This window comes from Pinus tabuliformis, chromosome 9 (assembly GCF_031772625.1).
Source record: "Pinus tabuliformis cultivar Carrire ecotype Pingquan chromosome 9, CPIR1, whole genome shotgun sequence".
NCBI lineage: Eukaryota > Viridiplantae > Streptophyta > Pinopsida > Pinales > Pinaceae > Pinus > Pinus tabuliformis.
The window spans coordinates 1044949460-1045526175 of record NC_142307.1 but is presented as its reverse complement, the minus strand read 5'-3'; the positions used below and the strand labels follow the sequence as shown (position 1 = coordinate 1045526175).

The following is a 576716-nucleotide window of genomic DNA, read 5'->3' as shown; positions in this document are numbered from 1 at the left end:
TGCATGATTCAGCTGCTTGTACTCTGAGCTAAATGAAGGGGAATTGGAAGTGAGGAGAAATAAATGAGGGGGATTCCATCCTATAAGTCCTCTCCTCTCTCTACTTTGAGTTATTGCTGCAGTTTGGCCACTAGATCCTTGACTTTGACCTCGAAATCCATCAATAATCCGCATTAAATACATGTTAGACCACATGGCATAATAACTAACTCAACTCACCCTATAAGCATAAATATAATCATAAAATCATACAATAAGCTAAGAGAATGGTTGATTTGAGTAGGTTAGGAGGTAAATTGAGCCCATATAATTACCCATTTATGAGGCTCATCAAGTTGCTCCTGTGTTCTATCATGATCGTATCATTTTTTTGTTGCTGCTGCGTAGAGGAACCCTTCGTAGGGGTCATGGATGTGGCTACAATCTTCCCCTTACTTTGAGTGTGAACCAGACAGGAAATGAATTTCCTAGTTTGGGAGATGATCTTGCTACCTTTCTTAGCAATGATCAAAGAGGAGGTGGTAGGTGGGGCTACCTCCCGTATCCTATATAATGAATTACCCAAAGTAATAATAATAGTGCGAGACCTTGACTCATACATAGCATGTCGTCTCCATAAGTATGGTTGGCCTAATAATACATCACAAACATGCAGAGGTGCAACATCACACAATACCTCCTCTGTGAAGGGTTTGATGTTGTAGGGAAGGTGGCACTTCTGGCGAACTTGGAGATCTCGTCCTTGGTGAAGCCACTCGATACTTTATGATTGCAGGTCTGGTGTAGTCAGTAGGTCTAACTGCTTCACGACCTCTACTGAAATGAGGTTCTTTTGGCTGCCACTTTCAACAATGAATTTCAGTGGCGAACCCTTCACCCACATCTGTGAGTGGAAAAGATGCTCCCCCTCTTCTGGATCTTCGGGCTCATTCTTCTGGATCTTAGCGGTGGCAACAGTGGCACTAGGCTTCGCATCAATGATCTGCATCCCTTTTCCATTCCCCTTGTCAGGTTCTGACTCAAGGTCAGAACATGCATCTGATTCTGAAGCCTTCAACTCAGCCACCAGTGACTTCTTAGTCCGACACTCACTTGTGTTGTGAGTAGGGCTCTTATGGAACTCACACCACTTTCTTGTGTCCTTCTTTGGCTTTGTGGTGTTGTTCTTTTCTTGTAGCTTCGATGGGTTGTCTTGAGTTGCCCCGTCTTGGCTTTTTCCTTGGTTCTGCGATTTGGGGAAGCCTTTCCCTTGCTTCGAATTCACAGATCCAAAGTATCGCTTCTTATGTTTAAACTTTTGCTCGATTTTGACAGTCTATCGGTACGTCGTGCCAAGTGAGGAGATGTTCAAGAACTCCATATCTTCCTGGATGTACCTATGTAGGCAGCCATGGTATTTGAGTACCAAATGTAGCTCAGAATCCTTGATACCCAACTATGTGCAAAGGGTATGAAAAAATTTTGTGAACTCTGGCACATCTTGGTCCCTTCCCTGCCGCAACGTGGTCCACTTTATGTATTTGTCCTCATAGCTTTTGAAAGGGTAGTATTAATCCTTAATGGCATCCTAGAATGAATTCCAAGTGGGTGCGGCTGAAAATAGTGAGCCCATACTTTCATCCTTTTGCTCACAATAGGTTTCCCACAATTCCTTGATGTGGGGAGCTGCTTTGAGAAGAGCGAAAATAATATTTTCCCGACTGGAAAAATCATGAATAGAAAAATACCCTTCTAGCAGATTTAACCATTTATCTATGACATCTGCGTCTATATGACCCTTGAATATGGGGATTTCAAAATTAACTGATTCCTTAAAGGGAGTGGTGTTTCCAGCGTAGCTGTTGGAAGCCGATGTGTCACCTCTGGGTAGTCGCTGAAGGATCTGGGGAAAGTTGTCCATCATCATGTTCCTTTGTTGCTTGAGGGCTTCTTCGAGCAATATTTTGATAGGATCTCCTGTCCCCTCATCTTTCTTTTCATCTGCCATGGAAGGCCATCGGGATTTGCGAGGTTGGTCTTGCAAAGGTTCGACCAGTTCAAGCCCTAACTCCTTATATCACGACCTCATTGGGGACATGCAAAGAAAAACAAAGAAAAAGAAGACCGCTTTGATACCACTGATTCGGATTTAGACACGAACGCAAAAAATTACAAAAATTACCATAAATACAAAGACGCAGTGGAAATAATACTTCATTTCATTACTGTAAAATACTGAAATATGCTTACAAACAGAGATGGAAATAAACTAACTAGGGCGATGGTAGCTTATCTCTGAGAAGAGATGTGGCAGCTACATGCCTCTGAACTATGTTACAATGAGGCTCGAAGGCCTATTTATTGGTGAGAAACAATGGAAAACCATAAACATCCAAAAACCTAACCCTAGAAGATGAAACGCCAAACTGTGGACCCTGTTTGGGTAAATTGGTACATCAACTTCCTGGGGTCGTAACTTTGGCATACGATCTTTGTTTGACGCGCACAATATCTCGTCAGAAAGATCTATCCGAGAACTACAACTTTGGGAAGAGCAACATTTGACCATGGAACCATGTTTCTCCCAAATTTCCCAAAAAACGTCGTTTATAGCCTCAAAACAGCTTCGGAAGTTCAAGACGAGAAAAACTACTAAAAATAGTAAATTGTGCTACAAATAGGGAAATTGAAAATCTGAAAGAGCCAGTTGTGGGGGTCCAAGTGGGATAGGTGGGTGGCCACCAACATCCACCTGGATCAAGTTGTCTCCCAACAAAATGTTATGGGGGTATTCCCTATGGAGATGTGAAGGTGAAATACAAGTTGGTAACCAACAAGTCCGGGAGACACAGTTGAGTGGACTAGCTACTTGGTTAAATTTAGGAAGATCTTAAGGATTAGATTATATTTAAATATTAGACAAGAACTTTATGGAGTCAAAATTCTTTCTTATTATAATTTAAGACAAATTAAACGGATGGAACACCATTTCTTAGATGCTTCACTAACCTATATGAGATGAAAGTTCTAATATTTAGATGAAATACAAGGATCTTGGTCACTTTTAAGTTATATGCCTAGTCTAAATGAAACATTCCTCTTAACTATTTTGAGGCCAGTCTTTAAAGTAGGTTGTGGAATGGAAGCCAACAGGAATCAAGCATAGGTTTGATTAACGATACCTCCCACTATGTTCCAACCATCCAATGCCTTTGACGCTGCAAAGACTAAGGCTTTGACGACTGCAAGGTGATTGTGTTAACAACTAGAAATGTGTATATCCCTCAATCTATGTGAGAAAGGGTTGCCCTAGAGGTCTATTAACCAAGCTTATACTTGGAGGTAAATTATGAAAAAATTATGAGTGAATTATTGGTTTAATATTGGCTTAATGTTTAAGTACTTAGAGTTATGATTAGCCTTCAATGACAATAGTACTTAATGATAAATTATGAAACAATCTTATGACCAAGAAAACACCAATTTGTTTAGTTACAATGTCAAATCCACAAGATGTCAATTGCTTAAGGTATTCCAATGATGAATATCAACAATCTTATGCCAACAATAATGCCAAGATTATGCCCTTTAAGTAATGCCAATATTAAAAGATACTCAAGAATAAAACTTAATATGCTAGTTGCTTAAGATAGGCAATAAAATTACCAAAGCTTCTTAAGATTGTGAAAGAGCACAAGAATATGAGCTTAACTTAGGGTAACTATCCAACAAATTTCTCAATAATGCTTCAACCAAAATGCCAATTAGATATTAATGCCCAAAGCCAAGAGATGCTCAATTGATTCTCAAGGTGACAATGCTTAAGATAGACGGCACAATCTGTTTAGAAATTATCAATGATTCCTTAGCAATGTTCAAATAGATGCTTAAGCCAACTAGATCAATGAAACTCCAATGCTCAAAGTAACTTAAACAATTCAACAAGATTAAAGTTATGATGTGCGAGTGATTTTAGTGCAAATTTTAGTAATTCGTATAGCTAATCATAAGACAAACAAATGTTAGATTCCAAATAACCAATGATTTCAATAGCACTTTAGAATTATGAGCACATATTAATCTTTAGGACAATAGTAAACAAATCACTCTAGATCTAAAAAATTATCAAGCATATAAAACCAATTATGATCAATGAAAACTTTATATGACTTTCCAATTGAGAACACAATCTAACTAACCCGCTTATGGTGAATTATTTAGTGTATATCAGATCTGGAAACTCTCATTACAGTAGTAAGAAAAGTATGCCAACAGTCAATTATTAGTGAAATAATTTGTGCCAAAATGTGCAAAAAATTATAAGTGTTAGAACAAGTTTTCCAAACTGAAAAAATAGATTTTTAAGTCCTTTAAGGTGTGATCTTCATATTATATCAGATTTGATATACTGGTTATGCAGATATATTTCAGTTATTAAACATGTAGATCTATGATCAATAGTGGATGCCCAACTTACCAAAAATTTTACAATGAACTTTTAATGTGTTTAGACCACTTAGATGTGATTTTTGGGCATCCAATTCACTGTTATGAAATGAATATCACAGTTGAAACAAACAATAAGAAGACAAGGGTTTAGAGATCAAACCCTGGGCCCAAGGCCTTGTAGATCACCTGCCCAAGTCACCAAAGAATTCTCCAAGGTACTTGGCACCTTAAAGCATGAACTTAGAGCTAATTTCTCTGCAAAACACGCCAAGTATTCAGTCCCAAAATCAAAATTACCCACAACAATAAGAAAATAGGGAAAAGCAGGGCTAGGAAGAGGCCAAAAAGAAGGGGGAAATGCCTAAATAGGCCTGTAACTATGGTCAAGAGGATTAATAGGCCTCACAGCAAGCCTAAGAAGGTTTTCGTTGGGACTAGGCAGGGCATGAAGGCCCTAAAGGGGCTACGTCCTAGGTTTTTGAGGCCCTAAGGCCTGCGACACCCTAGGGGAAGCCTCAAGGGAGGTTGTCACAAGCCTAAGGAGGTTGCAGACTTGGGAAAAGATGGAACTGAGGGCAGAGGAGGGGCCGAAGAGCGCCGCAAAGGAGGAAGGAAGAGGAGAAAAGGAACAAGCAGGCAAGGGAGGAGGGCCAAAAGGGAGCGAAGGAGGGACAAAGGCCAAGTAAGGGATAGAAGTTATCAGCAAGAGGAGGAACGACCTCAAGAGGCCTGCGGCAAAGGCAAGAGAGGAGGTTGAGTGGCCTAAAGGCCACAACCAGCCCTAGGAGAGCCGAAAAAGATAACGTTGGGCCTCAAGGAGCTGGTGCTGAGGGTTTGGAGGAGAAGTTTGGGCTTAGGAGCCCTCAAAAACTTGAAACCCCAGCTCTAAGAAAATTATTTGTTTCATATCTTCAATATTGCTCAAAATCTTCAATGGTTGTCCCTACAAAAAAAATTTAGAGGATAGAAGTTGCTCTCAAGGGCCTAGATCTAGCTCCAATCTAGCTCTTTCCACTTGATCTCACCTGTACAAATGAAAATAAAAATACCTAAAACCCCAATATATATATATACAAAAAAATTCAAATGAATTGAAACCCCGAAATCCCAAGCTACAAAACCAAGATTATAAAATAAAATAATTTACAAGTGAATTATACAAGTTATATTTACAAAATATACATGTAAAATGTTTAAAAGAATTTTTGAGATTTTATAACTCTTTAGTAGTAGTTAAATTTATTTTGAAAGATAAATAATAAATCACATCCTTAGCAAAGTTAGAACACCATAAAAATAATTAGAGTCCAAACATAGTTAGCCTATATCCAAAGTTCATGAACATGGAGCCCAAGGGTTGGGGAACCTGCAAACACTATATATTTATGAAGAATAAATCGTTAGAAGCATCCAGTGAATCGGATCACCTAAGATAAGCCCTCAACTTACCAATAGAATGTTCCTATCACTACAATCAAATAACGATCAAGTATATTTATAAATCACAATATAGGAATGTCCATACCCAACACGTACCACAAATCATGAGATAAGAGATACCATGAACTGCACCCCAAAGTCTTTATTATGATTATTCCAACATTCCCAGTGAGACGATAATTTACATCAGCTTTTCAAAGTTACATAAGACAAAACTAGATGGCTTGAGACACAAATGACTTTCAATTTATAGATATATCCTCCAAGTGGAAAAATAAATGCTAGTTGGCTTAATCCCCATCAAAATAATCTTAGCCGTCAAAAAATATTTGATCATATTTTAATCTCTGTTGTTGAAAATATTTATTTTTTAGGTATTTTCGAATTTCTCATTTAACCCATTTTTCATTAGCTCAAAATTAATTATTTTGACCTAATTTCCTCAAAATTTTGACTTTGACTTAACCACCAAGGTCTAAGGGTCCAATTTCTTTTGAAATTTCCAATATTCCCTTGGTGGGGGACCTCCAAAATTTAATTTTTTTGATACCGACGAATTTTTCCTCTGGGAGAAATTAATTTATCTAAGACTCTAAATTTGGCTCTAATTAATTAATTTTCTGGCTTATGATTAATTTAATTTTTGCCATAAAAAATAATTAATTGACACATGAGGGGATTAAATATTTTTTCCACTCTCTAATATTTTAGCCATGGTGTCTAAGTATGAGGGACCATGCACTAAAATATTTAAAAGATGATTACATTTTCAATCCTCAAAGGGGGGACACCCATTCAGTATACACCTAATTCTGCAACACAACATGATCTAGTAGACCAAATGATTTGTAATAAAGCAATTTATCCAGTTAGCTTAAATTATTCCCAAATTAATTTTACATAAGACTCAACGAAAACACTAAGAATCACCTAATACTTTGACAATAAATTCCACCCTAGCTTTCGGGTGAGGTTGGAGGGAAAATTTGTGCCAACCATATGTGTTTAGAAACACAGATGGGTGAGTGAGACGAAAAACCTCATAGGATGAAATTTTCACCAAAATAATAGGCTCATCTAGGTTGTTACAAACATACATGGTCTTACTAGCATAATTTACATTACAAATTTGCAGAATGGGTTTACAATGACTCAATAAATTGATTTCCTAGCGATCTTGATCCTTTGAAAAAAATTGGTACACCTGCTTCCTTGGAAATTTGACAAAAATGGGTGCAACATATGGCTCCAAATTGGGACACGTTGCTTTAATGAAGTAACATGAGAACCCCAGAATCCTACATTCAAGAAAACAAAATTCCATCAAATAGATATTCATTCAAAATCAAAATTATCATGCACATATAATAAATCATCTTGAATAGACAAATTCTACTCTAATCAAACTGGAAAAGAACCTTAAAACATAAGTGAACGAAATAAAAATAACTAATGACATGGAGTAAAAAGAGATACGGTTAGAGATGCTATACAAACGATTCCCTATGGCATCAAATGTCATCGATGTGGCACAATCTTGGGAATCTATATGTTGGCGAGTGGATCCATAGGTTACTTATCATATGTCCCTTGTCAAATATTTACCTTTTTTGGTTGATGAAGAATCTTATCATTGCACTGAATATCTCTATCATGTTGAACTCTATTTCTCTTTCTGCTCTAAAAGTAGGAGCTAAGATGTGATGAGAAAAATAAATATACTGGCTAGATAAATTCTAGTTCAAAATGTGGTGGATGATCCTATGGCACCACTTCTTCATCACTCCCCAATCTCTTTGGAACTTCCACATGTTATTTGTATAACCTGACCATTCCACCTATTGTTGTGGGAATATTGGTGTAAGATACATCCATCTGAATAGACCCACCTAAATCAGTTGCAAACTTTTTGGAAAGAATCATTCCCCATACATTTGGTGCATCAATCATTGTTATATCCATGGTGATGATCTTGTATGGGTAATCAGCCAAGGAGACCAGTAGATATTTAACCATACCAAGGGCTTCAACTTTTATAGAATCCATTGGGTGAATTTTATGGTAAGGTATAGAAACTCGTAAGTTCAATTACTCGATAACTTTCTTAGTCATAACATTTATTGATGCACCAAAATCAAGCATACAATTGTGAAGTAGATGGTCATTAATATCCAATGTCAGAAAGAAGGGATGATGGTCCTCATTAGTCATATATAAATTTAAATCTTTCAACTTAATTTCTTCATCCTTAGGTTGAGTATCAAATCTTTGTTCTTGAGCAATGCCTAAAGCTTTGAAGAATGAAGCTCTCTGCGATGGGATCCTCAAAATTTCTAAAATTGGGACTGACATTTTGATGCTACTAATCCATGCAACCCAATCCACCTTTAATCCGACTTATAAATTTCATAAGAAACTTTTTTATTATGATTTTGATCTTTACCTTTCCTCTGATAGGTATAACCTTCACTTTTATCAATTTCTAAAATTTGTTCCCAAGATGGCTTTTCACCATATGCTTGAGTGGTGGGTTCCTTTTCTTCACTGAAGTTATTGATGGAAAAGGATGAATAAATCATGTCATCAAATCGAATTTCCTTGGAGTCATCTTGAATTGTATTATTATTTCTTTGATTCCTCCTTTCCTCTAAGATTCTTTTAGCAAAGGCACATGTACTTTCTTCATGGAAACTTTCACAAGTTCTGCAAAAAGGGATAGGATCATCAACAATATTAGCAGACTCAAGTGGTGTAGGGGGCCTTTAATCACTAGGGGGATTCCTTCTTGGTAAAGGATTTTTGGTACTCCTGTTATTATTATTATTCCTCGGTGGAATATTTTTCATTCGGCTTCTCTCCATTTGTATTAACTGATTTTTCATATCACTTATTTTTCTAGCATGCTCAATTTCCATTTCTTTGATTACTTAGGTCAATTCTTTGATTGATTATAGCTCTTCCTCTTTAATTATTTTCCCTTAGATTTGACTAGACCTCTTTCAAAACTTGGGATTTATGATTTACCTGAAGCTTTCCTATCATTTTTCAACTCCTCAACTTTACTCTGGGCAGCGGACAAAGTAGCGCGCTTGGCACGTCTAATCTCATATTAAGTATCACCATTAAAAGCCTCAATATATTGTTCTAAAATGTCTTGACATGAGGCCTATAGTCTTGAGCCATGTCCATTAGAAGACCATTAAATCTCTGGTTGAACTCTTCTATTGTTTCATTCTCTCTTTTCCTTATGGTATTCAACTCTTTGACTAAGTATTTTCCTTCCCTCTTATCCCCATATTTATCTTTGAATGCATTAGTGAGGGCTCTTAAAGAGTTAAAAGTGTTATCTAATTTATCATGAAACCAATCAAGAGCACCATCTTCTAATGACAGAACAAATAACTTCATTTTGACATCTTCATGATTGTAAGCAATAGCATGAGCGAATCTTTGCACAAATGTGTTGAATTTATTTATATGAGCTTCAACATTGATGGAATTGTTCCCCTAGAAGGTCGGGAGATTGCTCATGGTAGATTCATCTAGAAGGTTGTGAGGATAACCTTGGAAATTTGTGAAGTTGCAAGGCCTATAATAAACATCCATGATGTCTTAATTGACGATATTAATGAAAATCAAATGGAGATCAAGGAGGTATTTTTCCCTGATGAAATGTAAATTCTCTTTAGAATGTAATTTGTTTAATCAGGATCTTAGAACCTTTTCAGGATCAGGAGCAGGGTTAAGCAAGCTATGAGTATTCCTTCTAGATTAACCTCTTCTGAATGGTTGAACAAGTGGAGTTGCCACCCAAACAGGAAACCAACCTAAATGTCAAGGTGATAAAAGTGTGAATGAACAAGATGAAAGGATTAGTGAGAGTAAGAAAGATAAGGTGATGAAAAGATGAAGAATGATGAAATATCATAATATTATGAAGATTAATGAGAGTGTCGTCAACACCAAGGTCCAATAAATTGGTTCCCAACAACGGAGCCATAAAATGTGTCACTTGACAGGCTAATGAAAATGATGATATGATGGGAAAATGTCATTAACCCCGGAAACAAGAAACTTCACCTCGGCAATGGCGCCAAAAAATGTTTTCACTTAGATTGTACAGGCACAGAGACAATGGCTTAGGGTGGGGGCTATCACTTTGATCCCCGCCCATTCCATTCCAGTTTTCTTCCCTATGGAGATGTGAAGGTGAAATACAGTTTGGTAACCAACAAGTCTGGGAGACACAGTTGAGTGGCCTATCTACTTGGTTAAGGTTAGCAAGATATTAAGGATTATATGATATTTAAATATGAGACCAGTGCCTTATGGACTCAAAACTCTTGCTTATTATAATTTAAGGCTAAGTAACCGGATGGACGACCACTGCTTATATGCTTCACTAACCTATATGAGATGCAAGTCCTAGAATCTAGATGAAATTAAACGAGCTTGGTCACTTTTAAGTTATTTTCCTAGTCTAAATGGAACATTCCTCTTAAATATTTTGAGACCAATGTTTAGAGTAGGTTGTGGGATGGAAGCAAATAGGAAGCAAGCATAGGCTTGATTAACAATACCCCCCCTGTGTTCCAACCATCCAGTGCCTCTACACTATAGAGATTGTGGCTTTGACAATTGCAAGGTTACTCTGTTAACTACTAGAAAGGTGTTGAATCCCTCAAGCTAGGGATGAAAGGGTGGCCCTAGATGTGTATTAACCAAGATTATTCTTGGAGGTAAATTATTAAAACAACCAGGCCTAAGATTCTTATGCAAAAATCATGAGTGAATTCTTGGTTTAAGATTGGCTTAATGTTTAAGCACTTAGAGTTGTGATTAGCCTTCAATGAAAATAATACTTAACAATAAATTATGAAACAATCTTATGACCAATAAAACACCAATTTTTTTAGTGCCAATGTCAAATCCACAAGATTCCAATTACTTAAGATACTCCGATGATGATTATCAACAATCTTATGCCAAAAATAATGCCAAGATTATGCTCTTTAGACAATGCAAATATTAAAATATGCTCAAGAATAAAACTTAAGATGCCAATTGCTTAAGACAAGAAATAAAATTACCAAAGCTTCTTAAGATTGTGAAGGAGCACAAGATTATGAGCTTAACTTAGAGAAATTATCCAACAAATTTCTCAATAATGCTTCAACCAAAATTCCATTTAGATCTTAATGCCCAAAGCCAAGAGATACTCAATTGATTCTCAAGATGCCAATGCTTAAGGTATATGACACAATGTGATTATAAATTATCAATAATTCCTTAGCAATGTTCAATTAGATGTTTAAGCCAACTAGATCAATGAAACTCCAATGTTCAAAGTAACATAAACAATTAAACAAGATTAGAGTTATGATGTGTGAGTGATTTTAGTGCAAAATTTAATAATATTATAGCTAATAAAAAAACTAGCAAATGTTGGATTCCAAATAACCTATGATTTCACTAACACTTTAGGATTATGAGCACTTATTAATCTTTAGGACAACAGTAAACAAATCACTCTAGATCTAAGAAATTATCGAGCATATAAAACCAGTTATGATCAGTGAAAACTTTAGATGACTTGTCAATTGAGAACTCAAGCTAACTAACCCACTTATGGTGAATTATTCAGCGTATATCAGATCTAGAAACTCTCATTACAATAGTAAGAAAAGTATGCCAACAGTGAGTTATTAGTGCAATAACTTGTGCTAAATTGTTTTGAAAATTTATCAAGTGCTAGAACAAATTTTCCAAACTAAAAAATTATATTTTTAAGTCCTTTAAGATGTGATCTTCATATTATATCAGATCTGATCTACTGGTTGTGCAGAGATATTTCAGTCATTAAACAAGCAGATCTATGCTCAATAGTGGTGCCCAACTTACCAAAAAAAATAGGAAAATTTTACCATGAAACTTTTAACGTGTTTAGACCACTTAGATGTGATTTTAGGGCATCCAATAAACTGTTATGAAATGAATATGTCAACTGAAACAAACAGTGAGAATGCAAGGTTTTAGAGATCAAACCTTAGGCCCAAGGCCTTGTAGATCACTTGCTCAAGTTGCCAAAGAGTTCTCCAAGGTACTTGGCACCTGAAAATACCAATGTAGAGAAAATTTCTATGTAGAACACACCCAAGTATTTAGTCCCAAAATAAAACCTACCCACATCGATGGGAAAAGAGGGAAAATCTAAGCTGGGAGGAGGCCAAAAGGAAGGGGAAAAGGCCTAAACAGGTCTGCAACTATGGTCAAGAGGATCAATAGGCCTCACAGCAAGCCTAAGAAGGATGTCGTTGGGGATAAGAATTGCTTGAAGGCCCTAAAGGTGTTGTGGCTTGGGGTTTTGAGGTCCTAAGGCCTGTGGTACCCTAGGGGAATCCACAAGGGAGGCTAACACAAGCCTAATGAGACTGCATCCTTGGGAGAAGATGGCACCGAAGGAAAAGGAGGGGTTGAGGAGGGCCGCGGAGGAGGAAGGAAGAGGAGTGGAGGGATAAGGAGGCAAGTGAGGAGGGATGAAAGTGAGAGGAGGAGGGAAGAAGACCAAGGAAGGGCTAGAAGCCCTCAACAAGATGAGGAAAGGCCTCAAGAGGCCTGCACATGGGCAAGAGAGGAGGATGAGTAGCATAGAGGCCATGACCAGCCCTAGGAGGGTTGAAAAAGATGATGTTGGACCTCAAGGATCTGATGCTAAGGGTTTGGAGGAGAAATATGGGCTTAGGAACCCTAAAAAACCTGAAACCCCAGCTTTGAAAAAATTATTTGCTTCATATCTTCAATTGTTGGCCATGCAAAAAAAATTAGAGAATAGATCTTACCCTCAAGGGCCTAGATCTAGCTCTAATCCAAATTTTTCCACTTGATCTCACCTGCACAAATGAAAATAAAAAATACCTAAAACCCCAATATATATACAAAAAATTCAAAATTAATTCAAACTCCAAAAATCCCAGCTCAAAAACCAAGATTAGAAAAATAAAATACTTTACAATTGTATTATACGAGTTATGTTTACAAAATATACATGTAAAATGCTTGAAAGATTTTTTGAGATTTTATTACTCTTTAGTATTAGCTAAATGTATTTCAAAAGATAAATAATAAATCACAGCCTTAGCGAAGTTAGAACTCCATAAAAATAATTAGAGTTCAAACATAGTTAGCCTCTATCCAAAGTTCATGAACTTGGAGTCCAAGGGTTGGGGAACCTACAAACACTATATATTTTTGAAGAATAAATTGTTAGAAACACTCACTGAATCAGAACACCTAAGATAAGCCCTTAGTTTATCAGTAGAATGTTCCTATCACCTACAATGAAATACGATAAAAAAATATTTATAAAACACAATATATGATCTGAAATGGGGACCTAAAGGCTTCTTGTCAACCTACAAGAACCTCTCCCACTCAAAAGCTTAACTAATTTCCAAGATCTATGCTTATGATTGATAATTTGTGGAATGAATAGAACTGGAAATAGGTGTATGCTTTGTTTGCCTTTAACTGTTCAAGTGCTTGAGTTCATTTTCTTAAATTGATATTTAAACATATGACAGTAAATACGATGCAGAAAATAATCAAACACATAAGGCAACAATATAACATGGAGTTCACCCTGATATCTTGGGCTACGTCTCCTTGAGCTCTAATCAACTTGACTAGGCTCTTTGGGATTATGGCTTGAATTCTTTTACAAGTCTTTGACTCAACTCCATAGGTTTACAACTGAACCAATGGGCTTAGAATGCCATCTTACTCCTGGATGTCCTTTAGCTGCAGACAGATCTAGGCTTCTCTGGACTAATTCTTTCAGTCAGTGCTCTGAGCTTCTTGAGCTCCTAGCTTCTTTGAATCCTTCATAATTTTGCACTGTCTCTGGAATTCCTTCTTCTGTCTTCTACACAAAAAACACCAGCAACAACTTGATCCTTCGATCTCTTTCCTGCTTGATACTCCACTGAAGCATTTAGGCGCTGACTCCAACCTCTGGTGGCTTCGCTCTATTAAGTGCTCTGGCTCTGCCCCCCAACCTCTGGTGGCTATCCTCCCTTTTCAGCATTTTTGGGTTCATCATGTTTTATAACACATTTTGTTACAACAATCACTTAAAGCGTGAACCAATTATTCATTAAAAGAATCAATTTACAAATGAAAGGAACGGCGGGCGCGGGTAACCCACCCGTTCGGCCTTCCTCCAGCATAAATCCCAAAACAGAACCTAATAATGGAATACACAAGGAAACTTCACAGAAACCCAACTGTGAGCCTAAAGCTAGAACTCAAATGAAATTCATCCGCATCTATAATCCTTTTGGGTACAAACATATCACAAGGCGCATGTCTTGTTGCCCTACTCCTCGAATCGTCGATCTCTGATCTATCGCTTATCACATATTGGCCCAATGCCTTAATCGGCATGTCGCATGTGCATTGGCCCTTTTGTATTGTCATGATGTGATTCACCGATTGGCGATCGACACTATCACACATCGCATAGTTGCATGTCGCAATGTTGCAAGGCCCCTTTGTATTGTCGCGACCCAATCTCCCGATCACCAATCACATATCGCTCATCGCAATTCCTTCATACCTGTGGTTTAAGTCCTTCCCTTTAGAAACATTACGATGTGATATATCACAACTTAATATTCTCCGTCGATTTGCCTTTTAATCCAACGGTTCGCACTAAACCCGAAACATCAAGAAGTCCGCTCAATCTCCACCATTGATCTACGATCTCCAATTCAACGGCTGACAATCTTTTCGGATGGACTACTTGTGTGGAGATCACCCACACGAAAAGAGCGGTTTTCTCTCTCCTTCTGCGTGCTACGTGTCGGCTGGTGTATGGATTCGGGTGCAACCCTTCCAATACCACTTACTGCCTGAAGCCTGCCCGAAATACCGTTTACCACAGAACTCTATTCCTTCACAGTTTTTTTCAATAATCCTTCGGGTCCGCTTCATCGCAATTATCCTAAGGCCACAGTCCAAACACACCGCTGGCTTTTCTTCGATGCGATAACAATGGATGACTGCTCTGTTTTTTTGCTCTCGTCCGTTGATCTTTCGGATCCAACAGCCCTTGAGCATTAACGCTGCATTTCTTTGACGAGTTTACATTTCAATGTAGTTTCCCTATCATTCTTCGATTTAAAACATTATCAAAGACTTGGAAGGTGTATTCAAGATCCATTTTGGATCACACCTTCCCATTGGGAATCTTTTGGACCCCAAAAGACTGACATACTGATCTGAGCCATAGATGAGAGTAAGAGCACCCTCTTCTTTCAACCTCCATACACTTGCCTTGCATAGTGTCTCTGAACCAAAGCCTTTGAACACTTCCTTCCTAGATGTGCTGGTCCTTCAGTTAAGAACTCTCTTCCTTCTTGACTTCATGTAGAACTCCTACTGAGAAGGTTACAGAAGGTAGTTTGAACTTCTCTTCCTTGATAATTGATCCAAGGTGGCTCAAACAAATGTGAAGTTACATCTTCTTCACAAAAATTTACATGTGTACCTACTACAAAAATTTTCTATTGACATCATGTCAAGAACAATAGAATTACAGACAAAACTGGATGGCCTAAACTCTTGCTTCAACAAAAGAAACATATTTCACATATTGTGAATTACCTCCATGTCTTTACATCTGCATACAAATGATTGACTATGTTAGCGCTTGAGATTTCACCCTAGGCTGAGGAAGGTAAACCTTCAAGGCAACATCAAACCATTTCACCTCGTAGCTAGCCCTACGGGGTATGAGAAGGCTCTCTCCGGTCTATCTCGGAAAATTTTCAATGGGGCGAGATGACCAATCAAAGGTAACACTGATATTAGGCTAGTAAACTGATTAAAAGGTTGTTTTGGGGGTTTTTGGTGTTTTTTGGTGGCAAATTGAGGATCTGCAATTTTAGGGTGCGGGGATTTGACACAGTTTCTGCAGGTAGGTCTTTGGGGCAAGGTAGGAGTTTGTGCTGATGCCTTTAGCTGAGATGGATGATCAAGGAAGAAAAAAGAGAAGCTAAAGAGGGCAAACGATGACTTTGAATCCTCTCTAGACAGTGGAAAACATAAACATTAAACAAATTTGAAAGCTGAGCATGGCAAGCATGAATTCAAACTTTATCACTTCATTTGTTTAATAAGCTGCAGTAAAGAAAGAGATGGAACACATAAACACACTTAAAATTACAATAAGATAACACACCATCAACACAAGAGTCCACAAGAATCCCAATGATGTCTGCAAAACCCTGGTCTTCCTTTTCCTCAAATTGCATAGATACAAGTAAAATATACAATAGGAGCTTCTCCCTCAAGAGTCCAACCTTCCAACCCCTGAAAATGACTAAGAAAAATCATAATATAGGAAAGACAACCTCTTCCCTTGCCTCTAGGGGTCGAGCTCATCCTTCTAGGAGCTGTTTCAACCACTTCTAAACTGAGCACTAGATAATAGGCAGTCAAAACAACTTGCCTCTAAAACTTAGGAAACCTATCCATGCATTAAATATTTACCATTTACATCAAAGAATCTTCTAGAAGTGTTCAAGGAGAGTAAAAGTATCTAAGTGCCATGAAAATTACACAAAAATCCATCATTTACATGCCTCAAAAGTCAACCAAGATGAAAACAGTGTTTTGCTGGCCGAACTGGTCAAAACAGGCAAATTTCCCTGACTGGTCGCGCACATCACTCTGACTGGTCGCGCACATTCACAGCTCTGTTTGAGGGCCTTCCCGGTGTCCAAATCAGGTGAAAGATAGCTCGTTGGAAAGGTATGCGAGTCTACTTTCCAACCCCACCGGAATTTTTGAATTTGAAGTTGATTTGACCCCTAAAAAGTCATTTCTCCCAAGACAGCTTTATGCAACTCAAAATAGGGGCAGAAAGTCAAAATTTGCATGTATTTTGAGCTTTTGGAAGCCCAAATCTCCATAAAATCTGAAACCCATCCATAGGCAAGTGTATTTTTGCATGAAAATTCTAAAAATGCAAAGTTTTCCCCGTTCTGAGTTGCCCCCATGTATGGTCGCGCGCGGGGTGAGACCAGTCAAATGGCCAAAACCTGTAAAATTCCCAAAAATGCCAAAAATGCTTCAAAACTCTCAAAATTTATTGGGTTTGCTGCTAGGAGGATGATAATGAGTATCATGGTGAGTGAGAGAGGCCTCAGCCAAGATACGGAGCGGGTTGGTCTTCTTTTTCCGTTTTTGTGCCTTGGCCAACCGCCTTGGATCCGGCGACTGTAATTTTGGCATTGCTCTAAAACCATGACACCTGTGCAAAAAGAGAAGGAGGTTGTTCTTCTTTGGCATGTTATGGACAAAAACCTCTCTCAGTTTCCCAAAATTCATCTTTTATTGCTCTGAAACATCATTTAAGTGCAACTTGTCCCAATGTGTGAAACAAGGGATTTTGTCGAAATGGAGCGAAATGAAGGGGATAGAGGGCTTCGAAATTCTTGGGGAAATTTTTGGGAGTGGGGAGGGATGTTAGGAAGCAGGGGAAAGTGGAATATCAGAGATTGAGTGAGGGGAAGGGGTCGAAAAGGGCAAAACACAGGCCAAACCTAGAAAATTGCCAGGTTGTAGCTAGAAACTAGGGTTTGTGCAAAAATGAGGATTTTGGGGGATCTGAGTGTTGGGAAGTGTTTGATAAGGTACTTTAAGGATAGGGGAAGGTGTATGAACATCAGGATACAAGTTTTACCGATGATTTGACTGTCCAAGAGAAATTGGCTTCAAAACCCTAGGAGAGGGAAATGAACTTGCCAAAGCACAACTGAAGCATGAATAAGGTGTAACATGACCCATTAGAAACTGACATGATAATGACAACCCTATGAATGATGATAGGCTCAGCTGAATGATGACATGGACTGACATTTGGGCAAACCCTAGACCTAATGCCTAGTGACCAAATTTTGCTTGAAGACTCACTGAAATGACAAAATTTGACCTTGACACTTCGAAATCACTTTGTAAGAGCATATTTGATCACTGTAGGAAGGCTGGAAAGACTGACACTAACACCTTAATCGGCATGTCGCATGTGCATTGGCCCTTTTGTATTGTCATGATGTGATTCACCGATTGGCGATCGACACTATCACACATCGCATAGTTGCATGTCGCAATGTTGCAAGGCCCCTTTGTATTGTCGCGACCCAATCTCCCGATCACCAATCACATATCGCTCATCGCAATTCCTTCATACCTATGGTTTAAGTCCTTCCCTTTGGAAACATTACGATGTGATATATCACAACTTAATATTATCCGTCGATTTGCCTTTTAATCCAACGGTTCGAACTAAACCCGAAACATCAAGAAGTCCGCTCAATCTCCACCATTGATCTACGATCTCTAATTCAACGGCTGACGATCTTTTCGGATGGACTACTTGTGTGGAGATCACCCACACGAAAAGAGTGGTTTTCTCTCTCCTTCTGCGTGCTACGTGTCGGCTGGTGTATGGATTCGGGTGCAACCCTTCCAATACCACTTACTGCCTGAAACCTGCCCGAAATACCGTTTACCACAGAACTCTATTCCTTCACAGTTTTTTTCAATAATCCTTCGGGTCCGCTTCATCGCAATTATCCTAAGGCCACAGTCCAAACACACCGCTGGCTTTTCTTCGATGCGATAACAATGGATGACTGCTCTGTTTTTTTGCTCCCGTCCGTTGATCTTTCGGATCCAACAGCCCTTGAGCATTAACGCTGCATTTCTTTGACGAGTTTACATTTCAATGTAGTTTCCCTATCATTCTTCAATTTAAAACATTATCAAAGACTTGGAAGGTGTATTCAAGATCCATTTTGGATCACACCTTCTCATTGGGAATCTTTTGGACCCCAAAAGACTGACATACTGATCTGAGCCATAGATGAGAGTAAGAGCACCCTCTTCTTTCAACCTCCATACACTTGCCTTGCATAGTGTCTCTGAACCAAAGCCTTTGAACACTTCCTAGATGTGCTGGTCCTTCAGTTAAGAACTCTCTTCCTTCTTGACTTCATGTAGAACTCCTACTGAGAAGGTTACAGAAGGTAGTTTGAACTTCTCTTCCTTGATCATTGATCCAAGGTGGCTCAAACAAATGTGAAGTTACATCTTCTTCACAAAAATTTACATGTGTACCTACTACAAAAAATTTCTATTGACATCATGTCAAGAACAATAGAATTACAGACAAAACTGGATGGCCTAAACTCTTGCTTCAACAAAAGAAACGTATTTCACATATTGTGAATTACCTCCATGTCTTTACATCTGCATACAAATGATTGACTAGATAACGAGCCCACAAGACCTTACATGCATGTTTACAACAAAGTAATCAACCCTTCAATTTAATCACACATACATGTTCAAATACAAGGAAAACAGCAACATCCCTGTGTTCATGCACATCATTCTTATGCATGCATTTCATCCTTCAACTTTCACTTAAGTACACTGTACTTTCAAAGCTGAAATGAAAATGATTTAGCTGCAATAAAGTGAGTCTGCATACTCAAATTTTCCATTCACCTTCTTGGTAAAACCCTGCAACCTGCATTCTATTAGCAAATAGATGCATTATATCAATAGACATGCAACCTTTAATTGGATAAGAACTCTAACCATTTCTTACCAATCCATTTCAAAGGTGTTTCCTTTGTCTGCACATCATCATCAACATGTGAATCATCCTGAAACACATCAATTATGGCAACTTCTTTTCCATTCTTGCCATTCTCTCTTTCCACCTTCTTCAAGTTTCGTGGAAGCATTGTTGGATTCAGAGTCCAACACTTTTCAGCAATGTGTCCTTGCTTATGGAAATAAGTGCAACGCATGTGCATCTTCTCAATAGCATGATTTGCCTTGTCAAATGGACCTTTGGCTTCTTGCTTCTTTTCCTTCAAAATTTTCCTGTATGCAGCCATTCTCTTTCAACATCTAGAAACACTACGGTTATCCCATGCTTATATGGAAATTTACCATGCTTTACACAATCAAAAGGAATATTATTAGAACTAGATTTATACCTTTCTCTTTCACCTTTATTACCTTCATGAGGAGGTGAGTCAAATGAAGAAGTGGCTCCCTTTGGAACACCATCAATCTCTTCAATGTTGTTAGAGATTTCACAACTCTCTAGTTCAAGTGTATGATTATGAACACCTTTGTCCTGCAAAGTATGTTTTAAACTATTGCATTCCCCAAGAATACAATTTTTACAATTCTGAGGTAGAAAACCTGACATGAAACTCCTTCTAGGAACTGTTTCAATTGCCTTCCTAGCTACTTTGGAACTTTCTCCATAATATTTTCCATAGCCAAGACCCCAATACTTAGGCCTTTCCTCAACCATTATTGGCTCAACAATACCTTGTGCATGTTTTCCCAATCCTTTTCCTTCATAGCCCATCTCGGACATTAACTTGGAACCTATGCCTCTTGTATGTTTTTCAAAATAACCAACATAAACATTCTTAGAGGAAATTGAAGACAAACTGGAATTATTTACCTCTTCTTCAAGCTGATACTTGACTAAGGCATCTTTGGCAACAAGGAGTTGTGTCTCCAACTCATGCACCCTTTCCAGATCCATATTTGCAATATGAAGTTGTCTCTCCATTTCCTGAAATTTGTCAAAAGGCAACTACTTCTCTTCCTTCATGGAATTCCACTGCTCTCAAAGTATGATGCTCTTCCTTCCATCCTCATACATTTCTCTCACCATATCCATCATGGTGAACAAGTCTTGCTTCATGTCTTCATCAAAGAATCTTGTGAAGAAAGAATATTTTGAGGACTCACTTGTAGAATTTTTCATTATCAAAATGAACAAAAGAACTTCAACAAAATGCAATAGAAACTTCAATACAATTCAGAATAGTACTTCAATACAATTCAATAAATGAACTTTAATAAAATCCAGAAACTATTGAAAAATTTCTGAATTAAATGACTTCAGAGTCAAGCTCTTATTCAAGCAGCCTTTTGCAACAAACCTCTTGTGCTTCAAGGATTTCCTTGAGGTCCTTTGGGATAAGAAGAATGCCTTCATCCCTTCTTCCTTCTTGTCCTCTCCCAGACTTAGCTATCAATAGCTTTCGCTTCACCTTTGCAAACTCAAACAATAGTCAGTTTACAAACAATCAATCGGTGACTATTTAAACACCTTTTAGACAAGCAAGTAGATAGATTGCTCTGTCAATCAAACATTCTGATCTGATACCACTTGCATCATGATACATCCTGCTTCATGATACAACCTACTCTGGTATAACTTACTCTGATATAACCAGCTCTGATACCACCTGATCTGAAATGGGGACCTAAAGGCTTCTTGTCAACCTACAAGAACCTCTCCCACTCCAAAGCTTAACTAATTTCCAAGATCTATGCTTATGATTGATAATTTGCGGAATTAAAAGAACTGGAAATAGGTGTATGCTTTGTTTGCCTTTAACTATTCAAGTGCTTGAGTTCATTTTCTTAAACTGATATTTAAACATATGACAGTAAATACGATGCAGCAAATAAGCAAACACATAAGACAACAATATAACATGGAGTTCACTTTGATATCTTGGGCTACGTCTCCTTGAGCTCTAATCTACTCGACTAGTCTCTTTGGGATTATGGCTTGAATTATTTTACAAGTCTTTGACTCAACTACGTAGGTTTAAAACTGAACCAATGGGCTTAGAATGCCATATTACCCCTAGCTGTCCTTTAGCTGCAGACAGATCTAGGCTTCTCTGAACTAATTCTTTCAGTCAATGCTCTGAGCTTCTTGAGATTCTGGCTTCTCTCACTCCCTCAGAATTCTGCACTATCTCTCGAATTCCTTCTTCTATCTTCAGCACAACAGACACTAGCAATAGCTTGATCCTTCGATATCTTTGCTATCTGATACTTAACTAAAGCATTTAGGCGCTGCCTCCAACTTCTGGTGGCTTCGCTCTATTAAGCGCTCTGGCTCTGCCTCCCAACCTCTGGTGGCTATCCTCCCTTTTCAGCATTTCTGGGTTCATCATGTTTTATAACACGTTTTGTTACAACAATCACTTAAAGCGTGAACCGACTGTTCATTAAAAGAATCAGCTTACAAATGAAAGGAACGGCGAGCACGAGTAACCCAACCGTTCAGACATCCTTCGGCATAAATTCCAAAACACAACCCAATAATGGAATACACGGGAAAACTTCACGGAATCCCAACTATGAGCCTAAAGTCGGAACTCAAATGAAATTCATCTGCATCTAACTTTCGGGTCTATACATATCGCAAGTCACATGTCCTACTGCGCTACTCCTTCGATCACCGATCTCCAATCTATCACTTATTGCATAACGGCCCATCGCTTTAATCGGTAAGTTGCATGTGCATTGTCCCTTTTGTATTGCCATGATGTGATTCACTGATTGTCGATCAGCGCTATCACACATCGCACAGTCGCATGTCGCAATGTTTCAAGGCCCCTTTGTATTGTCGTGACCAGATCTCCTGATCGCTGACCACATATCGCTCATTGTAATTCCTTCATACCTGCGATTTAATTCCTTCCCTTTGGAAACATTGCGATGCGATATATCGCAACTTAATCTTGTCCGTCGAATTGACTTTTAATCTGACGGTTCACACTAAACCCGAAACATCAAGCAGTATACTCAATCTCCACCGTTGATCTGTGATCTTCAATCCAACAGCTGACAGTCTTTTCGGATGGCCTACTTAGGCAGAGATCACCCGCTCGAAAAGAGTGGTTTTCTCTCTCCTGCTGCGTGCTATGTGTCGGTTGGTGTATGGATTCGGTTGCAACCCTTTCAATACCACTTACCACCTGAAGCCTGCCCGAAATACCGTTTACCACAGAACTCAATTCCTTTGATGTTTTGTTCAATAATCCTTCGGGTCCGCTTCATCACATTTCTCTTAAGGCCACAGTCCAAACACACTGCTGGCTTTTCTTCGATGTGATAACAATGGATGACTACTCCATTGTTTTTCTCCCATCCATTGATCTTTTGGATCTAATGGCCCTTGAGAATTAACGTTGCATTTCTTTGACGGGCTTACGTTTCAACGTAGTTTCCCTGTCATACTTCGATTTAAAACATTATCGAAGACTTGGAAGGTTTACTCAAGATCCATTTTGGATCAATATAGGAATGTTCATACCCAACATGTACCACAAATCATTAGATAATAGATACCATGAACTACACCCTAAAGTTGTCTTTATGATTATTCAAATGCTAGGACTCATCTAAGACTTTGACGTCAAATTCCACCCTCGCTTTGGGGTGAGGTTGGAGGGAAAAACTTTGTCAACCATCCGTGTTAAGAAACACAAATGAGTCAATGAGACGAAAAACCTCCTAGGATGAAATTTTCTCCAAAATAATAGGCTTACCTAGGTTGTTACATGCATACATGGTCTTACTAGCAATATTTACATTAAAAATTTGCAGAATGGGTTTATAATGACTCAATAAACTGTCGATGTCTTGACGATCTCTATCCTTTGAAAAAAATTGGTACATCTACTTCTTTGGAACTTTGACGAAAATGAGTGCAACATGCCTAAAGTGCCCAAATTTTTTGGACAACAAGGCAAGGAGTTTGCCAAGTGGTCAATAAGAGAGGTAGTGGTCAATAGGAGTTGGACATGTGCAAAATAAGTTTATGGCAAAAAAAGGATTTGGCCTACAAAAAGGATGGAAAAATACTATGGTCAGTGGGCTAAAGGAATCAACCCAGGTGAGTTGATATTTTGTTGACTATATTTTGTATTCATATTTGGGTAGTTTAGGGCCTAATGGAATAGGTCTCGTCCATAGGGTTTTAGTCAAAGGATAGACAATGTACTATAGTATTATGTCAGAGTTTGTAGAGGGCCATGATCCCTAGTATGGGAGCCCTAGTGTTTTCTTATTGATGTAAAAATAAGGAACATGATTTGGGCCATAAAATCTATGTACTATTGTTAATCTATTTTTTATTATATTCAGTTGTTCATTGTTGAGCATTGTTGGTGTGTTTATGATTTATTCTAACCGTAGACCAAACCTAGGTTGCAAGGGAATTTAAACATGGTATGAGAGATAATTTGAAGGGAAACTAGCTCAAAGTGTGCATAGGTGTCATCTCTAGGAGGGAGCTGTGAAATTGTTGCAGGAAGAAGTAATGTTGCCTAGACATGGAGCAAAAATTTTAGTAGAGAACATGGATATGCGGTCTTGACTGGTTTGATGACTATGCAATATGGAAGTTTTGGTGGATTGCCAGAGAACTGGGTGAAAAACAGCATGTTATATGGTAGGTTGGTGATGATTGAATTCCATTGACTTTTCAAAGTATGTTGAGATAGTTTAGGTGCCTTGGTAAGGAGTGCTTTGGCATGGATTAGGTAATTTTGTGTGGATGATAGGTTGATCATGATATGATATCTTCCTTGGGTTGTAGAGTTTCAAATACGGCGACATTTTCATGTGCACATGAGGTGTTTGATCTAGGATGATGAGGACATGTGCAAAGTTGAGTTGTGGTGGTTTAGAGTGGACTAGGCCCAATGTTCAACCACAACTCAGGACTGGACTTGAAAGGACACAAGTTCAATTGCAGGGACATTGTGTAGGCTCAAAGTGAGTCTATCTTCACAAGGATATTGTGAAGGAAAGTCAACCATACATTGGAAGTCTAACCTTCAAGTTTAAGTAAGAGAGTGGAGTCTTCCATCCTATGCAAAGGAAATTCCTAGACAATGTGAAGAAAGGCATGGATCACACAAGGAAAAGTCTTGATACATGTGATTATAGTCATGCAACATGCAAGATAAGTCTCAATCAATCACAAAAGAAGATGTGGCACATGAAAGGACATTCATGGCCATGCAAGGTAAAGTCGTGGCTCATGCTAGGAAGTCATGGACATGCAAGGAAATTCATTGAGCTAGAGATTTCTACGAAAAGGACATGTCAATACCTTCCTCACTAAAATGGAGAGTTGAAATTTGGGTAGTTTGAAAGGTATTTTCGAGAGAAGAAAACCCAGAAAAATGATTTTGTTGGGAAAAGTACCCAAGTGTTGGCGTTTTGGACCCAAAGCAGTGGGCTTGGAACCCAAGAAAACTAAATTTATATTCAAATTTTTGTAGTGGGGTCTCTTGAAGGATTAAGAGGGCTCTAAGTAACCTATTAGAGAGCTATAAATAGAAGGTTAATGGAGAGGCCTATTCAAAAATTTTGAGAAGGACTTAAAGCTTGTAGAGAAAGGAGGCTAAATGACCCAGCCTCATTCAAGTGCTTGAGTGATGTTGTAACTGGAAAGAAGGGTCAAGTTTTTATGGAAGAAAAAGGTCATCTTTGTGTTCTGGTCAACAAAGATAGGCCATAGTTAGGGCCACAAGTAAAAGGTATGAGGATGCAGGAAGAAGGTCGAGGGCCATAGGGCTGCGGGGCCATAGGCCTAGCCGTAGATCTGCAAGCCTATAGGGATAGATGCAGTGTAAATATGAAGGGTTGAGGATAGATAGATAGGGTTGATGTTGAATAGTGTTAGCCATAAAATATCTAGATAGAAAGGCTAAAATCCTCAAGCCTAAAGGAGCAGGATTGAGGGTCTGTCTAGAGATCGAAATAGGTCGAGGTTAAGGATTGTTGGAGGAAACTATTAGAAAAAACTGATGAGACACCTAATGGAGGCCAATTTTAGGTCAAGGGTTGGTTAGGGTTATCTAAGACTAACTGCATGCAATTAAAGGAGGTCAAGTTTGGTTAAAGAGTTGTTGTAGCAGCCCGCTAGTGTAATCCAGAAGGCCCTGAGTTATGACAATGAGTTCACAAGCCTACACCATGGGTTTAAGATAGGGCCAAGTTTTAAAATTCCTAGTTAGGGCATATCTCAAGCTTAATAGGGGATGACAATGACCTATTTGGAAGCCAACGATCTGAGTGTCACACGGAATCTGTCAAGGGTGCGGACACGACTGACCTTCTTAGAAGTCTAAGACATTCTAATGACAAACAAGACAAAATGGAGTGATCTTTCTCTAAATACACCTTTTACAACATGAAAACTACAAGTGTTTAGGCTTACCTTATTCCAAAACGCTGTTGTTGAAGTCCGTTCTTGACGATCCGGATGAGCTCCTCCTTCAAGTCAATTCCTGCAACCACAAACAATCAAACAATTACCAAGCACTTGTATTTCATATAATAAAACATATATTCAACATGCAGACCAAGGAACACATGAAATAACTCATTAACACAAGCTATTGAGAAAAATAAACCAGTTTGTATTAATAACGAAACAAAGAAACTCTTACAACCTGGCCTTGGTGTTGTGCAAGTTCCTCCCAGGGTCCATCAAGGGTTTTCCTCTACTTTGACAAAGCTCACCCTCTCCCAAGTAGAATCAAGTGAAGACAATCTCTCCTCACAAAGGCTCTAATGGAAGACCTAAATCCTGCAGCATTTACCCAAAGAAAATGTATAGCTCCAACCTCCTCTCCTTCTGGCTCAATGCCTTTATTTATAGTGCTGTAAAGAGGTTATTCAGGTCCACTATCAATGGGATCATCCCCCTCTATGGGTGGGATAGCTCCCTTATTGATGGGATAAGTTCCCCCTTAATAGAGATACATGAACCAACTGGAGGCGCATCCATTTCATCAAACCGACCTCTAGAATGTTCTAGAAGTAACCACAAGTAACTTTTTCAAGATAAAACTCGCGCATTTTGCCTTTTACAGAGGGACGCACCTGTCCCTTAACATACAGAGCGTCCATGGACGCAGATTTTGTGAACAGGTCCGCGTCCCCGCAGGTAAGGCTAGAGAGAACCTGCGACCCCAGAGATAAACATGATTTTTACAAGACTTTCTCTCTTCTTTGAGTTTGAGATGGATAACAGAGGCATGAGACTTGCCTAAGAGGGTAGCATGACTGTTGATTTGAGCCATACTAACTGTAAGTAGTCAAGGTGACATTTTTTAGTGTAACAGATTGCCCCCTAAAGTGCGAAGCCTGGAATAGAATAGGGTTTTGTAATTCTAGGAAGGGTGAAGCGCTTTATCATTTCAAGGATTGCCTTGTGGATGGCCTGGTTGGAACCTGCAATTTTCAACACAAAATACATGGATAAGATTATATCATCACTGAGGTAGGCATTCCCATACTCAGATTCAAAACTTTAACTAATGGACTAACTATTCTGATACAGGAATGATCTTGCAGTACATATTTTTATAGACTTTTGTAGACACAGTATGGACGCAGCCATCTGTTTATGATAGTCTACATAGACAATGAATACAAAACTCCTCGCAGCCTGGATGGTAGAAACTAGATCCAGGGTCTTCACTTCTACTTCCCGAATTGGTACGATTCTAGCCATGTGATTAAATGATTCGATGTCGAACATGGTAGAAACCACTTGATTACCAGTCAATGATGTAAACTGTTAACAAGCGTGAGAGAAACCACCAGTAATGTCAATGGTCCTCAAAGTACCAAGCACAACCCGTGAAATGTGAATAGATGTTTTGATGTCGAACACTTCACGGAATCCTCTGATCGAAAGTCAATGATGTAAACTGACGTCAAAGGCGAGAAACCTGCCATTGATGCATGCAGACTTCAAGGTACTGTCGATTCCTAAGTCATCTTTCTAGATAATGTGTCGATGTCGATAGAAAGCGACCCGTTGCAGGCAAGCCCGCAACACGAAATCATTGTTCAAGTTGAAGAAATGTTGCTGTAAGGACTGACTCAGGGATGGTCAAATGGATGACAAGTATTTTGCAGATGAAAGTTTTGCTTGCAGACCTCTTGAACACATAACGACACAACAGATGGTTTGGTGACGAATAACTCAAAGTTGATCCCTGAACCCGGTTAAAGATTTTCAAAGTGATTTGGTCAACTGTGAGGTAAAAGATTTCCCAACCCAGGTGAATGAAAAGTGTCGTGTTCAAGAGCGGTAATAAAGTTTCTTCTGAGGCAAAAGGTGACAAATAGGTTCATTCTTCTCTTTTTTCCCCCACCATTTCTGGCAAGTACCTCTTTATTTTTAACAAGCTTGAGGAGGATAACATATGCTTGATTATAAGCTCATCCTTCGGACGAGTCCAACCTAGTTTAAATTCGAACCCTAGGAAGGAGTGGTTCGTTCCTGTTTGTAATTGAACAGGTCCTTTACTGTAAAAGTTTAACGAGCCCAGTATAGGAGAAACTCGGCGTTTTTCTTTTTTAGAGAGTCTGAAAAACTTAAGGAAACTCCACGTTGAACTTTTTCGTATATTTGTGTCCCTCAAGCCCGAAAAAGTATAAAATAATACCTGGGGGAACCGCTTGATCTTGCGACCAAGGAGTACTTTCATAATAGTGTCGTTGACCTGAAAAGTAAAAAGCGATCAAAGACACGTCGTTTTATTTCCTTATCGAGTTTGAAACGACAAAAACCCGGCAATCTTTTCCTGATTTTGCGGTCAGAAAAGAGCTAAAAGGGGACCGTCTTTTAATTCCGTTTTAACGAGTGAAAAAGAAACACTCGGCGATCTTTTCATGTTTTAGGAGTCAGAAAAGGGCTTAAAAGATGACTCTGAAATTTTGTTTGTGAAAAATTACAATTTCCCTCGAAATCCCTTCGTCCTGCACAAAAGCGACACATTACTCATACCTGTTTAAAATAGGCAAAAATACATTTGAAAACATCTTTTCATGGTAAAAAATGAACTAATTCATCCAAAAAACCTATAAAAAGACCTTTTACCATGTCATTTTTACCGTTTCACTGTTGAGGTTGAAAAAGGAGCTTTTGACAAGAAACTTCCCGTGGTTGCTGCGGAAAATCTGACCGTCGGAATCGAACGCCGCTTCACCGAGGTATTTTACACATCCCACTCTTCATTTTTATCCGTTTAGTTTTTTGTTTTCGGTCTCTGTTTCATTTTTTGGGGGGGTTTTGGGTTCAAAATGCGCCCCTCGGCGGACGCAGGTGCCCTTCGGGTGACCCGCGTCCCCCGACTTTTTCTCACACGGGAAAAAGGTCGGGGGACGCAGTCCGCCTTCAGGCGAGCTGCGTCCGGACGCCCTGTGCTACAAAGCCGGGGTGCGTCTTCCGCAAAGGGCGCATTTCAAAACCCTAACTCTCTCAAAAAACCACCAAATTTCTCAAATTAATTTCTAATTGACTCTTTTGATGTGCAGGACCTAAAACATGTTAGACTGGAGAGAGAGAGAGCACGTAGAGGACGATGAAGCTGCGATTAACCACCAACCCTCTCTGGATGCCTTAAGAACATGTGGATTGTACAAATATTGGACCATACCGGGCATGAGGGGCCAGGTAAGATTTTTGGAATGGCTGGTTGAGCGATGGAACGTTCAAGATCAATGTTTTTACATTGGAGGGCACCAGCTCGAGATAGAGCCCTCGGATGTATACTTTCTCACTGGCTTGCCAAACAGAGGTGAGCAACTCAACCTTGCGGGGACCAGGCCGGGTGGCCAATCCCTTGATGATCTCCGCGAGGAGTGGTGCAGACCAGGGACTCGCCATAAAAAAGGCGTGGAGATAAAGCACATCGCTCTGGCGGAACTTAGAGTTATTGCATTTACGGTCACTAGGATTTGTGGCGCGGCCGCCTTGCACATTGCTCCGGATCCCAAATGCGGATGGCAGTTGACTGTTACCAAGGCACCATCTTCAACTGGTGCGAAGCTGTGTCGGCTCATATGAAGAGCCAACTAACCAAGGCAAAGAACGGACGACTAAAGACTTTTGGATATGGGCCTCTAGTCGTGAGCTTTGCCTTGGAGAGAGTTCCTATGCTGATCCCTCAGCAACTCACTGTTGATGACTTGGGTCCTCGGGAGCCAAAGCTTGTTCGATGGGTTGCGGTGATGGCCCGGCATCCTGACGAGGGTGCTGCAGTGGTTCGATTCTCAGACAGTTACTTCGACTGGCTAGAGGGCCAGCTTTTTGTGATACAAGACTTTCCATATGCCGGAATGGATTTCAGAGGTGATCCGGACATGGTTCTTCCACAGGGAGAACAATGGGATGACAGAGGTACTTTCATTTTCACAAGTTTTCTAATTATGTATTTTTTATTTTTCATATATATCGTCTCAAAGTAACAGTAAAATTTTAAAAATGCAGATGTTGGACCACAGCGTCCAGCCAATCTCCGGCCTTACGACAGACGACATCCAGCTGCACCGGCACCGGCCCTACAGGATGCGACAGCAGAAGTACTAGCCGATTTGGAGCATGATCTAGAGCGTCTCACGGCAGATATACCTGAGACTACTATGGATGATATTCCAATGAGGCTTCAGCGCTTCGTGGTCGCGGTCCCTGGACCGTTTAGGAGATTTCTGCGCAAGATAGCCCGCGCAGTGGTGTCGTACAGAGAGCACCACCAGTGATTGACTAGTCACTTTTGTAGTCACATGTGACATTTTTGACTTTTTGCACTATCATTTTGCCGATCATAAGGTGTGTTAAACCTATGATCGAAGACGATGTATATATTTTTGGACACACTTCTATCTATATCTATATATCACTATTACCGGCTTATCTTGTTTAACATGTATGATGAAATGTCTTTAAATTTACTTGCATGATTATTATAAATGTCTGTCCAACACTCGAGAAGCAATTGCATCTGCTAATGTATTCAAAGACCTTGGAATATGTTGATATTCAATGTAATCAAATTCACGTTCCAAGAGACGCACTCTCAAAAACAACCTTAATAACACAGGATTTCTAATGGCATAAACTCTATTAAGCTGTAATACAACAAGTTCAGAATCTAACCTCACTATCAAACGTCGAATTCCAAATGAAATAGATTCGGATAATAATTCAACCACTGCACTGTATTCTGCAATGTTATTCGTTGTTTGACCGAGGCTTACCCCATGCATAGAAACTAACTCGTCAGAGGGCGAATAGATAACCCAAGCTGCGGAAGAGATATTCCGTGTACTACGACAAGCACCATCAGCAAATCCAATGTATGTTTGGAGAGGCGTCGACATCTACAATATCAAGAGTAAAACCAAGATGAGCCAAAATAATGACGAAAAACCACACTTGCTAAGCTAAGCACACTGACTAAACTAACACACTTGCTAGCTAGAAAGGAAATCTAACCTATCTAAAAATTTCTCCATCCATCATTTTAAGCATAATACCTCTTTAGGTAAAGTCCATTTCTGGGTTTGCCCAAAGAGTCCCCATCAAAATCAACTAACTCATAAGCCCCTTTTGCTAGCTTTCGCTTTACAATGTAGGGCCCATGCCACATGGGAACGAATTTTCCGGCACCTAGCTTATCGTTAGCTTGATCATATAATAGTACTAGGTCTCCTTCCGAAAAACTTCGAGGGGTTACATTTTTATCGTACTGAGCTTTCATTCGTTTCGCGTGAGTCTCGATAGCTAAAGTAGCGTCACGTCGAGTCTCATCTAATTTAGCTAAGTATAACAACCGTTTCTCCTCTTCGGAAGTAGCTGGAAGTAATTCGACAGCCATTTGAAGTGATGGGATTTCGCACTCAATAGGTAACACAGCTTCTAAGCCATAAACTAGCTGAAAAGGGGTGAAACCTGTTGAATTTTTCACTGAAGTTCGATATGCCCATAGCGCCGAAAATAACATGTTATGCCAATTCGTTCGATGGATACCAATGATCCGTCGAATCATGACGACTAGAACTTTGTTGATTGACTCAACCAAACCGTTGGCTTGCGGATAATAAGGTGTAGAGCTATCGTGGCGCAAACCAAGCTGGCTTGTAAGTTCAGTCATCATGACATTTCGAAAATGGCTTCCATGGTCCGTAATGATTGCTTGTGGGACACCAAACCTAGTTATGATATGATTGAATACGAAAAGTGCAGCTGTCTTGCCGCTTGCGTCGAATGTAGGCATCGCCTCGGCCCACTTAGTAAAATAATCAACCGCAAGGATGATATACGCATGCCCCCCGGCCGAGTGAGGGTTACAAGTAATAAAGTCAATGCCCCATTTGGCGAATGGACCAGCGGCAATTATAGGGTGGAGAGGAGCAGGTGGAGCGCGCATCTTGCGATCAAACACTTGACAGTTGTGGCATTTTCTGACGGCAAGGATACAATCTTTAAACATAGACGGCCAGAAATAGCCAGCGCGCAACACCTTCTGAGCTGTGGCATACCCAGACATATGACCGCCACATGCTCCAGAGTGACAATCATTCAAAACTCTCTCAGCCTCATCGTGAGTTAAACAACGTCGAAAAACTAAGTCTGCCCCCAGGCGATAAAGTGTATCTCCAATAATTCTGTATTGCTGGGATTGAAACCGAATTTTTCGACGGTTTTCCTTGGAAGCTTCAGGCCGAAAGGTTTGGGTTTGGAGATAGATGATTATATCCCCATACCACGGATCTACAGTGCTAATAAGAAACAAAGATTCGTCCGCAATGGACTCCTCTGCCACAGTCTCTGTGTCAGCACTCGGGAAATCACACATCAATTCCGCGAAGACTAAAGATTTCTTAGACTTGGACTTCTCAAACTCCAAGTCGAACTCTTGCAGGATGACGATCCATTTAGAGTACTTGCCCCCTAGCAGTTGTTTTGTCAAGATATAAATCATAGGGTTGCAATCCGAAATAACAGTAGTTTTGCGGAGAAGAATGTAGTGACGAAAACGCTGGACAGCTTGAACGGCTGCCAGGGCCAATTTCTCCACATGTGAATATTTTAACTCAGTTGGATTTAAGGTTCTGCTAAGGTAATATATCACATGCTCTGCCTTGAATTCATCTTCTTGAACTAACACCATTCCAATGGTGGAATGCGAAGCTGCGAGGTATAAGAAGTAGTCCTGGTTGTAGTTGGGAGGATGCAATAACGGTGCATGGGTCAACGCGTGTTTCAGTGCATCAAAAGATTGTTGAGCAATCTCGTCCCAAAAGAATTGTACGTTCTGTTTCAACAACCGTGTAAAACCTTTAGTGACCTCGGCGTAGTTAGGGATGAATCGGCGTAAAAAGTTCGCTTTCCCTTGCAAACTTTGGAGTTGGCGCAAACTCGAAGGAGGAGGCAATTGGATGATAGCCTCGACTTTCGAGGGATCGACGCGAATGCCGGTTTTGGAAACAACAAATCCCAGCAATCGACCTGTTTCTATACAGAAAACACACTTGTGGGGATTCAACCGAATTCGATAATGCCTACACCTCATAAAGATTGCTCGTAAATGGACAAGGTGATCAGCTCGGTGTAAAGAATGAGCAGGCAAATCATCGAGATAGGGTTGCACAATGTGCTTGATGTCATGAAATGCATAAGACATGGCCCGTTGAAAAGTAGCACCGGCATTCTTAAGGCCAAAAGGTAATTTGCAATAAGCAAATGTCCCCCATGGACAAATGAATGCCGTTTTTGGTTGATCGGCAGGTAGAATATTGATTTGATTATAACCTGAGAAACCATCCATGAAGGAAAACATCTCACTTCCGGCACAATCATCAATAATTTGATCGATATAAGGCGTAGGATAGTTGTCTTTTGGACAAGCTCGATTGATATCCCTATAATCGATACAGATTCTTATTGTTCCTTGTTTTTTATTGACGGGAACAATATTCGATACCCAATCCGTTAACGGGATCGGATAAATGAAACCTGCTTTCAACAGCTTTTCGACTTCGGCTTTGATTGCAGCTGCTTTTCGAGGGTGAATCTGACGCAACCGTTGCCGAATGGGTTTAGCATCCGGGTAGGTTTTGATTTCATGAACAACAATGGCAGGATCGATTCCTGGCATTTCTTCGTAGGACCAGGCAAACACGTCGCGGAATTCTTGGAATAGGGCCTTGTAAGTTTCAATTTCTTCGTCAGTACATGCGGCACCTATATGAATGTTCTCCTTGATTCCGGGCTTCACTGAAATATCAATGGGAATAGTACGAGAAATATTCCCTAAATTCAGCTCTGAATCAGAATGTTTCGTTGGATCCTGAGCGTCTTTGACATATTCAGCGGTAAAGATAGATGAAAAATCATTTTCAAAGGCATCATCCTTAGGTAAAAACGAAGATCTGTGATGGAGATCTTCCCATGGTAGATCATCTACACTTAGGATTTCGCGAAGTTGTTCGTCAGATGACACTTCTTCGGGAAACGTTATCCGTTCTAAGGGTGAGGTGAAAAGTGACTCTTCACTGACCACATTCATTTGGTCGGTTGAATGAAAGTCGGTAAAAGACATAAGAGCTTCATAAGCAATCTCATACGGACTCAACGGCATAACATCACCGAGTGAGTCTAGCTCAGAGTCAGAGGGAACATACCAAGGATCATCATAAATAATGTTTTCTGACGTGATCATATGAATTGTTGCGAACGAAGGGTCTGCATTGAGTGGAGGGAGAGGAAAAGTTCCCAGTAAACCGGAATCCTTAACTAAACCTACACCAATGTCCCTATAAGGGATTGTCGTTTTACCAACATGCTGGATAGTTTCTAAAGAGGTTGGGTCGGATGAAAAGTATGTCAGCTGATCAATAGTCACGATCTTACCGTTATGTGGAAACTTAATGACTCTGAAGACCGATGAAACGACCGCTGTCATAGCATATGACCAACTTCGACCCAAAAGAAGGTTGTAGTCTAGAGGGGCATCAACCACTTCCACATCCAGACTAACGGTTTTACCTTCGACCCCTATAGGCAATTCTTGTAGAATACCAAACGGACGGAACCCACGGCCATCAAAGGCCTTAAGGATGGTGGGGGATTGGTTCAACGAAGGAGAACCAAGCGATCTCCAACATTGAATCGACATAATACACGTAGAAGCTCCCTCATCAATCACAGTCCGATGAATAGGCCTGTTTTTGACTATCACTGGAATTTGGAAAGCCATTTGATGGGGGAGACGCGGTGTACTACTTTCTAGATCAAAGATCATTAGGTTCGGGTCCTGAACATCGACAGCTCCAATAGCCGACAAAAGCAATTTTCGTTGCGCTGGACATGATTGCAGCACTTCGAGTGCCGACATTGCTGAAGGTGAAACAGCTAAGTCTTCAACAATGTTGTAATTCTGGGCTGCTCTCGCATGTGGATTGAAAGCAGACCTTCGAAGTACACCCTTGGCGGGCGGCTTAATCACTAAGTCTGGGTTAGGTTTTTCGATCTGTAGTGGATCGGAACCAGGAGCTGAGGTTGATGGGTTAGAGTTAGAAGATTCTGCTTCTTTACCATCAACAGGAGCCTTACTACCATAATCTTGCGATCGAGTCGCAATCCTGACATGAGACATCATCAAAATGGGTTCTTCACTGGCATTCGAAGAAGAACCTATCATCTTATTTTCCTGCTCGGAAATGGATTCTTTAACACAGCAGGAGTGGGAGAACCTTTAACTATTTTCACTACCTCGGCCCGATGAGGGCAGTCTCTCGTAAAATGATCTTCTTCACAAATGAGACAAGGATAACGAGGTTTGCGCTTTTCGTCATTGGTTTCCGACTTTTCCGTTTTCTCCTTTGGAGCCTTGTCTGCTTTAGCCTTCTTCTTTCCTTTCTTCTTTCCACCGTTTTTGGATTTGGCCGTAGATGACTCTACAGCGTGAATGTCGGCGGTAAGTTCAGGAGGAGAAGACTCTCCTGTCGGAGAATCAGGCAAAGTGATAATTGGAGTATTGGAGGTCTTGGAAGACTTCTTCTTACTCTTCGTAGTCACGATACCGATCATACCATCAGCGGCATGAGATCCCGAAGGAGCAGCAGCGATTTGGTTTGACTTTGGAAGATCCGGAATTTTCTCGTGTAACGTACCCGACTGAGTGTAAACTAAGTCAAGGTATTGTGCCTGAGCAATGACTTGCTCCTCAGTAACTACGCCGGCCTTAGCTACATCTTCAGTAATTCTTGGTAATAATGATTTTACAAACCATTCAGCTAAAATTTGGTCCGGGATAAAAACTTTCACTAATCTTCTTCGACGTCTCCACTCATGGATGTGATCAGAAATGTACGTGGATGTCGATTGTTTTAGCGAAGTTAATAATTCCGTACCATTATCGTATCTGACTGGTAACTGAAAATGAGTTAAGAATGAAGTAGCTAACTGGCTAAAGTTGTAAAAAGAAGCCCGTGGCAACTCAATGTACCACTTGGCTGCGAGACCAATGAGTGTACGCTGGAAAAGACGTAAGCGGATAGAATCATCTGAGATGGAATTTGATGCACACCAGAGGTGGTAAGTCATCACGTGATTAGACGGATCCTCTCCAGACTTACCTTCGAACTTGGGTATATCGCTGGGCAACTTATTTGGCATTGGCGGCCAGAACGGAAGATATTGAATTGGATCGTTCGTTAGGCGCGTCAAGTCGGGTAAATCTAAAGTCGCAATAAACGGTAACTGCCGGTTAGGATCTCTGAAACTCTGAGTCACAATACCAGCCCCAGGAGGAGGATATCCAGGATAACTAGGAACAGGATTCGCATTGGGGATATTATATCCTCCTGGAAAACCAGGATTAACCGGACCGTACTGGGGTTGCTGAGGTGGTTGATAAGTGTACCCAGGATACGGTTGATACTGGTAAACCGGTTGTTGGGCAGCTTGCCCAGGTTGATACTGTCCCTGGTACGGAGGTTGAACAAATTGAGGTTGAGTAGTAACAACCGTACTTGTACCAGGTTGACCTGCAGGCATCTGGACTGTGGTTTGAACCGTGGGTCCAGACAACGGTACAGATGTCTGAGGAGCGGTTACAGGGACAGTAGAAACCGGAGCTGCCGATACTCCAGATGTAAGCATGGTAGATGAAGCGGTAGTTGCTGCAGCCGTGTGAGGTGGAGTACTAGGTGCAATTGGCGGCTGAGTAACTACAGAAGTTACAGGGGTCTGAACACTTGACTGGACAGGTTGCGGTTGCTGGGGTGGACCAGGAACTGCAGGTTGTCCTGCTTGAGGTACCGACTGTATACTTGGTTGCGACATCTGTTGACCCTGTGACGGATCCCATGTTAACATTCCAGGGTATTGACTCGTAACAGGTTGAGGATACTGAGATCCATAGCCGTATTGAGGATAGGGTTGATAACTGTAAGGTGTAGTCCCATATGATTGCCCTTGAGGTGGTTGATAACCTTGACCAGGGTATTGACCCGTAGGTTGATAACCTTGAGGTAAATACGAATACTGGGGTTGACCTTGACCTTGAGGTTGGTATCCTTGAGGTTGATACCCTTGGGGTTGATACCCTTGGGGTTGCCATCCTTGAGGTTGCCATCCTTGAGGTTGATACTGATACTGAGGTTGACTTTGGGGTACGTATTGAGGCTGGGGTTGATACCCTTGGGGTTGATACCCTTGAGGTTGCCCCCCAGTCACAAATGAAGTACCTTGAGGTTGCCCCCCAGGCATTAACGAAGGTTGCCCCCCAGGCGGTAATTGGCCACCTTGAGGTTGGTTAATGGGAGTTGAACCTGACATCATATAAACTTCACCTATACTCAATGGTACATTACCACTGTTTCCAACTAATAACCCATGATCAACAGGTTGAGGAGATGCTCCCGCAAAGGTACCAGAAAGTGATTGATACCCAGTAGGAACAGAAGGACCGCCATGTAAAAATGATTCAGGACTTGGTGAAAACACAGATGACTGACCAGACATATTTACAGGAGAATGAATTCCTCTAGGTGGAACCGGAGTACGAGGTGTAGAAAAACCTACTGAGTTGTCTAAAAAATTGGTTAATGCAAGGTACCAAGATTCACTTCTAGGAGGACTGTAAAAGATGGATTCACGCTCCCTTAGATCAAGGGTAATTAGATCTTCAGAATCAGAAACGCCTATTTCTTCCTCTGGAACAAGTTCTTCTATAGCAATTAATCCAACAGGAAGATTTTCGGTGATAATTCTTTCTATTCTTGGTGAATCAGGAACACTAGGAGTTGGAGTAACAGGTTCTGAAATTTCAGGTTCTTCGCCTGTTTCACTGGCAGATGAAAAACTACCAGCAAGCTCGGAAACTGTAACAGCTTCGGGATTGTAACCTGTTTCTAATCTTTGGTAATCTGGATGGACTACCAAGGAAGATTCTCCTTCTTCAGGTGAACCTACTCTACTGCCACTAGGAGGAGTTACAAGGACCTTTAAACCCTCTAAATAACTGGGGTCGTCTCGAGGAGGTGAACCCCTAAGTTCACGGGATCTTCTCAACAATTCGGCCACAGAAACAACTTCAGGAGACTGGCCCGCAATGCGACGGGACCTTCTCGGTAATTCCGCCACAATTAAAGATTTTAACTACAACACACGAAATCAAAGTAAAAAATTTCAAATCAAACCACCTAAAGTCTTCTAAAGAACCAATCAAATTTGAAGCACACGCCTAAATAATCTAGAGCGTCAAACCACACACAAACAGTAGTCTTCCGGACCAAAAGCGCTAGTTGGTGATTAGGCCCAACCTCGCAGGATTCAGTACAGAAATAGTGGGTGGAACAGTTACCCCGGCAACCTGCTTAATGAATAGACTGGACCAAGTTCCTCCACTTTAACCGTCTCGAAGTGAAGCGAACCCCCCAGAAAATCCAAGTGAGTATAACCGACGTCTGCTCCAGGTACAGTGGGACCTTCCCTCCACCGTCACCTTGGGTAGAATCCTAGATATTATGGCCACTAAGGTTACCAATCACAACAATTACACCTGGGGGAACAGTCTAAACTCCGACAGCACGCAAGGGCAGAGTAGCAAGCTCCAATCCCCTTACCGGCTCCTTGACAACAATCCAAGGTTTACCGATAAGTGACCCCTGGCTCCTCGACAATGGTTAATCCGAGGTTTACCGTTTGTAATACGTACTGCCTGGCGTCGTTCCCAACGAGGGAGGAATGATCCCCTCACTGGTTCGGACACGAGCTCGTGTTTCTCCTTTAAGAGGAGCTTTCCCAGAATGTAACTGAAACAATTGGATTTGTTCTACTCAAGATAGACTATCTGTTTGGTTTTGTAGTCTTGGAGAGTTAAGTACTCACCTACTCCAAGACCCTAGCCTAAGCTATGTTGGTGCTTCAGAGCCCTAGAAAAATAAAGATTACTAGATTGATTTTAATTTAAGCGTTACTTTTAAGGTTGTTTCTTAAGTCAAAAGGTGATGGAAGTGAAACTAGTGGTGTGTTGACTCGACTCGAAACCACTACAAAATGCACCTAAAATGATTTATCCACTACTTTACTTTTTCGATGAATTGCTTAACTAAAAAGTTGAGAGAATGCAATCTTTATAAAAGCAACTTCTTAATTGAAGACAATCAAAGAAACAATTCGTTTTTCTTTTCCAAGCATAAAAACATAACTTCTCTTTACATGCACGAAAAAAACTCTTTTCTTCTTTTGAAAACAAAAAGCTACTTGAAACAAGACTTTTTAAGAAGATGTTTTTGTATTTTTCTTTTAATAAAGCAAGTAAATCTAATATAACCAAAAATCAATCTTAACAACTCTTAAAATCTATGAAAATGCACTCATAAGCAAACTAAAAGCAAATTTACTCTAAGCAATCTTAACGAGGCCAAAACTAACAATGATTATTTCTAAGGTGTTTTACTTGATCACAATCAAATCAAGGACTAGCTTATTGCAGAACCAAAAACTAGTCAAAACAAAATTCTAATCTTTTTGTCCTTTTTGAAAATGGAAATCAATACTTTAAAAACAAGCAAAGCGAAATTTGACCCAAAACAACTCAAATGACAAGTTGCTCAAACAAGGAGACTTTACGACAGGCTCAACTTCTAAGAAGGTTGACTAACCAGAGATATCTAAGGCTGGACAACTTTCTAAGCTCAAAGTTACTACAAAGCCTTTCCAAAAATCAAACCCTAGGTCTAAACTTCGTTGAAAACCACTAAAACACTCAAAGCTCACAAAACTAGTTCAGGTGAGAATTCTTGACAGGGTACTAAAGGATCTGGGCAGAAAACACTAAGAAAAAACAAAATCTAAAAGTAATTTAAGGCAAAAATGGAATTTTCTTAACTTTTACAGGAAGACGCAGGCCACCCGTTGTCACAGGTGCGGCCCCGCACTGTGCAGTCGACAACAGCGCGTCCAAGGACGCACTGTGCAGCACACAGAGACTGCGTCCTTCTGGAAAAAGGAAGAAAAACTAAAGCCAACTAAATCTAAAGCTAAGCCACCCAAATACTAATTCTCACAGTCAAAAACCAGAAAATAAAAATGATTTTCTCAAAGCAAAGTTCATATAAAGGAAAAGACTCTCTCATTAATGGATTCCCCAGCGGAGTCGCCAATTTGTCACACGGAATCTGTCAAGGGTGCGGACACGACTGACCTTCCTAGAAGTCTAAGACATTCTAATGACAAACAAGACAAAATGGAGTGATCTTTCTCTAAATACACCTTTTACAACATGAAAACTACAAGTGTTTAGGCTTACCTTATTCCAAAACGCTGTTGTTGAAGTCCGTTCTTGACGATCCGGATGAGCTCCTCCTTCAAGTCAATTCCTGCAACCACAAACAATCAAACAATTACCAAGCACTTGCATTTCATATAATAAAACATATATTCAACATGCAGACCAAGGAACACATGAAATAACTCATTAACACAAGCTATTGAGAAAAATAAACCAGTTTGTATTAATAACGAAACAAAGAAACTCTTACAACCTGGCCTTGGTGTTGTGCAAGTTCCTCCCAGGGTCCATCAAGGGTTTTCCTCTACTTTGACAAAGCTCACCCTCTCCCAAGTAGAATCAAGTGAAGACAATCTCTCCTCACAAAGGCTCTAATGGAAGACCTAAATCCTGCAGCATTTACCCAAAGAAAATGTATAGCTCCAACCTCCTCTCCTTCTGGCTCAATGCCTTTATTTATAGTGCTGTAAAGAGGTTATTCAGGTCCACTATCAATGGGATCATCCCCCTCTATGGGTGGGATAGCTCCCTTATTGATGGGATAAGTTCCCCCTTAATAGAGATACATGAACCAACTGGAGGCGCATCCATTTCATCAAACCGACCTCTAGAATGTTCTAGAAGTAACCACAAGTAACTTTTTCAAGATAAAACTCGCGCATTTTGCCTTTTACAGAGGGACGCACCTATCCCTTAACATACAGAGCGTCCATGGACGCAGATTTTGTGAACAAGGTCCGCGTCCCCGCAGGTAAGACTAGAGAGAACCTGCGACCCCAGAGATAAACATGATTTTTACAAGACTTTCTCTCTTCTTTGAGTTTGAGATGGATAACAGAGGCATGAGACTTGCCTAAGAGGGTAGCATGACTGTTGATTTGAGCCATACTAACTGTAAGTAGTCAAGGTGACATTTTTTAGTGTAACACTGAGCAAGATAAATGAGAGTTTGAAGAAGAGAAAAAGGCAAGCCTAGAGAAACTAGATTATTGGATAACAAGGCAAGGAATCTTCTAGGTGGAAAGAAAGGGAGATAGTGGTCAAAAGGAGTTGACCATGTGGAAAAGCTTGTAGTAGCAAAATAAGTTGGGATACAACAAGGAAAAAATAATATTGAGGTCATTGGGATAAATGAATTAACCTAGGTGAGTGGGTATTTCGTTGAATATATTTTATTTGTAATTTGGCAGTTGAGGACATGACGGACTAGGCCTCAGCCCTAAGGTTTTAGTCAAAGGACATACTATGTACTACAACATTGTATCAAGGTTTGTAAAGGTCCATGATCCCTGGTATGGGATCCCTATTGTTTTCTTATTGATGGACAAATAAGGATATTTATTTGGACCATAAAATCTATGTGTTATTATTGATCTGCTTTTTTTAAATATTTTGTTGTGAAAATTTATTCATTATTGAGAACTTCTAGTGTGTTTATATGCTAGTCTTGTCATAGACCAAACCTAATGTGCGATTTAATTTCAACAAATATATCTAAATGAACCATCCAGAAGGATTTGTAGTGAAGGGTGAGAAAGGGTTGGTATGTAGGTTGAAAATTTCCTTATATGGGTTGAAGTAACCACTAAGGGTGTGGTATCAAAAATTTGATGCATGTATAGAGGGACTTGGCTTCACAAGGAGAAAAGTGGAATTTGATGCATTGTGTGTAATTTAAATTAGTTGGTGATCATCTTATTTATTTGGTCTTGTATGTAGATGATATGTTATAAATTGGAAATACCAAGGAAAGCATCCAAGATGTGTAGACTCAATTGTGACATGAAGGATCTTGGTGCTGAAAATTTAATTTCGGGCATGGAAATTAAAAGAGATTAAGAAAAGAGGAAACTCTAGTTAATTCAGAGGAAGTATGTCAACACAATATTTTAGAGGTTTAATATGCAGGAAAGTAAACCAATGAAGGTCCCTATTCTTGTAGGTGTAAATTTATTTGTAGATCAGTGTCCCAAGACACAAGAAGAGGAATAGGACATGTCCCGCATTCCATATGCTAGTGTGGTTGGAATTTTATGTGTGCAATGGTATGTACCAAATCATACATTTCAGATTCAATGGGAGTATTGAGTAGGTATAAGTAAAAACTAGGGAGGGATCATTGAACAATAGTAAATAGAGTTTTCAAGTATTTGTGTGGCATTGGATATGGATTGTGCTACCAAGGAAGATTGGGATTGAACATAGTGTTGGACATACATGGATTTGTTGATACAGACTGGGCTAGAGATATAGATTGTAGAATATCTACAAGTGGGTATGTGTTTAGCCTATTTGGAGGAAAAATCTGTTGGATGAGAAAAAAACAATTTGTAGTGGCACTTTCAATTAAAAAATTTGAATACATGCAACCAATCATGCAAGAAAGGAAGCAATATGGTTACATAGATTATATTTATATATTGGGTAAGTGCATGAAGCTATAATGATATATTGTGATAACCAAAGTGCAATTTTCTTAGTGAAGAACCATGATTGTCATTCAAAGGCAAAGCATATTTATGTTCAGTATCACTTTGTGAGGGATATGATAGAAGGCAAGAAGGTGTTGTTGGTAAAAGTGTACACTCTCATGAATTTTTTAGATGAATTAAAAAAATTTATGAGCACAAATAAGTTCTCTTGGTGTGGACAAACAATGGTTGTCATTGCATTGGGTTGTTGAATATGTACTCATATAACCCTTTGTATGCAAAGAAAATAACAAGTGGTAAAATTTTGGGTATGTGTTACATTCTTTGCACAACTAACCCCATGTGTGATTTATATTCACCATGCACATAGGAGGGATCAGATGGAGCTATCAGCCCTTGTTTAGGGGATATGTAGAGGGGTTAGTGCTCTGAAGAAAAAAAATGTGTGTTTTTTTGCATCTGATTTTAGCCGTTTTTTGCTTTTAGCCATTTTTGGGCACATGGTGGCTTCTCCCATGGTTTTTGTAGATGTAGCAAAAGGAACTACAATTGTATTCTAATATAGGGTTTAATGGATTAGGGATTTATAAATGATATGACATATACATATTGTAGTATAACCCTATAAAGATAATATATTGAAAAATCTTGCTAGTTTTCCTCATTTGGGTTTCTGGGATAAATCTATGTGTTAATGTGTGTGTTTTCGATTTAATATTTTTTGTTTTATTGAGGAATATGTTTCCATGAATTATCTGTGTAGGCTTAAAACCTACACTCTATTTCTCGCACTTTAGCTATTTCATCCACTTAAGAAACTAACCATTAAAAAATATGAGATTTAACAAAAACTTAACCTACATTATAGAGATTTTAATTATTTAAATATATTTTATTGTGGTGAATTGTTCTAGTGGAATATCCATGAAAATTTATGGATGAGGGATCAAATCCATTACAGCAATATACTTATTTTGAGGTCAACATGTCACTAATTGAATGGAACCTAGGTGGCAAGGATAACACTCCAATCTACAACCACTCGGGCTAGACCTAATTGACTCCTTTTCTTCAAACTTTTTATAACCAAAGTTCTTCAATCGTTGTTATAATTTCATTTCAAATCAAACCTTATCAAGCACATTAAATATTTAGAAAAATCTAATGAATAGGTACGTCTTGATGCATAAGTCCCAAAAACATATCTATAATTTGAATTGAAAATAGAAAGTTTAACTTCTTCCCAAATTCAAAATTTCAGCACACTCAACGACATCTTGGTTCTCCTCCACCCAACATAACCCAAAAAATTCCGCACACACACACACACATATAATTTCTTTACAATAGAAACACAACTCATTTCAAGGGATTAAGAAAACTAACTGCCAAATTCTTAAAGTTTAAGAGATCTTAATTTTGCATCGCTCCATACTACATTACAATCAACATTAGATAATTCAAGTCCATTTAGATATATTCTCATTAATGCCTCTAGTATATCTAACCTTAGCCTCGATTTCATAATATATTTGATCATTTTTTATTTATAAAATCCCTTTTAAGAATTCATTGTACATATGGGAAGAGTGATTATAGTTTTCCATAATTCATCATATGAGAATGAGTTGTATGCCATAATTTTTTGTTATGGAAGCTCATCTATACATATTTAATTGAGAAACCCTCACGAACCAGATTTAATAAATCGACAAAAGGGTGCAGCTCTCTTTTACAATCTTTATCAAATAAATGTACAAATCCACATTATTTGATATAATATGCTATAAATGTTGAAAAATTTTAAAATCACAAATGCTTTGAAATTTTCTCCTGACTGTGACACTTTTGTGGATAATAGTAAGGGTTAAATGGTTTTTCTACATTAAAATGATGAAGATATGGAAATATTTCATTCAAAGAGTCTATAAGAGACTCAATATAACCTTATGTAAGATGTTGACAACTCTCTTGCATGCCTTCAATATTAGGTTACATAGTTTGTTTCTTTGCACCACTATAATCAATCTCCATGGTTGGGATAAGATGTATTGTAGTTCATGTCTATCTATGACTACTACGTCATCTTTAATTTCAATATACCCATATTTAGAATCACTTAAATTTTTTGAAAGATAGATTGTATCTTCTACAAATTTTTCTTCTCTCATAAACCATTTAGATAATGTACTTATAGTTACTTCACGAGCCAAGCCAACACTTGTAATGTCCATATTTTCTTCTTCAAAGTTATTGTTAAACTTATTCAATTCACCCAACATATGAACAAGCATATGTAGACAAAAATGAATGGAATTTATTTGTGTCTTATCATACCATGATGAATTTTTCCTTTTATTTTCCCACAAAGTTAAAATGGATATCAAAAGCTTCATAAACCTTAAAATAATTTCTCCCATGGATAATTATCTCACCGAGTGCATTTCTTTTTTCTAAGTAAAACTGATCTATTTATAAAGACATAATGTACAGAGAGGTACCGGCCTCAACGACACTGGGTTAGTTGTATGACCAATCTGAGCATCAAACCTTCAAATCGTGACTGCCCCAGATGGGGAAACTAGTCCAAGTACAAAAATTAGGACAGTTCAAGTTACCCTCGCAGGGGATATAGTTCCATAATTCAAAAATTCTAACCAAAAAACTGTAAATTCCAAAACTTAGCTCAGAATTTTCCACTGTAAATCGACAATTGGGAACAAAATTCAAAATTTTCGTTGCCCGAGTTGGGGACAAAACCAGAAAAAGACCTGACAGGAAACAAGGTTTAAAATGACAAGTAACAAAACTAATCAGAAACGGATTCAAGGCTCGCCACGTAACCTGGCCAGCAGTTGCAAGGTGTCTTTTATTGGCTCTTCCTTTACGACCGGACACCATCCATATTCCTCAAAACTAGCGTGATTGGCCGCAATGCTACCTGTGCCCACCGACATTGCAGACGTGTCGGCTTCCTGAGGCCCTTGTGTTGCCATGTTTGCTATCCACAGCTGGTTGACTACCAGCTACCGCTTTTCCATGCAGGGTTACTTTGCCATCATCATGTTGTTGATTACCAGGGATGCTAATACCATGGTTGCTTGGAGCCACTCTGTTCTGCTCGTCCTTGTGCTCAGGCGGAGGTTCCTACAGATCAATTTCTTCCAAGAAAGAAATGGTCATCGTGGCAGTAATTACAGGTCGGGTTAAAGTGTTGCAAAACTAGAATTGAGTGGCATGGGGAGCTGGATGCGGAGGAAGGGGGAAATTCACTGAGTGAACTGTAGCATCCCTCCTTCCTGTGCCTTGGAACCTAGCGTGTCCCCTTCCACTTCAGGTTTCTGGGTAATGGCCATAGAGAGAGCTGAGAGGATTGGGATTATCAACAAAGGAGTCAGGGGAGGCAGTGGCAGAGCTAGACGATGCTTGTGGGCGAATGATGCCTCCGTGAGTGCCTCCACGTCTGCTTCGCATTCGATGTCTGATGCGAGCCATGGCAGGGTTGAGAGCAAGGTTGGCAGCAGAGGGGTTGGTGGAATTTCGATGCAGAGAATGAACAGGGGAGGTCTGAGCCTGGTTTAAGTTGCAGAGACTGGAATGAGAGTAGTGAAATCCATTGCCCAGATCAAGACAACTCAGCAACCAGCATCGGCTTCCTGTCACAGTGCGAGAGCAAGGTATTGTGGCCTGCGGAGGGCAAACGCAATGGAGCAAGGGGGGAAGAATTGCATGATGCTCTGCAGGTTCCATGACAATGAAGGTTGTGGAGGTGCCTCGGCCTTCGGACACAATTAATGGCTCTTGCAAGGTGGTTTGAATGCGTCGGAGGTTGGCATGGGGGACAATGCAGGTGGCCATGTGGTCATCATGTCCTCCGGCCGCCCGTCTTATCATATTAATTTCCATAGCAATCACCCGCATCCAGGTACCGAGTGCATTTATAGAACATCAAGAACATCAATTTACATGATTTCAAGAAAACCATTAGTTCAATACTTCTCTTTGGTGAGCTTTGAACCCACAAATACACTTTGTTTCCAATTTTTCAACATATAATAACTTATATACTTTTTTAGAAGCATATGCTTTTGTTAAAGACTAATGATAAGCTACATAATGAATTGTAATAAGGTTTGGAGTGTCAGTTTTTTTTAAATGAGATAATTCCATTTTAACATATAATCATCATTGAAGTACCATATCTAGAATCAGCTATCAAATATTTATATTGAATACCTCTAAGGTTTCTTAATTGTTTGAAACTATTATATATATATATTTTTCATTTTCCATCCATTACAACCTTGAGCTTCATAATTTGTAAGATAGGTGCCTCAAGATTCTTTGAATCTAAATATGTTACATAATCTATAAAGTGTTTCTTTATGCTTTGTCTTCTTCTTCTTCTTTTTTAACTAGAATGAGAATTTTGAATTTATATGCAAGTTTGTGCCTATATCACAACAAATACATCAAGTAGTACATAGATATATCTTCAAAAAAAAATTCACAAGCCCTCTTATCCAACAAAACTACAAATTTTCCCAGAGGGAATCCAAACTGGATGACTAAAAACAAGGTTTTGTAGGTATATACATTACAAATTGATCCACCAAAATACAAAATTTACATGTTATACTATAACTAATTCATAATCTAATCCTTCATAACTATGCAATTACAATCCATTTAGCTGTAAGGAATAGGAGAAGGCCTTATTTGATGGTTGATTTTTAAATTTCCCCACTATCATTCCAAACCTTATGTTGTTTTTGAAGGATCTCTTAATTTGCCATTTTTGTCTCCTAGATGAGGAGAACTAAAGGTCATTCTTTCTTAATTAATCACTTCACCTCCTCGATTCTCTTTTTGACCTTAATCCCCTGCAATTCTAGGAGAGAAGCTTCATTGCTTATTGCTTTTATGAGTTTCCCCTTACTAAGGGGAAGAGTTTCCTCCATTTTTGGTGTTTCTATATCTTTTGAGTTTTGGATCTAGAATTGACTAAGTGCCCATTTCCTTATCTTTTTATATTTTTTCCAATCTCACTTCCTTGTTATTCTTTTGACCTACCTTTATTTGGAGCCTCTCTAGTTCTTTTTCCTTCTCAACCTTTGCTTTATCATCTACCGAACTTGAAAAGGACGACCCCGTCTTGGTGTTTTAGGTGAGAGGAATTCTTCCTCCTCTATAGTAGACTTCATGACGTGTTGTGTTGGAAATGGATCTTCTTCTAACGACCACATAATTTCATAAATTCTTTTTGGATCTAGATATGATATTGATTTTTTATCCTTATTTTGTGAGGAGGGGTTATTTTTTGGAATTTCCCATCCATATTTAATGCCCCATAGTTGTTACTATTCTCTTTCTTCCCTTTGTTGGTTCCTTCTTCTCTTCTAGGATTGGTTTTTTTTGGGGAGTATGATCTACTTACATTGGTTGATTATTTTATTGTTCTATTGGTTCTCTTCTCCACTTTTTTTTTGTCGTTTTTCTCCTTACTTCCCTTGTTTTTGTTTCTCCTCCTCTTTCTTTATGTAGCTTCTTGCAAAGTGCCCATATTCATGGCATACTTTGCATTTAAATGGAACTTAATCATATTCTACCTCTTGGATATGGGACCAACTATCTAGATTAAGATTTATGGCTATTGGGAGTCCCTTATCCAGATCCACTTCCATGTAGATCTTGGCACAGGAGAAAATCCTCTCTTGTGGCTTAACATGGTCAATATACTTTCCAAGGACATTGCTAATACTTCTTAAAGTGGTATCATTCCAACAATATAATGGATAAAATGGGAGTTTCACCCATACTGGGGTTGCAGAACTTTCTAGGCTAAACTTTGACTCCCTCGATCTAGATATAACCTTGAGCCCTCATGAAATAAGGCCCACTTTTGAAGATCAAGTCTCAATTTTCCTTGTTTCCAAAGAAGAGAGTAAAAATCCCTTTACCACAGAAGGACAAAGATGTAAAATACTTGATCAAGGATTTGCAATTTTTCCACCCATAACCTCATAGAACACGGGGAGGGCCAATTCCCCATAAACTAGATTTCCATGTCCCTAATTAAAAAACTTGTCAGGGAAATTCACAATTTTGCAATTTTGGTGATTAATATAATATTATATTAATCACCAAAAAATGACCGTCCTGCCTTCAACAGACAGAATGTTGAAAAATGGAAAGAATGGATGAAGGTAGAAAATCAATGGATATCATTCTATGAATGGTATTATCCTTCTGCAAATATCATAGAACAATCCTTGATGAAGCAATTCAGGAACCAGGCTAAACAGAAAAAAATCAAGGATCCAGAAAAATTTGTAGAAGAAAAACTGAAAGAAAATCCAGTGGTAATTCCTCCTCCTTTGAAAGCACATGTTTTTCAGCCAAAGATTCAGAGTATGCTAAATAAGTCAAACATTCCCAGATCTCTAATTGTTGTTCAAATAGAAGGAGAAAAACTACTAAGGAAAATATGTTCTCAGTTCCAAGTAAACATGATGCGGACTGGGACCCCAAATAAGCACAAGTGGGAACTCCTTGATGGGAGCCTTTTAGAAATAGACACAGAGTTTCCTCCTTGGAAAAATTTTGTGATAAGAAACCAAGATGGAAAATTGTACAAACTACTTCCATCTCATGTTGATGATTCTAACCTAGTAGCAAGAGATGCTGTGGCTGCTACTAATTGGACAAATTTAGCTTTATCCAGTCTTGAGAAATTTGTCAGCTCTAAATTTGAAAATATTGAAACTGCTAATTCTGAGATGAAGACCATGCTGGAAAGTGTTCTTAGAAAACAAGATTACAATACAGTATGTTTGAACAGCAGTGTTACAACTTTGGCAGAAAATGATAAGGCTCTAGCCAAGAGTCTTGACAGACTATCTTTACAAACAGGACAAATAGATAAGAAAACCCATGATGCTACCACTGCTCATGGAAAAGAAATTGTAAAGATTAGTAATTCTTTGGATATTGTAAAAAAACAAGTATGGGAAGTAACTCAAGGAATAGAATCCTTGAAAAAGAAGCCTAGGGTTGAGGCCTATAAATCTGCAACTATATTTTCAGAACCCAAGACTTCTGTTCCATATTCTATTACTCCTTCTGTGGAAAGCCTTATTAGAACACCCAACTCTATAACCTTTCCACCGCCGACTTCCTCTCATCCATATTCTCTGTTTGCAAATCCCAGTTTCTTTAGTCCACATCCTGCCATAAAACAATCCAAAGAAATTGAAGGATCCAGCAAACCAGAATCTTCTAATTTCATGTCTGAAGATTCTTACACTAGAGAAGAAGAAGAAAGTTTTGATACAAGTTTCCATAAGACAGAAACATCTTTCGGGGATATGACTCTTCACAAGATAGAAGCAGAACCTCAAATTGAAGAGCTTGAAACATGTATCAATAACTTATCTTTGACAGATCAAGACCAGGAGCAACCTGATAATGAGGATCAAGTCAATGCTACATCATCTAGGTCAAGATGGGAGACTACTTGGAACCCTGCTCCTGATAGAAGAGATCTTATGAAATCTGAATATCATAAGGATTGGTCTGCAAATTCTACCTACTCATGGAATATTGATAATTGCACAGAGGCTGAAATTATGTCTGTTTTACATTCCATGCTTGTATGTTATAGGACTTATCTTGCTGATGATATTGGACCTATTAATGCAACAAGGAGGATAATAGGAGGATTTGAAGGAACATTGGATTCTTGGCTAAAAGCTGAGACATTAAAAGATCCTAATCTCCTTGCAGGATGGGAACAAGCAGTCGTCCAAAATGAAGATGGATCTACTCACATAGATCCTGTCACTAGTTTTCCTGTCAGCAATATGATAGGAAAGCTTCTTTATTCTATTACAGTCAATTTCATTGGTTTTCCTCAGATAACCAATGATATTACAACCATTACTTTGCTGGCCATGAAGTTGCATAATATGCAACATTTTGATGAATATTTTAATGAATTCCTTCACAGACTGCATACATTGACTCTAGATCTCATTCTTGAGCCAAAATGGAAGGAAATTTTTGTTGCATCCCTTCCCCAATGGGTCTCTTCAGCTATTGTCAATAAATTACCAGGGAAGGTTGGGGACTATAAATTTGGCATAATCAGACAAGCTGTAAAAGCAATCATTGTAGAATTGTGCTCACAAATGAAAATTGCAAGAGCAGCAACCAATCCTAAAAAGCCACATGGATATCAACAGCTCTGCAAACAATGGCATCTTGGTAAAGCTGGAAATTCTGAGGGGAATAAGAGGAGAAAGAGACATTTCAAGAAGAATTCCCAGATCTCCCAAGATAAGCCAAAAAGAAAACATTACAAAGCAAAACCTTACAAGCATACAAAAATGTTTTCTAAGGATAGAGAAATAATTTGTTACAACTGTAACAAAAAAGGTCACACAGCTCCAAATTGTCCAAATAAAAAGAAAGACTCTTCTAAAAAGAAAGTCCAGTATAGAAATAGGAAAGGAAAGATAAATTCATTCTATCTTCCTAGTAGCTGTGATGAATTGGTATCTTCTGATTCAGAATCTGAAAATGAATTTAATTTTGTTGATTCAGATGAATCATCTGATGAAGAATTCTGTAATGATCCCCATCGTACAGAATGTAAATCCTGTGATTGTGATGATCCTGATATTTGTACATGCAATACAGTCAGGATGATGAAGACTGATTATGACGAAATCAGTAAGAATATTTTTGCACAAATGATGGCTGCTACAGATCCGCAAATGAAAGAAATGTACAGATCTTTGCTGACAGAACATTTGAAGAAAGTACCCTCTACTTCAAAGAATTCTTCAAATAAAGGGTATGTGCCTCCTGCTACTCTTTTTTCTGTTGAAGCCTTAACCAGACAGTTTAAGAATGAAGATTTTGGAGAAGACTTGCCACAGACTTTACCTGCAGTGCATCAGGCAATAAAAGAATTAAGAAAAACAATCAAAGAGAATAGAAAATTGTGTGTTGAAAGGCACAATGAGTTAAGCCTAAAGATGTTAAATGCACAAGCTCCTTTTGCTTCTTCATCACAAGATCCTATTTCAGGGAAGACAGAAAACTGGACCTATCATACAGGGCCAGTTCAACAGCAGTATAACAAAGGAGAAGAAGAAGAAGAAGAAGAAGTAGCAAGAACAGATTTTGGATGCAATAGCATGAATAGAGATGTCATGTATTGTGTAAAAATGAAAGTAAAGGTTGGACACCAATATGAGTTCTGGAAGGTACTTATGGACACTGGTTCCAGATTAAACATCGTAAGTGATACAGTAGTTGGCATGCATCACAGAAGGCCAACAACATATCCAAGGGTGATCACAGCAAGTGGAGACATTCCCACAAAGCATGAAGCAGAAATTGATGTTCTGCTCACAGACAAAATAGGAGTTCATTTGGTTTGTCCTGTTGTTCCAGGACTGGATTGTGCAATGTACCTCGGGACACCATTTTTTCAGAATTTCAGCATGCATGGAGCAAAATTTGATGCAAGAACCCAGAGGTATGGATATTTTATTAATTTTGATAATAAGGAAGTCTTTTTCCCATTTATCAATTCTAATTCTCCAATGAGGATTAAGAGAGTTGAAAGAATGGAAAATCTTTTGGCAAAAATGGAAGTGAAAAGAGAAGTATTGAAAACAGAAGAACATCTAGATAACGGAAAGTATGCTCCTGAGATAGCAAATCTCACCTCCCAGTTTAAAGAATGTTGTTCAGATGATCCAAATGCCTTTTGGCATATTAAGAAACAAGAGGTAGAACTTCCTCTCAAGAAAGATTTCAGTGGAAAATTAAGAAGGTCTAAAGCAGTGGCAATGAATGAAGAACAAATGAAACTCTGCAAAGAAGAAATTAAATATCTTTTGAAGAAAGGGCTTATCAGGAAAAGTAAAAGCCCCATAGCATGTTTTGCATTCTATGTAAATAAGCATGCTGAAGTTGCCAGAGGTAAACCAAGGTTAGTTGTGAATTATAAACCTCTGAATAAAATTCTGGATTATGATGCATATCCTTTGCCAAAGCCATCTTCCATACTTGCTCAGATATCAAAGTCCAAGATATTTTCCAAGTTTGATCTCAAATCTGGTTTCTGGCAAGTAGGAATTAAAGAAGATGATAAATGGAAGACAGCGTTCTCTGTACCAGAAGGGCATTATGAATGGAATATCATGCCATTTGGCCTAATTAATGCTCCTTTGGCCTTCTAGAGAATTATGGATGAAACTTTCGAAGGAATGGAAAGTTTCTTGAAGAAATATATTGATGATTTACTAATTCATTCTGATAATATTGCTGACCATATCAAACATTTGAAAATCTTTCTTCGCAGGGTTAAAGAAATGGGTATAGTATTATCAGAATCTAAGATGAAATTATTCCGGCCAATGATAGACTTTTTGGGTTACAATATACAGTACGGATCCTATACTGTAATCCAAAGAAGTTTAAATTTTGTTGATCATTTCCCTGATGAAATCAAGGACAAAACTCAACTGCAAAGGTTTTTGGGAAGCCTGAATTACATTTCAAAGTTTCTGAAGCATTGTGCACAAGAAAGGAAATTATTGAACAAAAGGCTTCAAAAGAATCCAATTCCATGGAATAATGATTGCACACAGGCAGTCAGGGCAATAAAAGAAAAGGTCAGAAATATTCAACCACTCTCCCCTATCAGAGAAGAATGGGAGAAAATCATTATGACAGATGCCAGTTATGAAGGATGGGGAGCAGTTTTATGTCAGAAAAATCCCAGCAGCAAAAGTGAGATTGAAATCTGCCAATATGCATCTGGATTATGGGCAAAAAATCAATTGAATTGGTCAAGTTTGAAGAAAGAACTCAGAGCAGTTTGTTTAGGAATAGAAAAATTCAGGGATTTTGTTATCTACACCAAATTCACTGTTAAGACAGACTGCCAGGCCTTGAAATTTGCAATTCATAAATGTGATTTTGAGGATGCTGCTATGGTCAGGTGGATCATGCAGTTAAGCCAGTACAATTTTGATGTTGAATTTGTTAAAGGTGATAAGAACAATTTCGCAGATATGCTGAGTAGAGAATTTCTGTCAGAACATTCAATTTTGAGTCTGCATTGCAATTATATCAGGAGAAGGGAAAGCACTGTTGAAATAGAAACACCAAATGGTTGGGTAAGTTATATGCTTGAAACTCCAGTACTTATCCATGATGTAGATTGGTACCCAATCAAAGAAATTAGACATAGAGAAGATATTCCTTACCTATGGACAGAAACAATGCAAGACGAAATGAACCAAGAAGCAGTAGATGCACTGGACTATCTGGAATACATTGACAACATACACTATACTCTTGAGAGAGATGATGAGGATGATGATCGGATGACAAGCTGCCACATCACACTGAGGAGGTTTGATAATCCTCTCCACAGAGAAAATTATGACCCTGACAGACAAAAGGAATGTTTCTATACAGCTATGAATCTCCAAAATTGCTCAGCCAATTTATTTTATTCTATACAGTCCTCATTTTTATTTGAAGGCATGTCAGCAGAAGCCTTGGAACAAGAAGATCCTACACCAGAATGGTTCATTGAGTGGTGGCAGATATATGGTCTTTCAGCTCTAATCATCAAACCATATACACTCCATATGCTTAAAATCCCTGGTTTCAGTGAACCATTTTCCCATATGAATGGAATTGTATACAAAAATGTTGAAAATGTTGCCGACATTAGTGATCTATCTTTTCTACAAGCAATCCGACGCTGTGGTCACATCAGATGGTTTGTTACAAACCAGTACAAGGCAAGGATGATATCTCATAGTACTAATTATGAAGATTTCCACCATCAGGTTGATATCACATCAAATCCTTTCCAACCTATCAACTTTTTGGAACCGCCCAACCAAAATATTTCACAAATGTGGGAATCAGAGAAAGAAATAAGAGTACAATACTTCAATAATTCTCTGATTGAAAGATTCAGATATTAGCATTATACACATCCGCAAATAGAATACTATACTATGGATTAAGTGACGTCTTTCTGGCCGACTATGGTGCCGGACGAGCTTTCGTGGATTCCCTCGCTCTGGAATCTCCACTTTGTACAAACCATGGGATTTGAAAATCTCATCTTTTATGACATGTTAAGTCTTTCGAGGGTTCACGAATGAATTTCCTCTGTGTAAATAGTTTGTTGGTACTAAGATTCGGTCCCCACATGCCTCGGGCTCTCTGATAAAGAGTAGGGACGAGATAACATAGGACGATAGTGTCCTATGCCCGAATCTTGCTTTCGGCGATCTACTCAGATCTGTCTGAGTACTTGTGTTTTTGAGTCATCAGTCTGTACATAGCGCACTCATGAATGTTTATTCCCTTCCAGCTTATAAATAAGAGCTAGCTGCGAAGTAAGATTCATTCGGGTCGAGAGAGTTTAGAGTCATAAACTTTTCTTGCTCTGCATCTGCGGACATTTGTGTCTGATCTGCTTGCATCACGAAGAGTTTTGTAAGTCTTAGAGTCTGGTTTGGAAGCTTTCGCATCAGTGTGCTCGGCACTGGTGAGAACCTAAAGTGGCTGAACCATTAGGAAAGTCTGAGAGTTTGTCTGTAATCTCTGAGGCAGAGCCTGTCTATTGCCAAGAGCTTCCGGTAATACTTGTTCCTTGAGAACGGTATAAAGTCCGGTGAATGCGTAGACAGTCAATCTTTGTAAGGAGATTTCTGCATCCATATAATAAAAATTCCAGTTCAAAATTCCGCAATCTTGCTGTGTTCATTTGCTTGTTAAAGGTCCTGTGAGAGATGGACTGAATGCATTACATAGAAAAGGACAAAAAGCTTATGTGTTCTCAGCCCTATTTGATAATCGATGGACCACATTCACCCAGGCTATGATAGGTGGCATTGAAACAAGCCTTGCTGAAGGCCCAGTACAGTATGATGTTTTTCCAGATTTCTCTGTTGCACTTGACGACCCAAATGTCCTGCAATGCCTAACCTTAGGTATCCAGACTGCTGGGTATCAAAATTTCAAAGCAAAATCAAAAAATTTGGCCATATTTTATATTAAATAAAACTTAAGAGAAATAAGTTATGGAGGTATTAAATAAATTTTGGAGAAAATGAAAAGGTCAGACTTAGGAAAACAAGAAAAATTAAAGTGAAGATAAGTTGTGGTGGTCACCAAAAATGGAAATCGAACTCCCTAGGAAAATATCAAACCACATGAAGAAGGGAAAACAGGGGGGTTGAATTAGTGGAGCTCATAATAAAGGTCGAGCAGTAATTATAAAAGGCTATAGTTTCATTTTGATCATTCTATTTTTGGCATTTCATTTCTGATCTTGTAGGGTTTGGTTGAGATGTTGAGCCAAGTCAACCAGTGTTGCTTAGCACAGGGATTTCTAGGCGAAAAATACAAACTCTCTTTCAGTGAACCAAGTGTGTCACCCTAAGGGATAAATTTGGAGTTGATTGGAGATTTCTTTTCCTGAATTTTGTGAGTCATTTCATCTCTACAACAGGTGTTAAGGATTTTTCCATGAGGACGCAGTAGAAGAAATAGAGTTGCTTGGAGGTGGAAAATTTTGGGGAAATCTTCCTCAAGAATTTGTACAAATTTCGCTTAGAGGAGGAAAAATTTCCTTGAGGAGTTTCGGAGCTAGAAGTGATTTCATTTGTGAGGGCCATAATTTTCTATCTAGGGCATGCGTAGGGGTTTTATTGGGTCATTTAGTTGAAGCAGTTGTTAGCAACCTTTATGCCTGGAAGTAGCTGGAATATCACTCTATTATTTCAACGTTATTTTTCTCAGGGGTTTCTCAGTTTATTGATGGAGCATTTTGGAGCGAGGAGTTGCATATTTTACGATGACACAGAGCTGGGAAGTGGTTGAATTCACACAATTTTGGGGTAATTCTGGGAGGTTGGAATCATCCCAAAAGATCTAGGTTTTTTTGGTCTGAGGTTGGGAATCATTGTCCTAATTTTCTAGAATTTTTGGAGCATATTTGAGGCAACAAATATCAACTCACCTCCAACAGTAGCATAAGAACTTATTCTAGATAGAACATACAACCATTGAGCCTATTTCATCGTGGTGTTTCCTTCATTCTCATGTGGGTTTTGCATTATTAGAAAGCCTAGGGGAACTCATCCCAATACATTTTTTATTCAGATTATCATTGGATATTCAATAAAATGGCTCAGCTCTATTGTTTCTGCTCAACAGTGTTCTTAATTTGTTGTTCTTGTGGAGATTTCAGATTGCACGCTTATTTATTTTGTTGCCACTAGTTCATGTTTTGATATTACACTGTATTTCTCTAGTTAGAATATTGCAGTGGTATCAAAGCATGTTCTTCGCTAGTTGTGGGATCGACAGCATGTCATGACAGGGTTGTTTGGTGGAGCTATTTATCATGCTAGAGGTAGAGGCATATGTAGAGGAAGGGGTCATGGTAGAGAGGATGAGCCTAAGAATTTTTCTGATATAGAGTTTGAGAATGTCAGAGACTACATGGGGGACAATGGTGAAGAGCAATCTAGGAAAGGTGGGAGTGACCCACTACTGGAGGAGTTAGTAAGATCGAACTAGCAAACGATGGAGATGATGAGGAAGATGATGGCTTTATAATTACAAAATATTTTTGGAGGACTGTAAGGTGGTGGAGGAGGAAACAATGAAGGAGAAGGAGGTTTCAAAATAGGATAAGGGAGCCATATACATCCATGCACAAATCACATGTATGTTTAGACTTCTAGGCCTGTTATGCCTCCTTTCACAGAGGAATTAGAGAGTAATAGAAGGGTTGATGCATTCAATGAGTTGATTATATCATTTATATATGGTGTTGATGAGTATGAAGCATTGGATCCAAGAGTCGGGATGATACTTACTTTTGCATAATATTGTCATATGATGGAGAAGTATCGACCTAGGGTAGGGACTTCTACTAGAGGATGATAGTAAAATTAGAACTGGGATAATTAGAAGTTGGTAGGGAAGGTGACATTGCCCAATTTTGATGGGTCATCTAGGATTTCTGCGAGGTCATGGGTTTAAAAACTAGACACTTACCTTATTATGAATCCAATGTGGGAGGCAGATGCCATCATATTTTCTACATTGCATTTGGAGAGTGATGCACAGAAGTGGTGGTATCACATATTATTTATTCTTGGGCATCCATCCATCACATTCTATAGTGATTTCACTCACAGGCTGATGGAGAGATTTGATAGGAAGGATCTGAAGTTGCACTTCAAAGAGTTGGCTCACCTGAAGTAGACAGGCAGCATAGAGGCTTACACAGTAAAGTTTCATAAACTAATGGTGATGGTCTCAGATATTTCAGAGGAAAGAGTGATCATGTTTTTTATTGAGGGTTTGGATAAGCCACTACAAAGTTGGGTGTGAGCTTATAAACCAACATCATTGCAGGACGTCATTAGCTGAGCAAGGTACATGATAGACGATGTTCCAAAGATGACGACTCCAACACCTACTAGACCTTCTTTCCCCCAAAAGAGAAAAGACATCATACCTCCTTATAAGGACGGGACCAAGAGAGGGCAGTTGGACGATGAGACCAAGAGGGACCTCCAAAGGAGGAAATTATGCTTTAATTGTTAGGAGCCATGGAACCAGGGCATCGATGTACCAAGGGAAAGTCCCACTACATAGAGGTATTTTCAGACAATGAGCTAGAGGAGGAGGACGCAAATTAAGAGGTAGAGACAAGTGAGGGTGGACCTCAAAGCTTGGGAGGAGGTGGTCCACCGCTTCCACCTAGTGGAGGAGCTTTATTACCTACTGGAGGAGTTATTGTTTCACTTCGAGGAGTTCTAAAGTATTTCACACTACAAATTTGGGTCACCATATAGGGAAAACAAGTGTCAATATTGGTGGAAAGTGAGGCAACCCACAATTTTATTGATGCACACCTAATGGAGAGGAGAGGCATACAAACATATAATTTTGAGGGATTTTTAGTTTTGGTGCCTAGTGATAGAACTATGTAGTGTACAAGGTATGTTTCAATCATGAAGTTGACCATGGGGAACTACTCGATGGAAAATAACCTCTTTGTGGTGGACGTTATGGACACTAATGTAGTGTTGGGAGTGTAATGGTTGTATTATTTGGGACGTGCTAATATAGATTGGAATAAGTTGGAGATGGCATTCATTGGCCCAGACAATAAGTTGATAGTGTTGAGAGGAATGCATTCATACACACCTTAGACAGTATCAGCGCACAAGATGGAGGTTGACTTGAGGCATGGTGACATAGAGTGGGTTGTAGAGTTGAGGATCTCAAAGAAATGGGGGCCGAAGCAGTAGACACATCCAGACATTTTGGCTCTCTTGGAGAGGCATCAAACATTATTTGGAGAGATTCCACCAAGCAGGACACTTGATAAAGGGTTCAAGCACACCATTGAGCTAGAGGAGGGGGTACATTTAGTCATCACCACTCCCTAGAGACATCCCGAGGAATATCAAGATGATATTGAGAGATTTATATAGGATTTGTTGATATTGGGGCATATTAGGCCTAACTCGAGTCCTTTCACTTCTTATATAGTGTTGGTGAAGAAGAAGGATGGGACCCTTCATAGACTACAGGGCCCTCAACAAGAAGATGTTGAAGAACATATATCATATTCCACACATCAATGAGTTGATGGAAGAGCTTAGAGGAGCTAAGTACTTCTCTAAGATAGACTTGTGCTTAGAGTACCACCATATATGGGTGAGGGAGTGGGACATCTCCAAGACTACCTTTTGCTACCAATATGGACACTTTCAGTTCTTGGTGATGCCCTTTGGACTAACCAATGCACCAGTAATGTTTCATTCTTGCATGACCATGTGTTCCGCAAGTTGTTGCGATGATGTGTCTTAGTATTATTTAATGACATATTGATATATAGCAAGACTTTGGATGAGAACCTCCAACACTTGGAGGAGGTCTTGCACATACTAGAGGAGCAACAATTGTATGTGAAAATGTCCAAGTGTGAGTTTGGATTAATGAAGATGTTATATCTTAGGCATGTGATTGGGGAGGATGGAGTATAGGTGCACCAAGAGAAGATTAGAGCCATCCTAGATTGGCATATGCCCAGGAATGTGACAAATTTGAGGGGATTTGTGGGCATATGTACTTATTACAAGTGATTCATAGAGGGGTTTTCCCAGCTAGTAGGACCGCTCATAGATTTAACAAAGAAAGGGTATTTTGAGTGGACTGGTGCGATGCAAGAGACTTTTGATCACCTCTAGAGGGTGATGAATAGCGCCCTTCCATATTTTCACACCCATTTGTCTTGGAGTGCAATGCATCAAGGGAATGAATTGGAGTAGTTTTATTGTAGGGAGGTCACCCCATAGCATTTGAGAACCAAAAATTTCATCCACATGAGAGGTTGTATCCCATATATGATAAAGAGATGCTAGCAGTCATGCAAGCATTGTCTAAGTTTCGATAATACTTAGCATGGAATAGGTTCAAGATTAAGAATGATCACAAAAAATTTTGATTCTTCTTGGAGCAGCAGAACTTGTAGGAGAGACAACAAAAATGGGTAAGTAAGATCCAATCATATAATTTTGAGAATGAGTATGTCAAGGGAAAGCAAAATTGTAACACCCTCCTCCCACATCTACCCAAGCAACCTGCCAACCGGGGCAAACATGTGACTAGAGGTCACTAATATATGATTCAACTTCCTAAGTCATGTTAAGGAACTGGAATCGACGAAAACGCACCATACAAAAATTCAACATCTGCATTAGGACCCTCAGGAACCAATCCAACCTTTTTGGCAACCAACCCCTGGGTCCCACTGAGCTTTTGGACAACTTGACCATTGTATTCTCTCGTGTTATGGGAATGCCAGGGTTCAGGGACCTTTGGATGCTCTCACAAGCATACAAGACAGTGTCGAGGGACTATTTTGCTCATTTATGTGCCAGCATCCCTGTAATTTAAGCCACATTTTCAGGGCCAAAGCCCAGGTCACTGCCCATAATTGAATGACACCTTCAGAACAGTAAGATAACATGGAAACAAAAATACTAATGCAATTACTTGAATAAGACCTTGACTAGACCCCTACTAACTATGACATACATTTCGTCAAACATATAACAAATATGTAATCTACAGGTGTAAATAAGAGATCTGAGTATAGGGGTCTCATACTTATATGAGATTCTCTATGAGGCATTATTTCCTTGTCACTTTAGTTGCAGTTTCATCCATTATTCCATAGATACATTGTTCATTCATGTACAAGTAAAAACATGATGATAGCCATATGTAGCTACTGTCATAAAACACATGTATAACCAGCATAATAGTAGCAGAAATACCAATGAAATCACATCCATATGATCCACATATAAACCATTAAAATACTCATATAAATACAAGGAGAAAGAACCTCATGTTAATGATGCAAAATCCAACCCGGTATGGACTACTATGTTCCACCCGACCATAGACATGGTTGAGCCAAATCTCTCTTCAGCCAATCACCCCCTTGCCATATTCCAAGCATGAATGTGGGATCTAATAAAACACATCAATCAAAACCATCCATGGCTTCCAAAGGCCAAACCACCTCAACCCATCAAATAAGGATTCCACCTTACAGTCAGACATCACAAAACCATCATCTGATCGGTCTATATCCCAGACATCCAAGGCTCCAGAGTGTTTGTTCCAACCAAGGCTCCAGGACTAGTAACTCAACCCACAGTTGCCACCGGGCTCCAGAACGTTTGTCCAACCAAGGCTCCAGGACTAGTAACTCAACCCACCAAGGGCTCCATAGTGTGTGTCCAACCAAAGCTACGCGACTAGTAAATCAACCCAAGATATTACGGGGATCTAGAGCATTTATCCAACCAAGACTCCAGTAACTAGTAACTCAACCCAACCTAAGGAAACATGAGAACAAATCAAAACAAAATAAGTAAATAAACCCATGATCTCCATGGCTATCTAGGGAATGGAAAGGCTAGGCAAATCCACTGTCAATCCTGGCCATCCTCCATGCCAATGACAAAACATGACCAATAAACCACATGCATGTGTCATGCATTCCAAAACTAGTGTGGAAAACATACATGCAACTCGATACCTGCAAGAAAAACCAATTGTAGCTGTTGATCCTGATTTCCTCTTGCACTTTCTTGCTCTTCCTTTTCCTTCTTGCTCCAAACTCCAAGTATGCCACACTCTCCAAGAGTGCTCCAAGAAAACTCTAAGTATCCAAGATTATGAGAGACAGAGAGAATAATAAGAAAGCTCCAAAACTGAATTAACCAAGCTTACGTTGACGAAGCCTACCCACTGATCCTCATAAGATTTTTTATAGATGTGGACTCTATTTTCTTCATTTTCCATTATTTTCCTTCATTTTCCTCCTCACATGCAACATATGACCTTCCACCCCCCTTTTCTCCTAATTTCCATTATTTTCATAAATAAATGTGCTAAAAATGCCATTTTGCCTTTTCCAATTTCCTTAGCCATAATAAACAGAATGAACACCCACTAAGATGTTTATCCCACCATTAATCTTGGAATAAGTGTCCCATCATCGTGGCCTTATATATTTTTATATGGATTTTTAACCAGGGTTGTTACAGAACCCTCCCCCTTGGGGGAACATCATCGTCAGTGTTCAATGACACCTATAACCAACAAGACTGCTGAAAACAAAACATACTACCCATGGAGCTTTATAAAACAGCTCGTTGCAATATTTACAATGACCATATGCTAAAACACAATAATCATATTGTTTACTGGATATTTATAACATAACTCATTACGGTATTTACAAAAGCAACCACATATACTTAAGCATATTTGCTTAAACCAGAAAATAACCATACTATCCATGGAGCTTTCTAAACCGGCTGGATACAGTATTTATAATAATATACACATATGCACATATATACAATTTCTCAACCAACAAATAAAAGGATATGATGCCTCCATCCACAACAAGGAAATCAAGAGGCTCACACCTCCACCCTCAAAGTAATACCAAGATTCACCTCCTTCCCAAGAAGTCCAGAATCCACTGCAAAAGTCAAATCTGCATCCAATGTCTAGTGCTATAATCTTGTGCCACTTGTCCTCTCAATGAATAGTTACCATCTCATTGTTCCACGGTGCACTCCCAATGTGCATATGATTCCATCAGGAAATGCTAATGACCAAAAAAAATCCATTCTTGATCTTCCCTTCTCTACTACACAGTCCCTCGAGAAATCCATTGACCCCCTTCCATGCAGTCACTCACCTTCCAAGTTTCACTGGCATGCCCATCCTGGGAAGTCCATCCCTTAGCAAGGCTTCCTCACATCAAAAGATACAAAAACCAAGGCACATCCTTGCCTCAAAACCATCATACTGGTCGTAGCATACTCATGGCAATCAATGGACACTATTGGGTACCAGTGTCCCATAATGACCCCTGAATACTTGCCAGCATACTGTTTCATGTTCTAATTTCTTTTGCTAATGTTGCTAATTATTGCGGTCAATTTCAACCACTCAACTAGGCATGTTCATGTATTCTTGTACCAAGCACATAATTTCCATTAGATTTAAAATAAATTGAAATAAATTCATATCATACCTCATTGGTAGCTCGTCCATAAGGTACACTTGCAATCACATCTACTTCCTGTCACAACAAGTCAAACTAGCATCTTTGATTAGATAATTATCTATAAACACATCTCATCAAGTGAGCTCAAAACACAAACATCATAGATCAAAATCATAAATCACATTTTAACCATCATAAACTAGAATCATAAATTACATATATTCATCGTAAACCAGAATCATAAATCACATGCATAATAAAACCGAAATAAAATACTAATACTTATCCTTTATTAAATCTTTAGCTTCTACCTTTGTTGTTACACACACCAGATCAGTTTCCACACCCTACAAACACCCATTAACTTCTCCTCAACCATGTGCACACACACATAGTGTGCATCACTGACATTCAACCACATATGACATACAACGCCATGCAATACATGCATCTACACCTGACGCACAACACATACAACTACACACAGTGTACAACACAACACAATACATGCACCTACACCTAGTGTACACCACCACACAATACATACATGTTCACCTTGTGTAAAAATGCGCCTATACCCGGTGTATACCACCACACATTACATACACCTACACCCGGTGTTAAACACAATACATACATCTATACCTGATGTATGACCCCACAAGAATACATATACATACACATAGTACAGCATAATGAATACACATGTCATGATACATGACTACACAATGCGCATACATAGTACCGCATGTCCGCAACACAACATGTACAACATGCACATAATACCACATGTACACCAGTACCATATATACAACACATACACAGTACCACTTGTACAAAGTACCACATGCACATCATGTGTACAACATCACATGTACACGGCACCACCTGCACAACATGTACACAACACCATATGTACATGTTACCACTTGTACAAAGTACCACATGCACATCGTGTGTACAACATCACATGTACACGGCACCACCTGCACAACATGTACACAACACCATATGTACATGTTACCACTTGTACATCATGTACACAATGCCAGACGTACACAGCACCACATGCACGACATGTACACCACACCACAACACAACACCACATGCACCACATGTACAACATGTATACGGCACCACATGCTCACAACACCACTTGTACAATCATGCACACAACACCATATGTACACAGCACTGCATATACAACATGTACATAGCACCATATGTACACAACACTGCATATCCAACATGCGCAAAACACCATATGCACACAACATTGCATATTCATCATGGACACAGTACAATATGTACACAACACCGCATATCAACATGTACATAGCACCATCTATACCCAACACTACATATATAACATTCGCACAACACTATATGTACCACCCTGTACATAACATTGCATAAAAAACATGTACACACACTATATATGCACAACACCGCATGCGCACAACATCACAGATGCAACATGTACACACACTATATATGCACAACACTGCATGTGCACAACATCACAGATGCGACATGTACACACACTATATATGCACACACCACATGTGCACAACATCACAAATGCAACATGTACAACATATACAACCTATGCACAACAGTAGTACCACACATCCAAAACCACACTATCTCTACCAAGCAACCTTGCTTCCAGTGTCCCTTTGCCATCCATTCTTGTCCCAACATGCCGCTTTCATTTCACTGATGTATCCTTAGGTATAGCCTATCCATAACATAGACATAATATCAACTCATAACCACATGACACTGACCTCATAGATTTGTCAGGGCTACTCCTTCCAATTGATTCCTCGTAAGACCAAGAACCTATTCATGTTGTTCACCTACATAACCAATCATTCTTCCATAAGAATAATCCTCGATGACCCTGTCAGACAGTGACATAGAAACATCGAAACATACATACATATACATAAACATTAGCATAAAACATTCATGATCATAACATAATTACCAGATAGCATAAGGTTAAGGTTAAGAGAACTCCCTTTATCTATGCACACCATGCATAACATTTAGAACAATCATTCCCAACACAGCGCAGGCATTTGACGCCTCAGATCAATTTACTTCACCTTTCCTGTTACCTTCCTCATCATTGTCCTATCACAATACATTTACCTTAATGGACCCAACCAATCCAACTAGTTGTCATACACTTGCCTTCAGTTGCCATTATACATGAACTAAGCTTCATCCAGGCCTTACATCACCTATTTGGTTTCATTCAACTCCTCTCGAGCTCCATTAACTTTCATATTTCCTGACCCATTCCCAAGACTCTCAAAACATAAAATGTAATACCAAGAAGCAAGCAATAGAAAACCATGGAAACCAATAAAAATACAACACATGACGCAAACAAAACCACAATCAAGCACATCAAATCACCAAAAGATTAAAAGCACAAGAATGACAATGACACCATGACTCAATCCACATGGTTCCCAAAGCTTCCAAGGGAAAGCTAAACCTGAGCCTTCTTCAGAATTTCATGGTAGTCTCTTTTTCATGCAATCCCTTGCATCATATTTCCATAAACAAATAACTGTCAGTGTATGAATAAACAAAAAAATACACCAATTACCTTATCTTGTTGTGACAAGTACGTTGCCTTGTAACTGAACACATTTGTGCCAAGTCTAGAGGGACTCCAATTCCCTTGACAAATCTAGCTATAGCTAGACACCAATTATTATACCTATCAAATACATGTCCATTAATATAACACATACCCACATAATGTCACCCGAAATCAAGGTTAAGAAGACTTCTTGTATGCAAAGCACTCATTCACTTGGAATTACAGTTTCCAAACATAGCCAAAATAATTCCTGCCCAATTCCTTTCTTTTACCTTTTTACCTTGTTGCAATCACGTCTTCTTATGAAGTGTAACATCACCCAACTGCTAGTCATATAAACACATCAACTATTACCTTTTCAAGTGAATACCAGGCATGTTTCCTGCACCTCTTACATACATCAACCACATGTTCCAAATATCAAGACAATCATATCTATCAATTTGAAATCAACCTTTACCAAGGCTAACAATCATGTCATAATCCATAGTCAACTCATAGTCATTAGACATAATGCTAAAACTATCACCTACTACACTCAAGTACGTATCAACTATCCCAACACACATGTATTAGTACAATCATCTTAAAACAAGATCGTTGAAACACATACTCATACTATGAAATTGATCAAACATTCAGCCAACTTGAAAACATACCATGTTAAATAAATCAACTAGATGACATAATACACACCAAACACTCAAAAACCAAATAGATGTCATAATCAAACAGTCAAGCACAAAGTAGACGAAATAAGCAAGTTCATACCTTAATGTGTCTCAGGGGAAACAATCTTGTCTGCGCAATCAAATTAGATTAGCAAGATATAACTTCACAACATATCAACTCAACCATAAATAAGGTCATGGTATCCATAACAGTAACTAGTTAACATGTTCACATCATAAGCTCATAAACATATGTCGTTCATGCATAACAATCATGTATGTATGACCATTCTAGATTAATATGACATAATATCACAACATATTAACTCATAGCTGAATGTCTTAACCCTAACCATATGCATAGGCCAATCCAATTTAGCACGATACATATAACATCAAGATATTAATGCTATAACCCTAATCATCAAGTTAACTAACATGTAACAACAAAAAGTTAACATATAATATGCTCATCAACAACATATAACCTAATAATCAAGCTAAATATCATAAAAAAACAAGAAGTTGACCCATAACATACTCATCAACAACATATAACATAATCATCAAGTTATCTAACATGAAACAACAAGAGAAATCATGACTACACTAATCAAACATGTGCATATGACTACACTAATCAACTAGAATCTATCATGTATGTAACCATGACATAATAGACATGTACATAAACCTAATGCATATAACGCTAATGCGTATGAAAATCTATTAACTAGCATACCTACATGCCAAACATACAATACCTATATGATGGCATGCTCTTGGCTTGAGGTCCAATGTTGCAACTTCACTTTGATGATTTGCATCTCCTGCTCTATCTCAGCCAACACATCAGCATCATAACAACCAACAGCATCATGATGAACTAATTGCATACAATAACCTCACAATGCATGTCTGACCTACCATACATGCATAACCATAACCATGATAATGCATGCATAACAACATATAGAAACTGACGTGCATTCATGACAAATGCTTCCCATCAACAACATCATCAATTGCTACATGGAGACATTACTACAACCATGATCAAAACCATGAAAATGCAACACGAACATGGACTACAAACATAAGGAACACATATGCAACCAACATGAATGCATGACCAACACATTGCCCATCAAGTCTGAGGGGTGAACCATGCTCTGATACCACTCTGTAACACCCTCCTTCCACATCTACCCAAGAAATCGTCCAGCCGGATAAACATGTGATGAGAGGCCACTATGATATGATTCGACCTCCTAAGTCATGTTAAGGAAGTGGAACTGACAGAAACACACCATACAGACATTCAACATCAGCACTAGGACCCTTAGGAACCAATCCAACCTTTATGCCAACTAGCCTCTGTGTCCCACTAAGCTTTTGGACAACTTGACCTCTGGATGCTCTCATGCTATGGGCATGTCAGCATCTAAGGACATATGGACACTCTCACAAGCCTGTAAGCCAATGTCTAGGTACTATTTTGCTCGGTTTTGTGCCAACGTCCCTGGGATTTAAGCCACATTTTCATGCCTAGAGCCCATGTCGCTACCCAAAACTGAATGACACCTTCAGAACAGTAAGATAACATGGAAACAACAATACTAATGAAATTACTTGAATAAGACCTTGATTGGACCCCTATTAGCCATGACAAACATTTCGTCAAACAGATCGTGAATATGTAATATACAGGTGTAAATAACATATTTGAGCATAGGGGTCTCATACTTATCTGAGATTTGCTATGAGGCATCTTTTCCATGTCACTTTAGCTACGGTTTCCATACGAGTTGTTGTCATAAAACACATATATAACCAGCATAATAGTAGAAGAAATACCAATTAAATCAAAGCCATATGATCCACATATAAAATAATATAATACTCATATAAATACAAGGAGAAATAACCTCATATTAATGATGCAAAAGCCAACCGAATATGTGTTGACAAGGTTAATCCTCTCTATGGATAGACACAATCCCTCTAGCCCAATGAGTGGGTCTATCAACTGAAGGGACAATCAACTAGACACCTTCCTATATTATAATTTAAAAATAGAAAGAAGGCCTACCTTGCTCTGATGCTAATCTAATTTCCTTTGTTGAGATCCTCGAACCGCTTATGTCACAGACTTGTTCCTGCTTCTTCCAGCTCTTATGTACCTGCACAAGTGACCAAGAGACAACAAATCATACCAAAACCAATAGAAAATCCAATAATAACTTATTTAGCAAATCAAGGAATGCCAAACCAATACATACATGAACATATATATTTTGGGAAGATGAACCAGCAGTTGTATTATTATTTAGAGAATAAAGGGGAAGATTAAAACCATAGCCTTGATTTTCAAAGTCTCTCCTTGAGTGGTAATCCAAGTCCAAGCCAAGAAACTCTCCAACACTCCTCCAAGTCTAATGAATAGCCTCTAAGCACAAGCTCGGTATAGGGGTGCAAATGGACATAGATCAACCATTTGAGAATGGTAGAGGGGGAATTTATAGGCTGGGAGAGGGAATTAGAGCTCCTCCAAAGATAGGATTAGGCCCACATCTTGAGGAGGTAGCTCATAGGGATGAGACCAAGAGGTCAAATTAGGATGATTCGACCTCATCTATGTGAAACCACCTCCATCTCATCGCTCTGGAAGCTTCTCATCCTCTCCAGGAAAACTTCCTTTTTGAGACCATCATGATTATGAGAAAGAACAAAGTGATTCCATCACTGGCTTAACAAGGTGCAATAGGTGATCATCATGGTTTTGATCTTCATAAGGGCGATGACTCGTATTTTGGGGTTTCAAGAGCCATTTCTTCAGGGAAAGCTCCAGGGATTTTCCAAGAAAATTTAAAGGAGGGATATGAGTTGTATACATTGATGAGTATATTGTATAATGATCATGTTTTAGGCACTTTAGGGTATGTCACAGGGAAGTGTAGGAGGTGTGACAAAATACTGTGTAACAGATGCCCCCTAAAGCATGAAGGCAGAACCAGGAGTGATGGCTGAGATGCTTTACGAGCTTTCGGCAAGGATGAGAACACACACTATCAGGAGACCTGAAAATCAAGGATTCATATACATATACATATCTGATACTAGGACATGAATCCACGGCATGGACGCAGCCATCCAAATGATGAAGACTAGATAAAAGATCCATGGTATGGGCGTAGCCATCCAGAAAAGGATCATCATGAATATAAAGTCTCACAGTATGGTCACAACCATCTGTATAGTAGAAACATGTGTACAATCATGAATAACATAAAACTCCATGCATCCGAAGCCATAACACGCAAGACTCGAGTTCTTGAACTCCATCCCGACCCGATCAATGTACAAATCCTAACATGCGAATAAACATGTTGAAGTTAAGCATGCTACAAAACCACTTGATTACCGGCCAATGATGTGGACCGTTAACAGGTACGAGAGAAACCACCAATAATGACAATGGCCCTCAAGGTACAATAGTACAATCCATGAATGTGGAAAATGAAGCTGATGTAGAACACTCGTGCAATCACCCAATCAAAGGCCAATAGTGAAAACTAGTCGTCGGATACAAAGAACCTGCCATTAAGGCATGCAAGCTCTAAGGTATTGAAAGGGAGTTCCTAAGTCATCTTCTTGGATAGTGAACTGAAGTCGATAGGAAGTAACTCATTGAAGGAGGGAAATGATGAATCCCTCATCATCAACATGAAACAAGGAATAAAGTGGAATGATATTCAGGACTATAGCAATGACTCGAACAATGTAAAGGTAAATAGTTACAAATTGGACTTCTCTTGAACATATTGGCAACACGACTCCAGAGTGTGGCAGCATCTGACTCAACATGGGACAAAAGGTCATGATGACACTGTCGAATAGTCAAATGAGAGGCAAGATGGATCACCCAAACCTGAGAGGACAAGTGACTGAGTGGGGATATCCCAAACCAGACACGAGAGAGGAAGAGTGTCATGTTCAAGAGGGACATGCTGCCTATACAAAGGATGTCTCATCTTCATTTTCCCCTGCTATTTCTAGCAAGTAACCCAATTATTTTTATCACAAGCTTGAAGGAGATAGCATATGCTTATTATGTAAGTCCATTCTTCGAATGAATCCATCCTAGTAATTTTTACGAGCCCTAGGAAGGAGATGCTCGGTCTCATCATGATGATGAGCCTTTCGTCGCAAAGTTTTAATGAGCCCGACGTAAGAAAAACATGGTATCTTTTTCATGTTTAGAGAGTTTGAAAAAGAAACTCCATCATGTCCCTTTTAGTAATTTTTCCCTCGCATTTGAAAAGGTAGAAAACAATATTTGAGGGAACCTCTTGACCATGTCGACCAAGGTGTACCTTTTTTGTAAATAGTCAGTCTCAACCCAGAAAAAGGGGTAAACGTATACTAAGGTGACGTTGATTCATTTACTTTAACGAGTTTGAAACGACAAGTACTCAGTAATCTTTTCAATTTTCGAGAGTCAGAAAAGCGCTGAAAGATGACTCCAAGGGGGTTCGTTTTTCGTTTACTTAATGAGTCCAAAAAAGAGATAAAATAAAACTCCTAGAATTGGTCAATAATGATCATTGTTCACATTGAAGGTACCTGTAACTGCACAAGAAACGCACCCATCACTGATAATGAGAAAATATTAAAATATTTGACAAAATGACTTTCAAAACATATAAATAGGTCAAAGTAATTTCATTTTTTACCATTTTACCAAAATGGGCTCTGAAAGTACTTTTGTGCCCTAATTTCCTTGATTTTTCCAGTGGCTGCTACGGGAGATCCAGGGTACCATTTCATGATCCGTCTGCAAAAGGTAAGAGCCTCATCCATGCTCTTGATTTTCATTACTTTTTTATGCAATTTTAAGAGTAAATTTTAGGTTAGAAAGGATTATTTTAAAATTTTAGGTCATCGGTGACCATCGTGGGTATGGTCATCAAACCCCCAATGGTCGTGCTCGAGCCCAAAGGCTCGCGCGATGCCATCACATTGTTTTGAAAAAAAGGTGCAATGGCGTCGAGAGCGATTTTTTTAAGTAAAATTTAATGATTTTTTTCCATGTAAAAAGCATTAATAAGTGTTCAAATGTTGTTTGCAGGAGAAATATGGTCTTGGAGTGGAAAGAAAGAGGCCATGAGGCCGAGGATTTCCAAGCATCTCAGTATCTGGCATGTATAAATGCTCTGAGGGATTGTGGCCTACTAAAATTCTTCTGGACCACAGGGTTGAGGGGTTAGATGGAGTTTCTACCCTATCTTATCAACCTTTGTGATGTCGATTGAGAGATATTCATCATCAAAAGGAAAGAACTAGAACTAGAGGAGATGGACATCTTTTTCATCACAAGATTATCCTGTCAAGGAGAAGCAGTTCAACTCTTTGGATCTCGCCAAGGTGCTGAGAGTACTAGGAGTCTAATCCGTAGATACTGTCCTAGTGCAGAGATAACCAATGGAGGTAAGGTGAAGATTACAACAATCACCAATAACCTCGTTTTGAGAACAATTTTGTTCACCATGGTGCGTGTATCTAGCACGCAAGCTTTGCATGAGGCTTCCAAGTCTCAATTTCAGTACGTTATCGCATGTTTGATCCCCACCATATTCAACTGGTGTGGAGGCCTTTTTTGTAAATATGAAGCGCCAATTGACCAAGGGTAAGCACGGACACTTGAAGCAATTCAAATTTGGTTCTATCTTGGTTACCTTCTTCTTGGAGCGAATACCCCTCTTCTAGTATCAATGGGTAGAAGTACCACATCCTGCCCCCCGAGATCTGAGGCTCGTGAAATGGAGCTAGCTCATGCCTCGAGGAGGCACAGGTCAACATATGCATTATCCACCACAATTCTTCACTTTTCTTGAACGCCAGTTGCTTATGGTAGATGACTATGCTTATGCCGGAAGAAATTTCAAAAAGGATCCAGATCTACCTCTACCACCAAGTGAATAGTGGATCGACGTAGGTAAAAACTTGTTTTATGAATTTTTTCAAGTTCTTATGATTTTTATAAAAGTGTGAACTAAGACTCAACTTATGATAAATGTGAAAATGTGGGACTAGAGAGACCACCAGGCATGTTTCCAATAGCACAACGAGTTTCCCATTTGATAGTGGATGTGGACTATGAGGAAGGGGTTGACCCCTTAGCTGAGATGGAATGCAATCTGGAGGCAATCACTCGAGGGGTTCTAGATTATTCCACTACCAACGATGTTCCACTGCGTTGGTAGAGACACACTGTGGGAGTCTCTGCAAGACTACGTCAGCTGCTAGGTCGAGTGATCAGGGGGGTCTCGTGCTATCATGAGCACCGTACAATTTGATAGTTCGTCTAGTATTTTACACATTTTGTAGGTTTTTAAAGCCGAGTGTCTCAAAACACTCTTATTTTTTGACATTTTGATATAAACACTCTAGCAGACGCGATATATATATATATATATATATATATATATATATATATATATATATATATATATATATATATATATATATATATATATATATATATATATATATATATATATATATATATATATATATATGCATGTTTTATTTCTACTTATGTGTTCATAACATGATTCAATGTTACAAATGACGCAAATGTCTATCAAGAACAAAATTTGCTAATGCATCAATCAATGTATTTTAATTATGTGGAATATGTTGATATGTAATGTAATCAAAATTTATTTCCAACAATCTAACACGTAGATACATATGAAATATTTGTGGATTTCGGACTGAATAATGATTGCTTAATTGTAACACAACGGGTTGCGAATGCAATTTGACAACTAAATCCCTAATGCCAAGAGCAACTGCTTCTGACAAGAGTTCAATAACTGTAATATATTCAACAACATTATTGGTTGTTCGACCAAGGAATATACCTTGTAAGTTAATCAGCTCGCCATTAGGGTCATAGAGTACCCATGCTACGGAAGAAAGGTTTTGTGTGCTACGACAAGAACCATCAGCAAAACCAACATAATGACCTGATGACATCTTCAAACTGAGTGGAACACAGGGTAAGCAAAAAGAACATATGTCTGCAAAGCAAACAAACAATGCCAAAAATCAAAATACACATTAATGAATTAACACAGTATTGTACAAAAGTTATTACATGAATCTCACGCATAATACTTTTTGAGATAAAACCCATTACAGGCTATGACAATGCATTTTCCTCATAATCACATAGCTCATAGGCACATTTTTGTAAGACACGCTTGACAATGTAGGGCCCATGTCACATGGGTTTGAACTTACCTGCCCCCAATTTATCGTTGGCTTGATCGTAAAGAAGGACCAAGTCACCTTCAGCGAAAGTGCGAGGAGAAACGGTTTGGTGAAAATGAGCTTTGACCCGTTTCTTTTGAGCTTCGATGACCATCACAACGATGTGATGAGTTTCGTCGAGTCTCTCAAGATACAGTAGTTGCTCCTCTTCAGGGGAGGTATTCGGAAGAATTTCAGTAGCTAGCTTAAGCAAAGGGATTTCGAATTTGATTGGAAGATTTTCCTCTAAACCGTACACCAGCTAGAACAAAGTGAATCTAGTGGTCGTCTTAGCAGAAGTTCGGTAAGCCCAAAGAGTTGAGAATAGCATTAAATGCCAATCTTTTTGGTGCTTCCCAACAGTCCGCTAAAGCATAGTGATTAAAACCTTATTGACTGCTTCAACTTGGCCATTGGTCTGTGGATAATATGGATTTGAGCGATCACGTCAAAGGCCCAACTGAGTAGTTGGCTCTGCCATCATGTGCTGACGAAAATGTGATCCATGGTCAATCATGATAGCTTGAGGAACACCAAAATGTGCTATAACATGGTTAAAAAGGAACTGCGCAGCAGTAATACCGTTAGCATTGTGTTGGGGACGGGATCCCCCAAGGACAGTTTTGGGGCTAAAAGCCCATATTTGAGTCAAATTTTGTAATAAAAATGTAAAGACTCCACATTTTGTGGTCGCGGAGCGCAAAGGTGTTATGTGTCATAAAGGGTAGTCAACCCTTATTTTTGTAAAGTAAAGTTGGTTGTAAGAGATCTACCCACAGTCCGTGGACCATGGGATTGTATAAAAAGAGCTAAGCTCTAAGTAGTTAGAAGAACATAGAATGACACACAATGTAACAGAGTCATAGCTTGGAAGCAAGAAGTCTAAGGCTTGGGTCATAGCGTAGGTAAAGGCTCTGCAGCTAAGTGCACAGAGCCCTAGGGTAGAAGTCCGCAACTGAGTGCGCGGGCCCCTGCAGCTCTGTGTGCAGGGTGGATAGAGTCTATAAATACTTGGAAGATATTAATAAAGAAAAGATATTCTGCAATTTCTGTGTCTTTGTTCTCATATTGCATCTTAATATGTTATGTATAAATTTCCTTTATTATGCTTATATGATGCGTGAATGAATACGAATACATTGAATAATTGAACACGTTTATAAATATTTGTTTACGTAGTGTTAACTATAATTGTTTGATAAGATAAGAAAGTCACTTAGACTAATTGGGGAATCTGCATGACACGCTGTCATAGCAGTGCAAAAGTACCTGAGCAACAGGCTAGGGCTGCATGAAGGTCGATTGCACCCTTTCGTAGAGGTATTAACGAACAGAATAAAGGGCTCGTCTAGTAAGCCCTAGAGCAAAGCGACCTATGCAACGGCAGGGATAGAGGGAATTAAACGACATCACGACCATCTCAGGGTGCGGAAATTTGGTTCCAGCACCCCCCATACTGCTTCGGGTAAGACTTCGATCCGCACTCTGGGGATGATGCCGAAATGGCTAGTAGTGTAGGGATTTGTTTGGCTATTTAACCTTGAACCTGGGTCAGGCCCCCTCAAGCCAACAAATGGTTCTGTTGTTGGGACCGGAATCTGCATAAGAGATGTGTGATGTCGTATCACTGGAATCCAACTAAGAAGGAGATTGGAGACTGGTTGGATAGAAAGATCCATGAATTTGCATCACATGAGAACAGAAACCCGCGACTAATAAAGGAACAGTGGTTGGACACATACCTATATACCGAGATCCATGAGATCTTTTTTTCTCCTTCCCTATTGACCTATACCAGTGGATCGTGAAGCTAGAAAATAGCCAAGGAAGGTGGAAACTTGACGATACTATTGTTTGGACCCCGGAGCTGATACAAAAATTGGAAGCATTTGAGGACAAGATCGTCCGTGCTATCAATCAGTGGCTCAATCGCGTCATAGGAGGATTTTTGATTGAATTCATGGTTGACACCTCAATCAGCTACAGTGAGGCGAAGCAGAGTTTTTTCAAAGGACCACGAGGTAAGTACGTAAAATCTTTGAATACTTGGATTAAAATGTTATTGTGAAAAAAAAAATTTATGCATCTACCTTGATGTTCGAAAGTACGCGAAGTGGAAAAACTTACAGGAATGAAGGAAAGAAGGGTCCGGAGTATAGTCCATTGATTTCACCTTCACGAGGTGACGAAGAAGAAATAGCGAAGGTTTCTCCACGAAGTGTTATTCAATTAATAAGACAAGGATTTCCATGAATACCACCTCCGCCCACACCACCTCCAACTTCACCACCATCACCTCCAACTTCACCCATGCCACCTCCACCTCCACCACATTTTAGTATGGAAAATACAGTGAAGTTTCCTTTGTTCAAAGGCTTGGGAAATGAGGACCCGGACCAATTTTGGTTCGTTATGAGGGTTGTATGGGAAGCTCAGGGTGTTACAGATGATCATATAAAGAAGGCGACATTAGTTAGTTCTCTGCAATATCACGTGCTAACCTGGTATATTAAGTACTCTAATGATAACCCAAATGCTGGAGTGGCAGACATCCAGAAAACACTGAATAAAGAATTCAGAAGGCCTAAATCTAAGGTGCAGTCGGTTGTGGGATTCAAATAAATCGCGATGCAACCAGGCGAGACGGCTTGGGAACTAGATCAAAGGTTGAAATGTATAATCTGCGAAGCCAACATGAACCTAACAAATGGAAAACATCACGAGTGGTTTGTTGCTTTGCTCCTGCCACACTTAAGGGTTACACTATCACAACAGAAGATAACAACTCAGGCATAGGCCTTGGATATTTCCATGAGACTACATGAAACTCTGATGCATGATCCAAATCTAGGAATTCAGTAGATCCATGTGCAGTTGAAGAATATTTGCCTTGAGATACAAATTCTGAAGCAGGACAGGACGATTCGACCAGAGGTGCACGAAGAGGTATGGTGCTTGAAATGCAAGAGTCAGGGTCATGAAAAATACCATTGCCTGATATTTGAAAACTATATTGCAAGAGGAGGACCAATGCCTTTAAGGCCAGAAGCTCAAGTAGGACCTAGTGTGGGGCCTGGATTATGGTGCGCTATCTGTCAGGTAGCAGGAAAACATGCCACAGATAACTGTCATTTGCTGCAGAAATTTGTACAAGCACTGCAACAGCTATTTTGCAACTTTTGTAGGTCGATAAGGCATGATGAGCGTACTTGCAAGAGCTATGAATTGATGATGGATAGAACTCCCACCTATAGGGTTCAGAACGAAACGCGGCCCCCTGACCAGAGTGCAAGGATGGCACGGACAGAATTCCAGGGGCATGGAAGAGGCCGAGGCAGAGGAGGACCTGGTAGAGGTCAAGGACAGTTGATTTGCTACAATTGCGGAGGACCAGGACACTATGCCCGTGGTTGCACTAATCCAACACGTCCATCATGCAAGTATTGCATGTTGTTTGATCATGAAACGGAATATTTTCCTACGCTGATAGCTAGGATACGTGATAAAGGGGCGCTGCCACCTCTTCCCACTTAGAACCTACAAATGATGAGGTTTGAGCCAGGTGAAGAGGATCCAAATGTAAATATAGTGCTCAGAAGTGGAATCGCAATAGGACATGACAAGGGGAAATAGCCAAAAGATAGTACGTGGGTTCACAAAGCTCTGGCGAAAGTGGCTGAGTTTGATTTGGAGCGCGCACGTGAAACCTTTATGGAAGCTAAGAAGAGCTTCGTTGAGGCCTCCAGCTCAGGAAGCAAGGATAAGCCCGAGCAGGAGATGGACCCCTCTATGCTCACAAATTTCCTGGAGACCTATATGAAGTTACTGCGCGATATTGAGGCTGTGAAAGGGTTACAAGAGCTCATCAATAGATGCACTGGAACCACGCCAGATGAGCCGCACGTAGTACGAAAGATTGGCAAGCATAAAACAAGGACGGCACGGGAGATGAAACTGGCCGTGCAGATAGGAGAGTATGAAATGGATCAGGTTATTTTGGACACGAGGTCATACACGGACGTCCTACCAAAGTAGACTTGGGAATGGATGGGGAGACCCGAGTTGCAATGGACTCTAATTCAGCTAAGGATGGCGAATCAGCAGAAGATCATCCCCATGGGGCGGCTGCATGGGGTGATTGTGGGTATTGAGGGAGCGAGCATGCTGGCTGATTTTGAAGTAATAGAGATAGTGGATGACAGCAATCCCTATCCTACGCTCCTAGAAATTGATTGGGCTACCGATATGAACGAGATAATCAATCTAAAGAAGCGGAAGATGATCTTCGAGAATAAATCGCTATGCGTAATAGTACCCCTCGATCCTACTGAAGGATTGCGCTATACTGAACCAGTCCGTGATTATGAGAGTGATGACAATTTGGACTGTATCTATAAGATAACAGCACAAGAACAAGATTGGGTGAACCCCACCGCGGATGGATGGATTACATGGGATCGTGAGAGTTCCTACACTTCGGACTCTGATGAAGAAATAGAATGCTAACAGAATCAGTTACATGAAGTAACTACACTGAATTGCAACATGATGATCTAATCGTTGCACTGTGTATCATCAGAGGTAAGAAATATGCCTACTTATGATGGTATGAATGAGGTAGATATATTTTTGGATGCATTTGAAAGGGAGGTACCAGAAAAGCAACGCTTCCAAGTGTTGGACTGGGCACTACGCGCTATGCTCGCAAGATGGTGGGGTACGCATAAAGGAATTTTTGATGATTGGCGCGAATGTAGGAGGATGATGAGAAGACAATTTGGGAAGCCTAAAATGTGAATGACAGACAAGTATGATGGGGATGATGATCTGCATGCACATTCGGCCAAATGGACCCAAGCTTATGGAGAAAAGCCCCAACCTAAGTGGGTGCACTTGTTCTGTCACACCCTGGATATCGTCCCGATGAACTAGTATGTAGAAACCAATCTCCACCATGAGACAAGCGAATGGGATATCCTGTGCGAGGGATTCATGATGACATTTAGTTTTGAGGATGGGTTTGATAGTATTGATGAAGCGCTACAAGAAGTGAAAGCAGCAATATTTAGGATGCCACAGAATCCTTTAGACCTAATTCAGCCTGAATGCGCTACTCAGCTGAGTCACGCGCTAGAATGTTATAATGTAACTGCTAAAGAAGAGGACGAGGATCCGTGGAAGATTAACATTCTAGAAACATAAGGTCACCGCGAGGTTCAAGGACCACAAATTGAGAACCTTGATATAACTGCGCCGTTGAAAACAAAACAAGTAAACATTGGTACGGAGGAAAAACCCAAATTTGTGAAGATTGGAGACTACTGGGATGACGCGACGGTGGATAAGGTCACTGAATTTCTCCGCGAATACCAAGATTTATTCCCTACCATGTTTACAGATCTGAAAGGGATAATCAGGGACCTATGTATGATGAAGATTACATTGAAGCCCGACGTGAAGCCAATTAAGCAAACACCCTACCGTCTCAATCCAAAATATAAGGAGAAGGTCCACTTAGAGCTAGACAAGATGCTCGCAGCAAGTATCATCGAGCCTGTGGAATAATTTGACTAGGTAAGCCCAATGGTGGTGCAAGAGAAGAAGCAAAAGGATGAGATAAGGATATGCGTGGATATCAAAAAATTGAATGATGCTTGTGTGCATGATCCTTTCTCGAATCCATTCATTGATCAAGTGTTAGATAATTGAGGTGGCCAGGAAGCATATTCCTTCACTAATGGGTTCTCTCAGTACCACTAGATCAAATCGCGCTGGAGGATAGGAGCAAGACAACCTTCGTGATTGAGTGGGGTTGTTTTCAGTACATTGTAATGTTGTTTGGATTGAAGAATGCGCCTGCGATCTTCTCATGCATAGTTGTTGCATTCAAGGAATTTATTCATAAGTTCCTGGAGGTATATTTCGATGACTGATTGTATTTGGGCTGGTTAAACGCCATGTAGCGAGATTACGCTTGATGTTGGATACCTATCAAAGATACCAGATCGCGTTCAATCTCAAGAAGTGTATGTTTTGTGTTCCTTTTGGGAACTTGTTGGGGCATGTGGTTTGCAGACAGGGGCTGATGGTAGACCCCGCAAAGATAGCGGTGATACTAAACTTGGAAGTGTCGCAGAGTGAGAAGCAGCTACATGATACTTTGGGACATACATGATATTATAGAAAGTTTATCAAAGGCTATGCCCAGATCACCACGCCTATGGAGAAATTGTTGAAAAAGGATGTCACATTCTACTGGAACGATGACTGCAAGAAGAGCTTAGATATATTGAAAGAAAAGATGATCACTGCACCGATTCTAGTCTTCCCGGATTGGAAGAAAGAGTTTCATGTACATGTCGATGCGTCATGTATAGCACTACGAGCAGTATTGACACAGGCTGGTAGAGAAGGCTTGGACCATCCTATCATGTTCGTAAGTCGAAGATTATCCAAAGCAGAGAAGAACTATTCCACCACTAAGCGTGAGGGGCTAGCTATGGTGTATGCGCTCCAGAAGTATAGGCACTACTTGCTGGGAGGCCATTTTAAGATGTATACAGATCACTCCGCATTAAGGTACCTAGTTAATAAGCCTGTGTTGGGGGGGAGAATCTACAGGTGGCTCTTATTGTTCAAGGAGTATGATTTTGAAGTTGTTGTGAAGCCTAGACGATTGAACGCAGGACTAGACCATCTGTCGCACATTGAAACAGGGGAAGAGCCCACTAATTTGCAGGAGGGATTGCCTGACGCGCAACCATTTGCAGTGCGCGTCACGGATGGTCATTTTGAAGATATCATACATTTCCTAACGACAAGTACTACACCAAAAGGATACACTGTCCAGCACAAAAAGGAATTAGTGGTGCGTGCGACAGATTTAACTTTCATTGTTGGGCATCTGTACAAGATGGGGACTGATGAGATATTGCGACAGTATGTACCTAAGTTGAAAGAAAAAGCACCCTCGCGGACATGCATGGGAGCATCGTGGGAGGCCATTATGCAGGGAGAGAAATTGCGCAGAAGATTCTACGCGCAGGGTTGTGGTGACCAACCATTCATCAGGACTCAAAAGCATATTGCAAGGCTTGTGCTGTGTGTCAAAGGACTGGCAGGCCATCGTGGAGGGATGAGATTCCTTTGAATCCATAGATGACGTTGCAACCCTTTGAGAAGTGGGCGATAGATTTTGTGGGACCTATTCAGCGACAAGGAAAGAAGGGAGCAAGGTATATTATCACCATGACAGTGTATTTGACTCGTTGGGTAGAAGCGCAGCCAGTGAAGGATTGCACAGGCGCGACTGCTGTGAAGTTTCTATTTGAGCATGTGCTGATGCGATTTGGTTTTCCTAATATCTAGATGAGTGATCATGGTACGCACTTCCTAAATGAGATGATGAGTGCATTAATGGAGGAATTTCAGGTATACCACCATAAGAGCACACCTTATCACCCGCAGGCTAACGGGACAGTGGAAGCGTTCAACAAAGTGTTAGAAAATGTGATGACCAAGGTTTGTAATGATCAGAGAAGTGATTGGGACCTATGCATACCTGTAGTACTATGGGCTTATCAAACGACATGCAAGAAGTTTACTAGACAAACCCCTTTTAGGCTTGTTTATGGCATTGAAGCGGTAGTGCCTATGGAATACATTGTTCCTAGTCTGCACATAGCAGCACTCACGGGTATGACAGATCATGGAGCCCTGGAGGAGAGGCTCGCACAGTTGGATGAGCTCGAAGAAGAGAGATTTTTGGGTATATTTCACTAGCAGGTCCAAAAATAGCAAGAAAATGCATGCCATGATCAACACATCAAGTTGTGCACATTTAAGGTAAATGACCTAGTTTTGCTATATGATAGTAAGTTTGATAAATTTCCAGGGAAGTTCAGAATGCACTGGTTAGGGCCTTATGTTATTGTGGAGATTAGCGACGAAGGAACGGTACAGCTAGTCAAATTTAATGGAGAGCCCTTCCCCGGAAAGGTGAATGGCAATCGCTTGAAGCCATACACCGACGGTCCGGCCATGTGACTAAATGAAGGTATCACAGTCTTAGCACTCTAGGAAGCTAAAAGGAGGCATGGGACTATAAACTACACTGCCCAGGTTGGGGAGTTGAGTGATTGGAAGATGGTATGAAGCAAGGATGTTTCACTGGGTCTACGGCAGTGCGGAGGGAGTTGCGCTACCCAGGGAGAAATCACGCAGGTTGGCTGGAAAGTGACCGTTATAGTCATTGTTCATGACAAGATGGAAAAAGTGAGGCCAAATGGAGTGGGTGGTTGGCATTTAAGACAAAATTTATGGCTTAGATCCTTGAAAATCTATTGCCAATCCGACATTGATGAACTGATTTTGGGGGGAACAGTTGGATTTGAATTCAAAATTCCCTATAAATTACAAGTGGTTGTCCAGCAAGAAACACTTGGCATTTTGAGAATTGAGTTATTACACTCTCAGGCGCACATGAACCGTGAATTATTTCAATATCTGATAGCGATTACGGCATTTGAACAATTGTCAAAGGAGACACAGGAACTAGTGAATAGTGTCATGTCAACACACGCAGAAGCTATGGACACCGAAGAAGTGGCAGCCGAGGAGAATGTGTAGGAAATTGATATGGAGGCCGAAGAAGCTACCCCAAAGGTTATCGAAGTATTAGCAGAGGTCCCTAACAACCAAGAACGTCATGACTGAAGCCAACCCCAACGAAGGAGACTGTGAAGGACAAGAAGGGCAAGAAGCCTGTCATACCGGTGCGCACCTCGCCATGGCGAAACCCACCAAAATCCACTGCACAGGAGAAGGGCAAGGCTATAAACCTAGAAGCCGAGGAGGAAGATATCGAAGACATCCCGCTGGACGATGAGGATGTGGAGGTTGAAGTAGAGGAGGTTGAAGCCCAGAGTGCGGACCCCAATACGCGGTTACCGATGTATGTCCCTCCATACAAGCCTAATTCCAAGGTCCCAAAGGACATTGATGAGAGTAAGACTCCCCTGCAAACCCCTCTGCTACCGGATGAAATTGCTTTCGACAGTTTGCGCTTGGCCCGAGTGCCCATACTAAAGCTTGAAGACTAGGACTTGGCGGACCATGAGAAGTTCCCACACTTGGCTATCGAGCAGTTGATGCGCCTCATCATAGATACAAATATGGGAATGATAGCATTAGAGTTGCAGAGGTGGCTCAAGGGGGTAGAGAAGGTAGGATTGTTGAACCTGCTCTAGGTTCCGCACTATAACCACACCCTAGTGATAGTTTTGGTCATCAAGCAGCTACTGTGCTTGGTGCATGATGGGTGCCTGTGGCTGGATGAGCCAATACCCATCACAGATATGTTAATTCACCAAATAACGTGCCTGCCATATTCTGCCAAAAATCCAGTGATGATCTTTGGTGGGAAGGGTGGCGAGCAGGAGCTCGTAGAATTAATGAAGGAGAAATTCAAGCTGGTGAAGAAATCGCGCGGCTATGCTATCTCCAACATCTGTGACCCCACTGTGAAGGTAGCAACGCAGATCCTTGCAAGAAAGGTGATGTGGAAGTGTCACGCCGACAAGGTACTGACACTTGTCGTCACGCTCGCACAGCAGTCCTCAGAAGGAGTCCAGTTTAACTGGTCAGACTACCTTCGCGGAGAGTTCCTGGAAAATTGTCGTGAAGCGCAAGAGTAAAGCAACACATTCCACTACGCGTGGCTCTTGTTGTCGATTGTGATGGTAGCGTGGGAGCTACTAGTGGAGAGCCATTTCCCTTCGGTCATGCTAGACCTCCCTGAAGTAGCAAAGTACACTTCGTTGTGGGCGACCAAGGACACGGAGCGAGTTTAGGACAGTAAGATCTTCTGGATCTTGATGGAGATGAATATCAGGATGGCCATCAATTGCAAGCCGCGATTGTCGCCCACGGTGTATCAATCAGGGCATGGAAGGACCATGCGCAGAAGTGGCATGAATTTCTGTATCTGGTCACAGATGATGCCATCGATGTGGTGCTTGATAAATGGTCGGTGGAGTGGCGCACTACCCCGGACTTGGCAGTGGGTGGAAGCAAGTCCACTGCACAGAAGAAGAAGGAGGAGTCCAAGCTGAAGATGGCGCAGCTAGTTAAAAAGATGTAAAAGGAGGTTGCTGAGAAAGCCCAGGAAGAACAGTCAAGAAAGGAGGTAGGAAAACAAACAGGTGGCACAGAGTGCGGCTTTGACAAAGGCGCGTGGTTTCCTTCACCTGAGACCGAAGAGGAGGACACAGAACAGCACGCGTGGACCCTCAGGAGACATCCGCCCATATTAAGTGTCCAAGAGAGCTGGAGAAGGGAGGGTCCATAAAGAAATCCAAGGCCAACAAGAAATCGTTGTAACTTATCACATTGACAAAGGCGACTTATATGATATCGGTGACACAGCTAGAGATGTCACCATGGAGGCCCTGCAGCAGTTTTAAAAGCAGCAACATATCATACTAGGGGCGATCCAGACTGGGTTGTAGGAGTTGCAGACCCGCGCGTCGCAAGCTAGTACGGTGTATACCAGCTTGGCTATGAGCATTTCAAAGGCTATCGATATGCTACGCACGAAGGCTTCTAGTGTGATAGTGCTTCCGGATGGAGCACTGACCATAGAAAATGAGGTTGACAGACCCACTATCATTACCTTGACGGGAGTTCGACTGAACCTAGAATTGCTTCCGTGTGAAGCACTCCACATCTTGTAGAAGGAGTAATTGCAGAACTGAGGGCCTTAGAGCACCGCGCCCTCCAGGTGATCAATGAATAGCTGATAAACAACAAACAAATGTCCCTACAGCGAAATTCTGCCATCGTCGTTGAGGCAGAGGTGACCAACAAGAGTAAGAAGATCATGCAGGTCATGGAGGAGGCATATATAATGGTCTCAGACTTGGCCATTCTGGAGGAGGAGGAGCCAGTTGAGGTCCACATCTGCAAATTGGCCACATGGGTGCGCGACACTCATATTGAGATGGTGCGAGTTCAGCTGGAGTTAAACCTGCAGATTACAGAGTTGTAGTTGAGGGCCCAGCCTTCAACACCGCTGGAAGAATGGAACAGCGGGAGACCGTTGTCACAAAGGTAGTCGTGGCAGTGGAAAGTGTAGTAGCAGACTGGACACGGTTGTTCGAGCAATCATTTGAGGTCCTGACAAGCTTGCAGGAGGACCCAAATGTATAGAGGCTAGAGATGGAAGCGCGCAAGTCAAGCTCGTGCCATTAAACTCAGATCTGCCAAATTCTACATTAATAAAAATCTTCTTTATTGGAAAGACCCATCAGGAATCCTCTTGAGGTGTCTAGATAAAGAACAATCTGTGGAATTCATGCACTAGTTCCATTCTAGCATCTGTGGAGGGCATCATTATTGGAAAAACACAGCTCACAAAATCTTGAGGGTTGGATATTATTGGCCTACTTTGTTCTCTGATGTGTTTTCTTTTGTAAAAGCTTGTGACAAGTGTCAGAGATTTGTAGGAAGACAACAGCTAAAATCTCTGCCCTTCAAGCCAATAAATGTCAATGGTCCCTTCCAGCAATGGGGATTGGACTTTATAGGTGAGATCAACCCACATTCCAGTGGCCAACACAAATGGATCTTAGTAGCCACTGATTATTTCACCAAGTGGATTGAGGTTATACCCACTAAGAATGCCAATCATCAAGTTGTCATAAAGTTCTTGAATGATAATATTTTCACTAGATTTGGTTGCCCAACCAAACTAGTCACTAATAATGCAGCATCTTTCAAGGCAAAAGAATTGATGGACGTGACTAAATCCATGGGCATTCATGTGGTGCATTCTACCTCATATTATCCTCAAGGCAATGGACTGGTAGAATCATCTAATAAGAGTCTGATAAGGGTAATCAAAAAACTGTTGGAGGACAACAAAAATAGCTAGGATTCCTAGTTGAAGTTTTCACTATGGGCTGACAGAGTTACCATCAAAAATTCCATATGGAATTCACCATTTAAACTAGTTTATGGTGCTGATGTTGTTTTCCCTAATCCAATTAATTCTCCCTATGGCTAAATTCTTGCAAGAAGAACAAGAGGAAGATTCTGGTCGAACTACATTAGATCAGAGAGCAGCTGGTTGAGAATTCAAAGGCTCATCAAAAGGCAATCAAAGAAACCTTTGACAAGAAGGCAAAAGTGGACAATTTCCAAGTTGGTGATTGGGTGCTTAAATGGGATGAATTTAAGGAAAAGAGATGTAATCATGGCAAGTTTGACTCCTTATGGACAGGTCCTTTTGTCATCGCTCAAGTTCAGCAGAGAAATACATTCATTCTGCATAGTCTGGAAGGAGGAGATACTTTTGGTAGCCTAGTAAATGGGTGGTTCTTGAAATTTCATTTCATTTAAGGACTTAAAGCCTTGTCATTGTAAATATGTTTTTCTAGTTTTTTATTTTCATTACAAAATAGACTCCATGCCCAATGGAACACTAGAAGGAAGATTTAATTTTTGTTTTACAGGAAAGGCATTAATCTGTGATTCTTGAAACCTCACAGGGAGGATTTCATCCACAGAAGGAGCCAGTGTTAGCCTAGCTAGCACTAGGCCCAAGTTTTGATTCATATATGCTCTTAAAGTTTCGAACTACATTAGATCAGAGAGCCGTTGATTGAGAAGTCAAAGGCTCATCAAAAGGCAATCAAAGAAACCTTTGACAGGAAGGCAAAAGTGGGTTTCAGAGTTCAAATATACACTATTTCAGGTCCGCTAAAGCCGATTTCACGTGTTTTTTAGTGTTTTTGGCGAATTTCAAAATACAAGGAAAACACACAGGATGCAAGATTTTTCGAATTGCGATGGTGACTAGGGTGGACTCGAGAGAAGAATAAACCATTTTTGAAGTCTGAAAGGACAAAGAAGGCAGGATTTAGTAGTGATGGTTGTGTTTTCTATTTAAAACAGAAATATACATTGTTTTCAACAGAGTTCCACCATAGGGGAAGCGTTGTTCTGCCATAACAGAAGCATGCATTGTTAAATCATTGGAAGGGCCACAACATGCTGCAGCCTGAAACAGAAAGATCAGGGAGCTCAGACAACGCAACAGCCACACCAACAAACATTATGGAGCATCTCTGGCACAGGAAAACTCCCAGATAGCGCAACAAGCCACCAAAAATATCTGAAAGCAGTTACCCTACTGTCAGAAGTAGAAAACTCCACTCCCATGCTTGCCTAGAGGGCATCAAATCAGTTAGCAATGCATATCAGACAGATTAAGAATTTGAGCCTCTTAGAGCTCAGGATCATTGTAAACAAGCTATAAATAGTTGTTCGTAAGATTTAATAAGGGTTCAACTTTTGGAGATTATTCCTCCTCTACTCATTCCAGCTTCTCATCTTCATTCAAGCAATATAAGCTTCTTTTGCCATTATATGTTCAATGTCCATTTTCTTTGTTCTTCTATGCTTGCACTTGAACAGTTTGTTCATGTTTTCTTTGTCTAAGGCCAGATAATTGTCATCTTATCTCTGCTTTGATATATTAGATTTTCAAGCCTCTTTGTTGCCTGTAGCTAGCCATCCTTGTGTGGTCATATATGCATCTGCCAGTACAGTCAGTATTCTCTTTTGTTTCCTGTAGCTAGCCATTCATTTATGTTTATGTATGAAATCTACTAGTACAGTCAGTGTTCTCCATCTATCTACTGGATCTATAAATTATTGAGCATTAGTGATCTAAAGCCTTATATTGGTGAAGAGTGTTCATGCATGTCTTGAGTGAAAATAGAGCTGAAATGGTTATCTAACTTGATCCAAACCATCATCCATTCCAATAGTTCTGAGAACAATATAGAAGATTATATGTTACCAGGCATCTCTGAGCTGCAACCTAGGAGAGTTTCTTGGAGTGATAATAGTACCCATCAAGGCAGAGTCTTTGAAGAGACCCACTCCCATTCTCTCGTAAGGAATCTCAGTATTTCCCACATAAGGAACGCTACCATTCGATGAACCAGAATAAAATAAAGACAGTTGATCAACCATGACTATTTTTCCTTCATGAGGAAAAGGAAGTACGTGGAACAAACAAGACACCACACAAAACATGGAGTGTGTCCAACTTCGCCTGAGAATAAGGTTGTAGTTTAGATTGGAATCTACAACTTCTACTTCTAATTCAATAGTCTTGCCTTCTAACGTAATCGGTAAGTTTGTGAGAATAACGTATGGTCGTGAACCTCTGCCATCAAAGGCTTCCAAGGTGTTCGGAGATTGGTTACGAGAAGGAGAGCCAATGGCTTTCCAACACGAAGCTAACATGATGCAGGTAGAGGCACCTTCATTAACAATTGTTCTATGAATTCTCTTTCCTTTGATAAGGACCTAGATCATAAATGTAATCTGATGAGGAAGACGAGGTACATGATTCTCTAGATCGGAAGTAATCAAACTCAAATCATAAGGTTCAATAGCACCTATAGCAGACAACAGTGATTTTCACTGCGTTGGACAGGATTGAAGAACCTCCAAGGCACACATTGCCGAAGGTGCCTGAGCTAAATCCTCAACAATATTGTAATGTTGCGTAGCTCTAACATTCAGGTTGAAAGATGACTTCCCAAGAACACCTTTGGGGGGTGACTAGACGACGGACTCACTATTAGGGTGCTCGATATGGAGCAGACCAGAAGACGGCAGAGTAGAAGTAGAAGGAGTATCAATGGATTCTTTCTTCGTTGTCTACTTAGATGTAGCATGATAATCCTTGGTTCGAGTAGCGATCAAGATAGGTGATGAACCGTGCATCATGAACACTTGGGAACCTGAGGAAGCAAAAGACTGAGGCTGGTCTACCAATTGGGTCTACTAGGACGGAAAGGGTTTTTTTAAGACAGTCAGAGTCCCTTTCAGTAAGCGACTAAATTTGGATCGTCGAGGACAATCCTTAGTCTAATGATCTTCCTCACAGATGAGGTAAGGATACTTCAGATTTCTTCGAGAAGCATCATCAACAGAAGATTTAGGAGGGTCCTATTTTGGGGCATCGGCTTTGGCCTTACCTTTGCCTTTCTTTTTACCCTTAGAGGTTTTGTCTGCTGCGGTATATTGGACAACATGAACCTCAAAGGTTTTACCAAGACTAGACGAATTCTTAGAGGGATTATTGGAACCAGTGTTTGAGACCGATTTCTGCTTCGAAGATGCTTTTGCGGGAGTTTGAGACACAGAACCAATCACACCATCAACAGGGGGTGTATCTGAGGACTTTGATGCTGTGAGATCTGATGATGGTCTCGAAGCATCGGGTAACATCTCATACAATGTGTTAGATTGCTAATAGACTAGGTCTAAATACTAGGCACAGGAAATAGCTTGTTCTTCAGTAACACACGCACCCATGGCTATGTCCTTAGCAATTTGCTGACGAATCATTTTGTGAACCATTCTGTCAACAACTCATTAGCAATATCAAACCTGATGGGGCGATGCCGACGTCTCCATTCATGGATATTATCGGAGATGTGGGTCGTAGTGTCTTGCTTAAGTGATGTAAGCAAATGGGTGCCAGTTTCATAGCGAACCGGCAACTAGAAATGAGTGATGAAAGCCATAGAGAAAGAGTTGAAGTCACCGTAGGTACCTCGAGGTAATTCGATGTACCACTTAGCAGCGACACCTATGAGAGTTCGTTGAAAGAGTCGAAGATGGATGGAATCATCGACATACGAATTGGAGGAGCACCAGAGGTGACATGTCATTACATGGGCTTGTGGACCCTCCTTCACTTTTCCCTCGAATTTGGGGCAATCGCTCAGAATCTTCGCTAGAACTAGAGGCCAATACAGTGAATGAAAAATGGCATCATTCATGAGCCTCGAAACATCGGGCAGCTCCAATGTAGCCAAGAAAGGAAATTGCGTGTTAAAAGGCATATAGGGTCTTTGAGGAGACCCAAACTACGGAGTCCATCCTTGTTGGTAAGGATTTTGCCCCCACAGTGGAGGATTTTGTCCATATGGAATCTGGTTTTGTCCCCACTAAGGGTTACCTTGCCCATAAGGAGGATTCGATCCTAGGTAGGTTTGATACTGCCCTGCCATAGGTCGCTGATGAGCATTGTATGCGGCATACGAGTTATAAGGCTGTTGAACCTATTGACCCTGGATGTAAGGATTTTGAACCTGCTGCTGCAGGGGTTGACCTTGACCTTGCAAAGGTTGACCTTGTTGATACACATATAAGGCTTGTTGCTACCAAGGCTGACCTTGTTGCTACAAAGGTTGGCTTTGCTGCTGTAAAGGTTGGCCCTGCGGATTCAATGTTTGGCCTTGCGAGGACAAAGGTTGGGAGGATTGTTGAACAAACTGTGTCTGCGGCTGCAAAGGTTGTTGCAATTTTTGCAAAGGTTGTCCTTGCGGTTGTATTAGTTGTCCTTTCTACTGCAATACCTACCCTTGTTGCTGCAAAGATTTCCCTTGCTGTTGCAAAGGTTTCCCTCGCTGCTGCAAAGGATGTCCTTGTTGCTACAAGGGTAGCTGGACAATTCTTGGGGTTATACCCTAAGGATATTGATAGTTGTCGAATTGGATCTGGCCATATTAACCAAGTACAGCAGATTGACCAAGTTGAACATAAGGTCTAGCTTGAGTAATGTAAGGTGGATTAACCAAGGCTTCCAAACCATATGGGATATAATCCAGTTGGAATGGGACTTGAGCCATATATGGTTGCTGGTATTGGACGTTACCTGACCCGGGTGGACTAGTAGGGTTAGGAATAACGTCGTAAAAGGCTTGATTCATCCCAACCATGTGAGTTTGTAATCCACTCACACTGGTTTTGCCTGACATAAGAGGAATATTTATATCTTTCCCCCCAGGCGATGGCACATTCTGTCCACTCGTTGGAGGGAGAGAAGAACTTAGCAATATCTGACCCAAGACAGTCAGTTGAACTAGAAGAGTCGGTCGAAACGATGAAAAAGGTTGAGATGGAATGGTAGGTTGAACTGGAACTGAAGTGATTGTAGTTTTCACAATTGGTCGAGAGGTCGTGTTCTGAATGAACAGACCTGATGTAGACATAGTGTCAGAAGACCAGATGGGGTTCTGATACAATAACGAGGCACTAGGAGTGCTCGAAACCAAATGAGATAAAGAGGTATAACCATGTGGAAATATGGGCTCACTAAGCCCAGGAAAAGAGAGAGACATGACTCTTCCCATATAAGGAAAGCCTTCTGGAGGGAACTCATATCCCTGCTCATCATCTATGTGAGGAGTATGGGTAGCAGAGACTTCCGAATGACCTGGAGAGGAGACTGGGATCTCGCCTTTTGACTCCATAGATGGAAACAATTGGCGACGAGGAACCAGAGATGTACGAGGAGATAACTCCAAAGGAATACTAGGCCAATCGTACGGACTGTACGGACACTACGGAGATATGACAACGGGATCGAGCAATGGGTTTGATGGATAAACAACCAGTCTTTACGGACTTTTAGGAGTCTGTGGACTCTCAAGTACCTAGATAGGATTATCATAGGAATCCAAATCAGATTCTTGAGGTGAATAGGAATCTGATGGGGGCGGATGAGAAGACAAAGGTTGGATACTTATAATGATTCCAAGTTCAACACCTTGATCCTCAAGCAACTGAGGAAGTTCCGGATGAACTCCTTAGGAGGACCCTTCATTATCAAACAACAAAGGGGAACTATGAGATGGACTCAATGGTTTAGCCATAATGGCTTCCCCTCAACAAAGAAGGAAAGGAAAAATTTGATTAAGGCTTTAACAATCTCGAAATTAAAATGAAATTACTCAATTTGGTCTAAGAAGCAATTGCTTGGGATTAGCATGTATACTGTGGGCAGATAAATTTTAGAAACAAAAACATTGCCTTTTCATATTTTAAAAGTTGAGAAAAGGATGAAAAGGTGACTCTAGTTGCTTTCAATAGTTTTGTGAGCTTGAAAGAAAAAGTTGCTCGATGATTTCTTCAAATTTGAAGAGTCAGAAAAGATTCAAAGACTGCTTAGGTGAATCTAGGTAAACGGAGTACCAAGTAACCATGAACTGCAATATACACCTTAGCTAATAAATTGACCAAGGACTTGATGTACATGTAGGCAATCTCCCTGAATACTGTGTTTGATGTATGACATTTACAGGGTGGAAAACTTGGCTTCCTACAGATAAAGGATTGCAACCTAGGGGGGTCTCCCTTTATATACGCGACGGTACGGGGAGCACAAATCTGTGCTAGCGTTGTCTAATGCTGAAGCGAACAACAAATGCTAATTTTAAAGATGTTGGAACACGTCTCTAACCTAGACCACTAGATATGATCGTTAATGTTTCAAATGCTCCTTAGGTTAATTGATATATTTTAAAGTTGATCTTGTAATTATGTCTCAATTTCAAGGCCTTAACGATGTTTCCTCTTCCTAAAATGCAAACTAGATGATGAAATGAAATCCTTCAATTCGATGAAAGCTATCTATGTAGGGAAGAAGATCACTTGAATCATGCATCAAACCAAATGCAAAAATGCATCCATGACAGTCTTCAAATGCTAAATGCAAAATATGAAATCTAATATTTCATATGATAAGCAAATGCAATGCCAAAACAAATCTTAAAGCAAAATTTCCTTAAGATGTAATGATGATTTTCCTCTTTTTCAAAAATGCAACTAATGTAATCTAGTGCAAAGGAAAAGAGAATGCAAGCAAACCAAGAAGTATGAAAATATCTTTCACATCAATGATTCGAAAGCAACACAAAATGTTTCGAAAACTAGGAAAAGAATACCACTTTTACTTTCAGTTAGAAACATAGAAGACTTCAAAGAAAGCACTTTCTTTTGATTCCAATGAGATAATTGATTTGTAATCTATTGTTCATCAAATGAAGCTTAAGTAACTTTCACTATATCCACTAATGAAAACAACTTAAGGCACAAGAACCAAAAAGTAATCTCCAAAACACGTCTGAACACACAAAGACTCTTTAACACAGGAAATCGATCTCTGATCTTTGATGGACAGACCAACGAGTGTACGAAGGTTGACCTAGAAGCCCTAGAACCTTAAAAGACTAATCAAACTTCAAGGACACTCAAGCCAAGTTAAAAGATAATTGCAATTAGACAATGAGATATTCAATGAAAAACACACTGGTAAATCACAGGGAGAAGGCAACTAGCATTGAAAATAAGAGAGAAAACTATAAATTTCTCAATTTTATGCAATCATCGCACCTATTAGGAGTAAAGTAGCGATCATCGCTATTGTAACTAAAAAACCCCCGAGATCATCACGACTGTCAGGATCAAATTCACGATGGTCGAGGAAAAGGAAAAAGAAATCCAAAATTTTCAAAAACAGCTCAAGTTAACAATCTTCAGACATCTACCAGACAATGACACTGACTACAAGCAAGCAATGAAGTCTAAAAATCAATAGTTGACTAAAATCATCAAAAGACAAGGTAAAGGAAGGGAAGTAAAGGGTTATAGGATCCCCAATGGAGTCACCATTTTGTTGACAAGGTTAACCCTCTCTGCGGACAGAGACGATCTCGCTAGCCCAATGAGTGGGTCTAGCAACTAAAGGGACAATCTGTTAGGTCCCTATAACACTAGTGATAACCCCATTACTATTGTAGTTATATCCCTTATTAATATTTTTGTGCCCCTATTGTCCCCATATTGTTATTATTGTGCCCCATAGAATCCCTCTATTGTTATTTTTGCACCTTTATATTATTATTGTTAGGTCGGCTGGGTTATATTGTGACTCTTTAGACTCCTATATATAGAAAGGAGGTTTTGTCATTTGAATTATCAAAGAATCATTTATTTGTGTAATGTAAAGGAGGTTTCCCCCTCGAAGAGGCTGAATTCTAAGGCATTGATCTAACTTTTCTATCTTTTTGTGAGCTGGTTTCATAACATTTGGTATTAGAGCTTTGGATTCTAGGGTTTCGCTGCTCCAAATAGGTCATCGTGGAATTTTCGCTATAACCTTTTTTTTGCGATGTTTCAAAAGCGAAAAAAAAAAAAAACCCATTTGAGACGAAATCGCACTGAAACTTGGATCCGAATTTCATATATTTTCACGCTATATTTGCGGAGATATGATCTGAGGAAGTTGGTCTTTTTGCAAACTCCTAAATTACATTCCAAACAGGCGACCTGGGGAAAATTGTCATAACATTCTCTCTGAGCATCAGACTGAAGTTTCATAAGAAGGTACAGAAAGAGAACGGATTTTAGGTTCTTTCATATATTTTTCAGAGCCAAAGGTCGAAATAGGGACACGTGGCATGCCATACAAGTTCGCTCTACTGAACTAGTCTATAATCAGGTCACTGTGGGAGATTTGGCATAACTCTTCCTTGGAGAATCCAATTTGGATCAAACTAGTGGCATTGGAAAGAGGACACAGAGGCTACTATAGGTCAAAATTTTAGAACTGGATGATCCTAAATTACAGAGATACATCATAGGCAATATCGAGCTCATACAAAGTGAAAAAAGGTGTGTATATTTTTTTAAATTTTTGCTTAAGCTTGGTTTGAAAAAATATTTTGAAGGAATTCAAAGGGCATAGTAGAGAATTATTATCAGTAACTAATGCCCCGAGGAAAGAAAATGCAAACACCTAGTAAGAAACCTGAAAGCTCTAGCATGACTCATGAAGAAGAGGAAGAAATGCTACATGATATATCAAAATTACAAGATCAAGTACAACAAATGTCACTCTCACAAAAGCTAACAGAAGCTAAGATAAATGGCGTGGAATCTAAGATAAAAGGCATGGAAGCTAAGATGGATGATTTAAAGATAGATTTGAAGACAGATTTTAAGAGAGATATGGCAAATTTGAAGACAGACATGGTAGATTTGAAGACAGATTTGACAAATTTTCTACAAGAAATACTTACAAATGGTGAAAGGGTAGTAAAGGAAACTCATGATGCGAACAAAAGAAATGTTAATCATGATTTCATAGACTCTAATGTTGGGTCGAAGACCCACCATATTCCAAAAATGAATATGAGGAAGTTTGATGGCAAGGATCTCGCAACATGGATATTACAGATGGAGCAATTTTCCGATCTCAATAATGTGAAAAACACACAAAAGGTACATATTGCAACTTTATATTTCGAACCAAATCAATTTGTATGGTATCAATGGCTTTGTTCTCGTAAACAAATTATCACTTGGGCAATTTTTACGGAAGAATTGACAGCACATTATGAGGATACAAAAAGCAACACTTTTTTTAGCCAATTGATAAGTCTCAAACAAAAGGGTTCAATAATGGAGCACATTGAAGAGTTCCAAAAATTGAACATAAGAGTAAAAAATATTCCAGAGGAGCATAGGATTGATGTGTTCATAGGGACTTTAAAGGATAATATCCAACATGATGTTCGCCTTTGGGAACCTTATTCATTAGAGAAGGCATTCAGGTTAGCAAGAAAAATGACAAGCAAAATTATGGCAACCAGGAAGCATACCACTCACAACTATAAAGATGGAAGTGTTGTTGCCCCTAGTCTTCCACAACCTATAAGGTTGACACCACAACAATTGGAAGAAAAAAGAGCAAAAGGGCTTTATTACAGTTGTGATAGCAAATACACTAAAGGTCATAAGTGTGCTGAGAAGAAATTATTCTACATAGATTGTGAAGAGGAAGAAGAAAAGGAGCAAGAAAGGTCAAAAGGAGAGGATATTCTCCAGGAACAAAGCCTAGATAAAGAAGAAATGAATCTGACCATATATTGTAATGCATTGGCGGGAATTACCACTCCTAAAACCATCAAGATAGAAGGACAAATCAAGAAGAAAAAGCTAATAGTGTTGATTGATTCAGGAAGTACCCACAATTTTATTCATTGTAAGGTAGCAAAAGAATTCAATTGCTTCCTATATACAACACCAGAGTGTCAAGTGATGGTTGCAAATGGAGGAATAATAAATTGCTCTGGAAAGTGCCATAATATCAAGCTATCCATGGGAAAATATGTATTGACTAGCCCAATGCTTTCCATTCCAATGGGAGGTGTTGATGTTGTACTAGGAGTCCAATGGCTACAATACTTGGGTACAATAGCTTTTAATTTTCAAGAACTTTTCATGAAATTTTATGCAGAAGGAAAGGAAGTTAAATTAAGGGGTATTGTAGGGAAGTCGGGAAAGATAATCAACTCTAACGGTATGACAAAGCTTCTAAAAAAGGAACAAAGAGGTGTATTTGCACAATTATGTTCACTAGATGTTTCCACATCTAAATCATCTATTTCTCCAGATCTCCAAAAATTCTTAGACAATCATTCCAAGGTATTTGAGACTCCCAAAGGTCTCCCACCTATTCGTGATCATGATCATGCTATTCATCTGATTCCAAGAAGTGTTCCTCCAAACATCAGGCCGTACAGATATCCCTATTCCCAAAAGAGTGAAATTGAACGTATGGTTGCAGAAATACTAGAGGCTGGTATAATTCAACCTAGTCAAAGTTCTTTCTCTGCTCCAGTAGTATTGGTGCACAAGAAGGATGGATCATGGCGCATGTTTCTGGATTATAGGGAGCTCAACAAGCTCACTATTAAAGATAAGTTTCCCATTCCTGTGATTGATGAATTACTAGATGAATTGCATGGATCAATTTACTTCACCAAGTTAGATCTTCGTTCAGGATATCATCAAATCAGAATGAAGACTGAAGACATTTTGAAAACAGCATTTAGAACTCATGAGGGTCATTATGAATTTTTGGTCATGCCTTTTGGCCTTACCAATGCACCTTCTACATTTCAAGGTTTGATGAATTCCATTTTCAAACCCTTCCTTAGAAAATTTGTGTTAGTATTTTTTGATGATATACTAATCTATAGCAAGTCTTGGAAGGATCATGTTGAACATGTTGACAGGGTGCTACAACTATTGGAGGAGAAACAATTATATGCAAAAAGATCCAAATGTTTCTTTGGAGTACAAGAGGTGGAATATCTGGGTCATATTATATCTCATGAAGGAGTTAAGGTAGACCCTAGCAATATTAAAGCCATTAAGTAATGGAAAATCCCCACATCCATAAAGCATCTGTGAGGATTTCTCGGGTTGACAGGGTATTATCGCAAGTTTGTTAAGAATTATGGGATAATAGCAGCACCTCTAACAACATTATTGAAGAAAGATGCATTTTCATGGACTCCAGAAGCAACAAAGGCCTTCAAACATCTTAAAGAGGCAATGTGCCAAGCACCGGTCTTAGCTACACCGGACTTCACAAAAACCTTTATTGTGGAATGTGATGCTTCGAGAAATGCAATTGGTGTTGTTTTAATGCAAGATGAAAGACCCATTGCTTTTGAAAGTTGTATAATCAACAGAAAGTTTTTACACAAAGCTATTTATGAGAAGGAAATGTTGGCAATACTACATGCACTTAAGAAATGGTGACCCTACCTAATGGGAAGACACTTCAAGGTAAAAACGGATCATGATAGCCTTAAATACTTTTTAGAACAAATATTATCCTCCAAAGAGAAATAAAAGTGGGTCACAATGATGTTGGGTTATGACTTTGAAATCATCTACAAAAAAGGGAAGCAAAATGTGGTGGCAAATGCACTCTCAACAAAGGATGAGGATGAGGAAGCATTGTTGTGTGCCATTTCTATTATCCAACCAGATTGGGTAAACGAAGCAAGGGAGGAATGGAAGAATGATGAAGAAGTGTGGGCACTTATTCAAAAGTTACAAGAAGATTCCAGTACATCTGATACATTTAGCTGGAAAAATGATTTGTTATGGTACAAAGATCGCTTATACCTCTGTAAGAATTCCCAACTCAAACAAAATATTATTATGGAATTGCACATTTCTCCCTTAGGAGGGCACTCAGGATTTTTAAAAACTTACCACAAGGTTAAGAAGCGATCTTTTTGGGATGGCCTTAAATCGAATATTCAAAAGTGTGGTAGAATGTTTGGTTTGCCAACAAAATAAAATTGAAACAATTAAGACCCCGGGTCTATTACAACCTTTATCCATTCCAAGCCAACGTTGGGAGGAGGTTTCAATGGATTTTATCATAGGTTTACCCAAGTCTGAGGGAAAGTGTGTCATCATGGTGGTAGTTGACAGACTTACCAAGTATGCACACTTTTTTGCATTATCACATCCATTTAAAGCTAGTACAGTTTCTACTACATTTATGGAAACAATTCAAAAGCTAAATGGAAACCCAAAGATTATTGTAAGTGACAGAGATCCCATTTTCACTGGAAATTTTTGGACAGAATTATTTTCTTGTCTCGGTACTCAGTTAGCTCATAGCTCATCTTATCATCCTCAATTTGATGGGCAAAATGAGATAGTAAAAAAATGTTTGGAAGGATATCTTCGTTGCTTTGTATCTAATAAACAGACACAATGGGTTAAATGATTGCCTCTGGCTGAATGGTGGTATAACACTTCCTTCCATACAGCAACAAAAATTACCCCATTTATGGCACTTTATGGATATCATCCACCATCCATCACATCATATTTAAGAGAAAATTCTAAGGTTCAAGTAGTGGAACATCACATCGAGCATCAACAACAAGTCCTCCAACTCTTAAAGGACAACCTCGTGTTGGCGCAGAATAGAATGAAACAACAAGCAGATCAACATCGCAGCGAAAGAAGTTTTGATGTAGGTGATTGGGTATTCCTATGGCTACAACCACATAAACAAACGTCCCTCAAGCAAGCTAAGAAGGATAATAAATTATCACCAAAGTATTATGGTCCGTACAAGGTGTTGCAAAAGATTGGTACTATGGCATACAAATTGGAGCTTCCTGCAGCTTCTCGAGTGCACCCAGTTTTCCATGTTTCATGTTTAAAGAAGGTTATAGGTGAAAAGCTCCTAGTTCAAATAATATTGCCAGAACTTGACGAGGAAGGAAAAATTATATTGGAACCGAAAGCAATCACAGAAACAAGAACTCGACACCTACAAAATCAATCAATTTCGAAGTATCTCATCAAGTGGAAGAACTTATCCGCTGAAGATTCCACATGGGAGGATGAGAATTTTATACAGAATCATCCAGAACTACTCAAGCGTTGAGGACAACACTTTTTTGAAGGAGAGGGGAATGTTAGGTTCCTATAATACTAGTGAATACCCCATTACTATTGTAGTTATATCCCTTATTAATGTTCTTGTGCCCCTATTGTCCCCATATTGTTATTATTGTGCCCCATAGAATCCCTCTATTGTTATTTTTGCACCTTTATATTATTATTGTTAGGTCAGATGGGTTATATTGTGACTCTTTAGACCCCTATATATAGAAAGGAGGTTTTGTCATTTGAATTATCAAAGAATCATTCATTTGTGTAATGTAAAGGAGGTTTCCCCCTCGAAGAGGCTGAATTCTAAGGCATTGATCTAACTTTTCTATATTTTTGTGAGCTAGTTTCATAACACAATCAACTAGACATCTTCCTAGATTATAATTGAAAAATAGAACAAGAGAGAAGGCCTACCTTGCTTTGATGCTAATCCAATTTCCTTTGTTGAGATCCTCAAACCGCTTATGTCATGGACTTGTCCTGCTTCTTCCAACTCTTATGTACCTGCACAAGTGACCAAGAGACAACAAAGCATACCAAAACCAATAGAAAATCCAATAATAACCTATTTAGTTGATTAAGGAATGCTAAACTAATACATACATGAACATATATTTTGGGAAGATGAACCAACAGTTGTATTATTTAGAGAATAAAGGGGAAGATTACAACCATATCATTGATGTTGAAAGGATCTCCTTGAGTGGTAATCCAAGTCCAAGCCAAGAAAATCTCCAACACTCCTTCTACAAGTCTAATGAATAGCCTCTAAGCACAAGCTCAGCATAGGGGTGCAAATGGACATAGATCTACCATTTGGGAATGGTAGAGGGGGAATTTATAGGCTAGGAGAGGGAGTTAGACCTCCTCAAAAGATAGGATTAGGCCCACATCTTAAGGAGGTAGCTCATAGGGATGGGACCAAGAGGTCAAATTAGGAGGATTCGACCTCATTTATGCAAACCACCTCTACCTCGTCACTCTTGAAGCTTCTAGATCACGAAGCTTCTCATCCTCTTTGGGAAAACTTCCTTTTTGAGACCATCATGAGTATGAGAGAGAATAGAGTGATGCCATCGCTGGCATAACAAGGTGAAACAAGAGATCATCATGGTTTTGAGCTTCATAAGGGCAATGACTTACATTTTTGGGTTTCAAGAGCCATTTCTTCAGGGAAAGCTCCAAGGATTTTCCAAGAAAAGTTAAAGGAGGGATCTGAGCTATATACATTGATGAGTATACTGTATAATGATCATGTTTTGGGCACTTCAAGGTATGTCCCAGGGAAGTGCAGGAGGCGTGACAAAATACTATGTAATAGTATGGGACTACCACATTCCACATGTTTTCTAGGTAAATCCTCTCTACGGATAGAGATGATCCCTCTAGCCCAATGAGTGAGTCTAGCAACCGAAGTGACAATCTACTAGACACTTTCCTAAGTTGCAATTGAAAGAGAGATGAAGAAGATGGCCTACCTCGCTCTGATGCTATCTCGATCTCCTTTGTTGAAGACCTTGAATCACTTGCGTCACAGGCTCATTCCTGCTGCTCTCCACGTTTATGCTCATGCACAAGAGATCAAGACACAACAAGGCATGCAAATACAAATAGAATATTCAAAATCAACCTACTTAACTGATCAAGGAATGTTAGATGATAAGGACTATATGAAAAGATCCATGGTATGGGTGCAACCATCCAAATGAGAAGGATCATCTGTGAATCTAAGATCCAAGGTATGGTCGCAGGCATCTGATATAGAAGGATCATCATAAATGTAAAGTCCCACGGTATGGTCATAGCTATACATATAGCAAAAACATTTGTACAATCATGAATAACATATAACTCCATGCAGCCTGAGTCATATCAAAAAGGACTCAAGGTCTTAAGCTCCATCCTGACTCGATCAAAGTATGAATTATAACATGCGAATGAATGTGTCGACGTCAAACATGCTAGAAAACTTCCTGATTACCAGCCAATGATGTGGACAGTTAATAAGCATGAGATAAACCACCAATAATGACAATGGATCTCAAGGTATGACAATACAATTTATGAACGTGATAATGAAGTTGAATTCAAACACTCGTGGAATCACACGATCAAAGGCCAATGATGTAAACATGTCATCAGATGTGAAGAACTTGTCATTAAGGCATGCAAGCTCTAAGGTACTGAAAGGAAGTTTCTAAGTCATCTTCTTGGATAATGAGCTGAAGTCAATAGGAAGTGACCCATCGAAGGAGAGTCATAATGAGTCCCCCATCATAGACACAAAATAAGGAATAAGTTGGAATAAACGAGTAGGATCCAAGACTGTAGCAAAGAGTCACACAATGTATAAGTAATAGACTACAGATAGGACTTCTCCTTAACATATGGGCGACACAACTCCGGAGTGTGGCAACATTTGACTCAACATAGTACCATGGGTGATAATGACGAAGTGGAATAATAAAATGAGAGGAAAAATGGATTACCCGAACACGGAAGGACAAGTGACTAAGTGAGGATGTCCCAAACCTAACATGAGAAACAGATGAGTGTCATGTTCAAGAGCGACATGCTACCTATACAAGAGATGTTTCACTTTCACTTTTTCCCCCACTATTTCTAGTGAGTACCTATTTATTTTTACACAAGATTGAAGAGGATACCATATGCTTTTCATATAATTTCACCCTTTGGATGAATCCATCCTAGTAATTTTAACGAGCCTTAGGAAGGAGGAACTCGGTCTCATCATGGTGACGAGTCTTTCGCCATTTAATTTTTTACAAGGCCAACGAAAGATAACTCGATACCTTTTTAATATTTAGAGAGTTTTAAAAAGAGACAAAAAAAACTCCATCATGTCCCTTTTCATAATTTGTCCCTCAAACCCAAAAATGTAGAAAACAATATTCAAGATAACCTCTTCACCGTGTCGACCAAGGTGTACCTTTTTCGTAAATAGCCAATCTCAACCTGAAAAATGGGTAAACGTATACTAAGACGATGTCAATTCATTTAATTTAACAAGTTCGAAAATACAAGTACTCAACGACCTTTTCATATTCCGAGAGTCAAAAAAGAGCTTCAAGATGACTCCCCCTAGAGGAACGAGTGGTATAAAAGGACAGGAACTGGTTCCAGTCATGATGGAACTACTCAAAACATGTAAGGGTCAAGAGGTTGGATAATAATACCAATTATCGTAGTTGTTCCTCAGGCACAGGTAAAACAACCAAGTGGAAGCATATAATCGACCAATGAGATGGTGACGATGGAATGGAAAAACCAAGGCTCATCTAGAAAAACAAGCTGATAAAAATGGAAATCAAAAGATGTAAAGTGGGAATGGTTTCATTTTTACATAAGCTTGAAACATGGGAAACTATGCTTGAGTATACTTGAGGATGGTTTCATTTTTTCATAAGCTTGAAACATGAGAAAAAACTATGCTTGGATTTGGTTTCATTTTTACACAAGCTTGAAACAAACATAAACTATGCTTGAGATAAGTTGGCATGTCCCCAGCATAATGACTCAATTCAAGGTACATGCCCCCAAGCTACATTCCATTCACCTAATTAGATTGTCGGTTACTAATAGGTGGATGTAATGAAGGTTTACTTACGAGATCAAGTGAAAGACTCGACTAGGATTTTACGATATCTAATCAAAGACTCGAATTTAAAGGGGATTTGTTTCATTTTTTAATGAGCTTGACACAGGAAAAGAACCATGATCATGACACCTTGTTTCATTTTTTACCGAGATTGACTCAAGTAAAAGAACTCTGCTCATGGATACCTATTTCATTTATTAACGGGGTTGACATAGTAAAAGAACTATCCTTGTGGTCATTGTTTCATTTTTTAACGAGTTTGACACAAGACAAGTAACTCTGCTCCTATCCCTTGTTTCATTTTTTAAGGAGCTTGACACAAGACAAGGAAATTTGCGCCATCCCTTGTTTCATTTTTTAATGAGCTTGACACAAGACAAGGAACTTTACCCCAAACCCTTTATCACAACCCAAAAGAGGCCATGCCTTCCAAGAGGTTCTCGTCAGATAGGAGAGCAACACTCTGGAAGGGATACATGTCTAGGGATCCAAATGAAAAATCGGGCTCCAATTCCACCAGTACATGGCGTACTACATCACCCACTAGATCATCAATCGATGTGGGCATGGAATAGGTGGCCACGTAATTAACTTTTGGAGGGGGTGATACCACTTGCAAATAAGAACCATTTAGGGATGATGGTTGATGGGTGGTTAATTCAGGACCAATGAATGCAAGCTGATCAATGATCACAATGTTTTATTCATGCAGGAAACACATCACTTGAAAGAGGGAAGAAACAAGATCTCCCATGACATAAACATAGTCACGACCAAGGAGTATACTAACATCTAAAGGGCCTTGTATAACCATCACATCTATATAGACAGTCTTTCCTCCCAAAGTAATAGGCAACTTAACAAGGATCCCTAACAGTTGATTGGTTCCTTTGTTAAAAGCTAATAGATTCTGAGTAACGGGGACAAGATGAGGAGAACCTAAAGCTTGCCAAGCAATTGAATTTAGGATGCCAACAGATCTGCCCTTGCCTATTACTGTGCTAGGTACGACCATATGGTAAGATTGTATTGTAATCTGGAAAGGCACATAAGACGAAAGGCGATATCCTGCCAGTCGACTCCAATCAAAAGAAGTGACTAAACTACTTGGAGGGGGTGTCATAAGAACGTGAGAACTGCCCTCTTTCTCTATGGGAACATGATAACTACTCTCATGCACCTTGGGAATGGGAGGATTTCCCTCTAGTTCATTCGAAACTGATGAAACTAGAAGAACATGAGTAGTATGAGGTTCACTCTCTACCAGAAAGGTCTAGTTAACTGAAGGTTGAGCCAAGTCTACCGTTTTCTCAACCAATGGTTTGTCGAGAACAAACCCATGAGACTCACTTTCAGAGAGAGTGGGGTTGGCCAAAGATGACTTTTGATCAATCACTGGATCAACTAGTGAAGGATTGGGGGAAAGCTTTCGATACCCAGCCGGAGGACGAGATTGAGAAGCTGTAAGTTTTTCCAACTCTTTGGAAGCTTCATCCATAAGAGGACAAAGGTGAATGCGGTGATTACCTTCACACAAATTACAGGAAAATTTTACTTTCCCCTTTTCCGATAGGCTTTACTGTTACTAGTTGAAGGTTTTTCGCCAGCATGATCACCAGAGGCTGATGACAAAGGTCGATGTGAACTTGTGGACCACACTTCTAAGACCTTGGGAATACTAGGACAATTCGGAAGAAGGTGGTCACCCTTACATAACATGCAAGGGACTATTACTTTCTAGGGTTGGTTGGAAGATTTTTTTCATTAGTTTCATGCGTAGCAATGGCTGCTTGGTTGTCCCCTTGCTTATTTTGCTTCTTCTTCTTCGTCCTCTTCTTCTTTTTCTTCACTTCCTGGTTACTATAGTCTAGAATTTCACTAGGCGAATAGGAAGAACGGGGTGAAGAAATAGGCGAAGAAGGAAAGGGGTCAACTTTAGGATCAACATGAGATTGATGTTGTTTAGGTGGAGGAGAACTTGGTTGAAAAGTAGTTTTGACACTCGGAACCACTGAGGTCGAAAACAACCAAACCGATAGACCAATGGTCAATCCAGGAAGGGACAATGTTTTCATATATGGAGCACCAGTATTTCCAAAAGAAGGAAAAGGATTAGGATTCCCATCAGAGTGGTTTCCTTGACTGGTAGACTTAGGAAATGTTTCCATTGGTATCAACCTAAGATATACTAAGGAGCATTTCCACAGGAAGGATGTTGTTCCACGGTCTATTAATTTTATATTTTGAAACAAAAACTTTGCCTTTTCATGTTTTAAGAGTCGAGAAAAGGACGAAAAGGTGACTCTAGTCTCTTTTGTTGGTTTAGCGAGCTTGAAAGGACAAGTACTCGATGATATTTTCAAGTTTAAGGAGTCATAAAGATTGACATGACTACTCAGGATACTCTAGGAAAAAGGGATACCAAGTAGGCGTGAACTGCAATATACACCTTAGCAAATAAATTTACCAAGGACTTGACGTACGTGCAGGAAATCTCCCTGAAAGTTGTGTTTGGTGTATCAAGTTCACAGGGCAGCAGACTCAGCTTCCTATGGATAAAGGTTTGTAACCTGTGAGGGTCTCCATTTATATACTCGACGATACGTGGAGCACAAGTCTGTGTTAGCATTGTCTAATGAAAGAGTATTGTGAACAACAACTGCTAAGTTTTATAGACGTCAGAACACGTCTCTAGCCTAGACCACTAAGTATGAATGTTGATGTTTCAAATGCTCCTTAGATTAATTGATAGATTCTAAAGTTAATCTTGAAATTATGTTTCAATTTGAAGGCCTTAACAAAGTCACATGTTCCTAAAATGCAGCTAAATGATGAAATTGAAATCCTTTCATTCGATGAAGGCTATTGATTTAGGGAATAGAAACACCCAAATCATGCATCAAACAAGCAATAATGCATCAATGATGATTTCCAAATGATAAATGCAAAACATGAAATCTAATCTTTCATTTCATAAGCAAATGCAATGCCAAAATAAAATCTTCAAGCGATCTACCTTAAGATACAATGATGATTTCATTTTTACTTTAATGCAATCAATGTAATCTACTGCAAAATAGAATGCAAAAAACTCAATAATCATGAAAATCTCTTTCACATTAATGATTTTGAATCCAAAAAATGCTTTGAAAACTACTTAGAAGATAAATACTTTCACTTTCGCTTTTCGAAACACAAAATTCAAAGCAAATACTTCTTTCAGTTCAATTGAAACAAAAAATTGTGTAATCTATTGCTTGCCAAATGCAACTAAAGTGACCTTCAAGAATCTACTCAATTCGACACTAATGAAAACAACTTAATACCTAATAACCAAAAATGATTTACAAAAGACGTCCAAGCACAGAAAGACTCTTTGAACAAGGGTAATTGATCTCTAAAGAGAAGACCAATGAGTGAATGAAGGGTGACTTAGAAGTCCTAGAAATCCTAGAAGGAAAATCAAGCTCCAAACACACTTAAACCAAAACAAGCGGCATGAAAATACAAATAGCATATTCAAAAGCAACCTACTTAACTGATCAAGAAATGTTAAGCTAAATGATACATGAGCATACACATTTATGGAAAATGAACCAACAGTTGTATGTTAATAGAAGATAAAGGGAAGCATACAACCAAACTTTATTGTTGATAGGCTCTCCTTGAATGAATATCCAATTCCAAGCTAAGCTCTCCAAGCACTCCTTGTCCAATCCAAATGAGTAGCATATAGGCACAATCTTAGCATAAGAGTGTAAATAGACATAGACCAACCATTTGGGAATGGAAGAGGATGAATATATAGGCTAGGAAAGGGAGTTAAGATCTCTCCAAAGATAGGATTAGGCCCTTATCTCAAGGAGGTAGCTCATAGGGATAAGATCAAGAGGCCAAGTTGGGATAATGCGGCCTCATCTATTCCAAACAACCTCCATTTTGCCACTCTGGAAGCTTCTAAATCACGAAGCTTCTCATCCTCTTCCGGAAAATTGCCTTTTTTGGATCGTTGTGGGTATACAAGTGAACAAACCGATGCCATCATGGGTCAAGTGTAGTGCAACAGGCGATCATCGTTGTTTTAGTCTCATAAGCATGATGATTCTCAAATTAGGGTTTTAGAACTACTTCTTTCAGGGAAAGCTCAAGGCATTTTCCAATCAATATTTTAGGAAGGATTTGAGCTACATATATGAATGAGTACATTGCATAATGGTCATGTTTCGGGCACTTTGGGGTATGTCATGGGGAAGTGCAGGAGGTGTGACAAAATGTTGTGTAACACCACCCGACCGTAGACATGGCTGAGCCAAATCTCTCTTTAGCCAGTAACCCATGTGCCATATTCCTAGCATGAATGTGGGATCTCATAAAACACATCAATCAAAACCATCTAGGGATTCCAGAGGACAAACAACCTCAACCCATCAAACAATGATTCCACCTCACAGTCGGACATCAAAAAACCATCATCATATCGGTCTCTATCCCAGCCATCCAGGGCTCGAGAGTATTTGTTCCAACCAAGGCTCTAGGACTAGTAACTCAACCCACAGTTGTTGTCAGGCTCCAGTGCATTTGTCCAACCAAGGCTCCAAGACTAGTAACTCAACCCGCCAAGGGATCCAAAGCATTTGTCCAACCAAGGCTCCAGGAACTAGTAAATTAGCCCAAGCCAAGGAAACATGAGAACCAACCAAAAAAAAACAAGGAAATAAACCCACAATATATATGGTTATCAAGGAAATGGCAAGGCTAGGCAAATCCACTACAATCTCGGCCATCCTCCATGCCAATGAAAAATCATGACAAATAAACCACATGCATGTGCCATGCATACCAAAAATAGTGAGGAAAACATACATGAAACTTGATACCTACAAGAAAAACCCATTGTAGTTGTTGATCTTGATGTCCTTTTGCGCTTTCCTACTCTTCCTTTTTCTTCTTGCTCCAAACTCCAAGTATGCCACACTCTCTAAGAGTGATCCAAGAAAGATCTAAGAATCCAAGAGTATGAGAGAGAGAGAGAGAGACAATAATGAGAGAGCTCCAAAACTGAACTAACCAAGGTTACACTGACCAAGCCTACCCACTGATCCTCAAAAGCCTTTTTATCAATGTGGCCTCTATTTTCTTAATTTTCCATTATTTTCCCTCATTTTCCTCCTCACATGAAACCTGTGACCTTTCACTCCCCTTTTCTTCTAATTTCCATTATTTTCATAAATAAATGTGTCAAAAATGCCATTGCCTTTGCCAATTTCCTTAGCCATAGTAAACCGAATGAACACCCACTAGGATGTTTATCCCCCCATTCAGCTTTTAATAAGTGTCCCATCACCATGGCCTTATATATTTTTACATGGAGTTTTTACCAGGGTTGTTACAGAACCCTCCCCCTTGGGGGAACACCATCCTCGGTATTCAATAACACTTATAACAAACATGACTACTGAAAACAAAACATAATGCCCATGGAGATTTATAACACAGCTTGTTGCAATATTTACAATGATAATTTACTAAAACATGACAATCATACAGTTTACTCAAGAATTATAACACGACTCATTACGGTATTTAAAATAACAACCACATATACTTAAGCACATTTGCTTCAACCAGCAAATAACTATTCTATTTGTGGAGATTTATAAACCAACTCGATATAGTATTTACAATAATATAATCATATGTACATATACACATTTTCTCAACCATCAAATAAAAGGATACGATTCCTGCATCCACAACAAGGGAATCCATAGGCTCTCACCTTCACCCTCAAATTAATACTAGGATTCACCTCCTTCCCAAGAAGTCTAGAATCCACTACAAAATTCAAATTTGCATCCAATTTCTAGCGTTAAAATCATGCGCCACTTGTTCTCTCAATGAAGAGTTATCGGCTCATTGTTCCAGGTCACACTCCCAATGTGCATCCAATTTCATCTACAAATGCTAATGACCAAACCAAATCCATTCTCAGTCTTCCCTTCTCTACTACAAAGTCCCTCGAGTTATCTGGTCACCCCCTTTCGTGCAGTCAATCACCTTCCAAGTTCCGTTGGCACCCCCATCACGGGCAATCCATCCCTTGGCAAGGCTTCCTCGCATCGGAAGATACAAAAACCAAGGCATATCCTTGCCTCAAAACCATCATACCATTCATAGCATGCTCATGGGAATCAATGAAAACTATTGGGTACCAGTGTCCCACAATGGCCCTGCTCCTCAATACTTTACCAGCATACTGTTGTCTGTTCTAATTTATTTTGTAGACGCTACTAATTCTTGCAGTCAATTTCAACCACCCTACCGAGCTTGTTCATGCATTGTTGTGCCAAGCACATAATTTCCATTAGATTTAAAATAAATTGAAATAAATTCACATCATACCTCATAGGTAGCTCGACAATAAAGTACACTTCCAATCTCATTTACTACTTGTCACAACAAGTCAAACTAGAAACTTTGATCAAATCATTATGTATAAACACATCTCATCAAGTTAGCCCAAAACACAACCATCATAGATCAAAATCATTAATCACATTTAACCATCATAAACAAGAATCATAGATTACATGTAATCATCGTAACCCATAATCATAAATCACATGCATAATAAAAATGAAATAAAATACTGATACTTATCCTTTAATAAATCTTTAGCTTCTACCTTTATCCTTACGCACATGAGATCGATTGCCACACCCGACAAATACCCATTTCCTTCTCCTCAACCATGTGCACATACACATAGTGTGTGTCACACACATACAACCACACACGACATACAACGCCATGCAATACATGAATCTACACCTGACACACAACACATACACCTACACCTAGTGTACAACACAATGCAATACATGCGCCTACACTCAGTGTATGCCACCACATAATACATATTCTTACACCCAATGTATAACACAACACAATACATGTGCCTATACCTGTGATCCGGATTTAAACAGGAACGCAACAAATTACAGAGATAACCATATACACAAAGATGCAGCGGAAATAATACTTCATTTCATTAATAGGAAATACTGAAATATGCTTACAATCAGAAATGCAAATAAACTAGCTAGGGCGATGGTAGCTTATCTCTAAGAAGAGATGTGATGGCTACATGCCTCTGAACTGTTCCGAACTGAGTTACAATGAGGCTCGAAGGCCTATTTATTGTTGAGAAACAATGGAAAACCCTTCACATCCCGAAACCTAACCCTAGAAGATGAAACGCCAAATTGTGGGCCCCGTTTGGGTAAATTGGTACATCAATTTCCCGGGGTCGTAACTTTGGCATACGATCTTCGTTTGACGCGCATGATAGCTCGTTAGAAAGATCTATCCGAGTACTACCACTTTGGGAGGCAACATGGGTCCATGGACCCATGTTGCCCCAGAATCCCAAAAAAACGTCGTTTAGGGCCTCAAAACGGCTCCGGAAGTTCAGGACCCGAAAAACTGCTAAAAATAGTAAACTGTGATACAATTTAGGAAACTGAAAAGACTGAAAGAGACAGTTGTGGGGGTCCAAATGGGTTGGTGGGTGGCCACCAACATCCACCTGGATCATTCCTCCCCCCTTAGGAAGCAATGGTCTCCATTGCGTTGAGTTCCTCCATCTGCTGAACTTGTCCTGCAATCTCTGATGTGTCCAGTGATGGTGGGAAGCATGGTCGACGATGGTCCACATTGAACACTCGGTGCAAGCGAAGGAATGGAGGAACGCTGTGCTTGAAAGCATTGTTTCCCGTAGCCTTGGTACCAGTGTAAGGACCATGTCGGAGTGGTCTGAGTTTCTGATGGGTTCTGGTAAGGCGTTCTCTCTGCATATGCAACCAGACTTTGTCGCCCACTTGAAGCTTGTGTGGTACCCCTGTGCGTGAGGAGAAGTTGTTCCTGTGTTCTGTCATGACCGTATCCCCTTGCTGCTGCTGCTGCGTGGAGGAACCCTTTGCAGGGGTCATGGATGTAGCAACGATCTTCCCTTTACTTTGGGAGTGAACCAGACAAATGAATTTCCTGGTCTGTGATATGAGCTTGCTGCCTTTCTTGGTAGTAATCAAAGATGTGGCGGTAGGTGGGGCTACCTCCGGTATCCTGTATAATGAATTATTCAAAGAAATAATGACAGCACGAGGCCTGGACTCATACACAGCATGTCGCCTCCACAAGTATGGCTGGCCTAATAATACATCACAAACATCCAGAGGTGTAACATCACATAATACCTCGTCGGTGAAGGGCTTGATGTTGTAAGGAAGGCAGCACTGCTGGCGAACTTTGAGATCTCGTCCTTCATGAAGCCACCCGATACTGTATGGCTGCGGGTGTGTTGTAGTCGGTAGGCCCAACCGCTTCACGACCTCTGCTGAAACCAGGTTCTTTTGGCTACCACTGTCGACAATGAATCGTAGCGGTGAACCCTTCACCCACATCTGTGAGTGGAAAAGACGCTCTCCCTCCTCTGGATCTTCGGGCTCATTTTTCTTGATCTTGGCGGTGGCAACAGTGGCACTGGGATCCGCATCAATGATCTGCTTCCCTTTGCCATTCCCCTTGTCGGGTTCTGGCTCAGGGTCAGAACATGCATCTGATTCGGAAGCCTTCAACTCGGCCACCAATGACTGCTTGGTCCGACACTCACTTGTGTTATGAGTGGGACTCTTGTGGAACTCACACCACTTTCCCGTGTCCTTCTTCGGCTTCGTGGTGTTGTTCTTTTCTTGCGGCTTCGACGGGTTGTCTTGGGTCACCCCGCCTTGGCTTTGTCCTTTGGGCTTCGGATTTGTAGATCCAAAGTCTCACTTCTTCTGTTTGAACTTTTGCTCAATTTTGACAGCGTATCGGTATGCTGTGCCGAGTGAGGGGATGTTCAAGAATCCCATCTCTTCCTGGATGTATCTGTGCAGGCAGCCGCGGTATTTGAGTACCAGATGAAACTCAGAATCTTTGATACCCAACTGTGTGCGAAGGGTATGAAAAATGTTTGTGAACTCCGGCACATCTTGGTCTCGTCCCTGCCGCAGTGTGGTCCATTTGATGTATTTGTCCTCATAGCTCCCGACAGGGTAGTACTGCTCCTTGATGGCATCACGGAAGTCATTCCAAGTGGGTGCGGCTGAAAATAGTGAGCCTGTACTTTCATCCTTTTGCTCGCAGTAGGTTTCCCACCAGTCCTTGACGTGGGGGGCTGCTTTGAGAAGAGCAAAAACATCTTTTCCCGACTTGAAAATTCGTGAACAGAAAAATACCCATCTAGCAGATTTAACCATTTATCTACTGCATCTGCGTCTATTTGACCATCGAAGATGGGGATTTCAAAATTAACTTGTACCTTGAAGGGCGTGGCGTTTCCAGAGTTGCTGCTGGAAGCCGATGCGTCGCTTTTGGGTAGTCGTTGAAGGATCTGCGCAAAGCTATCCATCATCGCGTTCCTTTGCCGCTCGAGCGCTTCTTCGAGCAAGATTTTGATAGGATCTCCTGCTCCCTCGTCTTTCTTCTCATCCGCCATGGGAGGCCGTCGGGATTTTCGAGGCTGGTCTTGCAAAGTTTCGACCAGTTCAAGCCCTAACTCCTTATATCCCGACCTCGTTGGGGACATGCAAAGAAAAACAGAGAAAAAGCAGACCGCTCTGATACCACTGATCCGGATTTAAACAGGAACGCAACAAATTACAGAGATAACCATATACACAAAGATGCAGCGGAAATAATACTTCATTTCATTAATAGGAAATACTGAAATATGCTTACAATCAGAAATGGAAATAAACTAGCTAGGGCGATGGTAGCTTATCTATAAGAAGAGATGTGATGGCTACATGCCTCTGAACTGTTCCGAACTGAGTTACAATGAGGCTCGAAGGCCTATTTATTGTTGAGAAACAATGGAAAACCCTTCACATCCCGAAACCTAACCCTAGAAGATGAAACGCCAAATTGTGGGCCCTGTTTGGGTAAATTGGTACATCAATTTCCCGGGGTCGTAACTTTGGCATACGATCTCCGTTTGACGTGCACGATAGCTCGTTAGAAAGATCTATCCGAGTACTACCACTTTGGGAGGAAACATGTTGCCCCAGAATCCCAAAAAAACGTCGTTTAGGGCCTCAAAACGGCTCCGGAAGTTCAGGACCCGAAAAAATGCTAAAAATAGTAAACTGTGATACAATTTAGGAAACTGAAAAGACTGAAAGAGACAGTTGTGGGGGTCCAAATGGGTTGGTGGGTGGCCACCAACATCCACTTGGATCAACCTGGTGTATACCACCACACATTACATATGCCTACACTCAACGTACAACACAATACATACATCTATACCCGATGTACAACCCCACACGATACATATACATACACATAGTACAACATAATGAATATACATGCCACGATACCATGACTACACAATGCACATACATAGTACCACATACTCGCAACACAACATGTACGACATGCACATAATACCACATGTACACCAGTACCATATGTACAACACGTACAGAGTACCACCTATACAAAGTACCACTTGCACAATGTGTGCCCAACATCACATGTACACAACACCACTTGGACAATGTGAACACAATGCCATATGTACATCGTACCACCTATACAACGTGTACACAACACCAGACGTACACAACACCACATGCATGACATGTACACGACAACACATGTACACAACACCACATGCACGACATGTATACAACACCACATGCACACAACACCACATGTACAACATGTACATGACACCACATGCTCACAAAACCACTTGTACAATCATGCACACAACACCATATGTACATATCATTGCATTAACAACATGTACATAGGACCGCATCTACACAAGACTGCATATCCAACATGCACACAACACTGCATATCCATCATGCGCACAATAAAATATGTACACAACATCGCATATCCAACATGTACATAGCACCATCTATACCCAACATTGCATATGTAACATTTGCACAACAATATTTGTACCACCCTATACATAACATTGCATAAAAAACATGTACACACACTATATATGCATAACACCGCATGCACACAACATCACATATGCAACATGTACAACATATACAACCTATGCACAACAATAGTACCACACATCCAAAACCCCACTGTCTCTACCAAGAAACCTTGCTTCCATTGTCTCTTTTCCATTGATGCTTGTCCCAACATGTCACAGACCACACTACTTTCATTTCACTGATGTATCCCTTGGTATAGCTTGCCTCAAACATAAACATAATATAATCACATAATATCATCTCATAACCACATGATACTTACCTCATAGATTTGTCAGGGCTACTGCTCCCAATTGATTCCTCGTAAGACCAAGAACTTATTCATGTTTTTCACCTACATAAGAAATAATTCTTCCACAAGAATTATCGTTGATGACCCTATCAGATAGTGACAGATACATGTATACATACATACATATACATAAACATTAGTATAAGGTAAAGGTTAAGAGAACTCCCTTTAACTATGCACACCATGCATAACATTGAGAAAAAAACATTCCCAAAATAGCCAAGGCATCTGGCGCCTCAGATCCATTTACTTCACATTTCATATTACCTTTCTCATGATTTTCCTATCATCGTCCATTTACCTCAATGGACCCAACCAATCCAACTAGCTATCACACGCTTGCCTTTAGTTTCCCTTATAGATGCACTAACCTTCATCCAGGCCTTACATCACCTGTTGGGTTTCATTCATCTCTTCTTGAGATCCATTAACTTTCCTCTTTCCCAACCAATTCCCAAGACTCTTAAAACATAAAAGGCAATACCAAGAAGAAAGCAAGAGAAAACCATGGAAACTAATAACAATACGACACCACAAATAAAGCAATATAGCTATGCACAAGACACAAACAAAATCTCAATCAAGCACATCAAATCACCAAAATATCAAAATCACAAGACTAACAACAGACGCCATGACCCAATCCCCATGGTTCCTAGTGCTTCCAAGGGAAATCTCAACCTGATCCATCTTCAGAATTTCATGGAAGTCTCTTTGCCATGCAATCCCTTGCATCATATTTCCATAAACACATAACTGTCAGTGTATGAATAAACATAACAATACACAAGTTACCTTATCTTGTTGTGTCAATCACACTGCCTTGTAACCGAACACATATGTGCCATGTCTCAAGGGACTCCAATTCCCTTGACAAATTTAGCTATAACTAGACACCAATTGTTATACTTGTCAAATACATGTCCATGAATATAGCACATACCCACATAATGTCAAACAAATCAAGGTTAAGAAGACTTCTTGTATGCAAAGCACTCATGCGTTTGGAATTAGGGTTTCCAAACATATTCGAAGAAATTCCTGCCCAATTCCTTTCTTTTACCTTGTTGCAATCATGTCTTACTATGCACTGTAACATCACCCAACTGTTAGTCATATAAACACATCAACTATTACCTTTTCAAGTGAATACTAGGCATGTTTCCTGCACTGTTTACATATGTCAACCACATGTTCCAAATATCAAGACAATCATATCTATCAATTTGAAATCAACTTTACCAAGAATAACAATCATGTCATAATCCATAGTCAACTCATAGTCATTATACATAATGCTAAAACTATCGCCTACTACACTTATGTACATATCGACTGTCTCAACACACTTGTATTAGTACAATCATCTTAAAAGAATATCGCTGAACACATACTCATATTATGAAATTCATCAAACATTCAACCAACTTACAAACATACCATGTTAAATAAATCAACTAGATGACATAATATACACCAAACACTCAAACACCAAATAGATGTCATAATCAAATAGTCAAGCACAAAGTAGACAGCATAAGAAATTTCATACCTTAATGTATCTCAGCGGAGGTAGTCTTGTTTGCACAATCAAGCTAGATTAGCACGATATAACTTCACAACATATCAACTCAACCATAAATAAGGTCATGATATCAATACATGTAACTAGCTAACATGTTCACATTATAAGCTCATAAACATTTGTCCTTCATTCATAACAATCACGTATGTATGATTAGTCTAGATTAGTATGACATAATATCACAACATATTAACTCATACATGAATGTCATAACCCTAACCATATGCATAGGCCAATCCAATTTAGCACGATACATATAACATCAAGATATTAATGTTATAACCATAATCATCAAGTTAACTAACATATAACAATAATAAGTTAACATATAACATGCTCATCAACAACATATAACCTAATCATCAAGCTAACTATCATATAACAACAAGAAGTTAACCCATAACATACTCGTCAACAACATATAACATATTTTTGAAGAATTCTTCGGCGAAAATCACATGGAGAAATTTTTGTCGACGCGTTTCGAACCAACCAGTGTGGTTCATCGTCAGGACAACAAGTTAACAACAATAAGTTAACATATAACATGCTCATCAACAACATATAACATAATCATCAAGTTATCTGACATGAAACAAAAAGAGCAATGTGTGCAACCATAGGTTACTATCATTCATGACTATCCGACACATGTGCATATAACTACACTAATCAACTAGCATCTATCATGTATGTAACCATGACATCAATAGACATGTACATAAACCTAATGCATATAACCCTAATGCATATGACAATCCATTAACTAACATACCTACATTCCAAACATACAATACCTATATGATGACATGCTCTTGCCTTGAGGTCCAATGTTGCAAGCTCACTTTGATGATCTGCATCTCCTGCTCTATCTCAGCCAACTCATCAACATCATAACAACCAATAGCATCATGATGACATAATTGCATACAATGACCTCACAATGCATGTCTAACCTACCATACATGCATAACAACATATAGACACTGACATGCATAACAAATGCATATACAACTGACATGAATTCATGACAAACGCATCCCATCAACAACATCATCAATTTCTACATGGATACATCACTACAACCATGATCAACACCACGAAAATGCAACAAGCACATGGAATACAAACATAAGGAACACATATGAAACCGACATGAATGCATGACTGACACACTGCCCATCAAGTCCGAGGGGTGAACCATGCTCTGATACCACTCTGTAACACCCTCCTCCCACATTTACCCAAGCAACCTGCCAGCTGGGGGTAAACATGCGACGAGAGGGATATTAGTCGAATTCCTAAGTCATGTTAAGGAAGTGGAACTGATGAAAACACACCATACAAAAATTCAACGTCAGCATTAGGACCCTCAGGAACTAATCCAACCCTTATACCAACCAACCCCTGGGTCCCACTAAGATTTTGGACAGCTTGACCTCTGGACGCTCTCATGCTATGGGCATTCCAGCATCTAGGAACCTCTGGACACTCTCACAGGCCTGCAAGCCAACATCCAGGGACTATTTTGCTCAATTTTGTGCCAGTGTCCTCGTGATTTAAGCCACATTTTTAGGCCCAGAGCCCAGGTCACTACCCATAATTAAATGACACCTTCAAAACAGTAAGATAACATAGAAACAACAATACTAATGCAATTAATTGAATAAGACCTTGATTGGACCCCTACTAGCCATGACAGATATTTCGTCAAACATATCACGAATATGTAATCTACAAGTGTAAATAAGAGATCTGAGCATAGGGGTCTCATAATTGTATGAGATTTTCTATGAGACATTGTTTCCTTGTCACTTTAGTTGCAGTTTCATCCATTAGGCCATAGATACATTTTTCATTCATGTATAATTAAAAACATAATGAGAGCCATACGTAGCTACTATCATAACAAATATATAACCAACATATTAGCAGAAGAAATACCAATGAAATCACAGCCATATGATCCACATATAAATGAGTATAATACTCATAGAAATACAAGAAAAAATAACCTTATATTAATTATGCAAAAGCCAACCCAGTATGGGACTACCACGTTCCACCTGACCGTAGACATGGCTGAGCCAAATCTCTCTTCAACCAGTCACCCTCGTGCCATATTCCAAGCATGAATATGGTATCTCATAAAACACATCAATCAAAACCATCTAGCGCTTCTAGAGGTTAAACCACCTCAACCCATCAAATAGTGTTTCCACCTCACAGTCGGACATCACAAAACCATCATCAGATCGGTCTCTATGGCAACCATCCAAGCCTCTAGAGCATTTGTTCCAACCAAGGCTCCAGGACTAGTAACTCAATCCACAGTTGTCGTCGGGCTCCATAGTGTTTTTCCAACCAAGGCTCCAGGACTAGTAACTCAACCCACCAAGGCTCCAGAGAGTTTTTCCAACCAAGGATACGGGACTAGTAACTCAACCCAAGTTGTTACAAGGCTCCAGAGCATTTGTCCAACCAAGGCTCCAAGAACTAGTAACTCAACCCAAGCTAAGGAAACATGAGAACCAACCAAAACAAAACAAGGAAATAAACCCACAATATCCATGGCTATCTAGGAAATGGAAAGGCTAGGCAAATCCACTGTCAATCCTGACCATCCTCCATGCCAATGACATACCATGACCAATAAACCACATGCACACCAAAACTAGTGAGGAAAACATACATGCAACTCGATACCTGCAAGAAAAACCCATTGTAGTTGATGATCACGATGTCCTCTACGCTTTCCTACTCTTCCTTTTCCTTCTTGCTCCAAACTCCAAGTATGCCACACACTCTAAGAGTGCTCCAAGAAAATATAAGTATCCAAGAGTATGAGAGAGAGAGAATAGTGAAAGAGCTCCAAAACTGAGCTCACCAAGTTTACACTGACCAAGTCTACCCATTGATCCTCATAAGCCTTTTTATCAATGTGGCCTCTATTTTCTTCATTTTCCATTATTTTCTTTCATTTTCCTCCTCACATGAAACCTGTGGCCTTTCACCTCCCTTTTCTCCTAATTTCCATTATTTTCATAAATAAATGTGCCAAAAATGTCATTTTGGCTTTGCCATTTCCTTTGCCTTTGCCAATTTCCTTAGCCATAATAAACTGAATGAAGACCAAATAGGATGTTTATCCCGCCATTTAGCTTGGAATAAGTGTCCCATCACCGTGGCCTTATATATTTTTAGATGGAGTTTTAACCAGGGTTGTTACAAAAACATATTAGTTGATGCATTATCACGGAGGCCCGCGACACTCTCTTTGATGGATATCACACAATATTTTAAGGCACAACTTTTGGTGGAGTACTCCAAGGATCGACAGGCATGTGAGATCTTAGATGACACTCATGGGGAAGACAAGTATCGGGTGATGGATGATGTCATCTATTAAAAAGACATGATTTATTTGGTTCCAGGTTCACAGTTGAAGGAGAAGATCCTGAGCGCAACTCATAACTCCTTTGGTAGGGCACCAGGGGTTCTAAAAGACATATGCAACCATTAGGGAGTGTTTCACTTGGTGATGCCTCAAGCAAGATTTTCTGAAGCATGTCAGGGAGTGATGCATGTCGTATGAACAAGGGAGTACATCCGAATGGATTACTACAACATCTTCCTATTCTTGAAAGGAAGTGAGAGAGCATATCAATGGAATTTATTACAGGGTTGCCGCCAATACATGGGAGAGATTGCATATATGTGGTTGTTGACAAGATAACAAACTTTTAACACTTTTTCGCCATTCTAACTCGATACTCAGCTTCACAGGTGGTTGAATTGTTTTTTCAGGAGGTATTTAGGCTTCACAGGCTTCCTATGATGATTTTCAATGATAAATATGCTAGATTTATGGGATGATTTTGGAAGGATGTTATGCACTTGACTCGCGAGAAAACTAGAATACCAGACATGCGAAATAATATGGCCTGAAACACATAATATCACATGAAATGAGACAAGATGCAAATATATTTTATTATTCAAGAGAGAAATACAATTTTTGCTTGCCTCTTTGAGGAGGCAACCTCCAACAAAGTAAATCTTAATTACAATAAGACTCGATGGTTCTTCCCTTCCTATCTATGACTATTTATAGCTTTATGACATCCAAAACCCTAACTACTAGTGGTCCCTTGCATAATACACGTTAACCACTTTATTTATTAACTATGGTCTATTTATAACTAATTGTGGTCCCTTTTCTATAATGTGAGTCAACCACTTACAATTATTATTAATGTGTATAATAGCTTATGTGCTTTATTAACTCAACTAAATAATTATGGCTCTGACTAGGCCTGTTGGGCTTATTACATAAATAAAGGGGTTAGGGTTGGACCCTAATAAAGGATTTGTTTCGCCTACTGGGCACAAAGCTTACACCCAATACTAGCTACCACCCTTAAACAGATGGGTAGACGAAGATAGGGAATAAGTGGTTGGAGGGATATTTTCACAACTATGTGACTAGGAAATAGAGAGCATGGGTGAAGTGCCTAAACCTTGGGGAGTATTGCTACAACACCACATATCATATGTCCAGGTATGACACCCTTTCATTCTTTATATGGTTATGATGCATTGTCCTTTGCTGCAATGTTTTTTGGAGATAGCAGGGCTCCGGTGGCCAAAGATTGGATACAAGAGAGCCAAGATATCGTTAGAGCACTCAAGGATAACTTGCAAATGGCACAGGACTAGCATAAGTTATATGTAGACAGGGGCATAATAAAATGATATTTTGAGGTACGATATTTGGTTTTCCTAAGATTGCAACCATACAAGCAATCCACATTGAAGCAATGGGGCTCCAACCTCGCTTCTATGGGCCATACAGGGTGGCCCGATGAGTTGGAGAGGTGGCTTATGAGTTGGAGCTTCCACTAGGAAGCAAGGTGCATAATGTGTTTCATGTCTCTTACTTGAAAAAAGCTTTGGGACAACGTGTGATGACTGCCACAAAGTTACCACCATTAGATGATGAGGGGCACTTGATCTTAACGCCATAGGCTCTTCTATAGGAGAGGGAGAAAAAACTGAGAAGAATGACTATTAGAGAATTCCTTATCAGGTGGAAGGATTTTCCTGAAGAGGATGCGATGTGGGAGGGAGAACAAATTATGTAGCATCCAACATTACAGTTGCTTGAGGACAAGCAACATTTGCGAGGTGAGCATAGTCATATCCCCAATTAAAAAAATTGTCAAGCAGATTCACAATTTTGCAATTTTGGAGATTAATATAATATTAGATAAATAAAACTTAGGAGAAATAAGTTGTGGAGGTATTAAATAAATTTTGGAGAAAAGGCAAATGTTGGACTTAGGAAAAGAAGAAAATTTAAAGTGAAGATAATTTGTGGTGGTCACCAAAAAGGGAAATCAAACTCCATAGGAGAAAATCAAACCACATGAAGAAGGGAAAACAAGGGGTTCGAGTTAGTGGAGCCTAGAAGAAAGTTTGAGCACCAATTATAAAAGGAATACTATAGCTTCAATTTTGATCATTCTATTTTGGCATTTCATTTCTGATCTTGGAGGGTTTGTTTGAGTTGCTGAGCCAAGTCAACCAGTGCTTCTTAGCATAGGGATTTCCATGCGGAAAATACAAACTCTTTGTCAATGAACCAAGAATGTCACCCTAGGAGAGAAATTTGGAGCTGATTGGAGATTTCTTTTCCTGAATTTTTGATCCATTTCATCTCTGCAACAGGTGGTGCAAAGTTTTCTTGGAGGACGTACTAGCAGAAATAGAGTTTCTTGGATGTGGAAACTGTTGGGGATATTTGCCTCAATAATTTGCAGGAATTTCGTTTGGAGGAGGATGGATTTCCTTGAGGAATTTTTGGAGTTGGAAGTGATTGCATTTATGAGGGTCGAAATATTCTCTAAGAAGGACCTGTGTTGGGGTTTTACTGGGTTGTTTTGTTGAAGCAATTGTTAGCAGCCTTTGTGCTGAGAAATATCTGAAATATCACTCTACAATTTCAACATTGTTTTTCTCAAGGGTTTTTCAGCTTTTTGGTGGAGGATTTTGGGTGGAGCATATGTAAATTTTCTGGTTGGACAGTGGGTATATTCACATAATTTTGGGGTAATTTCGGGTGGTTGGAATTAGCCCAAAATATTTCTGGGTTTTGTTGTTCCGAGGTTGGGAAGCATTGTCCTAATTTTTCAAAAAAATTGGAGCATATTTGAGGCACCAAATATCAGTTCACCTCCAGTAGCAACAACATAATATTTTATGGTCAGAGCGTACATAATATTTCAATGTGGGGTTTCCTTGATTCTCGCCTAGGTTTTGCATGCTTCCTTAGCAAGCCCAGGTGCACTCATTCCACTACATTTTGTATTAATATTATCGTTGGGTATTCAATAAAATGACTTAGCTCTATTGTTTCTTCTCAACTATGTTCTAAATTTGTTGTTCTTGTGGAGATCTCATATTGCATGCTTATTTGTTTCGTTGTAGCTAGTTCATGTTTTGATATTACATTGTATTTATCTAGTTAGAATATTTCATAGCTGACCAAGCCACACTCAACTAGTTCCAAAGCTCAAGTTCTTAACTTAGGCACAAATACCTCCATATTTGGGATTTCTTTCAATTTCTTAATGAAACGAGAAGAATTTTCCTTCTAAAACCTCGACCCATTCACAACCAATGAGTTAAAAGCATCTATATCAAGAGTAGGCGAAGTGGGCGGGGGCACAAACTCTCTCCCCCCAAACTAGGCATCAAGCTATTGAAAACAACGATGCATCAAAAACCCTAAAGAGTCGTAGAGCTTCATGTATTGGTCTATCTTTTGATTAGTGCTTTCATCAACCATTAATGATAAAAATTATCTTTTGACATATTTTTTATGTGAATATATATAAGATGTCTTGATATGCAAGATATAAATAATTTGCAAACTTAATATTTGTGTATGAACAATACACTTGAGACTTTGGAATCATGGTGGTGTTTTTGCATCCATGAGAAAGTTGTAAAGTCTTTTCATTTTGATAAAGATAAATCTTCATAGTAGATAAAAAAAATTGATTGTATCAATCACTCTTTCCTCCTTGGTATCTTCAATTTGTCTAATATGATATGGAATTCACTTCATCTCCCTGCAATGCACTAATCCATCTTGCCTTAGCATCTATGTGCACTATATATTTTTCATAAATAACATAAGCATCATGTTGTAATGTGGTACAACCATTCCGTAAACCCCATGGTCAACTAATCTTATACCACTCACATTAACTACCTTTCGTAGTTATTTGATCATTGTGTTGATTCAAACATGTATAACTATTCCACACAAATTTTTCTTTTTGTCTGCACTTTCATTTTTCATTTTATTAGTAGCATCTTCTTCAATTTTATTTGTTTGTTCATTTAAATCATCATAAAAAAACTTCTAAAAATTCCATGCAATTGTATTATAGGTTTCTTCGTGAATTTATAAATTTTTTCTAGTCTTAAAATCCTTGGTTTTGGCCATCCATATAGTTCTCCTATTATAACTTGTATATTTCTTTTTTGAGACATTTGTAACCACCTATGTAAAAAGAAATATGAGAAATCCAAGGAGTTAACTCAAGCATATGTCACATAAAACATTACATAGACGAAAATACTTATTTATCAAGAAATAATTTTATTTCTACAAAATCCCTAAAACATATGCCTCGGAAAAAATAAAAGAAAAACCATGAAGGAATATCTATTAAAATTTTTGCAACAATACACAATTTTTCTATATTGCTTGAAATCCTAGTTTTTAGAGCTTTGACCAAAATAGGTAAGAGTAGGATATTATAGTGCATAAAAAGCCTAGCTTCTACTAGAGCATTTGCAAAAATTGAAATTCCAATTCTATTAGTGGTGTACTAGTTGAAAGGTCCATGTTATGAGAAAACCATAAAAACATTATAAATGATGAGATTTAAACTCTAAGGTTCAAAATTAAGCACTAAAAAGCAAACCAAGTAAATGGTTCTTGAATTTCATAGTACTCAATGTTTGCAAACTAATATCACATTGCCTAATTTGATATTTCTTCTTATAGTTGTCATTAAGTATATTACTACTCTACTCTTTAGATGGTATTGAATGCAAAGTCTTTCGGTAGAAATCACATAAGAGAAATTTTTGGCCGACGTGTTTCAAACCAACAAGTGTGGTTCATCATCAGGACCAAATGAAGAGGCAGACCATGGCAAAGGCTTAAATAGAGAGCAATGTAGAGACATAATTTTAAGTAACGGTTATATTAAAGGACTAGTTTTTGAAAAATATATTTAAATAATGATATTAGTTTATTAATTTATTAAAAACAAATATTAATAAGTAACGGCTATATTAAACAACTAGTTTTTGAAAAATAATATTTAATATAATTTATTAAAATAAAATATTACTAGTTTTTGAAAAATAATATTTAAATTAATTTACTAAAATCATATATATATATATATATATATATATATATATATATATATCTAAGGGAAAAAAGGGGTCAAACTCTAAACAAGGAGGGAAGTCAAAAAATATAAAAAGGAGTCAAGACCCTAATCTAGACAAGATCATTTAATAAATAAAAATAATTAATGGAAATAAAATAAACTAAATTAAAAATAATTAATGGAAAAATAAATAAAACAAAACAAAAATATACACCAACCAAATATATATATATATATATTCAAAGAAAAGTAATCAATAAATAAAACAGGGTCAACAATAAAATATGAGTTTGAGGCCCATTAAACAAATAACAAAAAAACTAAGATTAAAAAATGAATATGATTATAAAATACTAAAGAAAACACGAAGGATCAAGAAAATAAACTCTAGTGAAGAATAAATAACAAATACTATAAAAAGGACGTCAATACCTACTTAGATAAACAATCATACAAAATAAATCCCAAAAAAAAAACATAAAAAACTAGGAGGACAGTTTTTTTTTGGGGATTTACTTTGTATGTTTGTTTATCTATGTAGGTATTGATGTCATTTTTATAGTATTTATTATGTATTTTTCGTTAGAGTTTGTTTTCTTGATCCTTCGTGTTTTCTTTTGTATTTTATCATCCTATTCTTTCTTTACTCCTTTTAGTATTTTTTTTATTTGTTTAATGGGCCTCAACCCCATATTTTATTGTTGACCCTGTTTTATTTATTGATTACTTTTTTTTGAATATATATATAATTTATTTATATATATATTTCTTTTGACGTGTGTATATTTTTGTTTTATTTTATTTATTTTACCATTAATTATTTTTAATTTAGTTTATTTTATTCCATTAATTATTTTTATTTATTAAATGATCTTGTCTCGATTAGAGTCTTCACTCTTTTTTATAATTTTTTACTTCCCTCCTTATTTAGAGTTTGACTTTGATTTTTTTTATTCTTGTTTTATTTGTTTTTATATTATTTTTCAAAAACTAGGCGTTTAATATAACCATTACTCATTAATATTTGTTTTTAATAAACTAATATCATAATTTAAATATTATTTTTCAAAAATTAGTAATATTTGATTTTAATAAATTAAATTAAATATTATTTTTTCAAAAACTAGCCGTTTAATGTAGTCGTTACTTATTAATATTTGTTTTTAATAAATTAATAAACTAATATCATTATTTAAATATTATTTTTCAAAAACTAGTTGTTTAATATAGTCGTTACTTAATATATTAACAAATTAATATCATAATTTAAATATTATTGTTCAAAATAGCCGTTACTTAAAATTATGTCTCTACATTGCTCTCTATTTAAGCATTTTCCATGGTCTGCCTCTTCATCTGGTCCTGATGATGAACCACACTTTTTGGTTTGAAACACATCAACCAAAAATTTCTCTTATGTGATTTCTACCGAAAGAATTTGCTTAATTCAATATGGATCACAAAAGCCTAAATACAGACTTACCATTTTCTCACCATCACATCTTGCTAATTTATGTTCGCCCCTTGCTAATAAAATGTGGCAACAAAGTAGAAACACTGTTGGGTGTGACTTTTTACTTGTTTTCTGCATTTTCTTTCCCCAGTTTTGATCCTCTTATCCTCGAGGCCCATGAAACTTTACATGAATCACCATTTTTCTCATTTGTATAACCTATTCCACTCTCATGTTATTTTGCCATGTTTTTCTGAATAATACGATACTATATTCTTTTTGTGGCTAACTGAGGTGAGCATTGGAGGAGTATTTTGGAAGCTCATTTCTTTTTCAAGTGTTGCTCGCATGAACAAGGTTATGGAGTAAACAGGTAGCGCTGATGTTAGGGTCCCACCCTAACCCCCTTATTTATGTAATAGGATCGATTCATAGTTATAGTTAAGTAAAGAGTCAATAAAGCCCATATTAATAATTGTAAGTGGTTAACCCACATTTAATGAAGGGACCACAGTTAGTTGCAAATGGGCCATGGTATTAGATAAATGGTATTAATAAGAACCATGGTATTGCCCCATGGTATTGCATGTATGAATCCTATATAAAGGATAGAGACTCCCCTCGAGGAGCATCATGTCTTATTTTGTAATCGAGCTCTGCTCTATTGGAGGTTGCTCCCTCGAAGAGGCAAGTGAACATTGCTTTCTGAATAATAAAATACTTGTTTTTATTTCTCATTGTTCTATGTTCTGGGTATATTTCTTCGCATATTTGGTATTTTGGTATCAACTTGCAGGTTAAGAGCATAACAAGTGGTATCAGAGCACTTTCCAAGGCCGATGGGATCTCCAATTTTAGCAAAAAAAAAATTGGCTAGAGACATGTTCTGGCATCTTTAAACCATGGGATCTGTCGTTGAGCGCATAAACTTGCGGATCTGGGGAGGCATGCACGCAGGAAATACAAGAGGTGGTCACGCTTGTTGGACTCCCTTGTAACCCCTGTGGGTACCCCTTCGAGTAGTAGCGCATTAGACAGAACCGCGCACAGACTGTCTTCCAAGTACCCTTTGGGTATATCAGAAGCCCCCTAGCTCCCTTGAAACCTCGCCATAGATAAACCGTCAACCGTCTTGTTGCTACAGTACACCGAGAACAACACTTGGAGAGATTACTCGTGCGTACGATAGGGTAGTCAGGTTGTACGGCTAAGGGTATGGTTGATCCTCCTTGGTTAGTGCCCTGGAAAATTGGGCCGAGTACTATTGTCAGACCCTTATGTATATTGCGATATATAGCACCTGACACTCCTGGAGACCATAGTTCCCTTCTCTATCTCTGGATCACGCATAATCTTTGCCAAATCAGATCTCGCAAGTGGGGATTTTTCACAGCAGCAGCAATTAGTTCCACCATTCAAATCTATCATAACAGTCATTCGGATCTATTAGGTCCATCAGATCCACAGCAGCAATCAGTTTCGCCGATCAGATCTATCAAATCAACGATTTAGATCTCTTAGAACCATGAGATCTTCCATCCAGATCTGAGTAGTTGTGTGGGTTCCTATACCTGGGCGTGATTTTCGCAGGACCCCCCCCCCCCCCGGGGCACTTATTGGTGACTTAGCCCATCAGAATCAAGACAGTGAGTTGAGCAAGGTGGTACCATTCAATTGTTAGAGCCAAAAAATTTGAGCAGTCCCAAAATTTCCAGTACATCGGATCGGTGCATGGTAGAAACTAGAGCTCAAGCTATGGCGAATGAGAGGATCGACAAACTTGAAACAACATTGAACGAGCTCATGTCGCTGATGCAGAACTTAAATACAACACTCTCTAAGGGCAAGGTGGAGGCACGCGAAGACACATATATTGGCAATGAAAACAGTGAGGGTGAGTCTAGCCAGTCGCTTCACCTCTTGGGCACCCACCAACAATCCCATCCGCAACCACCCAAGCTGGACATGTACAAATTTGATGGCTCTCACCCAGCCGCATGGATAGCACAAATGGAGCAATATTTCAATCTGAATTACATCTTGGATAATGCGACTCAGCTTAGTGTGGGTATCATGTACTTGGACAATGAAAGATGGCAATGGTGGCAATGGTGGCAATGGCATCAAATTTGCTATGGAAGGCCCTTGACGTGGGAGACATTCAAAAAAGCTCTTATGGATCGCTTTGACCAGGAATCTGACTTTTTGGGTCGTCTCACTAAGCTCCGACAGACAGGAACAGTGAATGAATATATTGCAACCTTTGAAGCCTTAGCTTTCCGCACTGGAGGTCTACACGATGAGTTTTACGTGGAATGTTTTATTAGTGGTCTCAAAGAAGCCATACAAGCCCATGTCCAACTGCACCACCCTAGCTCATGGCTGGATGCTTGCAGGATAGCTCGTGAAGTCGAACGTGCATTAGCGGCCCAGTCCAATCACCCAAATTTCATCACCAAGGGTTGCCCCCCACAGGCTCAAAGCACTACCCAAACACTCAAGGTTCAAAAGGTGTCACCAGCAGAAATGGCGGAAAGAAGAAAGCAAGGCTTATGTTACTACTGTGATGAGAAATACTCCCCTGGGCATAAATGCAAGGAGCCCAAATTCTTTCAAATTGATGCTACTGATCACAGTCCATCGGAGGAAGCCCCACCACTTGAGGAACCAGAGGAGGAAGAAGAGGACAACCAGCAGAACAATGTACCTGAAGAACCAGTTATCTCGTTGCATGCTTTAGTAGGGATTTCTTCGCCTCAAACTCTCAAAATCATAGGTTTTATTAAGCATCACCCAGTAGTAGTCTTGATTGATAGTGGAAGTACACATAATTTTATCCATCAAAGAGTCGCAGAAGCAGTGCATTGTTTTGTCCGAGAAGTTTCTAACTTCCAGGTCCAAATTGCTGATGGGTAACAATGAAATGTGAAGGCCGCTGTGAAAATGTCAAACTTCAAATGGGGGATTATCAGTTAAAGACCCACATGTTTTCCATACACATGGGAGGGTGCGATATTGTCCTCGGTGCTGAATGGCTTCGCACACTTGGCCCAATCACAATGGATTTCCAGGAGTTATATATGAGCTTTAAGCATAACAACCACACACATACCCTCCGCGGACTTCAGGCGGGAGGTCCCTCTATCATCAGTTCACATTGGATGGAAAAATTGTTAAAAAAGGGCCACCATGAATTTATATCTCAATTTAATGCCATCCGAGCCTTCTAACCCAATTCTCTTCATATTCATCCTGAGATGCAACATATCTTAAACAATCATCTGCCAGTATTTGACAAGCCTCATGAGCTTCCACCCTCGAGAGGGGAACATGATCATAGCATTACTTTGGTCCTAGGGGCTCAACCACCAAATGTGCACCCATATAGATATCCGTTTGCCCAAAAGAATGAAATAGAAAAAATAATCAAGGAACTCTTGGAAGCAGGCGTCATTCGTCCCAGCATTAGTCCTTATTCATCGCAGGTGGTCATGGTGCTCAAGAAAGATGGGGAATGGCATATCTTTCGAGACTTCAGGGCCCTTAATAAGTTGGCAGTCAAAGACAAATTTCCCATCTCGGTTGTCGATGGTTTGCTCGATGAACTAAATGGGGTTCAATTCTTTACTAAGCTCGACCTTCGCTCAAGCTACCACCAAATTCGCATGAAATAAGTAGACATTCCAAAGACCACTTTCCAAACTCATGAAGGCCATTATGAGTTTCTGGTCATGCCATTCGGTCTTTGTAATGCCCCATCCACTTTTCAGAGCCTTATGAACCACCTGCTCAAACCATATCTCAGAAAATTTGTCCTGGTTTTCTTTGATGTCATCCTCATCTACAGTCGCACCTGGGCTGCACATCTTCAGCATGTAGATCTGCTCTTGCAACTGCTCCGCAAGCATAAATTATTTGTCATGATGTCCAAGTGTTCTTTTGGCATATAAGAAGTTGAGTATTTGGGCCACATTGTGGGGCATGTAGGTGTCAGGGTGGACCCCAAAAAGATCCAGGCAATGCAGGAGTGGCCTCAACCTAAGACCTTGAAGAGCCTGAGAGGATTTTTGGGTCTCACAGGCTACTATCGCAAATTTGTCTGCAATTATGGTCACATTGCTAGGCCTCTCACTCAACTCCTCAAGAAAAATTCATTCCTCTAGAATGATGAAGCACAACAGGCCTTTACAACTCTCAAACATGGCATGTGTTCCACTCCAGTCTTAGCACTACCTGACTTCACCAAATCTTTTGTGATAGAATGTGATGCTTCGAGTACGGGTATTGGGGCGGTCTTAATGCAGGAAAGTCGACCCTTGGCCTTCATGAGCCAACAACTAAGTGGGAATAATCTGGGACAATCTACCTATGAGAAGGAGATGATGGCCATCTTACATGCAGTAGATACCTGGTGACCATACTTATTGGGGCGCCGTTTCCAAATCCACACAGACCATCAAAGCCTTAAATATTTTTTGGAGCAACACCTATCCTCACCACAACAAAATAAATGGCTCGCCAAAATGCTGGGATATGATTATGAGATAATTTGCAAGAAAGGGTGGGAAAATATTGTAGCAGATGCATTATCTCGCCAATTTGAGGAGGAAAGTACCCTGCTCGTAATTTCCCGTCCAATTCCAGAATGGATTGAAGAGGCTCGCAAGGAATGGTTTTCATATCCCTGGCTCTCCCAACTCATTAATCAATTGCAGGAAGATCCAAATTCCACATCAGGCTACTCGTGGCAGGATGAGATTCTTCACTACAAGGACAGAGTCATAGTATCACCAACATCCACCCTCAAAAGCCACATTTTGGTGGAGTTGCACTCATCACCCACTACAGGACATTCAAGCTTTCAGAAGATGTATGCTCACACTCGAAGATCTTTTTTTTGGATAAACATGAAAAAGGATAGTCTTACTTTTGTAGTTGAATGTGACGTCTATCAATGCCACAAAGGAGAAACAGTCAAATCCCTAGGCACATTACAGCCATTGCCCATCCCGGCCTCAATCTGGATGGAGGTTTCTATGGATTTCATTACGGGTCTTCCAAAGTCAAGAAACAAGTCAGTCATCATGGTGGTTGTGGACAAACTTTCAAAGTATGCTCATTTTTTCACCCTACCCCACCCTTTTACATCGACTTTGGTCGCTCAATCTTTCATGGATCAGATCTTCAAATTGCATGGCATGCTCACTCCCATTGTGTCTGATCGTGACCCGGTCTTCACCAGTCACTTTTGGAAGGAACTCTTCCAGCTACAAGGTACCCAACTACAACTCAAGACTTCCTTTCATCCATAAATTGATGGTCAAACTGAAGCAGTCAACAAATGTCTGGAAACCTACCTTAGGTGTTTCACTTCAGAAAAGCAACATCTCTGGGTACAGTGGTTAACTCTAGCTGAATGGTGGTATAACACCAACTATCATGCCACCACCAAAATGACTCCATATGAAGCAGTTTATGGTCAACTCCCTCCTTCTCCTACTTCTTATATCAAGGGATGCTCGAAGGTACAAGCAGTGGATCAACTCCTACAGAACCGCACAACCATGCTGGCCCACCTTAGAGAGAATCTTCATCAAGCTCAAAACCGCATGAAGCAACAGGTAGATCAACATCGCTCAAAACGCCAATTTCAAGAAGGAGATCAGGTATTTTTGAGGCTGCAACCATATAAGAAAACATCACTCAAAGACAAGGGTTGTCAGAAACTATCTCCAAAATTCTACGGACCGTATCAAGTACTTCAGTGCATTGGAGAAGTTGCCTACAAGCTAGCTTTGCCACCCACTGCAAAAATCCATCCAGTTTTCCATGTCTCATGCCTCAAGAAAGTGATTGGGAAAAATTGAAGAATTCAAACTAGCCTACCTGAACTGGATGAAGAAGGGTCAATCTGGCTCCAACTTGAACAGGTTCTTGATACACGAGAAAGGCACCTGCGTGGCCGCATGATCAAGGAAGTCCTTGTCAAGTGGAAAGACACCTCTCCGAAAGATGCAACCTGGGAACCAGCCACTATTCTTCAGCAGTTTCCACAGCTTCAGCCTCGAGGACAAGGCTATTCTTATAGGGGAGGGCATGTTAGGGTCCCACCCTAACCCCCTTATTTATGTAATAGGATCGAGTCATAGTTATAGTTAAGTAAAGAGTCAATAAAGCCCATATTAATAATTGTAAGTGGTTAACCTACATTTAATGAAGGGACCACAGTTAGTTGCAAATGGGCCATGGTATTAGATAGATGGTATTAATAAGAACCATGGTATTGCCCCATGGTATTGCATGTAGGAATCCTATATAAAGGATAGAGACTCCCCTCGAGGAGCATCGTGTCTTATTTTGTAATCAAGCTCTGCTCTATTGGAGGTTGCCCCCTTGAAGAGGAAAGTGAACATTGCTTTCTGAATAATAAAATACTTGCTGTTATTTCTCATTGTTCTATGTTCTAGGTATATTTCTTCGCATATTTGGTATTTTGGTATCATCTTGTAGGTTAAGAGCATAACAACTGATCAATTTCAGAGAAGGGTGCAACAGTTCGCTGTTACACTCTCTATGTTGTTATAGGTTGTTGTTACACATTGAATGTTGTTACAGACAATTGTTACACTACGCGTTGATACAAAGGACCATTGTTACACCAAGGGTGTTGTCACCAGTGATTGTCGTTACATCTCGAACCGCTATTCACTCGTAGGATGTTGTTGCACCAGTGCTGGCAAGTTGTGGGTACCATTCCACATAAAAGTTGTCGGGTGTTAGGAATTGTTTATTTTATAAGAAACAAACCCAACTGGTTGCAATCTTAACCAATGTATCTGAGAAGTATTTGTATTTAGAAATAGGTTGTAACTACTTTTGTTTTTTATCAGCATGAGAATCGTGAGATTTTCATGACTGATCTATTCCTAATTTTGGGCAAGTATTAATTATAAAAGAAACTTGATTTCCTATGTACAAGGACGACATATAGAAAAGCATTGTTACTCTACTCTTGTAACTCTGAATTATTTTTAATATTAAAATCACTACGGTGATGTTATTACTACTCTTCATCTGATGCGTTAACTAGTCTCGTGTTATTCATGCACCCCTGCTAAGAAGGAAGGGCCTTCCTCTTTAGCAGGGACTGCAACGGTAGAAGTAATGTACATTATTGTTTCTTTTATTGTCATATGGTATTACGTTGTTGTTGTACAATTTGTGTAATACATCCGCTTCTGTTCCAAACTTTATTATGTTATTACACTGGTGATTAAACAGAATGATAGTGACCAGCTGGTGTAGTCATTAGTTTACTGTGTGGCGCACCCTTACTCTGGTAATTGTGAAGTGTGATTTCAATTCTGTGGAGTGTTTTAATTGCTACATGAATGATTTTATTTTTACAATTGATTTAGCGGGATCTTTAACTGTTCTTTCTATTTTTCCTTCTTGGTTGTATTGTATCGTCACAAACAATCCAAACTCCATTGAAACAGCAAGGCCTACCCTGGGTTGATAATTAAATGTTGCGGCCTCGGTCAATTAGGATTGATTAAGCCAGCACTGCATTTTGGCATCGTTTCTGGGGATGGCAGTTGATGATACAGTCAACCAAGTTGTTTGTTTGATGATAGAGTGTTCCTAGTCCACAATCGTTGGGCGGTAAGACGAGAGGAACCTGTGCATCGCTCTAACATACCTAGGTGGGCTTGCCATTGTGATCACTAGGGCACTTAGGGTGTGGCATTTTGGTGTTTTGTTTAGCGTGTCTTCAGCTCTTCAGTTTTTGGGTGGTAAGACAAGAGGTAATAACCTGCGCATCGCTCTAACATACCTGAGCGGGCTCACCATTGTCGAAGACTGAGACACTTAGAGTGTGAATCAATACACATAGGGTCCATGTGTACAACTGTAGGAACTATAGAAATACAAAAACTACCCCCACTCTAATTAGTCACAGGAAAAACGAGTCGTAAAAAGGAAAGGAAGAGTGTAGATTTGGGAAGAAAAACATTTATCTAGGAACTAATCTCTAAGGCAGAAAAAGAACAATCAAGCTCTCAAAGGGATGCAGGGAAAACAGGGCTACAAAACAATGTCACTCCCATAACAAGGGCAGAAACCTATGATTCCTCTATCTTGGGGCCATATCATTCTAAAGCTAGCACCCACACTCCCAAGATTAAGCATCCAATGAAGGAACATCATGGGAAAGCTAGTAGAAAGAACTTTAGAACTGAGGGACAGGGGGAAACTGAGGGGGGACATCAAAGACCTGAGACGAGAGAGAACTGTTGGAAGTAATACTAAGAGGGGGGGTGAATCAGTATTATCAAGCCAAATATTCCCTTTTAAAAATCAGAGGATATACGCTACTTCAGTTAGTAAAACCCGCGTATATATGCAACTATGTAGAAGGAAACACGCGTATACAATGGAAATTTATGATTTACTTTATCTTTCAGATGTTGATTATTAATCTGTGTATCTGAGTGAAATAAACAGTAACCAGACTAGTAAAACAGAAAAGAAGACAGTCACACACAAGAACACAAGATATAAGGTGGAAACCCAATGTGGGTGAAAACCACCTACTGCAATTCGTCTCTATCTTTCTTTAATTAGAAACTTCCTTTTACAATGTACTGGTGCATTCCTTTACCAGTACGCAGGTTACAACCTGCAAAGAGCTACAACCCTCTCTCGTTCTCCAGCTTCTCCTGGAAGGGAGCTACAACCCCCTTAGCTCTTGTACTAGCCAAGATACTAGTACGTAGGTGTTGGCCTACTGAAGGCTACAACCTTCTCTTTCTTCCAGGGACCACGTTTCATAAATTTTCAGACTGGATCCATGAACATCAATCAATCATCAAGATTTCTGCTTCAACCAATCTCCTTTCCACCAAACAAAACTGATTCACAATAAACACTTCTCTGACAGTTGTACCCAGAACACAGCAACAATAACCATATACCAAATTCTGAACCCAGAACACTGCAGCAACAAACAGAGGCAGCTAGATCACAATAAAATATGTATACGCTACTTAAACAACCTGAAACCTGCGTGCATACGCTCCTATGTGTGGATCAACCAGCGTATATGCAGTTTTCCTTTACTGAACCTGTGTGTATACGCGCCTTTGCTTCACTGAACCTGCGTACAGATCTATAAAGGAGAATTTACTCTTTCAAACAGTCAAATGCTAAATAACCCATATTATCATATTTATAGATCAAGTGTGTGCCTCATAGAACAAATCAAAATCATACAAAGATACTATCATTCAAGCTTTAAAGATTATGACCCATCAATAGATCTTATCCTTCTTTATGCGCTTAGGTTCCTCCTTCATTCAGATCCAGATCTGCACCATAACCCCAATCACAAAAGTTTTAGATCTAGCACATGTTAGATATTCAATTGATTCCCAAATATGCTTTGCCAAATGATCTCCTTCCTCTTTTATAGTCTTAGGCCTTTCTCAATAACACGATCCAAAACCATAATAACACAATACCACGGGTCCAATACTTGGGATCAACACTTCTGACAAGATACCATGGTCCAAAACCATAGGTTCAAGTACCAAGGACTAACTACCACGGACCAAAGGTAAGTTTTACAACATATACGTGCTTTTATTTGTGTGAAAGTGCGTGTATATGCATATGCGCCTTTGTAACGACTAACCCGCGTGTATACGCATCTTCGTATAGATGAACCTGCGTATATGTCTTTTCCTTCATTCTGAAAGCCTGAACTGAGATCTGTTATCAAAGAGAGTTGCCATCAAGGACAACACCTATGACATAGCTCCAAACCTGTGCCATAATGCCAACAATCTCCCCCTTTGGACTTGATGGCAACCCCAAGATCCTCAAATTCATTCTCCCCCATTGTCATCAAGGGCAAAGGGTTGTGCTCCCCCTGAGTACATGCTGAAATCTCTGCCCTGCTATGCTGACCATGCTCCCCTTGACTGTAGGCAAGATCTGCAAAAAGATGTTCTTCAAGAAGAACCATGACTTATACATCATAAAAGACCTTCTTATCACCAAAACACTCAATACATACATCCATGACCCAACCAAGTGGGGATACATCAGAAATTTACATATGACAACCAAGTTCATTACATGTTCATCCCAGGCATAGTGGGGAAACCAAAATCGGTCGTTACATGACATTGACACCATAAAAGAGATACCACAAAAGAGATACATGACATAGAGATGAAATACTTATGAAAGTCCCAATAACCGATAGTAGCAACATCTGTCAATCACCATTCAGATCAGCAACCAATATTTCCTTCTGTTCTCCCTCTGCCTTCGTTCCACCTGCACTCAACAACAGCTTAGAACCAAAAGCTTCTAAGATAATTCCAACAATGCATCATTAGAAGTTTATCTGCTCCCCCTAAACCTGTGCCGAATGGTCTCTGTCAGACCCATATCAGAATATCTTCAACCAGACCCTGTCCCTACTGATATCCATCAAACCTCTATATACGCGACTGTCTCTGCACAAACCAGCGTATGTACGCGGATCCTCCTCAGGAAACTCGCGTACACCCATTTTTCTTTGAACCAAACAAGATTTAACAGCAAGATGATGCATCAACTACCCCCAACTTCTGTCTGAGGTATTCAAAAGTTTCCCTAGGCAGTGGTTTAGTGAGAATATCAGCAACTTGTTCCTTAGAAGGAACATACTCCAATTTGACCTTTTGTTCCAACACTTGTTCCCGGAGAAAGTGATACTTGATCGGTATGTGCTTGGTCTTTGAATGCATGATTGGGTTCTTTGAAATGCTGATTGCACTTGTATTATCACATAAGATGGAGATAGGTGGTGTACAAGTGATTTGAAAATCCTGCAAGGTCTGCATCATCCAAAGGAGTTGAGTGCAGCAAGATGCAGTAGCCACATATTCCGCTTCAGCTGTAGATAAAGAAATCGAACTCTGTTTCTTGCTGAACCAAGATACTAATCTGGAACCCATGAAGAATGCACCACCACTTGTGCTCTTCCTGTCATCCACGCTTCCGGCCCAATCTGCATATTATAAGCACGAAGTGTGAGATCTGTATCTCTAGGATACCATAAGCCATAGTTTTGAGTTCCTTGAAGGTACTTGAAGATTCTCTTAACTGCCTAAAGATGATTTTCCATAGGATTTACTTGAAATCTTCCAACTATTCCCACTGCATGCATGATGTCTAGTCGGGTACCTGTCAAATAAAGTAGACTTCCAATCATAGATCTATAGGTTGGTTGATGCATTGCTGCTGATTCATCATTTGCACTAAGGCTGCATCCTGTAACCATGGGGGTACATACTGGTTTTGCATCTTCCATGCCATATTTCTTCAAGATCTGCTTGAGATACTTGGTTTGAGACAAAAAGATACCGCCTTCATTTTGTTGGATTTGCAATCCAAGAAAATATGTCAGTTCTCCAAGCAAAGACATTTCAAATTCTTTCTGCATCACCAAGGCAAAGCTTTGACTCATAGCTTCTTCATTGCTGCCAAAGATAATATCATCTACATACACAACAAGTATTAGCAATTTGTCATTTTCAATTTTTATATAAATATTGTTATCTGTTGATCCTTTTGAAAAACCTTGTTGATGAAGATATTTGTCCAGACAGTAGTACCAAGCCCTTGGAGCCTGTTTAAGACCATAGAGAGCCGTTTTTAATCTGCATACAAGATTTGGATCATTCCCATGAATGAAGCCATCTGGTTGCTCAATGTACACTTCTTCTTCTAAGTCTCCATTCAGAAACGCTGATTTCACGTCCATTTGAAATACTTTGAACTTCTGAAAGCTTGAGAGAGCAAGGAACATTCGGATGGCCTCAAGTCTAGCAATGGGAGAAAAAGTTTCTTCAAAGTCTATACCTTCTTGTTGAGCATACCCTTTACAAACAAGTCTGGCCTTGTTTCTAATCACTTCCCCATTTTCATTCAACTTGTTTTTAAAGATCCATTTTGTCCCTATGACATTCTTATCTTTTGGTCTAGGAACCAACTCCCAAGTGTTATTCTTTTCGATCTACTCAAGTTCTTCATCCATTGCCTTGACCCAGCATTCATCTTTGCATGCCTCTTTTACATTTTTAGGTTCAATGGAGGAGATCAATGCCAAATAGCTTGAGGCTTCTGCAATTGTTCTTCTTGTTTGTACACCTGCCTCTTTCTGCCCCAAAATCTGAGATTCTGGATGATTCTTCTGAACGTACCTGGATGGAGTCTTCTCTTCTATCCTTATCTATTCCTCTGGTGCCTCTTGAGGTTCTTCTTCATCATCAGTCTGATTTGGAGAGTAGTCTTCATCCTCTTCGATATTTTCATAATTTACTTGCCTAGGAATGTATCCTTTTTCATCAACCACTACATCAATGTTGTCAACAATTATTCCAAGTCTTTTATTGTAACACTTATATGCTTTGTTGTGGGGAGAATAACCAAGGAGAATGCCTTCATCTTCTCTAGGTTCAAGTTTTCCAAGTTGTTCATCATTATTCTTAATATAGCATTTGCTTCCAAAAATTTTGAAATGCTTTACCAAAGGAGTCTCACCATACCAGAGCTCATGAGGAGTTTGAGTGTTGTTCACTTGGACATTTGTTTTGTTGAGAATAACAACCGCAGCAAATGCAGCTTCACCCCAGAAGGTTGCGGGAGTTCGAAACTCATCAAGCATAGCACGAGCCATTTGTTGGACCGTTCTGTTCATCCTTTCCACCACTCCATTTTGCTGAGGAGTCCTAGCTATAGAGAATTCCCTTCTTATTCCATGTTCTTCACAGAAATTGAAAAATTCATTTAAGGTAAAATCCCCACCTCTGTCGAACCTGAGGAACTTAATTTTGTGATCTGATTCGTTTTTAGCCAAGGCTTTGAAGGATTTGAATTTTTCGAATGCTTCGTCTTTATGCTTCATAAGTCCTAACCAAACCATCCTGGAGAAGTCATCAATGAATAATATAAAGTATTCTTCTCCTCGAGGTGACCTTGTCCTAAATGGACCACATACATCTGTATGGACCAGCTCAAGAGGCCTGCTAACTGATCCTTCCTTCTCAGGGAAGTTAGTTCTGGTTTGCTTACCAAACTGACATGATTTGCATATTGTGTTGTCTGGAATTTTGATATCTGGAAGACCATGAACTGCTTGGTATTTGCATGCTTTCCTTATTTGTGAAAATATTAGATGCCCCAACCTCCGGTGCCATAACCATTGTTCATCATCCTTGCTCAAATAGCATTGTTGTTGTCCTTCTTCAAATATGTATAAATTATTTGGAGTTCTTCTACCTCTGATCACTGTTTTTCATGTATCAAGATCACGAACACTACATCCATTTGATCGAAATATTACCTCGGTTCCTTGATCGCACATCTGACTGACACTCAGTAGATTATGCTTCAAGCCATCAACATACAAAACATTTTCAGCTTTGACCTTTTCTTTCAACTGAGCAGTGCCTCTTCCTTTATGACTGCAGGGGTATCATTTCCAAAAGAAACTTTCTTTCCCTTTTCTAAAACACTATATGATTCAAGTTTTTCTTTATCACCTGTCATATGCTTTGAACATCCACTGTCGATGTACCATAGATTCTCCTGTCCTTCTGCATAAAAAGCTATCCCGCATCTTTCTGGTTGTGGTTCCTTTATTCTCCATGTTCTGGTGCTTGAGGCGTGTTCCTTTGTCTGCCAAAACCTGCTCCTGAATTCAGAATCTTCATGACCAAAGTTATTACAAATAGAACATTCAATTTCATTTTCAAGGGCCAAAAAGTTGTTATAGGTCCTTTTCGTAATCCCAATCATACTTCGTTGTTTTTTAGCTTCTCTAGTCATGATTGTCTTATAGGCAACATATTGAGCTGCTTTGTGACCAAATTTATGGCAAGAGAAACATTGGCCATTGAAGAAACTTCTGCGATTATCAAATCTACCACCCAAATGATTGTAGTTTCTATTGTCATCCATTCTTGAAGCAAATTGAGAAGTTTTTACCTGTGGCTGGTTGTAGCTTTTGTTCACCCTTAAGATGGATTGCCCCTTATTTACCTGGTAGTCTTTTTTTATTCTTGATGTAATTCGTCCTTGTTTTACCTGGTGATCTCCATTGGGCTTTTGCTCATTCCTCCTTGTTGCATCAAGATAACTCTTTGAGGTGGATGCTTGAGATGCTTCTCCATTATACCCCAGACCTGTCTTGATTAGTGGAGAACGCTGTACATTGATAATCTCATCCAGAGTTTCAGATCCTTTAACAAATTTAAGATTAAGAGCCTTCATTTTCTCAATTTCTTTTCTAAGGCCAACAATTTCACATTCTAACTTCTGAAGAAATTTTTCTTTTTCATCAAGTTGGATTTGCAGAGTATCAATGATCATATCTTTTTCTTCTAAACATGTTTTGAGTCTAGAAATATCTTCATAAAAACCATGTACATCTATAGCATCCATGTAATCATCATTTTCAAAAGCCATTAAAAGTTTATAATCATTACCTCGTTCATCTTCGTCACTATTTGATAGGCCATCACTGTCTTCATGAGTGTAGTAACTTTTCTTAGTTGCATTCTGTTTCTTGTTCCATCTAACAAATTCCTTCCCTTTGTCAATCTTATCCTTATGAGGACACTTGGCAGCATAATGACCGACTCTTCCACAAGCAAAGCATTTGAAAGGTAACTTACCTCGGAATCTTCCAGCACCCTGCTGAAGATTCTTGAAAAAATTTGATTCTTCTTCTTCTTCTGACACGTGTCCTGACTCATAGTAGTCTTCTTTGCCTGAAGCCTTGAAAGCAGCTTCTCTCTTGTCCGATGGTCCTCCTTTCCTCATTTCATAAGCAGTTAGAATCCCGTGCAGCTGTGACATGGTAAGGTTTCGTAGATTCTCCTTTTCTTCTATTGCAGAAACTTTAGATTCAAACCTAGGGGACAAATATCTTAGAACTTTTTCAACCACAACAGCCTCTTTTATTTCTTCACCCAAGTTTTTCATACAATTAACAATCTCATCTACACGAAGGAAATAGTTATCCACACTTTCATCATTGTGCATTCTGAGATTTTCATACTGAATTCTGAGGGTTTGAAGTTTTGCTCGTTTTACCTGTTCATCTCCTTCATAGCTCAGAACAATCTTGTCCCATATTTCCTTTGCGGATTTATACTGCATAACCTTGACGAATTCTGATTGAGATAGACATCCTAATAGGGTATTGACTGCCTTTGCATTTGTTTCATATTTCTTCTTCTCAGCCGGATCTGTAGGAGTTGCTGATGGAAAAGTGTACCCTGTATCGATGATATCCCAGACTTCTGTACTAAGAGATTGAAGATAGGCAGTAACTCTTACCTTCCAATATATGAAGTTTGTCCCATCAAAAATCGGTGGCTTGATAGATGCTTCTCTCTCGTAGTTGCTCATGATGATGGATCTTCCTCCAAGCGATCAAGCTTCTTCAGAAGGACCTGATCTGATACCAATTGTTGGAAATAATACTGAGAGGGGGGGTGAATCAGTATTATCAAGCCAAATATTCCCTTTTAAAAATCAGAGGATATACGCTACTTCAGTTAGTAAAACCCGCGTATATACGCAACTATGTAGAAGGAAACACGCGTATACAATGCAAACTTATGATTTACTTTATCTTTCAGATGTTGATTATTAATCTGTGTATCTGAGTGAAATAAACAGTAACCAGACCAGTAAAACAGAATAGAAGACAGTCACACACAAGAACACAAGATATAAGGTGGAAACCCAATGTGGGTGAAAACCACCTGCTGTAATTCATCACTATCTTTCTTTAATTAGAAACTTCCTTTTACAATGTACTGGTGCAGTCCTTTACTAGTACGCAGGCTACAACCTGCAGAGAGCTACAACCCTCTCTCGTTTTCTAGCTTCTCCTGGAAGGGAGCTACAACCCCCTTAGCTCTTGTACTAGCCAAGATACTAGTACGTAGGTGCTGGCCTACTGAAGGCTACAACCTTCTCTTTCTTCCAGGGACCACGTTTCATAAATTTTTAGACTGGATCCATGAACATCAATCAATCATCAAGATTTCTGCTTCAACCAATCTCCTTTCCACCGAACAAAACTGATTCACAATAAACACTTCTCTGACAGTTGTACCCAGAACACAGCAACAGTAACCATATACCAAATTCTGAACCCAGAACACTGCAGCAACAAACAGAGGCAGCTAGATCACAATAAAATATGTATACGCTACTTAAACAACCTAAAACCTGCGTGCATATGCTCCTGTGTGTGGAGCAACCAGCGTATACACAGTTTTCCTTTACTGAACCTGCGTGTATACGCGCCTTCGCTTCACTGAACCTGCATACAGATCTATAAAGGAGAATTTACTCTTTCAAACAGTCAAATGCTAAATAGCCCAGATTATCAGAGTTATAGATCAAGTGTGCGCCTCACAGAACAGATCAAAATCATACAAAGATACTATCATTCAAGCTTTAAAGATTATGACCCATCAATAGATCTTATCCTTCTTTATGCGCTTAGGTTCCTCCTTCATTCAGATCCAGATCTGCACCATAACCCCAATCACAAAAGTTTCAGATCTAGCACATGTTAGATATTCAATTGATTCCCAAAGATGCTTTGCCAAATGATCTCCTTCCTCTTTTATAGTCTTAGGCCTTGCTCAATACCACAGTCCAAAACCATAATAACACAATACCACGGGCCCAATACTTGGGATCAACACTTCTGATGAGATACCATGGTCCAAAACCATAGGTTCAAGTACCAAGGACTAACTACCATGGACCAAAGGTAATTTTTCCAACATATACGCGCTTTTATTTGCGTGAAAGTGCGTGTATATGCATACGCGCCTTTGTAACGTCTAACCCGCGTGTATACGCATTTTCGTCTAGATGAACCTGCGTATATGTCTTTTCCTTCATTTTGAAAGCCTGAACTGAGATTCGTTATCAAAGAGAGTTGCTATCAAGGACAACACCTATGCCATAGCTCCAAACCTGTGCCATAATGCCAACAAGAACATATTGGTTTATCAATATCCAAATTCAGGTAGTGCGGTGAAACAACCAACCTTGGAATTACTTGAGCCATCAATTACACCTGTAAGACCATCACAAGAGAAGTTTGAAGAAAATCTGTTACAGCAAGGGTTAGAAGGATTAGCCATGGGGGACAACAATGAAAACAATGCTAAAAAAAATGCTATTATTACCACCTTTGAGTTCCCAATCGGGGATATGAGAGGAAAAGCTCCTATGAAAAATATTCCTCTATCATCCTTACCATCCCTCCAAGGGATGACTGTGGAAAACCCAAACACCTTCTTATTTGAATTTGATGTCTTATGCAGGAGTTATGACTATATCTCATATGCTCAGAAACTGAAATTATTTCCTGCTACTTTGAAAGGGGCAGGCTTGAGATGGTTCATGGGATTGGGCTCCGCTTCTATTCGAACATGGAGCGATATGAAGGAGATATTCTTATCAAAGAACCAAGGCTATTTCAAAACCAGGGACTTAAGGGAGGAAATATTCAGAATGACACAAAAGGAGGATGACAGTCTGGAAGACTATGTAGAGCGGTTCCACTATAATCTGCAGAGGTCTAAACACAACGATTTAGACCATGAGATCTTGAATACCATATTTATCATAGGAATGAGAGACGACTGCCTTGACACCCTGAACATACTAGGGAAAGGGATATATCACAAGAACCATTCACTAAAATCGTAAAGCTTTGTCTAATATGCTCTAGAGGACCATGTAAGGGGAGAAGCACAATTCAATACGCCTCTGCCCGAATACAAAAATCTACAGGAGGAGTAACCAAAGCGAAGATCGGGAATTTGTTAGAAAATTTCAAGACCGATATCCTCAATACTCTATCTGCCCAGATAACGACAGCGCAGATCAAGAAGGCAGAAGCAGAAGTTGATACACCTCTGGTTGTGTTCTGTCTAAATTGTCGAACGAAACATCCCTTTAGGGAATGCGAATTGAACGGCATCAGCTTGTGAAATATTTATGAGTTGGAACATTCAACAGGTCAATGTTCGGAGCACTAGACTAAAGGCAGTACTTAGAGAGTCAATTGAGGAGGTGTGGTCCTCTTATTTCATCGCACCAAGGAGGCCATGGCAGCCACAACCTCCAGGTATGTGTCAAGATTTTTCCTCTTTCAATTTGTGGAACAATGCATATAATACTCAACAATATCCATGGAAATATCCTGCTCCTTTTGTAGCATAGTTTCCTTCACCCTGGAACCAGTGGTCTTCATCTCCCTCTATCCAATATCCTCCATCTCAACCATACCCTTGGAACCAGAACTGGAGAGAAAATTCCCAAAATATAGCTTTACCTGGATTACCAATGCAGCAACAGCTACAATTACCTCCTTTCCAAACTCCTACTCCTACACCGCCTGTGTGACCCCAACTACCTGTGCAACCTAACCCAAACACGAACAATAAAGTAGCTCAGGGCATAGAGGCTCCGACTACCTTCCAGACCTACCTTATTACCCCCGTCGAGCTTAATGAAATTCAATTGCGATCGGGTAAGGTAATTAAACCAAATCACTCCCCTATCATTACTGAGGAGGAATGTGAACCTTCCAGTGGAGATATCGTGGGCTCTAAGGTGACTGTTGCACCTATAACAACCGATACCGAGAAAACTGTTACGTCTGTAACAACCAAACCGTGAAGGATTGTTACTCTAATAAAAACCAACTCAGGAAAGACTGATACACCTGTAACAGTTGACTCGACTGCTATTACTTAGAATCCTCTGTATCCTCAGAGATTGACTGAGCTTAGAATGACCTCACAGCCAGAATCTAATTTTCTTAGGGAGTTGCAAAATTTTCATGTACGAATTTCTCTGCTGCAAGCCCTTAAATAAGTACATATTTATGCTAAAACAGTACGAGACTTGTGCATCAAGAAACCTGGGAGGAAGCCTAAAGGTTGTGCTACCATACATGTGATGGGGAAATTATCCGAATTAATGTCTGCTCAACCTCTTCTAAATAAGTATAATGATCCAAGAAACCCTACAATTATTGTCTACATTAATGATCAGCCCATAACTAACACATTGATCGATCTTGGGGTTGCCATTAATGTGATGACAAAGGACCTCTTTACCACCCTAGGACTACATGGGCTTAGACATACTCCTACTATACTTGAATTAGCAGATAGATCCTATGTTAAATTCGAGGAGGTGTTAGACGACATAGTAATTACAATAGCTTCCTGGAGGTATCCGGCTGAATTTCTTATCTTACAACCCAAATCTAACATGGGGGGGCATCCTTTGATCTTAGGGAGACCTTGGCTAGCCACTGTAGATGCATTTATAGGCTGCAGATCTGGATCTATGGTGATCTCGGATGGAAAGGCTACAAAGAATCTTAATCTTTACCCCCCAAAACCAAATGTGGATTTATATAACCCTTGGTGGGATGAGTTTGAGCCTGAATCATATCTTTCCCTACCACTCCTCACTCTAGGGAAAGCCCAGTACTTCAAGGATGAGACAAAAGATGACATCATTAATGGTTTCATTAGTAACTCGCTCTTTATCGCTTCCATTAAAGATTTGAAATAGGAAGAGGACGTAGAAGATATAGATTTTGAACAAATGAGAACCACTCTGAATACTAACAGCAGTCCAATTGAAATAGAACCAAGAAAGTTTATGAACATTAACCCCAACCTGACTGCTGAGCAAAGCCAATTATTGTTATAGCTGTTACAAAAATACAAAAAGGCATTTGCATGGGACTATACGGATATGAAAGGGATCCACCCTAACCTGTGCACTCACCGTATTTATTTGAAGGATGGTTGCAAACCAGTCAGACAACCGCAGCATCGCATGAACCCTGCACTGAAGGAGGTGGTGAAGGAAGAATTACAAAAACTCTTAGGTGCTAATTTTATTTATCCGATATCTGATAGTCAGTGGGTGTCTCCGCTTGTCATTTTTCCTAAGAAGAATGGCAAGTGGAGAGTTTTTGTTGGTTACAGAGAACTCAATAAGGAAAATCAAAAGGACCATTTTCCTTTACCATTTATAGATCAGGTCCTTGACACCCTTTTTGGAAAAAAAAATATTTTCATTTCTAGACGGGTTTAGTGGCTACAACCAGATACAGATTTCCCTGGAGGATCAAGATAAAACGACCTTTACTTGCCCTTGGGGAACTTTTGCATACAGAGTACTCCCTTTTGGACTCTGCAATGCGCCAGCAACCTTTCAGAGGGAAATACTGGGAATTTTTTCTGATTTGTTGAATGACTGCCTTGAAATCTTCATGGACGATTTTACACCTTATGGAGATGCTTTTGAAACAGCATTAGCTAATCTGGAAAAAGTGTTGGAACGTTGTGTACAGACTAATGTTGCTTTGAGCACTGAAAAATGTCACATGATGATGACTGAAGGGATCGTGCTAGGACACTACATTTTTGCTGACGGGATCAAGGTAGACCCTGCAAAAATAGAGGTAATTCTGAAAATTCCAACCCCCAAGATGCAAAAAGAGGTACGTAGTTTCTTGGGGCATGTAGGGTATTACAGGAGATTTATAGAAAAAAATTCAATATTTGCATCACCATTATTTTCTTTGCTCATGAAGGATGTTGACTTTTTGTGGACTGGAAAGTGTGATCAAGACTTTTTGAAGCTAAAATGATGTGTATTAGCAACTCCGATTTTACGAGGACCTAATTGGGAACTGTCATTTCACATAGATACATATGCATCTGATATTGTTGTAGGTGTTGTTTTGGGCCAACTGGAGGACAGGAAACCTTATGCTATTTACTACATAAACAAGAATCTAACTCTAACTAAGCTCAACTACACAGTGAACGAGAAGGAATTCTTAGCAGTCATGCACGCCATCAATAAATTCTGACATTATATCTCTAGGTATCAAGTATTTGTACACACTGACCACTCCGTCATTTGTTTCTAAATGAATAAGCCAATTACCAATGGTAGAATTACACACTGGTTATTGTTGTTACAAGAATTTGATATCACAATAGTCGATAAACCTGGAAAAGATAATGTGGTAGCTGATTTCCTTTCTAGATTAACTATTGATGAAAATTGAATTCCTACTGAGGATTCTTTCCCTGATGAATATCTCTTTGTTATTTCTATTTACTCACCTTGGTATGCAGATATAGCCAATTATCTTGCTGCAGGGAAGTTTCCACAATATTTTTCCTCCAAGGAGAAAAGAGAGATCATACAACAAAGTGCTACCTATACTTGGACAGATGGGGATCTCTATCACACTGGACCAGATTTCTAGATCAGATGTTGTGTTAGAGAAGATGAAATCTTTGACATTCTTAAGGCCTGTCATGAGGAACCTTGTGGAGGGCACTTCACAAACAAGCGGACAGGGTACAAAGTCCTTTCAACAGGGTATCATTGGCCAACAATATTTTAGGATGCAAAGAAGTTTGTGAAAGGATGTGATAGTTTCCAAAGTATGGGCCAATCACTACAATCAGATGAGATGTCGTTACGGCCCCAAATCGTCTTAGAACCTTTTGAGAAATGGGCCCTAGATTTTGTGGGACCAATTAATCCTTCATCTAGATAGAAATCTTACATCTTGGTCTGCACTGACTATGTCAAAAAATGGGTTGAGGCGAAGGCACTAACCAGAGCCATGGAGCAGGGTGTTTCAGACTTTCTATGTGAAGACATCTTTGTCTAATTTGGTATACCCAGGGAGATAGTCACAGATGGAGGGCCCCAACTTACATCCCATATGATCCAAAAGTTGGCTAAAAAATATAAAATCCATCATAGAATCACAACACCTTATCATCCACAAGCAAATGGCCAAGTGGAAAGCACTAACAAATTCATTGAGAGGATCCTTACCAAGACCGTGGCCAGTCACCAAAGGAATTGGGCTAACAAACTTCTAGAAGTGTTGTGGGCATACAGGACTACATGGAGGAATACCACGAGATTCTCACCATATGAACTTGTGTATGGTAAAAAACCCTTATTCCCTATTGAGTTCGAAATCAAGACACTCAGAACAATATTGCAGATAAATTTGGATCTGGCTACAACACAAAAGCAGAGATTGAACCATCTCAATGAATTGGAGGAGAAATGACTAGCTACTATCTAGAAAACAAAGATTATCCATCAATAGAGAGCTAAGTGGCATGACAGATTCATCAAGAAGAAGAAGTTCCAGAAAGGAGATTGGGCTGTCTTATATGACTCAAGATTCAAAGACTTCAAGGGTAAGCTCTGCACCAGGTGGCTAGGTCCCTATGAGGTAGATGCAGCCTTTGACAATGGGATTGTAAATTTGGTTACCATTGATAGTGAGAGGACACCATTGCTTGTGCATGGGCACCGTCTTCAGTTATATCACAAACCTGCTTCAAGGGATTCATTTGTCAACATTGTCACAAATTCAGATCTTCAAATTACAGGAACAGGGGAAAACCCCCCCTATGCTGCCAAAATTCTAATTTTTCAATAAGTGTAACAACAATAAATCAACCGCTATTGGCGATTGTTACACCTTCAAACTTACAACAACAACAACAACAACAAAAATGGTTGTGAAAACCTTTTTCGGGTGCAGAAAAAAAAATTTTGTAGCAGTTGAAAACCACTTTGTGGCGGTTGTTACACACTCTGTAACAAAAAATTTTATTTCAAGCATATTTTACAATAATGTTGTTACATGACCTTTTTCTTTGTTTTTATCTTTTGTAAAAATTAATAATACATAATAGTCGTCTTGGTTGTTACATATGTAACAACCGGCGACTTCTAGAGATAATTCGAGTAAGTTATTTATTACAACAGACAACAAACATCATCGTGGTTTGGAAAACAGTTGTCGTGACCACCAGAGTTAAGTTCACGCACCTTGCCACCAACGAATTCTCCCCATGTCACCCAAGTACGCCATACAAAGGTAATATCATTATCCGCTTTTATTCAGTAATTATGGCAGTTTAAAATGATATCCCTTTTGACAGTCGAGGTCATCTGTCACAATTAAGCCCTGGGGGGAATTATATTGTGACATGACCTTTGCATGACCTGTGAATATTTAAAAAACTGCAATTAAAGCATGGTGATCTGGTAATCATTGTCACTTAATGACCGATCATACCAAAAAAGGGAATTGTACCTCCGACTAGACCTCCCATAACCTAGCATTAATAAGGTAACATTATTGCACAGTACGAACCATGATTGCAAATCTTAATTTGAAATTCTCACCTACGCCACCCTACCATTTACCCCTACTGGAGCATTGCATCCCCATTCAAAGTGCTTAGAGAAGTGGAAAAGAACAGTTGCACGCTGAAACAGCCTAGTAATGTGTTGACTTCTCCAGAACTTCTAAAGGAGGGAAAAAGGAAGGAGAACATCATTGAATTTGTGTAGCGATGGGTGGAGCAACAATTCAGCATAAACCGAGGTCAACAAAAGCTTTGGAGAATTTCCCCGAAGCATGTCAGATTTTGAAGGACGCAAGATGGTTTGAGTTCTTCCAGAGGTTGGAGGGATCAGACGAGGGAGTTGCCATGGTATTTGCGAAGAATTTAAAGAGAAATCAGACGGAGGTTAGGGGATTAACACTAGAGGTTACAGAAGAGGTGATTGCCCAAGTGACGACATTACTAGTGGAAGGAAAAAGGTGGTTTAACAAGAAAGTTAATGACCCCTCCTTGAAGGAGGATTTCCTCCAGGAGGAGGAAAAACTGATGAAGAAAGGGAGGGGGATTGACAGGTTGTCACTTCCCCAGCCATGGACTGATGTTTCCCTTTACCTCATCAAGTACATCACTTGTGAGGGAAGGAAAAAACCATGTTCAATTACCACTTTCCATTGCTAAACCACCTTCGGCATCAACAGCTGATAAATCTTCCCTACTTCTTGCTGAGAAACATTAAGCATATGGTCGCGACCGTAAAAATAGTTGCACATCCATAAACATGTGTCACCAACCATGGCCTCATCAAACTCATTATGTTGGACGCCCTAACTCACCAGGGAAGGAATTGGGAGGAATTCATGAGGAAGAAGGACATAACTACCCACAAAAAACAAACTGGGATGTCTGAGGAAACTCCAGTGGAGAGAAAGGAGCAGCCCCAACCTTCAAAAGTAAGGGTTGGTAAGAGGCAGTCAACAAACCAATTGCTGATAGGCGGCCAAAGAAGAGAATAAGGGTTAGTGGGCACCCAGAGTCCCCATCCATGTTCAAGAAGAACGAGGAGGCCAAAGAGTGGAAGGACGAGGAGCAAGCTCAGCCGGAGGAATCTTCCTCACCTGGTAAGAGCGAAACTCAATCCTTGCTATTAAAAATTGAAAATTTAGAAAATGAGAATAGAGAGCTAAGGGAAAAACTAGCAAAGGGGAAGGTAGAGGCAAGAGCCCTGGGTTAGACACTTTGGTCAAGGTCGTAGACAGGGCCAAGAAGGGAGATGTCTCGGGTGTTGTGTGCACGCCCTGTGCTGAGAAGCTAGTGACAATGAGGTTTAGAGTTTTTGCAACAGACACCATCTCGAGGGAAACACAGACCAAATCCTGGGAGGATGACACACAAAAACTCATTGAAGACGTTGTTGTTACACAAGAACCAGCAACTAAGATGGTGCAGTCCACCGAGAGTACTTTGGTAGCAGATACAGAGGAGCCCTTGGTTGACATTGTTGTTACACAAGAACCAGTAGTGGAGACAGAAGTCAGCCAAGGAAAGGAAGAAGAAGCTGATATCCATGAGCCCGTGATTGACACTACTGTTACACAAGAACCAACAATGGAGACAGAACCTAACAAGGGAAAAATGATACACAAAAACCTATGGATGACGCTGTTGTTACACAAGAACTAGCAGTGGGAATGGAATCTGATCAGGGAGAGAAGGAAACTGTTATACAAAAATACATTGACGACACTACTATTACACAAGAACCAGCAGCCGAAATGGATTAGTTTCACCCTCGGGAGGCTGTTACACCCTCAATTGTTAGTGCATGTGGGAGAACATCGAGTCCTGATGAAGGATGGTGTTCTGAAAAGATGTTGTTGTTACCAGAGCTACAGAAATGGAAGCAACAAGCGCTCTCTCTACAAGAGGGGGTGATCTCGTTCAAGGCACACAAAAGGATGATGGATTCCCTTAGGGAAAAGTGGTTAAAGGAAGAATGGGAAAGAGAATGGGAAACACATAGACATAAGGAAGCCATGAAGAAAAAGGACGAACAAATGTAGCTATTATAGCAGCAGGTCCTGGATCTGATGAATGACAAAACAAAGCTTTGTGATCTTGCCTTGAACCTGCTAGCATGAAGGCAGTGGTCCCCATTGTATCCAATGTTCCTTTGGGAATGATATTATTTATTTCAGTTAAAAGCATTTTTGAGAATAGGTCTTATTTGGGTTCTTCTACCCGAACTTTTCTTGAGATTTTTCGCACTTGCGATTTTGATGAACAGAGCTTGCTTTGCAAGCTATTTTTGCATAACATCATGTGTGAGTATGTCAGCACAAAAATGGTAGCAAGTGTCTTCTCCTATATGGGAGATTTGCAGTTGCGGGCTTTTCTTTCATTTATGAGAAACCAAATTGAATGGCATCTGGCCATGAAATCAGCCGAAACTAATGAAGAAAGGACAACGTTATGGGTCAGAGCAGAACCAGGGATGGTTTATGAACTCAGGCATGAGTTTAAGCTGTTCTTGAGCACCCCAGAGATCAGGGAACAATCAACCATCTATAGGAAGAGGATTGTGAGGATTTGCCTCAATTTTCATGCACAAATGAAAATTTGAGCGCTAGCAGGATGCCTTAAACGCACCGAAGCCTATAGCGCTGAGTTGCAAGAAGGGGATCCTTTTGAATACAAAAATTTTGTGGCTGTTATTACACGGGTGCCCGAGTATGCTCGGATCGTGCAGACATTGGGGGCATTTTGGATCGGGCTCAGATTTAAATTTCCTTTGATTTGGTTACCAGTAGAAGAGTACCAGCCAAACTACCACCTATGTGATTATGAAGAAGAATATTGGTCACGACAGTTGATGGCCACTCAGGGGTACAGAGCTACGGGTGAAGACATTGTCGGTGCTTACAGTTTTACAGACTTGCATCAGGGGTATAGTAGGAGAAGCTGAGGTTCTGCATGGGGACATGCAGTTGCTTTAATTGGGGGGAGATGTTGGGTGTGAATTTTTACCTATTTTCTGCACCTTCTTTCCCCAGTTTTGATCCTCTTATCCTCTAGGCCCATGAAACTTTACATGATTAATCACCATTTTTCTCATTTATACAACCTATTCCACTATCATGTTATTTTGCCATGTTTTGCTGAATAATATGATACTATATTCCTTTTTGTGGCTAACTGGGGTGAGCATTGGAGGAGTATTTTGGAAGCTCTTCTCTTTTTCAGGTGTTTCTCGTGGGAACAAGGTTATGGAGTAAACAGGTAACGTTGATCGATTTCAGAGAAGGGTGGAGCAGTTCACTATTACACACTATATGTTGTTACAGGTTGTTGTTACACTACGTGATGATACAGAGGACCACTGTTACACCAAGGGTGTTATCGCTAATGATTGTCATTACATCCCGAACCGCTATTCACTCGCAGGATGTTGTTGCACCGGAGCTGGCAAGTTGTGGGTACTATTCCACATAACAGCTGTCGGGTGTTAGGAATTGTTTATTTTAGAAGCAACAGACCCAAGTGGTTGCAATCTTAACCAATGTATTTGAGAAGTATTTGTATTTAGAAATAGGTCGTAACTACTTTTATTTTTTATCAGCATGAGAATCGTGAGATTCTCATTACTGATCTATTCCTAATTTCGGGTATGTAATAATTATAAAAGAAACTTGATTTCCTATGTACAAGGATGGCATATAGAAAAGCACTATTACTCTGCTCTTATTTTAATATTAAAATCACTACGGTGATGATGTTACTGCTCTTCATATGATACGTTAACTAATCTCATGTTATTCCTGCACCCCTGCTAGGGAGGAAGGGCCTTCCTCTTTAGCAGGGACTGCAGCAGTAGAAATAGTGTACATTATTGTTTCTTTTATTGTCATATGGTTTTATGCTATTGTTGTACAATTTTTGAAATACATCTACTTCTGTTCCAGATTATATTATGTTGTTACACTGGTGATTAAAAAAAATGATAGTGACCAGCTGGTGTAGTCATTAGTTTATTGTGTGGCACGCCCTTACTCTGGTAATTGTGAAGTGCATTTTCAATTCTGTGGAGTATTTTAATTTCTACATTAATTATTTGATTTTTGCAATTTGATTCAATGACATCTTTTACTGTTTTTCTATTTTTCATTCTTGGTTGTAGTGTATCGGCACAAACATTGCGAACTCCATTGAAACAATAAGACCTACCATGGGTTGACAATTAAATGTTGCAGTCTCAGTCAATTAGGATTGATTAAGACAACACTACAAAGACATGTTAAACTTTTTAAAATGTAATGTCCCAAACCAAGAAAATTTGGAACAAACTTTTCAATATAAAATTTCTGTTCATTTAATAGAAGATTGCCATGTACAACCCAAACACCAGATATTTCACTAAAACATAAACACACAAATTGCATAAAATCTCATTAAAAATCACAACATGAGGAACAATGAGAAATGCAACAACCAAAATCCAACTTTATTACATATGGAAAAAAAGCCAATACAATAGCTGGGAATGACTCTCCGGTCTCCAAATTGAAATAGAAAACAATCACTACACCTGTGGATTCCATATGAATCCACCAAGGGGAGATGGGTGCTTGTCCAATCTCTCTAAATCACCTGAGGGTTTTCGTCTTAGGGCTACCAATATAGTAGAGAACCACATTCCCAGCCTCTCATACAAGAAACAATACTCAATCCAAGATGTCATCTAATGGTCTTCTCCTCTTTTATAGATTTGATGGACTCTATAACTTTCTATATTATTATTATTTTAATCATGGAGCACTTGTCCCTATTTTATTTCAATTAAAATATTCTTTTAATGCGGGATAAGGGTAAATTTGCCACCATGTCTCCTCAGGCCACTGAAACTCATATCTAACCATCCCATCCTGTATATATTCCCTTTCTAGTTCCAACGAGCTATTACACTGAGGTGTTCTACCAATTAATCTCCTCGGGATGCCACCTTGAGCATAATTAATTAAGTTACGCCCAATAATAATGTTGATTTCTGAAAGTTGTTGGAATGAGACGGAACGAAAGGCAAACAGTGCGAATGATGGAATATGCCAAGCGAATGCCATCAAATCCCATAAAAACTCTGCAAAACTCCATCTGAACCCTTGATGACATAAACTTGCTCCATTGACCTAGCCATATCCTGCCCTGGAAATCCACCCTAGCTACACTATGAAGAAGGATAAAAATGGGGACATGATAGTCCTCCCACCCTAAGATTGCTTGCCCTCAAGCAATCCAAATATGTGGAACAATCTGGTGGTCCAACGCAACCGAGACCCAATGCCAGGATCCCATGCAAAACACTGGGTGACGCTTTGCTACTGTGTCAACCCACCATGGACGGACTTCTCGATACCCGTATCCCAGATCAATCTCCGATGAAACCTGTCATCAACAAATCCTCCTGGATCCCAATGTCGCCAAGAAGGAGCAACAAGGCTCCACGACTCTTGCTGTGTTATAAGTTTAGCTGTGAACGCTCCTCCACCCGTCGCACAATTCATCACCTCTCTCCAATCCAACCCTTGGCATAGACCAAGGTCAACCTCATCATGTTGAAGTAGTGCTGAAATACTAATGAGTGGCCAACCTACATCTTGCTGCCAACTGAAGCATGTGATATCCCTCACCTTGGAGGGTTCTTGCAATACAGTGCTCCTGACTAAAAATGACACTCCATCAAAAGGATACCAGCTCATGATCTCTCGCCAATCTAATGTATGGACACCTACGTAAGGGGTATGTATGCTATGTTGAAAACTGGTCCATGCTCAACTCCTGAGGCTCTACTCGGTCAATCAAAACAAGTCCGAGAAATTTTGCCTTCCTCCCTCTAATAGGAAGAAGTGAGCACATTGTGTTGCAAGCCCTATCTATATACTCTTAGAGAGGGATGCTCCCTGAAAGTCCTGCAGCTCTGCCAGCTGCCTGTTCATCTACCTTCACCTCATCAATGGGTCGACCCAAAGATGGATGCCCCATCATCTCCAACAGCTCCTATCTTCTACTAGCCTCGTGTAAGACTACCTATCAATCTCCAACATCTCAAGAGGACAAGTGTCTGCAAATACTGCTTCCCTGGAGGCTGCTTGCACATCTGTCTACCCCACTCCAATGGTCGGCCCCAAGGGTGTCTGCTCATCATCCATCATGGGCTCAACATGAGCCACTAGCTGATTCTCCAACACTGGCCCGTCCCGCACATTGGGTGTGTCATCTGTCTCCTACTCCCTATGCTGAATCACTAGTCGCTCATCTGCTCCTGGGTCTCCTTCCCTCTTGGGAACAATCAATTGCTCATCATACTCCTTTACCACACATGAATGCACATTTGGGCTACTTACATTAACTCCACATGACTGCTCGTGCTCCTCAGAGGTATCATCGTATGAACCCATGGACTCATCCAAAGAATAGTCCTCACCCTGAAAGTCAGAAGGAATCTCTTCCTGCTCTACCTCTATCATCTCCCCATCATCACTCAAGCATGAGTCGTTAGGTCCCTTGCAGACAAAGCAAAGTCCCTTCCTCCTCATTTCATTCTTGTTGCATGATCCTCCAATCTTGAGCTGCTCCTCCCTGGTCAACTGCCTCCTAAACAACCCAATGTTTAGCTCAACCAACCTCTCGAATAGCTCATAAGCAACAAGTGAGAACAACTGCTCTCTCCTCCAAATAGACAACAATCAAGACTGCAACTCCCGACAAATGGCATCATGACCTCTCATACATGAGGACAAGATGGACTGCATGTGTGTTATGACTTTGTCAGGATGATGTTTCCTAATGTTGAAGAAGCATTAGAACATCTGTAGGGTCAAATTGTCACACTCCAGATCAAACAGGATCTCATAATTCCTAGTCACAGCCATGCCTCCTAGAATATCAAGTTTCTTCCCAAAGGTAGAGCCTGCACTATTGTCCACACCTTGGAAAGTTTCTACTATCAATCTAAAAACTCTTCTCATCACATCATCGTTGTAAGGAGCTATAGGGGCAGTTAGTCTCATGATGTTACTAAGACAAGATACAGTTGGAACTCTGACCCCTTCACAAGGTTCCCCCAAGAACTTGTGTTGTATGAGAGCAAGCATCACTGGTTTTAGAGCCCAAATTAGTTTCTTCCCTTCTAACTGGCTCACTTTGGAAAGAAGGGCATCTAGTTCATCAAATTTGAAGAGAACTTTCCATGTGACCTTCATGTGCTCCAAATCTGTCCCAAGAGCATAGATTTTGTGTCCTATTTCCTACCCCTCTTGCGCATCTCTTGGCTGTTTTTTTTGAAGAATGACATAGAACCCCTTTGAGAAGGGTTTGCTGATTTCTGCTGCCAGTTTATGAAGAGAGTCTATAAAGGTTTGATCCATGTCTAATTGTTCAATGATGGTAAGTACATCAAGCTGACTCCTATTAGAATAGACTGACAACACAATAGAATATGACCAGCTGACTCAATACAGTCCCCTCACCTTTTACTAGTAGCATACCTGGCATGATGGCCTAACACTCAACCTTTTGTGATATGTAACTTAACAACAATTATGTTCATTAAAATATGTTCTCCTCTAAACTCGTACTCAGCCTATAACACTGTCTTAGATTACCCTTGCATTCAACCCTATACATAGATAGTACTGGTAATGACATCAAACAATAGAAACTATTACATGGCATACTCATTAATTTCCTCCTTCAAATCTGCCCAGCACATATGACAATATCTCATAAGAAAAATATGGACATTTGACTACTACAATGAATAGTTTTGGATTCAATGACTTAGCTCTCTGACTACATACCTAATTCCAACACGATCCCCACTCAGAACCTATTACATGACTCAGGTTTGTGTATGATGTAAGGCTCAAACGTATCGTTGGAAACTAAGAATTGAGAACAGAATTGATAAGAATTTCAAAGACAGAATAGAAGGGAGAATATGCAAGAACCTAGGTAATATATGTAGGAATTTACAGGGTAAGTTCCTCAGAAAGAATACCAAAAGGACACCGCTCACAACCAGATCTCAAATCAATACACCAGTATTTTTGACGTGGTTAAAACCCTCAAAGTGCAAGGAGGGAAACAATCCACGGCCTGTCCCAACGTGGGTACTACAGGCAATTTATTAATCAAAGAATGAAAATTTACATAAGCTTCTCTCATGCACAGATTACCCGAACAATGACCCTCCATGCGCTTTAAATAGAACTCATGAACCAATCGGGTGTCAAACCACGGATCAAGTGTCGGTAATACCGAGGTGAGAGTGAACCGTCGGATCACTACATATCGTGACCGTCGGATTGTAAGTTACAAAATGTACAACGGTAAAGAAACACACTTTACCTAACTCTAACCTAACTCTATACTAGACCAAGTTGAACTTAACTATATCCTATGTGTCGGAATATCCTAACATCCCCCCTTAAGAACAACTTGGGATAGGATTGAAGGATTTACAAATATGACACAATAGGAGAAGGAAGGTGGCACTAGAGCCTATCCCCCCTTAGTGACAACTTCCTGAACTCCAAGCATATATCGAAGTTTAGTGAACTTCGCCTCTGTGAGAGCCTTTGTGAAGATGTCTGCAACCTGATCATCTGTTGGACAATATTGCACTTCAAGAACATGGTCATGAATGAGCTTTCTGATGAAGTGCATGTGTAATTCAATGTGTTTGCTGCGCTGATGCTGGACTGGATCTTTGCATAGCTGAATGGCACTTTGATTATCACACCAAAGTGTGGTTGGATGCTGCTGCTCAAAGCCAAACTCTGATAGGATCTGACGAAGCCACAAGGCTTCCTTACTAGCTTCCACGGCACCACGATACTCTGCTTCTGCTGACGAAAGAGAAATGGCAGCCTGTTTCTTACAAGCCCATGTAATAGGTCCTGAACCAAGAGTGAAGACATAACCGGTAGTAGACTTCCGATCATCAGGGTCACCAGCCCAATCAGAATCAGTGAAACCAACTAACAGAGGAGCTGCTTTGGCACTGTAATGAATCCCAAACTGTACTGTACCTCGAACATAACAAAGTATTCTTTTAGCTGCTTTCCAATGACTTTCACGGGGGTTTTGCATAAAACGAGCAACAAGGCCAACAGCAAAGGAAAGATCAGGACGAGTATGGGTTAAATACAAGAGTTTTCCGACAAGTTGACGGTATAAGGTAGCATCAACTTCAGGGGAAGTACAAGAGACTGAAAGTTTGACTCCAGACTGAAAGGGAGAAGGGGCTGGCTTACAGTCTTCCATGTGAAAATGACGAAGAATATCACAAGCATACTTGGACTGGGAAAGGAAAATACCCTCTTGGGATTGCAAGACTTGAAGACCGAGAAAATAGTGTAAGTGTCCTAAGTCTGTCATTTCAAATTTCTTTTTAAGGCTGGACTTCACATGGTTTATAAGGTTGGGATCACTACCAGTAAGAATAAGATCATCAACATAAAGAACAAGGATGATAAGAGAGTTGCCCACTTTCTTGGTGTAGACAGTATTGTCAGAATGACACCAAGAAAAGCCAGATTCTAAAAGGAAGCTATCCATTTTGGCATACCAAGCCCGAGGAGCTTGCTTGAGGCCATAAAGGGATTTCTTAAGTCGACAAACAAGGCTGGAGTCTGTTTGTATGAAGCCAATGGGTTGTTCCATATAGATTTCTTCCTGCAAGTCCCCATGCAAGAAGGCAGATTTAACATCCATCTGATGGACTTCCCATTTTAAAGAGGCAGCAAGGGAAAGAACAAGGCGGATAGAGTTCATTTTGGCAACAGGGGAGAAGGTTTCAGTGTAGTCAATGCCTTCAACCTGTGAAAATCCCTTAGCAACGAGACGAGCTTTATGTTTATCAACTTTCCCATCTGGTCCATACTTGGTTCTGTAAACCCATTTACATCTAACAAGTTTGCGTCCCTTTGGTAGAGGAACAAGATCCCATGTATCATTTGTCATCAATGAATGATATTCTTCATTCATAGCTGCTTCCCAATGTGGATGGCCTGAAGCTTCTGCAAAAGTGTCAGGATCATGATTTACTGGAGCTTGAGCCAGTAAAGAAGAGGCTCTTTCAAACTGAGAACGTGTACGTCGCTGATCTGTAGGATCACCGGCAAGATCACCTGCTGCATCCCGAGTAGCACGGACCCATCTTGGAAGTTGAGGATCCTGAGAAGGTGGGGGAGGATTATCATCCTCGCTTTCATCATCTGAAGAAGAAATGTTTTCAAAAGTAGAAGAGATAGGAAGAGGTGGCACATCCGCCGGACTAGGTTCGCAGGCCGATTTATTTTCATCAAATTTTACATCTCTTCTAATGATAACATTTTTGGACTTAAATGGAATAAGTCTATAACCTTTTACATCTTCAGAATATCCAACAAAAGTACATTTCTCACTCTTAGGTTCTAAAGCTTTATGCTTTTCATCTGGAATATGGGCCCATGCTTCACTTCCAAACACGAAAGTGACTTACATCTAGTTTAATGGAACTCCAAGCTTCTTCTGGAGTGATATTCTCTAGAACCTTAGTAGGAGTGCGATTGATTATATAATTTGCACAATTAATTGCTTCGGCCCAAAAAATAAGACTGAGTCCTTTAGATTGCAGCATACAATTAGCCATTTCCTTTAAGGTGCGATTTTTCCTTTCAGCTACACCATTTTGTTGTGGAGTGTATGGAATAGTATGTTGCATTTGAATTCCATTTTCGGTACAAAAGTTGATGAATGTGTTTTTAACATATTCTCCACCATTATCAGTTCTTAGCTTAAGAATTTGATGTCCACATTGTTTTTCAACAAAGGCTTTGAAGGCCAAAAAGGTGTTAAATACTTTGCTCTTGAGTTTTAAGAAGTATACCCAAGTGCGTCTGGAGAAATCATCAATGAAAGTTAAGAAGTACTTGCAGCCAGAGAAAGTAGCAGCAGGAAGAGGACCACATAAATCACTGTGCACAAGCTGTAAAGGGGCTGAGGCGTGCCAAGAGGCACGTTTGTCAAAACTGTCCCGATGATGTTTTCCGAGTACACATCCGGAACAAACACCATCTCTGCAAGATACCATAGGAAGACCTGTCACCATATTTTCTTTACATAGATGCTGAAGGGAGCGATAGTTTAAGTGACCAAATCGCTCATGCCAAAGTTTGCTCACTTCATCATTATGAGCAACAAATACTGAGGGAAGATTTGATGACCCAAAGTTGTGAAACTTATACAACCTTTTGGAATCATCAGCAAGACCAGTAGCTAGAATCTGTTTAGGATCTTTTAGATCCTTGATTACAACATCATGAGGTGAAAATTCAACAATTTTACCTTCACCTGAATGAGTTATCTGATAGACAGATAGAAGGTTGCAGGATAAGGTTGGAACACATAATACATCATTAAACTGACCATTGTCTAGATGAACAGTTCCAGTCCCTACAACATTAAGAGATCTATCATCACCAATATATATATTTTTGGTGTTACAATCATTTAAAGAAGAAAACATGGCTTGGTTTTTGGCCATGTGACAAGAGGCTCCAGAATCAATGAGCCACTCATGAGAATGAGAAGAAGAAGAAGATACATTTAATGCATAACCAGACTGAGATGATTGACAATGACATGCAGAAAGTGCCATTCCGGAAGTTGAAGTTGAAGTAGGCTCCACATGGATGTTATGTTTCTTCATTGCGGCTTCCAAGGCTTCCATCTTCTTAAAGCATTTAGATTCTAAGTGGCCGTCTCGATTACAAAAGTTACAATGTCTATCAGTCTTCTTCCATTTGTTTTTATTGGTCTTATCATTTTGCTGAAATGATCTTTCATTTTGAGGCTGAGATGGTTTAGGACCATTCTTTTGAGGATATGACTTCTTAGGATTCTTTGAATTTGGTTGCTGCTGGGCGGCTAACGCTTTCGTGGAAGAGTTTCCAAGATTAAGAAGACCAAGGTGTAAGAGTTTTTCTTGTTCTCTTATTAAGGAATCACAAAAGGAGTCAAAGGAAGGGGCCTTGTAGTCTTGTCCTTGACAAATGAAAGCTTCCCTTGTAGAATGGAAAGTGGAAACAAATACAGAGTAGGCTGGTCCCAACTTAGTAAGGATGGAATAAATAAGGTTACCATCTTCTTTCTTAACTTTAACACCTTCCAAGAGATATCTAAGGGTCTTGAATTTGGACAAGAAATCTTCAATGCAAGAAAAATTATTAGGATCCAAAGTAAGCAGCTCATTTTCAAGTTGATGGGCTCTAATTTCATTTTTGATCCCAAAAACTTTAGCAAGTTTTTCTAATGCTTCATGAGGAGTCTCAAGTTCTGCAATGTGGAATCTAAGATCAGGAGAAATAGACATCCCTATCAAACCATGTGCTTGATCTTGTCTATTTTCCCATTTTGCCGCCTTGTCTTCATCTTTTGGTTTCTTCTCTTGGTTTGTGGCTATTCTGAAGAGACCTTTACTTCTAAGTAAATCTTCGATGTAGGCTACCCATTGGAAGTAGTTAGTGTTGTCAAGAATGACTTGGCATGGACTTTCCATTTAAAAAAAAAAAAACTGAAGCTGAAGATGCTGAAAGTAAGTGTTCCAATGGATAGATCTCGAAAAAATAGGCGGTTTTAAAAAAAACGGCTCTGAAAAAGGCTTCCGGATGAAAAAGTTATGGCTTTTTGAAAAAAATTTGTTGACGTTGCCGGCAAAGTGCGCGAATGTGCGGGAATGAAAAAAAAATCCGCCCCCACAAAATGGAGACTTGAACCCAAGACCTCTACTCTCTTAAAATAGCTTTGAACCAATTGATCTATACAAAAAATTTGAGAGAGAGAGAGAGAGAGAGAGGGGGGGGGGGCCTTGGTTTGCGTGCTTGCCTTGAGAAAGCTCTTTTTCCCTACAAAACACAAAACACAAAACCCAACACGAATATGCAAAGAAAAACGAATCTTGCGGCTCGAAGTTAGCTTTAGCCAAAAAACTAGAAATTTAAAAAAAAATCTCAAAGTTAGCTTTAGCCGAAATACTAAATATTTTTCTCAATGTTTCTGATTTTCCGAGATCACACTAAGGTGCAGGGAAAAGAGCATACGCATGAGAAAAATCATTCCTTTCTGTTTCTGATTTGCCCAGATCGCACAGAGTCGCAGGGCAAAGAGCATACGCAGAAATGAAAGGTATAGATCTGGTTAAAAAAAAGGCTAAATAAACTGAGACCGAAATAAGCAGAGAGAAAATAACAGTAAACTGCAAAAAACACTGTATACCTCCCGATCTGAAAAATGACGCAGCTAGGGCTACCGGAAACCTTTTCGCGTGAAACGAAAGGGGTTCCTCACTGGAACAGATGCTCCGAACGCAACAGAGCAGTCCTCTCGGCCCGAAAGCAGTCAGAAACAGCAGATCTAGGAAACGACAGCCGCATGCAGTTCTACCGGCTTCAGATTTGGATCACCAACGGACGCGGCCCTCAAATAGCTCTGATACCATGTAGGAATTTACAGGGTAAGTTCCTCAGAAAGAATACCAAAAGGACACCGCTCACAACCAAATCTCAAATCAATACACCAGTATTTTTGACGTGGTTAAAACCCTCAAAGTGCAAGGAGGGAAACAGTCCACGGCCTGTCCCAACGTGGGTACTACAGGCAATTTATTAATCAAAGAATGAAAATTTACATAAGCTTCTCTCATGCACAGATTACCCGAACAATGACCCTCCATGCGCTTTAAATAGAACTCATGGACCAATCGGGTGTCAAGCCACGGATCAAGTGTCGGTAATACCGAGGTGAGAGTGAACCGTCGGATCACTACATATCGTGACCGTCGGATTGTAAGTTACAAAATGTACAATGGTAAAGAAACACACTTTACCTAACTCTAACCTAACTCTATACTAGACCAAGTTGAACTTAACTATATCCTATGTGTCGGAATATCCTAACAATATAGGATGGCTGGAACTGCTGCAAGCAATCAGTTTGGCGTCTGAAATGATGTAGTCCTGGGCCCTTAACCACGGTCTGCTCTCAACAGTATGCTTTGTCAAAACCCAACCCAACAGCATGACGCATATATATATATATATTTCATAGCTTTCTCAGCATAAGCATCCCCAATCATGATCCCAGAATAGCAAAACTTTGCCTCTAAAAAATTCAGACACCAATGGTTCTGATCAGCAACACTCTCAGAATTAATGGACATACGATAATATATCTCTGGTGATTCCACCATGCCTGTAACTTCCAACAAACATATTTTGATCTCAGAACCAAAGGTATAAGATGTCCAACAAAACATTTCCTGTAACAAACATTGTTAGCACATTACTTTGCCTTTGCGATTAAACGTATAGTCAACACCTACGCTCTCCCTTTGCCTCAAATCGCAGATATGCTTTAGTCAACACATCTCTCATAGGCCCACGAGTTCAGTAAACCCGTTACTTCACATTCACTGGAGCCTCTGCGTCCTTCTCGGTTGCCCACATATTCGTGCACACAGGTATGCCTCTTTCTCTCAGCTTTGTCCAATGTGCCAGCAAACCACGAACTCTTATGCTTGGAAAACTGAGATATTAATCTTGATTCATCCTCCACGTAGGTGATGGCGCGGTTCCTCTGGGAATTAGCTTAAGAATCGATCACTTCTTCTGATAAAGTCTAGTGCGACTCGTTTTCTGGTTGGCTGGCATACGTCGATCCCACTGAGCTAGCACAGGTGGCTACATGTAATCTCTTTCCTTCTCATCGGCGTACATGATCCCGTTGACCCATTTGCGCATTGTCTGATCTGATGTCTGTTTCCTATGCCCACGATGCACAACGAAATCTGGTGGCTGGCAAAAAAAATCACTAGCACAATTCTTTGATTCGATTCCAGGGATGACGGGTCGTTGCTTCTTAATTGTGAGGTATTGCCTTGATGCGACAATCAGATTGCACCCATTGACTTCCGTTCAGATTCGTGGTTATGAATTTTACGTCTTTTACGTCGACCAATCTCGCAACATGCAGCGGTCTTCACAAGCAAATCGGGTTTAGCGATGAGTCGACTTCCGTTGATCCAATCGAGGTCCTATGCTATAGAGTTTAGTTGGTCGGTGCGATGACTCCTTTATCGCTCTATAAGCACAACTCTCACTATGCACATACTGTTAGAAACTGTTATTAGAAACAGCAAAAGGCTCATTGCTTTTTAACGTTAAAGCAGTTTCTAATCTTAATGTGACCCGATCTAATCTTAAAGCTTTTAGATCTTATCTTAAAGCAGTTTCTAATCTAAAGCATTAGATCTTAAGCGTTGAATTGGTATATGATGGACGTACCAGATTAGAGTTAAATAATATATAAAGGATTGGGTCCTCTCTCTCCCACACACAAGAGTTGTATTCTTCTCCATCAAGAAACGCATAAAGGAAGTGAGGGCAAGAGGAGAGAAACCGAATTCTGAGAAGAAGACAGAAGACAGAAGACAGAAGATGGCAGCCATTACTTCTTCCGCTGTTAATCAAGGTATGTCATCTTAAACAAAGATCATATTAAGTTTGTCAGTGAAATATTTGGTATTGATAATCTTTGGGCTGTAAGTTAAAATTTTTACATTTGGTATCAGAGCCACTAATCAATAACTGAATATTTCCTATGATTGCAATTGATCTATTTTGTGCTTTACTCATGATGTTGAGAGTGATTGCCCTTTGCTTATACTCTGTTTTCAAGATTAAATCCCTCTTGCTGGCTATATAATCATGCTTTGTTGGATTGTTTTCTACTGATCGAGATTAATCTTTTTTCAAAGAGCTCATATTTCTCATCTATGACATTCCCATTTGGCGTCACTAACAGAGTTCTGGGAATAATGGGTAGTTTTTTTTTTTTTAAGTGATCATTGCTTCCTGAGTTTTTGTGTACTTGGGGCAATTTGAGTCGGACTTCATTCCAATATCTGAAGCATGCATCGTGGATGAGTTTTGATCCGTGGAATCATTAGACTCGCACATAACGTTGCTAATGACTCGAGTCAAATCCTGCACATGCCTCACGTTGTTGTTACGAATCTTATCTAAGGAAAAATTTTGGTTGTCGGCATGTTAACGTTGTGCTAGGCGACAACAAGCTTGCTAGACTCTGTTGCGTTTTGATGTAACCTTGTTTCGAATGTCGTTACGAGGTTGTGCCATTAATCACTAAATCCCGCCTATTATTGCCCCATGTCCATGTTCCTTTGCCTCATGTCTTGTTCTCATGTCTCACCTGCAAGCCTACTGGCCATGTCGCATTGGAGGCAGCTTTTTTAAAGGACAGCTGGAAGGTATCTCCAAATTACCAGAGTCGGGGATGGGATGGAAAAATATCTCCGCTTACGAAAACGTACTAATCCCTTTAGCATGCATTGCAAAGATAATATTGTCATGATCCCCGCAATTTAAACCGACGATTTTGGAATCAAGGCCGAGAATGACGACCATTTCATTGTTACTCGGCTACTTTGGCTTGGTCGGCGTGCATATCCAATCTAATGCCGTGGGGCATTAAAATGTCACCACCTCATAGTATCAGGCAGATTAATGATATTTGAATTCGGCTCTAGCAGGCAGATTAATCATATTTGATTTGTGCAGCAGGTTTCTGTTTTAACTTAAACATCCAACCATCAATTGGGCAAACGTGCACGAGTCTGTAATGTTAGAAATATGCAGTTTCTAAATCTTAATGTGACCCGATTAAAGCATTAAAGCGTTAAAAGCGTTAAAAGCATTAAAGCATTAAAGCATTAGATCTTAAGCGTTGAATTGGTATATGATGGACGTACCAGATTAGAGTTAAATAATATATAAAGGATTGGGTCCTCTCTCTCCCACACACAAGAGTTGTATTCTTCTCCATCAAGAAACACATAAAGGAAGTGAGGGCAAGAGGAGAGAAACCGAATTATGAGAAGAAGAGTAGCAGCTGTCAGGAGACAGAAGACAGAAGATGGCAGCCATTACATCTTCCGCTGTTAGTCAAGGTATGTCATCTTACATAATAGATCATATTAAGTTTTGTTAGTGAAATATTTGGTATTGATGATCTTTGGGCTGTAAGTTAAGATTTTTACATTTGGTATCAGAGGGACCAATCAATAACTGAATATTTCCTATGATTGCAATTGGTCTTCGTATACTGAAAAATCAAGTGAATCACTCAGTAAGTTTTGTGAGTAATAAAGCTGGTAAAGAAAAGAAAGGAAAATCAAGTCATTTCAAGAAGAAAAAGGCACCTGCTAAGAATGGGCAGGATGAGGAAAAGAAGGAACTAAAGGATGTTCAATGTCATTTCTGTAAAAAGAAAGGACATTATCAAAGTGACTGTCCGAAAAGGAAAGCTTGGTTCGAAAAGAGAGGTGATTATCTATCTTTCGTATGTTTTGAATCAAATTTAGTTGAAGTTCCTATTAATACATGGTGACTTGATACTGGTGCTACAACTCATGTTTCCAACAATGTGCAGGAATTTCTTACGATCCGAACCATAAATCCAAATGAAGATCGTTTTCTCTTTATGGGAAACGGAATGAAATCTTCAATTGAAGGCATTGGGACTTATTGTCTAATTCTAGAAAGTGGATATGTATTAAAATTATACAGTACCCTTTATGTACCTTCATTATCTAGAAACCTTATTTCCGCAAGTAAATTGGATATTTCTGGTTTTAGATGTATGATTGGATCTGGTTGTTTTGATTTATATAAGAATACTGATAATGTTGGTTCTGGTATTCTAATTGATGGTTTATATAAATTGAAACTGAATGACACTTATGCGAATTGCTTGTTGAATGTAGTAAATAATGTTGGATGTAAATGTAGCATGTTGAATGAAAATTCTGCTTTCTTGTGGCATAAACGACTAGGTCATATATCCAAAGAAAGAATGATGAGATTAGTAAGTAATGAAATTTTGTCAAATTTGGACTTTAGTGATCTAGAATTATGTGTGGATTGTATTAAAGGTAAACAAACCAAACATAATAAGAAAGGAGCCACTAGAAGCAGCCAGCTTCTTGAACTAATACACACTGATATTTGCGGACCTATGGACACTCCAGCCTTTAATGGAGAAAAGTATTTCATCACTTTTATTGACGATTTTTCCCGTTATGGTTATGTCTATTTGCTTCATGAAAAAATCTCAATCTGTGAATGTCCTTGAGACGTTTGTAAAGGAAGTTGAGAGGCAATTAGAAACTGGTAATGCAAGATTCATTGAGAATGGTGAAGTCAGTGGGAGTACTAGAAGAGAAATAGTAGAAATAAAGGAAACAAGGGTAAATGTTACATTGCCTAGAATAGTTCCTCCATCTACTATTACTCCAAATGTTGTTCCAGCTGTTGTAGAACAGCATGATGATAATGAACAACATATAAATGAAGAAGTACTTCCTGAAGGAAATGACTTACATAATGCTGATATGCATGAACCACAACAAGTAGCATTAAGAAGACCTCAAAGAAATCGTAGGTCGGCTATTTCTAATGATTATGTGGTTTATATGCAAGAATCAGATTATGATATTGGAATTGTTGATTACAAGGAGTTTCTGAATGGAGATCTTGATGAGGATGTTTATATGGATCAACCTGAGGGTTTTTCTGTAGAAGGTAAAGAACAATTGGTGTGTAAACTTAAGAAGTCAATATATGGGCTTAAACAAGCATCCCGGCAATGGTATATTAAGTTCAATACCATTATTACATCTTTTGGTTTTAAGGAAAATACGGTTGATCACTGTATATACCAAAAGATCAGTGGGAGCAAGTTTATTTTTCTGGTCCTTTATGTTGATGACATCTTGCTTGCTGCAAATAATTTAAGTATATTGCATGAGACTAAGGAATTTCTCTCGACGAACTTTGAAATGAAAGATATGGGAGAGGCATCCTATGTGATTGGATATAGCGATTCAGATTTTGCTAGATGCATCGATACTAGAAAATCGACTTTTGGTTACCTGTTTATGTTTGCTCAAGGTGCCATATCATGGAAAAGTGCGAAACAGACTATCGTTGCTTCATCCACTATGGAGGCAGAATTTGTGGCATGTTATGAAGCCACAATTCATGCATTATGGTTGCGGAACTTTATTTCAGGACTTGCGGTTGTCGACACCATTAGCAAGCCGCTGAAAATTTATTGTGATAACTCTGCAGCAGTATTTTCTCAAAGAACGACAAGTACTCTAAAGGTGCAAAACATATAGAACTGAAGTATCTTGTTGTGAAAGATGAGGTTCAGAAACAAAGAGTGTCAATCATGCACATCAGGACAGAACTTATGATTACAGACCCTTTGACGAAAGGGTTACAACCAAGACAATTTAAGGAACATGTTCAAAGAATGGGTCTTGGTTGTATTAATAATAATTGATGTGTGACATTCTGAGCTCTTTTATGTGTTTCTGATATACAATCATGTGTTTCTTGTTTTAATGTAGTAGTACGTATTTTATGTAATTTTAAAACAAGAAAGAGTCTTATAAAGATATTATGTTTAATCATTATGATATAAGACATTATGTGGACCATTATGCTGTTTTATATAAATTATGAGTATGAATTGATGGATTGCTGGTATTGTAGTATATGTAAGGGAATGCATTGAATTAATAATGCACAACCGCCATAACTCTCAGCAATTTATCATAGTATGATGTTCAACACTTAATATTATGAATAATCGGGTCAAGTGGGAGAATGTTAGAAATCTGCAGTTTAGCATGCATTGCAAAGATAATATTGTCATGATCCCCGCAATTTAAACCGACGATTTTGGAATCAAGGCCGAGAATGACGACCATTTCATTGTTACTCTGCTACTTTGGCTTGGTCGGCGTGCATATCCAATCTAATGCCGTGGGGCATTAAAATGTCACCACCTCATAGTATCAGGCAGATTAATGATATTTGAATTCGGCTCTAGCAGGTAGATTAATCATATTTGATTTGTGCAGCAGGTTTCTGTTTTAACTTAAACATCCAACCATCAATTGGGCAAACGTGCACGAGTCTGTAATTGTAATTATAGAGAACAAATTCAACATGAAAATCATGGTTAAAATGACAGCCATTTTATTTCCAGTAAGAGCTTAGATTATACACGCAATCTGGAAATTCTGGTATGTGTTATAAATTATTTATGCACATGAGATTTATGATTTTGTTAATCACCAAAGTGGTCAAAATCAGAATGTTGTTTTGCATAAGGTATGTGCACATGAGATTTATGATTTTGTTAATCACCAAAGTGGTCAAAATCAGAATAATCATTTAGTGCACATAATGATTATTGATAGAAATTGCCAGTTATAATAATACCAATTAAAAACTGGCGTCACTAATGATAGAACCTGAGAACTTACCCAAAGGAAAGTCTTGTTCTATAACTAGTTGACATGATGAGGTTTGATAGATATTTTGATTAAATAAATATTGATCATCCAAAGATGTCAGTTCTATTTAATTGAATATATTTATTACCTACTTATGTTTTGGTATTTAATTATGTTAAGTATAAGATAGTATCTACCCAAAGGAGTGCTATATTATACTATTATGTCTACATCTGAATCGCGTTAGTTATGAGCTTATAGTTATTTCATTTTTAATTTGCAGGAGTTACCATGAATACACATGCTTCATCTGTTACATTGTTCACTGGTGTTAATTTTTCTGAATGGAAAGAACAAGTCAATTTCCATTTAGGTATTCAGGATCTTGACTTGGCACTCCTTGTGGATAAGCCTGCTGCTCTTACAAGAGATAGTACTGAGGCAGAAAAATCACACCATAAAGCATGGGAACGCAGTAACAGATTGAGCCTTATGTTTATTAAGATGACTGTTGCTAACAACATCAAGTCAACAATTCCACAAACAGAAAGTGCTAAGGAATATATGCAGTCTATGGAAGAGCGTTTTCGTTCAGCTGATAAGTCACTCGCTGGTACTCTTATGGCAGAACTCACGACCATGAAGTTTGATGGGTCGCGAACTATGCAAGAGCACATTATAGAGATGACTAATATTGCAGCAAGGTTAAACTCCCTGGGACTTACAGTAGAGGATTCTTTTCTTGTCCAGTTCATCCTGAACTCGCTACCTTCTGAATATGGACCTTTTCAGATTAACTATAACACTATAAAGGATAAGTGGAATGTTAATGAATTGGCCAGTAGACTTGTTCAGGAAGAACGACGTTTGAAAAATCAAGTGAATCACTCAGTAAGTTTTGTGAGTAATAAAGCTGGTAAAGAAAAGAAAGGAAAATCAAGTCATTTCAAGAAGAAAAAGGCACCTGCTAAGAATGGGCAGGATGAGGAAAAGAAGGAACTAAAGGATGTTCAATGTCATTTCTGTAAAAAGAAAGGACATTATCAAAGTGACTGTCCGAAAAGGAAAGCTTGGTTCGAAAAGAGAGGTGATTATCTATCTTTCGTATGTTTTGAATCAAATTTAGTTGAAGTTCCTATTAATACATGGTGGCTTGATACTGGTGCTACAACTCATGTTTCCAACAATGTGCAGGGATTTCTTACGATCCGAACCATAAATCCAAATGAAGATTGTTTTCTCTTTATGGGAAACGGAATGAAATCTTCAATTGAAGGCATTGGGACTTATTGTCTAATTCTAGAAAGTGGATATGTATTAAACTTATACAGTACCCTTTATGTACCTTCATTTAGAAACCTTATTTCCGCAAGTAAATTGGATATTTCTGGTTTTAGATGTATGATTGGATCTGGTTGTTTTGATTTATGTAAGAATACTGATAATGTTGGTTCTGGTATTCTAATTGATGGTTTATATAAATTGAAACTGAATGACACTTATGCGAATTCCTTGTTGAATGTAGTAAATAATGTTGGATGTAAACGTAGCTTGTTGAATGAAAATTCTGCTTTCTTGTGGCATAAACGACTAGGTCATATATCCAAAGAAAGAATGATGAGATTAGTAAGTAATGAAATTTTGTCAAATTTGGACTTTAGTGATCTAGAATTATGTGTGGATTGTATTAAAGGTAAACAAACCAAACATAATAAGAAAGGAGCCACTAGAAGCAGCCAGCTTCTTGAACTAATACAAACTGATATTTGCGGACCTATGGACACTCCAGCCTTTAATGGAGAAAAGTATTTCATCACTTTTATTGACGATTTTTCCCGTTATGGTTATGTCTATTTGCTTCATGAAAAAAAAAATCTCAATCTGTGAATATCCTTGAGACGTTTGTAAAGGAAGTTGAGAGGCAATTAGAAATTGGTAATGCAAGATTCATTGAGAATGGTGAAGTCAGTGGGAGTACTAGAAGAGAAATAGTAGAAATAAAAAAAACAAGGGTAAATGTTACATTGCCTAGAATAGTTCCTCCATCTACTATTACTCCAAATGTTGTTCCAGTTGTTGTAGAACAGCATGATGATAATGAACAACATATAAATGAAGAAGTACTTCCTGAAGGAAATGACTTACATAATGCTGATATGCATGAACCACAACAAGTAGCATTAAGAAGACCTCAAAGAAATCGTAGGTCAGCTATTTCTAATGATTATGTGGTTTATATGCAAGAATCAGATTATGATATTGGAATTGTTGATTACAAGGAGTTTCTGAATGGAGATCTTGATGAGGATGTTTATATGGATCAACCTGAGGGTTTTTCTGTAGAAGGTAAAGAACAATTGGTGTGTAAACTTAAGAAGTCAATATATGGGCTTAAACAAGCATCCCGGCAATGGTATATTAAGTTCAATACCATTATTACATCTTTTGGTTTTAAGGAAAATACGGTTGATCACTGTATATACCAAAAGATCAGTGGGAGCAAGTTTATTTTTCTGGTCCTTTATGTTGATGACATCTTGCTTGCTGCAAATAATTTAAGTATATTGCATGAGACTAAGGAATTTCTCTCGACGAACTTTGAAATGAAAGATATGGGAGAGGCATCCTATGTGATTGGATATAGCGATTCAGATTTTGCTGGATGCATCGATACTAGTAAATCGACTTTTGGTTACCTGTTTATGTTTGCTTAAGGTGCCATATCATGGAAAAGTGCAAAACAGACTATCGTTGCTTCATCCACTATGGAGGCAGAATTTGTGGCATGTTGTGAAGCCACAATTCATGTATTATGGTTGCGGAACTTTATTTCAGGACTTGCGGTTGTCGACACCATTAGCAAGCCGCTGAAAATTTATTGTGATAACTCTGCAGCAGTATTTTTCTCAAAGAACGACAAGTACTCTAAAGGTGCCAAACATATAGAACTGAAGTATCTTGTTGTGAAAGATGAGGTTCAGAAACAAAGAATGTCAATCATGCACATCAGGGCAGAACTTATGATTACAGACCCTTTGACGAAAGGGTTACAACCAAGACAATTTAAGGAACATGTTCAAAGAATGGGTCTTGGTTGTATTAATAATAATTGATGTGTGACATTCTGAGCTCTTTTATGTGTTTCTGATATACAATCATGTGTTTCTTGTTTTAATGTAGTAGTACATATTTTATGTAATTTTAAAACAAGAAAGAGTCTTATAAAGATATTATGTTTAATCATTATGATATAAGACATTATGTGGACCATTATGCTGTTTTATATAAATTATGAGTATGAATTGATGGATTGCTGGTATTGTAGTATATGGAAGGGAATGCATTGAATTAATAGTGCACAACCGCCATAACTCTCAGCAATTTATCATAGTATGATGTTCAACACTTAATATTATGAATAGTCGGGTCAAGTGGGAGAATGTTAGAAACTGCTATTAGAAACAGCAAAAGGCTCATTGCTTTTTAACGTTAAAGCAGTTTCTAATCTTAATGTGACCCGATCTAATCTTAAAGCTTTTAGATCTTATCTTAAAGCAGTTTCTAATCTAAAGCATTAGATCTTAAGCGTTGAATTGGTATATGATGGACGTACCAGATTAGAGTTAAATAATATATAAAGGATTGGGTCCTCTCTCTCCCACACACAAGAGTTGTATTCTTCTCCATCAAGAAACGCATAAAGGAAGTGAGGGCAAGAGGAGAGAAACCGAATTCTGAGAAGAAGACAGAAGACAGAAGACAGAAGATGGCAGCCATTACTTCTTCCGCTATTAATCAAGGTATGTCATCTTAAACAAAGATCATATTATGTTTGTCAGTGAAATATTTGGTATTGATAATCTTTGGGCTGTAAGTTAAAATTTTTACACATACCCTTCTGCAACTTGATTGAACTCGGCTCCTAAACCGCTGGTGGATAATATCCCCTGCATATTAATTAATCGAGCCTCAGAGAGATGATGATCCCGGTTCCTCCAAGTAGCAGATCTGGACACCTTTGAGGCAATAGCAAAACTGAGGCCGTTCCTGTGATGCCCTTGGTTCTTATCATATGGACAGAGGCTCGGCCTTTCAAAAGGAGAACTAACCACGGCCTGTACAACAGAATTTCCACAATTTTGGTGTAATCAATTTCCAATTTAATGAGGCGCGGCTTCTTGCTTGCGCTTGAATAGTCGACCAACAATATTCATCCCTCAAATAACACTCGCCTTCCGAAAATTTTGATCCCTAAGTAAATAGCTTTGGCCTCTTTGAGTTTAAGTTTAATACGACCTTCACAATTCTGGACGTGACCTCTTGACCTTGAGAAAATACGCCCTCTACAAATTCGGCTCTATTTGGCTCTCCCTCTTCTGAGTATAGGTGCGATTTTTGTTAGGGCTTGACTACAATAATTATTGGCCAAAGTGAAATGCTTGGCTTTAAATATTTGGTTCGGCAAAATTTGATTCGACCCTTTAAAATTCACTCTCATCCATAATGATAACCATTTTTTCGACAATTTTTGGATATTCCAACGAAGGGAATTTTGGCACCTTTGAAACTCTTGAAAAACCACAATCGAAGACTAAAACAATGCAGGCTGAGCCAAGCTCGATGCTCTAATACTACTGTAATGTCTCAAACCAAGAAAAATTGAAACAAACTTTTCAATATAAAATTTCTATTTATTTAACAGAAGATTGTCATGTAAAACCCAAACATCAGATATTTCATTGAAACTATAAACTCACAAATTGTATAAAATCTCATTAAAAATTACAACATGAGGAACAATGAGAAACGCAGCAACCAAAATCCAGCTTTATTATATATGGAAAGGAAGCCAATACAATCTCGGTCTCCAAACTGAAATAGAAAACAATGAATACATTTGTGACCAAGGGGAGATGGGTGCTCGTCCAATCTCTCTAAATTACCCGAGGGTTTTCGTCCAATCTCTCTAAATTACTCGAGGGTTTTCGTCCCAGGGCTACCAATGGAGTAGAGAACCACGTTCCCAACCTCTCATACAAGAAACAATATTCAATCCAAGATGTACTCCAATGCTTTCCTCCTCTTTTATGGATTTGATGGACTCCTCTAGAACTTTCTATTTTATTATTATTTTAAACATGAAGCACTTTTCCCTCTTTTATTTCAATTAAAATATTCTTCTAATGCTGGAAAAGGGTAAATTGGGCACCATGTCTCCTCAGGCCACTGAAACTCATATCTAACCACCCCATCCTGTAGATCTTCCTGTTTCGGTTCCAACGAGCTATTACACTGAGTGTTCCACCAATTAATCTCCTCTGAATGCCACCTTGAGCACAATTAATGAAGTTACACCCAATAATAATGTTGATTTCTGAAAGTTGTTGGAATGAGACGGATGGAATATGCCAAGCTAATGCCATCAAATCCCATAAAAACTCCGCAAAACTTCATCCGAACCCTTGATGACATAAACCTGCTCCACTGACCTAGCTATCTCTTGCCTTGGAAATCCACCTAACTGCACTATAAAGAAAAATAAAAATAAAGACATAACATAAAATTTGAGGACCAGTTTAGCTTCCAAAAGACCAGAAAAACTTTCATAATATATTTTAATATGATAATAAAGTCTTATTATTATTTTAATCCAAAGCTATAATGACACCCAAAACAAGGATTATTGGAAAGCCAAGGCTTATAAAAATATTTAATTATTGAAATATTATGCTTTGATAACTAAAATTAAACTTTACAATTTTGAATATGTAATTATGATGTTCGTTGAAGTTTATATATTTTTAATATTTATTTTAAGAAGTAGTGAGTTGCATTAAAGTTCAATGTCATTATCATAGATGTTAATATGTTTTATAATATTTTGGAAGTTGATTTCAACAAAAGTCTAAATTAGCATGGTTGTTGAAAGAAAATAACTTTGGGGAGTTGGAAAACATTTTATGTTTTTCAAAATAGGTGTAGAGAAGCAGAGTTATCAGACTGGAAAACCACTCAAACTCTTTTTGGGCTTCTAGTGATTTCGGTGATTCTTTATGGTTGTGAACTATGGGCTAGTAGTATATCCGACATGTAGTGGAGACAAATTGAGAAAATTCAGAAGCATTTGATTACAAACAAAGTCAAGATTAAAAGTGCAGTTCCTTATGATATCTTGTTAAGTGAAACAGGGGCTGCTCCTATTGAAGCAATTGCTATGGTGTAAGTCATAAGGTATTTAAAAACAATTGAGCAAACGGAAGAGGGTAGATGGGCTAAGGTTGTCTTTAATGACATGTTGTGCAGAAAAACAAAAAAAAACTTGGATGCAACAAAATAACAAATGGTTTAGTAAATTGGGTATTTGCTTGAATGCGTGTCCCATAAACAGCAAAGAGATAAAAACTTTTCTTATGGATAAGTTCCACAAGCGTACTTGGGATAAGGAGCTAGGAAGAAAGAAAAATCCATATATTGAAGTGTTTAATCCCACTCATAGTCATCAACCAAAAGCATACATAGAGACCAATATCTTTTGGAGAGCCAAAATTCTTATTACTCAGTTAAGGACTAATTCTCATCAACTTTGTTGTGAAACAGGGCGCTGGAAAAGGCCAAAAGAAGCATGGGAGGAAAGAGTATGCATTTTTTGTTCTTCTGGAAAAGTGGAAACAAAAAAACATTTTATTTTAAAATGTGAAGCCTTCAAAGACAACAAGGAAATTTATGCAGATATGCTGGCAGCTAGCTCTTGGGATAATCTATTTAGCGAGGGCTTTGTCGAGAAGCTCAAAGCATTTATTATGAAGCTTCACAGAAAAATGGCCTAATAATCAAGCAGATGAAGAAGCAATCTGTTGCATAGGCTATCTTTAGTCTCGTGGACATTAAAATAATTTCTTTCTTTCTTTCTTTCTCCTTTTTTTTTTTTCTTTTTTTCCTTTTTTCTTCTTCTTCTTCCTTTTTTTTTTGAGAAAAAAAATCGAACTTTAGGCATTCAGGTGACTGTATCATTTTTAGTCATAGAGTTGCTGAGATGTTGCTTGAGGGATGCCCCCTTTTGCCATCTCGATTGTCTGATTTTGATTCGCTGATCAATTTTGAACCCATGGTCTCCTCAGAGAGGAGATCAGCCCTGGTTGATCAATTTCCTGTGGATCATAACTGTTAGCTCTGCTATATAATGATGATTCTCTAAAGGGCAAAAGTGAGCTTGGTCCTTGGTCGTGCTCGAAAGAAGCTTATAACAGTTGCTTTCTCCTTTCCCTTGACCCACCCATTCTCCCTTAATCTCTGTTTCCCCTAATTTTCTTCTTAAAAACCAACAAAACCCCTTTTGTTACAAGCCCCAAGTGCTAAAACCCAAGACCCCATAAAATCGTGCCCATATGACTTTGCGCCTTCATAAACTCATCGCACGTAACCTCCACCGTTGATTTTCCCTACTGATCCAATGGCTCCCGTCGTGCCCAATAAAGCGACATGCATGATCGTTTCCCCATCATATGATCATCTCCGCCAAAGATCCAACAGCATTCGCTCTCCCTGCGTCCACAAAGTGATGGAATGTTAGCACGCAACTGTTGTTGGGAAAAGTATCCAATTCGGAATGCCCCTATCCCACTCTAAGGTGTGATAGTGCCTTAGCAACAAACAAGGAAAACTATCTGAGTATTCTTCTTTATGAGATGTAAATAGAGAAAGAAGGATGTAACTAACCGGTGTCTTCCGCTAGTTTGTCAATCCAATCACTCTCTCTTTTGTTCGCTTCCCGCTTCCTGCTCTTTCACTGGTCCAGCTTCACCCAGTTCCTGCAAGATCACAAGAGAGGAAAACTACACAAAAGACATGGATTTACATTCATAACTAGTTTAGGATCAGATATAAACTAAATATGCAAATATAAAAAAACATCATTGAAATACAAGCATATAGGAGAAACTCAAATAGCTTTATTGATATGATAATAAAGTTCAAGAGGAGATACGACCAAGTGAGTCCCGATCCAGCATCTACCTCCCAGCAAAGGAATCCCTTCCTCTCCTCCAACAAAGCATAAATCACCCAATATACTAATCTCAATCTCAAACCAACAGCAATTCTCTGCAAAGTACAAAATTCCAACCTCCTGAACCTCTGGGTGAGAGATCCATATATAGATGTAAACAGAGAGGATGAGTCAGCTTATGTTTTGACTTGTGGCTTCTCTCTGTCAGTTCTTGCTTCCACTTGGAGGTTGATAACCTCTTACTCATCACTTGGTCGAATTCATTGAGGCAAGTGTCATTGAGGAAGATTCTGGAAGCTTCCAAGGTCTTTCCACCTCATTGAATGAGCTTGCCATTTGTCATTTCCTGCTCAGCGCACCCTGGTAGTGCTTCCACCTGCGTTGCAGTGCACCTAGCTAGTGTAGCCTCTGCATTTCAACGCAGGCAGCTAGTGGAGCCTCTGAATTGATCCTGAATTGACTGTTTCTGAGTTGTTTTTGGTGGAGAACTTCTGGGAGAAGCTGTCTTTTGTTGACCTTGTTCCTTTAGGGGTAGGAACAACTCTTTTAGGGACTTTGGATCCCTTGGATTATGGACATTTCATGCTCAATGTTGTAAGGCACAAAAATGTCTATAACAGTTGCCCCCTAAAGTATGAGGCCGTTTATCGGGTGAAATGCTTTATTAGGAGGATCTGAAGTTCTTCCAATGCTGGGAGGAGACCTGTAATAAGATACAATACAATACACTATTTTTCATACTGCTTTCATGATCTAGCTGAGGCGGGCATTCCCATGCTCAGCTTTATAAATTCATTTTTTTGTACATAGAACAGACAATCGTCTGATGGTAGACTGATGATTTTGATGAAATCACCATCCTTTTGGTAGGATGATTATCTGCTGCAATGTTGTACATGTCAATGTCTTTATTTTTCCTGAATATATATCGGAGCCTGGATGGATGAAACTAGATCCGGGGTCTTCAATCTCGTCCGATCTTCACTCTAAGTACAAGTCGATCCATGTGAGAAATGTTCTGAAGTCGAACATGGAAAGACATCGCTTGATTACCAGTCAATGATGTAAACTGTTAACAAGCGCGAGAGGAATCACTGATAATGATAATGACCCTCAAGGTACTGCAGTACAATTCACGTGGTGTGAATAAAGGACTTGGCGTCAAACACCACGCAAAATCTTTCGGTCGAAGTTCATTGATGTATACCTGTCGCCGGAAGTGAGAAACTTGCCATTGAGGCATGCAAGCTTCAAAGTACTGAAGGGGGTGTTCCTAGATCAACTTCTTGGATAATGAGCTGATGTCGACAAGAAGCGATCCATCAAAGGAGGGCCATAACGTATCCCACATCAGTGACACGGAATGGAGCAAATGATTTTGATGGAGGTGAAAATGATATGATGATATATGGTTCAGGGTGGCGGTCATGAAAGGATGAAGGATAATGTATGGTAGTGGATGGGACACGGTTGACTTCTCTGGATGACTTCTCTTGAACATATCGGCGACACTTGTGTGATGGATTGGTAGCATTTACCCCAAAGATGGATGGTATGGCGAGACCATGGTGATGTGACCAGTGAATGAAACAACCCAACCCGACTCAGGCACGGAGTGGAAGTGTCATGTTCAAGAGCGACTTGCTACCAATAAAAGTTCTTTGAGTTTCTTCCCAATTTTCCCCAGTCATTTCTGACCAGTACCTCTTTATTTTTGTCAAGCTTGAGGATGATAACATATGCTTGTTCTATAATTTGCCCTTCGGGCAAACCTATCGCTATGTTTTACCGAGCCTAGCGATAGTGAAACTCGTTCTCGTCTAAAGACAAGTTTGTCGCTATTAATGTTTTTTAACGAGTCTAACGACAAAGATAACTCGGTCCTTTTCAATTTTAGAGAGTCTGAAAAGGTACGTAAAGATAACTCCAAAGTTCCTTTTTTGTCATCTAATCCCTTAAGTCCGAAAAAGTATAAAACAATACAGAAGGGATGGATTTTCGATAGTTTTAACGAGCCGAACAAAACAAGCGCTCGATCTTTTTGTGCAATAATCCCTCAGGTCCAAAAAGATTAAAATCTAGAGGAGGGATAGCACTTCCGGTCGCTTTAACAAGCTGGAAGGCCAAAACTCGGCAATCTTTTCATATTTTACGAGTCAAATGAAAAGAACTTAAAGAAGACTCGTCTTTTGAGGAACGAGTGATAAAACGGGTTAGCAGCTGATTCCAGGTAAGGGTTGGAATTTTCCAATCACGGCAGTGTCACAAGGATGGCTAGTGAAATCACTCTTCGCAGCTGTTCCTCAAAATGGGTAAACAATCAATATGGAGGTGAATGATCGGCCAATGGAAAAGAGGAGGTGACGATGCAAACACGACCAAGGCTTTAATGGCTGATAAATTTACATTCGCAGTGGTTATTTACCGGAGGGTTCATTTTTTTAACGAGCTTAAACGCGGGTTGAAACACTTGCTCGATCTTATGTTTATTTTTTAACGAGCATGAACTATGTGCTAAAACTGCTCGATAACATGGTCTAATTTTGATTTTTTACCATAACTAGCTTTTCCCTTTTCAAAGATAATACTGTACCCTCAATTGCTGCATCAAACTAGTTAGAAATGAATAACATTTGCTTGAAAATGAGATTAAAACCCTAATATTTCACTTTGAACTATGTAAAAAGCAATTGAAAAGTGTTTTTACCTCTCATTTTACCATTTCATTTGAACTTGGTTTGTTGGAGCTTTGGAGGTGCCTCTTCCCCCTTGATTTTCATCAGCTAATTTCAGGAGATTCTGTGGACGATTCTCGGCGCCGTCTGGACCAGGTAGGAGCTAAACCTAAGCTCTTTCATTTCATGGTTTCCTTTCTGCATTCTGTGCTTGATTTCCTGTTTTTCTGAGCCCCTGGGGTTTGATGGGGTTGCTCTGCCATCAGCGCACCTTGTGCACTCGAAACCTGCGCTGAATGTCAAGCAGCATGAAGGTAGTCTGACCTTCAACGCAGGTGGAACACTGGGCAGGTGCGCTGGGCGCAGAAAAGGGTTTTGTTGCACAGTTTTTGATGAAAATTTTTGCCAGTTTCTCATCAAATCCAGGATCTAACTCCTCTCATGTTTGTTTTTCAGAGATATTGGAGCAAAATGACCCTTACATGGCGAGAACGAGAACATGAAGAAGAGGACATGATTACCCTACATGATCCTGTCACGGTGAACGCGCTGCGGAACTGTGGCCTGCTGAAGTTCTTCCGCATCTCTAGCATGAGACAACAGATCAACCTACTGCAATATTTGCTTGATGCTTGGGATCCTATCAACCAAGTATTCCAGATTAGGGGCAAATCTATCCCCTTGACCGCAGTAGACATTTACTTCTTGACTGGCTTGTCGAGGCGGGGTGCCCCCATTTCTTTGTCAGGTTCGGCCCGAGGGAGTGACTCTGTGAGAGATTATGTCCACCAGTATTGCAGGGAAGGATCTCAGCCGAGTAAAGACGGCAAGATCATTATCCGTGAGGTTGCTGACAGGTCCCTTAGGTCTATCCTGTATACTATTGGTAGGATGGCCGGTAGTGCGTCTCTTCATGTGGCCAACAGATCCTATGTGCAGCATGCCTTGGAGTGCCTCCAACCGAAAATATTCAATTGGTGTGATGCAGTACTTCTTCAGATGAAAAGTCAGTTGACCAAGGTAAAGGACGGGAAGTTGAAGAACTTTGGTTTTGGTTCTATTTTGACCGCCTTCGCTTTGGAGAAGATACCACTGATGCAGCCACAGTACATTGCACTCGACTTGCCTTCTCCTACTGAACCACGCATGCAGAGATGGGTTGATCACATGTCTAGGCATGCTGGTCAATCTCAGATTTATTTCTCTGATACCTTCTTCAGGTGGTTTGAGCGTCAGGAGATGGTCTATTCCGAGTATCCATATGTTGGCATGGACTTCCGGGGTGATCCGGATTTGGTACTGCCGGATGGCGAGCAGTGGGGCGCTATTGGTAAAATCTTCGACCATATCACTGTTTACTGTTTTTATTCATAATGTCCTTGTGCTTTATTCTATCAAGACTTTAATCAAACTCATGTGTGCATGCAGATGTTGGTCCTGTTCGTCCAGTAGTTCGCCCGAGAGCGTCAGCCGCTGCCCCGGCAGGAGAGGCTGCCGGGAGGGTTATTATTCGTGACCTTGATGTGGCCGAGACCCTCACAGTTATGCAGGAGCAGGTTGAGAGCCTTACTCTCAGCATTCCAGATGTGAGGATCGACGAGTTACCTCTACAGTTGCAGCGACATACTACTGGTGTGCCTAGACGATGGACTCGTCTCTTACGCATGATCGCACAGGCCGTGACGTGCTATCATGAGCATCACTAGACTAGGGTGCCCCATAGCATTTTTGAGTTTTTGGGTTATGCGACCGATTTTGTCTTGGTTACAGAACATTATATGTAAACCATAAACAGCTTATATATATATATATATATATATATATATATATATATATATATATATATATATATATATATATATATTTTGGTTTTCGGGGTTTTATTCTGGTTGAGTTATATGATCCATATGTACAACATTGATGATGTGTTTCTTTTTATAAATGTCGCAAATGTCTATCTAACACATAGTTTGCTAATGAGTCGGTTAATGTGTTTAAGTTTCTGGAAATATGTTGGTATTGAATTAAATCAAATTGTCTTTCCAAAATCTTAACCCTTAGGAACATGCGATAAATAGCTGGGTTGCGGACGGAATATATACCATTGAGTTGTAGTATTGCGAGTTGTGAGTCTAGCCTAACGATTAGTCGGCGTATACCATGGGTGATGGCATCAGAGAGCAGCTCTATCAACGCGCTATACTCAGCGATGTTATTTGTTGATTGACCAATACATACACCTCTGAAACTTACTAACTCGCCGCTTGGATCAAAAATGGCCCAGGCTGCGGAGGATAGGTTCCGCGAACTATGACTCGCTCTGTCGGCATATCCAACACATGTCTCCAAAAGGTTCGACATCTGCAAATAAATGTAAAAAGGTGGATTACTCGACCAAAACGACCACTTTAGCGAAAACAAAATACAACAAAAGCATATTGGTTACTATTTAAGCATAGTAACGCTTGAGGTACAACCCATTACGAGGTTGCGCCAGTGGAATTCCGTCATAATCCATTAACTCGTAGGCTCCTTTTGCTAACACTCGTTTAACAATATAGGGGCCCATCCATAAAGAATTAAATTTACCTGCTCCCAATTTATCGGATTCTTGGTCGTAAAGAAAGACCAAGTCACCTTCTGAGAAGACACGGGGTTTGACATTTTTGTCGAACTCCGCCTTGACTCGTTTCTTATGGGCTTCGTTAGCCAAAGCGGCATCACGATGGGTTTCATCTAATTGGATTAATTCCAAGAAACGGGCCTCTTCTTCTGAAGTTCCGGGGAGGAGATCGATTGCGATTTTAAGAGACGAGATTTCGCACTGGACTGGTAAGACTGCTTCCAGGCCATATACCAGTTGGAAAGGTGTGAAGCCGGTCGCATTCCTTACCGATGTTCGGTACGCCCACAAGGCTGAGTACAGGATTAGGTGCCACTTTCTTTTGTGAACTCCGATCATCCTTTGCAACATACGCTTTAGGACCTTGTTGATCGCTTCAACTTGTCCGTTGGCTTGCGGATAATACGGGGTAGAGCTGTCGTGAGATAGCCCTAGCTTGGCAGCTAATTCAACCATCATGTGATTGCGAAAATGCGATCCATGATCTGTAACTATAGCCTGTGGTACGCCGAATCTGGCGACTACATGATTGAAAAAGAAAAGGGCAGTTGTTTCACCGGTGTTATCTAATGTAGGCATCGCCTCGGCCCATTTGGTAAAATAGTCAACGGCGACTATAATATACCCATGCCCCCCGGTCGAGGTGGGGTTACATGTCATGAAATCGATGCCCCATTTGGCGAAAGGCCCAACAGCTACTATTGGTTGTAAAGGTGCGGGTGGTTTTCTGGTTTTGCTATAAAAAATTTGACAAGTATGGCAACTTCTGACTGCGGTTATGCAATCTTTGAACATTGTTGGCCAGAAGTATCCTGCTCGTAAGATTTTTTGTGCTGTAGCATATCCAGATTGATGCCCCCCACACGCGCCTAAATGACACTCATTCAGGGATTTTTCGGCCTCCTCATGGGTGAGGCACCTCCTCAGAACTGTATCAATACCACGACGGTAAAGCGTATCACCGACGATCATGTAGTCTTTTGCTTGGTATCGTATACGTCTTTGTTCAGAGTGAGAGGTATTTGGCCTGAACTTTTGGGTTTGGAGATAAATTATTATATCTCCATACCACCCATTGCTTGTAGATATCAGAAACAAATTCTCGTCCACGATTGATTCTTCGGATGTTTCATCGTTGGACGACGATGGGAGATCGCACAATAATTCTGCGAAAACTAGAGCTTTCTTTGATTTGGATTTTACAAATTCCAGATCAAACTCTTGAAGGATTGCTATCCATTTTGAATATTTGCCCCCAGCAACTGTCGTGACAATATATAAGTCATGGGGTTGCAATGTGACAGAATGGTAGTTTTCCGAAAGAGGACATAATGTCGAAACCTTTGTATCGCTTGAACAGCTGCAAGCGCTAGTTTTTCAACATAAGAATATTTGCTTTCTGTATCATTTAAGTTTCTACTTAAATAATATATAGGGTGTTCAATTCCATCGAATTCTTGAACTAAAACCATTGCGATGGTTGTATCTGCTGCAGCCAGATACAGGTTAAAATCTCTTTGATAATCGGGGGCGTACATTAATGATGCTTTTATTAAGGATTCCTTTAAAGCATCAAAGGAAGCTTGCACAACCTGATCCCAGACGAAGGGTACCTCCTTTTTCAAGAGACGTGTATAACCTTTAGCAAGTTCGGCGTAATTTGGAATGAACCTCCTCAGAAAGTTTGCTTTCCCTTGGAGTTTTTGAATCTGAAGCAAATTCGAAGGTGGAGGCAAATTGATGATTGCCTGAACCTTGCAAGGGTCGAGACGAATCCCATCCTTGGAGACTACAAAGCCAAGTAAACGACCAGAACTGACGCAAAATACACATTTGTGCAGATTGAGCCGTATCTTGTAGTGTCGGCAACGTAGAAATATCGCTCTTAAATGCTTCGGATGATGAGTCTGCTTTCGTGAATGAGTCGGAAGGTCGTTGAGGTATGGTTGAACGATGTTCTTGATGTCATGGAAGGCATAATTCATTGCCCTCTGAAACGTCGCCCCTGCGTTCTTTAAACCAAAGGGTAATTTTCGATATGCGAATGTGCCCCACGGACAAATGAATGCAGTCTTTGACTGGTCCTGTGGGCGGATATTTATTTGATTATACCCGGAAAATCCATCCATGAATGAAAAGATTTCACATCCGGCGCATTCATCAATTATCTGGTCGATGAAGGGTGTAGGGTAGTTGTCTTTTGGACAAGCTTGGTTTACATCCCTATAATCGACACACACTCTAATTGTCCCTTGTTTCTTCATAACAGGGACAATATTCGATACCCAATCGGTTAGAGGAACCGGGTAGATGAAACCAGCATGGAGAAGTTTTTCAACTTCTGCCTTAATGGCAGCGGCTTTCTTGGGGTGCACCTGCCTGAGCCGTTGTCTTACCGGTTTGACATCTGGATACATCTTAATTTCGTGTTCAATGATACTCGAGTCAATGCCTGGCATTTCATCATATGACCAAGCAAAGACATCTTTGAACTCGCGAAAAAGAGCGTTATATATTTCCAGTCCTGAAGGAGAACAACCTTTGCCGACATAAATATTCTCTACAACATTTGTTTTAGTCGAGATATTTATGGCTATAGTCTCTTCAATATTGGATAGGTTTCGCTTGGAATCCATCGTATTTACAGTATTTGATAGGAATTCAAAGACTGAAGGGTGATAAAGGTCATCTTGAGTATCTTCTTCATATTCTGGAAGAAGGGAACGATGGTGGCAATCATTCCATGGTGCCCCTTCAATCAACATTGATTGTACAATTCCTTCGTCGGTTCTATGCACTCTCGACCAAGGATCTAAATGGGTACCATATTCTCTAGACCTATCTACCCAAACACTTGATGAGCGTTGATTTGGGTTCGCTCCCATGCCAGAAACATTGATTGCTACAATATTTATATTGGGCTTGGGGGCAAAACCATTGCATGATCCATGTTGATATCGTCTTCTGAGATCTTCGTGGAAGATATCTTATTGTAGGTACCTATCGATGCTACTTCCGCCAAATCAATTGGAGGTGGAAGAGCGAAAGTTCCCATCAATATAGGATCTTTCAGTAGGCCTACTCCGATATTCTGAAGCGAATGGGGGCTTCCATGGATCATGGGAATGCTTCCTGTAACTTGTGAACCATTGGGGAGGAAGTTTTGTTGGTCGACGATTGTAATCCCTCCTTGATAGGGAAATGCAATCTTTCTAAGATAGGTCGACACAACAGCTGCCATGGCATAGATCCATGGTCTTCCTAGTAGGATGTTGTAATCAAGATTCCCATCGATGACTTCAACATCTATTTCTACTGTTTTTCACCCTAGTTCAACCTTCAAGTTATTTAGGATACCATATGGGGTATATGTCCTTCCGTCGAATGCTTTTAATGTCATCGAAGATCGCGACAAGGTTGGAGATCCTAAAGTTTTCCAGCAACTCATCGACATAATACATGTAGATGCCCCCTCATCAATAATTGTTCGATGAACAGTTTTGTTGAGGGCTTTCACTTGAATAAGGAAAGCTAATTGAGCTAGTAACTGAGGATCGTACCCTTTGTGGTCAAAGGATACAAGATTGGAATCCTTAGGATCAACCCCACCAATGGCTGATAACAAAGCCTGCCTTTGGGATGGATAATTTTGCAGTACCTCAAGAGTCGACATAGTGGATGGCGATTGGGCCAAATCTTCTACTATGTTATAATGCTGCGCTGCTCTAGCGCGAGGATTAAATGTTGACTTGTGTACTACTCCCTTTGGCGGTTTTATCGTTAATTCAGGAATGATGGGTGGTACAATTTTTGTCGAAGTTGTTGTCGAACTACTTGGTTGATCTTTACCCTTGTCGTTCGACAGCTGCGGATTCCTGTAATCTTTGTTCCTTGTCGAAATCAAAGCATCATTTTGTTGCTTGGAAATCGACAACATTAGCACTTGCGACGGGGAAGCATTTCCACTATCAACCAGATTTGTGCCTGGATTTGGAAACGGATCAGTTAACACTGCTGAGGTTTTCGAACTTTTAAAGAATTTCTTAAGCTCAGCTCTGTATGGACAATCGGCTGTCCAATGATCCTCATCGCATATAAAACATGGACTCTTTGGTTTCCTATTTCCAGGAGGGTTTGAAGAAGTTTTTTCAGGAGATGACTCTCCTTGTTTCTTCTTCTTCCCTTTGCTTTGTTTCTTCTTGCTTCCTGTTTGTTTGGTTTCTTTGCCCTTATCTGCTGATACGGCATTTACTTTCGAAGCAAGAATTTCGTCTTTTGCATTTTGATCTGAAATCTTACGGGCTTTCTTGGACGAAGCCTTTGTCGATTTCGCGTTTGTCGTGCCAATCACGCCATCGCCGACATGAGAGTCATTATTTGATTTAGGAGGAGGAGGAATTGAGAATTTCGATCTAGGGGCGTCAGGTATTTTGTCATAGAGCGTGCCAGACTGAGTATAGACCAAGTCTAGATATTGCGCACGAGCGATAACTTGCTCTTCCGTTACGACTCCCCCCTTCGCCACATCTTCCGTTATGGCAGGAAGTAACGACTTGATAAACCATTCAGCTAATAACTGATCGGGAACGTACGTTTTTACCATCCTACGACGACGTCGCCACTCATGTATATGATCAGATATGTGAGTGGCCGTTGTCTGTTTGAAGTTGGTTAAGATTTCCATTCCTGTCTCATACCTTATCGGTAATTGAAAATGGGTTAAGAAAGTCGTGGCTAAGGTGCTGAAATTGTCGAACGAAGCTCTAGGAAATTCAATATACCATTTTGCCGCTGGACCCGTTAACGTCCTCTGAAAAAGGCGAAGCCTTATCGAATCATCGTTTAGGGTGTTTGATGAACACCATAGATGAAATGTCATCACGTGATTGATGGGTCCTCACCTGGATTTCCATTAAATTTAGGAATGTCTGATGGAAGTTTGTGAGGAATCGCTGGCCACCAAGGGGCGTAAGCAACTGGATCGTTTGTTAACCGGTGTAAATCGGGTAACTCTAAAGTTGCCACGAATGGTAACTGTTGATTCAGGTTAGGTGAAGCATACCCAGGGTACGATGGAATTGCCTGAGCAGTTGGCCTTTGCACACCAGCATAATGTAGTTGATGCTGGTATGACTGATACGGTTGGTGGACTTGACCACTGTAAAGTGGTTGATTTTGACCGTTTTGAATGTACGGTTGTCCACTGTTCGCAAAGATTTGCTGCTCAGAACCTTGGTACACTTGTTGGAATTGTGGTTGTTGGTATTGCACCAGCCACGGTTGTGAAGCCATGCTCTGTTGTGCTATACTAACCGTCGAACCAAGATGTGGGGTAATTGTACCCGTTTGGACCTGTGTCACCCCACCAGTTGGCGATTGTGGTTGAGTCACAGGGTCAAGGGGCTGTTGCATTACAACCTGAGAAATCTGAGGTTGACATACAGCAGACATTGTTTGAACTTGTGACACTGTTACAATAGCTGGTGTTGTCGGGATGTTCGACATAGGTACACATTGTTGCATAGAATACACAACTCTTAGTTGTTGGGGTAGTATAGGTACCCAACCACTTGTCGTAACTCCAGTATAACCTGAATATTGTTGAGAACTCCCGTATGGATATCCTCCCGGAGGGGGTAATGAAAGGGCATACTGCCCCCCATACGGTGGTAATCCGGAACTCAAAGGGATTGTTTGCCCTTGGGGACTAGATGGCCCAAATTGACCTCCAAATGGATCAATTTGTCGAGTCTCAACATAAGAGTTGCCGGATATTATTCCGGAGGAACAAACAGGAACGGACCACACTGTCGAAATAGTCCCTGGATGGACTCCTTCTAGCGGTTGTGAGCTAGTCGGGACAGATGGTACGCCGGCAAACATTGTCGGAGTGACGGCAGGGAGTTCTGCCGTCGCTGTGTCATTCGACACAATCCTAGATGTTGACGGTTGTTCAGACATTTTGAGTCTATCCAAAAGATTACCTAGCGATTCTACAGGAACTTCCACTGGTGGTAGACTAACTTCTGATGTCGAAGGAAATAGAGTGACCCCGACTCCAAAATGTGTTGGAGTACTTGCTTGCGGATCTTCTACAATTTCCTCTATCGCAATCAAACCAGGTGGAAGGGGAAGACCGTCAGGTCCGTAGAATATTTCTGGTGCCGAAGAAGGGGTTGAATCGACAGCGACAGATGTTTGAGGAGCAAGACTCTCTGAACCGGTTGCAGATGGAACTGGTTCAGTAACGCAAGTGTTTGCTCTCAGACTAGGATCAGTATCACTGTCCCTCTGCGGCTGTTGAACTTCTTCTATAGAGGCAGGGTTTCCAGAAATGTTTGGAGTAACTGGAATCTCGGATGTTGTTGGAACACTTGTTCTAACTTTGATAGGAGATTTCGAACCGGTTAAACGAGTCCGCTTTGTCCGTACTGTTTTCGATTCCGGAGACAAAGACGGTTGACTCGTAAGCCTCCGCGAACGACAGGGTTTCAATTGACTTTCTTCCAGGATTGCGGATTACTCGATCAACCAAAATACAAAAGGGGAAAGTGTGTTTCTGAATTAAATGAATTTTTAGACGCTTTAGACACAACTTGCTTTTTCAATTTTAAAGAGTCGAGAAAAAGCTAAAGATGACTCTAGTCTCCTTTGATGTTTTAACGAGCCCGAAGTGACAAATGCTCGGATGGAATTTTTCCGTTATAGAGTTTGAAAAAGGCCAAAAGGAACTGCTCTGGAGTTCTAGGTAGAGGGTGTGCCAAACTTTTCGCAAAACCGCAGAATACTTTTTAGGGTACAGGCGATCAATCTTCCCGAATGTTGTGTTCAGTGCATTGCGATCAATAGGACGACCGACACGGCCTCCTATGGATAAAGGTTTTATTCCTATAGGGGTCTCCCAATATATACGTGACGGTACGTGGGAGCACAATCCGTACTGGCACTTATCGTCTCTTAGGAGGAATCACCCAACCATCAGTGAGGTGACCAGTGACCAGGTTTTACGACGCCGGAACACATCTCTAGCCTAGACCTCTATGTTGTGCGTTATGTTACAAAGCATTGTTAAGTTCATTCAATTTATTTTAGGTTGATCTTTCTTAGAAGTTTGCCTTTTTGGATCACCACGAGATGTATGATACAATTCCTAAATGCAGTCTAAAGATGATAAGCAAGCTTTTATATCTTTTCAACAATGAAAATCCTAGCTACAAGGGGAAAAGAAAGACACCATCTTTTCTCAAAGAGCATAGAGCACACAGTAATGCACTTTTCCCTAAATCAACATACAAACTGTTAAAATACAAATGCACATATGCATGTATTTGTTTTCACTTTCTTAATATTGATGCCTAAAAAGAAAGCTGTTGTACAAATTTGAATTCGATTTCAAGTGAAAAACACAAACAAGTTCCTTTTTCGAAATCAAAAAGATGATTACGACACTTTATGATTTACTTGTTTCGACACTTGAAATGCATAAATTCAAACCAAAAGACAAAAGTAAAAGCTAAATCAACTGTGAACAGCAAACAAACTCACTCCTAAGATCACAACGACACTTACGACAGGTCTAGATCTAAGGGCGACAGTATGACTAGTTTACTTTTGTAATGGGAAACTGCAAATGATGTAACAAATACACAAAGAACAAATACAGTTTCTTTATACAACCGAGGTGGAATTGAGGCAAAGAAAAGGGGTTTCAGATAGGTACACTGACTGATAACAGGCTGCAAAAAACATAGAGAAAACTGAGCCAAAAGAAACAGAGAACCACAGCTGCACAAGGCAAAGACTGATCAACGCACCCTCAGCACAGAGAAACTGAACTTCAGCGCAGGTAGCCTTCACGGGACCTGCGTTGAAATGAAGAACCTCTTCACAGAGTCTGCGCTGAAGCAGAAACGAGATTTGTTTCTGGGTTCTGGGTCACGGTTTGCAGTTTAATCTACGGTTTTTGGCCGGATAAAAGCTATCAATTAGGTACAATTAGAAGGATGATTTAAAGGAGGACTAAGATCTATCACAAAGGGCTGTTAGAGAACTTGTGGATCAGCTGTTCAGATCATAAACAGGCCCAGCGAATGGACTAGAGTAGCAGATCTCTACTTTGCATTTGTAAATGGCAAATGCAGTTCGATTCGGCACTCTTGAGTTTATGAAATGAATAGCAATAGAAACACAAATAAACTAACAAGATACCGTCCCCAGCGGAGTCGCCAATTTGTTGTTGGGAAAAGTATCCAATTCGGAATGCCCCTATCCCACTCTAAGGTGTGATAGTGCCTTAGCAACAAACAAGGAAAACTATCTGAGTATTCTTCTTTATGAGATGTAAATATAGAAAGAAGGATGTAACTAACCGGTGTCTTCCGCTAGTTTTTCGATCCAATCACTCTCTCTTTTGTTCGCTTCCCACTTCCTGCTCTTTCACTGGTCCAGCTTCACCCAGTTCCTGCAAGATCACAAGAGAGGAAAACTACACAAAAGACATGGATTTACATTCATAACTAGTTTAGGATCATATATAAACTAAATATGCAAATATAACAAAACATCATTGAAATACAAGCATATAGGAGAAACTCAAATAGCTTTATTGATATGATAATAAAGTTCAAGAGGAGATACGACCAAGTGAGTCCCGATCCAGCATCTACCTCCCAGCAAATGAATCCCTTCCTCTCCTCCAACAAAGCATAAATCACCCAATATACTAATCTCAATCTCAAACCAACAACAATTCTCTGCAAAGTACAAAATTCCAGCCTCCTGAACCTCTGGGTGAGAGATCCATATATAGATGTAAGCAGAGAGGATGAGTCAGCTTATGTTTTGACTTGTGGCTTCTCTCTGTCAGTTCTTGCTTCCACTTGGAGGTTGAGAACCTCTTACTCATCACTTGGTCGAATTCATTGAGGCAAGTGTCATTGAGGAAGATTCTGGAAGCTTCCAGGGTCTTTCCACCTCGTTGAATGAGCTTGCCATTTGTCATTTCCCGCTCAGCGCACCCTGGTAGTGCTTCCACCTGCGTTGCAGTGCACCTAGCCAGTGTAGCCTCTGCATTTCAACGCAGGCAGCTAGTGGAGCCTCTGAATTGATCCTGAATTGACTATTTCTGAGTTGTTTTTGGTGGAGAACTTCTGGGAGAAGCTGTCTTTTGTTGACCTTGTTCCTTTAGGGGTAGGAACAACTCTTTTAGGGACTTTGGATCTCTTGGATTATGGACATTTCATGCTCAATGCTGTAAGGCACAAAAATGTCTTTAACAGCGACGGAGAGCGATTTTCTCTCTCCTCCGCTGCTACGTGTCGTGCGCTGAATGGAATCGCACGCCCTCACCATTTTACCGCCCGACGCCCAAAGGCGGTGCAATCGATATCGCTTACTGCTTAACCCTCTGTTCCCACCCGATTACAGCCACACACCTTCGACTCCCTATCACCGTTGTATCTATCCACCTGAGATCCAACATTCCACATTCACTCCGCTCCCACCTCTTCCGATACCCTCCGCCAAGCCATCTCCGTCGTCTATCCTCCCGATCCGATGGCCAATCTTTCTCCCTCACCCAGCTCGTCCAATCGCCACGCAGTCCACGTCCCTTAACCATTCCATGTGCCCGAAGGACGAAGGCGATCGACTCACCAGTACTAGTTGTAGCTGCTCCTCAAAAACCATATTTAACAAATAGTATGGCCAAAGAGGAAAAGGACAGAGCGTGAGCAAGTAATTGCATTTAACAGTTATGGAACTTCATTGATACGAGCACTCTAGTTTCCTGAGAGGACAGCAGAACACCTGAAAAGATCATACTCGTCCACTGAAACAAGAAAACTCACTTAGAGACTCTATCAGGCAGTTAAATGCAGTTGGTGGTCAATTATGACCCCTCCATACCTAAAATGGCCAAGTGCCTTTGTAATGAAACTCTATATATACCCAAAAACAAGATGTAATCAAGGTTGATGGTTGATGGTTGATGTTTTGATGTAAGGTTCAACTTCTGGAGGCTGTAACTATTTTGACACTTGCAGTGTCTCGTCTTCATTTTCAGCTAATACAAGCCTCTTTTGTTGTTAATTGCTCACTTTCCATTTATCTTCTCTTCCAAGCTGTGCCTGATATGCTGTATTCCTGAAATCTTGATGTTTAGCATGAGAGTAGCTATCATCCTATCTCTATGTTAAAGTCTTGTATGTATCGTTGAATGAGTTATTCAGGTCTCTCTTCTTCTGGTACCAGAGAGTTGTCATCCTGTCTGTGCATTAGTAGAATAGTTTGAAGACTTCTTTACTGGTTGCAATCGGCCATCACAAGGTCTTGTGCATCTGTTAGTGTGGTCAGTGTTCTCCATATTCACCCAATCTTACCCTGTGAGCAGTTGGTGGTCTAAAGCCTTGTAGTCTAGGGGTGTTCACGCATGTCTGGAGTGAAACAAAGTAGAAGTGGTTATCTGGCTTGGACAAGCATCATTCCTTCCATTCATCCATTTGTAACAATAAGTTGAATTTATATGTTACCAGGCATCTCCGAGCTACAACCTAGGAGAGTTTCTTGGAATCCTAACATAATTGGCGTCGTTGCCAGGGAGAGGAGATTGAAGCTCAGCTTCCCTGGGAGAACGACACAGTTCCAGCTTTGATGATAGACAAAGTCTGGACACATTTTTGGTTGTAATCATCTATCTGGCGACTCTATTGGAGGACCAACCTTTGGCGACTCCACATTACAGTTCTGGCTCAATTTGTGAGGCATACTCGGAGAAATCCTCAGAAATCACCAGTTGACCCAGTGCCTGACCCTGAGAAGATTGTCAAGCAAAGAAAAACATCACAGAAAGGAGCATCAGGATCAGGTAAGCCTAAACAATCTTGTGTATCTCTACAAAAAATATTATAGCTGAGAATGTACAGTTTGAAAATATAGCGCCTAGCATTGTTAGTGAAGAAATACCCTCAGAGATTCATAAAGCTCCTTGTTCATTAAATTCCCCTTTGGATCTCAGTGCAAAGAAAACCTCCCATATAGTCCATCATATTCCTTTGTCCCTGTCATCTATTTCATGGCCCCCTACCCTTCAAACTGCCAGTATCCTTCCACCGACCCTAGTCATGGCAGGCCCACAAGTTCCTACTAAGATGGAAAGGATTATAGCTGCTAGGTATGGACCCCTGGTCTTGCCTGTTCCTTTGAATGCCATGCCTGTAGGAGAGTATCATAAATACATGCCTAAGTTCACTGGTACAGAGGGAGTAACAACTGAAGAACACCTTGAGTCTTTTTATAGTTATGCTGATAACCTAGATATCAGTGAGGATGATGTGTGGATGAGAGTATTTGTCCAAAGCCTTGATGGAGAGGCTAGAAAATGGTTTAGAGAGTTGACCCCTAGGTCCATAGCGGACATCGAAGCATTAGATGATGTATTTTTGAAGCATTGGGGAGATAAAAAAGACCTGCTATATTACCATACCGAGTTTGGAAATCTCAAGAGGGAAAATGGGGAATCATTGTTTGATTTTAATAAAATATTTAATCGTATGTATAGTAAGATACCAGCTGAAGTAAAGCCTACCCCCACCTCTGCCAAACTCACCTATGCTAATGCCTTTGACTTTGATTTCTGTCTGCTATTGAGAGAAAGAAGATGTGCCACTCTAGCTAAAATGCAAGATGCAACCCTAGAGGTAGAATCTAATATCATGGCTGCAAAAAAGCTCAAAGGTCATGTTGATAGAAGGAGGAAGAGAGGTGAGGCTTCTTCTTCCTCTGCTTCATCTTTAGAAACTAAATTAGACAAAATGACTAAAATGATAGAGTCGCTGGCTGCTAAGATATCTAAGCTGAAGGTTGAGCAGAGTTCTGGGAAGGCAAAGCTTCCAAACACATTTGCTCCAAGAAATCCAAATCCATTCAGAAGAGCAAATGAACAATTGTAGATCATTCATAGGGGTAAAGAAGCCGGTGAAGAACAAAAGTTTAAGGCTCCTTTCCAAAACGTAGTCATGGAGGAGGAGCAGTTTGAAGAAGAGGATGAAATTCATTGCATGGAAGATAAGGGAAGTGCTACCTTCTTGACATTGGCTGCCTATGAAGAATCATTACTCTAGGACCAAACCAATCAAGAGAGGGACAGAGAAGCTATTCTGCAAACTGATGAACATCAAAGATATAAACTGAGGTCAAGACCAAGCAATGTCAAGGAGAATCCTGTCCAAAGACCCGCTGTCCCCACAAAACATCAGATCATCAAACAAAAAAGACCAACAGCTGACCCAGTTACCCTCAAAGCACCAGCTCAAGAGGTAAGAGGTCCTGACAAGTCCCCTTCCTCTTTCAGCTTTGAATCATTAGTCCAAAAGTTAAAAATATTTGTGCCTCTGATAGAACTTGTAAAGAGTGAAGTCTGTAGAAAGCCTATCCTTGATGCTCTTAAGCTGAAAGCCACGCAAGCCTCCACTGATTATGTCAAATTGAAAGATGACAAACCTGCAATTGTGCTTAGCCCAATGACTAAGTCTGTCGATGATAATTCCCCATCATTTTATGTCTCCTTGACCATTCATGACAAAATCCTCCACAACTTCCTGTTGGACACAGGGGCCAGCCACAATCTGATGCCCAAAGCTGTCATGGAAGAGTTAGGCCTTGATATTACCAGATCTTATCATGATCTATTCTCCTTTGATTCAAGAAAGATGAAATGTTTGGGATTGATCAAAGACCTGGCCATTACCCTAACTTAGCTGCCCATGAAGAGCATGATGATGGACATTGTGGTAGCAGATGTCCCTCCTAAGTTTGGCATGTTGTTGTCCAGAGGATGGGTTAAGAGGCTAGGTGGAACATTATAGAATGATTTATCTTATGCCACTATCCCAGTCTTTGGGGGAGAAAGCAGAAGACTGTACAAAGAAGCATAGCTGACCTACATCATCAATGATGAGAAGAATCCTTCTAATCATCCTATTTATGATGTGGATATTGATTTTGGAGCATGTATTCTCGAAATTGAAGAATCCCAGAAGGCCTCATTGCAGCTCAAGAAACCAATAGTCTAAGTCATGGGAGAGCAAGGAAGTCAGGTATGGGAGATGTTCTTTGATGGAGCATGTTCAAAGAAAACTGCAGGAGCAGGGGTGGTGCTGATATCTCCAAAACAAGAAAGCACACATCTGTCTTTTAATCTGATTTTCCAAGTTACAAATAATATGGTAGAGTATGAGGCTCTGATATTGGGCCTTAACACCGCTAAATTCAGAGGAATCCGAAACATAAAGGTGTTTGGAGATGCTGATATCATCATTCAGCAAGTGAACAAAACATTTCAAGCAAGGCACCCGAAGCTAAAGGCATATAGAGATGAGGTATGGAGACTCAAAGACTCTTTTGATAATTTTTGTATCTCATATATCCCTAGAGTCAAAAATCAGCTCGCTGGCTCCCTTGCTGTGTTTGCTAGCATGTTTATCCCCCCCATGCCTCCCAGACTAGTTTATGAAGTTCAGATGAAATATAGACCATCCTTCCCTGATAATGTCCAACATTGGAAAGTTTTTGAGGATGATGATGAGGTAAAAAGGTTTCTGCAAGTCCTTGGTGAATTCTCCGAAATGCAAATTGACCAAGAGAATGAAGCCTTGGAGGAAAGTCCCCAGCCCCTGCTTAGAGACAAAATTGGCAAAGACAGCATTGTCCAGCTGCCCAATAATCATATACCTAAAGGCCTAGTTCCCTTAGAAAAGTTGTTTGACCAGAATGACGTGCCTTATAAAGTTGCCCAAAAAGAAGATCAATTTGCAGTCCATAGGCATAATTTAGGGAGCCCAGAGCAACCAAGATATGTGAATCTGTCCACCCATCTATCTGTTGCCCAAAGTTCTGAGTACTGCAATTTAATGAAGCAATTTGCTGATGTTTTTGCCTGGGAATATAGTGACCTGAAAACTTATGACAAAAATATCATCCAGCATAAAATTCCTTTAGAGAAAGACACCATCCCTTTTAAGCAGAAGCTGAGGCCCATAAATCCTTTGCTCCTCCCTCTGATCGAAAAAGAAATCAAGAAGTTGTTGGCTGCCAAAATCATAGTCCCTCTCAGATATTCAAAATGGGTAGCCAATTTGGTGGTGGTGAGGAAGAAAAGTGGAGAAATCAGGCTCTGCATTGATTTCAAAAAATTAAGCAAATGCTCTAAGAAAGACAATTATCCTCTACCCAATATGGAGCATTTGTTGCATAAAGTCTCAGGAGCCAAAGTGATGTCTTTCCTGGATGGATTTTCAGGGTATAACCAGGTTGTTGTGCATCCAGATGACCAAGAGAAGACTGCATTCACCACTCCTTGGGGCACTTTTATGTATTCCAAGATGCCTTTTGGGCTAATGAATGCTGGAGCCACCTTTCATAGAGCTATGGATATAGCATTTGTAGGAGAGAAGGATAAGTTTATCCTTATCTACCTAGATGATATAACAGTATACTCCAGCAGCCATCAAGACCATTTGCAGCATTTGAAGAGAGTGTTTCTGAACTGCAGAAGGTTTGGGATTTCAGTGAATCCTAAAACATCACAGTTTGCTTTGGAAGAAGGCAAGTTGTTAGGACACATTGTTTCTACTGCAGGTGTCAGAATTGACCCAGAAAGAGTAAGAGCAATACAGACCTTGTCTGTCCCGAGATCAAAGAAGGATATCCAGTCCTTTTTGGGCAAGATAAATTTTGTAAGGAGGTTTATCCCAAATTTTGCAGAACTTGTGAAACACATCACCTCCATGTTGAAAAAGGGGTCAAAAATCAAATGGACTAATGCAGCAAGAAGATCTTTTGAATCCATCAAGAGAGCTATTATGGAAGCTCCTACTTTGATTAGCCCAGATTATAGCAAGGAGTTCCATATATTTTCGTTTGCCTCTGATGACACCCTTGCAGCAGTTTTATTGCAAGCAGATGAGGAAGGTTCATAGCATCCAGTGGCATTTTTCAGCAAAACCTTAAGGGATGTTGAGCTAAGGTATGATATCATTGAAATACAGGCATATGCTCTTATCAAATCTTTGAAGACTTTCAGAATTTACATTATGCATTCCAAGGTAATTGCATACGTGCCCTCTGCTTCAGTAAAAGATGTCCTAACGCAACCAGATGCTGATGGAAGAAGGGCTAAATGGATTGCAAAGCTTATTGAATTCAACATAGAATTGAAGCCCACCAAGCTTGTCAGAGGTCAGGGCCTTGCTAGATTAATGGCTGAAGAAAATTGCAGGATGCTGGACATTAATTTGATAAGCAAGAATTCAGTGGATGGTCAGGCAGAAGAAGAGACAGTTGAACCAGGGCAAAATTAGTCATTGGCAGAAAATCTAGCCTCTTGTGAATGGTATTCTACAATAGCTCAATTCTTGTTGAAGCTAGAAGTTCCTCCAGGCCTTAGTTCAAGCCAAGACAGAACTATCAAGCTCAGGGCAGCCAAATATTGCATTCATGAAAACCTGCTCTACTAGAGGGACCCCTCTGGGATTATTTTGAGGTGTCTAGACAAAGAACAATCCATGGAGGTTATGCAGCAGTTTCATTCCAGCATATGTGGAGTACATCACTATTGGAAAACTACAGTCCACAAGATCCTCAGAGCTGGGTACTATTGGCCCACCCTATTTTCTGATGTCTTTTCATTTGTTAAATCTTGTGACAGGTGCCAGAGATTTGAAGGAAACAGTAATTGGAGTCCCTGTCCTTAAAGCCAATACGTGCTAGTGGCCCTTTTCAGCAGTGGGGCTTGAATTTCATAGGAGAAATCAATCCACATTCTAGTGGCTAGCACAGGTGGATCTTAGTAGCCACTGATTACTTCACTAAATGGATTGAGGCCATCCCTACCAGAAAGGCTGATCACCATGTGGTCATGAGGTTCTTGACAGAGAATATCTTCACTAGGTTTGGTTGTCCACATAAATTAGTCAAAGACATGTAGCAGCCTTCAAGGCAAAATAGTTGGTGGACATGTGTGACTCAATGGGCATTAAGCTAGTTCATTCCACCTCATACTACCCTCAAGGCAATGGTTTAGTAGAATCTTCCAACAAGAGCCTGATAAGGATAATTAAAAATCTGTTCGAAGGCAACAAAAAGAATTGGGATTCTAAGCTCAAGTATGCACTGTGGGCTGACAGAGTGACCACCAAGAAATCCACAGGGAATTCTCCATTCAAGCTGGTATATGGCACTGAGGCTGTATTCCCAATTTAGTTAACCCTCCCTGTGGAAAAGTTCTTGCAAGAAGAGCAGAATGAGGAAGAGGACATGGCAAAAAGGATTTGTGATTTGGCAGAAGTGCATCAAATCCGGGATCAGCTGGTTGAGAAGTCTGCAGCAAATCAAAAGAGAATCAAGGAAGCCTTTGATAGAAAGGCAAAAGCAGACAATTTTCAGGTTGGAGACTTGGTTCTTAAGTGGGATGCACTGAAAGAGAAGAAAGGCAACCATGGGAAGTTTGATGCTCTATGGACGGGACCTTTTGTCATCACTCAGATCCAAGGGAACAATACTTTCATGCTAAAAAGTATGGAAGGAGAGACAGTTTTTGATGGCCCAGTTAATGGGCGATTTTTGAAAATTTATGTTGTTTAAGGTCTTCAAGCCTTAAAGTTGTAAATATGTTGTTTTATTAGTTTTAGTGTAAGCTTAATTAGACTCCATGCCCAATGGAACATTAGGAAATTTTTCTCATCTGGTTTTGATAGGAAAGGCATTGGTTTACAATTCTTGAGACCTCACAGGGAGGATCTCATCCCCAGAAAGAGCCAGTGTTAGCTCTGCTATATAATGATGATTCTCTAAAGGGCAGAAGTGAGCTCAGTCCTTGGTTGTGCTCGAAAGAAGGTTATAATAGTCGCTTTCTCCTTTCCCTTGACCCGCCCATTCTCCCTTAATCTCCGTTTCCCTACTTTTCTTCTAAAAAACCAACAAAACCCCTTTTGTTACAAGCCCAGAGTGCTAAAACCCAAAATCCCATAAAACCGCACCCATATGACTTTGCGCCTTCATAAACTCATCGCTCGTAACCTCCACCGTTGATTTTCCCCGCTGATCCAACGGCTCCCGTTGTGCCCGATAAAGCGACTTGCACGATCGTTTCCCCGCCATCTGATCATCTTCGCCGAAGATCCAACGACATTCGCTCTCCCCGCGTCCACGAAGTGATGGAATGTTAGCGCACGATGGAGAGCGGTTTTCTCTCTCCTCCGCCGCTACGTGTCGTGCGCTGAATGGAATCGCACGCCCTCACCCTTTTACCACCTGACGCCCAAAGGCGGTGTGATCGATACCGCTTACCGCTTAACCTTCCATTCCCGCCCGATAACGGCCGCACACCTTCAACTCCCTATCACCGTTGGATCTGTCCACCTGAGATCCAACGGCCCACGTTCACTCTGCTCCCACCTCTTTCGATACCCTCCGCCAAGCCATCTCCGCCATCTATCCTCTTGATCCGACGACCGATCTTTCTCCCTCACCCAACTCGTCCATTCGCCACGCAGTCCACATCCCTTGACCATTCCGTGTGCCCGAAGGACGAAGGCGACTGGCTCACCAATACCAGTTGTAGCTGCTCCTCAACAACCATATTTAATAAACATTATGGCCAAAGAGGAAAAGGACAAAGTGTGAGCAAGTAATTGCATTTAATAGTTATGGAACTTCATTGGTACGAGCACTCTAGTTGCCTGAGAGGACAACAGAGCACCTAAAAAGATCAGATTCATCCACTGAAACAAGCAAACGCACTCAGAGACTCCATCAGGCAGTTAAATGCAGTTGGTGGTCAATTATGACCCCTCCATACCTAAAATGGCCAAGTGCCTTTGTAATGAAACTCTATATATACCCAAAAACAAGATGTAATCAGGGTTGATGGTTGATGTTTTGATGTAAGGTTCAACTTCTGGAGACTGTAACTATTTTGACACTTGCAACATCTCGTCTTCATTTTCAGCTAATACAAGCCTCTTTTGTTGTTAATTGCTCACTTCCATTTATCTTCTCTTCCGAGTTGTGCTTGATATGTTGTATTCCTGAACTCTTGATGTTTAGCATGATAGTAGTTGTCATCCTATCTCTGTGTTAAAGTCTTGTATGTATCATTGAATGAGTTATTCAGGTCTCTCTTCTTCTGGTGCCAGAGAGCTGTCATCCTGTCTGTGCATTAGTAGAATATATTTGCTGACTTCTTTACTGGTTGCAGCCGGCCATCACATGGTCTTGTGCATCTGTTGGTGTGGTCAGTATTCTCCATATTCACCCAATCTTAAACTGTGAGCAATTGGTGGTCTAAAGCCTTGTAGTCTGGGGGTGTTCACGCATGTATGGAGTGAAACAAAGTAGAAGTGGTTATTTGGCTTGGACAAGCATCATTCCTTCCATTCATCCATTTGCAACAATAAGTTGAATTTATATGTTATCAGGCATCTCCGAGCTACAACCTAGGAGAGTTTCTTGGAATCCTAGCAATAACCACATCATTGGTCTCTGCTTTTAGTTGTAAAACTTAATTGATATGGTTGAATCATTCCCGGGTCTCCTCAGAAGGGAAAACAACCCAAACAAGAATGAGTCAGTTGAAGATTTTTTGAGTTCTTAATTGTTAAAGAGTGCAAGTAGTTGTTGTTCTGAACTGAAAGAAAAAGAAAAAACTATAAAGAAAGGAAAGTGCCAGAGCCTTCGTTGTGGCTTAGTGAGATTGATTTTGCGCATAGGGTGGACGATTTGACACATGGATCTCATCCATCTCTGTGTCCTCTATTCGCCAACTGCCCATATTTTGTTGCAAACCCGCTTTAGAAAGTTGGTTTGTAGAGTCATTGCATTCCCTATATATATGACATAGAGAGATGATGTTAAAATGCGATTTTAAATGCATGGTTTCTTTTAGTAATGGAGATAAAATGTAGTTTTGACATCTGCTTGTTCCATTGAACCATTTGACAATATTCAGAGAGTCCCTGAAGATCTGAATCGTGGATATGCCCAGTTGGGTGAGCCAACAAATGAGGAGTTTTAAGGTTGTCAGCTCGGCGAAGTTATTAGTTCCGGTCCCTAAACCCACTGAGGATTTAAGGCATCTATGGGGATTTAGGTGAATTATCAGCCCAACACCGCATTTGTTATCTTGGCTGGAGGCCCCATTGAAACATGCCCATGGAATCCCTTCCTTGATATTCTCTTCTTTGACCGGGTGAGGTAATTCCTTGTGGATGGTTTCAGGGATACTTGTGAAGATAGATGCACTTTCGATAGCTGTTCTCTCCACCGAGGGAATTTGATCTTGAAAGATACTTTTATTCCTTGCGAGCCATAACCCCCAGGAGATGATAAGGGGAAGGTTCCTCAGATTTCCTTCAGGATGATGGGTCCACCAAGATTTCCAGGCTTCTGCTATCGTCTGCCCATTCCATGAAACTCTTTTGTGGATCAGTTCCCCGACAGCTTGCCAGACTGCTTTGGAGAAGGAACAATCCATGAAGAGATGAAAAATTGACTCAGAGGCCATTTTGCAAAGGGCGCATCTCCCTGGTCCTGACTTGTATCTTTTCTGTAGGATGTCCCAGGTAGGAACCTTCTCCTTTAGGATGCACCAGAAGAACATTCAGGCTTTTGCCAGGCATTGCATTTTCCAGATTGAGGTTACCCACCAGTCCTGATTTCCCCAACCTTTCTTTGTCATTAGGTACTTGTAACCTTGTTTTGGGGAGTATTTTCCTGAGTCTGCATGGGCCCATACTAACTGATCTGGTCTATCTCTTAGTCTGAAATTTGATCTAGACAGCTCTGAGGTGAAAGTGATCCACTCCCCTCTCCATTGAGGGTTGAGATTTAGGTTTGATCCTGTAAGCCATGCTTGGCCCCATATGGAGGAGTGGCCATGGTTCTCAATCTGACTAAGGTTATTAATGCCGCTTGTATTGAGATGGTTGATGAGGCCCAAGGATAGTATAAAATCCTTGTTGCATCTTACCCAAGGATCCATCCCTATTCGGACATGTTCTCCATTCCCTACCTACCAGGATAGACCTTGTTCTATGATCTTAAAGCCTTCTAATGTTGCTTTCCACACCACCGAGGCATTTCCTTTCTTTTTGGTTGGGCTTTTGATCTAGTCTTCTAATGGCAATGGGTCAATATATTTTTGTTTAACCGCCGTAGTCCAGAGGTTCTCCATTTTGATAAACCTCCATCACAAATTTGCTGCCAGCGATGGTCCAAAGGTGGTTAAATATTTTATTCCCTGTCCTCCCCAATCCTTTGGCCTTGCCACCTTTTCCCAGGCAACCCATGGGAGTACCGAGTCTTCCTTTGATCCTGCCCATAAGAATTTGCTACAGACTCTTCTGATTTTCTCCAAAGTCCCTTTCGGAACCGAGGTTAATGCAGCCCAGTAGACCGGTATAGCCAGGAGGACTGATTTGATTAGTGTCAGTTTGTCAGCTCTAGATAGCCATTTGAAGCTCTAGTGGGTGACTCTTGATTCGATTTTTGCTATTAGCCAGTGCCAATCTTGCTTCCTGTATGAGCAAGGCTTTAGGTAGAACCAAAGATATTTGAAGCAGTCTTGGAGCCTCTTGTCCTCAAAGGGCAAGTCCTCTTTGATTTGGGTTACTTCATGCCTGTTGAATCCTTCCAGCAAAAGCTGTGATTTATCTTTGTTAACTTGAAGGCCTGTTGCCTTTAAGAATAGATTTAGTATCCTTTTTAATTCCTATGTTTCAGATATTCTTCCATTAGAGAGTAGCAGGATGTCGTCCACGAATAGGAGATGGGTTATTTTTAGATTGACTGCCACTTCCAGCCCTTGGATATTTCCTTTCCTTCGGGCATCAATGAGCAATTGACTGAGGCCTTCTGCTACCAGAAGGAAGAGGAGGGGAGAGAGGGGGCATCCTTGTCGTAATCCTCTTTGACTTTGAAAAAATGGGGTGGCTACTCCGTTGATAAGAACTACAAAGCTTACACTGGTTAAGCATCCCATTACCCAATTTATGAAGTCTATATGGAACCCCAGGTGCATGAGAAGCATCCGAATGTACATCCAACTGACCCTGTCAAATGCTTTAGATAAGTCAATTTTCACTACTGCTCCTTTGATTTTTTTTTGAATGATACTATGAATGGATTCCTGGGCTACTCCAATAGCTTCATGGATCTGCCTCCCGTTCAGAAAGCCGAACTGTTCTCTTGACATGTGCCTGGATAAAATTGGTTTAACCCGGAGGGCTATCACCTTTGCTATGATTTTATAGATACAGTTGCAGAGGGAGATCGGTCGAAAGTCCTCGAAAGAGGAAGGGTCTTCTTTTTTCGGAATGAGGGCTATGAAGGTTGAGTTGAAGGGCGGATAGATTACCCCTTTCCTTCTAAATTCTTCAACAACTTCGGTAAGATCTTGCCCTAATTGCTTGAAGAAATGTTGGAACAACTCCACTGTCCAACCGTCTGGGCCAGGGATTTTGTCTTTTGGCATTGCTTTTACTATTCCTTCCACCTCCCCCCTGGTGACTTCTCCCATTAACTCCAATGAATCCTCTTCTTCCACAAAACGATGAAAGGTCTAGGCTGTTTGGATTACTTCTGCCAAGGAAATTTTGCCTTGGTTTGAGAAAATGTTCTGAAATTATTTTGCCCATCTGGGATAGATACTCAAAGGATCGGGCCTCTCTGCCTCCTTCTTCTTTTAGGTGCCAGATGGTATTAGTGTTCTTCCTTCCTCTGGCATAATTTTGGAAGAATTTGGTATTTTCACGCCCTGCCTTTAGCCAAATGGCTCTGCTTTTCATTCACCGTTGTTCTTCTCAGGATTTTCTTCCTTTGGAATTCTTGCTGCATGATTTTTTCCTTTTTCTCTTGAGTTTCATAGCCATCGGCTTCAAGGCTTTCAAGCCATTGGAGATTTCTTCCTATTTGGATGAGGTCTTCATCTTCTTTCAGTTTCTTTTTCTCGGCCTAGTTCACTGTGGCTTTTTTGAGGCGTTTCAGCTTCTCCATAAAGAGGAAGGCTTTATTATCAATGTCTTTGGTCCTTGTAGGTCTCCAAGTGGACTCAAAGAGGGAGTTGAAGGAATCCTCTTGAAGCCAGGCGGGGTTGAATTTGAAGGGGGCTGCTGGTTTTTTGGGGAGCTTGGATAGTTCTAGCAAGACTGGCATATGATCCGAGTTCCCTCCTTCACCCACCCACTGACGAAAAGCTGGAATTTTTGCTGCTGCTTCCTCCCGAAGGAGGAAACGGTCCAGTCTTTTTGCTACATGACCTTCCCCTGCTCTTCTATTTCTCTAGGTAGGTCTTACCTTCAGCAAGTTAATGTCCAGTAATTTGTTGTCTCTGAAAAGGTTGGTGAAAAAGTCTGATAGTTGATCTTCTCTGGCCGAGGGGCCCCAGGTTTCAGAGGAGCCTATGGAGAAGTTTAAGTCTCCCCCGATTACCAAGTTGGGGTTGTTCATAGAGGATTTGGAGAGGAGGGTCTTCCAGAAGAGGGCTCTTCCCTAGTAGGGCCCATAAATGTTTACTATCAACAGAGTGGTGCAGAGTTCTTGAGAGTATACTTCCATCCCCATAACCTGGTCCATCCCCCAGGAGTTTAGGGCTTTAAATTTCTCTTGCTTATATGCCATGGCTAGGCCCCCAGAATGGCCTTTGGCGTCCAAGACCTGGATAATCCAGCTTGGCAGAATTTTTGATAATGATTTGGAGACCTCTTCGCCTGCTCCCAGGGTTTCTTGAAGGAGAAGTATATCTGGGTTGTAGTTCTAGATTGCTTCTTTTAAGGCCAGCGATTTTGGGTTGTTGGCTAAACCTCTGCAATTCTAGGATAGAATGGTCATTGGATAACGTTCGGAGGGGGATTTGCTGATCTAAGTGCCCCAGATATGGACATTTTCTTGCCATCTGCAATGTCTATCTTGGCTCTTAGCTGAGCCTTGGATAGGTTTGTTTTTCTCCTTCTTGTCTTCCTGTCTCCTGGCTGGGGGGATTGCATGTCAATTCCTCCTACTACCTCCAAGATTCCCCATGGGGGAGGTTTTCTCTCTAGGGGTCTAAGGTTATAAGGATTGGAGGCAGGGAGGGTTTCTTCTCTCAGAGCATCAACATTGGCTAGGGCATATTCACGATTTAGATCGACCAGGCACTGATTCAGCTATATTTAAAGAATTTACAGGAGAAATAGAAGGTGGGTTTAAGGCTACACCCATACCCTCTTTGTCGATAGTGTGGCTTCCTTCAATGTGTGCTTCAGTGTGAGCTTGAGAGTCCTGGATCGTTGCATTCCCTTCGAGCTGGATGGGAGGCTGCTGCTCCTAGGTGGCCTTCTGCTGCTCTTCTGTTTTCCCATCTGAATTCTTTCGGGTTCCGTCCGTGTCCATCATCTCTTCCCCCTGGTTTCGTTCCGGTGGGTTCGTTCTTTGCATTTCCATTGTTGATCCCCCTGCCTCGGCCTTTTTTTCTTTCCTCGGCATCTGAGAGCCATCGGGCATTCTTTTGCCAAGTGTCCATAGATATGACACATGTGGCATCGAAATGGCAGGTGTTCATAGTCGAGTTGTTGTAGGTATTTGAACTCTTTAAAATGCAGTTGGATTTCTTCGGCCAATCCTTCCCGAGGGGTGAGGCTTACCAAGATGCGAGCCATCCCTAGATCTCTGGTTTGTAAGAAGGACATGTCCGTTTCCATGTATTTCCCTAGATGGTTCCCGATGGACCTGAAGACTGATTCAACCCAAAGGAATGGAAGGAGCCTTGGCAAGCAGACCCAAACTGGTAACTCATCGACTCTTTCCCTTTGAGCGTCAAATAGAGGATTCCATCATTTGAATAGGATCAGGTTCCTTCCGAATGCCTAATTTCTGTGCAATACCTAGTTCGCCGCTTCTTTTTTTGCAAATTTAACCATAAACCAACCCTTTGCGAGTGTCGAGACTAGGAAGGCTGAGTCTGGGCCTTCCTTCCAGTGATGGAGAGCCCACTCCTGAATGAAATTTGCTGAGTGCTTTTTCCCTCTTGCCCTTCCAACCAACGTCCTTTGCAAGTGTCAAGACTTGGAAGGCTTAGTGTGGGCCTTCCTTCCAGTGATGGAGAGCCCACTCCTGAATGAAATTTGCTGAGTGCTTTTTCCCTCTTGACCTTCCAACCAACGTCAGATCTACGACTTCCATGGCTTCGTCTATTGACACATTCATTCCCAGGATCAGGTTTGCAACCGATTCTTTTCTCTTAATTATCTTGGGCTTTTTCCTCTTCTCCCCTGTCTGCCTCTGCCGTGACCCTTCCTCCCTACCTTGAGCGGTCGTTTCCACATCTGCCGCTTCTACTTGGAGTGTTCTAGCTCTCCTTTCTTCCTGGGTGAACCCTCTTCCGTCTTTTGCTCTGCCTTCTGCTTGTCCCTCTTCGCTTCTTCCCTCTGCGTCTCCGAGTGTTACTTCCTCCCCTTGCTTTAGACCCCCCTCTGCTGTCTTCCACTCTTCCTCAACCCCATCTGTTAGGTTTAGGATCCCTGCAAAGCCAGACCCCCGACTCAAAAATTATTGTTTTGTTTGTCTGCGGCTGGATGGATTTTGGGGTTTTGCGGCCTGATCTAGGCTCCAATGCGGCCGTGCATTTATTCCTTGGGCTGCTTCCGGCTTCAAGCCTGAGCTATTTCCTTCAAAGCTTCCCACTCCACAGCTTATCACGACGTCTTCTAACCCTCCGGAAAATAATAGGCTAAGGGGATGGGGGTTTTCTTGACTTACTTGCGGGTTTTTTGTTACCATTGTTATCGATTCTTCCTGAGACTGCGCCTCTTGGATGAAAGGGAATTCTTTTCGACAATTTAGAAATGATAGGCCTAGGTTGTCTTCTAGCCATCCTAGGGTTCCCTTCAGATCCCAGAACTCCTTCGAACATTGAGTTTCCTTCCCAAAACTTCCAGCTAGACGAATATACCGTTCTATGTTCTGATTTGTGACCTCAAGACCCCAGACCGACAAGATGTCGCTAGGTTCGGGGTCTAGATCAACAGTGTCGTTTGGGTTGACCATCCTCTTGCCGCTGCTCCTTGGTAACCGCTGATTGCACCTTGGTAACTGTTGGCCGTAAAAATCGTCTCTGTTCAAAGTTCCACCGTTTGCGTGCCGCGAGCTGAGAGCGGCAGTGCTGCTAGCTTGACTGGTTAACCCCATTTTGGTGCCCATGTCCTTTTCCTTATGCCGCGCATGGATTTTTTCCTCTGTTTCGGGCTGGGCTCATCTGTCGTCCTTTTCCAGCTGTCTCCTTCCTTATGCCATGCTCTGACGTCCCTTCTCATGCGACATCCAACCGTATGCCTCCCGTACTCGCCCTAGATTAACTTTTAATCATTATATTAAATTACTATAATTTTATATTTTCTATTGCTTTACTTTTATTTTTTAAAGGATTTTGTTGGATAGGTTTTATTACTTTTATTTCAATTTTTTTTAAAATTCATTTTATTTAAAATTTGATTCTTTATATTAAGTTATTATGAGTTAACATTATCGGCTTGACAAATATATTGAGCTGGATTCTCTTTGAATATTCTTATTTTAAGTTTTATTTCTTAAAAATATAACATTGATTTCAAAGTACATTTCAAAACTGGTTTTCAGTGTTTATTTATTGAGATCAACCTATTTCCGTCCTACAATGGACATTCCATTTCTATGCTAACATAGTTTGGTCAATGTTTCTTGTTAAATTATTAAATTTTAATAGATTATGATTTAGATTATGATCTAAATATTTTTGGTTAATTTAATTTTGAATTTATTTTATTAAAAAATCACAAATGTTAAACATAATTTTAATAATAGATATTACATTAAAATAAATTTAAAAATATTTTAATTTTGAATCTATTTATATATTTAAAAATATAGTTATTTAATCTATTTTGCATAATATATCTATTTAATCTATTTTGCATTAGAGATAGATAGTAAGCAACAATGTTGCATATTACACTTATTTATAATAAAAAATTAACTTAAAATTAAAAACTTTTTAAATACAAATTTTAAAATATGTTAGATTAAAACTATTCATACTTACGCTTTTCCTGAATTTTTATCCAATTTATATGCTTATAAAATTGATCCATTTACTACTAATAAACTTAAACTCGCACTTGTCAAAATCATTTATTTATGTATTTGACGGAGACAATATCCTACAAGCTATAACCCATGTTGCAATCTACCATATATTATGTATTATAGTTTGGAGACTAAAGTTACTCAAATTACCTACAGTACCTACACGACTATAAAAATTTATAATGAATTATTTAAACAATTAATTATCAAATTAACTATTTAATAATTTTTTATAGTTATAACATTATACATATCAAATAAATGACTAATTGTCAAATATATTTTTACTTAATTATTATTATTTTTAATAAAATATTAGATTTTAAAATCAATTTTCATCTGTGCAAAACTCTATTCAAATTTTTTCTAATAAAAAATTAAACAAATAACATTTTTTAAATAAAATTTTAAAATATTTTAGGTTAAAACTATTCGTACTTACACTTTTCCTAGATTCTTATAAATTAAATCCATTAATGCTAATAAAGTTCAACTTGCACTGGTCAAAATCATTTAGTTTGCATTTGAAGTAGACAATATCCCACTTTGTACCTCCGCACATTGTTTATATCATTAAACAAGATTGGCAGGATAAACCATTTATGGAACATCACATCATCTGCAATGCAATGATTGCATTGTGTGAGGAAATCATCCATCTCATTAATTCGATTCGAGATTGTTCTATTACTCATACTCAAATGTAACGCATGTATACTCATAAAAATGCTCGAGAACTCGGAAATTTGGATTAAAATTTTAGTCATATGCGTTATATTAATTGATCTCAGAAATTCCGATGGACATTTTAGTTCTATGCATTATTATTAATTACTAAAACAGAAATAGAGGATAGGTTAAGTTCGAAAAATAGGTTTAACATTATCTTCTTTATTGCTAGGTGTAGGTGGCAAAATTGCATTGGTCAATGATATAGATGTCTTTTTTGGCCAAGACGACTACTAAAGTTTTATCAGTGTAGCAGCAGCTAGCAAAAATCAAAAGGGAACGATTGCACGATTTCGCTGCAGTGGAGGTCTCATTAATAGTTCAACAATGTCCTCACTTGCTTTTTCTGGTGCTCCTGTTCAATGGAGGTACACTTCAATATCTTTTATCGCGTAAATATATGGTTCTAAGGGCACGGATGATAAACTATTTTAATTCTTCTGCTGTAGCAGTTTATTTCATCATCTCATTGCAATTTTTGATGATTTAAAAAGTTTGTAATTGGTTAAGTAGAATTTTTTTGGTGACATGATGAGTTATAATGGTTGGATGAATATTGATGTATTGCTTTGAAATTTTATGTATTTTGGTTGGCCTCTGAGTCACAATATAAAGTTATAATAAATATCGATGTATTGGCTTGGAGCCTTATAAATCTTAAATGAATACACCTATGACTAACCCAGTAACAACAAACTCTATCTAACTCTAATACTTAATTAATTAATTCGTACTTATAATCGTTTCATAAGCAAGATCCATTAGTTCCACTGCCAAATTTTATACTCTCACAGTTATGGCAAACCAAATTCACATTCAAAAAGTATTCTACACTTGTCCAATGCATTAAACATGAAAACCAAAATTCTTCTTCTGGCTTCCTGCCCCATAGTTTTAGACTGGCGATTGAGCAAAACATGACAGAAGACAGTGGAATTGCCTGGTGAAGAACTTTGCTGGGTAATCCAAAAGCATTGAAAATACAGAGCTTAGCAACAATCAGTCATACAAGACACACATGGCAAGCAGATTTCCTGGGACAAATACTTGTCCGCTTTATTCATTGTTTTGGGTTTTGCAAATCATACAATTATGAAATTTGGGCATTCGCTTTGTGCTCCTAAAAACAAGGAACAATCTTGGCACTTCCATGTACATTCCATTTTACAGGTGGAGATTTCCTCATGTTACAATGAGAAAAACTATTGCTGGGCTTTTTCCAACATTCTCTCGCGCGGCGGTCACTTTGAACAAGTGGGAATGCCAATCACATCTTTACACACGACAAACTTATCTCCATTGACTGCCTTTGTTAGTGCATCAGCTGCATTATTCTTTGATCTGCACTTTGTCAACTTGACCACACCTCGGTCCTCCATTTTCCCAACAAGTGTTAATTCACATCGGTATGCTTACTCTTTGTTGCATCATAAGTTGATTTCTTGGTCATTGCAACGACACTTTGGCTATCACATGCTATTTCCAAACTACCTTCTTGGATATCGGTGCTGTTGCATAATCTTAATAATCGGACGGGTTCTTTAATAGCTGTTGTTAGAGTAAGATATTCTTCTTTTGAGTTAGCTAATCCAACAAAGGGTTGCGTCTTACTCATCTAGTAACTGCTACTACAAACAAATTAAATACGTACGCACTTGTGGATGTCCTTTACTGTAGGACGAGGCAAAAGTGCAATTACTGTGGAATTCCCGATATAACTTCTGAAGTATTTTTATTATTGCACCAATGCATATGCATGTTTCTCCTTGATAGAATAACCCAATTCAGCTGTCCTCATGGTTTTGCTCATGGATGCTCCAAATTTTGACTATTCTTCTGCAACAAAACTCCTGTATGAGTGTCTTTTGATGCAAAAGAGAAAATCTGAAAAATCTTTTCATAATTTGGTCTTACCAAGATTGGTGCTGATCAGATTGCCCTCTTTGATTTCTTAAATGTTTCTTTACTTTCAGCAGTCCATTTGACATCTTAATCCTTCTTTAACATGTTAGAAATGGATTTAACAATCGTAGCAAAAATATAAATCTTCAAATAAAATTAATTTTGATAAAGAAAGATTGGATTGCCTTATTAGTGGGTAATGACTTGTATCCCTTTTACTTCGGTTGGATCAATTTTAACCCCCTCGTTATATACAATATGCCCCAGTAGCTTTCCGTCATCAAACCCATAAATTGACTTCTTAGGATTAAGAGAAATTCCACTTTTTTTACACGTCTTAAAAACTTGCTTTAGATGATAGACACATGCTCTTCTATCTTTAGAGAACCGTTAGAAAGATTGTAACAACCATGGTGAAAAGTTCATGTAATAAAATTTAATAAAGACAAAATAGGACCACAGTTAAGGGACACTTATTCCAAGTTGAGTGTTGGGCAAAGATATTCTAGTGGGCATCACTAGATGTGCTTTTGGCTAAGGAAATTGGCAAAGGCATTAAAAGGCAAAAAAACATTTTTGGCACATTTATTTATGAAAATAAAGGAATTTAGGAGAAAAGTAAGGTAAAAGGTCACAGGTTGCATGTGAGGAGGAAATTGAAAGAAAATAATGGAAAATGAAGAAAACAGAGGCCTCATTAATAAAAAGGGTTTTGAGGATCAGTTGGTAACCTTTTGTCAGTTCAAGTTTTGGAGCTATCTCATTATTCTCTTTCTCTCACTCTTGGTAACTTAGAGTTTTCTTGGAGCACTCTAGCTTTGGATCAAGGAAGGAAAAGCAAGCAAAGGGAAAGGAAGGAAAGCAAGGATCAAGGTAGGAAGAGCAGGATCAAGTAGCTTCAACATGAATACTTGCAGGTAACATATTGTATGTGTGATTTCTTCATTAGTTTTGACATGCATGGCTTTGCATGTTGGTGTATGGTTCTCTTGCTGTCGGTGGCATGGTTTTGCTGGGTTATGACAGTGGTTTTCAACCTAGCCTTGCCTTTTCCGGATGACATGGTATGTTGGGATGTTTATCTCGGTTTTGAGCTTTGGTTTACTGGATGGATTTCAGAATCCGAGGCAGAGGTGGTCTCAAGGTTCATTCCCAAAGGCCTAGGAATCCCTTGACCGGTTTCGGCGGGATACATAGTAAAGGTTGAGGGAGAAGACTCGGTTTAGGGCCTAGTGATCCGGGTTTGGCTTGCGGTAAAGCTTGAGAGACTGGTCTCGGTTTAGGGCCTAGTGATCCGGGATTGGGTTATGGTAAAGCCTGAGAGACAAGGAGATGGAAAATTCCTCAAGGATAGTGATGGATTCCGGATAGCATTCCAAGTTCAGTTCGGTTGTGATCGGAGCACTGGTTTTGGTGCGATCACGGTTTGGTGAGGGTGGAGGGGGTTTAACCTCTAGATTCCCTTGGTTGTTTTTGGATTAGTTTACCCATGAGATTCCACATTCATGCTTGGGATATGGCACGGGGGTGGCTGGCTGAAAGAAAGATTAAGTTCAACCATGCCTATGGTCATGTGGTATGTGGAAGTCCCGTACCTAGTTAAATTTGCCTATGATTAATGAAATCTAAATTCTCTTGCTTTTGCAATTGTTTATATGTGGATTTAATGGCTATTATATCTATGTTATTTACATGGTTTTATGCTGGTTATAAGCTTGGTTAATTCACTGGTTCATGTCATGGTTCTCATGTATTTACTTGTAATTGTTAAATTGATGGATGCAAGACCTAATTGATGTTATAACAGTTCAATGAAAAAGGTGGTGATCCTTCTTGTCATGTTTCATAAGATTTTTTAGTCATGCATGTTTTGTCTTGTATCCTGGACCTGTAGGTTGCATTGATGCCAAATGTTTGACAAAATGTCAATCCTGGTTGGGGATGGTCGACCTAGTCTTGAGGTTGATTTTTGGTTTAGTAGTTTTGTCATCATGTCTTTGATGGATTTTGAAAGTTATAACAAGTTCTGGGCAGTGGTCAGAATTATGGGCTAGAAAAGTGCCTTGAATTCAGCGGACGCTAGCACAGGTCCGCTGGGAAAAGTCCCTAGACGTTGGCTTGCAGGCCTATGATAGCGTCTAGAGGTCCCTGGGCGCTGACATGCCTATAGCATGAGAGCGTCCGGAGGTCTAAAATATTAGTGGGACCCACGGGTAGGATGTCTGAGTGGCTGAGATGTCTGATGTGTTCTGTTGATTCCATTTCCTTATGGTCATCAAGGAGGTTGAATCCCTACACAGGGGCTTCTCTCGTTGCATGTTTACCACGGTTGGCCGGTTACTTGGGTAGATGTGGGAAGAGGGTGGTTACAGATTGGTATCAGAGCGTGGTTGCGCTCTCCTTGGGTGAATGTGTTCGTCATGCATTCATGTCGGTTGCATGTGTGTTAATCATTCTTGTGGTCTATATGCTTGTTGCATATGCATAGTGTCAGTGATGGTTGTAGTGATGTCGCCATGTGAATGAGGATGTTGTTGTTATGAAGCAAGTTATCATGAGTGTATGATTGGTTACATGTTGTTTGTGCTTGCGTATTGTCAGTGTACGTTGGTATGGTTGTGCTGTCATGCATGAGGTCATGGAATGTGTAGTTGATATGGTCATACATTGATGACTGAACTCTAGCAAGACTGATGGTTACATGGTTATGTGCTTATGTATCATATGTCTATATGTTGTTATGATTATGTTATACATGTATCACGTTGATTTAATGATCTTGCAGATGAGATATCCTCCTCGAACTATGCTAAGGTATGTTGGTTTATTGTGATTTGGTTTAGCTGACATACTATGCCTTGCAGGAAAGAGATCAAATGGCTAGCAAGATGGTAGATTGCAAAGACTCTCCTTATGAATCAAATGAGCAGCTTGGTGTTGGGTTCTCTTCTGATTTGGCAGATACATTGAGAAGCTTGAAGGAAGAAATAAGGATTTGTAAGGCGGATAATGACAAAATCATGTAGGCAGAAGAGAAACAAGCAGAGGTTAATGAAATACTACTTCAGAGTTTGTCAGAATTGCAGTGAGAGGGACCACTTCGTATTAGCCATGAGCAGGAGGAAGGAACTAATGGGGCATATGGCAGTAGGTCTGATGGTGGTCACAGGTTGGATAGAGATGATAGATGAGAGATGGCAGGTTGTTGGACACTTTGGATAGGAGAGATGGTGGACACAGGTATTATTCTAGTTCTGGTTCAGACAGGCATCATGATTGTCATCGTTATCATCTTTACAAGAGGTGTGACAGGGGATACTTGCTGGATGAGTTTAAGAAAACAAAACCACATACCTTTGATGGGGAGATGAAGAAATCATGGGATGCAAAGGCATGGTTGCTTGGTATGAGGAAATTCTTCAGATTGCATGATTATTCAGAAAATATGAAAGCAAAGATAACCACTTTCAGTCTCAAAGGTAAAACAAATATTTGGTGGGAAGATGTGAAAAATGTTAAAAGTATACATGAAGATGATTTGACTTGGCTTGAGTTTGAGAGACTCTTCAAGAAGAAGTATTTGTTAGAAAGATACTTTGATGACAGAGCTAAAGAGTTTTATGAGTTGCGGTTGGGTTTCATGACAAATGATGAGTATAGTAGCAGGTTCTTGGAGCTGTTGAGATATGTGCCTTACCTCAAGGAGGAGGAGGCCAAGATTTAGAGATTCATCAGTGGACTACCAGTAGCATACAAAGAACAGATTGAGTTCGATGAGCCTAGATCATTGGATGAGGCCATTCGAAAGTTGAAACATTGTTATGAGCAGTCGAAGCGCAAAGTTGAGCCTAAGCATGACTTAAAAAGAAATGAGAAAGCTAAAGGAAAATGGCCACCAAAGCGAGGAAGACCTCAAGATGCAAGTGAGAAAGGAAATATAGTTCGTTACAAGAGGTTCAATACAATTGAGAAAGGACATGGAGAGCAATAGGCTAGAGGCGGTGGTAGGGAACCATTGTAGTGTTGGATATGTGGTAACTTGGTAAGGATCATCGTAAGAGGGATTGTCCGCAGTATCAGAGTGATAGTAGACCCCAGATCTATAGTGCTCAAGAGCGCATACAGTTGGTGTTGTTGGTCATAGCATTCCTCGTATTTATGCAGTTGTGGACAACAGGCAGGGGGATAATCAGGCATCTATCATTGAGATGGATGGTAAGCTTTGTGATCAAGTTGTTTCTATTTTGATTGATCTTGGATCTAACTATTTAATCCTGACTTGGTGGATAAGTTGGCTTGAGAAAAGAAGTGCATACAAAATCTTGGTTGGTGCAGTTGGCTATAGGTACAAAGAAGAGAGTTCACAATTAGGTGAGAGCTTGTGCATTTGAGTTAAATGGTATGCCTACAACAACACATTTGAATGTACTACCATTGGGTTCGTATAATATGCTTTTGGGTATGGATTGGTTGTACCTTCATTAGACTAAAGTGGATTGTTTCGACAAGGCCATTGAGTGTGTGGATGATAGTGGAGAAAAGAGAACCTTGCAGGGGAAGAAAAAGCCTACATCGGTGAGGATGGTTACCACTATGCAAGTTAAGCGTAGTTGAAGAAAAGGTTGTGTGATGTTTGCAATGCACATTTCTAGTGACAATGGCAAGGAAGTTGGGGATGCAAATGTGTCATGTCCCTTCCTAAATTAATTTGGAACAAGATTAATTATTGCATTTTGGGGCTAATTTTGGAGATAGTGGGGCCCATTCGATTTTATTAGGAGATTAGACTTAGGAGAAGTTATTTTGTTGTGGGTAAGTTACACTTCGGGGTCACTTACACTAGAGAAATACGCACTCCATAGTTCGAATTGCATGGAGGGGAAAAGTCGATGGTTATTGAAGGCCCTCGATGGAGGGAAAATTGGAGGGAAAAGTGCTCCACGAAATCTATATAAGGAAGGCATCTCTCCTCATTTCATCATCTTTTGGCATATCGATTTCTCTTTGGTTGCTCGAGCTGTTTAGCCGAGTCACTTACTGTTCAACAAGATTTATTCAAGCGAAGAGCTCACCTTTTCTTCGGGGGACTTTGAGTGCCAACCTAGGAAGGTTTTGTTGATCCTTCAGGAGGAGGATTTCACTGTGGTTTCCAGTGGTTGCATTCATCTCCAAGTGGTGTCTATTACTGGAGGACACAGTGAAGAGGAGGCCGAGTTGTGTCTTGTGGTGGAGTTTGGTTGGGAGATTTTCCGGAGAGGAGGCATAGGAGGTTTGCTGTCATTTTGGAGAGTTTGGGAGCTGGAGGAGAGTGCTTCTTGGCAGCGTGATTTTCACATTTCCTAGGCTAGTGAAGAGGCAACATTTGGTGCCCAAGTGGGAGGTAGAGCATCAACCTTTAAGGCTGAACTTTGCCGGGTGAGGTAAGGGAAGCATTTGTGGAGGATATTGCTACATTTCCGGAGCTTGGGAGGAGGGTTTTTCTTGTATTCCTTGTAGGCTGTATTCTTGAGCAGTTTGTAGGGCATATTGGAGGCCGGATTTGGGAGGTTGGATTAAGATCAAACCCTTTCTGGGTTTTTGTGGGTTTTGGTGAAGGAGCTTGGGGCTGATTTTGTAGCATTTTCCGCGTAGCGGAAGTGGAGTTTCTTGCAGTTCCTTTTCAGCCAACAGTGCAATTTTCTGGGCAGTGCAGAGCATTAGAGGAGTAGTCATTTTCCAGTACTTGATATCATTGTCTCATCACCTGGGTTCTGTCATGCTTGCCATTGAGGCAAGCCTAGGTGCATTCCTCCATACTATTGTACTTGCTCCATTGATTAATAAAATGGCTCAACTGGTTCTACTTTTGGAGTTTTTTTGAACGTTTACTGATTGTTGAAAATTTCTGTGTATAAATCGTTTTTGCTTTGCATATCACTGCTTATTTAAGTTTGGAACATTACAATGGTATCAGAGCTCAGATTCTGGCTCAGCCATGGGGGAACTTTCCTATGAGTGAAGAGGACCGACAAAATATTACTTACAGGAGGCAAAGGTACCGAATCAGGGAGAGGGAGTTGGAGATTACTCCAGACACAGAGTATCGTGGGAAGACAGTGGTAGCAGAGGATATGGGGGAGCCCAAGAGCAGGGAAGAAATGGCCTTCGACAATCTCTTGAATGCCTTGAGGATTTGGCAAAAGGTCAGAAAGAGATGTTGGATGAGATCAAGATGCAGAATCGGGAGCGAAGCACTCACTGGGAGTTTATATTTGGAGAGACTTCAAGGGCCTTTCAACAACTCTATCACCTTTCACCTATTGCACAACGTCCATCCTTAAGTGAGCCAACTCGAGCTACTTTACCTTCTTTTATACCTTTGGCGCAGGGTGAAACAAGTGGAGGAGAGGATCCATTGTTGATGGGAGAGAATTTCAGGGAGTGGCAGTCCATGGGAGTAAATTTCAGAGAAGCTCTATCTTTCAGAGATTATTGTCAACTCTAACAGAATGAGAAGGAGAAGGGCTATGGAAGCCATGGTACGCAGAATTATGAGTTGCACAACACCATTGCGAAGATGTATTTTCCCACCTATGATGGCACTACCAAGTGCACAACACGTGCTTGGGTAGAGAAGTTGGACACATACTTCCAGCTCAACAAGATGACGGAGGTAAAAGCCATCAAGATGGCCACATTGCATTTGGAGGGGGAGGCATATGATTGGTGGTTTCATGGCTTGTCCACTTTGGGGCATGCCGATGTGACCTCCTATGAGGATTTCACATGGAGAGTAGTGGAGCATTTTGATCGGAGGGATCCAAAGGCTTACTTCAGGGAGTTGACTTAGCTCAGGTAGACAGGACATTCGGAGCATTATATTTCGGAGTTCTTGAGGGTCTCAGTCATGGTGCCTGATTTGTTAGATGTTAGGAGAGTATACACATTTATGGAGGGGTTGACAAAGCCACTTTAGGGATTGGTGAAGTCACGCAGACCATCTACTCTTCTGAAGGCAGTGACCTATATGCGAGATTTGCAGGGGGCCATCCCCAAGACTTGGGCACCATTTCCTCCACACACTCCCTACACTCAGAAGGGATGTGACACTAGAGCACCTGTAGCGTAGAGAGCAACCCAAGGGCGGGGACAATTGGATGATGAGACCAGGAGGGACCTCAGGAGGAGGAAGTTGTATTTTGCTTTTCTTACCCTAGCTTGCCATCAAACATATGAATGGAGTGACCTTGCTGGTGGATGTGAACCAAGGACAACAAGTTTCTCTTCAGCTGTGGGAGATATAGAAAATGATGCAGAAGAAAGTCTGGAAGACCAGGCAGTTTAAGCCTGATTGTGCCAAGCCCTGATGGCTTGATTTTTGATTGGTTTGCAAAGTATGCTACTCCATCAACATTGTTAGTAAATTCTTCAAAAAAATCTTTTCTATGAGTCATGTGGCAGGTTGCTCCTGAATCAAGCAACCAATCATTTTTCCAAGAAGCAAGTGAAGCATTGAATAAATCTTCATTTACTCCAATGTTACATAGTGCCACAACATAGTGGGCAGATTCAGCTACTTTACCTTTTTCTGTATCATCGACTTTACCTTTTTGTTGGTTTCTTTGTTGCTCAATTTTGTCCCATGGTAGCTTGCATGTAGAGGCATCATGTGATCCATTCCTTTTGCAGCGAATGCAGTGCAAACTGCCTTTTCTCCTTGAGAATGTCCACCCTCCCTGCCTCTGAAATATCTTCCTCTTCCTCTTGAATGCATACTGTAACAAAAAAAATACTTCTACTGGCAAAAATTTGTGTACTGTAAAAATACTTCTGCTGATAGAAGAATACTTCTGCCAATATACAGTAAAATTGTACTTTTGGTAGTAATTTTTTTTTTTAAAATTACAATTCAAAAGGGCATTCTCTCCATATAGGGCTTTGTACTGTCTTTTTCTTTAATGAAAATATAAAACATAGATCAACTATGCATTCTCAAAAGATTTCAAATCTCTTCCTCATCATTTTTTTTTTCGCAACATTCTTGAATTGTTTTACATGAAGAGGCAACAAAGCTATCTGAATTCGGTCTTCACCAATCTAATCTCAACATATATACCATAAAACTTCAATACAATTCCATGTGTTAAACAACGTTAAGAGTACATTCAACAACGTTCAAAGTATATTCAACGCGTAGCTATTAACACATTTTACATGCCAAAAAGTCTTCAACGTATATACCAAAAACTTTCAAAGTATATGCCAATGTTATGTGAAGAAACTTCAACGTATATGCCAAAAAAACTTCAACGTATAGGAAGAGCAGGATCAAGTAGCTTTAACATGAATACTTGCAGGTAACATATTGTATGTGTGATTTCTTCATTAGTTTTGACATGCATGGCTTTGCATGTTGGTGTATGGTTCTCTTGCTGTCGGTGGCATGGTTTTGCTGGGTTATGACAGTGGTTTTCAACCTAGCCTTGCCTTTTCTGGATGCCATGGTATGTTGGGATGTTTATCTCGGTTTTGAGCTTTGGTTTGCTGGATGGATTTCAGAATCCGAGGCAGAGGTGGTCTCAAGGTTCATTCCCAAAGGCCTAGGAATCCCTTTACCGGTTTCGGCGGGATACACAGTAAAGGCTGAGGGAGAAGACTCGGTTTAGGGCCTAGTGATCCAGGTTTGGCTTGCGGTAAAGCTTGAGAGACTGGTCTCGGTTTAGGGCCTAGTGATCCGAGATTGGGTTATGGTAAAGCCTGAGAGACAAGGAGACGAAAAATTCCTCAAGGATAGTGATGGATTCCGGATAGCATTCCAAGTTCAGTTTGGTTGTGATCGGAGCACTGGTTTTGGTGCGATCACGGTTTGGTGAGGGTGGAGGGGGTTTAACCTCTAGATTCCCTTGGTTGTTTTTGGATTGGTTTATCCATGAGATTCCACATTCATGCTTGGAATATGGCACGGGGGTGGCTGGCTGAAAGAAAGATTTAGTTCAACCATGCCTATGGTCATGTGGTATGTGGAAGTCCCGAACCTGGTCAAATTTGCCTATGATTAATGAAATCTGAATTCTCTTGCTTTTGCAATTGTTTATATGTGGATTTAATGGCTATTATATCTATGTTATTTACATGGTTTTATGCTGGTTATAAGCTTGGTTAATTCACTGGTTCATGTCATGCTTATCTCATGTATTTACTTGTAATTGTTAAATTGATGGATGCAAGACCTAATTGATGTTATAACAGTTCAATGGAAAAGGTGGTGATCCTTCTTGTCATGTTTCATAAGATTTTTTAGTCATGCATGCTCTGTCTTGTATCCTAGACCTGTAGGTTGCATTGATACCAAATGTTTGACAAAATGTCAATCCTGGTTGGGGATGGTAAGACCTAGTCTTGAGGTTGATTTTTGGTTTAGTAGTTTTGTCATCATGTCTTTGATGGATTTTGAAAGTTATAACAAGTTCTGGGGAGTGGTCAGAATTATGGGCTAGAAAAGTGCCTTGAATTCAGCAGACGCTAGCACAGGTTCGCTGGAAAAAGTCCCTAGACGTTGGCTTGCAGGCCTATGACAGCGTCTAGAGGTCCCTGGGCGTTGGCATGCCTATAGCATGAGAGCGTCCAGAGGTCTAAAATATTAGTGGGACCCACGGGTAGGATGTCTGAGTGGCTGAGATGTCTGATGTGTTCTGTCGATTCCATTTCCTTATGGTCATCAAGGAGGTTGAATCCCTACACAGGGGCTTCTCTCGTTGCATGTTTACCACGGTTGGCCGGTTACTTGGGTAGATGTGGGAAGAGGGTGGTTACAGATTGGTATCAGAGCGTGGTTGCGCTCTCCTTGGGTGAATGTGTTCGTCATGCATTCATGTCGGTTGCATGTGTGTTAATCATTCTTGTGGTCTATATGCTTGTTGCATATGCATAGTGTCAGCGATGGTTGTAGTGATGTCGCCATGTGAATGAGGATGTTGTTGTTATGAAGCATGTTATCATGAGTGTATGATTGGTTACATGTTGTTTGTGCTTGCGTATTGTCAGTGTACGTTGGTATGTTGTGTTGTCATGCATGAGGTCATGGAATGTGTAGTTGATATGGTCATACATTGATGACCGAACTCTAGCTAGACTGATGGTTACATGGTTATGTGCTTATGTATCATATGTCTATATGTTGTTATGATTATGTTATACATGTATCACGTTGATTTAATGATCTTGCAGATGAGATATCCTCCCCGAACTATGCTAAGGTACGTTGGTTTATTGTGATTTGGTTTAGCTGACATAGTATGCCTTGCAGGAAAGAGATCAAATGGCTAGCAAGATGGTAGATTACAAAGACTCTCCTTATGAATCAAATGAGCAGCGTGGTGTTGGGTTCTCTTTTGATTTGGCAGATACATTGAGAAGCTTGAAGGAAGAAATAAGGAGTTGTAAGGCGGATAATGACAAAATCATGTAGGCAGAAGAGAAACAAGCAGAGGTTAATGCAATACTACTTCAGAGTTTGTCAGAATTGCAGTGAGAGGGACCACTTCGTATTAGCCATGAGCAGGAAGAAGGAACTAATGGGGCATATGGCAGCAGGTCTGATGGTGGTCACAGGTTGGATAGAGATGACACGATCCGAGATGGCAGGTTGTTGGACACTTTGGATAGGAGAGATGGTGGACACAGGTATTATTCTAGTTCTGGTTCAGACAGGCATCATGATTGTCATCGTTATCATCTTTACAAGAGGTGTGACAGGGGATACTTGCTGGATGAGTTTAAGAAAACAAAACCACATACCTTTGATGGGGAGATGAAGAAATCATGGGATGCAGAGGCATGGTTGCTTGGTATGAGGAAATTCTTCAGATTGCATGATTATTCAGAAAATATGAAAGCAAAGATAACCACTTTCAGTCTCAAAGGTAAAACAAATATTTGGTGGGAAGATGTGAAAAATGTTAAAAGTATACATGAAGATGATTTGACTTGGCATGAGTTTGAGAGACTCTTCAAGAAGAAGTATTTGTCAGAAAGATACTTTGATGACAGAGCTAAAGAGTTTTATGAGTTGCGGTTGGGTTTCATGACAAATGATGAGTATACTAGCAGGTTCTTGGAGCTGTTGAGATATGTGCCTTACCTCAAGGAGGAGAAGGCCAAGATTTAGAGATTCATCAGTGGACTACCAGTAGCATACAAAGAACAGATTGAGTTCGATGAGCCTAGATCATTGGAGGAGGCCATCCAAAAGTTGAAACATTGTTATGAGCAGTCAAAACGCAAAGTTGAGCCTAAGCATGACTTGAAAAGAAATGAGAAAGCTAAAGGAAAATGGCCACCAAAGCGAGGAAGACCTCAAGATGCAAGTGAGAAAGAAAATATAGTTCCTTACAAGAGGTTCAATACAATTGAGAAAGGACATGGAGAGCAATAGGCTAGAGGCGGTGGTAGGGAACCATTGTAGTGTTGGATATGTGGTAAGGATCATCATAAGAGGGATTGTTCGCAGTATCAGAATGATAGTAGACCCCAGATCTATAGTGCTCAAGAGGCGCATACAGTTGGTGTTGTTGGTCATAGCATTCCTCGTATTTATGCAGTTGTGGACAACAGGCAGGCGGATCATCAGGCATCTATCGTTGAGATGGATAGTAAGCTTTGTGATCAAGTTGTTTCTATTTTGATTGATCTTGGATCTAACTATTTAATCCTGACTTGGTGGATAAGTGTGGTTTGAGAAAAGAAGTGCATACAAAATCTTGGTTGGTGTAGTTGGCTATAGGTACAAAGAAGAGAGTTCACAATTAGGTGAGAGCTTGTGCATTTGAGTTAAATGGTATGCCTACAACAGCACATTTGAATGTACTACCATTGGGTTCGTATAATATGCTTTTGGGTATGGATTGGTTGTACCTTCATAGGACTAAAGTGGATTGTTTCGACAAGGCCATTGAGTGTGTGGATGATAGTGGAGAAAAGAGAACCTTGCAGGGGAAGAAGAAGCCTACATCAGTGAGGATGGTTACCACTATGCAAGCTAAGCATAGTTGAAGAAAAGGTTGTGTGATGTTTGCAATGCACATTTCTAGTGGCAATGGCAAGGAAGTTGGGGATGCAAATGTGTCATGTCTCTTCCTAAATTAATTTGGAACAAGATTAATTATTGCATTTTGAGGCCAATTTTGGAGATAGTGGGGCCCATTCGATTTTATTAGGAGATTAGACTTAGGAGAAGTTATTTTGTTGTGGGTAAGTTACACGTCGGGGCCACCTACACTAGGGAAATACGCACTCCATAGTTCGAATTGCATGGAGGGGAAAAGTCGATGGTTAAGTGAAGGCCCTCGATGGAGGGAAAATTGGAGGGAAAAGTGCTCTACGAAATCTATATAAGGAAGGCATCTCTCCTCATTTCATCATCTTTTGGCATATCGATTTCTCTTTGGTTGCTTGAGCTGCTTAACCAAGTTACTTACTGTTCAGCAAGAGTTATTCAAGCGAAGAGCTCACCCTTTCTTCGGGGGACTTCGAGTGCCAACCTAGGAAGGTTTTGTTCATCCTTCAGGAGGAGGATTTCACTGTGGTTTCCAGCGGTTGCATTCATCTCCAAGTGGTGTCTATTACTGGAGGACGCAGTGAAGAGGAGGCCAAGTTGTGTCTTGCGGTGGAGTTTGGTTGGGAGATTTTCCGGAGAGGAGGCATATGAGGTTTGCTATCATTTTGGAGAGTTTGGGAGCTGGAGGAGAGTGCTTCTTGGCAGTGTGATTTTCACATTTCCTGGGCTAGTGAAGAGGCAACATTTGGTGCACAAGTGGGAGGTAAAGCATCAGCCTTTAAGGCTGAACTTTGCCGGGTGAGGTAAGGGAAGCATTTGTGGAGGATATTGCTACATTTCCGGAGCTTGGGAGGAGGGTTTTTCTTGTATTCATTGTAGGCTGTATTCTTGAGCAGTTTGTAGGGCATATCGGAGGCCGGATTTGGGAGGTTGGATTAAGATCAAACCCTTTTTGGGTTTTTGTGGGTTTTGGTGAAGGAGCTTGGGGCTGATTTTGTAGCATTTTCCGCGTAGCGGAAGTGGAGTTTCTTGCAGTTCCTTTTCAGCCAACAGTGCAATTTTCTAGGTAGTGCAGAGCATTAGAGTAGTCATTTTCCAGTACTTGATATCATTGTCTCATCACCTGGGTTCTGTCACGCTTGCCATTGAGGCAAGCCTAGGTGCATTCCTCCATACTATTGTACTTGCTCCATTGATTCATAAAATGGCTCAACTAGTTCTACTTTTGGAGTTTTTTTGAACGTTTATTGATTGTTGAAAATTTCTGTGTATAAATCGTTTTTGCTTTGCATATCACTGCTTATTTAAGTTTGGAACATTACAATGGTATCAGAGCTCAGATTCTGGCTCAGCCATGGGGGAACTTTCCTATGAGTGAAGAGGACCGACAAAATATTACTTACAAGAGGCAAAGGTACCGAAGCAGGGAGAGGGAGTTGGAGATTACTCCAGACACAGAGTATCGTGGGAAGACACTGGTAGCAGAGGATATGGGGGAGCCCAAGAGCAGGGAAGAAATGGCCTTCGACAATCTCTTGAATGCCTTGAGCGATTTGGCAAAAGGTCAGAAAGAGATGTTGGATGAGATCAAGATGTAGAACCGGGAGTGGAGCACTCACTGGGAGTTTATATTTGGAGAGACTTCAAGGGCCTTTCAACAACTCTATCACGTTTCACCTATTGCACAACGTCCATCCTTGAGTGAGCCAACTCGAGCTACTTTACCTTCTTTTATACCTTTGGCGCAGGGTGAAACGAGTGGAGGAGAGGATTCATTGTTGATGGGAGAGAATTTCAGGGAGTGGCAGTCCATGGGAGTAAATTTTAGAGAAGCTATATCTTTTAGAGATTATTGCCAACTCTAACAGAATGAGAAGGAGAAGGGCTATGGAAGCCATGGTACGCAGAATTATGAGCTGCGCAACACCATTGCGAAGATGTATTTTCCCACCTATGATGGCACTACCAAGTGCACAACACGTGCTTGGGTAGAGAAGTTGGACACATACTTCCAGCTCAACAAGATGACGGAGGTAGAAGCCATCAAGATGGCCACATTGCATTTGGAGGGGGAGGCACATGATTGGTGGTTTCATGGCTTGTCCACTTTGGGGCATGTCGATGTGACCTCCTATGAGGATTTCACATGGAGAGTAGTGGAGCATTTTGATCGGAGGGATCCAAAGGCTTACTTCAAGGAGTTGACTCAACTCAGGTAGACAGGACATTCGAAGCATTATATTTCGGAGTTCTTGAGGGTCTCAGTCATGGTGCTTGATTTGTCAGATGTTAGGAGAGTATACACATTTATGGAGGGGTTAACAAAGCCACTGTGGGGATTGGTGAAGTCACGCAGACCATCTACTCTTCTGAAGGCAGTGACCTGTACGCGAGATTTGCAGGGGGTCATCCCCAAGACCTGGGCACCATTTCCTCCACACACTCCCTACACTTAGAAGGGATGTGACACTAGAGCACCTGTAGTGTAGAGAGCAACCCAAGGGAGGGGACAATTGGATGATGAGACCAGGAGGGACCTCCGGAGGAGGAAGTTGTATTTTACATGTCGAGAGCTAAGTTGCATTGAAATGGATACGATACAGATACGACAATTTTTCAAAAAATTGGATATAATACGACAGGAAACGACACACACACACACACATATATAAATTAAAAATATAAAAATTTCATATTACCATTCATATTTTAGAATCTAGATTAGATCTAAAGACTAAAAATACATAATCAATTATCATCTATGATCTATCATGATTCATCATCATCATTTCAGCATAAACATTGTCATCATCATTAATGATTATTATAACATTCATGATTCAACATATCATCAAGTTATCAACATGACAAGTTACTCCATCTTTACCAAAATTAATAATGCATACTACATAATACAAAGTAGAAAATGAACTATGATTGACAGTCTACTATCATTATTCATAATTCATATGGTTGTTCAAAAGTTTAAAAGTTAAAACACCATCATAAATTACATTTACATATAATCAAATATGTCTTCATTCATGCCACTAAAAAGTTCCACATCCTCTCTAGAAGTGGGACTGGGAACATTGCTGCCATGTCCACTTGACAATCCACCTATTGGTGACTCCGCATCAAACAAAGTCATATGAGACATGGCATTCAATGTCATCTCCATGTTAGGAAACTCTGGTTCCACGTCCCATAATTTGGTGGGCCCAAATTTTTATTCATCTCTCTTGTGTGACAAAAGGCGAAGGTTTGAATGAACATACATTAGTTCCTCAACCTTCTTAGAGCCCAATCTGTTTCACTTCATCGAATGGATGAAGCCGTTTGTACTCCAATGCCTTTCTGCTGAAGAGGAACTAGCAACCTGTGACAAGATCATGATGGCCAATTTTTGGATATGTGGAAGTGCCCCACCATAGAAGTTCCACCACTCAAATGGACTTAATTTGGTCTTGTCTTGCATACAATCAATATCACAACCCCAACCCTCTAATCCCACAAAATGTGAAAACTGTGCACGAATTCGAAGCCCAATTTCGGGATCTACAAAAATATTTCTAAAAGCATTTTTAAATCCTTCTGCGACTTCTGGGTCTTTGTTTGGTGTGGTTCTTTCTGGATCACTTAGCAACTTTGCAGCATAATATTTTGGATTCACTGCATAGGCCAAAAGGTGTAATGGGGTGGTCATCTTGTTCCACCTTTTGGTCAATATATCTTTTACTTCTCTGTAAAAGAATTCAACTAGGTCATTCTCCTTGGCATTTATAACCAACCGTATCTTATCTATCATGGAATCAATTCCCTCATACACGTCACCCAAATTAAGCATATTTGTGTCAAAAATACGGAGCAAATCCACAATTGGTTTAGTAAATGCCAAGATGTACTCCACCCTATCACACCATTCATCATCAACAACCAACTGTTTCAGTGCTTGTGCTCTATCAGATTGGGATTGCCTCCATTGATTCCAAAGAGAACTGCATACCATTGATTGTAATGCATCTTTCACCTGCATAAGCCTTTTTAGGACTATGATGTGAGAAGCAAATCGAGTCTCGACAATCTGTAGGTGCCAAATTGGCAATGTTTTAAATTTCAACAAATTAAAAATCATAATTTGCTTGAATAACTATTATGATTCACGAATCATGACATTTGAGAATCCAATTTAGATATTTGAATTTAGAGTCAGAAATTAGAATTTATGAAATAAACTTTAAAGTATAGGTACCTTAAGGGGCTCCAACTTTGCAAACTCCCTATAGATGCCTTGGGACATGTGGTGGTTTGTGATAAAGGCTTGAATTTCTTTTGCCTCTTCAAAAATAACTCGAATCCATTCAATTTGCTTCCCCATCTTGCTCAACACGAGGTTCAATGAATGTACAACACAAGGGGTCCAAAATATGTGATGATATTTGCTTTCAATAATTAGGCTTGTTGCTCTACACATCGTTGCATCGTTAGTTATTACCTAGAGAACATTTTCAGGCCCCACCAATTCAATTGCTTCAATCAAGATGTAGCAATGAATTGAGAATCTTTCATCAACCCCTCACAATCCACTGCCTTCAAAAACATTGCTCCCTGTGGGCTATGAGCAATCACATTGATCAAAGACCTATTTCTTTGATCTTTCCATCCATCGAAATGATGGACACCCTTGAAATGCGCCATGATTTACGAATGGGGCTTAATTTAGCCTCCAAATCTAGCTTTTTGGCATTCAGTATTGTGGTGCGCACCTTCTCAATCCAAGGCTCTTGAACCCTCTTGAGGTTTCATTCACTGCTTTTATCATCTTTGCCCAGTAAGGAGATCACACAAGGTTAAAGGGAAGACCATTTGCATAAATGCATTGGCTTATAGCTGCATTTGCTATTTCTTGAGCGTCATTATTAAAACTCTTTTCAAGCTGTCCCAAATTAGACCGCTTTGAACAAACAATTGTTAATTAAGGTTGTCATTGATGTCAATATGGCATTGACTGAGATGTCAATATTCTTGAGATGCCTAGTTCCAAATGATGATGTCATGAGTCTTGGTTGACAAGATACCATCAATGAAGATGTCAAGTCACAAAGAAGTCAAACCACTAATGAAAGAAGTCCTAAGAAGTCCTTGATCTAATGTTGCATGCACTTGATGATCTAGACCTTAACTCTTAATGACATATGGAGTCATACACTTAATGAAGTCAGACTCTTGAAGAATGACCACACTTGATGATACTTGATGATGTCATACACTTGATGGTGGTAACATGGTTCGAGATAATTTAAGGGTTGGAAAACTATTTTGGAGTTCTCCTAGTGATGTTGCACTTTAACATATCACTACACCATTATGTGATGACATGGATGATACACTCATTGTTGGACACTATCATGATGATGTCCTACATGATCCTATGATGATGAAGAAGCCAAACAATGGAGAAGCCATATTGTCCCAAACATTCCTCATGCTGTCCCAAACTTTTTATGCATAAAATTTAAGGACAGTCACAAAGAAAAAATATTTTTGCCACCTTAGAGGCATCTTTTCTCAATGGGACCTAGACCATCTTAAAGAGAATTTATCTTTCTAACAAGCCCTCACTTGCCCTCAAACTCCCGGTAGTTAAAGAGAAAATGAATTTTTAAGTTAGAAAAATATAATTTTTAAAGCTAGCCAACCTATGATCAACCATTCATGTTGGCCTACCTCCAGATAGACGTGTCCCTTCAGTTCAAGGTGAAATCCTATATAAATATGACATCTATCACCTCATTTTAACCATGATTTTGGTGATTAATTCAGAGATAAGGTACAAAAAGAGAAACAAGGCCGAGGAGATAAAAAGGAATGCAGTTTGGGTTATAAATTGACAAATGAAGCAGCTACAGGAACCTTTTAAAGACTACAAACCTTGTTTCTCATGTTGCAGCCTCAGACCAAGACTACAGGAAGCCGAGGAGTAGGAAAATGTTGTTTTTGGGCAGATTCTTTTTGTGGACAGTCTTGTGTTAAAGATCAGATTTCTTGCACAGAACTCGTACCTTCCATCATTACTATGTAACCTTGCTGTGGCACAAAATTGGAGCATTTTTGTGGATCTGAACTGTTGTAATATTTCTCCACAGGAGCTCGGAATAGGCTATAGATCTAGCATAGAACCTCGGTCCAGTGATATCTGGAGCAACAACAAGATATTTTGAACTTGTTATTAGGGACTTGTGATGACATTTATAGTAGGCCTATGATGGGTGAAAGTTTGAAGAAACATTGAAGAAGACTTGTCAAAGAACATACCTTGTGATGTCCTTATTGAGGACAGTATAAACCTTTTGTATAAACCTTTGAAATATTGATTGAAGGCCTAATTGCAGCATCTCTAAGCATAGCTGAAGATCCCTTAGAGTTTGCTGAGCAAATATATTAAAGAAGTTTTTCATGAAGAAGCCTTAGAGCAGCATTGTGTAAACATCTTGAAATAGTGGTTTGATTGACCTCAGTGGAGCTTGAGTATTGTAGTATGTTGATTTGGGGTAGCATCGGATGTGCTCTAGCCACGAAATTTGGTGGAGAGGTTGGGGCACATGATATCTCCAATACCCAGAAAGGGTTTGGGCAGATTCTAAACAAATAAGGAGATATTAAAATAATTAATATTTTTAATGGAGTCTTTAAGTCTAAACTTAGGGAAAATAAAATATTAATGTGTATTAATATGAATCTATGTTAGAATGGTCCAAAAGACATGGATCAAGCTAGATTTAATCTTAGCCGTTGACTAGGGAATTAATCCCGGCCGTTGAGATGTCAGCAGAAAAAGTATAAGAGGAGGCTTGAGGGGCACTTGGAGAACACACTGAGAGAGACCAGTCAGTTCAATTTTTGGAGCGGGGTTTGCTGAGAAATTGAACCAGTGGTCTGGAGAGTAGTCGGGAGGCAGCAAGTACGGAACATAGAGACGGGAGAGCAGCGCAGAAGAGGTAGACGTAGAGCCAGAGGAGGCCACACAGAGACAACAGAGATTGCGCATAGCCAGAAGGGTTTGCGTCATCCACGCAGAGGCTGCAGGAGTGACGCAGAAGCCTAGAGAGGCTGCGCAGAGCCTCAGTAGGCTGACGCAGATGGTTTCAGGCAAGAGTAGAGGTCATTAGGGCCTACGATGGGTTTGGGAAAGTGCTGGAAGTTTGTCTATCTGTGGGTAAGCCAGTTTGGTACCCTGTTGTACAAGAAAATTGCCGAATAATAAAATCCTCTCTTGCTGCACCTGTTTTCCCACATTGGGTTTTTCCGGGGACATTAGTCCAATATAACTGTGTCAATGTGTGCATATTTTTGTTTCTGTATAACAATGTGATATATGCAGCGGTATTTATTTTAATGTTTGTTGAAGTAATTTCATGAATAACTTATGATGAAATAAGTAGGAAAAGTAAATCAGTTGCTGCAGTGGTAGAATTTTCACATGGTATCAAAGCAAGTAATCAGAGATAGAAAGGGAAAATCAGTTATGGGTCGAGACCACGATGCAAAGGCATCCACCTTAGGGGACTCACGTAGATTTTCAGAAGATTGCACAAGAGAGAGAGATTTCGATTTCTCTATGTTGGCTTCCAGGTTGGAAGACTTGGCGTGCATGACTAGTGTTGCATCATCAGAAGTATGGTATATAGACAGTGGAGCCTCGTGGCATATGACGGGAATCAGGGAGTGTTTCTCAGAATATCGAGAAGAGAAGATGAACTTTCAGATCACCATGGGGAACAAGGAAAAGTGTACTCTAGTAGGAAAGGGTACCATAGTTTTTCAAACAGAATCGGGAGAGCGGTTCCGTGCCACAAATGTGCTGCATGTGCCAGGATTGGGGATGAACTTACTTTCCGTGTCACAACTACAAGGCAAGGGCTATGACATCTACTTCATCAAGGAAAAGGTATACGTCAAACACTCGAGCTAGAAAAAGAAAGTGCAGATTGGGATCAAAAGTAATCGGTTGTACATATTACAACTGGAATCTCCAATGGCACTAATAGGTAGTCATGGGGACAAAAGCTTTAACGAACTATGGCACAGAAGGATGAGTCACTTGCACCATGGAGCTATGAGAATTCTCAGGAGCACTGTAACAGGAGTTCCGGATCTGAGTACGGAACGAGATGATGTATGCAGGGGGTGCGCTCTAGGAAAGTATGCCAAGGCAACATTTTCTGGGAGCAATCACAGGGCCAAGAGTGTACTAGGATTGATACACTCATATATCTACGGACCTATGTCCGTCAAAGCTCTCAGCGGTGTCGAGTATTTCCTTACTTTCATTGATGACCACTCGAGGAAAACTTGGATCTATTTTTTGAAAACCAAGGATGAGGTTTTCTGTCGATTCAAGGAGTTCAAGGCTCTAGTGGAGAATTTGACAGGTAAGAAAATAAAAGTCTTGTGCTCAGATAATGGTGGAGAATATGTCGATAAGGACTTCACTGATTTTTGCACTAAGGAGGGCATCAGAAGAGAGTGGATAGCTCCCTACAATCCGGAGCAGAATGGGGTGGTAGAAAGGAAAAATAGGAAGCAGCTAGGGCCATGCTGTATGATCAGGATATGCCAAAATTCCTGTGGGCAGAAGCATGCAACACAACTGTCTATGTTCAGAACAAGACTCCTCATCGGGCATTGGGCAAGATTACTCCAGAGAAAGTCTTCACTGGGAAGACACCTGAAGTCAGTCATTTCAGGATATTTGGGAGTTTGGCATATTGTCGCATACCTGAAGAAAAGAGGAAGAAGCTGGATCAGACTGCAGAAAAGGGGTATCTGGCAGGATATAGCGAGAACTCTAAGGCATACAGGATCTATCTTCCAGGGAGCAGGAAGGTAGTAGTACGACGAGATGTAAAGTTCATGGAGTATAGAGCTTTCAGAAGATCTCGCGAAATTCCTTCCAAGGAGCAGTCGAAAGAGGATCCGTTGATCATGTCTCTTCAACCAACGAAAGTGAAGAATCCTTCCTCAGACTAGGAAGATTCTCAAGATGAGGAAGAGGAGAAAACAGAAGCACCTGTTGGCAGAGGAAGAACCAGCAGGGAACTTCATCAGAGAGCCAAGGAACAGTAAAAGGGAGTGAAAATAGCCAGACAGGTATCAGGCGTTAGTAGCTCAGGATGGAGAGCCTGCCAGCTTCAAGGAGGCAGCTCAACATCAGGGTTGGCTAGATGCAATGGTGGAGTATAACTCCATAATGGTAAAGGATACCTGGGAGGTGGTGTCAAGGCCTCTAGACAGATCTGTGGTAGGTTCAAGATGGATCTACAAGATCAAATATGTTGTGGACAGTAGTATTGAAAAATATAAGGCCAGGTTTGTGGCTAAGGGGTATGCTCAAAAGGAAGGGATTGACCATGAGGAAACCTTAGCCTCGGTAGCCAAGTATACATCTATTAGGACCATGATATCTCTTGCAGCCTAGATGGGATGGGAGATCCATCAGATGGATGTCAAGATGACATTTCTAAATGGTGTAATAGAAGAAGAAGTATACATTGAACAACCAGAGGGCTTTGAAACTCATGAGAAGAAGTCTCATGTATGCAGATTAAAGAAAGCCTTGTATGGGCTGAAGCAAGCACCAAGAGCGTGGTATGGTCGAATAGATGGCTACTTGCAGAAGATGGGGTTTGTCAAGAGTGATGCGGATCCGAATCTCTACTATCTGGTCGTAGAGAGCGAGCCACTTATCTTAGTATTATATGTGGATGATCTCTTCCTGACAGGATCATATAGATTCATTGAAGACTACAAGAAGAATCTAGCCATAGAGTTCAATATGAAGGATTTGGGACGAATGCACTATTTTCTAGGGTTGGAAGTTTGGCAGCAGAAAGGAGAAATCTTCCTTGGGCAAGGAAGGTATGCTACAAAAATTCTGAAAAGGTTCAGGATGGGACACTGTAGACCTATGGCTACGCCAATGATCACCAACTGGAAGAAGATTGATGCATCAGAAGGCAAGGATGTCGATCCCACCCTATACCGACAGCTCATAGGGTCCTTGACGTATCTAGTCAACACCAGGCCAGATATTTGCTATGCTGTCAACACCCTCAGTCAGTTCATGGTGGAACCAAAGAGGGCTCACTGGGCAACAACCAAGCACGTTCTCAGGTATTTACAGGGAACAGTTGATTATGGGCTCTTGTACAACAAGGGGAAGGATATCAGGTTGAATGGATTTACTGATGCAGATTGGGCAGGAAGTTCAATGGATCGGAAAAGTACCTCTATTACTATTTCAACATTGGATCAGGAATAACCTCATGGTGCAGTAGGAAACAGAAGTCGGTGGCTTTGAGCTCGTCTAAGGAAGAATATATGGCAGCAATCACAGCTTCGTGTGAGGCCATATGGCCTAGAAAACTGTTGGTAAACCTATTCAGAAGAAATATGGAGGCGACCAGGATCATGTGTGATAATCAAAGTTGCATCAAACCCTCTGAGAATCCAGTATTTCATGATAGGTCAAAGCATATTGATATTCGGTGTCACTTTGTCAGAGATTGTGTCCAATGTGGAGCTCTATAGTTGAGCTACACTCCTACAGGGGAACAAGTGGTAGATATCCTCACCAAGGCCCTTGGAAAGTCAAAAATTGACTACTTCAGAGAAAATATGGGGATGGTAAAGAACCCCTTTCAGAAGTAGTGTGTTAGCAACACGAATGAAGAGGGAGTTGCGGTGCAGATGCAGTGTTGGGAGAAAGGACCAACAACAACATATATGTAGAGGGAGTTGCAGTGTAGACGCAGTGTTGGGAGAAAGGACCAACAACAACATAGATGCAGAGGAAGGTGCAGTGTGGATGCAGTGCTGGGAGAAAAGACCAGCAGCAACACGGATGCAGAGGGAGTTGTCATACATAGGCAGCAGTGGTAGTGGCAGAACCATGGGCAATAGTACATGATGCAGCAGTGTAGAGGATGTTGGGTAGGGAGGCCTAGCATCAGCACAGGTATTGATGCCGGATGATCAGAGTAATACTCAGTGAGGAGTATTGTTAGAGCACAGTCTTCGCTAAGAGGGAGTGTTGATTGGGGTAGCATCGAATGTGCTCTTGCCACGAAATTTGGTGGAGAGGTTGGGGCACATGAGATCTCCAACACCCAGAAACGGTTTGGGCAGATTCTAAACAGATCAGGAGATATTAAAATAATTAATATTTTTAATGGAGTCCCTAAGTCTAAACTTAGGGAAAATAAAATATTAATGTGTATTAATATGAATTTGTGTTAGAATGGTCCAAAAGACATGGATCAAGCGAGATCTAATCTTAGCTGTTGATTAGGGACTTAATCTCGGCCTTTGAGATGTCAACATAAAAGTATAAGAGGAGGCTTGAGGGGCACTTGGAGAACACACCGAGGGAGACCAGTCAGTTCAATTTCTGGAGCGAGGTTTGCTGAGAAATTGAAACAGTGGTTTGGAGAGCAGTCAGGAGGTAGCAAGTACAGAACAGAGAGACGGGAGATCAGCGCAGAAGAGGCAGACACAGAGCCAGAGGAAGCCACGTAGAGGCAACAGAGACTCCGCAAAGCCAGAAGGGTCTGCGTCATCCACGCAGAGGCTGCAGGAGTGACGCAGAAGCCCAGAGAGGCTGCGCAGAGCCTTAGTAGGCTGATGCAGACGGTTTCAGGCTGACGCAGAGGGTTTTAGGCTATAGCAGAGGTCAGTAGGGCCTACGTTGGTTTAGGAAAGTGCTGGAAGTTTGTTTATCTGTGGTAAGCCAGTTTGGCACCCTGTTGTATGAGAAAATTGCTGAATAATAAAATCCTCCCTTGCTGCACTGGTTTTCCCACATTGGGTTTTTCTAGGGACATTAGTCCAAAATAACTGTGTCAATGTGTGCATATTTCTGTTTCTATATCACGATGTGATATCTGCAGCAATATTCATTTTAATGTTTGTTGAAGTAATTTCATGAATAACTTATGATGAAATAAGTAGGAAAAGTAAATCAGTTGCTATAGTGGTAGAATTTTCACACAGTGATCGGAGGAGCTTTGACATGTGGAGTGTGTACACATTTAGGCCGCTACCTGTTGCAGCCTTGGACCTGTGTGAGGAAGTGAAGTTTTTGGGCAAGAGAAGTATTGAACAGTGAAGACTTGGGTTGTTGATTGAAGACATCTTGAAGGTCTTGGAGATAATATTGAAGACCATGATGCATCATTGATGTCATCATGAGGTAACCTTGGAGATCTTTGTTTGGGTGACATGAAGAGTAGTGGCGACACCTTCTAAGAAGACAAGGTTGTCATTGATGATGTAACGTGGAGACCAAGGTGAAGACTAAGCGAAGATTGATACGACTCGTTGAAGAAGACATTGGGAGCCGTGAAGTATAACCAAATACATCTTGACGAAGTGAAGTTGAGGGTTGGAGCCTCGAAAAGACAAGGTTGGTTCCTTGGAGGATAGGGTTGGAGTCCTAGAGGATCGGAGTCCTCAGAAACCAGGTCAGAGCCTAAACCAGATATAGGGTTGGAGCCCTTTAGGTTGGTGCCTCTAAATTGACAAGGTTGGAGCCTTGGAAGTCCAAGTTGATGCTTGGCAAAATATAGGTTGGAGCCTGGGAGATTGAAGCTTTGTGTCTTCATCTAGGGTTGGAGCCCTACACATATATTGTACTTGATTATTGTAAAGAAGAAATTAATAAAAGATTTTATTCTATCATTGTCCATTTTGTGTTCTAAATATAAGTGATCTAACTGGTAAAAATAACAACTGAAAATAAATATTGATTCAACCCCACTCTCAGTATTTCCAACAATTGGTATCAAAGCTAGTACCTTCTCTCAAAGCCTAACATCTTGAAGGTAGATCCTTAGAACACAAATGACAAAGCCAAAGAAGAAAGCCTCCAATCCTCCTAAAGATGTCTCTTCCTCAATCATGAAAATTAAAGACAATCAAATTGGGAAGGCTCCATTGTTCAATGGAAATTTTGATGTATGGAAGATAAGAATGAGAAATATCTTAATGGCTCAAGGTGTTGAAGTATGGGAATCAGTGATTACTGATAGCATGATGAACGAAGAATCCAAGGAGTACAATGCAAGAGCGATGAAGGCAATTTTGAATGGGTTACCAGATTCTATAAAGGCCAATTATGAGAAATGTTTGTCAGCAAAAGATATATGGGACAAACTTCACGACCTTCACTTAAAAGGAGCATTGAACATGACCTCTAGTCAAGAAGATGATGGAAAGCAAGAAGGGAATTCAGAACCCATCAAGGAAGCTGAAAATAAGAGTGATGACATCAAGGCCACAGAAGACCTAGAAGAAAAAGAAAGTAAATAAGACTTTGAAGAAGATCTCTTGACTAAACTTATAGCTGCCATGGAAGAGATTAACAATTTGAAAAAGGAAAGTGAGGTACTTAAGAAGAAAGCGCAAGATGGTGACTAGGACAAGACAAGAAGAAAGTTGAACTTTTCAAGCTTCAAGTGCAAGAAAGAGATGAGGAGCTCACCAAACTTAAGGAGGAATTTCATCAAAACAAAAGAAAGCATCATGAAGGAGTCATATCCATGAAAAATCAATTGGATAAGGCAAAGAAAAGGGAAGAAACTTTGTCAAGCCACCTTGAACAAAGACTCAAGAGCTTGAACAAACTTGAAGTAGAGATTGGTTAATACAAGGAAAAGGTCTCCTCCCTTAGATCTCAACTAGAAGAATCAAGGAAACAAGCACAAGGAATTGAGAAGGTGATGGAAGCTTTGGCATTCATAGAAGGACAAGTTGATGAAGCAGAAAAGGAGAGAACGCCATGACATGCCAACTAGAAGAAAAGGATGATGACATCACCAAGTTAAGATCAGAAATCACTTCTCTTAAGGCCCAATCATGTGAAGCAATCAAGATGAAGGAAGAAATGGAGATCATACTATCTGTCAGATCAGGCAGTAACTCCTCAACCAAAAATTGATTCGTGCTTATTCCTTTAGGTAGGTCTTCATTAAATACATGAGGGAGAGACTGTTCAGTTCATCTCCTGATGACTGTTCATATTACTTATTTATCTATTTACATTATATTCACCCAATCATGAGGATTAGGTGTCAACATTCCCCCCCTTAATCTGAAGGGATGTTGGTGAGTCCAAGCATCATTCTGAATCGTTCAAGCTTTTCTCTTCCAAGCGCTTTGGTGAAGATGTCTGCAATTTGCTCATTTGTGGAACAATGACGGAGATGGATTGTTTTGGCCTCAACATGATGTCGAATCAGATGATATTTAGTATTGATGTGCTTCGTTTGATCATGGAACTTTGGGTTCTTGGCCAACTTTATTGCAGAGGTATTGTCAATCATGAGTGGAGTTGATTGTACTTGTTTTACCTGCAAATCTTCAAGAATTTTCCTAAGCCACACAATTTCTTTTGTTGCTTCAGTTGCTGCCACGTATTCTGCTTCTGTTGTGGAATCTGTTGGAACTGATTGTTTGCGTGATCTCCAGGAGACAACTCCTGATCCTAGACTCATAGCATATCCTGAAGTAGATACCCCAGTTTCTTTGTCTCCATTGAAGTTTGAATCAGAGTATCCAATCAAGCTGAAGTCATCCACCTGTGTATACTTGATTCCAAAGTCTTGAGTTCCCTTAAAGTACCTTAGAACTCTTTTTGCAGCAGACCAATGTCCCTCACAAGGCTTTTGCATAAACCTGGAGAGGATTCCAACAACAGACGAAATGTCTGGTCTGGTAGTAGTTAGGTAGTTGAGACTTCCTACAAGCTGTCTATACTTTGTTGCATCCTCAAATTCTTTTCCTTCAATAGATGTGAGTTTTAAGTTTTGTTCCATTGGAGTAGTAAGAGGATTGCATTCTATCATGCCAAACCTGTTCAACAGATCTCCAATGTATTTCTTTTGAGAAAGAAATATGGACTTCGAATGTTGGGTTACTTCAATGCCAAGATAGTAATGAACATAGCCCAAATCAATCATTTCAAAACTTTTCCCCAATTCCTTATTTATGGATGCAATGTAGCTTTCATTGCTCCCTGTCATCAAAAGATCATCTACATATACCACAAGATATACAACTGTTTTGCCAACTTTCTTGACAAATAAAATTGCATCATCAAGATCATAATGTTTGAAATTGAGTTTCAGAAGATGCTCAGTTAGTTTTTCATACTAGGCTCGCGGTGCTTGTTTGAGGCCATACAAGGACTTCACAAGTTTGCATACTTTATGTTCATGTCCTTTCATAGCAAATCCTTCAGGCTAAGACATAAAAACATTCTCTTTTAGATCTCCATTTAAGAAAGTAGTTTTTACATCCATTTGATGGAGTTTCCAACCGTTCTGAGCTGCTAGTGCAAAGAGTGTCCGGATGGTAGCCCATTTGGCTGTGGGGGCAAAAGTGTCCTCATAATCGACCCCTTCCTTCTTTGCAAAACCTTTTGCCAAAAGCCTAGCTTTGTGCTTGTCAAGTGAGCCATCAGCTTTATACTTGTTCTTGTAGACCCACTTGCAGCCAATTGGTTTGGTTCCTAATGGAGGATCAACCAGCTTCCAAGCGTCGTTTTTTATGAGGGCATCATACTCCTTTTGCATTGCTTCTTTCCATTCATCATGAGAAGCAGCTTCTTTGAAGGAAGTTGGTTCAAAATCTGTAGACAAGTTCAATTCACAATCATAAGAAACATCCATATCAACAGGTGAATTAGAGTCATCCACATCACCTCCATTTTGTCGGTTTGAATTTCTAGTTCCTGTCTTTCCAACCTCATCAAGATGAACACTTTCACGTGTCTTTGTCAGCCACTTTGGGGGACCTTTCTCAGATGGTCCAGGCTGCTCCGTTAATTGAGTTGGGACTGAATCAAGATTGAGTCTCCCAATTCTATCAATCACATCACTTAAAGCATCATCTATTGTTAGAGTTTCATGCGGGGGAGAGTGTTCTTCAGAAGAAGATTCCACATGTTGATCTAGTATAGGAATCCCCCCTTTAAGATGTGAAATCTGATTATCAAATTCTTGAAATGATTTTGCTTTTGCGAATCTATCCAAGCGATCAAGTTGCCGCTCAACAACATTGTCAGTTTTGGATGATTCAAGAAAAATTACATCTCTAGATACAACAAACTTTTTATTTACTTCATCATAGAGACAATATGCTTTGAAGGTGTTTGAATACTCCAGGAAGATACACTTACGACTTCTAGCACCAAGTTTGTTTCTATGTACCTTTGGTATCAAGGCATAACAGGTGGAACCAAAGACCCTGAGATGCTTTACCGAAGGAACATGTCCATACCACATTTCATAAGGAGTCTTGTTTCTAATAGCATTAGATGGACATCTATTCTTTATATATGCAGCACATAGAACAGCATTAGCCCAAAACATTATCTTTACATTTTTGAAGAAGAGCATGGATCGTACCATATTTAAGATTGTCCTATTCATTCTTTCAGCTACACCATTCTGTTGGGGATTATAAGGCACAGTTGTTTGATGTTTGATCCCATGTTGGCGAAGATAGTTTTCAAATTCATTTGATGTGTATTCTTTTCCATTATCAGTGCAAATAGACCCAATATGAGATTGTGCATCATTTTCAATCCATTTATGAAAGTTCTTGAATGTTTGAAAAGCATTAGATTTGTTCTTCAATAAATAAACCCAACACATTCTGGTGTAGTCATCAATAAATGTCATTATATATTTGTTTCCATTTGCAGAAGGAACAGGCATTGGACCACATAAATTTGAATGAATGAGTTCAAGTTTTCTATGTGCTCTTGAATGTGAATCATGAAAAGACTGTTTGCTATGCTTTCCTAGAATGCAAGCATCACATTCCTTAAGTTTCCTAGGAATTGTAGGCAAACCAGCAACACCATTTTTCTTCAACAAGCGGACGCTGTCATAGTTCAAATGTCCAAATCTAGCATGCCATAATAAACTTGATGGAAGTGTACCTTCTTCATGATGAGAATTGTATGAGAAATGTTGTGCATGAGCAGAGGTTCCTTGCAGCATGAGAAGCCTTTCTTCTTCTATTCCCCTCGTGACAAGTGAGTGGTCAGATGCTTTTCTTACCTCAAGCTTGCCATCAAACATATGAATGGAGTGACCTTGCTGGTGGATGTGAACCAAGGACAACAAGTTTCTCTTCAGCTGTGGGAGATATAGAAAATGATGCAGAAGAAAGTCTGCAAGACCAGGCAGTTTAAGCCTGATTGTGCCAAGCCCTGATGGCTTGATTTTTGATTGGTTTGCAAAGTATACTGCTCCATCAACATTGTCAGCAAATTCTTCAAAAAAATCTTTTCTATGAGTCATGTGGCAGGTTGCTCCTGAATCAAGCAACCAAACCAATCATTTTTCCAAGAAGCAAGTGAAGCATTAAATAAATCTTCATTTACTCCAATGTTACATTGTGCCACAACATAGTGGGCAGATTCAACTGCTTTACCTTTTTCTGTATCATCGATTTTACCTTTTTGTTGGTTTCTTTGCTGCTCAATTTTGTCCCATGGTAGCTTGCATGTAGAGGCATCATGTGATCCATTCCTTTTGCAGCGAGTGCAGTGCAAATCTGCCTTTTCTCCTTGAGAATGTCCACCCCCCCCCGCCTCTGAAAGATCTTCCTCTTCCTCTTGAATGCATACTGTAACAAAAAAAATATTTCTGCTGGCAAAAATCTGTGTACTGTAAAAATACTTCTGCTGATAGAAAAATACTTCTGCCAATATACATTAAAATTGTACTTCTGGTGGTAATTTTTTTTTTAAATTACAATTCAAAAGGGCATTCTCTCCATATAGGGCTTTGTACTGTCTTTGTCTTTAATGAAAATATAAAACATAGATCAACTATGCATTCTCAAAAAATTTCAAATCTCTTCCTCATCATTTTTTTTTCGCAACATTCTTGAATTGTTTTACATGAAGAGGCAACAAAGCTATCTGAATTCGGTCTTCACCAATCTAATCTCAACCTATATACCATAAAACTTCAATACAATTCCATGTGTTAAACAACATTAAGAGTACATTCAACAGCGTTCAAAGTATATTCAACGCGTGGCTATTAACACATTTTACATGCCAAAAAGTCTTCAACGTATATACCAAAAACTTTCAAAGTATATGCCAACATTATGTGAAGAAACTTCAACGTGTATGCCAAAAAAACTTCAACATATATACCATCATTCACGCAGCAGACTCAGGCGCCTTTTCCATGTTTTTCAGAACCTGTTCTTTGGTCCTCCACATTGTCTGAGATAAACTTTCCAGTCTCAGGAATAAGACCTAATACACCAGAAACAAATACAAGATTGTTAGCTTTAATTGCTTGAGAATAGGGACCCAATGTTGCTGGTGCCTTGTCCGTTTGTACACCCTCCTTCAAAGTAGCAGCGTGAACCATGCAGCGAGCTGCTCCGATCCATGCAAAAGGCTTGGGATGGCAGCTGCTGTGGCGTAATACTGCAGTCAGGCAACAGAAACCTGCTGCTTCCTATGTTAATATTGCGAGGGATCGTTTGTAAAACTTTGTGAGAGGGCCGCCATTTAGGCCAGCATTAAAAAAATACCAGGAGCAACGTATATATAATATATATGAAATAGCTACATTTTATTCGTCAGCCCTTTGCAAAAAACACATCGCACCTGTCACATTCATTTCCACAGCCTTCACATAAATTAATGCGTAGCCAAACAACTCTATAAATAAACAAAATTTCTTACGGCTCTCAAGAGTAAATAGCCACAAAACTCAAATTAGGAGAATTTGCATCAACCAAGGTCAATTTGACATGATGGATCAATCCCGTTCTTGAACTACATAATTATATTAGCTGGTCGCATATAGCATGGATAGCTAAAAACTCTCTTTGATTCTTGGTAGCTGATTGCAGCGTATGGAGGGAGCGCCCAACGTTCACGTCGGGTTCACTATTACAAAACAGTTCAACGGACCAACGTATGGTTCAAAAATTTTTTTGGCAGCAGCGTATAGCGTACAACAAAGAACTGTATGCCTTCAGCAGATAGAAGGCAGAGTAGGAATAACTCTGAGTGAGAGCAGGAGTTCAACGCATGTAAAGCCAGCGTACAACACACAGCGGCGACAGTGGAGGGGACAGAGAGCAGTAGGCAGTGGACAGAGAGCAGTAGGCAGAGGACAGAGAGCAATAGACAGATGGGAGTTACAACTATTTTGGGAGGTGGCTCTAATACCATGTCAGACTAGGCAGTAACTCCTCAACCAAAAATTGGTTCGTGCTTATTCCTTCAGGTAGGTCTTCATTAAATACATGAGGGAGAGACTGTTCAGTTCATCTCCCGATGACTGTTCATATTACTTATTTATCTATTTACATTATATTCACCCAATCATGAGGATTAGGTGTCAACACTATCAAAGAAGGATAAAGAATGGAAGAAAATGAAGGAACAATTTGTCTTTCTTAAAAAGGAAGTTGACTTGCTGAATAAGAACTTGAAAAGTTCTTAAACCCTAGATGACATCCTAAGTCATCAAAGGTCTCCCCTGGATAAATCAGGTCTTGGCTATGCAGGTGAATCCTCAAGCAAGAATGATGCAAACCCTAATGCTTCAAACAACAAGGATGTGAGGAAGCCTAGAAGAAATGTTGATGCTCCCAGTTCCAGCAAAGGCAAGGAGAAGAGTCAAGACAACTATGGAAGAAATCCTACTCCAAGGAGACTTGCAAATGGTGTCAAGAATACAAAAGGCAATGGATATCATCAAAGAATCCCAAGGCAAAATGACTTCAGAAGTACATCAAGGAAATCTTCATCTCCCAGGTACCAAATTATCTTTCTTGGTTATTGCTATTCTTGTAGAAACTTTGGGCACATGGCAAAAGATTGTAGGGCATATCACAAAGACAAATATAATGGTCCCCGTCAATCTCCTAGAAGCAATTTTGCAAGAAGAAGTCATGATTACTCATTCATAAACAAGATGGAGTGCTTCAATTGCCATAACATTGGACATATGGCACATGATTGTAACTTGACTTGGGTCCCTACACAAGCTAGAACCATGACAACCAAGCCAAAAAAATAAGTCATTCAAGTATGGAGAAGGAAGCAAATTGGATCTGAAGGTCTCTTGAACACTCAAGCCAACAACACATGTTGTTAATTTGATAAAGACATCTTTGGCAATTATGATATTCCAAAATTTGATGATGAAATTCTGCCAAAAAGGGTGTTGATTTGTGGTAGCATCGGATGTGCTCTAGCCATGAATTTGGTGGATAGGTTGGGGCACATGAGATCTCCAATACCCAGAAAGGGTTTGGGCAGATTCTAAACAGTTTGGGAGATATTAAAATAATTAATAGTTTTAATGGAGTCCCTAAGTCTAAACTTAGGGAAATTAAAATATTTATGTGGATTAATATAAAACTGTGTTAGAATGGTCCAAAGGACATGGATCAAGCCAGATCTAATCTTAGCCATTGATTAGGGACTTAATCTCGGACATTGATATGTCAACGAGAAAAGTATAAGAGGAGGCTTGAGGGTCACTTGGAGAGTACACCAGATGATCAGTCATTCTATTCTCTAGAGCGGGGTTTGCTAAGAGAGATAGAATCAATGATTCAAGTTGCAGCTGAGGGGCAGTGAGTACAGAGAGACATAGAGGCAGATATAGTGTTAGGAGATCAGCGCAGGAGCCAGAGTGAGTGATGTAGTACCAGTGAGGGCTCATGCAGGGACACATTGAGGCAACCAGGAGTTTCAAAGTGCTTCAGAGAGGCCAACGTTGCTGACCAGAGGGCCAGAAAGCTGATGCAGGGCCTCCTGAGGTTGACGCAGACCCATTCAGGGTGACGCAGGGCTAGCGCTGGGCAGAGAGAGGCTGATGTAGTCCAGAAAGGTAGACGCTGGGGTTTCTGGGGCAGATTGGAGCTGATGAACTGCCGAAGGGTTTATCCGGGGTTTCAACTGGGACATTTGTCTCAGACTGAGAGGTACTACTACCAAGGGCATTCTCTGCTGGGTAAGGCAGATTTGGCACCCAGATTGTACTCTGAAATTGCTTAATAAGAAAACCCTCAAATAGCTACACCGGTTTTTCCGTGGATATTGGTCCAAAAATAACGGAGTCATTTTGTGTGCTTGTTTCTGTTTCCTTCAGTTGATGATCTGTAATATGTTGAGCATGTACTAGTGTTTATTTTCAGTATTTACATTGTAAATAACTTGTTAAGTAACGGAACAAGTAGGTAGGAATAAATCAATAAAGTGCATGGAGGGTTTCTAACTGGTAGACTTAGGAACTTCAACAAAGGAGACCATGCATACTGTTAGGGGGAGCTTATGATTCATAACAATTCTTGCAGAAGCTATCCAAGAAGAGCCCTATAAAACCCTTGATGAGTCACACATGGACAATTTTGATAGATCATCTCTCGGAAGCAACTCCATTGAAGAACATGATCCCTTACTCATCTGATGGACTATTGTTGAGGATCTCTTCCATTTGATCACTAAGCAAGTAATCTTTCTTGAGGTAGAGGAGTTCATGCAGACAGGGGGAGTTGGTTCATCACATGAAGAAATGTAGACACATCTATCATGGACCACATTGCCAGAAGGAAGAGCACCATGATAGGGGGAGTAACATACCTATGAAGAACTACTATTCATGAAGAAAAGAAGCAGCTTGATAGGGGGAGTACTTGGGCACCCCGTTTGCCATTGATGTCAAAGGGGGAGAGAATGTTGGAAGGGAAAGAATATTGCCATCAATGACAAAGGGGGATATTGTTAATCAAGGTTGTCATTGATGTCAATATGGCATTGACCGAGATGTCAATATTCTTGAGATGCCTGGTTCCAGATGATGATGTCATGACTCTTGGTTGATAGGATACCATCAATGAAGATGTCAAGTCACAAAGAAGTCAAACCACTAATGAAAGAAGTCCTAAGAAGTCCTCGATCTAATGTTGCATGCACTTGATGATCTAAACCTTAACTCTTAATGACATATGGAGTCATACACTTAATGATGTCAGACACTTGAAGAATGACCACACTTGATGATACTTGATGATGTCATACACTTGATGGTGGTAACATGGTTGGAGATCATTTGAGGGTTGGAAAACTATTTTGGAGTTCTCCTAATGATGTTGCACTATAACATATCACTACACCATTATTTGATGACATGGATGATACACTCATTGTTGGACACTATCATGATGACGTGGATGTCCTACATGATCCTATGATGATGAAGAAGCCAAACAATGGAGAAGCCATACTGCACCAAACATTCCTCATGCTGTCTCAAACTTTTTATGCATAAAATTTAAGGACAGTCACAAAGAAAAAATATTTTTGCCACCTTAGAGGCATCTATTCTCAATGGGACCTAGACCATCTTAAAGAGGATTTTTTCCTCTTTCTAACAAGCCCTCACTTGCCCTCAAACTCTTGGTAGTTAAAGAGAAAATGAATTTTTAAGTTAGAAAAGTATAATTTTTAAAGCTAGCCGACCTATGATCAGCCATTCATGTTGGCCTACCTCCAGATAGACGTGTCCCTTCAATTCAAGGTGAATCCTATATAAATATGACATCTAGCACCTCATTTTAACCATGATTTCGGTGATCAATTCAGAGATAAGGTACAGAAAGAGGAACAAGGCCGGGGAGATAAAAAAGAATGCAGTTTGGGTTATAAATTGACAACTGAAGCATCTACAGGAACCTTTTGAAGACTACAAACCTTGTTTTTCATGTTGCAGCCTCAGACCAAGACTACAGGATGCCGAGGAGCAGGAAAATGTTTTTGGGCAGATTCTTTTTGAGGACAGTCTTGTGTTAAAGATCGGATTTCTTGCACAGAACTCGGACCTGCCATCATTACTATGTAACCTTGCTGTGGCACAAAATTGGAGAATTTTTGTGGATCAGACCTGTTGTAATATTTCTCCATAGGAGCTCGGAATATGCTACAGATCTAGCACTGAACCTCAGTCCAGTGATATCTGGAGCAACAACAAGATATTTTGAACCTGTTATTAGAGACTTGTGATGACATTTATAGTAGACCTATGGTGGGTGAAAGTCTGAAGAAACATTGAAGAAGACTTGTCAAAGAACAGACCTTGTGATGTCCTTATTGAAGACATTATAAACCTTTTGTATAAACCTTTGAAATATTGATTGAAGGCTTCATTGAAGCATCTCTAAAGCATAACTGAAGATCCCTTAGAGTTTGTTGAGCAAATATATTAAAGAAGTTGTTCATGAACAAACCTTAGAGCAACATTGTGTAGACATCTTGAAACAGTGGTTTGATTGACCTCAGTGGAGCTTGAGTATTGTAGTCATTGAAGGAGCTTTGACATGTGGAGTGTGTACACATTTAGGCCTCTACCTGTTGCAGCCTTGGATCTGTGTGAGGAAGTGAAGTTTTTGGGCAACAGAAGTATTGAATAGTGAAGACTTGGGTTGTTCATTGAAGACATCTTGAAGGTCTTGGAGATAATATTGAAGACCATGATGCATCGTTGATGTCATCATGAGGTAACCTTGGAGATCTTTGTTTGAGTGACATGAAGAGCAATGGCGACACCTTCTAAGAAAACAAGGTTGTCATTGATGATGTAACGTGGAGACCAAAGTGAAGACTAAGAGAAGATTGATAGGGCTCGTTGAAGAAGACATTGGGAGCCGTGAAGTATAACCAAATACATCTTGACGAAGTGAAGCTGAGGGTTGGAGCCTCGAAAAGACAAGATTGGTGCCTTGGAAGATAGGGTTGGAGCCCTAGAGGATCAGAGTCCTCAAGAAACCAGGCCGGAGCCTAAACTAGATATAGGGTTGGAGCCCTTTAGGTTGGTGCCTCTAAATTGACAAGGTTGGAGCCTGGGAGATTGAAGATTGGTGTCTTCATCTAGGGCTGGAGCCCTACACATATATTGTACTTGATTATTGTAAAGAAGAAATTAATAAAATATTTTATTCTATCATTGTTCATTTTGTGTTCTAAATATAAGTGATCTAACTAGTAAAAATAACAATTGAAAAGAAATACTGATTCACCCCCCTCTTAGTATTTCCAACAACAATTCCATGAGAATGAAGTGGAGGCTTTGATGAAGATGCTCCCAACCTTGTTGGATGTTTTAAATGGGAGGCAGGATTTGCCTCATTTGCTTTAGCATCTGCCTCGCCTTGTTCTTTTTAATATTTTGCAAGTTTTGCCTTGCTTAAACCATTTCCATCTATCCCATTCTTTTTAGGTGGGCCACTGCATATTCGAACCCCATTGCCTTTCGACCCAAGCAAATGTGCTTTCACCCATGTATATGATTCTTTATACTCCTTTTTACACTCACTGCAAATCCATGCCAGTGATCCCCCTTCTTGGATCTTCCCAACAATAGTTACATATTTCCAAAGTGGTGACTTTGGATCAACTTTAGGGGCAGATTCAATTTCATGTTCCACTATCTCTGCCTCACGAATGGCTGAACTTGAAGTTGCCATGAATGATGATGATGATGAAAATGAAACTGCAAAATAAATTCCCAAGATCAAGAAGACTTAGAACAAGATTCCCAAGATTCTGAAGATCAAGACCATGGTCAACAACATGATGAAAGTGATTTTGAAAATGGAAATAAATACACTCATGATCATGTTGAAGTGTTTAAAATTTTAAAAGTTAAAATAACAAGAGGAAGACCTTGAAATTTTATCCTCATGGAAAATTAATGGATAGTTGCCTTTCAGTGGGAAATTGACTAATAAGTAGAAGTTCTTATCAATCTATGATTAAAAATTGCTGTCTCTTATGCATGTTCTAGAAATGTTCAAACAATATTTGTTGGGAAGCATTTCATTATTTGGACAAACCACCATTGTTTAAACTTTAAAGTATTTCTTATCACAGAATGACTTGAAAGTTGAGTGAGTAACAAGCCAAAAGTGTGAGTCAATTACAAGTTTTTGACTTTGAAAAACATTACAAGAAGATGTAAACAATGTGGCTGCAGACTCCTTATCCCACCGGCCAGAACTAAAGCAATATCTACTGTAGATTCTTGAATCTTAATCCTTGTGGTCAGGTATCATGTACAATACTACAAAACTGTTTCCAGATTTCTATATGCCTAGAATCTAGATCTTATTTCTTGGAGAAATACTTATTATTAGTTGACACTATTTAATAATACATGATGCCTTCATTTTTGAAAAAAAACGACATGTATGTACTATGATGTGGTATGTTAGCCTGTTAGGATTGAAATTGAAACCAGATTTGCTCCCAGCATGTCACATTACAATGACTATTCAGTATTTTTGCCCGGTTATTAGCCTGCTGGATATCCTCTTTCTTGCATAACTAATTTGCAAAATTGAAACTTGTACGAGGCTTAGAACCATGGTGGAAAGAAAGGATATCCTCTTTCATTTGCTGACTGCATATGGAATTTGGAAGGTTGTAATGCCAAGGGTTTGCCATGATTTCTCTCTGATCCAGTGTACACTCTGATAATGGCTCTTTGAGGTAGGGTACTGACAATCCTTTTGATGCCAAAACAGATTTCTCATAAGAAGGAAAGATAATAAGATATTCGTACTTACTCTGCTGCCTAGAATTCTTGTTGAAACAGAAATGATGGATTCCTTTGACTACTGTTGAAGGTTAATAACTTAACATCATTCATTAACTGTTATGGTTTGGCCAGCGGATAACCAGATCTACATGACTGCATTAACACTGTGATTTTGCTGGGAAGTACATCTAAACAGCCCAAACTTAATGCCGAGAACAGATGATCTTGCTTTTCTAAGAATCTGCCCATAATTGCACATGCGACAACCAACGGGGTGAAAGTTTAAAGTCAGTGACTTACCTGCACTGGGCAGTCGGCGACAATCTGGAGTCTGGACTCGGGCGGCAGGCTGCAGCAAGTTGCAACTGTCGGTGTCCGGGTGTAGTGACTAGTCTCGACTCTCGGGCCTCAGCAGAACAGTCAGTGTAGTCAGCACTGGGCACTGGGCAGCAAAGCTCTCCGGTGGCAGCAATCAGTGCAGTCTCAGGCTCAGGCGGCAGCAATGACCAGAGGACAGGTAAAGTTTAACGGTGTAAAAACATAAAGGTTATATGTTATATAAATTAAAAAAAATCATTTAACCTAAACTTTAACCCATTCCCGGCAGATGGAGATCTGAACTGTTTCTGGCATCCATAGAAAAATCGTGAAATGTATCTGAAAGTTTTGGATCCGTTTCCAAAAATCGAATACGTACTGGCAAATTTCCGTGATCTGTTTCCAAATTTGAAAAACCTCTCTAAAACATGTAAATTTTTTCCTAGCCGTTTCGTACCCGTTCCAGCATCTGAAACACTGAACGACGGATTTGAGAGGTTTCCGGTAACTTAGGTTGAGAGCCTTGGGCACTAGTACATCGGTGCACAACAGGCAAGGCCCATTACATCAAGGTCTTCTCTGACAACGATTATGAGGATGAGGTGGAGTTGGAGCTTGGTGGAGGAGACAACGAGGATCTAGCAGTGAGGGGACCACCACCACCACCACAGGGAGGAGCATCTTTTGCACCAGCCGGGGGAGTCCTAGCTTCTTTGTGCGAGATTTCCAAATTTTTCACCATGAGGATCAGAGGTATGGTGAGAGGAGGGGCATCACCACTGCAAAGTTTGAGGGGTTTTCAGTCCTAATACTAGGAGATAGGACTATGCAATGCACTCAATATGTTCCCGCTCTGACAGTGACTATTGGGAAATATTCGATAACAGGCCACTTTTTCATGGTGGATGTACTAAACACCAATGTGCTGCTGGGTGTCCAATGGTTGTATTCCCTTGGCCGAGTTACCACCGATTCGAAACAACTTGTGATGGAGTTTGTTGGGCTGGATGGCAAGCCGGTGGTTCTTCGAGGCATGCATTTGTACCCCCCTCAGACAATTTCGGCCCACAGGATGGAGGGTGATTTGAGGCATGGAGACAGCATGGGCTGTAAAGTTGAGGATTTCAGAGGTTGGGGGGAAGGCCAAGCCACCACATCCAAACATACAGGGAGTACTAGATAGATATCCGGTAGTCTTTGGAGATATACCACCGGGACAACCACTTGACAGGGGATTTGAGCACACTATAGAGCTGGAGCCTGGTGTGCAGGCAGTCATTACTACACCCTATAGGCATCCCAAAGCCTATAAGGATGAGATTGAGAGGGCCATCAGGGAGCTATTGGTGTTGGGCCACATCAGACTGAGTTCTAGTCCATTCGCTTCTTCAGTTGTGCTGGTGAAGAAGAAGGATGGGACTCTCCGCATGTGTATTAACTACAGGGCCCTCAACAAGAAGACACTAAAGAACATGTGTCCTGTTGTTGCACAGAATGTCTAGGCATCACGATAATGGTTCAGATTGGGGGCTGTCACCCTGATCCCCAATCTCTCTGTTTAAGCTGTCTCCCTACAACAGGCCAAGGGGGTTAGACCCTTATGGAAAAATGGAATGAAGAAGAACTAGTTGTGATCTGGATTTAAACAGGAACGCAACAAATTACAGAGATAACCATAAATATAAAGATGCAATAGAAATAATACTTCATTTCATTAATGTAAAATACTGAAAGATGCTTACAAACAGAAATGGAAATAAACTAGCTCGGGCGATGGTAGGTTATCTCTGAGGAGAGATGTGGCGGCTACATGCCTTTGAACTGTTTTATAATGAGGCTCGAAGGCCTATTTATTGTTGAGAAACAATGGAAAACCCTAAACATCCAAAAACGTAACCCTAGGAGATGAAGCGCCAAACTATGGGCCCCGTTTTGGGTAAATTGGTACATCAACTTCCCGTGGTCATAACTTTGGCATACGATCTCCGTTTGATGCGCACAATACCTCGTTAGAAAGATCTATCCGAGGACTACAACTTTGGGATGATGAGGAACATTGGTCCATGGACCCATGTTGCTCCTAGTTTTCACAAAAAACGTCGTTTAGGGCCTCAAAATGGCTCCGGAAGTTCAAGACTCGAAAAACTGCTAAAAATAGTAAGCTATGCGACAATTAAGGAAATTGAAGAACTGAAAGAAACAATGGTGGGGGTCTAATTGGAATTGGTGGGTGGCCACCAATATCCACCTGGATCATTCCTCCCCCCTTGGGAAGTAATGGTCCCCATTGCGTTGAGTTCCTCCATGAGATGAGGAAACTTCTGTTGAACTTGGTCCCGAGTGAGTCACTTGCCCTAGTGAAGGAGTTGGCCTGCTTTGACAACTCGACACAGTTGGATCTACTACTGGCGAGTGTGCTTGATCTGTGTGTCCATGATCTTATCAGTTGTAGCTTGTTCCATGCAGTCTGGATTTAACTCTGTTGGCGTGAGCTGTTCTGCAATGTCGGATGTGTCTAATAATGGTGGAAAGTATGGCCGAAGGTGGTCCACATTGAACACTGGGTGCAGGCCAAGGAATGGGGGAATTCTGAGCTCAAATGCATTATCTCCCACAACCTTGGTAATGGTGTAAAGACCATGTCAGAGTGGTCTGAGTTTCTGATAGGCTCCGGTAAGGCATTCCTTTTGCAAATGCAACCAGACTTTGTTGCCCACCTGAAACTTGTGTGGCACCTGATGTTGATCATGTCGCTGCTTGTACTTGGCATTTGATTTCTCCAGAATGTCATGGATCTGCTGGCGGATATGTTGGATGTGCTCAATGAAGCTGTTTGCCTTATCTGTTTCGGACTGGACATGAGCCGAATTTGCTTGAGTAGCTGCAAATGGCATGGCCACATTAATGGGACATAGTGGCTGGAATCCCAAGCCCACCTGAAAAGGGTTGTGGCCAGTCGAGCTGTGGAGAGCCCGGTTATAGCTGTGCTGAACATAGGGGAGGCTCTCATCCCATGTGCGTGGATGCTTTGAGTTGTACATGCACAGAATGTGTACGATCATCCTGTTGACAACCTCTGTCTGACCATCAGTTTGGGGATGGAAGGTTGTGGACTTAGTGAGTTTGGTGTCCAGCATCGACCAGAGACTAGACCAAAATGTACTGAGGAACCTGCTGTCCCGATCTGAGATGATAGACTGTGGGATCCCAAAGTGTACCCATAGTCATTAAAGAAGAGTTTAGCAGTGGCTTCTGTTGTCATATTTGTTGAAGTTTCTAAATCTACTAGTTAGAAACCCTCCATGCACTTTACTGATTTATTCCTACCTACTTGTTCCGTTACTTAACAAGTTATTATCATGTAAATACTGAAAATAAACACTAGTGCATGCTCAACATATTACAGATCATCAACTGAAGGAAACAAAAACAAGCACACAAAATGACACCGTTATTTTTGGCCAATTTCCTAGGAAAAACCCAATGTGGGAAAACCGATGCAGCTATCTAAGGGTTTTTTTATTAAGCAGTTTCAAAATACAATCTGGGTGCCAAATCCGACTTACCCAACAAAGAATGCCCTTGGCAGTAGTACCTCTCAGTCTGAGACAGATGTCTCAGCTGAAACCCCAGATAAACCCTCCGGCAGCTCCTCAGCTCTAATCTACCCCAGAAACCCCAGAATCTACCTCTCTGGACTGTGTCAGCCTCTCTCTGCCCAGTGCTGGCCCCGCATCACCCTGAATAGGCCCGCGTCAGCCTCAGGAGGCCCTGCGTCAGCGTTCTGGCCCTCTGCGTCAGCTACACTGGCCTCTCTGAAGCACTGTGCAGCTCCTGGCTACACTGCGTGAGCCTTGGCTGCTACTGCGTCACTCTCTCTGGCTCATGCGCTGATCTCTCGACACTATCTCTGCCTCTCTGTCTCTCTGTACTCATTGCCCTTCAGCTGCAACTCCGATCACTGATTCTATCTCTCTTAGCAAACCCTGCTCTGGAGAATAGAATGACTGATCATCTGGTGTGGTCTCCAAATGACCCTCAAGCCCCCTCTTATACTTTTCTCGTTGAATTATCAACGGCCGAGATTAAGTCCCTAATCAACGACTAAGATTAGAGCTGGTTTGATCCATGACTTTTGGACCATTCTAACACAGTTTTATATTAATTCACATTAATATTTTAATTTCCCTAAGTTTAGACTTAGGGACTCCATTAAAAATATTAATTATTTTAATATCTCCCAAACTGTTTAGAATCTGCCCAAACCCTTTTTGGGCATTGGAGATCTCATGTGCCCCAACCTCTGCACCAAATTTCGTGGCTAGAGCACATCCGATGCTACCCCAAATCAACACTCCCTCTTAGTGAGGAATGTGCTCTAGTAATACTCCTCACTGAGTATCACCCTGATCATCTGACATCAGTCCCTGTGCTGATGCTAGGCCTGCTGCCCATCATCCTTTGCACTGCTGCATCCTGTACTGCTACCCATGGCTCTGCCACTGCCATTGTTGCATCCGTACTGCAACTCCCTTTGCATCTGTGCTGCTGCCCATGGCTCTGCCACTGCCACTGCTGCATCTGCATTGCTTCTCTTCTCATCATGTTGCATCATGCTACCCACTGATGCACTGCAACTCAGTTACTGAGAAGTAAGTAACTGATCTCCCAACTTTGACCTCTTTGTTGGGATAGAGACCCTCTTGATGCTAAAGCTCCCTCTGCTGCTAACAAGTGCTCCCTCTCAGACCTCTCCGCTGCTGCAACAACTCCCTGCATCTCGCACTGTTGCACACCTCTCTATGCCATCCTGCACTGGTGCAACACTCCCATGCCTCTCGCATTGTTGCAAATTGCAAGCCTCGCACTATCCTGGGAATCGTGCACTATAGCTCCCTCTGTTGCTCCATCTGCATCCGTCTTTACCCACATCCGCCATTTCTGCTCCTCCTCATCGGGGTTCCCGTAGCAAGGTCTAATCCAAGACGCTGGGTATTGTTAGAGTCCTATAGTGATAGGATTCATAATTTTGAATTGGCTGAGATTAAGTTTTGTAATATTGTACATACCTTTGCTTTCTGCGAATGTTTTCCATATTAAAATTAAAAAATGTAAAGAGGGTATGTCCTAAAAGAAATATCAAAGGACAAAAAGAATAAGAAAAGATCAAAAAAATGAAAAAATATGAACCCCAAACAAAAACAGATCATGAACGTGTGCAAGTCCAAGTGCCATTACTTTTTATTTTACTGTCTTAAATAATGGTTGTGTGCGGCTTGTCATACATGCCACTACCCATGATAGTCAAACTGTTTAAACTTGACTATTTCATGCTTTGAATTTCATGTTTATAGTTAGAGAATAAAAATCTAGACAAACAGTTTAATCTTGACAGATTAGTAGATAAGTAGAGAAATAAAAGGAGCTCATCAGTTTAATCTGAGCCCTTGGAAGATATAAGGTTAGAAGTAGATAGTTTGTTTCATGAAAGAAAAGGAAAGAAAAGGATTTGCTAGCTTAAATGCACCCAAAAAAGTGAAGAAAAAATGTTAGGGTAAGTAGAAGAAAGGTTGCAGAAATACAAGCTATTTGAGGCATAAGCACATCTATCATGTTTAATCATGTGTTTCAGTGTGCAGGAGCAGTTATGAAAGAAAAATGATGCTCATAAGTTCATTTGGTTAACTTCCCCCATTCCATTTCACCCCTCACTACATACTTAACTAATTTCCCCTTTTACCACTTCATTTCTTATGTAAACCCCTTTTCCCTTCATTTTTACCCTTCCCCCTTGGTTTCACACATTCCCTAGCGAATTACCATCTAAATTCATTCCCCTACCCAAAAACTCCCTTTTCCCTAGTGTGAAACCCTTTTTCCATGCAAAAATCATTTTCCCTTTGTTAAATTCCCTAAGAAAACCCACAAAACCCACTAAAACCCCTTATCCTAACTATTTTTCCCGTCCCGCATTACATTATTAACCCCGCAAATTCACTTTTCCCCATTTTACTCCATAAATCGGCATTACAGAATAACCGTGCAATTATACATTGATTAATTACATTTAAGGGTAATTAACCATGGGCCCTGCTAAATCTCCCCCATCTCCCGTCGTGCATCTCCACCATGCGATGGCCGTTGGATCGTGCATCCTCAGATCCTATGACCCTCACCCATATCGTGCCCGATCATCTCCCGACCTTTACCGGCCCGAGAGCACGTGATATTGGCGGTATTGTGCGGGCCCCCTTGGGTTACATGGCGACACTGCGTTAAGTCGTGTGCTCTAGGGAAAAGACCACCCATCGCTCAAAAGCGGTGCGATGGCTCCCTAAACTGCCTCCCCGCCCAGCGCGAAAATTGTCCACAGTTCATAAAACACTTTCCCCGCCAATTTTACAACATTGCCCGTTAAAAGCCCGCAGACCCCCATTTTCACCCTTTTTCACTTGTTTTCTCTGCGAAACCACTCTAAGATTTCCTGTGCCTGTGAGCCTCTACGACCAAAATTCACTGCCGTCTACCACCCGAAGAAGCTCCGGAAGCCCAGTTCAGCCCTCCAGTGCACGACTGAAGCCACAAAAACCCTCTGCAGCCATCATTCAGAACCATTTTGCAACCTGAATCATAAATTCTAGGTATTTCGACACAAAACTAGAACGACCTTGTCAAATTCAAAAGTATACAGTAAATTCAAGAAATAACTAATTGAATTTAATAAATTTCCATTGAATTGAGAGTATTTCCCCTCAAGTACCGAAAACCCCTATTCCGCAAACTGCTAATACCCTATCCTTGTAGCAGAGTTGCCAAGACTCCATTTTCACCAGTTGTATAAGCCCAATTCCCTTATTTTATCACAAAGATGGCTGCCCCAACCTCTTTGGATGTCAGACCGGTCTCAACCCCTCACCTGGACATTGACCATTTGGCCCTGGCAGACAAGGATTTTCAAATTAAAGACACAGCCACCCCAGGCCACCTTCTGAGAATCCACTGCTGGGCCAAGGATAGGTTCCTAGACCATGCTGATGATATTAACCTTTGGGAATCTAATTTTCCCAAGTATACATTCCTAGAAGTCCACCCATTCCTAGACATAGTACATTTTTGTCATGCCCGTTATGTTCCAGGCCATAGTGCTATTGAGGCACCAAACCATAAGATATTTTTCACCATTACAGTTGAATCCATCAACCAGATGTTGCAAATCCAGCCTAGTCCTAATCTGACTCCTTTGTCCATTGGAAATCTATTGGGCCTATACATCACACTAGACCCAATCAAAATCAAACAAATATTCCAGAATTTCATCATTGAAAAGAGACATACTCCTAATGACATTCCACCCTATGCTACCACTATTTTTTCAAAGACTGGCAGGAGAATAATCACCATGCTCTCATGCATCCTGGGATACACATCTGATGAGCATGTGGATGAGGTCATCTTCTTATCCATTTTCACTCTAGGCAAGTCTCCTGCCATCATGTATGATTATGCCCAGTTCATTGCAGACAGAATGCATGAACAATTCACTAGATTGCCCACTGAAAGAGTTTCCAAATACTCTTCAGTGTTGTTTCATATGTTCCTGTATTACCAAATAGATAAGTTCCCTTTGAGGATCCAGAAATTGGACACCAAGGGAAAGGAGAGATCAATCATCTACTGGACACCTTTCATCCACAAGTTTTCCACATCATTCACCTACAAAGACTTCATAGACTCTTTTGTATACCCAGTCATGAACATGCTTACTTCTAAGACTCAGCCTAGAATCAACCCAAAGATCAAGAGAGTACTGCAATTGGCCAAGAACAACAAGGTGGGAGATTGGTACTTGTACCAAAACCACATTGAGATCAGGATTTATGGTTGTGAGCTAGCCCCCTACAAGTTGCCCAAATACCTCCCTATGAGGATATTTGCTCTTGAGTACTTCAGGCAAATCATTAGCTCTGATGAGATCAACTTCCTAGCTTATAGGAAGAAAACCCAGTTCAAAGTCAAGAACCAGATGGGCCCATTTATTTGCAACAATAGAGAAGCTGGACTAGAGGCCGACAAGTTACTTCAACTAATGAAATTCAAAAATAGTTTCATCTGGCATTATGACCCTCATGGGGTCATAAGCAAGCTCAGACTCAAGGTCAAGTTGGGAGCATACATCCACCACCCAAGGCCTGACATTGAACGGTTTGCTAACAAGGATGATTGGGTGGAGAACACCTTGATTGACATGGACAACACTATTGTGGATATAGAGAACACACTTATTGATTTGGAAAGACAATTTGATCACAACTCTTTCCTGCAGGTTCTAGAACAAGGAGGACCAATGAACATTCCTCCTGTCATACAGAATCCAGTAAATGAGGAGAAGAATCCTAAGAGGAGTAGGGATGAAGCATCTAGCTCTGCTATGGAGACTACTAATGAGCTGGTGAGCCAAGCAAGAGGCCCAAATTGAATCCTATCTTTGAACAAGAGGATAACATTGCATCAGAATCAATAATTGACACTGAGGCAGTGAGATAGAAAGGTAAAGAAGCAACTGCATCAGAGGAGACACAACAACCCTCAACATCCAACACAAAGTTGATAGATAGACAACCGAGTATGGAGATTTCTTCCTATGTCAGGCCAACTGACAAGGAAAAGGACATCAAAGACAGATTTAAAGAAATCAAAATGAGGAATGAGAGACTGAAGGCAGAGACATATGCCCAATATCTCAAGCTCACACTGCCAAACCAGACTAGACTGATGTCAGCCTTTGACATCAAAGAAGGAAAAATGCAGGTCTCATTCCTACAGCCCACTGTATAGCAACCAAAGACCTCAGCAGACTACAAGAAGACAAATTTTGAGGTCTTGGCCAAGGATGTTCATCCCATTGATCAGATAGAATTTCACAAGCAGGCTAGAGAAATGATCTACTCCACCCTCACAACAAAGGCCATGGCTGCTTACAAGCTACAAGATTCATTAGACAATATAACAACTCAATTCAAGTTGGAGAGAGCCTCTTCACAGGCTAAAGACACCAGGATAAAGTCCTTGGAGGACTTAGTTATTGAATTGGGCCATGACCCAAGTGATGTTAAGACCACAGAAAAACTGATCAAAAAGAAGAATTAGGACATAGTAGCCCTTAAGAAACAGCTCAAGTTGCCTCATTTGCAGCACCCACAAACAAAGGAAGTCCTGAAAGCCATACCAATCATGAGGAAATGATGGAATTAGTGTTGCAACTGAATGACCAGTTAAAGGAGATGGAGAAAGAGTTGGATAGCTTGATCCAACTCAAACAAGCTAGCATTGATAATGCTCCTGCAACTGTCATTCCAACAGTGACCACAGTTGTACCTTCTACTTTGGCAACAACATTAGCTCCCACTGCTCCAATGGCCACTGCACTATCAACATCTGCATAGACTACATCAACAATAGGATCAACAGCAACAACCTCCACAAGTGAAGAAGCAAACAGGCTGGTCAAAGCAATGGAAGAAATGTCCATTCAGACCAATGAGATGAACAAACTGAAAGAGAAAGTCAACAGCCTTGAGACAGATTGCAAACTTGCCCAGATCATGCATAAGGAAGAACAACAAAAGGCTACAAGGATGAATGAAAGGATAAAAAGCGTGGAAAAAGAACTAACATTGACTGAACCTATAGGGAAGGCTAAAGAGCAACTGTGGGCCAATATCATTGACTCTGTCAATGATATATGGCCATCCATCCATGCATTTTTGAGTAGATTGATTTAATTAAGCAGGTTACAGAAGCCATTGAAAGGGTTAAAACAAAACTTGGAGATATGCCAGAGGAAGCAGCAAGAATCATCCACTTCCTCAACTCCAAGAATAAGTATGAACTACAAGAACTGGAGATACCTGACAGGACAGGTACAATTTTGGAAGTTAGAAAAGTCCTCACCAAGAGGAATTTGAGGTTGAATTTAGAAGATAAGTGTCAGAACATGCAACTAGTCGTTGACAGGTTCATGGCTAAGTTTGATCTTTTGAAGGAAGATGGATTACCTAATCCCTTAGTTATAAATGACAAGTTAATGACACAAGCAGATTACAACAAGAAGATCAGGGAAGTGGCCAAAGAAAAGGTAATCACTTCGTCCATGAAGGGTATGCCAGCAGGCAAAGTGTTGTACCAAACTTTTGAAAACTTGTTTTACCTCCAGCATGAGGTAAAACACTTGTTTATTAATAAGCCTACTTTTGCCAAATATACATAGGGAGATGATATATATAGAAAAATGCTCAATATCCAATTACCAGATGAGGAAATATGGGAAAAATTGAATGATTTACTGTAGTAAAATGACAGTAAATTATAAATCTACAGTAAAAAGTGAAACAACAAGGTAAAAGGATATTGACAGGTCAGCAGGGTTAAAGTGTATCAGATGAAAGAGTATCAGATGAAAGGTTAAAGTAAAACAGAACATCCAGCGTGAAGACCAAACAACCAAGCAGCATAAAGGGCACAAGATCAAAGAGAAAAGTCAACAAAACCTAAATAACAGGAACATCAAGCAGCATTTCAATAGCTGTCTCTATCTTCTTGCAAGAAGATATTTCTTTTTTCCTATATTAGTTCTGAAAGCATTTTCAGATATTTTGTAATTCCTTTTGTATAAATACTTCAAAATTCAAAGTATTATGGTGGATTATTTTACATTTGTGGAGTTATTTTGATCTGAAAACCTAAGGGTGATTGTACTATTTTCAAGTCGACAGACTGGAGCAAGTAATAAAAGCATTTCACTATAGGATTCATGAGATGAGCCATTTGTAGTGAAGTACTTTCTTTATGTGATTTTTTTAGCTTCTTATGTGTTTCATAATCTTAAATGTGTTCTAAATTTGAATGAATTAACTGGAAATATCACTCAGAATTTGTTTAATTACACTCTGTTTTGCACAGTTAGTCATTTACATGTTTTCCTCTGATACCCGGATTTGAGAACCCTTAATTGCTCTCCCATCCCGATTGACTTCTTTCATTCCTTCCAAAGTCCGGCCTAGGGAACCCTTAATTGCTCCCTGGATCTGATTTGAAGCCATTCACCATTTAGCCTTTGAGATCTGCAGTAACTTATCTATCTTGCCCTGTAGACACTGTTTTTAGAACTGAATCCAGTCTTGTTTGTCTGACATTCGACTCCATAGCCCAATGGTAGAAACCAAACCTCTGTTCATCTAAGTAAAGTGATCCCACCACCAAATTTCAAAACAAAACCCAAGTGCAAGTAATAACTAGCCTAAAATCATCTTAACTAAAACAAAGTTAAATTATAAAGAGAGAGCCCTCTCTGAGCATCAGGAAGGCTAGGTCCTGATCTCCAAAAGTGGTTTGTGGTTACCTTTGACTTTTCTTTCTTCATTAACTTCAAAAGAAATATCAAAGTGATAACATTTCTGGCAATCATAGTGGGGAACTTCGATCCTCAGTCTCATAAAACTTTAAGGAAACCTTAAATTTAATCTTGAGCCCCTTAAGGTCATTTTTTGAAGTCAATTTTGAAAAATTTCATAAAAACAGTTTAAAAAGTTAAAATTCTGGCTCCCAAGAAGATTCACTATACCAAGGCAAACCCAGATCCAAACCCTGCAACTATAGTTGATGACCCAGAGAGAATTTTAAGACAACCCAAAACAACAAAAACTCAAGCCAGTAGTAGTAGGTTAGTTAGAGCCAATTCACTCCCTGAGGAGTTGTCAACTTTAGAGGACATCCCTTTTGATTTGTCATTTGACCTCTCATTATTTAGAAGTAAATCCGAGAATGTAATCCATGAAACAATCTTAGACCCTGAGTTTGTTCAGCTCATTGAATCAAAAACGATTATTCATTCAGATTTAGATAAATTTGTCGTTGAGACTTTTGACAAGATAGAAGCTTGGGCCTCTAAATTGATAAGTAATATAGGTGATTCTTACATTCAACAATATGTTGAAGTAGCTGCCCTTACTACTGTTGCCCCTGAAGTTTCTGCACAAACTTCACTCACTGTAAATACCCCTTCTTTTACCACAACTTCACCAATTGTATCTACCACAATCCAATCACCTAAACCAGTTATTAATCAACCATCCTCATCATCATCTAGTTCACCTCCATTAGTTTCAAGTCCTTCCTCAAGCACCACAACTTTACCCCTAGTCAAGCCAGAATCACAGCAATGGCAAACCGATATGCACCTCTTGTTTTACCTGCACAACTCCATGCCATGCCTGCAGATTATCAGAGTAAGATTTTCCTGTTTGATGCTACTGGTCAGTACATTGCGTAGCAGCATGTAAACAAGATGTCTGACTTTTTGGAGTTGCATGAGATAAATGAAGCAGATGTCCAAATGAGGTTGTCTGCCCAAACTTTAACTGGGGATGTCAAGAAATGGTTCAACGCCTTTCCTGCCAACCATATTGCAGAGTTAGCTAATTTTCATAGGTTATTCATTGATAGATGGGAGAGAGAAAAACCCATTGCAAATACTTTCTGAATATGAAAACATTAGAAGAGCTCCTAATGAGTCAGTTCAGGACTATTGCACTAGGTTCAATAGTATCTACAATGCAATTCCAGCCAATATTAAGTCTCCACCTGACCTAGCATTAATTAAATTCCCTGATGGTTTTGACGCTGACATGTCATACCAGTTATGGGAAAGAAACCCTGAAACACTTGAATAAATGCAAAGCAATGTTGTTAGTGTAGATGCCAACCTATTAGCTAAGAAAGCCCGAATGAGAAATGAAAAGAAAGTTGTATTTAAGGAGGAAGCTTCCACTTCGGATGGAAAAGTAGATATTTTAGCTAAGAGTTTAGAAAGAATAGTGGATAGATTAGAAAACATGGAGAGGAAAAACCGATGGGAGAATCAACAACAACAACCCCCATAAGAAACCCCAATTTTAGGAAGAACCCTAATGCTGGAAAGAATGCTACAGATCAACAGATTAGGCCCCCCTTCCAAGAGAACTATGTTGAGGATTCACATAACCAAGAAGGAAAGGATGATACCTAGATTAACTTACTAGAAACCAAAGAAGAAGATACTATTTTTCGTACTCAAGAAGAACAAGAGTTATATATGTTGCAGCAGTTGCAGTTAGAATCTAGTCAATCCTTTGATTTTAAACAGGGATATGAGTCAGCTATATATGAGGTACACAAACAATATAGCTTGAGAAGTAAAAAGAATAACGAGACTCCCATTAAAAGATCCATCCAGACCCAGACTAAGATAATAAAAGAAGCTCCAGTTAACAAAGTGTTACAAATCCTCCCTAGGGGAACACCAGATACTTCTACCCCTAAGATTGTAGATATAACCTCCACTGAAACCCAAACAGAGACAATTACTGAAAACAATCAAAATAAGAGAAATTAAGGCAAAACAGTAGAAACACAGACTGAAATGCCTAGTACTGAGAAACATGATAAGAACACACAAACTGCACATATTAAGGAAGATCTAAATCAAACAAACAAACCTTAGCTCCCTTTCAACATCAAAACTGAAATAGCAAAATTAAAGATATCAGTTCCTTTGACCAAACTAGTAAAGAATGAATCTTATAGGTCACAGATAACTGAAACTTTAAACATAGGAGAGGGAGAGGATTCTGTTAATTTGAATGATGATCAACCTGAATTATTGTTTGGCCCTGAGGCCAATGGTATTCATTAGCAAGGGGGAGTTCCTCCTTTCTACATTAGCCTAAACATTCATGACAAAATATTGCATAACACTATGTTGGACTCAGGGGCATCCCACAATTTGATGCCAAAGGCAATAATGGAAACACTGAACCTAGACATTACCAGGCCATATAAGGATTTGTTTTCTTTTGACTCCAGCCAAGTTAAATGCCTTGGTCTAATCAAGGACTTATGTGTAACTCTTGTCCAGTGCCTTGCAAAGAGTATTCTAATGGACATTGTAGTTGCAGACATCCCATTGAAATATGGAATGCTGCTATCTCGCTCATGGGGAGCAAAACTGCAGGGATCCTTCTAGTTAGATATGTCTTATGCCACCATATCTACTTTCGGCCAACCAAGAAAACTACATAGAGAGACCTTGATGAAATACATGGTGAGTAGTGAGGAAAAACCACAAAACTTTCCCATATACTCCATGCATTCAGATATGGACTCTTTTATCTTGTACAATGCAGAAAATGATAATAAGGAAATCACAGCTAAAGACCTGAAATACAGAATAGTTGACAGTGAGAACATATTTCATGAGTCACTATGGCATCTAGACTTTGATGGGTCTGTCAATAGGTTAGGGGCTAGTGCAGGAGTGTGGATCCATAATATGGAGAGTAATCATGCTGAGGGACATGCTTTCAGATTGAACTTCAAGTGTACCAATAACATGGCCGAATATGAAGCCCTAATTCTAGGGTTACAATTGGTTAGGAAACTAGGAGCCAAAAGAGTTTCCATCATGGGAGACTCAGAGCTGATTATTAAACAGATTAATGGTGAATACTCTGTGAACAATCCTAGACTTGGTCAATATAGGGATATTGTTCTAGACTTGATCAAAGACCTCCTGGAAACAAACTTTGCTGCCATTCCTAGAAAACAAAACATGCAGGCCCACAGTCTGGCCACTTTTTCTAGTACCTGTAAATTTCCATTTCAACCCAACCATCAGTACACTGCAGAAGTTAGACATAGGCCTGTTATACCAGACAACCTGAAGTATTGGCAGATTTTCTCCCAGGATTCTCAGATTTACGATTTCATGAACAATGAAGGTGAGTTTCAGAATTGCAAGATAGATACTGACTGTACAATAGACAATAATATAGAAAGTAGCATAGATGTAAATATTTTAGATGTAGCTAAACCAACTAAATTTATTAGAGTAGAAATAGATAGTTTAGAGAATGTAGAGATTGAAGAAATAATGAATGATGATCCTGAGATTCTTAATCTGAAAAATAATTTTTTGCCTAAGGGATTAGTCCCTTTAGAAGATTTGTTTGACTCTAATGATGTAGCTAGGAAACCCAAAATGGAACCTTTGAGAGCTGACATAGAAGAGGTTAACATAGGAACTGAGGATAAACCAAAACTCATTAAAATATCAAAAGCCTTACCTCCAGAGGAAAAGGTTAAATACATCAATTTGTTTAAAGAGTTCCAGGATGTATTTGCCTGGAGTTATGAAGACTTAAAATCTTATGACACCAGCATAATCCAACACAAAATACCTCTAAAAGAAGATCATAAACCTTTCAAACAGAATAAACCCAGTTCTTATGCCCTCTATTGAGAAGGAAGTTAAAAGAATGTATGATGCCCAAATAATAGCCCCCATTAGATACTCAGACTAGATGTCAAACTTAGTCACTACTAGGAAAAACACTGGTGAAATTAGACTTTGTGTAGATTTCAAAAATTTAAAGAAGGTCTCACTAAAAAATAACTATCCTCTACCAAAAATGGACCATATACTGTAGAGGGTAGTAGGCTCATCCAGGATTTCACTGTTAGATGGATTCTCTGGGTATAACCAGATCTTAGTTCAACCTGGGGACCAAGCCAAAGCTGCGTTTACTACTCCTTGGGGTACCTTCATGTATTTGAAGATGCCTTTCGAATTAATGAATACAGGTGCCACATTTCAAAGAGCTATGGATATAGCTTTTTCCAAGGAGATCCATGATTTCCTAGTAGTATAACAAGAAGACATCATAGTCTTCTCTAAATCTGACAATGAACACCTAGACCACCTGAGAAGAGTATTTATCAAATGTAGAAAATTTGGGATTTCTTTAAATCCCAAAAAGACGCTTTTTGGTCTGGAAGAGGGAAAACTATTGGGACATATCATATCTAAAGATGGGATTAGAATAGATCCTGCTAGAATAGAGGCCATTTTGACCATTACCCATCCTAGAAACATTAGAGAGTTACAGTCAGTTTTAGGCAAGATAAACTTCCTTAGGAGATTCATTTCAAATCTAGCAAAACTGATTAGAGAATTAAATAACATGCTAAGAAAGGACTCAACACTTAAATGGATAGTGGAGGCCAAACAATCCTTTGAAGCCATCAAGGAAGCCTTAACCAAAACTCTAGTCCTAAAAAGTCCTGATTTTAACAAGGATTTCATAATTTTTTCTTTTGCTTCAGAACGCACCATTGTAGCAGTCTTGCTGCAAAAGAACAACCAAGGATATGAACAACCAATTGCATTTTTTAGTAAATCCTTAAGAGATGCCACACTCAAATACAATATTATGGAAAAACAAGCATTAGCTTTAGTAAAGGCTATCAAAGACTTCAGAGTATACATTCTGTATTCTCACATTATTGCTTATGTTCCAAATTCTGTAGTTAAGGACATTTTGACACAAAATGGGCCTGAAGGGAAAAGAGGCAAGTGGCTTGCCACAATATTGGAATATATCATAGAGATAAAGCCAACTAAGCTTATCAAAGGCCAAGGTTTAGCCAAACTCATGGCTGAATCGAACTGTCAGGCCCTTGATATAAACTTCATTAGTGCCCTTGATGATCAGGAAGAGATGGCGACTCCACCGATCAGTGAACCTTTTACTGATTCACCCTGGTATGCAGATATTATATTTGTATTACAAAATTTACAAGCTCCTCCTGGTTTAACAAGAACTAAAGCTAGATTTTTAAAGATGAAGTCATTAAAGTATTGTATCATAGATAATGCATTGTTTTGGAAAGACAATAGTGGTATTCTTTTGAATTGTTTACTGAAAAATGAAGCTGATAAAATCATGCAAGAGTTTCATGTAGGGGATTGTGGAGGACACTTGTACTGGAAGACTACTGCTGACAAAATCTTGAGGGCTGGTTTCTACTGGCCCACTTTGTTTGCAGATGTTAAGAAACATGTGACCTCCTGTCATCAATGTCAAATATTTGAGGGAAAGAGAAAACTTTTACCCTTGCCTCTTAAACCAATTTCCACTGAAATGCCATTTCAACAATGGGGGTTAGACTTCATTGGAGAAATACACCCAGCCTCCTTAGCTCAGCACAAGTGGATTCTTGCCAACCACTGACTATTTTACCAAATGGATAGAGGCCATACCTTCTAGGCAAGCCACAAACACTGTCATAATCTCCTTCCTAGAGAGTAATAGCCTGTCAAGATTTGAATGTCCCCAGAAGCTCCTTATTGATAATGCGGCTGCCTTTAAATCCAAGAGAATGATAGACTTCTGTAACAAATACAACATCAACCTTGGCAACTCCACAGCCTATTACCCTCACAGTAATGGACTAGTAGAGTCATCTAACAAAATCCTAGTCAATATCATTAAGAAATTGCTGGAAGATAATAAAAAGACATGGAACAAGAAGTTAGTCAATGCCTTATGGGTAGATAGACTGACTACTAAGAAGTCCATTGGAACATCACCCTATCAACTGGTTTATGGGATGGATGCAGTTTTCCCATCATCCTTGGGAGTGTCAGTGATGAAGATCATCTAGGTATTACAGGTGGAACCAAATGATATTCAGAGAAAGAATAAATCAAACCATACACCTGCAACAGACTAGATAGGAAGTATATGTAAAATCATAGGTAATCTGGGACAAAATCAAGAAGGTTTTTGATAAAAAGACTAAAGCAGATGATTTCTACATAGGAGATAAAGTCCTTAAGTGGGATTCAAGGAGAGAAGACAAAGACAAGCATGGAAAATTTGATTTTTTGTGGCAAGGGCCTTATGTCATTTATGGCTACAGAGGCAACAATGCCTTTTTTTGAGAGAGATAGATAGATCAGATCTACCAGGAGGACCTATTAATGGTAGAATGCTGAAGCATTATTTTTCCATTGACTCACAATAGTTCACTTTACTTTGCATCATTGTAAATAACATTGCAGAGTGTAGATTGAATTGGATGGTAATCCTTTGAAGTTGAAGCCCGAAGAGAAGGCCCTGAGCTTTGAAGGTTTCACTGTCATAATTATCAATAAAGCAGAATCACAGAAGGACAGTTTACAAGGTAACTTTAGTCACAATTCAAGGCCTACTGGTCTTTAGAGTTCTTGACATTTCACCAGGAAATGCCATCCCCATGTGGAGCCACTGTTAGAGTCCTACAGTGATAGGATTCATAAATTTGAATTGGCTGAGGTTAAGTCTTGTAATATTGTACATACTTTTGCTTTTTGCAAATGTTTTCCATATTAAAATTAAAAAATGCAAAGAGGGTATGTCCTAAAAGAAATATCAAAGGACAAAAAGAATAAGAAAAGATCAAAAAGAAAAAAAAAATGAAAAAATATGAACCCCAAACAAAAACAGATCATGAAAGTGTGCAAGTCCAAGTGCCACTACTTTTTACTTTACTGTCTTAAATAATGGTTGTGTGCAACTTGTCATACATGCCACAACCTATGATAGTCAAATTGTTTAAACTTGACTATTTCATGCTTTGAATTTCATGTTTATAATTAGAGAATAAAAATCTAGACAAACAATTTAATCTTGACAGATTAGTAGATAGGTAGGAAATAAAAGGAGCTCATCAGTTTAATCTGAGCCCTTGGAAGATATAAGGTTAGAAGTAGATAATTTGTTTCATAAAAGAAAACGGTTTGCTAGCTTAAGTGCACCCAAAAAAGTGAAGAAAAAATGTTAGGGTAAGTAAAAGGGTACGTAGAAGAAAGGTTGCAGAAGTACAAGCTATTTGAAGCATAAGCACATCTATCATGTTTAATCATGTGTTTCAGTGTGCAGGAGCAGTTATGAAAAAAAAAGGATGCTCATAAGTTCATTTGGTTAACTTCCCCCATTCCATTTCACCCCTCACTACATACTTAACTGATTTCCCCTTTTACCATTTCATTTCTTATGTAAACCCCTTTTCCCTTCATTTTTACCCTTCCCCCTTGGCTTCACACATTCTCTAGCGAATTACCATCTAAATTCATTTCCCTACCCATAAACTCCCTTTTCCCTAGTGTGAAACCCTTTTTCCATGCAAAAATCATTTTCCCTTTGTTAACTTCCCTAAGAAAACCCACAAAACCCACTAAAACCCCTTATCCTAACTATTTTTTCCCCTCCCGCATTACATTATTAACCCTGCATATTCAATTTTCCCCATTTTACTCCATAAACCCGCATTACAGACTAACCGTGCAATTATACATTGATTAATTACATTTAAGGGTAATTAACCATGGGCCCTGCTAAATCTCTCCCCCATCTCCCACCGTGCATCTCCGCCACGCGATGGTCGTTGGATCGTGCACCCTCAGATCCTACGGCCCTCACCCATATCGCGCTCGATCATCTCCCGACCTTTATCGGCCCGAGAGCACGCGATATGGGCGGTATTGCTCAGGCCCCCTTGGGCTACGTGGCGGCACTGCATTAAGTTGCGTGCTCTCGAGAAAATACCACCCATCACTCAAAAGCGGTGCAATGGCTCCCTAAATTGCCTCCCCACCCAGTACGAAAACCATCCACTGTTCATAAAACACTTTCCCCGCCAATTTTACAACATTGCCTGTTAAAAGCCCGCAGACCCCATTTTCACCCTTTCTCACTTGTTTTCTCTGCGAAACCACTCTAAGCTTTCTTGCACCCTCGAGCCTCTGCGACCAAAATTCACTGCCGTCTACCGCCCGAAGAAGCTCCGAAAGCCCAGTTCAACCCTCCAGTGCATGATTGAAGCCACATAAACCCTCTGCAGCCATCATTCTGAACCAGTTTGCAACCTAAATCATAAATTCCAGGTATTTCGACACAAAACTAGAACGCCCCTCTCAAATTCAAAAGTATACAGTAAAATCAAGAAATAACTAATTGAATTTAATAAATTTCCATTGAATTGAGAGTATTGCCCATCAAGTACCGAAAACCCCTATCCTGCAAATTGCTAATACCCTATCCCTGTACCAGAGTTACCAAGACTCCATTTTCACTAGTTGTATAAGCCCAATTCCCTTATTTTATCACAAATATGGCTGCCCCAACCTCTTTGGATGTCAGACTGGTCTCAACCCCTCACCTAGACATTGACCATTTGGCCTTGGCAGACAGGGATTTTCAAATTAAAGACAACCATCCCAGGCCACCTTCTGAGAATCCATTGCTGGGCCAAGGATAGGTTCCTAAACCATGCTGATGATATTAACCTTTGGGAATCCAATTTGCCCAACTATACATTCCCAAAAGTCCACCCATTCCTAGACATAGTATATTTTTGTCATGTCTGATGTGTTCCACGCCATAGGGCTATTGAGGCACCAAACCATGAGATATTATTCACCATCACTGTTGAATCCATCAACCAAATGCTGCAAATCCAGCCTAGTTCTAATCTGACTCCTTTGTCCATTGGAAACCTGTTGGACCTATACATCACACTGGACCCAGTCAAAATCAAACAAATATTCCAGAATTTCATCATTGAGGAGAGACATACTCCTAAAGACATTCCACCCTATGCTGCCACTATTTTTTCAGAGACTGGCAGGAGAATAATCACCATGCTCTCATGCATCCTAGGATACACATCTGATGAGCATGTGGATGAGGTCATCATGGCCTTCTTATCCATTTTCACTCCAGGCAAGTCTCCTACCATAATGTATGATTATGCCCAGTTCATTGCAGACATAATGCACGAACATTTCAGTAGACTGCACACTGAAAGAGTTTTCAAATACTCTTCAGTGTTGTTTCATATGTTCCTGTATTACCAGATAGATAAGTTCCCTTTGAGGATCCAGAAATTGGACACCAAGGGAAAGGAGAGATCAGTCATCTACTGGACACCCTTGGTCCACAAGTTTTCCACATCATTCACCTACAAAGACTTCATAGACTCTTTTGTATACCCAATCATGAACATGCTGACTTCTAAGACTCAGCCCAGAGATCAAGAGAGTACTTCAATTGGCTAAGAACAATAAGGTGGGAGATTGGTACTTGTACCAAAACCACACTGAGATAAGGATTTATGGTTGTGAGCTAGCACCCTACCAGTTGCCCAAATACCTCCCTATGAGGATATTTTCTCTTGAATACTTCAGGTAAATCATCAGCTCCGATGAGATCAACTTCCTAGCTACAGCTCGATGTCTCCCACTTCCGCTCAAGTGGTGCGTGTGCACTCATGGCACAACCATCGTCTGTCTCCTCTTCCTTCTCTGCCCTTGCTGGCGCTGCTTTAATCTTGGAAGACTCTCCCTTAATCTTCTTCCTTGGACACTGGGTCGCATAATGACCCAGCTCCCCACAGTGGAAGCACTTTATCCTGGAGAGATCCTTCTTCTTCCGTTTTTCTTGCTTTCCCTCAGATGCTAGGGCAACATCTTCCTCCTCGGCCTTTTTGACTTTGTTCCGCTTACTGCTGCTTCCTGCCTTGGTCTGCCGTCTGATCTCTTCTTGGCGAAGAGCCGCCCACATCTCTTCCCAAGGTGGAAGGGTGTTAAGTTATGGTATGTTCTATGCTTATAACAGTTTACTTCTTTTTCTTATTATATTCCACCGATTAGCAATCACCTATACATAAAGTAAAGTGCAGATAGAACATTAAACGATCGACAGAAAACAAGCCAAGACAAGAGACACAAGATGTGGCGGCTAGCCAGGGACAAACCCCACAATGTGTGGGGAAACCCTTTGATCAAATCTTCTTTTATCTTCAATAATTCAGCAGAGAGAAATAGTACAATAAATCTGATTCATATCAGCAGTAGCAAACCCTAGATCAGTAGCATCAGCACTAGCGGCTTCATTATCAAACTAGGGCAGACCATATCTCACAAACCGATAGTCGGATTGACTTCATTGCACCACCAAAAGTTTTGGCTTTCAAAGGAGGTTCAGATGAACCTACAGCGCAGTTCAGATGAGGAGATCTTCTAGGCCACGCAAGTCAATCTTTACTTCTAGAGTTGCAGCTTTAGTTTCAGCAGCTTCCGGCTTCAAACTAGGGCAGTCGATATCTTGCAAACCGTTCGTCGGATTGACTTCATTCCACCACCAAAAGTTGCGGCTTTGAAAGGAGGTTCATATGAACCTACACCGCAGTTCCAAAGAGGAGATCTTCTAGGCCACGCAAGTCAATCTTTACTTCTGCAGTTGCAGCTTCAGTTTCAGCAGTTTCCGGCTTCACATGTGTGAGAGAGAGAGACCCATTTCAGCGCAGTAGAGAAGAGACTCATATCTGCGCAGTAGAGAGAGAGAGATGTGATGAGATGAGTGAGTCTAAATGAGGAAAAGTCCTCTTATATTTATACACAACGTTGGTGGGTGAATAGATGCGACTGTTGGGCTTTTGAGCCTACATGAGTTGTAGGTCGGCTTGATAATAATTCCATAATCAAAATAAATTCATATCTCCATGAATACTTATCGGAATTGGATGATCTTTATATCAATCCTACACCTCTCGACGAGAGGAATCTAATAAAAATATTATTAGCCATGAATAAGATGACCCACATGAAGTTTTGCCCTGGTTGCCAATTTTAACACTCCCTCTCAACCATGGAGAACTTCATCTGCAATCTGTCTATCGGTCGTTACTATTCATCCATCAAATGCACTGCCTTGTACAGCCTGACCCTTGCCCTGCTCTGCTCTATTTTGCCTGTTCTGCTTTATCTTGTTCTGCCCTGCACTGATCTGTACTGTTTTGTTCTGTTTTGCTCTGCTCTTGCATTGTTCTGTTCTACTTTGCTTTTGTCCGAATTATGAAGAAGAAATGATCGAGGATGTATCATACTGACTCAAAGTCAGTCTCAGAGTATGTACCACTGGTCCCAGACTAGTCTCAACCAACCCAAAGTCAGCGTCATAGTGAGTACAACTCCAATGGTCCCAGACCAGTCTCAACCAACCCAAAGTCAGCGTCATAGTGAGTACAACTCCAATGGTCCCAGACCAATATCATCCTCCACTGACTCAAAGTCAGTCTCAGAGTATGTACCACTGACCCCAGACCAGTCTCAACCGACCCGAAGTCAGCGTCATAGTATGGTACAACTCCTAACACTGGTCCCAGACCAGTATCATTGATCCCAGATCAATGGAGGTCATCCTAGCGTAGGGAGTACGGTAGTTACAACGATGCATCCATCGGTACTACTATGGTCCCTAACTTCATTTCCCTGCTCATTGATCAGATGAGAGGTACTTCCCATGAGTCCCAGACTGCATGGGTAGGATGCCTCGACAGGAGAACTAATCAATCCTGTCCTCACAAGAGAACACATCAATCCTGCTACAATTGCCATGGAGAACACATCAATCCAGGCCTCACAGGAGAACACATCAATCCTGCTACAATCTCCATGGAGAACACATCAATCCAGGCCTCACAGGAGAACTAATCATCCTGCTACACAGGAGAGCGAATCATCCTGTTCCACAAGAGAGCGAATCATCTTGTCCCACAAGAGAGCGAATCATCTTGTTCCAGTGTGCACCACCAGGGGAGGGTGAGTCACCCTGTGGTCGTATGTTGCTCCAGTAATAACCGCAAGCCCTCAGAGCTCCCAGAGCTCAATGTATGCAACATGCAGGACCCTTGTACAAGGGTTTCTTACCGACTCCAGGTCGTTTGGGAAAATCACAGATTAGATCTTTCCTCGGGGCTTTGACAAGGTGTATCAACCTGTACATCATCTTAATGCGATGGAGCCTCCTTGCTCATCAACTTACCATATCCAAGATGATGTCTATCTGCTGGAGCAATCGACGAATACGGGATTCCTCAATAATCGAATCCCACCTCTGGTTGTTATAGAGAATCACAGTGGTATCCAATGTAAATCCAAACAGCTCACTGAAGAGCTTTCGCAACCAGACTACCTCACACGAGGTTATGCTAGCAACAATATATCCTGCTTCGGTGGTGCTCAAAGCCACCGACTTCTGCTTCCTGCTCATCCAGGATATCGAAGCAGATCCCAAGGTGAAACAGCACCCGGAAGTGCTCTTACGGTCCACCACACTGCCTGCCCAATCAACATCAGTATATCCAAGTAGTCTCACATTTCCGGCAGTGTATCTTAATCCATGAGAGATTGTGTCCTGAAGACATCTCAGAAGATTCCTGGCATCAATCCAGTGAGGCTCAACCAAATATGAGCTCACAATGCTAACTGCAAAAAATATGTTCGGACGGAGGTTCACCAAGAACATCAATGCGAATGAGTTTATGAAACTCAGAGGCATTTCCCAAATCTGGTCTGACATCACTACCATATAACTTCTAAAAGTTAAGATCCTCGAGGTAGTCACAGGCTTGCAGTCCATCATACCAAATCTTTCCAATATCTTTACCACATATTTCCCTTGAGATAGGAAAATCTCCCTTGGCTTCTGCCATACTTCAAGTCCTAGGAAGTAGTGCATCAGTCCTAGGTCTTTCATTTCAAATTCAGAGGCCAGCTCCCTCTTACATTTGTGAATGAGAGGGTCTGCACCTGTTAGAAAGAGGTCATCCACATATAATACCAGTATGAGAGGCTTGTCATCTTCAACCTTAAAGTAAAGGTTAGGATCAGCTTCACTCCTAGTGAATCCCAGCTTCATCAAGTAGCTATCAATCCTCTCATACCATGCTCAGGGTGCTTGCTTCAGCCCATAGAGAGCTTTCTTCAACCTGCATACATGAGATTTTCGATCATAAATCTCAAATCCTTCGGGTTGCTCCACGTAGACCTCTTCTTTGATCGAGCCATGCAAGAACGCAGTCTTGACATCCATCTGATGTAGGTTCCATCCTTGTGAAGCGGCAAGGGCTATGATCGAGCGGATGGTCGTATATTTGGCAACAGGTGCAAATATCTCATCATAGTCTGTACCTTCCTTTTGGGAGAAACCTCGAGCAACAAAACGAGCCTTATACTTTTCCGTGCTTCCATCTGCTGCATGCTTTATCTTGTAAAGCCATTTTGAAGTAACAATTGTCTTGTCCAGGGTCTGGGAACTACTTCCCAGACATCATTCTCCATAATAGACTCATATTCTACGGTCATAGCATCCTTCCATACTTGATGCTTGACGGCATCTGAGAATGACGAAGGCTCATTTTGTATGATCGTGCTCATTATGGTCAGGTATCCTTGATACCTATTAAGTTTCTTACTTTGACGGAAGGTTCCTCAGGGTGCAGCATGTCCTTTAGCATCATCAAGTATCCCCCTAAGCCATGAAGGCCTCTTCCTAGAAGAGGAAGGCTCATGTGGATGAGAATCTATCAGATCCATGGGTTCTTCTACATCAGGCATTGATTCATCATCCTTTTCTTTCGGTTCCCTGGTGTTGGCTTCTTGAGAGCTCCTCAAAGTCGAAAGATTGTTCACCTTGCGGTGAACTTTTCTTTAGGAGTCTTGGAACCCAATGCTTGATAAGGGCATCAATTTTGTACATATACGACGGTGATTGTAGTTTCAGCCCATAGAAACATCAGAAGTCTTTGATCATGTAGCATGGCCCAGACAGCTTCCATCTTCGTGTGGTTCTTCCTTCCCACCACACCATTCTGCTCAGGAGTATGTGTTGTAGTAGTCTCCCTCTTAATGCCAACCTCAGGTATGCCTGAGTGAACCAATTGTAATATATCAGAGGTCTTGCTTTGGCTTGAGGGGAATGGTCCCCTTTTGAGCTTTCCTTCAGCACATCCTGGACATACACCTTCATTCTCTATTCAGAATTCGGGCATCCCTATCACCGTTTGTCTTACACCGAGTATAGCTTTATAATGAAGGGGGGAAACCTCTAATGCCAAAGTTCGGACTGAAGAGATGTGTCATAAGACATGACACCTAGCAGACTTCCATCGACCTGATATAATGAATCAATACTAAACCCAAGAGTAAAGGCATCTTTAACATTATTTTTCCATATACATACCTTGCCATCGCTGAAGGTTACCTTGTAGCCTTTGTCTTCCGTTCTCGAGATGGACACTAGGATCTTTTTGAGGTCAGGTGCATTTAATACATCCTGGAATTTTTGGCCTTCTTGAATGCTTGTCCTCTTCCTTGATTCCCAGCTCTCCTCTTACCTTTGCTGTTGAATTTGTCATTCCTTTGATTGCCATCAGAGGGATTTTGATCATCGTCCTAGAGTGAGTCCTTTCTATCAGGGCACTCCCTTGCATAGTGACTTGCTTTATCGCAAATGTAACATCGTCATTTTCTTCTAGCCTTAGGTCCAGCCTTTCCTTTTAGTCCCGGAATTATTTCTTTTCTTTGCATGAAAAGAAAAGGCAGCAGGAGGACCTTTAGGCATGGGCAATTCTTACACTTCTTCCCTTGTTTCTTCTTGAATGCATCTAGCCATTAATTCCTCGAAACTAGGAATTACATTATTGTTCAGAAGAGTAGTCCTGAACACATACCATTCAGATGGTAATCCTCCGAGAGTTGTGAGTGCCATTTCTCTGTCAGTAATGGTTTCCCCAATAGATAGGAGATCGTTCTTGATCTCGATGATCTTTAAGAAGTATGCTTGCATACTTTCATCTTTACCCTTCTTGATTTCCCTCAACTTATTTCTAAGAAACAAAACTTGATTTGCATCATTAACTTTAAATAAACTCACCAGTCTGTCGTAGATTTCCTTGGAGGTGTCTAGATCAGAGATGTAGGCCACCAAGCACTTGTCGATAGAGTCCCGGATGATCTTCTTTGTTTTGACTTCTCCATTTTTCCATTTGTTCCAGGCAGCAGCAGATGCATTTGATGAAGGCTCAACAATATTGCCTCTTACATGGTCCAGCACTCCTTGATCTTCAAGGGTTAGATCGATAGACATCTTTCATCCGTGATAGTCAGCTTTCTCACGGAGCTTGTCTTCGGCAGGAAAGAGTGTTGAGGACCCCATAGTTCTTTTAGGATAGCCTTGCCAATCTTCTCTTCAATGATTGCTCTTGCTCTTGCTCTTGCTCGGGCTTTTTCTTCACCTCAGCTCTGATACCATTTAAGTTATGGTATGTTCTATGCTTATAACAGTTTACTTCTTTTTCTTATTATATTCCACCGATTAGCAATCACATGTACATAAAGTAAAGTGCAGATAGAACATTAAACGATCGACAGAAAACAAGCCAAGACAAGAGACACAAGATGTGGCGGCTAGCGAGGGACAAACCCCACAATGTGTGGGGAAACCCTTTGATCAAATCTTCTTTTATCTTCAATAATTCAGCAGAGAGAAATAGTACAATAAATCTGATTCATATCAGCAGTAGCAAACCCTAGATCAGTAGCATCAGCATTAGCGGCTTCATTATCAAACTAGGGCAGACCATATCTCACAAACCGACAGTCGGATTGACTTCATTCCACCACCAAAAGTTTCAGCTTTCAAAGGAGGTTCAGATGAACCTACAACGCAGTTCAGATGAGGAGATCTTCTAGGCCACGCAAGTCAATCTTTACTTTTGCAGTTGCAGCTTCAGTTTCAGCAGTTTCCGGCTTCAAACTAGGGCAGTTGATATCTTGCAAACCGTTCGTCGGATTGACTTCATTCCACCACCAAAAATTGCGGCTTTCAAAGGAGGTTCAGATGAACCTACAACACAGTTCCAAAGAGGAGATCTTCTAGGCCACGCAAGTCAATCTTTACTTCTGCAGTTGCAGCTTCAGTTTTAGCAGTTTCCGGCTTCACATGTGTGAGAGAGAGACCCATTTCAGCGCAGTAGAGAAGAGACTCATATCTGCGCAGTAGAGAGAGAGATGTGATGAGATGAGTGAGTCTAAATGAGGAAAAGTCCTTTTATATTTATACACAACGTTGGTGGGTGAATAGATGCGACTGTTGGGCTTCTGAGCCTACATGAGTTGTAGGTTGGCTTGATAATAATTCCATAATCAAAATAAATTCATATCTCCATGAATACTTATCGGAATTGGATGATCTTTATATCAATCCTAGACCTCTCGACGAGAGGAATCTAATAAAAATATTATTAGCCATGAATAAGATGACCCACATGAAGTTTTGCCCTGGTTGCCAATTTTAACAAAGGGTCCCTCTTCCCAGCATACTTTGGACAGATACCTCCCAGTCTTCTGAGACTGCATTCAGGGCTGTCCTCACCATCAATTCCTGATCTGGCGTGGCTCCTATGGAAGTCAACTGATCTTGGATCTTATTTAGTCCTCCAAGGAAGGTGTCGATCGGTTCTCCCTTCTTCATCTGATATGACCTCATTTTGTTTTCTAGTAACATCCTTCTTTGCAAAGAAGTATGCTGGTACAATTTCTTTCGGGCCTCCCACATCTCATATGCCGTTTCCCTCTTGGTAATGTGTGGTACTACATGGTCCTTGACCCCATCAAGGATGATGCTCTTGGCCCTTGCCATTGCCTTCTCATACTTGTCATTATCAACTGGTTCAACTGGGATTGTTATCGTCCTCAAGGCGAAGTGATTGACACGATTTTTGTCAAGTACAGGTAAGATTCTGGCCTTCCAGACTGCGAAGTTTGAGGCTCCGTCCAGTCTGTCCTGGTCTCTTACTCCGTGTAGTGCCATGCTGCTCTTCTATTTCCCTCCTGGAAGTTCTTGATGTGACTCCCTCTTAGTCTCGATTTCCCTGTTGGAAATCCTTCTGCCGATGTCAAGATGCCCCCTACTCTGGTTGTGGGTGCTACTGCACCACTAATCTGGACTTCTCGACTAGAAACCCTCGGTAACAACTCCCTCCTCCTTGGCCTTGCCCTGTTAGGTACTGTTCTAACTATTGTACCCCACCAGCTCCACTCTGGAACTTTCCCACAACCTCCTAAATCCAAACAACCTGAAGGTGAGAGCTCCTAGGCTCTGCGCAATCCTGGCACCAGCAACTCGGCCTCCTCAGCCAACTGCGTTAGCCCTCCTAGCTTTTGCGTGGCTCTGTGTGAACCTCCCTTAGCCTCTGCGCTGCCTCTTCCTGGCTCACCCTTGATGACGCAGGCACTGTGTCACACTTCCCTTGTTGCTGCTCTGCTAAGAACAGTTTCTGTCACTTGGGACAACTGTTTTCTACTGCTATTGCTCCGTTTGGCTAATGTCCTCAGTTTTCCTGTGATCTGCAACCACCCTCTGATACCATGTTGAAGTTTCTAAATCTACTAGTTAGAAACCCTCCATGCACTTTACTGATTTATTCCTACCTACTTGTTCTGTTACTTAACAAGTTATTTATCATGTAAATACTGAAAATAAACACTAGTGCATGCTCAACATATTACAGATCATCAACTGAAGGAAACAAAAACAACGCTAGTGCCCGACACTATCTCTGCCTCTCTGTCTCTCTGTATTCACTGCCCCTCAGCTGCAACTCCGATCACTGATTCTATCTCTCTTAGCAAACCCTGCTTTAGAGAATAGAATGACTTATCATCTAGTGTGGTCTCCAAGTGACCCTCAAGCCCCTTCTTATACTTTTCTCGTTGACATATCAACGGCCAATATTAAGTCCCTAATCAATAGCTAAGATTAGATCTGGTTTGATCCATGACTTTTGGACCATTCTAACACAGTTTTATATTAATTCACATTAATATTTTAATTTCCCTAAGTTTAGACTTAGGGACTCCATTAAAAATATTAATTATTTTAATATCTCCCAAACTGTTGAATTGAGGCTTCTGTGATCCATATCAAGTTATGAGAAGATTTTTCGGCGTAAATCACATTATGATATATTTGTCAAATATATCATAATGTGATTTACACCGAAAATCTTCTCATAAATCTCCCAAACTGTTTAGAATCCACCAAATTTCATGGTCAGAGCACATTCGATGCTACCCCAAATCAACAATATTCTTCTTGTAGGCCACCATAATGGCCATCTTCGAGAACCTATCGACGACCACAAAAACACAGTCATTTCCATGCATAGTAGAAGGAAGGCTCGACATGTAATCCATGGAGATGGATTCCCAAGGTCGACTAGGGGTAGGTAGCGGAGTATAGAGGCCTTGCTTCTTGATGGTCGGTTTGGCAATGGCACAAGCAGTGCAGGATCTGATGTACTTCCTGACATCCTGTCGAAGATTCGGCCAATAGAAATACTTCTGCAATACTACCACCGTTTTCTCGACCCCGAAATGCCCAGCAGCCCGACTGTAGTGTGCTTCCCAAATCATCTTGGCACGCTCGCTTGAAGGAACACAAAGGTGACCTGGGTGGCATAACAGGGCATCTTGGAGGTGAAAATCTGGAACATGCTGACCCTCCAAGAGTGTCTGGTATGTGTGGCTGAATTTTGGGTTGCTTTTGTAGAGAATTGACCAATCAGAAGTCTCGTGCCCACAAGAGTTGAGCACGATGGTTATTGCCATGATCAGTGGTCGATTGAGGCAATCTGCAACATTATTGGTGCTGCCCTTCTTATACTTGATATTCAAATAGAACTGTTGCAGGTATGTGGACCACTTCTGATGGTGATCGTTCTGCAACTTCCCTTGGGTCTGTATGAACTGCAAGGGCCGGTTGTCTATGTGGATGACCGTTTCCTTCCCCAAAATGTAATGCTTCCATTGTCGGCAGACCTGCACAATGGAATACATCTCTTTGTTATAAGTGGGATACTTCTGGACTGTGTCTGAAAGTGTCTCACTATGATATGCCACTGGATGCCCGTGTTGTGGAAGGACAGCCCCAATAGCATAGTTAGAGGCATCTGTCTCGATCTCAAATGGTTGTTGCAAGTCTGGTAATGCGAGCACTGGTGCCGAGCAAAGGCGATGTTTCAACTCTGCGAATGCCTTCTGTTGAGATTCAGACCAAAAGAATTTTTCTTTCGTTCCTCCCTTGGTGACTTGACTCAAGGGCCAAGTGATATGAGAAAATCCCAAGACGAACCTGTGGTAGAAGTTGGCAAGACCCAGAAAGCTGCGGAGCTCTATCAGAGTGGTTGGAGATGGCCAATCCTAAATGACTTGGATCTTGGTTGGATCCACATGCACCCCCCGTTCATCAATAATGTATCCCAGATACTAAACTTGGGTCATGCCAAAAGTGCATTTTTCCAAATTGGCACATAACTTGTGTTGTCGCAGTGTTTGGAGAACCTGTCGGATGTGGCGGAGGTGCTCTTCCCAACTCTGGCAGAGGATCGGGATGTCATCCAAGTATACCACTACAAATGAGTTGGTGAATGGTCGCAAGATGACATCTATTAACCTCGTGAAGGTTGCACGAGCATTCGTCAACTCGAAAGGCATAACCAACCATTCTAAATGGCCCTCCTTGAATTTGAAGGCAGTATTCCACACATCGGAGGGTTCGATTGGTACCGGGTGATATCCTGACTTCAAATCGATCTTGCTGAAATATTTTGCCCCCTTCAGCTGGTCCAGAAGGTCATCAATCCGTGGGATCGGTACCTATTCTGGACAGTGATCTTGTTCAACGCATGATAGTCAATACAAAGTCTCCAAGTCCCATCCTTCTTCTATACCAACATGATCGGGCTCCCACAGGGCGATGAACTCGGTCAGATGTGACCTTTCTGCAGCAGCTCCTGAATCTGCCTCTTGATTTCATTGTTCTCCAGAACGGAGTGTCGATAGATTGGTCCATTGGGCAGCGACGCACCTGGGGTCAGATCGATGGAGTGCTTGACCTGACAGTGCAGAGGCACTTCTACGGGGAAGGTGAAAATGTCCTCGTACTCGTCCACGACCTTGTCCATCTGTAGTTTTCGTGCGAAGGGGCCTTGTCTGGAGGTCGTGGGCACCGTCTTCTTCTTTCCTTGAGGGCGTATCATCAGGAAAACAAATTTCCCGGTTTTGGAAATGAGCTTACTGCATTGTTTTGCAGTAACCAAAGAGATGGCAGTAGGCGATGCTACCTCTGACATCCTGTACAACTTATTTCCCAAAGTAACAATAAGAACATGAGGCCTTGTCTCATACACAACATGTCGCTTCCACAAGTATGGTTGGCCTAATAATACATCACATACATCAAGGGGAGCAACGTCACACAATACCTCATCTGTGAAGGGCTTGATGTTGTATGGAAGGCGACACTGTTGGCTCACGCGAAGATCCCGTCCTTGGTGAAGCCACCCGATGGTGTACGGTTGTGGATGTGTTGTGGTCGGTAAGCCCAGCAGCTTCACGACCTCTGCCGAAATGAGATTCTTTTGGCTCCCACAGTCGACAATGAACTGTAGCGGGGAGCCCTTTACCCACATCTAGGAGTGGAAGAGGAGCTCCTCCTCCTCTGGATCTTCGGGTTCCTCCTTCTGGATTTTCGTGGTGGCAACAGTGGCGTTGGGCTCCGCATCGATAATCTGCTTCCCATTGTCATTCCCCTTATTGGGTTCTGACTCAGAGTCGGAACATGCATCTGATTTTGAAGACTTTAGCTCGACCACCAGTGACCGCTTGGCCTGACACTCACTTGTGTTGTGAGTGGAGCTCTTATGGAACTCACACCACTTTCCCGTGTCTTTCTTCGGCTTCACGGTGTTTCTCTTTGCTTGTGGCTTTGGCGGGTTGCCCTGGGCCACCTTGCCTTGGCTTTTTCCTTTGTTCAATGGTTTGGGGGCGCCTTTCCCTTGCTTCGGATTTGCAGATCCAAAGTCTCGCTTCTTCTGTTTAAACTTCTGCTCGATTTTGACAGTGTATCGGTACGCCGTGCCAAGTGAGGAGATGTCCAGGAACTCCATCTCGTCCTGGATGTACCTGTGGAGGCAGCTGCAGTATTTGAGTACCAAATGCAGCTCAGAATTCTTGATACCCAACTTTGTGCGAAGGGTATGAAGAATATTGGTAAACTTCGACCGTCTTGGGCCCTTTTGTGCCGCAGCGTGGTCCACTTAATGTATCTATCCTCATAGCTTCTGGCAAGGTAGTACTGCTCCTTTATGGCATTCCGGAATGAATTCCAAGTCGGTGCAGCTGAAAACAGTGAGATCGTACCCTTCTACGCGCAGTAGGTTTCCCACCAGTCCTTGACGTGTGGGGCGGCTTTGAGAAGAGTGAAAGTAATCTTTTCCCGGCTGGAAAAATCATGAACAGAAAAATACCCTTCTAACAGATTTAATCATTTATCTACAACGTTTGCATCTATCTGACTTTCAAATATGGGAATGTCAAAGTTAACTTGTACCTTAAAGGCTGTGGCACTTTCAGAGTAGTTGCTGTAAGTAGATGCGTCGCCCCTGGGCAGCTGTTGAAGGATCTGGGAAAAGTTGTCCATCATCGCGTTCCTTTGTTGCTCGAGGGCCTCTTCGAACAAGAATTTGATAGGATCTCTTGGCCCCTTGTCTTTCTTTTCATCTACCATGGGAGGCTGTCGGGATTTGTGACACTGCCTTGTAAAGGTTCGACCAGTTCAAACCCTAACTCCTTATATCCCAACCTCGTTGGGGACATGCAAAGAAAAACAGAGAAAGAGCAGACCGCTCTGATACCACTGATCCGGATTTAAACAGGAACACAACAAATTACATAGATAACCATAAATACAGAGATGCGACATAATAATACTTCATTTCATTGATGTAAAACACTGAAATATGCTTACAAATAGAAATGGAAATAAACTAGCTCGGGCGATGGTAGCTTATCTTTGAGGAGAGATGTGGCTGCTACATGCCTCTGAACTATTTTACAATAAGGCTTGAAGGCCTATTTATTGTTGAGAAACAATGGAAAACCCTAAACATCCATAAACCTAACCCTAGGAGATGAAGTGCCAAACTATGGGCTCCGTTTTGAGTAAATTGGTACATCAACTTCCGGGGTCGTAACTTTGGCATACGATCTCCATTTGACGCACACAATACCTCGTTAGAAAGATCTATCCGAGGACTACAACTTTGGGATGAGCAACATGGATCTATGGACCCATGTTGGACCCATGTTGCTCCTAGTTTTCCCAAAAAACGTCGTTTAGGGCCTCAAAACGGCTCCAGAAGTTTAGGACCCGAAAAACTGCTAAAAATAGTAAACTGTGCTACAATTAAGGAAACTGAAAACTAAAAGAAACAATGGTGGGGGTCCAAGTGGAATTGGTGGGTGGCCACCAATATCCACTTGGATCAAGTTGGGAACCAACCAGTTCGGGGAGACACAGTGAAATGACCAAGTACTTGATTAAGATGTAGCAAGATTTATAGGATTTGATTAGATTTTAAACAATTGATACCATTGCCTTATGGAGTCAACGATATTTCTAGGGAAATTAAGACCAAGTAATCGATTAGCAACGACTGCTTAGATGAATGACTATCTTATATGAAATGCAGATCCTAAAGCTAATGTGAGATGCAAGAATCTTGGTTAATTTTAGTTAAATGCCTACTTAAATGTGAATCCTTCGATCCCTTCTGTGTCAAGCTTGATTTCGTAGTAATTAGCAGAGAGAAGATAAGGCGAAGAGAGCTTTGGCTTTGACGCCTACAAGGTCACCGTTTTAAGTACTATTAAAAGCAGGCTTCTCAAGCAAAGATGGATGGATACCTATCTCTCTATCGACCAAGCTTATGCTTAGAAGTAAATTTTAATTTATGTAAAGCTAATTTATATGCAAATGCACCAGATGATGGGATGAAATTAGACTCAAGGATTATAAACACTCATGTCGCAAAAGCCCTCAATCACCAAAATTAAATGTTCGCTTTATTGGATGAAGGCTAAAAAATAAACCCCTGAAGATATTACAATTAAATCACAAGCCTATTTCAAATATTTCTGATACAATTATAGCTCAAAGAGAACAAAACCTTCTTTGCAATTTAATATCAATGTCAACAGATGTTCACAAATACTCAGCTTAGGAAACAAAGATATGCGATCTATTATAATTCCAAGACATCACTTTAACAATTACTTGAAAATATTAATAATATATCTAACATGTAACACATCAAATAATTCAAGCAATGACAGTCAATTTCAATAGATGCAAGATATTCTAGCAGTGAAATTTCTAGAGATCCAAATACTTTAAAAGAACATGAAATTTAAATGCTAATCAATCCCAATCCTAGAATTAAAATGATTTATGCTTAGTGACCCAAATCTAGGAAAATTTACCACTTTGCTATAGTTAATCTTTAGATGCAGAAATTTTAAGTGCGTTTAACTATAGAGAAATGAAAAATGTTAATACCACAACAATTTTCTTTAGATTTTACCCTTAGCACAAAAAGACACCAAGAAGGAATTTTAAATTGACAATTTAGTTAGTCCTTAGGAATTTTTTTTTGATGTGCTAAGTTTTATGAAGCAAGACTAATGTTGTAAATGATCAATGTGACCAAAAATAAATTCAAAGGATTTAATAATTTTAAATTTTTTTTAATGGGCCAGAGGCCACAAAAAAAAATAAAAATCTTTTAATGTGAAAAATCGCCTTTGATTTAAGTTTTTAGAAGGTCCGAGGTCACAATAAAAATGGAAACGAAAACCCCTTTTTTAGTTTTAGGATTTTTGATGTTTTATGATTTAATTTTTTAATTTATAAGCAAAGTCGAAATAAAAAAAACAAATTAAATTGAAACATCAAGAGAAAAATAAAAAAAGAAAAAGAAAAGAAAAGAAGAAATCGAAATGAAAACAAAAATAAAATCATAAAGTGAAAAATACGTTAAACTTAATCTAATCCTATCTAACCCACAAACAAAAGATCAAAAAATAAAACAAAAATCGAAATCGAAAAAGGGTCGTTTGCAGGTATGTCGACTTGATTTTACTGTTCCAAGATCGCTTATTATCTCCTACTATCTTCTTGATAATGGTTATAAGATTTTTATTACTTGATTCAGCAAGTCCATTACCTTGAGGATAGTAATTAGATGAGTGAGATAAGACAATGCCATACTTGAAACAAAAAGATGAAAATTTTGAAGAAGTAAAAGCCTTGGCATTATCAGTCGTGATCTTAGCAGGGACACCAAATCTAGTAATGATATTATTTTCAATGAAATCCATAATGACCTTTTCAGTGGCATTTTTAGCAGGGATGGCTTCGACCCATTTAGTGAAATAATCAGTAGCAGTCAAAATCCATGAGTAGCCATTGCTAGAATTTTCATGAAACTTCCCAATGAAGTCCAGACTCCAATGCTGAAAAGGTGCCTCCACAACCATAGGTTGTAAGGGCAGGGCAGCAAGCTTTTGTTTCCTAGTGAACAGTTGGTAGGCTTGACAACTTCTAACAAACTTATGCACATCAGAAAAAATCAAAGGCCAATAATAACCAACTCTCAGAATCTTGTGGGTAGTAGTTCTAGCAACATAATGACCACCAAAAAATCTCAAATGAAACTCAGAAATTAACTTCTTGGACTCAATTTCATCAACATACCTAAGTACTATGCGTTCAGGATTTCTCCATCCAAGGCCATCCTTCATGAGGCAATGCTTAGTGGCTTTTAATCTAAGAGCCCTTCTCTTATGAGTGACTAAATGGTTAGGACATGTAAGATTTAACAAGTAATAAATAATGTCCTTGTACCACTCATGCTCTCCTAATCTTTGCAGCTCAGGTGAAGATGAATCGTTAAGACAAATCAAACCAAGATCTTTCTCATTACCTTTGGTCATCATTTGAGCCAAGCCTTGACCTTTGACTAACTTGGTGGGTCTAATCTCTAAATCATATTCTTGTATTTTAGTAACCCACCTAGCACAATTCCCTAAGTAATCAGTTTGAGTTAATATACTTTTAACCGCAGAATGTGGGACAAAAGCGATGATTTTGGAATAGCCCACATAAGTTCTGAAATGCTTAAGAGATTTGACTAGGGCATAAGCTTGCTTTTCCATGGTATTGTAATTTGATTCAGAATTTTGAAGCGCTCTACTCATGAAAGCAACAGGTTGCTTGTGTGTTAGGTCCCTATAATACTAGTGATTCCCCCATTACTATTGTCATTGTATCCCTTATCGTTATTATTGTGCCCCTATTGTCCCCATATTGTTATTAGTATGCCCATAGAAACCCACTATTGTTATTTTTGTGCCCTTATGTTATTACTGTTATGTCGACTTGATTATATTGTGACCCCTTAGACTCCTGTATATAGAAGGGAGGTTTAGTCATTTGTATCATCCAAGAATTGTTCATTTGTGTAATGTAAAGGAGGTTGCCCCCTCGAAGAGGCTGAATTCTAAGGCGTTGATCTATCTTTTCTATCTTTTTGTGAGCTGGTTTCCTAACATTTGGTATCAGAGCTTTGGATTCTAGGGTTTCGTTGCTCCAAACAGGTCATTGTGGCATTTTCGCTATAAATTTTTTTTCTGCGATGTTTTAGAAACTAAAAGAAACCATTTTGAGTTGCAATCGTTTTGAACTTCGGGTCCAAATTTCAGAGTTTGTCTCGCTATATTTGCGGAGATATGATCTAAGGAAGTTAGGGTTTTTGCAGACTCCTGAATTACATTCCAAACAAGTGACATGGGGAAATCATCATAACTTTTGTTTTGAGCATCATATTGAAATTTCGTAAAAAGTTTCAGAAAGAGGATGCCCTGTAGTTGTCTGTGTATTAGTTTCAGGTACTAAGGTCGAAACAATGACACGTGGCACGTCGTACAAGTTCGCTCTACTGAACTAGTTTATAATCAGGTCACCGTGGGAGATTTGGCATAACTCTTCCTTAGAGAATCCAATCTTGATCAGACTTGTGGGGTTAGAAAGAGGACTCAAAGGGCTATTGCAGGACACGATTTCAGATATTCGAGATCTGCAGTTACAGAGATACAACAGATTCAATATCTAGCTCTTACAAAGTGAAAAAAAAGTTGTGTAGTTTTTTTTTAAATTTTGCATAAGATTGGTTTGAAAAATTAGTTTGAAGGAATTCAAAGGGAATAATGAAGAATTATTAGCATTAATTAATGCCCCGAAGAAAGAAAATGGAAACACCTATTAAGAACCCTGAAAGTTGTAGTATGACTTGTGAAGAAGAGGAAGAAATGCAACATGGTATATCAAAATTAGAAGACCAAGTACAACAAATTTCACTCTCACTAAAGGTAAATGAAGCCAAGATGAATGGCGTGGAAGCTAAAATGAATGGCATGCAAGTTAAGATGGAAGCTAAGATGGATGGCGTGGAAGCTAAGATGGATGGCATGGACGCTAAGATGAATGGCATGGACGTTAAGATGAATGGCATGGACGATAAGATGGAAGAATTGAAGATAAATTTGAATAATTTGGTACAAGAAATGGTCACTAATGGTGAAAGGGTAGTAAAGAAACTCATGATGAGAACAAAAGAAATGTTAATCATGATTTCATAAACTCTAATGTTGGATTAAAGACCCACCATGTTCCAAAAATCGATGAGGAAGTTTGATGGCAAGGATCTCGGAACATGGATACTACAGATGGAGCAATTTTTTGATCTCCATAATGTGCAAAACACACAAAAGGTATGTATTGCAACTTTATATTTGGAACCAAATCAGTTTGTATGGTATCAATGGCTTTGCTCTCGTAAACAAATTCTCACTTGGGCAATTTTTACGGAAGAAATGATAGCACATTATGAGGATACAAAAAGCAACACTTTTTTTAGCCAATTGATAAATCTCAAACAAAAGGGTTCAATGATGGAGCACATTGAGGACTTCCAAAAATTGAACATAAGGATAAAATATATTCCAGAGGAGCATAGAATTGATGTGTTCATAGGGACTTTAAAGGATAATATCCAACATGAGGTTCGCCTTTGAGAACTTGATTCATTGGAGAAGGCATTTCGGTTAGCAAGAAAAATGGAAAGCAAAATTATGGCAACCAGGAAGCCTACCACTCACAACTATAAAGATGGAAGTGTTGTTGCCCCTAGCCTTCCACAACCTACAAGGTTGACACCACAACAATTGGAAGAAAAAAGAGCAAAAGGGCTTTGTTACAGTTGTGATAGCAAATACACTAAAGGTCATAAGTGTGCTGAGAAGAAATTATTCTACATAGATTGTGAAGAGGAGAAAGAAAAGGAACAAGAAATGTCAAAAGAAGAGGATATACTCCAGGAACAAACCCTAGATAAAGAAGAAATGAATTTGACCATATCTTGTAATGCATTGGCTGGAATTACCACTCCTCAAACTATCAAGATAGAAGGACATATCAAGAAGAAAAAGGTAATAATGTTGATTGATTCGGGAAGTACCCATAATTTTATTCATTGTAAGATAGCAAAGGAATTGAATTGCTTCCTATATCCAGCACCAGAGTGTTAAGTGATGGTTGCAAGTGGAGGAACCATAAATTGCTCTGGAAAGTGCCATAATATCAGGCTATCCATGGGAGAATATATATTGAATAGCGCAATGCTTTCCATTCCAATGGGCGGTGTTGATGTTGTACTAGGAGTCCAATGGCTACAATCCTTGGGTACAATAGCTTTTAATTTTCAAGAAATTTTCATGAAATTTTGTGCGGAAGGAAAGGAAGTTGAATAAGGGGTATCGCAGGGAAATCGGGAAAGATAATCAGCTCTAACGGTATGACAAAGCTTCTAAAAAAGGAACAACGAGGTGTAATTGCACAATTATGTTCGCTAGAGGTTCCCACATTGAAATCATCTATTTCTCCAGATCTCCAAAAAGTCTTGGACAATCATTCCAAGGTATTTGAGACTCCCAAAGGTCTCCCACCTATTCGTGATCATGATCATGCTATTCATTTGATTCCAGGAAGTGTTCCTCCAAACATTAGGCCGGACAGATATCCCTATGCCCAAAAGAGTGAAATTGAACATATGGTTGCAGAAATGCTAGAGTTTGGTATAATTCAACCTAGTCAAAGTTCTTTCTATGCTCCAGTAGTATTGGTGCACAAGAAGGATGGATCATGGCGCATGTGTCTGAATTATAGGGAACTCAACAAGCTCACTATTAAAGATAAATTTCCCATTCCTGTCATTGATGAATTACATGGATCAATTTACTTCACCAAGTTGGATCTTCATTTAGGATATCATCAAATCAGAATGAAGACTGAAGACATTCTGAAAACAACATTTAGAACTCATGAGGGTCATTATGAATTTTTGGTCATGCCTTTTGGCTTTACTAATGCACCTTCTACATTTCAAGGTTTGATGAATTCCATTTTCAAACTCTTCCTTAGAAAATTTGTGTTAGTACTTTTTGATGATATACTAATCTACTACAAGTCGTGGAAGGATCATGTTGAACATGTTGACAAGGTGCTCAAACTATTGGAGGAGAAACAATTATATGCAAAAAGCTCCAAATGTTTCTTTGGAGTACAAGAGGTGGAATATCTGGGTCATATTGTATCTCATGAAGGTGTTAAGGTAGACCCTAGCAAAATTAAAACCATTAAGGAATGGAAAATCCCCACATCCATAAAGCATCTACGAGGGTATCTCGGGTTGACAGGGTATTATTGCAAGTTTGTTAAGAATTATGGGAGAATAACAACACCTCTAACAACATTATTGAAGAAAGATGCATTTTCATGGACTCCGGAAGCAACAAAGGCCTTCGAACATCTTAAAGAGGCAATGTGCCAAGCACCAGTCTTAGCGACGCCGGACTTCACAAAACCTTTATTGTGGAATGTGATGCTTCAGGAAATGGAATTGGTGTTGTTTTAATGCAAGATGAAAGACCCATTGCTTTTGAAAGTCATCCAATCAAGGGAAAGTATTTACACAAAGCTATTTATGAGAAGGAAATGTTGGCAATATTACATGCACTTAAGAAATGGCGACCCTACCTAATGGGAAAACACTTCAAGGTAAAAATGGATCATGATAGTCTTAAATACTTTTTAGAACAAAGATTATTCTCTGAAGAGCAACAAACATGGGTCACAAAGATGTTGGGTTATGACTTTGAAATCATCTACAAAAAAGGGAAGCAAAATGTTGTGGCAGATGCAATCTCAAGAAAGGATGAGGATGTGAAAGCATTGTTGTGCACCATTTCTATTATCCAACCAGATTGGATAAATGAAGCAAGGGAGGAATGGAAGAATGACGAAGAAGTGTGGGCACTCATTTGAAAGTTACAACAAGATCCAAGTACATCTGATACATTTAGCTGGAAAAATGATTCGTTATGGTACAAAGATGGCTTATACCTATGTAAGAATTCCCAACTCAAACAAAGATTCTTATGGAATTACACACTTGTCCCTTAGGAGGGCACTTAGGATTTTTAAAAACTTAGCCGGATTTAAAGAAATCCCATACTCTCTACATTTATCAAAAACTTGCCTAAGATGACTTATATGACTAATACAATCTTTAGAAAAAATAGTAATATCATCCTGATAAATTTCGATAATCTTCCCAATTAAACCGTTGAAGGCATAATCCATAGCCCTTTGAAACGTAGCCCCAACATTGGTTAATCCAGATGGCATTCTAATATATTCGAAAGTACCCCATGGTGTGGTGAATGTAGTTTTGTGATGATCCTCTTTCTTAACCCATACCTGATTATATCCAGAAAAGCCATCTAGCAATGACATCATTTCAAAACTAGTTACTCTTTGCAACATAGTTTCCATGTTTGGCAAAGGGTAATTATCTTTCTTACATGCTAGATTGAGGTTTCGAAAATTGACACAAAGTCTTATTGTACCATCATTTTTCCTAACAATCACCAGGTTGGAACACCATGTCGAATGTCTCGTTTGAGCAATAATTCCTACTGAAAGCATTTTTGAAAGCTCCTTTTGAACCAAAGGGGCTAACTTAGGATTTATTTCCCTAAGCTTTTGAGGAAAGGGTTTAGCATTTTCATCTTTCAAGGGGATAATGTGCTCCATGACATCTTCCCTATAACCTTTTAATTCATCATAAGAAAATGCTAAAACATCCCGATATTCACGAAGTAAATTGGTTAACTTTTTCCTTTCTTCATCATTAGTACCCTTACCAATTTTGATAATATTTGGATCACTAGAGGTACCAATGTTTACCTCGATGAATTCACCTGGATCCATTTTATTTTCTTCTTTCATCTTTGTGGCATCATGCTGATCAAAGTGTTGTTCTAAAGAAACCACATTCCTAGGAGTAGAATTTATAATATCTTCATGATCATTAGATCCATCCACCTAAGAATCTATCCGAAAATTTTGAAACTCATCCAAACTATCAAGAAAATGAATCACTTGTTTCAATCATCAAAAACTTGCAAATGCTCTGAGTTATCTGGAACAAAAGGCCTAACTATTACTTCCATTTTTATCTTATCCTTAATCAACCCATCAAATAACTGCAAAGTAGAAGCAGCTACGACAAGCTCATCTGCCGAACTATTCTGTTCTCTTGGGATAGCTTCAAGGTCAAGGGCATTACAGTATTCCATAGTATCCCATACAACATTTCGATAATTCCTTAACCTTTGATTTTTACATGTAATTTTATTTTTATTTTGCATGATAATTAAGTCAGAATCCTCCTTGATGCTAAGCAACTTAACTCTTAAATCCTTTGCCAACTCAAGACCCAACAACAAAGCTTCATTTTCAGCAACGTTGTTGGTTGCTTCAAATTCCAATCGATAGGCAAACTTGAAAATATGACCAAGGGGAGATTTGAATAATATTCCTGCACCTCTACCATGCCTAGACGATGCACCATCAAAATACATGTACCAAACTTTATCCTTGAGATCCCCAGTCTTTTTATCAACCTTATCATCAGGAAGAACTATGGAATTAGAGAGAATAACATAATTCCCAATGTCAGATTGTTCTTTAATTATCTCATTATGAGGTCTCTTAGGATCTTCAACATGGAATCTTCTTTCGGGCTCTCTATTAAGTCTTACAAACCCATCACCTCTAGGAGAAGGAATCGTAGCATATGATCAATTCATTTGAATAATCCCTCCTAGATCAAAGGCCCATTTTCTAGATAAAAGCATACCCCAAGCATCAGGAAAATCAACAACAACAATGTCCATAACAATCATAATGTCAGGGTAAACCGATAAATGAACTTGTAAATCCTTGATTAACCCATGAACTTCAATCTTCTTAGAATCCATAACACATATATTGTAGTAAGGCCTAAAAACTCTTAAATTAAGCTGTTCCACCCCTCTTGGTCATGACACAAGATGATGCACCAGAATCCAGCATACAATTATTCAATTTATATCCATTAACCATCAAAGTAATACAGAATGGCTAATGATCCTTGTTATCTGAATCCAAACTTTGCAAATATATAGGAGCATCTTGATAATCAGCTTCAAGTGCCTTCTATTGAGAAACATTTACTTGAGGAGCTTCAATAGCTTTTAGTAACCTAGCTCTTTGGGAAGGAATCTTCGCAATCTCGGCGACAGAAACCCATATTTTTGCATTATTAAACCAACTTCCCAAATCGATATCTAATTCAGAGTTCGAACTGGGTTAAAAATTCGAGGGGGAATTTGATTCCCACTTTGATCTTTATCCCTTCTTTGATAAGTTAAACCCTTATCTTTAGCAATTTCCATGACTTGCTCTGGAGAAGGCTTTTCACCAAATAATTTAACCATCATATCATTTTCATGCTCAAAATTATTTATACTAAAAGCTGATGTGGAAGGCCTAACATCTTGACTGTTTTCCTTAACTTCCATCCAGTCTTCCATAGACAAAGAAAACTCTTTACCCACTACATTTATTTGATTACTTGCCCCAAACATTCCATTATCCAAAATCCTTTTAACCGTGGGGCAAGTAGCCTCCTCATGAAGAGCATCACAAGCCTGACAATAAGGCGGAGCTTCATCGACCAAATTAGTAGATTCAAGTGGATTAGGTGGTCTCTGCTCACTAGATTGACCTTTCTTCTGCTAGTTATTATTTCTAGGCTGGAAATTCTGCGTTTGAGCTTTTTCCATTTGAACTAACCTATTCTGCAAAGTATTTATCCCCTTAGCATGGTTAGAGATTAATTTCGCTTAGTTAAGCTCCATGCTTTCAATCTTTTTGCAGTAATTTTTGAATAGGGTTGTCATCAGATTCTTTAACCTCTTTTCCTTTAGGTTCTTTCAATTTTGTTGTAGCCCTATCAAAACCTGGGATTTCAAACTTCCCAAATGCCTTCTTATATTTTTCAAGCTCTACCGCTAAAGCTTGACAATTCCTATAATCAGGAAGTTTAGCACGTCTTAATTCATAAGAGGGATTAGGGCTAAAAACATCAATATAGAAGTTTTGAAGAGATTTATCAGGAGGTTTATAATCTTGAGGTAATTCCTTAATAATATCATTGAACCTCTTATTAAATTCTTTTGCGGTCTCATTTTCTCTTTTTTTTTTATGACACTGATAGCTTTTACGAGATGCCTTTCTTCTCTCTTATCTCCATACTTTTCCTTAAAGGCATTAATAATTGATTGCAAAGAATCAAATGAATCATGAGGCTTTTCTGTAAACCAACCTAAAGCATCATCCTCTAAGGTAAGAACAAAAAGGCTCATTTTTACATCTTCATGATTATAATTAGCAACTCTCACATACTTACCCAACCAAGAACCAAAAGCTTTTAGATGAGCATTAACACTAATTGCACTATTGCCCTGAAAGGCAGGTAATTTATCCATCCCATGTTTTGGAAGATCATTGGGATAATCTTGAATGTTAGCAAAGTTACAAGGGGCGAACAAGTTCATCATGTCGTGCTCAACCGGGTTAGGAAAAAGCAAATGGATATCAGAGAGAGCTTCTTATCCGAGATTAACGAGAAGGGTACAAGAAGAGAGTTTGTGTAATCGTACTCTGAGAGCCCTTAAAGGATCAGGAGCAGGATTAACCAAACTGCTTGGATGTCTTCTAGTATACACTTTTGAAGAAGATAGAGGAAGTGGAGTCGCCACTCTGGCAAAAGTCTAACTCGAAATAAACCGAAAGCAAGGAACCAAGGGCAAAGAACTTATCCTGGCGAGAGACAAAAGGATGAGAAGAAATAAATGAGTGTCGAAGAAACCAAGGACAGAAAAATTCTATCCCTAGCAACAATGCCAAAAAATGTTGTCGTTGTTGGCTCAAATGAAAAGATGAGAAATTAGAAGAATGATGAGGAAATGTCGTTGAAACGCCGAGAATAAAATGTCCCTGGCAACGGTGCCAAAAAATGTTGTTGCACAGAATGTCTAGGCAACACGACAACGGTTCAGATCGGGGACTGTCACCCTGATCCCCAATCGCTCTGTTTAAGCTGTCTCCCTACATCAGGCTAAGGGGGGTAGACGCTATGGAAAAATGGGATGAAGAAGAGCTAGTTGGGAACCAACCAGTTCGGGGAGACATAGTGAAGCGACCAAGTACTTGATCAAGATTTAACAATATTTATAGGATATGATTAGATTTTAAACGATTGATACCAGTGCCTTATGGAGTCAATGATCTTGCTAGGGAAATTAAGACCAAGTAATCAATTAGCAACTGCTGCTTAGATGAATGACTATCTTATATGAAATGCAGATCCTAAAGCTAATGTGAGATGCAAGAATCTTGGTTAATTTTAGTTAAATGCCTACTTAAATGTGTGTCCTTCGATCCTTTCTGTGTTGAGCCTGGTTTCATAGTATTTGGCAGAGAGAAGATAAGGCGAAGCACACTAAGGTGTGATTAACGATATCTCTCCTGAAAATCTAACATACCCAGTGCCTTCAGCGCTGCAGAGAGTTGTGGCTCTGACGACTGCAAGGTCACCGTTTTAAGTACTATTAAAAGCAGGCTTCTCAAGCAAAGATGGATGGATACCTATCTCTCTATCGACCAAGCTTATGCTTGGAAGTAAATTTTATTTATGCAAAGCTAACTTATATGCAAATGCACCAGATGATGGGATGAAGTTAGACTCGAGGATCAGAAACACTTGTGTCGCAAAAGCCCTCAATCACCAAAATTAAATGTTTGCTTTATTGGATGAAGACTTAAAAATAAACCCCTGAAGATATTACAATTAAACCACAAGCTTATTTCAAATCTTTTTGATACAATTATAGCTCAAAGAGAACAAAAACTTCTTTGCAATTTAATATCAATGTCAACAGATGTTCACAAATACTCAGCTTAGGAAACAAAGATATGCAATCTATTATAATTCCATGATAGAGCACTTTAACAATTACTTGAAAATATTCGCAATATATCTAACATGTAAAACACATCAAATAATTCAAGCAATGATGTTCAATTTCAATAGATGCAAGATATTCTAGCAGTTAAATTTCTAGAGATCCAAAAACACCATGAAATTTAAATGCTAATCAATCCCAACCCTAGAATTAAAATTATTTATGCTTAGTGATCCAAGTCTAGGAAAATTTACCACTTTTCTATAATTAACCTTAGATGCAAAAATTTTAAGCGCGTTTAACTATAGAGATGAAAAATGTTAATACCACAACAATTTTCTTTAGATTTTACCCTTAGCAGAGAAAGACACCAAGAAGGAATTTTAAATTGACAATTTAATTAGTCCTTAGGAATTTTTTTTGATGTGCTAAGTTTTATGAAGCAAGACTAATGTGGTAAATAATCAATGTGACCAAAAATAAATTTAAAGGATTTAATAATTTTTTAATTTTTTTAAGGGGCCAGAGGCCACAAAAAAAAAATTAAAATTCTTCTAATGTGAAAAATAGCCTTTGATTTAAGTTTTTAGAAGGTATGAGGTCACAATAAAAATGGAAATGAAAACCCCTTTTTTATTTTTAGGATCTTTGATGTTTTATGATTTAGTTTTTTAATTTTTACGCAAAGTCGAAAAAAAAAAAAAATGAATTAAAATGAAACATCAAGAGAAAATAAAAAAGAAAAAAAAGAAGAAATCTAAATCAAAACAAAAATAAAATCATAAAGTGAAAAATACGTTAAACTTAATCTAATCCTATCTAACCCTATCTAACCCACAAACAAAAGATCAAAAAATAAACGAAAATCGAAATCGAAAAAGGGTTGTTTGCAAGTCCGATCGCTGGAGGGAAGGAAAGTTCGACGGAAGCTTTAACGCGTTTTATCTTTTGCTTGTGATGCAGGTCCGAGGGTGTTCGATGGATGGGATGGAGTAGTTCGACGACGGGAGGAGGAATAGTTCGATGGATGCGGGAAAGGAAGTGCAGCGTGATGAAAGGAGAATTGCGCGGAGCTGGATGGAGGATAGAACAGAGTCGGAATAGACGCAGGTCAAAAAAGCTGAGAGGGAAGCTGCAGGTAGAGGGCAGGGAATGCGTATAGGTCGAGGAGAAGTATGGAGCTACGATGCAGATGGAGAATGCGATGGCAGCGGAAAGAGATTTTCGCAGGAAGGCATTTTGTTGTGGTGAAATGTCTTCCTCGAAGCATAATTGACAGTGACATGATTGGGTGCCATTGATCTGATTGGAGGGTAGTGTGTTGGCTACCCAAAGTAGAACTAGAGCAACAGACAAGAAGGACATTGTTGGTGCGTGATTGGGTAAAGTTTGCAACCTAATGAGCAACACTTTGATGGATAAAAGTGACTGCTAGATTGGCAGATTGGAGCTCGGGAATTAGGCCTACCCAGAGAGCAGTTTGATGAGCCTGTGTTCATTGTAGCAGACGTGACTTGCAACAGTGATAGGAGGCAGCCCTCTTGGAGTCTCAATGTGTAGTAGCCTTAATGGACTAAGGCACTACTAGTGAGCAGTACGGGAGTGAAGGACCGACAGGACAAGATACGACATCGAAGTTGCACAACAAAGTTTGTCATTGCATCTTGTATACCATAGACTATTGTATTATTCAAATTTGGTTTAATATAACAAAATTTGGGATTGTACATATTGTACAATTTTGTTAAAAACCATGTATATTTGTGCATATGTGATTTACTGCTTTATATTTCCGTTGTGCAAAGTAGTTTATGGTTGAGATTCTTGGTTTGGTAGCGTCTGTGATTTTAAGACTCTAACGTGGACCCAAGATCGTGGAAATTAAACACCTAGAGCCTTCATGAATATATCTGCAATCTGTTGTTTTATGGGAACATGTTGTAGCCGGACTGCTCCACGTTGCACACAATCTCTAATGAAGTGGTATCATATGTATATATGTTTCGGCCTATCATGAAACACTGAATTTTCAGAGAGCCTGATGCAACTTTGATTATCACAGTAGATATTGGTTGCCTCCATCTTCAGACTAAACAAACTCATTAGCAACTTCTGAGGCCAAATAGCTTCGCATGTGGCCATGCTAGCTGCCATGTACTCTGCCTCTGCAGAGCTCAGTGCCATGGAATTTTGTTTCTTGCTACACCAAGATACTACTCTTGATCCAACACTAAAACAACACCTTGATGTGCTCTTCCGATCCACTGAATTGCTTGCCCAATCTGCATCCATAAAGCCACATAACTTGACACCTTCACCTTGAGTATACCTCAATCCATATTCGACTGTGTCGCGCAAGTACCTCAATATATGCCTCGCTATTGTCCGGTGCACTCTCTTAGGTCCCACCATAAACTGACTTAGAGTGTTGACCATGAAGCAGATATCTGGTTTGGTGTTGACCAAATACATGAGTGAACCGATGAACTGTCTATACAAGGTTGGGTCAACGTTCTCATCCTTTGATGCATTAATTGTTAGTTTTTGTAGCATCATATGTGTTCTAGCCTCGAAAATTTTGTGGAGAGGCTAGAATACATGAGATCTCCAAAACCCAGAAATCGTTTCTAGAAATTCTGCCTAGAAATGACTTAATTAGACCATTAACTAGTTTTTAAATATTTTCTAAGTCTAAACTTAGGGAATATGGTTAATTAATCAATATTAATTAAATCAAGACATGAATGATCTAGAAACTCACACAGATAGACTCCAAGATGATCCTAGCCATCGATTATGTTTTAATCTTGGCCGTTGGTGCTCCAACAAAGGATTATAAGAGGAGATTGATGTGTGATGGCGAAGACACTTCAACAGTTCGATTTCTAGAGTAGCAACAGTCAGTTGTCGGAGAGAGAGCCTGAGATCAAAACATTGAGAGAGAGGCAAAGATAGTGAAGTTGGAGGAAGGATTCCAGTTCCGGTGAGTGCATTTGCAGAGTGGCAAGAGAGCCACAGAGAGGCCGACGTTGAGGCAACGCAGTAGCCTTTAGAGGCAAAGTCGATTTGTTGGGAGAGATTGACGTTTTCAGTTCCAGTGGCCGAGAAGGAGTTCCACAGTGCCGAAGAAGTGTCTTTCTGTTCAACATAAAGCAAAACGGCTTCATTAGAGTCCAGTCCAAAGCTAGATGTCCAACCAGCTATGCAGAGCAGCGTAGAGGCTGATGCAGAGGCTCAAAGGGCTGAAATTCTGAAGGCAAGTTGTGCCAGGAGATTGCCTGTGGGGTGAGGAAAATTCCTCTCTAGATTTTTGCCAGTATCTCTCTGTAGGATTGCCTGTTTCGACATCCAGTTGTACTAAGATTATTTCGCTGCTGCATAATAATACAACCCTCAGCTACTGCACTAGTTTTCCCAAGTTGGGTTTTTCCGGGGACTTTTGTCCAAAAATAACTGTGTTGATTTTATGTGTGCGCTAACATTTCTTCCAGTGTTTATTCTTCTGCAGTTTTATTTGTGTAGGTTGCAGTATGATTTATTCAGTATTTTTTGTAGCAAACAGTAAATAAATTGTTAAATTAAATTAACAATTAAGAGAATAATTTCCAGTTGGTGCAATAGGATTCCAGTTTAGAATTTTCACATCAATCGTCCTCTAGTTTCTAATCCTAGGTGTGGACATAGGCTTGCAATCTTGCATCTTGAACCTCTTCAGGATATCTATAGTATATCTCCCTTGACCAAAGAAGATCTCCCCTTTTCTCTGCCATACCTCCAGGCCTAGGAAGTAATGCATCAGTCTCAAATTCTTCATGTCAAACTCTACTGCCAGGTTTCTCTTGCAGTCTTCTATGAGCCCTAATGACCTTGTCAGAAAGAGGTCATCCACATACAATATTAGGATGAGTGGCTCACCCTCTACCATCAAATAGTAAAGGTTGGGATCTGCATCACTCATGACAAATCCCACCTGCTACAAATAGCTATCAATCTGACCATACCACGCCTTGGGAGCCTGTTTGAGCTTGTATAGTGCTCTCTTCAGTTTGCACATGTGTGCCCCTCTCATGTCTCTCGAAGCCCTCTGACTGTTCAATGTATACCTCCTCCTCTATCACCCCGTTCAAGAATGTTGTCTTGACGTCCATTTGGTGAATCGGCCATCCCATCTGTGCTGCTAAAGATATAACTAATTGGATGGAAGTATATCTAGAAATTGGAGCAAAGATCTCCTCATAATCTATGCCTTGCTTTTGTGTATACCCCTTTGCGACAAGCCTATCCTTGTACTTCTCCATGCTACCATCTACAATGTACTTAATATTATAGATCCATTGAGAACCCACAACTGACCTATCCACATGTCTCGGCACTACCTTCCAAGAATTACCTCCTGCTGCTGACACTATTGTACTGCTGCCAACTCTACATCTGCATTGCAACTCCCTCTCATCTTTTGCTGCTACAACTGCAACATCTGCAACTGAAAAGGATCCAAAATACTGAATCAACTGTGTTCAGTATGATGCATCTGTCTCTTGAGTCTTCGACGGCTACTAGCATCTCCACTGTCACTGGAGAATTTGCGTTGCTGCCAACTCTGCACTGAGCCACCTGCTCTGCTGTCAACACTACACTGCGCGCCCCAATATTTGACTTCTACTAGTCTGCAATTGTCACTTTGGTACTGAAGGCATCAACTGCCACCGATCCATCCTGCTACTGAATACTATGGACCCCTGTAGCAAGGTAGTGATCCATGAGGTGGACTCCTCAAGGGCCCTACCCAATCTCTGTAGTTCTTTGGGACTACAGTACCAAATCTCCCCACCTCACTCAAGAAGGTATATCTGTGAACATCTCTAAGTCTTCCTCCAATCTGGAGGACAACTTATCGATTTGTGCACAAGCTGCCTGCTCGTCCTGCTTGTCCTCTTTGTCCTTCTTCCTGAGAGAGTATTGGGTACTGTAGCGACCAAGCTCACCACATCTGAAGCATTTTACCTTTGACAGGTCCTTCTTCTTCCTCTGCTCCCCTTGCCCCTGACTGGGACCCTTTGATGCAAGGGCCACATTCTCCTCCTCCTTTACCACCTTCGATCTGCTGCTGCCACTGATAAAGCTCTTTAACAAAGCTTTTCTCAACTTTTCCTGCTACAAATTGGCCCACATCCTGTCCCACTCTGGTGACCTATCTCTGCCCAATATGCTTTGGACAAAGCCCTGCCAATCCTCTAAGACACTGTTGAGTGCCAATCGCACTAGCTCTGTGGGTTGAGGCGCTGCCCCAACAGCTATCCGCTGGTCTCGGACCTCCTGAATCCTGGTAAGGAAGGGGTCTATGCCTTCCCCTTCTGCATCTGGATGCATCTTAGCTTCTCCTCAAGAAACATCTTCCGCTATTCGAAAGTTCCCTGGTATAACAGGGAGAGAGCATCCCACATCTGTTTGGCAATATCTTTGCCAGCTATATGTGAAACTATTTTATCTTGGACTCCATCCAGGATCAACCGCTTCGCCTGTGCCATCTCCTTGTATTATTTCTGCTGATCTACATCCTAGGGAACTACCACTACATTATCAATGTAGGCTTTCAGGCCTTATTCATCTAGAAGGAAGGACATCCTAGCCTTCCAGATGACATAGTTGGATGCTCCATCCAATCTATCCTGATCTCTAAGCCCTATAGTGGCAATCTTTGAAAACGTCGAAAACTCTCTCTTTCCTTCTGCTTGGATGCTGCTCTGCTACTCGCACAACCTTTTGGAGCGAGAAGATCTGCTCACAACTATTTCCAATCGACATGGAAAAAACGAACTTTTGAGACTCGAAGTTCCCTGAGGAAAATTTCCCCTCTGTGTGTGCATTTCTCTCTTCCACTCAACGATGGTTCTTGTTTCTGTGAATGCTCCAGGTTCCAATATGATTTTTCCTTCCTCGTCAAGTTCTGGCAATATTGTTTGAATTGGGATCTTTTGCAACTTTTGAATGAGTGGCCACGGTTCTTCATCCTTCTTCCATTCATCCCTTGCTTCTTTTATCCAATCTGGTTGGATAATAGAAGTAACACAAAACAATGCTTCCACATCCTCATTCTTTTTTGAGAGTGCATCTGCAACAACATTTTGCTTCCCTTTTTTGTAGATGGTTTCAAAGTCATAACCCAACATATTTGTGACCCATTTTTTCTGTTCCTCTAAAGATAATCTTTGTTCTAAAAAGTATTTAAGACTATCATGATCCATTTTTACCTTGAAGTGTCTTCCCATTAGGTAAGGTCGCCATTTCTTAAGTGCATGTAGTATTTCCAACATTTCCTTCTCATAAATAGCTTGCTTGAGATGTAGCCGTAAAAATACCCAATCGCCTACATCAAAACTTCTTTCACTGCGATGTTGATTTTCCTGTTGTTTCATTCGATTCTGCACCAAAGTGGCATTATCCTTTAAAAGTTGGAGAACTTGTTGTTGATGCTCGATGTGATCTTTCACTGCTTGAATATTTTTCTTCTTGATATCCTTCTATCTTGAGAGTTTGAGGAGTGGCAATTTCTTCCAATGCATTACAAGATATGGTCGGATTCATTTCTTGATGCTCGATATGATCTTTCACTTCTTGAACATTTTTCTTCTTGATATGTCCTTCTATCTTGATAGTTTGAGGTATGGTAATTCGGCCAATGCATTACAAGATATGGCCGGATTCATTTCTTCTTTCTCTATGTGATCTTTCACTTCTTGAACCTTTTTCTTCTTGATATGTCCTTCTATCTTGAGAGTTTGAGGAGTGGTAATTCTTGCCAATGCTTTACAAGATATGGTTGAATTCATTTCTTCTTTCTTTGGGGTTGGTTCTTGGTGTATATCCTCTTTTTTTGATGTTTCTTGATCCTTTTTTTCCTCTTCTTCATAATCTATGTAAAATAATTTCTTCTCAGCACAATTATGACCTTTAGTGTATTTGTTATCACAATTGTAACAAAACCCTTTTTCTCTTTTTTCTTCCAATTGTTGTGGTGTCAACCTTGTAGGTTGTGGAAGGCTAAGAGAAACAATACTTCCATCTTTATAGTTGTGAGGGGTAGACTTCCTTGTTTCCATAATTTTGCTTTCCACTTTTTTTGCCACCCTGAATGCCCTCTTCAATGAATCAGGTTCCCAAAGACGAACCTCATGTTGAATGTTATCCTTTAAAGCAGTGAAGATAATATCGGTGATATATCGCCAAATATTGGAAATATTGCGATATTTTCGGTGAGCCGAAATATCGCAGAGAAAATATTGCGATATTTTTGGCTCCCGAAAATATCGCGATATTTCTGAGATATCGGCGATATCTCGGCAAAATATCACGAGACGATATAAAATATCGCCAGGCGTGTTTTGCCGCAGCTAGAAAAAGGAAAAATCATTTTTTTTTTCTTCATTTTTGTTTCTGAGTGTTGGAGAAGGAAGGGGAAGAGTTTTGTGGTGGTTGTCAAGGAGGGTTTGAGGATCAAACAACGATTATCACCACCAACTAAGATTTTTTTGTGGATCAAAGATTGAAGAATAGTGAGACAAACTTCATTTCTTCCATTAACAGGTATGTTCTTAAAAACCCCTATGTTAATGATTTTTTCATAGATTTAGGGTTATGCTTGCTTGCCTCTTTGCCTACCAACATTTTGTTTCTTTGTTTTTTTCCATTTGCTATGATTTTCATGCCCATGAACCAATGCAAGGGTTTTCTCCATATTTGGACAGCAAGCTTCATTTTTTTTCAACTTTCTTATGCACCCTCTTATTGCCATTTTTCATTCACATTGCAAAATGCAAATAATGTAGTAATTTTTTTTGAATGAGGTGGTTATTACTTATTATTTTTTGTGTTGGGGGGTTTAATGCCAATTTTTTATTTTTTTTGTGCCCTAGGTTTGAATTAGTTCACTACAAATGTCAAATATGCCAAAAGCCTTGGACCCATTTTGGGAGTATGGGGAGGCTGTTGGTGGGGCAAATCAGGGATATATATCATGCAACTTGTGTGGGACCAAGATGTCAAGAGGGGTTACACGATTGAAATACCATCTGGCTAGACTCTCTGCACATGATGCAGATGTAATGCCTTGTATGGTTTCTAGTGCAGAGGTTATACAAACAGCTCGTGAAGCAATTGCTAAACAAGATAGAAAGAAAGCTGCTAGGGAGAGGCCAATGGTCTCAAATAGATAGCTGCTAGTTTTATTTGTTTTGCAACTTTTGCTACATATAAGTTTATAACTCATGATGATGAAATACTTTTAAAGTTTTATTATTATATATGTGATGTTATTTTATTTGAGTCCTTGATTGGACAATTATCAGGGATCAGCAGGATATGTGATGTTATTTTGTTTGAGTCCTTGATTGGACAATTATCAGGGATCAACAGGATTTGGTATCGCCTTTGAAGTTTGATGTATCATTTCTATTTGACATCATATATATCAGTGCCTTCTTCATATTTATGTGCCAATGTGTTTAGTTCATGTTGTTATTTCTTTATATGTTTAGAAATCTGAAAAAAATGAATATATTATGCATTTTTTATGCTTGCCGATATTTTGCCGATATTTTCGCCGATATTGCCGATAAGATATTTTCTGGACCCTCGCTGATATTTTGCTGATACCGATATTTTCAACACTGCTTTAAGGTCCCAATGGAGACACCAATTCTCTGCTTCTTTGGAATATCATTTTCCCTTATATTCAATTTTTGAAAGTCTTCAATGTGCTCTGCCATTGAACACTTTTGTTTGAGATTTATCAATTGGCTAAAGAAGGTGTTTATCTTTGTATCCGCATAATATGCTATCATTTCATCCGTGAAAATTGACCACGTAACAAGTGGTTTACGAGAACAAAGCCCTTTATACCATAAAAATTGATCCGGTTCTAAATATGAAGATGCAATACGTACCTTTTGTAACAGTTGCACCTCATGTAGATCAAAATATTGCTCCATTTGTAGTATTCAGTTTACCGGATCCTTGCCATCAAACTTTCTCATATCTCCTTTTCTTGATTTTAGGAGCTCGATATTGAAACAACTGTAACTCTGTAATTTCAGATCTTGAAGTTCTGAAATTGTGTCCTGCAGTAACCCTCTGAGTCCTCTTTCTAACCCTGCAAGTCTGATCGTAATTGGATTCCCGAAGAAAGCGTTATGTCCAATCTCCCGCGATGACCTAATTATAGATTAGTTTGGTAGAACGAACTTGTACGAAGTGCCACATGTCACTATTTCGACCTTAGTACTTGAAACTGATATACAGAAAACTACAGGCCGTCTTCTTTTTGAAACTTCTTACGAAATTTCAATCTGATGCTCAGACCAAAAGTTATGATGATTTTCCCCAGGTCACCTATTTGGAATGTAATTCGGGAGTCTGCAAAAACCCTAACTTCCTCAGATCATATCTCCGCAAATATAGCGAGACAAACTCTGAAATTCGGATCCGAAGTTCAAAATGATTTCGGCTCAAATGGGTTTTTTTTAGCTTCTGAAACGTCGCAGAAAAATAGCGAAAATTCCACGATGACTTGTTTGGAGCAGCGAAACCCTAGAACCCAAAGCTCTAATACCAAATGTTATGAAACCAGCTCATAAAAAGATAGAAAAGATAGATCAACGCCTTAGAAATAAGCCTCTTCAAGGGGGAAACCTCCTTTACATTACACAAATGAACAATTCTTGGATGATACAAATGACAAGACCTCCTTTCTATATATAGGAGTCTAAGGGGTCATAATATAATCAGAGCCAACATAACAATAATAATGTAAGGGCACAATAATAACAATAATGGGCTTCTATGGGGCACAATAATAACAATATGGGCACTACATGGGCACAACAATATAATAAGGGGGTTGTACTAATAACAATAAGGGGTTACACTAGTAGTGTAGGGACCTAACACAAACTGATTCATTCACAGGTAGATACATGGGGAGTTACCAAAGGCCTCATCATAGGGCGAGGCAGATTGTTGCTCAGGATTGGGGCCAACCATGGGGCGATAGATGCTGGCACTATTGAGGCGCTTTGGCAGGTTGGGCCTAACCTCGATCATCTCATAGATTGTGTCCGAGAGTTATGCGAGAGGAGGTTATGGTATGAGGGTGGTAGACAATTAGCGATGACTAGAATGTCACAGGGTCAACAGGATAGTTTCTTGTTACGCTGGGCAAGGGGCCCTAACATCACAGTACTACATCGACCACACATGGATGCATATCTGGGCTACTGTCATTAACTCTACATGACTGCTCATGCGCCTCAAAGGTATCATCGTATGAACCCATGGACTCGTCCAAGGAAGAATCCTCACCCTGAAAATCGGAAGGAATCTTCTCCTGCTCTACCTCTGTCACCTCCTCAGTGTCACCCAAACATGAGTGGTCAGGTCCCCAAGGTCCTTTGTAGATGAAGCAAAGCCCCTTCCTCCTTATCTCATTCCTACTGCATGATCCCCCAAACCTGAGCAACTCCTCCCTAGTCAACTGTCTCCTGAACAACCCAATGTTCGGCTCAACCAACCTCTCGGCTAGTTCATAAGAAACATGTGATACCAACTACTGTCTCCTCCAAATAGACAACAGTCAGAACTGCAACTCCCGACAAATGGCATCACGACCTCTCATACATGAGGACAAGATGGACTGCATGTGTGCTATGACTCTGTCAGGATGACGTTTCCTAATGCAGAAGAAGCATTCGAACATTTGTAGGATCAAATTGTCATACTCTAGATCAAACAGGATCTCATAAGTCCTAGTCATGGCCATGCCTCCTAGGATATCAAGCTTCTTCCCCAAGGTAGAGCTTGCACTATTGTCCAAGTCCTGGAAAGTTTTTACTATTAGCCTGAAAACTCTCCTCATAACATCATCAGTGTAAGGCGCTATAGTGGTAGTTAGTCTCATGATGTTACCGAGACAAGATGCAACTGAAAGTCTAACCCCTTCACAAGGTTCCTCCAAGAACTTGTGTTGTATGAGAGCAAACATAGTTGAAAAGGACTTTCCATGTGACCCTCATATGCTTCAAATCTGTCCCAAGAGCATGAATCTTGTGTCCTATTTCCTGTCCTTCCTGCACATCCTTTGGTTGTTCTTTCTGAAGAATGGTATAGACCCCCTTTGAGAAAGGTCTGCTGTTCTGTTTTGGTTTTTGGTCTGGGTTGCAGTCCTTTAGTGTACTGTTGTGTTGACTAAAAAGGTGCTTTAAGTACTTTACAGTTCATCAGCAGCAAGACATACACAAATTTGGCTAATAGCACAACGAAAGTGTACAATGATGCTATACTAATATCACCAACTCTCTCACTCAACAGTTCAGGACATGTGACAATTAGACAAAATTACAAGACTTGGGTTATGAGGAATATTTTGTTGTGTTGCTATAAGGTTTCCTAATTGGAAATAAGTTAATAACCCAGGTTTACCAATAAATTTCTGCTACCCTCACTGGTATTCTGCTGTAGGTAAAATACATTTATAGGTGCCAATCATAAACATATAGTTGCATACATATGAGGAACCCATTCCTAACCAACACTGATTTTCATTTAAAGCTCAGAAATTTAGCAACCAGTATTGGTGAAATTCATAATATAGATATTCTGAGCATGACTTTATTGTTCATTCTTAAAATGATAAGAAATATAGGGCACATAGAAGAACCTAGTATGTAAGCAGTAAGATTTCCTTCAGTATTTGACTACTCCCAATACCAGTGTTGATAATATTGCCGAGATATCGGCGATATTCGGAAATATCGCGATATTTTCGGCGAGCCGATATGTCGCCGACAAAATATCGCGATATTTTCGGCTTTTGAAAATATCGCGCGATTTCCGAAATATCGCCGATATTTCTGAAAATATCGCGCGACAATCGAAAATATCTCCCGGTGACTGTAAAAAATTTCTGCACAGCCTATAAAAATCCGATTTTGGTATTTTTCATATCATTTTCATTTCTAATTGCTGGAGAAGGAAGGGGAGAGCTATGTGGTTGCCACCAAGGAGGGTTTGAGCGTTCTAGGCCCTAGTATTGATATGCTATTCATGGTAATGTTAAATTCTTAAAGTAAAAGTGACATTCTCCTTAATCTTCATTTTCATCCTTTTACTTAAATTTTTAACATTACCATGAAATGACTTAGGATGTTTGAGAGTGGTTTCGGCCTCATTGGATTTCATATGGAGAAAGTAGAATTTTAGATTTCATTCAAAATGCAGCAGACTTATCAGTTTTTTAGGATTTCAGGATTGGGAGATTGTAATGTTTCTAGGTGACACCACCTGCCCGGGCTACCCCTGCCACCAGTAGAGGACGTGGTCTACCTCCTATAGCTCCTACTTCTAGTTCTTCAGCTTCTAGAGCACAACAAACTCCACTGCCAACTCCACCAGCACCAGCATCTACATCCAGAGGGAAAGGGAAAGCTGTGGCATTTTCTCGCAAGAGGGCAGAGGAAATCAATAGGATTAGACTTTAGTTATTTTCTTATGTGCTTGTAAGTTGTACATGAACAATGAACATTGAATATTCAAGAATCAAAACCAAGCATATCACATTCTAATTCCTAAATAGTAAATTTTGATTCTATTTATTTTTTTAAAGTGAACTATGAACTTTGAGAAGTAATTATATTTTAATTTGATTAGATATGCTGCAACCTGCAATTTAATATGGATAAAAAACTATATTTTGGTATATATATATATATATATATATATATAAAACGTGTCCCCCGTGTCTTGTTTCCAGGTCGTTGTGTTTCGTATTGAATACTCGTATTTACGTGTCCTCCGTGTCTCGTGTCCTCGTGTCATGTGACTTAGCTTAGACAATATTGATGTATTGTCTCTATGGAGGGTGGAGTCTGAGGAGCCCCTCTTGGAGGAGTCACCTTCATGGTTAGAGCTAGTGGCAGATAATCCATTAGAGCAGGGGCAACAAGAGGAGGACTTGGAGTCAGAGGAGCAGCAGCACTCAGAGGAGGAGCAGGAGGAGGAGGAGGAGGACATTGCGGGAGCATCAGCATCAACACCATTTGCTATAGATATAGGAGAGCATAGTCCCATACCTAGCACTCATTATTTGACATTAGGTGCAGAGGCAGGGTTAGGGCCTCCTACTACTAGGGGCAGGCCTGGCAAACAGCCCATCATGTTTTCCTGTAAAAGGGGGAGAGGGCAGTGATTTTAGATAGATAGCTGCAAGTTTTATTTGTTGTGCTACATATAACTCATGATGATGAGATACTTTTATATATGTGATGTTATTTTGTATTGGTTCTCCACATTTGAGTCCTTGAATGGACAATTATCAGGGCTCAGCAGGATTTGGTATCGCCTTTGATGTATCATTTCTATTTGACATCATATATATCAGTGTTTTCTTCATATTTATGTGCCAATGTGTTTATTTCATGTTGTTATTGCTTTATATGTTTAAAAATCTGAAAAAAAATGAATATATTATGCATTTTTTATGCTTGTCGATATTTGCCGATATTTTGCCGATATTTTCGCCGATATTGCCGATAAGATATTTTCTGGACCCTCGCCGATATTTTCCCGATACCGATATTATCAACACTACCCAATACTACTTTAGTGCTGCAATTTCCAGTGATTGTCCCAACCCTCCTGTGCAATAACTAGGTTGTTTTTCAAGTTGTTAGGGCCTTCAATAAGATTTCCAGATCTCATACCCTTCTACCAAAGTGCTTTTAGGTAGCAATCTCAACATCTCTTTGCTGTACGCACTCCCTCACAACCATAAGGAGCTATCGTATCACGCCCAAGAAGTTATATTTATGCTGACACTTATTTTCCTTGACAATGGTAATACTTGCCTTAATTCCTTGCAACGTTCAGTGCCACAACTTTTTATGTATTATTTCACTTCTTGTAGTCACCAACAATGCCTTTGTTCAGCAGTTGTACTACAGCCAGATCCGACCATAGTTTGAGCACTTAGACTGTACTGATTACATAGTTCCCATTACTCCCCACGCGCAATAATCCCTTTGTATAAACACCGGACCGTGCCACTGTTCAATATATGCACAGAAATACACACAGCTATTGATTTACTGTCCCGTAGACAACCTTGTGTCTCTGTTTTCCTTTTGCAGCCAGAAAAAATTCGTCCAATCCACACATGATCATTATACGTGCATTTTTCAGTACATATCCCGACTCCTTGACGCACAATGATTCGGATCCCGCGATTTGTTTTTGCCCCACCATCCAACAACGAGTCTGCGGCTTGCTTACATCAACGTATAGCATTACGAATAGCTCCTTTCGAATATGGCAACAAAATTTGCTGCTCTTCGATGTCACTCTGACTTGGCTATTATGACGATGGTACTTCCTTAATGCTTTCTGTGATAACACCATGATGTTGCCTTCGACGTTCAACTTGGATGCCACAGGTTTTGGCAAGCTTCAGGCGTATGTTTGGCTCCTCCCTTAGTATGTATCATCATCTCTAACTCAGCCCCTTCAGCCAATTCACAATCGCACTCGCTACCTTCCCATGGTCTTTGTCACAAGTCTCCTGCAACACTTCTATATCTGCGGTTAGTCCCCAAGCAGGTTGTTGGAATTTCTAAGTCTAACCCGTTAGAAACTCTTCATGTACTTTTTGATTTACTCCTACCTACTTGTTCTGTTAATTAACAAGTTATTTACCATGTAAATACTGGAAATAAATACCAGTACATGCTTAACACATTACCGATCATCAACTGAAGGAAACAGAAACAAGCACCCAAGTGACACCGTTGTTTTTGGACTAATGTTCTCGAAAAAACCCAATGCGAGGAAACCGGTGCAACTATCTGAGGGTTTGATTTATTAAGCAGTTTTAGAATACAATCTGGGTGCCAAATCCCGCTCACCCAACAGAGAAAAATCTCAACAGTAGTACCTCTCTACTCGGAAGCAGATATTTCGGTTGAAACACCGGATAAACACTTCGGCAGCTCCATAGCTCCAATCTGCCCCACAAAACTGTCAGCCTCTAGGGACTGTGTCAGCCTCTCTCTGGCCCAACGTTAGCCCAGCGTCACTTTGGCTTGGCCTTCGTCAGTCCTCTGGCCCTCTGTGTCACCCATGCTGGCCCTCTAAGGCACTACGCAACTCCTAGCTACCTTTGCTTGAGCCCTGGCTGGCTCTGCGTGAACCCTTGGATGCTTTTGCTTCCCTCTCTTCGGCTACTGCGCTGATCCTCCCGGTGCTATCTCTGCCTCTCTGTTTCTGTATTCATGGACCCTCAGTTGCAACGCTGATCACTCTTTCAACTTTCTCAGCAAACCCAGCCCCAGAAAGTTAAAATCTTGATCTCTTGGTGTGTTCTCCAAGTGACCCTCAAGCCTCCTCTTTCTCATTGACAAATCAACGATCGAGATTAAGTCCCTAATCAACGGCTAAGATTAGATCTGGCTTGATACATGACTTTTGGACCATTCTAACACAATTTTATATTAATTCACATTAATATTTTATTTTCCCTAAGTTTAGACTTAGGGACTCCATTAAAAATATTAATTATTTTAATATCTCCCAAAATGTTTAGAATCCGCCCAAACCCTTTCTGGGTATTGGAGATCTCATGTGCCTTAGCCTCTCCACCAATTTTCGTGGCTAGAGCACATCCAATGCTAACCCAAATCAACACTCCCTCTTAGCGAGGATTGTGCTCTAGTAATACTCCTCATTGCGTATCACCCTGATCATCCAGCATCGGTCCCTGTGTTGATGCTAGGCCTGCTGCCCATCATTTGCACTACTGCATTCTGTACTGCTACCCATGGCCCTGCCATTGCCATTGCTGCATCCGTACTGCAACTCCCTCTGCATCCGTGTTGCTGCCCATGGCCCTGCCATTGCCACTGCTGCACTGCAACTAAGTTATCGAGATGTAAGTAACTGATCTCCCAACTTTGACATCTCTGTCAGGCTAGAAACACTCCTGATGCTGAAGCTCCCTCTGTCACCGACAAGTGCTCCCTCTCTGACCTCTACGCTGCTGCAACAGCTCTGTGCATCTCGCAACGTTGCACACCTCTCCGTGCCATCTTGCACTGGTGCAACACTCCTGTGGTTCTTGCACTATTGCCTCATGCTGTCCTGGGAATCCTGCACTGTAGCTCCCTTTATCGCTCCATCCGCATTTGTGTTTACTGACATCCGCCAACACTGCTACTCCTCTTCGGGGCTCTAGTAGCAAGGTCTAATCCAAGAGGTTGGGTACCCTGAGGATCCTGCCCCTCATCACCTGTAGTCCGCCTGACTATAGCTCGATGTCTCCCCACTTCCGCTCAAGTGGTGTGTGTGCACTCATGGCACAGTCATCGTCTGTCTCCACTTCCTTCTCTGCCCTTGCTGGCGCAACCTTGGTCTTAGAGGTCTCTCCCTTGCTCTTCTTCCTTGGACACTGGGTCACATAATGAACAAGCTCCCCACAGTGGAAGCATTTGACCTTGGAGAGGTCCTTCTTCCGTTTCTCCTGCTTTCCCTCAGATTCTAGGGCAGTATCCACCTCCTCCTCCTTCTTGATTCTGATCCCCTTGCTGCTGCTTCCCGCCTTGCTCAACCTTCTGATCTCTTCTTGGCGAAGAGCAACCCACATTTCCTCCCAATCTGGAAGGGTCGCTCTGCCCAGTATGCTCTAGACAAACAACTACCATTCTTCTGAGACTGCGTTCAGGGTTGTTCTCACCATCAATTCTAGATTCGACATGGCCCCTATGGAAGTCAACTGATCTCGGATCTTCTTCAATCGACCGAGGAAGGGGTCGATCTGTTCTCCCTTTGGCATTTGGTATGATTGTAGCTGATTTTCTAGTAACATCCTTCTCTGCACAGAAGTATGCTGGTACAATTTCTTTAGGGCCTCCCACATCTCATTTTCCGTTTCCTTTTTGGCAATATGTGGTACTACATGGTCCTTGACCCCATTAAGGATGATTCTCTTGGCCCTCGTCATTGCCTCCTCGTGCTTGTCGTTATCAGTTGGGTCAACTGGGATAGCTATTGTCCTCAAGGCGAAGTGCTTGACACGATTCCTGTCTAGAACGGATAGGATTCTGGCCTTCCAAACTAAGAAGTTTGAGGCTTTGTCCAGTCTGTCCTGGTCTCTTACCCCGTTCACTGCCATCTCGCTGCTCCTCTACTTCCCTCTTGGAAGTTCTCGACGTGACTCCCTCTGAGCCTCGATTTCCCTCCTGGAAACCCTTCTGCCAATGTCGAGATGCCCCCACTCCGATCCTTTATTCCGCTGCACCATTGATCCAGATTTCTTGGCTAGAAACCCTCGGTAGAAACTCCCTTCTTCTTGGTCTTGCCCTGTTAGGTATTGTTTTGACTACAGTACCCCACCAGCTCCACTTTGCAACTTACCCATAGCCTCCTAAAACCCAGCAAATTGAAGGTTAGAGCTCCTAGGCTCTGCGCAATCCCGACACCAGCAAATCAACCTCCACAGCCAATTGCGTCAACCCTCCTGGCCTTTGCGTTGCTCTACGAGAGCCTGTTTTTGCCTCCCTCAGCCTCTGTGCTACCTCTTCTTGGCTCAATCTTGATGACACAGGCACTATGTCACCCCTTCCTTGCTGCTACTCTGCTAGGAACAACTTCTGTCACTCGGGACAACTGTTTTCTACTACTGCTGCTCTGCTTGGCTGATGTCCTCAGTTCTCTTGTGATCTACAACCACACTCTCATACCATGTTGGAATTTCTAAGTCTAACCCATTAGAAACTCTTCATGTACTTTCTGATTTATTCCTACCTACTTGTTCTGTTAATTAACAAGTTATTTACCATGTAAATACTGGAAATAAATACAAGTACATGCTTAACACATTACAGATCATCAACTGAAGGAAACAGAAACAAGCACACAAGTGGCACCATTGTTTTTGGACTAATGTCCCCGGAAAAACCCTATGCGAGAAAACCAATGCAGCTATCTGAGGGTTTGATTTATTAAGCAGTTTCAAAATACAATCTGGGTGCCAAATACAACTCACCTAAAAGAGAGAAATCTCGACAATAGTACGTCTCTACTCGGAAACAGATATTCCAGCTGAAACCCCAGATAAACACTCCGACAGCTCCACAGCTCCAATCTGCCCCATAAAACCCCAGCATCAGCCTCTCTCTAGCCCAACGTTAGCCCAACGTCACTCTGGCTTGGCCTACATGAGCCTCTGGAGGCATTGCGTCAATTCTATGGCCCTCTGTGTCACCGACGTTGGTCCTCTGAGGCACTCGTAGCTTTTGGCTGCCTCTGCGTGAGCCCTGGCTGGCTTTGCGTGAACCTTTGGCTGCTTCTGCATCCCTCTCTCCGGCTAGTGCGCTGATCCTCCTGGTGCTATCTCTGCCTCTCTATTTCTGTATTTGCTGCCCCTTAGCTGCAACTCCGATCACTCTCTCAACTTTCTCCGCGAACCCAGCCCCAGAAAGTCGAAATCTTGATCTTTTGGTGTGTTCTCCAAGTGACCCTTAAGCCTCCTCTTATACTTTTCTCGTTGACAAATCAACCACTGAGATTAAGTCCCTAGTCAACAACTAATATTAGATCTGGTTTGATCCATGATTTTTGGACCATTCTAACACAATTTTATATTAATTCACATTAATATTTTATTTTCCCTAAGTTTAGAGTTAGGGACTCCATTAAAAATATTAATTATTTTAATATCTCCCAAACTGTTTAGAATCTGCCCAAACGCTTTTTGGGTATTGGAGATCTCATGTGCCTTAGCCTCTCCACCAATTTTCATGGTTAGAGCACATCCGATGCTACCCCAAATCAACGCAGGTGTCGCTTCCAAATTTAGCAATTAGAGATTTGGCTGCTTCCATGTTTACATATGCATCCTCTGTTCAAGATTCTCGTTGTTCTGGCATCAACAAGCATGAGACAGTCCCGCCGCTATATTGTCCCCCACAATCCCGCCAGACTCAACACTTGAGCTCGGCCTTAGCGATGATTAGCACGATGGATAGTTCCTCCTGGTAGCAACGATCAGTGTAATCGTATTATTGTGCTACGCCTGCAAATTTGGACTCCTTATTGCATTGCTACACTTTCACAAATAGTAACGTTGTTGTTTGATCACGCTGCTACAGGTATCAATACAAATATGCATAATCATCACAACAGGTCTGCAATCTTTTCATTCACACCGGAAAATGATCAGTGAACTATCCAGTGTAAAATTCTATTATATATTTGTTTCAACAAATAATAATACACAATAGCTCCGGTCCATGGATTTTCCACCGAGTTAAATCTAGTCCTATGCCACTAATTATGAGCTCGACCCAATGTCTTTAGCAGCCACGAATTGTTATCGGCGCCTCTGTCTCCCCGTTGACTTGCTACAGGTAGAATGCGGCCACATGCAATAGTTCTTGGCCCTGACGTCGCACAAAAAACTCGGCTCCCATGAAAAAAACGTGTCTCCGCTTCAATACTACAACTAACAATAGGATTTTAATACTACAACTAACAAGAAGATTTTGTGGCACAAAGCCGATACGACCGCATAAATTATCGCCCTCGATCTTCTACGACAATCTACCCATGATTTGTGGCCCTCTGTTTACTTTAACAAAAAAAAAAATCTCCTGCGTGTGTTCCTTCTTGCGCCTAGCGATCACGCACATCCTGGTTGGAACGTATACCACCACTCACTCATATACTACGTTCACATTCCCTTGGAATGAAGCTTGATGTCTTCTGCTGGTCTAGTAAGATGACTTCGTTCCCTCGGTTTTTGACTGGCAAGACGAACTGTGCACTTAGAACCAAGTCGAATTACCAAATTGTGCTTTTTGTCATACTCTTGAATGCATCGTGAATAATAATTATTGGACTACCCTTTTAAAATTCGGCCTTCTATACACTGGGCTCCCGCATGCCAATCGGCTCCAAATATTTCGATGATTCAGCGTCTAGAATTTTTATAAGAGTTGCAAAATAATGACTCCGGAAAAATAAAAGAAATCCTGAAACCCTTGAATTTGGCCTTTCAAGATAACCCACGACTGAGCCGAGAACTTGGCTTTGATACCATTGTAATGTCCCAAATGAAGAAAAATTGGAACCCTTCAAAAAATTATCATTTGCTTAACAGAAGATTGCCATGTAAAATATAACAGATAAAATGCATACAATTCCATAACACGATAAGTAGAAAATAATCTCAGAATTTTAATATATGAACTGGGGTTTTACATGCTGGAATAACAAATAGTTGAGATAAACTGGCCACAAACAGATCTACAACAATGCCATAATCGACCTCCAAAACAGAACTGAAAAGCAATAAGTTGCAGTCTGTGAAGCCTGAATGGATTCACCAAAGGAAGAGATGGGTGCTCACCCACTCTCACTGAATCACCCGATAGTTTTCGTCCTAGGGCTATTGCTGGAGTAGAGAACCAGGTTCTCAACCTCACATACGAGAAATAATATCAAAACCAAGCTCTCCTCCTCCTCTTTTATAGATCTGATGGACCCCTCTAGAATATTCTATTTATTATTATTTTAATCATGGAGCACCTTTCCCTCTTTTATTTTAATTAAAATATTCTTTTTAATGCGGGAAAAGGGTAAATTGGCCACCATGTCTCCTCGGGTCACTGGAACTCCCATACAAGAGTCTCATCATGTAGATCTTCTCGTTTCGATTCCAACGAGCTATTAGCCTATTACACTGAGGTGTTCCATCAATTAATCTCACCGGAATGCCACCTCGAGCATAATTAATTAAGTTATGCCCAATAATAATGCTGATTTTTGAAAGTTGTCGGAATGCAATGGAACAAAAGGCAAACTGTGTTGATGTTGGACTATGCCAAGTGAATGTCATCAAATCCCATAAAAACTCCTCAAAACTCCATCGGGACCCTTGAGGACACAAACCTGCTCCACTGACCTGGTCATCCTCTATCCTAGAAATCCACCTTGGCTATACTATGAAGAAGAATAAAAAAGGGGACATGATAACAAAGCATCTCTAAAGGGGTGGCAATGTTATTCATAAAATATTAATAATATTTAAATAATAAATAATTAAATAATAAATAGTTAAATAATAAATAGTTAAATAATTAATTAAAGTAATTATTAAAACATTAATTAAGAAGTAAATAGTCAAAAGACATGACTATTCATCCTTCATTGCTAATCACTGCCTATATAGGCAAACTCCCACAAAGGTAATGTACACCATTCAAATTTTATACAGTAATACAATTACTTATTACACATACTTATAGAACCTACACATAATTGCAATTGCAATTGGCATTTCTGTTCTCTACAGCAGTTCAAGAATTCATTAGCGCAATTGAGTAAATAAGCTTGCTAATCAGGGGCAAAGGTGGACGCTTCATAGTGGCATGCCCTTCCAAATGGGCTTTAGAGTGTACAGGTATCACCAAGCTCAAAGAGAGAGGTTAATAAAGACCCTATTAGGTGGTTTCAACCTCTAAGGGAGTAACAGGTCCATGTTACATCCGTCAAATGGTAGGTGTCATGTGAAATGATGGTGGAACAGAGTGGGGCAGCAAGGGAGGCTCCAAGCCACATGCCATGGTACAAGGGAAGCTATAATGAGGGAAGCCAACACATTGGGTGTTTAGGTGTAGGGGAAAACAATCATGGTACATGAGTTAGCTCAACCTTTGTTTTTGAACCCTTTTTCATATGCCTTTTACCTTTTATAGATCTTTCTTTCTTTTAACTGCTCGGGGCTCCAGGGGATGAGAGCATGATGTGTATGATAAAACAATGATTACCCCCTTAAGGTTGGGTAGTTCAGCGCCCACCAGGAGCTTGGGACAATCATGGGTTCCTTAATGATGCGAGGGGCACACATAGGGGCCCTAGGAACCAGGGTGATGGCCATAATGGTAGGGGGTAGAGCTCATGCTTTGCATTTGCCCACTTGATAAATTCTTATGTCCTGACCATATTTTGCATTTTATGGTACATTTCCTATTATAAGTGGCGAAATTGTGCTATTAACTTTCTTTTTAGTTGCATCAACCTCCGAGGCATCGTTCTAGGCCAGACCCAAATTGTGGACAAGGGGAAGGGGAGACCAACTCCTTGTGGACCCAATGGACAAATGTGGATCTGGATGGGAAAAGTGTGAAAAGGGGTTAAATGTGCAGAGGGGGGCGAGATATATGGTATCGGGAAGCGGGACCGCACAACCAAAATCAAGTTTTCTCATGTAGTGCCACTCCTAAAGCTAGTAACCAATAGAGGAGATCCCACGAGACTAGGATACAAGATTAATCACCAAGTTGGGACAAGGGAACGGGAGTACAGACCAAGCTCATTCTTTCCGCCAAATTCCCCCACTAATCCATGTCCAAATGTGTCCAAGAAAAGCAAGCAAATATACCCAATTACATGATGAAAGTCCTATCTTTGGGGCTAAAAGGCCCACCTTCAAAAATACGATCATAACAGATGGGCGAGAGCACAATATGGTTGGATCAGGTTGTGGAGAATGGTGGCACATCGAGCTATTTGGTGGCTATAAGAGGTTGTTGGTTGAAGACAAATCTAGGAGAAAAAATCTCCTATAGGGGTCACCCACTGGTGGTGGGTAACAGGTACCATGGACCTGCGGCCTGCCATTCCCCTAGAGGTTGAAACCACCTAATAGGGCTCTTCATTAACTTCTCTTGTCAATGAAGGGAATGCCAGTACATGTTTAAAGCCCATTTGGAAGGGCATGCCACCATGAAGTGTCCACTTCTGCCCTTGATTAGCAAGCTTATTTATTCAATTTCACTAATAAATTATTGTATTTGAAGGTGAGGAGACGCATTGGATCTTATACGGGATTGCAGATGGTTTTTCATCTTGAACTTGGTCTTCCTATACAAAGTACAAGCCCTCTAGAGGGTCATAATGGCACTTGCAGAGTGAGTGTTGAGGGCTATGGGCCTCCAACCACGCAGAGCATTGATTGCCACACCAAGGGCTTCTTCAACACCACCACATTGCTTGTTCATACCCCAGTTATACAGAGATGATAGTACACTTGGACCACATTGCCCAGTCGGCTACACATTGCATCCGACACTTGGTAGCTGATCGAGGGCCTAGAGGAGGATTGTATTTTCGGGGGATAAATGGGAGGGCATGTGTCATCTTTTAGCCCTCTTTGATGGAGCATCGAATTGAGCTTGAGCCATGCGAAGACCCATGAGACCCATTTGGAGCCCATAGAGCCCAAACAGGGGGTTGGAGATGTTTTGTAGCATTTGAGGGCATCTCCCTCTTATTCGTCACTTTTGAGGCCCTCACCCTCATCCTCAACACATAAGGCCTCAACGCTAGCATTGGAGAGCACTTTGCATGGACTAAAGGAGAAATAAAATAATAATTAATGTTAAATCTATCATAGCTGGCTTGTAACCAAGGGTTCACTACCTCATTTGATGCTTTAGGGGCTTGCTCTTTAGTAATTCGAACTCATAGGTCTTATATAAATAAAAGAGTATCTATCGCATTTGAAAGTTGAAACTCAACACACTTGGGATTTTTGGCTAGCTCATTAGAGATTTTGACCTGCCATTTGTGGAGTGATTTAGATGGATTAAATGCATTTTGACATTTGGAAAATTTCGCTATCTCTCTTGGAGCTTCTTGTTGGTATTTTGGTGGATGGATATATTCTTCATTGTCTTATAAGTGTCATTTAATGCTTTATTTCTAATATGATAAATGTCTAATGTGTGGAATATTGTTTCATAGTCTTTAATGTGCCTAATTAATGAAATTTTGTTAGAGCATTGAAGCCATTGGAAATTGTGCATGTGTTGTTCATGGGTAATGAATGAATAAATGTTCCTACAGGTTATTTGCATATTGCATCCTTGAAATTCCATTAATTATGGCCAATGAAGTGTAAATTTCTAGAGTAGTTGTGTAGTTGCCTCCATTAGGGCAAGTGAAGTTGCCTCTAGGACTCCTTGAAGAGCGAGGTTTACAAATCAAGATCATTTTGACTCCAATTCTCCCATAGCTAGGAACTGGTCCTAAATCCTTGGTGATCACTCTCAACTCAACGAATCACCTTTTCTTTCACCTTTTCTTTCACCTTTTCTCCCCTCTTTTTCTTCACCCCTTCAAGGATAAGGAGGCCTCTCTAGGGCTTGGTGCGAAATTCATTAGAGGAATGCATTTTGAATTCTGTCTGTACAAGACTCTTCCTTAGTGTCTCCTCTAGGCATCCATAAGTTTTGAACAGATTCTGACAGTGGAATTTCATTTAAGTTGATGCCCTAGCTATCACACCAAATGGGAACCCTAGAAGCTAATCCTTCAACTTGGGGATTCTCTGAAGGTTTGTGCTTTAGTATTTGTTGAAGTATATCACTCAAAACCTTTTCTATCGTCTACCCTGACCTTGGATGAACTCTTATCTCATCAAATATTTCAACCCTAGGTTTTGTGTAGTCTTCCTTTCAAGGGGTTTTTCTTGGAAAGGCTTCCTAACTTCTTCGAAAGCTCGCACTTTCAATGAACCTTTCCATTGAATGAACCACCTTGCCTCACTTCAAAACTTATCCTAGATACATCAATCACAAGTGGGGATACTGGGAGTCCTCCTGTTGGTGAAAATCCGAGAAGAGAAGGGGACTTAGGCTATTGTGACAGCGGGCCTCTATCCAAGGGTGTTTTTGTGCCCTATAACTTTCGCCTCTTCACAAGGCGTGCTAGTTTGTGCAACAACACATCCCACTGATGAATGTCTCCCAATAACTTGCAATTGAAGCACAAATGGAAAACTTGTATAATTTTCCCACAAGCCAACTAGGGTGGCTCTGGAAGTTCACCAAAAGTAGTTGAGAACTAGCTAGGGTGGCAATGGATATTAACGGAAACTAGTTTCAGAGCTTTGCCTGAAACCCTCGATCTAGACTCACTTGAGCCCCAATCAACCATCAAGAAATAATAATAAACCAAAATGATTGATAACTGACCTTCTCTCCCCTTTTATAAGCTTTTGCCGAATCTTCTCTAATCTTTTAGAAATTTCTTTTATTATTTTATTAATATGTCACTTAGTGCATCTTCCTCCTTTTCTCCAAGTGACTTTTGCCCTTTTATTTACCCATTAGATAAAAACACTTTTCTCCTTTTATTTAATAAGTGACTTTTTATTGCTATTTAAAGTCACTTCTATCTCCAAAAAATGCTTAAACTACCTCCATGATCACACTGGCCTCCCAAAGCCTCTTCTCATCATCTTGTTTTGTAGATCTTTTCATCCTGATTCCAGCAAGCTATTATGCTAAGTTGCTTCTCCAAGTAATCAGCCCAAAACAACACCTTAAACATAATTAATTAAAATATGCCAATAATAGCTCTGTTTTACAGAAATCTTCAGAATGTTGCATAACCAAGATCAAAATGTGCGAAACTAATCCTGATGATGAAAGATGGCAAGTGATCCCAGTCGCCACCCATAAAACTTATCAAAACCCTATGGGCCCACCGATTATGTAATCTTGCTCTTGTGACTTAGTTGATATAATCTAGAAATCTCTCCTAATCTCACTAGAAGGCAATCCAAAAATTGGGGATATTACACACCCTTCCCCTCGTCCTCGCTCCAAACCCCACTCTCTTTGGCACAATAGTTCGTGATCTTTATGTTCTTTCCCACAACCTTGAGCATTAAGATATTCTCAGTGCATTTCTTCCTACTTCCCTCTGCGGTTTCATGACCATGCACTCTCATATCTTGTCTCTCTCCAAAGGACATTGTTGGAAAATGTATTGTCTATGTTTTCGTGGTTTATGGTTTAACATGAGTGCTCTTTTCTTCTTCCTCCTTTAACGTCCATTTCGATTTTGATGTTGGTGTAGAGCTTCCTCCTCCCCCTCTTATTTTGTACCTACTTTGGACGTCATGTAACCTTTTACCATGTTGCATCTAGGCTTATGTTTATGGTTACTTTTATCATGCAGTGGTTTAGCTTCTTTTATTTCATGATTTACCTTTTAGCTTTTCAGAGTTGTGTTGGCACTCCTTTAGTTGTCACTACTGGATTGTTCTTTTGAATGCCATTGACCTACTTTTTGGTCATTCATGGACATTAATGAAAATTTTATCTCATCTATCACTTCATAGGCTGATTTGAAGGCGTGGGCACTGTTTTTTCCTTCTTTTGTTTATCCTTGTTTCATTTCCTTATATTTGTTTCTTAAGGGAAAAATAATTATTAAGGATAAACTAAAAAGTGAAAATAAATAAACATGTGCCCCCCTCAACAATTCACTCTAAATGTTTATGTCCATATCGGTTTACTTGAGTTGAGCCAGTTATGACAACATGAGCTGAATAAATGTTGAGCAGAGTTATCTCTAACTAGGATGACATTCACAAGTTTGTATGTAGAACTTAGAAAGCCTAAGAATTGGTAATATCTTGTCATACCTATGCTTTTCTAAATGATTGTGTTCTTAACATTTTTAAGAAAATCTAGGAAGGAAATTGTGAATGTTGATTATCATAAGGTCCTTCTTAATATTAGTAGGCATATGAGAATAGGGAGAGGACCAAAATAAAAAAAGTTATATTTATTATTGATGTCTACAATGGACCCAAAGTGATACTTGTAAGGATCTAACTTGTTATAGCGACAATGATAAAGCATCTTTGCCCTAGGTACAGGTCTAAGAGAAAGAGTTCTATCTATTAACAAAGAGTAAAAGGAATCTCACAGACTAATTTACAGACTGTTCGTGTCAATGTGCAGTAACATTAATGTGTCATGGGTTAATCAATGGTTGTTCGTTTTGTTCGTCAATCTATTCGCCAGTACTAAATGAAAGAATATTGTTGCAGGTTATTTAGAAAGAGCTCAAGGAAAAGAAAGGAACCACTAAAGGGATGCAATTTGGCATGTTTGAACAGAACTATGGATATTAGAGCTGAAGTGAACTATGTAAGCCCAAAAGAAGCTAAAAGGCTCATCACAGAAGAGGGTTATGCTATTTTGGATGTTCGTGACAAGACACAGTATGACCGTGCCCACATCAAATCGTGCTATCATGTTCCAATTTTTATTGAAAACAATGACGGGGACTTCGGTATGTTTCAGTGCTCCTACATGTTCATAATGAATCCAATCACTATATCAGATACACCTACCTTGTAGATAGTAAAGTGGAATTGATCCAATTGATCCATGCAACTTTTATGACATATTTTATGCTTATATAGTTGTTTATAATATTTCCTTGTCTCGAAATATTCATTTACTTTACACGTTAGTAGACGTGTTTTGCAGATATAATTTAATTCTGAAAAATTTGCAGGCATTTGTTTTCCCCTTCATTCCCAAGCTGCATATAGAAATTTGGAATTGCTAGAGTTGATCCATGGGTCCCATACATGTACCTCATTTAACCCAATAGTGGACGTGTTTTTCAGATATAATTTAGTTATGAAATATTTGTAGGCATTTGTTTTTGCCCTTCGTTACCAAGCTGCATCTAGAATTTTGGAACTGCTAGAGTTGATCCGTTGCTGTTGAGTCCTTGGCAAATGTTTGATGATATCTATATATATATATAATCTCATTTATATATTTTGCAATGTCATTGTCAATGTGTCTCTTCACGTCAGGAATTTTATGGCATCTTTCTAAGGTTTTGTCTTTACATTCGTGATGGGTCTAAGAACAGTTACATGTTTGATATGAATTTTATTTACTTATACTTGGGCATTTTCTTGATGATTTAGTGTTAAACTTATGCAAAAGGATGCTGCAAGAAAGACTTCACTAGTTCTTTTTCTTCTTGTTACCCCTCTTGTTAGCAGGGGTACACACACATTTTTTGAAATTGCATTATCACCATTATAAGCCCAAGGCCACAAGTTTAAATCCTTGTAATTACCATGTGCATCCTTGTATTTGGGTATGTTAGGCCTTGTGATGGTGGCCATGGTCTATCCTTTTGGGCTTAAGTCTTTGGTCTCTTTATCTTGTATAGGATTGAGAGATTCTAGATGGGTCTTGTGGGGACTCATTGTTTTAGAGGAGCCTTGCTTATGTAGGGGTGATCATTGGTGTATGGGACAATCCAACCCGCGTTAAGGTGCACCTATGTCTTATTGCATGGTTATGAGTCATAGAGTCTATATGTGGCCTTGGCTTTGGTACAATAATCTTCAAACAGTTCTCAACATGGAAGTCTCACAAAATAAATTATTTCACATATCCTGAGATAGTTCATGTTTCCTGATGCAAGTGGTCCCAGAAGTAAAAAAGTAACTTGGTCCCAAAATCCTCAAATAAATGAGGAGATGACATTGTATGTTGAAATTTATCCATACAATGAAGGCTTGATGTATTTACAGGTGGTCAAAGATGGTCAAATGATACATAGGGCTTCTAGGTTGCGCAACAAGGGCAGAACTTTTCAACTTTCTACATGCAGTACATCAAATTTGGTCTACAGAAATAGAAGAAAAAGACCCATGTCTTAGTTTTCCTAAGTTTCTAAGAGTGTTAGAGATCTATTAGTTGGGCACATTGTTGCAAGAAGCGGGGACATTTTTTGGAAGCAAAGCGTCTCAAAAGCATCTATTATATATATATAGATATTGCATTTATATTAAAAATACCATCCAAAATACCAAATTAGTTGTGGAAGATATGTAAACATGCATTTTTGTACATAAATGAAGATAGATATGGCATCTTGTTAATTTTAGATAACAATGGTATGTTCTATGCTTTAGAGCAATTTACTTCAATTTTTTTATTAGCCCAATATTAATTTCCATATTAGCAATCACATTAACGTTGACAATAAATACAGATAGAACATAAACAATAAGCAAAAGACAAGCCAAGACAAGAGGACACAATATTTGGCGGATGCTTGGGAAAAAACCCCAATGTGGGGAAAACCCTTTGATCAAATCTTCTTATTATTCAAGTTTAGCAGAGAGAGAGTACAATATACAAAATTTCCTTGCTCAGTCATTGTAAAACAGTCCAGTCAAACTACAATCAATAGGATGCCGTAACCAGAAAGTCAATGTTGGTCAAACCAACAAAAATTCTCCTCCAAATTAGCTCGGTCAAACCAAGTCAACTTCGCCTCCAAAGACAGTTTGAATCAGCCCAAAATAGTCTTGACATTCTCAGTCAAAGTCAGTCAATGTTGCGGTCAAAGTCGCTGCAGTCAACGCTGGTCAAAGCTGGCTGCAACTTGGTCAATGCAGAGAACATAAATGCCCAGTCAAACCTTCGCACATGTGGAGAAGAACATGCTGCTTGTGATTTGTAAGACCTAATCAGATGAAGAGAGAGAAAGATGTGTGTTCAAATGAGGAAAATGCCTCTTCTATTTATACACAACATTGAGGGTGAAGAGACACATCTGTTGGGCTTCATGAGCCTACATTAGACTTATCACCGACCTTGACTATTTGTCCATAGAAGAAATAAATTCATAATTCCATTTCTACTTGTCAGAATGAGATGACCTTTAGATCAATCCTGCACCTCTCGGAAAGAGGAATCCAATAAAAATATCATCTCCATCATATGAGTTGTCCAAGGTGGAGTTTGGCCCTAGTTGCCAATTTTAACACTCCCTCTCAACTAGGGTGAAATCCACTTGTCAAACCATCTGTCAATCTGTACCATCTCTGTCATCCCTGCTCTGCTGAACCATGAAGAAATAATGAAGAAGAAATGATCAAGATTGTATCATACCACTCTCCTCTAACCCGAAGTCAGTCTACATTGATCCCAGATCAATGTCAAACATCCTAGCATAGGGAGTATGGTAGTACACGATGCGTCCATTGGTAGTAGTAAGTACTATGGTCCCTATCCTCATTTCCCAATTCATTGGTCAGATGAGAGGTACTTCCCATGAGTCCCGGACTGCATGGGTTGGATGTATCAGCAGGAGAAGGTGAACCACTCATCCTGCTCATATGCCGTAGGAGAAGGTGAACCACTCATCCTATGCATATATCAACCATCATGGGGTATCACAGGGGAAGGTGATCCACTGACCCTATATAAAAATCACCATTAAGGGAAGGTGAACCACTCACCTTATGGTCACTCATAGCTCCAAGAAGTACCCCCAAGCCCCCCGGAGCTCCTAGAGCTCAATATCCAACTCAAATGGGACTCTCATAAGAGTGTCTCTCCACGACTCCAAGTCGTTCACGAAAGGTTAAGAATTTGACCTTACCTAGGGGCTTCGTAAGAATATCTACGACCTGTTCATTAGTCCCAATGCGATGGAGCCTTATTGCTCCCCATTGTACCATATCCCGGATAAAGTGGTACCTGATATCAATATGCTTGGAGCGGTCATGAAACACAGGGTTCTCAGAAAGATGAATCCCACTTTGGTTGTCACTGTAGATCACGATGGTATCCAACACATGCCCAAATAGCTCACTAAAGAGCTTCCTCAGCGAAACAACTTAATAGGAGGCCATACTAGCAGCAATATATTCGACCTCGGCGGTGCTCAAAGCAACTAATTGTTGGAATTTCTAAGTTTGACACGTTAGAAACTCTTCATGCACTTTACTGATTTATTCCTACCTACTTGTTCTATTAATTAACAAGTTATTTACCATGTAAATACTGGAAATAAATACAAAAGCATGCTCAACACATTATAGATCATGTAATATTCCTAATTAGCTATAGCTAATTGGAATATTCGATTTTGCTCAATTTTGCCTTCTATAGTTAGTTATGAATAAAAAGGTGAGTAAAGGGTGACATAACTCACTTTTAGAATAAAAGTCACTTTCTAGTAGCACAACGTTGTGACTTAAAGGGGAGCCAAGGGGGCCAAAGGACCACGCAGAGATGGGACCCACGCAGACACATGGAGGGACTGCGCAGATGGACAAGGAACATGTGGCAAGAGGGGATTACGTTGGAGGAAGTGAGCCGTGGGATTGAGAGAGGCCTATGCTATAAAGGAGAGAGGAGCCTCCTCATTTTGTCATTCGATTATGTGCATTTGAGCTAGTCACTTCGACTTAGAGCACGCTGGCTGTTTAGCTAGTCTGCAGCACTGTTTAGTGCATTGAGTGTCTCCGTTCGGAGATCTCACCCTTAGCCCCGGGGGACTTCGAGTGCCTACTCGGGCAAGGTATTTCCATCAGTATTTTGCAGTAGTTTCATCAGCATTTTGGCAGGAGGATTGAGCATCTTGGATGACTGCGCAGTCTTGAGAGGGATGACGCAGTTCTTTCTGGCAGGAGTTCTGGATTGAGGTTTTGCAGGGGGATTTGTGTTGGGAGATTGAGCAGGGGATCAGCCCTTGCATATTGGAGGATTTTGGCTGAGATTTAGGTAGATTTTTGGTGGGTTTATTTCAATGGCAGCGCAGAGCCTTGAGGGATTGCGTGGGTCCTCAAGGGGGCGATTTTCGGGGGTTGACCATTTCATAAAAGCTTTTTGGGTTTTTCTGGGTTTCTTGAGTAGAGCCCGATTCCAGAGTTTCAGCATTTTTTGAGGAGGGGAACAGCCCCAAATACTCATTTTATTTCCAGTAGTAGCAGCAGCACAACAGTTTTCCAGCAGCTTGGACACAGTTCAGAGAGAGGCCATTCCTTTGCTATTTTGAGTGTATTTCTTCACTTGCCTTGTGCAAGTCGAGGTGCCATCTTTCTGATCACCTCCTGTACTCATTCTATTACTCAGTATGATAAAATGGCTTAGCATTTCTCTCTGCATTTCTCGTGTATCTGCTCATATTTCATGTTCACATTATTATATGTTGCACCACTGTTATTTTTATCATTTCGAGTTTCCCGGTTATTATATCATTTGTGCGTATTTGGTTGAAGTTATTGGGGTTTGGGGGAAATATCTCTGAAACGGGATATCACAGTGGTTTCAGAGCATAGATCTAGCTCAGCCTGTGGAGCTAGCAATCTATGACACCGGAGGAAAAGCCCTACATCTGTTATAGAGGTAGGAGATACAGAGACACTGGGCGTAGGTTGGAGAACACTTACGGAGAGGGAGACTGTTCCGGTGGTGGAAGCAGAATAGGAGGAGCCTGTGGTGGATGCAGAATAGAAGGAGCCTGTGGTGGACGCAGAGCTGGAGAATCCGATGGTAGATGAGGACGGGAAGAGATTTGCGGACATGCTCCTCAAATCAGTACAGGATCTGTCGAGGCAGATTGAGGTGATGGGGCAGAGATTCACGGCAGTAGAGGCTAGACAGCGTGAGAGCCCACGGGTTTTCCAGGTTGGTGAGGGATCGGGTTCATCCCACCATTTGCCTAAGCAGCGTGATACTACTCATCAGGTGGCCTCACATGCCCCCACACGCTCTACCATGCCCACTTTCTTAGGGGCAGACACGGGGGCCGGAGCCCAGCAAGAGGCAGAGCCCGGTCATATGGGCAATTATTTTGCACAGTACCAGGCCTATGGGCAGGAGTTCAGGGAGGCTCTCTCATTCAGAGACTTTTTCCAACTCCAGCGGGATAGTAGACCCCGCGACCATCACAGAGGCTACCGGCATTATCATGATGGTGACACCCACCGTGCAGCTAGTAGATTCCACTTGCCTACGTTTGATGGTTCATCAAACAGTTCGACAAAGTCTTCGGTGGAGAAGCTGGACATTTACTTCCAGCTTAACCAGATGTTGGAGACAGAGGCCATCAAGGTGGCGACATTACATTTGGATGGTGAGGCCCAGGGTTGGTGGTTCCATGGGATGGTTACACTCGGGCATTCCACAGTGACGACGTATGCTGAGTTCACTAGGAGATTGATGGAGAGGTTCGACCGGAGGGATACAAAACAACACTTTGTTGAGCTGACGAGGCTCAAACAGACAGGGAGCCTAGAGACCTACATTGCAGACTTTTTGAGGGTTTCAGTGATGGTGCCAGATCTATCCACGGCATGGAGGGTCTACATGTATGTTGAGGGGTTAGCAGAGCCACTTCGGGGTCTAGTCAGATCCGCTAGACCAACCACACTCTAGGATGTTGTTAGCAAGACCCGGGACTTACAGGATGTCTTACCCAGGACCCGGACACCTTACCCCCAGCGACAGGCTTTTCAGCCTAAGGGGAAGGATGTGAGGATTCCGCCTTCGAAGGGGAATCCAGGACGAGTACAGATTGACGATGATGCCATGAGGGAGTTGAAGAAGAAGCGGTTGTGGTTCACCTGTCAGGAGTCGTGGGCACCGGGACATAGATGTGCTGCTAGCAAAGCACATTTTATTGAGGTCTTCTCCGAGAGCAGCGGGGAAGAGGATGAGGAGGATGACGTGGAGGCAGGAGATAGTCATGCCATGCAGGGTCCTTTACCACCTCCACCGCCAGCAGTAGGTGGTGCAGCTTTTGCACCTACCAGAGGGGCCCTTGCAGCTTTGCGAGGAGTTCCCAAGTATTTGACGCTGCACATACAGGGGACAGTACATGGCCAGCGAGTATCAGTCTTGGTTGACAGTGGGGCAACCCACAACTTCATCGATGCACAGATGGTTGAGTGGAGTAGTATATAGACAGAGAGCTTCGATGGGTTTTCAATTTTGGTCCCAGGAGATCAGACCATGATGTGTGCTCGTTATGTTCTAGAGCTATCAATGACGATGGGAACCTATACATTGATTGACCAATTTTTCGTGGTCGATATTTCAGACACCAACATGATACTGGGTGTTCAGTGGCTTATCACTCTAGGGAAAGTCACGATAGATTGGAAGACCCTAGAGATGGAGTGGGATGATGAGAAGACAAGAAGGCATGAGAAGATACGGGGACAACACACATATCCGCCTCAGATTGTTTTGGCTCATCGAATGGAGGCAGTCTTCTGGAAGGGAGATGTAGAGTGGGCAGTGGAGCTGCGTGCATCAGAGGAAGGGACTACAGGGAAAACAATACATACAGAGATACAGTCCATCCTTGACCGGTATGCCATAGTGTTTGGGGAGATTTTGCCGAGATAGCCACCGGACCGGGGGTTTGAGCACACCATTGAGCTTGAGCAGGGCATACAGGCAGTGATTACTACCCCCTATAGGCATCCCAAGGCCTATCGGGATGAGATTGAGCGGGCCATTCAGGAGTTGCTAGCTCTTGGGCACATTCGGCTGAGCACGAGTCCTTTTGCTTCTTCCGTGGTGTTGGTGAAGAGGAAGGACGACGCATTGAGGATGTGCATTGACTATAGGGCCCTGAACAAGAAGACCCTGAAGAACAGGTACCCCATACCCAGGATCGATGAGTTGATGGACGAGTTGAGGGGAGCATGGTTTTTCTCAAAGGTTGATTTGAGATCTGGGTACCATCAGATTCGCGTGAGGGAGCAGGACATTCCCAAGACCGCCTTCAGGTGTCACTACGGGCACTTTGAGTTTTTGGTGATGCCTTCGGGCTAAACAACGCCCCAGCTACATTTTAGTATTGCATGAATCACATCTTCCACAGTCACTTAAGGAAGTTTGTGTTGGTATTCTTTGATGATATCCTCATTTACAGCAAGACTTGGGAGGAGCATCTCCAGCACATTGAGACAGTATTGCGCATCTGCAGTTCTATGCAAAGCTCTCCAAGTGTGAGTTTTGGTTGACGGAGATGTTATACTTGGGACACATCATAGGGGTGGACGGAGTGAGGGTCCACGAGGAGAAGATCAGGGCCATCAGAGATTGGCTAGAGCCGAGGAACGTGACAGAACTTCGGGGTTCATTGGCATTTGTACCTACTACCGAAAGTTCGTCAAGGTTTTCTCACAGCTTGCTGCACCCCTGACAGATTTGACGAGGAAGGGGGCATTCAGTTGGACGGATACAGCGCAGCGAGCCTTTGACAGGCTCAAGGAGGTTATGAGCAGCTGCCCAGTGCTTGCATTGCCAAATTTTACGCAGCCATTCGTTTTGGAGTGTGATGCGTCGGGAGAGGGGATCGGTGTGGTATTGATGCAGGGAGGTCACCCTATAGCTTTTGAGAGCCGGAAGCTCCTTTCGCATGAGAGGTTGTATTCTATATACGACAAGGAGATGCTGGCCATCATGCATGCAATGGCCAAGTACTGGCAGTATTTAGTGGGTAACAGGTTCAGGGTGAGGACTGATCACAATAGCCTCAGGTTCTTTTTGGAGCAGAAGCAGCTACATGAGAGGCAGCAGAAGTGGATCAGTAAGATCCAAGCGTATGACTTTGACATTGAGTATGTCAAGGGTAAGAACAATGTGGTCGCAGATGCCCTTTCCCGTAGGCCAGCCACGTTGTCCCTTATGAGCTTGGACGCAGACTGGAGGGCTCGACTCTTAGTAGAGTACTCCAAGGACAGATTTGCATGTGAGGTTCTAGATGGGCAGGTGGCGGATGACAGGTACAGGGTGGTCGATGAGATCATCTACTACAGGGACCAGATCTTCTTGACTGAGAGATCTCAGCTCAAGAAGATACTGCAGGCGTCACATGATTCACCATTGGCAGGCCATCAGGGGTTTACCAAAACCTACAGGGCCATTAGAGAGAGGTTCTCATGGAAGGGCCTCAAGGAGGACATACTCCAGCATATCCGGGAGTGCGATGTTTGCCAGAGGAACAAGGGGGAGATGAGCCATCCCGCAGGTTTATTGCAGCTTCTTCCCATTTCGGAGGGGAAATGGGAGTTTATTTCGGTGGACTTCATCACAGGGTTGCCCGTGGTACAGGGCAAGGATTGTATCTTTGTCGTCGTTGATCCACTGACAAAGTACACACATTTTTTTGCCATATCTGCACACTACACAACAGCACAGGTGGCCGAGCTATTCTTTAGAGAGGTCTTCAGGCTACATGGTCTTCCTAAGACCATCGTCAGTGACAGGGACAAACGTTTCATGGGCGGGTTTTGGCAGGAGCTTTTTCGGTTGGTGGGGACGGAGTTGACATTGAGTACCAGTTATCACCCACAGACGGACGGGCAGACAAAGATAGTTAACAAGTGGCTGGAGGGCTACTTGCGTAACTATGTCAGTGGGCAGCAGCGAGCATGGCTGAGATGGCTGCATCTGGGGGAGTACTGCTACAACACTACACATCACATGTCCATTGGTATGTCACCATTCTATGCTTTGTATGGATATCATCCTTTGTCTTTTGCTGACGTGATGTTTGGTGATAGCAAGGCTCCGAGAGCCAAGATTTGGATCCAAGAGAGTCAGGATATTCTCCGAGCTCTCAAGGACAATATGGCTACAACGCAGAACCAGCAAAAGCTATATGCTGACAGGGGTCGGGTGGAGAGACAATTTGAGGTAGGGGACTTGGTCTACCTATGATTATAGCCATACCGACAGTCGTCACTGAAGTAGAAGGGGGCTGAGAAGCTCAAGCCCCGCTTTTATGGACCATACAGGGTGATACGCAGGATTGGACAGGTTGCATATGAGTTGGAGCTGCCCCAAGGCAGCAAGATTCATAACATTTTTCATGTATCATGCCTGAAGAAGGCGTTGGGGCAGCAGGTGACAGTGACAGACGAGCTACCACCCATAGATGATGAGGGGCATTTGGTGTTGCAGCCAGAGGCTATTATTGATTCTAGGGAGAGGCAGTTGCGAAGTAGGATGGACCGGGAATTCTTGGTGAGGTGGAAGAATTTACTGGATGAGGATGCCACTTGTGAGAGCGAGAAAATTTTGCAGCATCCATCACTTCAGTTGCTTGAGGACAAGCAACATTTTGCCGAGGGAGAATGTAATATTCCTAATTAGCTATAGCTAATTGGAATATTCCATTTTGCTCAATTTTGCCTTCTATATTTACTTTTAGTTATGAATAAAAAGGTGAGTAAAGGGTGACATAACTCACTATTAGAATAAAAGTCACTTCCTAGTAGCACAACGTTGTGACTTAAAGGGGAGCCAAGGGGGCCAAAGGACCACGTAGAGATGGGACCCACGCAGACACATGGAGGGACTGCATAGATGGACAAGGAACACGTGGCAAGAGGGGATTACGTTGGAGGAAGTGAGCCTTGGGATGGAGAGAGGCCAATGCTATAAAGGAGAGCGAGCCTTCTCATTTTGTCATTTGATTATGTGCATTTGAGCTAGTCACTTCGACTTAGAGCACACTGGCTGTTTAGCTAGTCTGCAACACTGTTTAGTGCATTGAGTGTCTCCGTTCGGAGATCTCACCCTTAGCCCTGGGGGACTTCGAGTGCCTGCTCGGGCAAGGTATTTCCATCAGTAATTTTGCAGTAGTTTCATCAGCATTTTGGTAGGAGGATTGAGCATCTTGGATGACTCCGCAGTCTTGAGAGGGATGACGTAGTTCATTCTGGCAGGAGTTCTGGATTGAGGTTTTGCAGGGGGATTTGTGTTGGGAGATTGAGCGGGAGATCGGCCCTTGCATATTGGAGGATTTTGGCTGAGATTCAGGCAGAGTTTTGGTGGGTTTATTTCAGTGGCAGCGCAAAGCCTTGAGGGATTACGTGGGTCCTCAAGGGGGCGATTTTCGGGGGTCGACTATTTCAGAAAAGCTTTCTGGGTTTTTTTGGGTTTCTTGAGTAGAGTCCGATTCCAGAGTTTCAGCATTTTCTGAGGAGGGGAACAACTCCAAATCCTCATTTTATTTCCAGTAGCAGCAGCAGCACGACAATTCTCCAGCAGCTTGGATGCAGTTCAGAGAGAGGCCATTCCTTTGCTATTCTGAGTGTATTTCTTCACTTGCCTTGTGCAAGTTGAGGTGCCATCTTTCTGATCACCTCCTGTACTCATTCTATTACTCAGTATAATAAAATGGCTTAGCATTTCTCTCTGCATTTCTCGAGTATCTGCTTATATTTCATGTTCACATTATTATATGTTGCACCACTATTATTTTTATCATTTCGAGTTTCCCAGTTATTATATCATTTGTGCGTATTTGGTTGGAGTTTCTGGGGTTTGGGGGAAATATCTCTGAAACGGGATATTACAGATCATCAACTGAAGGAAATAGAAACAAGCACACAAGTGACACCGATGTTTTTTGACTAATGTCCCCAGAAAAACCCAATGCGGGAAAACCAGTGCAACTATCTGAGGGTTTGATTTATTAAGCAGTTTCAAAATACAATCTGAGTGCCAAATCCAGCTCACCCAACAAAGAAAAATCTCGGTAGTAGTACCTCTCTACTCGGAAGCAGATATTCCGGCTGAAACCCTGGATAAACACTTCGGTAGCTCCACAACTCCAATCTGCCCCACGGAACCCCAGCGCCAGCCTCTCTCTCGCCTAGCATTAGCCCAACGTCACTCCGGCTTGGCCTGCGTCAGCCTCTGTAGGCACTGTGTCAGCCCTTTGGCCCTCTGCGTCACCCACGCTAGCCCTCTGAAGCACTACACAACTCCTGGTTGGCTCTGTGTGAGCCCTAGCTGGCTTTGCGTGAACCCTTGGCTGCTCCTGCGTCCCTCTCTCCAGCTACTGTGCTGATACTCCCAGTGCTATCTCTGCCTCTCTGGTTCTGTATTCATTGCCACTCAGCTGCAACTCTGATCACTCTCTCAACTTTCTCAGCAAACCCACCCCCAGAAAGTTGAAATCTTGATCTCTTGGTGTGTTCTCAAAGTGATCCTCAAGCCTCCTCTTATACTTTTTTCGTTGACAAATGAATGGTCGAGATTAAGTCCCTAATCGACGGCTAAGATTAGATTTGGCTTGATCCATGACTTTTGGACCATTCTAACACAGTTTTATATTAATTCACATTAATATTTTAATTTCCCTAAGTTTAGACTTAGGGACTCCATTAAAAATATTAATTATTTAATATCTCCCAAACTGTTGAGAATCTGCCCAAACCCTTTCTGGGTATTGGAGATCTCATGTGCCTTAGTCTCTCCACCAATTTTCGTGGTTAGAGCGCATCTGATGCTACTCCAAATCAACATTCCCTCTTAGCGAGGACTGTGCTCTAGTAATACTCCTCAATGACCATCACTCTGATCATCCGGCATCGGTCCCTGTGCTGATGCTAGGCCTGCTTCCCAACATCCTCTGCACTGCTGCATCATGTACTGCTACCCATGGCCCTTCCACTTCCACTGCTGCATCTATATTGCAACTCCCTCTGCATCCATGCTGCTGCCCATGGCTCTGCCACTGCCACTGCTGCATCTGCACTGCAACCCCTCTGATCATGCTACATCGTGCTCCCATAGCATTACCACTGCTAACTGCTACACTGCAACTCAGTTACTGAGAAGTAAGTAACTAATCTCCCAACTCTGACATCTCCGTCAGGCTAGAAACACTCCTGACACTGAAGCTTCCTCTGTCACTGACAAGTGCTCCCTCTCTGACCTCTGCACTGCTGCAAAAACTCTGTGCATCTCACACCTTTGCACACCTCTCTGTGCCATCCTGCACTGGTGCAACACTCCCGTGCCTCTCGCACTGTTGTAGCCTGCTAGCCTCACGCTGTCCTTGGAATCCTACACTGTAGCTCCCTTTGTCGCTCCATCCACATCTGTCTCTACTGACATCGCCAGTACTGCTACTCCTCCTCGGGGCTCCCGTAGCAAGATCTAATCAAAGAGGTTGGGTACCTCGAGGATCCTGCCCCTCATCGCCTGTAGTTTGCATGACTATAGCTCGATGTCTCCCCACTTCTTTTGAAGTGGCACATGAGTAGTCATGGCACAATCATCATTTGTCTCCACTTCCTTCTCTGCCCTTACTGGCACTGTCTTGGTCTCGGAGGCCTCACCCTTACTCTTCTTCCTTGGACACTAGGTCGCATAATGACCCAACTCCCCACAGTGGAAGCATTTGACCTTGGAGAGGTCCTTCTTCTTCCGTTTCTTCTGCTTTCCCTCAGTTGCTAGGGTAGCATCCTCCTCCTTCTCCTTCTTGATTCTGACCTCCTTGCCGCTGCTTCCCACTTTGGTCAACCTTCTGATCTCTTCTTGGCGAAGATTAACCCACATTTCCTCATAATCTGGAAGGGTCGCCCTGCCTAGTATTCTCTAGACAAACACCTCCCAGTCTTCTAAGACTACGTTTAGGGTTCTTCTCACCATCAATTCTGGATCCGGCATTGGCCCTGTTGTCGCACAGATTGTCATGACAACGCTCAGACTGGGGGCTATCATCTTGATCCCCGATCTCTTCGTTTAAGCCTGTCTCCCGCGGCTAAGGGGGGTAGACCCTATGGGACAATAGATGACCAACTGTGGACCAGTTGGGTTGGGAGACACGAGGGAAAACAAGCACTTAATTGATTTTATTAAGTTAATAGACTAGTGCCTTATAGAGTTAATGGCTGAATGATTATCTATCAAATGCTGCAGAAAGATGAACTCATTAACAATCATTTACCATCAGATAACTCAAGCAATGCAAGATATTCGATAAACGCACAATGCTTTAATAGTGATCCAACAATTAAAACTCAATAACGATATTCCAGCAATTAAAATTCGAAGGATTAAATGCTTGAAATAACCACATAATTTCAAATGCTAACCAGTTATCACTTTTACATAGCTAACTTCAGAATGAACATTTAAATGCATTTAGCCATGGAACATAAATACCACAAGAAACTCCAAAAAAAGAATTTTCGAACTAAGCTTTTTCAAAATATTTTTTAATTTTTATATATTTTTTATTTTTTTATAAAATTTTAAGTCAAATCTAAAATCCTAAATGAAAAATTTAATCTAATCTAAACTAAAGCTTAAAAAGAAAATTTTTAACTTTTTATGAATTTTTTATTTTTTTATTATTTTTTATGTTTCTTATGATATAAAATTCTAGAACTCAAAATTTAACCTAAGCAAAACTAAAAAGAAATAAAACTAAAACCAAAGCAAAACTTTAATTCTAGAACTAAAATCTAAGTTAAATGAACTCAAAAGTCTAATTCTAAAAAAAAACTAAGATCTAACTTAACAAAATCAAAGTCTAATCTAAAGAAAACTTTTTATGCCTTTTATGCCCTTTTTTGTTTTTTTGTATGAAATTTTAAACCTAAAACCATGAAGGAACTTTTTGTATTTTTTAAATCATTTAGGATTTTTATATGAATTTTTTATTTTTATTTTTTATTTTTTTTCTTAAATTAAAACAAAATTAAACTTGAAACTAACAGAGAATCTAAAAAAAGAAAATCAATTTTTTTCTTTTCTTTTCTTTTTTAAATTAAAACAAAATTAAACTTGAAACTAAAACTTAAAATAAACAAAGCTAATTAATTTCTAAACTATATAAAAAATAAAAATAATCAAATCATAATTCTAAAAAGAAATCAAAGTACTGAATTTTAATTATATGAACTTGAAATAAAATTCACGCTAACACTAAACATGAAAATCGAAATGTATACAGACCCAAACCTAAAAAAGAACTAACACATATACAATGAAGTCGAATGTTTTGCTGCTGCAGGTACGGCGGGAGAAGGGTTTGCTGTTTGAGATTCCTGCGGGCTACGTGCAGGTTGGAGATGGAATACGGCAGCAGTTATTTGTTTTGCAGGTGCGTGGAGTAATGAGAGGCACACAGATCTGGCATCGTTTTTTGTAGGCAATGAGCAACTTGGATAGCGAAATACGATTTTGGAGTGGCAGCTTCGATGATGGACACAGGCAGAAGCGTGAAGATTTGTTGATCTGGGTAGCAATGTTGATTCGCTGATTTGATGATTTGATTAATGGCAGCAACTTTGTTGATTTGGATAGCGTGAGGAGCACCAATGGATAGATGTGCAATCTTGATAGCCGCCAACAGAGAAAAGATCGAACAATGAAGAGGATGCTGGCTACAAAAATTTCATCAAAATTTTGAAATTTCTTCAACAAAATCGCAAAAAGCCCTAGGCAGCAGAAAATAAAATGGCCAAATAAAAACCCAGAAATTTCCAGATTATATTTCTGCTTAAAATTTAGCAGTGAAACCCTCAAAGACTTCTGAATAAAATTTATATGCTCAGGTTCAGATTTGTTATTTGAAACTCATGTAAGGTCACCTTCAGATAAACAAAAAATTTAAAATCCTAAACTGCAGAAATGATACACCTGCAAAGCCTAGTTTCTGGGGCCAGATCTGGCTTCCCACAAAATTTCTTCTTAGACCTGCAACCTGCTATAGCAAAACACGAAACACCCAAAAACAAAATGTGCAAAAAAGGAAACTAAAACCCAAAAAAACCAGCTAAATAATTACAGTATTTACAGATTGCAGGCTCTAAAATAGCGAGATTTCTCGTTATGCCACATAAGTATTTTCAGAATTTTAATTTAATGTGAGATGCTCCAGAAAAACCCTGCATGCATTCATAAAAAATTTCAGATGATAAGCCCGGGATTAACACTGGCTTGGCTCTTTCAGAAAACGCAATCCGGGAGTTGGCTAGTTCAGCCGAGAACTTCCTCTAACGCTCGGTAAACTCAAAATTAAGATTTCCTGCACAGCTTAAAATCAATCATTAACATAGAGGGAGAAAACAATAATGAAATCCAGATCAAATGGAGATACCTGCCATTATATTTCAGAATCTAAACTATCATTCAAACCCCAAAGATCAGACAAGATACCTGTGCCTGAATCAATCTTCATCAAGCTATAATCGATGACTGAAAATAAAATTATGCAGAAAAAATAAAACAATCTTACAGCATTTTCAGAAGAGTAACACCAGCAAGATTTTTAACCTCAAAGTCTTTTTTTATTGCACAAAAATGACTACAAGAGAGCTTTCTTTAGCACCAGACTCTCAGATTAAATCTGATCTCAAATGACCCCTAGCACCCTATTTAAAGGAAAAATTCCCAACAGCTAGTTCGAGTGATCCATGTTAAACTAATCTCGACCGTCGATGAGGATCAAGATTTCTTTTAATCTCATCCGTCGAATTTTTTAAATGCATTTTAATATGTTAAAAGATTAAAATTTTGCATTTATTTACTCAAAAATTTGACTTATTATTATTTTATTATTTTCTAATTTTTTTATTATTTCTTTTTTTAAATTTTATTTTACTTTATTATTATTTTTATTTATTTTTTAATTAATTAATTTTTATTTTTTGGATCCTCGAACTTAGCCTTTGGAAAAATCATCTAGGACCTAGGACTTAGGACTTATGAGGGGATTAAAACATTTTCTAACCCTAAAGACACTTTACATCATGACTTCTACAATTTTACATCTCAAAGGGGAAAACCCATTTGACATAGACCCTCATAGACCACTCAGTTCTGCGACCAAATATAATCTAACAGATCAACGCACTAGGATTCCCCTAAGATTCTAATGACAAAATTCATTCCGGCTTTGGGTTAGGTTGAAGGAAAACTCTGCCGATCATGGATCGACGAGACAAAAAACCTTCTGGAATGTAGATTATCACTAGAAAATTAGGTCCACCTAGGCAATTTACATACATGACTCAACTCTGCTAAGATTATTTACAATTTATACATGCAGATTGGGTTTACAAAACGATATGATCAGGCTGATGATGACAGGCACGGACACGTCGCTCAAGCGCTATCCCTTTTGCGAAAAAGGGGGTGTACTGCTATGGGTAGTTGACACGTAGTGGTCAACATCTGGCTCCACTTGGGGATACGTTGCTGCACTGTAGGAATGTGAGAATCCAGAATCTGCACCCAAGCAACACAACCAAAAATAAGTAGCGTCCATTCAAAAATCATCATATAACATTAAGCACAGGAAAGATATAAGCTCTTCATTTATTAACTATCTAGTAAAGTAAATCTAATCCTAAAACAGAAATAAAATGCTGAAATGACAAGGAGTAGGGTTAGAAATACAATACAAAGGATGCCCCATGACATCAGATGTGTTCAATATAGTGTATACTTGAGCATTTGCCTGCTTTCAGGCAAATCTGTCGGCTGCTTGTCGGATGTGCCATGTCCAATTCTGCATATGGTAGGACTTTTCCTATCTGAAAATCAAGCTGCTCGCGGCCATCTGATGCATCAAATCTTCTTCTCATTTTCTTTCTCTTGTGCCTTTTCTTTGTGGCAGGCTGTATCACTGCTAACGTGGGACTTTCTGTTTCAAAGCTCTCAGATGAAGTATGTAAGATATGCGTGACATGTCTTTCTTCATTCTGCATTTGCCCTGTCAAGGATGATGGATCAACCTCATAAGTTCCATGAGTTATAACTTAACCTTCTATGACTGGTGGATTAACCGTGTGATCATCAATCTGATTATTAATTTCCCCTCTATCCAGGTCACCTTCAATGGAACAAAGAACCTCATAACAAGATGGAGCTTGCTGTAACAGATAGGGAGGCTCCTGATCTATTGATGTTCCTTGGTTTCTTTCATCCTCTAACCGCTGTTGAAATTTATGTACCTGTATTGTAATGGCATCTATCTGACTAGAGTGCTCAACCTTTATAGCACTGATTTCCCTGGCATGGTCTTCCTCCATGGTCAGTAACTTATTCTGAAGACATATCTGATTAGCTTTCATGGTTGTCATATTTTCCTCTAAGCCTGATAACTTACTTTGCATAAAACTAATTTCTGTGTCATGATTAATCTTCATGGCCTCAATTTCCTTACTATGTTGATTTTGCATGATCTCCATCTCCCTATTACGCTTTTCTAGGTGGGTGCATAAAGTTCTCACATCATTGGCGTAATTAGTTTGATTTATCTCCATATTTCTTACCAGTAGCATTAGTTCTTGTATAATTTGCTTATGATCTTCCTTTTCATTGTCAACACTGTTTTTACAATTTGTTCCTGCTTTTCCACTATGATCTGCAATGGTACAGGTGGATGGCAAATTTTGATATGAAGCATTCTCTTGAAATCTTTCATCGACAACTGGACCTTTTATAAAATTACTTTCATTCTGTTGCAAAATTTTAGGGGCACAAGGCGAGCTATCTGGATCAACATATCTATCTTTAAAAGTATCGACAATGTCTTGTAAAGAAGTGAAAGAATCTTCAGGACAACTATTAAACCAATTCAAAGCATCATCTTCTAAAGAAAGGACAAATAGACGCATTTTGACATCTTCATGATTATACTGAGGAAATCTAGAATACATGATCATTATACGAGTAAACCACCCTAGATGCTTTTTAACAGTGATTGAATCACCACCCGAGAACACATGTAATTTAGAAATGGCCACCTCCGCAATATCATGGTGAACATCAGTAAAATGACACGGTTTAAACGAATAATCCATGATGAATAATAAGGGATCAAATGGATGATAGAAAGAGATTTCTGCTCAAGAAAAGTAAGAAATGAAAGAAGTGGAGTCGCCACTTGAACAATGAATCTAATTCTATGATCCAAAAAGTAACAAACAAGCTGATATGGGAGAGGCTTCTTGTTTGGGAAAAATAAATGAAAAGAGATGGAGTCGCCACCCAAACAAGAAACGAACTGAAGAGTAGTTGCTGATATGACGAAAGATGGGGTGATGAAAAGATCAAAAGACGCCAAAGAATGTTGGCCGTTTGACAAGCTAATGAATGGCGTAAAAAAGGAGATGATGCCAAAATTTTTTGACTCTGCTAGATCAAATGAGAGATGAGAAAGATGAAAGAATGATGAGAAATGAGAATATGAATGTCGTTGAAACGCCAAGGACAGAAAAACTCCGTCCCCGGCAACGGCGCCAAAAATATTGTTGCACAGATTGTCATGACAACGCTCAGACCGGGGGCTGTCACCTTGATCCCCGATCTCTCTGTTTAAGCCTGTCTCCCGCGGCTAAGGGGGGTAGACCCTATGGGACAATAGATGACCAACTGTGGACCAGTTGGGTTGGGAGACACGAGGGAAAACAAGCACTTAATTGATTTTATTAAGTGAATAGACCAGTTCCTTATAGAGTTAATGGCTGAATGATTATCTATCAAATGCTGCAGAAAGATGAACTCATTAACAATCATTTACTATCAGATAACTCAAGCAATGCAAGATAATCGATAAACGCACAATGCTTTAATAGTGATCCAACAATTAAAACTCAATAACGATATTCCAACAATTAAAATTCGAAGGATTAAATGCTTGAAATAACCACGTAATTTCAAATGCTAACCAGTTATCACTTACATAGCTAACTTCAGAATGAACATTTAAATGCATTTAGCCATGGAACATAAATACCACAAGAAACTCCAAAAAAAGAATTTTCGAACTAAGCTTTTTCAAAATATTTTTTAATTTTTATATATTTTTTTATAAAATTTTAAATCTAAAATCCTAAATGAAAAATTTAATCTAATCTAAACTAAAGCTTAAAAAGAAAAATTTAACTTTTTATAAATTTATTATTTATTATTTTTTATGTTTCTTATGATATAAAATTCTAGAACTCAAAATTTAACCTAAGCAAAACTAAAAAGAAATAAATCTAAAACCAAAGCAAAACTTCAATTCTAGAACTAAAATCTAAGTTAAATGAACTCAAAAGTCTAATTCTAAAAAAAAAACTAAGATCTAACTTAACAAAATCAAAGTCTAATCTAAATAAAACTTTTTATGCCTTTTATGCCCTTTTTTGTTTTTTTTGTATGAAATTTTAAACCTAAAACCATGAAGGAACTTTTTGTATTTTTTAAATCATTTATGATTTTTATATGAATTTTTTATTTATTTATTTTTTATTTTTTTCTTAAATTAAAACAAAATTAAACTTGAAACTAGCAGCGAATCTAAAAAAAAGAAAATCGATTTTTTCTTTTCTTTTCTTTTTTAAATTAAAACAAAATTAAACTTGACACTAAAACTTAAAATAAACAAAGCTAATTAATTTCTAAACTATATAAAAAATAAAAATAATCAAATCCTAATTCTAAAAAGAAATCAAAGTATTGAATTTTAATTATATGAATTTGAAATAAAACTCACGCTAACACTAAACATGAAAATCGAAATGTATACAAACCCAAACCTAAAAAGAACTAACGCATATACAATGAAGTCGAATGTTTTGCTGCTGCAGGTATGGCGGGAGAAGGGTTTGCTGTTTGAGATTCCTGCGGGCTACGTGCAGGTTGGAGATGGAATACGGCAGCAGTTATTTGTTTTGCAGGTGCGTGGAGTAATGGGAGGCACGCAAATCTGGCAGCGTTTTTTGCACGTAATGAGCAGCGTTTGTAGCGAAATACGATTTTGGAGTGGCAGCTTCGATGATGGACACAGGCAGAAGCATGAAGATTTGTTGATCTAGGCAGCAATGTTGATTCGTTGATTTGCTGATTTGATTAATGGCAACAACTTTGTTGATCTGGACAACATGAGGAGCACCAATGGATAGAGGTGCAATCTTGATAGCCGCCAGCAGAGAAAAGATCGAACAATGAAGAGAAGGATGCTGGCTACAAAAATTTCATCAAAATTTTGAAATTTCTTCAACAAAATCGCAAAAAGCCCCAGGCAGCAGAAAATAAAATGGCCAAATAAAAACCCAGAAATTTCCAGATTATATTTCTGCTTAAAATTTAGCAGTGAAACCCTCAAAGACTTCTGAATAAAATTTATATGTTCAGCTTCAGATTTGTTATTTGAAACTTATGTAAGATCACCTTCAGATAAACAAAAAATTTAAAATCCTGCACTGCAGAAATGATACACCTACAAAGCCTAGTTTCTGGGGCCAGATCTGGCTTCCCACAAAATTTCTTCTCAGACCTACAATCTGCAATAGCAAAACACAAAACACCCAAAAATAAAATGTGCAAAAAAGGAAACTAAAACCCTAAAAAACCAGCTAAATAATTACAGTATTTACAGATTGCAGGCTCTAAAATAGCTAGATTTCTCGTTATGCCACATAAGTTTTTTCAGAATTTTAATTTAATGTGAGATGCTCCAGAAAAACCCTGCATGCATTCAGAAAAAAATTCAGATGATAAGCCCAGGATTAACATTGGCTGGGCTCTTTCAGAAAACGCAATCCAGGAGTTGGCTGGTTCAACCGAGAACTTCCTCTAACGCCCGGTAAACTCAAAACTAAGATTTCCTGCACAGCTTAAAATCAATCATTAACATAGAGGGAGAAAACAATAATGAAATCCAGATCAAATGGAGATACCTGCCATTGTATTTTAGAATCTAAACTATCATTCAAACCCCAGAGATCAGACAAGATACATGTGCCTAAATCAATCTTCATCAAGCTATAATCGATGATTGAAAATAAAATTATGCAGAAAAAATAAAACAATCTTACAGCATTTTCAGAAGAGTAACACCAGCAAGATTTTTAACCCCAAAGTCTTTCTTTATTGCACAAAAATGACTACAAGAGAGCTTTCTTTAGCACCAGACTCTCAGATCAAATCTGATCTCAAATGACCCCTAGCATCTTATTTAAAGAAAAAATTCCCAACAGCTAGCTGAGTGATCCATGTTAAACTAAGCTCGACCGTCGATGAGGATCAAGATTTCTTTTAATCTCATTCGTCGAATTTTTTAAATGCATTTTAATATATTAAAAAATTAAAATTCTGCATTTATTTACTCAAATTTGACTTATTATTATTTTCTTATTTATTTTTTTAAATTTTATTTTATTTTATTATTATTTTTATCTATTTTTTAATTAATTTTTTTTTTTTTAATTTTTATTTTTTGGATCCTCGAACTTAGCCTTTGGAAAAATCACCTAGGACCTAGGACTTAAGACTTATGAGGGGATTAAAACATTTTCTAACCCTCAAGACACTTTACATCATGAATTTTACAATTTTACATCTCAAAGGGGAAAACCCATTTGACATAGACCCTCATAGACCACCCAGTTCTACGACCAAATATAATCTAGCAGATCAACGCTCTAGGATTCTCCTAAGATTCTAATGACAAAATTCATTCCGGCTTTGGGGTTAGGTTGAAGGAAAACTCTGCCGATCATGGATCGGTGAGACAAAAAACCTTCCGGAACATAGATTATCACTAGAAAATTAGGTCCACCTAGGCAATTTACATACATGACTCAACTCTGCTAAGATTATTTACATTTTATACATGCAGACTGGGTTTACAAAATGATATGATCGGGCTGATGATGACAGGCATGGACATGTCGCTCAAGCGCTATCCCTTTTGTGAAAAAGGGGGTGTACTGCTATTGGTAGTTGACACGTAGTGGTAAACAGGCCCTGTGGAAGTTAGTTGATCCCTGATCTCCTTCAATCGACCAAGGAATGGGTCAATTTGTTCTCCCTTCTTCATCTGGTATGATCGCAGCTGGTTTTCTAGTAGCATCTTCCTCTGCACTGAAGTACGCTGATAGAACTTGGTCAGGGCCTCCCACATCTCTTGTGTCGTGTTCTTCTCGACAATATGTGGTACTATATGATCCTTGACCCCTTCAAGGTTGATACTCTTAGCCCTCGCCATTGCATCCTTGTACCTGTCGTTATCATTCGGGTCGACTGGGATAGCTATCGTCCTTAAGGCAAAGTGCTTGACACGATGCCTATCTAGTACAGATAAGATTTTGGCCTTCTAGATTACGAAGTTTGAGGCTCCGTCCAGTCTGTCCTGGTCTCTTACTCCGTGTAGTGCCATTTCGCTGCTCCTCTACTTCCCTCCTAGAAGTTTTTGGTATGATTCCTCTGAGCCTCGATTTCCCTCCTGGAGACCCTTTTTGCCAATGTCAAGATGCCCCTCTCTAATCGTCTGTGCAATTGCAACACTGATCTGGATTCCTTGGATAGAAATCCACCTCGGCAGCAACTCCCTCTACCTTGGTATTGCCCTGTTAGGTATTGTTCTTACTACAGTACCCCACCAGCTCCACTCTGCAACTTACCCACAGCCTCCTAAACCCCAACAAACTGAAGGTTAGAGCTCCTCAGCTCTGTGCAATCCCGGCATCGGCAAATCAGCCTCCTCATCCAACTGCGTCAGCCCTCTGTGTGAGCCTGCCTTTGCCTCCCTCAGCCTCTGCGCTTCCTCTTCCTGGCTCAATCTTGATGATGTAGGCACTGTGTCACCCCTTCCTTGCTACTACTTTGCTAGGAACAACTTCTGTCACTTGGGACCACTGTTTTCTGCTGCTGCTGATCTGTTCGGCTGATGTCCTCAGTTCTCCTGTGATCTGCAACCACCCTCTGATACCATATTGGAATTTCTAATTTTGACACGTTAGAAACCCTTCATGCACTTTACTGATTTATTCCTACCTACTTGTTCTGTTAATTAACAAGTTATTTACCATGTAAATACTGAAAACAAATACAAATGCATGCTCAACACATTCAGAGCATCAACTGAAGGAAATAGAACCAAGCACACAAGTGACAACATTGTTTTTGGACTAATGTCCCCGGAAAGACCCAATGTGGGAACACTGGTGCAGTTATCTGAGGGTTTGATTTATTAAGTAGTTTCAGAATACAATCTGGGTGCCAAACCCGGCTCACCCAACAGAGAAAAATCTCGGCAGTAGTACCTCTCTACTCGGAAGCAGATATTCTGGCTGAAACCTCGGATAAATACTCTGACAGCTCCACAACTCCAATCTACCCCACGAAACCCCAACGTCAGCCTCTCTCTGGCCCAGCGTTAGCCCAACGTCACTCTGGCTTGGCCTACGTGAGCCTCTGGAGGCACTGTGTCAGCCCTCTGGCCCTCTGCGTCACCCATGCTGGCCCTTTGAAGCATTGCACAACTCCTGGTTGGCTCTGTGTGAGCCCTGGCTGGCTTTGCGTGAGCCCTGGTTGGCTTTGCGTGAGCCCTGGTTGGCTTTGCGTGAACCCTTGGCTGCTTCTGCGTCCCTCTCTCCCGCTACTGCGCTGATACTCCTGGTGCTATCTCTGCCTCTCTGCTTCTGTATTGACTGCCACTCAGCTGCAACTCGGATCGCTCTCTCAACTTTCTCAGCAAACCCAGCCCCAGAAAGTTGAAATCTTGGTCTCTTGGTGTGTTCTCCAAGCTATCCTCAAGCCTCCTTTTATACTTTTTTCGTTGACAAATGTATGGCCGAAATTAAGTCCCTAATCGACGGCTAAGATTAGATCTGGCTTGATCCATGACTTTTGGACCATTCTAACACAGTTTTATATTAATTCACATTAATATTTTAATTTCCCTAAGTTTAGACTTAGGGACTCCATTAAAAATATTAATTATTTTAACATCTCCCAAACTGTTTAGAATCTACCCAAACCCTTTCTGGGTATTGGAGATCTCGTGTGCCTTAGCCTCTCCACCAATTTTCGTGTCTAGAGCACATCCGATGCTACCCCAAATCAACACTAATTTTTGCTTCGTGCTCCTCCAGGATATCAAAGCAGAACCCAGTGAGAAAGAACATCCTGATGTGCTCTTACGATCCACCACACTGCTAGCCCAGTCAGCATTGGAATAACCATGGAGCCTCAAATTCCCGGCAGGGTATCTCAGTCCACAAGTGATTGTGCACTCGAGATATCTCAAGAGATTCTTGGTAGCAATCCAATTTATGTGATAAGGCTCGTGTTGATTTCTAGTAGCATCGGATGTGCTCTAAGTCTCAAAATTTGCAAGGGGGCTTAGACACATGCATTCTCTGATACCCAGAAATCGTTTTGGGAAAGTCCACCCGGAGACAGTTTTATTAAAATAATTAATTATTTTTAGTGGGACCCTAAGTCTAAATTTAGGAAATTAAAATAATTAATGGGTATTAATCTAAACTGTGGGTGAAACTTCTAGAAGAAGGAGGAGATCAAGTCAATATGATCCTAGCCATTGATTAGAATCTAATCTAGGCCGTTGATTGATGAACGAGAGGATTATAAGAGGAGGCTTGACTGGCACTTGGAGAACACACCAGAGGTAGATACTCAGTTACCCAAATAAGATCGATTTTCTCACTGGTCGAAGTCCGGCAAGAGAAAATTGAATCAGAGGGAGAGTTGCAGGTGAGAAAGGAAGAGAGGGTATCAACCTTTTTTGAGAGTGCAAGTAAGCAAGAAGCAGAGCAGGAATAGGGTGACGCAGAAAAAGGCAGTGCAGAGGTAGATTGACGCAGAGCCTGCTTAGGCAGCTAGACGCTGGGCCAGTGAGAGAAGTTTGACGCAAAGGGACGCAGAAGGATTTCGGGGGAGAGGAGTACTTCACTTGAATCGGAAATTTGTCAAGAAGCGTCTATAAAATTTCTCTCCTGTTTTGCTAGTTGTAATTTGTGCGTGAGAATTTGCTGAAGAATAATAAAGAAACCCTCATATGTTGCACCGGTTTCCCACATTGGGTTTTCTCGGGGACGATTGTCCAAAAATAACTGTCTTTGTGATTGTATTTGTGCCAGTATTTCCTTACATTTGCTTTCTGCAATATTTTAATTGTGAACGCTGTAGTAGAATATATTTCGATATTTGCTGTAAGAACACTGTGAATAACTTATTTCTGAGATAATAAGTAGAAGAAATAATATTAATCACTGCAGTAGGATTTCTATTTAGAATTTTTTACTCGGTATCAGAGCTAAGGGAAAGTAGAAGGAAGAAGCCGGAAGACCCAACATTGAAGGAAGAAAGGAATTCGAAATTCCTGCAGGGGCAATAATTCGAATCTCCAAGGGGCTTACGCAGTTCAAAGCCAAGAGGATTAGATTTCATGGGAAAACTCTCTCTGAGTGAGTCAACAGAGAGGTAAGTCTTTGCAATCGAAATTTGTCAATGGTAGAAGGAACAACGCAACAGAAGATTCAACGAGAGAGGTTGTCTCAAGTGGGATGCAGTTTTTCCTGCAACAATTGCTGGGACAGGTTAGCGTCGGAAATTGGCACAATATGGATACTCAAAGTGTCTCAGAGTTATCTACTAGATTAGATGAAGAATTCACATGCCTAGCAAATTCAACGTCAACAGATGTTTGGTACATTGATAGCGGGGCTTCACCTCATATGGCTAGAGTACGAGAACATTTCTCGAGCTATCAAGAAGAATAAATTGACTTCCAAATCGCTATGGGAAACATAACTAAATGTACTGCAGTAGGGAGAGGCACCATAGCATTTCAGACGGAAGCAGGGACCAGCATCCGAGCCACCAATGTTCTGCATGTGCCAGGATTAGGAATGAACTTGATTTTAGTGTCCTAGTTATAGGACAAGGGATACGATGTATACTTCATGGGAAAGAAAGTATACGTCAAGCATCCAAGCTGGAAGAAGAAAAGGAAAATTGGTATTCGAAGCAACAAGTTGTATAGATTGTAGCTTGACTCACCAATGGCACACTGCCCATGCTGCCTTGGTGGAATATCCCCAAACACCACTGCATACCTATCCAACAAGGCTTGTATGTCTGGAGGTGGTGGCTGGACCTGCCCTCCAACCTCTGAAACCCTCAGCTCTACTGCCCATGCTATGTCCCCATGTCATAGATTTGCCTCCATCTTATGTGCTAAGACTGTCTGGGTGGATATGAATGCATGCCTCTAAGGACCACCGATTTTCCATTTGGCTCGGTTAACTCCATCTCCAGTTTCTTCCAATCCGTAGTGACTCGCCCAAGGGAGTACTACCACTAGACACCCATCACCACAATGGTGTCTTACACATCGACCACAAAGAAATGATCCGTCATAGAGTAGTTCCCCATAACTACTGTCAAAGCGGGAACATACCAAGTGCACTGCATGGTATGGTCACCTGGTACTAGGACTGAAAAGCCCTCAAACTTGATTGTGGTGAGGCCCCTCCTCTGAACCAACTGGGCATCTATGAACTTGTGGGTAGCCCCACTGTCAACTAGCACCGACACCCACTGTCCCTGTATAGTGCCTTAGATCCTCAATGTCAAGAATTTTGGGACCTTGCATAAAGAAGCAAGGAATCCCCCAGATGGGGCAAAAGATGCCCCTCCCTGTGGAGGTGGTGGTGGTGGTCCCCTATCTGTTGGACTCTCACCATCTCCCGTACTACACTCCTACTCCATCTCATCCTCTTCGTCACTATCTGAAAAGACCTCAATATATTGTGCTTTTCTCTTAGTGCACCGATGGCATGGGGCCCAAGTCTCCCGACAAGTGAAGCACAACTTCCTCCTCCTGAGGTCCTTCCGTGTCTCATCATCGAGTTGCCCCTGCCCTTGGGTGGTTCTCTGAGATGGGGGTCTAGTGTCATGCCCCTTTTGTGGAAAAGGGGTTCGTGCAAGAAAAGGTGCTTTGGTCTTGGGGATGCCCCCCTACAAATCTCTGGTGCACATAACTACCTCCTGCAGCATGGAGGGTTTGCGTGCCTTCACCGGTCCACGCAGGGGCTCTAGTATGTTGAAATTTCTAAGTCTAACCCGCTAGAAATTCTTCCTATACTATCTGGTTTATTTCACCTACTTGTTTAATTACATAACAAGTTATTTAGCATGTAAATACTGAAAATAAACACAAGTACAGTATCAACATATACATATCATCAACTAAAAGAAAACAAGAACACAAGTGACATCGTTATTTTTGGACCAATATCCCCGGAAAAACCCAATGCGGGAAATTTGGTGCAGCTATTCAGAGGGTTATATTATTATGCAGTTTATCTGAGTACAATTGGGTGCCTAAACCGGCTCACCCGACAGAGAAAAATATACGGCAGCAATAACTCTATATGCGAAAATAGGTATTTAGAAAACCTGTCCTACGAAACCCTCTCCGACACAACTGAAGCTCAACGCTGGCCCTTCTAACCTCTGCTCAGCCTCCTGCTGACTTCCATCAGCCTTTTGAGGCACTGCGCAGCCTCTGGGAGCCTTTGCGTCAATCACTCTGCCCTCTGCGTGGATGACGCAGTCTAACTGGGCTTTGCGTTGCCTCTACTGGGCCCTGCGCTGCCTCTGTTGGGCCCTGCGTAGCCTGGACTGGCTGTTTCTCTCACTCTCTCTGCTTCTATGCTGGTCTCCCAGTATTGTCCCTGCCTCTTTTCCTGGTACTCACTGCCCCTCACCGGTGATCACTAATTCAACCTTGCTTAGCAACCCCGCTCTAGAAAAATGAATGACTGATCACTCTGGTGTATTCTCCAACTGATTCTCAAGCCTTCTCTTATACTTTTCTCGTTGGTCCATCAACGGCCGAGATTAAATCTCTAATCAACGGCTAAGATTAGATTTGGCTTGATCCATGACTTTTGGAACCTTCTAACCTAGTTTTATATTAATACCCATTAATATTTTATTTTTCCTAAGTTTAAACTTAGGAACTCCATTAAAATATTAATTATTTTAATATCTCCCAAACCGATTAGAATCTGCCCAAACCATTTCTGGGTCTTGGATATCTCATGTGCTTTAGCCTCTCCACCAATTTTCATGCCTAGAGCACATACGATGCTACCCCAAATCAACAGTCCCTCTTAGCGAGGACTGTGCTCTAGTAATACTCCAAATTGAGCATCACCCTGATTATCTAGAATTGGTCCCTATGCTAATGCTAGGCCTCCCCACCCAACATCCTTTGCACTGCTGCATCATGTACTGTTGCCCATGGCCCTGCCACTGCCACTGCTGCATCTGTGCTGTTGCTGGTCCATCCTCCCAGAACTGCATCTACACTGCATCCCCCTCTCATCATGCTGCATCGTGCTAGTGCATACTGCTACTGCATTGCAACTCAGTTACTGAGAAGTAAGTAACTAATCCACCCAACTTCTGACATCCTTGTCAGGCTAGAAACACTCTCGATGCTAAAGCTCTCTCTGGCTCTAACAAGTGCTCCCTCTACTGACCTCTGCGCTGCTACAACAACTCCCTGCATTTCGCACCGTTGCACACCTCTTTGTGCCATCCTACACTGGTGCAACACTCCTATGCCTCTCGCACTGTTGCAACTTGCTAGTCTCGCGCTGTCCCAATACTCCTGCACTGTAGCACTCTCTATTGCTCCATCTGCATCCATCTCTACCGACATCTGCCAGTCCTGCTACTCCTCTTCGGGGTTCCTGTAGCAAGGTATAATCCAAGAGGTTGGGTACCTCGAGGATTCTGCCCCTCATCACCTGTAGTCCTCTTGACTACAACTCGATGTCTCCCCACTTCTTCTCAAGTGGCACATGAGCACTCATGGCACAATCGTCTCTTCCTCGACTTCTCTCTCCGCCTCTGTAGGCGCTTCCTTTGAGTCCGAAGCCTCACCCTTACTCTTCTTCCTAGGACACTGGTTCACAAAATGACCCAGTTCCACACAACGGAAGCACTTGACCTTGGAGAGGTCCTTCTTCTTCCTCTTCTCCTGCTTTTCCACAGATGCTAGAGCCACATCCTCTTCTTCCTCCTTCTTGATCCTGACCCATTTTCCACTACTCTCCGCCTTGGTCAACGGTTTGATCTCTTCTTGACGAAAAGTCGCCCATAATTCTTCCCAATCCGGAAGACTCGTCCTGCCCAGTATGCTCTAGACAAATACCTCCCAATCCTTAGAAACTGCATTCAGTGCAGTCCTCACCATTAATTCCTGATCCGGCATGGCCCCTATGGAAGTTAGCTAGTCACGGATCTCCTTCAAGCAACCGAAGAAGACATCTATCTGCTCCCCCTTCTGCATTTGGTATGCCCTTAGCTGATTCTCCAGGAGCATCTTCCTCTGCACGGAAATATGCTGGTACAATGTCTTCAAGGCATTCCACATCTCCTTTGCCGTTTCTTTCTCGGCAATATGCGGTACCACATGATCCTTGACCCCATCAAGGATGATGCACTTAGCCTTAGCCATTGCCTCCTCGTACCTTTCATTAGCTACCGGGTCAACTGGGATAGCTATCACTCTCGAGACAAAGCCCTTGAGGCAATGTCTGTCTAGAATGGACAAGATCTTAGCCTTCCAGACCACAAAGTTGGACGCTCCGTCTAGCCTATCCTGATCTCTTAGCCCATTCACGGCCATCTCGATGCTCTTCTGTTGACTCTTCTGAGTCTCTCTATTTCCCTCCTGGAAGTCCTTTATTCGACTCCTGCTGAGTCTCTCTACTTCCCATTTGGAAGTTCTCGGTTTGACTCCCTCTGAGTCTCATTTTCCCTTCTGGAAATCCTTCTGCCAACGTCAAGTTGCTCCACTTCGATCGTCTGTGCAACTGCACCACTGATTCGGATTCTTTGGCTAGAAATCCGCCTCGGCAACAACTCCCTCTTACCTTGGTCTTGCCCTGCTAGGTACTGTTCTAACCACAGTACCCCACCAGCTTCGCTCCCGCAAATTTCCCACAACTTTCTTTGCCCCAGCAATTGAAGGATTGAGCCACTTGGCTCTGCGCAATCCCGACACTGGCAAATCAGCTCCCTCAGCCAACTGCGTCAGCCCTCCTGGCCTCTGTGTGGCTCTGCATGAGCCTGATTCTGCCTCTCTCAGCCTTTGCGCTGACCTTTCTCTAGCCCAGACTGATGACGCAGTCCCTTTGCGTCACTCCTTCCTCTGTCGCCTTCTGCAAGGATCAACTCTGTCACTCGGGACAGCTGAATCTGCTGCAAATGCTCTGCTCGGCTGATGCCTTCAGTTTTCCTGTGATCTGCAACCACGCTTTGATACCATGTTGAAATTTCTAAGTCTAACTCGTTAGAAATTCTTCTGTACTATCTGGTTTATTTCACCCACTTGTTTAATTACTTAACAAGTTATTTACCATGTAAATACTGAAAATAAACACAAGTATAATATCAACATTTACAGATCATCAACTGAAAGAAAACAAGCACAGAAGTGACACCGTTATTTTTGGACCAATTTCCCCGAAAAATCCCAATGCCGGAAAACCGGTGTAGCTATTCAGAGGGTTATATTATTATGCAGTTTATTTGAGTACAAATGGGTGCCTAAACTGGCTCACCTGACAAAGAAAAATATACAGCAACAATACCTCTATATCCGGAAACAGGTATTCAGAAAACCTGTCCCACAAAACTCTCTTAGACACAACTGAAGCGTAGCGCTGGCCCTTATGGCCTCTGCTTAGCCTCCTACTGACTTGCGTCAGCCCTAGGACCCTCTGCGTCAGCCTTCTGAGGCATTGCACAGCCTCTGGGAGCCTCTGCATCACTCCCTCTGCCCTCTACGTGGATGACGTAGTCTCTTTGGCCTCTGCGCTGCCTCTGTTGGGCTCTGTGTAGCCTGGATTGGTTGCTGCTCTCGCTCTCTCTACTTTTGTGCCGGTCTCGCAGTATTGTCCCTACCTCTCTGCCTGCTACTCACTTCCCCTCGCTGGTGATCACTGATTCAACTTTGCTTAGCAACCGCGCTCTAGCAAAATGAATGACTGATCACTCTGGTGTATTTTCCAACTAACCCTCAAGCCTCCTCTTATACTTTTCTCGTTGGGCCATCAATGACCGAGATTAAATATCTAATCAACGACTAAGATTAGATTGGCTTGATCCATGACTTTTGGAACCTTCTAACCTAGTTTTATATTAATACCCATTAATATTTTATTTTTCCTAAGTTTAGACTTAGGAACTTCATTAAAATATTAATTATTTCACTATCTCCCAAATTGGTTAGAATCTGCCCAAACCATTTTTGGTTCTTGGAGATCTCATGTGCTTTAGCCTCTCCACCAATTTTCATGGCTAGAGCACATCCGATGCTACCCCAAATCAACAGAGTAAGCCCTCTATGAAGGTATATACCCTTCAAGCATCTGATAGGTCTGGGACCATCATTGAAACTCACAGAAACTCCGAAATGTATTGCTATGGGTTGCTTGTTTGGCGAAGTTGGGTTAGCTCCCTGAAATGGGTCTCCGAATCCCTTTGGTCAAAGCGTTCCACCACCCTCTTGGTGAAATCCTCGTATGAAGCCACATTGGTATGCCCCAGGGTGGCCAAACCATGAAACAACCTGTTGACCACTGGAGTGGCACCTGATGATTATATGAAAACTCCATGTCCAAGGATGATCCAGAGGACACTTGTACCATCAAATATCGTTAGTCAACAGAGTTTTTGAACTCTACTTCTATCTTCTCATCATCTTTCTTGTACCCAGATTCCACACCCTATGGGGAATTGTAATAAGTGATATTAGTAATGATGAGTTTTGAATCTGTAACAAGCCTAGGATGTTGGGACCCGATCAACAAATGAGTACACCTTGGAGTGTTTTTTTTTTTATCTGGTTAATTATCCCTTATTTTTCAGAGGCAGATATTTTTCTAGGTTTTTTCACTCACGTTTTATCCCAAAGCCGGGGTGGCGGTTTGAAGGTTGAGCCCCTGACACATCTTAGTGTCTAGAGTCGATGTATATTGCCATACTAGATCACACAAAAAATTTCGTGGAAATTGGTTAGGTCTAGGTAGTCATTTTTTAATTTTTTAGATTTCTCGCAAGTCAAAAATTGCAAATAAAATTGTATTTAAATTGTAATAAGTGTAGTCTAGAGAAGTTGTATGGGGTATGAGTAATCAAAATTACACTTCACCCTCAACTTTCTACTATGATACACTTTGAGGGGTTAATAATGTGTTTTGGACCCTCAAAACCCACTTTTCCTAAGTTTAGTGGGAAATCTGGCAATTAATTAAGCCAGAAATTAAATAAATGGAGAAAAATAAATATCCACACATACTAAATGTTGTGGAAATGAGGTCGAAAATTATGGGGGAGTTAAAGTGAAGTCTCAAGGTGATATGGACTCTTAAATCAAGGAAAGGACATGTGCTCAAATAAAATCGAATTTCTAGCATTAAATGAAGAAGCTACTAGGAAATTCGAATTTGTGAAGTTAATGCACATTTTGGAGGATTTGGGAAAATATTTGGTGGAGTTTTTTGTGGGAAATTGTCCCCACATGGGTTACCAACTTACCACCCATATAGACTTGTCATTCCACCATAAAATTCGAATTTGGCACATAAGGGAAGAAGAAAATGATGTCCACTTGCCAAAATTCGATTTTTACACTTGGCATGGGAGCTCCATTCAACAAATTCGAATTTCTCTTTGGGATTGTCACCCAATGCCATTTGTCATTGTCATTCTTCATTGGGATTTGTTCCCAACTCTCTATATAATAGAGCCATGGGCTCTCACATTATATGATATTGTTACTAGCTATTGTGCTTGCGAAAGCGCTGCTGCCTTGTACACTTTTAGAAATATCAATAAAGATTTTGGGGTTTCATTCATGAGGTGTTCCTCCTTTTCGAGTGTGAAGAATTGTTGAGCATTGGTATAATTCCTTTTACTCATGCTTTGATCTATTTACTTCCATATGCTCTTGTAGATTTGTTAATGTAGAGCTATCTTGCATTGACATTTAATTTAGAAGTATCCTCTAGGTATAGAAAGCTCTAGTTGGTTTTAAATAAATCTTTATAGTTTCTTGTCATTGTTTATTGCTAAATCTATATGGAACTAATTCTTGATTGAAGTTTGTAGAGGGATCATCTTGTTGGGATTACAGAATCAAGCGTGAGGGGAAGTCTTTGGAGAGACCAACCCACTCTTGATACATTCTTAAAGGAGCTCTCATTTGTTCTTTGAATCTTCATAGTCTTATCTTACAAAGTGGTTTTGCAGGGATTTCGGCACATAGCTTGTACACAAGCTGAGAACTTCTAAATTTAAATCTCTTTTAAAAAAACATTGTACTTCATTTTTTTCATTTGCTATCTAAGAGCTTGAAGATGGCTAAGCAAAGACGAGAGTTTACTCTCACTCTTTAGCTTAGCCTTTTGTAAATTATAATTGTACATATACATTTTATCTTGCTGATTTTTCCATTAATACTTAACTTATTTTGTAGCCATTGTTTGGCTTGTTCGCTAACTCTTGTGTGGCAGATTTTGAAGAGCAACTTCCCGCAACATCTAACAAGTGTTTGCAGGACCTTTGGCAAGTGATGGGGGTTCGATTTTCAAGGATGTTGTGAGCCCTTTTGAGGCTTATTTTGGCCAAGTCGAGTTCACTAGAGGGCTGCTCATTTTCCTCTCTAAGCCGTGGGCATTTGGAGGAAACTCACACTTTGTTTCCCTTGCATAAGTTTTGTGAGATCTTGTCACTACTTTCTCAAGAAAAGAGGTCTAGTGTCCAAGTTTCAAGCAATTATTGTGAGGACTCTCTTTGAAGTTTAGTTGAGAACTTTGAAGGTCCCTCTTCTCATTGTAATATTAATAAAAGATCTAACTTGCTTGTGGGAGCTTGGGATTTCTCCCATGGTATCCTATCTCCCCATTTAGAGGGAGGCTTTTCTTGAGTGGATTGACATTTGCATGGTTTAATTTTTCATACTTCATTCACTTACATGCATACTTTAATTGGGAATTAACACAACCTCACTATCACATTTCATTAAGTTAAAGTTTGTTACAATTTCATTTGAGCTTTGCATTTTCTTTCTCATTGTTGCTTGGAGCTACAAGCTTATACTTTACTTTGGGCAATTCATCCTTTACATGCAAGCATTTTATATTCTTAACAAAATTTGATTCGTTTCCATTTACCTTGGTAAATTGTTTCATGAGCAGTTGAATACATGCTTCAATTCTATGCTACATCGTTATCTTGAATATTGGAGCAATTTATTGTCATTGTCTATTTGAAACAAATTTTACTTTCAAGCAAATTACTTGTATCATTTTAATTCATTGAAGAAACACATGCAACACTTGTAAACTAATTTTATTCCTCTAATTGAAGTGATAATTGCAACTTATGTTGAACACTATTTCATTTTCAAGCATTGCAAATCAATCTCTTTGAAACATTTGCATGTATCATTATTTTAATTTGGGGAATTAACACAATTTGCATTTCATCTAGGCATTTTAGCATAGGAAGGCTCCAAGCTTCATTAAAATTTTACCTCCAACATAAGTTGGTTGAAGTAGACATCTTAGGGATCCTCTATTGACTCCTCACTGTGCGATCCATATCATTGGGCAAGGGTGAGGTCCGAGGATTGAAGAGTTAGATTGTAATCTTGTTGTAGAGCTAATTAATAAAATTGACCAAGAGCACTTTCCATTACATTTACTTTAATTGTCGCTTGATGGTTTGAGTTTTCATATGCAAAGTCTATTCCAAAAGCAAGTATTGTAATCATTTCGAACAAGTGTTTTCTTTTCATGTTTCATGTCTAATTGCATATTGATGTCTTGGTTTAGCACTTCCTTTTTTTTACATTTCCAAGTTAATTACTAATTTTTCGGTTTTGGCAAGATATGTTTCACATGTTTTGATTTATAAAGCATAATATATCTTACATATATTGGGCTAACAATTCTTATTTACATTTCAGGGTGACTTTGTTTTCTCTTTTTGAGAGCATTGCATTTTACTTTGAGCAAATATATCTTTAAAATTGTTGAGAAAATTCCTTATAAGGCACTGGTTTTATGGTTTTAATCATATTAATGATTGACATTGTTATTTCAAGTTGCTTACTTCATATTTGCTCATAAATCCTTAAAAGTAATCCATTTTCACTATAACACTCTCCTAGAAACTCACATTTTTTAACTTAACTTTTCATTAGGGACCACCCCCCTTAGCTAACCTAGGAGATAGTTCAAACGGAGAGAGTCAGGATTAGTGTGACAGCCCCTTCTCTGAGTTCCCTGCCACCAACCACACCTTGTGGGGTTGAAGGCTTTTCTCACTGAATTGTAGGTAGGTGTAGGCGGCAGGGTCAACACAACCAGTCATGGGCTTGCCCCTCCATGTGCAGTGTGGCCATTTTGATGGTCTCCAGCTCTGTCATCTGGTTGAGCTGGAAATATGTATCCATCTTCTCAACCCAGGGCCGAGCAATGCACTTGGCAGTTCCATCAAATGTAGGGAAGTACATCCTCCCTATGGTCCTTTGTAGCTCATAGCTCTGCGTGCCTCGTCCTCCATAGCCCTTGCTCTTCTCATTCTGCTTGAGCTTGGAGAAATCTTTGAAAGAGAGTGCTTCCCTGAAGTCTGCACCCCTAGATTGCCACTCTCTAAAGTGTTTTCCCATCTGTGAGGGGTCTTCACCCCCTGCTGGTTCGATCTGTGCCTAGGTCTTCACCACTACCTCTTGTATGTAATGTTATACTGGTCCCCTTCTCTCATAGGAGAAAATCCCCACAGCTGAGCGAAGACCTAGGCTCTAATACCACTGTAATGTTACTAAACAGGAAATTAAGTGATAAACAAAGCAAGCAAACAATCCAGGAATCAGAAAAAACAAAATTTACATCAAGCACCCATGAAAATGTGAAAATTTCTGAATCTAACAAATCAGAAATCCTACTATAGTAAACTAATTTGCATTACCTACTTATGTTCTTCATTTTAACAAGTTATTTTCAGAATTATTCAGAAAATATTAATGCAAATTCACTGCAACCTACACCAATATATAGATCAAGTACTGAAAAAATAAATGAGACAACCACACAAAGGACACTTATTTTTGGACTAAATGTCCCTGGAAAAACCTAACGTGGAAAAACCGGTGCAACAAATATGAGGGTTTTATTATTAAGCAGATTTCTGAATACAACTAGGGTGCCAAATCCGGTTCACCCAATAGAGAATAAACCCGGTAGAAGTACCTCTATCTAGACACAGATATTTTGGCGGATCCATCAATAGGATGAACAAACCCCACAGGTGACTGCGTTGTCCCCAGTGCTGTGCAGTGATCGCTGCTCCAAGCTCTATGCTGGGACTGCGTTACCTCCTCTAGGAGCTGTGTCACCCTCCCTGTGAGCCTTCCCGGCTCAGAAATCGATCTACTGAATTGATGCCCACTCTGCCTCATAGAAACCCCAGCCCTACCTCTGCGTGACTGCGTCAGCTCTCCAGCCTATGCGTCACCCTCCTAGAGCTGCTTTGTCTCTCCCTAGTGCTGCACTGCCTCTCTGTTATGTATTCTCTACCTTGGATGAAAGTCCTGTTGATGAACTGCCCCTCTCTGCACTAGAAGCTTACTCCGAAATTCTTAGCAAACCACGCCATAAAATTTCGATCTAGCTCAAGTGCTGCTCTCCCTGTGTGTGTTCTCCAACTGACCGCAAGCCTACCTTTATACTTTGACTATTGAGAAATCAACGGCCGTGATCTAATCTCTAATTAACGACTAAGATTAAATTAGACTTGATCCTCGTCTCATAAAAGCTTCTCATCCATATTTTTATTAATACCCATTAATATTTTAATTTTCCTAAGTTTAAACTTAGGAACCCCATTAAAAATATTAATTATTTTAATAAAATACAATCCGAGTGGAATTTCACCAAACGATTTCTAGGTCTTGGAGATCTCATGTGTTCTAGCCCCTCCACAAAATATTGGAGCTAGAGCACATCCGATGCTACCCAAAAATCAACACTCCCTCTTAGTGAGGAATGTGCGCTAGCAATACTTCCCAGTAGAAGTATCAAACTGATCCATGGCATCGGTCCTCTGCGCTGTTGATGCTCAGCCTATTTCCCTTCATCCACTGCGCTGTTGCAATTTGTACTGCTGCCCATGACACTACCACTGTCACTCCTGCATTTGTACTGCAACTCCCTCTCAATATGCTGCATCATGCTACCCATAGCTCTGCCATTGCTAACTGCTACACTGCAACTCAGTTGCTGAGAAGTAAGCAACTGAAAATCCACCCAAAAGCTGACATGTTGGTCAGTCTGGATGCCCTTTGACGCTGAAGCTACCTCTGTTGTTAATCTGTGCTGACCCTCTGATGCTATTGCGCTGCTGGTGTATCTGCTCTGTGCCTTCTGCACTATTGCAACACTCCACTACGTTATTTCAGACTTTGGTGCTCTAGCTCTACCACTGTTGCTCCATCATCCCTGCTGTTGACCACTACCGGTCAACTGCCCATGCAGTACACCTCCTTTCTGTTGGCAGAGAGGGGTAGCTCCTGAGCGACGTGTCCGTACCGGCCTACAGTCATCAACAGCTTGATCATTTTTGTTGTAAACCCAGTCTGCATGTATGAATTGTAAATAATCTAAGCAGATCAGAGTCATGTATGTAAAATTGCCTAGGTGGACCTAACTTTCTAATGATGATCTGCGTCCCGGGAGGTTTTTAGTCTCACCGATCCATGGATCGGCAGAGTTCTCCTTCAAACCCGACCCCAAAGCCGGGATGCATTTTGTTATTAGGACTTTAGGAGAATCCTAGCGTGTTAATCTGCTAGATTATAGTTGTGTCGCAGAACTGGGTGGTTTATGAGGGTCTGTACTAAGTGGATTCATCCCTTTGAGATGTAAATTGTAAAAATCATGATGAAATGTGTCTTGAGGGTTGAAAATGTTGTAAATCCCCTCATGAGTCCTAGGTCCTAGGTCCTAGGTGATGTTTCCAACGGCTTAGTGTGATGATCCATCTTAAAATGAATTAAAAATTTAAAAAATGAATAAAAATAATAAAATTAAAAAATAAATAAAATAAAAAAATAATAATAAAAAATTAAAAATAATAAAAAATTAAAAAAAACATAAAGCAAAAACCCTAAGCAATAAAATAATAATATTTTTGTGAATGCATGCAAAAATAGATTTTTTAAAATAAAATCGACGGATGAGATTAAGGGATGTCTTAACCCTCATCGACGGTCGAGATCGCTTCAACATGGATCACCCAAAACTAGCCGTTGGGATCATTTCCTTTATATAGGGTCTTAGGGGGTCATTTTACAGGTTTATCTGATCTGTGAGTCTGTACTGAAAGCTCTCTTGTAATCTGATTTCTGATTAATAAAAGAAGACTTTGGGGTTCAAAACTGGCTGGTGTTACTCTCTGGAATTGCTGTGAGATGTTTGTTTTTTCTGCATATTTCAGTTTTCAGCAGTAAAAAGTAGCTGGTTTTCAGAGTATTGTGAGTACAGGTATCTTGCTCACGTGCTAGGGTTTGAATGTTGTAGGGTTTTCTGGAATAATGGCAGGTATCTCCATTATTTCTTGAAATCTAGCAGCATTTCTTGCCCTCTTTACTGATGTTTGCTGAAGGTGTGCAGGAAATCTTTAGGTGAAGGGTATTTGTGGGCGTTTGGGGAAGTTCTGGGCTGAACCAGCCGACTCCCACAGGCTTTTCTGTGCAGAGCCCTGCTGTTTGTGCCCTGGGTTAATTATTTAAATTTTTTTCCTGTTTTACATGAGAGACTTTCTTTTCTGTTCACAACAAAGTTCAAGTTTCATTCTGACATTCTGAAAATTTTCTGTTCTTATGGGTAAATCTGGCTGAAGAGGGCCCAAAAACTTGTAGATTAAGCGGCTGTTCTAGAGCTGTAAAATTTTGCGATTTCACGTTAATTTTGAAGGGTTTTACTTAAAAAATTTTGCATATATCTGCGGGCTTTATTCTTCTATCTTGCAGGCTACCAGATAAGAGCCAGAGAAGGAAATTTTGTAGGATCCCTATCTCAGTGATTTAAGGGGTTTCTAGAGCGAGAGAAACTGAAATTTTTTTTGTGCTCCTCAATTGTCGAAAACTTTTCACAAGGAGATCCCGCCATCCTGCAATCGCTGTCGAATTTCCTTGGGTTAGCAAACAAAATCATGCCAGGTCTCCTTTCACGAGAACAAGCAGTGGCTTCAGCGTAAGATACATCGATCTACGTACGGCATCAAGGTTTCATTAGCGGTAACAACTAAATCAAATTTTTTTGATCATATTCTGGTTCTGCATCTTGTATCTTTGTATCTGAGTTAAGGCGTATACATTTGAGAGGCTTTGTGTATCATCGTATTTTCCTTGGCCTGTGTTAGATCTTTTTTGTATGAGCCAGGGTCACAATCAATTTGTGAGGCTGTAGATCACCTCAGGTTGCAGCACGTTTAAAATCTAATGGGTCAGATATAAAGCGTTCAGGTATCTGCCATTTCCAAACATCGGGTCAGCATTTCGTCTGCGCAGAGATTTAACGCAAAAAAGTCGACCTAAGCCCGCTGCTGTCAAGGGTATCCGTGGACAGCGTTGATCATCCCTCAGCGTGAGTGATTTCCGACTTCATTGTTGCGTCAGGAGCCAGGTAAGGAGCCCGTCCCAAAGCCATTTCCAAACGCTCAGGTAGCCATCTGCGTATCACTAAATTTTTCCAGTCTGCCCTTCAAATCGATTTGTTTTCTGTGTTTCCGCCGCCGTTAGCTGGTCCTGTTCGAGGGTTTATATTTTCCGCGTCAATTTTTTTTGCTTGCGTTGGGCTGGGGTCACGTATCACCGTTCAGTGTTTTGTTTTGGGTTTTTACGTATCTGCATTTTCAGATTTAGACGTAGGTTAATTTTGTTAGTTCAAAGTTTTATTTTATTTTTTAGTTTTCAAAAAAATCAAAAAATATATATGTATATAGAAGGATCAGTAGCATAGTTTTTTTTAGAGTTTGATTGAGTTTACAAGATTTAGTTTAGATTTTAAATTTAAAAATATATATATATATATATATATATTTTTTTTTTTAATTAGTTTTTAGGCTTAGTTTTAAACTTTTTATTTTAGATTAATTTTAGTTTAAATTTCTTAGATTTTAATTTAGGTCTTAGGTTTTATTTTTTTTAGTCTTTTAAATTTAAATTAGATTTTAAATTAGATATTTTTGATTTGGTTTTAAAAAAAAAAAAAAAAAAAAAAAATTTAAAAAAGCATAAAAATTTCTTTTTTGTGGAGAATTGCTCTTACCACCTTCAGTTGTTTATCATCGTATATCTTTCGTGCTGTGGTCTGAATACGAAATAAGTATCTGGTTTCTCTGTTATTCAAAGCAATTTATTTCTCTTAGTTTGCCGGATATCGTTATTCGAGGAACTTTGTGGTTTTTACTGGATATTTAAAGCATTGTTCTGATCATTTGATGATAGGTGATTGCTGTTTATGATTTATGCTCTTATATCACCTAGAAAGTAATCATTTAGGCACCAATCTAACAAGGCACTGGTCTATCAAATCAATAAAACCATTTTAGTGCATCTCGTCTCCCGGCCCAACTGTTTGGCAGTTGGCCTTCATCTTTCCTCAGGGTCTACCCCCCTTAGCCGTGGGAGACAGGCTTAAACGGAGGGATCGGGGATCAGAGTGACAGCCCCCGGTCTGAGCGTTGTCGTGCCAATCCGCGTGACAACATTTCTTGGCGCCGTTGCCGGGGATAGAGTTTTTCTGTCCTTGGGTTTTTCATTTCAAGCTTGTCTGTGCTTAGCTTCTTGTTGAAGTGGCGACTCCACTTCCCATATTATCTGCAAGAGTGTACACTAGAAGACATCCAGGCAGTCTGTGCAACCCCACTCCTGATCCTGAAAAGGTTTACAGGGTGCGATCAAACAAACTCGCTTCTCGTGCACTCCTTACAAATCTTGGACAAGAAGCCCTTTCTGACGTTCATCTGCTCTTTAGGGGTCAAGTTAGGCGCAACACCATGAGTCTGTTGGGCCCTTGTGATTTTTCTAACATTCCTGGAGCCCCCAATGATATTCCATCTGTTGGGATAGACAAATTGCCTAGCTTTCATGGAGATAATGCCATTACTGTTAATTCCCATTTGCGAGATTTCAACATATGGATGGCTAAGTATGCTAGATCTCCTGATTTTGATCATGAAGATGTCAGGATGACCCTTTTTATCTTGACTCTAGGAGGTGATGCTCATGACTGGTTTACAGAAAAACCTCCTAATTCTTTTGACTCTCTACAATCAATCATTAATTCATTTAGAGAAAAATTTGGAGATAAGAGAGAGGGAAGACATCTTGTAAGAGCTCTTACTCTGATGAAAAAGAGAGAAGACGAAACTGTTGAAGAATTTAATAGAAGGTTTAATGGTATTATTAGAGAATTACCTCAAGACTATAAACCTTCAGATAAAACTCTCCAAGATTTTTATATTGATGCCTTTGGTCCTGAACCATCTTATGAGTTAAGGCGTGCTAAACTTACTGATTATCGAGATTGCCAAGCCTTAGCTATAGAACTGGAAAAGGACAAGGCAGCTTCTGGGAAGTCTGAAATCCCAGGTTATGACAGGGCTGCTACAAAACTGAAGGAACCTAAGGGAAAAGCAGTCCAAGAGCCTGAAAATGAACTTGTTCTCAAATTGCTTCAGAAAATTGAAACCATGGAAATTAATCATAACAAGGAGATAAACACTTTGCAGAATAGGTTGATTCAAATGGAAAGAGCGCAATCGCAAAATTTTCAACCACGAAATAATAATAACAGAAATAGTAACTGGCAAAGAAAGGGTCAATCCAGTGAGCAGAGGCCTCCTAATCCGCTTACTAATCTGGTTGATGATGCTCCTCCTTACTGTTGTGCTTGCGATGCTTTTCACGAAGAGTCCTCCTGTCCCACCATCAGAAGACTCCTAGACAATGGAATGTTTGGGACAGGTGAGCAAATAAACGTAGTAGGGGGCAAGTTTCCTTTGCCTATGAATGATTGGATAGATGTTAAGGAAAGGAGCTATGATGTTGGGAATCCTCAATCTGCTTTTAATATAAATAACCTTGAAGACGAAGATGACATTTTGGCTAGGTTGTATGGTGAGAAACCCTCTCCTGAGAAAATTCTGGAAATTGCTAGAGATAAGGGTTTAACATACCAGAGAAGGGATAAAGATCAGAGCGGGAATCAAATTCCTCCTCGAACTTTAAACCCTGGTATAAACTCTGAAATAGATGTCGATTTGGGGAGTTGGTTTAATAATGCTAAAATCTGGGTTCCCGTATCTGAGATTGCTAAGATCCCTTCCCAAAGAGACAAGTTACTAAAAGCAATTTAGGGTCCTCAGGTCAATGCTTCTCAACAGAAGATTCGTGAGGTTGACTATCAGGATGCTCCTATTTACCTGCAAAGCGTAGATGCTGATAACAAGGATCATCAACCCTTCTTTATCACCTTGTTAGTCAATGGGTATAAATTGAATAACTGCATGTTGGATTCAGGTGCATCTGCTTGTGTTATGACTAAAAGGGTTATGGAACAGCTTAACTTAAGAGTTTCCAGACCCTACTATAATATATGTGCCATGGATTCTAAGAAAATCGAAGTACATGGTTTAATCAAGGATTTGCAAGTTCATCTTTCGGTTTACCCAGACATCATGGTTGTTATGGATATTGTTGTTGTTGATGTACCTGATGCTTGGGGTATGCTGTTATCTAGGAAGTGGGCCTCTGATCTAGGGGGAAGCATTCAGATGAATTGGTCATATGCTATGATTCCTTCTCCTAGCGGTGACGGTTTCGTTAGACTAAATAGAGAGCCTGAGAGGAAATTTCATGTTGAAAATCCTAAAAAGCCTCATAACGAAATAATTAGAGAGCAATCTGACATCGGGAACTATGCTATCCTGTCTAACTTCATAACTCCTCCCGACGAAAAGGTCAAAAGTCTTAAAGATGAAGTCTGGTATATGTATTTCGATGGTGCGTTCTCTAGTCATGGTAAGGGTGCTGGAATTGTGCATAAGTCTCCCCTTGATCACGTATTCAAGTTTGCCTATCGTCTAGAATTTGAAGCAACCAACAATGTCGCTGAGTATGAAGCCATATTGTTGGGCCTTGAATTGGCCAAAACCTTGAAGATTAAGTTGCTTAGCATAAAGGGGGATTCCGATCTGGTTATCATGCAGCTTAAGAACAAATTCACATGTAGAAATCAGAGATTAAGAAACTCTCGAGCACTTCGATGCCCTTAACCTTGAAGCAATTCCTAGAGAGCTGAATAGTTCGGCAGATGAACTTGCCGTAGCTGCTACCACTTTCCAGTTGTCTGATGAGTTAATTAACGATAAAATTAAAATGGAGGTAATATTCAGACCATCTGTCCCAGACAACTCAGAACATTGGCAAGTTTTTAATGTTGAAAAGCAAGTCATTCGTTTTCTCAATAGTTTAGACGAGTTTGAGGATTTCCGGTTAGTTTCTGACGAGGATGGGTCTTTAGATCATAGACATATCATAAATCCCACTCCCAGAAATGTGGTTGCCTTAGAGCAACATTTTGATCGGCATGATGCCACGAAGCTGAGAGAAGAAAACAAGATGGACCCAGGTGAGTACCTTGAAGTCAACATTGGCACTTCTGAAAATCCGAAAATAGTTAAAATCGGTAAAGGTACTAGTTTGGAGGAAAGGAAAAAGTTAACCGATTTACTTCGCGAATATCGAGATGTCTTAGCTTTTTCCTATGATGAGTTGAAGGGCTATAGGGAAGATATTATGGAGCATACTATTCCCTTAAAAGACGAAAATGCTAAACCTTTTCGGCAGAAACTTAGGCAGATTAATCCTAAGTTAGCCCCCCTGGTCCAAAAAGAGCTTGCGAAGATGCTTGCAGCAGGAATCATCGCTCAAACTAGGCATTCGACATGGTGTTCGAATTTGGTGATTGTCAGGAAGAAGAATGGTACAATAAGACTTTGTGTCGATTTTAGAAACCTTAATCTAGCGTGCAAGAAGGATAATTACCCTTTGCCAAAAATGGAAACTTTGTTGCAAAGAGTAACTGGGTCTGGAATGATGTCATTGCTAGACGGTTTTTCTGGGTATAATCAAGTTTGGGTTAAAAAGGAAGATCGACACAAGACCACGTTCACAACACCATGGGGCACTTTTGAATACATCAGAATGCCATTTGGGTTAACAAACGCTGGAGCTACTTTCCAGAGGGCCATGGACTATGCCTTCAAAGGGTTAATCGGGAAAATTATCGAAATATATCAAGATGATCTTACTGTTTTCTCTAAAGATGGTATCAGTCATATAGATCATCTTAGGCAAGTTTTCGATAGATGTAGAGAATATGGAATTTCTTTGAATCCGGCTAAGTCTGTTTTTGGGGTAACAGAAGGAAAATTACTCGGTCATATCATTTCTAAGGAAGGAGTCAAGGTCGATCCCGAACGAGTTGAAGCAATTCAAAAGATTCCTCTCTCGCATAACCTCAAGTCCCTTCAGTCTTTCCTTGGAAAGATAAATTTTATTAGAAGATTCATCCCAAATTATGCAGAAATAGCTAAGCCCATTCAAAGTCTTCTTAAGAAAGATGCGAAATTTGTCTGGCAAGAAGAGGGCAAAAGGGCTTTCCAAGAAATCAAGTCTGCTATAGCAAAAGCGCCTGTCCTGGTTAGTCCTGATTACTCCAAGAATTTCATGATTTTTTCTTTCGCTTCTGAAGATACCATTGCCGGTGTCTTGCTTCAAAAGAATCGAGATGGTCATGAGCAGCCTATTGGTTTCATGAGTAGAGCACTTCAAAATTCTGAGTTGAAGTACAATACCATGGAAAAGCAGGCCTATGCCCTGGTCAAGTCTCTCAAGCATTTTAAAACTTATGTGGGTTATTCTAAGATCATTGCTTTCGTCCCACATTCTGCTGTTAAGGACATATTAACTCAAACTGATTGCTTAGGGACTCGTGCTAGGTGGGTTACTAAGATACAGGAGTATGATTTAGAAATTAAACCCACCAAGCTGATCAAAGGCCAAGGTTTAGCTCAAATGTTAACGGAAAGTAATGAAAAGACTCTTGGTTTGTTTTGCCTTGACGATCTATCTTCACCAGAATTGAGAAGATTAGCAGAGCATGAATGGTATAAGGACATAGTTTACTACTTGACAAATCTTGCATGTCCTAACCATTTAGTCGCTCATAAGAGAAGGGCTCTTAGACTAAAGGCCACTAAGTATTGCCTTATGAAGGATGGCCTTGGATGGAGAAATCCTGAGGGCATAGTGCTTAGGTGTGTTGACGATGTTGAGTCCAAAAGATTAATTTCAGAATTTCATTCAGGATTTTGTGGTGGTCATTATGCTGCTAGAACTACCGCCCACAAAATCCTGAGAGCTGGCTATTATTGGCCTTCGATTTTTTCTAATGTGCACAAGTTTGTTAGAACGTGTCAAGCCTGTCAACTGTTCACTGGGAAGCAGAAGCTTGCTGCCCTTCCTCTACAACCTGTTATTGTAGAGGCACCTTTTCAGCATTGGGGTCTGGACTTCATAGGGAAGTTCCATGAAAATTCTAGCAATGGCTACTCTTGGATTTTGACTGCTACTGATTATTTCACTAAATGGGTCGAAGCCATTCCTGCTAAGAATGCCACTGAAAAGGTGATTATGGATTTCATTGAGAATAATATCATTACTAGATTTGGTGTCCCCGCTAAGATCACTACTGACAATGCCAAGGCTTTCAGTTCTTCAGAGTTTACATCTTTTTGTTTCAAATATGGCATTGTCTTATCTCATTCGTCGAATTACTATCCTCAGGGTAATGGTTTGGCTGAATCAAGTAATAAAAATCTCATAACCATTATCAAGAAAATAGTAGGAGATAACAAGAAGTCTTGGGACAGCGAAATCAAGTATGCTTTGTGGGCAGACAGAATTACTAAGAAGAAATCTACTGGTAAATCTCCCTTTGAATTGGTTTATGGCTTGGATGTTACCTTACCTGTGCACCTAAAATTGCCAGCCTATCAGCTTCTCCAAAATTTTTCCACTGATAAAGATGTTGTTCAGAATAGGATAGATCAGATTGTGGAATTAGATGAGACTTGTCGGACAGCTTTTGAAACTACATGTAAAAATCAATCTAATGTTAAGAAAAGCTTTGATAAATGCTCTAGATCTAGATCTTTGCAGGTTGGAAATATGGTTTTACTTTGGGATCGCAAAAATGAAAAACCAGGAAAGCATAAAAAGTTTGACAGCTTGTGGCTGGGACCATACATCATTAGAGATATAGCTGGGCCAAACTCATTCTGCTTGAGCAGATTGGATGGCGAACCACTTGATCTACCAGTGAACGGCCAAATGCTCAAGCTGTTCTTCAGAGATGATATCTGATGCCATGGGGCATCTTTTGTATTGTATTTCTATCCCTACTCCTTGTCTTTTCAGCATTTCATTTCTGTTTTTAGGATTAGATTTACTTTTCATGTTATTAGTTAGTCAATAAATGAAGAGCTTTTATCTTTCCTGTACTTAATGTATATGATGATTTTGGAATGGACGCTACTTATTTTCGTTTGTGTGTTGTATGGATGCAGATTCTGGATTCTCACATTCCTACCAGTGCAGCAACGTGTCCCCAAGTAGAGCCAGATGTTGACCACTACCGGTCAATTGCCCATGCAGTACACCTCCTTTCTGTTGGCAGAGAGGGGTAGCTCCTGAGCGACGTGTCCATACCGGCCTACAGCCATCAACAGCTTGATCATTTTTGTTGTAAACCCAGTCTGCATGTATGAATTGTAAATAATCTAAGCAGATCAGAGTCATGTATGTAAAATTGCCTAGGTGGACCTAACTTTCTAATGATGATCTGCGTCCCGGGAGGTTTTTAGTCTCACCGATCCATGGATCGGCAGAGTTTTCCTTCAAACCCGACCCCAAAGCCGGGATGCATTTTGTTATTAGGACTTTAGGAGAATCCTAGCGTGTTAATCTGCTAGATTATAGTTGTGTCACAGAACTGGGTGGTTTATGAGGGTCTGTACTAAGTGGATTCATCCCTTTGAGATGTAAATTGTAAAAATCATGATGAAATGTGTCTTGAGGGTTGAAAATGTTGTAAATCCCCTCATGAGTCCTAGGTCCTAGGTCCTAGGTGATGTTTCCAACGGCTTAGTGTGATGATCCATCTTAAAATGAATTAAAAATTTAAAAAATGAATAAAAAAAAAAAAAAATAATAATATTAATAATAAAAAATTAAAAATAATAAAAAATTAAAAAAAACATAAAGCAAAAACCCTAAGCAATAAAATAATAATATTTTTGTGAATGCATGCAAAAATAGCTTTTTTAAAATAAAATCGACAGATGAGATTAAGGGATGTCTTAACCCTCATCGACGGTCGAGATCGCTTCAACATGGATCACCCAAAACTAGCCGTTGGGATCATTTCCTTTATATAGGGTCTTAGGGGGTCATTTTACAGGTTTATCTGATCTGTGAGTCTGTACTGAAAGCTCTCTTGTAATCTGATTTCTGATTAATAAAAGAAGACTTTGGGGTTCAAAACTGGCTGGTGTTACTCTCTGGAATTGCTGTGAGATGTTTGTTTTTTCTGCATATTTCAGTTTTCAGCAGTAAAAAGTAGCTAGGGTTTGAATGTTGTAGGGTTTTCTGGAATAATGGCAGGTATCTCCATTATTTCTTGAAATCTAGCAGCATTTCTTGCCCTCTTTACTGATGTTTGCTGAAGGTGTGCAGGAAATCTTTAGGTGAAGGGTATTTGTGGGCGTTTGGGGAAGTTCTGGGCTGAACCAGCCGACTCCCACAGGCTTTTCTGTGCAGAGCCCTGCTGTTTGTGCCCTGGGTTAATTATTTAAAAAATTTTCCTGTTTTACATGAGAGACTTTCTTTTCTGTTCACAGCAAAGTTCAAGTTTCATTTTGACATTCTGAAAATTTTCTGTTCTTATGGGTAAATCTGGCTGAAGAGGGCCCAAAAACTTGTAGATTAAGCGGCTGTTCTAGAGCTGTAAAATTTTGCGATTTCACGTTAATTTTGAAGGGTTTTACTTAAAAAATTTTGCATATATCTGCAGGCTTTATTCTTCTATCTTGCAGGCTACCAGATAAGAACTAGAGAAGGAAATTTTGCAGGATCCCTATCTCAGTGATTTAAGGGGTTTCTAAAGCGAGAGAAACTGAAATTTTTTTTGTGCTCCTCAATTGTCGAAAACTTTTCACAAGGAGATCCCGCCATCCTGCAATCGCTGCCGAATTTCCTTGGGTTAGCAAACAAAATCATGCCAGGTCTCCTTTCACGAGAACAAGTAGTGGCTTCAGCGTAAGATACATTGATCTACGTACGGCATCAAGGTTTCATTAGCGGTAACAGCTAAATCAAATTTTTTTGATCATATTCTGGTTCTGCATCTTGTATCTTTGTATCTGAGTTAAGGCGTATACATTTGAGAGGCTTTGTGTATCATCGTATTTTCCTTGGCCTGTGTTAGATCTTTTTTGTATGAGCCAGGGTCACAATCAATTCGTGAGGCTGTAGATCACCTCAGGTTGCAGCACGTTTAAAATCTAATGGGTCAGATATAAAGCGTTCAAGTTATCTGCCATTTCCAAACATCGGGTCAGCATTTCGTCTGCGCAGAGATTCGACGCAAAAAAGTCGACCTAAGCCCGCTGCTGTCAAGGGTATCCGTGGACAGCGTTGATCATCCCTCAGCGTGAGTGATTTCCGACTTCATTGTTGCGTCAAGAGCCAGGTAAGGAGCCCGTCCCAAAGCCATTTCCAAACGCTCAGGTAGCCATCTGCGTATCACTAAATTTTTCCAGTCTGCCCTTCAAATCGATTTGTTTTCTGTGTTTCCGCCGCCGTTAGCTGGTCCTGTTCGAGGGTTTATATTTTCCGCGTCAATTTTTTTTGCTAGCGTTGGGCTGGGGTCACGTATCACCGTTCAGTGTTTTGTTTTGGTTTTTTACGTATATGCATTTTCAGATTTAGACATAGGTTAATTTGGTTAGTTCAAAGTTTTATTTTATTTTTTAGTTTTCAATATAAAAAACAAAAAAATCAAAAAATAATATGTATATAGAAGGATCAGTAGCATAGTTTTTTTTAGAGTTTGATTGAGTTTACAAGATTTAGTTTAGATTTTAAATTAAAAAAATATATATATATATATATATATATTTTTTTTTTTAATTAGTTTTTAGGCTTAGTTTTAAACTTTTTATTTTAGATTAATTTCAGTTTAAATTTCTTAGATTTTAATTTAGGTCTTAGGTTTTATTTTTTTTAGTCTTTTAAATTTAAATTAGATTTTAAATTAGATATTTTTGATTTGGTTTAAAAAAAAAAAAAAAAAAAAAAAAATTTAAAAAGCATAAAAATTTCTTTTTTGTGGAGAATTGCTCTTACCACCTTCAGTTGTTTATCATCGTATATCTTTCGTGCTGTGGTCTGAATACGAAATAAGTATCTGGTTTCTCTGTTATTCAAAGCAATTTATTTCTCTTAGTTTGCCGGATATCGTTATTCGAGGAACTTTGTGGTTTTTACTGGATATTTAAAGCATTGTTCTGATCATTTGATGATAGGTGATTGCTGTTTATGATTTATGCTCTTATATCACCTAGTAAGTAATCATTTGGGCACCAATCTAACAAGGCACTGGTCTATCAAATCAATAAAACCATTTTAGTGCATCTTGTCTCCCGGCCCAACTGTTTGGCAGTTGGCCCTCATCTTTCCTCAGGGTCTACCCCCCTTAGCCGTGGGAGACAGGCTTAAACGGAGGGATCGGGGATCAGAGTGACAGCCCCCGGTCTGAGCGTTGTCGTGCCAATCCGCGCGACAACACCTGCCAAAGATGTAGCTAGCAATTCCTACACCAATTCAACTTCTTTGTCTTGATCCAAGGTTTTTTGTGTTCTTCATGATTGTTCTTCCTCTACTCCTTTTTCACAAGTACTTTCCTGTAGCCTCTCCTTGATGACCTCTCTTAAGCATTACCTTGTCATGTTGCACTTATGATACCTGTAGATGGAGGCCTCTAATGACAAGCCAACATCAGTCTAGAAACCACCGATTCTACCTCTTCTTACTCATGGAAGATGATGATTGAGATGAGGCAACATGCAAGGGTTTTGAGAGCAGGAGGATTGGAATTGTGCAATTGAGGGATGTAGGAGCTTAGGGAGGCCTCATTGCTGACTAGAACTGCACAATGCATAGTACAAGAGGGCATGATAAGTCTTCTTGTGCAGTAAAGGGAGTCTAGGAGGAAAGGTACTGAGTTTGCTGATTGATGACCTCTAGTAAGGAGTGCCCAAGAAGACAGAGAAAGGGATTGTGTAGTTGGGCATCACAGGGATTGAGGAAGGCTTGAGTTTTCTTGCAAACCAGCCATGGGAATTGCTCCAAACTTGGAGGGCCACTAGAGGAGACACCAACGCAATTCCTTGTCCAGACGGATTTGAAAAATAGCCCCTCCAACAGATTTCACAGGGTGCCCTAGCTAGGCCGTCTAGGATGGGAGGTCAAAAATTTTGGAGGATAAAAGGAGAAGGAGAATAAGGGTGATCACCAAATTTTCTTGGACCAATGCCTACTTCCCTTGGCTATGGAGTCAATGATGTTCCAAATTTTGCTAAATTCGTTCTCAAGGAGGTTAAAAAGTGATGCCCTAGCACCTACCTTTCAACGATTACCCACCCAAGATCTATGGAGTTTCATCTAAGAAAATCAACTTTCAATCCACTAGGAACATTCATCTACTTGTTATTCAATGAGTAACATGTGCAATTTCATAACCTAACAATCTTTACAATGATTTTCAATAAATTAGGGCACAAAAGAACTAGGTAGTTGTAATGATTCCACACATTAGGCATCATTTCATGAAAAATCTTCAAGAAAATCACTTAAAAGATAACAAGAGATATATCCAACCAAAGATCAAGAGATAGCTCCAAGAGATAGCGAAATTAGCTCCCAAAAATATCGAAATGTAGACATCCAACTTTATCCAAGAAAAAGAAGTGCAAAATTATTTTACAAGAGACCCAAGTGTGATGATGATGATCTCTATCTATCGGAGAGATCTAAATTTATATGATCCTCTATCCTAGTCGAATTAGCCTAAGATGCCCCTAAAATTATTTTATTGTGCAAAATAACATATCTTTGGTGACAAGCCCACCAAGTAGCTCATAAAGTGAAGAATAAGCGATCCAAAGTGAAGCTGAAATGATGCAATCATGGTATAGGAGGAACGTTGGAGGGCCTCATTGAGTCCTCAAGGTGCCATAATGAGAGTGAGGGCTCCATGAATGATAAACAAGGGGGTGGCCCCTTGATCTCCAAGTAAAACATCATGTGGTGCTCCAAAGTGGATTTGGGGCACAAGTAGTGGTTTCATGGGTCTCCTGATGTAAAATAAGCCTACAAACTACTCCAAATGAGGGCATGGAAGATAGTGTTTGCCTTCCCAGGTCTGAAGGATGAGACAAACCTCCTTTGGCCCTCAGATCAACTGCCAAACCCTGTATATATTGCTAAATCGACTAGGGGCACTGTGTTGATTTGGGGTAGCATCGGATGTGCTCTAGCCATGAAAATTAGTGGAGAGGCTAAAGCACATGAGATCTCCAAGACCCAGAAATGTTTTGCACAGATTCTTCCTGGTTTAGGAGATATTAAACTAATTAATACTTTTAATGGAGTTCCTAAGTCTAAACTTAGGAAAAATAAAATATTAATGGGTATTAATATAAAACTGGGTTAGAAGTTTCTAAAGGACATGGATCAAGCGAAATCTAATCTTAGCTGTTGATTAGAGATTTAATCTCGGTCGTTGAAGGACCAACAAGAAAAGTATAAGAGGAGGCTTGAGGGTCAGATGGAGGACACACCAGAGTGATTAGTCATTCGATTTGCTAGAGCGGGGATGCTAAGCAAAGTCGAATCAGTGATCAACAGCGTGGGGTAGTGAGTACTGGACAAAGAGGCAAAGATAGTGCCAAGAGACCAACGCAGAGGTAGAGAGCGAGAAGCAGCGGCCAAAGCAGGCCACGCAAAGCCCAACAAGGACAATGCAGAGGCCAGAGAGCCTACGTCAGCAGGAGTGACGTAGAGGGTCCTAGAGGCTGCGCAGTGCCTTAGAGGGCTGACACAGAGGGGTTTGAGGTTGACGCAGAGGCCAGGTGGGCTAACGCAGTGCTTCAGTTGTGCTGGAGAGGGTTTTGTGGGACAGGTTTTCTTAATACCTATTTCTAAATAGAGAGGTATTACTGCCGGTTGTTTTTCTCTGTCGGGTGAGCCAGTTTGGCACCCAGTTGTACTCAAGGAAATACTGCATAATAATAAACCCTCAGAATAGCTGCATCGGTTTTCCCGTATTGGGTTTTTCCAAGGACGAGTTGTCCAAAATAACAGCGTCACTTGTGTGTTTGTTTTCTTTCAGCTGTTGATCTGTAGATGGTTGAGACTATATTGTGTTTATTTCGTTATTTATATGTTTTAAATAACTTGTTCATAATTAAAAAGTAGAAGAAATAAACAAGAAGAATACAGATTAAATTTCTAGCAGATAGGCTTAGAAATTTCAACATGGTATCAGAGCATGGTTGCAGATCACAGGAGAGCTGAAGGCATTAGCTGAAGTAGAGCATTTGCAGCGGAATCAATTTCCCCGAGTGACAAAAGCTGATCCTCGCAGAAAGCAACAGAAGAAGGGTTGACGCAAAGGGACTGCGTCATCAATCCGGGCCAGAGAAAGGCCAGCGCAGAGGCTGAGGAGGGCAGAAAAAGGCTCACGCAGAGTCACAAAGAGACTAGGAGGGTTGACGCAGTTGGCTGAGGGAGCATTTTTGCTGGTGCCGGGATTGCGAAGAGCCTAGAGGCACAATCCTTTAGTTGTTGTGGCATAGGAAGCTATGGGCAGTTTGCATGAGTGAAGCTGGTGGGGTACTGTGGGCAAAACAATACCTAATAGGGAAAAACCAAGATAGAGGGAGTCGTTACCGAGGCGGATTTCTAGCTAAGAAATCTAGATCAGTGTTGCAGGTGCACAGAAGATCGGAGAGGTACGACGAGACGATTGGCAGGAGGATTTCCAGAAGGGAAATCTTGACTCAGAAGGAATCTAGCAAAGAACTTCCAGGCGAGAAGTAGAGAGACTCAGTAGGAGTCGAAGAGAGAACTTCCGGAGGGAAGTAGAGAGACTCAGAGGAGTCGACAAGAAGAGCAGAGAGATGGCCATGAATGGGTTGAGGGATCAGGACAGGCTGGACGGGGCGTCCAACTTTGTGGTCTGGAAGGCCAGGATCCTGTCCATTCTAGATAGACATCGCATCAAGGCCTTTGCCTTGAGAACAATGGCGATCCCAGTTGACTCGGCTGATAATGAGAAGTACGAGGAGGCAATGGCCAAGGCGAAATGCATCATCCTTGATGGGGTCAAGGATCATGTGGTCCAACATATTGCGAGAAGGAGACAGCAAAGGAAATGTGGGACGCCTTGAAGAAGTTGTACCAGCATATTTCCGTGCAGAGGAAGATGTTACTCGAGAATTTGCTGCTGTCATACTAGATGCAGAAGGGGGAGAAAATAGATCACTTCCTCGGGAGATTGAAGGAGATCCAAGACTAACTGACTTCCATAGGGGCCATGCCGGATGAGGAGATGTTGGTGAGGACAACATTAAATGCAGTCTCTGAAGAGTGTGAGACATTTGTCCAGAGCATACTGGGCAGGGCGAATCTTCCAGATTGGGAAGAATTGTGGGTGGATCTTCGCCAAGAAGAGATCAAATGGCTGAGCAAGACGGTAAGTAGCCATAAAGGAGTCTGGATCAAGAAGGAAGAGGAAGAGGATGCAGCTCTGGCATCTGCGGGAAAGGAGGAGAAGAGGAAGAAAAAGGACCTGTCCAAGGTCAAATGCTTCAACTGTGGGGAACTGGGTCATTATGCAAACCAGTGTCGGAGGAAGAAGAACAAGGGGGAGGCATCTGACTCTAAGGAAATGTCAGCAAAGGCGGAAAAGGAGGTAGAGGAGGATGACGATTGTGCCAGGAGTGCTCATGTACCTCTAGAGAAGAGGTGGGGAGGCATCGAGCTGTAGTCAGGAAGACTACAAGGGATGAGGGGCAGGATCCTTGAGGTACCCAACTTCTTGGATTATACCTTGATACGGGAGCCCCAAAGAGAGAGTAGCAGGACTAGCGGATGTCGGTAGAGACGGATGCAGATGAAGCGACAGAGAGTCCTACAGTGCAGGAAACTCCAGGCAGCGCAAGGCTAGCAGGATGCAGCAGTGCAAGAGGCACAAAGAGTGTTGCAACAATGCAGGATGGCACAAAGAGGTTTGTAGTGGTGCGAGATGTAGGGAGTTGTTGCAGCAACGCAGAGGCAGTAGAGGGAGCACTTGTTAGTGGTAGAGAGAGCTTCAATATCAGGAGTGTTTCTAGCCTGACAGGGATGTAAGTAGTTGAGTGGATCAGTTACTTACTTCTCAATAATTGAGTTGCAGTGCAGTAGCAGTATGCAGTAGCACGATGCAACATGATGAGAGGGGGTTGCAGTGCATATGCAGTGTTGGGAGAAAGGACCAGCAGCAGCATGGATGCAGAAGTGGCAGTGGTAGAACCATGGGCAGCAGTACATGATGCAACATGATGAGAGGGGGTTGCAGTGCAGATGCAGTGTTGGGAGAAAGGACTAGCAGCAACATGGATGCAGAGGGAGCTGCCATACGGATGCAAAAGTGGTAGTGGTAGAGCCATGGGCAGCAGTACAGGATGTTGGGAAGGGAGGCTTAGCATTAGCACAAGTACCAATGCCGTATAATCAGAGTGATGCTCAGTGGGGGAGTATTACTAGAGCACAATCCTCGCTAAGAGGGAGTGTTGATTTGGGGTAGCATCGGATGTGCTCTAGCCGTGAAAATTGGTGGAGAGGCTAAAGCACATGAGATCTCCAAGACCCAAAAATGGTTTGGACAGATTCTTCCTGGTTTAGGAGATATTAAAACAATTAATATTTTTAATGGGGTTCCTAAGTCTAAATTTAGGAAAAATAAAATATTAATGGGTATTAATATAAAACTGGGTTAGAAGGTTCTAAAGGACATGGATCAAGCTAAATCTAATCTTACCCAATGATTAGAGATTTAATCTCGGCCATTGAAGGACCAATAGGAAAAGTATAAGAGGAGGCTTGAGGATCAGTTGGAGGGCACACCAGAGTGATCAGTCATTCGATTTGCTAGAGCGGGTTTGATAAGAAAAGTCAAATCAGTGATCAACAACGAGGGGTAATGATTACTGGACAGAGAGACAAAGATAGTGCCGAGAGACCAGCGCAGAGGCAAAGAGTGAGAAGCAACAGCGAGAGCAGGCCACACAGAGCCCAACAGGGACAACACGGAGGCCAAAGGGCCTGCGTCATCCACGCAAAAAGCAGCAGGAGTGACGCAGATGGTCCTAGAGGCTGCGCAATGCATCAAAGGGCTGACACAGAGGGGTTTGAGGCTGAAGCAGAGGCCAGGTGGGTTGACGCAGTGCTTCAGTTGCGCTAGAGAGGGTCTCGTGGGACAGGTTTTCTGAATACCTATTTCCAGATAGAGAGGTATTGTTGTTGGTTGTTTTTCTATGTCTAGTGAGCCAGTTTGGCACCCAGTTGTACTCAAGGAAATACTGCATAATAACAAACCCTCAGAATAGCTACACCAGTTTTCCCGCATTGGGTTTTTCTGGGGACGAGTTGTCCAAAAATAACGGTGTTACTTGTGTGTTTGTTTTCTCTTAGCTGTTGATCTGTAGATGGTTGAGATTGTATTGTGTTTATTTCATTATTTATATGTTTTAAATAACTTGTTCATAATCAACGAGTAGAAGAAATAAACCAGAAGAATACATATTAAATTTCTAACGGATAGACTTAGAAATTTCAACACACTGCTGGTCCAAGTGCATCATCTCGCATATAATGTAGGGCAATGAACAAGTTTTTGGAGGTGCTGAGGGTTCCCATGGCATGAAATAATGCTCTCTCACATGATGGAAACCCATGGATCTGAGCGCTTCCCCTATGAGTGCCAATATGATCCTCTGGTTGGCTTGGGCCTTAGTTAAGTTGCACAACCCATGATGAAACCACTTGCCAATCTTATATAAGATCAAATGTGTGTCCTCACTTTCAGGTACAATAATTCATTAGTGCATCTTAATGAATCAAGCTTGTTAGTCAAGGGCACAAATGAGACTTCATAGTGGGTTTCCCTTCCAAATTTGGGGCTTTGAGCATGTAATGGTGTTACCTCCCTTGGTAGGAGTGGTTAATAAGCAACCCTATTAGGTGTTCCCAGCCCCTAAAGGGAGGACATTTCTGAGGTACATCCTTCAAGTGGTAGGTGTCATGTGGATAATGATGAGGTGGATTGGGACACAGGGGTCTCAAGGCCAAATGCCATGGGCTCAAGGGTGGTAATGATGAGGGATGTCCACATATTTGGGTGTATGAATGTAGGAGGGAGAAATCGTGGTACATTAGTTACCCCAACCTTTGTTTTTCCACCCTTATTCATTTGTGTTTTGCCTTTTATTGATTTTCTTTTATTTCACTGCTCGAGGCTCTAGGGGATGAGAGCATGATGTTTATGCTATAATAGCAATTACCCCCTTAAGGTGGGGTAGTTCATCGCCCACCAGAGGTTGGGACATACATGGGTTCCTTAATGATGCAAGGGGTACTCATAGGGGCCCTATGTTAAATTTGGCAACTAGGGCCAAACTTCACCTTGGACAACTCATATGAGACAACTGATATTTTTATTGGATTCCTCTCTCCAAGAGGTGTAGGATTGATGTAAAGATCATCCCATTCGTGAATTTATTTTGATTATGGACAAATTGTCAAGGTCAGCTAGTCATCTAATTTGCACCTCAACGTTGCAAATAAATTCAATAGACCTCCTCATTTTGGCACTTCACTCACTCACACATCTCTCTCTCCTTGATTGGGTATGGATTTCCGAGGCTTCTCTCTCTCCACACATGCGAAGAAAGGATTGTACTTTTTTTGTCCCTTGTTGACCGAAAATTGCAGAAGGCTGTTTTGACCAGCGTTGACCAGTTTTTACACTGGTTTTGTGTGGGGTATCTCTGTTTGGGTAGGCCGTAGTTCTGGGCACAAAAAACGGAGGTTGTTTGACCACTATTTGACTAGCGTTGACTGTGGAAGGGCTTTCTGCTACATTGACTTTCGTTGACCAGATTTGACTGGACTTTTCAGATGTTTTTGGGCTGATTTGACTAGTTGTTGGATGTCGAGTTGATTGAGTTTGACCGAGCTGTTTTGGAGGTCAAAATCTGCCTTGTTGATCAATTTGACTTTCTTGTTAGGGCTTAATGTTTCTGCTGTTTGACTGTGTTGACCTCTACTGGTCAACTACCCATGCAGTGCACCCCGTTTTTCTTGACAGAAAGAAGCAGCACCTGATCAGCATGTCCGTGCCATCCTGCCATCATCAGCAGCTTGATCTTTTTGATTGTAAACCCAGTCTGCATGTATTAATTGTAAATAATCTTAGCAGACATGAGTCATGTATGTAATTTGCCTAGGTGGACCTAACTTTCTGATGATAATCTACGTCCCGGAAGGTTTTTCGTCTCACCGATCCACGGATCGGCAGAGTTTTCCTTCAAACCTGACCCCAAAGCCGGGATTGATTTTGTCATTAGAACTTTAGGAGAATCCTAGTGTGTTGATCTGCTAGATTATCGTTGTGTCGCAGAGCTGGGTGTTTTGTGAGGATCTGTATTAAATGGGTTTGTCCCTTAAGATGTAATTTTGTAAAAGTCATGATGTAATGTGTCCTGAGGGTCGAGAAATGTTTTAAATCCCCTCATGAGTCCTAAGTCCTAGGTCCTAGGTGATGTTTCCGAAAGCTTAGTTCAGTGATCCATTTTAAATGAATTAAAAAATTAAAAAATGAATAAAAATAATAAAATAATAAAAAATAATAAAATGAAGCAAAAACCCTAACTAATAAAATAATAATATTTTAAGTTAATAAATCGACAGATGAGATCAAGAGATGTCTTGATCCTCATCAACGGTCGAGATCATTTCTACATGGATCACTCGAACTAGCCGTTAGGATCATTTCCTTTATATAGGGTCTTAGTGGGTCATTTCAAGGCATCTGATCTGTGAGTCTGTACTGAAAAGCTCTCTTGTAATCTGATTTTCTGGTTAATAAAAAGACTTTGGGGTCCAAATCGTGTTGGTGTTACTCTCTGGAATTGCTGTGAGATCTTTAATTTTCTGCATATTTCAGTTTTCAGCCATTAATCATAGCTTGTTTTTAGAGTAGTTTGAGCACAGGTATCTTGTTCACCTGCTAGGGTTTGAGGGCTGCTAGGGTTTCTGAAATAATGGCAGGTATCTCCATTATTTTCTGAGATCTAGCAGCACTCTTTCTCTCTGTGCTGATGGTTGCTTGAGATGTGCAGGGAAACTTTTTAGTGAAGGATATTTGTGGGCGTTTGGGGAAGTTCTGGGCTGAACCAGCCGACTCCCACTGGCTTTTCTGTGCAGAGCCCAGCTGATTGTTCCCTGGGTTAATCATTCAAAGTTTCTTTTCTGTTTTACATTGAGAGATTTTCTTTCTGTTCACAGTGAAGTTCAAAATTTCTGATATATTGAAAATATTACTGCTGTTATTGCTAAATCTGGCATCTCAGGGGCCACAATCTGTAAATTATAAGGCTGATCTAGGGTTTCAATTTTTTTTTTTGCAGTTTTCATTAGGCTTTCTTCTGAATATCTGACTAGGGTTTTGCAGGCTCACGTACTTCTGATCTGAGGTTGTGAAAGCATGTGCTAAAACTGTGATGGACATTATTTTATGCATCAGCACACCAGCTGGATAAAAAGAGAACGTATTCAATCCGTCTGATCAGCAAACTAAAACCGCTCAGCCAGCGAATCAAAGCCAAATCGAAACACTCAGTTCTGAGCCAGCTTGCAGTGAAGGTTGGATATGACTGTCACCACGACCAGCGTGAAATCCTCCAAATGAAACAGCGGCCATCACGCAGAAAATCGACCATATCTGTTGGGGTATCTGCAGACAGTTTGTTCTGGATCCATTTCAAAGAACGCAAGTCGGCTTACCTTCTGACTGCGTGCATATAAAGTTTCGAAACCGTATGCCTGCGTGTGAAGCAAACCTGTCGGCGTGAAACTATTCTGCTCCAGCATTTCGATAAAAACTCATTTACGGGTCAGGTTACATGCTGGGCATCATTGCGGCTGTGCATCGACTGTATAAAAGGGAAAAGCGTTTAACCCATATACCACTGTGCGTTCTTACGTGGGAGCCTTCAGAAAACGTTCAGGTTATCTGCCATATTCACCGTCGACTCAGGTAAAACCGATTCACATATCTGATCTTTGCCGTCGCTGTGCTACCGATTTCCTTGTATGCGTTGAATTTTTCGTTTATTGCTTGAGCCGGTGTCATGATATTTTTCCTCAGACTTTAGCATTCATTTTTTTCGAAAGTCCGTGGCTCAGCTTGTCGTATGGCTGACTGCGTAATTTTTTTTGGGTGTAAGCGTAGTCATTTTTCAAATTTTTTATCTCAGCAATAGCGTAGGTCTACCTGCGTCGTTTTCCATAAGTCATTTGGTTAGATACGCGTTTTATTTGTATAGTTGTAGTTTAGGGTTTCGATTATATGCGTTTAGTTTTCATTAGATTTAGATTTAAAATTTTTTATAGTTTTGTTTTATAGATTTTAATTTTAGATAAAATCAATGTAGATTTTAATTTGATGTTTTAGATTCTCATTTTAATTTGTAGTTTGTAAATAGATTTTGATTTATTCTTTTAGTTTAAGTTAGGTTTTATTTTATAGCTTTAAAGTTTTGTTATAAAAAAAAAAAAATAAAAAAAAAAAAAATAAAAAGGTTTAGGTTTTGTTTTATATTTTTTATATAGTTTAGTTTTAAAATTAATTTAGTTTTAGAATTTTAATTTTTCTTAGATTTTTAATTTCCATAATATTGAAAATAAAAAATTTGAAAAAAGATATAAAATTTTTTGAAAAAAATAAAAATTTTGTGGGAAATTATTTTTGCAAGTCTCAGGGGCTTTCACGCCATATGTTTTATGCTGAGATGCTAAATTTTCAAGTTTGAGATACGAAATATGATATCTGGTTAATAATTTACGATTCTCGTGGTGGTTTTAAGCATTCATCTTTTCGAAGTTTTCAATTGCTGGATATCATTTTGGTCATGTGATTCAGCTGATGATAGATGGTTGCTGTTCATGGTCCATGTTCCTATATCATTTAAAAAGTAATCGTTTCTACATCAATCTCTTAAGGCACTGGTCTGCTCAATTAATCAAATCCATCGAGTCCTTTTTTTATCGTATCTCGTGTCTCCCAACCAACTGGTCGCCAGTTGGTCTCATCATCTCACAGGGACTATCCCCCTTAGCCGCGGGAGGCAGGCTTAAACGGAGGGATCGGGGATCAGAGTGACAGCCCCCGGTCTGAGCGTTGTCGTGTCAATCTGCGCGACAACAGACTGATTAGATTTCAATGTGATTGGGCAAGTGAATATTGTATATTGTACTCTCTCTCTATTGAACTTTTGAAGAATTATACGAAAAATTGATCAAGAGTTTCCCCACATTGGGGTTTGTCCCTGGTTGGTGCCATATCTTGTGTCCTCTTGTCTTGGCTTGTCTTCTACTGTTATTGTTTATGTTCTATCTACATTTTACTATCATGATGATGTGATTGCTACACTGGATATTGATATTGGTCTAACAAAGAAATTGAAGTAAAATTGTTGTGAGCATAGAACATACCATTGTTATCTAAAATTAACATGGTATCGAAGTTGTGGTGAAGACAAAGCCCAAGCAAGGGTGAGAAGAGCAATCACTGATCAAGGACAAGATTCAATGGCCTCCACATCCTACTTGAAGTCTAATGACAAGCTTCATGATAAGTCTGATTATCATGCATGGAAGATGTCTCTTGATTTGACTTTAGAAGAGAAGATGTTATGGATTATGTGCAGGGAAAGATTTTGGAACCTCCTTCAAATGCACCGGCTATTGCTAAGACAAAGTACAAAAGGGTGAAGTTAAAGCAAAGAAGATCATCAAGGATTCTATTCATAAGCATTTACTTGCTTACATCTCCGATTTGAACGCATCAAAGGAGATATATGACAGGCTGGTTGGAATGTTCAAATCTAGCAATGCAAACCAAGTTCTTTTCCTCAAGAACAAGCTGAAAGATATAAATAAGGGAAGAAATTGTTGATTTGGGGTAGCATCAGATGTGTTCTAGCCATGAAAATTGGTGGAGAGGCTAAAGCACATGAGATCTCCAAGACCCATAAATGGTTTGGGCAGATTCTAACTGGTTTGGGAGATATTAAAATAATTAATATTTTTAATGGAGTTCCTAAGTCTAAACTTAGGAAAAATAAAATATTAATGGGTATTAATATAAAAATGGGTTAGAAGGTTCCAAAAGTCATGGATCAAGCCAAATCTAATTTTAGTTGTTGATTAGAGATTTAATCTCGGCCGTTGAAGGATCAACATGAAAAGTATAAGAAGAGGCTTGAGGGTCAGTTGGAAAACACACTGAGGGAGACCAGTTAGTTTGATTTCTGGAGCGGGGTTAGCTGAGAAATTCAAACTAGTGGTCTGGGGAGCAGCAGGAGACAGTGGTTGTGGAACAGAGAATTGAGATCAGCACCAGAAGACCGACGCAGAGGTTGGAGAGGCAGACACAGCGGAAGCAGACTGCGCAGTCACTGGAAGGCCTATGTGGGTGACGCAGAGAGGCCTAGTGCTGATGTAGAGAGGCAGGAGATGACGCAGTAGGTTTGGGAACTGCGTAGAGGCCAATAAGCCTGACGCTGAGGTTGGGAGAAGTGTTGGAGAATTTGTTCTCTGTTGGGTAAGCCAGTTTGGCACCTAGTTGTACTGAAGAATTGCTGAATAATAAAATCCTCCTATGCTGCATCGTTTTTCCCGCATTGAGTTTTTCCGGGGACATTTTGTAATATCCTGTTTCAGGGATATTCCTCAAACCCAATCAATCTCTAACCACATAATCAAACTCTAACCAGATAACACACATGTGATGTATTTGCCGGAAAGATAAAAATAACAGTGATGCATCATACAATAATGTATACACGGAATATAAGCAGATACTCAAGAAATGCAGAGAGAAATGCTAAGCCATTTTATTATACTAAGTAATGGAAAGAGTATAGGAGGTGATCAGAAAGATAGCACCTCGACTTGCACAAGGCAAGTGAAGAAATACACTCAGAATAGTAAGGAAATGGCCCCTCTCTGAATTGCGTCCAAGCTGCCGGAGAACTGCTGTGCTGCTGCTACTGCTGGAATCAAGTGAGGATTTGGGGCTGTTCCCCTCCTCAGAAAATGCTGAAACTCTGGAATCAACCTCTGCTCAATAAACCCAGAAAATCCCAGAAAGCTTTTCTAAAATAGCTGACCCCCGAAAATCACCCCCTTGAGGATCCATGCAATCCCTCAAGGCTCTGCGCTGCCACTGAATAGAACCCTCCAAAACTCTGCCTGAAACTCTGCCAAAATCCTCCAATATGCAAGCGTTGATCCCTTGCTCAATCTCCCAGCTCAAATCCTCCACGAAACCCCAATTCAGAACTTCCACCAAAAGTGACGGCGTCCCTCTCTCTCAAGACTGCGCAGTCATCAAATGCTCAGCTCCTCCACAACTCCAAAGATCAATCCTCCTGCAAAAGACTGCTGAAAACTACCTTGCCCGAGCAGGCACTCGAAGTCCCCTGGGGCTAAGGGTGAGATCTCCGAACGGAGACACTCATTGCACTAAACAGTGCTGCAGACAGGCTAAACAGCCAGCGTGCTCTAAGTCGAAGTGACTAGCTCAAATGCACATAATCGAATGCCAAAATGAGGAGGCTCCTCTCTCCTTTATAGCGTTGGCCTCTCTCAAACCCTAAGGCCCACCTCCTCCAACGTAGCCTCTCTCTCTTGCCACGTGCTTCCCTCCATCTGCGCAGTCCCTCCAAGTGTCTACGTGGGCCCTCTTCTACGTGGTCCTTTGGCCCCCTTGGCTCCCCTTTAAGTTACAACGTTGTGCTACTAGGGAATGGATTTATTCTAAAAGTGATTTATGTCCCCCTTTCCTCACCTTTTTATTTATAAATAACTATAGAAGGCAAAATTGAGCAAAATCGAATATTTCAATTAGCCATGGCTAATTAGGAATATTACAGTCTCCCCTGGAAAAATGTTGCTTGTCCTCAAGCAACTGAAGTGATGGATGCTGCAAAATTTTCTCACTCTCCCAAGTGGCACCCTCATCTGGTAAATTCTTCCACCTCACCAAGAATTCTCGGACCGTCCTACTCCGCAGTTGCCTCTCCCTGGTATCAATAATAGCCTCTGGCTGCAACACCAAATTACCCTCATCATCTGTGGGTGGTAACTCATCTGTCACTGTCACCTGCTGCCCCAATGCCTTCTTCAGGCATGATACATGAAAAACTTTATGAATCTTACTGCCTTGGGGCAGCTCCAACTCATACGCAACCTGTCTGATCCTACGTATCACCCTGTATGGCCCATAAAAGCGGGGCTTGAGCTTATCAGCCTCCTTTTACTTCAGTGACAACTGTCGGTATGGCTGTAATCATAGGTAGACGAAGTCCCCTACCTCAAACTGTCTCTCCACCCGACCCTTGTCAGCATACAGCTTCTGCTAGTTCTGCGCTATAGCCATATTATCCTTGAGAGCTCGGAGAATATCCTGACTCTCTTGGATCCAAATCTTGGCTCTCGGAGCCTTGCTAGCACCAAACACCACATCAGCAAAAGATAAAGGATGATATCCATACAAAGCATAGAATGGAGACATACCAATGGACATGTGATGTGTAGTGTTGTAGCAGTACTCCCCCAGATGCAACCACTTCAACCATGCTCGCTGCTGCCCACTGACATAGTTACGCAAGTAGCCCTCCAGCCACTTGTTAACTATCTCTGTCTGCCCGTCCGTCTGTGGGTGATAACTGATACTTGGTGTCAACTCTGTCCCCACTAATCGGAAAAGCTCCTGCCAAAACCTGCTCTTGACATACTCAATGTCAAAGTCATACGCTTGGATCTTACTGATCCACTTCTACTGCCTCTCTTGTAGATGTTTCTGCTCCAAAAAGAATCTGAGGCTGTTGTGATCAGTCCTCACCCTGAACCTGTTACCCACTAAATACTGTCGGAACTTGGCCAATGCATGCATGATGGCCAGCATCTCCTTGTCGTATATAGGATACAACCTCTCGTGCGGAAGGAGCTTCCGGCTCTTAAAGACTATAGGGTGACCTCCCTGCATCAATACTACGTTGATCCCCTCTCCCGACGCATCACACTCGAAAACAAATGGCTGCGTAAAATCTGGCAATGCAAGCACTGGGCAGCTGCTCATAACCTCCTTGAGCCTATCAAAGGCTTGCTGCGCTGTATCCGACCAAATGAATGCCCCCTTCCTTGTTAGATCTATCAGGGGTGCAGCAAGCTGTGAGAAACTCTTGACGAACTTCCGGTAGTAAGTAAAAATGCCAATGAATCCTCGAAGTTCTGTCACGTTCCTTGACTCAAGCCAATCTCTGATGGCCCTGATCTTCTCCTCGTGGACCCTCACTCCGTCCACCCCTATGTGTGTCCCAAGTACAACATCTCCGTCAACCCAAACTCACACTTGGAGAGCTTGGCATAGAACTGTTGCTCCTCCAAGATGCGCAACACTGTCTCAATGTGCTAGAGATGCTCCTCCCAAGTTCTGCTATAAATGAGGATATCATCAAAGAACACCAACACAAACTTCCTTAAGTGACCGCGGAAGATGTGATTCATGCAGGACTGTAATGTAGCTAGGGCATTGGTTAGCCCGAAGGGCATCACCAAAAACTCAAAGTGCCCATAGTGACACCTAAAGGCGGTCTTGGGAATTTCGTGTTCCCTCACGCGAATCTGATGGTACCCAGCTCTCAAATCAATCTTTGAGAAGAACTGTGTTCCTCTTAACTCATCCATCAACTCATCGATCCTAGGTATGGGGTACTTGTTCTTCAGTGTCTTCTTGTTCAGGGCCTTGTAGTCAATGCACATCCTGAATGTGTTGTCCTTCTTCTTCACCAACACCACGGAAGAAGCAAAAGGACTCGTGCTCGGCCGAATGTGCCCAAGAGCCAACAACTCCTAAATGGTCCACTCAATCTCATCCCGATAGGCCTTGGGATGCCTATAGGGGGTAGTAATCATTGCCTGTATGCCCTGCTCAAGCTCAATGGTGTGCTTAAACCCCCTGTCCGGTGGCTGTCCCGGGGGAATTTCCCCAAACACTGTGGCATACTGGTCAAGGATGGACTGTATCTTTGGATGCACTGTCTGTCCTGTAGTCCCTGCCTCTGATGCACGCAACTCCACTGCCCACTCTATGTCTCCCTTCCGAAAGACTGCCTCCATTCGATGAGCCGAAACAGTCTGAGGCGGATATGTGTGCTGTCCCCGTATCTTCTCATGCCTCCTTGTCTTCTCATCATCCCACTCCATGAGTCCATCTCTAGGGCCTTCCAATCTGTCGTGACCTTCCTTAGAGTGATAAGCCACTGGACACCCAGTACCATGTTGGTGTCCGAAATATTAACCACGAAAAAGTGGTCAGTCAGTGTGTAGGTGCCCATCGTCACTGATAACTCTGGGACATAACTAGCACACACCATGGTCTGATCTCCTAGGACCAAAACTGAAAATCCATCGAAGCTCTCTGTCTGTATACCTCTTCGCTCAACCATCTGTGCATCGATGAAGTTGTGGGTTGCCCCACTGTTAACCAGAACTGATACTCGCTGGCCACGTACTGTCCCTCGTACGCGTAGCTTCAAATACTTGGGAACTCCTCGCAATGCTGCAAGGGCCCCTCCGGTAGGTGAAAAAGCTGCACCACCTGATGCTGGTGGTGGAGGTGGCAAAGAATCCCGCGCGGCATGACTATCTCCTGCCTCCACATCATCCTCCTCATCCTCTTCCCCATTGCTCTCGGAGAAGACCTCAATAAAATGTGCTCTGCCAGCAGCACATCTATGTCCCGGTGCCCACGACTCCTGACAGGTAAAACACAACCGCTTCTTCTTCAGCTCCCTCCTGGCATCATCATCAATCTGTGCTCGTCCTAGATTCCCCTTTGGAGGCAGAATCCTCACATCCTTCCCCTTAGGCTGGAAAGCCTGTCTTTGGGGGTAAGGTGTTCGGGTCCTAGGTAACACATCCTGTAAGTCCCGGGTCCTGCTAATAGCATCCTGAAGTGTGGCTGGTCTAGCGGATCTGACTAGACCCTGAAGTGGCTCTGCTAACCCCTCAACAAAGATGTAGACCCTTCGTGCTGCGGATAGATCTGGCACCATCACTGAAACCCGCAAGAAGTCTGCAATGTAGGTCTCTAGGCTCCCAGTCTGTTTCAGCCTTGTCAGCTCAACAAAGTGTTGTTCTGGATCCCTCTGGTCAAACCTCTCCATCAATCCCCTGGTAAACTCAGCATATGTCGTCACTGTGGAGTGTCCGAGTGTAACCAACCCATGGAACCACCAGTCCTGGGCCTCACCATCCAAATGTAATGTTGCCACCTTGATGGCCTTTGTCTCCGACATCTGGTTAAGCTGGAAATAGATGTCTAGCTTCTCCACCCAAGACCTTGCCAAACTGTTTGATGAGCCATCAAACGTAGGCAAGTGGAATCTACTAGCTGTGCGGTGGGTGTCTCCATCATGATAATGTCGATATCCTCTGTGATGGTCGCGGGGTCTACTATCCTGCTGGAGCTGAACAAAGTATCTGAATGAGAGGGCATCCTTGAACTCCTGCCCATAGGCCTGGTACTCTACAAAATAATCGCCCATATGATCGAGCTCTGCCTCTTGCTAGACTCCGGCCCCCATGTCTGCTCCTAGGAAAGTGGGCATGGTAGAACGTGTAGGGGCATGTGAGGCCATCTGCTGAGTAGTATCACGCTGAGTGGCACCCTGTTCTGGAAAATGGTGGGATGTACCCGATCCCTCACCAACTTGGAAAACCCGTGGGTTCTCACGCTGTCTATTTTCTACCGCCGTGAATCTCTGCCCCATCACCTCGATCTGCCGATAGATCTTGCACTGATTTGAGGAGCATCTCCGCAAATCTCTTCCCGTCCTCATCTGCCATCGGATCCTCCTGCTCTGCGTCCACCATAGGCTCCTCCTGTTTTGCGTCCACCACAAGCTCCTCCTGTTTTGTGTCCACCACCCGAACACAGTCTCCCTCTTCGTAGGTGTTCTCCAACCTACGCTCAATATCTCTGTATTTCCTACCTCTGTAACAGATATAGGGCTTCTCCCTCGGTGTCACAGACTGCTAGCTCCACAGACTGAGCCAGATCTATGCTCTGATACCACTGTAATATCCCGTTATATTCCTCAAACCCAATCAATCTCTAACCAGATAACACACATGTGATATAGTAGCAGAAAAGATAAAAATAACAGTGATGCATCATCCAATAATGTATACACGGATATAAGCAGATATTCAAGAAATGCAGAGAGAAATGCTAAGCCATTTTATTATACTGAGTAATGGAAAGAGTACAGGAGGTGATCAGAAAGATAGCACCTCGACTGGCACAAGGCAAGTGAAGAAATACACTCATAATAGTAAGGAAATGGCCCCTCTCTGAACTGCGTCCAAACTGCTGGAGAACTGCTGTGCTGCTACTATTGCTGGAATCAAGTGAGGATTTGGGGCTGTTCCCCTCCTCAGAAAACGCTGAAACTCTGGAATCAGCTTCTGCTCAATAAACCCAGAAGCCCAGAAAGCTCTTCTAAAATAGCTGACCCTCGAAAATCACCCCCTTGAGGATCCACGCAATCCCTCAAGGCTCTACGCTGCCACTGAATAGAACCCTCCAAAACTCTGCCTGAAACTCTGCCAAAATCCTCCAATATGCAAGGGTTGATCCCTTGCTCAATCTCCCAGCTCAAATCCTCCACGAAACCCCAATTCGGAACTCCCACCAAAAGTGACTACGTCCCTCTCTCTCAAGACTGCGCAGTCATCAAATGCTCAGCTCCTCCACAACTCCAAAGATCGATCCTCCTGCAAAAGACTGTTGAAAACTACCTTGCCCGAGAAGGCACTCAAAGTTCCCTGGGGCTAAGGGTGAGATCTCCGAACAAAGATACTTGTTGCACTAAATAGTGCTGCAGATAGGCTAAATAGCCAGCGTGCTCTAAGTCAAAGTGACTAGCTCAAATGCACATAATCGAATGCCAAAATGAGGAGGCTCCTCTCTCCTTTATAGCGTTGGCCTCTCTCAAACCCTAAGGCCCACCTCCTCCAACGTAGCCTCTCTCTCTTGCCACGTGCTTCCCTCCATCTGCGCAGTCCCTCCAAGTGTCTACGTGGGCCCTCTTCTACGTGGTCCTTTGGCCCCCTTGGCTCCCCTTTAAGTTACAACGTTGTGCTACTAGGGAGTGGCTTTTTTCTAAAAGTGAGTTATGTCCCCCTTTCCTCACCTTTTTATTTATAAATAACTATAGAAGGCAAATTTGAGCAAGATCGAATATTCCAATTAGCCATGGCTAATTAAGAATACTACACATTTGTCCAAAATATCTGTGTTGATGTGTTGATTCTTGTGCATGTGTTTGTTTCTGTATTATGGTGTGATATCTGCAGCAAAATTTATTTTAATGTTTACTAAAGGGTTTTTCGTAAATAACTTATTGGCAAATAAGTAGGTAAAATAAATCAATTGTTGCAGTGATAGAATTTTCACATGGTATCAGAGCAAGTAATCAGAGACAGGAAGGGAAAATCAATTATGGGTTGAGACCATGAAGCAAAGGCATCTACATCAGGAGACTCACACATATTTTCAGAAAATTGCACAAGAGACAGTGACTTTGATTTCTCTATGTTGGCTTCCAGGCTGGAAGAAGAAGTGGCTTGTGTGACTAGCTTTGCATCATCAGAAGTATGGTATATAGATAGTGGAGCCTCTTGGCATATGATGGGAATCCGGGAATGTTTCTCAGATTATCGGGAGGAGAAGATGAACTTTCAGATCACCATGGGGAACAAGGTAAAGTGTACTCTAGTAGCGAGGGGTACCATAGTTTTTCAAACAGAAACGGGAGAGCGGTTCCGTGCTACCAATGTGCTGCATCATGCATGTACCAGGATTGGGGATGAATTTACTTTCCGTGTCGCAACTTCAAGGAAAAGGCTATGACGTTTTCTTCATCAAGGAGAAAGTATACGTCAAACACCCAAGCTGGAAAAAGAAAGTGCAGATCGGGATCAAAAGTAACAGGTTGTACAGACTACAACTAGAATCACCAATGGCACTAATAGGCAGTCATGGAGACAAGGATTTGAACGAACTATGGCACAGAAGAATGGGACATTTGCACCATGGGGCTCTAAGAATTCTCAGAAACACTATAATAGGAGTTCCAGATCTTAGTACGGAACGAGATGATGTATGCAGAGGATGTGCTCTAGGAAAGTATGCTAAGCCAACATTTCCTAGAAGTAAGAACAAGGGTAAGAGTGTACTTGGATTGATACACTCAGATATCTGTGGACCTATGTCCACTAAAGCTCTTAGTGGTACCGAGTACTTCCTTACGTTCATTGATGACCACTCAAGGAAAACTTTGATTTATTTTATGAAAACCAAGGATGAGGTTTTCTGTCGATTCAAAGAGTTCAAGGCTCTGGTGGAGAATCTGACTGGGAAGAAAATAAAAGTTTTGCGCTCAGATAATGGTGGAGAGTATGTCGACAAGGACTTCACTGATTTTTGCGCTAAGGAGGGCATCAGAAGAGAGTGGACAACTCCTTACAATATGGAGCATAATGGAGTAGCAAAAAGGAAGAATAGGACTATTATAGAAGCAGCTGGGCTATGATGTATGATCAGGATATGCCAAAATTCTTGTGGGCAGAAGCATGCAACACAACAGCCTATGTTCAGAATAGGACTCCTCATCGGGCATTGGGCAAGATTACTCCAAAAAAAGTTTTCATAGGGAAGACGCCTAAAGTCAATCATTTCAGGATATTTGGGAGCTTAGCATATTGCTGCATACTCGAGGAAAAGAGGAAGAAGCTAGATCAAACTGCAGAGAAAGGATATGTAGTGGGATATAGTGTGAACGCTAAGGCATACAGAATCTATCTTCCGGGGAGCAGGAAGGTAGTAGTTCGACAAGATGTGAAGTTCATGGAGGACAGGGCTTTTAAAATATCTTGAGAAATGCCTTTTGAGGAGCAGTCAAAAGAGGAGCTGTTGGTTAAGCCTCTTCAACCAACGAAAGTAAAGAGTTCTTCTTCGGATCAAGAAGAATATCAGGATGAGGAGGAGCTAACAGAAGCCCCTGCTGGTAGAGGAAGAACGAGTAGGGAACTTCGTTAGATTCTGCGTGATGCAGAGGACTTCATCGATGCGCCAAGGAACAATAAGAGGGAGCGAAAACAACTAGAGAGATATCAGGCATTAGTAGCTCAGGATGGGGAGTTCGAGATGGATCTGCAAGATTAAATAAGCTGCAGACAAAGGAATTGACTACAAAGAGACCTTCGCCCTGGTAGCCAGGTATACATCTATTAGAACTGTGATATCTCTTGCAGCACAGATGGGGTGGGAGATTCATCAAAGGGATGTCAAACGACATTTCTGAACAGGGTGATAGAAGAAGAGGTATACATTGAACAACTAGAGGGCTTTGAGACACATGAGAAGAAGTATCATGAATGCAGATTGAAGAAAGCCTTGTATGGGCTGAAACAGGCACCTAGAGCATGGTATGGTTGAATCGATGGCTACTTGCAGAAGATGGGATTTGTCAAGAGTGATGCAGATCCAAATCTCTACTATCTAGTTGTAGAGAATGAGCCTCTAATCATAGTATTGTATGTGTATGATCTCTTTCTGACTGGATCATCCAGGCTCATCGGGGACTGCAAGAAGAATATAGCCACAAAATTCGATATGAAGGATGTGGGACGAATGCATTATTTCCTAGAGTTGGAAGTTTGGCAGCGAAAGGGAGAGATCTTCCTTGTGCAAGGGAGGTATGCTACAGAAATCCTAAAGAGATTCAGGATGGAGGACTGTAGACCCATGGCTACTCCAATGATCACCAACTGGAAGAAGATTGATGCGTCAGAAGACAAGGGTGTTGATCCCACCTTATAGAGACAACTTATAGGGTCCCTGATGTATCTGGTCAATACCAGGCCTAACATTTGTTACGTTGTCAACATCCTCAGTCAGTTCATGGTGGAACCAAAGAAGGCGCATTGGGTAGCAGCCAAACATGTTCTTAGATATATATAGGGAACAATCGATTATGGACTCTTGTACACCAAGAGTAAAGATATCAGATTGATTGGATTTAGTGATGCAGATTGGGCGGGAAGTTCAATGGATCAGAAAAATACCTCTGGGTATTGTTTCAACATTGGATCAGGAATGACCTCCTGGTGCACTAGTAAACAAAAATTTGTGGCTCTGAGCTTAGCAGAGGCAGAATATATGGACGCAAGCACAACTTCGTGCGAGGCCATATGGCTTAGAAAACTGCTTGTGAACCTATTCAGAAGAAAGATGGAGGTGACCAGGATCATGTGTGATAATCAGAGTTGCATCAAGCTCTTTGAGAATCCAGTGTTTCACGATCGGTCAAAGCATATTGATATCTGGTGTCACTTTGTCAGAGACTGTGTCCAACGAGGAGCTGTACAGTTGAGCTACACTCCTACAGGAGAACAGGTGGCAAACATCCTTACCAAGGCCCTTGGAAGAACCAAGTTTGATTATTTCAGGGAGAAGATGGGGATGATAAAGAATCCATTTCAGTAGCAGAAATGGGTATGATGTTGCAATGCAGTAGCAGTCAGCAGTAGCACGATGCAACATGATGAGAAGGAGTTTGCAGTGCAGATGCAGTGTTGGGAAGAAGGACCAGCAGCAGCACGGATGCAGAGGGAGTTGCAGTGCAGATGCAGTGTTGGGAAGATGGACCAACAACAACACGGATGTAGAGGGCGTTGTAGTACATACATAGCAGTGTCAGTGATAGAACCATGGGCAGCAGTACAGGATGCAACAGTGCAGAGGATGTTGGGTAGGGAGGCTTAGCATCAACACAGGTACTGATGCCATATGATCAGAGTAATGCTCAGTGTGGAGTATTACTAGAGCACAATCCTCACTAAGAGGGAGTGTTGATTTGGGGTAGCATCGGATGTGCTCTAGCCATGAAAATTGGTGGAGAGGCTAAAGCACATGAGATCTCTAAGACCTAGAAATGGTTTGGGTAGATTCTAATCAGTTTGGAGATATTTAAATAATTAATATTTTTAATGGAGTTCCTAAGTCTAAACTTAGGAAAAATAAAATATTAATGGGTATTAATATAAAACTGGGCTAGAAGGTTCCAAAAGTCATGGATCAAGCCAAATCTACTCTTAGCCGTTGATTAAAGATTTAATCTCGGCTATTGAAGGACCAACATGAAAAGTATAAGAAGAGTCTTGAGGGTCAGTTGGAGAACACACTGAGGGAGACTAGTTAGTTTGATTTCTGGAGCGGGGTTAGCTGAGAAATTCGAACTAGTTGTCTGGGGAGTAGCAGGAGGCAGCGGGTGCGGAACAGAGAGTCAGGATCAACACTAGAAGACCAACGTAGAGGTTCGAGAGGTAGACGTAGAAGCAACAGACTCCGCAGTCACTGGAAGGCCTGCGTGGGTGATGTAGAGAGGCCCAGTGTTGATGCAGAGAGGCAGGAGCTGACACAGTAGGTCTAGGAACTGCGTAGAGGCCAGTAAGCCTGACGCTGAGGTTGGGAGAAGTGCTGGAGAATTTGTTCTCTGTTGGGTAAGCCAGTTTGGCACCCAGTTGTATTGAAGAATTGCTGAATAATAAAATCCTCCTATGCTGCATCGGTTTTCCCGCATTGGGTTTTTCTGGGGACATTTGTCCAAAATATTTGTGTTGATGTGTTGATTCTTGTGCATGTGTTTGTTTCTGTATTATGGTGTGATATTTGCAACAAAATTTATTTTAATGTTTATTGAAGGGTTTTTCATAAATAACTTATTGGCAAATAAGTAGGTAAAATAAATCAGTGGTTGTAGTGATAGAATTTTCGCAGAAATGAAGACATTTAATCATACTTCATGAGGATTACTGAGATGAGCAGTTGACCAAATGTGACAAGTGGCTAATAGTCCACCGATAAGGTTTGTATTTGGCATATCTGAAGTTAGATTGGAGATATTAAAAATATGCAACAAAGTGAGATAGTGCAACCTTGCCTTTAGCAAGATAAACACATTATCCCAAATTTCAGCAGAGCCCGAAATACTTGTATATAAACTTTACAGATTTTTTAATTTTGTTTGCAGTTGAACCTCTTTATTAGAGAAAACAAAGAAAGGCAAAGTTCAAAACACATAGTAGCTAGATACTATTTCCAATTATAGAAGGTTCTCCTAGAGTCCTAAGATTATTATAATATAAAAAAGATTTGTTTGGATTACTTCTCGAGTTTTTGCTTTTTTCAGTATGCATGTTGTTCAAGTACACTTATATTCTAAATAGTGGGGATGAATAATGTGATTAAAAGTTTGCCAGTTTTAAGTTCACAACTCAAGGTTGACAAAATAGTTTGCATGTTTTAATTCCATTATCACCTTATATGTGTTATTATCGTTGCTCAATATTTTCTCTGGTTCTTACAAAAGCACATAATCTGCAGGTACAGTGATCAAGCGCACATTGCACAATAACGTTTCTGGCCTCTTCTTTGGACTTCCATTTACTAAATCCAATTCTGATTTTGTCCCTCTGGTACAGCAGCAGTTTCCACTGGACAGTAAACTCTTACTGGTCTGTCAAGAGGGTCTAAGGTCAGTTAGATATTTGAAGTTTTTCAATGTATTTTTTTATTTTATTTTTTAGCTCTTGTTCAAAATTTAGTGCTTGTGCTCTCAAACAGGAAGCCTTCCTTGATATCCACTTGCTTCTCCCTAACTAGCTTTCCGTTTATTTTTTCTTCTGGATTTTGGAGATAGATTCATGTTCAAGTGGTGACTCCACTTCTTTTAATTTTTACAAGAATTCCTGCTAGAGGCTCGCTGCTTGTGGATTTCTTGATTTCCTTGAGCAAGGATATCTCTCTGACAATCCATTAGCTTCCCTTTTCCCTTAAGCAAGTCATCATGGATAACTTACCTACCCCTTGTCATTTTACTAACACTCAAGGTTATTCTCATGACCTTCCAGAAGAGAAATATGGTGTTAAAGAATTAGTAGAAATCATTAAAAGTACGCATGATGAGCAAAAAAATCAATTCAATGATATGCATAATTACATAAAGAAGATGTAAGAGAATTACCTACAACATTAATATGACCAAGAGGTATCATATTGTAGAATCCACTTGTGCCATTGCAAGAAGAATTTTCGATAATGGAAAGGCAGAGACTAGTAATCAGATAATCATTTTGATGACGAAAAGGAAAATGATAAGCATCTTGTTAAGGAATTAACTCAGATGATCAAATACCTGCAATCTAGTCAAGCAAAATTAATAGCAGATCACACCAGAGAAATGAGTTCCATGGGGAACAGGTTTCAGGCAATGGAAGTTAATCAATATAATCAAAGGATCAATTTTCAGAACATGATGGATACCATAGAAGAAGAAGATGTTGAAGAGCTAAGTTCCGTAAAAGCAAATCTTAAGAAAGAAATAAATTCTATTCAAAAAAATCGTAATAGAATGATAAAGAACATGGAAGCTAATTAGATATCTCTTCAGAATAGGTTACTAGCTAAAGAAGAAAAACATGCCGAAGAACTGAAAATCATGGGGACTAATCATTCTAATCAGATGATCACCATGGAGAAAAATCATGCCAGGGAAATCAGTGCTATTAAGAATGAACATTCCAACCAAATGAATGCCATTGAGGATAGGCTGCAGAGCTTGATCAAGACCATGGAGGCTAATCACATACAACAAATGAAAATTATGAAATCAATACATGCTGACGAAATGAATGCCATAAGAATTAAATAGACCACTCTTCAAAATAAGCTACAAAAGATTGAAAAATCACAGGTTCAGGAAATCTAGCCAAGACCAAAAGATCCAGTGCATGAACCTCCGAGCTTGCCTGAGAAGCCTTCATCTTATTATGAAGAAGTCATTTCTTCCATTGAGAAATGGTTAAATGGGGATGATCCAGGCAGGAAGGAATCTGAAGGAAATCAGATCGATGTTTGCAACACCAATCCAACAGTGTTGACGGAGCAAAGTCATGAAAATAAAGAAGAGCAGGTCACAAAAATCATGGATCTTTCGGATGAGTGTTGTCCAAATCAGGTAGAAAGTTGCACACTGATCGCATCAACATCAACATCGCATCTTGCCGAAAGCAAGCATAAAAACCAAAAGAGAATAAGGAAGAATTTTTATGCATCTGATGGCAGAGAGTAGCTCGATATTTGGATAAGTCAAAGTCCTATCATTTTCAGAATTCAGTGTGGCACATCCAAGAAGCAGCCCACAGACTAGCTGGAAAGTCGGTAGATGCTCAGTATGCATTATATTGAAGACATATGATGCCATGGGTCATCGTTTGTATTGTATCTCTAACTTTATGCCCTTTTCATTTCATGTCATTAGATAGTCTTACTTCATGCATTTTAATTATGTTTGTTAGAGTAGGGTTTTCTATTCTAGTGACATTTATTATGTACACATGATGATTTGGATTTTGAATGGATATCTATTTGATGAACTTTTGTTTTCTTCGATGTAGGATGTAATGATCCTAAATAGGAATACAAGTGATAATCAACAAATAATCTGTGCAACAAATTATAAAAACAAAATATACATCAAACATCCACAAAAAAGCTGCAAATAGGGAATCGCTGAGCCTTCTCTGTTTCTCTATACTCGACGCCCCTTAGTTTCTCTCTCGATCACTGATTCTATCTCTCTTAGCAAACCCCGCTCTAGAGAATAGAATGACTGATCATCTAGTGTACTCTCCAAGTGACCCTCAAGCCTCTTCTTATTCTTTTCCTGTTGACATCTCAACGGCCGAGATTAAGTCCCTAATCAATGGCTAAGATTAGATCTGGCTTGATCCATCTCTTTTGGACCACTCTAACACAGATTCATATTAATACACATTAATATTTTATTTTCCCTAAGTTTAGACTTAGGGACTCCATTAAAAATATTAATTATTTTAATATTTCCTGATCTGTAGAATCTGCCCAAACCCTTTCTAGGTATTGGAGATCTCATGTGCCCTAACCTCTCCACCAAATTTAATGGCTAGAGCACATCCAATGCTACCCCAAATCAACAGATTATTGTGATTAGTCTTCACTCGAAACCAGTTTCCCACCAAGTACTGGTGAAACTTGGGCAATGCATGCATAATGGTCAACATCTCTTTTTCATATATGGAATATGACAACTCATGCGGTAGGAGCTTTCGACTATTGAAAACAATGGGATGCCCCTCCTGTGACAATACTGCTTCAACTCCTACCCCGGATGCATCACACCACTGTCAATGGTTGGGAAAAATCTATAAGTGCCAAGACAGGGCAACTGCTCATCACCTCCTTGAGGCAATCGAAGGCAACCTGTGCTCCATCAGTCCATGCGAAGGCCCCTTTCTTGGTCAAGTCAGTGAAGGGTGCTACCAGCTATGAGAACCCCTTGACAAACTTCCTGTAGTAGGTGCAAATGCCCAATAAGCCCCTCAGTGTAGTCACATCTCAAGGTACTGGCCAATCCCAGATGGCCCGAATCTTCTCCTCGTGGAACTTCACCCCATTAGCACCAATGCTATTCCCTAGGTAGAGCATCTCTGTCAACCCACACTCGCACTTGGAGAGCTTGGCATAAAACTGCTGCTCCTCTAGAATGCGCAATACCTCCTCCAAGTGTTGGAGGTGCTCCTCCCATGTCCGGTTGTAAATTAGAATGTCATCGAATAAAACTAGCGCGAACCTCCTTAACTGTCCCTAGAAGACATGGTTCATGCATGACTGGAAGGTGGCCGGAGCGTCGGTCAACCCAAATGGCATGACTAGGAACTTAAAGTGCCCATAGTGGCACCGAAAAGCTGTCTTAGGGATATCCTGATCCCTCACCTTGATCTGGTGGTACCCTGAACGTAAATCAATCTTAGAGAAGTACTTGGCTCCTCTAAGCTCATCCATCAACTCATCTATGTGGGGAACGGGGTACAGGTTCTTTAGTGTCTTCTGGTTGAGGGCCCGATGGTCAATGCACATTCAAAGGGTTCCATCATTTTTCTTCACCAACACAACTCAAGAAGCGAAAGGACTGGAACTTGGCCTGATATGGCCCAATGCTAGCAGCTCCTGGATGGCCTTCTCTATCTCATCCTTATAGGCTTTGGGATGCTTGTAACGGGTGGTGATCATTGCCTGCACACTCAGCTCCAACTCAATAGTGTGCTCAAATCCTCTGTCTGGTGGCTGCCCTAGTGCAATGTCCCCAAACACTACTGTGTACCTGTCCAACAAAGCCTGTATGTCTGCCGGTGGTGGCTGAGTCTGTCCTCCAGCCTCTAAGATCCTCATCTCAACTGCCCATGCAATGTCCCCATGTCGTAGTTCTGCCTCCATCCAGTGGGTTAAAACTGTCTGAGGTGGATAAGACTGCATGCCTCTCAAGACTACAAGTTTGCCATCTGGCCCAATGAACTCTATCTATGGCTTCCTCCAATCTGTCGTGACTCGCCCAAGGGAATACAACCACTGGACACCCATCACCACGTTGGTGTCTGACACATTGACCACAAAGAAATGGTCCGTCATCGAGTAGTTCCCCATAACTACTGTCAAGGAAGGCACATATCTAGTGCACTATATGGTACGGTCACCTAGTACTAGGACTGAGAAGCCCTCGAACTCAGCCGTGGTGAGGCCCCTCCTCTGGACCAACTGGGCATCTATGAAATTGTGGGTAGCCCCATTGTCAACTAGCACTGAGACCCTCTGCCCTTGTATAGTGCCTCTAATCCTCAGTGTCAAAAATTTGTTAATCTCGCATAAGGAAGCGAGAACTCCCCCGGCTGGGGCAAGGCATGCCCCACTCTGTGGAGGTGGTGGTGGTGGCCCTCTCTCTGCCGGACTCTCGCCATCTGCCCCACCATGATCCTGCTCAACCTCATCCTCCTAGTCACTATCAGAAAAAACCTCAATGTAGTGTGCTCTCCCAGTATTGCACTGATGGCCTGGTGCCCAGGGCTCTTTGCATGTGAAGCACAACTTCCTCCTCCAGAGGTCCTTCCGCGTCTCCTCATCTAACTGCCCCCTCCCCTATGTTGTACTCAGAGGTGGGGGTCTAGTCTCTTGCCACTTTTGTGGGAAAGGGGTCCATGTAAGAAATGGTGCTCTAGTCTTGGGGATGCCCCCCTGTAGATCTCTGGCACACAAGACTGCTTCCTGCAACGTGGAGGGTCTGCGTGACTTCACCAGTCCACGTAGGGGCTCAAGCAAGCCCTTAATGAAGGTATACACCCTCCTTGCCTTGGATAGATCCGGGACCATCATTGACACCCGCAGAAAATCTGAGATGTACTGCTCTGGGTTGCTTGTTTGGCGCAGTTGGGTCTGTTGACCACTCGAGTGGCACCTGATGATTATATGAAGACTCCATGCCCAAGGATGATCCAGAGGACACTTGTACCATCAGATATCATCAATCAATAGAGTTTTTTTTAACTCTACTTCTATTTTCTCATCATCTTTCTTGTACCCAGATTCCATACCCTATGGGGAATTGTAATAAGTGATACTAGTAATGATGAGTTTTGAGTATGTAACAGGTCTAGGATGTTGGGACTCGATCAGTAAATGAGTACACCTTTGAATGTTTTTTTTATCTGGTTAATTATCCTTTCTTTTTCAGAGGTGGATAATTTTCTGGGTTTTTTCACTCACTTTTTACTAGTCTTAGCTGCTTGCTATGGCTTACAATCTAGCAGAGCAGCTAGACTCCTCCAAATTGCAGTCAACTAACCATCACAATGTCTGCCTTGATTTGTCTACAATTGTTCTCTAAGGGAAGGCTATCTCTGCCTTCCACAAGACTGTCCTCCATTTATTAAAACATGTGTATATTTGACATGCCATACATCATACTGAAGATGTCGCTGTCATGTGTTCACTAGATAATATACAACCTAGAGAGAAGACTTCATTGTTTCTTCTTTATGATAGTGAATTCCCAGTCCTTAACTCATGCCTTGTAACAATTTTATCTACAACACTATGATGTTATCTACAACACACTTAGGCACCTACAGCACTTAGTCCATGCTGTCATCTCCAACACACTTAGGCACCTACAACACTTAGATTCATGATGTCAGTTACAACATACATAGGGACTCCTTGTGTTGTTGATAAGGGTTAGGGCCTTTGTTTGTTGTTCGTTAGGCCTCCTTAGACTGCGGCTAGGGCACCTTATTGGACTGTGTATTAGGGCCTTTTGTTTGTTGTTCGTGTATCTCTATTGTTGTTTCTAAGGGCTGTCCCAAACTCTTCTAGAACAACGTATAATAATATATATATAGGTATGATAGGCTGCGTTAGAGTCTGTTGTTTAGGCCACCTTCATCATACTAGATCTCCCTTGCTTTCTGCGTGTAGGGCTTCTTCATTAGGGCAGCGTAGATCTCCATTAGGGCAACATTATCCCTTAGGATCTCTCCTCCTACTAAAACCCAAAGACAAGTAGAGAGGAAGAGATCCCAAGTGAGTGTGTGGAAATGACTTGAAGGCCACCTCTATTATACTAGAACGTTGATCACAAGTGGGGTTTGTTTGGTTGCTGGCCGACCTTGACGAATTGTCCCATAACACTACCTAGGAGGAGGAGGAGGAGGAGCAACAGGAGGAGGAGGTGACACAACCTACCCAGGCTACCCCTGTCACCAGTAGAGGACGTGGTCTACCTCCTATAGCTCCTAGTTCTTCAGCTTCTAGAGCACAGCAGAGTCCACTGCCAACCCCACCGACATCTACATCTAGAGGGAAAGCTATTGCATTTTCTCGCAAGAGGGGCAGAGGAAATAAATAGTATTAGTTATTTGGTTCATTTCATTGTATATGACATTATGGCTCATGATATGAGATACATTATTATATTTTTTGTTGATATTTTGAGGTTGAGTTGGGACTCAGGAGTCAGGATTGACTATTCAGGACATGATTCAATGTTATGTGTGATGTAGCATTAGAAATGATATTACACATCTTATATATTAGTTCTTTTATCATATTTATGTGCCAATGTATTTATTTTATGTTGTAGATGCTTTAGATATTAAAAAAATTGAAAAAAATGAATATTTTTGTATTTTACGATTTTTTTCTCAATTATTTCCCGATTTTTACGACTTTTTCCGATTTTTTCCGATTGTTTCCCCTCACTGAATTAATCCCAATAACGATTTTCGCAACATTCATCAAAACTCATCAACTGGACGCTATAGAGCTCATTCCTCACATCAACCTTTCATCTCTAACATCCCACATCACATCTAGGAGTAGTCAACACATTCAACTCAGCTGTTTTGGGGTAAGTCCGCTTCCCATGCCTTGTTCTGCATTTCTGTCTTTTTTTGTGTTTTCACTTGTGGGAGTAATGTTGGCTTGATTTCTTTGAACGTTTGCTATCGTTTACATATATACTAGCTTTTCCTAGCTCTGTTTCGTTTTTCGTTTCTATCTCACTGTTGTCGATGCATGAAATTGTTTTGCACGGACATTCGCCCAACTGACGAACTACCTCACCCACATGCATGTTGATTTGTTTACTAAATCTTTCATTCATGTTTTGCATGCACTGTCAATCACTTCTACTGTCACTTAGTGTCGCCATGCATTCACTGACTTACTTGCTTTCAGTCACCCGTCGGCGAGTCGGGCCAACCTTGGCCCGGGCTCTGCCTTCACCAAGGATGCATTGCGTAATCTAGGAAAGGAAGGCTCACCTTTCTATCCAGATTTGCGCATTCCTGCCCGACACTGGCCTCTAGGACTGTTTTGCGCATTTCTGGAGGACAGTGGTTGCTTGCCCAAGAAATTGCGCAGATTTGTCCCTAGGCCAGCAGTCCTTCCCAGTTGGAATTGCGCATTGCGTAATCCTAGCAGTCAACAGCCAAACTGGACTGTGCATTGCACAGTTCCAGCAGTCAACCAGTGTTCCAGCAGCCCAGACTGTGCCTTGAGCAGTCTTGGCAGTCAGTGTCTCGACCTCCCGATTGAAATTGCGCAACCTTCATGATCATTCACCCAGGTATGTTGCAAGTTAGTTCTCATGTTCATTTTGGTTTTCGATTGACAGATTGCTCACTATGAGTGTTGCCATGTCTCCAAGTATTGCAGGTGTTCATCTACCTCTCAGCAGTATAGGTACAATGGTTTCCAGGAGAGTAGAGACGAAGACACTGTTCAGAGCATGCTTGGGGATGCAGTCGATCAAGTGTCTATGAGCTTGCCTACTCACAAAGACATCAAGTTGTTCGTAGACAAGGACATCAAGCAGCAACATCACAACAAGCAGCATCATGAACAACAGCTAAAGGCAGCATACCGAATGCAATGAATGCAGTGAATGCAAGGGGAAGGTTGTTGATAACACAGAGGCAGAACAAGGTTGCAAGCTCAAGCAGGTCCATTGATGATGAAAGCAACTTTGGAGACTCCGGCTATGGAGTGACGACGCGACATAAAGATTGCGCGAAGGCAGAAGATGTAACAAAGAAGTAGTTGCTTGTGCTGAAGTAGCAACTCAGGAAGAACATGAAGCTGCGCAGACAAATTAATGAGTTGCAGCAGGATCAGGAACAACAGTGGGCGCAACGTGCACTCACGAATGAAACTGCGCACGGATAAGTTAAAGATCCATCCCAGCAGCTAACACGGAGCAGACATGGCGAGCAATGTGGTTGATAGCATGCAAGGGATTGAACAACATGCATCTCATTGTGCGCACGCATGCATTCCAACCCATTCAACACACTCACCAAGGCAAAGACAAGAAGCAAGTCCAACTGGAGCCGAACAGGTAGTTCGGCAAGTTGATGTGCATGACCACCAGCATACACTTGAAGATCAACACTAACACTATCCATCAGTGTGTTGTCAGTTCAGCCGCACCTAAGAAGACCATGCACATGTTAGCAGACGAGTTGGATGAAGGGGCCGAACCAATGCACCGGTTGCAACGAAAGCAAGAGTTCGCTGCAACAAGATGTCACCATGAGGTGCATGCACACCATCACGGACAACCAAGCTTGGCATTAGCTCACCAGCTTCATCATCAAAAGCATGTCAAAGAGTTGGTTTCACCATAGCGAACCGAGTGTCAGTGATGTCTTGCAAGGCTTGCTCAAGCCATGTTGTCTCACATAAGTACATGTGCATTGTAATGTTGAGTCATGTCAAGTGTAAGTCAAGTTTCAACAGTTGGATGTAACAATCATAGAGTAGGTGAAGAGTCATGAGGGTAGTTGAACTGTCACAAAGGGGAATGTCAAAGGTCACCCTACCCTTTGCTATAAATAGTCCCTCATAACTCATTGTATAGGATTTTGGTTAGCCAAACTTCTACTAAGACTATTTTGAAGAAGGCTTGGACAGTATTGTAACACGCCTTGGCTTCTCCACTGCATGGAGCTAGTACATATCTTTGGAGGAGCAGGTGGATGTGGCTGTAATGTTCCACTGTTGGGGCTAGCAGGTTTACATGGATGTATTGTATGATTGTGACTTACACTTCTTTATATAATAAGAGCCAACACATTTTCATGCATATGTTGTTATTGTAGTTGGACTGCTCTAGTTGCTTTAATGATATGTGTTGTTTAACTTACGTACTTGTGTATGAACTGATTCACATGCAATTATATGAATCTTGTTGTTAATGTGTTGCATATGTTGTTAATTTTGTCACCGTCTGTGTCGACTGCTCTGCCGAACATCAGACAGACCTTTCACTTGAACCTTGCTATAACAACCGTCACACTTGTCTCGGACTGATCCGTGAGTGTTGTATGTGTTATCTTACCTTGTATGATGTGACTGTCGCATCCGAGTGGACTGCTTCGTCGGAAGCTGTGCATGTCCTTTGTGTTGTGTGTTCCTAGCCGAGTTGGGACTGATCCCTTTCAACCTAGAACTCATTTTCACCTCCTTCCCCCCTTCGAAGTGTTGGAACCAGTGTTGTGAAAAGCGCGAACATAAAATCTAAACCATCTACAACATAAAATAAATACATTGACACATAAATATGATACAAAAACTAATATATAAGATGTTTAATATCATTTCTAGTGCTAAAATCACACATAACATTGAATCATGTCCTGAATAGTAAGTCCTGACCGCTGAGTCCCAACTCAGCCTCAAAATATCAACAAAAAATATGATAATGTATCTCATCATGTCATAATGTCATATACAATAAAATGAGATCTAATCCTATTGATTTCCTCTGCCCCTCTTGCGAGAAAATGCCACAGCTTTCCCTTTCCCTCTAGATGTAGATGCTAGTGCCTGTGCTGGTGGAGATGGCAGTGGAGTTTGATGTGCTCTAGAAGCTGAAGAACTAGAAGTAGGAGCTATAGGAGGTAGACCATGTCCTCTACTGGTGGCAGGGGTAGCCCGAGCAGGTGGTGTCACCTGGAAACATTACAATCTCCCAATCCTGAAATCCTGAAAAACTGATAAGTCTGCTGGATTTTAAATGAAATCTAAAATTCTACTTTCTCCATATGAAGTCCAATGAGGCTGGAACCACTCTCAAACATCCTGAGTCATTTCATGGTAATGTTAAAAATTTAAGTAAAAGGATGAAAATGAAAAATAAAGGAGAATGTCACTTTTACTTTAAGAATTTAACATTACCATGAGGGAGCATCTGCTATATTTATATTTTTTTTTCCTTCATTCGTCACCCTAACCCAAGGTGGACCCACCCCCAACAAGAAAACTCACCTAAAATTTAAAAAAAAATTGAAAAAAAATGATTTTCTAAACGCTTTTCTGGAAGCTTTTCTGGAAGCGTACGGAAGTGTCTGGGAAGCGTACGCTTCCTCCTCCGAAGCGCCACGCTTCCAACGCCCGAAGCGCTGTACGAAGCGTGCTTCGGCGCTTCGGAAGCGGCGCTTCCGTACAGCGCTTCCAAATTTCCAGGAAGCGGCTAAAAAATCCGAAGCGGCGCTGGCGCTTCCGAATTCGGAAGCGCCGCTTCCGGCCAAGCTTCCTAGGCGCTTCCGTACGGAACGCACTTCGGGGCTTGGAACCGGGGGGGGGGGGGGGCGCTTCGTGCAACACTGAGTAGAACAGTATCGACATAGCTACAGTCTTGGGTGTAGGATCCTGGCGACTAGGTATAGTCATAGAAGGAGCCTAGACAGCATGGGATTTGACAGTGGTGCAACCTCAAAGTGAAGGTCAAACAAGTCTGTCTTGGATGAGCTGTTCAAGGGTCAAGTTAGCTGTGTTGGAAATACTGAGAGGGGGGGTGAATCTGTATTCCTTAACAATTAGCATTTTTAAATATTTTCAGAGCATTAGTTAATCTTCAATTATTATTAATGTTTATGCAGTAATAACAATAAATAAAATAACACAGTAGACACAATAATTTTAGGTGGAAAACCCCCTCTGGTTCAAAAACCACCGAACCCTTTTCTAATAAATTTTTTAATCTTCAGCCCCAACTGAAATGAAAACAACAACTTGCTAGAATTATAGAAAAGCATTCTTCTCCAGCTCCCACTGGAAGGACGCCCCAACACCCTGGTTTCTTCAGTAGTCAACTGAATGGATGCCCCAACATCCTAGACCAACCTACCACCCTGAAGTGTTCACAGGCTCCAACCTGTAGGCAACTTCATGCACCAACATAACCCCTCCCTACCACCCTATAATGATTGAAATGAGACAATAGTGTGGATTCCCGTACCAGGGACAACAATCCACGATACGATATGATTTACAATGATTTTGACCGAACACCCAATCACAGTATGACTTGCAACCCAACCATGACATCATCCCAACAAAGGCTCCTATACCTCCCAATAATGCCTTTTTGACTCTAGGTAGATTGACTCTTTTACAATAACGACTCTTCCAATGATGATACTTTTACAAATGACTCTTTTACAACTTTACAATGATGACTCTTGGCCTTGACACTTCTTCACAATATACGGATGGTTGTCATGTCTTCAAAGGATGTCCCACTGCAATTCTTCTCTAGGAGTGGACAGCCATCTCTAGGAGCTCTATGTCAAGGAGCTCTATGAATGCTCTTGAATTCTTGCTTCAAGTTGTACTTCAATTTTCTTCTACTTGCATACAAAATCTGCCCGGCGAAACCAATCCCAAAACAAAACAAAATACCCTTCAACTTACCTCTGCCTGCAAAACACATGTAAGTGCATAATATTGAATAAATACAAATTAAAATTACAATGCGTACCTGAAGTGTGCTTGTCACTTTTGTTGTTGACTTGTTGCAGCAGTAGACAAAGATTCTGACTCTTGATATAGGCCTGGACTCTATGCAAGACTATATCCAAAATTGACCTAAAGATATATACAATAAAAACTGATGACAGACCCTAGACTTGTGATGGGCCAAGTTCTAAGAATCTAAGTACAACAACAAAGACCATTCTATCAACTATGACAAGATAAGTAACATGAAATTACAACATCATATAGATTTAGCAGACTTGGTGTAGCATCAAGAATATGTAGCATCAAATGTGTAGTATCAAGAATAGGACATCCAAAATGTGGTATCAAAACTAACTGTGACATATAGAGACATAGAGATATAACCGAGACCTTGTATGTACTTATGTTGTCTTGCAAAAACATATGTCAGAGATGATACTCATATTTCAAATGTAAACATTAATCATACATACCTTGTTGTAGGAGACTTACCCTTGACTGTTGATGCGTGGTCCTTACTGCAATGATCCTTGAATGCATGCTTTTTCTTGCCTTCTAAGTGCTCGATATTGAATCTGTTGTATCTATGTAATAACGGATCTCCAGGGTCTGAAATTTCATCCTGTGGTAGCCCTCTAAGTCTTCTTTCGAACCCCACAGGTTTGATCAAGATTGGATATTTCAAGAAAGAGTTATGCCCAATCTCCCACGATGACCTGATTATAGACTGGTTTAGTAGAGCGAACTTGTACAAAGTGCCACATGTCACTGTTGCGACCTTCGGCCCTGAAAAATCTACTCAGCAAACTATAGTCTGTCTTATTTCTGTGACTATTTACGAAATTTGAATCCAATACTCAGAGAGGAAGTTATGACGATTTTCCCAACGTCGCCTGTTTGACATGGAATTCGGGAGCCTGCAAAAACCCTAGCTTCCTCAGATCATATCTCCAAAAATATAGCGAACCAAGATCTGAAATTTGGTCACGAGATTCATCAAGATTTCAGCTCAAATGGGTTTTAATTTCAGCTTCTAAAGCATCGCAGAAAAAATGTTATAGCGAAAATGACACGATGACCTATTTGAAGCCACAAAATCCCTTCTAAAGGAGGATATGAGGGTCATTATTTATATGAATGTCTTGAGTTGAGAGGGTCCTCAATAAGTGAACGTTGGAGGGATTTTAGGAGAAAAAAATAATATTATTAATTATTGACTATTCAATGACCACAAGCAATTATGAGTGCCATGCCACAACCCCATAGGGTTTTAGCCCACTAACTGGGGTTACTAATGTCAAATGCAAATAACTCTCAAACCATGAAGAACTGGGAGGCGTGCCATATATCAACAGAAACATCTTGACGAGTAGATTCCATCGAGAATATCTTTGACACAAAATAATATGAGTCGTAAAGTCAAAATTCCCTTGCAAGATCGGGGTAGCCCCTGGTGCTGCTTGGGTTGACATCAATGACAACCACTGATCAACAAGTTGGGTGCTGTGTGTAGACTTAACTTGCTGTAGGGCTAGGTCGCAAGCCACAGCCAACAACATAGAGTATTAAGGGTTGCACAAGTTAGTGTGGCAGTGCTGGAACCTCTCTTGGATCACCGCAACCTTTGAAGGCCTGTTGTTGACTATATCAAGGATGGACTAAAGTTTGATATAGCATGATGTAGGTGGCGACATGATGGGTGCGTCATGGTGCAACATAATGAGAAGTGCAACATGAAAGGTGCAACATAGTGCGATATGGTGCAACATAGTGATGATGAAGTCCAGCATGGTGCAGCATAGTGATGATGAAGTGCAACATGATGGGTGCAGCACAGTGATGATGGATGCAGTATGATGAGTGCAATATAGTGTAATGAAGTGCAACACAGTTATGGGTGCAACACAATGATGGGTACATCATAGTGATGGAATCATCTGTGTTTAGATCTGCTACCTCATGTGTCATCTTCTTGGAGAAGATCTCTGCTCTTATTTTGATGAGTCAAAATGTTGACTTTTGATGTATATGTACTACCTCTCTCTCTGCTGAACTATTGAAGAACATAAGAAGAATTGATCAAGGGTTTCCCCACATTGGGGTTTGTCCCTGGCTGGTGCCACATCTTGTGTCCTCTTGTCTTTCCTTGTCTTTTGCGATTTATGTTTATGTTCTATCTGCATTTTACTTTCACGCTAAATGTGATTGCTAATATGGAATTATTATTAAGCTAATATGGAAAATTGAAGTAAATTTGCCTTAGCATAGAACACACCTAAAATTAACATGGTAACAGAGCTGAGGCGAAGACAAAGCCCAAGCAAGAGTGAAAGAGCAATCACCAAAGACAGTTGGACAAGTTCTAAGGCTCAATGGGTTCCTCATCCCTCTTCTTGGCTGAAGTCAAGCTCCGTAAAAAGTCTATCATGGATGGAAGATGTCTCTGAAATTAACATCGGAATAGTAAGAAGTGCTGGATTACGTGAAGGGTAAAATCCCAGAGGCTCCATCAAATGCACCAGTTGCTACAAAGAACAAGTACACTAAGGGTGGAAGGAAAGGCAAATGCCTTGCTTGTAATAAGTTTGGCCATTATGTGAGGGAGTGTCCGAATAGAAGGGACACATCGCTTGATGATGATAACAATCATTCCAGGGGGATCTTCTATGATCAAAGGTATGACAGGTAAAATGGCCAAGGATCTCCAGGTATGAAGAATCAAATGTTGTTTCGTATAAACAAGAGGAGTAATCTTATATCAGCCCTCTTCACTACCTCTCCTTCGGACACTTTGGAAAAGTGGTATATTGGTAGTGGTGCTTCAAGGCACTTCACCGGACACAGGGAACCTCTCTCTAATCTGAGAGAGAAGGAAACAAACTTGGAGATTATTCTTGGAGATGATGCCACCTATCCCGTAAAGGGTGTAGGGAATATTATTCTTCAATTGGATCAAGGTAGTGTACCTAATCGCAAGAAGAACCTGGGGTCCATTTCGGCAATGGAAGACAAAGGTGGCATTCATTATTGGAAAGGTACATGTGTGGATAAGGAATTTTTAGAGATGCTTTTACTCTTGGGTTCAGGGTTGGCAATTTGTATCAAGTTGTTGGAAGTCCATTGGGGACCATGTCGTGTGACTCATCTCTTCTATGGCACCGGAGGTCTGTCCATATTCAATATGCGGCCCTACCCGATGTGAGTCAGATGGTGAAAGGGATGCTTGAATTCAAGAAGAGCATGTAGGTACATGTCCAAGATGTACCAAAGGAAATCTTACAAGGGGACTATTACCCTCGTGTAGCAAGTCTACAGATTTGGAACAACCTGAGGGGTTTGAGATTCATGATCGGGAATCTCATGTATGCAGGTGGAAGAAAGCCCTCTATGGCTTGAAGCAAGCACCCCGAGCTTGGTATGAAAGGATAAACAACTATTTGATGAAGCTGAGATTCACTAGGAGTGAATCCGATCCAAACCATTGCTTGAAGGTCCTGGATGATAGACCTCTCATACTGGCACCTTATGAGGATGACCTCTTTCTAACAAGTGTAGACCCTTTCATCTGCAAAAGTAAGAGGGAGTTGGATTCCAGATTTGGAATGGTGAAATGCAAGCCCGTGAGTACCTCGATGAAGCCTAACTTTAAGAAGTTATGCGGTAGTGATTCCGGACCTGATTTGGGAAATGCCTCTGAGTTTCATTAACTCATACTAGCATTGTTGTTCTTGGTGAACTCCTGTCCCGATATATGTTTTGCAGTTAGCATGTTGAGCTCATATATGGTTGAGCCTCACTAGATTGGTGCCAAGAATCTTTTGAGATATCTTCGGGGCACAATCTCTCACGGATTGAGATACACTGCCGAAAATATGAAGCTGCATGATTATTTGAATGTTGACTGGGCAGGCAGTGTGGAGGATCGCAAGAACACTGCTGGGTGCTGATTCTCTTTGGGTTTTGCTTCGATATCCTGGATGAGCATGAAGGAGAAGTGGGTTGCTTTGAGCACCGATGAGGCCGGTTACATCGCTGTGAGTATGGCCTCCTATGAAGCTGTCTGGTTGAGGAAGCTCTTCAGTGAGCTATTTGGACACGTATTGGATATCATTGTGATCTTTTGTGACAACCAGAGGGGGATTCGATTGTTGAGGAATCTCGTGTTCTATGATTGCTCCAAGCATATAGACATCAGGTACCACATTATCTGGGATATGGTACAATAGGGAGCAAGAAGGCTCCACCTCTCTGGGACTGATATGGTGGTCTCCGTTATTCTAATGAAGCCCCTGGGAAAGGTCAAATTCGTGACTTTCTGAGAATGTCTAGGAGTCATGGAGAGACTCTCTCCTGAAGGTGTTGTATTATATGGACATTGAGCTCTGGGAGCTTTGAGGGGCTTGGGTATACTTCGTGGAGCGATGAGTGGTTCAGCCTTCCCCTAGTGGTTTGCGATGTAGGCAGGATGAGTGGTTCATCCTTCTCCTGTCGAGACACAATCATAGGGTAAGTGGTTTAACCTTCCCTTAGTGATTTGTTGTGTACAAGGTGAGTGGTTCATCCTTGCCCTGGGAGACCCCATGGCAACATGTAGGCAGGATGAGTGGTTCATCCTTCTCCTGTTGAGACATCCTACCCATGCAGTCTGGGACTCATGGCAAGTACCTCTCATCTGGCTAATGAGCAGGGAAATGAGGATGGGTACCATATTAATACTGATGGACACATCGTGTAACTACCGTACTCCCTATGCTAGGATGATCTATATTGATTTGGGATCATTGGAACTGACTTCGGGTCAGTAAGAATGGTTTGAGGCACTCTCTATTTGGAACTGACTTCAGGTCAGTAAGAGTGGTTTGAGACACTCTCTATTTGGAACTGACTTCGGGTCAGTAAGAGTGGTTTGATACACTCTCTTTATTGGAACTGATTCCGGATCAGTAATAATGGTATGAGACACTTTCTTTATACGGGACTGATTTCGGGTCAGTAGAGAATGGTATGATACATTCTCGACCACTTCTTCTTCTTGATGGTTCAACAGTGTAGAGCAGAGTAGTGCAAGGCACTGATGGCAGAGAGTACCGACTGGCAGATGGATTAGCAGATGGAGTTCTCCCTAGTTGAGAGGGAGTGTTAAATTTGGCAACCAGGGCCAAACTCCATGTGGGTCTACTTATTCATGGCAACTGATATTTTTCTTGGATTCCCCTCGTTGAGCGGTGTAGGATTGATCTAAAGATCATCTGATTCCGACATGTATTCATGGATATATGAATTTAATTGTGTTATGTGACACTTCGTCAAGGTCGGCCAACAATCAAATTACCCCCACTTATCCTCATCGTTGCACTATAAATAGAAGAGGTTTGCAAGTCATTTGAGACACACCCTCACACCTCTTGTGAGCTCTTCCTCTCCACTTGTTTGGGTTTTGGTGGAAGGAGAAGTCACCAAGAGTATATGTTGCCCTAAAAAGGAGATGCCTTAGCCCTAACGCAGACATGAAAGTGAACCTAACACTATCATGGAAAGAGCCCTAACTAGAGCTCTGTTTATTCCCTAGTCACAGTTCAGATAAGCCCTAACTGCTAGCCTTATTCCACACTAGACGTTGCCCTACATTTGCAATTAAAGAAGGCTCTTATAGCTGGGAAGAAGAGGTCTCTTCCGCAGTCAAATGAGGGTTCTATGCAGCAAGAGGAGGATCCCTTCACGTTGTCCTAAAGGATACCTTTATACGTAGCAAGGAGAAGCCTATATATGTTGCCAAGGGATGCTCCAAAAGGAGCCCTAGTTGTAGTCTTTCACACAGTTAGACGCAGTCCAAAAGAGAGAATATACCCTAGCCGCAGATAATAATGAGAGCTCTTTGCTCTCAATAAAGGAGCTCTATGAACATTGTCCTAATGAAGGATGATCATCACATTAACAAGGAGGCGCCTACGCAGTCATAGGACAAGCTTTATCACAGGTGTGGAGATGACCTAGGAGCAGTCACAAACTCGGATGTATGGAACATGTTTGGATACATTCTTGAAGCATGATAAGGAGCAATATCCTATCTCGGTATATATATATAGAAAACATACCTATAGGTGTTGTCTTCACAATCAAATGGATGGAGCAGAAGACCTTAAGACTTGTAACAAGAAGTAGAACAATCTCGACATAACTACAATCTTGGGTGTAGGATCCCGGTGAGTAGGTATAGTCATAGAAGGAGCTTAGACAACATGGGATCTGACAGTGGTGCAACCTCAAAGTGAAGGTCAAACAAGTTTGTCTAGGATGAGCTGTTCAAGGGTCAAGTTAGTTTGGTGCTGTGTGTAGACTTAACCTGCTGCTAGGCTAGGCCGCAGGCCATAGCCAACAACATACAGTATTAAGGGTTGCACAAATTAGTGTGGCAGTGCTGGAACATATTTTGGATCACCACAACCTTTGAAGGCATGTTGTTGACTGTATCAAGGATGGACTGAAGTTTGATACAACGTGATGTAGGTGACAACATGATGGGTGTGGCATGGTGCAACATAGTGAGAAGTGCAACATGAATTGTGCAACATGGTACAACATAGTGATGATGAAGTGCAACATGGTGCAGCATAGTGATGATGAAGTGCAGCAGAATGGGTGCAACACAATGATGATGGGTGCAACACAGTAATGATGGATGCAATATGATGAAGTGCAGCATGATGGGTGCAACACAGTAATGATGGATGCAGTATGATGAAGTGCAACATGATGGGTGCAACACAATGATGATGGATGCAGTATGATGATTGCAACATAGTTTAATGAAGTGCAACACAGTGATGGGTACAACATGGTGATGGAATCACCTGTGTTTAGATCTGGTAACTCATGTGTCATCTTCTTGGAGAAGATATCTGCTCTTATTTTGAGAAGTCAAAATGTTAACTTTTGATGTATATGTACTATATCTCTCTCTGTTGAACTATTCAAGATCATAAGAATAATTGATCAAGGGTTTCCCCACATTGGGGTTTGTCCTTGGCTGGTGCCACATCTTGTGTCCTCTTGTCTTGGCTTGTCTTCTGCGATTTATTTTTATGTTCTATTTGTATTTTACTATCATGCTAAATGTGATTGCTAATCTGGAATTGATATTAAGCTAATATGGAAAATTGAAGTAAATTTTCTTTCAGCATAGAACATACCTAAAATTAACATGGTATCAGAGCTGAGGTGAAGACAAAACCCAAGCAATAGTGAAAGAGCAATCACCAAACACAGTTGGACAAGGTCTAAGGCTCAATGGGTTCCTCATCCCTCTTCCCGGCTGAAGTCAAGCTCCGTAAAAAGTCTATCATGGATGGAAGATGTCTCTGAATTTGACATTGGAAGAGTAAGAAGTACTGGATTACGTGAAGGGTAAAGTCCCTGAGCCTCCATCAAATGCACCAGTTGCTACAAAGAACAAGTTCACTAAGGGTGGAAGGAAAGGCAGATGCCTTGCTTGCAATAAGTTTTGCCATTATGCGAGGGAGTGTCTGAATAGAAGGGACACATCACTTGATGATAATAACAATCATTCGAGGGGCATCTTCAATGATCAAAGGAATGACAGGTAAAATGGCCAAGGATCTCTAGGTATGAAGAATGAAATGTTGTTTCGGATAAGCAAGAGGAGTAATCTTATATCAGCCCTCTTCACTACCTCTCCTCCAGACACTTTGGAAAAGGGGTATATTGATAGTGGTGCTTCAAGGCACTTCACCGGACACAGGGAACCTCTCTCTAATCTGAGAGAGAAGGAAACAAACTTGGAGATTATTCTTGGAGATGATGCCACCTATCCCGTAAAGGGTGTAGGGAATATTATTCTTCAATTGGATCAAGGTAGTGTACCTAATCTCAAGAAGAACCTGGGGTCCATTTCGACAATGGAAGACAAAGGTGGCATTCATTATTGGAAAGGTACATGTGTGGATAAGGAATTTTTAAAGATGCTTTTACTCTTGGGTTCAGGGTTGGCAATTTGTATCAAGTTGCTGGAAGTCCAACGGGGACCATATCATGTGACTCATCTCTTCTATAGCACCGTAGGTCTACCCATATTCATTATGGGGCCATACCCGATGTGAGTCAGATGGTGAAAGGGATGCTTGAATTCAAGAAGAGCATGTAGGTACATGTCCGAGATGTACCGAAGGAAAACTTACAAGGGGACCATTCCCATCATGTAGAAAGTCCACAGATTTGGAACAACCCGAGGGGTTTGAGATTCATGATCGGGAATCTCATGTATGCAGGTGGAAGAAAGCCCTTTATGGCTTGAAGCAAGCACCTTGAGCTTGGTATGAAAGGATAAACAACTATTTGATGAAGCTGAGATTCACTACGATTGAAGTCGATCCAAACCATTACTTGAAGGTTGTGGATGATAGACCTCTCATACTGGCACCTTATGAGGACGGCTTCTTTCTAATAGGTGCAGACCCTCTCATTTGCAAGAGTAAGAGGGAGTTGGATTCCGGATTTGGAATGGTGAACCGCAAGCCTGTGACTACCTCGACGAAGCCTAACTTTAAGAAGTTATGCGGTAGTGATGCCGGACCTGATTTGTGAAATGCCTCTGAGTTTCATTAACTCATGCTAGCATTGTTGTTCTTGGTGAACTCCCGTCCAGATATATGTTTTGCAGTTAGAATGTTGAGCTCATATATGGTTGAGCCTCACTGGGTTGGTGCCAAGAATCTTTTGAGATATCTTCGGGGCACAATCTCTCATGAAATGAGATACACTGCCAGAAATATGAAGCTGCATGATTATTCGAACGCTGACTGGGTAGGCAGTGTGGAGGATTGCAAGAGCATTGATAGGTGTTGATTCTCTTTGGGTTCTTCTTCAATATCCTGGATGAGCAGGAAGCAAAAGTCCATTGCTTTGAGCACTGATGAGGTCGGTTACATAGCTGTGAGTATGGCCTCCTGTGAAGCTGTCTGGTTGAGGAAGCTCTTCAGTGAGCTGTTTGGACACGTATTGGATATCATCGTGATCTTCTATGACAACCAAAGGGGGACTCGATTGTTGAGGAATCTCGTGTTTTATGATCTCTCCAAGCATATAGACATCAGGTACCACATTATTTGGGATATGGTACAATGGGTAGCAAGAAGGCTCCATCTCTCTGGGACTGATATGCTGGTCACTATTATTCTAATGAAGCCCCTGGGAAAGGTCAAATTCATGACTTTCCGAGAACGACTAGGAGTCGTGGAGAGACTCTCTCCTGAAGGTCCTATATGATATGGACTTTGAGCCATGGGAGCTCTGAGGGGCTTGGGGGTACTTCGTGGAGCAATGAGCAACCATAGGGTGAGTGGTTCAACCTTCCCCTAGTGGTTTGCTATGTAGGCAAGATGAGTAGTTCATCCTTCTCCTGTCGAGACACAATCATAGGGTGAGTGGTCTAGCGTTCCCCTAGTGATTTGTTGTGTATAGGGTGAGTGGTTGATCCTTGCCCTAGGATACCCCATGGCGACATGTAGGCAGGATGAGTGGTTCATCCTTCTCCTGTCGAGACATCCTACCCATGCAGTCTGGGACTCATGGGAAGTACCTCTCATCTGGCCAATGAGCAGGGAAATGAGGATACAGACCGTAGCAGTACTGATGGACGCATTGTGTAACTATCGTATTCCCTATGCTAGGATGATCTATATTGATCTGGGATCAATGGAATTGACTTCGGGTCAGTAAGAGTGGTTTGAGACACTCTCTATTTGGAACTGACTTCGGGTCAGTAAGAGTGGTTTGAGACACTCTCTATTTGGAACTAACTTCGGGTTAGTAAGAATGGCTTGACACACTCTCTTCATTGGAACTAATTTCAGATCAGTAATAGTGGTATGAGACACTCTTTATATGGGACTGACTTCGGGTTAGTAGAGAATGGTATGATACATTCTTGATCACTTCTTCTTCTTCATGGTTCAACAGAGCAGAGTAGAGTAGTGCAAGGCATTGATGGCAGAGATAGTACGGATTGGCAGATGGATTAGCAGATGGATTTCCCCCAAGTTAAGAGGGAGTGTTAAAATTGGCAACTAGGGCCAAACTCCATGTGGGTCTACTTATTCGTGGAAGCTGATATTTTTCTTTGATTCCTCTTGTTGAGAGGTGTAGGATTGATCTAAAGATCATCGGATTCCAACATTTATTCATGGAGATATGAATTTAATTGTCTTATGTGACAATTCATCAAGGTCGGCCAACAATCGAATTACCCCCACTTATCGTCATCGTTGCACTATAAATAGAAGAGGTTTGCAAGTCATTTGAGACACACACTCACACCTCTTGTGATGTCTTCCTCTCCACTTGTTTGGGTTTTGGTGGAAGGTTAAGTCACCAAGAGTATACATTGCCCTAAAAAGGAGATGCCCTAGCCCTAACGCAGACATGGAAGTGAACCTAACATTGTCATGGAAAGAGCCGTAACTGCCGTTTTGTTTGTGCCCTAGTCATTGTTCAAATACGCCCTAACTGCTGGCCTTATTCCACTCTAGAAGTTGTCGTACATTCGCAATCAAAGAAGGCTCTTATACGCTGGGAGGAAGAGGTCTCTTCCGCAGTCAAATGAGGCTTCTATGTAGCAAGAGGAGGATCCCTTCACGCTGTCCTAAAGGATACTTTTATACGCAGCAAGGAGAAGCCTATATACGCTGCCAATGGATGCTCCAAAGGAGCCGTAACTGTAGTCTCTCACATAGTTAAACACAGTCCAAAAGAGAGAATATACCCTAGCCGCAGATAATAATGAGAGCTCTTCGTTGTCAATGATGGAGCTCTATGAATGTTGTCCAAATGAAGGATGATCATCACATTGTCAAGGAGGCTCCTACGCAGTCATAGGAGAATCTTTACACAGGTATGGAGATGACCTAGGAGCAGTCACAAACTCGGAAGTATGGAACAGATCTAGATACATTCTTGAAGCATGACAAGGAGCAGTGTCCTATCTCGGTATATGTATAGACAACATACTTGTAGGTGTTGTCTTCACAATCAAATGGATGGAGCAGAAGACCTTAAGACCTGTAACAAGAAGTAGAACAGTCTCGGCATAGCTACAGCCTTGGGTGTAGGATCCCGGTGACTAGGTATAGTCATAGAAGGAGCCTAGACAGCATGGGATCTGACAGTGGTGCAACCTCAAAGTGAAGGTCAAACAAGTCTGTCTAGGATGAGCTGTTCAAGGGTCAAGTTAGTTGGGTGTTGTGTGTAGACTTAACTTGCTGTTGGGCTAGGTTGTAGGCCATAACTAGTAGCATAGAGTATTAAGGGTTTCACAAATCAGTGTGGCAGTGATGGAACCTCTCTTGGATCAAGGATGGACCGAAGTTTGATACAGCATGATGTAGGTGACATAATGATGGGTGTAGGATGGTGCAACATAGTGATGATGAAGTGCAACATGGTGCAACATAGTGATGATGAAGTGGAACATGATGGGTGCAGCATAGTGATGATGGATGCAGTATGATGAAGTGCAACATGTTGGGTGCAACACAATGATGATGGATGTAGTATAATGAGTGCAACATAGTGTAATGAAGTGCAACACAGTGATGGGTACTGTTGTTGCACAGAGTGTCTAGGCACCGCGACAACGCTCAAATCGGGGGCTGTCACCCTGATCCCTGATCTCTCCGTTTAAGCTGTCTCCCTACAGTGAGCTAAGGGGGGTAGACCCTACGGGATGAAGGAGAACCAGCTGGGAATCAACCGGCTCGGGAGACACAATGACGCAATCAAATACTTGATTATGGCTTAGCGATGATTTAGATTAAATTTTAAATGATTAATACCACTGCCATATGGTGCTAATGAAAACCAGGTAATTGATTAGCTACTAGGAAATAAAAATATGAAAAACTCTTTAACAATTGCTTGAAAATATTTGCCAAAATGTCTAGCATATAATGAGCATTAAATAATCCAAGCAATGACGATAGATAGATGTAAGATATTCAACAGATGCACAATGCTTCAGCAATTAAAATTCAAGAGATACAAATACCTTGATCAACCATGAAATTTTTTAAAGCTAACCAGCTCAGGGCCTAAAATTATTTACCACTTTCAAATAGTTAATCCTCAAATATAGAAATTTAAGCACATTTAACTATAGTAAAATGATAAATACTGATACCACAACAGCTTTAACACAATAGACACCCAAAAGGAGATTTAAATTTGACAGCTAATTATCCCCTGGGTGAATTTCTCAATATGTGCTAAGCTATTTTTTTTCTTTTGGAATTTTTATATTTTTAATTTTAGAATTTTTTATCAAAGTTAAAACAAATAATATTTAAATGAAACCAAAAATCGAACCTTTATTTTAATTTTTTAATTTTATTTTTTTATGATTTTAAATAAAAATCAAAGTCAAAAATATATCAAAATAAAAGAAACAAAATTAAAACAAACTCCAAACCTACTTCCCCTTTTCTTTCATTTTTTAGGACCCTTTGAATTTAGAAAAATTAAAATCGGGCCTTTAAAAATGAAAAATGGTAAAATAAAAAAAATGAAATACATGAACCCTATACTAAACTATTTGTAACACAAAAACGCGGAATGAAGCTAAATCTAAATTTCACGACGCATAATAGCAAAGAAATCGAATTTTTATTGCTTCATGGTGTGTGCAGGTCATGACAAAGGCATGAGAGAACTTCAATGGCGTGAATGAAGGGTGAGTAGCGGGGAATGCGGGTTAGCGAGCAGTGAGGAAGCTCGACGGAAAGGGAAGAAGGAAGGATCAATGCAGGGATGGCAGCGTGTAGATGGATGAGCTGATAGCGGGTTAGGTGATTACGCGCAGGGAGTTGGACGGAGCTAATCGGACAACATGTAGGTGGAGGAGATCACTGCGTGGAGGGGATCTGAGGTTTATTTTGCAGGTTGGACGGTAGATGGATGCGGATCTGGAAGAGTGTTGGCAGCAGAGGGGTTTCAGAGGCTGTGATGGCAACAATGAAGCAATGAAACTTGCATGAGGCAGAAGGGATGGCTGCATGGAGGAAATGAGGGATAGACTGGGCAGCGTATGGAGAAATAACTAGTGCAGACAAAGAGGGAGACGGCTGCGTGGAAAGGGTTGCTTGTGTGAGTGCGCGGGTGCGGGATATCGCGGATTTCTGGCAGCGTGGAAATGAAGGCGATGGCAGCACGAAGAAATGGCATTGGAACGTAGAAGAGGGTCTGCGGATGCAAGGATTTTTGCAGCAGCGGACAAATGACCCCGAAAAACCCTTTAAAATCACTAGAAATCTTAATAAAAAATTTAAATCGTCTTGTTTCAGATTTGTCTGATGAAACCCCACAAAAATTTTCCAGATCTGAAATAAATACCCCTGCAAGAGCTGATTCTGAGGCCAGATCTTACCCTCTAGGGCCTAGATTTGGCTTCAAACAAGAATTCCCCTTCAGGTCTGCAACTTGTGATAACAAAAAACAAAACACCCAGAAGCAAAATATACAATGATGAAATTAAAACCCCAAAAAACCCAGTTAAATAATTACAGTAATTACAAGCTGAAGGCTCTAAGTAGCCAGATCTATCATTATGCCACACATATTTTTTAAAATTTTTTGTTTAAAGTGAGGTGCTTCAGAGAAAACCCTTCATGCATCAACAATGGAAGTTCTAATGACAAGCCTGGGATTCAGTCAAGCTGGTCCCTTCAGAAAATGTTGATTGGGAGTTGGCTGGTCCAACTGAAAACTTCTCCGAACACCCGATGATCTCAAAATCAAAAATTTCTTGCACAATTCAATTCAACCATTAACATAGAGAGAGAAAACAACAATAAAATTCAGATTTAATGGAGATACCTGCCATTATATTCAGAATTTAAACTACCATTCAAACCCCATTGATCAAACAAGATACATGTGCTTAAATCCTCTTCATAAAGTTATCATCAATGGCTGAAAGGAAATTTATGCATGAAAATAAAACATTTTACAACCTTTCCACGAAGAGTAATAACAGCAGAAATTAACCCCAAAGTCTTTCTTTATTGCACATGAAAAACGATTACAAGAGAGCTTTCACTTAGCACACGACTCCAAGATCGAATCATCTCAATTGAAAATTGACCTCCTATTTAAAGACAAATCTTTCAACGGCTAGTTCGAGTGATCCTTGTCAAAGTGATCTCGACCATTGATGAGGATCAAAATTTATTTTAATCTCATCCGTCGAAATTTTAAATTATTGAGGAAATTCAAAATTATCAATTAAATGCATTTTAATTAATTCAAAAATTAAATTTTTGAATTAATTTCCTCAAAATTTTGACTTTGACTTAACCTTAGGGACCAAGGGCATAAAATTTAGCAAAATAATCAATTAACCTTAGTCCTTGGACCTTTTAATTTTTTTTTTAAAGGACCCTCGAATTTAGCCTTTGGAAAATTTAAATTTACCTAGGACCTAGGACTTATGAGGGGATAAATTATTTTTCTAACCCTCAAGACACTTTACATCATGATTTTTCCATTTTTACATCTCAAGGGGAAAACCCATTTGATATAGACCCTCATAGACTACCCAGTTCTGCGACACAAACATAATCTAGCAGATCAAGCAATTTGTAATAAAATAACCTAACCAAATAGTTAGGATTATTTCCAAATCACTTTTACATAGACTTGATCGAACACACTAGGACTCCCCTAAGATTCGAATGACAAAATCCATTCCGGCTTTGGGGTAAGGCTGAAGAAAAACTCTGACGATCATGGATCGGTGAGACAAAAAACTTTCCAGAATGTAGATCATTACCAGAAAATTAGGTTTACCTAGGCAATTACATACATGACACAGATCTGCTGAGATTATTTACAATTTACACATGAAGACTGGGTTTACAATATAACATGATCGGGCTGATGATGATAGTCTGATCAAGCGCTATCCCTTTTGCGAAAAAGGGGGTGTACTGCTATGGGTCATTGACACGTAGTGGTCAACATCTGGCTCTACTTGGGGACACATTGTTGCATTGTAGGAATGTGAGAATCCAGAATCTGCATCCATGCAACACACAACAAAACATAAGTAGCATCCATCCAAAAATCATCATATAACATTAAGCACAGGAAAGGTATAAGCTCTTCATTTATTAACTATCTAGTAACATGAAAAGTAAATCTAATCTTAAGACAAAAATGAAATGCTGAAAAGACAAGTAGGGTTAGAAATACAATACAGAGGATGCCCCATGTCATCAGATGTCATCTTTGAAGAATAGCTTGAGCATTTGGCCATTTGCAGGTAAGTCAAGTGGTTCACCATCCAATTTGCTCAAGTGGAATGAGTTTGGTCCAGCAATGCCTCGGATAATGTATGGTCTCAGCCACACACTGTCAAATTTCTTGTGTTTTCTTGGTTTTTCATTCTTGCGATCTCAAAGGAGTACCATATCTCCAACCTGCAAAGATCTAGATCGAGATGATTTATCAAAGCTTTTCTTAATGTTAAATTGATTTTTACATATATTATCAAATGCTGTCCTACGAGCTTCATCCAACTCCACAATTTGATCAATTCTATTTTGAACAACATCTTTATTAGTGGAAAAATGTTGAAGGAGTTGATAAGCTGGCAATTTCAGGTGCATAGGTAAGGTTACATCCAAGCCATAAACCAATTCAAAGGGACTTTTACCAGTAGCTTTCTTTTTAGTGATCCTATCTACCCATAAAGCATACTTGATTTTGCTATCCCAAGCCCGCTTATTATCTCCTACTATCTTCTTGATAATGGTTATGAGATTTTTATTACTTGATTCAGCAAGACCATTACCCTGAGGATAGTAATTTGATGAATGAGATAAGACAATGCCATACTTGAAACAAAAAGATGAAAATTCTGAAGAACTAAAGGCCTTGGCATTATCAGTAGTGATCTTAGTAGGGACACCAAATCTAGTAATGATATTATTTTCAATGAAATCCATAATGACCTTTTCAGTGGCATTCTTAGCAGGGATGGCTTCAACCCATTTAGTGAAATAATCAATAGCAGTCAAAATCCATGAGTAGCCATTGCTAGAATTTTCATGAAACTTCCTGATGAAGTCCAAACCCCAATGCTGAAAAGGTGCCTCCACAACGACAGGTTGTAAGGGCAGGGCAACAAGCTTTTGTTTCCCAGTGAACAGTTGGCAGGCTTGACAACTTCTAACAAACTTATGCACATCAGAGAAAATCGAAGGCCAATAATAACCAGCTCTCAGAATTTTGTGGGCAGTAGTTCTGGCAGCATAATGACCACCACAAAATCCTGAATGAAACTCAGAAACTAACTTCTTGGACTCAATTTCATCAACACACCTAAGTACAATGCCCTCAGGATTTCTCCATCCAAGGCCATCCTTCATGAGGCAATACTTAGTGGCTTTTAATCTAAGAGCCCTTCTCTTATGAGCGACTAAATGGTTAGGACATGTAAGATTTATCAAGTAATAGACAATGTCCTTGTACCACTCATGCTCTCCTAATCTTTGCAACTCAGGCGAAGATGAATCATTAAGACAAATCAAACCAAGAGCTTTTTCATTACCTTCGGTCATCATTTGAGCCAAGCCTTGGCCTTTGACTAACTTGGTGGGTCTAATCTCTAAATCATATTCTTGTATTTTAGTAACCCACCTAGCACAAGTCCCTAAGCAATCGGTTTGAGTTAATATATCTTTAACCGCAGAATGTGGGACAAAAGCAATGATTTTGGAATAACCCACATAAGTCTTGAAATGCTTAAGAGATTTGACTAAGGCATAGGCTTGCTTTTCCATGGTATTGTATTTTAATTCAGAATTTTGAAGCGCTCTACTCATGAAAGCAATAGGCTGCTCGTGACCATCCTTATTTTTCTGCAATAAGACACCAGCAATGGTATCTTCAAAAGCGAAAGAGAAAATCATGAAATCCTTAGAGTAATCGGGACTAACTAAAACAGGGGCTCGTGCAATAGCACCTTTGATTTCCTGAAAAGCCTTTTTGCTGTCTTCTTGCCAAACAAATTTTACATCTTTCTTCAAAAGACTCTGAATAGGCTTAGCTACTTCTACGTAATTTGGAATAAACCTTCTAAGAAAATTTGTTTTTCCAAGAAAAGACTGAAGGGACTTAAGATTATGGGGAACAAGAATCTTTTGGATTGCTTCAACTCTTTCAGGATCAATCTTGATTCCATCTTTAGAAATGATGTGACCAAGTAATTTCCCTTCAATTACTCCAAAAACAGACTTAGCCGGATTTAAAGAAATCCCATACTCTCTACATCTATCAAAACCCTGCCTAAGATGACTTCTATGACTAATACCATCCTTAGAAAAAATAGTAAGATCATCCTGATAAATTTTGATAAATTTTCCAATTAAACCCTTGAAGGTATAATCCATAGCCCTTTGAAACGTAGCTCCAGCATTGGTTAATCCAAACGACATTCTAATATATTCGAAAGTACCCCATGGTGTGGTGAATGTAGTTTTGTGACAATCCTCTTTCTTAGCCCATACCTAATTATATAAAATAAACCATCTAGCAATGACATCATTCCAGAACCAGTTACTCTTTGCAACATAGTCTCCATGTTTGGCAAAGGGTAATTATGTTAGGCCCCTATACTACTAATATAACCCCTTATGGTTATTAGTACAACCCACTTATTATATTGATGTACCCATGTAGTGCCCATATTGTTACTATTGTGCCCCATAGAAGCCCACTATTGTTATTATTGTGCCCTTACATTATTATTGTTATGTCGGCTATGATTATGTTATGACCCCTTAGACTCCTATATATAGAAAGGAGGTCTTTTCATTTGTATCATCCAAGAATTGTTCATTTATGTAATGTAAAGGAGGTTGCCCCCTCGAAGAGGCTGAATTATAAGGCGTTGATCTATCTTTTCCATCTTTTCTTGAGCTGGTTTCATAACATTTGGTATCAGAGCTTTGGATTCTAGGGTTTTGCTGCTCCAAACAGGTCATCGTGGCATTTTCGCTATAACTTTTTTCTGCGACGTTTTAGAAGTTGCAAAAAAAACCCATTTGAGAAGAAATTGCGCTGAACCTCAGGTCCAAATTTCAGAGATTTTTGCGCTATATTTGCGGAGATATGATCTGAGGAAGCTGGTCTTTTTGCAGACTCCTGAATTACATTCCAAACAGGTGACCTGGGGAAAATCGTCATAACTTTCTCTCTAGGGATCGGATCGAAATTTCGTAAGAAGGTACAGAAAGAGAATGGACTGTAGTTTCTTGTATGCATTTTTCAGATCCAAAGGTCGAAACAGTGACTTGTGGCACGTCGTACAAGTTCGCTCTACTGAACTAGTCTATAATCAGGTCATCTTGGGAGATTGTGCATAACTCTTTCTTGGAGAATCCAATTTGGATAAGACTGGTGGCATTGGAAAGAGGACGCAGAGGGCTACTACAAGTCACACTTTTAGAACTTAAAGATCTGAAAGTATAGAGTTACAGTTGTTTCAAGATCGAGCTCCTAAAATCAAGAAAAAGCAAGATGAGGAAGTTTGATGGCAAGGATCCGGTAAATTGGATACTTCAGATGGAGCAATATTTTGATCTACATGGTGTACCAATGTTACAAAGGGTATGTATTGCATCTTCATATTTAGAACCGGATCAATTTTTATGGTATGAAGGGCTTTGTTCTCATAAAAAACTTGTTACGTGGTCAATTTTCACGGAGGAAATGATAGCACATTATGAGGATACAAAGAGAAACACCTTCTTTAGAGTAACACCACAACAATTGGAAAGAGTAAAAGGGATTTGTGACATACTGGAAAGCAAAATTATGGGAACCAGGAAGCATACCCCTCACAACTATAAAGATGGAAGTGTTGTTTCTCCCAACCTTCCACAACCTACAAGGGTTACACCACAACAATTGGAAGAAGAAAGAGAAAAAGGGCTTTGTTACAATTGTGATAGAAAATGCACTAAAGATCATAAGTGTGCTGAGAAAAAATTGTTTTACATAGAATATGAAGAGGGGGAAGAAAAGGATCAAGAAACATCAAAAGAAGATGATATACGCCAGGACCCCACCCCAGAGAAAGAAGAAATGAATATATCTTGTAAAGCATTGGCAAGAATTACCACTCCTCAAACTCTCAAGATAGAAGGACATATCAAGAAGAAAAAGGTGCAAGAAGTGAAAGATCACATCGAGAAAGAAGAAATGAATCCAACCATATCTTGTAATTCATTGGTCGAAATTACCACTCCTCAAACTATCAAGATAGAAGGACATATCAAGAAGAAAAATGTTAAAGAAGTGAAAGATCACATCGAGCATCAAGAAATGAATCCGACCATATCTTGTAAAGGATTGGAAGAAATTACCACTCCTCAAACTCTAGAGATAGAAGGATATATCAAGAAGAAAAAGGTTCAAGCAGAGAAAGATCACATCGAGCATCAACAACAAGTTCTCCAACTTTTAAAGGATAACGCCACTTCAATGCAAAATCAAATGAAACAACAGGTAGATCAACATCGTAGTGAAAAATGTTTTGATGTAGGTGATTGGGTATTCTTATTGCTACATCTCAAGCAAGCTATTTATGAGAAGGAAATGTTGGCAATACTACATGCACTTAAAAAATGGCGACCTTACCGAAGGGGAAGACTCTTCAAGGATGAGGATGTGGAAGCATTGTTTTGTGCTATTTCTATTATCCAACCAGATTGGATAAACGAAGCAAGGGATGAATGGAAGAAGGATGAAGAAGTATGGCCACTTATTCAAAAGTTGCAAAAGATCCCAATTCAAACAATATTGCCAGAAATTGAAGAGGAAGGAAAAATCATATTGGAACCTGGAGCAGTCACAGAAACAAGAACCCGACAGCTATGAAATCGATCAATTTCAGAGTTTCTCATCAAGTGGAAGAACTTACCTGCTGAAGATTCCACAAGGGAGGACAATAATTTTATACAGAAGCATCAAGAACTACTCAAGCGTTGAGGACAACGCTTTTTGAAGGAGAGGGGCATGTTAGACCCCTATACTACTAGTGTAACTCCTTATGGTTATTAGTACAACCCACTTATTATATTGATGTACCCATGTAGTGCCCATATTGTTACTATTGTGCCCCATAGAAGCCCACTATTGTTATTATTGTGCCCTTACATTATTATTGTTATGTCGGCTATGATTATGTTATGACCCCTTAGACTCCTATATATAGAAAGGAGGTCTTTTCATTTGTATCATCCAAGAATTGTTCATTTATGTAATGTAAAGGAGGTTGCCCCCTCGAAGAGGTTGAATTATAAGGCGTTGATCTATCTTTTCTTGAGCTGATTTCATAACAAATTCTCTTTCTTACATGCTAGATTAAGGTTTCGAAAATCGACACAAAGTCTTATTGTACCATTCTTTTTCCTAACAATCACCAGGTTGGAACACCATGTTGAATGCCTCGTTTGAGCAATAATTCCTGCTGCAAGCATCTTTGAAAGCTCCTTTTGAACCAGAGGGGCTAACTTAGGATTTATCTGCCTAAGCTTTTGACGAAAAGGTTTAGCATTTTCATCTTTCAAGGGGATAGTGTGTTCCATGATATCTTCCCTATAACCTTTCAATTCATCATAAGAAAATGCTAAAACATCCTGATATTCACGAAGTAAATTGGTTAACTTTTTTCTTTCTTCAACATTAGTACCCTTACCAATTTTAACAATCTTTGGATCCCTAGAAGTACCAATGTTTACCTCAATGTATTCGCCTGGATCCATTTTATTTTCCTCTCTCAACTTTGTGGCATCATGCCAATCAAAGTGCTGCTCTAAAGAAACCACATTCCTAGGAGTAGGATTTATGATATCCTCATGATCATCAGATCCATCCTCCTTAGAATCTATCCGAAAATTTTCAAACTCATCCAAATTGTCAAGAAAACGGATCACCTATTTCTCATCATCAAAAACTTGCCAATGCTTTGAGTTATCTGGAACAGAAGGCCTAAATATAACTTCCATTTTTATCTTATCCTTAATCAGCCCATCAGATAACTGCAAAGTAGAAGAAGCTACAACAAGCTCATCCGCTGAACTATTATGCTCTCTTGGGATTGCCTCAAGGTTAAGGGCATCAAAGTATTCCATAATATCCCATACAACATTTCTATAGTTCTTTAACCGCTGATTTTTACATGTAAATTTATTTTTAAGTTGCATGATAATTAAGTCAGAATCCCCCTTGATGCTAAGCAACTTAATTCTTAAGCCTTTGCCAACTCAAGACCCAACAACAAAGCTTCATATTCAGCAACGTTGTTGGTTGCTTCGAATTCCAATCGATAGTCAAACTTGAAAATATGACCAAGGGGAGACTTTAACACTATTCCTAAACCTTTACCATGCCTAGATGATGCACCATCAAAATACATGTACCAAACTTTATCATTGAGATCCCTAATCTTTTTATCAACCTTATCATCAGGAAGAATTATGAAATTAGACATGATAGCATAATTCCCAATGTCAGAGTTTTCTTTAATTATCTCATTATGAGGTCTCTTAGGGTCTTCAACATGGAATCTTCTCTCGGGCTCTCTATTAAGTCTCACAAATCCATCACCTCTAAGAGAAAGAATCATAGCATATGACCAATTCATTTGAATACTCCCTCCTAGATTAGAGGTCCATTTTCTAGATAAAAGCATACCCCAAGCATCAAGGACATCAACAACAACAATGTGCATACCAATCATAATGTCAGGGTAAACTGATAAATGAACCTGTAAATCCTTGATCAGACCGTGAACTTCAATATTCTTAGAATCCATGGCACATATATTGTAGTAAGGCCTAGAAACTCTTAAATTAAGCTGTTCCATGACCCTCTTGGTCATGACCCAGGCTGATGCACCAGAATCCAACATGAAATTATTCAATTTATATCCATTGACCATCAAAGTGATAAAGAATGGTTGATGATCCTTGTTATCTGAATCTAAACTTTGCAAATATATAGGAGCATCCTGATAATCAACCTCCGGGGCTTTTTGTTGAGAAACATTTACTTGAGGACCTTCAATAGCTTTTAGTAATTTAGCTCTTTGGGAAGGAATTTTCACAATCTCGGAGACAGGAACCCAGATTTTTGCATTATTAAACCAACTTCCCAAATCGACATCTAATCCAGAGTTTGAACCTGGGTTAAAAATTCGAGGGGGAATCTGATTCCCACTTTGATCTTTATCCCTTCTTTGATAAGTTAAACCCTTATCTTTAGCAATTTCCATGATTTGCTCTGGAGAAGGTTTTTCACCATATAATTTAACCATGATATCATCTTCATTCTCAAAATTATTTATACTAAAAGTTGATGTGGGATGCATAACATCTCGGCTGTTTTCCTTAACTTCCATCCAATCTTTCATGGACAAAGGAAACTCTTTACCCACTACATTTATTTGATTACCTGCCCCAAACATTCCATTGTCCAAAATTCTTCTAACGATGGGGCAAGTAGTCTCCTCATGAAAAGCATCACAACCTCCATAGTAAGGCGGAGCATCATCAACCAAATTAGTATGTTCAAGCGGATTAGGTGGTCTCTGCTCACTAGATTGACCCTTCTTCTGCCAATTATTATTCTGATTATTATTATTATTATTTCTAGGCTAGAAATTTTGTGTTTGAGTTCTTTCCATTTGGACCAACCTATTCTGCAAAGTAGCTATTTCCTTAGCATGGTTAGAGGTTAATTTCGCCTGGTTAATCTCCATGCTTTCAATCTTTTGCAGCAATTTCTGAACAAGGTCATTATCAGGTTCTTGGACCTCTTTTCCTTTAGGTTCTTTCAATTTCGTTGAATGCCTATCAAAACTTGGGATTTTAGACTTCCCAGATGCTGCCTTATCTTTCTCAAGTTCCATTGCTAAAGCTTGACAATCCCTATAATCAGGGAGTTTGGCATGTCTTAGCTTGTAAGAGGGCTCAGGGCTAAAGGCATCAATATAAAAGTCTTGAAGAGATTTGTCGGTAGGTTTATAATCTTGAGGTAATTCCTTAATAATATTATTAAACCTCTTGTTAAATTCTTCTGCGGTCTCATTCTCTCTCTTTTTAATGATACTGATAGCTTTTACGAGATGCCTTCCTTCTCTCTTATCTCCATACTTTTCCTTAAAGGCATTAACAATCGATTGCAAAGAATCAAATGAATCTTGAGGCTTTTCCGTAAACCAATCTAAAGCATCCCCCTCCAAGGTAAGAACAAAAAGGGTCATTTTTACGTCTTCATGATTAAAATCAGCAGCCCTTGCATACTTACCCAGCCATGAACTAAAAGATTTCAGATGAGAGTTAGCACTAATTGCATTATTTCCCTGAAAGATAGGCAATTTATCCATCCCATGCTTTGGAATATCATTGGGATAACCTTGAATGTTAGAAAAATCGCAAGGGGCGAATATGTCCATGATGTCGTGCTCGACCGGGCTAGTAAAAAGCAAGCGGATATCAGAGAGGGCTTCTTGTCCGAGATTAACAAGAAGTGCATGAGAAGAGAGTTTGTGTAATCGTACTCTGAGAGCCCTTTCAGGATCAGGAGCGGGATTAACCAAACTGCTTGGATGTCTTCTAGTATACACTCTTGCAGAGGATAGATGAAGTGGAGTCGCCACCCGGAAAAAAAGTGTAGCTCAGAAAAACTCAAAAGGAAGGGGCCAAGGACAAGAAACTTATCCTGGCAAGCAATGAAAGGATGGGAAGAAAGGAATGAGATGAATGTCTAGGAAACCAAGGACAGGAAAAACTTTATCCCTGGCAGTGACGCCAAAAAATGTTGTCACACGAAGTGTCTAGGCACCGCGACAACGCCCAGATCGGGGGTTGTCACACTGATCCCCGATCTCTCCGTTTAAGCTGTCTTCCTACAGCGAGCTAAGGGAGGTAGACCCTACGGGATGAAGGAGAATGAGCTGGGAATCAACTGGCTCGGGAGACACAGCGAGGCAATCAAATACTTGATTAAGGCTTAGCGATGATTTAGATTAAATTTTAAATGATTAATACCTGTGCCTTATGGAGCTAATGAAAACCAGGTAATTGATTAGCTACTGTTGCTTAGGAAATAAAAATATGAAAAACTCTTTAACAATTGCTTGAAAATATTTGCCAAAATGTCTAGCATATAATGAGCATTAAATAATCCAAGCAATGATGATAGATAGATGTAAGAAATTCAACAGATGCACGATGCTTAAGCAATTAAAATTCAAGAGATACAAATACCTTGATCAACCATGAAATTTTTTAAAGCTAACCAGCTCAGGTCCTAGAATTATTTACCACTTTCAAATAGTTAATCCTCAAATATAGAAATTTAAGCACATTTAACTATAGTAAAATTATAAATATTGATACCACAACATCTTTAACACAAAAGACACCCAGAAGGAGATTTAAATTTGGTAGCTTAATTATCCCCTAGGTGAATTTCTCAATATGTGCTAAGCTAATTTTTTTTTCTTTGGAATTTTTATATTTTTAATTTTAGAATTTTTTATCAAAGTTAAAACAAATAAAATTTAAATCAAACCAAAAATTGAACGTTTATTTTTTTTTATGATTTTAAATAAAAAAGTAAAAAAATATCAAAATAAATAAACAAAATTAAAACAAACTCCAAACCTAATTCCCCTTTTCTTTTATTTTTTAGGACCCTTTAAATTTAGAAAAATTAAAATCGAGCCTTTAAAAATGAAAAAATGGTAAAATCAAAAAATGAAATACATGAACCCTCTACCAAACTATACGTAACACAAAAACGCGGAATGAAGCTAAATCTAAATTTCACCACGCACAATAGCAAAGAAATCGAATTTTTATTGCTTCATGGTGTGTGCGGATCATGACAAAGGCGTGAGAGAACTTCGATGGCGTGAATGAAGGGTGAGCAGCAGGGAATGCGGGTGAGCGAGCAGTGAGGAAGCTCGATGGAAAGGGAAGAAGGAAGGATCAATGCAGGGATGGTAGCATGCAGATGGATGAGCTGATAGTGGGTTAGGTGATTACGCACAGGGAGCTGGACGGAGCTAATCAAACAGCACGTAGGTGGAGGAGATCACTGCGTGGAGGGGATGTTTATTTTGCAGGTTGGACGGCAGATGGACGCGGATCTGGAAGAGTGTTGGCAACAGAGGGGTTTCAAAGGCTGCGATGGCAACAATGAAGCAACGAAACTTGCATGAGGCAGAAGGGATGGCTACGTGGAGGAAATGAGGGATAGACTAGGCAGCGTATGGAGAAATAACTAGCGCAGACGGAGAGGGATACGACTGCGTGGAAAGGGTTGCTTGTGTGAGAATGCGGGTGAGGGATATCACAAATTTCTGGCAGCGTGGAGATGAAGACGATGGCAACATGGAGAAATGGCGTTGGAACACAAAAGAGGGTCTGCGGATGCAAGGATTTTGGCAGCAGCGGACAGATGGCCCCGAAAAACCCTTTAAAATCACCAGAAATCTTAATAAAAATTTTAAATCGTCCTGTTTCAGATTTGTTTGATGAAATCCCGCAAAATTTTCCAGATCTGAAATAAATACCCCTGCAAGAGTTGATTCTGAGGCCAAATTTTATCCTCCAGGGCCTAGATCTGGCTTCAAACAAGAATTCCCCTTCAGATCTGCAACCTGTGATAACAAAAAACAAAACACCCAGAAACAAAATATACAATGATGAAATTAAAACTCCAAAAAACCCAGTTAAATAATTATAGTAATTACAAGCTGAAGGCTCTAAGTAGCCAGATCCATCATTATGCCACACATATTTTTTAAAATTTTAAGTTTAAAGTGAGGTGCTTTAGAGAAAACCCTTCATGCGTCAACAATGGAAGTTCTAATGACAAGCCTAGGATTCAATCAAGCTGGGTCCTTTAGAAAATGTTGATCGGGAGTTGGCTGGTCCAACTGAAAACTTCTCCGAACGCCCGATGATTTCAAAATCAAAAATCTCCTGCACAACTCAATTGAACCATTAACATAGGGAGAGAAAACGACAATAAAATTCAGATTTAATGGAGATACCTACCATTATATTCAGAATTTAAACTACCATTCAAACCCCAGTGATCAAACAAGATACCTGTGCTTAAACCACTCTTCATAAAGCTATCATCAATGGCTGAAAGGAAATTTATGCATGAAAATAAAACATTTTACAACATTTCCACGAAGAGTAACACCAACAGAAATTAACCTCAAAGTCTTTCTTTATTGCACATGAAAAACGATTACAAGAGAGCTTTCACTTAGCACATGACTCCAAGATTGAATCATCTCAACTGAAAATTGACCTCCTATTTAAAGACAAATCTTCCAATGGCAAGTTCGAGTGATCCTTGTTAAAGTGATCTCGACCGTTGATGAGGATCAAAATTTCTTTTAATCTCATCCGTCAAAATTTTAAGTTATCGAAGGAATTCGAAATTATCAATTAAATGCATTTTAATTAATTCAAAAAATTTCATTTTAATTAATTCAAAAAATAAAATTTTGAATTAATTTCCTCAAAATTTTGACTTTGAATTAACCCTAGGCACGAAAGACATAAAATTAAGCAAAATAATCAATTAACCTTAGTCCCTGGATCTTTTAAAATTCAATTTTTTAAAGGACCCTCGAATTTAGCCTTTGAAAAATTTAAATTTACCTAGGACCTAGGACTTATGAGGGGATAAATTATTTTTCTAACCCTCAAGACCTTTACATCATGATTTTTACATTTTTACATCTCAAGGGGGAAAACCCATTTGATATAGACCCTCATAGACTACCCAGTTCTGCGACACAAATATAATCTAGCAGATCAAGCTATTTGTAATAAAATAACCTAACCAAATAGTTAGGATTATTCCCAAATCACTTTTACATAGACTCGATCTAACACACTAGGACTCCCCTAAGATTCTAATGACAAAATCCATTTCGGCTTTGGGGTAAGACTAAAAGAAAACTCTGCCGACCATGGATCGGTGAGACAAAAAACCTTCCGAAATGTAGATCATCACCAGAAAATTAGGTTTACTGAGGCAATTACATACATGACATAGATCTGTTGAGATTATTTACAATTTACACATGCAGACTAGGTTTACAATATAACATGATCAGGCTGATGATGATTGCCGAACAACACAGACATATTTATCAAGCGCTATCCATTTTGCGAAAAAAGGGGGTGTACTTCTATGGGTCGTTGACACGTAGTGGTCAACAAGTACAACATGGTGATGGCATCACTTGTGTTTAGATCTGCTACCTCATGTGTCATCTTCTTGGAGAAGATCTCTCCTCTTATTTCGATAAGTCAAAATGTTGACTTCTGATGTATATGTACTATCTCTCTCTCTGCTGAACTATTGAAGAACATAAGAAGAATTGATCAAGAGTTTCCCCACATTGGGGTTTGTCCCTAGTTGGCACCACATCTTGTGTCCTCTTGTCCTGACTTGTTTTCTGCGATTTATGTTTATTCTCTATCTGCATTTTACTATCATGTTAAATGGGATTGCTAATCTAGAATTGATATTAAGCTAATATGGAAAATTGAAGTGAATTTGCTCTCAACAAGGAACATACCTAAAATTAACACTCTTTTCTACGGTTGAGGCTCTTCTTGGCTGTGGCTTAGGGTCCTTCTAAACTGCAGATTAGGGCTTCTTTAGTTGCGGGTTAGAGTTCCTTTAAAGTTTGAACAATGGATCAGAGCCTCCTCTTGACTGCGTTCTAGAGCCTTCCCGTGATGAGGCTCAAAGCCTTTACTAACTGCGTATGGGAGGCAACCCTATGACTGCGGCTAGGGCTTCCACTGACAGCGACTAGGGCACATTTACTACGGCTGGGACCTCCTCCTTTGACAATGGCTAGGTTTCCATTAAGACAGCGTGTTGGACCTCTTCTTGACTGCGGCCAGACTGCTTCTAAGTCTTCTTCCTTTGCTACGGATTAGGCCTCCATAGACTGCGGTTTTAGGGCTCTCTTAACAGTGAATTAGGGCTCCTTTATGACTGTGTTTAGGGCTTCTCCCTCTTGACCTCTCTAGCCACCAAACCCAAACGAGTGGAGAGAGATCTTAGGAGAAGTGTGTGTACAAAATGACTTGAAGGCCACCTCTATTTATAGTGCAATGTTGAGGTTGAGTTGGGGTAATTTGGTCGCTGGCTGACCTTGACAAATTGTCGAGTAATACAAATAAATTGATATCTCCATGAATACATCTTGGAATCGGATGATCTTTAGATCAATCCTACATCTCTCGATGAGAGGAATCCAAGAAAAATATCAGCTACCATAAATAAGATGACCCACATGGAGCTTGGCCCTAGTTGCCAATTTTAACAGAAGGAGATTGATTTTAGAGGGAGAGTTGTAGGATGGAGGAAGAGGAGGGGATTAACAACAGTCAGTGACTGAGGAGGAGGTGATGCAGAGGTATTGAGAGAAAATTCAATGGGAAGACGAAATCTAGGGGAGACACAGTCCTCACGCAGGTTGATGTACAGGGACGCAAAACCAGGCAGAGCAACGTAGATGTGATGCAGCGCTGGGAGAAGGGTTTCTAGGGTGTCTGAAAGTTTCCAGGAATGGGATAAACCTTTTCTTAGGTGTTTTCTATTAGTAGTGTCTCAGTTTCTCTGTAAAATCATTCCTTGTAAAGCGATTTTTGTTGAAGATTAATAAAACCCTCATTTTCTGCACTGGTTTTCCCACATTGGGTTTTTCTGGGGATAATTGTCCAAAAACAACTGTGTTGATGTGATTGGTTCTTGTGCTTGTTATCTTCTCTATAAAATTATGTGATAACTGTAGTAGAATTTATTTTAATGTTTTCTTAAGGGATTTCGTAAATAACTTATTGTGAGAAATAAGTAGGTGAAATAAATTAGTTACTGCGGTAGAATTTTGAGTTAGAAATTTTCACATGGTATCAGAGCAGAGATTCGACAACGGGAGAGAAGAATTGGTTATGGGTCAGGAGCATGATGTAGAGGCATCATCTCAGAGAGACTCATGCAGATTTCCAGAAAAAGAAGAAAGCATGGGGAACATAGATCACGATTATTCTATGTTAGCTTCCAAACTAGAAGAAGTCGCTTGCCTAGCAAGTTCTGCTTCCTCTGAGGTTTGGTATATAGATAGTGGAGCTTCTTGGCATATGATAGGAATTCGAGAATGTTTTTCCAGTTATCAGGAAGAAAGAATGAATTTTCAGATCACCATGGGAAATAAGGCAAAGTGTGCCCCCGTAGGAAGAGGTACTGTAGTCTTTCAAACCGAAGCAGGAGAGCGGCTTCAAGCAACCAATGTGCTGCATGTGCCAGGATTGGGGATGAACTTACTCTCTGTATATCAATTTCAAAACAAGGGCTATGACGTTTTCTTCATTAAGGATAATATATGTCAAACACCCGAGTTGGAAAAGAAGGCCTAGATTGGAATCAGAAATAACAGGCTATATAGATTACAATAGAATGTCCAATGGCACTGATAGGCAACGATGGAGATAAAGATTTGAATGAACTATGGCACAGGAGGATGGGACACTTACACCATGGGACTCTGAGAATTCTTGGGAAAACAGTAACAGGAGTTCCAAAATTAGGTACGGAACGAGATGATGTATGCAGAGGGTGCACTCCAGGCAAGTATGTCAAAGCAGCGTTTTCTAGAAGTAACAATAGGGCTCAGAGTGTTCTAGGATTGATACACTCAGACATCTGCGGACCTATGTCCACAAAAGCTCTTAGTGGTGCCGAATTCTTTGTCAGCGTCATCGATGACCATTCTAGGAAGACTTGGATCTACTTTCTGAAAACCGAGGATGAGGTTTTTGGTCGATTCAAAGAGTTCAAGGCTCTAGTAGAGAATCTGATTGGAAAGAAGATAAAAGTGTTGCGCTCAGACAATGGTGGAGAGTATGTTGACAAGGACTTCACCGATTTTTGTGCTAGGGAAGGCTTCAGAAGAGAGTGGAAAACTCCCTACAATCTGGAGCAGAATGGTGTAGTAGAAAGGAAAAATAGGACTATTGTGGAAGCAACTAGGGAGATGCTATATGATCAGGATATGCCCAAATTCCTGTGCGCAGAAGCATGTAGCACGACAGTTTATGTCCAGAACAGGACTCCTCACAGGGCATTGGGTAAGATGACCCGGGAAAGTGTCTTCACCGAGAAGACACCTAAAGTTAGTTATTTCAGGATATTTGGGAGTTTGGCATATTGCCGTATACTCGAAGAAAAGAGAAAGAAATTACATCAAACTGATGAGAAAGGATATCTTGTGGGAAATATCGAGAATGCTGAGGCATATAGAGTCTATTTTCCAGGGTGTAGGAAGGTAGTAGTTCGGCGGGATGTAAAGTTCATGGAGGATAGAGCTTTCAGGAAATCTTGAGAAATGGCTTTCGTAGAGGAGTCAAAAGACGATCCGTTGGTCCAACCACTTCGACCAGTAGAAACTAGTACCAACAATTCTCCGAAAGGAAAAGCTTCAGAACAGGAGGAATCTCAGGAAGAGGAAGAGCTGATGGATGTACCCACTACTAGTGGAAGAATGATTCGGGAACTTTGACAGATTCTACGAGATGTCGAGGACTTCATTGGTGCACCCAAGAATGATAGAAGGGATCGAAGACAACCAAAGAGATACCAGGCCTTAGTAGCTTAGGTTGGGAAACCCTATAGTTTTCAGGAGGCCGTTCAACATCAAGTATGGGTAGATGCTATCGTGGAGGAATACAGTTCTATAATGGTCAATGATGTTTGGGAAGTGGTACCTATGCCTCAGGACAGGTCAGTGGTAGGTTCGAGATGGATCTACGAAGTCAAATACGTTGCAAACGGCAGTGTGGAGAAATACAAAGCCAGGTTTGTGGCTAAGGGGTATGCTCAAAAAGAAGGGATAGACTATGAAGAAACCTTCTCCCCAGTAACCAGGTATTCTTCTATTAGAACCATGATATCCCTTACAGCACAAATGGGGTGGGAGATTCACCAGATGGATGTCAAGGCGACATTCTTGAACGGGGTGATAGAAGAAGACGTATACATTGAACAACCAGAGGGCTTTGAGACACATGAGAAGAAATCTCATATATGTAGATTAAAGAAAGCCTTGTATGGGCTTAAACAGGCACCTAGAGCATGGTACGGTCAAATTGATGGCTACTTGCAGAAGATTGGGTTCGTCAAGAGTGATGCAGATCCTAATCTCTACTATCTTGTCGTAGAGAATGAGCCTATAATCTTGGCATTATATGTGGATTATCTTTTCCTGACAGGATCATCCAAGCTCATCAAAGATTGCAAGAAGAACTTAGCCACAAAATTCGAGATGAAGGATTTGGGACAGATGCATTATTTCCCGGGGTTGGAAGTTTGGCAACAGAAGGGTGAGATCTTCCTTGGACAAGGGAGATATGCTACAGAGATCTTGAAGAGATTCAGGATGGAGGACTGTAGACCTATGGCTACTCCAATGATCACCAACTGGAAGAAGATTGATGCATCAAAAGATAAAGACATTGATCCCACCTTGTACAGACAACTTATACGGTCCCTGATGTATCTGGTCAATACCCAACCAAACATTTGTTACGCTTTCAACACCCTCAGTCAGTTCATGGTGGAACCCAAGAGGGCGCACTAGGCAGCAGCCAAACATGTTCTCAGGTATATACAAGGAACAGTCGAGCATGGACTATTGTACACCCAAGGCAATGACATCAGGTTGAGTGGGTTCACTGACGCAGATTGGGCTGGAAGTTTAGTAGATCGGAAAAGTAAAACTAGGTACTATTTCAACATTGGATCAGGAATGACCTCCTGGTGTAGTAGAAAACAAAAATCTGTGGCTCTGAGCTTAGCTGAGACATAATATATGGTAGCTAGCACAACTTCATGCGAATGATTTTTTGTGATAATCATAGTTGCATCAAGCTCTCTAAGAATCCAGGTCGAAACACATTGCTATCAGGAGTCACTTTGTCAGAGAATGTGTCTAATGAGGGGCAGTACAGTTAAGGTACACTCCTACAGGAGAACAGGCGACAGACATCCTCGCCAAGGCTTTAGGAAGAACAAAGTTTGTTTATTTTAGGGAGAAGATGGGGATGGTGAAGAATCCATTTCAGTAGCAGAAATGGATAAGTATCGGGAGTTGCAGTGTAGCAGTTAGCAATGGCAGTGCTATGGGCATCGTGATGCAGCAAATTCAGAGGGAGCTGCAATACAAATGTAGCAGTGACAATTGCAGTGTTATGGGCAGCAGTACAAGTTGCAGTAGCGCAGTAGATGAGGGGCAGAGGACCGATGCCATGGATCAGTGTGGTGCTTCTATTGGGAAACACTGCTAAAGCACATTCCTCGCTAAGATGGAGTGTTGATTTTGGGTAGCATCGGATTTTCTCTAGTTCCAAAATTTTGTGGACGGACTAGAATACATGAGATCTCCAATATCCAGAAATCGTTTGGAGAAATTCCACCCGGATGAGGAGTTATTAAAATAATTAATATTTTTAATGGGTTCCTAAGTCTAAACTTAGGAAAATAAAAATATTAATGGGTATTAATATACATAAGGGTGAGAAGCTTCTAGGAGATGAGGATCAAGTTTTTTTTAATCTTAGCCGTTGATTAGAGACTTAATCTCGGTCGTTGATTCATCAACAGGAAAAATATAAGAGAAGACTTGAGGATCATTTGAAAAAACACCTACGAATACTTAGTATCCCAAGAAAAATCGATTCTCAAAGAGAAGGAGATCGATTTCAGAGGAAGAGTTGCAGGGTGGAGGAAGAGGAGGGCATCAACAGTAATCAGTGACTGAGGAGGAGGTGACACAGAGGTATTGAGAGATAGCGCAGTCCAGGGGAGACGCAGTCCTCATGTAGGTTGACACAGAGGGACACAAAACCACGTAAAGTGACGCAGAAGTGACGCAGAGCTGGGAGAAGGGTCTCCAGGGTGTCAGAAAGTTTCCAGGAAAGGGATAAACCTGGTCTTAGGTGTTTTCTATCAGTAGTGTCTCAGTTTCTCTGTAAAATCATTCCTTGTTAAGCGATTGTTGTTGAAGATTAATAAAACCCTCATCTACTACACCGGTTTTCCCACATTGGGTTTTTCCAGGGACAATTGTCCAAAAACAACTGTGTTGATGTGATTGGTTCTTGTGCTTGTTATCTTCTCTATAAAATTATGTGATAACTGCAGTAGAATTTATTTTAATGTTTGTTGAAGGGATTTCATAAATAACTTATTGTGAGACAGAAGTAGGTGAAATAAATCAGTTACTGCAGTAGAATTTCGGGTTAGAATTTTTCACAATTCGTTGGGTTTTCTTCTATGCATAGTCCCTCCATATCACGAGTAGGTGAAATACAAGTTTATGGTGGCAGCTGCTATATTAGGTTCCACTGTTCCTTTTACCGTGCAAACTCAATTTTAATCTTAGAATTGTGTAAATTCCAGGTTCCATATTTTGTTCATTGTGTTGTGTTACTGCTGATTTTAAATTTTCCAAAGGGTAGAGAAGAGAGAATAATAGTTGATTCCTGAGTGTATAACAACACTGGAATGGGTGGGTATGAGTTGCACTTTTGAATATCAGTGGGTTATATTTTTGTCATGCATAATAATATGTGATGCTCTAGTTAATGGTTAAACTCTGAATTAGGACCTGACATCTCAATTGTATTACTGTACTTGAAAATCAAACTATATACATCACACTTATAGTAGCATGTTAATGTCCAACCTTGAATTACTATAGGCATCTTGTATGAGCCTTGTAATAATGGAGCATATAAAACATCTCATGCACCAACATAGCAGCCCCTCAATGGACCACAATGACGATGATGATGATGGTTAACATCCACTAAGACCAATGTGGTCTATCGGACCTCAAGAAAAGAGAGTCTAATTGTCATTCTTCAAAATTTTGTTTCTGTGATCAAAGAGCAGGGAAAGAAGTGTTCCAAGATTGCTATAGTTGGGCTGGCATAATAAGTCAAGAAGATTGGAGGTGTGGCTGAAGATAGGGAGTTGATAGCGGATGTGGGCAAGAGTTAGGCAGTCTAAAAGGAAGTGATTTTCATCTTCCACCTTCTTAGTATCACAAATCTGACAAATTCTATCGTCCCAGGGAGCCTTGGGAGTCGACCACCTCTCGGTCTCATTCTGAAGCTCATGAGAGTTAGTTCTAATCCCAGCGATGTTCATTTTATTCACAGTACTAGTGAACATAGAGAGATAATTTTGGTTATCGAGGGTGGGGTTGATCACCTCCTTATAGTACCTTAGGTTCTTTTTACCCTCCAGCTCATTAGCATCCCACATCTTGTTTTAAAAAATGGAGGTAATAGTATCTTTGATACTGTCCTTGCTTCCCATGATGATCTCCTCCTTAATCCCCCAAAGGTTGAGCCAACACTGAGCATCTTGATGCCACCCACGCTTGAGGCACAGGTGGGAGGTTTGACTAAAGTTATAAGCAATTTTTGAGAGCCTCTTGGATTCCACATTGTGAAGTTTCTTCTTGTACATCAGATATCTAAAAATAGTCGTACTTTCAATGGGGGACAGACCAACTTCGATCAAGAGGATAGGATAGTGAGTATTTCACTTGATATTGAGGTTATAGGTTATGAGTTGATTTGGATCATCTCAATCTTTCTCCACGACTCCTTAGATATACTGCACCCCCAAACTTCACATCCGTATAAGATAACAGGGGTGACGAGAGCCTCAACGAGAAACCTTTTTTTCCTCCAAATGTAAAGATCCACTGACTTACAATTGTTTTCAAGCTCATAATAAGCTTTCCAACCTCCAATAATTCTTTTCTCAATGCTATAATTCTAGTTGAGTTGATGAGGAAAGTCAATACCCAAATATTTATAAGAAGAAACCTGCTCAAGACAATGGTTATCATAGACGAAACTACCATGGGTGATCTTTTTGGATTTAATGATCATGACTTTAGTCTTGTCGGTATTGACTATCATACCCATCTTGGAGCAGTAGACATGAAGAGTCTTAAGTTGCTTGTCTAGGTCATCATGGCTCCTTGCAACAAGAATGATATCATCAGCATAAAGGAGAAGAGTAATGATAATACCGGCGAGCTTGGTGCCTTAGATCAGAAAATGAAACTAGCCAACAAAGCTTTCTCAAAAGAGATCAATGTCATTCTTAACCATGAGCATCCAAGAGATTTGTAGAAGAAGTCGAAGAGTGGACACAAAATCCTTGCACTTGGGATAGATTTGAAACATACGAAGGCCACATGGAAAGTCCTTTTCAAACTGGATGAACTAGATGCACTCATTTATGAAGTGAACCAGTTAGAAGGGAAGAAATTGATTTGGGCCCTAAAACTAGTGTAATATCCCTTATCAGAGATATCCCTCAAACACAAGCAAACTCCAACCCAATACGTGCAAATGATACGGTATTCGGGAAAAGAAAATAACAGTGCTGCAACATATAATAATATAAACACGGAATACAAGCAGATACTCGAGAAATGCTAAGCCATTTTATTATACTGAGTAATGTAATGAGTACAGGAGGTGATCAGAAAGATGGCACCTCGACTTGCACAAGGCAAGTGAAGAAATACACTCAGAATAGCAAAGGAATGGCCTCTCTCTAAACTGCATCCAAGCTGCTGGAAAACTGTCATGCTGTTGTTACTACTGGAAATCAAATGAGGATTTGGGGTTCTTCCCCTCCTCAGAAAATGCTGAAACTCTAGAATCAGACTCTACTCAAGAAACCCAGAAAAACCCAAAAAGCTTTTCTGAAATATCCGACCCCCGAAAATCACCCCCTTGGGGATCTACGCTGTCCCTCAAGGCTCTGCGCTACCACTGAATAGAATCCACCAAAACTCAGCCCAAAACTTTGCCAAAATCCCCCAATATGAAAGAGTTGATCCCTTGCTCAATCTCCAAGCTAAAATCCTCTGCAAAACCCTCAATCCGGAACTCCCACCAAAAGAACTGCGTCCCTCTCTCAAGACTGTGCAGTTATCCAAAATGCTCAGTTCCTCCTCACTCCAAAGATCAATCCTCCTGCAAAAGACTACTGAAAACTACCTTGCCCGAGTAGGCACTTGAAGTCTCCCAGGGCTAAGGGTGAGATCTCCGAACGGAGACACTCAATGCACTAAACAGTGCTGCAGACAGGCTAAACAGCCAGCGTGCTCTAAGTCGAAGTGACTAGCTCAAATGCAACATAATCGAATGACAAAATGAGGAGGCTCCTCTCTCCTTTATAGCGTTGGCCTCTCTCAATCCTAGGGCCCACCTCCTCCAATGTAATCCCTCTCTTGCCACGTGTTCCTTGCCATCTGCGCAGTCCTTCCAAGTGTTTGCGTGGGCCCCATTTCTGCGTGGTCCTTTGGCCCCCTTGGCTCCCCTTAAAGTCACAACATTGTGCTACTAGGGAGTGAATATATTCTAAAGGTGAGTTATGTCCCCCTTTTCCTCACCTTTTTATTTATAAATAACTATAGAAGGAAAAATTGAGCAAAATCGAATATTCCAATTAGCCATGGCCAATTAGGAATATTACAACTAGCTATTCTTGCTCTCATACAACACAAGTTCTTGTAGGAACCTTGTGAAGGGGTTAGACTTCTAGTTGCATCTTGTCTCAATGACATCATTAGACTAATTGCCCCTATAGCTCGTTACAATGATGATGTTATGAGGAGAGTTTTCAAGCTGATAGTAGATGTTGATTTGTGGTAGCATCGGATGTGCTCTAGCCATGAAAATTGGTGGATAGGTTAAAGCACATAAGATATCCAAGACCCATAAATGGTTTGGGGAAATTCCACCCGGTTGGAGAGATATTAAAATAATTAATATTTTTAATGGGGTTCCTAAGTCTAAACTTAGGAAAATTAAAATATTAATGGGTATTAATATAAAACTGGGTGAGAATGTTCTAAATGACATGGATCAAGCCAAATCTATTCTTAGCCATTGATTAGAGACTTAATCTCGGTCGTTGAAGATTCAACAGGAAAAGTATAAGAGGAGGCTTGAGGGTCAGTTGGAGACACACCAAGTTGATCAGTCAGTTTGATTTTTTGGAGCGGGGTTTGTTGAGAAAATTCGAACTAGTGGTCTGTTGCAGTGAGGGACAGTGAGTACATAGCTTAGAGGCAGAGATAGTGCCAAAGGGTCAGCACAGTGACTGAAGAGGTTGGCACAGAGGCGGCTAGAGCTACGCAGCGACAATAGGAGCTACGCAGAGGCAGCGGGGGACTACACAGAGACAACTGGGGTTCGCACAGAGGAAGAGAGACATGCGTGGGTGACGCGAGGGGTCAAGAGCTGACGCAGAGAGCCAGGAGGCTGGCGCAAAGGCTTCAGCAGAGGAGCTAAAGCTAGCAAGGCTGACGCAGGGCCAAGAGGAAGCGCGAGAGGAATTTTCGTGGGGCAAACTAGAGCTGAGAAGCTGAATATCTGTCTCCGAGAAGAGGTATTACTGTCGTGTAACAATCTCTATTGGGTGAGCCATTTCTGGCACCCTAGTTGTACTTAAGATTTTTTATAATAATAAAACCCTTAGAACTGTTCCACTGATTTTCCCGCATTGGGTTTTTTCCAAGGACAATTGTCCAAAAATAACGATGTCCCTTATATTTGTCTCAGTATTCAGTTGCTAATCTGTATATGAGTTAAGGCTGTATTTGTGTTTATTTCAATATTTATATTTATAAATAACTTGTTAATGGAATAAACAAGTAGGAGAAATAAACCAGATAATGCAGTAGGGATTTCTAACGTGTCAGACTTAGAAATTTCAACATGCTATCAGAGCATTGCAGATCACAGGAGGACTGAAGGCACCAACAGTAATCTGAAGAATTTGTAGCATTAGAAATTGTCCCGAGAGACAACATTGTTCCAAAGCAGAAGCAGCAGAGAAAAAGTGACACAGAGGGCCCACATCATCATTTCGAGCGAAAGAGAGGGCTAGCGCAGAGGTAGAAGAGGCTCACGAAGAGCCACGTCATCCTACTCAACCAGGTAGGATTGACGCAGTTGGCTAGAGGAGCGATTCAGCCTTTATCGGGATTGCGCAGAGCTAGAAGGCTCAGTTTCTTCAGTTGCCGGGGCATAGGGAGTTGTGGGTAGATTGTGGTTGGGAAGCTGGTGGAGTGTTGTTTCTGTCGAAGCAAAACAGTGCCTAACGGGACAAAACCAAGGTAGAGGGAGTTGCTACCTTGACGGATGTTGTCGCGCAGATTGACACGACAACGCTCAGACCGGGGGCTGTCACTCTGATCCCCGATCCCTCCGTTTAAGCCTGCCTCCCGCGGCTAAGGGGGGTAGACCCTATGAGATGATGAAGACCAACTGCCAAACAGTTGGGCTGGGAGACACGAGACACGATATGATAAGCACTAGATGGATTTAAAAAAGTAAAAGACCAGTGCCTTGTGGAGTAAATATTTAATCATTTAATTATCAGATGCTGCAATAATATAAACCATGCAGAGCAAGCATTCATCATGAAAGCTAGAACGATGCAAGATATCAGTTGAAACAACAGCGTTCTTGCAATATCCAGTGATTTAAGAAAATTTTCAATAGATGCTTTAAACAATCATGCAAATCGTAAATCATTAGCCAGATACCACATGCAGCTAATCTTTAAGATGATCAAACATTTATTCCACATCAGTAATTTTGAATCTTCAAAACTAAAAACGACTGGATCTGGCAAATAAAATTTCCAATTTTTTTTTTATATTTTTTCAATTTTTTTTTTTTAAAAGTGAAATTAAATTAAAATCTAAACAAAGTAAAATCCTAAACTAAAATATAAAAATTAAAAAAAAAATTTAAATAACTAAAATCTAACAAAGCCTAAAAATAAACTATCAAAATATATAAAGGAAAATTATTATTATTATTATTATTATTATTATTATTATGAGTTTATATCTAACAAAATGAAACTATTTAAAAAAATGTAATTAAAATCTAAAAAAAAAAAAATTGAAACTCTAATGAAATCGAATTTTAACTAAAAACTATTGCTAACCTACGGAAACTAAACCACATGAATTTCTACGAAATAATTGAATGAGCGTAACAACAAAAGGCTCAATGAAAACGCGATTTAATGGGATCGAGACTGACGGCAAAGGTTTGAGAAGCCCGCGGGAGAGTTTTGCGAGGAGATGGACGATACAGTGAGAAACGATAGCTGCAAGGAGATAAGGTTGCATAAGGCAGCAGAGACTTCGGCTTGGAGGGATTTGATCACCAACGTATGTATCGAAACCCAAGCAAAATTCCCTGACGCCCACCAGAAAAGCTCAAAGATTGAATACGCAGAGAAATTTCGATATGAGGAATGGTGACGGCGGCAAGGTAAAACAATGGAATCGATTTGACCTGCTGAAGCCTAATGAAAATACCTGGCCGGATAACCTACCATGTGCAAGCGTGAACACGATGGCGGATGACTGGAATGACCGAATCGTAACCCTGCAGAGCTCGACGACTGGCTGCGTAAATGTAATAGTATGATAGCGATGAACATGAACCAGTTCGGAACTTACCAGGATGATATATGGAGCGATATGCCCAAAAAAAAACTCAATGCGCTATTCAGTTTCAGACAGGGATGCCTAAAATGTTTATGTTTGCATGCTGATGTTTTGATTCCTGCCTTCCCTCTTTTTATTTGTAGAACATTACTTCATACTGAACTCAACGTTGCTCTTTGTCGTTGCAGCTGCGCAGTTTTGTATGAGAGTTAAACTGCAGCTGTGTGAAAGGACTGAAGCTTGCTTTGAGCGCTGTAGTAACCGTGATCCAATAACTTTAAAAAAGAAAATTTTTTGATCTTTCCAGCTCCAGAAACCCTTACGAATTTCTCAAAACCTGCAATTTCAAGGAAAAAAGACCCTAATGAAAACCGCATGAAGCAAAAAATTTGAAACCCTAGATCAGCTTGATTAATTCACAGATTTTGGCCCCTGAACAGCCAGATTCAGCAATAAGAACAGAAGTATTTTAAAGAACAAAAATTTCAGATTTTCACTATGAAGAACTTCAGAAAATCTCTCATGCAAATTAGAAAAAAAATAAACTGAATGATAGACCCAGGATCAAATCCAACTCGGCTCAGCAAAAAATGCTTGCGGGAGTTGGCTGGTTCAGCCGAGAACTTCCCCAAACACCCACCAATCTTCTTCAGTAAGGGTTTTCTGCACAACTCAGAACAACCATCAGTAAAGAGGGCAAAAATGCTGCTAGATCCCAAAAGGTAATGGAGATACCTGCCATTACTTCAGAAACCCTAACACCACTCAAACCCTACCAAGTGAACAAGATACCTATGCTCACAATACTCTACAATAAGCTATTATTAATGGCTGAAACATAAAATATGCAGAAACTAAATTAGCTCACAGCACTTCCAGAGAGTAACACCAGCAAGATTTGGACCCCAAAGTCTTCTTTAATTAACCAGAAAACAGATTACAAGAGAGCTTCTTCAGTACCAGACTCACAGATCCAATGATCTGAAATGACCCCTAGCACCCTATTTAAAGGAAATGATCCTAACGGCTAGTTCGAGTGATCCATGGTGAAATGATCTCGACCGTCGATGAGATCAAGACATCTCTTAATCTCATCCGTCGAAATTGTTAACTTATTATTAAAAATAATATTTTGCATGCATTCACTCAAAATATTATTATTTTATTATTTAGGGTTTTTGCTTTATTTTATAATTTTTTATTTATTTCATTTTTTAATTTTTATTTATTTTATTATTTTATTTATTTTCTTAAATGGATCATCGAACTAAACCTTTGGAAACATCACCTAGGACCTAGGACTTAGGACTCATGAGAGGATTTAAAACATTTTCCAACCCTCAAGACATATTACATCATGACTTTTACAATTTACATCTTAAGGGGGAAAACCCCTTTATCATAGACCCTCATAAATCACCCAGTTTCTGCGACACAACTATAATCTAGCAGATTAACACACTAGGATTCTCCTAAAGTTCTAATAACAAAATGCATCCCGGCTTTGGGGTCAGGCTGAAGGAAAACTCTGCCGATCATAGATTGGTGAGACGAAAAACCTTCCGGGACGTAGATTATCATTAGAAAGCTAGGTCCACCCAGGCAATTTACATAAACGACTCATATCTGCTAAGATTATTTACAATTATTACATGCAGACTGGGTTTACAATTAAATTGATCAAGCTGCTGATGATTGCAGGCTGGCACGGACACGTCGTTCAGGTGCTGTCCCTTTTTGCAAAGAAAAGGGGGAGGGTACTGCATGGGTAGTTGACCGGTAGTGGTCAACATCTGGCTCTACTTGGGGACACGTTGCTGCTCTGTAGGAATGTGAGAATCCAGAATCTGCATCCATGCAACACACAACAAAATATAAGTAGCGTCCGTCCAAAAATCATCATATACATTAAGCACAGGAAAGATAAAAGCTCTTCATTTATTAACTATCTAGAAAAGCAAATCTAATCCTAAAACTGAAATGAAAATGCTGAAATGACAAGTAGGGTTAGAAATACAATACAAAGGATGCCCCATGGCATCAGATGTGTTCAATATAGTGTATAATGAGCATTTGCCTGCTTTCAGGCAAATCTGTCGGCTGCTTGTTGGATGTGCCATGTCCAATTCTGCATATGGTAGGACTTTTTCCTATCCGAAAATCAAGCTGCTCGCGGCCGTCTGATGCATCAAATCTTCGTCTCATTTTCTTTCTTTTGCGCTTCTTCTTTCTGGCAGGTTGAATTACTGATGACATGGAACTTTCTGTTTCAAAACTATCAGATGAAGTATGCGTGATATGTCTTTCTTTATCCTCCATCTGATCTTTGTCGTTTTTAAGTCTATCTGGATCTCCTTCAATTAACCACCTTTCAATCGAATCGATGACCTCCTCATAATAAGATGGAACTTGTTGAAACAAATGAGAAGGCTCCTACTCTGTTGATGTCCCCTGGTTTCTCTTATCCTTTGACCATTGTTGAAACTTTTGAGCTTGTATTTTAATGGCATCCATCTGACTAGAGTGTTCAACCTTTATAGCACTGGTTTGTCTGGCATGATGTTCTTCCATGTCTTTTATTACTTTATCGTTCTTTTCCTTCATGTTCATCAAGCAATGCTGCATGGAATTTATTTCTTCTCTATGATTTGCTTGCATGTTAGCCAACTGATTATTATGATTGAACGTCATGATAGTCATTTCTTCATCCATAGTTAATAACTTGTTTTGCATAGAATCAATTTCCCTATCATGATCAGCTTTCATGGTCATCATATTTTCTTCTAAGCCTGACATTTTGCTTTGCATGAATCTAATTTCTGTTTCATGATTAGTCTTCATGGCCTCAATTTCTTTAGTATGCTGATTTTGCATGATCTCCATCTCCCTATTACGTTTTTCCAGGTGGGTGCATAAAGTTTTGACATCATTAACGTAATTATTTTGATTGCTCTCCATATTTTTCACCAGCGTCATTAGATCTTGTATAATTTGCTTTTGCTCCTCCTTTTCATTGTCATTTGTCCCTGATTTTCCACTATCATGAACTTGGTCTGCGATATTTCCGGTGGATGACACATTCTGATCTTGAAAACTTTCTTCAACAGCTGGACCTTTTATAAGATTACTTTCTTTCTTTTGCACAATTTTAGGGGCAGAAGGCGAGCTGTTTGGATAACCATATCTATCTTTAAAAGCATTGACAATGTCTTGTAAAGAAGTGAAAGAATCCTTAGGAAAATTGTTAAACCAATTCAAAGCATCATCTTCTAAAGAAAGGACAAATAGACGCATTTTGATATCTTCATGATTAAACTGAGGGGGTCTACAATATATAATCATTATGCGAGTAAACAAGCCTAGATGCCTTCTAACAGCGATTGAATCACCACCCGAGAAAATAGGTAACTTAGAAATGGCCTCCTCCGGAAAATCATGGCGACGGTCAGTAAAACGACATGGTTTAAATGAATAATCCATGATGAATAATAAGGGATCAGATGGATGATAGAAATAGATCTCTGCTCAAGAAAATCAAGAGATGAAAGAAGTGGAGTCGCCACTTGAACAATGAATCTGATTCTAAGATCCAAAAAGGAACCACAAGCAGATATGAGGAAAGCTTCTTGTCTGGGAAAAATGAGAAAATGGAGTCGCCATCCAAACAAGAAACAAACCGAAGAGATGCTACTGATATGGCGAAAAATAAGGCAATAAAAGATCCAAATGATAACCCCAAAGGTTGAATCTGCCAGCTCAAAATGAGAGATGAGAAAGATGAGAAATTGAATGTCGATGAAACTCCAGGAACAGAAAAACTCTGTCCCCGGCAACGACGCCAAAAAATGTTGTCGCGTAGATTGACACGACAACGCTCAGACCCGGGGTTTTCACTCTGATCCCCGATCCCTCCGTTTAAGCCTGTGTCCCGCGGCTAAGGGGGGTAGATCCTATGAGATGATGAAGACCTACTGCCAAACAGTTGGGCTGGGAGACACGAGACACGATATGATAAGCACTAGATGGATTTAAAAAAGTAAAAGACCAGTGCCTTGTGGAGTAAATATTTAATCATTTAATTATCAGATGCTGCAATAATATAAACCATGCAGAGCAAGCATTCATCATGAAAGCTAGAACGACGCAAGATATCAGTTGAAACAACAACGTTCTTGCAATATCCAGTGATTTAAGAAAATTTTCAATAGATGCTTTAAACAATCATGCAAATCGTAAATCATTAGCCAGATACCACATGCAGCTAATCTTTAAGATGATCAAACATTTATTCCACATCAGTAATTTTGAATCTTCAAAACTAAAAACGACTGGATCTGGCAAATAAAATTTCCAAATTTTTTTTTATATTTTTTCAATTTTTTTTTTTTAAAAGTGAAATTAAATTAAAATCTAAACAAAGTAAAATCCTAAACTAAAATATAAAAATTAAAAAAAAAATTAAATAACTAAAATCTAACAAAGCCTAAAAATAAACTATCAAAATATATAAAGGAAAATTATTATTATTATTATTATTATTTTTTATGAGTTTATATCGAACAAAATGAAACTATTTAAAAAAAGGTAATTAAAATCTAAAAAAAATAAACTTGAAACTATAATGAAATCGAATTTTAACTAAAAACTATTGCTAACCTACGCAAACTAAACCACATGAATTTCTACGAAATAATTGAATGAGCGTAAAAGCAAAAGGCTCAATGAAAACGCGATTTAATGGGATCGAGACTGACGGCAGAGGTTCGAGAAGCCTGCGGGAGAGTTTTGCGAGGAGGAGATGGACGATACAGTGAGAAACGATAGCTGCAAGGAGATAAGGTTGCGTAAGGCACCAGAGACTTCGGCTTGGCGAGATTTGATCGCCAACGTATGTATCGAAACCCAAGCAAAATTCCCTGACCCCCACCAGAAAAGCTCAAAGACTGAATACGCAGAGAAATTTCGACATGAGGAATGGTGACGGCGGCAAGGTAAAACAACGGAATCAATTTGACCTGCTGAAGCCTAATGAAAATACCTGGCCGGATAACCTACCATGTGCAAGCGTGAACACGATGGCGGACGACTGGAATGACCGAATCGTAACCCTGCAGAGCTCGATGACTGGCTGCGTAAATGTAATAGTATGACAACGATGAACATGAACCAGTTTGGAACTTACCAGGCTGATATATGGAGCGATATGCCCAAAAAAAAACTCAATGCGCTATTCAGTTTGAGACAGGGACGCCTAAAATGTTTATGTTTGCACGCTGATGTTTTGATTCCTTCCTTCACTCTTTTTATTTGTAGAACATTACTGCATACTGAACTCAACGTTGCTCTTTGTCGTTGCAGCTGCGCAGTTTTGTATGAGAGTTAAACTGCAGCTGTGTGAGAGGACTGAAGCTTGCTTTGAGTGCTGTAGTAATCGTAATCCAATAACTTTAAAAAAGAAATTTTTTTGATCTTTCCAACTCCAGAAACCCTTACGAATTTCTCAAAACCTGCAATTTCAAGGAAAAAAAACCCTAATGAAAACTGCATGAAGCAAAAAATTTGAAACCCTAGATCAGCTTGATTAATTTACAGATTTTGGCCCCTTAACAGCCAGATTCAGCAATAAGAACAGAAGTATTTTAAAGAACAAAAATTTCAGATTTTCACTATGAAGAACTTCAGAAAATCTCTCATGCAAATTAGAAAAAAAATAAACTGAATGATAGACCCAGGATCAAATCCAACTCGGCTCAGCAAAAAATGCTTGCGGGAGTTGGCTGGTTCAGCTGAGAACTTCCCCAAACGCCCACCAATCTTCTTCAGTAAGGGTTTTCTGCACAGCTCAGAACAACCATCAGTAAAGAGGGAAAAAATGCTGCTAGATCCCAAAAAGTAATGGAGATACCTGCCATTACTTCAGAAACCCTAACACCACTCAAACCCCAGCAAGTGAACAAGATACCTGTGCTCACAATACTCTACAATAAGCTATTATTAATGGATGAAACATAAAATATGCAGAAACTAAATTAGCTCACAGCACTTCCAGAGAGTAACACCAGCAAGATTTGGACCCCAAAGTCTTCTTTTATTAACCAGAAAACAGATTACAAGAGAGCTTCTTCAGTACCAGACTCACAGATCCAATGATCTGAAATGACCCCTAGCACCCTATTTAAAGGAAATGATCCTAACGGCTAGTTCGAGTGATCCATGGTGAAATGATCTCGACCGTCGATGAGGATCAAGACATCTCTTAATCTCATCCGTCAAAATTGTTAACTTATTATTAAAAATAATATTTTGCATGCATTCACTCAAAATATTATTATTTTATTATTTAGGGCTTTTGCTTTATTTTATAATTTTTTTATAATTTTTTATTTATTTCATTTTATAATTTTATAATTTTATAATTTTTATTTATTTTATTTATTTTCTTAAATGGATCATCGAACTAAGCCTTTGGAAACATCACCTAGGACCTAGGACTTAGGACTCATGAGGGGATTTAAAACATTTTCCAACCCTCAAGACACATTACATCATGACTTTTACAATTTACATCTTAAGGGGGAAAACCCCTTTATCATAGACCCTCATAAATCACCCAGTTTCTGCGACACAACTATAATCTAGCAGATTAACACACTAGGATTCTCCTAAAGTTCTAATAACAAAATGCATCCCGGCTTTGGGGTCAGGCTGAAGGAAAACTCTGCCGATCATAGATCAGTGAGACGAAAAACCTTCCGGGAGGTGGATTATCATTAGAAAGCTAGGTCCACCCAGGCAATTTACATAAACGACTCATATCTGCTAAGATTATTTACAATTCATACATGCAGACTGGGTTTACAATTAAATTGATCAAGCTGCTGATGACTGCAGTCTGGCACGGACACGTCGTTCAGGTGCTGTCCCTTTTTGCATAGAAAAGGGGGAGGGTACTGCATGGGTCGTTGGCCGATAGTGGTCAACATCTGGCTCTACTTGGGGATACGTTGCTGCTCTATAGGAATGTGAGAATCCAGAATCTGCATCCATGCAAGACACAACAAAATATAAGTAGCGTCCGTCCAAAAATCATCATATACATTAAGCACAGGAAAGATAAAATCTCTTCATTTATTAACTATCTAGAAAAGCAAATCTAATCCTAAAACCGAAATGAAAATGCTGAAATGACAAGTAGGGTTAGAAATACAATACAAAGGATGCCCCATGGCATCAGATGTGTTCAATATAGTGTATACTGAACATTTGCCTGCTTTCAGGCAAATCTGTCGGCTGCTTGTCGGATGTGCCATGTCCAATTCTGCATATGATAGGACTTTTTCCTATCCGAAAATCAAGCTGCTCGCGGCCGTCTGATGCATCAAATCTTCGTCTCATTTTCTTTCTTTTGCGCTTCTTCTTTCTGGCAGGTTGAATTACTGATGACATGGAACTTTCTGTTTCAAAACTATCAGATGAAGTATGCGTGATATGTCTTTCTTTATCCTGCATCTGATCTTTGTCGTTTTTAAGTCTATCTGGATCTCCTTCAATTAACCACCTTTCAATCGAATCAATGACCTCCTCATAATAAGATGGAACTTGTTGCAACAAATGAGAAGGCTCCTGCTCTGTTGATGTCCCCTGGTTTCTCTTATCCTTTGACCATTGTTGAAACTTTTGAGCTTGTATTTTAATGGCATCCATCTGACTAGAGTGTTCAACCTTTATAGCACTGATTTGTCTGGCATGATGTTCTTCCATGTCTTTTATTACTTTATCGTTCTTTTCCTTCATGTTCATCAAGCAATGCTGCATGGAATTTATTTCTTCTCTATGATTTGCTTGCATGTTAGCCAACTGATTATTATGATTGAACGTCATGATAGTCATTTCTTCATCCATAGTTAATAACTTGTTTTGCATAGAATCAATTTCCCTATCATGATCAGCTTTCATGGTCATCATATTTTCTTCTAAGCTTGACATTTTGCTTTGCATGAATCTAATTTCTGTTTCATGATTAGTCTTCATGGCCTCAATTTCTTTAGTACGCTTATTTTGCATGATGTCCATCTCCCTATTACGTTTTTCCAGGTGGGTGCATAAAGTTTTGACATCATTAACGTAATTATTTTGATTGCTCTCCATATTTTTCACCAGCATCATTAGATCTTGTATAATTTGCTTTTGCTCCTCCTTTTCATTGTCATTTGTCCCTGATTTTCCACTATCATGAACTTGGTCTGCGATATTTCCGGTGGATGACACATTCTGATCTTGAAAACTTTCTTCAAGCGCTGGACCTTTTATAAGATTACTTTCTTTCTTTTGCACAATTTTAGGGGCAGAAGGCGAGCTGTTTGGATAACCATATCTATCTTTAAAAGCATTGACAATGTCTTGTAAAGAAGTGAAAGAATCCTTAGGAAAATTGTTAAACCAATTCAAAGCATCATCTTCTAAAGAAAGGACAAATAGACGCATTTTGATATCTTCATGATTAAACTGAGGGGGTCTACAATATATGATCATTATGCGAGTAAACAAGCCTAGATGCCTTCTAACAGCGATTGAATCACCACCCGAGAAAATAGGTAACTTAGAAATGACCTCCTCCGGAAAATCATGGCGACGGTCAGTAAAACGACATGGTTTAAATGAATAATCCATGATGAATAATAAGGGATCAGATGGATGATATAAATAGATCTCTGCTCAAGAAAATCAAGAGATGAAAGAAGTGGAGTCGCCACTTGAACAATGAATCTGATTCTAAGATCCAAAAAGGAACCACAAGCAGATATGAGGAAAGCTTCTTGTCTGGGAAAAATGAGAAAATGGAGTCGCCACCCAAACAAGAAACAAACCGAAGAGATGCTACTGATATGGCGAAAAATAAGGCAATAAAAGATCCAAATGATAACCCCAAAGGTTGAATCTGCCAGCTCAAAATGAGAGATGAGAAAGATGAGAAAATGAATGTCGATGAAACTCCAGGAATAGAAAAACTCTGTCCCCGACAACGGCGCCAAAAAATGTTGTCGCGCAGATTGACACGACAACGCTCAGACCGAGGGCTATCACTCTGATCCCCGATCCCTCCGTTTAAGCCTGTCTCCCGCGGCTAAGAGGGGTAGACCCTATGAGATGATGAAGACCAACTGCCAAACAGTTGGGCTGGGAGACACGAGACACGATATGATAAGCACTAGATGGATTTAAAAAAGTAAAAGACCAGTGCCTTGTGGAGTAAATATTTAATCATTTAATTATCAGATGCTGCAATAATATAAACCATGCAGAGCAAGCATTCATCATGAAAGCTAGAACGACGCAAGATATCAGTTGAAACAACAACGTTCTTGCAATATCTAGTGATTTAAGAAAATTTTCAATAGATGCTTTAAACAATCATGCAAATCGTAAATCATTAGCCAGATACCACATGCATCTAATCTTTAAGATGATCAAACATTTATTCCACATCAGTAATTTTGAATCTTCAAAACTAAAAACGACTGGATCTGGCAAATAAAATTTCCCTAAGTGAAATTAAATAAAATCTAAACAAAGTAAAATCCTAAAAATATAAAAAAAAAAAAAATTAAATAACTAAAATCTAACAAAGCCTAAAAATAAACTATCAAAATATATAAAGGAAAAATATTATTATTATTATTTTTTTTTATGAGTTTATATCTAACAAAATGAAACTATTTAAAAAAAGGTAATTAAAATCTAAAAAAAATAAAATTGAAACTATAATGAAATCGAATTTTAACTAAAAACTATTGCTAACCTACGCAAACTAAACCACATGAATTTCTACGAAATAATTGAATGAGCGTAACAACAAAAGGCTCAATGAAAACGCGATTTAATGGGATCGAGACTGACGGCAGAGGTTCGAGAAGCCTGCGGGAGAGTTTTGCGAGGAGGAGATGGACGATACAGTGAGAAACGATAGCTGCAAGGAGATAAGGTTGCGTAAGGCAGTAGAGACTTCGGCTTGGAGGGATTTGATCGCCAACGTATGTATCGAAACCCAAGCAAAATTCCCTGACGCCCACCAGAAAAGCTCAAAGACTGAATACGCAGAGAAATTTCGATATGAGGAATGGTGACGGCGGCAAGGTAAAACAACAGAATCGATTTGACCTGCTGAAGCCTAATGAAAGTACCTGGCCGGATAACCTACCATGTGCAAGCGTGAACACGATGGCGGACGACTGGAATGACCGAATCGTAACCCGGCAGAGCTCGATGACTGGCTGCGTAAACGTAATAGTATGACAGCGATGAACATGAACCAGTTCGGAACTTACCAGGCTGATATATGGAGCGATATGCCCAAAAAAACTCAATGCGCTATTCAGTTTCAGACAGGGACGCCTAAAATGTTTATGTTTGCACGCTGATGTTTTGATTCCTGCCTTCCCTCTTTTTATTTGTAGAACATTACTGCATACTGAACTCAACGTTGCTCTTTGTCGTTGCAGCTGCGCAGTTTTGTATGAGAGTTAAACTGTAGCTGTGTGAAAGGACTGAAGCTTGCTTTGAGCACTGTAGTAACCGTAATCCAATAACTTTAAAAAATAAAATTTTTTGATCTTTCCAGCTCCAGAAACCCTTACGAATTTCTCAAAACCTACAATTTCAAGGAAAAAAGACCCTAATGAAAACCGCATGAAGCAAAAAATTTGAAACCCTAGATCAGCTTGATTAATTTACAGATTTTGGCCCCTTAACAGCCAGATTCAGCAATAAGAACAGAAGTATTTTAAAGAACAAAAATTTCAGATTTTCACTATGAAGAACTTCAGAAAATCTCTCATGCAAATTAGAAAAAAAATAAACTGAATGATAGACCCAGGATCAAATCCAACTGGGCTCAGCAAAAAATGCTTGCGGGAGTTGGCTGGTTCAGCCGAGAACTTCCCCAAACGCCCACCAATCTTCTTCAGTAAGGGTTTTCTGCACAGCTCAGAACAACCATCAGTAAAGAGGGCAAAAATGCTGCTAGATCTCAAAAAGTAATGGAGATACCTGCCATTACTTCAGAAACCCTAACACCACTCAAACCCTAGCAAGTGAACAAGATACTTGTGCTCACAATACTCTACAATAAGCTATTATTAATGGCTGAAACATAAAATATGCAGAAACTAAATTAGCTCACAGCACTTCCAGAGAGTAACACCAGCAAGATTTGGACCCCAAAGTCTTCTTTTATTAACCAGAAAACAGATTACAAGAGAGCTTCTTCAGTACCAGACTCACAGATCCAATGATCTGAAATGACCCCTAGCACCCTATTTAAAGGAAATGATCCTAACGGCTAGTTCAAGTGATCCATGGTGAAATGATCTCGACCGTCGATGAGGATCAAGACATCTCTTAATCTCATCCGTCGAAATTGTTAACTTATTATTAAAAATAATATTTTGCATGCATTCACTCAAAATATTATTATTTTATTATTTAGGGTTTTTGCTTTATTTTATAATTTTTTATTTATTTCATTTTTTAATTTTTATTTATTTTATTATTTTATTTATTTTCTTAAATGGATCATCGAACTAAGCCTTTGGAAACATCACCTAGGACCTAGGACTTAGGACTCATGAGGGGATTTAAAACATTTTCCAACCCTCAAGACACATTACATCATGACTTTTACAATTTACATCTTAAGGGGGAAAACCCCTTTATCATAGACCCTCATAAATCACCCAGTTTCTGCGACACAACTATAATCTAGCAGATTAACACACTAGGATTCTCCTAAAGTTCTAATAACAAAATGCATCCCGGCTTTGGGGTCAGGCTGAAGGAAAACTCTGCCGATCATAGATCGGTGAGACGAAAAACCTTCCCGGACGTAGATTATCATTAGAAAGCTAGGTCCACCCAGGCAATTTACATAAACGACTCATATCTGCTAAGATTATTTACAATTCATACATGCAGACTGGGTTTACAATTAAATTGATCAAGCTGCTGATGACTGCAGGCTGGCATGGACACGTCGTTCAAGTGCTGTCCCTTTTTGCAAAGGAAAGGGGGAGGGTACTGCATGGGTAGTTGACCGGTAGTTGTCAACAACGGATTTCTAGCCAAGAAATCCAGCTCCGAGTTGTAGTTGCATGGAGAATTGGAGAGGAGCGGTTCGACATTTGGCGGGAAGATTTCCAGCAGGGAAATCAGGACTTAGAGGGAGATTTCCAGGAGGGAAGTCGAAACTCAAAGGGAGTCCAGAAGAGGAGCGGAAATGGCAGTGAATGGACTGAGGGATCAAGACAGGTTGGACGGGGCTTCCAACTTTGTCATCTGGAAGGCCAGGATCTTGGCAGTCCTGGATCGACATCGCATCAAGGGATTTGCCTTGAGAACCGTGGCTATCCCAGTCGACCCAGTTGATAATGAGAAGTATGAAGATGCAATGGCGAGGGCAAAGTGCATAATCCTTGACGGGGTCAAAGATCATGTCGTACCACATATTGCTGAAAAGAACACAGCAAAGGAGATGTGGGATACTTTGATGACCTTGTATCAGGGCACTTCCATGCAGCGGAAGATGCTATTGGAGAATCAGCTGCGGTCGTATCAGATGTAGAAGGGGGAGCAGATAGATCTATTCCTTCTCAGATTGTAGGAGATTCGTGACCAACTTACTTCCGTAGGGTCTACACCAGATCCAGAGTTCATGGTGAGGACCGTCCTGAATGTAGTCTTCGAGGAGTGGGAGACATTTGTCCAAGGCATTTTGGGCAGAGCTACTGTTCCAGGATGGGAGGAGATGTGGGCAGCTCTTCGCCAAGAAGAGATTAGACGGTTGACCAAGGCGGGGAGTAGTGGCAAGGGAAGTCGAATCAAGAAAGAGGAGGAGGAGGATGTGGCTCTAGCATCTGCGGGGCAACAAGGGAAGAGGAAGAAGGACATCTCCAAGGTGAAGTGCTTCCGTTGTGGGGAGCTGGAAGATTATGCATCCCTGTGTCCAAGGAAGAAAAACAAGGGAGAGGATTCCGACTCCAAGGCAACTCCAACTAAGGCGGAGAAAGAAGTCGACACTGATGACGACTCTGCCATGAATGCTCATGCACCTCTAAAGAAGAGGTGGGTGTTAGTGTTAGTCAGTTCTGCCTGTCACCAATGATCAAATATGCTTTTACCAAGTTTTGTTAGGAGTCTCAAGTCAAATTTTATCATGTCACTAGGTTTTCAGAATAAAATTTGGCCACTGGCTAGTGTGTCTAGGTCTACTGCTGCTCCTTCAAGATTTCCATGTCCGGTCACTACCATCACTCAGTTGGATGTCCCATCATTGAACAAGTCATCATCATCATTTCAGTTATGTCACCATGGTATTTCCATGTCCGGTCACTGCCATCACTCAGTTGGATGTGCCATCATTGAACAAATCATCATCATCATTTCAGTCATGTCACCATGGTCTTCATTCAACTCAATGTCTCCACTAGGTCATTAGGGTTAGAGTCATCAAGGTTGTCATTTCATTCAATAAATCAGGAAATGAAGGAGTAGTGGTAGGGTTTGATCAAAAAGTTATGTTTCTAAGTGTAATTCTCTTCAAAATGATGTAGTAAGTTATGTTTCAAAGCTGCATGAAAAAGTTCCAGGGTACATAGTTTATATCAAAAGGAAAAATGAAATTATGGTGGGCCACCCTAGCATTACAAAGTTGAGTTCTATGGCCTATAAAGACCGTTTTTCTCTCATTCCTCCCATTCATCACATTGTCAAGGGAGCTCTCATCCATCATAACTCATTTCCTCACTCATTTCATTGCTAAAGAGATCTCATTCATCATCAACCACTTCCTCAGCATTTTTATGGCCAAAGATATTCCAAAACATTGGTCTCAAGCTACCTCACTGTGTTTTCTGTGGGAAGCCCTCCTTTTCATGTTTGCAAGCCTACAAACCCTATTCCTATACATTTTATCCTCCCTCACACTCAAACACACCCCTAAAACCCTCACACCCCCTCACTCTCAATCCTAAAGCCTTCTATACCTAAAACCTAGCCCTACGTTGCGTTTTTGGCAACCTTCATAGCTGGGACTGTGTATAAATTCCCTAGCTCTATTCCCTCACTCTTTTCACTTCCCTCCACTTCCCTAAGTTCCCTAACATCCCTCCCCATCTCATAAATTTTTCCTACACCCATTCCTACTCCCTAACCCCTTCATCCTATTCCCTCATTCCCTTCCCCTGTTTTGCCCTCTAGGGTTTGCACTCACAAGTTTACTATGGAGAAGGAAAGGAGGCCTTACAACAAGGGTGGGAAAATGGCAAGGTATGAACTCCTCAATACACAGGAGTTGATGTCCTCACCACTCTCCAAGCAATGTTTTCAGCATGTAGGGTGTCTTGAGTTTTGTGAGCAAGTTGAAAAAAGTCAAATATCATGCTAAGTTGACTAGTTTGTTTGCCACACATCTTAAGAAGGATCAAGTCACAATTGCAGGGGTCACATTCTCTATCTCAGCTGATATCATAGCAGCAGCTACTGGGATACCCAACATTGGTGAAAAGTGGTTCAAAACTCAAGAGTTGGATGCCCAATTCTACCAACCCTACATCAAAGCTCATTGACAAAGAAATCAATGAAGACAAGAAATATTGGCTAAGCAGGGTCAATGATCATATGGAGAAACTCCTTGAAAAGTCCAACAAAGATAACAAGATACATAAACTCATGGCTTCCCGCTATCAAACAAGGAATCAGATTGCACAAATCAAAATTGAGAAATTGAAAACAAGACTGAAAGAAGTCCAAGACAAGCAAAGGGAGTCAAGAAAAAGGGGTAAAAGAATGAAATTGGTGGCTAAAACATCCAAGGATGTTTAGCCTATCATCCATAGCAGCCAAGGAGAAAATTTTGAAAATTTTGGAGCAATTTGAAAATTTTCTTAAATTTTGCAGGAAATGGCACACAAAAGCGTCGCGCAGAGGCACGACCCTTTTTCCCTGGACATCCAAATGAAGTTTTTCCTACATGGATGAGTGCATAATGATGAGTACATGCCAAATCTAAGCTTAGTTTTGCATGAAAGCTTCCTATTTTGATCAGAAACTCAAAAAACCTCACCTTTTTCATGCCTCTGCCACTAAATCTAGACTGGCGCGACGCTTCTAAGTAAGGTTGGAAAAATCAAGTTTTGGAGGTCTTCCCATGGGTATTTTTTGGATCTTGATGGCTCATTGGAAAGTAGACATGTGGGGCTACTTGACCCAACTTTCAAAATGCAGAATGGACTCCTAAACGTCTACCAAAATCAGCTCTCAACAGGCGTGACCCTTTTGCTGGCTGGTGCGACCTTTCTGGAGACACCTTGGGAGAATGAGTTTTTGGAGGCCTTCCCATGGGCCATTTTTTAAAATTCAAGATGATCTGGAAACTAGACAGACAAAGCTAGTTTACTGTTCTTTCAAATTTCTATTTTGACTTAAAGAAGGCACCTAAAAATGGCCTCAAACTTGGCACTACGCTTCTGCAATTTTCTGAGGTTTTAGTTAAAATTTTCACTCTGTAATTTTTCAGAGTTTCTAGTTTGAATTTTGTAAAAGCCAAAAGGTGAAAGTGGATGAATGTAAATGGTCAAATGTAAATTTAAATGGGTTACTATACGGGTAAATAGGTGCCTTTAATGCTTTGGATAAATATCTTGTGATAGTTAGATAAAAGAGGAAATGGTTGAGTAACCTCCCTAGTATGTAGCAGTGATCAAATAGGTGCATGTATTTGACTTTATTTGCTGGAAATTCGACCTCCTAGGGAGGATTTCGACTTCAGAGCCTATATGAGGCCTTTTGTAATCATTTTCAAGGGTTGGATGCAGTGGAATTAAGCCTTGAATGCTAGTGTAATTGAGAATTTGGCAAGAACTAATAGACAAAGTTTGCAGCTATTATAGTGGGATTCCTATGGTATGTGTTTTAGCAGTGTTTTTCCTTCTATGATCATAAGTTTGAATGTATTGTATCTTTCATTTCCATGTTTCATGTGCTTGTTTCCTAAGATAATAAACATAATTCACTCATGTAATGCTCTGTTTTGGAGAAGCTTTCACATTATTGTTCATTTTTCTTCTGATATAAACGAATTCATGAGATTCATGCTTGTTTAGAAACCCTACCTATCTCCCATATACACAATGACAACCCTAAAGTGCTAAAGTGCATGCCTACCTTGCACCATTACATCTCTGCAAATTTGATTCTCAAAGCCTAGACCTAGCACCCTCTGACCTAGCTACTTGGTTTTTCTCCCTTATCCAACATCAAAAACCCTAAATTTTCCAAAACCTGCCTGAGCCTAGCTATCTAGCATAAAATCCTTTACATCTCAGTCAGCTGCTGACTATGATTCCATAGAGAGCGCCCTCTCTGGTTTGGTAGGGCTAGCTACCAGGCATGGCTGTGGTTACCTCGGTTGATTCCTCTCAGCTTGTGACATTGTGGAGGATAACAATGGGGAGACATCGAGATGTAGTTAGGAGGACTACATACTAGGGGCAGGATCCTTGAGGTGCCCAAACTCTTGGATCATATCTGACTACAGGAGCCCTTAATTAATTACGCTTAAGGTGACATTCCAGGAGGAATACTTGACAAAACACCTTAGTGTAAAAGCTCGTCGGAACCGGAACAAGAAGATCTACATGATGGGATGGTTAGATGTGAGTTTTGGTGACTTGAGGAGATGTGGTTGCCAATTTACCCTTTTCCCGCATTAAAAATAATATTTTAATTAAAATAAAAGAGGGAAAAGTGCTCCATGATTAAAATAATAATAAAATAAAAGGTTCTAGAGGGGTCCATCAAATCTATAAAAGAGGAGCAGGAGAGCATTGAAGGATATCTTGGATTTGTATTTTCCTTTTGTGGAGAGGTTTGAGAACCTGGTTCTCTACTTCAGCAGTAGCCCTAGGACAGAAACCCTCAGGTGATTCAGTGAGATTGGGTGCGTACCCATCTCCCCTTGGTGAATTCATCCAGAATTCACAGGAGAGCTTAGCAGTGGCATTGCAGTTCAATTTTGGTGGAGGGCCAGCACAGCATGGGCGCAGATTCTTGAGGCCAGTTTATCTCAGCTATATGGGTTGTATCAACATGTAAACCCCAATTTATCTAATATAATAAAGCTGAGAATTTTCTTGTTCATTGTGTTATGGGATTGCAGTGCTCTATTTGTTTAAGTTTACATGGCAATCTTCTGTTAAGTAAATGGTGATTTTATGTGAAGTGTTTGTTCCATTTTTTTTTTTATTTGGGACATTACATGGCCTTACTAGGATCATCTACATTATAAACTTGCTGAATGGGTTGACATCTTTTACAAAAAGATCAATGAAGATGATGATGAAATCTAGATAATCTTCACTGCTTGAGCATGATGGAATCTGCTGTTGATTTTGGGTAGCATCAGATGTGCTCTAGCTTCGAAATTTTGTGAAGGGGTTGGAATATATGAGATCTCCAAGACCCAGAAATCGTTTGGTGAAATTCGACCCGATTTGTGTTTTATTAAAATAATTAATATTTTTAATGGGGTTCCTAAGTTTAAAGTCTAAACTTAGGAAAATGGGTATGAATAAAAATATGGGTGAGAAGCTTCTAAAAGATGAGCATCAAGTCTAGTTTAATCTTAGCCGTTGATTAGGGACTTAATCTCACCCGTTGATTCATTAACATGAAAAGTATAAGAGGAGGCTTGAGGGTCAGTTGGAGATACACCGAGTGATCAGTCAGTTCGATTTTTCTGGGGTGTGGTTTGCTGAGAAAATCGAACAAGTGATCTGAGTTGCAGTGAGAGGGGCAGAAGCAGTGATTTGGATCGAAAAGGAGTTCTGAGCCAAAGAGTACATGGCAGAGAGGCAGCAGTAGCATTAGAGAGGCAGCGTAGAGGCCTACGCAACCTAGGAGGGGCTCACACAGAGCTGATGTAGGCCAAGAGGGTCTCTTGCAGTGGCAGTGCAGATTATTTGTCAGAAGTCCGAGATTTTGCTGGAGAAGCAAGGTTCAGAGCTGGGAGGGCTGAACAAAAGTCTTCATCCAGTAAATCGATCCAGCAGAAGGGGTGACGCAGTCTTCTAAAGTCAAGACACTGGCCCACATAGTGATTGTGTAGGGACTTCGCAGTGTTTGCCGAGAGGAGCTAGATCGCTCATTGGATCAGCTGTGACTGGAGGAATGAGGTAAACCCTCGTTGTATTTCTTGCTGCCGTGATTTCTTTGAAAGGTTAGACGGTGTGAGAGGCAACCAATTGTACTTAGATTCTGCTTGCTTAATAATATAGACCCTCTATCTGCTGCACCGGTTTTCCCGCATTGGGTTTTTCTGGGGATGTATTGTCCAAAAATAACAGTGTCCCTTCTATGTTTGTTTCATATATTGTTTCAGTTTATGATCTGTATGTCAGTGTAGTTTGCAATAGTGTTTTTCATCACTGTTTATAATAATTAAATAACTTGTTGAATGTAATAACAAGTAGGAGATGCTAAACCCGTGACTGCAGTAGGATTTCTGTTTGTAAAGATTCAGAAATTTTCACATCTGCTATGTACACTGCTATAGGGTAGTTGACACGGAGTGGTCAATAGGGGTTATGCCTGTAGATGATTTGGTGAGTTGTTTTTGTGCCTCTCTGAGCATCTGTGCGAGGGTTTATAGCCCTAAGTGTGGATCATCTTCAGGGGTGAGACTATCCTCCCTAGGGATCTAAATGTTCACTAGTTTCGGTGGTGAAACACCCACCCTAGCCAGTGAAGAGTTAGAACCACTTTAGGTTCTTTAGTGGTGCTTAGCGAGGAAAGACAAAGTTTTGGGGTGACTATTAGAACGTTGTAGCAGCATTCATTGTAGACTAGGGAGTCCAGCCATAGAGCAATTCTAAAGAAGAACGAGTTTCTCCATCTTGTCTATTGTCAGGTTCCTTACAAATGAATTTGATGTAATCTCCTTTTTAGTAATAAATAGGTAAATAGATGGGATTTTTGCAGTGAAATTTGTATATAATCTTTGTATTGGTTTTAATTCTGCCAAATCCTTGGCAAGAATTATTTTGTGCATTTTCTGAAGAAATTTCATAAAATAATTTATGAGAAATTGAATAATCTAAAAAAAGGGATATTACAGTGCTTCTGCATGTTGCTAGTATTCTCAAATGGAGTCTGATACTGTAGAAAAGCAATTGCACAAATGCGGTTAATTCTTCTTAGGACATCATGTACTTTGTGGTCATTAAAATTTAAATGATGTACTTCATTTATATCTTCAAAGAAATGCAATTTCTGAAATATTTATTATACTTTTGGGCCTTAGCAACATATGAAAGAGGAAGATCAATTTCTGCTCACAGTTTTTCACTTTTAATTTTGACTATGGCAACTGTAAATAATCATTCAAGCATTTTCTTTTCTTTTCGAAAATGATACTTCATGCTGTATAGAAAGAATCATGTGCAGGCTGCTTTTGGAGGGCGAACATGTCCACAAAGGGTGAAATTCCAACTGGCTTGATTTCATAGGTAAAATGGGTCATGAATGGTGATACCATATACATGCCTCAAGGTGACTTGAACGTTGGCGGGTGGCTTGAGATGCCACCAACCTCCCCACTGATCCACAACCCAATTTCAAGCACTTCCTTTTCTAAGGCAATTGCAGAAAACAGTCATATTATACTCCGTTGAATCATATTATATGGTCTTTTGCATATCCTTTCTTGACATGTCTAGAATTACATATAGATAACTTTTATTTCTATTTGCAGCAAATATAGTTGACTTTGGTTCTTAAGTAAGATATCACAAGATATGAAGAGTCATTGACATCAAAGGATTTACTATCTGGTAATCCTGATATGGTTTCTACATAATTCATTGAGGATGTTTGCACCTTCCCTTTCTCTATAGGCTATTCTCGAGAGTTTGTCTCTAGTTAGGAACCAAGAACAACTCTTGTTCTCTCGTGTCTGAGATTCATTTCTTTATAGAATCCAGATGAAGATAAAAGGGGGTGACAACTTGTTTTTCTCACTAAAAGCTATGCTACTTATGGAGAAGATTAGACATTGTCTAGGTTACTTACGAAGATTTCCTGATTTTGGCTTCTAAGATATCTTTTTATTGCATTTTCTAGGTCTAATCTTGCAGCTACAAAGTTAGAAGAAGCAGGATATCAAAATATGTCCTCCATTACCTCTGGTCTTCAATCAGTGGAACCAGGTAGGGGATAGAATTTTTTTGAGTTCCAACAAGGGGTGATAGGCTGTATGTTTACATTAAATTATTAAAAGCTGGAGAATTTTGTGAACATTTATACGGGTACCACCTTCTTTTCTTACAGGGACATTTGAGACAAATGGGTCAAGAGAATTGCAAGACGCAGGTAAAGCAGGCCTGATCACAATCCAGGGGAAGATCTCGGCCATTCTAGGCACATTTCTTATAGGTGAGAATCTTGCATTCAAAATATCCATTTATTCTGCCTGAAAAGGTAAATAAATCTTATAGAACTGATAAACATGGAAAATTCTTTGGTGTTTATTTCAAACTTTAAAGAGACATTTTTGATGATCCCTCTTGTATGTGTTTCTGGATCCTTACCAACTTTGGGAATGCTCTTACTAGTGACTGTTAGAGATAGCAGCAGCATTGTTTGCTCACATGCAAGAACATTTGAACCCAATTAAGGAAAGAAACAACATAATCTTGAGCTTGATTCACGTGCATTGTTGCTTTTTTTTAAATGCTTCATATATTACTTAAGGAAAAATATACGTATATCAAATTCAAAGTGATTACACCATCTAGACAACAGGAATACCAGGAAACTCCTGGTCTACATAAGCTAAAATGGCTAGCAAATGAACCCAGGCCCTGACAGGGAAGAACTCAGTGTCACAAAAATCAACTCAAGTCCCCTAAAGTAAGGGGTGAGGAATTGATATGAGCACAGTACTAACAATGAAAATGAATATATGATGGAGTACAAAACTGTGGGAGAGTGATCAAGTTTGACCATGTCTCAAATAAAATACATTAAGTGGGTGAGTGATCAATTTGGACAGCAATTTCTTGACCTTGCGACATGCCCATGTGTGAATATTGCCTTCCATTAAAATTTTACCTCTTTGAACCATTTGTGGAAATAAGTGTCGTGAGACTCAATGCTTGAATCTCCAATTAGAAAATTTTAGTGAGGTTTAGAGCTTTAATCTGTTCTCAATAAGAAGATGTAAGAGTTTCCTCTGGACATTCATCAGTTTGAATTTTTCTTCATTTCAATTTTGGTCTCAAATCTTTCTTTTAAAGCACGTGGAAAGAAAATAAATGAAGCTTTTTGGGTTGTATACCTTCATTGGTTTTCCTCCATATATCGTGTTTTCTCTAATTCGGTTGTGATTCTGGATCCCTGCAGATTATATGTCCTTCTTTGGACTATAATGAGCAATCGCTAGTCTTTCCAACTCTTTATTTCTTCATGTTTGTCTGTTGGAAGGGTTTTGTATTTTTGGCATCTTGAGAAGCATTTGTTCATTCCCCATACTCACGCATTTGGGAAGTTAAGGTCTATTTAAATGGTAAATGGTCCTTGTCCTCGGAAGTTCCATCTATAGCCTCAACTAATTTGGTTGAAGGTGTTACAATAAATTAATTAAAAGAAAATGTCAAAACCAGAAATTACCGAGGTAAATATTTGGGGGTTAGATTAATGGGAAACCATTGACAGTTTTTGTAACGGTTCCTACTTCATTTATATTAAATCCTGAGAGTTGAAGAAGATGTAATCCTGATTGTAAATTTCTCTTGATTAATAAAATACCATACCTTGCCTTGTGGAGCTTTCCTTGATAAATTGTTAGGGTTTTACCACATAAATTTTGTATATTGTGTGTTATTCTTAATCTTGTTATTATCTCTTTGCTCATGTTAGTATTTTTGACAGACTCTAAAAACCAACAGAAGGGAAGAGGAACTCAAAATAAGGAAGGCTGGGCATTCATTCCTTTGCCTCCTTGTTAATGGGTTTAAGTAGTAAATATCAATGTTCCACCAAGACTCCGGGACGTGGGGCCGCAAGTGTGGGAAGACGCACATGAGGATGTGTGGGAGTAACCTCAAATTTTAGGGAAACCTAGGGGGGATGGGGGACATTGGGTTATATAACTTTTTTTATATATATATATATATATATATATATATATATATTGTTAAAATTGGCAACTAGGGCCAAATTCCACTTTGGACAACACCTTTGGGGAAGCTAATTGTAGCATTGAATTCCTCTCTTCGAGAGGACCAAAATCGATATAAAGATCGTCTCATTTGGACAAGCGGAAGTGTGATTTTGAATTTTTGTTTTCTCACATACAAATTATTAAGGTCGGCCTCACCTATATGTCGGCTCATCAAACCCAATAGTCACGTCTCTTGACCCCAACGAATAGTATATAAAGAGGTGCTCACACACATCATATTACACACACATCTCTCTCTGAAATGGCCGCAGAAAGGAAGATAGATTCAACGAAGGAGGGAACTGTTTGACGTCTTGATTGGGCTGCATTATGAGCTGGGTGCCTCAGGTTGGAGGCCGAGTCTGCTAAAGGAATGTTTGGGCTTAAGTTGAGTACCATTCTGGGCATATCTTTCTCTCATTGCAAGTATGAGTTATCCCTAAAGCGGATCGCAGAGTTGGAGTGTTTTTGGGTGTGTTTCCATGGTGTAAAAATCTCCCACATATACAAGAAGCCTCTCTTTAACAGGCCGCAGTCCCTCCTAGAGCTTCAGCTGGTTTGGATTCGTGTTTGAAGGAGGCCAAGAGGCCTGGAAGATTGTTCTCCCTAATCCGCTATCACATGAAGGATCAACGAAGAAGTATGAAGCATGTTATGGGGGCTAACACAGAGGTTGTTGCTGTAGGTTAGGGCTGGCATGTGCCCTAACCAGGTCTGTTATAATCTCAGAGATTTTCCTAGTACAATACAGTTTTTGGGCTCATCATATTTAGCAAAGGAGGCCGCATAACTTGATCCATCTCCTTCAGAAGATCATCTTGTAACTACTACTGATCACTGGTTAGGGCAGATCTAATCTGCTTCTGTTCAAAGACAGGATCACACACTTGTTTGGGTAGGGTGAAAAATTCTGAATCTACACATCAAAAATCCTACTGCAATCATTGGTTTATCATCTCCTACTTGTTTTTACATTCAACAAGTTATTTAATTATTTAAACAATGATGAAAACACTATTGCAGACTACACATACATATAGATCATGAATTAAAAATAGAACGAGACAAATACACAAGGGACACCATTATTTTTGGACAAACGTCCCCGGAAAAACCCAATGCGGGAAAACCGGTACAACAGCTTTGAGGGTTTTCTATTATTAAGCAGCAATTCTGAATACAACTTTGGATGCCCTCTCGACTATCCAGTTACAGAGATAAAAATATACTGGCAAAAACCTAAGTGAGATTACGTCAGTTCACTCGGCAAAATCTCTTTGATCGGTCAATTGGACTGGCTATCCCTGGCTACTACTGCGTTGCCCCTTTGTAGTAGCTGCGTGGGCCTGCGTGGAGCACTCTGGTACACTGCTTCAGCGCTGCGCTGCCTCCTCTACCACTTAGAGCTCTGATGTCAGCCTTCTTGGCTGGTCTTGCTGCTCCTCAGCTAAATTCGGATTTCTGTTGGAGGGTGGCTCTATCCCTGCGCTGGCATTACGTCAAGCAATGTGTGGGCCCTTCCTGGCCCAACATCATCCTCCCTGGGTCTGTGCTGCCTCCTCTGGTATTTCTCTACCTCTCTCTGCTGTGTATTCGAGGTCTCGGAGAAGATCTTCCAACCTCAACTATCCTTGCCCCTCTGCTGCAACAGATCACTTGTTCGATTTTCTCAGCAAACCTTGCCCCAGAAAAATCTAACTAACTGATCTCTCAAGTGTATCTCTAACTGACCTTCAAGCCCCCTCTTATACTTTTCCTGTTGATGAATCAACGGTTGAGATTAAGTCCCTAATCAACGGTTAAGATTAAAATAGACTTGATCATCGTCACTTAGAAGTTTCTCACCCATATCCTTATTAATAACCATTAATATTTTTATTTTCCTAAGTTTAGACTTAGGAACCCATTAAAAATATTAATTATTTTAATAACTCCTCATCCGGGTGGAATTTCTCCAAATGATTTCTGAATTTTGGAGATCTCATGTATTCTAGCCCCTCCACAAAATTTCGGAGCTAGAGCACATCCGATGCTACCCAAAATCAACACTCCCTCTTAGCAAGGAATGTGCTCTAGCAATGCTTCCCAATAGAAGCATCACATTGATCCATGGCATTGGTCCTCTGTGCTACTGATGCTTGGCCTATTGCCCTTCATCCACTACACTGCTGCATCCTGTACTGCTGCCCATGACTCTACCACTGTCACTGCTACATCTGTAATGCAACTCCCTCTCAAAATGTTGCATCATGCTGCCCATAGCACTTCCACTGCTAACTGCTGTAATGCAACTCAGTTACTGAAAAGTAAGTAACTGAAACTTCACCCAAACACTGACATACTGGTCAATCTCGATGCCTCGTGATGCTGAAGCTACCTCTGTTGGTATTGCGCTGCTGTAAACTGCTTTGTGCCTCTCGCACTGCTACAACATCCACTGCGTTTCCTCAGACTTTGGCACTCTAGCAATGCCACTGTCGCTCCATCACAACTTGCTCCAACTGACACTCGTCATTATGCTACTGTTGTTAAGGGTTCTTGTAGCCGTATGTGATCCAAGAGTTTGGGCATCTCAAGGATCCTGCTCCTCATGTAGGCCCTGTTGTCACAAATATTGTCACGACAACGCTCAGACCGGGGGCTGTCACTCTGATCCCCGATCTCTCCGTTTAAGCCTATCTCCCGCGGCTAAGGGGGGTACACCCTATGGGAAAATGAATGACCAACTGTGAAACAGTTGGGTTGGGAGACACGAGGGGAAACAAGCACTTAATTGATTTTGTTAAGTTTAATAGACCAGTGCCTTATGGAGTTAATGATATGAACCATGTAAAACAAACATTTATCATCAAATAACCCAAGCAATGCAAGATATCTAGTAAATTCACAATGCTTTAACGATGATCCAGCAATTAAACTTAAAGAAAAATTAAATGCTTTAAAAAATCACAGAATTTAAATGCTGATCAGTTGCCACTTTCACATAGCTAACTTTAACTGAACATTTAAGTGCATTTAGCCATAGAGAAATGGAACATAAACACTGCAAAAGTCGCCAAAATGAAAATTTCATTTTTTTTTTTTTGGTTAAGCCCTCTCAAAATATTTTAGTTTTTTTAAATAAAACAAGACTAAAGACTAAGTAAATGCAACTTTAAATCCAAAATTTGAACTAAACTAAAAGGAAACCTTTTATCATTTTTTTTATTTTTTATGAATTTTTTGTATTATTTTTTTATTTGATTTTTGATAAATAAAACTAAATAAAACTATAGAAAAAATAAAACCTGAATTAAAATCTAAACTAAATTAAATCAAAATTTAAACTATAAGAAATATATATATATATATATATATATATATATATATTTCAAAATTTTATAAGTTTTAGAAATTTTTTGTTTAAAAGGTTGCAATAAAATAAAAATAAAGTCCTAGTCAAAAATAAACTAAAGTATCAAAGCTTGAAATTACCAAAATCTAATCTAAAGCTAAAGTCTAAAAAGAAAGTAAAAAAGAAAATTTTTAACTCTTTTTTTTTTAATAAAATCCTAAGTCAAATATACATATAACCTAAATAAACAAAATTGAAAACTAACAGCTAAACCCTAACTCCTAACTATACTATATAAATAAAGTAAACAAAACAACTAAATTTACTTTTAATTTTTTATTTTAACACATGTTATAACATACAACATAAAGATTTTAATTAAAATATAAACCAACCTATCTAAACTAAAAAAACTAAAACCACCTACGCTAAAACTCAGAAACAAAAACAAAACTCTAAAGACTTTTTTATTTTTATTTCTTTCTTTTTTATTTTTATTAAATTTTTTATTATGATGTAAAATCCTTAACCTAAAATCAACATAGAAAAAAATAAAGTTAAGAAAAAATCTAATTTTAAACTAAAACAGCGTTCACGACTTTAATTAAAACAAAACTATACAGCAATATACTCTACCTTATTTCCTGTAAATCAAAACGCAGCTCAAACAGATTGAAATAGTTGGTTATTGTTTTCTTATGCGCTGATTTTCGATGGCGGAGAAGTCCACGGATGAAGGGCGTAGGTTGCTGGAAGAGCTGCGTAATGGTTCTGGCAGCGTGAGGAGATACAGACAGATCTGGGCAGCGAAGGGCAGCTGAGCAATGTTTGGAAAACCGCAGGGAACTGAAGCGAGCAGATGCAGGAAAAGCGTGGCTTGTGGGGAGTGTGATTGATGCTGCTGGAAAATGGCAGCGTGAAGATTGTGTGAATTTTTTTTTTGAAGAGAAAACGCAGGCTCTGCAGCTAGCGTATGGGCTGAGGGATGTAAGTGAGAATATGCAGGTGGAGCGATGAATACACAGCAGCAAAGAGAGGAAGGGTTGTAGATCGCTGAGCAATAAAAGGCTAAGGAAATACGCAGAGGCTTGTTGCAGATAAGATGAAGGGGCTGTGGTGAGAAGTGGAAAACTGAAGCTGCCAGAATGATGCTGCGTATTTTTTATTTTTATTTTATTTTTATGCGTTTTGCAGGTTTGGAAGGTTTGGACGAGCGGTGAAGGGAAAGTGATGGCTGCGGATTGAATGAGAACCGCTGGTAATGAGAGAGGGTTAGCCAATACGCAGAGCAGGCAATGAGGAGGCAACGTAGAGAAATGAAAACAACGTGCAGCTGCGTGAGGGTTTGGACAGTGAACAACCTTTAAAAAATTTCGAAATTTCTCCAAAAATTGAAGACTCCAGGCAGCAGCAGAAAAAGGGACCAGAAAACCCTCCAAATTCTCCAGTAAATCTTAAATCACCCTGCTTCAGATTTGTTTAATGAAAACCCCAAAAAAATTTCAAAACCTGTATCAGCAACCTGCAATAACAGAAAACCCAGAAATAAAATCTGCCAGAGGCAAAACCTAAAAACCCTAAAACCAACGAAGTAATTACAGTAATTACAACTTAGAGGCTCTAAAATAGCCAGATTTGTCAATAATCCACAGTAATATTTTCAGAATTTAAATTTAATGTGAGATACTTCGGAAAACCCTGCATGCATTCATAAAAAATTTCAGATGATAAGCCCGGAATTAAAACTAGCTGGACTCTTTTAGAAAACACAATCCGGGAGTTGGCTGGTTCAGCCGAGAACTTCCCCTAACGCCTGGTAATCTAAAAAAAGATTTCCTGCACAGCTTAAAATCAACCATTAACATAGAGGGAGAAAACAATAGCGGAATCCAGATCAAATGGAGATACCTGCCACTATATTTCAGGATCCACACTATCATTCAAACCCCAGAGATCAGACAAGATACCTGTGCCTAGATCAATCTTCATCAAGCTAAAATCAATGGTTGAAAATAAAATTATACAGAAACGTAAATCATCTTACAGCACTTTCAGAAGAGTAACACCAACAAGATTTTTAACCCCAAAGTCTTTCTTTATTGCACAAAAAATGACTACAAGAGAGCTTTTTTTAGCACCAGACTCTCAGATCAAATCTGATCTCAAATGACCCCTAACACCCTATTTAAAGGAAAAATTCCCAACAGCTAGTTCGAGTGATCCATGTCAAACTAATCTTGACCGTCGATGAGGATCAAGATTTCTTTTAATCTTATCCGTCGAATTTTTAAATGCATTTTAATATATTAAAAAATTAAAATTCAGTATTTATCAGTGTTGTTAAAATCGCGATAAAATCGCGATTTTATCGGAAAATTGCGATTTTTTCATCTTGCCGATCAAATCGCGATTTTTATACGAAAAAATCGCCTACTTTTTTTTTTGCCGATTTTTACTGAAAAAATCGCGCTTTTTTCAAAAATCGCGATTTTTTCGAAAAAAGCGCGATTTTTAACGAAAAAATCGTGGGGGATCAGGACAGCATAGTTTTATAACTTTTTTTGGGTTTTTTCATGCAATGTTTTTTGAAAGAAACAAATAATTTTTGAGTGGGGTAGCTTAATGATCAAGTCTAGGCCCTAGTATGGATATGCTATTCATGGTAATGTTAAATTCTTAAAGTAAAAGTGACATTCTCCTTAATCTTCATTTTCATCCTTTTACTTAAATTTTTAACATTACCATGAAATGACTCAGGATGTTTGAGAGTGGTTCCAGCCTCATTGGATTTCATATGGAGAAAGTAGAATTTTAGATTTCATTTAAAATCCAGCAGACTTATCAGTTTTTCAGGATTTCAGGATTGGGAGATTGTAATGTTTCCAGGTGACACCACCTGCCCGGGCTACCCCTGCCACCAGTAGAGGACGTGGTCTACCTCCTATAGCTCCTACTTCTAGTTCTTCAACGTCTAGATCACATCAGACTCCACTGCCATTTCCACCTGCACGGGCACCAGCATCTACATCTAGAGGGAAAGGGAAAGCTGTGGCATTTTCTCGCAAGAGGGGCAGAGGAAATCAATAGGATTAGACTTTCATTTTATTGTATATGACATTATGACATGATGAGATACATTATCATATTTTTTGTTGATATTTTGAGGCTGAGTTGGGACTTACTATTCAGGACATGATTCAATGTTATGTGTGATTTTAGCGCTAGAAATGATATTAAACATCTTATATATTAGTTTTTTTATCATATTTATGTGTCAATGTATTTATTTTATGTTGTAGATGGTTTAGATATTAAAAAAATTGAAAAAAAATGAAAAAAAATGAATATTTTTGTGCCAAACGATTTTTTCCCGCTTTTTTCCGATTTTTTCCCGATTTTAACGATTTTTTCCGCTTTTTTCCCGGCGCCGATTAAATCCCGATCGCGATGTGTGCAACACTGGTATTTATTTACTCAAAAATTTGACTTATTATTATTTTATTATTTTTTTAATTTTTTATTTATTTTTTTAATCTAATTTAATTTTTAATTATTTTTTAAATTTTATTATTATTTTTATCTATTTTTTAATTAATTTTTTTTAATTTTTTAATTTTTATTTTTGGATCCTCGAACTTAGCCTTTGGAAAAATCACCTAGGACCTAGGACTTAGGACTTATGAGGGGATTAAAACATTTTCTAACCCTCAAGACACTTTACATCATGACTTTTACAATTTTACATCTCAAAGGGGAAAACCCATTTGACATAGACCCTCATAGACCACCCAGTTCTGCGACCAAATATAATCTAGCAGATCAACACACTAGGATTCCTCTAAGATTCTAATGACAAAATTCATTTCGGCTTTGGGGTTAGGCTGAAGGAAAACTCTGCCGATCATGGATCGGTGAGACAAAAAACTTTCCGGAACGTAGATTATCACTAGAAAATTAGGTCCACCTAGGTAATTTACATACATGATTCAGCTCTGCTAAGATTATTTACAATTCACACATGCAGATTGGGTTTACAACATAAATTGATCAAGTCAGCGATGACTGTCGAATGGCACGGACACGTAAGCGCTATCCCTTTTGCGAAGAAAAGGGGGGGACTGCTATGGGAAGTTGACACGTAGTGGTCGACAGGCCCCTCAACTACAACTCCATGTTGCTCCACCTCTTCTCCAGAGGCGCATGAGCACTCATGGCACAATCGTCATTCTTGTCTTCCCTGTCAACTTTCGTTGAAGCAGCCTTCGAGTTAGAAGCCTCCTCCTTGCCCTTCTTCCAGGGGCACTAAGTGGCGAAATGTCCAAGTTCCCCACACTTGAATCATCTGACCTTGGAAATATCCTTCTTCTTTCTCTTTTGCTGCCCTTGCTATCCTGATGATGCGGGAGCTGCTTCCTCCTCTTCCTTCTTGACCCGAGCTCCTTTGCGCTACTCCCTGCCTTGGTCAACCTCCTGATCTCTTCTTGTCGAAGAGATGCCCACATCTCCTCCCAACTGGGGAGAGTCGCTCTGCCCAAGATACTTTGGGCAAATATCTCCCAGTCCTCGGTGATTGCATTCAGGGCAGTCCTGACCATGAATTCAGGATCTGGTGTAGACCCCACGAAAGTCAATTGATCACGAATTCCTTGCAACCTGAGGAGGAAGGGATCGATCTCTTCTCCCTTCTACATCTTGTACTGTCTCAGCTGATTTTCCAATAGCATTTTCCATTGAATGGAAGTCCCCTGGTACAAGGTGGTCAGCATTTCCCACATCTCCCTTGTTGTGTCCTCAGCAATGTGTGGGACCACATGATCTTTGACCCTGTCTAGTGTTGGGACAGGAAAAAGGTATGATTTCTCTTCATTAAATGCTTCATTTATCATTCATCCTTATAAGATTATCTCCGTTTATAGATTAAAATGAGGAAAATATCAGCTAAAGTAGGAAGAAACTATTTGGTGATAAAATAGGCAGATTAGTACGAAAAACTAATTCTTTGCTATCTTTGTATGCAGAGACATGATTGGGCAAAAGCTGTTCAGTTGGCAGAACAGCACGAGGCCATAAAAGGGAAAAGCCATGGTGTCTGGGGTAGACAAGGAAGCGGAAGATCAGTTCGAACACTCCTGTTTTATCATATGATCAGATTTTATATTGCGAAATCCTCAGGATCTCCTGATCCTGAGGATTCGCTTTTATCCAAGTTTCTCTTTATGTTATATATAGGGCCGAAAGGCAACTAGATAAAAAGTTCAGACTTTTAATTTGTAATTATTCTTTTTTGAAGCATAAACGTTGTTAATTCAGTGACTCTGTCAACTGTTACTTGAAGTTAATGAAAGAAGGTTGCGTTTGATACATCTCCATATTCTGAGTTTTTATTAAGCAGAGGCTTCTGGCGACTCTGGGCCTAGTCACAAGAAGTTCCATTGCTCCTTTGTGTTATAGTTTTATATTCAATCTTTGTAATTGATTTAATGTTCAATTATTTCATTTATCGTGAAGATTTGTGATATAGATTTATACTGCTATTCAATTAGATTCATATTGAAGTTGCGAGATATACTTAAGTAGCGCTTTGATTGGAATGAGTGAATGCGTGTTTAATTGCTGTTCATTTGAATAGATGTTATCATAGATCTTGAAAGACAAGACTGATTAACTTCTACAGATTGCAATATAGAACATTTGCCATTTAGGAATCCTTTATCGCTGTTGTTGTTCAAATACTGATTGTTGATTGCTGTTCATTTATTATTGTTGTTCAATTGAGTAATGCAGATTGATTTGGGTTGTTATAGATTCATAGTGTTGTTCGATAGTCATAGTTTCTTTACTTGATTAAGTGTGATTAGTCTTAAGCTTATATGAACGATTCTCAGTGTAATTCTTATTTGCATTCAGTTTCAATTGGTTTCGGAACAAGTTGCATAGAATTACATAGTGGGTTGAGAGCATTTCTTTCATAGATAGTTCTTTGCAGAGTTGTGTGAATTGAATTGAAGAATTAGCCTTTAGTGATTGAGACGATTCATCATTAGATAACCTCTAGCTTCACTACACATACTGTGTTGGCACTCTTGAGATAGAAAGACTTACCTTGGGTTGACAACTAATGTAGGGATTAAGATTGCCTGTAAAAAGACATCTAGACATCTTAGTGAGCCAACATCTAGAATCATGCATTTAGCCTTCGCCTCGGCCTCCTCGTACTTCTGCAGTGGATCAACATCGACCAGAATAACAACTAATTTCAAGACATAGTCCTTGATGCGATGCTTGTCTAGGATTGCTAGGATCCTGGCCTTCCACATGACAAAATTGGATGCTCCATCCAATCTGTCTTGATTTGTTAGTCCATTGAACACCATCTCTGCTAAAAAAATATAAGACTAGTTCTCTTCTCCCTCTCCTGCTACTAATCCAGCAAGACTCGGATCTAGATTTCTTTGGCGCAAGAAACCCTCTAAGGAACAAGCTCCTCTAGACTCCCTCTAAGTCCTGATTTCCTTCACGAAAATCCTCTTACCAAATGTCGAATCACTCCTCTCCAATCCTCCTTTGCTGCTGCAACTCGGATCTAGATTTCTTTGGCTAGAAATCTGTCATGATAGTGACTCCCTCTACCTTGGCTCTCTCTCCACAGACACTGTTCTACATCAACAACAACAACGTCCCACCAACTCCACTGATCGAATCTGCTCTTCTCCTCCAGCCCTGACAACTGACTGATTTGAGCCTCTCAGGCTCTGCGCTGGCCCAGAGAGCTGACGCAGTCACTGCGTGAGCTCCTCTCGGGTACTGCATCACCCTCTACAAGCTTGAAATGTTGATGCAGGAACTGCGTGAGCCTCTGCATCACTTCTCTGGCTCTGCATCACTCCTTCGGCTACTCTTCTGCGTCTGAAACAAGGTTGTCACTCGGGACAACTGCTTCTCTGCAGTAAATTCATTGGATCTCCTGGTTGATGTCTTCAGTGTCCTATGATCTGCAATGCTCTGATACCATGTGAAAATTTCTGAATCTACACATCAAAAATCCTACTGCAATCACTGGTTTATCATCTCGTACTTGTTTTTACTTTCAACAAGTTATTTAATTATTTAAACAACGATGAAAACAGTATTGCAGAATACACATACATACATATCATGAACTGAAATAGAATGAGACAAATACACAAGGGACACCATTATTTTTGGACAAACGTCCTCAGAAAAACCCAATGCGGGAAAATCAGTGCAGCAGCTCTGAGGGTTTTCTATTATTAAGCAGTAGTTCTGAATGCAACTCTAGATGCCCTCTCAGCTATCCAGTTACAAAGACAAAAATATGCTGGCAGAAACCTAAGTGAGATTACCTCACTTCACCCGGCAAAATCTCTCTGATCTGTCAACTGGACTGACTGTCCCTGGTTACAACTGTGCTGCCCCTTCGCAGTAGCTGCGTGGGCCTGTGTGGAGCACACTGGGACACTGCGTCAGCACTGCACTGCCTCCTCTGCCTCTTGGAGCTCTGACGTCAGCCTTCTCGGCTGGTCCTGCTACTCCTCGGCTGAATTCGGACTTCTGTTGGAGGGTGGCTCTACCCCTGCGCTGGCAATGCGTCAAGCAATGTGTGGGCCCTTCCTGGCCCAACATCATCCTCCCTGGGTCTGCACTACCTCCTCTGGCATTTCTCTGTCTCTCTCTTCTTTGTATTCGAGGTCTTGGAGAAGATCTTCCAACCTCAACTATCCCTGCCCCTCTACTACAACAGATCACTTGTTCGATTTTCTCAGCAAACCTTGCCCCAGAAAAATCGAACTGACTGATCTTTGAAGTGTATCTAACTGACCCTCAAGCCTTCTCTTATACTTTTCCTGTTGATGAATCAATGGTCGAGATTAAGTCCCTAATCAACGGCTAAAATTAAAATAGACTTGATCATCGTCACTTAGAAGTTTCTCACCCATATCCTTATTAATACCCATTAACATTTTTATTTTCCAATGTTTAGACTTAGGAACCCATTAAAAATATTAATTATTTTAATAACTCATCATCCGGGTGGAATTTCTCTAAACGATTTCTGGGTTCTAGAGATCTCATGTATTCTAGCCCCTCCACAAAATTCCGTAGCTAGAGCACATCCGATGTTACCCAAAATCAACAGGTAGCTTCTTTGCGTTTTGTCATTTGCTCGGGACAGTCTGTTTTGACTTTGATTGTACTCTCTCTATCTGTTCCTTTGCTGAACATTTGATAATAATAATAAGAAGAATTGATTAAGGGTTTCCCCACATTGGCATTTTTTCCCTGGATTGAGTCAAATCTTGTGTCCTCTTGTCTTGGCTAGTCCTTTACTCTTGATATTTATGTTCTTTCTTCAATTACTGTCAATGCGATAATGTTTTATGTGATTGCTTAATGGAAATTAAAATTGGTCACATAAGGAACATTGAAGTAATTGTCCTAAGCGAAGAACATGTTATCTATATTAACATGGTATCAGAGCTATGGTAAAGACAAAGCCCAAGCAAGAGTGAGAGAAAGCAATCACTAAGAGTTCGTTGACAAGCCCGCTTGACCCTTGCAATTCTAAAGGTAAGTCAACATGAAGTTCAGTGTCATGTCCCTTCTCAAACACATTTGTAATAGGGTGTTTCCACACATTTTTGCACAAATTTGGTTAAGGGATAGAACACAACATTTTCGACTTAGGGGCTTAGGAGGAAATTTGTTAAAATTAGCAACTAGGGCCAAACTCCATGTGGGTCATCTTATTTATGGCAGCTGATATTTTTATTGGATTCCTCTCATTGAGAGGTGTAGGATTGATCTAAAGATCATCCGATTCCGATAAGTATTCAAGGAGTTATGAATTTATTTGTGTTATAAGACAAATTGTCAAGTCGGTCAACAACTTGAGTAGACTCAGAAGCCCAATAGTCATGTCTATTCATCATCTACGTTTTAGTATAAATAAGAGAAGACTTGAAGTCATTTTGGAGAGACACTCTTCATGTGATCTCCTCCTCTCCACGTCTTTTGGTTTTTGGTGAAGGAGAGAGACACTAAGAGTATGCTGGACTAAGTAGCTGATACCCTAGCCACTGGTGATGCCCTAGACGCAGTGATGCCCTAGCCATAGTAAGCGCGGGCTTATGAAGAAATCTAAATGCAGTCAATGGGTCAATAGAACGCAGTCAATGAGACCTGTTCACGCAACAAAACTTCACATTCCTCTCTGCCATTCCACGTGAAGTTTGGATACATGTATACGCTATATAGTTATGACAAAACTCGCATATAACAGTAGCCGCAGTTGATGAATGACGAAGCCGCAGGGAATGAAGTAGCCGTAGTCAAGGGAAAATGACAAAGCCGCAGGGAATGAAGAAGCCATAGTCAAGGTATATGAAGCCGCAGTCAAGACATAGGAAGCCGCGGTCAAGGAGAGGGTAGCCGCAGTGATAAGGAAGAGCTGCTGGGAGCTGCAGGTGGCCGCAGGAAGGAACTATTATAGCCGCAATCAATGCATATAGATCTCGGTGGTATCCCTGTGGTAGTTTAGATGCAATGAACGACAATAACTCAGATTGTACAACGAAAGTTACCTTGGGTGTCATCTCAGTCTCACATATGTATATGTTACTGTTTCGGCATTACCAATGATGAAGCAGGTTTCAGTGTTGATCAAGAGCTTCTCGGCATACCTATGAAAGGAGACATATAGTGTCAATAGTCATCACAATATTCAGATCTAGTATTCTTGATATGAATAAGTATCTCAGAGGCAGTCAAGATGATAAAGATCATAACATCCTCAGCATGATGAAAGAAGCAATGATCACCAAGTCAAGAAGAGTCAGCTTTGGCAAGGATCAGTGTCTAAGATCATGATCTCACAAATGATCTCATCCTACAGTAATGTGCAGTCACGATCTTCATAGGTGCAGAGATCATCTCAATAATAATCTCAAGGAAAAGTCATGGTGCAGCAATGATGCTCTCAAGAACCTTGCAGAGTAATGAAGTTCTTCATGTAGTAGTGATGATCTTAGAGGTGCAACAAGGATGATGATCCTAACAACATGATGATGAATGAAACAACATGATGATGGGCATATTAGTAATGAGACAGCATGATGATGGGCATATTAGTAAGGAGCAGCATGATGATGGGAGCAGCTCAGTGACTAGGTGCAACACAGTGACGGGTGCAACATGAGTACAAGCTACATCACTATGTTAAGGTGAAGCCATCACCTTGGAGAATCAGTTGAAGCAGAATGTCTTCAACTAATCTCATGTATCATCATGATAGGAAAAGATATATGCTCATATCTAGATAAGTCAAAGTGTTGACTTCTATTGTAAATGTACTATCTCTCTCTCTCTGCTGAACTTTGAAGAACATAAAAGAAGAATTGACGAAGGGTTTCCCCACATTGGGGTTTGTTCCTGGCTGGAGCCACATCTTGTGTCCTCTTGTCTTGGCTTGTCTTCTGTGATTTATATTTATGTTCTATCTGCAGTTTACTTTAATGCTGATGTGATTGCTGACTGCAAAAATTAAATAAATTGTTCTAGCATAGAACATGCCTAAAATTAACATGGTATTAGAGCTGAGGTGAAGACAATGCCCAAGCAAGAGTGAAAGAGCAATCACCGAAGATAGTTGGGAAAGGACAAAAGGATCAGTGGATTCCTCATCCCTCTTCAGATTCACTGAGGGTGAAGTCGAAGTAGAGAATACTATCAGAATGGCGCAACGAAAGTTTCTGATGGCCTACCTAAAGATCACTTCATTAGGAAGTTCGGATCTAAGGGTGGATAGAAAGGCAGATAGCTAGTTCGGCCATTATGCGAAGGAGTGTCCGAATGGCAAGGACACATCACTTGATGATGATAACAATCATTCCAGGGACATCTTCAATGATCAAAGGAATGACAGGTAATGCAGGTCATCAAGGAAATGGTCGACTCTTCAAAGAAAGCAAGGAACCCCAGGTATGAAGAATCAAATGTTGTTTCTGATAAGTAAAGAAGCATTATCCTGTATTGGCCCTCTCCTTCAGATTCTTTGGGAATTTGGCTTATTGATTGTAGTGCTTCAAGGCACTTCATCGGATAGATAGGTGCACTCTCTAATTTGGTAGAGATGAAAACAATCATGGGATTATACTTGGAGCCGATGCCACCTATCCCATAAAGGGTGTAGGGAATTTTATCCCTCAATTGAATAATGGTAACTCAATTCATTTACAGAATCTCTTTTATGTACCTGATCGCAAGAAGAACCTGGTGTCCATTTCAGCAATGGAAGTCAAAGGTTTCAGGGTGGCACTCATCGATGGAAAGGACCACAGGTTTGGAACAACCCGAGGGGTTTGAGATTCATGATCGGGAATCTCATGTATACAGGTGGAAGACAACACTCTATGGCTTGAAGCAAAACACCCCAGGCATAGTATGAGAGGATTGATAGTTGTTTGATGAAGCTGGGATTCGCTAGAAGTGAAACCGATACAAACCATTACTCAAAGGTTGTGGATGTTAAACCTCTCATACCAGCACCTTATGAGGACGATCTATTTTTGACAGGTGCAGACCCTCTCATTTGCAGAAGTAAGAGGGAGTTGGATTCCAGATGTGGAATGATAAACTGCAAGCCTGTGACTCCCTCGAGGATCTTAACTTTCAAAAGTTATATGGTAGTGATGTCAAACCAGATTTGGGAAATGCCTCTGAGTTTCATAAACTTATTCCCGTTGATGTTCTTGGTGAACTTCCGTCCGGACATATGTTTTGCAGTTAGCATGGTGAGCTCATATTTGGTTGAGCTTCACTGGATTAGTGCCAAGAATCTTCTGAGATATCTTCGGGGCACAATCTCTCATGGATTGAGATACACTGCCGGAAATATGAAACTGCATAATTATTCGAATGCTGACTGGGTATGCAGTGTGGAGGAACATTAGAGCACTTCTCAGTGCTGGCTCTCTTTGAATTCTGCTTCGATATCATGGATGAGCAGGAAGCGGAAGTCAGTTGTTATAAGCACTGCTGAGACCAGATACATAACTACGAGTATGATCTCGTATGAAGCTGCCTGGTTGTGGAAGCTCTTCAGTGAGCTGTTTGTACACATGATGAATACCACTGTGATTCTCTATGACAACCAGAGGTAGGATTCGATTATCCCATATTCGATGATTGCTCCAGCAGATAGACATTATATACTACCTTATTTGGGATATGGTAAGTCGATGAGCAAGGAAGCTCCATCTCTGTGAGATGATGTACAAGTCGCTACACTTTGTCAAAGCCCCAGTGGAAAGATCAAATCTGTGATTTTCCCAAACGACTGGAGTCGTCGAGAGACCCTTGTAAAAGGGTCTTGCATGTTGCATACATTGAGCTCTAGGAGCTCTAGGGGCTTGGGGTACTTACTGGAGCAACATACGACCACAGGATGACTCATCATCCCCTGTTGGTGCACTTTGTATAGGGTAAAAGGTTCAACCTTCCCGTGTGACACCCCGTGGCGACTATGGAATAGGATGATTAGTTCTCCTGTGGGTCAGGATGATTCATTCTCCGTGGTGACTATGGAACTGGATGATTAGTTCTCCTATGGACCTGGATGATGTGTTCTCCATGGCGTTGTGGAACAGGATGATTCGTTCTCCTGTAGGCCAGGATGATTAGTTCTCCGTGGCATCCACTGGACAGGATGATTCGCTCTCCTGTGGACAGGATGATTTGTTCTCTTGTTGAGGCATCCTACCCATGCAGTTTGGGACTCATGGGAAGTACCTCTCATTTGATCAATGAGCAGGGAAATGAGGATAGGTACCATAGTAGTACCGATGGATGCATCATTGTATCTACCATACTCCCTATGCTAGGATGACCTTCATTGATCTGGGATCAATGATACTGATCTGGGTCCAGTGAGAGTGGTACCCACTATGACACTGACTTCGGGTTGGTAGAGGACTGGTCTGGGACCAGTGGTACACACTTTGAGACTGACTTTGGGTCAGTGGAGAATGGTATGAGACATTCTCGATCAATTCTTCTTCTTCATGGTTAAGCAGAGCTGAGTAAGGCAGTGCAGAGCACTGATGGCAGAGATAGTACAGTCGGACATATGGATCAGCGGATGGAGTTCTCCCTAGTTGAGAGTGAGTGTTAAAATTAGCAACTAGGGAAAAACTCCATGTGGGTCATCTTATTTATGGCAGCTGATACTTTTATTGGATCCCTCTCATTGAGAGGTGTAGGATTGATCTAAAGATCATCCGATTCCGATAAGTATTCATGGAGTTATGAATTTATTTGTGTTATAAGACAAATTGTCAAGTCGGCCAGCAACTTGAGTAGGCTCAGAAGCCCAATAGTCATGTCTATTCATCATCTACGTTTTAGTATAAATAAGAGAAGACTTGAAGTCATTTTGGAGAGACACTCTTCATGTGATCTCCTCCTCTCCACGTCTTTGGGTTTTTGGTGAAGGAGAGAGACACTAAGAGTACGCTGGGCTAAGTAGTTGATGCCCTAGCTGCAGGTGATGCCCTAGACGCAGTGATGCCCTAGCCGTATTAAGCTGCAGGCTTATGAGGAAATCTAAACGTAGTCAATGGGTCAATAGAACGCAGTCAATGAGACCTATTCATGCAACAAAACTTCACATTCCTCTCTGCCATTCCACGTGAAGTTTGGATACATGTATACGTTATATAGTTATGAAAAACTCGCATATAACAACTATAGCTGCAGTTGGGGAATGATGAAACCGCAGGGAATGAAGTAGCCATAGTCAAGGGAAAATGATGAAGCCGCAGTCAAGGTATATAAAGCCGCAGTCAAGACATAGGAAGCCGCGGTCAAGGAGAGGGTAGCAGTAGTGATAAGTAAGAGCTGCTAGGAACTGCAGGTGGCCGTAGTAAGGTAAGGAGGCTGCAGGAAGGAACTGCTGTAGCCACAATCAATGCATATAGATCTCGGTGGTATCGCTGTGGCAGTTTAGATGCAATAAACAATAGTAACTCAGATTGCACAATGAAAATTACATTGGGTGTCATCTCAGTCTCACATATGTATATGTTACTGTCTCGGCATAACCAATGATGAAGCAGCTTTCAGTGTGTAATATCCCATTTTCGAGATATCCCTCAAACCCAAGCAAACTCTAACCAAATACGTACAAATGATATAGTAACCGAGAAGCTCAAAGTGATAAAAATAACAGTGGTGCAACATATAATAATGTAAACATGAAATATAAGCAGATACTTGAGAAATGCAGAGAGAAATGCTAAGCCATTTTATTATACTGAGTAATGGAATGAGTACAGGAGGTGATCAGAAAGATGGCACCTTGACTTGCACAAGGCAAGTGAAGAAATACACTCAGAATAGTAAAGGAATGGCCTCTCTCTGAACTGTGTCCAAGCTGCTGGAGAACTGCTGTGCCGCTGCTACTGCTGGAAATCAAATGAGGATTTGGGGCTATTCCCCTCATCAGAGAATGCTAAAACTTTGGAATCAGCCTCTACTTAAGAAACCCAGAAAAACCCAGAAATCTTTTCTGAAATAACTGACCCACGAAAATCGCCCCCTTGAGGATCCATGCAATACCTCAAGGCTCTGCGCTGCCACTAAATAAAACCCTCCAAAACTTTGCCTGAAACTCAGCCAAAATCCTCCAATATGCAAGGGCTGGTCCCTTGCTCAATCTCCCAGCTCAAATCCTCCTCAAAACTGCAATCTGGAACTCCCACCAACAAGAACTGCGTCCCTCTCTCTCAAGACTGCGTAGTCCTCAAATGCTCAGCTCCTCCTCTACGTGGAAGATCAATCCTACTGCAAAATACTACTGGAAACTACCTTGCCCGAGCAGGCACTCGAAGTCCCCCGGGGCTAAGGGTGAGATCTCCGCACGGAGACACTCGATGCACTAAACAGTGCTGCAGACAGGCTAAACAGCCAATGCTCTCTAAGTTGAAGTGACTAGCTCAAATGCACATAATCGAATGCTAAAATGAGAAGGCTCCCCTCTTCTTTATAGCGTTGGCCTCTCTCAATCTCGAGGCCCACCTCCTCCAACGTAGTCCCTCTCTTGCCATGTGTTCCTTTCCATCTGCGCAGTCCCTCCAAGTGTCTGCGTGGGCCCCATCTCTACGTGGTCCTTTGGCCCACTTGGCTTCCCTTTAAGTCACAACATTGTGCTACTAGGGAGTGACTTTATTCTAAAAGTGAGTTATGCCCCCTTCTCCTCACCTTTTTATTTATAAATAGCTATAGAAGGCAAAATTGAGCAAAATCGAATACTCCAATTAGCCATGGCTAATTAGGAATATTACAGTCTCCCTCGGAAAAATGTTGCTTGTCCTCAAGCAACTGAAGTGATGGATGCTGCAAAATTTTCTCACTCTCCCAAGTGGCATCCTCATCCGGTAAATTCTTCCACCTCACCAAGAATTCCTGGACCGTCCTGCTCTGCAGTTGCCTCTCCCTGGTATCAATAATAGCCTCTGGCTGCAACACCAAATGCCCCTCATCATCCGTAGGTGGTAGCTCATATGTCACTGTCACATGCTACCCCAATGCCTTTTTCAAGCATGATACATGAAAGACGCTATGAATCTTGCTACCTTGGGGCAGCTCCAACTCATACGCAACCTATCCAATCCTGCGTATCACCCTGTATGGCCCATAAAAGCGGGGCTTGAGCTTCTCAACCCCCTTCTGCTTTAGTGACGACTATCGGTATGGCTCTAATCGTAGGTAGACAAAGTCCCCTACCTCAAACTGTCGCTCCACCCGACCCCTGTCGACATACATCTTCTGCTGGTTCTGCGCTGTAGCCATATTATCCTTGAAAGCTCGGAGAATATCTTGACTCTCTTGGATCCAAATCTTGGCTCTCGGAACCTTGCTAGCACCAAACATCACGTCAGCAAAAGATAAGGGATGATATCCATACAAAGCATAGAATGGTGACATACCAATGGACATGTGATGTGTAGTGTTGTAGCAGTACTCCCCCAGATGCAGCCACTTTAGCCATGCTTGCTGCTGCCCACTGACATAGTTACGCAAGTAGCCCTCCAGCCACTTGTTAACTATCTTTGTCTTCTCGTCCGTCTGTGGGTGATCACTGGTACTCGGTGTCAACTCCGTCCCCACCAACTGGAAAAGCTCCTGCCAAAACCCACCCATGAAACAACTGTCCCTGTCACTGGTGATGGTCTTAGGAAGACCATGTAGCCTGAAGACCTCTCTGAAGAACATCTCAGTCACTTGCGTTGCTGTGTAGTGTGTGGATATGGCGAAAAAAATGTGCGTACTTTGTCAGTCGGTCAACGATGACAAAGATGCAATTCTTGCCCTGTACCATGGGCAACCCTGTGATGAAGTCCATCGAGATACACTCCCATTTCCCCTTCGGAATGGGAAGAGGCTGTAATAATGCTGCGGGATGGCTCATCTCCCCCTTGTTCCTCTGGCAAACATCGCACTCCCGGACATGCTGGAGTACGTCCTCCTTGAGGCCCTTCCATGAGAACCTCTCTCTAATGGCCCTATAGGTTTTGGTAAATCCCTGATGGCCGGCCAATGGTGAATCATGTGATGCCTGAAGTATCTTCTTCTTGAGCTGATATCCCTCAGTTAAGAAGATCCGGTCCCTGTAGTAGATGATCTCATCGACCACCCTGTACCTGTGATCTGCCACCTGCCCATCCAGAACCTCACATGCAAATCTGTCCTTGGAGTACTCTACTAAAAGTCGAGCCCTCCAGTCTGCATCCAAGCTCATAAGAGACAATGTCGCTGGTCTACGTGAAAGAGCATCTGCTACCACGTTGTTCTTACCCTTGACATACTCAATGTCAAAGTCATACGCTTGGATCTTATTGATCCACTTCTACTGCCTCTCCTGTAGCTGTTTCTGCTCCAAAAAGAACCTGAGGCTATTGTGATCAGTCCTCACCCTGAACCTGTTACCCACTAAATACTGCTGGAACTTGGCCAATGCATGCATGATGGCTAGCATCTCCTTGTCGTATATAGAATACAACCTCTCGTGTGAAAGGAGCTTCTGACTCTCAAAAGCTATAGGGTGACCTCCTTGCATCAATACTGCGCCGATCCCCTCTCTCGATGCATCACACTCCAAAACAAATGGCTGCGAAAAATCTGGCAATGCAAGCACTGGGCAGCTGCTCATAACCTCCTTGAGCCTGTCAAAGGCTTGCTGCGCTGTATCCGACCAACTAAATGCCCCCTTCCTTGTTAGATCTGTCAGGGGTGCAGCAAGCTGCGAGAAACTCTTGACAAACTTCCAGTAGTAAGTACAAATGCCAATGAATCCTCGAAGTTCTGTCACGTTCCTCGGCTCCGACCAATCTCTGATGGCCCTAATCTTCTCCTCGTGGACCCTCACTCTGTCAACTCCTATGATGTGTCCCAAGTATAACATCTCCGTCAACCCAAACTCACATTTGGAGAGCTTGACATAGAACTGCTGCTCCTCCAAGATGTGCAATACTGTTTCAATGTGCTGGAGATGTTCCTCCCAAGTCCTGCTGTAAACGAACACAAACTTCCTTAAGTGACTGCGGAAGATGTGATTCATGCAAGACTGGAATGCACCTGGGGCGTTGGGTAGCCCGAAGGGCATCACCAAAAACTCAAAGTGCCCATAGTGACACCTAAAGGTGGTCTTGGGAATGTCTTGTTCCCTCACGTGAATCTGATGGTACCCATATCTCAAATCAATCATTGAGAAGAACCGTGCTCCTCTCAACTCATCCATCATGGGGTACCTGTTCTTCAGTGTCTTCTTATTCAGGGCCTTGTAGTCAATGCACATCCTCAATGTGCCATCCTTCTTCTTCACCAACACCACGGAAGAAGCAAAAGGACTCGTGCTCGGCCGAATGTGCCCAAGAGCCAACAACTCCTGAATGGCCCGCTCAATCTCATCCCGATAGGCCTTGGGATGCCTAGAGGGGGTAGTAATCACTGCTTGTATGCCTTGCTCAAGCTCAATGGTGTGCTCAAACCCCCAGTTTGGTGGCTGTCCTGGCGGAATCTCCCAAAATACTGTGGCATACGGATCAAGGATGGACTGTATCTTTGGGTGCACTGTCTGCCCTGTAGTCCTTGCCTCTGATGCACGCAGCTCCACTGCCCACTCTATGTCTCCCTTCCGGAAGGCTGCCTCCATTCAATGAGCCGAAACAGTTTGAGGCAGATATGTGTGCTGTCCCCGTATCTTCTCATGCCTCCCTGTCTTCTCATCATCCCACTCCATCTCTAGGGCCTTCCAATCTGTCGTGACCTTCCCTAGAGTGATAAGCCATTGAACACCCAGTACTACGTTGGTGTTCGAAATATTGACCACGAAAAAGTGGTTAGTCAGTGTGTAGGTGCTCATCGTCACTGATAACTCTGGAACATAACGAGCACACACCATGGTCTGATCTCCTGGGACCAAAACTGAAAATTCGTCGGAGATCTCTGTCTGTATACCTCTCCGCTCAACCATCTGTGCATCGATGAAGTTGTGGGTTGCCCCACTGTCAACCAAAACTGATACTCGCTGGTCACGTACTGTCCCCCGTATGCACAGCGTCAAATACTTGGGGACTCCTCGCAATGCTGCAAGGGCTCCTCCGGTAGGTGCAAAAGCTGCACCACCTGCTGCTGGTGGTGGAGGCGATAAGGGACCCTGCATGGCATGACTATCTCCTACCTCCACATCCTCCTCCTCATCCTCTTCCCCGCTGCTCTCGGAGAAGACCTCAATAAAGTGTGCTTTGCCAGCCGCACATCTATGTCCTGGTGCCCACGGCTCCTGACAGGTGAAGCACAACCGCTTCTTCTTCAACTCCCTCTTGGCGTCATCATCAATCTGTGCTTGTCCTAGATTCGCCTTTGGAGGCGGAATCCTCACGTCCTTCCCCTTCGGCTAGAAAGCCTATCTCTGGGGGTAAGGTGTCCGGGTCCTGGGTAAGGCATCCTGTAAGTCCCGGGTCCTGCTGATAGCATCTTGGAGTGTAGCTGGTCTAGTGGACCTGACTAGACCCCGAAGTGGCTCTGCTAACCCCTCAAAAAACATGTACATCCTTCGTGTCGTGGATAGATCTGGTACCATCACCGAAATCCTCAAGAAGTCTGCAATGTAGGTCTCTGGGCTCCCTGTCTGTTTGAGCCTCGTCAGCTCAACAAAGTGTTGTTCCAGATCCCTCCGGTCAAACCTCCCCATCAATCTCCTAGTAAACTCGACATACGTCATCATTGTGGAACGTCCGAGTGTAACCATCCCATGGAACCACCAATCCTGGGCCTCACCATCCAAATGTAATGTTGCCACCTTGATGGCCTCTGCCTCTGACATCTGGTTAAGCTGGAAATTGATGTCCAGTTTCTCCACCCAAGACCGTGCCGAACTATTTGATGAACCATCAAACATAGGCAAGTGGAATCTACTAGCTGTGCGGTGGGTTTCCATTGTGATAATATCGGTGTCCTCTGTGATGGTCGCGGGTCTACTATCCTGCTAGAGCTGAGCAAAGTCTCTGAATGAGAGAGCATCCCTGAACTCCTGCCCATAGGCCTGGTACTCTGCAAAATAATCGCCCATGTGACCGGGCTCTGCCTCCTGCTGGGCTCCGGCCCCCGTGTCTGCTCCTAGGAAAGTGGGCATGGTAGAGCGTGTAGGGGCGTGCGAGGCCATTTGTTGAGTAGTATCACGCTGAGTGGCACCCTACTCTGGAAAATAGTGGGATGTACCCGATCCCTCACCAACCTGGAAAACTCGTGGGTTCTCACGCTGTCTAGCCTCTATTGCCGTGAATCTCTGCCCCATCACCTTGATCTGCCTCGACAGATCCTACACTGATTTGAGGAGCATGTCCGCAAATCTCTTCCCATCCTCATCTGCCATCGGATCCTCCTACTCTGCGTCCACCACAGGCTCCTTCCGTCCTGCGTCCACCACAGGCTCCTCCTGTTCTGCGTCCACCACCGGAACACAGTCCCCCTCTCCGTAGGTGTTCTCCAACTTATGCCCCGTGTCTCTATATCTCCTACCTATGTAACATATGTAGGGCTTTTCCCCCGGTGTCATAGATTGCTAGCTCCACAGGCTGAGCCAAATCTATGCTCTGATACCGCTATAATATCCTGTTTCCGGGATATCCCTCAAACCCAAGCAAACACTAACCAAATACGTAAAATGATATAGTAATTGGGAAGCTCAAAGTGATAAAAATAACAGTTGTGCAACATATAATAATGTAAACATGAAATATAAGCAAATACTCGAGAAATGCAGAGAGAAATGCTAAGCCATTTTATTATACTGAGTAATGGAATGAGTATAGGAGGTGATAAAAAAGATGGCACCTCGACTTGCACAAGGCAAGTGAAGAAATACACTCAGAATAGTAAAGGAATGGCCTCTCTCTGAACTACGTCCAAGCTGCTGGAGAGCTGTCGTGCTTCTTCTACTGCTGGAAATCAAATGAGGATTTGGGGCTGTTCCCCTCAGAAAATGCTGAAACTCTGGAATCAGCCTCTACTCAAGAAACCCAGAAAAACCCAGAAAGCTTTCTAAAGTAACTGACCCCCGAAAATTGCCCCTTTGAGGATCCACGCAATCCCTCAAGGCTCTGCGCTGCCACTGAATAAAACCCTCCAAAACTCTGTCTGAATCTCAACCAAAATCCTCCAATATGCAAGGGTTGATCCCTTGCTCAATCTCCCAGCTCAAATCCTCCTCAAAACCCCAATCTGGAACTCCCACCAACAGGAATTGCGTCCCTCTCTCTTAAGACTGCGCAGTCCTCAAATGCTCAACTCCTCCTCTACATGAAAGATCAATCCTACTGCAAAAGACTGCTGGAAACTACCTTTCCCGAGCAGGCACTCGAAGTCCCCCGGGGCTAAGGGTGAGATCTCCGAACGGAGACACTCGATGCACTAAACAGTGCTGCAGACAGGCTAAATAGCCAGCGTGCTCTAAGTCGAAGTGACTAGCTCAAATGCACATAATCAAATGCCAAAATGAGGAGACTCCCCTCTTCTTTATAGCGTTGGCCTCTCTCAATCCCAAGGCCCACCTCCTCCAACGTAGTCCCTCTCTTGCCACGTGTTCCTTTCCATCTGCGCAGTCCCTCCAAGTGTCTGTGTGGGCCCCATCTCTGCATGGTCCTTTGGCCCTCTTGGCTCCCCTTTAAGTCACAACGTTGTGCTACTAGGGAGTGACTTTATTCTAAAAGTGAGTTATGCCCCCTTCTCCTCACCTTTTTATTTATAAATAGCTATAGAAGGCAAAATTGAGCAAAATCGAGTATTCCAATTAGCCATGGCTAATTAGGAATATTACACAGTGTTGATCAAGAGCTTCTCGGCATACCTGTAAAAGGAGACATATAGTGTCAATAGTCATCACAATATTCAGATCTAGTATTCTTGATATGAATAAGTATCTCAGAGGCAGTCAAGATGATAAGGATCATAACAGCCTCAGCATGATGAAAGAAGCAATGATCACCGAGTCAAGAAGAGTTAGCTTTGGCAAGGATCAATGTCTAAGATCATGATCTCACAAATGATCTCATCCTACAATAATGTGCAGTCGTGATCTTCATAGGTGCAGAGATCATCTCAGCAATAATCTCAAGGAAAAGTCACGGATGATGCTCTCAAGAACCTTGCAGCAGTAATGAAGTTCTTGATGCAGTAGTGATGATCTCAGAGGTGCAGCAAGGATGATGATCCCAACAGCATGATGATGAATGAGACAACATGATGATGGGCATATTAGTAAGGAGAAACATGATGATGGGCGCAACTCAGTGACTAGGTGCAGCACAGTGACAGGTGCAACATGAGTACAAGCTGCATCTCTATGTTAAGGTGAAGCCATCACCTTGGAGAATCAGTTGAAGCAGAAAGTCTTCAACTGATCTCATGTATCATCATGATAGGAAAAGATATATGCTCATATCTAGATAAGTCAAGGTGTTGACTTCTGTTGTAAATGTACTATCTCTCTCTCTCTGTTGAACTTTGAAGAACATAAAAGAAGAATTGACGAAGGGTTTCCCCACATTGGGGTTTGCCCCTGGCTGGCGCCACATCTTGTGTCCTCTTGTCTTGGCTTGTCTTCTATGATTTATATTTATGTTCTATCTGCAGTTTGCTTTAATGCTGATGTGATTGCTGACTGTAAAAATTAAATAAATTGCTCTAGCATAGAACATACCTAAAATTAACAAAATTCGACTTAATTTGGTTGCTAGTGTAAGGGGAGGGCCACTCACGTGGGAATTCGAACTAGGCCATTCGAATGGTTTGGAGGGAATTCGAAAAGCTGGATGGAGGGGCCCACATGAGGCAAGGAAGGCCCACGAAGATAAAAGGAGGAGAGAGCTCTAATTTGGATTCATTCTTACACCTTGCAATCAAAATTACTTGACTGTTCGCTCTATTGTTTAGCTGAGTCAACCGGCAGTTTAGCCATGAATCTCTCAAGCGGGAGATTCATCCTTTACTTCGGGGGACCATCCGTGCTCGCCCTAGAGAGGCAGTTCCATAAGTATTTCAAGAGTTTCGAAAGTGTGTACAACACTACCATTCAGCCACAACAGGGAGTGCGTATTTTTGGCTAGCTGGAGAATACGCAGGGGGGAGTTTGGAACTATCAGAGCCAAAATCCCAGCAGTTTGATTTACAGTTACCTGGAGCCACCACTAGGCTCACGTGGGAGTTGGAAGAAGGAATTGTAGAGTTGGAGCTGGATGGGAGAAGTAGGAGATCACTTGGAGAGCCATTTGAGGAAGATTGCTGGAGTTGGAAGAGCAGAGATTGAAAGGATCAGTGACAACAACAGAATTTGAAATTGGAAGAGGGCCAAGCTGTGAAAGGTCAATTTTTGAAGGTTGGAACCAAGGGAAACCCTTTCTGGGTTTTTCTAGGTTTTGGGCAAGGATCACACTCTTGATTTTATAGAATTTTCTAGGTAGATCTACGGGGTCAAACAGGGGTTTCAACTCAGCCAACAGCTAGACGAGTTAAGGGGAATTTGAGCCAAAATTCTGAGGTCAACATTTGGCCAATTCCTTTGTGGAGTTTTCTGGGTTTAGGCCAAGGAGCAAGGAGCTGGAATCTCATAATTTTCTGAGCATGGGAAGCAGTGATTCCAACCCTTTGAAGTCAGCAAACATAGCAGTTTCCTGCTGCAGCGCAGTTCAGTTTGGTGTAGCAGTTGTAGCAGCTTTCAGTTCAACATTTTCTCACCTGGGTTTTGTCAAGCTTGTCCATTGAGACAAGTCCGAATGCACCATACTATTTTACTATTGTATTTTTCTCCAGAAGAAGTAATAAAATGGCTCAGCAGTTTTCTATTTCTAGTGTTTCCATGGGTGTTGTTGACCACTGGAGCGACACCTGATGATTATATGAAGACTCCATGCCCAAGGATGATCCAGAGGACACATGTACCATCAAATATCATTAGTCAACAAAGTTTTTTTAACTCTACTTCTATCTTCTCATCATCTTTCTTGTACCTAGATTCCATACCATGCAAGGAATTGTAATAAGTGATACTAGTAATAACAAGTTTTTTGAGTCTGTAACAGGCCTAAGATGTTGGGACTCGATCAAAAAACGAGTACACCTTGGAGTGTTTTTTTTATCCGGTTAATTATCCCTTCTTTTTTAGAGGCGGATAATTTTCTCTGTTTTTCACTCATATTTTACCCCAAAGCCGAGGTGACGGTTTGAAGGTTGTACCCCTAACACATCTTAATGTCTAGAGTCGATGTACATTACCATACTAGATCACACAAAAAAAATTGTGGAATTTGTCTAGGTCTAAGTAGGATTTTTTAATAATTAAAAATTTCCCGCAAAACGAAATTTTTTAATTATTTTTTATGTAATGGTGTAAATAAGTGGTCTTAGGAAATGTCTAGGGCGTGTGACTACTCAAATCATCTTTAGAGACCCAGCATTATCCTAGGACCCATTTTGGGGGTCAAAAAACAACTTATAGTCTCTCAAAAACCATTTTTCCTAATGTTAGTAGCAAAAATGAGGAAAAAATTCAAAAAATGAATAATTGTCAAAATTTAGAAATTTTTTCAAAGTCAAAATAAGGCAAACAAGTGACAAGGGAAATTGAGGGGAAGTGAAATGGAAGTCAAAAGTACCACGTTGGTTGAATGAAATGTCACATATGGCTAAAAGTTCACATTCGATAAAATTCAAATATTATGGATTACAATTTGATGGGGCATCATCTAAGTCTAAACTTTAATAAAGTGGGTGGAGATTGCACCCCACTTCACTCCACCTATAAGATAAGTAGGAGGAAATCCAAACAGCAATACACACATGCCCATTCGAACTTCCCAGCATGAAGTCCACACTGCCATGTGACCGGTCAAAGGTTAATAAATTGAGTTTTTATTAAAGTTAATTTATCACGCTGTTTGCACATGTTACGCTGGCAGTCCCACTTGTACATTTCAGCTACACGCAGTCACTCCAATCAACACTTCAGCAGCACATTGGAATCAATTTCACGTGGGAATTAAAGTCCACTTGTCTCAACTTATCATCAGCTTATACACAAAATCAATGAATGGACAAATTTACACGTGTTTGGAGGACTGTGGGTACGTGGGACAGCGTTGATCTAAAGGTTCATATGTTTCAGTTAGAAGCTCGTTGAGTGGGATATTTTCCCTACTTAGTCTAGCAGTTGTCTCATGAAAATATTAAACATATCAGTCAAGGGAACTCGCTGCCACTTCAAAGCAGTCTACAAAAAGTATGAACAGTGGTTTGTTGTTTCAAATTGCAAGGTGTCACACCATGGCTTTTTTTTATTACAAATTCATTGGGAATGCACTAGAGTTGGAGTTTACAGCAGCTAACTAAGGAGTTGTCTGCCCATTCCACCAGCATTCATACACATGGCAGCAGTGAGACACACAGGTTACCAATGGATGAACGCTGATTCTCAAGGGAGATATACACAGCCAGTTAGGCAGCAGTTTACAACAGTGATCTCCAGCACTTGGACAGTTCTTTCAGCCACTTGCAAATTCATTTTTTGCTTTCGGATCTTCACTCTTCCACTTGTCACTTGCACTCACATTGGGATTGGCTCCCATTTGCCTATTTAAATGAGCTTTGGCTCTCATCTTTTTATCTTTAGAACAAGTTGTTGGGCTTGCAGAGACTCTCTGGATTTTGTATTCATCTTTCATATAATAAAAGAGACTTTGGGGTACTATTGTGTTGGTGTTCTCCTTCCATTTCTTGAGGTGATGTTATTTCAATTTTTGTGCTTTATATTCTATATGTATGTTTGATTATGCTAGTTATCATTTTGCCACTTGTTTGGATTAACATATGCAAGTTATCTTGTATGGTTTTTGGGTTACAGAAATACTCTAGGAAGAGGAGCACTAGAAGATTTGGGTGAAATCTCTAGCCTTCTCCTCCATTGTATAATCTAATCCCTTATGATTGCTGACATCTTTTTCCAAGTGTGTAGAGATCTTTAGATTTGGTTGAAGGATTTACTTGGGCGTGGGGTAACTCTCCAATAGACGAACTAACTCCCAAGATCAAGAATAGAAGGACCCAATCGGTTTGCCTCAAGGATCTCATCAAACGATTTTGAAAGAGGGAGTTTCCTTTCCTCTAGCTTATTAAGATCACATAAATTTAAATTAAATATTTTTCTTGATCAATATCTTGTGCTTTCAAGGATTTTATTTGCTACCTAGAGCATTGTTTTAACTAGACAAGTATGGAGTTCTACTTGCATGTCTTGATCTAGTTCTTGTACACTAATTGTAGATTATCATTTTAACTATTTCATGTCATCTTTGTCTCCATTTCATGATTGATTTTCTTTCAATTTTTGAAGCATTCTACTTTTGTTTTAAGTAAAATACAATTTCATTTCTTAAAGAGAAAATACTTGGAAGGAATTGGTTGTTTATATCTTTCACACTTATCTTATGATGATTATTTCTCATATTAGATTTTGCTTATAAATCTTAAAGAAATAATCTATTTAACTCTAACAATTCTCCTCGAAACTCACATCTCTTTTTTAACTTAACTTTTCATTAGGGACCACCCCCCTTAGCTAACCTAGGAGATAGCTTAAACGGAGAGAGAAGGGATTCAATGTGACAACCCCTTCTTTCAGTTCCCTGCCAGCAATCACACCTTGTAGGGTTGAAGGCTTTTCTCACTGACTTGTAGGTACATGTAGGTGGCAGGGTCAATATCTTTGGCGCCATTGCCAGGGACAAGCTTTCTTGTACCTAAGAAATCGACTAACCTTTTGGTTTTAGCATTTGTGAACTTTAGATTTAGATTCTTGCTCAAGTTGCAACTCTAGTCAATCCAAATTTTGCAAGAGTCTCGACTAGGAGAAATTCAAGTGGTCTAGTTAGCCCCTCTCCTGATCCTGAAAGGGTTTTTAGAGAGAGGTTGAATAGACTTTCTCTTAGTAGAGCTCTTGCTAGTCTTGGGCAAGAGGCTATTTCTGATATTCATCTGTTTTTTCAAGAACAAGTAGATCTTAGCATCATGAATGGTCTTTTTGCTCCTTGTGACTTCACTAACATAAATGGCTATCCTCACAATATCCCTGACAAGGCTATTGAAAAGTTGCCTTCCTTTCAAGGTAACAATGCCATTAGTGCTACATCACATGTGAAAAACTTTAATGTTTGTATCTTTAAATGATGTAACACCGCTAATTACGAGGATGTGAAGATCAGACTTTTTTGTTTTATCTTGAGAAGAGGATGCTCTTGATTGGCTCACTGAGCAACCTGCTAACTCATATAACTCCTTACAAGCCATTCTAACTGCTTTTTTAGATAAGTTTGGAGAGAAGAAGGAAAATAGGCATTTGATCAATGTCATTAGCAACATGAAGAAAAATGAGAATGAAACCATGGAGGAGTTTAACAACAGATTCAATGAATTAGTAAAAAGCATGTCTGCTACTGTTAAACCTCCTGATGAATTTCTTTTATGCTCATATCTAGATGCTTTTGGGGTTGACACTGCCTATGAGTTGAGGAGGAAGGAGCCTACGAATCTGAGTGTAGTTCAATCTGAAGCCTTGAAGATAGAAAGGGCTAGAAAGCAATCAGGAAAATCTGAAATTCCTGGTTTCAATAGAGGGCCATCGAAACCGAATGATTCCAAAGGCAAGGCCAAAGAATAGACTACACATGATCCCATTAAGGAGTTAACCCAACTCATCAAGAGTCTGGAGGCAAATCACACCAGTCAAATGAATTCTATTCAAAATCGATTAGTGGCCATGGAAAAAAATCAAGGTGGGAGATTCCAAATAGAGGCAATGATAGATGGCAAAAGAGAGGACCTCCTAATGACCATAGGCCACCTAATCCACACGAGTCTACAAACTTAGTTGATGATTCCATGCCTTATTGTAGACCTTGCGATGACATACATGATGAACTCACTTGTCCTTATGCAAGAAGGATCCTAGAAGGAGATATGATGGGAACAAGTGAACAAATCAATGTAGTTGGAAAAGAGCATCATTTTTCCTTGGAAAATTGGATGGGAGTTATGTAGAGTAGTCAGAAGGTAAATAAAAAGTCTCCATCTTCCTATAGTATAAATAATTTTGAAGATTTGGATAGGATCACTAAATTATATGGAGAGAAGCCTTCATCAACTCACATTTTATAGATAGCCAAGGATAAGGGGAGGGGAAAGAATAAAGAAAGAAATCATAGTAAAACTTTCACTCCACCCACATCGAAGTTGAATATTGACATGGGAGGATGGATTAATAATGCTAAGATTTTAGTTCCTATCTCTGAAATCATGAAGATTCCCTCCCAAAGATATAAATTGTTGAAAGCCATTGATGCTCCTAATGGAAAAGAAATGTCTAATTTTTCTAAGGATAGATATGAGGATGCCCCTATCACTCTGCAAGGTAGTGATATGTGTAGAGATAACAAAGACCACCAACCTTTTTTCATCACTACATTGGTCAATGGAATGCTTTTACACAATTGTATGTTTGACTCTGGGGCATCATCTTGTGTCATGACTAAGAAAGTCATGAATCAGTTAAATTTGAGGATTTCTAGACCCTACCACAACATTTGTGCAATGGATTCAAAGATCATTGAAGTGTGTGGTTTGATAAAAGATCTTCAAGTCCACTTAGCTGTACATCCTGACATTATGAACACCATGGATATCGTGGTGATTGATGTCACTGATGCTTGGGGGATGTTATTATCTAGAAAGTGGGGAGCTGATATTGGGTAGTTTGCAAATGGATTTAAGTTATGCTACCATCCCTAATAGTGAGGGCATCATGGTTAGATTGGATAGGGAATTGGAGAGAAAGTTTCATATAGAAAATCCCAAGGAGCCTCATAATGAAATTGTGTATGAATCTGATAACTTGGGAAACTATGCTATCCTGGCTAATTCTTTTCCTCCTTTGGAGAAGGAGGTGGATTGTAAGAAAGATGGAGTTTGGCACATGAATTTTGATGGTGCCCATTCTAGGTATGGTAAGGGTGTTGGAATTGTCCTTACCTCCCCTCTTGGTCACATATTCAAGTTTGCCTATAGATTGGAATTCGATGTCACCAACAATGTAGTAGAGTATGAGGCTCTATTGTTGGGTCTTGAGTTGGAAAAAGACTTGAGTATACAGTTGCTTAGTATCAAGGGGGATTCTAATTTAGTCATTCTTCAAATTAAGAATCAATTTGCATGCAAGAATGATAGATTAAAGAAGTATCGAAAAGTTGTTTGGGTTAATATGGAATATTTTGATGCATTAGACCTTCAAGCAAGTCCTAGGGAAGGAAATACACAAGTTGATGAGCTGTCTGTTGCTGCATCTACATTACAGCTTGGAAAGAACTTGGTGGATGATAAAATTAAGATGGAGATTATCTTTAGGCCATTGGTTCTTGATAATCTAGAGCATTGGCAAATCTTTAATGATGAAAGTTAGGTGGTTTGTTTTTTAAATAACATGGAGGAATTTTCTGAATTTAAGGCTGGCTACAAAGAGAAAGGATGTGATTATGAGGAGTGTAATGTGGTGACAAATCCCACTCCTAGGGAATGTGTAGCCTTGGAGAAAGTGTTTGACAAACATGATGCATCAAAGAGAAAAGATGATAAGAAAAATGACCCAGGGGAATTCATTGAAGTAAATATTGGTACCCCTCATGACCAAAGATTATCAAAATAGGCAAGGGTACCAATGAGCAAGAAAGGAAGAATTTGATAAATTTACTTCATGAATATAGAGATGTTTTGGCTTTTTCATATGATGAGTTGAAAGGTTATAGGGAAGATGTTATGGAACATACTGTCCCTCTTAAGGATGAAAATGCCAAACCCTTTAGGCAGAAACATAGGCAAATCAATCCTAAGTTAGCTCCCTTGGTGCAAAAGGAATTGCAAAAGATGCTTCAGGCTGGTGTTATTGCTCACACTAGGCACTCCACGTGGTGTTCAAACTTGGTTATTGTGAGGAAGAAGAATGGATCAATCAGGCTATGTGTAGACTTTCAAAATCTTAATTTAGTCTGTAAAAAAGATAATTACCCTTTACCTAATATGGAAACATTATTGCAAAGGGTAACAGGAACTGGAATGATGTCTTTGTTAGATGGATTTTCAGGATACAACCAAGTCTTGGTGAAGGAGGATAGACATAAGACAACATTCACTACACCATGGGGTAATTTTGAATATTTGAGGATGCCTTTTCGATTAACGAATGTTGGAGCAACTTTTCAAAGGGCCATGGACTATGCCTTTAAGAGTCTAATTGGGAAATTTATTGAGATCTATCAAGATGATTTAACTATTTTTTCTAAAAACGGAATTTCACATATAGGCCACCTAAGGCAAATTTTTGATAGGTGTAGAGAGTATGGAATATCCTTAAATCCTACTAAATCTATTTGTTGCTTGGTCATATCATTTCAGCGGATGGGATCAAAATTGACCCTAAAAGAGTTGAGGCTATTCAAAAGATTCCTTTGCCTCATAATATTAAAACCCTTCAATCCTTCTTAGGAAAGATTAATTTTCTTAAAAGGTTCATTCCAAGTTATGCTGAGATTGCCAAACCCATCCAAACCCTCTTAAAGAAAGATGTTAAGTTTGTTTGGGGAAATGAGGGTAGAAAAGGTTTTCGGAAAATAAAGGATTCTATTGTCAAAGCACCTATTCTAGTAAGCCATGATTATTCAAAGGAGTTTTTGATTTTTTCTTTTGCATCCGAAGATACTATTGTTGGTGTGTTGCTTCAAAAGAATAATGAAGGGAATGAGCAACCTATTGCTTTTATGAGTAGGTCTATTAAAGGGTTTGAGTTGAAGTATATCCCCATGGAGAAGCAAGCTTATGCGTTAGTCAAGTCTATAATTCTATTAAACAGTTCAGAGTTTATGTGGGGTATTCTAGGATAATTGCATTTGTTCCCCACTCTGCTGTAAAGGATATTTTAGTCCAATCTGATTGCTTTGGAACTCGAGCTAGGTGGGTCTTGAAGATTCAGGAGTACGATTTGTATATTAGACCTACCAAGCTTGTGAAAGGCCAGGGATTGGCCAAAATCTTGACTGAAGGAAATGAGAAAGCGATAGGAATGGTTTGTCAAAATGATTTGGAATTAACTTCATCAGAACTTCAAAGATTGGGTCAACTTGAATGGTATAAAGACATTATTTATTATTTGCAAAATTTATCATGTCCTAACCATTTAGCTGGCCATAAGAGAAGAGCATTAAGGCTTAGAGAAACTAAGTATTTCATTATGAAGGATGGTCTGGGTTGGAGAAATTCGGAGGGGGTAATACTTAGGTGTGTTGATGAAGTTGAAGCCAAAAAGTTTCTATCTGAGTTTCATTCAGGGTTTTGTGGAGGGCATTATGTTGCTAAGACTACTACCCACAAAGTCTTGAGGGCTGGTTATTTTTGGCCTTCTAGTTTTGCTGATGTGCACAAGTATGTTAGAGGTTGCCAAGCTTGTCAACTATTCATTAGGAAACAAAAGTTAGCCTCTTTGCCTCTTCAGCCTGTGGTCGTGGAGGCTCCCTTTCAACATTGGGGGCTAGATTTTATAGGGAAATTTAATGAAAATTCGAGTAATGGCTACTCATGAATTATAACTGCCACTGATTATTTTACTAAATGGGTAGAGTCCATCCCTACAAAACTGTTGACACCTAATCCTTATGATTGGGTGAATTATTATGAATAGATAGATAGGAATATGAACAGTGATTAGGAGACGAACTGAACAGTCTCTCCCTCATGTATATAATAAGGACCTACCTCATGGAATAACAGTCAATTATTTTCTGCCTAATGGAGTTACTGCCTGGCCTGACATGGTATCAGAGCCAGCTCCTTTTTTAGCTCTCATGCTCCTTGTAACTCCTCTGCCTATCTGCCATATTCTTTTTATACAGACCTGCACCTGACATTGCAAACGCTCCTCTGCCTAACACTGCTAGCGTTGTCCAAGCTGTCTTGACTCTTGACATGGAAATAGTCATGGTTTCATAAACGTTTCAGAAGTGCTGTGCATTCACCTAAATGAATCGCTGCTCCAAGTTGAAACGTTCCTTTGCCTGTTCTTCGTGCGATGCTGTCTTCAGTTTGTATCTCTGAGTTTGGGCGAGGCGCTTGGTGCGGTGAGTGTGGAATCCTCACCACTAAACATTCAAATCCTGTCTTGTGATTGCTGGAGTATGCATTAGAAATCGTTTTGGTATTTGAACGCTGTTATACGCATATTATTATAATACCTGAACGCTGTTATACGCATATTATTGTGGTTATAACACCTGATATGCGTGGTTATTGTGGTTATAATACTTGAGATGCGTGGAAATGTGCTGACTTCTTTTGGATTGTGAACTTTTCATGCGTATGCTGCTGATGCGTGGAGAATCCAGAGACTGATGAAAGTAAGAAAGTAAGGCGAAGTAAGAGCTGCAAAGTGTGGTATTTTGGTTTGGTTTGCGATCTCGGGTTGGCGTGCATATGAAAGTGTAATTTACTGATTTCATGTCCTCGTGATGTACAGAAAAGAGAGGGCATTGGGGATTTTTGTATAGGAAGCCGATACCCTTGAATGGTACTTTTGAATGGTGTTATAACAGTATGATACCTCTACGTTAGATATGTTTTGAACGTAGCCATATGTATTTTGTTGAACGCAGCCATATGTATTTTTTAATGCAGCCATATGTATTGTTTGAACATTGTATTATTTGGTACGTTGCACGAGTTTTCTAGCTCGAGGTTATGTGGTTCTCTAAAGCTTTGTGTTGTGAGTGATATCATCTCCACCATATAGGAATTGGTAATACCTTTGTCCTATATATAAGAGTGCAATCTTTTTACACCAGAGCTGCACTTTTTTCTCCACGAGAAGTACAATTTTATACATTAATAGCAGAAGTATTTTTCTATCAGCAGAAGTTTTTTTTTTTTTTACAGAATGCATTCAATCATATCCATGGTGGGAATAGTTCTCACTGGTAAGGAGAACTATCCTGAATGGTCCCAGATGATAAAACACACCCTCATTTTCAATGAGCTGTGGAAAGGAGTGTGTGTCGGAGAAGGAGACAATGACCTAGTACAGCCTACCTCAGACAAAGAGCTCGTCATGTGGGAAAACAAGAACAACAAAGCTTATGCATTAATCGCAGCATCTGTAAATGAAGAGGTAAGTCGCCATATTTCGTCATATTCAACTGCCTATGAAGCTTTACAAAAGCTGAAAGAACTCTATGACTCACATTCTGCACTTGAAGTTGTTCAACTCATGATTAAACTCTTCACTCTTGAACTGCAAAATAATGATCCTCTTGCTCTTGCATATGAAGTAAAGTCTATAATGCATGATATCAAATCTACTAAGGTTGAATTGGATATTCCTCTTATCGCTTTTCTCAAGGCAATTTATCCTACTTACTCCAATTATCTTGAGTCATTGCAAGCTGATGGAAATCTCAAAGATATAACCTTTGACTCTCTTGTGAAAAAGTTTGCTGAAAGAGAGAAAGCTTTTGGAAAGAAGACAGCCCCTAAATCTTCTGAAGAGACTGTGTGCCTTGCTCATAAAGAAAAGCATTCTGCTCAAGATTCTATAAGAGGAAGAGGTGGACAAAGAGGAAGAGGAAGATATTTCAGAAGCGGGGGGGGGGGGGGGGGGGGCAGACATTCTCAAGGAGAAAAGGCAGATTTGCACTGCATTCGCTGCAAAAGAAATGGATCACATGATGCCTCTACATGCAAGCTACCATGGGACAAAATTGAGCAGAAAAGAAACCATCAGAAAGGTAAAGCTGATGATACAGACAAAGGTAAAGCACCTGAATCCGCTCACTATGTTGTGGCACAATGTAACATTGGAGTAAATGAAGATCTATTTAATGCTTCACTTGATTCTTGGAAAAATGATTGGTTGCTTGATTCAGGAGCAACCTGCCACATGACTCATAGAAAAGATTTTTTTGGAGATTTTACTGATAATGTTGATGGAGTAGTATACTTTGCAGATCAATAAAAAATCAAGCCATCAGGGCTTGGCACAATCAGGCTTAAACTGCCTGGTCTTCCAGACTTTCTTCTGCATCATGTTCTATATCTCCCACAGCTCAAGAGAAACTTGCTGTCCTTGGTCCACATTCGCCAGCAAGGTCACTCCATTCATATGTTTGATGGCAAGCTTGAGGTAAGAAAAGCATCTGATCACTCACTTGTCATGAGGGGTATAGAAGAAGAAAGGCTTCTCAAACTGCAAGGAACCTCTGCTCATGCACAACATTTCTCATACAGTTCTCATCATGAAGAAGGTACACTTCCATCAAGTTTATTATGGCATGCTAGATTTGGACATTTGAACTATGACAGTCTCCGCTTATTGAAGAAAAATGGTGTTGCTGGTTTGCCTACAATTCCTAGGAAACTTAAGCAATGTGATGCTTGCATTCTAGGAAAGCATAGCAAACAGTCTTTTCTTGATTCACATTCAAGAGCGCATAGGAAGCTTGAACTTATTCATTCAGATTTATGTGGTCCAATGCATGTTCCTTCTGCAAATGGAAATAAATATATCATGACATTTATTGATGACTACACCAGAATGTGTTGGATTTATTTATTGAAGAAAAAATCTGATACTTTTCAAACATTCAAGAATTTTCATAAATGGAGTGAAAATGATGCACAATCTCATATTGGGTCTATTCGCACTGATAATGGAAAAGAATACACATCAAATGAATTTCAAAACCATCTTCGCCAACATGGGATCAAACATCAAACAACTGTGCCTTATAATCCCCAACAGAATGGTGCAGCTGAAAGAATGAATAGAACAATCTTAAATATGGTACGATCCATGCTTTTCTTCAAAAATGTAAAGATAATGTTTTGGGCTGATGCTGTTCTATGTGTTGCATATATAAAGAATAGATGTCCATCTAATGCTATAAGAAACAAGACTCTTTATGAAATGTGGTATGGACATGTTGCTTCAGTAAAGCATCTCAGGGTCTTTGGTTCCACTTGTTATGCCTTGATACCAAAGGTACATAGAAACAAACTTGGTGCTAGAAATCGTAAGTGTATCTTCCTGGGGTATTCAAACACATCCAAAGCATACCGCCTCTATGATGAAGTAAATAAGAAGTTTGTTGTATCTAGAGATGTAATTTTTCTTGAATCATCCAAAACTGATGATGTTGTTGAGCGGCAACTTGATCGCTTGGATAGATTCGCAAAAGCAAAATCATTTCAAGAATTTGATAATCAGATTCCACATCTTGAAGGGGGGATTCCTATACTAGATCAATATGTGGAATCTTCTTCTGAAGAACACTCTCCCCCGCATGAAACTCCAACAACGGATGATGCTTTAAGTGATGTAATTGATAGAATTGGGAGACTCAATCTTGACTCAGTCACAACTCAATCAACGGAGCAGCCTGGACCATCTGAGAAAGGTCCCCCAAAGTGGCTGACAAAGACACCTGAAAGTGTTCATCCTGATGAAGTTGAGAATGTGGTTTTCTTGTATGTGAGGTTGAGAATGTGGTTCTCTACTCTAGCAGCAGAACGAAAACCCTTGGGTGATTTAGAGAGATTGGGCGGGCACCCATCTCTTCCCTTGGTGAATCCATTCAGGATTCATAGGTTGCAGTGTACTGTTTTTCAGTTTGTTTTGGGAGGCCCATTGTGGCATTGTTGTAGATCTGTTGTGGCCAATGATCTCAACTATTTTGTTATTCTAGCATGTAAAACCCTAGTTTATATATTATAATAAAGCTGAGATGATTTCTGCTCATCGTGTTATAGAATTGCATGCATTTTATCTGTTATATTTTACATGGCAATCTTCTATTTATGAGTAGAAATTTTATGTGAAGGGTTTGTTCCAAATTTTCTTCATTTGGGACACTACAGTGGTATCAGAGCCAATGTTCCTGCGAGCCTAAGGGTTTTAATGGCAAGACGATTTTGAGCCAATTATTCCTAAAAATCCAGAGTGCCTCGAGAATCAAGTTATTCCAATTATTGCCAAGTTCATCAAAGTGGTTTTGAGGGCAGAGTGTATTCTTGTTGGAGTCGAGTATACATTTTTCAAAGAGGCCAAACTCTAAATAATTAATGTGGCTGACTACTTCATTTTTTTTTTTAAAGCCACGTTGATCCAGTCGGTGACAGACCGTTCGAGCCACGTATTACTTGTGCCAGGTTCGAAGCATAGTGAAGATCAAGACTGAAATTTCCAGAGCCAAATTTGTATTTGAAGATGGCGAGGCCGAGTTACAAAAAAAAAAAAATTATGAGTGCGCACAATATGAAGCTGAGACATCTGCATGGGTTCTCTGCTGAAGGATGATTAAAATACGACTTTCGCCAGACCCAATGTCTCGCCTAGCCGACTTGTTGGGGTCGACAATTTATCTTAGCTCGTCTGCGTCCGCATGAGAATAGGTGTGCGTAGTTTGTTGTGCCAGGGGTGATTGACGAAAGGCACAGTGTGCAAATTGTCAGTAGACTGTCTCAGGTATCAGCTTTAATGAAATGACCAGCTGTAGGATTGAATCCAGTAAATGAAATTTCTCTTTACCACACAGGATTGTTGTTTAAGCTCGCCAACCGGATGACTTAATCTACAAAGGTCGGTTTTAGTGGATATTTGGCGGAAGCTGAGGTCACTATTGTTGATGACGAGTTCGCAAATTTTATTGGGGTCGATACACGTGAGCACCTGTGTAGAGAATATGTGAGTGATCACCGCGTTGACTAATTTGGTCGGAGTTGCAGCTCCAATTATCTGAACGTAAAGGTCGGCGTGATTAGGAGTCGAATCAACAGATCAGGCCACATTTCCAGACTCTGGCTAATGTCGTTGAAGCGGTTACAGTAGTCAGGGCACATTTGCGTTCACTGGTGTGGTGACCGGAGCACTGGCCAATCTAAGTTGCGGTGCAGTCCTAATCATATAGCAAAAATCACAGATAGAGAATGATCGAAGAAGTGGCCATGTTCTAGTTGTCGTGTGAGCAACAATCATTGGAGAAATCACATGATTTACTCAAGTATTTTCTCGGTCTCTCTGGTCAATACAATTGCAGGCAGTTAGTTCTTATGATGACGCTTCTGGTGAATACAACAGTAAATATAAGTATCAAGCGGTGACGTCTTGGATGGAATCATTGTAACTGGAGGAAATTTGAACGTTGAAATCATGCCGAGATCAAAGGCGGAGTCCACCCTTAATTGTAACATCTCTGAGAAGGCCAAGAGCCTCCTCTCTCTCTCTTGCAGACTGAAGGCATTCTTTACGTGGAGCGAGCATTATGAAAAATTTGATCTGAAGCGCATAGCTTTGATAGAATACACTTGGGAGTTGGTTTGCATAGAGATGTTGTAACAAAGGGATCAAGTGCACCAGAACAGGTTAATCATTGTGGCTTCATGGGAGTTGTTTTGGGGCTTGAAGGGGCTGTATTACTCGTGCTAGAAGGGACAGAGACTTGCACCATCTGCAATAAAGAGGCGCTATATTCATTCCCATATTTTGGGTACCAGTTCACTGTGCAAAGAAGACTAAGTCATGCTATAGAGCTCAGATATGGAAGGGCACTAATGATCATCTTGCGGCATATGTAGGGAAGAACGTCTTGCTACCTATGTACATGCCAGGTTCCTCTATTTGTTTTGCCACTTGTTTTATTTGAATGAATGCTATCTAAATTTATATTTCTTGTTTAACGAAATTGTAGCGGCCCTATCTTTGTCTATAACTCGCAATATATACCTACAGCAAACTGTTATCCAACTGTTTGCCAAAACTCCTCACAGAGAAATTCAGAAAAACAGTGGCCTCATTGTCACAGACTCACAGTTGTCCTTCTCATCTTTAAGCAGCAACAACCAACAAACCTTTTTCAAAAGGGGTTTATGCTATTCTTCAGAGAGAGTAGCCAAAGGAAGTGCAGAATGAGCGGGAAATGGGACACCAAATCCATGCACTTGGGACAGATTTAAAGCATATGAGGGTCACATGGAATATTCTCTTGAAACTTGATGAACTAGACACGCTCCTTTCCAAAGTGAGCCAGCTAAAAGGGAAGAAATTAATTTGGGCTCTAAGACCAATTATGCTTACTCTCATACAACCCAAGTTTTTAGAGAACCTTGTGAAGGGGTTAGGCTTCCCGTTGCATCTTGTCTCAGTCACATCGTGAGACTGATTGCACCCATACCTCCCTCTAATGGTGATGTTACGAGGAGAGTTTTCAAGCTGATAATGGATACTTTCCAGGATTTGGACAACAGAGCAGGCCCTACCTTTGGGAAGAAGCTTGAGATTTTAGGAGTTATGGCCATGACTAAGATTTATGAAGTCATGTTTGATCTAGAGTGTGATAGTTTGATCTTGCAAATGTTCCAATGCTTCTTCAACATTAGGAAACATCATCCTAACAGAGTCATAGCACACATGCAATCCATCTTTTCCTCATGTATGAGAGGCCGTGATGCCATTTGTCGTGAGTTTCGGTCTCAATTGTTGTCTGTTTGGAGGAGAGAGCAGTTGGTCTCACCTGTTGCTTATGGTGCAGCTGAGAGGTTGGTTGAGCAGAACATTGGGCTGTTCAAGAGACAGTTGACCAGGGAGGAGCAGCTCAGGTTTGGGGGCTTATGCAGCAAGAATGAGATGAGGAGGAAGGGACTTTGCTTCATTTGCAAAGGACCTTGGGGACCTGACCACTCATGCTTGAGTGACACTAAGGAGATGACAGTGGTAGAGCAAGAAGATATTCTTTATGTCTGTCAGGATAAGGACTCTTCGTTGGACAAGTCCATGGGTTCATATGATGACACCTTAGAGGAGCATGAGCAGTCATATGGAGTTGATGATTGTAGCCCTGATATGCATCCATGTGTGGTAGATGGGTATGAGGAGAAATTGATTGTTCCTATGTGGGAAAGAGATCAGGGAGTAGATGAGCGGTTGATGAGTCAGCATAAAGAGCACATAGAGGAGCATGAGTCATGTCGAGTCATTGACATCAGGCCAGATTCATATGATGAGCAGTCTGTGGGTCCTAGGAGAGACATTCAGGATAGTGTGTCACCAGTGATGAGTCAGCATGAGCAGCATATGATGGAGTGTGAGTCAGCTAAGGAGGATGAGGCGCACAGTATGCATGATGAGCCTTTTTGGGAGAGCCAGTTGGAGGTTCATATTGAACCCGTGATGATGGAGGATGAGAAACCACCCTTAGGGTCAGTCGTTGATGAGGAGCAGACAGATGTACAGACAACTAGTAGGGTGACGATGTTCGTTGACACTTGTCCTCAGGAGATGTTGGAGTATGACAGGATAGTTTGGTAGGAGATTGGTGGACTAGATGAGCGTGGAGTTTCCTATCAGGCGAGGGAGATGGCAGTGCATCCATCTTTGGGTCTACCCATTGATGAGGTGCAAATTGATATAGTGGCAGTCAGCCGAGCTGCAACATTTCTAGGTAGTAACCCTCTCTGGAGGTACATAGACGAGGTTTGCAACACAGTTTGCCCATTTTTTACCATTAGAGGGAGAGAGGCAAGATTTCTTGGACATGCTTTGATTGTCCAGGTAGAGCATCAGGAGTTGATACCAACGATTGTTGATCATGAGTTGGATTCGATTATTGGGGAATCCCATATTCGACGATTGCTCCAGCAGATAGACATCAAATACTACCTTATTTGGGATATGGTAAGTCTATGTGCTAGGAAGCTCCATCACTATGAGATGATGTACAGGTTGCTACACTTTGTCTAAAGCCTCAGGGGAAAGATCAAATCTGTGATTTTCTCGAATGACTTGGAGTCGTCAAGAGACCCTTGTACAAGGGTCCTGCATGTTGCATACATGGAGCTTTGGGGGCTTGCGGTTCTTACTGGAGCATCATACAACCACAGGGTGACTCACCCTCCCCTGGTGGTGCGCACTGGGATAGGATGATTCGCTCTCCTACAGACAGGATGATTCACTCTCCTGTGGACAAGATGATTCGCTCTCTTATGGGACAAGATGATTCGCTCTCCTATGGACAGGATGATTCGCTCTTCTGTGGACAAGATGATTTGCTCTCTTGTGGGACAAGATGATTCGCTCTCCTGTGTAGTAGGATGATTAGTTCTCCTGTGAGGTCTGGATGATGTGTTCTCCATGACAATTATAGCAGGATGATTAGTTCTCCTATGAGGATGGGATTGATTAAGTTCTCCTGTCGAGGCATCCTACGCATGCAGTCTGGGACTCATGGGAAGTACCTCTCATCTGATCAATGAGCAGGGAAATGAAGATAGGGACCATAGTAGTATCGATGGACGCGTCGCTGTATCTACTATACTCCCTACGCTAGGATGACCTTCATTGATCTGGGAGCAATGATACTGGTCTGGGACCAGTGGTAGGAGTTGTACCTACTATGATGCTGATTTCGGGTCGGTTGAGACTGCTCTGGGACCAGTGGTACATACTCTGAGATTGACTTCGTGTCAGTGTAGGACTGGTCTGGGACCAGGGAGAGTGGTACATACTATGACGCTGACTTCGGGTCGGTTGAGACTGGTTTGGGACCAGTGGTACACTCTCTGAGACTGCAATACTGGTCTGGGACCAGTGGTAGGAGTGCTACCCACTATGATGTTGACTTTGGGTCGGTTGAGACTGGTCTGGGACCAGTGGTATGCACTCTGAGACTGACTTTGGGTCAGTGGAGAATGGTATGAGACATTCTCAATCAATTCTTCTTCTTCTAGTTCAGCGGAGCTCAGCAGAGCTAGCAGAGCTGAGCAGAGCTAGTAGAGCAGAGCAAACCTGAGCAGAGCTAGCAGAGTTGAGAAGAGCAGAGCAGAGCTAGCAAAGCTGAGCAAAGCCGAGAAGAGCTAATGTAATATCCCGTTTCAGAGATATTCCCCAAAACCCCAGTAAACTCCAACCAAATACACACAAATAATATAATAACCGAGAAACTCAAAATGATAAAAATAACAATGGTGCAACATGTAATAATGTAAACATGAGATAAGCAGATACTTGAGAAATGCAAGGAGAAATGCTAAGCCATTTTATTATACTAAGTAATGGAATGTGTACAGGAGGTGATCAGAAGGATGACACCTTGACTTGCACCAGGCAAGTGAAGAAATACACTCAGAATAGCAAAGGAATGGCCTCTCTTTGAACTGCATGGATGCTGCTGGAGAATTGCCGTGCTGCTGGTACTGCTAGAAATCAAATGAGGATTTGGGACTGTTCCTCTCCTCAGAAAATGCTGAAACTCTGGAATCCGCCTCTACTTAGAAAACCCAGAAAAAACCCAGAAAGATTTTCTGAAATGGTGACCCCCGAAAATCGCTCCTTTGGGGAATCACGCAATCCCTCAAGGCCCTGCACTGCCACTGAGTAGAATCCTCCAAAATACTACCTGAAACTCTGCCAAACTCCCCCAATATGCAAGAGCTATTCCCTTGCTCAATATCCCAGCTCAACTCCTCCACAAACCCCCAATCTGGAACTGCCTCCAGAAGAGCCGCGTCGCTCTCTCTTAAGACTGTGTAGTCCTCCAATGCTCAGCTCCACCTAAATGCCAAAGAACGATACTACTGCAAAAAGGCTGCTAAAAATACCTTGCTCGAGCAGGCACTCGAAGTCCCCTGGGGCTAAGGGTGAGATCTCCGAATGAAGACACTGAGTGCACTAAACAGTGCTGCAGATAGGCTAAACAACTAGTGTGCTCCAAGTCGAAGTGACTAGATCAATTGCTCATAATCGAATGCCAAAATGAGGAGGCCCATCTCTCCTTTATAGCATTGGCCTCTCTCAATCCCAAGGCTCACCTCCTCCAACGTAATCTCCTCTTGCCATGTGTTCCTTTTCCCATCTGCGCAGTCCCTCCAAGTGTCTTCGTGGGACCCATCTCTGCGTGGTCCTTTGGCCCCCTTGACTCCCCTTTAAGTCACAATGTTGTGCTACTAGGAGTGACTTTTATTCTAAAAGTGAGTTATGTCCCCTTTTCCTTACCTTTTTATTTACAAATAACTACAGAAGGCAAAATTGAGCAAAATCGAATATTCCAATTAGCCATGGCTAATTAGGAATATCATAGTCTCCCCTGGCAAAATGTTGCTTGTCCTCAAGCAACTGAAGTGATGGATGCTTGTTATCGGGAAAACTAGTGTCTATACAGAGCTTCTAGTCCCACTAAGGCTGGTAGCTACCTTAGAAACAAACACACTAAAAACTACTTTCGTTTTCCTTTATGAGAAATAGATAAGAGAAGAATAAGGAGACCAACCTCTGTCTTGCGCTTGGTTCCTTCTTGATTCCTCTCTCTTCTGGTAGGTCTTTGCCACTCGCTTCCTTGTTTACACAGCTTCAAGGAGTACCTGTAGAATCAAAGCAGCATAACACTATCTAAGAACATAGATCTATTATCATAAACAATATAGGATCAGATGTACATTGACCACACAAATGCATAAATCATCAATCATACAAGAATGTGGAGGAAAACTTGAATAGCTTTATTGATAATTAAGAAAGAGCAAAGAGGATTACAACCAATTGTTCTGATCCAGCATCATCCTCTCAGCAAGAAAGCCCTTCTTCACCTCATGAAAAGCTTAGATCACCCAACACTATGATATTGCACCAAGAAACCAACAACACTTCCTTACAAGATACAAAATTCCAGCCTCTGGATCTCTGGGATGAGGGATCCATATATAGATGTCTGCAAGGGAGGTGAGTCAGCTTTTGAGATTTGATTAGTGTCTTCTCTCTAATAGTTCTTGATTTCACTTGGAGATTGATGATCTCTTACTCATCCCTGGTCGAATTCAGAGAGGCAAGTGTCACAGGAGAGGTTTCTGGAAGATTCCATGCTCCTCCACCTTGCAGATTGACCCTGCCATTTGTCCCTTCTTGCCCATTGCACCCCATAGAAGGGTTTTTTGACATGCATCACACCTACTGTGTGTATTCAGGTGGGATGCAACACACTTTGCCTATGGAGCAGGTGAAATGGTCTAGTTTTGACCAATTCTGAGTAGTTTTTCATGGAGAACTTCTGGGAGATGTTGTAATCAGTTGACCTTGTTCTTTTAGGAGTTGGAACAACACTTTTAGGGACTTAGGAGCCCTTGGTTTATGGACATTTATGCTTGGGGTTGCAGTGCCCAAAAATGTCTATAACAATTGCCCCCTAAAGCATGAGGTCGTTAATCTTTTGATGTCGGGTGAAATGCTTTATCATGAGGATCCGAAGTTTTTTCGAGCTGGAAAGCGACCTGTAATAAGATACAATACAATACATTATCTTCATCTTATTTTCATGATCTAGCTGAGGCGGGCATTCCCATGCTCAACTTTATAAATTCATTTTCATGTATATAGGACAGACAATCGTCTGAGTGTAGACTGATGATTCTGGTAGAGCCATCATCCCTTAGATTGGATGATTATCTGTGCAGCAATGATGTACATTTGATGTCTTTATTTTCCTGAATATATATCGCAGCCCGGATGGATGAAACTAGATCCGAGGTCTTCAATCTCGTTCGATCTTCACTCAAAGTACAAGTCGATCCATGTGAGAGAAGTTCTGGAGTCAAACATGGAAAGACATCGCCTGATTACCAGCCAATGATGTAAGTTGTTAACAAGCACGAGAGGAATCACCGATAATGATAATGACCCTCAAGGTACTGCAGTACAATTCACGTGGTGTGAATAAGGGACTTGGCATCGAACACCACGCAAAATCTTTCGGTCGAAGGCCATTGATGTAAACCTGTCGCCGAAAGTGAGAAACTTGTCATTGAGGCATGCAAGCTTCAAAGTACTGAAAGGGTTGTTCCTAGATCGACTTCTTGGATAATGAGCTGATGTCGACAAGAAGCGATCTGTCATAGGAGGGCCTTAGTGAATCCCACCTCAATGACACGGTACGGAGCAAATGATTTTAATGGAGGTGAAAACGATCTGGTGATATATGGTTCAGGGTGGTGGTCATGAAAGAATGGAGTGAAAATGTATTATAGTGGGTGAGACACAGGTGAATCCTCTGAGCGACTTCTCTTGAACATATCGGCGACACTAACATGATGGATTGGTAGCATTAACCCCAAATGTGGATGGTGTGATGGAACCATGGTGATGTGACCAGTGAATGGAACAACCCAACCTGACTCGGATGCGGAGTGAAAGTGTCATGTTCAAGAGCAACTTGCTACCAACAAAGTTTCTTCAAGTTTTCTTCCCAATTTTTCCCCAGTCATTGCTGACCAGTACCTCTTTATTTTTGTCAAGCTTGAGGAGGATAACATATGCTTGTTCTATAATTTGCCCTTCGGGCAAACCCATCACTATGTTTTAACGAGCCTAGCGATAGTGAAACTCGTTCTTGTCTGTTATGGACAAATTTGTCGCTATTAGGTTTTAACGAGTTTAACGACAAAGATAACTCGGTCCTTTTCAATTTTAGAGAGTCTGAAAAGGGACGTAAAGGAAACTCCAAAAATCTTTTTTTGTCATCTAATCCCTTAAGTCCGAAAAAGTATAAAACAATACAAAAGGGATGAATTTTTGGTAATTTTAACGAGCCGAACAAAACAAGCGCTCCATCTTTTTGTGTAATAATCCCTCAGGTCCAAAAAGATTAAAATCTAAAGGAGGGATAGCACTTCCGATCACTTTAACGAGCTGGAGAGGCCAATGACTCAGCAATCTTTTCATATTTTACGAGTCAGTTGAAAAGAGCTTAAAGGAAACTCCTTTTTTGAGGAACGAGTGATAGATTCGGGTAGCAGCTGATTCCAGGTAAGGTTTGGAATTTTCCAATCACGACAGTGTCACAAGGATGGCTAACAAGATCACTCTTCGCAGCTGTTCCTCAAAAGGGGTAAACAATCAAGTGGAGGTGAATGATTGGCCAATACAGAGTGGAGGTGATGATGAGAACACGGCCAAGGCTTCAAAGGCTGAAGTACTACATTCACGATGGTTATTTACCGAAAATTGGTTCATTTTTTATTTTAAAATGAGCTTAAACGCTGGGGGAAACACTTACTCATTGCTTATCTTTATTTTTTAACGAGCTTGAATTCCGCGTTAAAACTGCTCGATCCAGTCGTATAATAAGGATGTCTAATTTAAGATGCCATTTTTAAGAAGCTTGCACCTTACAAAGCTTTGCTTCGCATCCTTTCTTTATGCAAGTTAGGAAACGACCAATCCTACAAGTTTAAAGGGTTAGAGGACCTACAAATTTAAAAAATAAATCGTCGCTCTTTGCTTGCATGCCAAAAGGTTTGCATGCCCCCAGGTATAGCGAAAAATTTCCAGGTTACCAAAGATTGTTCTATCCGTGTCACAGACAAAACACTTTCTCGGTGATGTCTATTGAAATAGACAAAGGTGAGTGGTGCAGACGCCTCCACTCACATAACTTTGACGAGGGAATCTTATTCCAGCCTAATCCCATTTTCCTAAACGGACGGGTGTGTCAGACTAGTCATATATCCTTTGCCGAAACCTACACTATACCCAAGGTTTTCCTATTGAAGCAGACCAGGGTGCATGCCCCCTGGGTTTCAGTCATGCCCTCCAAATCACTCGCACTCATCAGGAGGACGGACTGGGGATTGATGAGACATTCCTTGCATGAAAAGACCATTCAGGGTTGGTATATGACTATTTGCTATGTGTGAACCAGGGAATGAAAGCTGGTCTACGAGCTTGACCACTCTTCCTTCATGCGGAAAACACATTACTATAAAGAGTGAGGAGACAATGGCTCCCATGCAATAAATATAGTCTCGTGCAAGGAGTAGACTATAATCCAGGGGTCCTTGGACTACCATTACGTTCATGTAAACAGTTTTCCTTCTCAATGTTATCGGCACATCGGGAAGTATCCCTAATGGTCGATTGGTTCCTTTGTCAAAGCCTGTTAGATTTCTCATCTCAGGCAAAAGCGATGGCGAACCAAGCGCTTTCCAAGCAGTTGAGGAAAGGATACTCACAGAAGCCCCTTCATCTATGATGGTACCGGCCATAACCATTCTATATACTTGAGTAATGATTCGGAATGGTACACTAGCCGGTAAACGGGGTCTGCCTAGTAGATTCCAGTCAAAGGAAATAACCTGGTTGCTTGGAGGTGGGACCGAATAGACGGTCGGGTACAACTCTGACGAACTTCCTTCCTGCGACAAAGGAACGGGTAGACTGCCCCCATGTTCATCGGAGTCTGTGCTTACAAAGAGAATTTGAACGGTGTCGTTCTTGTTCTCTTCGGTGACTGTATCATTTGAAGATGGACCTTTTGAAGGCAAGACCGGGTCAACTGCCGCCTCAACCTTTTGACTTTCGTCTGGTATGGATTCAGATGGTTTATCTTCAATGATAGACGCTTCGGCCGACCACAAGGGCGTGTCAGCCGGATTTTCAACTAGTGACGGACTCGGCAAGAGTTTCTTGTATCCAGGAGGAAGCCGTAACGGTGAAACCGGACGGTTGTCCAAAACTCTTTTAGCTTCGTCTATGAAGGGACAACGGTAGACGGCGTGATTGCCTTCACACAATTTACAAGGAAATTTATATTTTCCTTTTTGTCCAGGGGCTTCACTTTCACTAGTTGACGGTGTATGCTCAACATGATCGTCAAAGGTTGATGACACCGGATTGTGCAAACGAGGAGACCAGTCCCTTAAGATCCGAGGGATGCAAGGACAATCTCGATGATAGTGGTCTCCTTTGCAAATGACATATGGCGATTTAGGCCTCGTCGATGCAGTGTGTGGATTTTCGCTAGACGATGCTTGGTTGCCCCTTTTCGCCTTTGGCTCCTTCCTCTTCTTTTCTTTCTTCTTCTTCTCCTTCTTCTTCTCAGTTACTTTATTTTGGGCTTTACCAGATTCATCAAGCGAAGAGGAAGGAGGAGAGGAAGAATTGGACGAAGTAGAGGGTTGGGGGGTAACTCTAATATCGTTTAGTTGCTGACTTGATTGTTCAGGAATCACGGTGTTCTGAACGATAGAAGTTGAGAAGAGCCATACGGGCAAGCCGATTGTCAATCCTAGAAGAGACAATGTGGCCATATGGGGTGCACCAACATCTCCCCAAGAGGAGAAGGGACTAGGATTTCCTCCAAGGGGAACTCCTTGGTTGGTGGACTCCATTTTCTCAAATTAAGATCAACGTAGGAAAGGTGATGATTATTCTGTTTAAAATAAATTTTAGACAATTTGACACAACTTGTTTTTTCAATTTTTAAGAGTCGAGAAAAAACAAAAGATGTCTCTAGTCGCCTTCGATTTTTAATGAGCTTGAAGTGACAAGTTCTCAGATGGACCTTTTCCGTTAAGGAGTCTGAAAAGGAACGAAAGGGACTGCTCTGGAAGTCTAGACAGAGGGATTACCAAACCAATCGCAAAATTGCAGAATACTTTTTATGGTATGACAGTCAATCTTCCCGAATGCTGTGTTTAGTGCATTGCGATCGATAGGGCGGCAGACACGACTTCCTATGGATAAAGGATAAAGCCTATTGTGGTCTCCCAAAATATACTCGACGGTACGTGGGAGCACAAGTCCGTACTGGCACTTATCGCCTCAAAGTGGAGGAATCACCCAACCAACAGCGAAAACAACAGTTACCAGGCTTTACGACGCCGGAATATGTCTCTAGCCTAGACTTCTAGATGTTGTGCGTTAGGTTCCAAAGCGTTTTCAGATTCATTAAATTTATTTTATGGTTGATCTTGCTTAAGAAATTTTCCTTTCAGGTTCACTGTGTGATGTAGATGTACAATTCCTAAAATGCAATCTAAGATGATAAACATTCATTTAATCTTCTTTTTGTAATGAAAATCCTTGCTACTAAGTAAAGAGAGATAGTGTTCTTTCAACAAAGAGCAAAGAGCACACACTATATGCACCGTCCTAAATCAAACCAACAAACAGTCTAAATGCAAATGCACATGCATGTATTTGTTTTCAGCCTTCTTAATGTGTGAATGATAAAAAGAAAGCTAAGCGCAAATCTGAATTATTTTCCAAAGCGACAATTACTAACAAGTTTCTTTTCAAAACAAAATGAGGACAATGACGACACTTTGTTATTTGGAATTGAAAACTTGCTTTCAACACTTGAAAAACTACTAACTCAAATCAAATACAAGAGTAACAGTGTAATCGACTATCAAGAACAATCAGATTCTCTTCTATGACTGAAAATGACACTTGCGACACTTTCAAATCAAGAAACGACAGTACAATTACGCTACTTCTTTGTAAAGGAGAACTGAAAATGACTCAAAAATACATAAAAACATTTACAGTTCTTTGCACAATGGAGGCGGAATAACAGCAAGGAAAGGGGTTTCAACAGAGGTGTACTGACTACAGGCAGCAAAACTCCTGAATAGAGCTAAAAAGAGTGAACACAGAAACCAAAATTTAGGAACAAGGCCTTGTCTGATCAACGCACCTATATCACAGTGAAACTGAAATGCAACGCACCTACTACACTCGGGAAGTGCGATGCATTTGAAGTTCACAGAACAGACAGTGCGCTGGACCAGGGACGAGACTTTAATTGGGTTCTGGGTCACAGTTTGTAGTTCAGTTCAGGGATCTAGGCCGAGCAAGTGGTAATCAGTAAATCAATCACAGGGGTAGATCTAAGGAGGTTACTAGAGCCACCACGAGGGCAATTAGAGAGCTTGTAAATCAATTGTTTAATTCATAAACAAAACCCGGAGATTGACTGAAGCAGCGTTGATCTACTTTGCACTTGCATAGCAAATGCAGTTCAAAGGCTAGCTGGCTTGACTTCAGGCTCCGTCTATAAGTTTATAAAGTAAACAAATGTAGATGAACAAACAATCTATTCGCTCCCCAGTGGAGTCGCCATTTTGTTATCGGGAAAACTAGTGTCTATACAGAGCTGCTAGTCCCACTAAGGCTGGTAGCTACCTTAGAAACAAACACACTAAAAACTACTTTCATTTTCCTTTATGAGAAATAGATAAGAGAAGAATAAGGAGACCAACCTGTGTCTTGCGCTTGGTTCCTTGCTTGATTCCTCTCTCTTCTGGTAGGTCTTTGCCACTCACTTCCTTGTTTACCCAGCTTCAAGGAGTACCTGTAGAATCAAAGCAGCATAACACTATCCAAGAACATAGATCTATTATCATAAACAATATAGGATCAGATGTACATTGACCACACAAATGCATAAATCATCAATCATACAAGAATGTGGAGGAAAACTTGAATAGCTTTATTAATAATCAAGAAAGAGCAAAGAGGATTACAACCAATTGTTCTGACCCAGCATCATCCTCTCAACAAGAAAGCCCTTCTTCACCTCATGAAAAGCTTAGATCACCCAACACTATGATATTGCACCAAGAAACCAACAACACTTCCTTACAAGATACAAAATTCCAGCCTCTGGATCTCTGAGATGAGGGATCCATGTATAGATGTCTGCAAGGGAGGTGATTCAGCTTTTGAGATTTGATTAGTGTCTTCTCTCTAATAGTTGTTGATTCCACTTGGAGATTGATGATCTCTTACTCATCCCTGGTCAAATTCAGAGAGGCAAGTGTCACAGGAGAGGTTTCTGGAAGATTCCATGCTCCTCCACCTTGCGGATTGACCCTGCCATTTGTCCCTTCTCGCCCATCGCACCCCATAGAAGGGTTTTTTAACATGCATCGCACCTACTGTGTGTATTAAGGTGGGATGCAACGCACTTTGCCTATGGAGCAGGTGAAATGGTCCAGTTCTGAGTAGTTTTTCATGGAGAACTTCTGGGAGATGCTGTAATCAGTTGACCTTGTTCTTTTAGGGGTTGGAACAACACTTTTAGGGACTTAGGAGCCCTTGGTTTATGGACATTTATGCTTGGGGTTGCAGTGCCCAAAAATGTCTATAACAATGTTGCAAAATTTTATCTCTCCCAAGTGGCATCCTCATTCGGCAACTTCTTCCACCTCACCAAGAATTCCCAAATTGTCTTGTTCCGTTGCTGCCTCTCTCTGGTACCAATAATAGCCTCTAGCTGCAACACCAAATGCCCCTCATCATCCGTGGGTGGTAGCTCATCTGTCATTGTCACATGCTACCCCAATGCCTTCTTCAGGCATGATACATGAAAGACGTTATGAATCTTGCTGCCTTGGGGCAGCTCCAACTCATACGCAACCTATCCAATCCTGCGTACTACCCTGTAAGGCCCATAAAAGTGGGGCTTGAGCTTCTCAGCCCCCATCTGCTTCAGTGACGACTGTCGGTATGGTTGTAATCATAGGTAGACCAAGTCTCCTATCTCAAATTGTCTCTCCACCCAACCCCTGTCAACATACAACTTCTGTTGGTTCTGCGTTGTAGCCATATTATCCTTGAGAGCTCGGAGAATATCCTGACTCTCTTGGATCCAAATCTTGGCTCTCGGAGCCTTGCTAGCACCAAACATCACGTTAGCAAAAGATAAAGGATGATATCCATACAAAGCATAGAATGGTGACATACCGATGGACATGTGATGTGTAGTGTTGTAGCAGTACTCTCCCATATGCAGTCACTTCAGCCATGCTCGCTGCTGCCCACTGACATAGTTATGCAAGTAGCCCTCCAGCCACTTGTTAACTATCTTTGTTTGCCCGTTTGTCTGTGGGTGTTAACTGGTACTCGGTGTCAACTCTGTCCCCACCAACCGAAAAAGCTCCTGCCAAAACCCGCCCATAAAACGACTGTCCCTATTACTGGTGATGGTCTTAGGAAGACCATGTAGCCTGAAGATCTCTCTGAAGAATAGCTCGGCCACCTGCGCTGCTGTGTAGTGTGCGGATATGGCAAAAAAGTGGGAATACTTTGTTAGCCGATCAACGACGACAAAGATGCAGTCCTTGCCCTGTACCATGGGCAACCCTGTGATGAAGTCCATCGAAATACACTCCCATTTCCCCTCCGGAATGGGAAGAGGCTGCAATAGTCCTACTGGATGGTTCATCTCCCCCTTGTTCCTCTGGCAAACATCGCACTCCCGGACATGCTGGAGTACGTCCTCCTTGAGGCCCTTCCATGAGAACCTCTCTCTAATGGCCCTGTAGGTTTTGGTAAACCCCTGATGACTTGCCAATGGTGAATCATGTGATGCCTGAAGTATCTTCTTCTTGAGCTGAGATCCCTCAGTCAAGAAGATCCAGTCCCTGTAACAAATGATCTCATCGACCACCCTGTACCTGTGATCTGCCACCTGCCCATCCAGAACCTCACATGCAAATCTATCCTTGGAATACTCTACTAGGAGTCGAGCCCTCCAGTCTGAGTCCAAGCTCGTAAGAGACAACGTGGCTGGTCTACGTGAAAGGGTATCTACTACCACGTTATTCTTACCCTTGACATACTCAATGTCAAAGTCATACGCTTGGATCTTACTGATCCACTTCTGCTGCCTCTCCTGTAGCTGCTTCTGCTCCAAAAAGAACTTGAGGCTGTTGTGATTAGTCCTCACCCTAAACCTGTTACCCACCAAATACTGCCTGTACTTGGCCAATGCATGCATGATGGCCAGCATCTCCTTGTCGTATATAGAACACAACCTCTCATGCGGAAGGAGCTTCCGACTCTCAAAGGCTATAGGGTGACCTCCCTGCATCAATATTGCGCCGATCCCCTCTCCCGACGCATCACACTCCAAAACAAATGGCTGCGTAAAATCCGGCAATGCAAGCACTGGGCAGCATAACCTCCTTGAGCCTGTCAAAGGCTCGCTGTGTTGTATCCGACCAACTGAATGCCCCCTTCCTCGTCAAATCTGTCAGGGGTGCAGCAAACTGTGAGAAACCCTTGACGAACTTCCGGTAGTAAGTGCAAATGCCAATGAATCCTCGAAGTTCTGTCACGTTTCTTGGCTCCGGACAATCTCTGATGGCCCTGATCTTCTCCTTGTGGACCCTCACTCTGTCCACCCCTATGATGTGTCCCAAGTATAACATTTGTGTCAACCCAAACTCACACTTGGAGAGCTTGGCATAGAACTGTTGCTCCTCCAAGATGTGCAATACTGTCTCAATGTGTTGGAGATGCTCCTCCCAAGTCCTGCTGTAAATGAGGATATCATCAAGAATACCAACACAAACTTCCTTAAGTGACTGCGGAAGATGTGATTCATGCAGGACTGGAATGTAGCTGGGGCGTTAGTTAGCACAAAGGGCATCACCATAAACTCAAAGTGCCCATAGTGACACCTGAAGGTGGTCTTGGGAATGTCTTGTTCCCTCACGCGAATCTGATGGTACCCAGATCTCAAATCAATCTTTGAGAAGAACCGTGCTCCTCTCAACTCATCGATTCTGGGTATGGGGTACCTGTTCTTCAGTGTCTTCTTGTTCAGGGCCCTGTAGTCAATGCACATCCTCAATGTGCCATCCTTCTTCTTCACCAACACCACGGAAGAAGCAAAAGTACTCGTGCTCGATCGAATGTGCCCAAGAGCCAGCAACTCTTAAATGGCCCGCTCAATCTCATCCTGATAGGCCTTGGGATGCCTATAGGGGGTAGTAATCACTGCCTATATGCCCTGCTCAAGCTCAATGGTGTGCTCAAACCCCCGGTCCGGTGGCTGTCCTGGCGGAATCTCCCCAAATACTATGGCATACTGGTCAAGGATGGATTGTATCTCTAGGTGCACTGTCTGCCTTGTAGTCCCTGCCTCTGATGCACGTAGCTCCACTGCCCACTCTATGTCTCCCTTCCCGAAGACTGCCTCCATTCGATGAGCTGAAACAATTTGAGGCGGATATGTGTGCTGTCCCTGTATCTTCTCATGCCTCCCTGTCTTCTCATCATCCCACTCCATCTCTAGGGCCTTCCAATCTGTCGTGACCTTCCCTAGAGTGATAAGCCACTGAACACCTAGTATTACGTTGGTGTTTGGAATATTGACCACGAAAAAGTGGTCAGTCAGTGTGTAGGTGCCCATTGTCACCGATAACTCTGGGACATAACAAGCACACACCATGGTCTGATTCCCTGGGACCAAAACTGAAAATCCATTGAAGCTCTCTGTCTGTATACCTCTCCGCTCAACCATCTGTGTATCGATGAAGTTGTGGGTTGCCCCACTGTCAACCAAAACTGATACTCGCTGGCCACATACTGTCCCCCATACGCGCAACGTCAAATACTTGGGAACCCCTCGCAATGCTGCAAGGGCTCCTCCGGTAGGTGCAAAAGCTTCACCACCTGCTGGTGGTGGTGGAGGTGGCAAGGGACCCTGCACAGCATGACTATCTCCTACCTCCACATCATTCTCCTCATCCTCTTCCTCGCTGCTCTCGGAGAAGACCTCAACAAAGTGTGCTTTGCCAGCAACACATCTATGTCCTGGTGCCCATAGCTCCTGATAGGTAAAGCACAACCGCTTCTTCTTCAATTCCCTCCTGGCGTCATCATCAATCTGTGCTCATCCTGGATTCCCCTTTGGAGGCAGAATCCTCACATCCTTCCCCTTAGGTTGAAAAGCCTGTCTCTGGGGGTAAGGTGTTTAGGTCTTGGGTAAGGCATCTTGTAAGTCCAGGGTCCTGCTGATAGCATCCTGGAGTGTGGCTGGTCTAGTGGACCTGACTAGACCCCGAAGTGGCTCTGCTAACCCCTCAACAAACATGTAGATCCTCCGTGCTGTGGATAGATCTGGCACCATCACTGAAATCCTCAAGAAGTTTGCAATGTAGGTTTCTGGGCTCCCTATCTGTTTGAGCCTTGTCAGCTCAACAAAGTGTTGTTCCGGATCCCTCCGGTCAAACCTCTCCATCAATCTCCTGGTGAACTTAGCATATGTCTTCATGGTGGAATGTCTGAGTGTAACCATCCCATGGAACCACCAATCCTGGGCCTCACCATCCAAATGTAATGTCGCCACCTTGATGGCCTCCGACATTTGGTTAAGCTGGAAATAGATGTCCATCTTCTCCACCCAAGACCTTGCCGAACTATTTGATGAACCATCAAGCGTAGGCAAGTGGAATCTACCAGCTGTGAGGTGGGTTTCTCCATCGTGATAATGCCGGTGTCCTCTGTGATGGTCGCGGGGTCTACTATCCCGCTGGAGCTAAACAAAGTCTCTGAATGAGAGAGCATCCCTGAACTCCTGCCCATAGGCCTGGTACTTTGCAAAATAATCACCCATATGACCGAGCTCTGCCTCCTACTGGGCTCCAGCCCCCGTGTCTGCTCCTAGGAAAGTGGGCATGGTAGAATGTTTAGGGGCATGTGACGCCATCTGCTGAGTAGTATCACGCTGAGTGGCACCCTACTCTGGAAAATGGTGGGATGTACCCGATCCCTCACCAATCTGAATAACCCGTGGGTTCTCACACTGTCTAGCCTCCACTGTCGTGAATCTCTGCCCCATCACCTCGATCTGCCTTGACAGGTCCTGCACTGATTTGAGGAGCATATCCGCAAATCTCTTCTATCCTCATCTACCATCGGATCCTCTTGCTCTGCGTCCACCATAGGCTCCTCCTGTTCTGTGTTCACCATAGGTTACTCCTGTTCTGTGTCCACCAACCGCACATAGTCTCCCTCTCCGTAGGTGTTCTCCAACCTATGCCCAGTGTCTCTGTATCTCCTACCTTTGTAAAAGATGTAGGGCTTTTCCCCCGGTGTCATAGATTGCTAGCTCCACAGGCTGAGCCAGATCTATGCTCTGATACCACTGTAATATCCCTTTTCAGAGATATTCCCCAAAACCCCAGTAAACTCCAACCAAATACACACAAATAATATAATAACCGGGAAACTCAAAATGATAAAAATAACAGTGGTGCAACATGTAATAATGTAAACATGAGATATAAGCAGATACTCGAGAAATGTAGAGAGAAATGCTAAGCCATTTTATTATACTGAGTAATGGAATGAGTACAGGAGGTGATCAGAAGGATGGCACCTCGACTTGCACCAAGCAAGTGAAGAAATACACTCAGAATAGCAGAGGAATAGCCTCTCTTTGAACTGCGTGGATGCTGCTGGAGAACTGTCGTGCTGCTGGTACTGCTAGAAATCAAATGAGGATTTGGGGTTGTTCCCCTCCTTAGAAAATGCTGAAACTCTGGAATCCGCCTCTACTCAGAAAACCCAAAAAAACCTAGAAAGCTTTTCTGAAATGGCTGACCCCCGAAAATCGCCCCCTTGGGGAATCACGCAATCCCTCAAGGCCCTGCGCTACCACTGAGTAGAATCCTCGAAAATAGTGCCTGAAACTCTGCCAAACTCCCTTAATATGCAAGAGTTGTTCCCTTGCTCAATATCCCAGCTCAACTCCTCCACAAAACCCCAATCCGGAACTACCTCCAGAAGAATTGCGTCCCTCTCTCTCAAGACTGCGCAGTCGTCCAATGCTCAGCTCCATCTAAATGCCAAAGGACGATTCTACTGCAAAAAGACTGCTGAAAATACCTTGCCTGAGTAGGCACTCGAAGTCCCCCAGGGCTAAGGGTGAGATCTCCGAACGGAGACACTCAGTGCACTAAACAGTGCTGCAGACAGGCTAAATAGCCAGCGTGCTCCAAGTCGAAGTGACTAGCTCAAATGCTCATAATCGAATGCCAAAATGAGGAGGCTCCTCTCTCCTTTATAGCATTGGCCTCTCTCAATCCCAAGGCTCACCTCCTCCAACGTAATCTCCTCTTGCCACGTGTTCCTTTTCCCATCTGCGTAGTCCCTCCAAGTGTCTGCGTGGGCCCCATCTCTGCATGGTCCTTTGGCCCCGTTGGCTCCCCTTTAAGTCACAACATTGTGCTTCTAGGAGTGACTTTTATTCTAAAAGTGAATTATGTCCCCTTTTCCTTACCTTTTTATTTACAAATAACTATAGAAGGCAAAATTGAGCAAAATCAAATATTCCAATTAGCCATGGCTAATTAGGAATATTACAGCTGAGCAGAGCATAGCAGAGCCAACAGAGCTGAGTAGAGCAGAGGCAAAATTGAGCAAAATCGAATATTCCAATTAGCCATGGCTAATTAGGAATATTACAGCTGAGCAGAGCATAGCAGAGCCAACAGAGCTGAGTAGAGCTAGCAGAGCTGAGCTGAGCTGAGCTGAGCAGAGTAGAGCAGAGCCTGGCTCAAAGCTGAGCAGGGTTGGGCAGAGCAGTGCAGGCCACTGATGGCAGAGATAGTACAGTCGAACATATGGATCAGCGGAAGGAGTTCTTCCTAGTTGAGAGGGAGTGTTAATTTGGAAACTAGGGCCAAACTCCATGTGGGTCAGCTTATTTATGGCAGCTAATATTTTTATTAGATCCCTCTCATTGAGAGGTGTAGGATTGATCTAAAGATCATCCGATTCCGATAAGTATTTATGGAGATATGAATTTATTTTGATTATGTAATTATTATCAAGCCGACCAGCTCTTACGTAGGCTCAAGAAGCCCAAACGTCATGTCTATTCAACCTATACGTTTTAGTATAAATATAAGAGGATTTGATGTCATTTAGACACACTCTTAAGGTGATCTCCTCTCCACGTCTTGGGTTTTTGGAGAAGGAGAATCACTAAGAATACGCTGGCCTAGAAGGATAGCCTAGCTGAAAATGATGCCCTAATCCTACGTTAGGTCAAGAAGACATCTATCCGCTGGAAAATGATTCGTTGTTCATCTCTATATAGGAAATCTGATACATGATGAAACCCTAGCACAACAAGTAGGCCTTACGCAGTTAATACATGGAGATTCTATCAATGGATACATGCTGTTATGAATAACGCAATCATGGCAATGCATATATACACTGTTATGAATTAACGCAGCTATGACAATGCATATATATGCTGTTATGAATAATGCAACTATGGCAATGGATACACGCTGTATGGAACGTAGTCATATAGACAGTCATGGGACGGAATGATGTATGGAACGCAGTCATCATACGTTGTATGGAACGTAGTCATATAGACACAGTCATATATATATATATATGCTTCATGATGTATGGAGCGCAGTCACACGCAGTCATATAAACTATCATATGCAACAACTTCATGAATATATATACGCACAATATTCTTGGATATATATACACACAGGTGGAAACATATATGCTGTCATATGCAACAAATCTATGTGTTTGACAGAATTGCACAGTATTCATGGATATATATACACGCAGGTTGAAACATATAAACTGTCATACATGATAAAGGGTCTATACGCATCTTGAAGAATCACACACGCCGTTCATACGCTGTCATGGTAACAACATGATACACTGGTTCATGGAGAAACCCTATACACTGTAATAGAGACCTGTAAACGTTGTAATGGAAAACTGTTAACATATGGAGACTTGTTAACGCGGAAAGAAGGATAGGTTAAGAAGTATGCCGAATAGGATCTATTGCCTAGTTGCTTTGCTAGGCTGCAAGCCATAACAAGCAGCTAAGGCTGATATCAACAGAAGCAAATTGTTGTAGCATGATGAAGCAACGAGAAGGCAGAGGCAGCAGCATGATGGGCAACACTATGAGATCATGTGCATGGGCAGTACAATGATACATGGAGCAGAGGTAGCAGCATAATGATGATGCACATTAGCAAGGGCAGTAGCATGATGATGATGTACATTAGTTTGAGCAGCATTATGATGGATAAGATCATGGACATGGGCAGCGTGATGATAATCATGATTAGTGCAGCATGGTGCAGTATGAAGTGGTGCAGCTAGAGGACCAGATGCAGCACGATCATAGGTGAAGGAGTCACCTTGGAGAATCAGTTGAAGCAGAATGTCTTCAACTAATCTCATCGTTATAGGAGATGATCTATGCTCAGATCTAGATAAGTCAAAGTGTTGACTTCTGTTGTAAATGTACTATCTCTCTCTCTCTCTCTTTCTTTGTTGAACTTTGAAGAACATAAAGGAAGAATTGATCAAGGGTTTCCCCACATTGTGGGGTTTGTCCCTGGCTCGCACCACATCTTGTGTCCTCTTCTCTTGGCTTGTCTTCTGCGATTTATATTTATGTTCTATCTGCAATTTATCTTAATGCTGATGTGATTGCTAACTGTGAAAATTTAAATAAATTGCTCTAGCATAGAACATACCTAAAATTAACAAGTATCAACCTTAGCTCGGGGCACAGTATAGCAGGGGCACTTAGATGAGGAGGTTACTATATGTGTCAATGAGCAGTGGGAGGTGGACAGATAGTTCACCAATTTTTCCATAACATTATCCCTACATCAGCGAAGTGGGGATGACCTTGGCCTTTTCTCGAGGTTGGATTGGAGAGAGGTGATGAGTTGGTACGTAGTTGGTGGGGCAACATTCATAGTCGGAGCTATAACACAACAGGAGCATGGAGCATTGATGCTCTTTCTTGGTGGCATTGGGATCCAGGTGGATCTACTAGTAGTAGGTCGAGTCAGAGATGGTCAATGGATCTAGGTATTAGACGATCCAGTGATGTTTCAATAGCTTGGAGGCGTGACATGGACCAGTGGTTCGTGTGGGATCCGGGCATTGGGTCTTAGTTCCGTTGGGCCACCAGATTGGTCCACAGATTTGGATTGCTTGAGGGCAAGTAATCTTGGGGCGGAAGGACTATAATGTCCCCATTTTTATGCTTCTTCATAGTACAACCAGGGTGGATTTCCAGCGCAGGGGATGGCCAGGTCAGTGAAGTAGGTTTATGTCATCAGGGATTTCGATGGAGTTTTGAGGAGTTTTTATGGGGTCCAATGGCATTCGCTTGGCATATTCATCATTATGAGCAGTTCCGCACATCTTGTTTTTGGTTTCGTGACTTTCCAATAATTCTTGTAAAACAGGGTTATTCTCTACATAATTAATTATACTCAAGGTGGCATTCCAGGGAGGTTAATTGATGGAACACCTCAGTGTAATAATTTGTTGGAACCGGAACGAGAAGATCTATAGGATGGGATGCTGAGAAGTGACTTCCAGTGGCCGAGGAGAGTATGGTGGGCGATTTACCATTTTCCTTAGTTAAAGCTGACTTTAATTAGTCATTTAATGAAGGAAAAAATAATTAATTAGAGGAAATGGGCCAAAACTGACTTAAGTAAAAAGGGGGTCACTTAAGATATGATCAATGGAGGAGCTTCTAGAATAATAATAAAATAATAAAATAAGATGCTTCTAGAGGCTTGGAGATCTATCCATCAGTTCTATAAAAGGAGGAGAAGAAGATCATTTGGGACATCTTGGAGTTGATATTGTTTCTTGTATGTGAGGTTGAGAACGTGGTTCTCTACTCCAGCAGTAGCCGCAGAACGAAAACCCTTGGGTGATTTAGAGAGATTGGGCGGGCCCCCATCTCTTCCCTTGGTGAATCCATTCAGGGTTCACAGGTTGCAGTGTATTGTTTTTCAGTTTGTTTTGGGAGGCCCATTGTGGCATTGTTGTAGATATGTTGTGGCCAGCTATCTCAGTTATTTTGTTATTCCAGCATGTAAAACCCCAGTTTATATATTATAATAAAGCTGAGATGATTTCTGGTTATTGTGCTATAGAATTGCATGCATTTTATCTGTTATATTTTACATGGCAATCTTTTGGTTTTTAAGTAGAAATTTTATGTTAAGGGTTTGTTCCAAATTTTCTTTGTTTGGGACACTACGAAGGCCTTCCAAAATTCTTATGGGGAGAAGCAACAATGACAACAATATACATACAAAATAGAAGTCTTCATAGAATCCTTGAGTATATGACACAAGAAAAAGCATTCTCGGAAAAGAGGCCATGTGTCATATACTCAAGGATACTATGAAGACTTCTATTTTGTATGTATATTGTTGTCATTGTTGCTTCTCCCCATAAGAATTTTGGAAGGAAAGAAGTTGGACTTTACTAGTTTAAAGGGTATCTTTGTTGGATATAGCCTTTCATCAAAGGTTTATAGAATCTACATAAAAGAAGGTCGCAAAATTGAAGTTAGTAGAGACATTATATTTGATGAAAATATTGCATACAAGTGTAAAGATATTCCCGCTAAATCTGATGAAGAAGATATCCCACTCTTTGAAGAAGAAAAACAACATGTCAAAACACCTACAGATCAAGAAGAAGAAGGACCAAGTGAACCCATTCAACCTACAATCATTCTCGAAGTAAAAAAGAGGCCAAATTGCTTAAAAGACGCACCTGAAGATGCCAAAGGACATGGAGTAGCAAAAGATACGTTTAGACAAAGCAAGAAACCAAAGAGGTACTCCAGATATGCAACTTATATGTCGAAACTAGTTGAAGCAGAATCAACCACATTTGGTCAAGCCGCTCATCATGATGAATGGAAGAAAGCCATGCATGAAGAATATCAATCAATCATGAAGAATGAGGTCTAGGAAATCATTACTAGACCTAGTGACAAGTCTACTATCACATCTAAATGGATCTACAAAATCAAACATGCAGTTGATGGGAGCATAGATAAATACAAAGAAAGATTCATTGCAAGGGGTTTTTCTCAAAAGGAAGGAGTAGACTAGGAAGAAACATTTCCTCCTACAACCATGTACACTACCCTTAGATCCTTGATTTCTTTAGCAACAACTATTGGATGGAACATCAACCAAATGGATGGAAAAACAATTTTCTTGAATGAGACCATAAATGAAGTACACATTGAACAACCAGAGGGATTTGAAGTACACAATAGGGAATCTCATGTTTGCAAGTTAAAGAAAGCTCTATATAGCTTGAAGCAAGCACCTAGGTATGCTAGAATGGATGCCTATCTTTTAAGAATTGGATTTGTCAAAAGCATTGTGTCGGGGGAGCCTCACCCCCCCCTCTTCGATCCCGATCCTAATCCGCGCTCCGGGCGGGAGCGACTCGGGAACGCACTCCCTAAAAAAAATTTCGCTCCCTGCCTTTTCGGGAGCATTTTGCCTTTTGTGCAATTTTTTTTTTTTTTTTGTAGTAATGTTCGAAATGCATTGTTTTTTGAAAGAAACAAATAATTTTTGAGTGGGGCAGTTTCATGATCAAGTCCATGGCCCTAGTATTGATATGCTATTCATGGTAATGTTAAATTCTTAAAGTAAAAGTGGCATTCTTCTTAATCTTCATTTTCATCATTTTACTTAAATTTTTAACATTACCATGAAATGACTCAGGATGTTTGAGAGTGGTTCCAGCCTCATTGGATTTCATATGGAGAAAGTAGAATTTTAGATTTCATTCAAAATCCAGCAGACTTATCAGTTTTTCAGGATTTCAGGATTGGAGAATTGCAATGTTTCCATTGAATTTTGTCATGTATTAGGGCATGGAACTCGTATTTAATCAAGAGCACCAATCCCTCTATGTACCTCGATGTTAGTGACATTGGTTGTTGAACTCCTCTATCATGACCCTCCTAAAAATGTACACATCACTCAAACAAAATCTTGACTTGACATGCTATGCTTTTTCTATCTTATGTTAATGCTTAGAGGGTGATATTAATGACAAAGATCCCTATACAGATACAGAGGTAATGACAAAGATACCTCTGGATATTAATGCTTAGAGGGTGATATTAATGACAAAGATCCTGATTTTCCAACAAGACTAAAAAATTAGACATTTCTCGTCGTGGGAAGACGCCCAAGCATAAGAAATAGATAATAGATTTACTTCTCTTTTCTAGTTTCTAGTAGTTTTTATAACTATTGACTCTTTCATATTTATTATGATATTTTTTAAAACAATATATGACAATTTAAGTTTTAAGTTGGCAATTATAACTCATTAGTAATGAATTATGAATATGATGCTTCATGAAAGTTGAAAGTGGTTTCATTTCATTTCATTTTATAACATTTCATTTCATGTCAGATATTATTTGTTGTAATGGTTACACTTAGCTTACAAGTACAACTTTGGTGATCATTGATGATAAATGTTATATATTGAATTTTGAAAGCTTGAAACTCTAAGATTGATGAATCATGAGACTCAATATGTTGTATGTTACTATGTTACTAACTTGTGGACGTGGTTGATGAAGATTATAACTTCTAGATGATTGTTGTTATATGGTTCAATCTATGTTTTTCTATGTTTTTTATATCTAATTCATTAATCTACATGTATTTGTTGACATATATGTAGCAAAATATAAGAAATATATATATTATATAAAAAACGCTCCGGGATTCGCTCCCAAACCAGGAGCTTCTAAAAATGTCGCTCCCGCTCCCCGCTTTCGCTCCTGCTCCCAAGTAACACTGGTCAAAATCTTTGTAGACCCAAATTTCTACATCAAAGTAGTAAAGAATGAACCAATCATTATTCTATTAAATGTGGATGGTTTACTCATTATAGGTGTGGAGCATAGAATTCAAGAATGCAGAAAAATGTCGACAATAGAATTTGAAATGAAATATCTAGTACTTATGCATTACTATTTGGGCTTGGATGTTTGACAGAAAAATGCATTAGATGTTAACGCTATTATTTCTCAATAAATATATCTATGTATATGTGCATATGAGGATATGTATATGTGCATATGAGGTTATCGTTCTAGTACCATCTTTATTAGTTATTCCAGCAACAAAACTCCAACTTTTAACAAACTACCTTTAAGGTAAAAGTCAAATCAAAACGATAGAATACTGTCGCTTATTCAATATATTTATTGGCTGAATTTTAAATTCTATATTTGCAAAGATTGAAGGGAGGATTTATGTAATTGTAAATACTAAGGGAATGTTTCCATGATATGAAAATGAAGCATTCCTGGATTTTAAAGACTATAAGGTGTTCAATAACGTTATATTTTGTTGAAATATCATAGAATAGGAAACTGAGTTTTCCCAGGTATACTACATTAAACTTGATTTCCATTGTTTCATTGAGCGCTTGCCACCACGGTAGCATACATTCCACTACCAATGTATCTATACATAGGAAATATCCCCTTTTTATAACAATATTAACTTCCGAGCATAATTATTTACGCTAAACGCATGCATTAAAGCTAAACTTAAAATAGCCAGCAAAAATAGCTTTCGAATCCAAGGGCTCCATATTTATACAACATTTATGATGCATGCATGTGAAGTTCCATTAGTCCAAGATGGTGTCTTTATTACTATGTATGATAATTACTATATGTTTGGTTGCTTCTAGAGTTACAAGCTTTTCTTAATACATATTGAAGTAATCGGTAGACTTATCTTACTCACTTTTCCTCACATAATTTTAAAATTATTTTGCTTTATTTAAGAGCTTGTGAAATTCAATAACATAATTATTTGGTAATTATATAAAAAGGATTAACTTTGGGTAATTATATAAGAAAGATTAACTTGCAGTTTCCACCTTTCCATGGTTGCAGCTGCATTTCTTTTCATAACTTTTTTTCCAGATCAAGCGGAGAAGCTCTTACAAGTAAACCCTGTAAGTTTTCATAGTGTCGCATTATGGAGCTCTTATTTTCTCTTCTGAATTATCAAAATTAATATCCAATATCTTGTTCTTGTATGCGTGACAGGGAACGGAGTCGAGCTTACAATGATCTTTGAGTATATATTCTCAACAAAATGTTGATGCTAACATTAGGTAGTGTGAACTTTTCTATATTCTTGATATTAAGAAATAGCAAGCATGTTTTTCAAATTCAGAAGAATCATGGCTGAGGGATAACTTAGAGGAAAGTAAAATCAGGTCATTTCTCTAGAACCACATCAAAGATGTCATTGAAACGTTAAAAAGTGTGTGTTTTTTATTTTATTTTTAAACATCAATGCTTATTACCTCCCTGCTATAAGTGCATCTATGGTTTCAAGAGAGAGGTGCAGTGGACATAAAAATAATAGAAGATGTCGGTTGGATTAACCACTTATGCTTCACATTGTGAAATTCTCGCTTCAGAGTTGCAATCCACATATAAGAAAATATCTAACTTCTGTATTTTCCATAAAAAAAAACAATTCAAAGTATATGCATAATTGTTGAAAAAATTGGCATTGGCCAAAAATCATTAAGGGTCTAGAATAGAACTTATCAACAACATCAATGAAAAATTCGCCACTTGTGGCAAGCATTAAAAAAATACAAAATAAATTCATGTTTTCAAAATTTTAAATAGATATATCAATAATAATATCAAATTGAAATATTGGCCAACTGTCGCAAGCATTAAAAAATACAAAATAAATTCATGTTTTCAAAATTTTAAATAGATATATCAACAACAATATCAAATAAACACAATGGCACATAAATATGGAAAAATGACCTGTGTGTGTTGAATAAAAAATGATACATCAATATCAATAATGAATCTTGAATCTTAACTGTTGTCCAATCCAGGGCTAAAAAATGGACAATGATACAAATTGACATCAAATATATAAATATATCTCATCATCATGAATATTATCATTAGGAGAATTTTGAGGTCACAAATGGGCATCATGTTAATTTTCACAATATCTATGCTGAAATAATCACTTACAACAATTTCATCCAATTTCATTCACCCCAACAACAATTAAGCAATTATAGATAGAAGAATAAATAGTAATGTAAAATAGAAGATAGCCAAGCACAATGAGACACAAAGATTTGGTTAAAGACGAAGGAAAATCCCTACAAGGGGGAAAACCCAGAATCAATTCTTCTTCTTATAATAGTCAATCAATGTTCAACATGAGATACATAGTCCAATTGTACATCCATACACTAGTCAAAGTCAAGCTTTGAATTTCCATGGGAATGAGATTCAAATAAAGTCAACATCAGTCAAAGATAAAAAATCAGTTACTAGTCATCAGTTTGGTCAAAGGGGCTGAATTTCTTCCTACAACTTCCACAAAAAAGGTTGGTCAAATCACAGTCAAAGTTTGCAATCAAAGAGCCAATCAAAATCCTTGGTCAAAGCCTTAGTTAATGCCCAGAACTTTGGTCAACATAGAGAATATACCACAGAATATTTGACCCTTCAAAATTTTGGTCAAAACATACTCAAACAATCCTACGACTCTTCGGTCAAAAGAGAGTTGATCGTAACTCAACCTCAGTCAAAGAGCCCAAAACATAGATGGATATGTGGTCAACTCAAAGTCAAAGGGTCCTAAAAAGCTTGGCCTCCAAGACAATCCAAAGACTCAATCAAACCAGAACCAAATCATCCAAGTCAACAAAAGTCAAACATAGAGAATAATGTTGGTCAATGCAGAAAATAAAAGACTCCTTATGTCTCCTTCGCACTTGTGAACTCATCCTTGATATTTTAGATTGATGTGTTAATGAGTGATATCCAAATGAGGCTCCTATGATGGTCTATTTATATGAGGTTCATGAGGGGTCTTTTCCACTTAAGGGCAAACGTATTGATCTTAGGGCCGACTTGGTCAAAGCCCAGAAATACAAGTTTTCTCCATGATTTTGATGATGGAATTTTAATTGTAGCTACCATTTTCAACGCTCGCTCTCAGCTAGGGAGGGATTTCTGGTTGCACCAAAAGTCTCATCTCATATGTACATGTCTCAACATAAGTGAAGCTCATCTCATCTCATTTAATCTCAGCTAAACAATGATGACTCACTCCGAAGAAGAAGAAGAATGATCCAAACAATAATAGGGGAGATTAATTTACCACAACCAAGTCCATGGTAATGATAAATATCCTTGGTAAAGATCATACACACCCGATGTCCACTGACTAACCTTCGCCCAACTTGATCCTTCGTAATCAAATGGTAGAACACTTGCATTCAATACTTAGGGAGACTGATTTACCTCAACCAATTCCATGGGAGTCACATCTGACTTTGGTAAAAATCACATGCACCTAAGTCTCCTCACCCACTAGCCAGATGGGTGGCAATCTCGAAAAGCTTAACCATCTCAATATGGCCCTTGGTCAATAATGACACAAAGGTGACTTGCGGGTAGGATGCATACTGGGGCATGTACTCAACCAAATCCATGGCTTCAAGGAGTACCCTTAGATTCAAGAGCCTCACTACACCAAGTCCATGGCTAATCAAAATAATAGGGAAGAGGATATGCTTAGTGTTCTTAGTCAATAGTGTTCCCTCTTGGGGAGAGATAAATTCTCTTGCAGTCTGAGCCACTCTCTAAAGAATAAGAACTTTGCTTTCGATAAAGGCTTGGTGAGAATATCTGCAACCTACTCATCCACTGAGATGTGTTGGAGTCTCACTGCTCCTCTCTGTACCATAACTTTGATATAGTAGTACTTGATCTCGATGTGCTTTGACCTGTCATGGAATACCGGATTCTCTGAAAGTCGGATCCCGCTTTGATTGTCACAGTATATCATGGTTGTATCTCACACATGATCAAACAACTCTACAAAGAGCTTCCACAACCGCACTGCCTCACAATTAGCCATACTAGCTGCAATATAGCTTGCCTCGGTTGTACTAAGAGTGACAAATTTTTGCTTCTTGATCATCCTAGAAATCATGGCAAATCTTAAACTAAAACAATACCCTAATGTTCTCCTCTTGTCAATAACGCTCCCATCCCAATCTGCATCTATATATCCATGAAGTCTCAAATCATCACAAGAGGCATATCCCAGTCGATAATTGATCGACCCATATAGATATCTCAACACATGTTTTGTGGCCAACCAGTGAGCATGCAAAGGTTCCACCATGAACTGGCTCAAGGTGTTAATATCAAAACATATATCTGGTCTTGTGTTGACCAGAAACATTAGAGCCCCAATCAGTTGTTGGTACATAGAAGGATCCGCTAGATCTGGTCCTGCAGCTTCACCACATAACTTCTTGAAGTTTTCCTCCATTGGTGTGGCCATGGATTTGCAATCCACCATCCCAAATCTCTCAAAGAGTTTGACAACATATTTTCCTTAGCTAAGGAAAATATCTCCAGGTCTCTGCAACACCTCTAAATCCAAGAAATAATGCATCAACCCAAGATCTTTCATCTCAATTTCAGAGGCCATCTCCTTCTTACATTGGACGATCAAAGGCTTTTCTCCTGTCAAGAATAAATCATCAACCTATAAAACTAAAATCAAAGGCATACCTTGGACAACCTTGAAGTAGAGGTTGGTATTAATACTACTTCTGGTGAATCCCAACTTCATTAGGTATCCATCGATCCGAGCATACCAAGCCATGGGGGCTTGCTTCAAACCATATAGGGCTTTCTTCAATCTGCGAACATGGGTTTCCATGTCATGTTCTCAAAGCCCTGGGTTGCTCCAAGTACACTTCTTCCTTAAGTATGCCATGAAGAAAAGTTGTCTTCACACCCATCTAATGAAGACTCCAACCTTGATTAGCAACAAGAGAAATAATAGACTAGATGGTAGTGTTTTAGGGGCTAGTTGACTTAGTCGACTAGCCCAGTCAAATCGGAAAAGAATAACGTATGGTGATCGACAAGCTTGTTAAGTCAACGACTAAGTCATATTAAGTTAAGTCTGGTTGGACAACTAAACTGTTGTAACTATCTTGACATGGTATAAATATCTATGAATGTATCAATGTATCAGTTCCAATTGGCATTTAAAAGATATAATAGAAAGTATGCTTTCATTGGTTTTCCATTACTTGTATCTCTTCTTTCTCTCTTATGTGCTTTTCCATGTGAATGTTTAATGTCCTTACTATTGGTAACTATGCATACTTTTCCATAGATTACAACATAATTTTCGTTGTCAGTAGTTTTGGACTTGAGTCTTACAACATTGGTTTCATTTCCAGTAGTTTTGGACTCGAGTCTTAAAGAATATGCAACCATAAATGTTAACGTTGGAAGAGATATGCCAACGGTGGGAGATAAAAATCAATATCTACCTGAAGAACTATGTGAGAAAGAACAAACTGTCATTCGCAGAAGTGAGGGCTAATTTTTTCACAAAAGCACACAAACGGTTTATTGAAGGTGCCTAACGGAAATTAAAAACTTCCTCGATCAAGTTGCTCATGAGAAGACCAAAAACTGACTGTTGATTGTTATTGAAACTGTCAAACGACGATCAAATGATTTGCACGAGTGGCTTGAGACGATTTTGGACAAATTTTGTGAGGAACAAGCAATAGTTGAAAGAACCTCCATTGAACATATCAAAGAAAGGTTCTTTGATGACCTTCAAAATAGTTTTTTCTGCGCCATTCATACTTTGTTGCATAAATTCCTCCTCGAAAAGGGTGTTGGCCACATCGTTGAATACCAACCACTGTTGCAGAATCTGGCAAAAACCTATTGTTAGTAAAAGCAAACCAACTAGAAAAACTTCCTCGACATCTAGTGTAAAGATACAAAAGAAGTGTGCGATTACTTCCTAAGTAAATAAACATGGTTGTTGGGTATTCCCTCACTAACCGACACTAAGTAAGGATGACATGGGGGGGTAATGAGTCGTGAGAAATAAAGTAAAAGAAAAAGAAAGAATTAAAGTTGGAGAAGTATACAAGAAAAATATAAACACTAAAGATGGAAGGAAGAAGGTGAATTACCAAGAAACAACAACAAGAAAGTACCTGATAGAAGAATAATCTACAATACAAGCAACCAATCAATATTATGAAAATAGCAAAGGACAAAAGACAAAAACAACGCAAAAGAATAAGAGAAGAATACTAGAGGATGAAAATGCAAAATCGAGAATGTGTGAGCAAAGATGCACATGAATCCTCAGATGAGTTGAAAGAGGTAGCACAACCCACTCCGATAGAGAATTATAGTCTACAAATAAGTCTTAGAAGGAAAGTAAACGAGATGGAAATTGATGACTTTGGTCTTGCGATATGACAAATACTAACTGTATCAATAACAAGTCTCACTGTTAGAGAATTCCTTCAACAAACATCACATACTTATTCATACATACCTGTTTAGAATAATGAAGATGAATAGAGAAATCAACCAGAAATCGGAAATCCTGGTGAGAATAAACCAAATAGTGATAATAAAGAAATTGAAGAAATACTTCTCCAACTTACGAATCTCACGACCGTACCCTCCCACTGCAATTAGTTATCCATCAAAGAAGTTGAAAGAACAAATCCAGTTGGCGAAGAGTCGCGACTTGAAGTCGATTTATTGAGTATATAGATAGAGTGTGCTAGACTGATGAATCATTCCCGAAAGACAACGTCGATAAGCAAGGAAGTAGCACGCCTTTGAGCAATCAACCAGTTGTCGATCCTGCCGACAACGACCATTCAAGTAATATTGGAACATCTAGAACGCCAAAATCTCCGAAAGGTAAAATGGGATTACATCACATATCCCTCTATGAGGCAGATGAAGACCCTAAAAAGAATTGGTTTGTCTATGAGAAATTTTGGTTTCAAATGACATTATTGACAAAGATAAATAAATGGCACAATTCGCAGCAGCCCGGAGGAAACGTGCACTAACATGGTTCATGAATCTCACTGAAAAGTAACCAAAATCAAAGGATGAAATTAAAACCAACTTTCTCACTTTCTTAAAGGCCTAAGATTTAAAACATTTGGAAACAAAAAAGTTAAAGGAAATTAAACAACGACCCAATGAAACGGTGTGAGAACATGATAAAAGATTCAAAGATTTATTGAATCAAATCCCATATATCATTGGCGAACATGTATTAGTTCAGTGGTATGTGGTTGGTCTCTTCCAAAAGATCTGTAGGTCATTAAGAATGCATGAATTCAAAACTTGTGAAGAAGCTCTCAAGTTGGCCCAGAATATTGAAACTGACGACAAAGGTCAGTCGACTATCTCATCGATTAATAATAAACTTAAAGACAAAATTGAGAAACTACAAAACTCGTTGATGGCGTTAACACTTAAAAAGAATAACTTATGGTGCACTAATTATCAGAATGAAGGACACATTAAGGACAACTGTAAATTCGTTGATTACTTTAATCAAGATGTCTGATGGGTACGATCTGACATATACTGTGATATATGCCAAGTAACATCAAATTATACTACTAAAGACTTTTAGTATAATCTTTGTAACTCCAAGCCTAAATGGTGCGTCATCTATGAGGACAACATCCACTCAACACAAGAATGTCAGTGCAATGGGAAGAACAAGCTAAACTATGACGTTGTCTATCATATGCAAACTGTGGACCAGTACAATGAACCACCAATGTACAATGAAAGAGGAAATGGTCAAGGAGGATATGGTGGTCAATGAAGGGGATACAACGACAGAGGTTGAGGGCACGATCGAGGACGAGGAAGGTTTTATTTCTTTACCTATTGGAAAGAGGTTCATACAACCCTGAATTTTCCATTAAAATATAAGGCTAACTCGTGCTTATGCAATATGTGCAGATTGGGGGATCATTCCTTAGAAGATTGCCCCAAGATCATTGAAAAAGTATTGAGTAAAAGAACTGTGAATCTACTCCAAACTGTCCCAAAGCATGATATTCTGAATTTGAAAAATCTTCATGTTGTTACGAGGTCAGGCGTTGGAAGAGATAATAGTAATCACAATCAACAAGTCATTCAATGAATAAAGAATACAACCAAACATCCAGATATGTAGATGCAAAACGATACAATGGAAACAATAGTTGAATTTTTTATGAAGGAGGCAGATGAACAAAGACTGTCGAAGGATGTTATTCTAGAAGAATTTTTGGATCTTTTAGAAGAAGAACATTTGGTTGGTTGCCTAATAGGTCTTTTAAACATGCTAAAACATTGTAACGAAAATAGGGAGAAATGTAAAAATGTATGACAACTCTCACAAGGAAAGAAAATGGAAGATCATGATCCACAAGTCGACCTGGAAATAAATGGTTATATGGTAAGACAAGTCGTTGTCGAATTTGGGTCACAAGTTAATATACTCCCTTGTGAAACATGGATTAGCATGGGAAGACAAAATTTACATAGGACGACTAACTATCTTAAGCCTGCCGATCAAATATTCATTGAACCCATTGGGACAATTAGGCAAGTAAAAATTTCAATTACGGGAATATTGATGACAATTGATTTTAAAGTCATCAACTTAGTTGATAGTATACCTACATATCTTGTGGTATTCGGTAGACCATGGGGTCGAAGGATGAAAGCAACCATCTCATTAGAAAAGGACAAAATTAAGTTGAAGGGAAATGGTAAGAAAATCATCATTCCTTTAGACCTCCATGAAGGAAAACCATGGGTTGAAGCTTATGAAGAAGAATTAGAAACAAGAAGATTATATCAAGTGCTACATGAACATCAGGACAATGTGGAACCAAATCCCTTTAGCGAAATTTTAATAAGATCACCTCTCTCTATTGGTCAAAATTTTGATATAGAGCTCTATGAGTGGCAAGCCGAAAACTATGAACCAAAAGCAAAAGAATGCTATACAATTGAAGCAATCCCATCAACAAAAATTTGACCCTCTTATTCTATTAAGGTAGTGCCTATGCTTAGAGAGAAAAATTCTAAAGAAACACCATCATTGCTACCAAATGATTTAAAGCAAGACTCTAACAGCGTGATTCAACTCAAGGAAAAGGATTCCCCTATCAACCACGTTGAACAAGCAACATAATCTATTGGAGAACATGGGAGGATGCAAAGTCTAGTGCAAATCTTTGTTAGAAAATCGGAAACGCAGAAAGATTTTCTCCCTTATTGATAATAACTTGTGATTTCTTTGAATTACTATTATCTTTCTTATGTTCTTCTTTTATTTAAGTTGATCAAGAAATTACCAAAACCAAAACAAGAAGATCAAGGACACCAGATGTAGGCACACAACCAGGGAAAATCCCCTATATAGGGGAAAACCCAGTGGAGAAATCTTCCTTCAGTAATTCAAATGAGATAGACCAAGACCCTAGACCAACAAATCTTCCTCCTCCACGAAGTCAACCTTCCATTGAGAAGCTACAACCTTCAATAGCCTTTTTCTTGTCTAGTAGCTACAACCCAACATCAACCCAAAAATTTTGGCCCCAGCTTCACCAGCAACTTTAGAATTTCGGCCCTTCCAGTAGGTTGAAAGCTTCACACACGTGGGAAAAAGAGAGAGAATTTCAAATTCTCATGCTTGTGAGAGACTTCCTTCTCCTCCACTATTCTTCTTCTTCTTCTTCCTTGAAATTCACATTTTTTATGGCCGTAGAAGTTGCAGATCGAACTTGTTGTGAGTGAGTGACAAATGAGGTCAAGTTGATACCTTTATATAGTGATTCTGCTGTCCAGTTTAGGCCAACTTGTCCAGTTTGAGGCCGACTTGGTGAAGGAGGCCTAATTGACCTATTTTACCATAAAAAAATTGCTTCTTTAACAAATAAATCCAAAGAAGGGTTCTTTACATTATGACATGTACATGGAATATTGACATAAACCCTAGAATCCTTTAATGGAGGGTTTGACCTAAAAAATATTGACCCAAGCATGAAACCGATGCTTTAATAATTCAATTTATTTAATAATAAAATTTCTTTTTCTTTCTTTTGATAAATACATTTCATTATGACTCATGTACAATTATGAAGACCGACACTAGTTACATTCTTCAACGCTCTCTTAACTAGAGAGGTATTCATAATTACATATATATATATAGAGGTACATGGAAGATCTCCAAAATGAACTATGAAGAGTTCTAGCACACTCAATGCCGCGGACTAGAAACCTGACCACGATATTATATTCGGGTGGGACTAAGATGGACTCAAGCTTTCAGCCAGTCTAGGTACCTTTAGGCTTACTTGCTAACCATCAACCCAGGGATCTAGGTGCGTATTCAAGGTCAGAGCTCTATGACCAACGCCACCCCCCCCTCTCTTCGATATCTTGAAATTAAGACATAGGCCGACCAGATGTCCTCCCAAGCGTTCACCATTAGATGTTTCATCTCTCCCTAATAAACTAGATATATCGATTTGTCCAAGCATGCTTCCCAAGTGTTTGTCCTTCTTTACAGAGATATTTACTTGTTCAAACATAATCGCAATCAGTAATAAACTTTCAAATATGCATATACAAGTAAACACAAACCTTCAACGCTGTTAATCATCTTGATGCTACTTAGTTATCTATATTCAACTATTCATAAGCGTTTCATTTCTTCAGCGACACCAAGACATCCTCAATATATTGCAGATCTATTTATTCTTCTATTTCTAGAAGATATTCATCATGACTATCATAATATGATCTCCCTCTCATCTAGGGAGATGTATTCTTTTCTTCTAACCTTGCTCCCTCTTAAATTGGGGAGATCAACCACTTCCTTCTTCTATAACATCGGATAACCTTTCATGGCTTCATTCCTTTTTACAACATCTTATAACTTCCTTCATCATGTTTTATACGAACATCTTCAACATCTTGAAGATTGTGTACCTACAAAACTTCAGTATCAAGTACAACCAAATACAAATATATAGAAGCATGGAGTTAGTTATGTCAGTATAATGGAAGCATCAAAACATTCAAACTTTTGACATCAAATACTTGAAACTAGTTACGAGAAACATATGCTAGACATCAACTTCTTGCTAGGGTTTTGTCATAAACCCTAGACTTCATCATCAAGACTTCAAGCAACTCAATCAAGATATCAGTGCCATTATATCTAGGGCCTCAATAACTTTAAGAGATATATGAAAACCACTTTTATGATATATTGCAAACCCTAGAATCCATATTTGAGACATAAAGCCTTAGATATCAGTTTTACAATGCATCAAAGGGATCAACAATTTTTAGAATTTATATGTTAGACTCTTCTAGGGTTTGTTGCAAACCCTAGATTTTATCAATAAAACTATATCATATTGGAAACTATATCATTATATCCTAGAATATCAATATTCTACTAAAGTTTTGTTACAAATCCTAGAATTCACAAATTATGACCATCAGTAATTAGGTTAGCATACTCATACATATCTAGGATTTCATATTTATGCACTACCATATCACAACAATATCTACTAGGTAAACCCAAGACACAAACATCAATACATCAAAATTAGGTCTACAACAATTTCATTCAAACTAGGGTTTCGATAGGACTAATATACAACTAGGGTTTCATTCCTATAATCTTACTTACAAGGGATTTGTTCAAAACCCTAAATATCTAGGGTTTCAATACATAGCATAGACATTAACAACAAACATGAAATGGCAAGGGTTTTTATCATAACAATACCAAAACATCAATAGAATAGGAATTCTAGATTTCATCAACAACCCTAAGTAGACTAGGGTTTCATAATCAATATTGACACACCCTTAGGTTAGGGTTTTACAGTGAACTGTTTTAGGGTTCCACAAGAATAATAATATAATGAGGGTAGTTTCAATTTAATGATTAATCACCCTGACAAGAATCTTTATGATTCAAAACCCTAGACATAATGATGTCAGTAATGTAAAATACAATTAAAAAGAAGAATGACAATACCTTCTGCATGAAGAGAAATTTATAACAAAGCTTATAGTTTAAGACATACTTCGAGCTTTTCCTTAACAAACCTTGTATGCCATCAATTCTTGAAGGGCTTTCTTTGTAACATAACTTCTTTCATGTTTCAAGTTTATCCTCTAAAGTCTCTTTCATAACTTTTGTGTATTCTGCAAGGTTTCCTAACAAAGGAAAATATAAAGAAAAGGTTATTAGCATATGATACAAACACATCTTGATAATAAAGGGAAACCAAACATAAAATATAAGACAAGGAGTAAGATACTTATCTTTGGTAAAATGGTGAGGGCTCCCTCTTAATCCAATCTTGAGGGATACCTACAACTTTATCAAAATGAAAAATGTTCTAACAAGATATGTTATACCTATAGACTCTAGAAATCAAAACATAAAGGAAAAAAATTCAAAACAACTATAAAATACTAAGAGGGCTATGTGAGAGTGAGAGGACTTAGTAGTATAAGTCCTTGAATTATGATTCTTCTGTCTTATTCTTCTTAGGTGGATCTTCATCAACAACATTCGCATGTTCCCTCTCCCTCTTCTTATTTCTTGGATTCTCTGGATAATGGATTTTTTAGTGACTCATCTTGTGAAAGTTGTAACATTCAATCTTGGATAGGCCCACTTTCTTCTTTGGTCCTTTGAACTTCTTGAAGGTTCCCTTCTTCTTATGATGAGCAAAATAGACATTCAATGTGTTTTCTTCTCCCTCCTTCTTGTTTACTAAAGATATTCTGGCTTCTTCTTGACTACATGCATTTCACATTTATTCAAATGTTGGAGTATCCTTCCAACTATTAAGTCGTGATGCAAAGGAACTCCAATATTTTGGTAGTCCTAGAAGGGTAGTAATTACAAGCTCCTTTTCTGGGACAACTTCATCTATTGATTCGATTTCATCTCTGATTCTAGATATACATATAAAATATGATGAATCATTATCATCATTTGTCATCTTAACAATTCTTAGCTCATTCTTGAGGGTTGTTATTTGACCAATGTTCTTGTTTGTGAATAACTTGGAGAGAGCCTCTTACATTTCTTGAGAAAAATTTATGTTGGATATGTATGGAATTAGCTCATCCTTAACTCCATCTATTATAAGGTTCATAGTCAAGATTTCAAATTCTCTAAACTCTGTCTTTTCTTCTCCACTTGATTCATTTGTAGGCTTCTTGACTTTTCCTTGAACGAGATCCAAAACTTTGTTCTTTTCGAGAATGACGTCTATCCTCTCTTTCCAGGTCATGTAGTTGGAGGCTCCTTCTAATTTGTTTTCTCCCTTCATTGAGTTTGACATATTTCCTGTAGATGGACTTATCTCCTTATATGATCCCCTTTAATGACCTTTTCTTTATCTCCTTTTTCCTCAATAGATCTTTTAACCTGCCTTTTTCTACCTTCTTCACCTCAACTCTAAAACCATGTTAGAAAATAAAAAGGTAGAAATATTTTCCCTTGTTGATAATTACTTGTGATTTATTTGAATTATTATTATCTTTCTTATGTTATTCTTTTATCTTAGTTGATCAAACAATTACCAAAACCAAAACATGAATATCAAGGATAGCATATGTAGGCACATAGCCAGGGAAAAACCCAGTAAATAACTCTTCCTTCATTGATTCAAATGAGATAGACCAAGACCCTGTACCAACAAACCTTCCTCCTCCACCAGGCTGGCCTTCCAATGAGAAACGTCAACTTTCAATAGTCTTTTATTTTCTAGTAGCTAGAACCCAACATCAACCCAAAAATTTCGGCCCCAACTTCACTAACAGCTTCAAAATTTCGACCTCCCCAACAAATTTCTTCCCTTCTAGCAGCTTCACAACTTCGCACATGTGGGAGAAAGAGAGAGAGTTTTGACTTCTTATGCTTGTGAGAGATCTCCTTCTCCTTCGATATTCTTCTTCTTCTTCTTCCTTCCTTGAAATTCACACTTTTTCTGGCCCCAAAAGTTGTAGATCAAACTTGTTGTGAGTGATTGAAAAATGAGGTCAAGTTGCTGCCTTATATAGTGATTCTGTTGTCCAGTTTAGGCTGACTTGTCCAGTTGATGTCAACTTTATGGAGGAGGTCTAGTTGACCTATTTTACAATAAAATAAATTTCTTCTTTGACAAATAAATCCTAAGAACGATTCTTTACATTATGACATGGACACAGACTCTTGACATGAACCCTAGACGCCTTCAATGGAGGGTTAGACCTAAAAACAATTGTCCCAAACATGAAATCCATGCTTTAATAAGTAAATTTATTTAATAATAAAATTTATTTTTCTTTCTTTTGATAAATACATTTCATTATGACTCAAGTACAATTATGAAGACCAACACTAGTTACATACTTCAACAACCTTTACAGGTAAAGCAGTAAGATGGTGGGACACCTATTCCTCTCGACTCCAAACATGGACAACAATGACAACATATTTTATTGAACCCGTTGGATGTGTTGTAGTAAACAACAAACCCCCCCATTAATATGTATTCATAATAGTAATGGGGACCCTTTGTTTTGAGATAAGTGTATAATTTTACCTCTAATAAACACTTAGGGACTTAATTACCCATTTTGATAATAAAACTCGCATACAAGAGAACCACCATATCCTCAAATTAAGCCTTCAAACAAGTGAAAAGGCACAAATTATTCTAAGTTACTTGGGTACCCTGGAATCCTGAAACCCCAGTACCCCGTAGCTCTTATTAATTTAATTTCAAAAAACTTATGGGGATGCAGGTTCACAGGATCCGTGTCATTTCTTTCTCGAATGGCGTGCTTAGCAAAGTTGGCCCACATTTCTGTTTTTGCGCTAATTTTCCTTTACAAGGAAAAGGCCCCACTTTGACCACTCCACTCTATTAAGCCCGCTAACCCCAGAAGCTTGTAACAATTTAAATTTCTATTTCCGAAAACTTATGCTATGTCATTTGTCACATCTGCAGTTCACTGTAAGATGGGCTTCCCTCATAATGGAAAGATCGTCACTATCGATCAGCTGGCGTACTATGATCCTAAATCTCATACTTCACCTCAGTCCACTATCTCATCGATGACTAGCAATCAAACTATCTCATTCCTCACCAATGTCTCTCCTGGAGTTTACAAAGGTTCCACCTTACTTGGTACTTATTATGGTCCACCACCTACTCTTTTCGAGCCTAACTCATCTAGTGTTTGCATGCTTCAAGCATCACGGGTTGGTCACAAGCGGTTTGGTATGCCTTCACAACAAGAAACACCTCCGCAACCTGTTGTTCCTAACTCAACTCAGCCTTCCGGTATCACTCCTCAAGGTCCCCTTCCTTCTGCTAGTATCTCTCCTAATCCCTTTCCTTTCGAAATTGTTCCCCCAGGTCTTAACCATGTTGAAGCAATTCCACGAGGTTATTACCCTTCTAGTTAGATATCGTTCATATTTCCACCCTAGAGTTTATTCTACACCTGTCATGGCTACATTGAGTTTACCTAACAATACCATGGAGATCCCAGTCTGGTACATTGATCCTCCCATAAACACTCCCTCAAATCAACTCAAACCTTACACTGCTTTGACCCTAGTTCAATCTATTGTTCCTACCCCTTCCTTTGCTTCAGTTCCACAAAAACCTCAACAAGAACCTACTCCTATTGCGAAAGCATCTGGTGAGGGAGGGAAAGCCCAGAAAAAGGGAACCAAAGACAAGGCACCCCCAAAAACTCCAACCCCTCGTAACCCGCCAAAGCCTATTCCGCCATGTTCTTTGTGTGATGTTGTTGGTCATGCCACCAATAATTTCCCTAAACTATATGATATCAAGAATGTGGTCATTAATACCTTCCCTGATTCTAACATTCCTGAGGTCCATGTCACCTTACGTGAGTCAGCTAAGAAGAACATATAATTACGCACGAATCACCCCTATGCTTTATGTGATAATTATGGGCATTATTCTTATCATTGTCCCCGTCTCAAAGAATTTTGTGATACACTTCAAGTGCTTCTCGAATTATAGTCGTTCGTAGTGATTCCACCTCTCCTCTACCTGCAGGTTTTGGTCCAACCCCTATTCGAGAGCAGGAGGTATCTCAACCACCCATCATGATCCCTCCCCTTGATGTCGAGATGTAGAACAATACCGCTCATATTCTCTACCTATCGTCATCCATGGGATCAATATATTGGGGCTCTCTAGATGTCTCCTATTATGATTATGTTGAACCTTCTTCGATGAACACTTCGGTCTTAACATCGGTATATTTCCCGTCTACTAGTCCCCTGTCTCCTGAATTTGATGGTGCGTATGTGAACCTTCTCTCTCATGCAAATACCTCAGGTACCTCCTCTTCATCATGTGGTCTCTCTTCCTCCAGTCCCCCCATCTTCGATTTTGATGAAGACATCATGGAAGCTATGACCACCCCTGATTATCCTTGGAATGATATGCATCATCATGTGTACTTCCTTCCGCACAAAACCCATGACAATATGTTGTGGAATCAAAAGATATTATTCATGGTGAAGTCGTTTGGTTTAGAATCCCATTCCTACACCAAAGGCTTTTGAAGACAGAAACATGGATAGAATTTCCCCTACCATCAAAACTAACATTTCAAATAAACTAGGGATCAAAGAAAATATCATCTTGGGGGCATAATGCACCTTAGAAGAAATTGATGGTTACACCAAGTTATTCAAATAATTCTATGATGTTTTTGCGTGGTCTTATTCTGAAATGCCAAAACATGATCCTGCCATTGTTGAACATCACATCAACACTTGGTTCGATGCCATCCCTGTCCACCAAAAGAAAAGGCCTATCCATCCTTCCAAACTTGAAACTATCAAAGTTGAAATCGATAAGATCAAACACGCTAGTTTCATATATCCTATCGAATGCACCACATGGGTGTCCAATCTTGTTCCCATTCTTAAGTGTTAATTTTAGGTATGTTCTATGCTAGAGCAATTTATTTCAATCTCTTTTCCACATTAGAAATCACATCAGCATAAAGTAAACTGCAGATAGAACATAAATATAAATCGTAGAAGACAAGCCAAGACAAGAGGACACAAGATGTGGCGCTAGCCAGGGACAAACCCCAAAGTGGGGAAACCCTTGATCGATTCTTCTTTTATGTTCTTCAAATTTCAGCAGAGAAAGTGAGAGAGATAGTACATTTACAATAGAAGTCAATCACATTGACTTTTGATATCGGCATGAGATCAGTTGAAGACATATTGCTTCAACTGATTCTCTAAGGTGACTCGTTCACCTATCATAGTGCTGCATCTCGTCTATTTGCTGCACATTACCGTGTGACACCTTGCTGTACTGTCACATGTGTTGAACCTTGATGACTAAGCTACTCTCATCTTCATGCTGCATCTTCCATGGTCTTATTCATCATCAAGCTGCCCATGCTCATGATCTCATTCATCATTATGCTGCCCATGCTCATATCATCATGCATCATTATGCTGCCCATACTCATATCATCATGCTGCTTATTATGTTGCCCATGATCTCATACATCATGCTGCCTTCCTTCGGAGACAGATGCTCCGATTGTTTCAACAGTTCCCAGTAGTTTTGGCTTTTCCGGCTTTTCCAGTAGTTCCGACAGCTCTGACATTTCTGGATTTTTCGGATTTTTTGGCTTTTTCGGCTTTTCCGGCTTTTCTAGCTTTTCTGATTTTTCTAGATTTTCCGGTATTTCCGGCTTTTCCGGCAATTTCGGCTTTTCTGGTTTAAATAATGTTGGGTCCACTTTTCAGCATGCCATGTCTCACTGTTTCCATGACATGTCTCATATTATCCTTGCATATCTAGACGATCTCACTGCTTGTTCCAAACTTCGGCCACAACACCTTCATGATTTGTGTACCATATTCCCTTGATGTTGCAAGTATAACATTTTCCTCAACCCCCTTAGGTGTGTCTTTTGCATTCATACCGACTTACTTTTGGGCTTCATTGTGTCCAAAGATAGTATCACTCTTGACCCTCTCAAAGTTCAAACCATTCTCGAACTTCCTCCTCCTCATACACTTTGCCAACTACAAAGCTTCCAAGGCAAAGCCAACTTTCTTCTTAGGTTTGTCCCTGAATATACCACCACTGCGCATGGGTTTCTTAGACTCCTTCGATCTAACATTCCATTTGTTTGGGATGAACAAGATCAACAATATTTCGATTCGCTCAAATGTTCTCTCAATTCCACTCCCTTGATCAAGCCACTTGACTTTGAGAGGATTTCATCTTGTACATCTATGCATTCATCTATTCGGTCGCTGGGGCCCTAAACCTAGAAGATTCTGTCGGAAATGAGCATGTCATCTATTATGTCAGTAAGATCCTTCATGGTCCCCTTGTGTCCTAGTCACACGAAGAAAAGTGTGCGTTGGCTGCTGTGTTCTCTGTTCAAAAGCTTCGTCATTATATCCTTACATGTATCACCAAAGTTTTGACCAATTCCAACCCCATGGATTTCTTATTGGGTCGACAAATCATTAATGGGAAGTATGCCCATTGGATCGTTATCCTTCAAGAATTCGATCTCAAATTTGTCACACCCAAGAGTAAGAAAGATTTAGCCCTTGTTGAATTCATTTTTGAATTTCCCACTGGTGCGCCTGATCCATTGGTAAATTATGATCTTTGAGATGAACACTTGTTTGCCATTACCTTGGATGATCCTTGATATGTCGACCTCCTTACCTATTTACAGACCCAAAAATTCACCCCCCACCTCACTCATGATGATCAACAATGTATTCAACATCAAGCCCCTCACTACCTCCTCATCGGTGATGATCTATATCTTTGTAGTGTCGAAACTATCCTCCATCATTGTCTCAGCCATGCTGAAGCTGAGCAAGTGCTCAATGCCTGCCACAGTGGCACTTGTGGTGGTCACCTCTCTAGAATGGACACTTCCTAGAAAATCATGCACGTCGCTTATTTTCGGCCTTCTTTCTTTAGCGGTTGCATTGAGGCAGTCAAACATTGTCCCAATTTCTAGTTATACTCCCCTAAGGCATGAGCTCCACCTGCTCCCCTCCATCTTGTCATTGCAACTGGTCCTTTCTGTAAATGGGCTATTAAATTTATGGAGTGTTGCCCCCCATATAATAATAACCATAAATATAGTATCGTGGCCATTAACTATTTCACCAAATGGGTTGAAGCCATGCCAACGTTCAATAAAACCACAACTACTACAACTCTCTTTTTCTTTAACCATGTTATTGCTCGATTTGGGGTTCTGAAACAATTGGTCTCTAACCATGGCCGACACTTTGAAGATGAGATATGGCATGAGCTATCTTGTTTGTTGGGCTTTGAACACCAATATTGATTGTCTTATTATCCCCAAGGAAATGGCCAAGTTGAAGTTGTCAACAAAATCCTTAATACTATGCTTCAACGAACAGTGAATAAACACAAGACCAACTTACATCTAATGATCTTCCCTGCTCTGTGGGCCTATAGAACTTATGTAAAAACAACCATTGGATTTACTCCTTTTCGCCTCATTTTCGGAGAGGAGACAATATTAGGAATAGAGTGTGAAATCCCCTCCCTCCACCTTGCCATCGAACTCCTCCCAGACACCCAACCTCTAAAAACACAACTTATCATGCTTGAGCATGCCAATGAAGACTACCGTGTTGCATTGAAAACCATTGAAGTGGCCAAAAAATGCACCAAATCTCAGTATGACCAAAAATTCCACCCTCGTACCTTCCATGAAGGCGACCTTGTTCTCGTTTATGACCAAGATCATGATGTCCTAGGGCATGGAAAGTTTGAACCATTATGGCTAGGACCTTACATCATCCATAAGTGTTTGGACAAAGGGGCATACCTTTTAGAGGGTCCAGAAGGAGAAATCCTTCCTAACCCTTGCAATGCACTCTACCTCAAGAAATTTTACCCATAGAATTTCCCATTGAAATGCATGTATCTTTTTCTTTTTTCTTGCATTTAGGTAGATTGCATCCCCCACCATCTTATTCATTATCTTCTTGCGTCTTTCAGATGGATCCATCATCCACACCTTATATCGGTTATGCCGATGGTGCGAGTCACTTCACCAGGAATCTAGCCTCGACAGCTTGGGCCATTTTCACCCCCTTGCATTCATTAGTCCACTCCAATGACATTTGCATTGGATCTGCCACCAATAACCAAGCTGAATATGATGTTGTGATAGGTTTGTTAGCCGATGCCCTTGATCGTCGCATCCTTCACCTTCATGTTTTTCTTGATTCCTTGCTACTTGTCATGCAATTGAACGACGTTTATCATGTGCATAATCCTGTCCTATTTAGAAAATATCTACGAGTTAAGCTTTTAGCATGTGAATTTGAATCCATTTCATTCATTCATGTTCCTAAAGCCCAAAATAACTATGTAGATATCATTGCAAATAATATTCTAGATTGGAATTTATCACATTTATATACAAGAAGACAATCATAGATTAAACAAATGGTGAACCATAATCATCACAAAAAGACGAATAAACATAATTATATATCATAATATCCAACATACAGTGTTTTGACTCCACTACTCTAAATACATTTGACATACTCATTCACATGTTATCAGGGAAAAAAATGGGGACCCACATGTCCCTATGCCTAATCACTATCATCTAGAGGCTCTTGAGCCAATGGCTCCATCCCACCAACCCATAGATACCCTACTACCTGACCGACCATAGAAATGTGCCACGTGATTACTCGCCACTCTAAGGGAAGACTAGTGAACTCATCTGTATACCAATCTTCTAAATCATGCCACCCACACTCTGTTACCCCAGTCAGTAGCACGTCGAATCTATGTCGAAGATCCTCCAATAGAGCATCACTACCTGATCTCTGTTGTGATGTGCACCCAGCGTGATCTATAGCCCCAAGTGTTGCGGCTCGTCCTGTGTATCCTTCTAGCCTCACCTGTGCTATATCTGAATACCACTAAGTTTACAAATCAATACCACATACACATATTTCTTAAAATAGAAATGCATCAAATATATAGAAACTTTCACTTACCATCTGGACCCCATTCTCATCCTAATGGAAGTGGTAAGTCAAGATCTCCCTAATAGTTCATTCAATTATACAGATAATCATCTATGTACAGTGCCATCTAGTCCCAATGAGAACAAAACTTAGGTCAAAACACTCGTCTGACTCCCCATCCTCCACCTCGTCACAATAGCTGCCCATAGTGGTGCATCCTAGGTCCTATGGGCCCCCATCACAGATCTGTACATAAGGATGGATAGTCAGGATCTTCTCAAAGAAGAACGAGCATAACATCGTCCCAAAACAACAATTATCATTGGTCCTTTTCCTGCATAGTGTCAATTTTCGTTTCAACGATGACAAAATCATCTAGGCCCACCCATAGTAGATCCCTGCTAACAAACTCTCCACTAGCATCATTTGCCCCTAAAGTGATGTGATGGAAGGCATGACTACCCAATATCCACAACACTATTGCGGTTGTAGCTTGTGTCTCAAGCCTCTCTAGGTCACAGATCTGAATGGTCGTGCCCTTTGCACAAACCCCGGTACACAGTGATGATTAACAAGCTCACCTATATGCCTCCCATGAGGCAGGACTAGATGTATCCCCCCTGCCACCCCCATAGGGGGAAATCCTATCCGAAAATATATGTCCTAGATCGTGATCTCGATCCTATTCCCCTATACTACAAAGGTCTCTTGATTTGGGTCCCAGTAGCTCAGAATCCTTGACAGTAAGGGCTTACCATCCCTCATCAAAGGGTTCTCCAAGAACTTTAGCACACTATACTGTGCCGAAATCCCTTAGTGCTTGATTCCCTGAATCTCAGCACGAAGGGTCTCGAAATCTCTTTCTTGCCTTGACACCTTTAGCTCTACCATACCTACAACATACCATTATGTTTTGTCAGTTCAGAGTCAAAGGCACACATCATGGGTACAAAAATTCAGCTCAATAGAGATCCCACATCCTGCTCTTCCTCTTAGCCCTTCCTTGTCCTTCCTTGCATTGCATCATGGGTACAAAACTTTAGCTCAACAAAGATCCCAATGTGCCAAAAACCCCTTTGATTTGGGAAAAAGGGAGAGCAATTTATGCCACTTTATGTGAGAGGATTTAACCCCTTTGAAGGGAGAGAAATTATGCCACTTTATGTGAGAGTCCTGTTAGAGCTTGAAATTTCACCTCAGGCTGAAAAAGGTAAACTCCAAGACAACATCAAACCACTTAGCCTCGTAGCTAGCCCTACGGGGCAGGAGAGGGCTCTCTCCGGTCTATCTCGGCAAAGATCTTCAATAGACAGAGATAACCAATAAAGAACACTGATTTTAGGCTAGTAAACTGATAAAAAGGTTTGATTTGGGATTTTTAGGGTTTTGGTGGAAAATTGGGGAAAGGCAATTTTGGGTGCGGGGATTGGACACAGTTTTCGCAGGGGATTCTTTGGGGCAAGGTAGGAGACTGTATTGATGCCTTTGAAAGAGTCAGATGGGCAAGAATGACTGGTGAGGAGCTAAGGAGAGCAAGCAATCACCTTGAATTCTCCTTAAACAACTGAAAACATTGATATTAAGCAAACTTAAAGGCAGAGCATAACAACCATGAATTCTACCTTAACACTTCATTTGCCTAATTTGCAGAAGAAAAAGTAAGAAGATGATTCACATAACAAACCTACAAGTACAAAGAGAAACACACCATCAATACATGTAACCACAGGAATCCCAAAAAGGACTGCAAAACCCTGGTCTTCCTTTGCCAAAAATTGCAGAGATACAATGAGTAATACAATAGAAGCTTTCTCCCTTAAGAGTCCAACCATGAAAATGACCAAGAAAGTACATAATATAGGCAATCTAACATCTTTCCTTGCCTCTAGGGGTCGAGATCACTATCCTAGGAGCTGTTTCAACCAATTCTAAACTGAGCACTGAAAACTAGGCAATCAAAACAACTTGCCTCTATAAGCTAGGAAACCAATTCATTCATTAAATTTTTGCCTATCTCATGAATGAATCTTCTAGAAGAGATAAATGAGTGTCAAAATATCATAAAATTACATCATTTACAACAAGGAGGATCAAAATCCACTCCAAAAAGTCAAATCCAGTCAAAACTGCGTTTTGCTGAGCTGTAGGTGCATTTCTGTGAAAATTGCCCAACGCGTAGCGCCCTGATTCTGAACGCATGGTGCGCATTTGGAGCAACTTTTGAGGCACTTCCAGGTGTCCAAATGAGGCAAAAGTGGGCTTGTTGGAAAGGTCTGGATGTCTACTTTCCAACCCAAGTGGAATTTCTGAATTTGGTGTCCATTTGCCCCTCCAAAATTTCAATCTCCCAAGACTGCTTCCTATGTGTCAAAAAAGTGGCAGAAAGTCATTTTTTGCTTGTTTTTTGACCTTCTGGAGGCTCAAAACTTGGTGAAATTTCTTGGTAATTGCTGAGCAGGTGTATTTTTGCCTGACAAATCCAAAAATGCTGAGTTTTCCTGAAATGGAGTTGCCCATCTAAAGGGTCGCGCGCGGCGCGCTACACGTTGGTGAAGAAAACCTATTTTTAGCCCAAAAAATTCACAAGTGACCAAAAATACTCAACATTTTCTGAAATTTGTGCTGGAGTTGAGTCATTAAGCATCATGCTCCTTCAACGAAGCCTCAACCAAGATGTGGAGGGGATCGGGCCTTTTTCTTCGTTTGAGTGCTTTGGCCAATCGTCCTTGGAGCACCTTCATTCTCGCCTTGCATACGTGCATTCGGGCCCAATAGTGGTTCTTCATGTTCCGGAGCAGGTCCTTATCTTTTTTGGCCTTGGCCAGTAGCCCCTCCAAATGAGCATTGACCCGGAGAAGCATAGCCTCTCGCTCAACGGGTACTAAATCATCACGTCTCTTACGAGCCAAGTTGTGGTCTTCATGGATCCTCCGCAACTCATCAAGAGTGTGTTCATCTTCTAGTTGCTTGTTGCGCTGCTCTAAGTAGGTGATTGTCCAATTTGCCATTTCCAACCTTTGCTGCAACGAGTCATTTTCAGCTCTTAGTTGCTGGATGATCTCCTTTGGCTCTAGGCTAGGAGAACTGATATCGAGGTCAACAACATCTATGCCTGGATCACCTGATGGCCCCTCATCAATTTTGGGCTGCTTGCCTCTCTCCTGTATCTGTGCTGCTGTCGAAAACGAGGCCCCTTCCACCTGGTGTGGAGATAACACTCGGGGTGCTGATGAAGAAGGCGAGACCCCTTCCACCTGATGTGGAGAAAATACTCGCCGAGCTGATGCAAATAAGCCCCTGTGGCCTTTCTGATATGTGACCAATGGAGGGGAGCTGACATGTTTGGCCTCAGGGATATCATGCTGCTGTGAAGGTCCTCCCTCCTCATGAACAACCTCAGGGGGTGGTGGTGCTGGCGCTGTGAAAAAATCTCGAGAGATAAAATCCTCCCATGGGATACCCCGCTGAGCCAACTGATGCATGACCACAAGCTTGATCAAACCATAATGAAAGATGCTCCGGTGTTGTTGTGCTGGGCTCTTTCTCTGCACCAAGGGCACCATCCTCTCAATATTCCGGCACATGAAAAATGGTATGTTCATCATCCATACCCGTGTGAAATGCATCAACAAGCGGATATGGTACGAATACAAACGTGAAAATCTGCCCTCACAGGTGAAATAGCGAATGATGAGCCTCATCAAGGGAGCATACTCATCCCTCAAAAATCTGAAAGGAAATACACCAGTCATGTACCTCATGTACACAGGTTTAATGTAGGGCTCATATTGAAATCTGTCCAATAGTTTGCGCTTGTTCTACTCTTCTCCAACATTGGGTATCCCTGTTGCTTGAGCAACAATCTCAGGGGACAATGTAAAATCCACCCTTGCAAGATTCACATGCCCGTCATGCAAATGCAAAACAAACAAGCGGACCAATTCCCTATGGTGCTGAATTTGAGAAATCCTCTCGCAAAATTCATAACATGATTGATGGCGGAAACATGTGACTGCAAGTGGACAAGCCTGTAAATAGGTCAAAGAGGTGGGCTCTTCTCTCACATCGTGACCAGCCTTACCACCCCTGTGAGGCCTCCTTTGTACCTCAACCTCTGGTGTTGACTCACGGTCATCACTTTGCTCATAGTCGGTTTCGGTTTCTGACATGGTTTCAAGAGCAAAGTGGTTGAAATGTATTGCTGCTTCTGCTCAAAAAATTGTTGTTTTAACTGTTGAAATGCTGCTTCAAGGGGACAAATAACACAAGGGAGATGTTAGGGAAGGGAGACTTTTGAGGGAACTGAGGGAAAATATAAGTAAAAGGGGATTTAGGGAAGGAATCATGACATATACAACATCATACAATTATAATTTGCAGGGGTTTTATGGGAAGTAGGGTTTAGGGTTATGTTATTGAATTTTAGGGATAGGGGTAGGGTTTTAGGGCTTTTGGTATTTTTGTTAGGGAGATTAGGTGAAAATGACAAGGGAGATGGTAATGGGATGTGGGGAAAAATGGGGGTGAAAAGGGATGACCTTGAGCAGCAAAAGAAAAACCCTAGCCTTACTTGCACTTTGACATTTGTAAGCAAAATATACATGAAATTCTCATTTCAAAATGATGACATTTAAATGCTCATTCAAGCTTTAGCAAGCAATATACTTTGATGTTTTGAGGCCTACTTGCAACCTTGAAGAGATTTGGGGTCGATTTGAGGTTTGAAGGCAATTTTGCTGTGTGTAAACCCCAACGCGTAGCACGCGGGTCCTGACGCGTAGCACGCGCTCAACGCGTAGCGCCTGTGTCTTTTTCCCACTGCGATGACTGCTCCGACGCGTAGCGCCTGCCCAACGTGTAGCGTGCAGGTCCTGATGCGTAGCGCGCGGGCTCTCACAGCAATTTCGCCCAGTTTTTTCACTAAGTCGCCTTTCACACTTGCTCTTGGAGTCTTGGAGGCAAATAATGATAAAATGAAGGGAGGGGGGCTTTTATAAACTTGATTTGAATTAATTTCCCCTCAAACCCACTCTCTAATGTTTATAACATGACACTTTTCAAAATTTAAATGCTGCTGACTTATGGTTTCCTTTTTGTCCTGAAATTGGTTGAAATGATGTTTTTTCTTGAAAATTTTTGCAGAGGTAGCTTCCGAGGAGTCTTGGCAAAGGGGACCAGGGCCGCATGCTGACTTCCGAAGAGTTTGAATTTTTACCAATTTTACAAAAAATGAGAAAATGACCTTGTCTTCAAAAACAGGGTTTTTGAATTCAAAGTAAAAATTAGCTGTACAATATGAAATCTTCTGAAGTGGTGCTTTGCTGGACATCCCTCTGGCCTGCTGGGCATTTATTGACCTTAAAGACATGACCTTAAAAGACAAAATTGGACTAAACCCTAGACCTAGTACTTTGACTTCAAGACAAGACCAATGACCCTGTAAAGAATTTATTGACTGAAACAAACTTAATCCAGCAGTGCGAAGAGGGGAATAAAAGACACAAGCTCCTCCATCAGGGTTATGGCATGCCTAATGGAATGCAATAAGATGACACTGATGAGACACCTACTTATGCAAATGCAAAGAGCTTTGATCGCTGATGGAGGGCTACTAGACCGACTCTAACAAGTCCAACCCCTTTGATTTTGGAAAAAATAGATAATAGTTTGTGCCACTTATTTGTGAGAATTCATTCCTTTTGTAGTATCGAAGGAGAACATCTCTTTCTAGGAGATACATTACCACTTGAAGTGAGAGTTTAGTCCTTGTATAAACAAAGGAGAATTATGAAGAGCAGCTAATGAAGTCACTAGTAATTGAGTCGAGCCCATAGACGTAGGTTACTTGTTGTGGGTGAGCTCTGTTATCAAGTTCTGGTGCATTTTTCCATATTTTCATTTCTTATTATGTTTTCTTATTTGTGTGTGTTGCACTTATGTTTATTTCATGCCCTTTATGAAATTTGTTTTAATTCGTTGAAGTAAGGATCCCAAATCATGTTGGTATCAGAGCGGTCTTCTTTGATGTGAATTGTGAGTGTGGATTCTTACTAGGGACAAACTCAAAGAGGGTGAAGGGAAACTTAATATTTTTAGCCCCGAGATTGGATGTGAAACTCAAAGAAAGAAAATGGAGAACTGATACATTCATACAGAGAATGACAAGGCTTTCCACAAGGATTTCTACTAAATGGAAAATATCGTAAATAATTTTTTTGTAGATTATGAAAAGATATTGACAAAGAAGGAAAAGAGGAAAGCCAAAGCATAGGATAATGCTTCACTGAGCCATGTATTTGGAGGAGACCCACTTGGGCCTCCATCTCCATATTCACGTTCAAGTTATTCTTTTTATTCCTGTCATTCTCATCATTCAAATCATCATCACCAAAGTATTAAAGAAGAGAATGTTTTATTAAGAAGAATACTACAAGAAGTAGAAGAGAAGAAGCAAATATTGTCTTTTAAGTTGCAAGCCACAAAAAGATCCTTGGTAAAGTTTTAGTGTGATGAAGGCTTAGAAAATACATCCTCCACACTTGATCCATAATTAATAATTGAGGTAAACAATTACAATGATTCTTCATTTTCATGTTCTTTTCATTATGATGATGATTTGGTGCTTTTGAAAAGAAAACTACGGGGATTGGCTTGAAGCTAATGAATAAAATGGGATATTAAGGAAAATGCCTTGGAACCAATGGCTAAAGCATTGTGAATCCCATTGAAGTGGTATAACTACATCAATATGTAGGATTGGGCCATGTTAAGGAGGAAGATAGAACTTTCTCCAAGTCCACAAAACAAAGAAATTCCAATACCATCGATGAAAGAGACTCCAAAGCCATAGAAGAAAGAGAGTCTTTAAGAAATGAGTTTGAATGAATGCAAGATGATAGAAATCACACCATTCTAGTGATCGTTATTGCAATTCATCTCCAAAGATAAGTCATTATTTCAGAGGAAAAGCTAAGTAAAGTTTTTCTCACCATCTTTTCACCAAAGACCACCATTTAAGGCATAAATATTCCAACATTCCTCCTGATTATAAGAAAATTTGTAAGAAAAGCTTATGGCATAGAAAACCATGTACATTTTTTGTTTGAATAACCATGATGCTGCCAAGTGTTGGAAAATAATAGCATTGTATAGGAAAGTTGTGTTGACCAGGAAGGAGACACAACATAAAGACCACTCTCCACATTAGGAGAAAAATAAGCGCAAGAAAGTCTGGATGAAGAAAAATGATTGCAAGCATTGCAAAAAGGTTGGACATTAGAAAGCCACTTGGTAGAATCTCCATCAAGAGCTATGTCCGAAGAAGGAAAAGGAGTTTGGGAAAAGCACTTGTGAATAAAGCAATGGGTTAGAACCAACAAATGATAAAAATGAGCACATTGTAACCCTCCATGAAGTTGCTCAAGAGGAAAAACAACCACATGAAGAGAGTTGATTAACCTCATTAGGTAAGAGATGGGTAGACTTTTTAAGTAGTTGTACGTGGCCACCATTGTCAATCGCATGTTGATTTCAAAGACCCCATAGGTGGGTCATTTTTTTTGTAGAAGTGATGAAATGTATAACATCACTTATGTATGCAAAATAGTGATATTTTGGGCCTTTCTTTAGGTAGAAAAGGGTATGGGTTTTGTTGTAATTTAGAGAAAACATGTATGATCTCTATATGTAAAATTTTGGGGTCTAAAAGTCCTTTAGTTGGGAGGAATGATCTAAGAGGCTCTAAGAAACCTCAAACCTCAAATATCAAATTTCTCATAGTTTGATGAGAGAAGCGTCATGCCAAAGGGATTGATGAGACAATTCCAACACAATTTGAATTGCGTCAAGAAGAGATCGTATGAGGAAGATATCACAATCTAAAGTTTGTACCAAATAATAAGGGAAGGGTTGCATGGTTGCCACACTAGAGAGTACCATGTGGCATTGAAGGATGTTGAAGTGGCACTAAGTTGGTAGCTGGCTAGGCAGGACAACTAGTGTTTTTGTGGCACATGAATGGTAGGCGAGATGCCATCTGAATAGCACTATGACATGGACCAATAGGGTGTCAACACATGGCCTAATGAGAAGGTGGCATGTGGCACCTTGTAATGGACCAGATTGTTTGCAGGAAAAAAGTCATTGATGATTGGAGGCAATGTGGTTCCACCCCTAGACCTCTTAGTTAACAATACAATTGTTTGCGAACAAACCAAGATAACGAATTATTATAGTCGGTAGAGAAATATTAATTTAAATTTAATGTTTTCTATGGTGGAAAAAGTTGGGGGGCGGAGCCCACCAAATCTAGTGTGTCCACCAAGCTGGTGAGCGTTATAACCACTACCTACCCAAAATAACCAATAGGAAATGTTATGCCACATGATATATGGTTTGGTAACAAAAGCAACATATGCCCGCCAACAACATGCCAAAATTGGGAAGGTCACGGGTTTGACGTCGTGTCCTCCCTAAACCCATGTCTAATATTAACTCTGCCAATTGAGTTTGCCAATGGACTGCATTGGTAACTCGGCTCAGATTATATTACTTAAACCATTTTTTGTTTGACTATTGGAGGAGGAGGTGGCCTAGTATGGGATTTAATCATGAGTTAGGAATATTCTAAGTTTTTGTGCCACAATCTACAAGGCCAAAGATCCTCAAAGGTGTCTTACAATGAAGGTGACAAAACCATATGAAGTTTATAGATATTTCTCATGATTTGTGAAGATGAATGCAATGGTGCAATCAAAATCTAGATTTGAGAAAGAGATCTGAGTGCTCATGGTAGAAGCCCACATGTGTCATTAATGATTAGCATGATTTTTGAGGTAGATATGCACCATTCAAAAGTTGGTCATGTTTACAATCAAAAGTTGCAAAATGAAGAGATGGACCTGTCGGTGCTATGTTTGATGTGGCTTGAGCTTCCAATGGAACATTTTGGCATGGAAACCAATGTAAGTCTCATTTATTATTGATTTTCCTCTTTCAATATTTGTAAAAGGGAGAACATGTATTTGAAAATATGCTTGAGTCTGAGCAATAGATTCAAAGAGGACCTTTGATAGTTGTGAAAGTACAACCCCTTTAACTTGGAGAAAGGGAGAACAATTTATGCCGCGTTATGTGGATGTCAAGCCCCTTTGGTTTAGAAAAAATGGAGAACAATTTATCCCACTTTATGTGAGAGATTTCAACCCCTTTGAAGAGAGAACAATTGTGCCACTTTATGTGAGAGTCCAGCTATAACACCCTCCTACAACACTTACCCAATCTTACAGGAAAATTGGGTAAATATGTGATGAAGAGTTACTATGATATCATTCAACCTCCTAGATCACCTTAAGGAATTGGAATCGACACAACAAAAAAAACCTTATGGCCTCCCTCAGGTGCTACAGGACCCCCAAGGGCTAAACCACCCTCAGGTGCCCAAAAGCTTGAGTTAACTTTCTTTTGCAATTCCTTGGACTCCCAGACGCAAGCATAGCACTGTTGGAATTTGACTTCAACCCTCCAATCACTTGCACAATCTTGCAAGGGAGTGAATGTAGCCTTTTTCACTCAGTTCTATGCTTGTGACCGTGAGATGTGAGGCACATTTTCAGGGCTAGTCTCCAGACCATTGGCAGAACTTAATGAAGCTCTCAGAAATGATAAATGACACAAGAGTAAAGCCTTCCGTAAAAAACTTAGACAAGAACTTAACCTCACCAAGCCTAACCATGATAGAAGTTTCATCAAACACATCATGAACATGTAAGGTATAGGTCATAAATACACATCTGAACATAGGGATCTCATGCTTATCTGAGAAGCTCAAGTCACTTGCACAAACCTGCAAGGGAGTGAATGCAATCTTTTTCACTCAGTTCTATTCTTGTGATCGCGAGATCTAAGGCACATTTTCAAGGCTAGTCTCCAAACCACTGCCCAAAACTTAATGAAACTCTCACAAATGATAAATGACATAGGAACAAAGCCTTCCATACAAAATTTAGATAAGAACTTGACCTCACCGGGCCTAACCATGATAGAAATTCCATCAAACACATCATGAACACGTAAGGTACAAGTCATAAATACACATCTGAACATAGGGATCTCATGCTTATCTGAGAATCTTCAAGAAGCTCAGATGCATTCTCACCATAGCTACATTATCATCTATAAGGTCATACATTCATTATCCATTCATTTACTAATCAAAACTTAATGAGAGCCATGACTAAGATTTGTCATAAAACCATGCTTATAGCTAGCATATAATCAAAATAATAACAATGATAGAACCATTAAATCCAAATAATAACAAGTATAAATGCTCATGAAATACAAGGGGGAAAGAGCTCTTATTAACATATGCAAAATCCAACCAAGTCAAAGACTTCCATGTACCACCTGAAAATATATTGTGTTGAACCAAATCTGTCTTTTAGCCAATCACCCCTGTGCCATATTCTAAGCATGAATGTGGGACTCACAACAAAACCAACCGGGGCGTCCTCAAGCTTTATCGTGTATCCCGCCATTTATCGGTCAAGGGATTCCTAGGCCTTTGGGAATTTTCTTGAGACCACCCCACTAAGTTTTGAAACCATCCAACAATCCATATCAACCAAATAAAAGAACCTCATCACACCATGGCTATCAGAAAATGGCAAGGCAAGGTTGAAACCACTGTCACACCTAGAAAAACCCATGCCAATGACGACAAGAGAACCAAATGTAAACATGCATGTACCATGCATCCATGAACCAACTAGGAAATAACACATGCAACATGCTACCTTCAAGTATTCCCACTCTAGCTACTTGATCCAACCTTTTCCTTACTTGATCCTTGTTTTCCTCTGCTTTCTTTCCCTTCCTTTACTTTCCTTTCTCCAATGCTAGAGTGTTCCAAGAATGCTCTAAGTGTGCAAGAGTATGAGACAGAGAATAGAGAGAGAGAGATCCAAGCTATCACTGTCAAAAGCTGTGAAATGATCCTCAAAAGCCTTTTTATCATTGAGACCTCTAATTTCTTCAATTTCCATTATTTTCCTTCATTTTTCTTCCCCACATGCAACTTGTGACCTTTCACCTTTCTTTTCTCCTATTTTCCATTATTTTCATAAATAAATTCCAAAGAATACCTCTTTGCCTTTTCAAATGCCTTTGCCAATGTGTTTTCCAATTTCCCCTTAGCCACAATAAACCAAATGTACACCCATTAGGATGTTTTTCCCAACATTCAACTTGGAATACGTGTCCCATGACCTTAGTCTTATTTTGCCTTTATTATCTTTATTACATTGATTTTTAACTTGGGGTCGTTACAGACCCCTCCCCCTTAGGGGAACAACATCCTTGGTGTTTAATGACACCTACAACTAGCAAGATCATTGAAAACCAAAACATATTGTCCATGAAGCTTTATAACTTAGCTCAATGCAATATTTACAATAAACAATCTGCTGAAAAGAAACACCAACATGACAACCATACTGCTTATTGGAGCTTTATAACACAATTCATGGTAGTATTTACATCCATATACATATACCAAAAACTATTTTCTCCAATTGATAAACAAGGATACATAACCCGCATTTGATCAACCATCTTCCATGTAGCTTCATTGGGCCCAAAGTGCACTTTAACTTGCTCGATTTCTCAGTTCCAGAGCATGAGCATCTTTCTTTGAAAAATTTACTGAGGTTCTGACTTGAATTCTCCTTCTGGATCCACTTGCAATACAAACAAATGAATCACATGATCAACATATTTCACATATCTTTTAAGTAATGAAACATGGAAAACATCATGGAATTTCACTATCGGAGGTAGTGCAAGTCGATAGACCATTAGTCTAATCCTCTGAAGGATCTTGAAAGTCCCACAATACCGAGGTACTTGCTTCGCACATGACCCAATCCTTAAGGATCTCTTATTTGGCTTGACACGCAAGTACACATGTTCCCCAACCTGAAACTCCTTTAACATCTTTTTTTGATTTGCATAACTCTTTTGCCTATCCTGTGCTACATTTAGATTCTTCTTGATGATTTGTAGTTCCTGTTCCATCTCTTCCAACATGTCCATTCCAATCAATAGCCCATTCACTGGATCACTCCAGCTGATGGGAGTATTACAATTCTGCCCATTAAGTACCTCAAACAGAGTCATCCTTAGTGACTCCTGATACCCATTGTTGTAAGAAAACTCAACTGGTGGGAGATACTCTTCCCTCTTTCATTGTTGATGCATCACATACATCCTCAACATATCCTCCATTATCCTGTTGAACCTCTATGTTTTTCCATATTTCTATGGATGATAGGCTGTGCTGAAGGCCAACTCTGTACCCAAACCTATATAACTCTTTCCAGAATATACAAGTGAACTTGGCATCTCTCTCTGACACAATCTTCTTTAGAATGCCATGCAACCTCACTATATCTCTAATGAAGACCTATGCTATCTCACTAGCCAAATTAGTAGACTTCGCTAGAATGAAGTGCACTACCTTTGTCAACTTGTCCACCAAAGCCATAATAGAAGCAAGCTGTCTAGATGTCCTCGAAAAACATGTAATAAATCCATGGAAATGACCTCCCATTTCCATTTTGGAATCAAAATTAGCTATAGTAACCCACCTGGATTCTTACATTCTTCTTTTACCTATTGACAATCCAAACATCTAGCCACAAACTCTACCCCTTCCTTCTTCAGATTCAACCAAATTTAGAACGTCTTCACCACTATCAATGTCTTATGATATCTCGGATGACCTGAATATGACTTAACATGAAATTCCCTCAAGATAAACTTCTTGAGCTCACTGTTATCCAGAACATAGATCCTATTCCTAAACCTGATTAAACCATCTACTATAAGATGATATTCCACATTCTGGTCACCTATACCCTGTTGTTGTAACCTGTACCTAAGATCCCTATATCTGTAATCCTATTGTCTTGCCTGTGAGATCCGATCCTGTGAATATGTCCCATAAGAAATCATAGTTGTTATGTGATTTACCTTTACTCTTCTATTAAGAGCATCTGCATCTTTGTATTCCTTTCTGTTAATGTACCTGATCTCACATTCAAACTCACTGATCATCGCCAACCATCTAGCTTACCATTCATTCAAATTCAGTTGGTCAAATAAGTATCTCAATCCACTGTGATCACTCATCAAGATGAATTGCATACCAAGAAGATAGTGTCTCCACATATTCGAAGAATGGATGATCACTGCCAACTCAGTATCATGTTCCACATAGTTTTGCTTGTGCTCATTCAATTTCCTTGATACATAACATGCCATATATCCCTCCTGCATCATGACTCCACCAAGTCCTCTTTTACAAGAATTTGTCTACACCACAATCTCTTTATCTAGATCTGAAATCTTTAGAACTCGACCATTTGTCAACAACTGCTTCAGCTAATCAAAACTTTATGCACATTCATTTTTCCATTCAAATTTATTTCTTTTCCTCTGCAATGATGTGATAGGATATGAAATCCGTGAGAAGTTCTTGATGAACCTTCTGTAGTAACTTTCCAACCCCATAAATGACTTTACCTCATCAACATTATTAGGAGTTTCCCACTCCATGATAGCTTTAATATTTTTCGGGTCCACTTCTATACCTTCCTTGGAAACAACATGTCCCAAGTAATGCACCCTTTTCTGAAAAAAACTGCATTTGCTAAGTTTGGCATACAATTGATGCTCTCTTAACAATCTCAATAATGTTGCTAAGTGTTCAACATGATCTTCCTCATTCTTAGAATATATCAATCATCAATGAATACAATAACAAACTTGTCCAGATAAGGACACAATACATTATTCATCAAGCACATAAAAGTAGCTAAAGCATTAATCAAACCGAAAGGAACTACAAAAAAGTCATAATTCCCATACCTGGTCCAGAAAGCAGTCTTGTAGATGTCCTCTTCTATGATGTGTACCTGATGGTATCCTGATCTTAGATCAATCTTCGAGAAAACTATTGCTCCTTTCAACTAGTCAAACACATTGTCAATCCTCGACAACATATACCTATTCTTGAAGGTTACCTTGTTCAACTACATGTAATCAATGCACAACTTGAGAGAACCATCCTTCTTCTTCACAAACAATAACGGTGCACCCCAAGGTGATACACATGGCCTAATGTATCCCTTGTCAGGAATTTCCTTCAGTTGTAACTTCAATTCTACTAGCTCTGGAGTGCTCATCTTGTAAGGTGCCTTTGATGCTAGTGATTCCCTTGGTACCAACTCAATAGAGAAGTCCACTTCTCTATGAGGCAGAAATCCTGAAATTTATGCGGGAAATACATCCTAAAACTGTTGTAAAACCGGGTACCTGTTCAAGACCTCCACATCCTCAACATACTTACCTTTGTAATTGGAAATATGCATTGCAAATAAAACACACCCTTTCCAGCAACTACACTTTGCATGCATGGTTGTAACCATTGTAATTGATGTTTCCTTCTTCTTTCCTTGTAAGATTCTTTATTCCCCATTGTCATCAAAGCACTTAATAGCTTTCTCATAAGAATCCACCTTAGTTCTGTGAAGATATAACCAGTCCATACCCAAAAGCATATTGTATGATCCCAACAGAAGTACATTCAAGTGCGCTAATGTAGGCATACCATTCAACTAAAATGCACAAGTCACTACCCAATAATGAATTCTTTTCCCAGTACCTGTATCCAACTACACTAACCAAGACTTTGCATGTACTTCCTTATTAAAACTACACTTATCCAACGAGTCAGGATTAACATAACTATAATTAGGTACATGGTCAATCAAAATATAAACAACTTGATCACAAAGCTTACCATCCATCTCGATAATAGATGCCTGGTGATCCACCTGCCTAATGTCAACTGCTACATAGATCCGAGGAATGCTCTTTCCAACATCTTTAACTATCTGCAGTTCCTGTGCATTGTATATCAAAGGCCTACCAACCTGATATAACAGGAAATCCCCCTTGAGATGCTCCTTACCACATATCCAACATTGAAACTGTCCCTTACCATCACCTCTAATATGTTGCCCTCCAGGATGTGACCCATGTCCCTTTACAACTACATTAAACTTATTATAAGGAACACCATTCTCTTTCTCACCTACATCTTAGGGTCTTATTCTCTTCTACTACCATTTACCTTTATTCTTGTCTTTCCCTTTCCAACCTTGCTGAGATATTTTCTTACAGTTTGATTGCTCATAAAAGTGCTTAAACTTCCCAAAGAATTCTTCAAGTGACTAAAGCTCATCATACTCAATCTGATCTCTAAAATGTTAAGGGTAATCCATTAACAAATCTATGAACTTTGGCTTTCTCATCCTGTTGTGGCCAGCAACAACCCCCCCCTCGTTCAAACTAGTATCGGCCACGATGCTAGAATGAATGGGGACCCTTAGTTAAATTTCAGAAAAAACAAAGATTTCTTTTGAAATTACAAGCATAAGCTTAGGAAAGGTTTCTTGGACAACTTAAGCCTAAACCTGTGTTCATAAAAGCAAATCTTCAAGGTCGCAGCACGAAAAGGTAAGAAACGACTTCATTTCCCTTCTAAAGGCCAATATGCACATCTCCACGGCATTAATAGACCACATCGCATCGCAATACGTTAGCATCCATGAACAAAAGCTTACGAGTCCGCCGATCTGCGATGTTGTGATCGCGCGATCGCATATCGCAGAAATGAGGCGGAGTACGTTAGCAAACATTGAATCATTGCGATCTGCGATGTTGCGATATGCGATATTGCACTCTGTGATGTTGCGATCGCTACCGTTCACGATCGCGCGGCATGCAGGATGCGTTGGCAAGTCATAAAAGCACCTTGATACGACTCCTTCGGGCACACCACCCAAAGAAAATCCACTTACTATAACCTGCCTTGGGAATTATTGCGCTTTTAATGTTAGTAATGAATTAGTTGTCAGTTATTAAGTGGCATAAAGACGCGTTCCTTAATGCGGATTTACTTCACGTAAGGTGGCGTATCTGATTTATCTCTTGCATTTAAAACTCTCCCATCACCTTTCTGATTAATCTTTCCATTTCTCTCATAACCTGCAGGAGCAAAGTGTGAAGGCAAAATCAAACAGAAACGATAAGATGGGGAAGAAGAACAAAGCTCAGAGCTCAGAGACGAGTGAAAAGACCAAGGAGATGGCGCCTCTTTACACAGATACCGCATGCAATAAAGATGCAGGCATCTCAACATGGGAAGGCATGTATAGGCTGTTGGAGGAAGAGAACCCTAGAATAATCAAGGCAACTGTTGCTGTCGCGGATGCACCACGTCCTTCAGAAGCATCCCTGGAAAATCTAGCGTGCTCTTTCCTCCACAGAATAGCGGCAAGGCCGAAAATCCTACCGTATACAGACATGATCAAGTGGATTTTAGATGACGCGGAGTTGCATCATAGGCAATTCAAAGTCAAAGGACATGGGCTTGTAGGATCGTTCGCGGCTCAAGATCTGAAGCTCATGTATCACCTTCCCGAACCACAAACGATCTACAATGCAGATTTTGTTAGGAAGTTCGTAGCAGAGAATCTGGACCTATCAGACACTACCAAGGAATGGTCAAAAAGGGATGAGCCACTGAAAAAAGATAAGAACGGTATGTATAGCACTGGTTCCCTTACTTCTCCGTATTGTTTTGCTGCAGCCATGCTCTGTAGGCTATTCGGTAAGCCCGATATCAATAAATTTCCATCTGAATGGCTACCGTTAATTGATGCCGCGACTAACTCCGAGATAATAGATTGGGCCAAAATCCTTTTGACACTCTATACACGGCGATTCTCTACTATCGTTCTAAGAGATCCTTCTCCCAAAGGTTTTATCCCCCTTTTTATTTGTCTGCCTATATAATGGACTCTGTCTGTCTTGTATCTAAATTCCCTACTATGGGCTGGCAATGGACTACCCAGGACCCATTGCCCATTCATGTCTATCATAAAGTCTTGTGGGATTCCCAGTTTGCCCCCCATTTTTACCAGATTTGCCATGGGCTCATACTGCCCATGCATAGAATGATATATGATAAAGACCCCCCAAGGTGCTCTCCCGAGGCACAAAACGATATCACCTCCATAGCAAGATGGTTTGGAGAAGAATGGTTTACCTACATTCGAGTTTTTGGAAGCACAGTACCCCCTCATGTCCTACCCTTGTACATCCCAGATAAATTGTTGGCCCGAGAGATCGCTTATCAGACTTGTTCTGAAGGTAGTTTAACTAAGGACCTAAAAAACAAGAAGAAGGCCATTTGGCCTCCATTCCCCGTCACATGTGGGGCCTTCTCTTTGTTCGATGTGGGACACGCTTTTGGCGAGGTGGAGAATGTGACGTGTCTCCAACTATTTAAATTCTCACCAAGGCCATTTGACCCAAATAAGGTGGCCCAAGAATTTACAACTAACGTCAGGATAAGTGTGTTCTCTGGACATAAAGATCTATTCGACGACCTCTTTCAGAGTAAGAACTCGCTCAAAGAAGTTTTGCAAGAAGCTCAGTCGAGGTTGTCACCAGACGACCTCCGCAAGTTCAAGTTGTATAGAGAAAGAAGGCTGGCCAACATTCCACTGGAAAGACTGCGAGTGGCTACCAGAGAACCAACTCCGAGCGTCAGCCTCAGTGAACACTCCAACGCCTCCAAATCTGATTCCAGTGCCGTAAAAGAAATATCTCCAGATCCTGAAGAGTCTGTCCACAAATAAGACAAGAACGAAGAAACAATCAAGGACACGGCTCAGTCAAGTTCGATGGCTCAGCAACAAGTTTCCGTCTCGCCACCAAGAGAAGTTCCCCCTCCCGTCACCGAAGCACCTCTGGTTACAGCAGAACTAAATAAAGAATGGGAGACCTTCAATGAACTGATAAATCTTGAAGGCCAAGCCCCTCAAACACCTGTGAGCAATACACAGGTGGTGCAAGAGGTCTTCTCAACCATAGTCAGTAGTACCGTAGAGACGGAGCATCTTCCTATCGCTCCATCCTCAGAACTTCTACTCGGCGTAGAAGAAATTCCTCCACTGGACGTGTTCTACAGTCCACAGCACAAGGCAGTTGTAAGGAGACAAAGAAAGAAAAGGAAGCTTGAAAATGCACTGTCTCAAAATGCTGAACACCTAGATGTCTTGTGGAAAGACCCGAATAACAATCCGACAGAGAATCTCACGAAATTGTCTCAGATTGCAGGAGCATATGCTTCTGCAACTATCGACAAGGCCTCTGAAGTTCAGCAGCTTCTAAAAGAACGTGAAAGTCAAATACAACTGCTGCAACAACAGTTGCGACAAGCCAATGAAAACGCTGAAGCCTCCAAGCAGCTTGAAAAACTACAAGAAGACTTTCGCCAGATGCAGGTGAGCCACCAAAGAAGTATTGAAGAAAAAGAAAAGCAGCTGCACTCGGTGCAAGAAATGCACAAGGATGAACCCAAGCTGGCAGAGTTTATTTCAGAGTCCATCGGCTTGAACGACCAATTGTCACAGCAACAAGAGGAAATGATGCGCAAAATATCACAATGGAGGGAGTTTTGTGAAATAAGCGACAAGATCACCAACCAGGTGGTGGAATTGCGGAACGACTATGACCAGGCCAACAAAAGAGTAACAGAATATCTGGCTTGGCAAAATGACGAAGAAGGGAAAAGAACAGGGGCACCCAAGATTAATGAAAACCATAAGGAACTGCTCTTTAACAAGTGGGACGAGCAAATCACACAGGCGGAGCAGGTAGCAGAGTCAGCGGCAACACAGGCGAACATACTTATCGACTGTGTAAACGAAAATTTACACAGGGCCAACTTAATTTCAGAGTCCACTCCGGGGTACCTACCAATCGCGTCGCAACTAGAGGCAGAATGGAAGCAGAAAGCACAGGCAAACGGGGAGAAAATCCAGGCATTGTCTAGGCTAAACTGGGAAAGTTACTGGACTTACTTAGTTAAGCCCCACAACCAATGCATGACAGTAAGATGCATCATGAACGCAGCCGAGAAAGTAGCGCCAGCTCTTATGGATGCCATTTTCACAGCCCAGTTAAACACAGAAGTCGGCCAACCGACTCTTCTCAAGCCCATGCTTGAAAACTGCAATTTGAGAGACCAAATTAAGAAGTAATTTCATTTAGAAAGTTGTTTTTTCTTGTTTTTTGTTTTACTGAATTAGAAAAAAGGCGGTCATTTGAGAACCGTGTCCTAAATTTTGTAATAATACTATTATTAAGATTAGATAGTAGTATTTCAACCCTTCTCACTGCATTAGAGAAGGGTCTAGAAATTTGTCAAAAACTTGTCCTCGGAACATGCACTTCTGCACCCTCAGAGGAGGTTTTGATGAATGGAAGGATCGAGATTTATTTATGTTTGTATCTTAATGTCTGC

At 40.4% G+C, this 576716-nt stretch overlaps 1 protein-coding gene across 2 annotated transcripts; it reads left to right on the top strand.

Annotated features, from left to right (window-relative positions):
• The first annotated feature begins 209737 nt into the window (after positions 1-209737).
• Positions 209738-537688, top strand: LOC149152269 (rhodanese-like domain-containing protein 9, chloroplastic). 2 transcript variants are annotated; one of them, XM_089441244.1, is made up of 7 exons: positions 209740-210055; positions 322613-322857; positions 397031-397181; positions 468687-468772; positions 468894-468998; positions 537175-537236; positions 537331-537688. In XM_089441244.1, exons 1-7 carry the CDS (start codon positions 210015-210017, stop codon positions 537352-537354), a joined length of 714 nt encoding a protein of 237 aa, XP_089297370.1. In that variant the 5' UTR covers positions 209740-210014; the 3' UTR covers positions 537355-537688. The 2 variants fall into 2 exon arrangements, with proteins under 2 accessions (XP_089297371.1, XP_089297370.1); XM_089441245.1 differs by lacking the exons at positions 537175-537236; positions 537331-537688 and adding an exon at positions 479140-479430 and having other exon boundaries at positions 209738-210055.
• Positions 537689-576716: the final 39028 nt, after the last annotated feature.

Excerpts from the sequence above, each read along its gene's own strand:
- LOC149152269 (XM_089441244.1), top strand. The coding sequence starts at position 210,015 with ATGTCCTCACTTGCTTTTTCTGGTGCTCCTGTTCAATGGAG. Across the intron at positions 397,182-468,686 it reads GTCTGTCAAGAGGGTCTAAG|GTCTAATCTTGCAGCTACAA; the intron begins GTCAGTTAGATA and ends TGCATTTTCTAG. Across the intron at positions 468,773-468,893 it reads TCTTCAATCAGTGGAACCAG|GGACATTTGAGACAAATGGG; the intron begins GTAGGGGATAGA and ends CTTTTCTTACAG.